At 39.3% G+C, this 404,534-nt stretch overlaps 5 protein-coding genes, 2 long non-coding RNA genes and 2 pseudogenes across 12 annotated transcripts; 3 read left to right on the plus strand and 6 right to left on the minus strand.

Moving 5' to 3' along the window:
* The first annotated feature begins 28,357 nt into the window (after positions 1-28,357).
* TTN (titin) lies at positions 28,358-298,744 on the plus strand. The gene is given in 322 exon segments (XM_036023238.1): positions 28,358-28,542; positions 30,775-30,878; positions 33,059-33,262; positions 34,755-35,042; positions 35,466-35,551; positions 35,643-35,881; positions 41,311-41,632; positions 41,978-42,130; positions 42,810-42,947; positions 44,230-44,361; positions 45,505-45,642; positions 46,223-46,360; positions 46,817-46,954; positions 50,118-50,411; positions 50,518-50,640; positions 51,773-52,054; positions 52,302-52,367; positions 53,088-53,346; positions 53,575-53,638; positions 54,076-54,291; positions 55,005-55,147; positions 56,130-56,332; positions 56,861-57,094; positions 57,203-57,447; positions 58,387-58,658; positions 58,782-58,946; positions 59,046-59,214; positions 59,321-61,014; positions 61,250-61,531; positions 61,964-62,230; positions 62,328-62,600; positions 62,731-62,994; positions 63,087-63,347; positions 65,565-65,825; positions 66,364-66,627; positions 66,720-66,980; positions 67,089-67,349; positions 67,761-68,021; positions 68,752-68,893; positions 68,981-69,146; positions 70,276-70,507; positions 72,069-72,353; positions 72,588-72,713; positions 77,260-77,448; positions 82,744-82,800; positions 98,384-98,662; positions 100,429-100,992; positions 101,521-101,802; positions 101,903-102,181; positions 102,635-102,913; positions 103,011-103,289; positions 103,406-103,693; positions 103,809-104,087; positions 104,180-104,461; positions 104,557-104,835; positions 104,944-105,222; positions 105,324-105,602; positions 105,726-106,013; positions 106,138-106,416; positions 106,557-106,838; positions 106,939-107,217; positions 107,333-107,611; positions 107,724-108,002; positions 108,105-108,392; positions 108,638-108,916; positions 109,136-109,417; positions 110,500-110,778; positions 110,898-111,179; positions 111,921-112,199; positions 112,317-112,604; positions 112,760-113,038; positions 113,135-113,413; positions 113,525-113,803; positions 113,925-114,212; positions 114,351-114,638; positions 115,183-115,464; positions 115,929-116,207; positions 116,324-116,605; positions 116,753-117,031; positions 117,125-117,412; positions 117,602-117,880; positions 117,973-118,251; positions 118,339-118,617; positions 118,756-119,043; positions 119,186-119,473; positions 120,668-120,949; positions 121,192-121,470; positions 121,903-122,184; positions 122,300-122,578; positions 122,794-123,081; positions 123,192-123,470; positions 123,581-123,859; positions 123,949-124,227; positions 124,822-125,109; positions 125,257-125,544; positions 125,945-126,235; positions 128,233-128,520; positions 129,093-129,185; positions 129,306-129,591; positions 130,411-130,594; positions 130,798-130,887; positions 130,987-131,254; positions 131,357-131,617; positions 133,838-134,047; positions 134,252-134,329; positions 134,429-134,455; positions 134,862-134,921; positions 135,232-135,315; positions 135,779-135,853; positions 136,851-136,904; positions 137,742-138,137; positions 138,583-138,645; positions 139,036-139,113; positions 139,276-139,353; positions 139,929-140,015; positions 140,243-140,323; positions 141,316-141,399; positions 141,802-141,885; positions 143,940-144,023; positions 144,263-144,343; positions 144,488-144,568; positions 144,736-144,819; positions 145,088-145,189; positions 145,611-145,724; positions 147,558-147,638; positions 147,817-147,894; positions 148,125-148,208; positions 148,351-148,434; positions 148,718-148,801; positions 149,012-149,095; positions 149,820-149,900; positions 150,200-150,415; positions 151,378-151,455; positions 151,665-151,739; positions 151,941-152,033; positions 153,027-153,104; positions 153,300-153,491; positions 153,712-153,792; positions 153,973-154,050; positions 154,552-154,638; positions 154,896-154,979; positions 155,165-155,248; positions 155,456-155,743; positions 157,381-157,455; positions 157,621-157,704; positions 158,229-158,303; positions 158,974-159,066; positions 159,662-159,739; positions 160,666-160,734; positions 160,888-160,977; positions 161,117-161,413; positions 162,188-162,268; positions 163,043-163,120; positions 169,233-169,316; positions 169,429-169,512; positions 169,596-169,679; positions 171,530-171,613; positions 171,909-171,992; positions 172,076-172,159; positions 172,288-172,371; positions 172,468-172,551; positions 172,677-172,760; positions 172,894-172,968; positions 173,376-173,459; positions 173,909-173,998; positions 174,262-174,339; positions 177,776-177,892; positions 179,350-179,418; positions 181,686-181,766; positions 182,698-182,772; positions 183,383-183,466; positions 183,907-183,969; positions 184,302-184,391; positions 186,476-186,526; positions 187,083-187,484; positions 187,645-187,923; positions 188,166-188,441; positions 188,581-188,720; positions 189,022-189,148; positions 189,241-189,504; positions 189,798-190,064; positions 190,218-190,481; positions 190,570-190,709; positions 190,875-191,001; positions 191,139-191,405; positions 191,519-191,785; positions 192,589-192,855; positions 192,946-193,085; positions 193,521-193,647; positions 194,425-194,567; positions 199,105-199,228; positions 199,767-200,033; positions 201,724-201,821; positions 202,531-202,699; positions 202,837-203,103; positions 203,209-203,475; positions 203,562-203,840; positions 203,929-204,337; positions 204,442-204,566; positions 204,669-204,935; positions 205,704-205,973; positions 206,062-206,364; positions 206,459-206,643; positions 206,645-206,762; positions 207,024-207,211; positions 207,300-207,414; positions 207,521-207,805; positions 207,905-208,056; positions 208,755-208,902; positions 209,056-209,141; positions 209,144-209,215; positions 209,217-209,233; positions 209,548-209,669; positions 209,782-209,946; positions 209,949-210,058; positions 210,060-210,069; positions 210,439-210,653; positions 210,655-210,736; positions 210,859-211,045; positions 211,501-211,616; positions 211,707-211,985; positions 211,988-212,005; positions 212,191-212,490; positions 212,584-212,689; positions 212,793-212,989; positions 213,075-213,380; positions 213,478-213,756; positions 214,338-214,637; positions 214,733-215,035; positions 215,149-215,511; positions 215,816-216,118; positions 216,254-216,553; positions 217,057-217,353; positions 217,460-217,744; positions 217,838-218,063; positions 218,065-218,102; positions 218,105-218,128; positions 219,671-219,970; positions 220,090-220,398; positions 220,483-220,673; positions 221,429-221,858; positions 223,175-223,483; positions 223,617-223,765; positions 223,856-223,888; positions 224,005-224,134; positions 224,223-224,522; positions 224,616-224,933; positions 226,159-226,455; positions 226,564-226,863; positions 226,952-227,266; positions 227,355-227,503; positions 228,149-228,299; positions 228,386-228,667; positions 230,392-230,694; positions 231,207-231,509; positions 231,609-231,890; positions 231,982-232,281; positions 232,375-232,677; positions 232,770-233,078; positions 233,194-233,475; positions 233,597-233,896; positions 233,980-234,273; positions 234,375-237,341; positions 237,648-237,968; positions 238,058-238,342; positions 238,440-238,739; positions 239,042-239,344; positions 239,770-240,045; positions 240,139-240,438; positions 240,528-240,830; positions 241,004-241,303; positions 241,786-242,073; positions 242,432-242,728; positions 242,815-243,117; positions 243,219-243,524; positions 244,357-244,644; positions 244,729-245,019; positions 245,129-245,416; positions 245,581-246,168; positions 246,260-246,364; positions 246,798-246,995; positions 247,092-247,388; positions 247,484-248,071; positions 248,162-248,464; positions 248,576-265,681; positions 266,311-266,607; positions 266,709-267,296; positions 267,390-267,692; positions 267,812-268,108; positions 269,607-269,894; positions 270,006-270,305; positions 270,567-270,869; positions 270,969-271,274; positions 271,386-273,152; positions 273,706-273,999; positions 274,676-274,963; positions 275,081-275,380; positions 275,484-277,550; positions 277,652-277,954; positions 278,070-278,375; positions 278,470-278,760; positions 278,855-279,151; positions 279,281-279,586; positions 280,466-280,771; positions 280,857-281,138; positions 281,307-281,900; positions 282,026-282,313; positions 282,416-282,715; positions 283,156-283,458; positions 284,020-284,322; positions 284,433-285,017; positions 285,148-285,453; positions 285,572-285,871; positions 286,493-287,068; positions 287,189-287,494; positions 288,004-288,597; positions 288,725-294,483; positions 294,612-294,768; positions 295,437-296,128; positions 296,225-296,378; positions 296,989-297,291; positions 297,433-298,744. Coding segments are annotated over 321 exon segments (100,491 nt in total). The 5' UTR covers positions 28,358-28,542; positions 30,775-30,787; the 3' UTR covers positions 297,729-298,744.
* Positions 93,483-94,273, minus strand: LOC114495428 (annotated as a pseudogene).
* On the minus strand, positions 245,859-300,319 carry LOC118500066. Of its 2 annotated transcripts, XR_004902590.1 has the most exons (7): positions 299,915-300,319; positions 284,221-284,378; positions 266,326-266,432; positions 265,371-265,465; positions 253,543-253,692; positions 247,871-248,047; positions 245,859-245,984 (listed from the first exon to the last, which is right to left on the minus strand). It is a non-coding gene; the product is annotated as an uncharacterized LOC118500066 (long non-coding RNA). The 2 variants fall into 2 exon arrangements; XR_004902591.1 differs by lacking the exon at positions 247,871-248,047 and having other exon boundaries at positions 245,909-245,984.
* Positions 300,320-307,329: 7,010 nt separating this feature from the next.
* On the minus strand, positions 307,330-311,624 carry LOC118500067. Its single transcript, XR_004902592.1, has 2 exons — positions 310,896-311,624; positions 307,330-309,400 (listed from the first exon to the last, which is right to left on the minus strand). It is a non-coding gene; the product is annotated as an uncharacterized LOC118500067 (long non-coding RNA).
* Positions 311,625-315,205: 3,581 nt separating this feature from the next.
* On the minus strand, positions 315,206-339,494 carry PLEKHA3 (pleckstrin homology domain containing A3). Its single transcript, XM_028510310.2, has 8 exons — positions 339,073-339,494; positions 334,856-334,972; positions 329,294-329,449; positions 326,794-326,930; positions 325,167-325,331; positions 322,340-322,383; positions 319,921-320,036; positions 315,206-317,259 (listed from the first exon to the last, which is right to left on the minus strand). The coding sequence occupies exons 1-8, from the start codon at positions 339,110-339,112 to the stop codon at positions 317,132-317,134; spliced, it is 903 nt and encodes a 300-aa protein (XP_028366111.1). The 5' UTR covers positions 339,113-339,494; the 3' UTR covers positions 315,206-317,131.
* A 2,473-nt stretch (positions 339,495-341,967) lies between these two features.
* FKBP7 (FKBP prolyl isomerase 7) lies at positions 341,968-352,061 on the plus strand. 2 transcript variants are annotated; one of them, XM_028509576.2, is made up of 4 exons: positions 341,968-342,292; positions 343,429-343,580; positions 347,833-347,963; positions 351,723-352,061. In XM_028509576.2, the coding sequence occupies exons 1-4, from the start codon at positions 342,084-342,086 to the stop codon at positions 351,882-351,884; spliced, it is 654 nt and encodes a 217-aa protein (XP_028365377.1). In that variant the 5' UTR covers positions 341,968-342,083; the 3' UTR covers positions 351,885-352,061. The 2 variants fall into 2 exon arrangements, with proteins under 2 accessions (XP_028365377.1, XP_035879132.1); XM_036023239.1 differs by having other exon boundaries at positions 341,972-342,292; positions 347,830-347,963.
* Positions 352,062-355,643: 3,582 nt separating this feature from the next.
* PJVK (pejvakin) lies at positions 355,644-362,392 on the minus strand. Its single transcript, XM_028509556.2, has 6 exons — positions 361,558-362,392; positions 360,633-360,828; positions 359,762-359,903; positions 358,600-358,717; positions 357,100-357,198; positions 355,644-356,882 (listed from the first exon to the last, which is right to left on the minus strand). Exons 1-6 carry the CDS (start codon positions 361,766-361,768, stop codon positions 356,590-356,592), a joined length of 1,059 nt encoding a protein of 352 aa, XP_028365357.1. The 5' UTR covers positions 361,769-362,392; the 3' UTR covers positions 355,644-356,589.
* Positions 362,393-364,010: 1,618 nt separating this feature from the next.
* Positions 364,011-379,135, plus strand: PRKRA (protein activator of interferon induced protein kinase EIF2AK2). 4 transcript variants are annotated; one of them, XM_028510417.1, is made up of 8 exons: positions 364,011-364,373; positions 364,925-365,094; positions 368,206-368,287; positions 370,468-370,546; positions 371,577-371,694; positions 373,109-373,203; positions 375,841-376,015; positions 378,649-379,135. In XM_028510417.1, exons 1-8 carry the CDS (start codon positions 364,309-364,311, stop codon positions 378,804-378,806), a joined length of 942 nt encoding a protein of 313 aa, XP_028366218.1. In that variant the 5' UTR covers positions 364,011-364,308; the 3' UTR covers positions 378,807-379,135. The 4 variants fall into 4 exon arrangements, with proteins under 4 accessions (XP_028366218.1, XP_028366219.1, XP_035879134.1 ...); XM_028510418.2 differs by lacking the exon at positions 364,011-364,373 and having other exon boundaries at positions 364,925-364,970; XM_036023241.1 differs by lacking the exons at positions 364,011-364,373; positions 364,925-365,094; positions 368,206-368,287 and adding an exon at positions 368,314-368,336.
* Positions 379,136-392,959: 13,824 nt separating this feature from the next.
* On the minus strand, positions 392,960-393,062 carry LOC114495932 (annotated as a pseudogene).
* Between the last annotated feature and the right edge of the window lie 11,472 nt (positions 393,063-404,534).

The raw sequence follows: 404,534 nt of genomic DNA on the forward strand, positions 1-404,534 counted from the left end.
AGCAGTAGATACCATTGAGTGAGCATGTGTACTATGTGGCTATTGCATTCAAAATGATTGAGCGAGTAGAGCAATGAATCTGAATCAAATTTTGTGTTAAGCTTGAACATTCCTCCTCGGACACTATTTGGATGATTCAGAAGGCTGCAGCTGTGGGCAACTGGTGATTGCCAACACACCTACCTGGTCATGCATCATGTCTCCTGCAGAGTTTTTTGGCAAAACATTGAATTACCCAGGTGACTCAGCCCCATCCAGCCCAGATTTGGTGCCCTGTGATTGCAGGCTTTTCCCAAAACTGAAATCGCCTTTGAAAAGGGAGAGATTTCAAACCATAGATAAGATTCAGGAAAATGTGATGGGGCAGTTGATGGCATTTGGGAGAAATGTATGATATCCCAAGGTGCCTACTTTGATGGGGACTGAGGTGTCGTTATCTTATGTACAATGTTTCCGGTATCTTTTTCAATAAATGTCTTTATTTTCCATATTATGCAACTGGATACTTTCCGGACAGACCTCATATGTTCATAACACATGAACAAATAAGGCATATAAAGCCCCTGCTATATTTAATGTATTTATCAAATATAAGACTATATATATGATTATATATATATATATATATATATATATATACACACCATACATGTACATACATACATATATACATAGAGTTCGAATATTGGGAAAAAGCATTACACAGATATTCAAGATATATTTAAGATTGTTTTCTGTGTATCTTCCAGTGTCTATTTATGTAACTACCTACCTACCTACCTATTTTTCTGGACTATCAGTTGACTATCTAGTAATTCCCACTGCAGTAAAGAATAATTAGCTCTTGGTTATATTTGAATTTCAAAGACTTAAGTGTGATTTTCCTTTTTGCTAGGATTTCTGCCTTGATCAAAGAATTGTCCTTATGAAAGTATGAACTGAAATTATTGGTCAAAAAAGGAAAAACCTAGTAACTTCAAATGATTTGCTCTTAAGATATAATTATGATTTTTGCCCACTTCTAGAAAAAATTCTGGACATTAATATCAAAACACTTTTCAACAAGAAAATGAAAAGAAAGATTAAAGAGAATATGTACTTGACACCTTCAAAGGGTGCAGCACAAAATGCGTGTTAGCTTCCTACAAGGCAAATTCACTGAGTTTTCCAGTTCTGATTTTCTAATAAAAGGAAGTAGAAACATTTGGTAGTGAAGTTTTCCTCACACTGAATTCTGGAGAAATTTACCATATAAATCCTTTTTATTTGAATCTCTGCATGTTTTATAATATCTAAAATACTTGGGGAAAGAAGCAGGAAAAATTTAGTTATTTCATTCAACAATGTCTGCCATCACATATAGTCAAGGCACAGACTTAAAATAGATTACTGCAAGAGCCTTCTAGCTGCTTCATTTAAGTTTAAATTACTTCAAGTAGTAAACAAGATCCTCTCATACTTGGCTTCCCCTTCCCAGGCTTTGTTCCATCCTTTCTGTCCTCTCCTCCCCTCCAAAGCCAAATGAACTTCAGGTTTTTACCCTATCATGCTCTTTTTTCCCTTTAATGCTTCCTCCCCAGAACTCCCTTACTGCATTCTTACCCTATCTACATGTAGCTTAATGCCTGCTTAGTTTTCCAGTCCCATTTGAGACACTACTCCCCACCGGAAGCCCTCTGGCCCATCAAGGGGAGTGTAGGTGTCCCTGCCATGTGCACAGTCTGTGCCAGAGCTGCCCGTCTCTGTCCCATAACGCTCAGCGTGGGAACAGCTTGTTGGAGCATCTGTGTACTCTGGCAGCATCTTCATAGCCCTGTTCATCACCATAATCCCAGACATAATCCCGCTTAATATTGTATTTCTTGAATTGTTAGAAGTAAACAAAGATAATCTTAGCTTGTATTTTCTTTTTGTCTCTTGGTTTTTTGTTTTTGGAGAGAAGAGGTGGGGGAATGTAAAAAAGAGAATGATGTATTTGTTACCTGATTGTTCTTCCTTATTATCAACATTACCCTGTCATTATCAGCTTCCAGCCACGAAATATGTATAAAACACTTACCTAACCTATAAAACTTAAGTGAGAACCCTCCAGATCCTCTGGACCAGCCCTCAATTGAAAATTTAAACTTAAAGATACTGGTAGACTTAAACCTAAAGATACCGATACAATAAAACTGAGGAGAGAAGAGGCAAAATCCAGGGCCACCATCCCAAAGTGTAAAGCAGGTGACATCAGGTGTGAATCTTTTCAGGGGTCAGTGCAGAAGTGGTGTTTCCACTCTGTGGCTACGTCCCATCTGCCCAAACCAGAACTTGCATACCTCTTTCGAACACCACACAGATTATCGATATTTTATTGTAGCTGGGCTCAGTAGTCTGATTGTGAACAGATCTTATTTGAAACCAACATTTCACTCAAATGTGTAAATATTTTTTAAAAAGGCCAAATCCAAGAGCTTAGATTATTTGAATTCCAACTGGAGGAAGGAAATAATAGGGCATTTTGTTCCACTTTGTTTTTATTCGTGACCATTCCTTACCAGAAATTGCCATCTGAAGCTTTTCAACATTTCTATTGTACCTACAGTGTTTTAAGTGTATCCATGAAATAAATTAGTTGAAACAAAATAAAATATTTCTTCCTAGCATGCTCTGCTGTTGTGCCTGTCAATATAAACGCCAAAGCCTGACAGACTGGTATCCATTTATAATAAGCAGAATCCTGAGCTGCATCAGAGAGCCAAAAGATTTGCATGCACAAGATGAAAGTGTCCTGCTTAAAGCGACAATTCATTTTCTCTGCTCTCATCACAAGATAAGATTCGAATGCTATCAGCTGTGTATAAATTCAACCTGAAATGGGAAATGAGTCACATAAAGCTACTAATCTGGCCTTTACCACCGTTCCTGGTGGGCTGAGAGTGTGTGCACCTCGTGAACCACCCAAGCTTCGGCCGTGGACAGTGGATCACACGCCTCCAGACGGACAGTCTTTGATTCTTCGGCCGGGTAGCTGTTCCTTTCGTTCAATGGGTAGGTCTGCCTTTTTATAAAATAGGAGGATTTTTATTTTATTTCCTCCTTAAAGTAGGAGGACTTATTTTTCCTCCTATTATAATGGAAGATTCAGAAAATCCTTTTCTTATATGCCATAAAATTAACACCCCATCCTCTTCAAAACACAAGGGAACAGAAAGAATTACACAGACAAGAATATCTGAGTGCATTTGTTTCCATGTAGTGCAATAAAAAATGGGTGAAAATGAAACATATTTTAACCAGAGGAATAGCTGGAAAACATCGATCCAACCTTTTTCTTTAAACCAGAACAATGATAGTTACATGATTTGAAGTTTTCGATCTGTATTCGTGTGGATTCCTGCTATGACTTTTTTCTGTTTAGAACCCACTTAAATCAATATTTGTGAAATACAGCTTGGCTAACTAATGAAATAAACTTTTCCCTTTGTCACTCAACAACTGTTCTCTTCCAAGAACCTTATTGATTCGAACAAGTACAACATGGCACCTTTTATCTTACATTGTCATTAAAAATCATTTAATAAAATCTTTTCAAGGTAAGAATTCAAAAAATGAACTGCAGAGAAATACTTTACTCATGGCAAATGGTCTCTATCCCATGATATTCTAGTGATGCCGAGAGCCCCCTTTGTATATAGTAAGTGTTTTGCCAACACAGACACACTGTTGACCAACAGAACAGTTGGAAACATGGACAAAGCAGGAACCCACTTACCTGGCAGAATTGGAAGGACTAAACTGCCCATCCTCTCCAGAGTCTTCTCCAGCAACCTTCACCACGTCACTGGGCTGCTTGTGATTGAAGCTAACGCAGCTCCAGGGGATGCCTTTTCAAATGAATGTTTATTCATATCTATTACTTTTTTATATAATTTTTAAAAAGATTTTTATTTTATTTATTTTTAGAGAGGGAAGGGAGGGAGATAGAGAGAGAGAAAGAGAGAGAAAAACATCAGTGTGCAGTTGCTGGGGGTTATGGCCTGCAACCCAGGCATGTACCCTGGCTGGGAATCGAACCTGCGACACTTCATATCTATTACTTTTAAGGGAGTAATAGGATTACTTAACAAAGCCTTGTCTGATTCTTATGAATAAATGGGATCTGTGGGAACATGGAAGGTTTGGACTGTATGCTGTGTTTCCCTAAGTGTTGGGAAATGTAGGCAGGAAGAGAAAAATAGCCAAACATCAGGGTGAGGAAACCAAGTGTCAGCTATGGACCTCACCTTCACTCTCAGTGTGAACTTCCTATGGATTCAGGAAACACACCTGTGTGGGGAGTAAATGCAAATGTTTGAGGGGAGCTCCTGAGAGGAAGGTAGAGGCTGTAATAACAGGTGTCTCCATATTTTCATCCCCCAATTCGAGGATGGTACTGGGTGGCAGAGGGTCTCTGGATGACACCTAAACCCAGTGGCTGGTGTTCTTACAAGAAGGTGTGATAGAGATGGAGACAGAGAGGAGACACACAGGAAAAGGCTGTATGGCGGTGGAAGCAGAGACTGGTGTCACATGGCTGCTGTGAGCCACAGGGCAGGAGAGACTACAAGCACAGCAACAAGAGGTGGCGGGAATTCACCCCTAGGGACTTCAGAGATTCTCATTCAGCATTGTGCTGGGAGTCTTCGCTGGTGAGTAAGACAAGAAAAGGAAAGTCTCTGAGGTAGTCAGATTAAATTTACTCTGTACTTTAAATGGACTTTATCACTGAAAAGAAAACTAACTGATGCACCACAGAAGCCGAGTATTAAACTTGTGTTTCATCAAAGGCTTTGTAATATAATCTTATAAACAATGGAGCACTGTTAAGACCCACCCATGTCTCCTTAATGGATATGCCAGCAAGGTACTCATTGTAGATATGTTCAAACCTATGTACATGTATTGTGTAATTGCACAAGTATTCATTTTCTATTACAATTAAAAATGGACCACACACACCATGAAGAATGACTCAAGCTTCACAGGGTATTAGTGTGTGAGCCACAACCAGTCTAATGCACTAGGGCTGGTTTTCCTGGCATGACTCCCACTCTCTGTGCTCTGCCTCCAGCCCCTGTGGGCACAAATTCAATCAGAGCAATGACGGCATCTCACAGAGAACCTCAGAATTTGAAAGATCTGTATAGTTTCTTTAAATTCGAGATGTCGTTGTTGGTTGGCTTAATGACAGTTCTGTAGCAAGCAAGTTACATGTCATCAATATCATTATCAATTAATAACAATTCAAGAGGTTTTGATCTTGGTGATACAAGTGTGTGTGTGTAAGAGAGTGTGTGTGTGTGTTGTACGTACCTACTAAGAATGAGTTCTCACCTATACAAGTAGGTAATATATAGAATGCCCAGAGGATGTGTGATATCCTCTGGGAATCAGGTTAGAAAAATACTTTATTTTAATGGTACCAATGCCATGAGCAGCTGGTGGCCAAGAGTTCATGAAGAAACAGGTTTTTCTCATTTTCACAGTCATATAATACAGATGTTTTTATGTGCCTGATATAAGAGAAAACAGCAAGAATCCAGTTTTTAAAATGTATATTTGAAAACCAGTATATTTCAAACAGGATTTTCAAACAGCTGATAAAAAGGGGAAAATACTATCAGATAAACATGCATCGGCACACATATATATCATCTCCAAATATAAATCTACTTATATCCCTCATAAGGAGCAATCCAAGAAGAGTTATTTATAAATAGAACTTTGAGGTCACTTTTATGTAAATGTAATAATATTGTAAATCATGCTCGAGAAGAAGCTATTGGTTTGTAATTCATTGTCTATTGTATTTGAATGTTTCATATAAAGTACTGAATGTAGGTTCTTAAAGACTGGCTTTTCTAGTTCACTTCTCAAGGTTATTAAAGTATGTATGGTTACTACAGGAATAAATGAGTGTGTTTTCATTTTTTTAATGATTTGTATATGCTGATAATGAAATGTATGTTATGTCTAATAGGTACCTGTAAACAGTAGAATGTACTTGCTTTTTACTTTTTTAGTTCTACTGGAAGTTCTTTAAAATGTAATTTAACATTAAACTCCTGTAAAGGTAATAAATTTAATCTGACTACCTTATTCAACCTTTTGCAGATAGAAGATATTTATTCTTGTATGAATACTGACTGACAAAAATACTCTTAATAAATTCTCTAAATAAATTACTCCAATTCAAGGGGAAAAATCATCATGGTAGTTAGTATTTGATAGAGAACATCTATTTCACATTGCATTGTGTAATAGAGATCTGTTTTATAACAGGACTGTGATCAAAGCAAATGAAGATAGTTTTCTAAGTTAAATGTGCTGATGTCTCACTGGGGTACTAACTACTGAATTTATTTCTCCTTTACTTTCTCATCATTTCATTCATTTTAATAGGAACATGTTTAGGAGTGATAAAATAATGAACACTTTCTTCTGTCTGGCACTACATATCTAACTGTACACTGCACAGATAATTTAACCCAAATGTCGTATTAAACATTTTCAGGTTCATGGAACTGCCCTGGAGAAGTTTACCGAAATGGAATTCCGTGTCAGACATAAACAGGAAATACTATCTAAGGCAGTGAGTAGGTAATAGCTGATGAAGGCAAGGAGGCAAACAATGGCTGTACCGACATGAAGAAACGACAAATGGGTTGGGGGATGGGAACCATTATCAGTGCTGAAGAGAAAATGCAAACCCAGTTATGATGGTGTGTTCTTCTCTGTGGTGTTCATTTAAAAACAATAGTGTCCCCCTTTCTTTTTCCTGCTTCGGAATAAAAACACGCACACACATACAAATGCATACATATCCATATATATTGACAAACTTGCATATGAATGCACCCAACTGTATCTATATCCATAATGGGTGTCCTCTGGACAATCTTATGAAGACTTGCTTTGGAAAGTCATCCCAGACATCCTTATCTGTCTCCATATGACCATTGCACTTGAGACTCCTTAGGCTAGCTGCAGGGAAGTTTCCTCCAGTTTAGAATGCAGACACTGTCACAGAACGCTCTCAGGGTTAGCCTGTTTGAGCCAACCTGCAAAGTTTTAAGTTGATAGAAAAAGGAACATCTCTTCATTGTATGTCCATGCTTGGCAGCCCCTGGCTTTCCTACCTGATTTTCTCTAGATGAAAAGTTACTATAAAGGAGGATGAAAATACTTTTCACACCTGCTATAGAACTACGCATCCTAAAGAATAAGTTGCTAAAGTCAGCTGCTTGGTTTTTTGTCTGGTGTGTCTTTTACAGCCTTCCCACAGAGGATCGGAAGCGTCTGAATCACCTAGTAGCTTGTTGAAAATGAAGATTCTCAGATCCCACTCCAGACCTACTGACTCAAAGTCTGCATTTTAGCAATATTCTCAGGTTATGTTTATGCCAATTAAAGTTTGAGAAACATTGTTTTAGAGAATACCTTGGTTTTTAAAGTGTTCCAGGCTTTTGTGCAGTAATTTCATATTGGTGACATCTGTGCTCCAATTTGTATGATTCAAAATGCAAGAATTCACCCTGGCTGGTGTGGCTCAGTGGATTGAGTGCCGGCCTGCAAATCAAAAGGTCACTGGTTCCATTCCCAGTCAGGGAACATACCTGGGTTTCGGGCCAGGTTCCCAGTAGGGGGCGCTTGAGAGGCATCCATGCACTGATGTTCTCTCTCTTTCTCCTTCCCTTCCCCTCTCTCTAAAAATAAATAAATCATTTTAAAAATTCAAGAATTCAATATAGTAACATTGAGATAGATTGACAAATTTCTATAGTAGAAACAGTAAAAGAAGTTAGAATAGTATAGACCACTGAAATTCTGTAGAGTCCAGTTTGGACATGAATTCAGGTTTAGCCATCATATGTTTAATCAGATAGTTTTGACAGTGTGTGGTGATTAAGCAATGCCACCAAGAATTTTGCAAAATAGGTACCAGGGAAAATGATAAACTTCTATGTTCCAAACCCACAGTGCTGCCCAACTAAGAAGCATCTTAGGGTTATAGCAGATCAGGCAGATTATAATGGCTAGAAGGCTAGTCTGTTTGAAAAGATGCCAAAGATTTACTCAAAATGGGAAAGGTATTCTGTGCATTTATAACTCCTTTGGGGGCAATATCACAAACCGCTTGCAGTTACACTCATAGTTATTTGCCTCTCCAATGAGTATAGATAGCCAACAAGTCAATGTCAATGTTAAATGCCCTTTGGCATTTAACAATGGTATATTGTTCCCAGGTGTATGAGTTCCCAGAACAAACTATTTCAAGTGATCTAAAAATTTGAACTATATGTGCTTACTTGAACATTTTTAGTACAAGAAACTAAGTTTTGGAAGATTATTAATGTCTACTGCTGCCATTTCTGTAGGTAGAGATTGCCAAGGAAACTTTGCAGGTCATGCTATTATCATTAAAGAATATATTTTTTACTCCATATATACTACCAAGTTTATTCGGCTATTTTCATACATCGACATATTTAAAATGGGTATCATTGATATTTAAATTATATAACATTGACTCTATACATTATTAGGAATAAACTATAACCAAGGTTCACTTTCATTTTAATTTTTTATTTATTGCCTTGAGATAAAGGGGTTAATGTGTATGTGTGTGTGTTTGTGTGTGTGAGAGATCAATTTGTTGTTACACTTATTTTATACATTCATTGGTTGATTTTTGTATGTGCCCTGACCAGGGATCGAACCCACAACGTTGACATATTGGGATGATGCTCTAACCAACTGAGCTACCTGGTCAGGACCTCCTTGTAATTTTTTAATGATGTTATGACTTTACATGTCTAATTTAGAATTACCACTTGGAGATAAAATAGGTGAAATAAAACTCAGCCCCTCTACTGATATTGTTCTGAGAAACTAGAGGATTCTGAATCCTTGTAAACTTGGGTAAACACAGTGGGATGCTGATTTTATAAAATACATCATGCATTTGAACCTGTTTTAATCTTGCATTCATATGGAAATGAGCATTTGTTTTAAATATATTGGCTGTTCTGTATCATTCCTCTTTTTTTATATTGTTGTTACAGTAGCAGAAAGAAGGAAGGAGCTCCTACCCTTTGCAACAGCACTAGAACATAGTTCATAATTTTCTTCTGAACTAAACTGTATTGCTCCTCTTGAGTGTTACTATCTTGAAAAGCTAAAAACCTAGATTCTAATTCTGGCTCTGCTACAGAAGAGCTCTAAGGATTTAGGCAATTAAAATCTCTGACCCTCATGTTCCTTGCCTGTGAATGAAGGTATAAATTAAAACACCTATAAAAGTACTTCCATCTCTCACTGATCTCTGAGGGATATTAACTACCCAAGAGCCTTCTTGGTTTTCTCATTGCAGTAGGCAGATGATATTACCAAGAACTTAATATTTGGGGACCAGATGATCAAGGGGACTGCCAAGTTTTAGAGTAAAATCTAAAGAAAATTTCCTGGGAATCAGAAGACAGATAAAAACTTTCTTTGCTGGTAATAGTACACTCCTTATTCTCTTTATTCAACAGAGAAGAAAAGAAAAATATAACTGTAAGTCTCCAAATAGAGTCATCTAAAAGCCTGGTATACCCAAACATAGTCAGGCTCTTATTTAACCCCCCAAAGCTCAAAGCTTATAGTTCTTTAATGCAGAAATGCTTTTGGCAGTCTATGTCTGAATCAGTTGAGTGATAAAATAGCTAAGATTACAGCACATTGTAACTGATGAAAAATTAACCCTGTTAGAAGAAAGCTGGCATCTATAGATCTTGTCGTTCTCTAGAGAAATGCATCCCTGGCTGAACATTCCCTTTGCATAGAATAAGTGTAAAAATGCGTAGTGGTATGATAGAACATAAATCATTTTGACAGGTTCAGCAGGTGGAATCTTGAAGACTTCATGGGCAGGTAACCACAAGGGACTGTAGCAGTCTAACCAGGGACATCAACTCATCCACCCACACAACACCTGCCTTAAAGAACAGCTCAGTACAAGCTTCAGGCAATTTAAAAATTTTTGCCTTTATTATATTGAAATAAAGTCAAATTATTTCTCTATGATGATCCTTTTTTTAGATAAATGTTTATACATTTCTAAAGCTTTCTTCTAGATGATTCATTCAAATTAATGTTTTTTTAAAAAACATATTCTTTGATTTCACTTTGATCTACCTTAACACTCATGCTAAGGGAGAAATAACCATGTTTAAGTAACTTTTTAAAGTGATATTTATTGCATCCAGTGTAATTACAAATAGAACACAGTTCGTAATTTTCTTCTGAATTAAACTTAAGCCTGAATAAAAATATTTTATTGCCCCACATATTGAGATATCACTTTCCTTGTTTTAAACGTGCTCATAGGAAGAGATTGTATGTTTAATTAAGAATGCATTCTAAAAGAAAAATCTGATTTTGTGAAATTGTAAATTCTGCTTTTCGTAATGAAGATATTCCTGAAAGAGAAATTATCTGAGCCTGTCTGAGTGGCCACCACCCTGCCCCCATCCTAAACACACACACACACATGCACACACGCACATCCATTCTCTGTAGTGTGACCAAACCAAGGAAAATGAGAAGCAAGAACATAGTTATACAAGTCAGGGCCAAGTAAGAAGAGTAAAAATAGTATCTTAAGCTTTCGGAACCATCAGTTTTCAAAGTGAGCCAGAGGGCAGAGCAGCAGCTCTATCTTCAAACAAAAATAACTGCATCTTTCTAATCAGCTATCCTGAGATAGAACATAAATTGCACTAAATCATGCCCTAATGTTCTATTACGTATCAGATAAACAAGGGGAAGTATTGTGGGTGTGGTTTGCTTGGTGAATGTACCTTTGCACATGTTTACACGTGCAATAAATACTCGCCATACATTCCAGTTTTGTTCTCTAATGTAATGGCATGTTTTTTAAAATATGCCGTTTGTGTATATATTGAAAATAATCTATATGGAAAGTGAGTTTTGCTCAGCTTTTGAGAAGAACATGCCTAGATTACCTGCATATAGTACTTACTAAAGTTATTTAAAGATGAGAAAAGTATAGTTTTTATGGTGTGTTCCTCCAAAGCAGTTTTCAACCTTAGCACTATTAGTACTGGGGCCAGATAAATCTTTATTGTGGGGTGCTGTCCTGTGTGATGTAGGATGTTTAGCCGCATGCCTGGCCTTCACCCATTAGACATCATTAGCACCCTACCCTCAGCTGTGATGACCAAAAATGTCTCCAGACGTTGCCAAACATCCCTTGGCAAAAAATCATCCCTGGTTGAGAATCACTGCTCTAAAGGTCAAGTTAGCACAGGCTTGTTCACAAATGCTGGTATTTTGTTGGACAAAATTTAGAAAATAAAATCCAGCAATTAATGTGGCCTTTACAAAGCAATTTTACCATTTTTTTTCCATTATTTAGCCTCTCCTTTACCAGTTGGTTTTATTCTTAAGTGAATCACTTCTATCCTGGATAGATTACCAAACAGTTTTAGTTGAATGGCATAACAATAATGATGATGTGCAATGAAATATATCAAATAGAAGCCCACAAAATTCATCAAATTGGAGTACACATTCTCCCGGATTTTGGAAAAAAATGTGGAGGATATAATTTTTTGGTAGAGAGACTAGCTATATTTGTAATCAAAGGCTACATGCATAGTTCTAAACGTCATCCTTACCGATTCTGTTTAAATCCATCACTATAGTGCAGCCTCCAAGAATGTGGCTTTTTATGCTGGAAATCCTCATGCTGGCCAGTCCTCTCCTCAGAGCGTGGTATAATTTGATAGTTTAAGAACAACTAGAACAGGAACAAACCACAGAAATGGAGATCACATGGAGGGTTAGCAGCAGGGGAGTGGGAGGAGGAGAGAGGGGGAAAAGGTATGGGGAATAAGTAGCATAGATGGTAGGTGGAAAATAGACAGGGGGAGGGCAAGAATAGTATGGGAAATGTAGAAGCTAAAGAACTTATGACACATGGACATGAACTAAAAGAGGGGAATGTGGGTGGGAGAGGGTGTACAGGGTGGAGGGGAGTGAAGGGGGGAAATGGGACAACTGTAATGGATCAATAAAATATATTTTAAAAAAAGAACAAGTTCCTTCTCCAGCCTGGTCTTTCTTTCCCCCTTATATGTGAGGAAAGTAGAATTTAACAAGGTGCCTATATTCAGAAGTCTTGAGATAAAGTCACCTTTTTAGGTTTATTTTTACTTTTGCTTTTACTTTTTTTTTTAGCCAAGAAAACTATTGGTGGTTGCTAGATGTTAAAGGATAGCGATATTGCAATAAAAGTGGATAAGTTTTTAAAAATATTTCTGAAAATGAACACATTTAAATATCCTATATGTGTGGCTTCTATCAGCAATTTCAAGTATCTTTTTCTTTTTTCATACCAGGCAAAATATCAACATTCCCAGAAAGTGTTGGACCTGCCCACTTCCAGGAAGGGGATTTGACTCCAAATTGCCTGGGGTGCAGAAGGCTGGGACCACTTGTTACTGGTTCAAAGAGAAATTCCAAGTGGCACTTGGAGATGTTAAAGCACATCATATGTTTTTTATTTTCAGAAGAATGTATTGTTTTTCTTAACTCTCTTGTATTTCCTAAGTGTCTTCTGGAGGTAATCATATTTTTAAGTAAAGATCTTCAAATGTGGAACTGTCCATAGCCCATAGGGATATTGTATACTTTATGATTCTTTTAACTTTCAAAGCTATCACATCAAAATAATAACTATATTAGACATTTGTAGTCCACAGGCAGAGCACTCATGAGGAACCCAAAGTTCTCATTTTGGATATTTCTTAGGCCAGCTTTTAATCTCATGTCAGGTAGCTACTACAGGAAAACCATCCATTTATCTAGAGAGTGAGCCTGACCCACCATCCAGGACTCACATCCAAGGTTGTTGGTTTCTTTTTCACCTCATTCTCTCCTTATTGTGGCATACACTCTATACCAATGTACTTACTTTATTCTGGTCAAAAATGTCTGGGAATACACACCTATGTAAAAGGCGAAACTCAAAACACTGACAATACCAAATGCTGACGAAGATGTGGAACAACAGGAACACTCATTCACTGCTGTGGGAATGCAAAGCAATACAACTACTTTGGAAACCAGTTTGTCGGTTCCTTACAAAACTAAACATACAGTCCGATCGTAAACACTCCTTACCCAATATGCCCAAAGGAGATGAAAGCATATTTACATAGAAATCTTCTAGCAAGTATTTATAGCTGTTAAACCCAAGCTGTCCTTCAGTTGGTGAATGGATAAACAAACTGAGGAACATCCAGACAATGATATATTTTCAGTAAAAAAAAAAAACAGATTTGAGACACACAAAGGCACACAGAAAATAAATGCATGTTACTAAGTCAACAAAGCCAATCTTTGTAGGACTCCAATTATATGACATTCTGGAAAAGGCAAAAGTATGGAAATTTAAAAAAAATAGTGGTTGCCAGTAGGTTGGGGGAAGGGAGGAAGGGTGACTGGGTGGAACATGGGGTTTTTAGGGCAGTGAAACTGTTGTGGACTCTGTAATGGTGGATCATGTCATCACACATTTGTCAAAACCTGTAGACTGTACAACACAAAGAGTGAACTCCAGCGCAAAGTATGGACTTCAGTTAATAATAATGTGTCAATATTGGCTTAACAATTATGCCAAATTTATTACACTAATGCAAGATGTTAATAATAGGGGAAACGCTGTGTGTAGGGGAAGGCAATATATGAGAACTCTTAGTACTTTGTGTTCAATATTTCCATAGGCCTAAAACCACTCTAAAAAACAAAGTCTATTGATTTTTTAAATGCCTTTAAAAGGAAATCACTAATTTCTTAAGTGATAAAAAAGTGAAATCTAATGAAATCATGGTCCTTACGCATAAAATGGAGTGATTATGTTTTAGGCATCACTTACATTTTCAGTGACACTGTTTCTTATCTTTTTTAAAAATATATTTTATTGATTATGCTATTACACTTGCCCCATTTTTTTCTCCCCTTTATTCCTCTCCACCCTGTACCGGCCCCCCCTCCCACCACCATCATTCCCACAGCTTAGTTCATGACCATGGGTCATACACATTTCTGTGGCTTCTCCATTTCCCATACTATTCTGTACCTCCCCCTGTACCTACTGTTTATGCTTCTTATTCCCTACCCTTCCCCCATTCTCTCCCTGCCCCTCCCTGCTGATAAAATCCCATGTGATCTCTTTGTGAATCTGTTCGTGTTCTAGTTGTTTGCTTAGTTCATTTTTGTTTTTATTGTTTTGGGTTTGGTTGTTGATATTTATGAGTTTGTTGTCATTTTACTCTTCATTTTTTAAATCTTTTTTTAGATAAGTCCCTTTAACATTTTATGTCATAAGGGCTTGGTGATAAGGAACTCCTTTAACTTGACTTTATCTGGGAAGCACTTTGTCTTCCCTTCCATTCTAAATGTCAGCTTTGGATGGAGTAATCTTGGATGTAGGTCCTTGCCTTTCATAACTTTGAATACATCTTTATAGCCCCTGCAAGATTTCTTTTGAGAAATGAGCCAATAGTCTAATGGGAACTCCTTTGTGGGTAACTGTCTCCTTTACTCTTGTTGCTTTTAAGAGTCTTGCCTTTAAGCTTGGGTAATGTAATTATGACATGCCTTGGTGTGTGCTTCCATGAGTTTCACTCTTTTGGGACTCTCTGAGCTTCCTGGACTTCCTGGAAGTCTATTTCCTTTGCCAGATTAGGGAAGTTCTCCTTCATTATGTTTTCAAATAAGTGTTCAATTTCTTGTTCTTCCTCTTCTCCCTCTGGCACCCTTAGGATTCGGATGTTAGAATGTTTAAAGTAGTCCCAGAGGTTCCTAAGACTTTCCTCATTTTTTTGAATTCTTGTTTCTTCATTCTGTTCCAGGAGAATGTTTATTTCTTCCTTCTGGTCCAAACTGTTGGTTTGAGTCTTGGTTTCCTTCCTGTCACTGTTGGTTCCCTGTATGTTTTCCTTTATTTCACTTTTCAGAGCCTTCACTTTTTCCTCTATATTGTGACCATACTCAACCATTTCTGTGAGCATCCTGATTACCAGTGTTTTGAACTGTGCATCTGATAGGTTAGCTATTTCTTCATCACTTAGTTGTATTTTTTCTGGAACTTTGATCTGTTCTTTAATTTGAGCCATATTTTTTTTTGTCTCTGTGTGCCTGTTATGTTACGTAGTAAGAGGTGGAGCCTTAGGTATTTGCCAGGGCAGGGCAACCTATGTCGCTGCATCATGGCACTGTACGTGGGAGAGGGATACGAGAGGGAACAACATGCTTGCTTAGCTCTCAGTTGGCTTTTAGTCACTTCCTCCACCACCCACAAGCAAATTGGTTCCTCCTGTTGTTGATTCTCAGGTGGGTGGTTTTGTGTATGGTCTAGGACCCTGTGGGTCTCTCCAAGGAACTCTCCTGTGAGGCTTGGAATTTCTTCCACTTCCTCCACCCACACAGGTTTTTTTCAGTCAGAGGCTTTGAGGCTTTATTTCCCTGCACTGGAACCCTGGGTTGCATGGTCCATTGAAGCGATCACCTGCCGGTAGTGACTGCGCAATGCTGTGGATGGCTCGTCAACACTCGAGAAAAACATACACAGAGACAACCAAGTCCTGTGGGGAAGTAGGAACAGAATGGCCACTCTCTCTGGTGGGGAGAGTGCCCCATTCCCCCTCTGGAGAGGCTTTTTATTGGTTTCGTTTGCATAAGAGTTCAGGTAAACTTCATTAAACATTGCTGGGAAGTAAGGATCAGACAATAGATAACCAGGAAGTCTGAGGGCCTATTTTGAGTCAGGGTCAAAGAGCTGTACAACTTTTAAAGAACAAACTTACTTCTTCCTTGGACCCTTATCATTCAACTGAGAGCATTCTAAACAAAGCAGGTTTCACAGTAGTCTACATATTCTTTCTTAGGCCTGATCACCCGGGGAACCCACCCTTTCCAACACAGAGCTACACCACCCTGTCATTGTTTCAGGCTTAGGTGGAGCAAGGGAAGTAAGGCAGCCAAGGGATAAGGAGATTTCCTCCCAGACAATGAGGACTCAGGCTATATCACAGCCGAGGAGCGAGGGTCCATCACCTCCTTTTGCTGTAGCCCCCAAAGTCCTTTCTTGGGGGCCTCCCACATGATCATGCCTGTCTTAGATTGTTCCCCCCTTGGGGAATCTTACCCATCACTGGCTAACCGACCAAGCATTGGGGTTCAGTTATGAATGAAGCAGCAGAAGCAGCGGTCCTGCCAGGGAGATAAGCTTTTGTCTCCTTGCTGGTTTACGGTCCAAGGCCACTCCCTCAGCCTTAGCCTTGGTGGGGGTTATAGCTTCTGATACCAGGCAGGGCAGTTCCCAACAGTCCATCTTGCTCCCCAGTTGTTCCTCCTGGTTTATCTGCATGAAAATTTAGGACGACCCACTCCACCAGGCAGTGACTTGCCTGGTCCACCAGCGCTGGATCACCTGCCCCAGTCCTCCACCTTCTGCCTTGCTGCAAGTCCTCTCTGCCCCTTCTACTGGTCTGTATGAGTGTTTCTTTTCTCTTTTTTGGGGGGGGGTGCATTTTTTTATTTGGTTGGGTTTTTTATTATTGTTCAAGTACAGTCGTCTCCATTTCTCCCCCCACTACCCTTCACCCCAGCCATCCCCACCTCCCACCCCTGATCCCACCCACCGTTGGTTTTCTCCATGTGTCCTTTATAGTTGTTCCTCTAAACCCTTCCCCATTTCCTCCCCATTGTCTCCTCCAACCTCCCTTCTGGTTACTGTCAGTTTGTTCTTAATTTCAATGTCTCTGGTTATATTTTGCTTGGTAATTTGTTTTGTTGTTTAATAGATGCTTTTTGGTAGTTGAACTTCCATACAGGTCCATTTTCTGGCAGTTCTAATCATTTTTTGTTTTTAAATTTATAATTGTCTTTCTTTTGGTTGTGCGAGGAAGCACAGTGTGTCTACCTATGCCTCCATCTTGGCCGGAAGCCTCAGTGACACTGTTTCTTAAAGCTTCAATAATAAGTAAACAAACCTATTTTAAAATAAAAATATTAGTTCAGGTCCCAAGAATTTTGATTATATTCTTTTTAATACTTTATTACTTAAATCCATGCAAGTATTAAACTAAATATAAATTCTTTATGTTTATTATACTAGGAGACAAAAAAGTACAAACCAAAACTAAAACAAAACCAAATTATATTTATCATCATTCACTGATATGACAGATTTGCTGCTAAAACTAATCACTGCTTAACATGTGAATATGGTTTTATAGCAAGCTACAAGTGAAGCCAAGTTATCATTCAAAAGGTGTCTCAGTGAGCATGGAGTTAGAGGCGTAGGCTTGAGTTCATGACCATTCGGCTCAGATGGCCTGATGTGCTCCATCTTCACAATATGGCAAAGGTCCAGTGAATGTGGTCCTCTCGGGGGCTGCTGGAAGGGATCATGAGAACACACACTTGCCTTGATACCTCCTTTTTCTGCACTCCTATCTGAATAGCATGTTCATGACTTCTTTGAACTGTATTTCTTTTTGTTGAATTCTTCTCTGGCCTGAAAGCCATTCTGTCTCATTAAAGTCACTTTGAAAATCTATCTACCATCAGGAGCAGTATAATCCTCAGAGAACCCCACTTCCCTGCAGTGCTGGGGCTGGCCTCGGTGTTACCCCATAGGCAGATTGCTCCCCTCACACCCATGCACTCAGTGTGAATGGCGGTCTTTATTGAGCCAGTACATATTCAGCCATTTCTCATTCAGCTTTGAAAATCCAATGACAATGGTAATTTTCTAAAATCAGTAGCAAGTATGATATGACACATCTTTGCAAGCGTATGCTTATTTATTTAGGTTTCATGTGTTTTGTCCAGTGAGGTGTGCCCTTCACATTCCTGCCATCCTATATCCAATGTGAACTAAATGCCTGAAGTAAATGTGAATGTACTCATCATAGATGTAAATGCTGATGTTTCCTACTTCTCTGGGAAGAACTGGTAGATATTTCTACTGCGGGTAGAAGAATCTTCCAATTACCACTCTATTTTTTCCCTCCCTTTCACAAAAGACATGTCAGGCCAGATAAGCATATGTATGGTTATAGAGTAAATGATTAGGCTTTGCCCGTTTTAATGGTGGTGATAGAAGATAGAGTTTCCCCTTTGTCCGTTGATGGACAAGACCCAAAGCATAGTTATAGAGGAAGAGTGTTGAAGTATAAAAGAAGAAATGAATGTCATTCAAGACCTGGAAGACAGGAACTGTGTGGCTAAGGAAGGGTGGGGGTGCAATGGGAAGGCCATTCAAAATACCAGCAATAACCAGCAATAGCTTTCATACTGAGCATGTACTACATACTGTGCTACGAAACAAAAAAGGCTAAATGTTATGATAATGTATCTGAAATGATTTGTAAAATTAAAAAATAAAATGAAAACCTACAAAATCTAGTTAATAAAAAACAAAATAAAAAAAGGAGAATACTTGCTATGAATAACTGAGTATTCTTATTTTACAAAAAAACAAATTAAGCTTTAGTGATTAGTCCAAGGTCCTTGTACCAATAACCAGCACGGCTGAGATTTGGTCCAAAGTCTGTCTGGTTCAGAAGCTGTGCTGCCCATCAGTTTCCTCTACTGTTGTTACACCTGGGTGTTGCAGTCTGTCGAGGTGACAGCAGTGCTTACAGAAGTGGTGCTGAAGCTGATGTCTCAGTGAATGTTGAAGAAGGACCTGAAAGTCTACCGGAGAAGAGCAGAAAGTGGCAGCCAAGAACCTTAGCTTTAAAGGAAGAGCAGACATTGTACATGAGTAAAAAAGTCAATGGCCATAGGTGGAAGTAGGAAGATAGAGAAAGCCACCCGTTGGCTGCATGGACACGAAGCAATTTCCACCAGGTGAGGGTGCATGGCAAACACCATATTCTGGAGAGACCACATTTCAGCTAAGGCAAGAAGGTGCCAAAAACACTGTGAAAAGATCTGTTATGCAGAATGGAAGTTTCAGAGGGCTTGCAGAAAATCAAGTTCAAGGGAAGCAGACACAGTACCAATAAGCAAAGAAAGGTTCTCCCAGAAGGCTCTTTGTTTGTACTGTCTTATTTATGTGGGTGATGGCTGTAACTGGTTTTTATTAGGGTTTGTATTTTTTTTATTTTATAAAAATAATTCATGTTTGTTGCACACAAATAGCATAACTAAGTACTTCAGGGTCCTGGGCCTCTTTCTGGTCCCGTTTCCTCAGCAGGTGCAGGGTTTCTCTTGTTTAGACCTTTCTGACCTTCGGTCACTTTCATCCACAGCACAGCAATTTTAAGGGGTGTCTTTTATGGAGAAAGGTTTCTGTTTATTATTTGTTTTGTATTTTATTAACTAGATTTGATAAATTTTAAATTTTTTTGACTTCACAATGGGTTTTGGAGATAGTACTATAATAATTTGTCTCTTTTTTACTGAAAGTGATGTGTGCTCATGGTGAAAATTCAAACTCTCCAGACAAGTATAAGGTAAAAATTTAAAGTTTTTCACCATTGCATTGAGACAGCTAGCCCCAACTATCTTCTTAACAGCTTTCATTTCCTTAACAGGAAATCATTCTTAACAGCTCTTTTTCTATACTATTCCAAAAGTTTACTATGAATTTTTATAAAATAAAATATTAAATATATTAAAATATTTAAAGAGTATCTTCTATCTGGCACAGTATTATACCAGGAGTTGGGGATTTAAAATCCAACCAAACAGATTTTATTTCTTAAGAAATTTACCCTGGCTGGCATAGCTCAGTGGATTGAGTGTGGGCTGCGAACCAAAATGTCACAGGTTCAATTCCCAGTCAGGGTACATGCCTGGGTTGCAGGCCATGACCCCCAGCAACTACACATTGATGTTTCTCTCTCTCTCTCTTTCTCCCTCCATTCCCTCTCTTAAAAATAAATAAATAAATAAAATCTTAAAAATTAAAAAAAAGAAAAAGAAATTTACAAAATTTATGGCCTAGTGGGAGAATCAAGCAATAAGCAAGAAAACTTACAAACAATAAGAAAATAAGAACAGTGATGGAAATAAACAGATTGCTGTGATCGAGAATAATATGCATTATATATAATTCTCCAGCTTGCCTTTCACCTACTGTCATGGCATCTTAGTGGGGCAATATATGGGTCCAACTCATCATCTGTAACAGCCGAATATCATGGTTATATCATGGTTATACTATAAATTATTCAATCATTTCTCAGTTGATTGACATTCAAGTTGTTTCGAGAATTTTCCCACTTTAACCAATGCTAAAATAAGCAACTTTATGCTCATCCCTCTGTTTTCAGGCATTTGATCCTCTGCTGACATATGTATGCAGAGATTTCTCTGTCTCTTGAATGTGACTAGGGCAGATGGTGCCGTCCCAAGTTATTTACTTGGTGAATTGCTCAGCCTTCTCCATTCAGCATCTGAGCAGCCGATGTTGTTTAAGGGAGTTTCTCCCTCTTGCAAGACTCCACAAACAATTTCCTATATATTGTTAAAATATTTTATTGTGTTCTTTTTACTTTTAGATATTTAATCCATTTGAGGTTTATTTTTTTATGATATGAGGTGCTTTCATCTACATAAATACTCAATTATACCAGCACCAATATAGATTAAATTAAATCATCATAGAGTAATTCCCCAGATTTGCTTCAGTCTATTTCTGGACACTCTATTCTATTTAATAATTTATTTTTATATTGCTGGGCCAATGGCTTACAACTTGATTGCTATAGTTTAATTTGTTATAAGGTAAATTCCCTTTTGCTATTATTATTTTTTAAGAAAGGGCTAATAGTCTATTGTATCAATATAATTACTCCTTATTGGTAGACATATAAGTTGTTTCTAGTTAATATTTCCTATTACAAATTCCTGGAACAAGTGCTTCTTTCATCATTTAATGTAATTTGTGTGGCGCGCATGGAGGACAAACGCCACACATCAACGTGTCTCTGGTCTGCTGTAGGCTCGCTGATCAGCAGGCGAAGTTTTGGTGCACAGCTGCTGTATGCACATGATTCAAGTGCACATTTCCCCAAAATCAACCGCCATGGCTCTGCACTGCCAAACCCACAAATGCTACACCTGTCAATGCCAGGGAACTACTCCGTAAACAATGTGCAACCTACTGCCTTTATTTTACAGATACCCATGACCTCCTGACCCTCAGAACTGTACAGATCAAATGCTTAAACTGTCTAATCCCTCAAATTTATTTTTCTAGTGGTAAATCCTGCTCATACCCACTGCCAAATACTATCTCCAAAGTCTTGAAACAATAGTCGTGAAAACAGAGGTGTGGGGCAGTCAGCTTGGCTTGACTGGTTCTAACGGTGACACACAACACAGATTTATCTTCCACAGCCCTTTCATGTCATGAACTCTAGAAAAACAATGTGTAGCTCCTGCCTTCAGCCTTCTTGGGTAGCAGCAGTTTCTGACACTGAGAAAGATATTTGTAGTTCACGCGGCTGCTGCCCAGGGTGTTTGCTTGCCTGTTACACTATTTACAAAGAGAAGATCCATTTATTGTCTCTAAGGACTATTCTGCACCGATATTCTACAATCCAAGAGCATAATTACCAAGATGGAAGTGGATTTACTTACAAAAATATAAATCACTTGTAAGGTAGCGATTGCTGTTGTTAATACCAGTGAGAAAATGTGGAAACATTTGCATTACAACAGGGAATGTGAACTTTATTTAAGACCCTTAAAGATAACGTTAATCACTTCTCAATCAATCACAGAAAACCCAGGAGCCTAGCCAGCGCCTGGGCAGCGTACTCTGGGCTTTCAGTTTCAATTCTTACCAAAGGAACACCTCAGAGAGGCGATAGTTACTGAGATCTTTTGGATATTATAAATTCTACCCATGGGCCAGGGGCTGGAGTCTCACACCCATTCTGTCTTTTTAAACTGGGACTGTATTTCCTTAGCCCCTCATTCAGGTGCATTTAGTGAGTTACCCTTTAGTGTTATGCCCTTGACTTTCTAAAAGCGTCTATCAAAATGTCAACATATAAATTAGACCACTGCTGTAGGTACATTTTAAAACACTTCATTTTCTGTGTATCAGTAAGTGCCCCTTCCATAAAGTAGTACGTGATATATTATTAAAATTCAGTGTTAGAAAAATTGCACTTTCCCAAGGAGTTGGTATACTTTCCTGTGTATATTGAGAATTATGCCTCATTCTTTTCTTTAACTTCCAGGAAGCTCATCATGAAACTAAAAATCGACTATAACAAATGTAGCGCCCATCTTGGTGTGCGAGCTTGTGTTGCTCTGTGACATGGTTTTAGTGTACTACTTGGTCTCTGCTTTTTTCTGAAACAGTCTTTATTTCCATTTCTCTTTTATCATATTTTATGTGCTTTTGCTGAATTACCTCAGTTCTTTTTTTTCAGTACTGGGAGGAATTTTATTAACATTCAAAATAAATTTAAAAATTTATAATAATATTTATTAATTAAAATGTACAAGGCCAAGAAATTATTCCCCATAATGATTTCCACCCAAATATTTCCACAGTATCTAAAACACCCATCTCAGGACTGGTCTCTGCTTAGAAGACACAGATCCCATTACCACCAGTCCACTCTGGGGCGAAACGAAAACTCGAGGCCCAGCCTACCCTCTCCAGGAGGAGTTCTGCCGCTGCTTCACCATCCACTGCCCCGAACCGAGTTTGGGTTCCTGAGCACTTAGTGTCTGTATCAGCCATTTTGACTCGTTCTTTTCCTTGTCGCTCCTTGCATTGCTACATCTAAGCAAAGGATGTTACATTTTCTGTGTCCCTATAGTTCTTGGTACCTGGAAGACACTCAGAATCAGTTGAGAAAAAAGTAAAGGAAGGAGAAAAAAAAGGGGGTGGGGGGAGTTGGAAAGAAACAGAAGTCTGAACTTCAGGTGAAAAATACATGCCGTCTAGATGGAAGAAATCTACTGGAAATAGAAACAATGACCTAGCAATGTAGGCAAATGCTTGACTTGGTTTAGCTTCAGAGTTTTATCAGGGTATCCATACAAATAAGTCATTCATGGTTGGTTCAGGAAGCACATGCAACTTAAAAGCTTAATTGAAATGTTTAGTGGAGGGATGACCCACTACTACAAGCAGTGGACAGGTTCAGGAAGCTCAACAGGCGATGGTGGGCAGCCCTGAGTGGAGCAGTGCAAGTTTCTAGCTGAACACAGTTCCCCAAATCCAAAGATAGCACCTGTGGGAAAGGGGACCCTGACAGGATCATGGCCACAAGTAGAGGAAGGACGGTGCCAAATGATTGCCAGGCAAGGAGGGAGCCAGAGAGAAAAATGCCCCCCAATTTTTCCTGCCAGCACCTCACCCTGGCTGAGCCTTAGCGGAAGCCAGGGGGCGAGGGGGGGCCCCCAGGGATGAGGCTCCCAGTGGCATGGAACAGGGGGAAGGAGTGAAGAGTGGGTAGAGGGCGGCCAGAGACCATCCAGCACCACCCATACTTGCTTCTCAGTAAGAGCTTTCTTCAAAAGAATCTTGTATTTATCATCAGGTGAGGAGATGTGGGGAACAGGGCCAGTATTTGGCTAGGAATTTTAAATAGATGGGGTGAAACACAGAGGTACAAAGGCCAAGTCTCTTCAACAGACACACGAAATATTCAAAATTCCACATGAACATAAATCATCGTTCAAGTCTCAAAGGGTCTTTTAAATATTTCAGAACTTACCTTTGTTTCCTGAGACAGTAGAGCTGCCTTCAGGGTCAGTTTTAGAATTTTATCTCACACAGGCTGTCTTCCTTTGGGAGGATCCACTCCTTAACATAGCAAACAGATTAGAATATGCCCATCAAAAGTGCAGGTGACTAGATGACATGTCTGCCTTTGTAGGCATTTGATTAACATCTGTTATTTTCTCTTTTTTGTAGATTTCATTTATATTTCAGAACAGAAGTTGTCTCTTCAGCTCCCAAACACACATTTGGCCTTGGAGGAGCTCTTAATCCCTCACCTGCTGCCCATGGTGGTTATGGGGCAGAGTGAGCCCCCCTGCAGTGGGCATGAAGCATTGTTTGACAACAGTGTTGCCGCCTCCGCCTCCAAGGAGCATCTGCAAGTGGTTGGATCTGATCTGGTTTCTGGTTTCCTGTCCCAGACTTCCACAAGACCACCTTATTGCTTCTCTAAGACTGCAGTAATTCTTGGACTTTGCTTTAATTCCACATATTAAAATCATGTCACCTGCTGGGGTCCTTCAAGGAGAGAGAAAATGTGTTTCTATGAGCTCACTCTTGGACTTTTCAAAGATTTCTTAGCAAACACTCTCCAGATATTCAGCAAAGTAGTTAGATAACTAATCGCATCAATATTACTAAGCACAGAAATTGCTTTCTCTTGTGTCATGCTTCACAGCAGCGAACAAACCAGATGCCCACATGTGCCAGATTCGCACTGTCCTGGGCACTGTCATGCTCATCCTGTCATTTAATCGTGCCAGTAATGCTATGACATGGATATTATAATCCCCAACTTACAACTGACAACCGAGACTCAGCATGGGTTGCCTGAGCCCATGTAGGGTAGAGGCAAAGTTTCATGTGCCCTTGAAGTCAGTGCTACCAAGATATTCAAGACTTTAACCTTTGGATATTTCTTATTGTGGTATCATACATGTCTGATACAGGATTTCCCATTTAATAAGGCACTAAATGTGCTAGTGACTATCAGTACACCTGTAAACTATTGTACAAATCAAGTAATTTGATCTTACTGTCTGGATAAAACTAAAAGAACAAAGGCACATCTCCTCCTGAATTGTAAGCAGCACTTTCTTGCCTCCCTGTCTCCAGTGTAGCTCTGCTTGTCTTTATAGTTCAAGGAACACAGAAGGCAATGCGGTAGAGTGGATCGTTTGGGTCAGCATGTTTTCCCTGTGTGTTTCCTGAAATTTCTTCTACTTCTTTGCATAAAAATAGCTCATTGATGAGCCCATGTTTCAGCCTTAAACAACTTTATAAGTGGACAGGACTTTGCAGGTCTTATGTTACTAGGTATTACTGTGCTCACTTAAACGCAAACTCCCTGAGCACCAAGGTTTCTGTCTCCCATTTGCATTGCTGTCATCCCAGTGTCCCAACTGTGTTTAACACAATAAGAATGAGCACAAGCAATTTTTACTGAATCTTAATACATAATTTTCTCTCAGAAAAGACTCTTAGGTTGTCCTTAAAAACTGTGCCCATTTCTCAAGTAGCCTCCGGAAAGTCACTCCTTTGGGAGATGGTTCTGTGTCATACAGACAGTCTGACACCAACCACAGCTGTGCAGGTGGAGTCACTGCCTGAGTTTTACACAAGTACTAGTCTAGGTCTCAGCATAGGTTACTGAGAATTCATACAAATTGTACGTAGACCATGATTTCTAAAATGGAGGGAACTGTCACTGTCTTCTTAGTCACCACTGTCTGGCCACCATCCAGCACATTGCCTGGTAAAAAGTCACCACTCAGGTATTTGTTGAGTCCACAAGTGATGATAGAATCCAGAACCATAATTTTGCAGTGTTCAATACTAAGCATATGCTTAATAACTATTGAATTGCCTTGACTGTAATGCTCAAAACAAGAATCACACCAAGCATTCCAAAACTAAGTAGGCATTCTATTTGAATTATCAGCTGTTTTGGATTATCCACGGGACTCCTCCCCACTGTTAGGGTGGTAAATTAAGATCTTACTGCATCAGCAAATGCCCCAAATCTGAGTAGTATTTGGTTTCTACTGGGCTAGCTTACTATATTCCAACAATGGCATATTTCATTTTAAACTTATGCTTACCATGTTATCACTTACTGTTCACTATTGACTACTAACCCAATAATATGGTTTTTCCAGAGTGGTATATTAGTTATTTGCTAGTTGCTCCCTCCCTCTCGTCCTTTCCTCCCACCCTCCCTCCTTTCCCCTGCCCTTGCTTGCTTCCTTCTTTTTTTTAAATTTTTATTTTAATTGTTGTTCAAGTACAGTTTTCCCTTCCTTCTTTTTCTTCCTTTCCGTCTTAACTCTGAATGTCCTATAAGGATGTAAATGCCAAAAGGCAAGGATCTTGACTGCACTGTAAAGTCTAGAAATGTCCAAGAAAGGTGAAGACAAGCAGCATGGGCAGACAGACACTTGCCCTCATGTCTGTGACAATGGTCTATCATTCTGTCCTGGGTCTCAAGCTCTCTGTGCCACACTGGGTCGCAAAGACACAAGCTTCAGGATTCTGTTTACTTGTTCCCTCTAGTTCCCATAAGAATTAAAGTGGTTGACTTTGGTTCCAAGAAATGTAACAAGACATTAATATGCTTCACATTAGGTCAAATGAATCTAAACACACACACACACACACACACGTGCACACCCAAAGTTAAACAGCCAAAGATGGGCACCTCAAATCAGAAAAATTACACAGCCCTGGCTGGCATAGCTCAGCCAGGATTGAGCACGGGCTGCGAAGCAAAGTGTCGCAGGTTTGATTCCCAGTCAGGGTAGATGCCTGGGTTGCAGGCCATGACCCCCAGCAACCACACATTGATGTCTCTCTCTCTTTCTCTCTCTCTTTCTCCCTCCATTCCCTCTCTAAAAATAAATAAATAAAATCTTTGGGGAAAAAAAGAAAGATTACACAAAATATTTTGCCTTATGACTGGCAGATTGCTTGTAACATGTCTCTAATTGGAAATAATTTTTAAGATATATAACATGAAATTAATTTTTTTTAATCCTCACTTGAGGACATTTGTTCATGGCCTCCTTGTACACACTCTGACTGAAGAACAAACCCACAGCCTGGGTGTGTGCCCTGACCATGAATCAAACCTGTGACCTTTCAGTCTACAGGATGACACTCCAACCAACTGAGCCACACTGGCCAGGGCAAAAATAATTGTTTTTAAATAAAGCAATCAAATGGAATTATGGCAGACAGAGACTCCAGGGGCAAGATGCAGGAGAGGAATGATGCCACCAATACAAAAACAAATGCTTAAGTAAAAGGTACACATGTTTAAATACACACACGGTGCTCTCTTGTCTGTATAATTGTACAATCCTACATCAGTTGTCCAGTATATTTCAGCTGTTAAATTTTAATAAATCCATTATTATATAAATAACTGTAAACTATGAAGTACTCAGGAAGTTAAAACGTCTAATGCATTACCAAGTTCTGCAACAGGAAACATTTTTATTAAAGACATAAATAAACTTAGATTTTAATATTTTAGTCTATTTTATTAAGTAAAGTCTCTTTCCATTATCAAAGCAAATTTCTTCCCTTTTAGTGGTTTCAAATCTTCCAGTTAAACTATTATGAAGATCTTTTAGTATGTTCTTTTGTATTTGAACTATCTCTTGCTTGAAATTAAACTCAGTCTTAAAATAGCAACTATATCATTTCCTAACCACTTTCCATTAGTAACAGCAAACTCCAGAGATTACTAAAGCAGCCTTCACGTTCCCATAAAAAATAAATAAACAAACGTTTGTTAAAAACCCTATGGATAATCTAAATGTAAGACTTGGCTACTCATTAAGAAACAGTACGTGCATATTTGTGAATATTAATGACATGAAAAATGAAATCTGACACAAGTGAAATCATTATACTGTATAGACTAAATCTTAGCAGAGTTCAGATTTGGCCTTTCAACATTAACTCTTGCAGGGCCGTGTAAACTCTTAGCTCATTAATATCAGCCAACTCTCCCCAAAGTACAAGTGAATTCGGAGAATATAGATAGTACAAATGAGCTCTCTTCAATTCTAAGGTTTACAGTCAATGATTCTTCAAAGAAAGTGAAGTCTTATGCATAAGATGAATTCCTTCATCTGTTCTCATGATTGACAGGTACATTTGCTTGGTCTATGGGGGGAGGAGACAGAAATGGGGCCTGACTCACAGGGCAGAGCCCTCAGGTTCAGGGCTATTTGATGACTGCCCACAAGTCTTCTGTTGCCCCAAATTCTCCTCACACCAGTGTTTTCAGATTTTAGCATGGACAATAAATGCTCTTCTCTAAACCCTAACACAGTTATTCTTTAAACACGGTTCTTATTTCCTTGGTAAAGCCTCTGCTGAGGTGCTAAATTTAGCACTGCCAATCAGAAGAACAGGTGCTAAATGACACAACCAAGTAGGTTCCTCTCCTGTCATGCTGCCCTGGGACAGCCAATCACCCAGAGCCCTGCCCTAAGCATGTGGGGCTGTCAGCAGATCAGGCAAATAAAAGGCAGGGCCAGACCCTGACTCTGGAGCAGTCGTGCATTCCCAGCCTCGCCTCGGGTGTAGGGATTGCATAGAGAAGCAGTTTAGAGGCTCACTGATTCATGTCAGAGATGGTCCAACAAACCAACTCTAGATAGGACGTCGTTTCAGAAGCAACCTTGGGCTTAGTCCCAGTCTTTTGGGCACTCTTGAGAAATCAGGTGAGCAGCATCTTTTCTTCTGTTAATGGGAGAGCCCCCTTCTAACTGATCTCCAGTTCCCACTTCTCTATGTATGCTTATGCCTAGCTAGAGATGTTTGTCTAATTACTCACTGCGGGTGCCACTCCATTGTTTGAATGGGCTTGTTAAATTCTGTTTTAAAATATGTGAACATTTTTCTTTACGAAGTTGAATGCTGTAGCATATCAGCACAGTCAGCGATTAACATTGCTTAAATGCACCTAACATTCTTAAAGTGTTCAAGCTGAGGTCTGAAATGGTAATGGAAATGTTTGCTTCTTTTATAGACTCGCTTTGTCTGTTGGAAATGTTCAAGGTTATATTACTCAGTGATAAAGTGAGACACACCAAGAATAGCTCTGATAAAATGCGTGTGGTATCAACTACACCCTGATGACTTTTTAAGGGAATCAACTGCTGAGCTATCAGTCGCAGGACAGTGACAGAACACTTGCCTGCTGTCAGTCAACGCTGGGGAGTTTATTTTGGGAGCCTGACATTTTAGACGCATACCTCCTGTCCTAATTAGACAAAGGCCTCTGAAGAGCAAGCGCTAAAGCAACAAACGTTACTTAGACAAAAGGAGTAAAAGACCAATTTAGGCTGGGTAATTGCAATATATTTAGAAAGGGGGAAAAGGTATATAATTGTTTTCTGAACTACTCAGAGTCTTATTGCATATTTTAATTCAAATCACAAATTATAGGATATGAGATAAATGTTGGTACAAAGAAGGGTAAAAAATAATGTTTTAGGGACTTTTTAGTTCTAAGTACACTTTCATTTCCCATCTTCCTGGAATTAAATTAGTAATTGAAAATGACTATAAATGCATAAATGGTATATAAGATAATACAGCTATTTTAAGATGCACTAGTTTGTAAACCAAATACGAAAAAGTTAGATGCAAAAACTTATTTATTCTAAAGATAATATGCTACAATAAGAAGTTCTTGACAAAAGTGTCTCAAAAAAAAAAAACCTTTTGAATATTATCTGAATTTTCCAAATACAAATTTTATTGTCTCAGAGAACTCTGGTTCTGTTTTCTTGTTAACTAAGTAAAAAGTTACAATAAGGTCCCTTTTAGTGAACAGAGAATCTTATGACAAATAGTAATGAAACAACTGATACTGAGAATCTGCTTTTACATCAGAATAATGGAGTAGTCCCATTAGATAATAAGGTATTTATGCATCAGAAAACTCTTCACATACTCTCTCTGAAACCGATAGACAAAGTACTTTCTTCCACTTACCAAAAGGACTAACTGCAAATTTCATATTCATTTCTTTGATTTTGAATATTTACATTATAAAAACACGGGTCTTTTCACTTAATCTACATGTCACACCAGCCTTCCATTTTTTTCAGTTTGTACATTGTTCCTTATTAACAATAAGAAACAGTATTTTTCTTTCAGATCTATAATAAAAATGTACCCTCCTCACTTATATTTAGATTTCCTTGAATATTTCCTTCAACAGCAGCAACACTTACTGAGCAGTGACACATGAAGAAATACCAAGAGATAGGAAGAACTATACGCTTTGTACAAAAGGTTTGCAACTTTGATAAGGCTTGCCAAAACTTTTCAAGTAAGGAAAGACATTGCAAGGTTTACATTGCTAGTTTTGTTGATGACTTAAGTTATCACTTGAATTACTTGAAGTAAAAATGCCTGAATCTATGTCAATTTTATCAATATAAATAGTGAGTGAAAAATAGTGGAAGGAAAGAAATATTTTTAACTATTGTTTCTTAAACATTGAACTGATGCAAAGATTTGTTTTACACTTCCACACATTTATTATTCTTCACCACCCCCAACCCACCCACCCTTCACCCTATTACTCCAACTTTGCTTTCATCTGACTGTGAGGACTCGAACCCAGCTTTCCCACCTTTGCAAACCTGAATTTCCCTCCTTGACCACTAGGGTACATTCCTTGCTCTACCTGCCTAATTTTTTTTTTCCACATCCTCTTACCCTCGCTATTATGTTAGGCTTCCAGTAAACTCAGAGGCCGACTGTTCACGTTTTAGCCACAAAGGAGTAGGCCTGCCCATCACACTGTGAGGATCACCACGCAGGCCCACAGATGACCTGTGGAGCAATCTGCTTGGAAAATGTGTGTCTCTGTCATCTACCAAGTAGCTACCGAGCAACCCTTAGCCATGACATCTAATTTGTTTTCTCTTCATTTTCAGAGTGCCTACAAAGATGACGACTCAAGCACCGACGTTTAAGCAGCCGTTACAAAGTGTTGTGGTACTGGAGGGTAGTACCGCAACCTTTGAGGCTCACGTTAGTGGTAAGCTCACACACGACCACTTTCTTTGCTTCGCCTCCTCCCAAATAAATTAATTTTGCTCTAGGACTTGAAGTCAAGTTTAAGGCCTGCTTTCACACTGTAAAACTGACCCAACTCTATGGGACGGTCATTATAAGAAAGGATAGACCACTCATAGAGCACTGACAAAAACCTGACAGTATAATGGCTTGAAAATGTTTTGTTCATATTTATAACTCTACGAAGCAAAATCATTAGCATTGGATAAAAACTGATGTCAAATCTAGCTGTTAAGTAAGACCAGATTTGGTCATTCTATTTTTGACTGAGCTGCAGAGCCAGACCAGAAGCCAAGAACTCCAGCCCAACAGGGGCTGGCCACAGAGCCGCTAGGCAGGCAGCACGGGGCTCCCCAGCCTGTGTGCCTGAGGCTCGGTTGTCTTATATGGAAAATTACAGACAAATACAGCTGACTTTTCTCAGAAGCTGAACTTTCAGTGATTAGCTAACTCCTAATTATTTTATTCTTTTATTTTCAATCTTTAGTAAGTGATTCTAGTGAATTAAAATATTTTTGATCATTGAAATGACAACAAAAATGATATAAATGATATATGTCACTCTTGTCTATAGATGAAAATAAAAAAATAACCCTGGAATTTCTTTTTAAGTTCTGTTTCTTTTTTTGTCCTTTTTTCTTCATCATAGCTCAGTTTAGGAATAATTCCATAAAATACATGACTTATGTTAACATGTTGTGAAAAAATGGGGACAATCTACAAACTATATTGTATATAATCTCAAAATTATTTAATCAGTATTGTCTACTGCAGAATCATAACCAGTCTTTTAAAATTATACAGATTAATTGAAAATCATGCTTGATATACCTCCCTGCGCACATTGTCTCTTTATTTTATGGCTTATAATAAAGATATAAAATATTTTTCCTTTTTCCTTTTGTTTTCTACTTATGCACCAATCTTATTCATAGTCGGGTAATACTTTGTTTTACATGGCAGAAATACATAATCATTATTTTCTATTTTATATGTATATAGACATCAATTTAATTCTTATGCATGATAAACTCTGACAGACTTCCAAATAATTCACTTATTTATCTTTTAAGGCTCAGTAACTTCTGAATTAAGCAGAACACATATGGCTTCAGTGGGAATTTTGCCTGATTGTGAAGTCGTGGAATCTGGCTTCTTCATAGCTCCTTGTTCCTTCACACTATGTGCTCGTAAATGCTTAGAAAAACACCACTGAATATACTTGCTACCGATGAGTTAGTCAAATAAACTATTCCCTGTCCACAGTGAGAGACTGGCTAATGTAAGAACAACAAAATAAACTTTCTCTTGGTTATCTCGAAGGAGGCATTACTAGCCTTCGTGCCCATGCAAAGTAACTTGTGCTCAGAATTTACCTCATGCCTTTGGACTGTATAGCTTTAATATAATTAAAACCTCAAACCATCTACATGCAGTTGGTTCTTAGCTTCACAGTTTGTGGTGCGTGGAGAGAATTTGGCTCTTGTACCTGCAACTCCAGCTGTATGTGTTGTTCTGAAAGACTAGGTTGGCTTCTTCTCTCATTATACGAGGACCTGCCCACATGTGGTATGGCATTTTTGCTGATGGCACACTTGAAAGGCAGGGGAGCTCAAGAAGGCGGTGTTCCTGTAGCCTCAGAAGAGGGAGAAAGATGAGCCGGTCCTCTTGCACCGGTTAAGCAGAACTTTTAGATTCCTTTGCTGCTTTCCCCCTTCACTTGGTTTCAACAAGGACAACAGTAACTTTTTATTTCAAAGTTTCCTTGGCTCTTCTTTTTTATAAATCCCTTTTCTGATTTTAATGATGTCCATTAAATTGCCCTGGCAGGAGGACAGGAGATGGAAATTGTCGTCCTCTGAGTGCCCCTGAGAGCCAAGGGACCTTGGAAAAATCATTGAGTCTCTTTGGCCTCAGTCTCCTCCCTGTAAAACGGAGACACTGGCCTCCACATGAACCCACAGACTTTCCTAATGGTTACAAGTTTACACTTTCATCATGGTCTGTCAAGTTTTCACTGTCATTACATAGCATTGCCCTCCAGAGAGCTTTTACGGTTAGGACGAGGCAGTGACACAGTGGGGCAGCGCAGAGGCCTTGTGCCCCACTCAGACATAAAGGAGAATTATCTTTGCACTCCAGGTTTCCCAGTTCCTGAGGTGAGCTGGTTTCGGGATGGCCAGGCAATTTCCACTTCCACTCTGCCCGGCGTGCAGATCTCCTTTAGCGATGGCCGCGCTAAACTGACGATCCCCGCCGTGACTAAAGCCAACAGTGGACGATACTCCCTGAGAGCCACCAATGGATCTGGACAAGCGACTAGTACTGCTGAGCTTCTTGTGACAGGTAGGCTAGAGGGGACCTGCCTGTCTTCTACCCCTCCCCCTCACAGGGCATCTCCAGGACTTGGCGGTGAGGGGATGCACAAGAGCAACTGAGCACAAGTACCCGCAGCTGGAGTCCAGCTGGAGCAGGACTCACGGGGAGGATGAACTAACAGCAAAGTTGTTTGCCGTGTGGAATTTCATTTCCCTCTCAAAATGCAGCACAAACATGGCTGCAAATCAGTTCCTTTATATACATACTGTGTTAAGCACTCAAAAGTATATTAAGGAAATATTTAAAAATTCCGTTTCTCAGCAAGTAGAAAGGCGTGGAGCCTTGTTTGTAAGCCTACTAATGAAATATGTGTATCTCTAGGAACTCACACTTTTTAACAAGCTCCTAGATGATTCAGATGCAAATTGTCCACAGACCACCCACTTAGGAAACACTGCTCGGGGCTATAAAGTTTAATAATCTTCATTTTCGATTCCTGAAAATATTACACAGTAAACACACACAGAAAAAGGCAAATGCTTGTTTATTATTCAAATGTGTGATGACACAGTTTCCCCAGAAAAGTTGTGACCAATCTTCAGGGCCACTATCATTTTCTCCATCCTTTACTTCCTGATAAGACATCCGTGCACATAAAATTGCATGACTGTACCTGTTACGTAATGATGTCCTTCATGAGCTGCATAGTGTCATATATGTTTATTCAGTAAACTATGCCCTTAGCACCTTCAAGTATAGGGCTATAATTGACTTAAACAGAAGGCACATCAGGTATGAACTTTAACACACATCCAGAAAATTTAGAAATGGAATATGCACAGGGTTGGCAGCATCTACTATATTTTGTTACTCAAAAGCATATCAAAATTAATCCCATTGGCCCTTCCCATTTATTTCATAAAAATTTCTTTCAGCATGATTAACAAAAAAATCCCCTTTCTGTAGCAGAACTGACATTAAATCATGTCATTATTTGGACTAATATTTTAAATGCAAGTAAACATTTGGGTTATTTGAATAGTGATCAAGTTGGAGACAACTTTGTGTTTTTTAAATTAAGTGAAAATTTAATGATCTGGTAAGTCATAAGTGCACCTGTCAAACCAACTATTGGAATTCCTTTTAATGTGACTTAGAACTATGAAAAGTTACCTTAACATGTTAATGTAGTGCTAGATGTAAGGTTGGGAGGAAGCACCAAATTCTCTAGAAATGTTATAAGAAGACCTAGGCGTTAACAAAATTAAATGTGGTGGCCTAGACGTGCTAAACAAAACAAAGCAAATACAATAAAACATGGCGGCAGAACTGCCTTCTGCCATCACCTGGCTTCATTCTCGCTGTCCTCTGCCGGATGAGCTGGGCTCAAGGACAGTCCAGGATGTCTGCTTCAGCGACTCATCGACTGGTTTTGGAATCTCGGAGCTGTGACTATTTGAAAATAGCCTTTTGGAAGCGCCTCAGCCGGCAGTCCTGACGTTCTTCTCTTTCCCCGCAGCGGAAACAGCGCCACCCAACTTTGTTCAACGACTGCAGAGCATGACCGTGAGACAAGGAAGCCAAGTGCGACTCCAAGTGAGAGTGACTGGAATCCCTACACCTGTGGTGAAGTTCTACCGGGATGGAGCCGAAATCCAGAGCTCCCTTGATTTTCAAATTTCACAAGAAGGCGACCTCTACAGCTTACTGATTACGGAAGCATACCCCGAAGACTCTGGGACCTATTCAGTAAATGCCACCAATAGCGTTGGAAGAGCTACTTCGACTGCTGAATTACTGGTTCAAGGTACGTGCTAGAGGCTGAGGAACAGGGGGAAGGGGAGAGGGCTGACTTGGGGAGTGGGGGTCCACCTGCCTCTCCTCAGAGGTCTTGAAAAGTCTCTGAGATTCTCAGCAAGAGCTCAGAATGAATGAAACAAGCTATAGTTATTAACCCTTTACAAACTAGAGAGTATTTCAACTGTCATGTACATTTTCAATTTACTGGCAAACAATGAAATTTTTAAAAAGTGGTTCTATGTAAATTCTTTTCTAATAATGAACATTTTCTATTTTAAACCTAATTAATGTTCATACAAAATCCAAAACTTTCTGCATTTTCTTCCATTGGGACACCTAGAAAATTTTATTGAATTTGTAATCAGAATTAACCCCTTTAAAAATGAGGCATGGTGCCTCTTCCTAAATATTTACCTTCCTCTTCCTGCAGGTGAAGAAGTAGTACCCGCTAAAAAGACAAAGACAATTATTTCGACTGCTCAGATTTCAGAAACAAGAGAAACCCGAATTGAAAAGGTATTTTTCTATATTGTCAGGGTTCCAGCCCTTCAGACTGTGGTTTCACCAACTTCCTCCTCCTCATGGGCTTTGTTTCTGTCTTTTGCAGAAGATTGAAGCCCACTTTGATGCCAGATCAATGGCAACAGTTGAGATGGTCATAGATGGTGCCACCGGGCAACAGCTGCCCCATAAAACACCTCCCAGGATACCTCCTAAGCCAAAGTCAAGGTCTCCCACCCCACCGTCTGCCAAAGCACAGTTGGCTCGACAGCAGTCCCCATCGCCGATCAGACACTCCCCTTCCCCGGTCAGACATGTGCGAGCACCAACCCCATCTCCCGTCAGGTAAAGCTGTTTCAAAGAGATCAGGTCATTCTGTATTTTTGAATTAGGTTTATCCAATAAGAAGGGAAATAGAAGGAGGCAATAAAAAGTGTAGCATGTGATAATGGAGGTGAACAAAAAGGGTACTAAATCCGGTTTTCACAAATTCTCACTGTCCATAGGTAAATTGGAGAACTTTATAAGCTGTAATCCTAAATTCTTTTCTTTGAACTTTTAAAAAAGATTTTATTTATTTATTTTTAGAGAGAGGGGAAGGGAGGGAGAAAGAGAGGGAGAGAAATATCAATGTGTGGTATTGATACACACATACCCAACTAGGGACCTGGCCTTCAACCCAGGCATGTGCCCTGACTTGGAATTGAACTGGCATCCCTTTGGTTTGCAGGCTTGTGCTCAATCCACTGAGCTACACCAGCCAGGGCCTAAATTCTTATTTGTACATCATTTAATAAACATCTGCTTTATGGGGCCAAAAACTAAACAAAACAAAAAAAACACAATGAAATGAGAAGAGCACACAATTGGTTGGATGCTCTATATTCAATCAGCCTGATCACTTGCTACCAACGTGATTTAGGAAAATAATTATAATAATTAAATAGTCACTACTATGTATGGACCACTATGTTAGACATTTGATCAGCACTCTATGTATATAACCTCATTAAATATTCAAAGTGACCTGTAAGAATTATCACCCATAACTTTATAGATAGATGACTGAAGCTAAAGAAGTTAAATAATTAGCTTAAGATTGTAGTCATGTCATGTGTTTGGTTTTTTTTTAAGATTTTATTTATTTATTTTTAGAGAAAGGGAAAGAGAGGGAGAAAGAGAGGGAAAGAAACATCAATGTGCGGTTGCCTCTCATGCCCCCTACTGCGACCTGGCCTGTAACCCAAGCATTTGACTGGGAATCAAACCAGCAACCCTTTGGTTCACAGTCTGGCACTCAATCCACTGAGCCACACCAGGCAGAGCATAGTTGTGTCATTTGTAAATTAAAGAGAATCATGATAAGGATGGTCTCAAAGTATGTTGTGGAGATTTGATGTAATCAGGAAAAAGTATCTTGTAAATAGAAAGTAATTTTACAAGTGTTCTTATGCTTTAAGAATAAAAAAACTTCTAATATTTTGCATATGCTTAAGTTATTTTATCTAAAAAAATAAAATGGGTTTCTATTTTTAGTTAATATAAAGGTATTTTAGAAAGTGGGCATGTATCATCAGGACTCAGAAATTATAATATAATCAAGTATAAATCATAGACCACAAATTTGAGACTTTGGAATTTGGTTTAACATGCTGAGATTTTTTATATGATGAACTAAAAAATGTGCAAAGTTTTGAGGATACAAAAAAGTCTTTCTTGATCAATTTGAATGAGCATTTTTAAAGTAGTGAAAGTTCCTGTGCCAAGATATTCGTAAAAGAAGAATAATAAGTGGATAGTTGACCTAAAAATATGTGAAATTACTATAATCAAAACAGTATGGTATTGGTAGGTGATTAGAAAATACACCAGGAGAGCAAAACAGAGTCCAGAAATAGATTCAAATATTCAGGAAATTCTATTTTTAATCAAAGTGACCTTTCAATTCAGTGGGGAAAAATATTTTACTTGATAAAATATTTTACTTGATAAAAATATTTTACTGGTCCAATTAGCTATCCACTTGGAAGAAAAAAAAATATTAACCTCTACCTCACACCATTTACGAAATAAATTGCAGCATGACTAAAGAGATAAATAAAAAATAAAAACCAACCCTGGTTGGTGTGTCTCAGTGGATTCAGTGCTGGCCCTGCAAAGCAAATGGTTGCTGGTTCGATTCCCAGCCAGGGCACATGCCTGGGTTGGGGGCCAGGTCCCCAGTAGGGGGCTCATGAGAGGCAACCACACATTGATACTTCTCTCCCTCTCTCCCTCCCTTCCCCTCTAAAAATAAATAAATGAAATCTTAAAAAATAAAATAAAATAAAATAAAATAAAACCAAAACACTGAGAAGAAAACTGGGGGAAACATTTGTGGAGGAGAGCCTTGAAAAATAGATCTACAAATTCAACTGCATAAAAATAAAAACATATGGCAAAAGCAAGGTCATGGCTAAACCAAACAGGCATTTGTGAAAACATTTTAAAGGTGCCTCTTCCTCAAGATATTTCATTGCCTCTGTCATAAAAGTGTGATAACAAATTTACAATGGCTACAATGCAAACAGTACAAGCCTGGGAATAGTGCATAGTCTGCACAACCATGCACAGTGGTACTCAGTAAGACCCCAGAGAGAAGCAGAATGCACACAGTAGGTATGGGGAAGTATCTGCAACACTTATGACAGAGAACTAATATACCAGATGTATTAAAAAGCTTGCACAAAATAATTTTGAAGGAAAAAGCAAACAACACAAATTTTAAAAATTACAGAAGACAAACATTTCACACAAGATGCAATTTAAATGTCCAATAAATATCTGAAAAATTGTAGATATATTCCAGTTTTTATTCTATGGACACTTTATTTTTTAGTATTTTATTGTATTTTTATTACTATTTATCACTGTTTTATCCCCGTCTCCCCTACCCCCCACAATCACCTACTGTTGTCCATGTCCACGAGTCCTTTTTCCTTTTTGCTTGATATTGGCTACTTTAAAAATTAAAGTATTGGCAGACAATAATATGAAGTCTTAAACAAGAAACTCAGTTTAGGAAACATACCTAGCTAACAAATATAAAGTGCTCTGTCTCAGGCTCATCCCAAGTTTGCACAACATGAAGCCACAAGGCAGGCCAGATGTGATTTGGGGGACATAACAACCTGACCATATTTTAAATCTCAGCCTAAGGGTCATTTAGAATCACAGGGCTTTCCTGACTCCATGGCCAATTTTGAGTGTCTTAACAGTTCTGGAAGTTCATTAATAAAAATCCCAATCACTTAGCCCCCCAAATTTCCTTTAAAATAATTAAGAATTAAAAATATTGACTTGTAGATAAAATAATGATTATCTAAGACTGCTTTCTAAAATGTCTTCTGGTTTAGTCTTGATTTTTTGTTGTAAAGCAAGGCAAATGTATTTCATTGAATAAGGTGCATTGTATCTAGCTGTGACCAGGTGATTATCTTTTATTGTAAGAGCAGAAATAAGCACTTGCCTATAATGACTCAAATTACACTGATTTTCCCAGTTATGGGCTTACCTGCCATCTGCTGCTAATCACACACATCATGCTAATCCCGTCTTTAACTCTTTTTGAATGAAACCCCCTGTGTACCAGGTACAGCAAGAACAAGGCACAGGTTGAAACTTGGAGGCATATGTCACTTTTCTTCAATTGGTGTAGACCCAAATTATTCTAAACTGGTCTTTGTTATATTTTTAAGGCAGTCACTTTCAAAATAAAGCCATGTTTCCTAGATTTCCCTTTAGTTGATCGTGACTTTGTGTATAAAATGTCAATTGATTTTCACCAAAAAACCCTTTGTCAAAAAAGACGATGAAATATTTCTTCATTAAACTCATGAATATTGTAATGTTCTGTTACGTTACTCTGTAATTTAGAGCAGGTATCAACTGGAACTTGATAGAATATTAGAATATTTGTTTCACTTATGATCAGTATAAATTAAATACCCTATGTAGTGCCAGAATACTTTCATAAACATTTTCCTTTATGAAGCAGTTAGATGCAATAATAAGGCAATACTGCCACCTACAGGGTGATATGTATATAACTCATTGATTAACAATTAAATTATGAAAAACTGTCTTAAAATAGTTGACCAACCCCTAGAATTGTTGCTATAGATTAGGAACTGTCTTTTTTTTCTATAAATGAAAGTATTTAGCACACATGTTTTTCATCTGATGCTATTGCACTTTGGACAAACACAAAAGGCAATCAAAGCTATTTTTGAAGAAGCCACATTATCAATTTAATTTTAAAAAATCATAGAATCCTTAGGTTTCAAATTAGCCAGTTACCACAGGAAGTACAAGGATATTTAAAAGAAGTCCAGGGTACATTACAATGAGGCTGAAGATAAACAAACTCAGAGACAATTTAAAAGAGCAATCCACAACAATTTGACTAGAACAGCAGTTTCCAAAGTGTACTACACAGCCTACTCCACAGAAAGTCCTGAGAAAGCTTTTCCTGGCCTGGAGATTCACAAGGCACATAGACATAGTGAAGGCTATGGCAAGTCCCATAGGAAAACTAAAAAGGTCTAACTTCTTTAGCTTAGCTTCCCCCAAAGACCTTTGCTTTTACTTTCCTCAAAATAAACTTGACACTTGATTCATGGCTGAAAAGAGCTATAAATCCAACATAATTTCCCACCTTGTATTAAAATAGATTTTCTGCTATAGATTAAACTCACTCTAGCCTTCCTCATTGTCTTCTCTTGTGTGACATTTATGTCTTTATCCTGATTTATTAGTGTAACTTTTTATACAAGGTGTATTAATGCATTTTTATTACAGAAACTTTACTGTGTTCAACACATATTTGGTACCTGCACATGCCCCAGAAGTGGGAGCATGGAGAAATTTAGAGTTATGATCGCAATAATTACCAGGGCCTTTCTGTGGCTGTATTTCAAGAAACCACCTTTTGCTGTTTTCACTTTTTAAAATGTGAGACAGTGAAGCAGGGCATAAAATTATTTATCTTGGAATTAAGTCTGATTCTCGAGTTACAGCAAGTAAGAGCAAGGCTCAGTGGGATTTAGAACAGATTGTGGATGACAGCTAGTGGGAAGGGAGGTTCAGGGGTGGAGGATTGAGCAACAAGGAAAAAGGACTCATGGACATGGACAACAGTGTGGTGATTGCTGGGGAGAGGAACTAAATGAGGTACAAGGGAACTAAATGGTGATGGGGAAAAATACAATAAAGATTAAATTAAAAGAGAGAGAGAGACCCAGAGAGCTCACCCAGGAAGCCCCTCCCCCTTTCTGCCGCAGGAAAACGCTGCGGTGAACTGACAGCTGTCTATAAACCAGGGAGCAGCCCTTCACCAGGTGTCAAATCTGCCCGAGCCTTCATCTTGCACTTCCAGCCTCTAGAGCTGTGAGATAGAAATCTCCGTTGTATGGAAGACCCCCAGTCCACGGTCCTCTGTTACAGCAACCTAAGACACTTACCCACTTAGACTTTCTGCTCCAATGCAACATCACAGGTCAGGGATATGTGCCTAGTTTACTCATTGATAAATCTCAATTGCCTCAAATAAAACCTGACAGATGGAAAATGATTGATAGGTATTTTTTTGAAAGAAAAAAAGATTGTGTTTAAGTACATTATTTGCCTCTGAACAGGTTACTGAGGCACACTGTTTAAAACTATGCATTGAATTAAACACTTCCAGAGGGGAGCTCCTTGTCTTGGGTTTCTTACCGCTGCCCTTCGATTTTCAGACCTGTGTCTCCGGCCGGGAGGATCTCCACGTCCCCCATCAGGTCTGTTAAGTCTCCATTACTCATGCGGAAGACCCAGACACCCACGCTGGGCCCCGAAGTGCCTCCCCCATGGAAGCAAGAGGGCTACGTGGCCTCCTCTGAGTCTGAGATGAGAGAAACTGTGATGACAAGTGCTACGCAGATCAGGACGGAAGAGAGATGGGAAGGGAGATACGGGGTCCTTGAGCAAACGACCATCAGCGGCGCTGCAGGCGCTGCCGCCAGTGTGTCCACCGGCGCCACCTTCGCGGCAGAGGCGGTCGCCTCGGGCGCCACAGAGGTACTCTCAGAGCTGTCTTCTGTCCTTTTCTCCCCTCCGCCTTCTGACCTCTCCGACCTGGAACTCGGTCTAGATAGGTTGTGCAGAAGAACGTGAGGATACACAGACACTGAAGAGCAAACTGGGCTCTTGCTTTGTGAAAGCATTGTTAATCAGGACAGAGGCTCTAATGTGTGAGGTCGGCATAAAATACAGGTTTTAACAACCTGTATTCTATTTCTTGTGGTGATAAGTGCTTCTGCACATGCGTATTTGGCTCTAGGTAGCTCAGTTTCCACGGTGTTTTTGTGTTTTCTACCGGCATGGCATTCGAAAAAGTAATGCAATTGGTCATTTCCAATCCAGGTGAAACAGGAAACTGACAAAAGTGCAGCTGTTGCGACTGTCGTTGCTGCTGTTGATATGGCCAGAGTGAGAGAACCAGTTATCAGCGCTGTAGAGCAGACTGCTCAGAGGACAACCACGACTGCCACACACATCTCACCTGCTCCAGAACAGGTATGCGGGAGGCTGTCCAGGCTGAGCTTTGCAGGCAGAGATCCCACTAGGAGTCAATGCTTGAATCATTGTGAGGAGAGCATCAAGCCCAGACTTTTCGAATTTTCTTAGCCAAACATAGTCAGAAATACCAAAGGTGTGCAAAATATAAGTGCTGTAAGTACCTGGTCTATGACGGGCAAGGAAGCAGGCAAGAGTTAACTGTCAGAAAGGCAACACAGGGGGTCAGACAAGGTATTCTGAGTGTCAGAGTACTCCTGGGTCAAGACAGGCAAAGGGTGGCCTGGAAAGTCAGCCCAACAAGGCAGGTGGGTACGTGTGCACTCGAGGCTGTGGTTCCAGACCAGTCAGCCAAGAGTTCAGGCCCTCCAAGGAGCCAGGTGTGGAAACCATTATTTCAGGGCAGACATTACTTTTCTCTAAGCTTCCCCAAAAGACCTTTGCTTTTACTTTCCTCAAAATAAACATGACACTTGATTCATGGCTGGAAAGTGTTATAAATCTGGGATAATTCCCCACCTCATATTTGAATAGATTTTCTGCTATAGTTTGAAATCACTCTTGCTTTCTGCTTTATCCTCTCTTGTGTGACGTTTATGTCTTTATCCTGATTTATTATTGCAACTTATTATACAAGATGCATTAAAGTATTTCTTCCCTTTCTCCTCTGTGAAACCAGATGAGAAAGGAAGCAGAGAAGACTGCTGTAACTAAGGTAGCAGTGGCTGCCGATAAAGTCAAGCAACAAGAAGTAAAATCAAGAACCAGAGAAGTAATTACAACAAAACAAGAGCAGGTGCACGTAACTCATGAACAGGTGAAAATGTTTTTTGATGTGAAATTATTGTTGTTATTACCTGTGTCGACACATATAATAGTGTTTACCGTGAAGGGTGTTGTATCTTGGGCAACTTGGTTTTTATCACGCTAATAAAAGTCCCTTATATCTGTGTATTCCTGGGTACTATATACCAAAGTCCCTTAGAGTCACCGAATGCTTTCCGCATGTAGACAGAAGGACCTCTGTGAACAGGTACTGGGGAGAAACAGGGGTCTCGTCTACACTGATCCAGGAATGCACTAATGAACTGTGTGGCTGTGTGGGAGGTAGTACCAGGAAGAAGACATAGTCAGGAACAGAGAAGAGTGGAGAAGGACACTGAGGACCCACTGCTTTGAAAACGGCTTACTCTGTTTCCTTACTCTTCAGGAGAATATTTGAATGTGGATTTGAAGCAGTGTGAATAGCATGGCCTGTGTAGGTCAAATGAACTGAAAAAGTGAAAAGGACAGCATTCAAGGACAGATTAGATAAAGCTGACTGGTAGGGCTATGGGCCTAGGGAGCCAGTTGTCAGTCAGGTGGTCTGAGAAATGAACTTCCAACTTTCTTTCCAGCTTGAATTTCGGTGACGACGTCTGAGAATGGCAAAGAGGCAAATGGGGACAACTGCCCCCTCCTCCCACCCAACACATACACCTTCGGGGCCAGATCCAACACGGCATCCTTCAGGGCACAAAGAATTTGGAAAATGTTTTGCCTAGGATATGTACAAAACTTTTTTCCCCATAAGGTCTCAGTTTTAGAAAAATAAGTCTTGGTATTTAAAACCATTGTAATATTTAGGAAAATTTTCAAAGCAAAAATATTGTATAAATACAGATTATAAATTGTCCATACTTGATTTTTCATGTATAAAATAAAAGGCTTTGACAATATTACTTCTAAGGCCTTCCACTCAATAATCCTGTGCTCTAAGATCACCTTTAGATGATCTTAGAAGTATGGAATAATGGTCTTAGTAGCATGGAATAATATTGCCATATATCCACTTACAGAAATTGGAAGTCTTTTCCAAAGAAAGCAAACCTTGTTGAATCCAACTTTTCCTCCCCAAGCAGTATAACTTATGGTTTAGACAGAAGAAGAGTATGGTCATATTGATGAAAATAAGATGATTTATTTTATTTAGTGATATGTCCAGAAAAAGGATTTTATTTCTTTTTTCAAGTCCCTGTTTTGTTATATTGAATAAACATTATGTCACTTCCATGAGAGATCAGGAGACAACAAGGTTTTGTTTTTATCATTGATTTCAGATAAGGAAAGAAACTGAAAAAACACTTGTACCCAAAGTAGTAATTTCTGCAACTAAAGCCAAAGAACAAGAAACTAGAATTTCTGGAGAAATTACTGCAAAGCAAGAACAAAAACAAATAACTCAAGAAATGGTAAGTTTGATTTTGTAAATAGATGGTAGTTCATTGACAAACACACTTCAGTTGGCTGCATGTGCTCTAAGTGACGGAGTCTTCTATGTGTGGTTTTTTTGTTGTTGTTCTCCTGTGTCGATTGTTGAAACTCTTTCACAATGGAAATTATCTTCTCACTGTGGCATTTCCAACTGTTGATCATTTTGGGGGAGCCTGCCTATCTATTAGAACAGTATAGGGCACATCTCTGGCATTTCTAGAGCATGCTTAAACAGAAGATATCACATTTCCATATCAAGGGTCACCCAGACCAGCAACCCAACTGTACAGTCAGCTTTTTCATGCGTGGCCTGAGCCCTCTGTCACTCTGATTGTAACACACAAATTACACAGTTGTAAGACACTTGCATGCACACACACACACGTCATGAACACTCCAACCAAATATCAAAAGAAAGTGAGGAGATGGTGCACATCAAGATCAGTACTTCTTCACAGAAGGGCCCTAATTATTGATCAGCAAGCACCTAGAAGTGTTTTCTGCTTTTGTGCCATATCCCATGTGGCAACAACCTTAATGTCGCCAGAATGCACTTCTCTCCTGTGTGTTAAATCAAATGTTAAATGCCAGAAAAGAGGTGTCTATTTTGAATTCTTTCATGTTCCAGGGATTGCCTGTGCTCACCTCTCTTGATCTCAAGCTCTTTGCTGATCCCAGAACTACTTTTTTAAAAAGGTCCAGCTGAGAACATTGTGTTTTAATACTGAAAAGGCTGGCCAGCAGCCACTGGGTTTATTTCCCTCTCCTACAGTGAGTGAGAGGCTTTGAATACATAATTAAGGCATAGATATCCCTTTTGCCTTTGCTGGTGACAGGCAGGTTCAGCCTGCTTAGGGTTAGGCAACCATTTGCTGTAGGCCACTCACTGGGCTCCATAAAGTATCAACTTGTCTCAAAGATGAGACCTTTTCAGTGATAGGACAGTTCACTGAGGGACAGGTAAGAAATAAAGAAGCCCATTCCTCAGAAAATCATAAGTCTATATTTTAAATACAAGTGAAGACCCTTGATATGGAAATGTGATATTTTCTCTCCTGAATGTTGCGAGATATCTTCTGTGCCCTTTGACACTCAAATCTTTATTTTACTCTGAAAATCAGATAAGACAGGAAACTGAGACAACCGCTGCATCCATGGTGGTAGTTGCCACTGCAAAGCCCACAAAACTAGAAACAATTCTGGGAGCTCAAGAAGAAATTGCCATACAACAAGATCAAATGCACATAACTCATGAAAAGGTGACAACTTCCTGCCGGTGTGAAATTCACTCTCATATCATTTCATTTGCAAGCCACCCTCATTGTCACCATGGGTCTTAATCATCACTTTTTCACCTCCTCTTCTTCTATAACTCATATAGAAAAACTTCATAATCTCTCACAAGCTTTTTACCACCTATCTAGGATTCACTGCCACTTTTCATTCCTAACCTTCAGTCTTTCTCTGGATGGTACTAACATGATATTGTAATTCACCGTAATATCTTCCTGTTGAAGTAGATCACAGACTACACATTTGTTAATAACATGCAGAAGTGTGTGTTATTTATGGCTCTACTAGAATTTCACATTAATTATGATAAGAATAATGTAAGAAAGAGAAATGCATCCTTTATTCTTTTGTTGCTAATCACATTATATATACCAATGAAGCAGTATGGATGATCAAAGCAACTCAGATGATGTAATTAAGTGTGATTAAAATGTCCTGAACTGGGGAGATATTTTGCTTCCTTTCTCAGTTTTGACTTTAGTTTCTTTTATTGGAGGATGTATGAAATTTAATGACCATTTTCTTGTTTTTTTATCATATAACCAGATACAAAAAGAAACTAGAAAAACAGTGGTACCTAAAGTTATAGTTGCCACACCCAAAGTCAAAGAACAAGATATAGTGTCAAGAAGTAGAGAAGGCATCACTACCAAAAGAGAGCAAGTTCAAGTAACTCAGGAAAAGGTGAATATAGCTATATGAGATGGGAAGAGTTTATTTTTAAACTGATTTCTAGTAAATCATTAACTATGATGTGCTATGAATTATTAATTTTTATTTTCCTCTTTCGAATTCTAAACTACAAACAAAATTGTAAATGTGTGATGGTTTACCATTAATTTTATTAGTACATTTGGTTTTCTTCCATCTATAACATTTGTAATTCATTTTATTCACCATTATTTTTGCATGAAGATTAGTATTTTTAGCCTGATTTTTAAGAGACAATATATGGAATCACCTGGAGTTTTCGTTAAGGTTAACATCTCTAAGTTTTGTGATGCCCACTCAGTGTGTGCGAACATTGCCAAGTCATAGTTAATGTCTCTTAACCCCGAATAACTAGGAGGGGGGATGGGTTGTACCATGTGTGTCTGAAGCCCTGTACAATTTAAACCTTGATTTTACTGTAATAATCAGATGAGAAGGGAAGCTGAGAAAACTGCCTTGTCTACAATAGCAGTTGCTACTGCTAAAGCCAAAGAACAAGAAACAATACTGAGAAGTAGAGAAAGAATGGCTACTAGACAAGAACAAATCCAAGTTACTCATGGAAAGGTGACTATTCCAAGTGTGAAGTCCCCTATTATAATACATTAATACCAAATTTCATGTGAAATCCCCTATTATAATACATTAATACCAAATCTCAGAATTTCTTATGTATGAGACACTATTAACCTAATTTATTTTTTTGATGATTAAAAATTAGAAACTAAAAAGCCCAATTATTTGTTATTGTTAATATTACTACATAATCCTTTCCCCACTGATCTCTTCACTATTATTTTCCACCTTTTATTATTACTATCTAGAAATTTTTTAGGAGTTGATGATTGAAATTGCATGCAGGCTAATTTTAATATACTCAATGAACATTAAAAAATGTACATGTAAATGATGAATCTTATTGATTGCTAAGAAGATGTATGTTTAGAGGGGGTCATCAATCCAGTATATTAATTTGTAAAGTATGGACTTATTTTAGGAGATTACCCATAATTTTCTTCATGTAGAGTGTTGTCTTTTTCCTCTTGTAAATATCAGATGAGAAAAGAAACTGAGAAAATTATAATGCCTGCTGTAGTAGCTCTCACTAAACCTACACAAGATACAATATTAAAATCTAGAGAAGGAATTATCCAACCAGAATAAATATCCATAAGCCATGAAAATGTTATTTGTAGCCATGAAATTTCTATGAATTAATTTATTTACCATGACTGTCTTTTACCCCATATGAGCTATTTACCTAATTTTAGTCTTCATTGCTAACACAGTGTCTAAAGATCAGCAACTAAAGTATTTTCAGTTTCTTCAGCTTCATGACTGAGTCCTGTCTGTATTTCCCTCAGTATTGTTTCCTATCCCTGTATCTTTGGGGTTTTTTCTAAGATGTGACTTCAGATCACCTTCTGAAGCATTCACCTAAGTCTGACTGTGAATGCCATGTCAGCCTTTCAGAAATCTCCTTGAGGACAGAAATTCCAATATGTAACATACTTCATGAGTGATTATATTTGAATTTTGTTATTTCTAAATCACTTAAATTTGACTGTCTTACTTTTGTTGTTAAAAATTAGCTAAAAATGGAAGCTGAAAAATTGTCTATACCCAAAGTAAGAGTTACCACTGCAAAACCTACTGAACCAGCCACATTACCAAGAACTAGAGAAGGATTTGCTATTAAGCAAGAACAGATACATCTGTTTCGTGAAGAGATGAAAACTGATGCTGTGGAGGTGAAAAGCGTTGTTTCATCCCATTTCATCATCAGCTCTCATAACCTTTCATCCATCATGAGTTGTTGTGCCCCTCATGTTCCATTTAATCGTTTAACTGATCAACAAAACATCAGTGGTGATTAGATTCAGTACAGGTCCTCCAGTGGAACAGTTAGCATTTCTGTTTGTGAAAAGCCAGATTAAGTAACACTTTTGTTTGTGTCTTCTAAATTAATTCCCACTATTTAGAATAATTTGGAGTCTCTTTGTTCAATGAGGGATGTTAGAGGCCACTAAGAAATAAAAGCCCACAAAATGGCATACAAGTATGTATATGAATTTTGATGTAAATTAAACTCAAGGAAAAATATATAGGTGCTTCTCCAATTTAAAACGCCCTACTATATTTAAGATTCCTTTTTGTGTGAAAGTTTTAGAACAAGATCTGTATATTTCTTTTGAAAAAGACCATTTCTTTAAGCCTAGTTTCTCATTGTTAAAATAAAACTAAAAGTCAAGCTGACTACCATGTAGATTGGTTGGAAAGTTCAAATGAGATGTAATGTAAATGCAATCACTCTACATGTGAAGTTATATATAAATAAGATAATATATACTATATAATGTACTACATAGTATATAATATATAAGATAATATAAAATTATATAGTATATAATCTGTTGAAAATGTTAACATGTTAAAACATCTATAAAATTAAAATCAACTAATGGCCTACATAGTTAAAAAATAAAAAAGAAACCAACAGATGAACAAAACTTAATTCACCTAAGCCTCACATATATTTTACAGTTTCTCCTAAAATGCAATCTAAATTGAAGATGGTATTTGTAATTCTTCAAAGCAGGTTAATTAGAATGTGGCTTCCTAGAAAGAAGTGCTAGATAAAGCTCATGATCACCTAAAGTCCCAATTCTTTAAAAAAAAAACCCTCATTTTTACCTTAAATAGTTCAGATAACAGCTTTAACAGATGTACAGGTAGCATACTTGGAAACTATTTCAGATGCAATCTATATTCTATTCACAACAGTAGAAAAGAAAACTGACATGAACAAAATATGCCCGCAGTAATATCCCCCAGTGGAAAGAGCACTGGGGGACACGGCGATGGGATTTTTACAATATGTTCCTTTCGAGTATTGCGTAGACTCAATCTAAAAGAGAATCTCCTTTGCAAACTGTGTTCCCATTTATGTTCATTGAATTCATAGAAATGAGAAAGTATCATTTCAGTTTCCATCTTTCCTTTAATTTCCAGTGATAATAAAAGCGAATTGCCCTTCACTAGGAAAGTTTGTTCCCTTGAATACAAATATGACAACACTTTTTCATGCTAATCACAATGTCTTCATTCATGTGTTTTAAGAGGGATGTTTTCTTATAGATTAAGAAACTCTTATGACTGCAGAATCATAAGTAAATTAATATGCTTCACTGTTCATGAGCTTTCATATTATGACAGATTTGCATGCGACTGTACAACTTTGTAGCAACAGATTTTTGTGGGTGGGTCTACGATTAAATACATTTTTATCATCGCTGTCATTGTGTCAACACAAGAGCAAATGACTGAGAAGACAGTAAAAAGAATCAATGAAGATAACCAGTCCCAAAGTTCCGATTTCTCAAGTTCCAATTGACTGCCTTAGCCATAATGCTTGAAAAACCCAAACTTCTTACTGTTTTACATACATATTGTGTTGTCCTGTGTTGTGTGTGATTTAATGTCTAATTTAAATAAGCAGGTGTTTACAGAGTTTATCTAACTAGATTTCCGTACATTTTAATAATCAGTGAAACATTAAGTTCTTCAATGCATTTGTATTTCTGGAGACACGTACATAGGTATATGACATGGGTGCCACGTGACTACATGCCTTTAGGCATTTGTCTGTTCTTGATGGCTATCCTACGAGAAGATGGCCCCACCTGACTTTGACATTACTCTGTATTAATTTTGGAAAATTTATTTCCAGGTGGGGGTTGAGAAAAAGGCAGAAGCTGTAGCAACAGTTGTTGCTGCGGTAGACCAAGCCCGTGTCAGAGAGCCCAGAGAGCCCGGGCATCCTGAACAATCATATGCTCAGCAGACCACTTTAGAGTATGGATATAAGGAGCATGTTTCTACCACAAAAGTAGCTGAGCCTCCCCAGCGTCCTGCCTCGGAACCCCAAGTTGTCCCTAAAGCAGTCAAACCTAGAGTGATTCAAGCTCCTTCTGAGACTCATATCACAACTACTGATCAAATGGGAATGCATATATCATCACAGGTGAGTCTGTACTTGCTGCCTTTCTTTTTCATACACTGGGAAAGCAAGCTTAACTGCTGTGGTCATCTGGTGAACAGTGATATCACTGAGTTTTATTTCAATGCAGATCAAGAAAACTACAGATGTAACAACTGAAAGATTAGTCCATGTGGATAAACGCCCCCGCACAGCAAGCCCTCACTTTGCCGTTTCAAAAATTTCTGTTCCTAAGACAGAACATGGATATGAGGTAAGAAGTTGGAGAGCATGACGATGCAGTTATCTTTGGTATAGGCCAATGTGGCTGCTGTTAGGGAACATCCATTTGCATGCACGGTGGACTTGGAGCCCCTGAAGTGTGGTTTTCTGACACTCGCCCTGCAGGGTGAGCCTGGAATAGCAGGCGGTTATCTGAAGGGACACAAATTCATACAGGCTCCTCTGTTTCACATTTTGTAATTATGTTATTTACTTTTCTTCTGCTATGAGACATTTCAGAGTAACAACTGAGAATGTTTATAAATACTAAAGACAGATATTAAGAAATCATATAGTGATATGCTCAATATAGCAAGATGGAGAGGTGGTATTTTGTGGTGGTTGGTTTAGATTGCGGAGCCAAATGGCCCTGAATTAGTGTTCTGGCTCTGCCCCTTATTAGCTCTGTCCTTGGGGCAAGTTAATACATGTAAAACCTTTGCAAGTCGATGGCACATAATAACCCTCAATATTTGTCACTCTTGTCCTTATTATATACATCCAAGATGTAGAACCCAAATCTTATATACTTTCAAAGACTGGTAAGGTACATTTGATACCTATATTTGGGATAGTCCCAAATTACTATTGAAACTGAATTATAGACAGTAGCAGAATAAAAGCAGTAAGGAAGCCTTTAAATTATTTTTCTGAATGTCTTCATTTTAACCTTTCAAAGAGATTTGTGGTTGAAACCTAAAGATGCTATTTAAAAATAGTTCTTAGGAATTTACCAAGTATTTTAGCCATTTCCTGATTTTGAATATCTCAGGATTTTCAAATGCAGCATTGGGATGATTAAGTGAAAATTCAAAACTGAGCTTTAGAAGACCCTCAGTCCCTTTATGATAAGAGTGTAAAATAAGGAGTTTTAAATACCACTCTTTGAGAAAGATATGTTCAATATATTTTGCAAAGTGGCAGAAATGGCAATGAGCTTATAACTGGCTTATCTCTGACTTTCCACTAACACTAAAGTGATAATGAGAACATTAAAAACCATGAGCCACATAGAAGAAAGTAGACTTGGACTCGCAGCAGGAGTGCTAGTGGCAAGGCTCTTCTCAGTGACAACATGGATAACAGATAAGTGACTTTATTTCCTGACTCCGTTTCCACTTTAGGCATCAATAGCCGGTAGTGCTATTGCCACATTACAAAAAGAGTTGTCAGCCACATCTTCTGCTCAGAAGATCACCAAATCAGTGAAGGCGCCCACTGTGAAGCCTGCCGAGACTAGAGTGAGAGCAGAGCCCACTCCCTCACCCCAGTTCCCCTTCACTGACACACCTGAGACTTACAAGAGTCAAGCTGGCATTGAAGTAAAAAAGGAAGTAGGGGTGAGCATCGCTGATAGCACAGTCCGTGAAGAGCACTTTGAAGTACGTCACAGACGTGAAGTCAAGGTGGGTCCCTGGACTGCATGATGTTTCTTGATCCATATCTATGAATCAGGGCCAGATATTCAGCGGTTTGTACTATAGAAGTCGTCCGCCAGACGCCTTGCCTTTCTCCTTTACTATGCTCAAAATTAATGTTATTGGGTCACAACTCTTGGTCTCAACTTTATAATTTTATAATTTTGCATGAGCTGAACATCTGAGATTTCCCATAATCTCATGGGTGTTATGTAAACACGTTTTGTCCTCGTAGGTGACAGAAAAAGCAAGAGTGCCCACGCCTGCTGAAATCCCTGTCACTCCGCCGACTTTGGTCTCGGTGAGTAAAGAGGTTGATTGTGTTGGACCGTGTGCATTCCCCGGCAGATAATTTTGAAACATGCAAAGATCAGTTTCTCAAATTGGAAAATGGCATTAGTGAGGTTACAAATGCTAATTTTAAGACCATACACTATTTGGCAAATAAAGGGGAATTCTGTGTGGCAACCATCAGTCGTGTAGCCAACAGATTGTGTGGGTTTCTGTTATGTGTAAGGCAGTATTGAGAACATATGGAGATGCAGCCTTCTGAAGTCTTTGCCTCGCTATCAGAGAAAATGTCCACAAACAAGCAAGATAAAATATAGGAGGTACTAAGCACCACAGCAGAGAGAGGATAAAGCAGAAGGATAAGTTACTTGGAATTTGGGGCTCCATGGAAAGCTTTGTTGCAAAGGTAGCATTCACAACTGATCATTCAGCTTTGTTAAGATTTGGCTATGCAAGAATCAGAGAGAGTACAGCATTGCCCCATACTATATGGCATTAATACGGTTCACCTTACCAATTTGGAAATACCTTGCATTTGTTTCAGCTTCAGGATATTCCAATTTCCAAAGAAGTGTCTTTACTAATATTTCTAGAATCCTCATCTTAAAAAAAACACACATTTTATGTCAATGAGAATGTACATGTTCAAATCCCCACATTTGCCATAAGATGTAGATATGATGAGTGAAGGTGCACATGTACCAATACATCCTTTTTCTTTTCTCTTCAGGGCTTAAAAAATGTGACTGTCATAGAAGGTGAATCTGTTACCTTGGAGTGCCACATCTCTGGATACCCATCCCCAAAAGTGACATGGTACAGGGAAGACTACCAAATAGAAAGTTCCATTGACTTCCAGATAACTTTCCAGAGTGGAATTGCTCGTCTCATGATCCGTGAAGCCTTTGCAGAAGATAGCGGGCGGTTTACCTGCAGTGCTGTGAATGAGGCTGGGACCGTCAGCACGTCCTGCTATCTGGCTGTGCAGGGTTAGTGACCACACTCCCTCCGTCCTTCTGCACATGCCTTCACTGTCATTCATCACTCTTGGCTGACACTTCTCTCCACAATACCGTGTCTGCATTTCTCATGACCATGTCCCCCTTTGGAACTAGGGATCAATTACAGAGTCAACTTAATTGTCATACTAAGCAAGGGGTCACTAACAAAATGGACTAAATGCTTGACTTAAAAGAAAAACTTCTGTCTTTTTCCAGTGTCAGAAGAGTTTGAAAAAGAAACCACAGCCGTGACTGAGAAATTTACCACAGAAGAGAAACGGTAAGACGTTTTGCTGCTAATGAGCTTTTGGTCCAGTCGACCTTTAAACAATATGTGTTTGAACTGCGTGGGTTCACTTACACATGGGTTTTTTCAATAAGCACTGTCAACCCTCTTGTCTGTGTGGCTTCACATCTGCAGATTCAACCAACCAGGGATCAGAAACAACATGTTCACATTCCCAACTGCAGATTCCCCACAGGGAACTGAAAATACTGTTTTTGATTTGTGGTTGTGTGCATTTGTGAATGTGAAACCAATGGATGGGACGGCTGACTTTAGAGTCGAAAGGTGTATGTGGATTTTTGATTGTGCCGTGTCAGGGCCCCTCACCTCCTCTTTGTTCAAGAGTCAGCTGCACAGTTTTGATTTTTCAGTTCCTTTAGTATTGGCAATTTGCAACCCAGAAGCTAATGTGGAGGAAATTCTCTTTCCAGCTTTGTGGAGTCAAGAGATGTGGTGATGACTGACACCAGCATCATGGAGGAGCGAGCAGAGCCTGGAGAACCTGCGGCTCCTTTCTTCATTTCAAAACCAGTGGTCCAGAGACTGGTGGAAGGTGGGAGCGTTGTGTTTGAGTGCCAGGTGGGCGGCAACCCAAAGCCCCATGTCTACTGGAAAAAGTCTGGCGTTCCTCTAACCAGCGGATACAGGTATTTTGATGGCTGGATGATGCAGTTCTCTGTGATTTGCATGACATGTATATGAAGCCTAGAGAGAAGCAGAATATACGTATGACACCATTCCCAAAAGGCAGGCTCTTTTATTATAGAGCCTTCCTAGTGTGTTTTCACGTGTTGGTACAAAGTCTTTCTGAGAAACAAAGCCATGTGACAAAGTGGATAGAAGATATATCTCTTTATATACTAGTTTGATTCATTTGTAGTGCCAGTAAAATAGAGAAAATGTGTATTTTCACAGGTATTTTTATACACACACATTTTTTCCAAAAGAATCTGAGGCAACTTTTAACAAAAACACATAAGTCACTAAAAGATAAAAGAGTAAGGGTCATATAATGAAGAAAGTCAGTTATACATGAAAATTAATGCTAACAAATTTGCTGCAATTAAATATATTTGGAATATATCTGAATCCAGTAGTACTTATTTCCATATATCTGAATCCAGTAGTACTACATTTATTTATTTTAAAGAATATTCATACCTTTTAACTTGTTCATTCCTTATCACTCATGGCCATGTACTTTCCTCAATAGTCAGCAATCTTATAGTTATATTCTACAGTAGGGCTTCATCACATGTTTAGGATCATTGAATTTTATATTACAGATCCACGTAAGGATTATTTTCCTCACCTAAGCATTATTATATGACTGAATTTTTGTGCGTTTATTTTCATAAAGATACAAAGTGATTTACAACAGACAAACTGGCGAGTGCAAACTGGTGATTTCAATGACTTTTGCCGATGATGCTGGAGAATACACTATTGTTATTCGTAATAAGCATGGGGAAACTTCAGCATCTGCCTCCTTGCTTGGAGAAGGTGGGTGCAAGTCTAAGTAGTACCTATGTGCATGGTAAGAACACAAACGCATGGAGATAGCAGCTCTGTGTGTTTATCGAAAGGTCTGTTGTAGTGCCCTGGTTCTGACACTGGTTCTTCTCAATCTCTTTCCTTCTTGGCCACAACCATAACAGGAAGTGTTTTAGACTACGTGGCCTCGAAAGCCATACTGGTGCTAAACTTCTAAGTTTCTAGCAATAGTTTCTATTTGGTGGCATTCCTTTGGTGCATACCATGCCTTTAAAGATGCAGAATTCTAAATGTACTTGCCTTCCAAACCCAGGCAGATAATATCAGTGAGTACAAGGATGATAATGGCCAACTGAAGAGTATATGCCCTGCCACAAGGGGGCAGTAGTGCCCTATCTCTACTGTGTGGTTGTCAGGCATACTTGTATCAGGTGCCATGTTGCTAGAGTTTCTGATATTTTATAGAAAAACTAGAAATCACGATTTTCAAAATTTATAAGTAATTTGAAAAGAAATGTAATTGCATCCAGACCAAACAAAATATATCTATGAGTCGCCATTATCTTTGCTTAGCTGCTCACATTTACAGTGCCCCCCCCCCAAGTTCTGTCTCATTTGACCTGCTCAATATCCATTAGAGAAAGTTAGAATATTATCCCCACTTAGCAGATAAAGCATTCAAGACCTAGTAAGATAAATGAATTGCAAAAAGTCACACAGAAAATTGGAAAAACCTCTAGGATACACCCAAAGGAGTGACTGCTAATGTAAAAGTCTTTCTACAATAGTAATGGCTGGTTTGACTTACTAGTCTAAGTTTGGTGTTGAAATTCAATCTAGTTAGTATTTATTGAGCACTTGGATAGTAAAATTTAGAAAATCAGTCTTTTGGTTATCAACTTTCCCTAGCATGTGGCTTGTCAGAATGAACAACAAGATAAAAGCTTTTACATAAGAAAATTATAAATTAACTTATGTTCTCAACTCCTAGCTGATTATGAGTCACTGATGAAGTCCCAAGAAATGCTTTACCAGACACAAATGACTGCATTCGTGCAAGAACCTAAAGTTGGAGAAATAGCACCTGGATTTGTATACTCTGATTATGAAAAAGAGTATGAAAAAGAACAGGCCTTAATTAGGAAGAAAATGGCCAAAGATACTGTAATGGTCAGAACTTTTGTAGAAGACCAAGTGAGTATAGCAATAATGAGCATGTAAACCATTTTATGAATTATACTATCCTCCCACAATTCCCCTTTTTGTTTGATATTTTCCTTTTCAAGGGATGGAGTCATGTTAGACTACTATGAGTAGGTTCAGGTTCACTGCTGGCAAGTTTCCTCAATCTTCACAACATTTTGCATGTATGGCTTTAGAAACAGATTATATATATGCAACAAAATATGACATTATTGTAAGGATCACATATATGCCAAAAAAGACAAATAGTAGCGTGACTATGTTCATTACTGCCGAGGTCCCTTTATCTGTATGATGAACATCCCAGCTGTAACCCATGCTTTTAGAATACCGTTTACTTAAGATGCTGCAGCATAAACCAGCAAAGATCATCATAGTGCAGACTGAAAACCAAAAAGCTTTCTAAGTTTTTCTCCCAGTTAAAAACTTGAACCTTATCTCTGAACCTAATATACTTCAGAATTTCTATCAGTGAGGATATATTTTTTTAACAAACTGTCACTTTTTTTTACTATATAGGAATTCCACATTTCTTCCTTTGAGGAGAGACTTATTAAAGAAATTGAATACAGAATAATAAAGACGACATTAGAAGAACTTCTCGAAGAAGATGGAGAAGAAAAAATGGCAGTTGACATTTCTGAATCTGAAGCTGTTGAAGCAGGATTTGATTTAAGAGTCAAAAATTATAGAATTCTTGAGGGGATGGGTGTTACTTTTCATTGCAAGATGTCTGGATATCCATTACCCAAGGTAAAATATAAACACTTATCATACCTCCATGGCACAAAAAAAGATACAAATAGGTTACACTGTAACTATTTTATCTACATTTAATTCATGCATCCATGGTATTTGCAGATTGCGTGGTACAAAGATGGCAAGCGCATCAGACATGGGGAGAGATACCAAATGGACTTCCTACAAGACGGCAGAGCTAGTCTGCGCATACCTGTGGTCCTTCCAGAAGATGAAGGAATCTATACTGCATTTGCCAGCAATATTAAAGGAAATGCGATCTGCTCTGGGAAACTGTATGTAGAGCCTGCTGCTCCACTTAGTGCTCCGATGTATATGCCCACACCAGAGCCAATGAGCAGAATCAGGTAAGACTCATAAACAATTTGAGTTGACTAGTGTTTAAACTATTTATTTAAAACACCAAATAATTCCAGTAGCAAATTGCTATTGTGTTGGTGGGGCAGGGAGGCGGGGTAGAGGATGAGGTATGAAGGCTGAGGCAGCACAGAAATTTGCCATTAGCAATTCCAATAATTGATGAGTTTTATTTCTTGCCCATGTCTATGCTGAGCAAAGCATTTTAATTAATGTGACGTACTGTTCATTTTGCCAGTATTATAACTAATATAATGAAAGCTGTAAGGTTTATCTTGCACTTGATTTTACATGTGTTAGCCCTAATTATACAATGACATTGCAATGTAGGGGTTGTTATTTCTAGTTTGAAAGTGAGAACACCGAGTCTCTGAAAGCCTGTGAAAACTGCCTTAGTTTACCCAAGTGGAAGTGCCAGAACTCAAAATCTAATCCAAGCTATTCTGGCTGCAAAGTATAGATAGGATTTTGTTTCCAAGAATGATTTCTATGATTTTCCTCCTTTGGGGTAAAGAAGTATGTTTTTCTTTTTTTTTCATAAATTTATGCATTGATTTATTTCATCAAACTACATTTACTGAGATGTTTTGGTAGTGGGATCGAAAAGGTTTGGTGACGAAATCAAGGTGGTGGGAGAAAGACAGTATTGGGATCATTCCGAGATTCTGAGTCCCCAGATACCTGGCTATGTTAAGGGACTACTGACTGGATTGAGAATATATGAAAAACATAGTTTTGGGGGCTATCATAATCTAGTCCATTTTGGATCTCAGTGAGTTTGAGGTGCCTTCTGCAACATACAGGAAGTAAATTATAAAATAACATTGATGATCAAGAAATAAATAGGTTTGTTTATTCTGCTTATTTATTTATTTTATTTATGAGTTTTCTTTATGCCTCATGAAAATCTCATTTCTTTGGTTTTTCAGATCTATTTCCCCACGTTCAGTGAGCAGGTCTCCTATACGCATGTCTCCTGCAAGGATGTCTCCTGCAAGGATGTCCCCTGCACGCATGTCCCCTGCACGCATGTCTCCTGGACGTAGGCTGGAGGAAACAGATGAGTCACAACTGGAGAGACTGTATAAGCCAGTCTTCGTGTTAAAACCTGCTTCTTTCAAATGTTTAGAAGGGCAAACTGCCAGGTTTGACTTAAAGGTTGTGGGTAGACCTATGCCCGAGACCTTCTGGTTTCATAATGGTAAGTAAGATAAATTTTTGCTCACAAATTATTAAACTCCAAAATTAGCTTATATGTGTGTCAAACAATTTTAAGAAACTATTTTAACAATCTGTTTTCTTTTTTACTTCTTTTTTTTGACAGGCCAGCAAGTCATCAATGACTATACCCATAAAGTAGTCATTAAAGAAGATGGTACCCAATCCCTGATCATTGTCCCTGCAACCCCTAGTGATTCTGGGGAATGGACTGTGGTTGCCCAAAACAGGGCAGGCAAATCTTCAATTTCAATGACTTTAACTGTGGAAGGTATTTGCTCTTAAAATAAAAAAGAACTTACCTTATCACTTGGGTTATAAACAGGTATTTCAGCCTTGTTCACTCTAAATCATGACCCCTCTCTTTCAGCTGTGGAACATCAGGTTAAACCAGTGTTTGTGGAAAAACTGAAAAATGTCAATATAAAGGAGGGTTCCCGACTTGAAATGAAAGTCAGAGCTACAGGGAACCCTAACCCTGACATTGTGTGGTTGAAAAACAGTGAGATCATTGTACCTCATAAATATCCAAAAATCAGGTACATTTGCTTTGGAATAATAAAAAACTAAGTCATTCTGCAAACTCAATAACCAAGGAAGCAACAACTACTTCATATACTGATGATTTTTTTCCTTTTTTTTTAGAATTGAAGGAACCAAGGGAGAAGCTGCCCTTAAAATCGATTCCACTGTCAGTCAAGATTCTGCCTGGTATACTGCAACTGCTATTAATAAGGCTGGCCGGGACACTACCAGATGCAAAGTAAATGTTGAAGTTGAGTTTGCAGAGCCTGAACCAGAGAGAAAATTGATCATCCCGCGGGGGACATACAAAGCAAAGGAAATTGCAGCCCCAGAACTGGAGCCCCTCCATTTACGATATGGTCAAGAGCAGTGGGAGGAGGGTGACCTTTATGACAAAGAGAAACAACAGAAACCATTTTTTAAGAAAAAACTCACTTCCTTAAGACTCAAGCGCTTTGGACCTGCCCACTTTGAATGCAGACTAACACCAATCGGTGACCCAACGATGGTGGTGGAATGGCTCCATGATGGAAAGCCACTCGAAGCAGCCAACAGGCTTCGTATGATCAATGAATTTGGGTATTGCAGTCTTGACTATGGGGTTGCATATTCTAGAGACAGCGGCATCATTACTTGCAGAGCCACTAACAAATATGGGACAGATCACACATCTGCTACCCTTATTGTTAAAGATGAGAAAAGCCTTGTGGAAGAATCCCAACTGCCTGAGGGCAGGAAAGGCTTGCAGAGAATTGAAGAGTTAGAGAGGATGGCTCATGAAGGTGCACTTACAGGTGTAACAACAGATCAGAAAGAGAAGCAAAAGCCTGACATTGTCTTGTTCCCAGAGCCAGTAAGAGTACTTGAAGGGGAGACTGCTAGGTTCCGTTGCCGAGTAACAGGGTACCCTCAGCCCAAAGTCAACTGGTACCTCAATGGACAGCTCATCCGCAAAAGCAAAAGGTTCAGAGTTCGATATGATGGCATTCATTATCTGGACATCGTGGACTGTAAATCCTACGATACAGGTGAAGTCAAAGTCACTGCAGAAAATCCAGAAGGTGTGACAGAGCATAAAGTGAAACTGGAGATCCAACAGAGGGAAGACTTTAGGTCCGTCCTTAGGCGAGCCCCCGAACCAAAGCCCGAGTTTCGTGTACACGAACCTGGAAAACTTCAGTTTGAGGTACAAAAAGTAGATAGACCTGTTGACACCACCGAAGCCAAGGAAATAGTGAAGTTGAAAAGGGCTGAGAGAATCACTCATGAAAAGGTGTCTGAAGAATCAGAAGAGCTGCGCAGTAAATTCAAGCGCAGAACAGAGGAAGGATATTATGAAGCCATTACTGCTGTGGAGCTCAAGTCTCGTAAAAAGGATGAATCCTATGAAGAACTCCTAAAGAAGACAAAAGATGAACTTCTCCACTGGACCAAAGAGCTAACCGAAGAGGAGAAGAAAGCCCTTGCTGAAGAAGGCAAAATCACGATTCCAACGTTTAAACCTGATAAAATCGAACTAAGTCCTAGTATGGAGGCCCCTAAAATCTTTGAAAGAATCCAAAGCCAAACAGTGGGCCAAGGATCTGATGCACACTTCCGAGTCAGGGTTGTGGGAAGACCAGATCCTGAATGTGAATGGTACAAAAATGGTGTCAAGATTGAACGCTCTGACCGGATTTACTGGTACTGGCCTGAAGACAATGTTTGTGAACTGGTCATAAGAGATGTGACTCCTGAAGACTCTGCCAGCATTATGGTGAAAGCCATCAATATAGCTGGGGAAACCTCAAGTCATGCATTCTTACTTGTCCAAGGTAATTCGAATGTCTTTCATTTGATGGATCTGTCTCTATTTATCCATGAATATCCTATAGTGTATTTGTTATTTTCTTTTTTTTAAGCTAGAATGTTTTTTTTAAGTTTTATTTTAATCATTGTTCAAGTACAGTTTTCTCCCTTTTACTCCCATTATTTTTTATTTTCTTTCCCCATTATTCAAACTGCAAATTTAGTTGAATATAATGGGCTTTTCTCTCTTTTTTCTTGTAGCCAAGCAATTGATCACTTTTACACAAGAATTACAAGATGTTGTTGCTAAGGAAAAAGACACCATGGCAACCTTTGAATGTGAAACTTCAGAGCCATTTGTCAAAGTGAAATGGTTTAAAGATGGTGTGGAGATTCATACAGGAGATAAATATAGGATGCACTCAGACCGAAAGGTTCACTTCCTCTCCATACTGACAATTGACACAGCTGATGCTGAAGACTATAGCTGTGTACTTGTGGAAGATGAAAATGTAAAAACAACGGCCAAACTTGTTGTTGAAGGTAGTAAATAACTCTTTCAATGTGTGCTTAAGTTATAAAGTCACCCTTAAAATCTAATAAAATAAGCTATGCAGAATTTTCCTGTCATAAAAAAAATTAGTAGGGAACTGGATATAAGCTCCTTAGAAAGAATCGTGAATTTATACTATTAATCAAGAAGGTTGACAATTTGAATTTTTAAAAAGCAAGGTTTTTATGTCTTGTTTTTACATTTTTTATTGAAACATAAGTCTATGGTTTAAAAAATAATTAAAAATTAAAGTGATTCCTTTTTATCGAATATTTATTACTCAGTCCATCAGAAAGTAGATATTAAGAATATTCCTAATAGTATGGAAGAGATAAGAGATGTATAAGGAATTTCTCTATCCTAAGTCTAGGTGTGTAACTCTCCAGCAAAATTAACTTTTTAAAAAAAATCTTATGCCTCAGGTGCTGTTATTGAGTTTGTAAAAGAACTTCAAGACATAGAAGTTCCAGAATCATTTTCAGGAGAGTTAGAGTGCATTATATCCCCAGAAAATATAGAAGGCAAATGGTATCACAATGATGTGGAGCTTAAATCCAATGGCAAATACTCAATTACATCTCGCCGTGGACGTCAGAACCTTACAGTCAAGGATGTAACCAAAGAGGACCAGGGAGAATACAGCTTTGTTGTTGATGGGAAGAAGACAACCTGTAAACTAAAGATGAAACGTAAGTTTTCCCATTCCTGTTGGCCTACAGTGAGCACCATTATAGTTTATTGATAAACAATGATCATAAAATTCTTTTTTCTGCCCATATTTCACAGCCCGCCCCATTGCTATCCTACAAGGACTTAGTGATCAAAAAGTCTGCGAAGGTGACATTGTGCAGCTTGAAGTTAAAGTCTCCTTAGAAAATGTGGAAGGCGTCTGGATGAAAGATGGCCAAGAAGTGCAGCCCAGCGACAGGGTTCACATTGTGATAGACAAACAGTCACACATGCTGCTCATTGAAGACATGACTAAAGAGGATGCTGGAAATTACTCCTTCACCATTCCAGCCCTCGGACTGTCGACCACTGGGCGCGTCTCTGTCTACAGTGAGTGCAGCTTCCATAGTTTTATGTGTACATTGTCCAGGGAGGTACAGAACTTGAATGAACAAACATTTGAAACAGAATTCATGTTCATAGCTATTTTATTTTTGTGTGTCTCTGTGTGGTTTTGCAGGTGTTGAAGTGATAACACCTCTAAAGGATGTTAATGTGCTTGAGGGTACCAAGGCTATTCTTGAATGTAAGGTCTCCGTCCCTGATGTGACTTCTGTTAAATGGTATTTAAATGATGAGCAAATCAAGACTGATGATCGCATACAAGCCATTGTCAAAGGCACTAAGCAGCGACTAGTGATTAACCGGACCCATGCTTCTGACGAAGGGCCGTACACGCTGATGGTTGGCAGAGTCGAGACCAGCTGTAATCTCTCTGTAGAAAGTAAGGATTCTTCAGTTTACCTGAGCATTATTTTAAGCATTCTATGTTCCCAGTGTAATAATAACCAAGTGATTATTTTCTGTTTTCCCCAGAAATAAAAATTATAAGGGGTCTTCAGGACCTTACCTGTACAGAAACCCAAAATGTGGTCCTTGAGGTGGAGCTCTCCCACTCAGGAATTGATGTCTTGTGGAATTTTAAGGACAAGGAACTCAAGCCCAGTTCTAAATATAAAATTGAAGCTCATGGAAAAATATATAAGTTGACAGTTCTAAATATGATGAAAGATGATGAAGGAGAATATACATTTTATGCTGGAGAAAATATGACATCTGGGAAACTTACTGTGGCAGGTGGGTGCCTTTATCACCTACCCTGAGTTCCTATGCGAGACAGATATTCTAACATGACAAGTTGTTGCCAGATTCCCATCAGTTCCTCACTCCCATGCCTCTGTTTATGCTGTTCTCAAAGCCAGCAGTGCACTCAGCACTGTCACATCCACCCGAAATGTTCTTCCAAGGCAGACCTACCTCAAGTGCTTTCCCTTCTGTGAAGGCTTCCTTAACCTCCCCATCTGTATAAGGCCTCACAACTCCAACATCAGGATCACTTTATGTGTGCTGCTCTCATGCTCCTTACCATGTACTTGTTTTATTCCCCATTTCTCTTCTTGCACCAGAGTATAAGCTCCCAAGACCTGGAATGGCTTCTTTCTCTTCTGTGTGTACTGCAGTGTATTGCATGTGAAAGATGATCAGTAGATGTTTGCCGAATCGAGCTTTACTTAAACTTTCCTACTCTAAAGATGTATTTTTAAGTCACTTTTATTTCTATAATTTTTGTGTTTTTTGTTTCCTTCATACTTTTTTATGAATCCCGTGAATATCTTAAAAACATAACTCAGTGTATCTGTGTATCTCTTTCTTATGGCATGAAGCAGACTATTGTCATTCAGCAGAAATCCTTAGCTTTAAAATGAAGAATTAAAAGGATAAACTAATGCTCAGGAAGAAGCTAGAAGTCATTGTTAATTTGTTTGGTTCATCACAATTTAAGTGTTGAGGAGTTGGGATATTACATTGAGATTAATTTGTGCTGTCCATAGTATCTGATATATAATTTCCCCAGATATTTAACTATGAAAAAAACTTCAGAAATAAAATTTCAGATCCTGAACTTTGATATATTTAATACAAATTATATGTTTCTAAATGTTTTATAATTGCCTCCAGTATTCAGTATAGTAACATGCAGTGCAGGTTTGTGGCCTAGGGGCAGTGAGCTATACCTTATATATAGCCTAGGTGTGTGGGAGGCGGTACCACCTGGGTTTGTGTATGTGCGCTCTGTGATGTTCACACAACAGAATCACCTAAGGATATAGTTCTCAGATCTAATCCCCATCATTAAGTGATGCATGACTATATTGTATAATTGAAATTTGCTTAGAGTAAAAGTTGTGTTCTTACCAAAAAAAGAAAAAGTAAATATATGAGGCAATAGGTGTGTTAATTAACTCAATTGTGAGAGTCCTTTTAAAATGTATACATATATATCAAATCATCATGTTGTATACTTTAAATATATTACAATTTTCTCAATTTTGCCTCAGTAAAGCTGAAAACAAGAATAAGAAGAAAATAATTAATTTTGAGTATTAAGGTTTTAGTACAATATTGTACAATATTGTACAATACAATATTTAGTACAATTTTGAGTATTAAGGTTTTAGAACAATATTGTACAATATTGTACAATACAATATTTAGTACAATATTAATATAATTTAAATAATTATAATAAATCAATATTTTAAAAATAAATACAGTTTGTATTTACTTTTAAATGTGTGGACACAAAAAACTCTGAGCCCTTATAGGATTTCACTCAATATTTTTAAACTACTTACCATAGCCAGACATTGCTAGGAACTGGGAACACAGAAATGAATAAGGTGTGACGTTTTTCTCGAGGAGTTTACAACTTAGAGAGGGACAGATACATCAGCAACTAACTTGCTGAAGGAGTAATTATGTCTGCCAGTGGGTGATGGCACTGGGGCAATGGGAGAAAATGTCATAGGGGAGATGGCATTTGTCAAAACAGTGCTTTTTAGTATAGAGGAACCCCAAATCTTCTGGAAACATCGATAACTTGGACATTTTGTTTAGCAATTTTTTTCCAGTCAAATATCAGATCTATTCCCAGGAAATAATCCTTGAGAAGACTAAGCAGAATGCTTCTGAGGAGGCAGGAATTGCCACAGAGGCCCTCCATGTGGTGTACTGCCCATATGGTTCTCGGAATTCCATATTAACCTGGCAGTTGCTTTTCCTTTGCAAAACTTCCCTGATTCCAGTATTTTCCCTGATTATCAGTCACGCATCCTTACAATAGGGGTTTCTGTGATACCTTTTTAATATGGGTTAAAACAGTTTTATTAGGCACTTCATGATATTCAAATTCATGTTTCAAAATTTGAAGTTTTAAATTTGATGAATCCAAAGAACTTTTTATTGTACAAATATTTTTAAAAGACTCACATTTGTACTTCTCATGTTCCAAAGGCGGAGCCATCTCCAGGCCACTCACAGATCAGACTGTAGCTGAATCTCAGGCTGCAGTGTTTGAATGTGAAGTCGCCAACCCCGATGCTGAAGGTGAATGGTTGAAGGATGGCAAACACTTACCGCGAAGTAACAACATCAAAATTGAATCTGATGGCCACAAAAGGAGACTTATCATTGCTGCCAGCAGATTAGATGACATAGGAGAATACACCTACAAAGTGGCCACCTCTACAACATCTGCTAAACTCAAAGTTGAAGGTCAGTGATATATAGCAGATTTATCCACTTCAAATCACGGTACATTCTCGACAGTTACCGTTTTCAAAGTCAAATAGTATAACCATTTGAATGCCATAAGTCTTTATTCCATAAAATCATTATAAACACTCTAAGCTTTCTTTCAGAGCCATATACCACAAGGTACAAAACTGTTTATAGGATGTGTTTATATAAAGAAGCATTTCTTAGGCTCCAGCTCTGGGGAACAGCTAAATTAAATGTTCTCATTCTCCATTCCTCTTTCACTCTTCTCCAATCAATCTATTAAGCTATTAGTACATGGCTCAGATAATTTTCTCCCATTCAAGTATAGAAAAACCATTGCACAATGCACATTTCAAACTGGATCCTGGGTTTTCCTATATAACCTTAAGATGTCTTTTAAAACTGCCATGCCACGTAACTATTTTTGATAAGCATTCATGTACAAGATGACCAGGTAATGATCTTGTTTAGGACTTCTTTTAGTTGATTATATCATCCTTATTTTCTAAACCAATCATAAATTTATCTTCAGCTGTCAAAATTAAGAAGACTCTGAAGAACCTCACAGTGACAGAGACGCAGGACGCTGTCTTCACTGTGGAGCTAACACACCCTGATGTGAAAGGTGTCGAGTGGATCAAAAACGGGGTTGTGCTGAAATCCAATGACAAGTACGACATCTCAGTCAAAGGAACCGTTTACTCTCTGAGAATTAAAAACTGCGCCCTTGCAGATGAGTCTGTTTATGGCTTCAAGCTCGGAAGGCTAGGAGCCAGTGCCAGGCTGCACGTTGAGAGTAAGTTGACTTAGAACCACTTTACAAGTTGCCAATTCATGGTTCCTAGCAAGCTAACCATTTCACTGACTCACTTCAACTTTCCTTGTTAGCTGTCAAGATCATTAAAAAGCCAAAAGACGTGACCGCCTTGGAAAACGCCACTGTTGCCTTTGAAGTCAGTGTTTCCCATGACACGGTTCCTGTAAAATGGTTCCACAAGAATGTGGAGATCAAGCCGAGTGACAAACACAGACTGGTCTCAGAAAGGAAGGTGCACAAACTGATGCTGCAGCACATTGCCCCCTCGGACGCTGGCGAGTACACAGCTATGGTGGGACAACTGGAATGCAAGGCCAAACTCTTTGTGGAGAGTAAGTATTAGGCAGCACCTCCCTGGAGTTCCCTGGTTGATTACCATGTGTTCACTTGTTTGTTCACTTTTTAAAAAACATGTATTAACTGAGGTACTTTTTCCCAAGCACTACATATTACAAAAACCATGAAAAGCATCGAGGTGCCTGAGACCAAAACAGCCTCCTTTGAGTGCGAGGTGTCCCACTTCAATGTCCCTTCCATGTGGCTGAAGAACGGTGTGGAGATTGAGATGAGCGAAAAGTTCAAGATCGTCGTGCAGGGAAAACTCCACCAGCTGATCATCATGAACACCAGCACAGAGGACGCGGCAGAATACACATTTGTCTGTGGCAATGACCAAGTCAGCGCCACCCTGAAAGTGACCCGTAAGTTAAAAAAAAATCATATCCAGTAGATTCGTTGTTATTCCATATGCTACATGTTCCTTTCTTGACCATTTAGTCCACTGAAAATTCCTTAATTGAAAGGTCTACTGAGACTTCACACTGAGTTAGGCACAAGTATCTCCACTTAAGTAAGATTTTCCAATAAAAGTGCCATTGAAGGCTGCCTATAAAGATGCTCCAGTGTCTGTTGCTTGCGATTTCTGTTTCTCTGTTACTTGGCATTGTCCTGGAGAGAGAAGGGTACCTGGAAGGTATCATTCCTCATATCTCTTAACTGTAATCACCTTAACAGAGATACTAAATACCTTCCAGGTTTTCATTCTGCACCTGTTATGACCCACGTCATATTGACACAAGTGTCCTTGGGTGTCTTTCCTTCTCCTTTTGCAGCAATCATGATTACGTCCATGCTGAAGGACATCAATGCTGAAGAAAAAGACACCATTACCTTTGAGGTGACAGTGAACCATGAAGGCATCTCTTACAAATGGTTGAAGAATGGTGTGGAGATCAAATCAACTGATAGGTGCCAGATGAGAACCAAAAAGCTCACACACTCACTGAACATCAGGAATGTTCACTTTGGAGATGCTGCCGAGTACACCTTTGTGGCTGGAAAAGCTACATCGACAGCCACCCTTTATGTAGAAGGTACGCTTCATGAATGTCATGTCCATAAAAATAATGTCAAACACACCACATAAAATGTTAATTTGAACATAAATTGATGAATGGATAAATAAAAGGTGCTATATCCCTGCTGTGGAATATTACTGGAAAATAAAAAGGAAGTGCTGATCCATGCTATATATAGCATGGGGGAACCCTGAAAACTTTATGCCGGGTAGAAAACTCAGTCACTCGTCCTGACCAGTGTGGCTCCGTTGGTTGGGTGATGTCCCTCAAAGCTAATGGTTGCTGGATTGATTCCTGGTCAGTGCACATGCCTGGGTTGTGGGTTCACGGATTCAGTCCCCAGCTGGGACACATGCGAGAGACATTGATGTTTCTCTCACTCTCCCTCCCTTCCTCTCTCTCTAAAAATACATAAATCAAATCTTTTAAAAAAGGAAAAGCCAATCACAAAGGATTACATTTTGTCTGATTCCATTTATATGAAATCCTCATAATACACACATCTATACAGACATAAGTTGGCATAAGACTGAGGAGAAAAATGAGAGGGATGTGGGGGTGATAAATAAGGGGTTCACAGATTCTTTCTAGGGTAACAAGAATGTCCTAAAATCAATTGTGGTGATGGTTGCACAACTCTGGATATACTAAAAGCCACTGAGTTGTATACTTAAATGGGTGGATTTTATAGTATGTGAAGTATATCTTTAAGAAAAAGATGAATTTTTTACATTCTCTTTTCCAGCTCGCCATATTGAATTCAGGAAACACATTAAGGACATCAAGGTTCTGGAGAAGAAGCGAGCTGTGTTTGAATGCGAAGTTTCTGAGCCCGACATCACTGTGCAGTGGATGAAGGACGGCCAAGAGCTGCAGATCGAGGACAGGTCGGTTTTTCTGTTTGCCACATTCCAGGAACCCCCAGTTTGCTTGGAGCTATCACACAGTAACTTCAATTTCCACTTCACCCATAGAATAAAGATACAGAAGGAGAAATACGTCCACCGCCTTCTGATTCCATCCACTCGGATGTCTGATGCCGGGCAGTACACAGTGGTGGCCGGAGGCAACTTGTCCACTGCTAACCTCTTTGTAGAGGGCAGAGATGTTCGCATCCGAAGTATTAAAAAGGAGGTCCAGGTATTGTATATATGCCAAAGTTTTGGGAAAATCATCAATAGTCCATAATTTATAATTTATATTTTAATTATTAACTTTTAAATTGTCTAACCACAGTCTTCTAAAGAATTAAGTCAACTGACCCTCACTGGCTTAGATTCTCAGGCTGACATGAATTTTGTCACAGTCTCCCCTCGCTTAGGGAATAAGTGTGTCCTTAGCAGCTGTCAAAATTCTTTAATTGACACAGCTGTAGAAACTGCATCATCTAATGCAATGAATGGCTACTTGCCAAGCAGCAGCAACCAGAAAAAAATAAACTAAAATTTATATTGTGATGTTTACACATCAGCTAGAATTTACAGGAATTCTGAACAAGGTAGCATTTCCTTGGAAGCCACCTATGAGGGAGAGGCAGGTGTGTAGGGACTTGTGTGAGAACACTGAGGCTGGGGTCCAAGAGGAAGCCAATATGAACAAGTCTGGATTCCTAGCAAGGATGGTGATCAAACACCTTTGCCACCTGCTATGTGGAGAGTTTGTCCTCATGGGTGCCAGTCTTCCCGCATGATATAATAGAGGTAATGGGTAAAGAGAAGTATCACCTGCATTTATTCCATCAGATTGCTCGTCCAAGAAAAACCAGGCAGCAGGCCTCAGGCCATAATGGAAAAGCCTTAAGTGAGGGCTCAGACCCCCTAGATATGCCCTCTACCCTTTATTGTCTGATTCCGAACCTTGAGTTCCTCACTTTTAAAATGGTTCCTACCTCATTCCCAAGGTTACTGTTTATATCACATGAAATCAAATTGAATAGTAACTTAAAAGAGCTTTATAAGTAACAAAAAGGCTAGAGGTGTACAATGTCATTACTTCTGTTATTATTAATTAACAAGCAAACATTTAGGGGTAAAATCATTGCTTCTTTGAGCAACATCCTCAGTGCAGGTACAAGCATGGTTTCTCTAAACGAAGTTTGGGTACCATTTGCCCAAGGATGGGTGGGAAAAATAAAATGTGCTATCACCAATCAGGTAATTATATCATAATGTATAGGTTTTGCATGCTCTTCAAATGAGCGCTTTTAAGAACTGATTAACTGAAAGGAAACCAAGGCTTCAATTTTCTCTTTATGTTGGTTCATCAAAAGGTTATCGAGAAACAACGCGCCGTCGTTGAGTTTGAGGTCAATGAAGACGATGTAGATGCCCACTGGTATAAAGATGGCATTGAAATCAATTTCCAAATTCAAGAACGACACCAATACGTCGTAGAGAGAAGAATCCACCGAATGTTTATCTCTGAGACCAGGCTCAGTGATGCTGGTGAATACACCTTTGTGGCAGGAAGGAACAGGAGTTCTGTTACTCTCTATGTCAATGGTAGGTGGAGATTTGAACATATTTTGTGGCTCCTTCTGGAACAACTCTTCCCCTTGAAGTTACTAAAGTTCTGGGTAGTCTCTGGGTAATTTCTAAAGAACTTGTGGTACTTATGTGGTTACATCTATATTTATTTTCACATTATATCTGTGAAAAAGGGATGGCAGCTATTAAAGTGACTGTTAAGGTGTCATTTCCAAAAAGCACCTCATGGCTAGATTTTTATTTATTGATCAACACTGTTGAACATACACTGCATGTCAATTATAATATAGCCCAACTGGCTTTCTAGATATAGCATTCAACTCTTATAGATGTCTGCCCTTGGCACTAACTGCTTACATACCAACAGCACTGCTCAGCAGTAGGAGCATTTACAGCCTCCAGTCTGCAGTTCCTCAGAGAACCCAGAGATCCGCTTTGAGACCACGGAGGGCCTAGAGAGCAGCAGGCAATGTGGAAAGAGGTTCTCTCTGCCCCAAGCTCTAGGACCAGAGGCTCTTAATTTTAAGGGGGAATTCCACATGTTACCAAATCCTAAGATGAATGCCATTAAACCACGCACTTTGCTCATTAGAAGCCTTAAAGCTGAATTGGAGGCTTCCTAGACCTGAGACTAACCTATACACCTAGAGAGAATGGAACCTCCATCCCTCTCCTTCCTTACCTTGGGCCACATCTGCCTGAACAAATACCCGAGAGGCAAATGAAGGGACACAAGGAGTGATCTCAAGATTCACAAACTGAACCATATTGCCGAGATTCCCTTAGTCTCTAAGAGACCAAATGGCCATGGTATCCACTTATTATTATTTCTGTAGTAGTGGGGAGACTGAGGCACAGAGAAGGAAAATCCTTTTCTATGGCAGTCTCGGAAACCAGCCTCACAGAAGTCATTTTCTTCTGTTTCCAGGTTCCATGAATTACTCAGTTCCCCTTACTCATCCCAAAACTAAGAATATGTTTTCATTAGCATAACAGGAAAGCTGATTTTTAAAAAATCTACCTAATTACATTTAAGTGGATCTGAAATAACATCCATTCATTCTTTCATACTTACAGATACCCTTCCCTGGCCCCGGTATATAAAGAAATGACTATGACATATACACAAATATTTGCAAAACAAGCAAACCTGACTGCGATGAGCCACCTCACCACGTGATTTCCCCAAGTGACTTTTAAAAACAAATAGCATGTAGAAGCTGTTCTAGAGCCCTTTAGAGTACTGGTCATCACTGCACCCCCACGCAGACCCTGACAAGAAACAGGGGTCGTCATGTTCTGTTGAGAAACACATACAGCACCTTCTGCCCCCATGTGAAACATCCAAAATATCTTTCTAAAGCTATTCCCTCTACTTAAGTACAAAATTCCAAAGGCTTTTTCCCCCCTCTTAGCACAAAGAATGTCCTAATATTCTGAGGCAAGTCAAGATACCACAATTCCAAAGCTTTATTTTGAGCGGGTAACCACAGGGCAACAAATTAATGTAGAGTTTCATGGGCTGTCCTGGGTTCTTGCATTTTTTCACAAGCTATTTGTTTTCATTTACTCTCAGCTCCAGAACCGCCCCAAGTTCTGCAGGAGCTCCAGCCTATAACCGTGCAATCTGGCAAGCCTGCCCGCTTCTGTGCTGTGATATCTGGCCGGCCACAGCCCAAAATTTCCTGGTACAAGGAAGAGCAGCTGCTTTCCACTGGCTTCAAGTGCAAATTTCTCCACGATGGCCAAGAATATACGCTTCTGCTAATTGAAGCCTTCCCAGAGGATGCAGCTGTCTATACCTGTGAAGCCAAGAATGACTATGGCATTGCCACAACCTCAGCTTCACTCTCAGTGGAAGGTAGGAATGTCTTGCTACTTCTCAGCTTCTAATAAAACCTAAGAAACCAGATTTTTGCATTCTCCCAGTGTGTTTAAAAATACAATTTGGAGATCATAAAAGTAGACTGCTATACAACTTGGAAATTAAGACAGTGCTCCACTGTGAGATAAATTAAGATTAACTGGCATGCCCCATTCTGTGAGGGCTGGATGGTGAGTCAGTCACGATAAATCCTGTGGTCCCTTTCTTTAGTTCCGGAGGTTGTGTCTCCTGATCAGGAAATGCCAGTTTATCCTCCTGCCATCATCACCCCACTTCAAGATACTGTAACTTCTGAGGGACGGCCAGCTCGTTTCCAGTGCAGAGTTTCTGGAACAGGTAGGTTCATAAGCAACAGTATCATTGCTAATATTTACAAAGAAAGATGTAGGGGACAGGCTTTTACACCTTTTCTGTCGTCACAAACATCTCTCATGCATAATTGAAGGTTTAGTGAGACTCTTACAGAAGACTTACTTGAATTATTCAATTAAAAATTAGATCAGTGCTTTCCAATACTGGACTATTTTCAATACTGTACACCTAAATATGATTAAGGTGGTAAATTTTGCATATGTGTTATATTTTTACCACAATAAAAAAAGAGAATTAGATATTGTTTTTCAATGTTTTAAATTTCAAAACAATTTTATGTTTTCTTTCTGATCATCATTGAACTTTTGTTATCTCTTAAAATATAATAGAAACTACAATTATTACTAGATTAATTATAATAACACTTAGGAAAGATTCAAAAGAAAGGCATATTTATTTGTAAGACATTATTAAGTCTCTGGACAATGTTTGTGTGAAAGGGTGTATTACCTTGTAGTGGTCAAAAGTAGAGGTTTTATGGTCAGAGAGGCTGGATTTGAATCTTGGTTCCCCTGTGTGACCTTAGGCAAATATATGATTTTTCTGGTTCTCTTTCCCTTCTGAATAAAATGAAAATAATATTGCATCCAATCATAGAATGAACAGTTCATGGGGACAGGGATTCTGTCTCAGTATCTAGAACCTGGTGGCTAAAAACTGTAGCTAATAAGGGAAACTCCATAAGAACAGGTGGATCTTTGTCCTACAATAGCTCCGTACATAATAGATACTCAATAAGTAATTATTGATTGGGCAAATGAGCAATTGTTGAATGATTAATACCAGTCACTGAAGACTGATACCAAAATTACATTAGATAACCCAAGGCAGCACTTAGCACAGTACCCACCACCCATTAATCCCTCAGTCAGCTAGGCTCTTTCACTGGGGCATCTACCCAGATATTGCCAACCCCTCTCCCAACCCAGAAGTTTGACCTTCGTAGAATAAGACAAAATGGAGCCATTTCAAGACAATTATGATTGTAGGCTGACCTCGGAGAGGGGCAAAATAAATCAACTTCATCCAAAATGAAAATTACTCCCTTATTTACTTGGCTTTTGTATACTACCACAAGAGGAAAATTCTCTAAGCTTGGGCATCTCATAGCACTCCTAATAAGTCACATGGTTTTATTTATTATGCTCCTCCCATTAGTTTATGACCCAGTATTACATTGCCAAAAGCTATTTTCCTAAGCAAGTTAGCATTTCAGCTGGGCAGCTATGTCCTAATGATTTCCTTCTCTGGGGTGAAAATGCTAATCTAGAAACCAAATGGACTTGTTTGATTTTTATGAGCATAATTAAAGAATATAATGTATGCAAAGTACCTATAGGCATGGCTGGCAAGTGACTGGTGCCCACTACATTAATTTTATTATAGTCATAAACTTGAATTATATAAACATAAAATTCTGGTATTGTGTGACCTATGTGGACAAATACCATAGCCCTTGTCACTTCAAAGCATAGTGTGAGGGAAATACTGCCAATCAGAAATGAGGACTAATTTGATAATATTCTGTTAACACAATAGAGAAGAATACATTTTAATATCAAATTTGCTAAAGCCACACTAAATAATTTATCCATTCATTGAATTTTTAGAAGAAAATTTTCAAATAAATATACTTATGTATGGGTTGTTCAAAGTAGTAAACCATCTTAACAATATTTGTATGGTGCTTTTTACTTTATAAATCATATTATAGTTTTGCCTTTAAGGTGTTGCAAAAATGTATTTGAAGTCCTCTATCAGACTCCAATTGGAGTAGAAAAAGTAAGAGAAAAATATCTTTTCTGTATGATTGATATCTTTAAATGTTTGAATAGAGTTTATCAATTCATGAGATTGTTAACTCTCTACATGTAGTAATATTTACACACATATACAGGTCTTAGCACCTTCTTGAAAATATATTTTCTTTTTTGATCAAAATTTGGATTTTATTTATTTTTTGAAAACATTTTCTATATGAGAAAAATGTAATTTATTAAATAAAATGCCCTTTTAAAGATTTTATTTACTTATTTTTAAAGAGGGAAGGGAGGGAGAAAGAGGAAGAGAGAAACATCAGTGTGTGGTTGCTGGGGGCCTGAGGGCCATGGCCTGCAACCCAGGCATGTGCCCTGACTGGGAATCAAACCTTCGATGCTTTGGTTCACAGCCCGCACTCAATCCACTGAGCTACACCAGCCAGGGCTAAAATGCCCTTTTAAAAGCTTACTGTAGTATCATGTCCCCAGGACTGAAAATATTTATGCAACTCTGACCAGGTATTGCCTTAAGATATTTAGTGAAGCCCTTCCTTCTATAGATTGGAAAAAAAATATGGGGTTTCAGAAGCCTCAGTCCCATGTTTCTGGGAGCTCAAAACTTGCTGAAGCACGAAACACTGTCCCTAGCAATCTGGTGATATTTTCATGAGTAAAAATGTTGTCTATCAAAGGTCTCTGGTGCCACCTCCTGGTGGAAGAGCAATTTGGAAAAGTAGAATTTTAAAATTTGTGTTTGCTAGTGTTTATTCTACAGATGAGTCAGAACCACTGGGAGGCTTACAGAGTGACAGCTAGCTAAGTGAAACAATCAATAATTTTTGTAGCAATGATGGATGCCCATTTTCATTTAAGCATCTATGCAGTTTTATTCTACCAACAGTTGTGTTCTTGCTTTTGAGACATTCCCCTAGGTGCTAGGGATGCTGAGACCTGGCTCTTGCCTTCACAGAGCTCAACGTGAAGGCTGTAAGTGCTGCATCATCCCATGTACTCAGTACTCTGTGTCTGGGAGACAGTGAAAAAAGATGCAAGGACTGAGCATCGAAGAATCCATAGGGTCATTGAATACAATGGTGTTCCAGGCAGAGAACCACATTCACAAAGTCACTTCATGTGCTGGGAATGACACATGGTTTCAATACGGTGGGAAAGTGATGTAACAAGTGGGCAAGAACCCTAGGGCCAGATATGAAAGTGTTTGGTAGTCCCTGCTTAGGATTTTCGATTTTATCTTGTTTACATTGAGGAGTCACTGAAGGATTTCTAAGCCACGGGGCACTTGATCAGGTTTGCTTTTTAAAAACAATACTGGGATAGTTTGAGGAGGAATGGAGAGAGTGTGGGGAGAGACTGGAGGTGAGGGACCAGGGCAGAGGCTAGCACAGTAGGTTTGGAGAGTGTTGACAAGGCCCCACCAGAGGACTCAGGAGAAAAAGGGGGTAAAGTGTAGAATTCAGGAGGTAAAATGTACAAGATTAGGAACCAAATGCAACGGAATGGTGGGGAAGGAGCGGGGGCAGTGGGATGGCCTCCGAGGAGCCACAAGAGTCCAGGGACCAACACAGAGAGTGGCAGCCCAGCCAGAAGCACCTAGTCCATTGCCAAGGGAGGTCTCACCTTTTAACTCTTTTGCTGTTGGCAATTCATGCCAGTTCTACTGCTTCATTCAGTTCACCAGAGGAAGGGGTTGGAAGAATAAGCAGAGAACCTCAAAAGGCGCGAGCCAAACTCTTCATCTTTCCATTTCCATTGACAACTGAATAGTTATGGGATGATGTCATGGGGCCCTGTCTTTAGCATGTTATTTAAGGCCCTGCTGATCCCTTCCATGATGTGATGTTAGACATCCTTGCTATGGTGACTGGCTTGTGCTGGTGGTTTGTAAAGCCCTTTCAGAGATGTATGCATTTAATCCATGCACCAGTGTTGTGCAATGAATAGCCCATGAACTATTATGAGCTTGAGAGCTTGCAGTCCTTGCTCGTTGGAAATAAAAAACAGGACAGTTGGGTTTTTTTCTCCAGCACATTTTAGACTTTGTGGGATATTGATCTTTTCAGCTCTCTCTTTGGTTGGTCGTTCTGTGCACCAGAAGTGCAGCTTTTCTTCACTTCCGGTCTGGGGAGACAGCCATAACCCCAGATCAAGCTCTTCATGTTGACTGTTTCCCAGGACTGTCTCATTCTCCAGGGCACTGACTAGATCAGCGTCTTTTCCCTGCTTCTACAGCATGACATGCAAAGGTTATTACAAGAATATAACTGAAACCCTGGCTGGTATGGTGACGTGGATTGAGTGCCGGCCTGAGAACCAAAGGGTTGCTAGTTAGATTCCCAGTCAGGGCACACGCCTGGGTTGCAAGCCAGGTCCCCAGTTTGGGGGGCACCAGAAGCAACCACACATTGATGTTTTTCTCCCACTCTTTCTCCCTCACTTCCCCTCTCTCTAAAAGTAAATAAATAAATCTTTTTTAAAAAGAATATAAAATTGTAATTTTAAAAAAAATTACAACCAGTCTATAAGCTGATTTTTTCTAGAATTGTTTTTCCTTCTTAAAGATGAAAAGAAATCATTTAAGAGCACATGAGGCATGCCTAAAAGAAAAACATAATGTTATAAAGATAAATGTGAAATGTAGTCACCAGTATAATCAATACTGTGCTTGTAGGTAAATTTAAAAGAGCCACCTGTTTCTGTGATTTAAATATCATTATTCTTTTGTGGTACAGATCTAAAAGTGTCTTGGTACAGCAAAGACAAGAAAATCAAGCCATCTCGGTTCTTTAGAATGACTCAATTTGAAGACACTTACCAACTGGAAATTGCTGAAGCTTATCCAGAAGATGAAGGAATTTACACTTTTGTTGCTAATAATGCTGTAGGTCAAGTATCAAGCACAGCCAACTTGAGACTGGAAGGTAGAGTAAAACAACTTTAAGAACCACATTTCAATATAGATCTAATCTCACATCAGTAACAATCACTAAAGATTTCATGTAAATCATTCTTGGTCTTATTGTCTTTTAATGCAACTAATCGTTTTCATGTTACATGTCATGTTCTCACTTTTCATTTACTCCTTTTCATCATGAATCATATGCCATCATTTTTCTGTTTTGTTATTTTTTGGCCTGGCTTTGTTTCCATAACATTTTGTAATGCATTGCTGTCATCACCAGCTTTCCTGCTTCCTGATCAGCATGTATCAGAATGGGGAGATATGTACTTAAATAAATAGGCATATTTGTTTTCTCATTCAGTTAGGATAAAAATTTAAATGTTTTTAAATCTGAGAGTGTTACCATGCCCCCATTTTGTGGTCATAATTCTGACTCCGCAGCAGTGACAGTGGACGACTTCAGGTTTGTGCTGATGGAGCTCCAGCCAGCTGTGCTCCATCATTAAAAGAATGCCTGCGGGTTGGGGGGCCCAGCCCTGAGATGGTTTGGCATTTCTGTTGCTTGGGTCTCTTAAATTACGGTCAGACACTTCTTCACTGATGGGGGGAGGGCACCTTGATTCAAAACCAGAGAACAATCTCTTTTTTTACAGAGTATTTTTCCTGAGCTAATTTAATCTGTATTGTATGAAGTATATACAAATATATAAGGATTAGGGCAACTTTTGATTTTTTCCTTCAGTTGTAAACAAATTATAAAACCAGATGTTTTCGTAATAATTTAAAGGGGTTTGCAAAATAGAAAAGCTGCTTTTATAACCAGAGGGGAAAAATTAGAAACAGAAAACAAGAATACCTATGCTGAAGTGCATACTCCACTACTGTCTTCATGAACAATATAGTGAAGTTCTTTAGACTATTGGTGTCTCAGTTTGTTTGTCTGGAAAATGGAAGTGAACCTGTATGACGTTGAATCAATAGTGGCATACATTGACAAGGCATTAGGGTTGGACTGGGTGCTAGTCCAGTGCTGAAATTTGTGATAGATCTCCCCCCAGATGAATTCCAGTTTCAGCGCAGGGTACAACATTAAAAGTTGGCATGCTTCTTTTCAGGATGTAGCAAACTTGAAGAAGTTACATCAAACTCCCAATGGCATGTCTCTTCATCATTTTCATTTAAGAAGGAATCCCTTGGCCAAAAGCCCATCTTCATCCAGCCTCTATCAAGCCTCAGGGTGTACTGCGGGGAGACAGTCAGATTTCATGCAAGGGTTTCTGGCATTCCCAAGCCAGAAATCCAGTGGTTTCATAACCAGCAGCCAATTCTACCAACAAAAGATATAGTTTTCCATTTTGAGGAGTCCACAGGCATGGCTTTAATGCTTATAGTTGATGCTTACTCAGAGCATGCTGGGCAGTACTCTTGCAAAGCAGCCAATAGCGCTGGGGAAGCCACTTGTGCAGCTACACTCACAGTGACTCCAAAAGGTAAAGCCCATCTTGCTTCAAAGACTTGGATTTGCTGCCTACCTCCTACTCCCCGTTACTAACGAGAGTCTTGGCTGCTTGTCTCATTGCGTATGTGGTCAGTCCATAATATACTAATAAAATAACTCCCAACAAGTGCCCCCCTCCAGGTCTCTGTTATGGGATAATCTATGCATATACTTTAAATCTCACTATGTATTCTGTGCATTACATTAGTAATTATTTTGTTAGGTATCGACTCTGATTAATATTTTTACTTTTCTAAACAACATCTCATGCATCATTAATGACCCATTTGCTGTATATTCTTTATAATGTATAATGTGGAGGGAGGATGAATGTTACAGAGAGAGAGGCTGGCTCTATGTAATTGCAATGACAGCAGAAGAAAGAAGCCAGACACTCCACGGCATCTGCATGAGTCTTATCACACATTTATCACTGAGTTGCTGGGAATGAATTTTCTTTTGTGCGCTCCTGACATCTTAGGGCATACTGAGTCTGGCATGCTGCTCCCAAGTGACAATGATGTCTTTCATCTTCATCTTCCATGCCATTTTGTGTTACTAACCTAGCCAAGTGACAAAGCTTAGATCTTAATATTCTTTTTTTTCTTGTCACTTGATTATACAGTGCAAGCCCTAGCTAGGCAAAATTCTGGGAAAGATGTAAGAGAGTCCACCAAGCCCCAGACAGTGGCAGATTCCTCTTTCACAAAGCAGGAGAGCAAAGTATCCCAAAAAGAAATTAAGTCGTTTCAAGGATCATCATATGAATGTGAAGTGCAGGTTTTTGAAAGTATATCTCAAAGTTCCACCCACACAGCTGCATTCGTTGGAGGTGTAGGGTCGCGCCATCCTGCATCCCTTTCACAGCTTGCAGAAAGCACTGGATTATCTGAGAAATATGCTGAAGAGATGACGGACAAGGTGCCAAAGATTCTTCTGCATCTGCGGGACCTCTCTGTCAAGTGTGGTGACACTGCTCAGTTCCTATGTGTTTTAGAAGATGAGTCTTCTGTTGATGTAAGCTGGACTCATGAAGGTGTAAAGATAGAGGACTCTGAGAGAGTGAAGCAGTCACAAAATGGAAATACCTGGTTTCTCATCATACATAATGTTCAGCTGGTAGACCAAGGATTGTACAGCTGTACTGTACACAATGAGTATGGAAAGAAGACAACATCAGCAGTACTAAGCGTAGAAGGTGGATATTTGATTTTTACCTATGACTTACTCATTTCATCTTCATCGCTTTCTGCAGCTTTTCTGCCATGCAAATTGGATCAATGAATGAGTATTAATTAGAGTATTTCAAAATTAGTGATTTAATCTCAATGGCTTATGAAAGTCGGCCAAGTCATTGGCCAAACTTTTTAAGAACATTTAACTTTCCAGTCTAGACTTAGGAAGTATAACTTGCAAATCCAGGTTCAGGAAGTTAATGTTCACATGTACTGCCTTTCCTAATATTTATCAAATATGCCACCCAGGAAGGTTAAAGTGTTATAGCTTAAGTATATATTTAGTATTTATCATTGTGCTTGATGCTGTGCTAAATTTAAATGTAATTGTTTTAGTATTAGAAGTTCAAAAATTCTCATTTGCCCTTCATTTTTATCTGGAGGTTCTAGCTGTTTATAAGGAAGCCATGAAAATTAAAAATTGGGCACTTAAAGTAATAGGGCTCTGTCTGGACCAGATTAGTTGTCTATAGATATCCTCAGTAAGTCAGATGCTTTTATAGCTTCGGATCATTATTTTTGTTGTTATTGTACTTGATTCTCTCCTGTGTCTGGAAAGGCATGAAGAAATTTGTCTGGACAAAGGATAGTTTCCTCCTCTTATCCATGGATTTTCCTTTGGGATACTAATGAAACAAGAATATTATTCTCCATTTTCTGGAAGTCCATGCTGCATGTCTGCAGACAGAGCAGCTTCATTGGAAAGAAGCCAATAGAAGAAGCTCGGATGCCCCCAGGGTCTATTGAGAGCTGTGGCCTCAGGTTCTCACCTGATCTGACCATACCATGTTTGAGTCATTATACAGGAGCCGGGGGCAATAAATACAGTGCCTGTGCACAGTCATCTCTACCCCACACTTCGAAACTGGCTCATTAATTCACTTAATATAACTACAGTATTCACTCCCTAAAAGGAGGCTCTTTCTTAAGCTGACATTTTGTACTATAGCTATTGCTGGTTATAGTCCCAAAGCCTACAAGGCCTCTCAAGAACTGAGATCTAGTTGTGCAAATAAGATGGAAAATTCCACCATCCAGAGAGTTGACCTCAGCTGCTGGCTAGCACAGTAATCACAGGGTTACTGCTTATCTGGAGTTGATATATACAAGCCATGTAGGTGACAACTGTGACAGTTTCTGTAGCAATGCAATTGGGACTTAGCTATGCTGTGGAGGCGGGAGAAATTTGGATCTTTTGACTTATTTCCTAAAGAACCCAGTGCCACAGCACAGTGCTTGGAAGTCAACTTCCCAGAGGGGATTTAATTGAACATTTTTTGCCCCCAGAATTCTAGTTCCAATGAAATATTATTAGAGTGCTCTTGGAGCATGAATAGTTTTTTCTTGGGAAGTCCAGACTGCCTTATTTGATCTTAAGAGAGTTAAAACATAAGCCACTTTTAAGTGAAGAGTGAGGGATCAGACTCAGTTATCCAGTTACCTAACAGAAGGCCAGTTTTTACATGTTCCTCTTTTATTTTGGCCTCATAACTTTACACAGGCCACAGAGTCATCCATGAAGGTCCAATAAGAATGTAAAGCCCGTAAGTCAGTGTAAGCTGAGCTCTTATACGCACAGCAAGCATAGACATTTCCTCTATTAGTTTCAGAACTAACATGCTGCTTTTCTTCTCATCCTAATGATATTCCATCTTCTCTCAATTCAGCATGAGTTTTACTCTTACAGACACAGCTAATTTATTCCTTTCCCTGACTTTATTCTTACCTAGCAAAAGAATCGCAAACCAGAGCAGTTACAAAACTTACCCTGGGTTCAGACACTAAAAGTATTAAAACACTCAGAGAGTCACAGATTAAAACAACCCGTGAAGTAAAGAGAGAATCATCCAAGAAAATGTCAAGTTTGTCATTAACTTCATGCCAGAGACCACAAGGAACTGAGAGGCCAGGGAGTCCGGCACACTGGCCCAAGTCCACACAGACCGGGGGATGAGAGCGGCACTGGGCACTCGCCGTTCCGAAGAAGCCGCCTCAGAGATGACTATGTCTAAAGACTATACCTTTTCCTTGTGTAATAAAAGCAATTTTGAGTGGATGGCTCTTTGTTTTGCTTCTTAATATGTAATCGGACTTCGGGTAGTTTAATCTTTTAAAGATGGTTCCAATCAAAAGAGCATTACTAGCTGAAAATGCTTAATTCTGCAGGAGAAATTGAGAATAGCCATCAACCAAAGGTGGCATGTCAGAAAATGCATGTTCCTTCTAAATATGACTTCCTCTCTTAGAGAGTGTTCAGTCAATAAGACATTAAAAAAAAACAAATTTTCCTTTAACTTGTGAATTGCTTTTCTGAGTGCATGTAAAGGCATGGAGAATTATAGAACTAAATGTGGAAATTTCATAAAGAATAGAAAATAAAAATGTTTTGAAATCTTTCTGTCAACACTGTCATCTACTTTATCAGCTTATTGATTTGTTTGGCATGAATTTTTTTGCTGCACTTGGGGGATGTAGTTTTCTATTATAATAAAGAGAAAATTGTAATGTATGAATTGTAAATTGAGGGAGAAAGTATACAGAATTAATCATTAAAACTTCTTTATTTTTTTTTCTATTTTAGCCCATGAATCCATTTTACATGAGAGGATTGAACAGCAGATTGAGGTGGAGATGAAAGGTATTGAATGTGAGATTTAAGTAGAAATTTTGAAGGATTAATAGAATCCTTGAGCTGCCTTCTTTCTTTTTTAGTATTATTGAGAAAAATGACATAGATGTACAAATATATCTCCTAGAGTATATATTATTACTATGTCGCATGCCTGGTTTAGTATGCTGATGGTTACATGCATTTCATAGTAATTTGTTTTATAGTAATTGAAAATCTTGAATTTAAAATTTATCAGCCATATTCAATTTCATGTTTGCAGCCATTTTCAAAAGTGTGTATCAGGAAAAGTTGGAATCTGAATGCATGAAATCATGAAATAGAAGTTTGTTTTCAAAATCACAGTGAATTAAATCAAACAGTAGACCATAACCTAGCTGCCATACTCAGAATGCAATGTCATGAATGAATTATGATTGAAATACTGCTTTATTCGGGGTGTGTGAAAAATGTTACATTCCCATTCTGGTTTACACTTCATGCACATATATCATTTTAACATTGATATGTCTCTTACACTGGCTTGCAGACAGCTGCCGTCCGTGATCCTTATTGCCTGCTTTTCTTTGTATAACTTTGTGACTTTATGGCTGTATTAGTTCGAATAAACGCCTTCTCATTTTATTTAGCTATTTATGGTTATAGTTCTTGTATATATTTTGAAAATAGTTGATTCTCAAAAATAAAATAATTTCACCTACAATCAAAAGGATCAGAAAGGGCGTTTATTCCACTCTCTGCAAGTCAGGTAAGATTTCCCTCTTAGCCATCAAAGGAACAAAGTTTTCCTGCTCTCAAAACAAATATGCACAGGAACATGTTATTTTGAAATGCATTTTTGCTTGTTCAAGAAGAAATTTCAACAGTTTGAAGAAAAGACCAGACAACGAACGATTTTCGTGTCAGAATCTTTTAAACAGAGCATGGTGTTGCGTTTATTCGAACAAATATGGTGAGTGAATTTTTTTCTGGATTTGTGAGAATCTGTAGCATGCATTTCATTTCCTATTTTGCAATTTCATTTATTTTCAACTTTTTTGAATACTATGGAAAATAGTAAAATGCTTTATAATTTAATTTTTTTTCAGAATTATTCTCCGAGGAGGAATCTGAACATTCTGAAAGAGATACACGTGATGCCTTTTCAGATTCTGAAGACATAGAGCACAGCTCCATGGCTGCTAGAAGATATGCAAGTAGAATATTATCTACAAGCTCCTGGCCTGAATATTTCAAGCCTTCTTTTACCCAAAAACTTACATTTAAGTATGTCACAGAGGGTGAACGTGCTGTTTTTACATGTAGATTAATTGCCTGTCCAACTCCAGAAATGACTTGGTTTCACAACAATCGGCCTATCCCAACAGGTCTCCGACGGGTTATAAAAACTGAGAGTGATTTACATGATCACTCTTCCAGTTTAGAGATCCAAAGGGTCCAAGACAGAGATTCTGGAAGTTATAGATTGTTAGCAGTTAATAGTGAAGGGTATGCTGAATCAACAGCATCACTGCTCGTTATCCAAAAAGGGCAAGATGAGAAATATTTAGAATTTCTGAAAAGGGCAGAACAGACACAGGAAGATGTAGAAACTGTAGTTGAAAGGAGAGAGGACAGGATGAAGGTTGACCTGAGGTTTACTGGTTCTCCCTTTAACAAAAAACAAGATGGGGAGCAAAGGGGAATGATGCGAACTATTCACTTCAAGGCAGCAAGTCCTGGCAAGAAAACAGATTTTATATATGATGAAGAATATTTAGAAAGTAAATCTGACATAAGAGGATGGCTTAATGTAGGTGAAAATTTCCTGGATGAGGAGACCAAAATGAAGTTGCAACGTTTACGAGAGGCTAGAAAAATGTTACTGGAGAAAAAGAAATCATCTCTTGTAGACATACCTTCTGAACTAAGCTCTAGAACTTTGAGAAGTGAAGCTAGTGATAAAGATTTTCTGTTCTCTAGAGAAGAAATAAAAAGCAGATCATGTCCTGATCTAGCTCAAAATAGAGATAACATAGAATATTCAACTGAGGGTATTGTCCAAAATCCACATGCCCTTCCTAATCAAATGGATCAAAACATAGAATCTGGAGAATCTCCCACAAGTTTTCCAAATACTGTTAATGAAGAAATTCTCCAGACAGAAATAAGAATGAGCCAAGCGGCATTTCTAAGAGAAAGTCTACCAAAAGACTATGTATATGATAGAGTTCTAGTAAATGAGAATACCCAAGCAAAAAGGCAAGTTGAAGAAATTATGACCAAAACTGAAATTGGAGAGTCATCTAAATCTATCACTAATGTATATAAGAACAAGGAACTATATGCCAGTGAATCTCTTGGTACACCTACTAATATTAAAGAAAATGAAGAACTCAATACTGAAAGAATAAGAAAGAGTGATTTGAAAGAATTACAACACTCTACTTCCACAAGAGTTGATGAATTCAAAACTGAACAGGAAGAAAAAACCAAAAGGTTTTTTGAAAATTCTTTTCAAAAGTATCTGCCACATTGCCCACCTTCATTTCTTCAAGAAATTGAATCTCAAGAGATTTGTGAAGGTGACAGTTGTAAATTTGTGTGTCACTTTCAAGGACACCCTCAGCCCATAGTGATGTGGTATCACAATGATGCACCAATGCCACGAAACCAAGGCTTTGTCATTCACACCTTGGGAAATTATTCAACATTAACTTTTTCTTCTGTTAATCCTCAACACGAAGGTTCTATCACCTGTGTGCTGTTTAACCAATATGGAACAGTAAAGACAACTGGCACACTGAAAGTGACAGCAAAACAAAGGCATGGTGTCAAAGCCCAGAGAGTCCCAGTGCTGCACGACTACACTGACGAGAACGAAGAGCTGGCACTGGTGTTTGACCAAGCAGAAGACTTTCTTCCATCTTTTACACAAGAGGGCCAAGCCAATCCCCATGTGTTACAAACTAACCCAGCAGTTCCTCTGTCTGAAGATGCAGAACTGCTTTCCTTTCCTGTAGAAATTCAGGTAACAGCAGCAACTCCTACCCCAGAACAGGATAAAGAGTCAAGAGAATTGTTTCCATTTGAAGAGTTGGAACCTAAAGCAACACCTAGACATGAGGCTACACGGTCACCCAAACACAAATTTATATTTTCATCTGATATTACTAATGAGCCGCCAAAAGTGTTACAAGAAATGCCAAGGCATGCCTGGTGTAGAGAAGGGGATTTCATAGTACTCGAATGTTTACTCTCTGGTGAGCCAAAGCCTGTGGTAACATGGTTTCAAAATGGAGTCCTTTTAACACAGAACCAAAAGTTTCAGTTTGAAGAGGTGAATTGTAGCCACAGATTATATATTGATGATGTTGACGTTCAAGATTCTGGAAAATATAAATGTGTTGCTGAAAACAATTCAGGAATAGCTGAGAGTGTTTCGTATCTCACAGTGGAACCTGTCACTCACAGGGAATATAGTCTATCAGAAAATATTGGTGGAATTTATGAAAAATATTCCAAAGATCAACAAATGCAGGGAGAATCTGTAAGGGCACATTTGTATGATTATCCAGCTGGTCCTTTTACTTCCCAATCTTATGTACAAGAATATTCTATAAGGGAGTGTTTTCAAGACCTTGAGACAACTGAGCGGATAGCCCAGAAAGCCCATGTTCACTGCACATCCTCTAGAGAAAGACTACCCAGATTTATGCAGGTTGCCTCTAGGTCCATAAAAACCAACAGGCTTTTCAGGGCTGAACTCATACAATGTCAGGATGAATGGAAAGAAGAACATGTAAATAAAAAGTCAAAGCTGCCCCAAGCAGAGGGTGCTATTTACCCATTTGTTGATGATTTCAGTGAAGTCAAAATTAGGAAAGAGGTAAGAAATGGTTTTGGAAAACTTGGTGAACCAGAAAGGGTCCATGTGCGAGAATATGGCCAAAGTGACAGTTTCTCGAATATCCACTCTGAGAAAACTTCTGAGAGTTATGCTACAAAGGACCCATCTACCATTGTATATGAAGAACCCCTTGCTGAAGAGAGGTGGTACCCAAGAAAAAAGGTGAAGCATAGAATCATTGCATTTGAAAAGTTACAACATGTAGAAAAAGGAGTTCTACAGAAAAGACCTACCAGGAAATCATTTGTTAATCCTCCTCCGAAGAAGCCTGATGACAATGACTTTCCATTAAATCAAAGAGAATCGCAATCAAGTAACCCAAAGGCAAATATGCATCATGCAGAAAAAATGTCTCCAAGCACCGAACCAGATTCATCTAACATCCTAATGAATTTAAAGCTGCTTTCTTCTGAAGCTCATGAGGAATTTAAAGCCCAAGAGAGGGAACAATGGACAGAAATAGGTCTTCTAGAGCAGTCTGCAGTTTCTGAAAGGGATGCATATGAAACACCTACTATATTGGACCTAAAGCAGCTGCATTCTCAAATAGAAAATCCAGATTTAAAACTCCAAGAATTAGATAGTAGTCAACCAGAAGAAGCTTATTTTAAAATCCCACATCCTGTTTCTGAAACAACTGATGCTGAGAGCCTTGTATTTGACCTAAAACAAATGTATTCTCATATAGGACATCCAGCTGAGGAGTTCCAAGAAACTAGGCAGCAGTGGGAAATACCTCATAAAGAAGAAATCCCCAGTCCTGACATACTACAATTTGATACACAGAATACATCTAAAAGAATGCAAAATAACATATTTACTAATCAGGAAATTTCTTCCAGTCAGGACTGGATGGAGAGAAGCTGTACTGATGATAAGGACTTTTACTTGGAAAAAGAAATCCAACAGATACAGGAACAAAGTTTAGATATTTTAAACACCAATGGTTCTCTTAAATTCTTTCCTGAGGAAATCGACAGCAAATCAGGTGCTCTACTTCAGACCTCATCAGCAGATGGAGGAGAACCTGATATTTCTGAGAAACAACATTCTTTAGAAAATGGAGATCAAAGTTTCATCTCACTTTTGAAAAAGGCAGCAAGTGCAGAAAAGCTTTTAGAAGTTTGTGAAATGAAGGAAGAAGACACTTTGAAACCAGAGTTGGCAACACTTCAAAAGCAGGAGGGAGGGACCCAGGAATATGCCAGTGGAATTCTGGGAGACCGCAAAGGCGATGCTCAGGAAGCAGATGCAGTCCACAGAAAGCTCTCCCTGAGCCAGTGCTTTCCATTCTTGATGGCTGAGGAACAACAGAATCCAAGTGATATCTCTGAAGAAGAAAAACTGTACAAGGAAATTCCAGTTACGAATGAAATTTCTCTCTTCACTACTGAAGAAGAAAAGATGGAAACTTGTTTTTCTGAAAATCTCCCTAAATTGGATGAGGCATGTACAAAGGAAGGAATGGACTCTGAGTCCTCCCTAACACAATATTTACTTGCTGCTGGAAAACATGAAGTTCCCGAAACTAAAGACACCATACACAAGGCAAAGCTTGTCCAGGGTGAATCAATCACATCTATGCAGGTTGAAGAAGTAACTTTCAACACTGTGTATGAATATTACAACCAACAACAAGAATCACTAGGTCGCCCATTTTCTCCTGAATCTGATATTTCCATTGATGTGGGAAGTATAAGCAGTGAAGAAATCTCTGAATTAGATCAGTTTTATACCCCTCCATCCTCTGTTGAACATTTTGAAACTCCAAAGTCTCCTGATTTATATTTTACTCCGCTAGATACAACTAAACAACCTTCAACAAGTTCAGGAGGTGAGACTGTTCAAAGAACCGCATCTTTAGAGGAAGTTGCCGAAAGGTACTCAACACCTTCAGAAGGTGAGATGACTCTGGAGAGATATTCCACACCCCCAGGGGAAACTCTGGAGAGATATTCCACACCCCCAGGGGAGACTCTGGAGAGATATTCCACACCCCCAGGGGAGACTCTGGAGAGATATTCCACACCCCCAGGGGAGACTCTGGAGAGATATTCCACACCCCCAGGGGAGACTCTGGAGAGATATTCCACACCCCCAGGGGAGACTCTGGAGAGATATTCTACACCATCAGGAGGAGAAACCATTGAAAGATATTATATTCCGATTGGAGGACCAAACCCCACTGGAAATGTTAAAAGGTGCCCATCAAAAATAGAAAGGGAGGACAGTACGCCAAATGAGCATTTCCATACACCTACAGGAGAGCGAAGTTCAAGTTATGAAACATGGCGTTCTGATTCATTTGGCACGCCCAATGAAGCCATAGAACCAAAGGACAATGAAATGCCTCCATCTTTTATTGAACCTCTGACCAAAAGGAAGATATATGAAAATACAACATTAGGCTTCATTGTTGAAGTTGAGGGCATTCCAGTTCCTGGTGTGAAATGGTATAGAAACAAATCTTTGCTAGAGCCAGATGAAAGAATCAAGATAGAAAGGGTGGGTAATGTATGTTCTTTGCAAATTTCTAACATTCAGAAAGGAGAGGGGGGAGAGTACATGTGCCACGCTGTAAACATCATAGGGGAAGCCAAGAGCTTTGCAAATGTTGACATAGCACCCCAAAACGAAAGAGCAGTGGCACTCCCACCCCCAGTAACACATCAGCATGTCATGGAGTTTGATTTGGAAAACAGTTCATCATCAAGAACTCCTTCTCCTCAAGAAATTGTGTTAGAAGTTGAATTAAGTGAAAAGGATGTCAAAGAATTTGAGAAGCAAGTGAAAATAGTCACAGTTCCTGAATTTACTCCTGATCATAAAAGCATGATTGTGAGTCTAGATGTTCTTCCATCAAGTTTAGCTGATCCGAATATGGCCTCAAGAGGGGAAGAAGACAAAGATTTAAAGATTGACTTAGAAGTATTTGAAATGCCTCCTCGTTTTATAATGCCTATTTGTGATTTTAAAGTTCCAGAAAGTTCGGACGCTGTGTTCAAATGTTCAGTCATAGGCATTCCTAGTCCCGAAGTTAAATGGTATAAAGAATATATGTGTATTGAGCCAGATAACGTTAAATATGTGATTAGTGAGGAGAACGGAAGCCACACCCTTAGAATTCGAAACGTCGGCCTTTCCGATAGTGCCACCTACAGGTGCAGAGCTGTGAACTGTGTAGGAGAGGCTATCTGTCGGGGGTTTCTCACCATGGGAGATTCCGAAGTATATGCTATGATAACGAGGAAAAGTAAAGTGACTTTAAGCAGTTTGAAGGAAGAGTTAGTCTTAAGGAGTAAATATTCAGGCAGCTTTTTTGAATTTCAAGTGGTGGAAGGGCCTCCCAGGTTTATCAAGGGCATTTCTGACTGTTACGCCCCTGTGGGCATGGCGGCGTATTTCCAGTGTTTAGTTCGTGGCTCTCCGAGACCCACAGTTTACTGGTACAAAGACGGGAAATTGCTGCAAGGAGCACGGTTCAGTGCTGAGGAAAGTGGCATAGGGTTCCACAACCTGTTCATAACAAGCTTAGTGAAAAGTGACGAAGGTGAGTACAGGTGTGTAGCTACCAACCAAACAGGAATGGCCGAGACCTGTGCAGCACTCACCCTAATGTAAAGTTTCTGTACACTGTTTTAATGCCTCAGTAATTATTACAATTATTTTGAGTGCTTTTATATTTCCCAAATTACTACAGATCTAATAAATTTCCAGATATGGCAAGTCTTTTTAAATGCATTACATTGAAGACCCCTGAGAAAACAGTTTCTCCATGTGGATGTCTCATATTTGTAATACATGTAAATATTCTGTTATCTAAACTGTGGAATCATCACTGTGTTAATTATGCTGTGAAAAATCAAGCACAATTAAATATTTATTTGGCTACCTAATTGTTTGTATTTCTACTGTATCTTCATTTCTCATCCTCAAAGTGTTTTAGCAGAACTCTTTCAGCAGATGAACTATACAGGTAAAGTAAAGTGTAAAGTGGAAGATGACCACACACAGACAAGTTGGTAAGGGAAAATCTCCTCTCTGCTCTGAGTATAAGTAGTTTTTGAAATTATAATTCTTTGCAGACAAATTCATGTTTATTTATTTACTCAGGCTTAGAGTAGATAAAATAAAAAACAGAAATTAAAACCAGCTTTGCCCATTTGATAACTGACTATATTATCTGTTTGACATTGCATTCTTAGTATATTTTTGGCTTTTAAAAATATTTTAATATTAATAACCCTCTTCTTAAATGTTTCAACTCTTGCTGGTTTTGAAGGGGCCAGTGGTGCTCACTGGATAGAGTTCATCTGGACATTTGCAGATCTGGGAATACAGATCTTCCCACTTTGGGAAATACCTCATTTTCTCAATTTTCAAGATGACATCAAGTGTAAAATTAAATGTCAATTTAATATTTGCCTGGGGGAAAAAGAAGCTACCGTATAACATTTATATATAGATTTTAAACTCTAGTACAATGTCAGAATCTTTAAAGTTAGGAAAAAAGAAGGTAGAACATATTTAGAATTCAGGCAATATGGTAATTTGTATTTGTATGTAACAAGATAAGCTTTCCTGTCATTTTCACTGAATTTCATTTTTAAAACTAAAAATTAATAAGCATTCAAATTCAAGATTTGTATGTTTCTAAAGTGACATTTTTTGTTCAAAATTGAAATTATAATAAATTCTCAAAATCCTTAGCATTGTACCTATGTACCAATGTGAACCTAAATCTTCCCATATAAATTATAATAAATATAGAGAAATTTCATTTTTATCTGAAAATGAGGGATTGGACCAGAAGTCCTAACAGGTGATCAGTCAGTGCTATGTGTCATCCCTGTGGTAACTTTTCTTAACATGATTTAGAATAAATTTTTAATTGCACAACAGATGATGAGAAAAAAGATAGAATATACTAATGAAATGATGACTCTTTCCTCCGCTCAACTCTTAAATTACTCCCTGTTGCCTAACAGCTGTGTTCATCCCCTGCACTGAGCAATTTTTAAGTGCCATGACTGGAATTAAATGTTAATTTTAACTCTAAAAAAATTAAACATTTAATTTAAATCTAATTTTCTAAAGAATTTATATAACCAAGCATGTTTACTATGTTTTTTTCATTATATTACCTTTTTATTCCCACATGGGAATTTCCTAAAAGCTTCCCAAAGTAAATAAGCAGTTAGGGACGTGTGCAGAAAGTAGACAGAGCAGTCAGGCATACACCCTCACCTCCACACCCCAAGACAGTCATCTCACTTGTCTTGAGTCACCATAACTTGTCAAGATAAATACACTCCTATGGAGTGATCTATTCTGTTTCAACCAGTGAGTACACAGTATCTGTGATAGTGGTTATGTGTAATGGAATATATCACATCCTGAATCCCTGAAATAAAACTAATCTGATACATAGTCATTAAGTAACAGTGAGTAATTATTTATTCTGCACTTAGTTACATAATGGCAGTGTAAATAAATTAGAAATTCAAGTCATGACGAACATAACAAGCACATGTTACCCAAATATTACAGAGCATAGATGAAAACAGTTCAAAAACTGTTTCTTAAAAAAAAAGAAAGAAAAGAAAAAGAAGAAAGAAAGAAAAAGAAAAAAAGGTTTTAACGCCTTATTGGATTTTCAGGAAGTGCTGAAAAATACACATTTATTTGCATAAGGAGGGCTTCATGTGATTTTGCTGATTAGAATTCCATTAGTCTCAAATGCATTAAACTGGAGGATATGCAGCATAACAATGACTCAATAAAGAAAATTAAGCTTGGCCCACACTTGGCTTATTTATTAATTGAAATTTTCAAATTTTCTGACTCAATGGCATATAACTTAAAAGTCTGAAATATTAATTTCTCTGCTGCTGGATAAAGAATTCATTTATTACATAGTCGAATAGACATAATTATTAGCTGCTACAACTACATGTGTTTTTAACCACATCTTCCGTGTTTCAGCACATTTGAATTTTATTCACTCTCTTTTTTATGGTCAATACATGATATTTAGAAATAAGGGAACATGTTTCAACATATCAGTGAGTAGGGGTATATGCACTACCCTGACAGCCATCCCCTTCTCAGATATTTTGGCAGTGCTAGGACAGGGAAAGCTGACATGAGGAATATGTTACAGGTTAAATGTGAAGTAAGTGGTCACCATTAGTATGTGAAGTTAATCAATGACTTTATGGCTACTAAGTGAAATAATAAATAACTGAGTGGGTATTCTACATACTATCGATAACTACCTATATACAGTACATGCATAGGTAGCAGACACTAGAGTCCTTCTTATAAATGCTAGTACACTAGAACCAAAAGGAATTATGTTATGAGACTATTCCCTGTGATGTAAGTGGTGTGAACTACTAAGATAACTGCTTTTGAGTAAGGCAATACAACTACTATTTATGTTCTACATACATAACAGATTTAATGAAAAACCTAATTCCTGGTATCAAATTACCCAACTTTCATTCTGTCATGCATGATACTTTTTAAAGAGTTTCTGTTATTCACTGCTTTGTTTTTCTCTTCAGTAATGTTGTACAGGTATTTCTTGCACAATAAAATACAATCAAGGTTTTTTGTCAACTGAGGTTTTATTTAAAATGTAAAAGAAGTGGTCCTTGAAAATGCTTACGAACAAAGCAAAGGGATACAGGGCTCTCTCCCTAGAAGTCTGCCAGCCAGTCCAGGGACAGGCTGCTGTACCGTACTGCAGTGCTGGCAGAGTTTCACAGTGGTTCTGTGCCATAGTGCCTGTGCCTAGGTTGTCTAGAGATTCTCAGTGTGCAATCTTCGTTCTGTGTTTACACCTCTACTGAACATGAACAAAGGCTCCTGCTCCTTGACCACAGCCAAATCCATTGGGCCCAAAGTTCTTTGCATAGCATCCTTTACAATAGATGCCTCCTTCTTTCTCATTCAGAGTTGTGGATTTCTTCCCACACTTGGCACATTGGAACAGTTTTTGTGCCAGGGCTTTCCAGCTCCAATCTTCTCAGCAGCATTAACAGAATTTGCACGTCTGACAGTCTTCTCAGCATCCCTGCATTTCTGAGCTAATTTACAACTGGTTGGATTTGTTGCAAGCCTGTGAGGCTGAATACTCTCAGGTTTGATACCAAGTCTCCTGCCCCATCCATGTTGAGCATGCCAGGGCCCTGGCCTTTGGGCCCATACTGTTTTTTTTTCCTTAAACAACAGACATGTATTTCTCATAGTTATGGAATCTGGGAAGTCTGAGATGATCAGAGTAGCAGTATGCAACATGGTCAGGTTCTGGCTTGTAGATAATTGCCTTCTTGCTGTGTCCTTAAGTGATGGAGAGAAAGCTCTAGTGTCTTCCTCAGCTTATAACAACACATACGTCTTCCCATACCAAGATTTGCAGTAAACTTCTTCGTGGCTTGTCACTGTTGTGCTATCTAAAGATTTTCTGCAAACCATACACAGAAAGCAGCAGCAGTGGAAGCTTGTAGCACCACACTGCCCCTCTTACACATGATACTCAGTCCTCCCACAGGCCACATACCCATTCTTACCTTCCCAAAGGACCATTTGCTTGGGAGGTAGGGCCATGCACTGAGGGCAGAGCTAAGGGGGTCTGCAGGCTTCGAGTTCATAAGGAGAGTCAGGAGCCACAATCAATGTTTTAATGTTGGAGTTGTTTTCTCTCATTTCTGATTCTCCCATTTTCTTCACTAACTGAATTAACATACATCTTATTACCAACGTTTTGCTAGAGTACTGTGGCAGTTCACACAGGCCAAAAAGAGGGCTTGCATTCTAGTAACTGTGAGTAGTAGTTCTTCTACAAATGTTAATCTGATTAAACATTCCATGCGGCCCCTCGTTTTGACTAATGGCTTCAGCTTATAAGCAGTAACTAGAATGTAGATCATCTATTTCAAAAATAATCAGTCTTCAATTTGATAATGGGGATGTTTTTAAACTCAAAAAAATTTATTTGTAAATAATAATTCTGGATCTTTTAAGAAATTGATTTAAATAACCCTACATTCTTTTATTACAAATATTAGCCAGCAGTTTTTCAAACTTTAGAGTTGGGATTGTATCACAAAAAAAATCATAAAAACAACTTTAAAATTTATAAGCTGTAACACAAATTAAGTGGATTGAAAGCTGCATTAGTATACTATTTATAATTGTATAATGTAACATAATAAACTAAAGTTAAACACTTAGAAATGTGCTTTTTGATAAGTTAATCACAGGATAATCTAATGATTGCAGGAATAAAGCAGAAGAAGGTCATCAATTGGGATACAACAGTTTACTTTTATTTTTTGTTAAATAAAACTGATGCTAAAAATAATCATTTTTCCCCATACAGAGTTTTCTAGTTATCTTCTGTCTGCTGGTGAAGAAGGACTCCAAACCTATAGCTCTGACCTTCAGTTATCTAAAAGAAGTGAAACACTTGAACTTTTGTCTAAACCTCCAGTTCATTCAACTAAATTTGATTCCCAAAAGCAAGGCAGTGTCCCAGTTTTTATCAAAGAAGTGTCAGATGCTGAAATAAGCATAGGGGATTTGGCTAAACTGTCTGTTACTGTCACTGGCATTCCCAAGCCTAAAATTCAGTGGTTCTTTAATGGAGCACTGTTAACGCCTTCTGCTGAGTACAAATTTGTTTTTGATGGTAATGATCACAGCTTGATCATTCTGTTCACAAAATTTGAAGATGAAGGAGAGTATACATGTGTCGCCAGTAATGAATATGGGCAGACAATATGTAGTGCCTATCTAAAAATAAATTCCAAAAAAGAGGGGCACAACGAGAGTGAACCAGGATCAGCACTGGAGAAACCTCTGGAAAAGTTCGAAGGCCCTTGTCCTCCTTACTTCCTTAAGGAGTTAAAACCAATTCAATGTGCCCAGGGGCTCCCTGCCGTCTTTGAGTACGTGGTGCTTGGAGAGCCTGCACCCACTGTGTTGTGGTTCAAAGAAAACAAGCAGCTTCACACCAATGTTTATTACACTATCATTCATAATCCTGATGGTTCTGGGAGGTTCATTGTCAATGACCCTCAGAGGGAAGATAGTGGCCTCTACGTCTGTAAAGCAGAGAACACGTGGGGCGAGTCCACCTGTGCTGCAGAGCTGCTCGTGCTTCTGGAAGCCACAGACACAACGGATGCAGCCGGCAAAGCAAAGTCCACCCCAGAGGCTCCTCAAGATTTTCCACAGATGTCATCAAAGGGCCCTGCAGCTGAACCATTTGACTCAGAGCCGGAAATTGCAGCTTTTGTGAAAGATACCATTTTGAAAGCTGCTCTAATTGCAGAAGAAAAACAACAGCTTTCTACTGAGCCTATTAAAACCAATGAACTGAGCAGTCCAGTTACCTTAGAAGTGGAAGAAGTTAGTTCATTGACAGACAAGCCTCTGAAAACCTTATTAGCTGAACCTGAAGGGGATTATTCATTGTCTTCAATAGAAGAACCTCCAACTTATTCATATCCAAACTCTGTGGCAGAAGAAGTACTTTTACCAAAAGAAAAGACAGTATCTTCAGTGGACAAAGAGCAAATAGGGCCTCTTCAAAAGCAAGAGGCACATAGTGCTGTCATTGTGAGTCAGAGCTTAGCTGAGGGACATGTGGAAAGTTTTGAGGGTCCTGACATTGTGGTCTCTGAGGTAAACTGTGAGCCCCAGTTCCCTTCAGAACACACCTGCACAGAGGAGGGAGGAATTCTGATGGAAAGTGCAGCTCAACTGGAAAGTACAGCTGAAGATTTTGGGGCCAGAACTGAGGAGAGCAAGTCCTTAAGTTTTCCATTAGTGTGTGAGGAAAAACAGGTACTGCTCAAGGAAGAGCATTCGGAGAACTTGGCAATGCCTCCTAACCAAACCACTGAGTATAAGAAAGAGCCTGTGGCCATAAAGGGTGTACAGGAAGTGCAGGGATGTGACCTTCTTTCTAAGGAAAGTTTGCTTTCTGGTATGCCAGAGGAACAAAGGTTAAACCTGAAAACTCAAATCCGCAGGGCTTTGCAAGCAGCAGTGGCCTGTGAGCAAACAAGTCTTTTCTCTGAGTGGTTAAGAAACATTGAAAAGGTGGAGGTCAAGGCCATAAACTTCACCCAAGAGCCCAAATGCATTTTGTGCACCTACCTTATTACCTCAGTGAAGTCTGTAACAGAAGAATTAACCATCGCTATTGAAGGCATTGATCCTCAAGTGGCGGACTTGAAAACTGAATTTAAGGATGCTCTGTGCTCTATTATATGTGAGGAAATAAACATCTTAACAGCTGAGGATCCTAGAATTCAGAAAGGAGCCAAAACAGGCTTGCAGGAAGAAATGGCTTCTTTTTCAGACTCACAGAATGTTGAAGCAATCACTGAACCAGGCATTGAATCTAAATATTTTGTCTCAGCAGAGGAGGTCAGCTATTTTAATGTGGGAAGTCAGGTCAAAGTTGCAGATACAGCTCTCACTGATGGGGTTGCTACAGCTCCTACATCTGTTGAAAAGCAGGATGAGGTACCGAAACTATCTGAGGAAAAAGACAGGCCCTCCGAAAGTGGCTCTGAGAAGGTTGGGCTAGTGGAGATACAGGAAGCTGAGGGTAGTGTGGTCAAAGAGGGCACTCCTGTTATTCAAGCACCCTTGGTGGACACTGCTGCTGAGGAAGGTGACATCGTAAACCTCACATCATCCATAACAAATGCCAAAGAGGTAAATTGGTATTTTGAGGGTAAACTGGTGCCTTCAGATGAAAAGTTCAAGTGTTTCCAAGATCAAAATACATATACACTAGTAATCAACAAAGTAAATACAGAAGAACATCAAGGAGAGTATACCTGTGAGGCCTTGAATGACCATGGAAAAACAGCAACGTCAGCAAACCTCACTGTAGTCAAAAGAGGTTGGAGTTTAAAGATTAAGTAGATCAAGCGCTAACATTCACTGGATTGTAATGATTTAGGTTTCATCACCGAATTTTCACTTACCTGCCCTAATGCAGTTGTCGTAAGAATGAAGTCACGGACATAATCATGGTTATTAACGCTTTTCCTTTTCCCTTCCTGCCTTATTGGATGATATGGTATATCTATATTATTATTTATTTTTAAAATAAGACATGTTTTTATGTTTCACAATACCAATATAGGTTTCTTAGTTTATTTTTATATGAAAATACTTTAATAGCATGTAATAAAAACCTGTCAGTGAGCACTGAGCTACTCTAAAATTGCCAGTCTCATCCCTAAATTCACAATAACCATGATTAATTGTCCAGTTATGTTCCTTGTTTCTTTTCCCTTTCTTGCTGTTGTATCACGTATCACTTTATACAGTAGATCTTGTTTTCTCACATTATTCTCAGTGTTTCCAGTCAGCATGGTATATTGAAACAATACACCATGTTGTTATGCATGTAATCCAGTACCATCACATTTTAATAATTTTGTTCACAATTCACTGCAAAGTAATGATTGACTATGTTGAAAGCTGCATATTGTTTCTTTTGCCTTCATTGATCTTTCTCATTTTCCAGTCACTTGTCTTAGTACCACAATCTGTCTCACCAATTTCAACTGTTTTTACTTCATTAACAGAAACACAAATTAGAAGGAAAAGGAAAATGTGGTATGCCTGATAAGGAGACATGCTAATGGACTCTGCTTCCCTTCGCAGCTGCCCCTGTGATCAAGAGGAGAATAGAGCCCCTTGAAGTAGCTCTGGGCCATCTAGCCAAGTTCACCTGTGAGATCCAAAGTGCCCCCAATGTCCAATTCCAGTGGTTTAAAGCGGGCCGAGAAATTTACGAGAGTGACAAGTGCTCTATTCGATCTTCAAATTACGTCTCCAGCCTGGAAATCCTAAGAACCCAGGTTGTTGACTGCGGCGAGTACACCTGCAAAGCGTCCAATGAGTATGGCAGTGTCAGCTGTACAGCCACACTAACTGTGACAGGTAAATGCCAAACACTGAGTCAGATGTTTTCATCTCATTTCACACTGTTGCCTAATTTGCTTTTCACGCAGGTGCAGGAAGTGCTTGTTCTACCAACGGGAAAGACCAATAGCTGAGACGGTAATGTGGGAACATGGTGGTTAGGAACTGCAGGACCTCTGTGGGGAAAGAAACCATTATTTAGTCATATTTCTCACAATAGCTAAAGAAAAAAATAAAAGTAATTTATTATTCTGAGAAAAAAAGTTAAGAAATCAAATGAGCAGTGGCTCCTGGAAGTTTGGTTTGGAGGGGTTTTATATTGTTTGCTTTTTTTGTCCTCTCTCTTTTTAAAAAAAAAATTACTAAGTTGGTGGATATATCTTGGGTAAGTGCAAATGGTTTGGCCCTTAATATGAAAATGTTGGGACCACCAAAATTTTTGATGACACTGAAAAATATCAAATATCCCAATGCATTTAATAATTTGAACCCAGTTAAGCAACTGAGAACAGAATTACAAACTGAGAAATACCAGAGCAGAAGATAAAGTGAAACAAATCCTAATGTGAAACACAGAGCTAACACAGGACTGTAAACTAGGATTCTCAGCCTAGGCTTTATTCCTAATTTAAAAGTAAGAGCAACTACACAGATATTCTGTTCCTAATATCTTAATTGACACACAGGATGACGTGAGTAGTTAACACTCATCAAGTGTTTGAATTCCCTCATCAGAAAACAAGTTAGTAGCTTTTTCTTTCTCTCTTTGTCTCTCCCTCTCCCCTCCCCAAGGAAAAGTATGAACTATGGTTTAGGGTCAGGTGAGCAACAGCCTGTGTTGTGGAGAGAAGCCACGCACCAATGGCAGGGAGGGACTGACCCCTGGTCTTCTTTTCCAATGGGAATGTGAAGGGGGGAGGCAAATGCAGCATATCTATTTGACTTGCAAAAAGTCAGAGTTCCCTATAGCTTCCTTTCTTATGCAACTTTTTCACAGATCAGAAACTCTGAAACTCAGGCCCATGGCGACCCCACCAGTGGTTTTCACTTTGTGATTAAAGTCTCCGTGTGATCACGTGCATGGCTTTAATCTTAGTGACACTTTGGGAAATTTCTTTATCCAAATCAGGCCAATTGAGTAATGGGACTAATACCCAAGCTTCCAATAAGAAGAAAGGAAGGAGGATGATTTTTCAAAGACTGGAAAGAGAGGTCCCTAAAGGCTTCCTTCAAAATGCAGAATGGAAATGGGAAATTATCACTATAAATGGTTTTGCAAGTTTGAAATGACTTTGGGGTTGCTTTCAAAGTTGAGCCATTTAAGGATTTGCTGGTGGTTGACATGAGGGTAGGGAGTCTTTACAAAACTACTCAAACTTTTTACCACTTAACATTTCTCTACTCTTCAGAAAAGTCAGTACATTTTTATCTTTCTTATACAGTCTTCCAATTAGCCAGAATTAAACTATCAGCTGAATTGCTTATCAAATAATTCAAACAATTAATCAGCCATTACAATGGACAACTCTTTAGCAATAGTAAGTTAATGTTGCTAAATAAAGGGACATTTGTTCTTTCCTTTGATAAAGACATTTAAAATGCTCCTCTATAAAGAATATTCTCATCTCTTTCAACAAATATTTTTGTGCTATTAATACATTGCCCTCTTTTAAATAATGTCTCATATATATCTAAAGATACTTTTATTTTTTCACTTGGAGTGTGTAATTACAGCAAGAGCTTTAGTGGGGACAAAATATAATGCTGAATAAATTCTTTTGCAGAGGCATATCCACCAACCTTTTTCTCCAGACCTAAGTCCGTCACGACTTTTGTGGGTAAGACAGCCAAGTTCCTCTGCACAGTGACAGGGACTCCCGTGATTGAAACCATTTGGCAGAAAGATGGGGCTGCACTGTCACCTTCCCCTAACCGCAAGATTTCAGATGCAGACAACAAACACAGTTTAGAACTCTCAAATCTTACCATTCAAGATAGAGGAGTTTACTCTTGTAAGGCTTCTAACAAGTTTGGAGCCGACATCTGCCAAGCCGAGTTGATCATAATCGACAAACCACATATCATTAAAGAGTTAGAGCCTGTGCAATCAGCTATCAATAAGAAGATCCACCTTGAATGCCAAGTAGACGAAGACAGAAAAGTCACAGTGACGTGGCATAAAGATGGGCAAAAACTCCCACCTGGAAAAGATTTTAAGATTGATTTTGAAGATAAAATAGCATCTCTTGAGATCCCTCTTGCCAAACTAAAAGATTCAGGAACCTATGTTTGCACAGCTTCAAATGAGGCTGGAAGCAGCTCTTCTTCCGCAACAGTAACAGTCAGAGGTAAGAAATGTGTGAATTTAATTTCCCACTTCCTTCTGTGAAAGGATGCCTTAGTATAAAAATCGTTAACAAACAATGCAGTCAGTGCATTTGGTTATTAAAATAATCCAAGCAAACCTTTTGGTTTGGAGAAATCCTGGCATTGTTTGATTTTATTTTTTCAATCTTCTTCAGAATTCACTTACTTTTGTTCTTTTAAAACTATCTGCCATTAACAAAGCTGCTTAAAATTTCTTCTAAGATCTTCAAGTGTCTAGGAAATCCTTTTTGTGTAAGTAGTGTGCTTGTTTTTGGTTTTGTTTGTTGATATGTTTTGTTTGTTTGTTTGTTTGTTTGTTTGTTAAGAGACTGGGTATTTTAGAATCATGAAAACATGGAAATCTGTTGAAAGCACCATAACCTTTTCAGAAATTTCATGCAGATATTTTGTGTGTATTGTGTCTTTCTGTTGCATATGTCTACTTATCTTTTGTGAAGTTTATGCCTCAGACATGTTCTACATTCTCTTTTCTTATTAACTTCACATAGAGCCACCATCCTTTGTGAAGAAGGTGGATCCCTCTTATTTAATGCTCCCTGGTGAATCAGCACGCCTCCACTGCAGGCTGAAAGGCTCACCTGTGATCCAGGTTACTTGGTTTAAAAATAACAAAGAGCTCCATGAGAGTAACACAATCCGAATGTCTTTTGTCAATTCGGAGGCTGTACTTGACATTACCAATGTGAAAGTGGAAGACAGTGGGAGTTACTCCTGTGAAGCAGTGAATGACATCGGCAGTGACAGCTGCAGTGCCGAAGTAGTTATCAAAGGTTTGTGTACTCACCTACCATCCGTTGTTTTCCCAAGAAAAGATTTTCTTTTTCTTTGCTCATAACACATGACTTAAATAATGCTTTCCTGCTTTTGTAGAACCTCCTTCTTTCATCAAAACTCTTGAGCCAGCAGATATAGTGAGAGGAACAAATGCCCTCCTTCAGTGTGAAATCTCAGGCACGGGACCGTTTGAAATTAGCTGGTTCAAAGATAAGAAGCAAATTCGAAGTAGCAAAAAGTACAGGTTGTTTTCTCAGAAGTCTCTTGTGTGTCTGGAGATCTTTTCCTTTAATAGCGCAGACGTTGGTGACTATGAATGTGTTGTTGCTAACGAAGTCGGGAAGTGTGGCTGCAGCGCAACACACTTGTTAAAAGGTTAGTTTTTTGAAAAACTGGTATCTCTTTAACAAAGTGTGCAAATAGCTTTCTTAACCATGGGAGGAAAACTGGTAATTTCCCTTCTCTTTCTCCTACACTTTCAAAATATATAGGTTTTGCCTTTGGTTTGACCTGGGACTTGGGGGCAAAGTCAGTGACCTTCATCCAGCATTAATCTCAAAGATCAGTGTAAATATTTACTCTCTGACAACAAAAGTGAAGTATATGAAAGATCATTTTGTCAGCTGATAACCATGTGTCTTCTATGCTTCTTTCTCTTAGACAGAATTGTAATTCCTCTTAAATTTTATTTCTTCTTCTAACTAACCAACACTGTGGGAGAGCAGTACTGGGCAAGATAAATGTAACCTAGACAAAACATTTACATATATACCGTGTTGAAAATGTTTGGGAATTGACAAGTTTCGTATGCTGTCTTTCTTTGACTAGAACCACCAACCTTTGTAAAGAAAGTAGATGATTTTACTGCACTAGCAGGACAAACTGTTACCTTACAAGCTGCTGTGAGAGGGTCAGAACCCATTTCTGTCACGTGGATGAAAGGACAAGAGATCCTTAAAGAAGATGGAAAAATCAAAATGAGCTTTTCCAATGGTGTCGCAGTCTTGATAATCCCCGATGTTCAGATCGGCTGGGGTGGCCAGTACACGTGCCTGGCAGAAAATGAGGCCGGGAGCCAAACATCCATTGGGGAATTAATAGTTAAAGGTTCGTGTAGGAACATTTTTAACTTTGAATCAATATTTCCTTCACAATGAAACCCCCATACACATCTTGGAATGCTAACTATTTAATACCATTATAGAACCTGCCAAAATTGTTGAGAGAGCAGAACTGATCCAGGTGACTGCAGGGGACCCCGCCACACTGGAGTACACAGTCACAGGCACCCCGGATCTCAAGCCCAAATGGTACAAAGATGGGAGACCTTTGGTGGCCAGCAAAAAGTATCGAATAAGTTTTAAAAACAATGTAGCCCAACTCAAATTTTATTCAGCTGAGCTGCACGACAGTGGCCAATACACGTTTGAAATTTCCAATGAGGTGGGCAGCAGCTCCTGTGAGACAACTTTCACGGTGTTAGGTTGGTATCTCTGGAAATCTGTGCTACCTGTTTCTTTGAAAAGCAACAAAGTCAAAAATAAAATCGTGAGCACTTTTCCACATTGATCTTTCTTCCTCTTCTTGTGCCATGAACAGATCGAGACATTGCTCCATTTTTCACCAAACCCCTGCGCAACGTGGATAGTGTTGTCAGCGGTACCTGCAGGCTGGACTGCAAAATCGCTGGCTCCCTCCCAATGAGGGTGTCCTGGTTTAAGGATGGGAAAGAAATAGCTTCTTCTGACAGATACAGAATAGCATTTGTGGAAGGCACAGCCTCTTTGGAGATCAGCAGAATAGACATGAATGATGCAGGGAATTTTACCTGTCGAGCCACAAATTCCGTGGGAAGCAAGGACAGCAGCGGAGCCCTGATTGTGCAAGGTTGGATGGAGACTTTGCATTTCATTCCTACTGTACATCATGTTCACATTAAGACTTCTTCCCTTAGGTCTCGCCTCTTAACTCTTTGACATTCTTTCTTATACCCCTTCTTTAGAACCACCCCATTTTGTAACTAAACCTGCATCAAAGGATGTTCTGCCCGGCTCGGCTGTCTGCCTGAAGAGCACCTTCCAAGGGTCTATTCCTCTTACAATCAGATGGTTTAAGGGTGACAAAGAGCTGGTTTCTGGTGGAAGCTGCTATATCACCAAAGAAGCCTTAGGAAGTTCCCTGGAACTCTATCCAGTAAAAACCTCCGATTCAGGCACCTATACCTGTAAAGTCAGCAATGTTGCTGGAGGCGTGGAGTGCAGTGCAAACTTATTTGTAAAAGGTCTGCGGTGTTTTCTGAACATCTTTGTGCTATCATTGTTATAAGTTCTTTCCTCTTTCTCATGTTTCTTAACAACTTCTTTCCTTTCATAGAACCTGCCACATTTGTTGAAAAGTTAGAGCCATCACAACTCTTAAAGAAAGGAGATGCCACCCAACTAGCCTGCAAAGTCACTGGTACCCCTCCCATTAAAATAACGTGGTTCGCAAATGATAGAGAAATTAAGGAGAGCAGCAAACACAAAGTGTCTTTTGTGGAGTCCACTGCGGTTCTAAGACTTACAGATGTTGCCATCGAAGACAGTGGTGAATATATGTGTGAGGCCCAAAACGAGGCTGGTAGTGACCACTGTGGTAGCGTTTTAATAGTCAAAGGTTTGTGTTCACATTGCCTCTTATGTTACCAAAATTGTGGCCCATAGCACAGATTCCTCCCCATTAACTCAAAAATAATTCCTTTTCTACTATAGAGCCACCTTACTTTACTAAAGAATTTAAGTCAGTTGAAGTGCTGAAGGAGTATGATGTCATGCTGCTGGCTGAGGTGGCAGGCACGCCTCCCTTTGAGATCACTTGGTTCAAAGACAACACGACACTGCGAAGTGGTAGAAAGTACAAGACCTTTATTCAGGATCAGCTGGTTAGCCTGCAGATCCTCAAGTTTGTAGCTGCAGACGCTGGCGAATACCAGTGTCGGGCGACCAATGACGTGGGCAGCAGCACCTGCAGTGCCAGGGTGACCCTAAGAGGTTAGTGTTGATTCAAATGGTGGCCTAGCTCGCCTGTAGACTCAACTCATTTTTTCAGCCAGTTTTTCTCTAGAGCTGGTACTGATTGAGAATTCATTCTTCTATTAGAACCACCAACCTTTGTCAAGAAGCTCGAGAGCACCAGCTCCCTTCGAGGAGGCACAGCTGCCTTCCAGGCCACTCTGAAAGGCTCCTTGCCCATCACAGTGACCTGGTTAAAAGACAACGATGAAATCATCGAAGACAATAATATAAGAATGACCTTTGAGAACAATGTAGCCAGTCTCTATCTCAGTGGCATTGAAGTCAAGCATGATGGGAAATATGTCTGTCAGGCCAAAAACGATGCAGGAATACAACGATGTTCTGCCGTACTCTCAGTAAAAGGTTGGTTCAGAAATTCTGGTGTGGGTTTCAGGAAAATGTGCAGATGTGAGGCTTTCAGTAGAGCAATTCACAACCCACACTTATCCCTTTGTTTTCTACAGCACCTGCAACAATCACTGAGGAGGCTGTGTCTATAGATGTCACCCAAGGAGACCCAGCCACTTTGCAGGTCAAATTTTCAGGGACTAAGGAGATTACAGCCAAATGGTTTAAAGATGGCCAAGAACTGACCCTGGGCCAAAAATATAAAATCAGTGTCACTGACACAGTCTCCATACTGAAGATTATTTCTACAGAAAAGAAAGATAGCGGAGAATATACTTTTGAGGTCCAAAATGATGTTGGGAGAAGCAGCTGCAAGGCTAGGATTAATGTATTAGGTTGGTATTGCTTTTCTCTGCAGAGGAGCTGGGTGTTTCTGTGCTCCTTCATCTCTTACAATTTTAGAGAAAATATAAACTGGCAGATTGACCTAACAATTTTTTTGTTTTTTCATTGTGTAGATCTTATCATACCTCCCTCATTCACCAAAAAGCTGAAGAAAATGGACAGCATTAAAGGGTCTTTTATTGACTTAGAATGTATAGTGGCTGGGTCACATCCCATAAGCATCCAGTGGTTCAAAGATGACCAGGAAATTTCAGCTAGTGAAAAATACAAATTCTCTTTTCATGACAATACTGCCTTCCTGGAAATTAAGCATCTGGAAAGTACAGACAGTGGGACATACACTTGTTCTGCCACTAACAAGGCAGGCCACAACCAGTGCAGTGGCCATCTGACAGTCAAAGGTTGGCAACTTTTATCTCCACCTATCAAGAACTATTGCTGTCTCATTTCTCAATTCTTACCTGTACTGCTCAGTTCTAAAATGAACATTCCTTTCTTGTCTTGCTTCTTTTTCTTTCACCTCAGAACCCCCTTACTTTGTGGAAGAGCCACAGTCTCAAGATGTCAATCCCAACACAAGGGTTCAAATAAAGGCTCTTGTGGGTGGCAGTGTACCCATGACAATTAAGTGGTTTAAAGACAACAAAGAGTTGCACTCGGGAGCAGCTCGCTCGGTGTGGAAGGATGACACCTCCACCGTGCTAGAGCTCTTTTCGGCCAAAGCTGCTCATTCTGGGACCTACATTTGTCAACTAAGCAATGATGTTGGCGTAGCCACCAGCAAGGCCACTCTCTTTGTAAAAGGTCTGGTCTCCACGTCTCCTCAATTTCTTGCTTGTCTGGATTTTCTCGTGGGGGGAGGGGAGAAGCTTTAGAAACCGATTTTGCTTACTGGCCTCTGTTTTTAAAAATGTTCAACATCACACTTTTTCCCCCATCTTTAGAGCCTCCTCAATTCATTAAGAAGCCCAGTCCCGTGTTAGTGCTGAGGAATGGACAATCGACAACATTTGAATGCCAAATAACCGGCACTCCTGAAATCAGAGTTTCTTGGTATCTGGACGGGAATGAAATCACAGCCATTGAGAAATATGGCATTTCCTTCATTGATGGCTTAGCCACTTTCCAAATTTCTGGTGCTAGGGTAGAATACAGTGGGACTTACGTCTGTGAAGCTCGTAATGATGCAGGCACAGCAAGCTGCAGCATTGAATTAAAAGTGAAAGGTTCGTTACTGGATCTGCTTTCTGTTTTGGCTGTGCTACTGGCTGCACTTTGGGTCTTCCCTTGAGTAAGCTAGTCTCTGTCTTCCTTTTGAATCTTCAGAACCTCCCACTTTTATCAGGGAGTTGAAGCCTGTGGAAGTAGTGAAAGATAGTGACGTGGAGCTGGAGTGTGAAATTAAAGGAACATCTCCATTTGAAGTCACTTGGCTGAAGAATAACAAGGAAATACGAAGCGGCAAAAAATATATCTTGACTGGCAGAGTGTCAGTGTTTAATCTCCATATAACCAAGTGTGACCCTTCAGACACTGGTGAATACCAGTGCATTGTATCCAATGAAGGCGGCAGCTGCTCTTGCAATGCCCGAGTCTCCCTGAAAGGTCAGTTAGTTACACACACAAGAAGCAGGCTGCTGGAGAAAAATTTTGTAATGCTCTTTAGCTTCGTGATTATGGGTTCAATTGTACCTCTTCTTTTCACACTATCTAATCACAGAACCACCATCATTTACTAAGAAGATAGAAAACGTCACTACCGTTTTGAAAAGTGCTGCCACCTTTCAGAGCACCGTGGCAGGCTCTCCTCCCATCTCCATAACCTGGCTAAAGGATGATCAGATTCTGGATGAAGAAGATAATGTTCATATTTCATTTGTGAACAATGTGGCCACACTTCAAATCAGAGCTGTGGACAATGGACACAGCGGGAGGTACACGTGTCAAGCAAAGAATGAGTCAGGAGTTGAGAGGTGTTACGCTTTCCTTTTAGTGCAAGGTTTGTAAGCTATTCTCTTTTGGAATTAGTCTGTGGAGACACTTTCATAAACATGCCTTATCTCTAGTGAACTTGTCAATGCAACTCACCCACATTTTAATTCTTGCTGCAGAACCAGCTCAAATCCTAGAGAAAGCTAAATCCGTTGATGTTACTGAGAAAGACCCGGTGACCTTGGAGTGTGTTGTGGCTGGGACACCAGAACTCAAAGTGAAATGGCTTAAAGATGGGAAACAAATTGTGCCCAGTAGATATTTTTCCATGAGTTTTGAAAATAATGTTGCCAGTTTTAGGATTCAGTCAGTAATGAAACAAGACAGCGGTCAGTATACTTTCAAGGTGGAAAATGACTTTGGAAGCAGTAGCTGTGATGCCTACCTGAGAGTGCTAGGTTTGTACCTTGGCTCCTGTTGGCTTCTGTTGCTTATATTATGTCCTTTGTAAACAAATGGCAACATATTAATGGATGTGTTTTGCTGTTTGCATTGGACAGATCAAGATATTCCTCCTTCATTCACTAAAAAATTAACCAAAATGGATAAAGTTCTCGGCTCTTCCATTCATATGGAGTGCAAGGTTTCTGGCTCACTTCCTATTAGTGCTCAGTGGTTTAAGGATGGAAAAGAAATATCTACAAGTGCAAAATACAGACTTGTCTGTCATGAGAACACTGTGGCACTGGAAGTTAATAATCTGGAATTAGAAGATACTGCGAATTACACATGCAAAGTCTCAAATGTAGCAGGGGATAATGCATGCAGTGGCATCCTAACTGTGAAAGGTTAGAATTTCTTTACCTCTTCTGGATTCTTCTTTGTAATTGCTTTGAAAGTGTATCACTCTTACCTTGTATCCTTTAGAGCTAAAAGTCTCATTAATTTTGTTTCTTTAGATATGTATTTACTGAGTTCAAGAAATATTCAGTCATTACCTCTTTTTAATAATGTATTCTTATATGTCAAAAAACTGTCAAAATAATTTAACTATGGGAATTTAATTCAATATATTTCTCTTAAAAATCTATAGAACCACCAAGCTTCCTAGTGAAACCTGAGCGACAACAAGCCATACCTGATTCTACAGTGGAATTTAAAGCAGTACTAAAAGGAACACCACCATTTAAAATAAAGTGGTTCAAGGATGATGTGGAACTTGCCTCTGGACCTAAATGTTTCATTGGCTTGGAAGGATCAACTAGCTTCTTAAATCTCTACTCAGTAGATGCTTCCAAGACAGGACAATACTCTTGCCAAGTTACCAATGATGTTGGTAGCGACTCTTGTACTACAATGTTGCTTGTGACAGGTGTGCAGGTTTGATTGGTTTCATGTTTCTGTCTCACCTGTGTCTCTGGTCCTTTGTGATCTGTTATGGTGCTTTGACCTAATCAAGGAAGTACCCTACTTTCTCACAGTATCTGCCAGGCATTGGCTGTGTGTTCTTCTCTGTTCTACATATCACTTGATTGAACTTTTGTTATCTGTATCTGTTCCCTCATAATCTCCTCTTTCCTTCACTCTCTAGAACCACCAAAGTTTGTAAAGAAATTAGAAGAATCCAAAATAGTGAAAGCAGGTGACTCGCCACGACTTGAATGCAAGATAACTGGATCCCCAGAAATCAGAGTTGTGTGGTACAGAAATGAACATGAACTCTCAGCCAGTGACAAATACAGAATGACTTTCATTGACTCAGTGGCTGTCATACAGATGAACAATCTTGGTACAGACGATGGTGGGGATTTCATCTGTGAGGCTCAGAATCCTGCTGGCAGCACTAGCTGCAGTACCAAGGTCATAGTAAAAGGTAGAGATCTATTTCTTCTGTTCGTTACATACAACTTACCTTTCTCACCCTTGGCATCATAGCTCTTTATTCCTTTACTGCCATTTTAGCCTCCATTTGAGCTCATAGAGTATTTTCCCAAGATGGCATTATTTCCCTTTTGAGATATTATTTCTTAAGCTTTGCTTACAGGTAGCCAATCATTCTAGAATATTTTTCTTTTTATCCCAATACCCAACATTCTTATAATCTGGACACATTAGCCAAGCAGTTCAAATTTCATGTTTCAAAAACATGCAAAAAATAAAAACAAAGTAGGCATTTATAAATTAATTTCACTTTCAATCGCTTCATAAATATATCATCCTAACTATAATATTTACCATGAGTATCAAGTAACACTTACTACATGTAAATAAGATGCAAGCAATACAGGTTTTAACTTTACATTTAAAACAAAGCAATTACATTTTTTTTCTCACAAGAATCAGTTTCTATTTTTTTAAAATTCTATCACTATACCTTGGTACAAATAATACTCATTATTTTCCACTGCCATTTCCCAGTATTGTTATCACAAAGTCCAAGTTTGTTATATTGGGAGGCAATTAGTGCAATAATCATCTGTTGAAGTAGAAAGCATGGATCACAAATGTGATACCTTCCAAGTGTCTCAACTGTACAGCACACACAAAAGATTTATTCCTGAAGTCAGGGTTCCATACCTCACACAAACCATATTAATTAATATTCTGGAGGGTTTGGCTTTGTTTGGTCCATGTTTTCTCTTTTGTTTTGATTTTCCAATTTGTGCATCAATCTTTCTTGTCCAAGATAAATAAGTAAGGTGGAGTAGACAGAATGTTGAGCTGCTCAGCAAGGGCAGGTAGAGTCAAGCCAGGGTTCTCTGCCATGAAGCTGAGTGATTTGGTAAAGGCTGATGGCCTCTCTGAAGCTGTTCTTCCTCAACACTAATGTGATAGTGCTTGACACCACTTCCCCATTGTAGTATCTGGACTCTTTCTTCCAATTTAAAAACAAAGAAACAAAAATATTCTAGGAAATTAAAGCCCTATTCATGAGAAACTCTTATTTTTTTACAGAACCACCTGTTTTTAGCAGCTTCCCTCCTGTAGTAGAAACCCTTAAAAATGCTGAAGTTAGTCTTGAGTGTGAACTTTCGGGGACACCACCATTTGAGGTGGTGTGGTACAAAGACAAGCGGCAGCTCCGAAGTAGCAAGAAATACAAGATTTCATCCAAAAACTTCCATGCGAGTATTCACATTCTCAATGTCGACACTTCAGACATTGGTGAATACCTCTGCAAAGCACAGAACGAAGTGGGAAGTGACACTTGCACTTGTACTGTAAAATTAAAAGGTAAGCATATTTCCTGCATGTGGCAGAGGTGGCAGGAATGTGCAAAATACTTTTTTCTATCTCTGTTCTATCATCTGGGCAATCTTTTCAACAATCTCCATCTATCTTTCCATGTTCAGAGCCACCAAAGTTTGTTTCCAAACTGAACAGCATCACTGTTGTTGCTGGGGAGCCTGCTGAGTTACAAGCATCCATAGAGGGCATGCAGCCTATTTCTGTCCAGTGGCTTAAAGAGAAGGAAGAAGTGATTAGAGAAAGTGAAAACATCAGGATTACATTTGTGGAAAATGTTGCAACTCTACAGTTTGCAAAAGCAGAACCAGCTAATGCTGGGAAATATATCTGCCAAATCAAGAATGATGGTGGAATAAGGGAAAACATGGCCACACTGACTGTTTTAGGTTGGTACAATATGGTGCAATGGTCCCCTGATAGAAAGCGGTGCCAAACATTGAGATGAGTTACTATGAGTTACTGGTAAAGTCTCCTTCCCAGAATTTCTTCTAGACCTATATCAATCCTCGTCTATTTGAAAGGTTTAGGGAATCTAATAAATCTTCTGATACTCTGTGATTCTGACAAATATTATCCATCCATTTTCCTGTTTGCTTACTGCTTTTCTTGATGGATTAGCAGATGTAATCATGGCTAACTTTTGTTACACATAAAAAAAAAAGCAAGAGCCAAGTGTGACATTCTGTTTCCAAAGCATTTGATAGGAAAACTTGCCACTTTCATCATTGGGCATATTAACCTTCAATTTTTAATTGTTTGAATAACAACTTCCAAAAAATTATCTTGTGCACCTGAAAGTAGAGCAAAAATACCATGTAATTAAAAATAACATGTAGCCTTTGCTCCCAAGATCAAGTGCACAGCAATAGACATAGTCTAATGTACATTGTCTGAATTGTTCTGATGATCAACTAGCACAGAAACATATTTCTTAATAATAACTCCTATAATCTCATGGCAATGTGTAATTATGAAATCACATTTTAAGTCTAGAGACAGAACCCTAACATAAGCATCTCATTGGAATAAACAGTCTTAGCGAATTTGCTAGTAGAGATGGGGTAAACACAGTAGAGGTATAGTAAAGGTAACAGACTTTGACAGGTGTCTATCAAATTCTATTTCAGAGCCTGCAGTCATTGTCGAGAAGGCAGGACCAATGACAGTGACTGTAGGAGAGACGTGCACTCTGGAGTGTAAGGTGGCTGGCACTCCTGAACTCTCCATTGAATGGTACAAGGATGGAAAGCTGCTGACTAGCAGCCAAAAACACAAATTTAGCTTCCACAACAAAATCTCTTCCTTAAAGATTCTCTCCGTTGAAAAGCAAGATGCAGGCACATACACTTTCCAGGTTCAAAATAATGTTGGAAAAAGCAGCTGCACAGCTGTGGTTGATGTTTCAGGTCTGTTCCGATATATTCCTCTCATTACTTACACAGTATTCCTTTCAAAAGTTCTCTTCTCTTGAGTCTCCTTTATTCTTTCAAATCATGATGCATTTCTTGCCTTTCTTTACACAGACCGAATGGTGCCTCCATCTTTCACACGAAGGCTGAAAGATACTGGTGGGGTGCTAGGTACTTCTTGCATCTTGGAGTGCAAAGTAGCTGGATCTTCACCTATCTCTGTTGCCTGGTTTCATGAGAAAACTAAGATTGTCAGTGGAGCAAAGTACCAAACCACATTTTCAGATAATGTCTGCACACTGCAGCTGAATTCTCTGGACTCGTCAGATATGGGCACTTACACGTGTGTGGCTGCCAATGTCGCTGGGTCTGACGAATGTCGCGCAGTGTTGACTGTACAAGGTCAGTGTCGGACACTCAAACCTTTTCTTACAAATGCCTCTTTGGCTGCACATATAGGTTGACACACATTTAAAAGCACTCTTCTTTTGTGATTCAAAATTGCACCTGAATTTGAAGCTTACAGCACCTTTTCATTGTCCTCTGTATCTGTGTAGAACCACCCTCTTTTGTGAAGGAACCTGAACCTTTGGAAGTACTACCAGGCAAAAATGTCACTTTCACAAGTGTTATCAGAGGAACCCCTCCATTCAAGGTTGGCTGGTTCAGAGGTGCCAGAGAGCTGGTGAAAGGAGACAGGTGCAACATCTATTTTGAAGACACTGTAGCGGAACTGGAATTATTTAACGTCGACCTGTCTCAGAGTGGGGAATATACCTGTGTGGTTTCTAACGGTGCTGGCAAAACATCCTGCACTACTCGTCTTTTTGTTAAAGGTTTGCTCAAGTGCATTGGTTCTTCCTATTTTCTGTACACTGATCTCCTTGTTTGTATTTTACTGTGCTTAACTGCTGTGCTTTGTCACTCACCAGAACCAGCTGCGTTTGTGAAGAAATTAAGTGACCACTCCGTAGAACCAGGAAAGTCCATAATTCTGGAGAGTACCTACACTGGAACACTTCCAATTTCAGTTACCTGGAAAAAGAATGGTGTTAACATAACTCCATCTGAAAAATGCAGCATAGTCACAACAGAGAAAACTTGCATCCTGGAAATTCTGAATAGCACAAAAAGTGATGCAGGACAGTATTCCTGTGAGATTGAAAATGAGGCAGGGAGGGATGTCTGCAAAGCTGTGGTATCTACATTAGGTGTGTTGTCAGTTCTTCTGTCTTAATGATTGGCATTCATCTAACAGAAAGTGTGGGGGTTCTTTTGTTTCCTTTCATTCCAGTTGCTAATTGTGAGCTTTTCTTCTTTAGAGCCCCCTTACTTTGTTATGGAACTGGAACCTCTGGAGGCCTCAGTTGGTGATTCAGTTTCTTTACAATGCCAAGTGGCTGGGACACCAGAAATTACAGTGTCTTGGTACAAAGGAGACACCAAGTTACGGTCCACCCCTGAATACAGGACCTACTTTACAAACAATGTGGCCACACTTGTTTTCAATAAAGTGAATATCAATGATGGTGGAGAATATACGTGTAAGGCAGAAAACAGTATAGGAACAGCTTCTTCTAAAACTGTCTTCAGAATTCAAGGTGATGATATTAATTTAGAAATTAAGAAATTTCTTTTTTCATTATCTTAACTCTTTTATCTTTATCAGGGAAATTTTTATTTCATCTACTAATGCTTCAGGTATCCCTTGTCTTCCTACAGAGCGTCAACTGCCACCTTCCTTTGCACGACAATTGAAGGACATTGAACAAACTGTTGGGTTACCAGTTACACTCACTTGTCGATTAAATGGCTCTGCACCCATCCAAGTGTGCTGGTATAGAGATGGGGTGCTTTTGCGAGATGATGAAAATCTACAGACATCATTTGTAGATAATGTGGCAACTTTGAAAATTTTGCAGACTGACTTGAGTCACTCTGGCCAGTACTCTTGCTCAGCTTCCAATCCACTAGGAACAGCATCTTCTAGTGCTAGACTGACAGCAAGAGGTTTGTTCCCATCTTAAACTTTCTCTTTGCAAACCATGACTTCCTGCTCATTGTCAAAGTAAAAATGGCCAGTGACAAAAGCAACAACAACAAAAAACACACACATACACACAATTGCCTTTTCTTTTCATCTTTCAGAACCTAAGAAGTCTCCCTTCTTTGATATCAAGCCTGTATCAATAGATGTCATTGCTGGGGAAAGTGCCGACTTTGAGTGTCATGTTACGGGTGCTCAACCAATGCGAATCACTTGGTCAAAAGATAACAAGGAGATTCGTCCTGGAGGAAACTATACGATCACATGTGTGGGAAACACTCCCCATTTGCGAATTCTTAAAGTAGGCAAGGGAGATTCTGGTCAGTACACTTGCCAAGCAACCAACGATGTTGGCAAAGACATGTGCTCAGCTCAACTCAGTGTGAAAGGTATCATTGTGTGGCACTTGCCAATATTCACTCTTTCCCACCTTTGTGTAACTGTCTTCTAAAAATTTCTTTCGTTTTTAAATTTTGGAAATAAACTAACTGGATCATGTTACAATTCGTATATTTGTGTCAGAGGTAACAATCAAAGTTCTGTTTTCTCTTTTATCGTTATTTAAGTTAGTGTATCTCTAAGTGTAATCCGATCAAAAAGTATTGTTCAATTGAAATGTGTTAAATGTTGTTTCAACTGTCTATTCTCTTTTTCTGTTCTTTCCTGTTATATGGCATTCTGATTTATCATTACTAAATTTTTAACCAAGTGCCTCTGTAATACATTTATGGGTATGTTTTAGCTTGTTTTCAAACTACAGAATAAACTTATCAACTTAATTCTCTTTAAAAATATGAAAAGCTTATTTACTAGAAAAGACGGCTTATTTTATCACAAAATTCTCAGAAAGTATACTCTTAATAAACCAGTTTCCATAAGCACTTACAGGATTTTCAACTATAAATATGTTATTTTTTTCCTTTGATTTACTAGAACCTCCAAAGTTTGTTAAAAAATTAGAAGCTTCAAAAGTTGCAAAGCAGGGAGAATCCATCCAACTGCAATGCACAATAAGTGGTTCCCCAGAAATCAAAGTTCTGTGGTTCCGAAATGACAGTGAACTTCATGAAAGCTGGAAATACAACATGTCATTCACTAATTCTGTGGCATCACTCACCATCAATGAAGCCAGTGCTGAGGACAGTGGAGACTACATCTGCGAAGCTCACAATGGTGTTGGTGACGCCAGCTGCAGCACAGCCCTGACTGTGAAAGGTTAGACACACTGCATTTGTTTCTCTCTTCCTTCTCCAATTTGGATTCCTTCTTGGTCACATTATAAACTCCAAAGTAAAAAGCCTAGTTAAGGGTATGTGCTTGTAATTCTGAAACTAGTTTTTATTTCTTATGTTAGCATATTGTTAATATGGTCACACCTGTCAATTTTTTATTTAATTTTTTTGCAGATACCACTTTTATTTATTTTTAATAGTTTATTTTTATTGCATTTTTCCCATTACCATTTATCCCCCTTATACCCTCTTCCACCTATACCCACCTCCCTCCCCACCACAATTGTCACACTGTTGTCTGTGTCCATGAGTCCTTTTTCTTTTTGTTCAATCCCTCCATCCCCCAACCCCCCAACACTGTCAGCCTTAATGATTGCAGATTCTATTTTTTTTCCTTTTTAGTAAGCAAGTATTCTCATTGTTTATCTTCTTATTTTTTTCCGGTAGCACCTCCTGTTTTTACCCGGAAGCCTTCTCCTGTAGGAGCCCTTAAAGGTTCTGATGTCATCTTACAATGTGAAATTTCGGGAACTCCCCCATTTGAAGTGGTATGGGTTAAAGATCGAAAGCAAGTTCGAAGCAGCAAGAAATTTAAAATTACTTCAAAAAATTTCGACACAAGTCTTCATATCCTCAATCTTGAAAACTCTGATGTAGGGGAATATCATTGCAAAGCTACTAACGAGGTGGGAACTGACACCTGTGCTTGCACTGTCAAGTTCAAAGGTTTGTACATAGGGGCACAAACATATATGTTACTTCCTTTCACCTTTTCTTATTTGGCCAATACCATATGTGGATGTGATTCTCATTTTTTCCTAACCACAAATTTATTTTGTCAGAGCCTCCACGATTTGTGAAAAAGCTAAATGACACCTCAACCCTTGTGGGGGATGCTGTCGAGTTACAGGCTGTGGTGGAAGGCTTCCAGCCAATTTCTGTCGTCTGGCTGAAAGATAAAGGTGAAGTCATCAGAGAGAGTGAAAACATAAGGATTTCCTTCATTGATAACGTTGCTACCCTCCAACTTGATAGACCGGAAGCATCTAATTCTGGAAAATATGTGTGCCAAATCAAAAATGATGCTGGAATGAGAGAATGTTCAGCAGTCTTGACTGTCCTAGGTTAGTAACAAAGTACAGCCTGAGAGAATAAAATCAAGTTCATTGACCCATGATCCTTGTCTGCAAATATTACTCTTACCCCATGTTGATTATACTCTTAGTTTGGAAGGTGACTTTGTTTTCAATGTAACATACTTCTTCTTTCAGAACCAGCCAGAATCATAGAGAAGCCAGAACCCATGACGGTCACTACTGGAAATCCTTTTGCGTTGGAGTGTGTAGTTGCTGGAACTCCAGAACTTTCAGCTAAGTGGTTCAAAGATGGAAGAGAATTATCTGCAGACAGCAAACATCACATAACGTTCATCAACAAAGTGGCTTCACTTAAGATCCCCTGTGCAGAAATGAGTGACAAGGGCTTATACAGCTTTGAAGTGAAGAACAGTGTTGGTAAAAGTAACTGCACTGTATCTGTTCACGTTTCTGGTAAGTAGTATGAAGTTTTATGAATATAGTATTTTTCCCTGGAAAAAATAATAAAGCTCTTCTGTAAACACAAAACTATCCTTCTCCACCTAGATCGAGTTGTGCCTCCTTCCTTCATCCGCAAGCTGAAAGACACAAATGCGGTGCTGGGAGCCTCAGTGGTTTTGGAGTGCCGAGTCTCTGGCTCGGCCCCCATCTCAGTCGGCTGGTTTCAGGATGGAAATGAGATTGTTAGTGGGCCTAAATGCCAGTCCAGCTTTTCAGAAAATGTCTGCACTTTGAGGCTGAGCTTCCTGGAGCCTTCCGACACAGGCACCTACACTTGTGTGGCTGCCAATGCGGCTGGTTCTGAGGAATGCTCGGCAGTGCTGACTGTGCAAGGTCAGTTTCGAGGAGCAGGCTGCTGCTTCTCTCAGTCTCTTCCACATGGCTGGGTGCCGGCCTGGCGTGGGATTTCTTTGTTTGGTCTTCATTTTTAGTCATGACTCTCTTTTCTTCAAATAGCAGAAGCACTTCTCACTCAGATTTCTCTCTTTCTCTTGATCTTCCCCTCCCTCTGGGGTATTCTAGAACCACCATCTTTTGAACAAACCCCCGATTCTGTGGAAGTTTTACCTGGAATGAGCCTCACGTTCACCTGTGTCATTAGAGGCACCCCTCCTTTCAAGGTCAAATGGTTTAAAGGCAGCAGGGAACTGGTGTCAGGGGAGTCATGCACCATCTCTCTGGAAGATTCTGTCACAGAGCTGGAGTTGTTTGAGGTGGAGCCACTGCAGAGTGGAGACTATTCTTGCCTCGTTACTAATGATGCTGGCAGTGCTTCCTGTACTGCACATCTTTTTGTGAAAGGTTTGCTCTTCTCTCCAGTTCATGTATCTTTTAAAATTTTCTAAGTCTTCATTTGAAGATATCAACTTTACCTTCATATTTTCTCCTTATAGAACCAGCCACATTTGTGAAAAGATTGGCTGATTTCAGTGTTGAGACAGGAAGTTCCATAGTTCTTGAGGCCACGTATACTGGCACGCCTCCCATCTCAGTGAGCTGGATGAAGAATGAGTTCGCTCTTGTACAGTCTCCGAACTGCAGTATCACTATGACAGAGAAATCTTCTATACTGGAAATTCTTGACAGCACCGTGGAGGATTATGCACAATACAGTTGCCTGATAGAAAATGAGGCTGGTCAAGATATTTGTGAAGCTCTGGTGTCTGTCTTAGGTGTGTTGACAGTTACCTCTTTTCTTTCTTTGAAAACATCCTCTTTTAATTAGCATGATTGATTGACTACCATTCTTTGTACCTTAGAACCACCTTATTTTATTGAACCTCTGGAACATGTGGAAGCAGCTGTTGGAGAACCTACAACTTTACAGTGTAAAGTAGATGGAACCCCAGAAATTAGAATTTCTTGGTATAAAGAACACACAAAGCTACGATCAGCTCCTGCATATAAAATGCAATTCAAAAATAATGTTGCCTCCTTAGTAATCAACAAGGTGGACCATAGTGATGTGGGCGAGTATACATGCAAGGCAGAAAACAGCGTGGGGGCCGTCGCTTCTTCAGCTGTGCTTGTTATCAAAGGTGATGATGGTTTTGCTTAAGAAGTTTTGCTGTGTGTTGACAGATCCATTTTCTTAAAAATGTCAAAACTTTAATGGACTGAAATGTGCTATAGATATTTTCTCTCTTGTAAATAAGTTTATCTGTAACTTCTTACAGAGCGCAAACTTCCACCTACTTTTGCAAGAAAACTGAAGGATGTTCATGAAACACTTGGCTTCCCAGTTGCATTCGAATGTCGCATCAACGGCTCAGAACCTCTTCAAGTGTCTTGGTACAAAGATGGGGTGCTTTTGAAAGACGATTCTAATTTGCAAACATCTTTTGTTCATAATGTAGCAACACTTCAGATTTTGCAAACTGACCAGAGTCATGTTGGTCAGTACAATTGTTCAGCTTCTAATCCTCTTGGGACTGCCTCTTCCAGTGCAAAGCTCATTCTCTCAGGTAAGTAGCCCATCACATTACCCTCTTCATTCTAAAGCAGTTTCACTGCTCTGGGCCATTCAACTCTGGTGCCACTTTGCTCCTGCTCCACGTCTGGGAGCATGAAAACTGAAGTCACCATGTTGGTCTTCATTCTTTTCAGAGCATGAAGTGCCACCTTTCTTTGATCTAAAGCCTGTATCAGTAGATCTTGCTCTTGGAGAAAGTGGTTCTTTTAAATGCCACGTAACTGGCACTGCACCAATCAAAATCACTTGGGCTAAAGATAACCGAGAGATTCGCCCTGGAGGCAACTACAAGATGACTCTGGTTGAAAATACTGCCACTCTGACAGTTCTCAAAGTAGGCAAAGGCGACGCTGGGCAGTACACCTGCTACGCGAGCAATGTTGCTGGAAAAGACTCTTGTTCTGCTCATCTGGGTGTACAAGGTACTTGTCTAAGTAGCAAGGTCTCTCCCCCCACTTTCAGTATCTTAAACTGTAAGAGGAAGGATGTGCTTGAAAGTTATGTTTAGGAGCATGGCCTAGTAATTACAAGTGATCACGTGGATCCAGAGCCTTTCAAATGAGGTCAAGTTTTAATTTTTTTTACTACAATTGGACTGAAAGTCCATTTTTGAAAGCTAAAAATAGAGATCAGAGAGAGTGAACAAAAGCTTTTCACAGAGTTGCATGAAAATCCAAGTGTGAAGGAAGTTATCTTAGAACAAAAAATTTATCTTAAATGATTTATTTTCCACAGCAGTTATTAAGTGAATGGATTTTGTCCCTCTAAGGGACAGCAGAGGCCCAAGTTCTCAAGCCCTTCAAGAAGAGTCCAGATTAATTATGCCAATATCTCTTCCTCCATTAGCCCCACTTAAGTAATCGTGAAAGCTGGCAGGGTGGCTGGGGGGAATACATCAGTATCTGACATTATGGAAGACAACCAGTCCCTTCTGCAGCATGTTCATGGCTGCTATTGTCAAGAAGTTAACTTAACTTAGTGGGCTTTTGGTCAACCCATTAGAACATTATTAAAGATTTTTGTTGTAGTGTTGGTTTATGAATACCCTGAAATTAAAATAGAACTAGATTCAGCAGCCCTCTTGCTCTATGGCATATAGCTAACCATCTTTATCTCCCTAAGCTTGAATATTTTGCTTCAGTTAATGAAGAAAACATTACTTTCCTAACTTCAAAGGAAAATTATAAAGGTTGAAGAAATATCTAAAGCCCATAAGAGAAAGCGGCACTTTAAAAATATTAAAATAGCTGACCCAATTCTGCTATTCTGATTTGTCATGGCACATAACAGATATCTCTTCAACCACAGGAAGTAGACAGTCCTCCACTGATTCACATACAGGAAGTAATCAAATTCTCTTATTGCCTGTGAGCCTCAGAGTACCTCCACCAACAGATACACACTCTTTCTCTGATCCTGCAATAGAAAAGTGATTCTTTTTGCTGAGAAGGGGGTTACACAATAGGACTTCATGTCTTTTCCTCCTTCCTTTTGCAATAATATTTGAAATGGGTGGTTGCAAAAATAAATGTATTTAAAAGCATCTTTTTATTTCATCTTGAGTTATGCGTGTGTGTTCCATTCCTTATCTTGTGTTTTCCCTCTCGGTCCTATAGAACCACCCAGGTTCATTAAAAAGCTAGAACCCTCAAGAGTTGTGAAACAGGATGAACACACAAGATACGAATGTAAAATAGGAGGCTCTCCAGAAATCAGAGTTTTGTGGTACAAAGATGAAACTGAAATTCAAGAGAGCAGTAAATTCCAAATGTCATTCCTGGACTCGGTGGCAGTGTTGGAAGCGTACCATCTCAGTGTTGAAGACAGCGGCGACTACACATGTGAGGCCCACAATGCAGCAGGCAGTGCAAGCAGTAGCACCTCCTTAAAGGTTAAAGGTCAGATCTCGCTCTTCCTTTGTGTTTTTCACATTATCCTCCCCTCTAGTTGTCCTTGTAATACCCTACTGGACTCTCTCCATTGTTATCTTAAAATCTTTAAAGGCTACAATAGAAAATTGAATTTGATGTTTTCTCTACAATGGAATGGAAAACTGATTCTTAATTATAACTATATTTTTACAGAATACCTCCTAATTTTCCTTTCTTTTCCCCCTAACTTAATTACCTTCCAACTTTAGAACCACCCATTTTCCGAAAAAAGCCTCATCCCGTTGAGACACTGAAAGGAACCGATGTCCATCTTGAATGTGAACTTCAGGGTACTCCCCCATTTCAAGTTTCTTGGTATAAAGACAAGAGAGAGCTTAGGAGTGGCAAGAAGTACAAGATAATGTCTGAGAACTTCCTTACAAGTATTCACATACTGAATGTCGACACCGCAGACGTTGGGGAATATCAGTGTAAAGCCACAAATGATGTGGGGAGTGACACTTGTGTTGCTTCTATCACTCTGAAAGGTTAGAGTGACTTCATTCTCTTCTGCACCCTTTTCCTTTTAATATTAATGCTCTGTTGGCCCCTTAGCTATTGCCCAGTTCTTTATCACTAGCTGTCTCTTCTACTTTTCCTTTTCTTCCTTTCCAAATCTTTTTGCTTAGGGTGCATCTTGTTTTTAAATCCTACCAAGAACCCTTTTAGACATATTTTCCAATGGGTTTTGATTGGATTTAAAAGGCTGGAGATGACAAGATGTTCAATTCTTTCTGCTTACTACAAATTTGAATGTATCTCTGCTGCCAGAGATACATTCTGGGTGAACCAAAATGCCTCTTATTTAACATAATGGAAACAACACATTATTGCTACTTTGATTCCTAGGATTCGTGATTTAAAGGAAATACTATTAATCCCACCCATTTTAAATGCAGTATATGCTTCTTTTTCATCAGCACCACCAAGATTTGTGAAGAAGCTCAGTGACATTTCCACCATCGTTGGGGAAGAAGTACAGCTGCAGACTACTATTGAAGGCGCTGAGCCAATTTCCGTGGCGTGGTTCAAAGATAAGGGGGAGATTGTTAGAGAAAGTGAAAACATATGGATTTCTTATTCAGAAAACACTGCAACCCTACAGTTTTCAAGGGCAGAAACTGCCAATGCTGGGAAGTACACCTGTCAGATCAAAAATGATGCTGGAACACAAGAGTGCTTCGCCACACTGTCTGTTCTCGGTCAGTACAAGTAGGATGTGGTTATGAACACAAGGCATATACTTACCAGTGTGTGCATTTCCTTTCATTTTTCAATTTGATTTTAAAATTTGGATGCAATTTTCTCTCATGTTAGAACCTGCAGCAATTGTGGAAAAGCCAGCATCCATAAACGTTACCTCAGGAGACACCTGTACCTTGGAGTGTGTAGTCACTGGCACACCCGAACTCAGCACTAAGTGGTTTAAGGATAGAAAAGAACTGACAAGTGACAGCAAATACAAAATAAGTTTCTTCAACAAAGTGTCTGGCCTTAAGATTATCAACGTGGCACCCAGTGACAGTGGAGTATACAGTTTTGAGGTGCAAAACCCCGTTGGCAAAGACAGCTGCACAGTCTCAGTTCAAGTTTCAGGTTGGTTGGTTGGGCTTTTGTTTCATTGTTATTATAATGTTCCTTGCCCATCGATCCTTAAGGCTTTTGATTATATGAACCTATGGGGAATTTTTTGATACTCTCACAAAAGAACCAAATAAATCTAGGTATATTCCATCAAAAAGATAGTAATTCTCTTTTTAAATCATTTCATAACTCTTGTTTCTTGTTTGTTTAACTCTTATCACACATAGACCGAACCATTCCTCCTTCATTCACAAGAAAATTGAAAGAAACGAATGGTCTCTCTGGTTCCTCTATTGTGATGGAGTGCAAAGTCTACGGATCACCCCCGATCACCGTCTCCTGGTTCCACGAGGGGAATGAGATCAGCAGTGGAAGGAAGTACCAGACCACCCTGACAGATAACACCTGTGCTTTAACCGTGAACATGCTGGAGGAATCTGACGCCGGTGAATACACATGTGTAGCTACTAACGTGGCTGGCTCTGACCAATGCAGTGCTCCTTTGACTGTGAGAGGTCAGTTACAAATACAGTAAAATAAGATTGCATGTCATGATTTCTAAGCCCTTTCATCATCGCAAATCAAACATATTAAATTTTTCTGCTGTGTGCTTTTTTTTGTTTAGAACCACCATCCTTTGTTCAGAAGCCTGATGCCATGGACGTGTTAACAGGAGCCAATGTAACTTTCACAAGCATCATAAAAGGAACCCCTCCTTTCAGGGTCAGCTGGTTCAAGGGCAGTAGCGAACTAGTTCCTGGGGACAGATGTAATGTGTCTTTGGAAGACTCAGTTGCTGAACTGGAGCTGTTTGATGTAGATACATCACAAAGTGGAGAATACACCTGCATTGTTAGCAATGAAGCAGGCAAAGCTTCTTGTACAACACATCTCTCTGTGAAAGGTGTGTTTGACTGCTATTCCACACGTTCACAATTAACATACATGACTTAAGGGATGTGTTTGTATCTGTGTGTATATGTGTTTGGTTTCATGTTTCCCATTTGCTTATAGCCCCAGCTAAATTTGTGAAGAGGCTCAACGATTACAGCATAGAGAAAGGAAAATCCCTGATCCTGGAGGGCGCATACACTGGAACTCCTCCCATTTCAGTTATATGGAAGAAAAATGGCGTAAATGTACCTCCTTCTCAGAGGTGTAATATAACCACAACCGAAAAATCTTCAATCCTGGAAATTCCAAGTACCACAGTAGAGGATGCAGGGCAATACAACTGCTACATTGAAAATGCTTCTGGAAAGGATTCCTGTTCTGCGCAAATACTGATTCTAGGTTTGTTCTGACTGTATCTTCCTATCTTTATCTATAAATCACCACTCTGGCCTGTCTCCTTCATGACTCATTCTCTTTCTTGCTTGCAGAACCACCATATTTTGTCAAGCAGCTGGAGCCTGTTAAGGTGACTGTTGGAGATTCTGCCTCTTTACAATGCCAGCTTGCTGGGACCCCTGAAATTGCTGTATCCTGGTATAAAGGAGATACAAAGTTGAGACCCACTACCACCTGCAAAATGCATTTTCGGAACAACGTTGCTACACTGGTTTTCAACCAGGTTGATGGTCTTGACAGTGGAGAATATATCTGCAGAGCTGAAAACAGTGTGGGAGAAGTTTCTTCGTCCACTTTCCTTACTGTCCAAGGTGATTGCAATATTTCAGAAGTGAATGAATTTGTATTTCTTTTGAACAAGATTTAAAGTATCTGGTGAGGGCCTTCTTCTTAGGAATTCTTTCCCAGTGAAAAATTTTCTGCTTAAGTCATTCCATCAATGATTAGTGGCTTATGTCTTTCTATTGCCTTTACAGAGAGAGATAAGATGACTAAATCTTCAGTTAGAAGGATCATGTAGTCCTTTGTCTCTATGATTAATTCTGTTAGAAAAATGAGTGCCTGTATTTTTAAAATCCCGCTCTATGAATCTGTCACTCGAAATGCTGGGAGGCAGTCTTGAAAAGGAGAACATGCTGCCCACCTGGAGGTGTATCTAAGCCAATCACTTGTCTATGGGCTTATATATCTTTGCACCTCCTGTGCATTAGGCTGGCCTCAGAGTGACACTTTTGCTTCAAAGTTTCCAGGTTTTTCTTTGTGTTCAAGTTCATTCAAGAGATTTCAATACTTCCTGATGCTTTTATAGAAGTACCATTACCTAGAAAACAGTAACTGTGAGAAGGATAATCAGTAAATTTAAAATGTCCAGAAGTGTTTTTATTAATTTGATTCTGTTCCTACAGAGCAAAAACTTCCACCGTCGTTTTCTCGACAATTGAGAGATGTTCAAGAAACAGTTGGGCTGCCTGTTGTATTTGAATGTACCATAAGTGGATCCGAGCCCATCTCAGTGTCCTGGCATAAAGATGGCAAGCCATTGAAAGATGACTCAAATGTACAAACGTCATTCTTAGATAATGTAGCCACCCTCAACATTTTTAAGACAGATCGGAGACTTGCAGGCCAGTATTCTTGCACAGCTACAAATCCTATAGGGTCTGCTTCTTCCAGTGCCAAACTCATCCTCACAGGTTTGTGGATTCTTAAACTTCTTTCTGTTTCCATAATTAAAACCTTTATAGTCAAATATAAAACTAGGCAGAAAATATCGTGATTTCTGTCAACTGAGATGGTCCAGGAAGGGAGTCTGAACCCCTGTCTTTCTTCTGTCCTCTTAGAGGGGAAGAACCCACCCTTCTTCGACATCAGCATTACCCCTGTGGATGCCGTGGTGGGAGAAAGTGCAGACTTTGAGTGCCATGTTACGGGGACACAACCGATAAAGGTCAGCTGGGCCAAAGACAACCGAGAGATACGAAGCGGCGGCAACTACCAGATTAGTTATCTGGAAAACACTGCCCACCTGACAATTCTGAAAGTAGACAAGGGAGATTCTGGGCAGTACACCTGCCATGCTGTGAATGAGGTGGGGAAGGACTCCTGCACGGCTCGACTTAACATAAAAGGTACCATTTGTTTTGCGTGTGGTCTGACAAAATGTCATCGTTTTGCATTCTATACTAAGGGTGCAGTTTTTATTAGGAACGAGTAAAGTTTAGGACACATTTTTAGACAAATGGCATGAAAATGATTAAAAGACCAATCTCCTTTTTATTTTTATTTTTTTTACAATTGTCTGCCTCTGTAAATGGCCATTAGTTATCCTTGTTATCTCTCCCTTATGTCAGCTAACAATTTAGAGTAAGCTTTGGAATGAGGCCAAAATATTTCAGAACAGACCCTGATTTAGTATTTAGTTGGTCAGCATTGACTTTTTATAAAAAACATGACTTCTTTTTCTTGAAAAACCTCATATTAATAACTGCTTCTGGATTCCACGTCTTATATCCTTGCAATTTCCTACAGAGCGGCTAACCCCACCAAGTTTCACGAAAAAGCTCTCAGAGACAGTAGAAGAAACAGAAGGGAACACTTTCAAACTCGAAGGCCGTGTTGCTGGTTCCCAGCCTATAACTGTTGCTTGGTACAAGAATAATATCGAGATACATCCGACTTCTAACTGTGAAATCACATTCAAGAACAACATACTGCTGCTGCAAGTCAAGAAGGCGGGCGCTGGCGATGCTGGTTTGTACACATGCAAGGTGTCAAATGACGCAGGCTCTGCTCTGTGTACGTCATCAGTTGTCATCAAAGGTCAGTTCTCTCCACGTCCCCCCACTGTGTGTCCCTTCACTGCCTGTGAGACAGTCACTGCATTGCTTCAGACACATGCATTTCTTCCTCAACTCTATGGACCAAGTCATAGTGGATATAAATACACATTATTTAATTGGCTTACTGTAATTCCATGTATTTCCTTAAAATGTATATTATTTGTAATTTATTACAAATACATGGCTCAGCTAAGTAGGTGTTGTATAATAGACTAAAAATCTTAGCTAGTAAATCACATCCCGAAATTCTCTCAGGCAGTGAAAACTCTAAGTCTACTTTGTAATCCATGCATACATGACATATGCATTTTTATGAAGCACATTTATTTTGATATATTTAACAATTTTTACAGTTGAGTGTTGCATTAGCTTTGCTTATTATAAGTTATAGCATGTATTTTTTAAAGTATATTTCTAAAGGATTATTGTTTGACATATATTGTCCAAATCTTTTAGCCTAAAAATGAACATTAATCACAGATAAAAGAGTAAACTTACTTAAAAAGGAAAAAATAGATGAGTGGAATGATACTATTGCATACAATTATGGAAGATGTATTTAAATACACAGTCATAGCTTGAGGCAAAGAAATAGACTATATTGTTTAAGAGGATCATCTCAATCTGATCCTCTGACCATAATGGATTCACCCAGAGGGTTATGATGCAGATTCATCAAAACCATGTTAGGCTGTGGGAGAAGGGGTGGAAGCACTAAGGGGGGGAAGAAAGAGAAAAAACTCATGGGCATGGATAACAGTGTGGTGATTACCAGGAGGAGGTGGATGAGGGTTTAGGGGGAATAAGTGGTGATGGACAGAGACTTGGCTTGGGGTGGTGAACACACAATACAGTGTACAGATGATGTGTTGTAGAATTGTGCACCTGAAACCTCTAATATTTTGTTAACCAATGTCACCCCAAAACATTCAATTAAAAAAATTTACAAATTAACCTCCTGAAAATAACTTGGAATTAAGTACCAACTCTGGTGATATATTTGGCCATATCAGGGCACACAGATAATAGGTTAATATCACTAATAGTCTATTATTATTGAGTTGTTTTCTTTTATATTAAATCTCACATTTTATCACTCGTTTAATAGGATTTAAGTTCATTTAGTTTTAAAACATCATTAGTAAAACGAACAATATGTGTTTGGCAGTGACTTGTATTCATGATTTATATTCCTGATGCTTTTGCCATCAAGTGGATAAAAGTTTGTATGGAATTCTGAGGGCATTTAGCTACAGAGTTTAAGAAAGAGTAGACATCAGAAGTTTTAGTCTTCACAGTCGTGAATACTGCCTCATTCTTATATGTCAGTCCCAGAACCACTACATAAAATCATTGGCTGACACCGAGTTGTGCCCAGCCTTCCTACCATGTTACATGTGTCTTCCTCATTGGTTTTCATTTACACACTGAATTTCAGCTCCTAATTCCTGTCGGCAAAGGTTGAGTTTTAAATACTACTATAGTTGCACTTAATAGCTAAAGATGAACATCAGAGAAAACCACATATTAAGATGTGGGCTATGGTTACTCAAATATTGGCTTTCTTTCACAGAGGGTAGCAAGAATTGCTGACCCAGATGACCAGAATTCCCCAATAAGCCCTTAGATTTTAGAGTTCAGCAAAAATGCAGCTGTATCAGGTTTGAGAGAATCAATCTTGTGCACGGAAGTTGTAATAACCACCAGTGCCATATTTGTAGGCTCAGACAAGGCACAGATTCCTGGGTTATGTATGAGCAGCATGCTATCTGTTCTTTGTTTTAAAACATTTATTTTTTTTAATTCAACAAATGTAACTAGTGACATCAGAGAGAAATCAACCAGGCACGTGATTCAGTTCTGCAGTAACCAGTGTTACCTGCCAGAGGCAAAACTTGTTTCTTTTCTGAAATTTAATATTTCTTTGCCTTTACATTCCTTTTTATTTTATGTTTAAAAATGCCTTTTTAATTCCAGAGCCTAAGAAGCCACCTGTGTTTGATCAGCACCTTAGTCCAGTCACAGTGAGTGAAGGAGAATTCGTGCAGCTCAGTGGCCATGTCCAGGGTGCAGAGCCAATCAGGATCCAGTGGCTGAAGGCTGGCAAGGAAATAAAGCCGTCAGACAGGTGCAGCTTCAGCTTCGCTAATGGGACCGCTATGCTGGAACTCAAGGATGTGACTAAAGCGGATGCGGGAGACTATGTGTGTAAAGCTTCAAATGTGGCTGGAAGTGACACCTCCAAATCAAAAGTGACTGTTAAAGGTACAGATGCCTAAAAAGTATTATTCAGATTAAGCCTACAACTACTTTTATTCATTTGCTTTTTACAAGTTAAATAAGAATGAAATTAGATGTTCAGAAACATCAGATTTGCTCATTTACAATTTGTAGCCTCATTATAACTGAAGTATTAGATAATTTTATGAAAATAATTTCAATAAAAATTGTCTGAAATTTGCCCAAGTTCACCATAATATTTCTTGAAAGTCCTTCAACATGTACAAGAGGGTAAAATTAAGTGAAGTTGCAAAATGATGCCATAATAGTGTGACATAAGGCAGCCTGGTGTCGTAGCCCTGGCAGAAATCTGTATGACAAAGCCACATCTAGAAATATAAGATTTGATACTATGAGTACACTGCATGTGACAGCTACAACTAGTTACAAAGGTATATCAAACTGCTTCATCTTCTGTAGTCCACTTTCATATACAGTGAGTCCTGGAATGCATATTTTTAACTCAGCCAAACTCATAAAACTTATTTTACAAAGGCCATGATTTATTACAGCTTTAAGGTAATTGTGGTAACAAAACATATCAATGTGTTTTTTAGACAAACCAGCTGCCGCCCCAGCAGCTAAGAAAGCTGCAGTAGACGGGAAACTCTTCTTTGTGTCAGAACCTCAGAGTATCAGAGTGGTGGAAAGTAAGTAGTGCATGAAAAATACAGCTTCATCTAACTTATACATTTGACTACTGATTTAATTTTGGAAGAACTGATTTTGGAAAATACATTTTGTATTCATTTGTTTTCATTGTTCTTTAGAAACCACCGCAACGTTCATTGCAAAAGTCGGCGGTGATCCAATCCCTAATGTCAAATGGACGAAAGGGAAATGGAGACAGCTGAACCAAGGAGGTCGCATTTCTATCCAACAGAAAGGTGATGAAGCAAAGCTCGAGATTAGAGACACCACGAAAACCGATTCTGGATTATACCGATGTGTCGCATTTAATAAACATGGTGAAATTGAAAGTAATGTTAACCTACAAGTGGATGAAAGGAAGAAACAAGAGAAAATTGAAGGAGATCTTAGAGCAATGCTGAAAAAGTAAGTTCAGTTAAAAAAAAACAACCCGTTAATTTTCCACTCACAAAAGGGATCTCTCAAAAGGCAAGGCCATTCCCCTCCAAGATTCGGACTGTGAAAGAACATAAGCACACAGACATTTTCACAGAAAAAGATAAGTAAATACACAAAATTTGAGTGGAAGTTAGTGGCTCATTAAGATCAAATTCTGAAAAATCATGAGAAAGTTTTGAGATTAAGATAAATTTTTACTAAAATTTTAAACAAAAAAATGGCTTTTATAAAAATCTGCATGTGTGTCTAGGTATGAACGTTTTGATTCTATGTATGATTTCTCATGCTCCGAATCATTTCCTAGATCAACTCTTTTAAACATTTTTTATAATTACCAATAATTTTAACACAATTTATGTTTCAACATAATTATTGGATTACTAAATTAATCAACATTTAATTTCATACATCCTCCCCACTATATATGATATTTATCCCTTCTTAATGCTTTCTATTATTGTTATTATTTTTCCTTATGATTGTTTCATAAGGTTCTTCGGTTGTAAAGTTTACAAAAATGTTCTATCTTTCCTTTTTAAAATTCTTTGATCAAGTTTCTGTACTTTATAACAATGGTCCAATCATAATCCACTCCATCTCCACACTCATATTCTTTATTGTTTCAGTTAACATGATAAAATTAATATTTCCTCAATAAAGGACAAAGAACTATTACTCTGTGAGAAAAAAAAATCTTGTAATGACATTTATAACCATGGAATGATGGTAGAAAATTCAAAATAAGTAGAAGACAGGTGATTTATGTTTATTTCTTACTTTACTTAGGGCTCCAGCCTTAAAGAGGGGTTCTGGGGAAGAAGAAGAAATTGATATCATGGAACTTCTCAAAAACGTTGATCCTAAAGAATATGAAAAATATGCCCGCATGTATGGAATCACTGACTTCCGTGGTCTTCTTCAAGCATTTGAACTGCTAAAGCAAAGTCAAGAAGAAGAGACGCATAGATTGGTATGACCTTTTGTATATAGCATCATCTTTAAAAATTCACATTTGAAACTTCTAATATATGCCTTTTAAATTTCCAGAACCCTACAGTTTTATAAGATCATTTAATATAACCTAAGCAGCATTGAGAATGGAAGCTGAATTTAATCATTGTATCCCCTAATTCAAATTTTATTTCATATGTAACACCTTTTCTTTCTTCTCAGGAAATTGAGGAAATAGAGAAGTCAGAGAAAGAAGAAAAGGAATTTGAAGAACTTGTATCATTTATTCAGCAAAGGCTGTCACAGACAGAGGTAAAATTAAAGATGCTGATAATAAAGGGAATATATTATTATTACAGGGAACTATAAGGGAAGGAGTGACTAATGCATTTTAATTCTTTATTCTCCTAGCCTGTCACTCTGATCAAGGATATTGAAAATCAGACAGTTTTGAAAGATAATGATGCTGTGTTTGAAATTGACATTAAGATTAATTATCCAGAAATCAAGCTTTCATGGTACAAAGGGACTGTAAAACTGGAACCCAGTGATAAATTTGAAATAAGCATTGATGGTGATCGACATACACTCAGAGTCAAAAACTGCCAACTTAAGGACCAGGGAAATTATAGATTGGTGTGTGGCCCACACATTGCTAGTGCTAAACTAACTGTAATTGGTAAGTAGAGTTTTATTTAAAGAAAAACCTGTGAGATTAGTTGACTGTTGGGCATACCTGCCTATGATGTTAAGCAACCTGTGTACTGTGTCGTACCGACAGAGCCTGCTTGGGAACGGCACCTGCAGGATGTTACTTTGAAAGAAGGCCAGACTTGCACCATGACGTGCCAGTTTTCTGTGCCAAATGTGAAATCTGAATGGTTCAGAAATGGCAGGATCCTTAAACCCCAAGGCAGACATAAAACAGAAGTGGAACACAAAGTCCATAAGCTGACCATTGCAGATGTTCGAGCAGAAGACCAGGGGCAATACACCTGCAAATACGAAGACCTGGAAACTTCAGCAGAGCTCAGGATTGAAGGTGGGTGAAAGAATGGAGCTGGAGTTATCACAACTTACATCAATGGCGGGTGGTGGGCAGGACCCCTGCCACCCCACCACCAAGCCTCTCCCAGAGTGTGGGTGTGTTCTCATTCCCAACATAATTACTCACAGCATTCACTCACATCTCAGAATTCGTACATCAAATGGGAAATATTCACGTAAGTGCCAATGCCTTTGCACAATTCTTTTTGACCAGAAGCAGATTTCAATCTAAACAAAGGCATGTCTTTCAAACAGTTATTTCTGTTAAATTCTATAATTTTTCTAAATTCAATAAATCTTTGCAATTCTACTAAATCCCATAATTTTCACATCTATGATTCTGATTCCCAGAAAGAAATCTTGGAAAGCACCAGATTTCATGGCCGTATATCCAGAAGGTCTTGGCTAGGGATTATTTTGTTTATGGAAATTAATTAGACTCTATCTGTATGAAACTTTATAGATAAAGTTAACAGAATATATGATGTATGATAAACAGCTATTTTCAAAAATCATTATTCCATGTGAGGGTCATGTTTCAACCTTATGAGTCTGTCAAATAAAGTGAGATTCCCAAGTAAATAAATCCCGAGATTTAAGAGCATAAATATCCATGTCCTGACCCTTTGACTGCATACATTCTCTGGTCACCTTTGGAGCATACTGGGCAATGCTTTGACTATAATGGTGGCTTCCACTTCCAGTCCACTTTTCGGTGCCTATGTATAGTTGCTGACCTATGATGATATGACTTAAACACATAAGCATTGCAACTTCTCTGACCTGCTTTATAACAAATACCAATGCCTGATTGTAAAGTTCAAAAATTCCAAAACAGTTTTCACTTTAAAGGATCCAGTCGGAACCACTCAGCATTTTAAAAATAATGCATATTTTACTATGATCCTGCTCTCCAGGGGTACATATGGTGTCTGAGATGTTCAAGATGCTGTTATACATTGAATTTCGGGCTTCCAAATGAGACTTGGCAGAAGGACCCTCCCATCCAGCCCATTCTCCTACTAAGCACCCACGACACGCTCAGTGGCTGGGCTCCTCCATGTGTGCCTGTGGCTGCTTACAAAGCAGGTTTCAGATTCAGAAATGGATCTTCTGAAATTTAGGAGCACAGATTTCTTATTGAATTTGAAAGTATTTCACAGAGAAAGTTATACATGTCAAATAATGAGCATTCTAGATCTTGCATAGCAAAATAATTTTATAGAAGAAAGAATTTCAAAGGAGAGTGAATTTTACAGTAAAATTAGGTTATGTCTCCTTTATTTTGAACCTCCCATTTCACTAATATTTTTAAAGTGTGAGTTTACTTTTGGATTATAAGCACGCTTGACAATTGCCTTCATGTAAACATGTGAAGGACTTTCAGGGACTGCTTTATGCTTCTCTAAACATATCCTGTAGGAATGCAAGTATTGATATAATTGTTTTTGTTTCTGATGCAAACAAGTGCATTACAGTGATCTCTCACCTATCGAGGGAGTTACGTTCCAGAGACCCTCACAATAGGTGAAAATCTGCGAAGTAGCTGTGTTATATTTATTTTATTATTTACATATATTTTAAGGCTTTATAAACCCTTCCCGCACTTCTATAAACCTTTCCCACTTTCTCATTAACCTTTCCCACACTCTTATAAATACTTCATATGCTCTTAAACACTTTCTACAGTCTTAAACCTACGTAATTTTTTTTAAGATTTTATTTATTTATTTATTTTAGAGAGGGAAGGGAGGGAGGGAGAGAGAGAGACAGACAGACAGACAGAGACATCAATGTGCGGTTGCTGGGGGTTATGGCCTGCAACCCAGGAATGTACCCTGGCTGGGAATCGAACCTGGGACACTTTGGTTCCCAGCCCGCGCTCAATCCACTGAGCTACGCCAGCCAGGGCTTAAAACCTACGTAATTTTAACAACATATAAAGTTCTCTATGGGTACTCACCAGTGAAGTAACAGTCACCCCTCACTACATCGCAGTTCACTTACTGCAGTATTACCCGCGATACAGTGACGCTGCAATAAGTGAACTGTAATGTAGCGAGGGACGACTGTACCTTCTTGCATATTTTCAGCATTTTTCTGCTCTTTTCCAATTGGGTAAAAAGATGGAGACTTTAGATATCTCAGGGAAGAGCAGGGTGAGAGAAATTTCTTCCTGTATAGTCTAACTGTGACTCTCTTTGTACTCACGCAGCTGAACCAATTCAGTTTACAAAGCGCATACAGAACATTGTGGTGAGCGAGCACCAGTCTGCCACCTTCGAGTGCGAGGTGTCCTTTGATGATGCCATTGTAACGTGGTACAAAGGACCAACAGAACTGACTGAGAGCCAGAAATACAACTTCAGGAATGATGGTCGCTGCCACTATATGACCATCCACAATGTGACCCCAGATGATGAAGGTAATTTGATTGACAGTGTCCCTATGAATGTGTAATTTAAGCCTTCTCTGTTCTATATGTTTCTACGCTAGTTTATACTTACACTCTGTACTTGTATAAAAGAATAGTTTTTTAGGAAAGAGAAGTATGAATAATACATACAATATTTGTATAAAGAAGTGTTATTTTCAAATATAACAGAAAATGTTCACGTCTTTTCCTTAGGCGTCTATTCAGTGATTGCCCGACTGGAGCCAAGAGGAGAGGCGAGAAGCACAGCAGAGCTGTACTTAACAACCAAAGGTCAGGACTCAGCGCAGTAAACCCACATTGCAGTCTTTGAAACAAAATAGCCTGCCGAGGCAGTTCTAAATATAAAAGTGTCACTTTTTTCTTTTGCAGAAATCAAACTTGAGATGAAGCCTCCTGGTAAGTTTTAGAAAAAATTCAATCCTTGCTTACAATACATTCAGCATAATTTTTGTAAATGAAGAAGCCAAACTCACATGTCTAAAAATAGTGTCTCTTGTTTTCAGTAGAATGCTTTTCAGGAAAATAATACAAATATTAGGCTTTGAGAGTGAGGAAAATTTGGGATAATAAGGTCTCATTCAACCAGTATCTGGGATCATGCTGACCAGCATGGCCATAGAACAAAAATTTTCACAGGGAATAAACTTGCCTGTGTGGGTGCATATAAAACATGCTATACGGTTTGTGTCTATACATTAGGTTCTGATGCTGGAAATGCCTAATAATCAAACATGTCTCTGCTGTCTAGTAAATACCTGTGTTTTCAGTCCACCTGTGTTCATCATTACATGTCCCTTTTCAGATATCCCTGACTCCAGAGTTCCGATCCCTACCATGCCCATCCGAGCAGTGCCACCAGAAGGTGAGACCCAGGGCCGGAACACCTGGGCTTGGGGCGACAGCACCCACCTCAGAAAATCACCCGTGTGAAACCGGAGTAGAGAGCCAGAACAGATTCTTTCGTGTTGGGTTCTTCAGTGTGCAGTTAAAAAATCAAAGCAAAAGAGTGTGATAGTTATAAATATATGCTGTTTTTACTTTATATGGCTGGTGAATTGGTGCTGTAACACTTTTGAAGTACAGAAAGCAATTCATGAGACTCTGTTACAATTCACACAAAATAGAAAGCCAAACCACATAACTGATGGTGGCATTTATTTATTTATTTTCAGAAATCCCCCCTATGGCTGTTCCTCCTGTCCCTCTATTGATACCATCACCTGAAGAAAAGAAGCCACCAGCAAAACGTATTGAAGGTACTGTATGTTCTCTTACCTAAATGTCAAAAATACAGAATTTAACTGTTGCACTTGGGAAATGTTTAATGCAGCATATTGGCCCTCTAGTGGTCAACAGGTTGAATTGCCCTTCAAATTGTACATTACTTGATCTAAGTGTAAATGGTGTTCTTCCCCATATGAAACAAAGATGAAAATGTACATTGTTTCTATTTATGATATCATTTAGGTTAATTCTTTATGTTTTAAAAACTTTAAGCAGGCATAAAAATCAGTGAAGATGTAAGATCACCCTACATATTCTATCTCCCTTCAAAAAAAATGTTTCTGCATTTTAGTCCAATATCTTTGAAACAGTTATTTTTCAATAATGGACAGAGTCTCTTGTTAACATCAAAACATATTTTTTAAATATCTTAATAAACCTCCTATTTTCCCAAAAACATTTTGGTCATTTACATATGACATTTTATTTTTTCAGTGACCAAAAAAGCTGTAAAGAAAGATACCAAAAAAGTTGTCACCAAGACCAAAGAAGAGGCACCACCACCTAAAGGTATTATAATTAATTAATCAAAATACAGTCTTGCTGCTTTTCTCTTGGTAAAAAAATTGAAACCCCAAATAGGGGAGGGTGGAGGAAGGTAAGAGTTTGAATTCACAAAACGGTACCTCTTTCTTGCACTTACTCTCACCCTCTTCTTTGACTCAGTCCCCACTTTCTCTTTCTCAATTTTCTTTTTTCTCCCCTCTACCCCTGTGCCTGTGTCTGCCGTGACACCCAGTGGCAACACCAGAGAATCCTTGTTATCTCTGGATGGTGATGTAAAGCAGGCATTGCCCTCTAGTCCAAGAGCTGGCCTTGGTCAGGTCACACCAATGAAAGATGAAGGGCTGATGCACATTCCAGCTGGCTGCTCCAGCCCAGCTCAGCATCCTTCCTGGTTCATCTAAGTAAATACCCACATGTGCAGGGGAAAAATCTTTTTGAAAGAGGATCAGTTCAATTACTTGGATTTTTATTATATCCTGGAATGTTTTTTAGGAAATAGGAGAACTAAATTTAAGCAAATAGGCAAATTTATTTACCTATTTGGGTAAATTTATTTAGTCATTTGACTAAGGTTAGATTACAGCAGCCTCCTAAAGGGAGGAGAATCCAGGAGCACGGGGCACCATTCACAGAGACTTTTCTCTGAGTGGTCATTTGTGAAATATTATAGAATAAAAAAGGCTGAAAAAACGTGTTATTTCCTGAACTTCACAGTTATAGGAAAAAACAAGCATGCACTAATTCTTAACTTTAGATATAGTGAATATTCTCATATTTCATGTTAATTTAAATTATTTTAAATTAACCTAAACTAGAATAAAACTTCAGATTTCCAGCATTCTCATTAATATGATATTGTATAGCATTTTTGCTAAGCTAAATTTGAAAATTATGAAAGCATTTGGTATATTAGTACTATATGAGTAACAAGGGTGAAGAGGATTAGTAAGCATTAAAAATGCATAATCTAAAAATAAACATGTATTTTATGTTTTTAAAGTCCCAGAGGTTGTTGAGAAGCCCCCACCGCCTACTGTCTTAATTCCAGCAAAAGGTAAATTTAAAAATTATTGCATAATTTTATCCTATTTACTTCTGAGATTGGCATCTCTGCAATGTATTCTTATGTTTACACATTAGGTTTCCAGCTTATTGTAAAGTTCCAGAGTTTTCTTCACTATATTAAAACTAGCATTAGAAACGGCAGCTACTTCAGATTGCTCCAATCCCAGGAAAGGAAACCTAAGCAGATGTTCATGCAGCCCCAGTGCCATGGACAGAGGCAAAGAAGTGGGGAGGGCTAGAAGGGGTGGGGGTAGGCCATCTCTTCCTGTCTTAATTGTAGCTAACACAAACATTTAGGATCATATTAAATGATGTTGGGCTTTGAGTTATTGTATAAAAATGACTGATATGGCTGCACAATTTAAAATATTTATCAAACTGGGTAAAGAGTCCTATTCAATAGTCAAAATGTAGCTTTAAAATTAGAAATGTTTTTGAAAGTTAGAAATTTAAATAGAGGATAACTACAGAAACATTAAATATAAATGTCATAAAATGATTAAATATTAAAATATCCAATGGGAAGAAACTAAGAGTTTTATAAACTAGAGCTCCCATAAAACAATAGAAGATGCATCCATTTGATGATATTTACTGACGGTGTTTTGTTCACACTGGACAAATCTTCAAATTAAGAGTAGAGTGTATCTTGATACTCCTGATAGTATTCCATAGTCAACAAAAGTTTAAATGAAACTCACACAAAGAAAACATGAATTATCAATATGATACTGATGTAATATTTGACTTTCAGTTAGTAAAGTAATTGTATGGCTATAATTGATGTACTAATATTACCGTGTATTTATTTATTTATTTATTTTAGCTCCTGAAATTATGGACGTATCCTCCAAGGCTGAAGAAGTAAAAATAACCACCATAACCAGAAAGAAAGAGGTTCAGAAAGAAAAAGAAGCTGTATACGAGAAAAAGCAAGTCTACGAGAAGAAGAGACTTCTCATAGAACCTTGGGATGAGCCTTATGATGAGCTGGAAGTAGAACCATATACAGAGCCACTGGAAGAACCTTATTACGAAGAACCAGATGAAGACTATGAAGAGGTAGAAGCTAAAAGGGAAGTTCATGAGGAATGGGAAGAAGATTTTGAAGAAGGGCAAGAATACTATGAAAGGGAAGAAGGTTATGACGAAGGGGAGGAAGAGTGGGAAGAGACTTACAGAGAAACAGAAGTAATTCAAGTTCAAAAGGAGGTTTATGAAGGTATGTATTAATTGGGTGATTTTTCTCTCTACTTTTGCTCAGTTCAGTATAGTTTCAATGTTATTAACCTAATTAGTAATGGATACAGATAAAATGATCCTTTCCATTTTTAAGGTTAGAAATCTTTAAAAACAATTTTTTAAAGAATCATTTTCTTCAGTTATTTTCATGTTTTGACATTGTGAGATGTATCAGTTAGTCGTATTACCAAGATTAAATTCCAAGTGCTATTTTTTAAAGCAGAAATTCAAGTTTATTTTCACTGCTTTGCCACATCTGTTTGATCCTGCCTTTAAATACAGCATGAGAAATCACATTAACCATGAAGACACAAAATACAATACACTGTTGTATGTTATTTTTAACTTATTTCATTTGTCATTTAAACGACCTATTAGAACTGACCTATTTAAGTACCCCTTCTTATGCTGTGTTTTTGTTAAAGAATCACATGAGAGAAAAATCCCAGAAAAAGTACCTGAAAAGAAAAAAGCACCACCTCCTAAAGGTATGTAATGAGAACTCTGAGGAGAGATCAGAGCGCCCACATCACTACCATGGCTTGCCTGGCAAACACGTGCACATCACCAGTTCAATCCGATAGGCACAACTTCTTCCCTAAGCTTTACTGGACCCATGAATTTGTTTCTAAGAATATCTCATTCATTTAATGAAAAAAATTAAATGATGGAAAGATTGTTATGGTAAATATAAAATAAAATATAACCAAAATACTCGAAGTACAGAAACTTGTCCTTAAAGTTCAGAGCAGCAAACCAAACTTGTCTCTTTCTAAAAAAAAAAAGTACACACACATATATATATACATATGTAGAGAGCACAAAACTATTTTAATAGAAGTTCTAAAAGTACTACAATTTCTTTAAAATACTTACAGTTGTAAAGAAGCCTGTAGTTGAAAAAATTGAAAAGACTTCTCGAAGAATGGAGGAAGAAACAGTTCAAGTCACCAAAGGTATTATTTAAAACATTTCTAGTATCATGTACACAAATAACCTGTTTACTGATATATATTCACATTAGTTATTTACATAGTCATCTAAACTAAGATATTTTAAATTTGTGCACAAAGCATTATTCTTCACAATACAAATATACTTGTAACATATTTTTTAAGTACCCGAAGTTTCCAAGAAGATTGTTCCACAAAAACCTTCTCGGACTCCAGTGCAGGAAGAAGTTGTTGAAGTGAAAGGTATATATCTTTATCTTTCGGCTGCAAGTTCTAATCATTTCTTAGTGTTTATGGATATGTGTACATACATTGCTAAACAATTCACAAACCTGAAACCACCAAAATGAAGACAATTTTGTATACATTTTATGTTGAGTTGCACATATATATAAGTAAATAATAACATTATCTTTGTTTCTAATTTTGCTTTGAAATTACATAATTTTAAGGAAGGTTTTATGTTTAATAAATAGTCCTCTAACTTTACTATGCACTGCATTCCATGCATAAAATATTTCCCATCCTTTCATTTATATAAACAGACCCTAACAGATTGAGAAAGCACCACATCACATGTGAAGAAGTTGTGTCTATCTGGTTCCCATTTTATAATGTTTGGTGAAGGCTGCATGAATTATTCGTCCTTGTAGATCAAATGTGATTTGTTTTCTTGTCAATACTGAATTTGTTCTCAAGCTATCATATTAACCCACTCATTCTCTGTCTAAACATCAAGTATAGTGTACAATCTATGTATTTGATCTGATGTCTTATCATAGAAAAAGAAGTACTAATGTGAAATACTCTCTTTAAAGTACCAGCCGTGCATACAAAGAAGATGGTCATTTCAGAAGAGAAGATGTTCTTTGCTTCCCACACAGAGGAGGAGGTGTCAGTAACAGGTATACGGTGAACTGGGATTGGGGGGCTCTGATAGGAGGGCTTCAGATGGATTTCCACCCTCTTCTTGTTTGTGGTAATGTAGGCATCCCCATCTCCTTGTAATTCGCTGTCATCTTTTCATTTCACATTTGTCTCTGTTTTAATTTGCACTTCAATATTCTTCATAAGTTACAATTACCACCCACAATACGGCATCCCAGTAATTAAAGTGTACATTTTTTTCAAGTCCCCGAGGTACAAAAGAAAACTGTCACTGAAGAGAAAATTCATGTTGCTGTTTCCAAAGAGATTGAACCTCCACCAAAAGGTATTAATGATTCATTCCAAGCTTCTAAAGTCTTTGAAAAGTTCCATAGTAACTATCTGCACATGTTGATACAACACATCTGAACATGCTGATTTTGTCGCACAGTCAGTAGACCTCTACCCGCCATGTACAAAAAGCATCACAGGGGGTTGGGAAGACCAGGAAGAGGGTGCAGGAGAGAGGAATGGAAGTACTGGAGGCTCTGCTCACTGCTTCAGGGAGTTTACAGTCTCATGCCCAGCTGTTTGGGAATACCACCTTACCAGAGCTGATGGTTAAACCATCAGGAATTTTGCTACCCAGTATTTAATACCTCCTTGATCTAAAGTTAAATTATATAAGCTTACATATTTTTAAAAACTATGGTAATAAATCTACTACAGTCGGTACTTTCTATTGTACTGCCCTTTACCATTATATGTATTCCCGAGGCTGTTCACATCAGTTGTATCTGTGTGGTGGAAACACTAGGTAATAGTGTGCTGCTGCGCATCTCATCCCAACTCCACAACAACGTCTCAGTTGGCAGCCAAGGTGGGAAAATTTACACCACCGTGGATATTGGAATTCAAAACTTGGCAGCAGCTACAAATTAGGTCCCCATCACTCCCCCCACCTGCCCCTGTCAAACTATTAAACATTTAGGGTTCTAAAACTATTTAAGATAATCTAATGCAATTGTTCCAATGCAGCTGCTTTATGAAAATTAAGTTTCTAAAACTAGCGTCTGAGGAACAGGTTCTGACGCCTCTGACGAAAGTGTGCTCCTACCTGCTCCCAGGAAAGTGAGGCTTCTGAGGGGTGAATAACAGCCACAGCATTTCCTCATTTGTCATCCATGCATTTCCCTTTACCCTTGTTTCAACACAATTTTCTTGAATTCAGTTGGTGTAAAACAAAAATGTCTATTCTTACTTAATCCTGACTCTTGCAATAGTATATGCCTTGTCAAAATGCACAATTTCTCAAAATCGGTGCATTTATTTTTAAAGTCCCTAAGCCACCTAAGAAAGCAGTCCCAGAAGAAGTGGTTCCTGCTCCCATTCCTAAAAAGGTGGAGCCCCCACCAGCCAAAGGTAGAATAATACTTTTGAAAAAAATGTCTTAGTGTCCGTCTTCTTGTATCTTTTTCTATGAGATCTGTATATTAACATGAGAGCATCTGTGAAACATCTGTAAAATGTTTAATTCTGTGTATGTTGATCTCACTAATTTGTGGTCAAGTGTTATAAAAGTGCCAGTAACATTTTTAGACTCCTGACTATGTTAATTTGGTCTTTGTCAGCTACATGTAATGTATGTGTGTCTCTATGGTATTGATGCATTTGGCATATATTTTCATCACAATTAGAGCCTGTAATATTACTTCCTAAATTCTTACACTCTTACTGAGGATTTATGCTTTAATATAATCTTAAATGTCTCAGAAGGAAACTAGAAATTCTCAACATTTTTTTTCAAAAATGGTGTCTTTAAAGTTCCTGAAGTTCCCAAAAAACCTGTGCCAGAGGAGAAAAAGCCGGTTCCTGTACCCAAGAAAGAGCCTGCTGCTCCCCCAAAAGGTACACCTGACTGATCATGGGTAACCCTTTGCCTCAAATTCGAGTCCCTTGCTTGATACGGTCTTCATACACACTGTGCTTTCTATCTTATGTCTCTTACCTGCCCCGTGCATTTTTCATTTGTTTGCCAGCTTCAGGGGTCATGCTCTTCACATACATTATTTGTGACATTGAACATTCCAAAGGTACCTCCAAAAAAGTGTTATTTAAAGAAGTAACTACATCAGACTGCTATCTTAAATTTTTAATATTGTCCCTCTCTTAGAGGAAGAAGAAATGTTTATAAAACTCATTTTCTACAGACATATTTCTAGGAAGAAATTTTATTCCTCATATATGTGACTTTTCTTAAAAAAAAACACTTTCATAAGCTTGGATGAGCTACAAAGACTGACAAGTGTAGAGTGTTTGGCAGAACTGAATGTTGACTAAACAAAAATGTACACGGTGCCGCTAGTAACTGGCGCTCTTCAGAAAGTCAGTAATGCTGAGTCTTCAACAGCTGGAAATATATTGATTTTTGACATTTAACTTCACCATGTTTCTTGAGAAATTAGTTGAATATCAATATTTGTCATAAATGTTGCAATTATTGAATTAGCTAGTCAGGGGACCTTTCATACAGGTATGTTCAGATTCAAATGTGCTAATCCCTTGCTTTGGTTTTCTGGATTTGGTGTCTGTTTTGTTGATTTGTTTTGTTTTTTGGTTTGGCTTTTGGTGATAAAAGACAATACTTTATGGAGGCAGTGAAGCTATGAGCTGTACATGTCTGGTCGGTTATAGAGAGGTTCAGTAAGAATCCAACATCACCTAATTTAGGGGAGACCAGGCTTACCGCAGTCACACATGGAAAACCATCTCCTTCTGCCTGGATTTCCAGTGTCTCCATTCTCTTCCTAAATCAAATCTGCTTCTCTCTTTCTCAAACTCTTGGCTCTTCAGAATTCTGGGACTTTTTTTCATCGAGTGATTTTTTTAAATGAATGATTTCTGATGATCTAATCATTAAAACACAATGATTATATGAGAATAAAATATAACGATTATGATGAGAAAGTGATATTACTAGAATCAATAGTAATGCAAAAGCCACTGATCACTCCTGAAGGAGGCAGAGAGGCATCTGTTTCTAATTAAACAAATACTCATAGTGATATATGTACATATATGTTTAAACATTCCATGTATATAATTCATATACACATAAACATATATCTGTATAATTGCAACAAGCTATTACAAATACAAACGTAGAGGTACAGAGGTTCATACAAACTGCCAATATCTTATTTAAATGGGAATAATTATTGCTGATAATGCAGGCTGTTAAAATATATTTGTCAATAAAAAATTCAACATCGTCAACACTTAAGATAGAGAAACCAAACCCATTGTAAACCCTGGTTGGCTGAGACTCCGTTGGAAGCTACTGAGCCTCTTAGAGAAAAACACAAATGCACACATGCCAGACATAGTACAGAGAGCTGTCCAAAGCCATTGACTCATGGGTATGAGATTGAGAGGCCTACTCTACAACCGTAGTGTTTCCTGAGATTTGTATACACTCCTAGGGCACCAAAAAAGTCAGAGAGAAAAGCAGGGGAAGTAATATATAGATATACCTATTCTAAAGAGTTTTCAGTCTTAGTCTAAAATAGTCTTAGATAAATTAAACCCATGGTTATATGGATTCCATTTCTCAATACAAAGCATAAATATATCTTATATACTATATTAATACTCTGTAATTGCTGACAAATTTATTTTTATCAAAAGCATATCAATGTCTAAGGAAGGAATGAATTCTGTACACATCCTTCTGAGTATTTACCTTGTTTTGAATTGCCTAAATGCTTCTGTAACACCCCTTGGGACATTTATCACGTTGTGGCCTTTATAACAGTATAGTTTAAATATCATACTATTTTTTTTTGCCAAAGCACAGAAATTCTATGACAACATTAATGAACTGCATAAAGATTTGTGTATGTGCCTATGTCCGTTCATAAAAGTGATATATATCTGAACTAATCTGTTTTAAAAACTTTAAGTCCCAGCAGTGCCAAAGAAACCTGTCCCTGAAGAAAGGATTCCTGTCCCTGTGGAAAAGAAAAAGGAAGCTCCACCAGCTGAAGGTACAGTGACTTACTTAGTAAAGAAGCGCAAAAAAGCCCCATTGAAATGTCTTGAGTACAAAACATTTTTTTGTGTTTCATTATCTGTTGATTTAGTTAGTTAAATTCAAAATGAATGTTTTATGGTGTGAGTGAGATTTCAACAAGTCTGTCCACCTGCCTACTTTCTTAAAATATAACTGTACATTAGCTACTTTGGAGAATATAAAGTCAATTCTCAAAATTAATGTCTTTTCAAGTTCCTGAAGTGCAGAAGAGGGTTGTCACAGAAGAAAAAATAACCATTGTTACCCAAAGAGAGGAATCTCCACCACCAGCAGGTACTTAATCCCGTCTCCATGAAATAACCTGTCTTTCCTTCAAGCTTCTTTAATTGCATGTCTTCTTTAATGGGTCTGCCAGTTTTACGTTGCTCATTTATTTTGCCTTCCTGAGAATTTTAAAATCAAATACTATCCTTTAAGTGCCAGAATTACCGAAGAAGAAAGTTCCCGAAGAAAAAAGACCTATTCCTCGGAAAGTGGAAGAAGTTCCACCCCCAAAAGGTATAGTCTCTCCATCTTCCCAACAACCATCTTTAGAATATTACATTTAAAGGCAAACGGTGGTTTTGTTAGTTTTGTGATAGGAGTGCATTGTGGGTTTCTATCTGGGTTTTGTGCTGGGCTTCAATGAGGCAACACTGAAGTTCTAAAAGCACCTGTTTTTAAAGTGCCAGCTCCGCCTAAGAAACCTGTCCCCGAGGAGAAAGTTTCTGTTCCAGTTCCTGTAGCTAAGAAAGCTCCTCCTCCCCAAGGTAGGGTTTGTCTCAAGGGTTTGTCTCAAGAAGGACAAAAATCTTCCAGCCTGTGAATTCTTGCCTTTTCCTATTCGTGGTCGTCTTGCACTGACCCTTTGTCTTCGCTCTGATAAAAGTTCTGTGTGTATGTACTCATGATATGGCTTGTAACTTGTTTTCCCATTTTGCTGGTGAAAGTGTTGTACTGTGCAAATCTTCCCCAAACTCTTGAGAGAACTGTTGAGATTCTTGATTTTTTAAACTTCAACTTCAATGGTTTTTTAAGCTGAAGTTTCTAAGAAAATGGTCATAGAAGAAAAAAGACGTGTTGCCGAAGAAAAACTATCCCGGGCTGTTCCTCAAAGAGTGGAAGTCATGCGGCATGAAGGTATATGATCAGAAGTGAGGGGAGAAATGAGTTTGTGCGTGTTTCCTTGAAGTCTTCTTTTCTTCCCGAATATGATTGCTTACTGTGGAAGTTGCTCTTATCACCGTCTACTTGTTGTAGCCTTCTGAGACTGAGTCTTTTGTGTCTACATTGGTCCCAAATCATTCTAAGGAAGTGAATGGGGTGCTGAAAATGTGACCATTATGAAAGTGGCCCCACTTGGACATAATCTGAGTATTCTTCTCAGTCTTGAGCTGTACTGTCCCCTTATCTTAAATCAGTTCTCTCCTTCTTGTAATGTGGAAGTACTGTGAAGCCACACTCTAAGCAGACAGAAGAACCATTATCCATCTGTAGGGAACACCTGTCTATTATCAGTGTTTTAGGAGGCTGATTGTAAATTAAATCTTATCTTTTAAAGTATCTGCTGAGGAGGAATGGAGTTATTCAGAAGAAGAGGAAAGGGTGTCCATTTCAGTTTATAGAGAAGAAGAAAGAGAGGAGGAGGAGGAAGCGGAAGTTACAGAATATGAAGGTAAACAATTCAAATAAGCTAGACATAATCTGGAATCTTGAAGAGTTTTTTCTTTCACAGATTGTTAATCAATTAACAAAAAGTCACACAAATTTACTGAACATCTACTGGCCTCTTTAGATGTGTCTTCTGATCTGAACACAAGATTCAGGAGCATTACTTAGGATACACAACCAGTGTCTTTCTTATCTATCCTTTTATTGGCTATTTGAGTGGGGAAAGGCCTCACACTTCTAGGTGACTAATGGGGCGGGTGTCTCCACATACATTTACCCTTCCATTAGACAGGTCTTGGTTTCAGCATGATGAATTGGCACAATCCGCACTTTGGTATTTTAATTTCTAAGCAAGGGGTAGCATAAAACAGTTTTGATAGCACAATTCACTAATGTATCTTGACTCACAGTATTTAAATTAATAAGAAATACCTTTTTTTAACATTCCAGAAGTCAAGGCCATGTTTGAGAGTGGAGCACTGAACACATAGGGCTTTCCTATCTTTCCTGTTTGGGAAAACCAATTGTACGCCACCATTGGTTAAATTAACTTCTTGTCCCCATGTTCCCATACCTGAATGAGAGTTCTCTATAGTTTCTTAAGGCTTGAAGAAGCAGCTTTATTTTAGTGTTGGGATACCTTTTCAGTGAATGAGGACACCACTAGGTTTACTGATCAAGTCCAGCATTCTGGCTAACGCTATATATCTGAAAGAACTTTGCTAAGAAAGTTCTAATGTTGCTCTGCTTTAAACAGTGAGTTACTTAACAAATTAACTCTTTTCCCAATGAAAAGACGAGTAGAACTGTATATTTAGATGCCCTCAAGTGCAACTCTGGCTGACAAACACTGTCCTACCCCTACTCTGCTTGGAAGAAAAGTCAATGTGAATTTCAGATGTATAGTCTTAACGGAATGGCTTGGAACAGCAAGATGGGACATGATTCCCGAGAGGAAGCCTACCAGCCCTTTTGTTTCTGGGAGAGGCCAGGATGTGGGGCATGAGTCAAGACTCTGACGGATTCAAAGAGGGTCCAATTCCTTCTCGAGATGTTTGGGAAACCAAACATAGCATGTATGCAAAGGAAATTCTCATTGCATGAATCTGGTTTTAGTTTTTGACTGTATGCATTATGAATTTCCTTTAGTATTATAGTCTCTAGTTAAGAGGAAAAAACATTCTATGAAATTCTTATGTTTTTATTAAGCCCAAAAGATTTAGGAAACAGCTGGGTAACTGTTAAATTTACTTCTAGTATAAAGATATATGTTTGTAATTGCAGCTCTCTATTCTGTAATTAACTTTATACAGATAGGCTCAAAAATCATGTGAAGATGCCTGCCTCTTTTACCATACTTGCCCCTACAAAGCTGGGGGGAAAGTCTTGTTTCCACATCTTCAGTAGTTTTTTCATATGTGATACAGGTCTTTTCTTTCATGTAAATTTATCTGTGGTTCCCCAAGTATATGTGTCTGTCCCGTAGCCTTTGAACCTAGAATGTTCTGGTTTTTTGGAACTTATCTTCAAATATGTAAAAGCCACTAGAATTGTCTTTATGTCTTATATTTGTCCTGTTCTTGCTATAAATACAAGCACTGTTATCTTTATGGTAAACCTGAAAATAAAGTTAATGAGACTTATTTCCCATATTTTTAAAGACATACATATGTTTTAAGTAAAATATTCTTCGTTCATATTTTAAATGAGAACAACCAGGGATTTGGCACGTGTCAAACTTTTGCTATTTTAATTACCCTTTGAGCAATAAATTACAGCTAAAGTTTAACATAAAAAACACTACAACTTACCTTCTTTAAAATTGATGTCTTTAAAGTGTTAGAAGAGCCTGAGGAATATGTTGTAGAAGAAAAGCTGCACTTTATTTCCAAGAGAGTGGAAGCTGAACCAGCCGAAGGTACTAGGACTCTTGAATTAGTTCTTGCTCTACGTGTCCCGTTTTTATCCTCCTGTAGTTTTTTATTGTCTGTATTGCACATGTTGATAAATATTATGCCTAAATAAAAAGATTTCTTACATTTTTATTAAAAAGAAATATAGACATTTCTACAAGTGTATTTTATAATCTTTTCAAGTGCCTGAGAAGCATGAGAAGAAAATTGTACCAAAACCAAAAATTCCTGCTAAAGTAGAGGAACCTCCACCAGCTAAAGGTATAGTTCTCACAAAGAAGCGATACCATTGATCTTAATAGCTGTAATAATTGTCTTCAATTTAACTGTCTAAACTATTGTGAGCATGTGTATATAAACATTTTTGCTGAATATAGTCATACATGTTTGTGCAAACGTGTGATCTTTTCAAAAAGTGAGTTCTTTGCCCACAAACGATGTCACTTCTTCTGTGATTCAAGCTAACATTCTTACATGTAATCTTTCTGAAGTTCCTGAAGCACCTAAGAAAATTGTGCTGGAAAAGAAAATTCCTGCTGCAGTTCCTAAAAAGGAAAAGGTGCCACCCACTGAAGGTATATTGGAGTTTACTTTATTCTCTTGTAATGCCTGTGTTTTGTAACTTTAAATTGATACATTCTTCAAATTTATATAACATTAACAAGAAAATAAGTGTGCCTACTGTATGTTTGACTGTGTTGCCTGATGTCTTTTAAGTGCCAGAAGAGCCAAAGAAACCAGTCCCTGAAAAAAGGGTCCTTCCAAAAGTGGCTAAGATCGAAGAGCCTCCCCCTACCAAAGGTAACCGAAACCTCCAAACGTAAAAGCTAGAACCTTGTCTTGTCTTGCGTCTTCTTGCTGCTGTCTTTGGGTCACATCTTTTACATGGAGGTTATTGGTATATGTTGGTGGCAGTGGTGTATTATTCCCTTGTCTCTGGGTGAAGTACTACTTACTTGATGTGAAGTTTATTCGTGTGTGCCTTGTAAATTGTTATATTCTAAAACCATAGTACTTTCTGGCTAATATTTTTTAATTCCACTTTAAGTAATATCCATCCCTAATCCTAAAATTATCTTTTAAGTGACTGAGAGGCACATGCAAATTACCCAGGAAGAAAAAGTTCACGTTGCTGTAACTAAGAAAGAGGAGCCTCCTAGAGCCAGAGGTACATGAAGCCTTTTCTGCACAGAATATTGCTCTTACCCTTTTCTCTTTACCATACACACTGGTTATGGGGTTGGTTGTTGTTGTTGTGATGACTGTAGGTGATGCGTTATGTCTGAAGTAATGCAAATGTCATGTCTTCTACATTTGAGTTGCTTTTGGTGGCATGGATGAGGGAAACAATTCTTTAAAGTGAAATCTGTCTTTAAAGTGCCCGAGGAACCCAAGAGAGCTGCTCCAGAAGAAAAAGTTCTCAAACTCAGACCTAAAAAAGAGGAGGTGCCACCAGCAAAAGGTACACTGACTTTTTCAGAAGTCAAAATAAGCATATAGGGATTGACACTAATCTAGTGGAATTGAGATTCTTAGGAAAATAATTTTGAATACACATTGTAAATATGCATATGCTATTTCATATCACTTCAGAACTAAGCATTCTAATACCAGAAAGTACTCTCTTCTTCTTTTTTTAAAAAATGTGAGGCTCCCCCAAACATGTGTAGATACTCTCCCTTAAAATGCACTTGTCTTCTATTATGTCTTTATTTGTCTGTACTAAACTCATCTGCTGAAGTGTTTGTTTTGTGTGACAATCTTTGACAAAATTACAATTTGTTCAAATCTTGAATTGTGCCGGTAGAGCTCATGAAAATGCCTTAGAACTAAGGTGAAGAAACCGTATCTGCAACACAAGTTTTTGTGTCATGCTTGGTTCACAGTCATCATTTAGGTTGTCTAGTTGCCTTTTTTAATTCTCTTACAAATACTACTTGATCTTGAGAAGTTACTCAATGTTGTTGAAGCATTAAGTAACTTAGAAAACAGTATTTATATGTATATCAGATCCTGTTTGTTTCCACCCCTATTGGTTGTCCTCACCATTGAAGTAAGCAAGTGGAGCAGCAGGCGTAGTTGGTTGGGGTCATCTTTGCCCTTGGATTGTTCACACACAATTTCCCTTAACGCATACATGTATTCAAAATCTTGCAACTCACTTTTAATAATTACTCTTTTTAAAGTGACTGAAGTCAGGAAACGAGCTGTGAAAGAAGAAAAGATATCCATTGAAGTTCCAAAAATAGAACCTCGTCCCACTAAAGGTATCTTGTGCTTTGACTAAATAATAAAATGAAGCCTAAAACTATGCAGCTCTTTGTCTAATAGCTCCTAATTTGACTCTGTTCTTTATTGGTTTATTATTGACTGAAAGTGGGGAATCTAACATTTGAAATCATGAATAGCAAATGTATGCTCTGTAATACCTTGATCAGCAAAGGACAGTCAGGGTCTCCCATAACCAGTGCATGAGACCACAACTCAGGAATAAAATAAAACACATTGCCATTCTCACCTACATGAGCTTCAAGTAAAATGCTGCCTGTTGTCAATATTATTCTAGAAGTAACTGTAACAGAAGAAAAGCAGTGGTCTTACACCCGGGAAGAAGAAACTGTTTCAGTAGAACGGGAGGAGGAATATGAAGCATATGAAGAATATGATTATAAAGAATTTGAGGAGTATGAACCAACAGAAGAATATGACCAATATGAAGAATATGAGGAACGTGAGCTTGAGCATTATGAAGAGTCTAAAGAAGAGGAAGAATATATCACAGGTATGAGCAAAACTGCAAACTTGAAAACACATTAAATACGTGTAAATTCCATTAGAACAGGATACAATTTTGGATGCCCAAAGCAATTTGGAAAGAACTTTGTTTTCTTTGGCAACTTCAATTTTGTTTTCCTTGGATAACTTCCAGAAAAAATCTCTGTGATAATCTTGTAGTTACTGTTAGATTGGGTATTTGGAATAACCTATTGCCTGCCTCATTTTTGTTTGTACACAAAATAGTAAATGTCACCATGTTTTTTCTTAGAAAGTTTAGGAATTTATGTTCATGTGCCCATGATCATACTGATACATGATCAAAAACTGAATATTTCTCATTCTGAAGCTTGCTGTGATTAAGCATGATAGGCTGCTGGGAAAATACACTAGACTCAGGTTCCCATCATCAAACTTGACAAAGACGCCTGCAAAAGTAAAGACAGAGAAGAAGGCTACCGCACGCAGCTGAGTTTCATAACACAGAGATCATATTTATAGGCACATAATTTTGGTTCCAAAGAATTTATTTATTTTACTCAAAGAATAAGTTCCTATTGTAACTTTGAAATGAGTCAGTATTATGTCACTTAATTTCTGATGTTTCTGAGCCTAACTTTGAGGTATTCTGTGTAGCTTTGAGGCTAACAATAAAAGCCAATACTATATAATAGAGACATTTTAACCACCATTTTGTCTACCTGAAGTGAAGTGAGAATTTTATCCTGTAAGAGAGAGTTACGATGACCTAACAGAAATAAGTAGGAAGGAGGAAAGGGCAGTGTAAGCTTGTTTAGGTCTTTCAGACCTTATTCTTCTTGGACCTCTGATTCTCCCTCACCTCTAGAGGCTATGACTACACTATAGATAAAAGAGAATATCATTTTAATGTATTAAGTCTAATTAAGAAATAACTTTTTACTAATGCTCTCAAATCTAACATTAAATACCCTGTATGTACTTTTAAAGAACCTGAGAAGCCTACCCCTGTAAAGCCTGTCCAAGAAAAGCCGGTTCCCACCAAACCAAAGGCTCCACCCACGAAAGGTAGAGTGAGAAAAACTGCATCAGTACTAAGAGACCTGTCTTCCCTACGTGTCTGTCATACTGTGTATACCTGGTGAGGTGTAAGTGTACAAATTGTGTGTGTTTATGGGGATGTTATGTTGTACGTCATGTTTCTTAACTTTTTATTCTTACTTATCTTGAGAAATCTGGTTCAGGTTTTTAAATCTGTTAATATTGATATTTTAAAGTTCTGAAGAAAGCTGTCCCTGAAGAAAAAGTACCAGTGCCCATTCCTAAGAAACTCAAACCTCCACCACCCAAAGGTACTTTGCGGAGTAATAATTCCCCAAAACTCCCTCATTACTCATGTTCTGTAAATGTGCTTTACTGCCCTGTCTGCTGTTGTTTTTACTAAATGTTTTGTTGTATTCTTGGATCTTACATTTCCATTTTTTGTGTATTTTTATTTACACTATATTCATGTGGTTGGTTTTAATGCTCTTCAATAATTAATATCTTTAAAGTGGCTGAAGAATCAAAGAAAGTTGTTGAGGAAAAAATCCGCATTTCAATTACCAAACGTGAAAAAGAACAAGTGACTGAACCAGCTGTTAAAGGTATATCATTTCCCTCATAGACTGGTCTTTTACAATGTCTCTTATAAAACTAGGGCAGCTGTTTCACTTTATTTCATTGTTGTGTGCCTTTTAAATTACTTATTTGGAGAATATTGGATGTAAAAATCTGTAAATACAGGATAAGAAGACAATGCTACCTTTAAAAGAAAAAGTTACTTCAGAATAGATCCACAGCCTTTCACGCAGAGGCTGCGCCCTGCCACATGGCCGCAGTCTACAGAAAATAGAATGTCTGGGTCTCGAGTCAGTGACCATTCGGCACTTTCCTGGTTTGTCTGAATTGATGGAATGATGCGATAGTATTTACCACAGTTTAATAACTGTTTATTCATTCTAAAGTCATTCTGACGAGTAAAAATAAAAGTTAACTCAGTGTCTAGTAATTTTTCCCCTGCTTTTCACTAAGTGTGAAGTAACTTCTCTATAATTTCAGAACGTATACTTATCTAGAATTTAGCATTTCAGTAAAGGATAGTTCCTACAGGCAGAGATACCTGAACACTCAGTGTGATTTCACACTGGGGCTCTGCTACCTCAGACTTACTTGAGCACTTCTGTATGTTTTTAACCCAACGAGGTTCAGAATCGTTTCTGTGGCACATATACAGTTTTTTTGTGTGGGTTTTTTTTTTTTGCACATATACAGTTTTTATAGATGAACTATTGCATATCTTTCACATAAAAGGCACTTGCAGAATTATTCTATCTGCTTAAAGAACAACAAAGCAAGCACTGGCTGGGTAGCCTGTTTCTTTCTTTTTTTCTCCCTAAAATTATTTTGATACATTTTACTATTATCTATGCTCTTTTTAAAAATTATTATATTTTATTAATTATGGTATTATAGTTGTTGCAATTCTCCTTCCTTTGCCTGCTCCTACCCAGCACCATCCCACTCCCTAAGGCAATCCCCACACCATTGTTCATGTCCTGTTTCTTACATTAAAATTTCCTTATACTTAATATTTCAAGTGCCCATGAAGCCCAAGAGGGTTGTCACAGAAGAAAAAGTGCTCGTTACTAAAAAAGAAGTAGCAGCACCTGTTAAAGGTACTTAATACCACTCTTTTTAATGTGTTGTTTGTCTTCTTTGGTTGGAATTCATGTTCAGTTCTATGTGCAAATTTCTTCTGTGTGAAAGGGAGAGCCTGTTCTTTCTTCTGCAACAAATGGTTATGTTCCTAACATGTCTTAATTTTGTTGAGAAATTGGAAAATACCCAACTTAAAGATAATATCTTTAAAGTGCCAGAAGTGCCTAGAAGACCAGAACCAGAAGAGATTGCCTTTGAAGAGGAAGTTGTAACCCAAGAAGAGGAATATTTTGAAGAATACGTCCAAGAAGAAGAGGAGTACATCCATGAAGAAGAAGAGTACTTTCACGAAGAAGAGCAGCTCATAACTGAAGAAGAAGTGGTGCCAGTAATTCCTGTCAAAGGTAGATCACATCTCCTGCGAAGGGGCGAATGGCTTCATCTTTGGAGTCTGAGTGTCCAATTGGGTCAGGTTCTGGGGTTTAGTAGCACAGGCCACCAATTCTGTTTATTTTACACACAGACACCTTTAGATGCTGAAGTATGGTCTCTGCAGTTGTTGTTTTTTTTTCTTTACATTTTATATCTTTTTGCAACATTTCCAAAATTCTTACTATCTTAAAGTGCCTGAGGTACCCAAGAAACCTGTTCCAGAGAAGAAACCTGTTCCTGTTCCCAAAAAGAAGGAAGCCCCACCAGCAAAAGGTACACCCTCATTCATATCATGGACATATAAAAGCCTTAATCTGCATATAAATAGATGGCTATCTTCTGATTTCAAAATCTTGTGTGTGTTGCTATCTGTTGTTAGAAATGTTAACTGTGCTTTGTATGAATGTGTTGTTACTAGTAGTTTGAACTTACCAGTAAACAATATCTTTAAAGTTCCTGAGATTCCTAAGAAGCCAGAGGAGAAAGTTCCCGTGCCCATTCCTAAAAAAGAGAAGGCTCCACCAGCTAAAGGTACATCTCTTTGTTGTCCAACAGAGGGATAATGTAGTAATTTACTCACGTAGTATAACTTCATGAGCCGTATCAGTTCTTTCCCCATGATGATATTAACAATATTAATGATAATGCAAGGACCCCCCAATGGGTTATAGGAGCAGTTTTCCATGCATCCATCTCTGAATTTTGCCATTGAAGCATGCTGATGCTTAATGCTTGGCTCCTCCTCTTTAGTGGAAAGTTCTTAGTGCAAAATAAATTCTTATTATAACACCAAAGTGGACAGAAATCACCATCTGCTAGGTGTTGTGTGTTGTCTTTATCACCAATCTTTGTTTTTTCACTGTTGTTCTTTATTTTTATTTTTGTGAATTCCTTTGTTTGTGGCTGTTATTGTTTTCAATCTTACAATGAAATTGTTAGAATATCTATGATGTTTCCATTAAGTCCTCAAATTGCGGGGTTCTTCTCTATGTGTAAATAACTAGACACTAACCCTGTTTGATGTCTTCAAAGTTCCTGAAGTACCCAAGAAACCTGTACCAGAGGAGAAAGTGCCTGTACCGGTTCCCAAAAAGGTGGAAGCCCCACCACCTGCCAAAGGTACATGAACTTGCAATGTTGCAAATTTTTTTTATTCCACATTTGCATGTGAGTAAAAATTAATTGTTTCAATTCCATGCAGATACAACACTGTAATATTCCTTTGTGGGAAAGAAAAGATTTTATTTTAGGGATAAAATTCTTTTTGAAATACCTTGGTTATATTTTTATTACCTTATCTTAATCTTCTTGAGACTATGTGTGGACTCAAAACTTGATGTTTATATAAAAATTTTCTCTAAATCATTTCTTTAAAGTGCCAGAAGTGCCCAAGAAGCCTGTGCCTGAGAAGAAGGTGCCTGTTCCTGCTCCTGAGAAAGTAGAAGCTCCACCTGCAAAAGGTACCTAGCAAAAAAACTTTTTATGTTTATGTATATTTATATATGAATTCCCCCATAAATTACATGTTTTTAAAAATTGACTTATTTGAAATGTAAAAATCAGATGTTTTGGGATTCTTTTTCGTGTCTATTGCACTAAGACATGTAAAAGAACACACTATTAAAGACAAATAATATCTTTAAAGTGCCAGCGGTACCCAAGAAGCTCATTCCAGAAGAAAAGAAACCAATACCTGTTCTGAAAAAAGTGGAAGCTCCACCACCCAAAGGTATATTAACCTCTAAGGGAACCAGGCCAAAAAGGAAAACTAACTGGAATTATATTGCTTCGCTAATTATAATTAATGCTTGATGACATTTACTTTGATGTTAGTTGATGCTTTATGATCACAGAATATTTGCTTTTCATGTTGTCCTGTTGTTATGAATCTTGTACATCAAAGTGATTCTTGTACGTTGAATCAATATCTTTAAAGTGCCCAAGAAACGTGAGGCAGTTCCAGTTTCTATAACTCTCCCTCGGGAAGACGAAGTTCCATTTGAAGAAGAAATTCCTCCTGAAGAACAAGTTTTATCTGAGGAAGAAGAAATTCTTCCAGAAGAGGAAGTTCCTCCTGAGGAAGAAGAAGTTCCTCCTGAGGAAGAGGAAGAGGAAGAAGTTCCTCCCGAGGAGGAAGAATTTGTCCCTGAGGAAGAAGTTGTACCTGAAGAAGAGGAAGTTCTTCCAGAAGTTAAACCCAAGGTGCCAGTACCTACACGACGAGGTATAGCAGCTCTTTTGGAGTCACCGAGACCTCTTTTGTGTTGAATTTTGTCTTTCCATCTTTTTGTTCATCTGCAATTTTATCTACAATGCATTACTCTCTATGTTGTCTACCATCTAAATCTTAGAAAACATTCCATACATGTGTGCTCTTATTTCTGTGTGTCTGTCTTATGTATTTGTCTCTTGTAAATTATCTGAATGTCTTTTCAAATTTCATGATATGAATTGTCATTTAGTTTTTTGTGGTTTTATTCTCACTTGTCTTTTTGTTATATATACAGTACTGTACATGTGATTTTTAATGTCTTAAAATGAATGTTTTTAAGTGCCTGAAGTGCCAAAGAAACCTGTACCTGAGAAGAAAGTCCCAGTTTCCGCTCCTAAAAAAGTGGAACCTCCACCACCCAAAGGTATACCTCCCCGAAGTGAATAAATACATGGTCTTCATTTATAGCTTCACCAAAAAATCACAGTAGAACTGGATTTTAGAAGAAATATTACACTTGTAAAATAGACAGTCATATTTTTGCTTCTAAAAATGTTCAGGAACACTGATATCCACTTTTCATTGGATTCAAAGCTGTATAGATATTTTGTAATGATAAATTACCTACACAAAAAAGATACATGAATAATATGGTAAATAAATCTTACTAAATCTCATCCTTCAACTATTTATATTAAGTGCCTTTTTAACATTAGGATGAAAAGGAAAAAGATTATGTATTTATCAAAATACTGAATAGTATCTTATATCTTCTGACATATACATATAAATGGTAGACAAGTAGGTTTTTATTTTAGCCTTGTCTTTTGTCTTTGTGCCTTGCTGTGCTACCCTGAGAAAACCCTTTAACCAGTCTGATCCTCAAGCCCCTCTTGTCTGAAGTGGGGATACTACTATTAGTCCTAATGGGCTCAGATGTTATTGTGAGGATAAAATAAAGTAAGGTATGTACAAGTACGCTATCACCAAATAAATAGTATTCAGATTGAACAAATTTGATCAGCTCATGGTACAGGACAAAATAACTATATTTATGCCTTAAAGTTTAATTATATTTTCTGCCAAAGATCATGGCACCACTACTTCAAATAAGCATAAGCCCTCCACCAGGCTAAATAGTCATATAATCAATGAAATGGTAAAGCTGATCCTTTACTGGACTTCTTTTTTTTAAAAGATTTTATTTACCTATTTATAGAGAGAGGGCAAGGGAGGGAGAGAAATATCAATCGGTTGTCTCTCACACACCCCCAACCCAGTCATGTGCCCTGATGGGGAATTGAACTAGCGACCCGCTGGTTCACAGACCAGTGCTCAATCTACTGAGCCACACCAGCCAGGGCCTTTTAATGGATCTCAATGGTTCAGAAATACTTTATGACTATTTATTTCATAAATTACTAGTGATATTTAAACAGATAGCATGGCCTCACATGTTGTCTGATACTCAAATAGGTTGCTGATCCCTTGCTCTACAAAACCTAATTATATCACATTTGGACTCCCACCTTACATTACATTACTACCCAAAGTGAGTGTTGCATGTTGGTCTTTCTGTGTGTGGACTTCTTGTGTTCTATCTTTTTTGTTCCTCTCAATATTCTTATCATGAAATGATGTCTTTAAAGTGCCTGAGGTTAAGAAGAAAGTGCCAGAGAAGAAAGTGGTTATTCCTAAGAAAGAGGAAGCTCCCCCAGCCACAGGTACTGCTGTTCCCAAGCAAATTAGACTCTGCCATTTCTTTCCATCACCTGGAAAAAATCCAAATGTCCTGCTTCAGTATTTGTTAACATAACTTTGCTGTCATTGTGTCCATTGCCTCGGTGTTTGTGAAACTGAAATTACAAAATAAAATAATATCTTTAAAGTGCCTGTGGTGCTTAAGAAACCTGAACCAGAAAAGAAGGTGCCTCCTCCTGGTCTTAAGAAAGCAGTGGCTCCTCCCACCAGAGGTACATCACCCAAAACAGGGCTGTGTTCACTGTGCTGGTGTGGAACTGTGGTGCTGTCCATGTAGGGTGTTCCACATAAATGTTTGCATCGTATGGGCCATCATTTGCACTCGTCATGTGTGACTCAGTTGTACCCACGTTTGTACTCTGTCCGTTTTTCCACTTTGTGTTTAATGTATTTTGTCTTGATTCTCTATGTATGTTGTTTCTAAAAATAAAAATTATAAAGTCATATATCTTTAAAAAGCCAGAAGTAACTAAGAAACCAGTCCCTAAAGTACCATTGTTCTTCTTTAAAAAAAAAAAGTAGAGGCTCCAATGATAAAAGATAGAATATCTCTTTAAAACCTTCATCTTAAACTGCATCCTCTTTATTTTTGTCTCTTTAAATGACTGTTTTGTCAATGTTTCACCTTGTGCATGTGCATTCTGATATTTCTTGTGTTGAAAAACAGAAAACTTGATTTTTTTGTACTCTTTGGCTTTTGTATCATAAATGTCTAAAACAATCAATATCTTTTAAGTTCCTGAGGTACCTAAGAAAGTGGAAGAACGACGAGTCATCCCCCCTAAAGAAGAGGAAGTTCCACCAGTTGAAGGTAGATGACTTCCTGAGAAAATAACATTTTCAGCATCATCATTGTCTTATGGTTGTATAATATTTGAAGGAGGTGAATGTGCATTTCATTCCAGAAAATAAACATATTCAGACTCTACAAGTAATTATTACTTACCTAATAGAAATTATGCAGGAAACTGAAAACCAATGGAATCTCTTTTCTTAAATGCTTAGCCTGTTTGTCTGTTTGTTTGTTGCTTGTTTTATTTCAATAAGAATCTTTGAAGGGAAACTGTATTTGTCATGGCAAATTTGTCATCAAATTACTTGGTTAGCAATTTTGAGATAAATGTGTCCAAGAGATATTCCAGTCAAGCCTGAGTAACAGTTGAAGAAAATCTAACTTCTACCCCAAAGTGAGTATTTAACTTCAAACAAGTCTACTCCCATTAACAATAAATGATAATAATTTTAACTAAATTTTCTCTGAGGTCCTTTCTAATTCTAAAGCTTTGGGAAGGGCCTCACATATTTCAAAGACCCAGTAGCTTTTTTTTTCAAGGACTAGTGAGTTTTCACACACTTCTGGAGGTGTAGCTATCAGTTACTTACACTGGTCAGGCAACTTCAGTTTTCAGATGTATCACTTTAGTCTAACATTCAAAAGGTAAAAAAAAATAGTAATTCATAAAACAATCATTTTTTTAAAGTGTACGAGGAGCCTGAAGAGCCTACTCCAGAAGAAGAGATCGCAGAAGAACCACCTAGCGTAGAGGAGGTTGAGGAGGTGGTGCCCCCTGAAGGTACAGCTGCGTTCACGGGCTGGACAGTTCGAAGACAGCATGTTCCAAATCTCTCTCGGAGTTTGTCTTTACCCACCACTCATCACTCTACTTTTCTTATATCAGTGACAAATTCAACATGAATTATTACTGGCACTTGAAACTTTGTGTCCCTTCCTCCCCTCCCCCAATTTTTTCTACTGCAGCAGCAATACAATTGGAGTGAGAGACCACTTTTATGTAATTGGCGCTTTAATTTTTTTATGGCTAGCTCCTATTGTGATACTTTCTTCTAGTTCTCAATCCTTAATTTTTTTTCTACAATATTAAGATGAGGGGAAATGTATTTCTGTGGTGTTCCCTTTTTAGAATAATTTTCACCCTCTCATTCCTAAAGACTATGAAAATCTTTTGTATAATTGATGTTATGTTTCCTCATAGGATTTCCAGTGAATATCCTTTCCACCTTTAGAGTCACTACTCTATATAAAAAATTAACATTTAGGTTGCTAATATCTTTTTAAAATAGATCAATGTTTTGTCGGGAGGGTGGTATGTGGGAGTTGTCCCATTCATTGCATGTCATTTTCAAAATGTCCATGAAATGTCTTTTAAGCGCCTAAAGTGGTTAAGAAAGCAGTACCTGAAGCACCCACTCCTGTTCCTAAAAAAGTGGAGGCACCACCAGCTAAAGGTATAGCCAATACCAATTAATAATATCTTTAAATTCCCATTAGTTTTCTTTTTTAAAACACAGTATCTTCTTTTGCTGTTTCTTTGAGTCATTTAAGTAGCCAACTTATGAAATTGAGTAAGAATTAGTAAAAATAGAATTCATTCCATTTCATTAGCCTTTTTCAGGATGTTAATGGATGAGTATGTGAGTATGTGTATAAACTATTATAGAAGTTTCTAAGTTTAAGTAGCTGAGCATTTTAATGTTAATAGTACATTTTGCTGCACTTAAGTACATAAGAATGAATCCCTCTTCCCCACATTCCACTCATAGATTCTATTCCATTACATTAAAAAGGTTCTCTCATGTAATTATTATAATAATTATGCCTAATATGTTATTTTATAGGGGAAATGTGTTCAAAGCTTGGATAGTAACTATTTTAATTAGCTTCATGTCCTTTTGACAATATTTGACCTAAGCATTCAAGGTTATTACAAAATGTCTTACTTTTCGTCACTTTGTCACTAAGTTTATGCTTCATTAATGCTCTCAATAGATAACATTATGCTCTCCCCATCACAGGAGACATTCCTAGCAGATATAATAGTGCCCAACAGAATATGACACCTATGTCAAACCTTAAAAAGGCAAAAAAATAGTCTTCAAATAAAAAATAGCAGCAGTGTGCCCAATATTGGTAATTCTTGCTGTTAAAAAAACAATAGAACCAGCATAGTTTCCTTGTAGACATAGTTTCTTCTAAAGGTATGACAAACACAAGTGAGCGATTTGGGAACATATCTTTATTTCCTGTCACAGAGGTGTCTAGAGTGCAGAGTGCCTTCTTAGACTGTGATCACTGTCGGTGTTGTTTCTGATGTCGTTACTCGTGTTTATTATTGAGTATTGTCAATTGACTGAGATGCCTAATATCTTTAAAGTGCCAAAGAAGGTTCCTGAGGAAAAAGTACCTGTTCCTGTACAGAAAAAAGAGGCACCTCCAGCCAAAGGTACATCTTCTCTTTTAAAACCTGAACTTCCTTTTAATCTTTTATTATTGAGACTCTTATGTTTTATGTCTCTGTGTCTTGATTGTTTTTGATGTCTCTGTCTATGAAAACTTGCTCTTAATAGTCCTAAATATTAAAACCATATTTTTAAAGTGCCCGAAGTACAAAAGAAAGTGCCAGAAAAGAAAATTCCAGAAAAGAAAGTCCCTGTGCCTAAAAAAGAAGTGGTTCCCCCAGCTAAAGGTATTTTGGGAAAAATCTTTGATTTTCATGTATTGTTGCATGAAAGCCTTTTTTCCTGTTGTTTTTATTTTATATCTTGAATTAACATCTTGATTTCTTCTGTGTTCAAAAAAATCTCTTAAAAAAGATGCTCTTTCAGGGAGGACTGTCTTTGAAGAAAAAATATCCGTTGCCTTCCACAAAGAGGAAGTAGTAAAAGAAAGAACAGAAGTAGAACTGGTGGAAGCCCAAATGGAAGAAGCTTTTGAAGAAGAAGAGTTCCATGAAGTTGAAGAATATTTTGAAGAAGAAGAGTTCCATGAAGTAGAAGAATTTATGAAAGTACAAGAATATAGAATTGAAGAAGTACACAAAGTTGAAGAAACACATAGGGCAATAAAATTTTTAGAAGCTGAAGAAGTGGAAGTATATGAAAAGCCCAAAGCTCCACTTAAAGGTATAGGGGAATTCTGCAGATATTGCAAATTGTTGTATGTTGTTCTAACTTTTTCTTTTAAGTACATTTCATGTTCAGTTTGGAACACTAGAAACCCACTTATTTTCCAAGTTAGAATCATGAAATACAAAGATCAATATAGAGATTAACTACACAAAGTGTCATTTTAGCAGAAAAGATAATAGTTGATATCTACTTATCTAAGGAGGTCACTATATAAATTTCTGGATTCTTTTTTAAATCCAACTAAAAATGTTACATGATCAGTACAGATATCAAAATGACTGACCATGTCATCAGTTGAGTTAAAAAGAAGCTCCACAGTTCACTGAGGAATTTTAAGGCAAAACAACCGTTGCTTTGTTAACATTTCAGCCAACTGTTTCTAAACTGGTAATTACTTATCAAAAGCTTACACCAATTTTCATTAGCAATATAACATTAAGGAAGTAAATGAAATGCTGGTAACAGCACCTGCATTCTAGTATCATCTGAAGATAAATCATAGTACAAATAATTCTTCGCAACACCACTCCAGACTGCACAAATTAATAATGTGTGTGTGATATGAGGGGATGTATGTGTGTGCTTAATATACATAGTAAATATACAATGTAGGTGAAATTTAGCAAAACCACGTTTTTTTTGAAGTAGGTGTTATATAAATTCAAAAACGTAAAGCATTTTATTAGCCTTCGTTGTACTAACTTTGATAGTAATGTTCCATAATACTTCAAGAGTTCTTTCTAAAGCAAAACACTAATATCTTTGAAGGGCCTGAGATATCTGAGAAAATCATGCCTCCAAAAAAACCATCCATTAAAGTTGTCCCTCGAAAGGAGCCACCAGCTAAAGGTATTTCATTGGCAAAAAGCCACTTACCTAATTGTACATACGGTAGCACCTTGGTTGTTTTACAAGTTCACATTCTGCTTGATGTTTTTCTTCTGTATTTTGGGTCTTGATAATTTTTAAAGCAAACTAATATCTTTAGAGTGGGTGAGGGTCCAAAGGAAGTACCAGAAGAGAAGTCGCTGTTGTTATACCTAAAACACCCAGAGCAAATGTCTCTATTAACCAAATAGTAACCCCACATTTCCTTCTTTGGTAGTACTTGGTCATATAGTCACTAATGTGCTTATTGAGAAATCCCCGTTTTCTTGTTATTAAGTTTAATAAGCTAGTAAAATAAGTACATAGTAACTATGCTTTTAATGTCCCTGCTTTGTTCATTTTTGTAAACCTCTTGAATTTCACAACAGAAATAAAGAACAATGTCTCATGATCTAATGACTAATACATACTTACATCTTTAAAATCAGTGAAGCATTTAAGAACATTATTACTGAAAAGAAAGTACTGATTATGCCACCAAAACAAGCAGAAACAGCCCCAGCTGAAGGTGTCTTGTTCATTTTTCTTAAGTTCTAACATGGGAAACACCCCTGGATTTGTTGTTGTATTTCTTATCAAAATTTAACTCTCATTAAATACTGTAATGTATTTGATAAAGTGATGTCCGTATTGTCTATTGTTATGTTCTGTGCTCACATTTCTCTTATGCTCTGCTGGTGAAAAATCTTTTTGAATGTTTAAAAGTAAAAGAAGGTTTCACTACTATCTTTAAAGTACCTGAAGCACCCAAGAAAGCTGTGGTAGAAGAAAAAGTACATGTTCCCGAAGCGCCCAAATTCCCACCGGCTAAAGGTACCTGACTCTGCCACTTCACTACTAATACTAAAGCCTCTTTTGTTCACCCGCTATGTATGGAGAAGACAGAGAGACAGGGGAGAGAAGACAGGGGAGAATGATCTCCCCTCAAAGCCACAATATAACTAAGTGATGTGAACTTCAATTTATGTTCTATAACATGAACTTCCCTCTGGGAACAAAGGCCTTGCCTGGAAGTTTGTTTGCTCTTCTTCTTAAGCAATAATTAATTAAACAATATTGACCCCTCAACTTCTTTTTCAAAAATAATTTATTTTGGGAGCTATTGTCAAGTAGTTCTGGAAACAAATAAACCCATCCCAAATTACAATAGACAATGCTGCTCTTCCCATAGGGCAGGGTGTTTCTGTTATGACAAATGCAGAACTCGGCACAAGGCAATCTAGACAGATGCATTGGCTGAGTGTTTAGCTGACTTATTTTGGAATTTTTGACCTTCTCCTTGTGAGATGCTCCATTTTTGCCTTGATACTTTATACCAAATTATGGCATTCTTAAAAATAAAACAATCAAATATCTTTAAAGCACCTGAAGTGCCCAAGAAAATTGTTCCAGAAGAAAAGATTCATGAAGCTGTTCCTAAAAAGCCTGAAATGCCACCAGCTAAAGGTATATACTGACACTAATCACAACATGAAATAACTCTTCATTTAGTTATTCATGGTTTAAAGTGAATGTGTGTGAGGTTAAATCTGTGTATTTTGTTTCTTTGTATTCTTAATATCTAATGTTGTCATACATAACAATTAATATACTAATATCTTTAAAGTTCCTGAGGTGCCTAAGAGAAGTATTCTGGAAGAAAAATCACCTATAGTTCTTTCTGAAGACACAACGATGTACAGTGAGTGTAGAAGAATCCATGATTCTTTTTTGTATCATTTGTGTTTGCCTTCGTAGCTTTTACAAGTAAATACACTAATATCTTGTAAAATCCCAACATGCCAAAATATTTGGCTAAAATTAAATAATTTGAATGGCTATTAGCTTCAAAGGCATTTCCTCACCAATTTAAAAAAATATAGTCTTATAACATTGTCCAAGTTTAGAAAAGTCATCTGTCTTGTTGAATCTGTTGTCCTGTCTTATCAATCTGTTATGTGTACAAATGTCTGCTGCTTTGAAACAATTTATTTTCCCAGACTGTGAAGTCACTAACTTCACAATTATATTTTAATTGGATTATATAGAATCAAAATGCTCCACTGTTATTGTTTTTACTCTTCAAAAAATCTCTAGAAACATTTTGGCAATATTGCTCAAATGACCATGGATTTACCCAGCCATTAGAAACCCCAAAAGAATTTCACACCATTTTTCAAATTAGCTTTTATGCAAAATTATAATTAAATAATTTGAGGAGTAAAATAAAATAATAAACATTTTTATTATTTCAATTGTAACATATTTTGAATATAATACTATTCAATAATCTGAGCAGTAAAATGCCAGTAGTCAAGATAGTCTTCTATTTATTTTAATCTGAAATATTTTCTGTTTAAACCCAATTTTTGGTCACCCTGTAATTCCAAGTTGGGATCAAAATATATACTGACTACCCCCTTTGAATACCCTTTCTCTCCTTGAGTTTGGTTATTTACCATCCACTCTTCCTTTCTAAGAGGTGGAGGAATCTTTATTTCCTTTATTTGCCTTATCTTTAAAATATTTAATTTTTTTATTTTAATTCCTAAATGATTTTCATATTAATAATTTTCACATTAATATTAAACTATAGAACCATAAGCTAGATGTTTAAAAATATAGATAACTAGGTTATTGGGAAAGAAAAAGCTTACATGAATTTTCAATAGGTTAAATATAGAAGAATTCTCTTTGTGTAATTCAACATTGATCCTGTTCTTTATGAACAAATCCATAAAAACTAAAAGCCATAGGAAACATTTTACCAGTAAATATCTACAGAAAAAAGCAGAATGACTGTATATTCCCTTGCTAATGAATTCCTCAATTTTATCATCATGTTTATAAAGAAATGCTGAGGGTCTTACATCATAAAAATGGAAATGAGGCTTTTTCACAGCTAATGTGTTATTTTCTCTAATTTTTGTCTAAGTACTACTGGTAATCCAAGTGATGACTATATGTTTTGTTTTTCTTAATACTGTTCTTCATTCCCCTTGAAATGAAACTAATTGTATAAATACTAATATCTTTAAAGTTTATGAAGAAACTGAGGAATCAACCCTAGAAGAAAAAGTACTTGTGACTCATCCTCAAAAGACAAAAACCAAACTAGCAAAAGGTATATAATACTAAAGACCCAGTCTGAAGACTATTTATTTATGGATTATTTTAAATCTCAATATTTACTTCATTATTTATAAGTGTAACTATACTCATATCTTTTAAGTGCCTGAACTACCCAAGAAAGTTGTTCCAGAGGATAAAATATATGTGACTATTCCTAAAAAGAGAGAAACACCAGCAACTAAAGGTATATTTCAGCAACATTGAACTTCGATGAATATCTTTGGCTTCAAGACTTAAACACTGCATGCTGTATAATTCACTGTTTTTATAAGTTCTAAGTGTAATTCTACTAATATATTTAAAGAACCTGATACAACCAGGGAAGTTTTCCCAGAGATAGAGTTACCTAAGGGGAACACCCGAGATTTCAGAGTATCTTTCAACTGAAGGTATAAATCTTAGTTATGAAAATCTAAATAAGCAAATTCTTCTTCAGTCTACAAAATAATTTTAGTGTTTGTGTAGATTCTTATAGCCTCTAATGCTAAAATATTTTAATAATAATATTTTTAGAGCACCTAACATACCCAAGATGAGGAACTATGACGTCCCCCCCAAAAAGTCCCAGTCAATATTGTGACTTTTGTCAAAGATAAACTGTTTGAACAAAAGTTAACATTTGAATTTGAAGTTACAACCTCTGTTAACATCCCTTTCTTAATGTGCCACGTCTTTGTGTCTTTGTCTTTTCTCCACTAAAACCTACTAATATCTTTAAAGAAATGGAAGTCTACGAAGCAAGTGTTCCAGAGAGGCCAGCTTCTGCTGCTAGGAGAAGAAAGACCCCATCACCAGAAGGTACAAGCCAGAAGAAAGTCGACTTTCTCATCTTGCAATTATAGCTGTACTTAACACATGTAAAAATACTAATATCTGGAAAGCCCCAGGCACTGCCAAGGAAGTCATTTCAGAGAAGTGGGTCCCCCAGGGCAGAGGTTTGATTGGGTATATACATGTCCCCATGAGTCATTTAAGAGAAAAAAGAGGGGAAATGTCTTTAACTTACATAAATGGGAGGTGGTTGGGCTACAGATTTGTCTTTGCAGTCCCCAGGGAAAATATATATACATATAACAAGCAGATGTAACCCAGACAGGTTCTTCAATAGGAAACAGCCATTAGTGTGTCCATAAAAAATAAAAATCAGAATAGCTAGGGAAAAATCTACATGAGACCACTTACAACATTTATATCCTCAAAATTAGATTGAGTTAACTCAACACCCCTGCTTTAACGCAGAAATCAGCATCGTCAAATGACAGGGGTGTTTGGCTATGTAAGTCAGTAACTCAACTCTCTGCGGAGCTGAAACTCCAGCACATAATTGCCTGTTGCAATTGCTTTTCAGTAAGATAAACTTATTACCCCAAAAAAGCATACAAATTTGAAATAACTTATTTCCCATAAAACTTAAATATTAGAGAAACATTTTCAGACAACTATTACTTAAAGAAAAATATGGAACTTAATGTGGAACTATTCTACCTGTTACATCATCTCCACCTGAGAGTCTTCTACAACCAAAGCAGTTAAACCTGAAACCAATTAAAGCTCGAATTCTGCCCTGAATACCCAGTGGCTCCTCTCATTGTCTTTTACTTTTAAAGAGTCCTATATTTTTCCATTTTGTACAGTTTAGGTAAATCAAAAGATGAGATATTTTTAAACATCCAGGATAACAATTGCAGTAATTTTAAGACTGTTTAAGCATATTGACATTATTTTCTCAGTCCAGAATCACAGGGTCATTCTCCTCTCTGCTATACTTGAGAAACAAACGCCTTATGAAAGCGCTTAAGGCAAGGCTACAAAATGAAGCTGATCCAGATAAGAAAGAAGCTATTTTGCTCTCTGCAAAACCAACAGCTAAAGATACATTGTTAATTAATTTTAAAATTCATTTTTTTCACTTGCAGCTACTTTTCCAAGATCTCATTTTCTATACATCTACCATTCCAAGAAATAAATTTACTAATATTGATACTGCCCGAGGTGACCAAGAAAACAGCCCCTGATAATCAAATATTTAAACTATTACTATCACCAAAGAATCAGATTCGAGGAGCAGGGAGGCCTGCCAGCCTGGGGCATTCCTGTAGGTGGAGTTATGAGTAAAACTCGTCATTGCTCTTCCTCACTCTGAGTACAATGAATTAATCTCTTTAAAGTGCCTGAATCTCCTCAAGAAGTTGTCCCTGTAAAGGAAACACCCATGGCTGTTCCCCCTGAAATTGAAATACCTTCCACTAAAGGTATCATTCATTCTATCACTCTTTCCTCCATTTATTTCATAAGTGCCTATTATGTGCATGGTGCTAGTAAGCTGGGGAATAATAAGCAAAGACAAATAAGACCTGATTCCTTTCCTTAATACTTTATCCCTCATCTAATTCTTGAAGGAATTAGCCATAAAAATCTCTTGAATTCAGTTAATGTGACTAATGCCTCCACTGATTCCTTAATCTCTAAGTATAATACTAATATCTTCAAAGCACCAGAAGCTGTGAAAGAAGTGACTCCTGGCATGCAAGTATATGAGGATGTTCCTGAAGAACCAGAACCTCTGCCTAGGAAAGGTATATATCATTTCTGCACAGATCCTGAAGACGAAATTATCCATCATCTGCTCTCAAAATTATGTGTTTCTAATATTCTCCATAACTCCTAAACATACTAATCTCTTTAAAGCATCCTCACAAAAGAAAGTATTTGTGGTTATATTTATCAAACAGAAAACCCTCCATATAAAGTACTCCTTCAACGAATATTTAGTAAGGAGGGTCCACAGTGTTGTAGAGACTCAGCTGGGTGCTGGAGAAGGGTGAGTTCTCTTCTCCAGAATCCCACTAAACCACTAGACTTAGGAGGGGCGTGGGGCAAGCAGAGAATAGAGAAGGAGAAAGGAGACTTCTAGAAAACTGCATTTGCTAGCTTATCGTGGTTACTCTTTTTTATTAATCATTTTAACTTTTAAATGTGAAATACTAATATCTTTCAAGTGACTGAAGCTCCTCAAGAAGTTGTTTCTGCAAAGAGAGTTCCTTCCAAAAAAAGAGCACCTCCATCAGTCCAAGGTACAAGTTACCATGCCCTCAGGCTCCAGAAGAAATAGCTCTCGTAGTCCTGAAAATCTCTGCCTGTTCCTAGTGATCTTCATAACACTAAATGTTAATGTACTAATTTCTTAAAGTGCCTGAAGCACCTCAAGAAATCCTCCCTGAAAAGAAAGCACATGAGTTTCCTCATAAAAAGCCTGAAGGCCCTCGTGATGAAGGTATATGCTGCTGGAAGCTTAGAGATTTGGAAAATTACATTTTTCTGTATGTGTTTCCTGTTTGTACTAATTCCTATAACTCCTAAATGTAAAAATATTAATATCTTTAAAGTGCCTGAGGCTCCCCAAGAGGTTGTCCCAGAAGAGAAAGTGCATCCTCCACAAAAGCCTGAAGTTGTACTTGTCAAAGGTACATCCCTGACCTCACTCCAAGGTGGGATAGGGAGGACAATGGAGAGAACTGCCTTGCTAGCCTGGCAAGTTCCTTTGATGTGTGAATGTAACTTCTGTCTGCGTCTGCATTGGTCCTGGTAACTCAAATGTAAATTTACTAATATCTTCCAAGTGTTCGAAGCTCCCAAAGAGATTGTCCCTGAAAAGAAAGTGACTTTGGTGCCTCCTAAAAAGCCAGAAGTCCCACCTGTTACAGGTATCTGTCAAGGATTTAGGTTTAAGAATATATAACTTATCTGCTCCTGAAAGTACTTTGTTCCAGTGGTCTTATAACTCCTGATTGTAATTTTACTAATATCTTTTAAGTACCCGAGGCTCCCAAAGAGGTTGTTCCCGAAAAGAAAGTGCCTTTGGCGCCTCCTAAAAAGCAAGATGTCCCTCCTCTTAAAGGTATTTGTCACTGATCTTATACTTAAAAAGCCATAGCTCTTCTACTCTTGAAAATATTTTGTTCCAGTGGTCTTCATAACTCCTAAATATAATTTTACTAATATCTTTTAAGTGCCTGAGGCTCCCAAAGAAGTTGTCCCTGAAAAGAAAGTGCCTTTGGCGCCTCCTAAAAAGCCAGAAGTTCCACCAGCCAAAGGTAGCCACCTCCATGTCGCTGTGTTTGATACTGTCCATTTGTCTGTACTCTGTCTAATCTTCAAAATACTAATATCTTTAAAGTACCCGAGGTGCCCAAGGCAGCTGTCCCAGAAAAGAAGGTGCCTGAAGCCATTCCTCCCAAACCGGAAAGTCCTCCCCCTGAAGGTAATGTCAAAGCTATAGATACCCAGGGAGAAAAAGAACTACTATTTTAGCTAGGGAATTATATATCCAAATCCTACTACATAAAGGTGATATAATTCCAAAGGAAAAAAAAACAGACATTTCCCAAAGTATCTTGGTGTATGTTCACACATTATAGTCATCAATTATTTTCACTTTTTCTAAACACAAATTACCAATGTTTTTTAAGTGCCTGAGGTGCCGCCGCCGAAGGAAGCCATCCCTGAGAAGAGAGTGCCTGTGGCTCCCCGCAAAGAGCCAGAAGCTCCACCTGCTAAAGGTATTTATCCTTCTGCGTTTCGGGTCTCCCTCTTCAGGGGGCTGGGTCGGAGGGCATGTATAGAAAGAAGTGTCTTCCGGTCTCACAGATTGTATTGGTTGAGTAAATACATTGCCAATGTCCCCCATTTTATAGTTCCTAACTAAAACATACTAATATCTTCAAAGTTCCTGAAGCTCCTAAAGAAGTTGTACCTGAAAAGAAAGTGTCTGTGACTGTGCCCAAAAAACCAGAAGCCCCACCTGCCAAAGGTATTTATTCCCTTTGCTTTGGTAAGAGGAAGAGATGCTGTCTTATACTCTTCACAATTATTGTGGATGCCTTCACTATTCAGAAATCCTAAAAATACTAATATCTTTCAAGTTCCTGAAGCTGCTCAAGAAGTTGCCCCAGAAAAGATGATTTCCAAGGCACCATTCAAAAAACCAGAAGCCCCACCTGTCACAGGTATATGTTAGCCCTGACTTCATTTTGCAAAAGAAATACCTCTTCTATTCTTGAGGATAATTTTAGGCCATTGTTCTTCATTAACTTAAGTGTAAAACTACTAATATCTTTCAAGTGCCTGAAGCTCCCCAAGATGTTGTCCCAGAAAAGAAAGTTCCTAAGGCACCACCCAAAAAGCCAGAAGCTCCACCTGTCCTAGGTATGCGTTAGCCCTGACCGTACTCTGCCAAAGAACTCTCTCCTGCTACTGAAAACAGTTTTAGTTCCTGTTCTTTATTAACTTATGTGTAAAACTACTAATATCTTTCAAGTGCCTGAAGTTCCTCAAGAAGTTGTCCCAGAAAAGAAGGTTCCCAAGGCACCACCCAAAAAACCAGAAGCCCCACCAGTTTCAGGTATTTTTCACCTTGTCTGTGTTCAACAGGAAAAAAACAAACAAACAAAAAAAACCTCTTGGCTCTTCAAAATATTCTTAGTCCATTGATCTCATTAACCTAAGTGTAAAACTACTAATATCTTTTAAGAATCCCTCAAAAAATTGTCCCTGAAAAGAAAGCACCAATGGTGCCTCCTTACTTTCCAGAAGCCCCACCTGTTACAAGTCCTTCTTATCGCTCACCTTAGACTTAAGAAGATATAACTCTTCCAACCTTGAAAATATTTTATTTCAGCAGTCTCATAAGTACTAAGTATAATTTTACTAATATCTTTTAAGTGTCTGAGCCTCCCAAAGAGGTTGTTCCTGAAAAGAAAGTGCCCATGGCGCCTCCTAAAAAGCCAGAAGTCCCACCTGTTACAGGTATTTGTCACTGATCATAGGCTTAAAAGATACGACTCTTCTGCTCTTGAAAATATTTTCTTCCAGTGGTCTCATACCTCCTGATTATAATTTTACTAATATCTTTTAAGTGCCCGAGGCTCCCAAAGAAGTTGTCCCTGAAGAGAAAGTGCCTTTGATGCCTCCTAAAAAGCCGGAAGTCCCACCTGTTACAGGTATCTGTCGTGGATCTTAGGTTTAAGAAGATGTAACTCATCTGCTCCTGAAAATACTTTGTTCCGGTGGTCTTCATAATTCCTGATTGTAATTTTACTAATATCTTTTAAGTGCCTGAGGCTCCCAAGGAAGTTGTCCCTGAAAAGAAAGCACCAGTGGTGCCTCCTAAAAAGCCGGAAGTCCCACCTGTTTCAGGTACTTATCACTCACCTTAGGCTTAAGAAGATATGTAACTCTGCTACTCTTGAAAATATTTTCTTCTAGCAGTCTCATAACTCTTGATTATAATTTTACTAAAATCTTTTAAGTTCCCGAGGCTCCTAAAAAGATTGTCCCTGAAAAGAAAGTGCCTGTGATGCCTCCTAAAAAGCCAGAAGTCCCACCTGTTACAGGTATTTGTCAAGGACCTTAGGACTCTTTTGCTCTTAAAAATGTTTTGTTTCAGTGGTCTTCAGATCTCCTAAATGTAATTTTACTAATATCTTTTAAGTGCCTGAGGCTCCCAAAGAAGTTGTCTCTGAAAAGAAAGTGCCTTTGGCACCTCCTAAAAAGCCAGAAGTTCCACCAGCCAAAGGTAGCCACCCCCATGCCACTGTTTGATACTGTCCATTTGTCTGTACTCTCTGTCTAATCTTCAAAATACTAATATCTTTAAAGTACCCGAGGTGCCCAAGGCAGCTGTCCCAGAAAAGAAGGTGCCTGAAGCCATTCCTCCCAAACCGGAAAGTCCTCCCCCTGAAGGTAATAACGAAACTTTCCCAACCAGTGTTTTTAAAAAGAACTCTTCTTAGTGTTATAAACATCTTTTTACAAAAGATTTCAGATACTTTAGTCAATTCTGGTGGTAAAATGAGCTTGTGTCTTTAAAGTGTTTGAGGAGCCTAAAGAACTCGTCTCTGAAGAGCCTCCCACTGAAGTTGTGGAAGAGCCAGAGCCCGAGGCTCCTCCAAAAGGTACAGGGCCAGCGGCTAGGCTGCCTTAGCCAACACTTCCCCCTTCTTGCTCACTCATATCCACTCATTCTAACACATCAATTCTAAAATCTTTAGTGACTGTGCCACCTAAGATACCTGTGCCAGAAAAGAAACCACCTGCTGTCATTGCCAAAAAGCCTGAACCGCCAACTGTGAAAGGTATATTTCACTACACTAACTTCCTACAGAAAACTGTCTTTAATATGTTATGCTTTACTGTTCTACTCAATGATTTCCATACTTCATTGAAACTATGAGCTAAAAACTACTAATATCTTTTGAAGTGCCCAAAGTGCCTAAGGAAGTTGTTCCTGAAAAGAAAGTGCCTCCAGTGGTTCTCAAGAAACCGGAAGTCCCACCTGCCAAAGGTACCTGTAGTGGTCCACCATCTGAGGGAGGTGGATATAGCCTCCAACTCTTAAAAAATGTTTTTTTCTGTGTAAATATGATAAATGTTTATTAGCTATTCTTCATAATATTAAAATACTAATATCTTTAAAGTGCCAGAAGTCCCAAAAGAAGTTGCAGAAAAGAAAGTAGCTGTTCCCAAAAAGCCGGAAGTCCCACCAGCTAAAGGTACATGTCACTAATGAGATTCTGCAGAAAGTGCTCAATCTTGGCCTCAAAAGTCACTTATCACTTATCATAGGAAACCTTTTTGTTTGTCAATTCTTTTATGTTCACAACTACACACCTATTATTCTGAATGTTTAGGGTTTAAATTTTTAAATAACATCACTGATTTTTTTTAAACTAATGCACTTATTATGGGTGTTGGAAGAGTTTACTAATGCAGTTTTGTTAATATTTATAGGCCACATTTTCCTTCCTTCTGTGTAGTTCCAAGGACAGATCACTGACGTTATTGTGGATTTTTTCTTGGATCTGTCCTTGTGTTATTTGAAGTAGATGTGAACTAGATGTGGTATAAATTTCATGTCCTTTCAATTACCTATCAGTAAAACTAACTAATATCTTTCAAGTGCCAGAAGTTCCAAAGAAACTTCTCTTGGAAGAGGTACCAGCAGTTCCTGTTCCTAAGAAAGTGGAGTCTCCTCCTCCAGAAGGTATATGTAAGACCACAAATGAGTTTGCCATTTGTGCTATTTCTAATTTAAATTTTGTTTCTTTTTTTCCTAATTTAGTATCTTTGTTCATTTTCTATCCCTTAATTGTTTGTCTTACTTCATCATTCTTAATTAGCTCCAATTTCAAATCTATATTTTGAGTGACCAGTCAGTGGCATCTAAGTCATTGTAACTTGCATTAAACAAAGCTCTCTAAAGTACACAGGACAAGAGAACTGACTATGAAAGAGATTAAACACCAAAACGTTTTCCAAGCATTCAAATCAATAAGAACGGAAGTCAGTGAAAATAAGATAGATTTCATCCTAACAAATAAGACATTAATAGAAACAAGAAAAGAAATCAAGATTACTATTTATCATGTTCAGCATTTTGTGTTTTAGAACATCATTTCACATGTTGAATTAAAATTAACTGTGTCTTTAAAGTATATGAAGAACCCAAGGAAATCGCTCCTGAAGAGGAAGCACCAGTGCCTGCTGTGGAAGAAGAGGAACCAGAAGCCCCACCACCGTCAGGTACAAGCCAGAATCCACTGTATGGGAAAATGCATCATTTGATTTTTATGACATTATATATCTTCCTTAAGGTAAAATGTCAGTCTTCTATCTCCTTACTCGAATGTCACTTCATTGGCAAGAACAAAAGTTTGCACATAAAACTTTGATCCTACAGAATTTTACAATGTACATAACAGATAGATGTGATTTTTATTTCATTCATTAGTATTAAATTTTTCATTGTAATCATCTGACTCTAAAAGAAATTCCTATCCTTTAAGTGCCTGAAGAGCCCAAGAAGATTGTTCCAGAGAAGAAAGTTCCTATCATCAAAAAACCAGAAGCTCCACCTCCTAAAGGTACTTATAATAAAATAAATCAATATTTACTTTATTTCTGTAAGATGTCTAAAATTTAACACTTTTCCTTATTCTGTGTTGTGTTGTATTATGTGTCCAACTCTTACCTATATGTTATAGTGTTGAACAGACTTGTCAAATTAATGTGTGTATATTGCATCTTGCAATTTTATAGTATTAAATGCTACTAATATCTTTAAAGTACCAGAGATGGCCAAGAAAGTTGTTCCACCGAAGAAAGTCCCAACTATTAAGAAGCCAGAACCACCAGAAGCTAAAGGTATTCATGTCATCATTGACATCATGGTTTCTTAAAGCAGTATTCTTATGTCTTAAAAAGGAATCCAGTAACTCGTCCTCATTATTGCATAACTAGGGACAAAAATGTCATTTTGTTTTCATTAATTTAATGTTACTTTGTTTTCATTAATTATAGATTCTTTATTCTTAACACTTTTAAATGTTTTTAAATACTCTTTTTGAAATAAAACTAATATCTTCAAAGTGCCTGAGGTGCCCAAGAAACTTGTTCCAGTAAAGAAAGAACCTGTGCCTGTTACCAAAAAACGAGAAGTCTCTCCAGAAAAAGGTACTTAGTATGAAGAAAAATATCTCTCTGAACACTGTTTGAGTTTTTTTAATAATGGTTCTTAGGGGAAAATACCATAGTATAAGTTTATGCAAGATCACAGTAAAATGAAGAAAATAATGAAGGCAAAGAGAGAAAATGAGGCAAACAAGCAGGAGAAGAAAAACGAATGAGGAATTAGATTCAGTTGTGCCATGACATGGTTATATGTGGCAAAAAAAATGATCTCCTCTCACTTGATGCATAGAATAGCTTGATTCAGCATATTTTGTTGAATTTCTACCACTAACAAGACACTATTAGAAAAGATAAGATCTGAGCCAACCTTCAAGCAATTTAAATCTGATGAGAAGAAAGTACAGCACAACTCCAGTACAAGATAGGAAGTGAGTGAACCTGCAAAATGAGTGTAAATGGCTACAGGAACACAGAGCCAGGGAAGATCAACTTCGGGCAGGGGCATCAGGAAAAGCTGTATGAAAAAAAGTATTTACAATTTTAAGTTTTGATGGATTTTTACATGTAGCCATTGAGGAAATGACATTCTCGGCAAATGGAATATTATATCAAAAGGCCCTGAGGTAGAATACAGTCCAGGGAGTTCAAGGACTATCAAATAAGCATGTATAATTTGAGTATGAATTGGTTGAAAGATAAGGGTGGATATAAAGATAAGGGTCATATCATATTTTGGAGTTCTTTGAATGCCAGCATAAGGTGTATACTTTCTTCTGTAAGCATAGGAAGCTTGAAAGGTTTTGAAGCAGATGTGTAAATTAATAAGAGTTGGGCTTCAAAAAGATAACTGACATCAAGCTATTGAAAGATGGTAAAAGTAGTAAACAGCCATTGCAGTTATTTAAGGTCACTAAAAGTTGGACAGAATTAGTGGTGGCAGAAATGGAAAAAAAAAGCTTGAATTTAAGGGAGATGAAAATTGAGTTGGTATCTATTTTCAAAACAATTAGGGAAATGGAGCCTGAGGGGAATGTAAGGGTTGAAGATTGATGACCATGAAGATGGTTCATGGGGTCCCTGAACTGGTATTAGAAATAAGATAGTGAATATTTTTTTCACTTTTTAAGTATGGAGCTTAGGAAAAAGAGGTATAGAGATGTAGATTTAGAGGTCATCCACATGGAAATATGAGTAGAGAGTTTAGGAGTGATTGTTCAAAGAAAGTCAAACCAATTTTTAAAAAAGATCAAAGTTAGACCAGTGAAGAAAAGCTATATATAAGAGTACACAGAAGAAAAGAAGCAAATAAAGAAGGCTGAGAAAACTTATTTATAAAATTAGGGTGTCCAGAAGGGTGCCATGCTCCAAAACTATTTTCCCCGTGAAATCTTGTAAGATAAAGTACTTTCCCTTGTATCTTTGCCTGCTCATCAAAGAATCTTGTGAATTCTTCTAAATTCTGAATAGTAAAAAAAAAAAATTAATATCTTTAAAGTGCCTGAAGTGCCCAAGGAAGTCATCCCAGAAAAGAAAGTGTTTGTTCCTCTCCCTGAAGAGCCAGAAGCTCCACCTGTCCAAGGTACATGGCTTCTCTGTACATCTTGGAAAGATGGCAATTGTCCTCATCATCATGCTTTGGTTGTAGATGGGTCTTATGTACTTATCTATTGCCTGCCTTCAGTAGTGAAGTTATTCACATTTTGGGGTCATTTGAATAATATATTATAGAGTATAACAAAGTTGATATGTTACAACTTAGCAGTTGCAGTATTATATTTTGAATGCCATCTAAAATAAAATACTGTGTTTTTTAAGTTGAAGAGGCTCCTGAGGAAGTCATATATGAAGAAAAAGCATCCATAACAATTGGTAGAAAAGTGACTCCCCCTGTTGAAGGTATATATACTAAAATATAAAATTTTTTAACCTCTTGAAACTTCTGTAAGGAGTACAAAAGCATTTATAAGGTGAAATTCCTTCTTGACATTCTATATGAAAGCACTCCAGCATATTTCATTCTTCAAGTACTAATATTTCTTTCAAAGTAGAATTTGAGTTGTTAATTTGATTATTCTTGGTGATAAATATAAATTCCAAAAGATACACTTTACTGAGGTAAAACTGGAAGAATTCATTGCATTGGCTCATCAGATGGTAACCCAATATCAAATTCTAAAAGTCACCTCATTTGCCATCAACAGACATTGCAAACAGGTGAATAAAAAGTTCAAGTATAAGAAAACACAAATCTTGTCTCCTTTTCCCATATAAGTAATTCTGTATTTTCATCTTTGGGACTGTATTCTTTACATCTATGTGAAATTTGTGTGGGTCTTTGTGAAGAACTTTACATTACAATCTCACATCCCCTGTCAACATTCTTTAAAGAACGTGAAATTGAACAGTATATTGAGCCTGAAGAACCTGAACCTGAACCACAGCCAGAAGAAATACCAGTTCAAGGTATTCAATTAATGGACTTAATCTTCATCATCATATCTTCCTCTTCACATATATGTGTTTTATGTTCTTCTTGAATAGTAGGTCTCTGAATCTGTATGTAAGATTTACTGTCTTAAATGTACATCTGATTCTTATGTATCCACGTAATTTGTACCATTCATCTTATGTCAATGTGGCTTACATGGAAGCTTCCTTTGTTGTTTTGTTGATGCATTTGCTATATTTCTCATCATTGGTGTACCATGTTGATATTTTGATGTTTTATGTTGGATACTGTTTTATGTTTAATGTTCGACACTAATATTATGTATCCAAAAAAGCAAACATTTACTTCATATGTATTTTTTAATTTCTACTGAATATACTATGTATATTCACACTAATTAATATATACATATACTAATGCTCCTGAAATACTCTTTTAAGAACCTGAACCTGAGCCTGAAAAGATTATTGAAAAGCCAAAATTCAAACCAAAGCCCCCAGCTCCTCCACCTGCTCCACCTAAGGAAGATGTGAAGGAGAAACCATTCCAACTTAAAGGTATAAAGTGCCTCTTCCAAAGTTTTATTAACCTGCTATCCAGAGTCATCTGAAATGGTGCTTGCAAGAACTTTTAATTAAGTGTGTGCTTTCAGACATGATCAAGCTGTGGGAATTGCATAGAGGCCTGCATTTATGCTGCTCCAGGTGCCTTGTCAGGCTGTGCCTGCTGCCCCAAATGTCAGAAAGTGCATTTTTGTTAGCTTCATCCTAGACATCTGCCCAACTAATTTTTTTACACAGAATGTGGAGAAGAAAAGAGTTTTTCTGATTTGAAAGCCTCATTGCTCTGCATATCTTTGGGATCTTATGCATGTAAAATGTATAAGAAAAGTTTGCAAGATGTTTTTAATATTGCAGTAACAAATGTATACAAAAGCCAAAGCCGTTCTTAAGTAATGTCATATGCTTTCAAGTATGCTAGAAGTAATATATTTGTGGCATCCAATGGCTGATATGTGCTCATAGACCAAGAAAGGAGAGCATATAAGTGACCTGTCACTGCTCCCCCACTTTTCTTTCCCACTTAACAAAGGCCCAGTCACTTGTGCTCTGTGGTTGTCCTCAACAGAGCCAGAATGATGATGGATGCATGTGATATCCAGCATCTCTTCCCATTGTTAAACTCCCCTTCATTCTTTCTGCATTTAAACTTTTCTTTGAATTGATGCAATATTCTTAAATTTTAGCATCATCTTTAAAATGCAAAATAAACTGGCAAAAGCATGTTATTCTTTTTATTTTAATAAAATGTCTTATTTGTGGTGTCATTAGACTTCACAATCTAATATTATCTAGATATAATCTTGGATGAACACTTTCTCCATATACACATACAAAGCCAGAGCTTCCAGAAAAAGACTTTATTTCTAGTGATTCTTGCCTTTCCACAACCTCCTGTCCAGTAGGGGGAACCTCTAATATATTAAGTCAGATATAGAAAAAGCAGATACTTCTTAAAGGAGTACCCATGTGTCAACTGATACTCCATGAGAACATATACATTTTTCTTAATGTAAAATTTATGCTCAAAAGATTTTTTAAAATTTAAATTATTTTATTGTTGTTCAGTTACAGTTGTCTGTATTTTCTACCCACCCCTCCCCGAAACCCATCCAAACCCACCTCCCTCCCTTGCTTCCACCCTCCCCCTTGGTTTTGTCCATGTGTCCTTTATAGTAGTTCCTGAAAACCCTTCTCCCCGCTGTCCGGATAATTTCTTTATCCTGAAAAAAAAAAAATTATCTTGCTTCTCAGCCAGACTTTAATTGGGGTAAAACTGAAATCTGTTTTCATGGTTGGAATGCTTCTTGTATGCTCTGTGGTGGCTGTTCTTGGCTGCTTTGATGCTTTCTGGTTATAACCAAAGCTTGGTTTTGATTCTTGAAGTGTTTAATAGTTTGCTTCAGTCTAGTCTAAATATACAAATAATAAAAGGAAGATCATATTCTTTAAAGCTGTCACAAGGAAGAAAGTTCCTGAAAAACCCGAAGTTCCAGAAAAAGTGGAGCTTAAACCTCTGAAAGGTACTTCAGTCTTGAAAATGCATTCATATGCAGTACCCCCTCATCTGAATCTTTGCTCTTTCTGCCTTCTAGAATGTTCTCTTTTCAAATTATTTTTTTAAATAATCACAGTTGCCTCAATTATCTCTTGTGTTTTTATATATTTTATGGTTCTGGCTCATGAGTGGTGCTTCCTTTGTCTTTCATTAATTTCATACATTATATGGATAGATATTGTTTACCTTTGTCTCATCGACTTATGTCTTCTTGCAATTCCTATGAGATTTTGCTGGTTAGCTGAAATTAGTATTGAACACATCTTGGGTTAAAGTGTTGGGAGCTAGTAATGGAAAGCTTTGGAATTGCACCAGAACAGCAGTATGTGAGCCAGTATTAATTACTAAATATAATTCATGTCCTCCTTCTATCTATTAATATGATTCATAGGGATTTTCTTATGGCCTTCCTGTCACTTTCTTCTCGGTGACCCCAAGACATTTGTTCAGGTTTACAGATCTCACATTTTAGAGAGATTTCATTACCAGTGCAGGTCATTTTCCAAAATTCTCTTTGAACAGTAAGTTTTCTATCTAAAGTTAGATTCTAAAGAAAGAGAAATGAATCATAAAAGTCTAGAAATATCTTCTTAAAATAAAGTTCTTAATTTTTTCTAGTAAGTACAGTAGGGAGCAATTTTTTATTTAAGTAAACACATCCAAACACAGAAATTGAATCTTGATTTAGTCTGAAATTTGGAAAAATCACTAATGTGAATATGCATTTCCTGACCTATAAAAGCAAGATTATAAAATAATGTTACTTTGAATACCAGCTATTAAAGGATTATTACAAAGCCACTTATCAACATTAAAATGACATGAAATAACATATATTGTCTTTAAAAGTAATAGCTAAATGGTATGTTCTACACCTGAGTCTTAAATGTCAGTAAGATCTTAAAAATAAAATAATGCAGAAAAGAAATACACTGATATATTTCCACTGTGTCCCTTTTATAAGCAAAGGATATGTCATCCCAACTTGTGGTAAAATGCATGATGGTTTCTTCAAGTTCAATCAATGAAAATAGTTATATGTTAAGAATATTGGTAACTCTATAATAGTATTGAAGACCAGCACAATTTATAATGGATAAAAAAAATGTTTGTGAAATCATACTTAAAATGGTTGAAAGAAAAAAATATTTAAAATAAAACAGTTACACATTTGCTTTTTGTATATATAAATTTTGAAGTAAGAGTTAGGCATGGTTATCTTCACCACATTGCAAAAACTATTTAATGAATTGTGCATGTCTCGTTTAAAGCACTGAATGGGGAATTTTATAGAAATATCTAAGAAATTCAGATTGCATGAATCAACAAATATAATGTTACATGATACAAGTAATGTTGTGTGAGTCAACAAATATAATTTACATGATACAAGTAATGTTTTAAATTAAATTTTAATCAACTCAATAGAGAGGGAAAACAGTTCATGATTATAAAGTATATCTTTCTTTTTTTTTTCTGTTCCAATCCATGAGGGTTATAGTAGTATAAGCAGGCTGCTCTGTATAATTACAGCATATACCATGCTTGATCTTCACTAAAGATACAAGAGGAATTAATTAGAATTCCTTGGGTTTCTTTTAGTCTAAATTCAAGAATATTTTCTTATTCATTAAAAATAAGCTCCAACACCAGCTTTCAAATTGTAAAGGTCCATAATTTTAAGTTAGTATTAGTTCACAAAGGAAACCTTAAGAAAAATACTTCTGTTATAAAATGAAATAATGGCCCTTTCCCAACATCAAGGTCATAAACCAGATTCCTTGGCTTCTTCTCTCATCATTGGAGAAGACTGAATAGTAACACTAACGCTTACCAGTATCATTCTGAAGTAATCAGTGGTTAGGGAGAGACCACTGTAGGTTTGGGCAATCTATAATTGTAGATCGAGGCAAAAAATGCTGTCAAAAATCTTGTATTTAATGAAAGACTTATAGAATTAATATAGAACAACATATTCTGTACAGTCATTTAAGATGAATATATTTGCATATAGTTAATGGAATCAAATTTCATCCCTAAGTTATATAGATATTTCAGAGGAAATGACTTGAAGTATATTTTTTGCTTTTAAGTACTGTTAATATTTACATGTGACAAAAAATTATTGCTTGTGCACTGTATATAGTTAACTAGTTCTGAAAGAGACATTTATTGTTGCAATTTAGTTTTGATATGAATTCACTTCAAAATTTGAAATCATATTCTTTCAAGTGCCTGAAGCTGAAAAGAAAGTTCGCAAATTACTCCCTGAACCTAAACCTCAACCAAAGGAAGAAGTTGTTCTCAAGAGCGGTATAGTATTTTTCAACCATTATTTAGCTTTAAGTACACAAAACACACACATGAAAGCTTACAAAATATGTCTGTCCTTTGATTTCTCTTAATTAGATTCCATTATCAAAATTTGTTTGTAGTAGCACTAAAAATTAATGTTATAATTTTCCCACCTCTTTTTTATAAGAAGGCAGAAATTTTGTGAGTGTTTCACAGTATTTTTGAAATTTACTTAATAGATATAACTAAATTGATATTTTCTAAACTAATAGCAATGACCATAGATGTCATTTTCATAGTAGAATTATGTAGTAAAACATACTAAACCTATTAAATGCTCTAACTTACACCAAACTATTTAAGTCTAATTCTGTGGTTCAGTTTTAAAGTATGACACAGGATTACCACAAACTAACAAAAAAACATTTTAAAAATATTGAACATTTCTTTCTTGTGTTTTATCTTTGTAATATTTTATACTCATACCATATTAAAAATTGGAAGCAAGAATTCAAGTGAAGAATCAAGTTCTAATTTTTTCTTCACATGGAATTACTGATCTCTAGGCTACATTTCTTTAGATATCTCCATTTCAATAAATTTATACTTATTTAAATACTCTTCATTAAATTACAACACAAATTATGGTTAGAATTTGTTGTTACTCAAATTATTCATTTTGTATTTGAGTCATTACCGCCACAGACTTGTCTCTGAAGACTATTGCTGTAGACATCAAGTAACCTCGGAGTGCTCTTCTAAATTAACATTAACAACCTTTCATTTTAAAAGCAACATTTTTAATGTAAATGCTAATTTCCCAGTATAGTAGGTCAGGTTGCATGCTTGTCATTTTCCTTGCTTTGTACATTATTTGTGTTTGTCCAAATGTATTCAATATCTTCATTTGTTTGTCTTGCTTTACATATAAACATTTTTGTCTTTCAAGTTCTAAGAAAGAGACCTGAAGAAGAAGAACCTAAAGTAGAACCTAAAAAAGTAGAAAAAATTAAAAAACCTACAGGTAGGAATCTCAGTAACAACTTGTGAAATTATCTTTTAACAAATGGACATCTAACAAAAGATTTACCTAGTAAAAATAAGTGGAGTTAACTATAAACATAACTTCACATTTCATCTATGTTTTCCAACGTCTGCTTTCTGTTGAAATACTTATATAGTAATTTTCAAATCCCTTCATGTATTTTCCTGCACTTCATTATTATTACTTTTGCCACTTAAGTTCTTTCAGTAGAAATGATTGTAAAATAATCAGGTTGACTGCAGAATAACTTCACAAGAGACTGTCAGCAAATGTTTCATAAAAGTTAGGGGCTTTTAAGTGGGTATACTATTATTATTAGCCTATTATCAAAGGGTTATTTATTGGTATTTATTATGAAAGATATTTGGAAAGGGGCAGTTAATGGGGTTGGGAGAGAAGTGAATGGAATAAGGAGAAGAAAAATTAAGACAGTCAAGAAAAAACATAGAAAATTAATTGATAGAATACAGGTTTTTAAAAAAAGCCTATCAATTGACTTTTTGAAAAACAGTTTTGATTTAATTATTTCATATCAGTTGATTTGTAAATAAATAACACTAGAAAATAATCGATTATCCAAAATACCCAGAACCACCTCCAAAAGCTGTTGAACAGGTGAAGCACCTCCAGCTACTGATACAAAAATGGAAAGAAAATCCCAGACGAGAGAAAGGTACAACCTACTGGCACTTTCTTAGTTGTTTCTAAAAATTCTGAATACGAATACGCATCATTTAAAATATCATTACACTGGCATTAAGATTGAACATGTGGACCTTAATCTGGTCAGCTTAATTGTCTTTACCATTTCACTCTCACATACAATTGGTTAATGATCACCCATTTGTTAATAAATTACAAGTTTTAAATACCAGGAAAAATATGTTTATGGTCATTGAGATGAATTACAACATTAGAACCAATATAATTGCCTTACATATTTTCCAAATTTTTTTTTAAAAAAAGCAATAAACTTAGATCAAACACTTGATTTGTGCCTACAGTAATAAATTTTAACATATGCTAAGATATGTCTGCTTAATTTGGGTTTGACATTGTGAAAAACCTTCAGAAATACTGTGATGACCTGCTTATTATTATGGATTATTTCAGTGCCTGAAATAAAGCCAGCAATACCACTCCCTGGACCTGAACCCAAACCAAAGCCTGAACCAGGTGAGCAGGCTTATCCTCAATGTCAACACATATTCCTTCGTGCTTTACACAATGATGTGCAGTTTATAAGAAAAGTCAGCATGCACCAAATGATTTCTAATGTCGCAATATATTATTACATTTTATTTAATATATAATGCATTACTATATTAGAAAATATAGAATATATTATTGTATTATATATAGATTATGTTAGTTAGAATATATTATTCTCTGAAAAACTAGTCATTTGAAGACTTTTAAAGTTACATCAGAAGAGGCAAATATGCCATCAAAATAGGTTTTAAGAAGTGGCAGCTGTATACATTAATGCAATGGACATCTCTCCACAGAAGTGAAAACAATCAAACCACCACCCGTGGAGCCTGCTCCCACTCCTATCACTGCCCCCGTGACAGTACCAGTAGTCGGAAAGAAAGCAGGTATTTATTCTGTAGTTTTCTTGTTGGTTTTCTGTTATGATGGCTTATAAAAGCATTCATACTTGAATTAAATTTAAGCCCCCAATATGTTGAAACTAGGTGTCCTTTCAACTGCAGGGGGTTATAAGTTCTTGAAATTTTTCTTCATCTGATATCCTTTACCCATCTAATCTCTCACCTGATGGGTGCATATTGCATTTTGATTGGAATGTATGTTCTTGTGACACACCATTTCCTTACCTGCTTTTGAGATGCAGTAATGACTGTTCAAGGCTGATGAAAGTACAGAGATAGACACTCTCTAAGGACATGCACACAGAAATCCCGTGGAGCTTAAGATTTCCCATGTGTGCTGTAGGAATCATTTCTTATTTTTAAAAAGACTTCATATTGGATAATAAATGAGTTCTAGAAATGGATAGTGTTGATGATTGCATAACATTGTGAATATAAGTAATGCAACTGAATGGCACACTTAAAAATGATTAAAATGGTAAGTTTTATGGTAGATATATTTAACCACAATAAAAAAATGGCTGCATAGTTCAGCCTTTAAATTTATATAAGAATTTAGGTCAGTCATAATTTTCTTAAATGTACTAAGTGGTATGATTTTTTCAGATAGATACTTAGGGCATTTTTAGTTCATTGCTTAGGTGATAATTTCAAAACCAAAAATGATTTGATGTGGTTTGATCATTGATAAATACACATTTTATTAATTTGATCCTTGGCCACTTACACTCCTTAAATTTTACTTTTCTAGTTTGTAAAATCAGACTATTAATTACATTTGCCCTGTTGGATTACTGAGATTAAATAAATGTATGTGAAACACTTAGCATACTGCCTGATATATAGTAAGCACTATAGAAATATTTGGATTTTTATTGTGTTTAATGCCATGAGACAATATGTTGTATTCTTTGGCTACAGCATAATTTTAATATTTACATTAATATAGTTTGTCACTGATATTATGATTTGGGCATTATCTTTTACATTTTTGTAATTTCAATGTGCTACCTTTTATTACTTCAGAAAAAGATGAGAACTTGCATTGAGTCAATTAATTATGTGTAAAAATAAAGCTTTTCTCCCATTCCCAGAGGATGAAGCTAGAAAACTGGTTCCACAGCTTATACTGCCCCTGCACTAATAATTGAATTTAACTCTAAATGTAGGAACTTCCTTGCTTCTGCCTTAGTTTGTTTGTCTCCTTGAGAGAAATCTTCAAAGGCATCCATGCAGGCATAGCATGCGGAGCCTTTCCTTCTCTTGTGGTCTTGCCTGGACTTGTCTGCCAAAGTAAAAAGGAAAGGTTTTGGGCAACTTCTGGGCCATTTCCCTTTTTCTGCACTCGTTCCTTGTTGACAAAACATATCATTGGTCATAGTCCACAGTTCACAGTTCAATACACAAGGTAAACACATAAAATACTTGCATAGGTAGGTAAGGCTAAACTCTTCCTCACAAGGCAAGAGTAGCCTTCCAGAAATGGGAGGAGAATGAAGGCACTTGCTGAAAATACTTTTTTAAAATAATTTTATTGTTGTTCAATTACAGTTGTCTGCATTTTCTCCCCACCCCTCTCTCCCACACCCCAGTCAAGCCCACCTCCCTCCCTTGCTTCCACCCTCCCCCTTGCTTTTGTCCAGGTGTCCTTTATAGTAGTTCCTGAAAACCCTTCTCCCCACTGTCCTACCCACCCCCCCCACCCCACAGCAGCTATTGTTAGATTGTTCTTAATTTCAGTGTCTCTGGTTATATTTCGTTTGCTTTTTTCTTTTGTTGATTATGATCTCACCTTTAACTGGAACATAATCAACAAATGAAAATAACTTTTTAATCCTAAATATGTTGGTGATTTAGCTTAGTCACATTATTTTCATAATATGCCTTCTTAGAAATATCAAAAATATCTATTAGAAATGTCCATTATTCATAGAAGTCATGTAAATAAAACCAATTACTCTTTATACATTAGTATTTACAATAAAGAGCACGATTCACCTCATGTGATTTACTAAGTATGAAATAAGTTTGAAAATTGCTTAAATGCTGCGTTCTGTTCTTTAATGCAGAAGCCAAAACACCTAAAGAGGAGGCTGCCAAGCCGAAAGGTCCAATCAAAGGTAGGATTCAATTCCCTGTCCCTGAATTGTAACCTTTCATTCTTGAAAATTTACATTCTAAGGTAACTTCACATTCAAAGGGGAAAAATTTTTCAGAAGTTATCACAGTCTTTCCTATTCCTAATTGATTCTGCTCAGCTAGTGTGTCTTCTGATATTTTAATCAATACATCTCTAATATTGTTCAAGTGGGTACCATATATATATCACCAACTATATTTTAGGATAATGAACCTTATATGTTCTGAGCTTCAATTCGTCATGTACATGATATTTCTACATGACAGATAAAATAATTAGATATTAATCAGGACATTTGGTTTTAAAACTTGATAAAATGAAGAGCATTTATTATTCATGGATTCCTTATGTTATCTCATATTCCTGTCTCAAAGAAGGCAGCATAAATTTAATTGAGCTTTCAATGACCTAGTCTTTAATTTTATGTTCTTATCTTCTAGTTGCTCTGTCACTGGTTTTAGCCAGCAGCAGCCGAGTATGCACTTTCTGACCCTTACGGAAGCACCAAATCAACTTTTCATTTTATTTTGAATTAGGTGTAGCCAAAAAGACTCCTTCACCAATAGAAGCTGAAAGGAAAAAGTTAAGACCAGGAAGTGGTGGGGAGAAACCTCCTGATGAAGCCCCATTCACCTACCAGCTAAAGGCTGTGCCACTGAAGTTTGTAAAGGAAATCAAAGACATCGTCTTGACTGAAGCAGAGTCAGTTGGCTCTTCTGCAATCTTTGAATGTTTAGTCTCCCCATCCACTGCAATTACAACCTGGATGAAAGATGGTAGCAGTATCCGGGAGAGCCCAAAGCATAGATTCATTGCAGATGGTAAAGACAGAAAGCTGCATATCATTGATGTTCAACTTTCTGATGCTGGTGAATACACCTGTGTTTTACGCTTGGGAAATAAAGAAAAGACCTCCACAGCTAAGCTGATTGTAGAAGGTAATTTCGAGTCTTCTGAATATGCTCCATATTCAACTTTAGTATAGTAAACCTCAGCAGCAACTTTTATTGTCATTTTAGAGAAAACCTCCTATTTCTAAGTTTTATTTCATTGAAAACATTGCATATAGTGAAAAGTCCTTGCTGAAATTCTTCACAGAGCTTCCCGTGCGTTTTGTGAAAACACTTGAAGAGGAAGTCACAGTGGTCAAAGGACAACCATTGTACTTGAGCTGCGAGTTAAACAAAGAACGTGATGTGGTCTGGAGGAAGGATGGGAAGATTGTGGTGGAGAAACCAGGCAAAATTGTGCCGGGCGTCATTGGCTTGATGCGGGCCCTAACCATCAACGATACAGATGACTTTGATGCTGGAACCTACACCGTTACTGTGGAAAATGCCAACAACCTGGAATGTTCATCCTGCGTAAAAGTAGTAGGTTAGTAATTCGCTGGGAAATTTTGTTCTGCTCATTATACTAAGAATATAAAAGAGCAAATTTCATTTTCCAGTATCAGAATATCTCTGTCTTGCCCCTTATCAGTGATGGGGGATATCAGTATCTCATAGCAGATTAATTATGTCTAGTTTTGAGAATTTTTTTCAGTTCTGAAATTGACGACGGAAGTTACTTACATTATTTGTTCAGATCATTATTTTTCTGACCTCATTTTCCTACAGAAATCATTAGAGACTGGCTGGTGAAACCCATACGAGATCAGCATGTGAAACCCAAGGGGACAGCTGTTTTCACCTGTCATATAGCAAGGGACACTCCAAATATTAAGTGGTTCAAAGGATATGATGAAATCCCTTGGGAACCAAATGACAAGACTGAGATAGTGAAAGAGGGAAATTATGTGCACCTCAAAATTAAGAATGCTGTGCCAGAAGATATTGATGAATATGCAGTGGAGATTGAAGGGAAAAGATACCCAGCAAAGCTGACACTTGGAGGTACAAAAATCATACCTTTTATTCTAAAATATAAGTTTTATGTGTGCATAAGGCAAATAACACCCCCCCAAAAAACCTGAAAAGAAAGCATTGCTAGACTGTTTAACACATTATGGTGTTTTATCCTTGACCCAAACAGAACGTGAGGTTGAATTGCTTAAACCAATAGAAGATGTTACCATTTATGAGAAAGAAAGTGCAAGCTTTGATGCAGAAATCTCAGAGGAAGACATTCCTGGACAATGGAAACTGAAGGGAGAACTTCTAAGACCCTCACCTGTGAGTAATTTCCTGTTTTAAGTTGTTAGTCGTGTAAAATAATTACTTTCTATAATAAGGCATGACATTCAAATTTGGTTCAGTAATGATGGAGTTACTTCAGGCTTCTTAAGTTTCAAACAGGGGAAGAGATTTGGGGTACTCTTTGTAGACCATTCAGACATTTAAAAAAAATTATAACAAGACATTTTTACTTTTCTTAGTAGTAATTCTTAAAACTCTGTAGAAATCTATCTCTGAAACATTTCTTCTGTAGGGAATTTATCTCAGTTAAATGCTAACTAAAACTATTGTTTTTCAGACTTGTGAAATCAAAGCAGAGGGTGGGAAACGCTTCTTAACTTTGCACAAAGTGAAGCTGGACCAAGCTGGAGAAGTCCTTTACCAGGCACTTAACGCAGTCACAACTGCCATTCTGACAGTGAAAGGTACAGGCTTTTAGAACCCGAGTGGTGGACTGAACTTCATTTCATGTTGCTCTGCATCCTGAGAAACCTCATTCTTATTGTTTGGTTTTCAGAAATCGAACTTGACTTTGCTGTGCCCCTGAAGGATGTTACTGTTCCAGAAAAGCGACAGGCTCGGTTTGAATGTGTCCTCACTCGAGAGGCAAATGTCATATGGTCTAAAGGACCTGATATCATCAAGTCCTCTGACAAGTTTGACATCATTGTTGATGGAAAGAAACACATTCTTGTTATCAACGACTCTCAATTTGATGACGAAGGGGTCTACACCGCTGAGGTGGAGGGCAAGAAGACCTCAGCACAATTATTTGTTACAGGTATGAGTTGATGAGATCTGACTACAATACCTCATATTTAGGCATACAAATAAATGACTTTAAAGATAGCACACCAAGTTCTAATAACTCTAAGTGACAATTGGCACCCCTGCCTTACTTTCACATCGCTACTGAACAATCCCCCTGACTTTTTTTTAAACAAAAGGTAGCTCCATTTGAAAAGATGAGTAAGTAAGTGCCTGGTGAAATCCTTATTACCCAGGCAGATTAGAGTGGAATATCTCTGAAGGTAAATTGTTTTTCTGAGCATATTATCCATACTTGCATTGCAGGTGTACGATTGAAATTCATATCACCTCTTGAAGATCAAACAGTGAAAGAGGGTCAAACAGCAACTTTTGTTTGTGAACTTTCTCATGAAAAAATGCATGTAGTGTGGTTCAAAAATGATGCCAAACTCCACACAAGCAGAACTGTACTCATCTCATCTGAGGGCAAGACTCACAAACTGGAGATAAGAGAAGTAACACTGGATGACATATCCCAGATACGAGCTCAAGTAAAGGACCTGAAGTCCACAGCAAACCTAAAGGTCTTAGGTAAATGTGACTGTCACTAAACAGCCAGTTCTTAGACATTGAGAGTGGGTAGTAGTTAATTCCTCTTCAACCTGTTAATAAACTCTCCAATAAACTCTCCAATAAACTTTCATTTTCCCATTCTCCTGATTATCTGCTGAATGGCTTTTACAGAGGCTGATCCCTACTTCACTGTGAAATTGCATGACAAAACTGGAGTTGAAAAGGATGAGATTATTCTGAAGTGTGAAGTGAGCAAAGATGTGCCGGTGAAATGGTTCAAAGATGGCGAAGAGATTGTACCTTCACCCAAACACTCCATCAAGTCAGACGGCCTGCGCCGCATCTTAAAAATCAAAAAGGCGGAACTTAATGATAAAGGCGAATACATGTGTGACTGTGGCACAGACAAGACAAAAGCAAATGTTAACATCGAGGGTGAGTTGCTCAAAACTTTTAAATGTACCTTGTCTGAATCTTCAGTTTACCTGTTCAGTCAGTCTAATAAAACTTGGTATCATTTCAGCTCGACTGATAAAAGTGGAAAAACCTCTGTATGGGGTAGAATTGTTTGTCGGTGAAACAGCTCGCTTTGAAATTGAACTTTCTGAGCCAGATGTCCATGGCCAGTGGATGTTAAAAGGAGAGCCTTTAACTGCATCCCCTGTAAGTCAAGACGATCCAATCACACACAGGAGGGGGCTTGCTTGGTTGTTTAGGCTGAAAAAAGATAACACTTCTGGTATAAAACCTCTTGATGACTTGTAGTGTCAACCAGTTACGAAAATGATGTTTTTCTATTTCTTTCCCTCTAACCTTCACCCCAAACAGGACTGTGAAATCATTGAAGATGGGAAGAAGCACACTCTGGTCCTCTACAACTGCCAGCTGGATATGACAGGAGAGGTGTCCTTCCAGGCTGCCAATGCTAAATCTGCAGCCAACCTAAAAGTGAAAGGTACGCTCTGCCTGTCAGGCCCCCTTCTCTTGCAGAACTGCATGTTTGTTTGCAAGACTTCCTCTGAGATCTGGAATTGACCAGGAGCCATAATGGAATCATCTTCTGGCTTCATCCACACCACCCTTCTCTTGCAGAACTGCCACTGATCTTCATCACACCTCTCAGTGACGTTAAAGTCTTTGAGAAAGATGAGGCGAAGTTTGAGTGTGAAGTATCCAGGGAGCCCAAAACCTTCCGTTGGCTGAAAGGAACCCAGGAAATCACAGGTGACGACAGATTTGAGCTTATAAAGGACGGCACTAAGCATTCAATGGTGATCAAATCAGCTGGTTTTGAAGATGAAGCAAAATACATATTTGAAGCTGAAGACAAGCACACCAGTGGCAAACTGATCATTGAAGGTAAATATTTTTATCAGTTAGACCACCTTCCATTTTTTTTTGCTTTTATTTTCATATTTTCACTTTAAAAGGCTGGAATAAATGAGGTTGGGTTTTTTTTTTTTTTTTCATAGGAATCCGGCTCAAATTCCTCACTCCACTCAAGGATGTGACAGCCAAAGAGAGAGAAAGCGCTGTGTTTACTGTGGAGCTGTCCCACGAGAACATCCCCGTGAAATGGTTCAAGAACGACCAGCGCCTGCACACCACCAAGCTGGTCTCAATGCACGATGAGGGGAAAACTCACTCAATCACATTCAAAAACCTCTCTCTTGATGATACCTCTCAAATTAAAGTAGAAGCCATGGGGATAAGTTCAGAAGCTAAACTCACTGTGCTTGGTAGGTGCTCTCTTCAGTTTAATTTTATTGCACTAAATTCAGCAGAAATATATGGAGCACCTGTTACTTAAAATTGTCTTCTGAATATTATATTGCAAGAAATGAACCCCCATCCTTGAGAAATGATCATATATGTTATCAGAAGTATTTCTAAAATATTTTTGCTGAAAATATAAGGATTCAAAGTAATAAAGACTCAGGCTTACAAAATAGCCAGTTAAAATCAGAATTAAAACTCTCAATTATTGAGTCCCATCATGTTTAAAAGAGAAATATTTATCTTCCTAGATCCTTGATGTATCAAATGTATTTCATAAAAATGTTTTTGCAAATTTCTAATGAGAGAAAACACAGAACTTGCATTAGTAAACCTCATTTTTTAGCCCCTTACTATCAGGCAGATATGAAGCCTAACATATATAGAAACTACCAAAGGCAAACTATTAATTCACATGAATATGAAAACATATAGATAAACTAGACATAATAATAGATTTGCTAAGAAATTAGAAATTTAGCCAAATAATAAAGGAACACATAATTATATTTGAAGGTAAATTTCACAGTGTCATTCAAACTACTGTTCATATAATACTTCAAAATAAAATGCAGATAAATTAGATCCTGATAAATCTCACATATGTGTTCCCTTTCTAACCGTTAGAGAATTTTGAACATAATAAATGAGTGAGCATTTGGTATAATTTTAACATATACACAGAACTCTGAGCTGCCTCTTAAACTTTTCAAGAGATTGTCATTTTCCTTAGAGCTTAATGAAAAGTCTTCTATTTTACTTGCAGAGGGAGACCCATACTTTACAGGAAAACTTCAAGATTATACTGCTGTAGAGAAAGATGAAGTGATTCTACAGTGTGAAATTAGCAAAGCAGATGCCCCAGTAAAATGGTTTAAGGATGGAAAGGAAATAAAGCCATCTAAAAATGCTGTTATTAAGGCAGACGGCAAGAAGCGCATGCTGATCCTAAAGAAAGCCTTGAAATCAGATATCGGACAGTACACCTGTGACTGCGGAACAGATAAGACCTCAGGAAAGCTTGACATTGAGGGTAAGGAAATTTCCATGAATTTCACTCTCTAAGCTGTCCGGGTTATTTCTGCTGGAGGCTCATGACATGTGCTGACCTTCACTTGTCTAGATCGGGAAATAAAACTGGTGCGCCCCCTGCACAGCGTGGAGGTGATGGAGACCGAGACAGCCCGCTTTGAAACTGAAATCTCTGAAGATGATATCCATGCCAACTGGAAACTCAAGGGAGAGGCACTACTCCAAACACCTGTAAGGCTATTTCTGAACTTGTCAACGCCCAGAGAAGCTATGTGAAACAGAAAAGGACAGGAAAAACGTCAGAGTGCACACAGGGCATTTAAAACATGACATTGTGTTCTCTGTCAGACTTTGAGCCACAGGGAGACATTAGGGCCTGTGAGTGAGCTCAGGCAGGCACACCTGCATTATTTTTGTTCCAGCCTAGTCGGTATAAGGTTGTAGATACGCAGTGATGCTGCTGGTTGGTTCAGAATTATAGAGCCAAAACAAACAGGGCCTTTGTGATGTGCCTGGACACTTTATTTCACACAAAAAAAGCTCAAATTTATTAAAAGTCTTTTCACCCATTATTAGTAGCATTCTGTTAATTAAGATAGTATTCCTCAGAAAAAAAACCCCAAGGAAAATTATTTCCTATGAAGCCTTTTTTCTCTTTTGGTACAGGATTGTGAGATCAAGGAAGAAGGCAAAATGCACTTCCTTATTTTGCACAATTGCCGCCTGGACCAGACTGGTGGGGTGGAGTTCCAAGCTGCCAATGTTAAATCCAATGCACACCTCCGAGTAAAACGTAAGTATGATGTGTTTCTGCTGAAAATCCAGTGTGCACTATTGCAGAGAATAAGGGTGAAATTATTTGGAATTATTTGATTAATTGGAAAAATTATTAAAGTACAGAAACAGGCTTTCTTGTATTTACTTCTTTGATATCCTAATACACACCTGTCATTGAACTTGCCATTTGAACAAAAGAAAATTAAGCAAGTCAGATGTACCTATTTTGTAACCCTTTCATTCAAAGTAGACATACCTACTGTAAGACTCTAACTCAGAAATTTAACCCTTGAAGACCACATTGTTCGAGTGCCTGTACCACTGTAGCACTGTAAAGAAAAACTCGGCTGTTCAGGCATTTCAGACTCAAGAAGGAGAGGACAGCACTTGGCTAACATTTTTGGAAAGTGCAAAGCGTTTGATGGACATGGACAGGCTATGTGATTGAGGGGCCCTTGTCCTCTCCCAATCAGAGTCTTAGTTATTTTGGAAGCCACATACCTTATGTAGCCAGAGGAACTTGACGCCTGGCAGAGAGACAGATGCAGCACGGATTTCTCGCTGACCTTGTACAACAGCACGAACGGGCCCCTACAAATATCCACCCTCTGGCCACCAGCTCTCCCCTTCTCAGCACCACAGGACCACGTTCACATGGGAGCTAAAGGAGTGGCCAGTCCTGTGGCTCTTTCCTTCCTGAAGAAAGCAACCACAGAAATGAATAACTGAGTCTTTTTACTTCCTTGGAATTACAAAATGAGTAATCCAAAGCTGTTTCCTTCCTCTCGCAAAGCACGAGTAATTGGTCTTCTGAGGCCTCTGAAGGACGTCACAGTGACTGCAGGGGAAACAGCCACCTTTGACTGCGAGCTCTCTTATGAGGACATTCCAGTGGAATGGTATCTCAAAGGGAAGAAACTAGAGCCCAGCGACAAGGTAAAAGGCAGGAGTGTGCTTGCCTTGTCTTGCTCTTACTTTTTCAATCTCGCTTTCCACCTTCACTTGCATGTTCCTTGTTCTTTGCTCTTCCTCATGTCCCTTCCCTTTCTTTTTCCTTTCTCTTCCAGTTCTAGCCTGATTTCTGCTGAAATCAAAGCAGATTCTTCTCATTTTTGTTGGGTTTAACCTGATGATGTTTTCATTGCAATGGAAATTAAAATTAAAGTACAATCAGCTTTTCACTTGTTTTTGAAGAAAAGGCAAATACTCCTCAGTTATTAATGATAAGAAAGAGAAAAAAGATCAAAAAGACTTTCTAACTGGATGCGCTGTGACAACAATGTACATTAAAGTTTATGACAAATTCTCCTGCAGCTATCTGGTGGTCTGCATGGAAGGGGATTAAGAGAGGAGGATTGAAATTCCATTTCAGGCAGTTGATCAAGTGGTTGAGATAACTTCTGAGCAGATTTGCTCTTTAAGCATTTCTCCAAAGCTATTTTTAACACTCAAGTGCTTTGAGCTATGCAAATTCTGGAATGCAAGCAGACTATTTAAAGTGCAATTGATGGTACCGAAAAGAAAGAAGGGCTCTTTGGCCATCCACATCTATGAGCAAATATACTTTAAGAAACTTTAGGACATAACAAGCTCCCAGTGTTAACTTCTTTAAGCCTAAGATTTTATCCCCAAAACAAAGTGTGTATCTAAATTATCTTAATAATTCACCATTGATTTTAAATTCTTGAAATAAAATATATGGAAAATGTCCAGGAAAATCAAGAGCAGGACAGTTCATTGTTCTATGCCAATTTTTTTCAACATTTTAGAAACAATATCCTAAATGTACAGAATTACTCTAAACGCTTTACATACATTAACTTTATTAATATAATAACTCACTAGGAACAGACTTGTTCCCATCTTACAGAGGAGAAAATGTGTCAGAGACACTGTAAAAAATTCCCCTCGGGTCTAAATCTAAGATTTAACCCAGCAAACCCTAGGATATCCTAGGAATAATGTGCCATCAAAGCCTCAATACGAATCAAACTTTTAAGACTTATAGGAACATAATTAACAAGGAATTCAGTTTAACAAAGAGCACAACCGTCAAAAAATGTCAAGAGACAATTCTCTCTTTCCAGCTAATTGTTTATTTCTATGTGAGTGCATGAGGGCATAAATGGCACATCCATGGTGTTTATGAAAGACATCAGCATTTCATAAATAAGTTTCATACTTTTAGCCATTGACATAATGTATAATTAAATATATTCCATGGTCATATTTTTTATACACTATAATGTTAATGTTTTTAAAAGAAGTAAGAATGATAACCTATGTGTGTGCATGCACATGGTATCATCGTACTTTTAAGGCTTGCTTATGTAGCTGTGTCATTCTTTAGGTTCAGTTCTAAAGCCCACTACCTGAGTTCTGGTGTTTGCTGGGTTAAATCTTAGATTTAGACCCGAGGGGAATTTTTTACAGTGTCTCTGACACATTTTCTCCTCTGTAAGATGGGAACAAGTCTGTTCCTAGTGAGTTATTATGTTAATAACAAGTTAATGTATGTAAAGCATTTAGAGTAATTTGTACATATAGGATGTATTAAAAATTTTTAGTCATTGCTATTATCCTCATCATAATTAGAGTCCAAATTTTTTCAAAGTAAAAAAAAAAGAGCCATGAAATCAGTTAATTATTAGAAGCAAATGTTTTTGAACTGTTCTAAAATGAACAAAAAGCTCATATCCTGCCTAAGTGATTAGAGAATAATTCAGTAACAGTCTTTTGGGAAGTAAAGTCTGCCTACTGCACAGACAGTAATCACAAATTGGTCCCCTTTTTTACCAAGGACAGGAAAAGCAACTATATTTTCAGATTTCAGCATGAGAATTAGGTAATATAAAATGAAGTATTACTTACAGTGAGGTCTCCTAAATATTAAACTGGGTAATGGAGGCATCTCTCCCTTGGAGTTTGCTTTCTTAAAATAATACATTTGTCCTATTAAATGTGGTGTAATTGCTTTCACATCTAAAGGCAAAGATTTGGTTGACTTTTCAAGATCTTTTCCACATCTGTAAATTCATAATTTGAAAATAACAACACTGCTTAAGGACAAATGATATTATTCTTTTGCTACTAAATATTTTTTGGTCAGATTAAGAGCTTTTATTAAAGGATCAGTCTCATTAGCTTTAATGTGAAAACCATGCTATTTTAATTTAAAATGTAGACTCATAAAATCTTATTCACATTCCTTTTACTCAAAAAAATATATCTCTTATTGTCACTAAACATTTTTCTTGGGTTAGAAAGGATCATCTTACTATAATTCTATAGGGCCTCTGTGTCTTTTTTAGCACAGGAATTTTAATCCTTTACTTAGCTACCCAAAATACTTCAGCCTTTCATGAACTTGCTCTAATATTACTTAAATGTCTCTTTTTTAAAAAAGAGACATTTAACTATTAAGTTTATTAAACATAAAGTATTAAGTAATAGTCACTTTATTACATTTTCTAAGTTTTGTTTAAAAAAACTTTTAGTAGCAACATACTTGCTACTGTCATTTTCCTTTAGACCTTTCATCTGAATTCTACAAAATCATTAGCCTCCAAAAACTACACTAAACAAACAAAAACAACTTATTAGAATAAGAAAATTAAAAGAAAAACATTTCGAAATGAGTCGTGGGTTTTTTTGTTTGTTTGTTTGAGGGATTTTTGGCCATCAATCCAAGAAAGAACTGTTAAATCCTTAAATGGCCTTGATAATTTTATATTTAAACTTTAATAACTTAGTCACAGTCATAATGTCTACTGTATTATAGCCATATGCTTCCATCGCAAATTAACAATATTTTAAAAGGATAAAATATAACATTATCCTTATATAATCCAACACCAAATCTTCAGCATTCATTTTAATGGTTTATTTTCATAAGGTACCAGTTAGTTTTTTTTTTAAAAAACATGATCAAGGTGCATTATATAGAGGGATTAATTGAGAACCACTATGTTCTGAGCCAACTTATTGGTAACACAATTTTCTAGAGTAGCTGCAGAAGAATTTGGATAAAACGGCATGTTAATAGATAAGATTTATCTGTGGGTGGATTGAAACTTGAGTTATTTTTATATAGTCCTAAATCACAATCCAAAATTTATTTCCAAAATTTATACTGAAATATCATTACAAAAACATTTTTACCGATTCAAGCACCATGTCCTTTAATAAATAGCTATGTTCCTAAAACACAGCTTAATTACCACCTCCTATCTGTTTATTTTCCCTTATTATACTTTAGGCCTTTGTCAATTATTAAAGTAGTTATATTAATAACCATGCCCAGCTCTTAAGGAAAAACCTTCACATGAAACTTGATTCATGACTCTTTCCTTTGCAACAGCATAATACATAGTTCCATTGGCAAAAACCTTTAAATTATTCTTAACTCTGAGTGATCTCTTAAGCAGTGCAGAATCGATCTGAATGACAGGACATACCACCTTGCAGAACTTTAGATGCAGAATGAGAAGAGCTCCGACTGTTTTATCATTACCACTAGGGTGGCCCTGTCCTGTAGGTTTCTTTTTAACTGTGCAAGCCACATCTATGGAGCCTGGTGAGCATCCACTTCAAGCTGGTGTATCCTTTCTGACAATTTATTTTCCTACAGACTACCCCCTTCAAATCCAGACTGGATTTGAAAATAAAACATTTGAATGATAAACTTACAACTAAAATTTATTGTTTAAATATTAATATTAGTGACAGCCTTTGTCTTGCTATTCTTTCTACTGTCACAGTGGTCTCCTGATTTAACTATTTCTAAAGTTATTTCATCTATTTGTTCATGCTATGTGAACAATTGTACCCTGTCTGATACCGAATTTTCCCAATCCAGAGATGCAAATACTTGGAAGGGAAGAAGTCAACATCTTGATTTGTATTTTTGAACAAAATTAGGAAGTTGTATAACTTATTTTAAACATAGGTTTAATTGGTTTACAAAATAATTTTAATTGCTAAAATAAATGGGAAAAAAGTTTGAGCTTGTTGCATGGCAAACACCTTGCATTTAGAACATAAGGTTCACTTTCCACTTACCATACACAATCAGTTTTTTTTCCTTCTTTTCATGATTTAGCTTTTCTATCTTCTTCCTTATATATATAAACCCAGTGGCACAATAGAGGCAAATATAATACACATACGATACACACACATGCACAGAAGTATAAACAGAAATTTACCTAGCCATTTCAACATAAATAACCATCTAGTAATAATTAAGAGTACTTACAAAAGTCTAAAATTTCCTTTAAGATTTCAAACTATTAATTAAAATAATTTTCAAATATATGTGCTATACATAGGATTATAAAACAACTTGGAAAGCACTATTTCAAACTTTTTTGCCTAAATTAATTAAATGCACCTTTATATATTGGATTGCTGTTTCAAATATTCTTAAACTGCATGTTTTTGTTTTTTTGTTTTTTTGTTTTCAAAAAACTAGGTGGTCACGCGTTCAGAAGGAAAAGTGCATACACTTACACTGAGGGATGTAAAGTTGGAAGATGCTGGAGAAGTCCAACTGACAGCAAAAGATTTCAAAACTCAAGCCAACCTCTTTGTGAAAGGTAATTACAAGGCTTACATTCTAAAACATGTATAATGTAAAGGTTCATATATAATGCCAACTCTCAATTATCTTTAACCTTTGTGTGTTGAGTAGCATAGATCATTATAATTCACTAAATATTCAAAAGTCTATTTTTACTTTTTGGCCTAACACAATAATTTACAGACTATTTTTTTTTAGTCAGAGTTGACTAACATAGGTGTTACTTCCTGTTCTTGTCCCCACTGTTTTTATTGCATTCAATAAACAGCTGGAGGAAGAATTATTATCAAACCAGGTGGTGTCACTTTATTAACAAAGAGTTGGCTATTATTTCCTTGATGTTTCATATTTTTTTAAAAAATGCATTTCCTCCGTATGTACAAATAATGATGAAATATCATTATTAGAGGAATGCATTCATGTGGAATCAAATCTTACAAACCAACCTTAAAAACAGAAAAAGCTCTGGAGATACAAGAGAAAATTGAGGAGGGCCTGGAACTCTTTCAGAAGGAAAGGAGGAGTGCTTTGGCTAATTAGTATGATTCTTTCAGAACCCCCAGTTGAATTCACTAAGCCTCTTGAGGACCAGACGGTCGAAGAGGAAGCCACTGCAGTACTGGAATGTGAAGTATCCAGAGAAAATGCTAAGGTGAAATGGTTCAAAAATGGCACAGAAATTCTCAAAAACAAGAAGTATGAAATTGTTGCTGATGGCAGGGTCAGAAAACTTATTATACACGGCTGTACCCCAGAGGATATTAAAACATACACTTGTGATGCAAAGGATTTTAAGACTTCCTGTAACCTGAATGTCGTGCGTAAGTATTCTTCTTCCACAGGACTTTTCATTTGCAACTCTTTGGTAACAGCAACAACAAAAAACAAGATGCACAACATTTTGCATGCCTTTCTTGGTCTAACTGCATTTCTTGGCAACTTACAATATCGACACAGGCATAACCTGATCTTTATGTGTTTAAAAACCAAGTCTTTCTGCTACACCTGGTCTGAAAAGGACAGATTGATCACTTTTCACTATGCTTCTCACTGAGCAGCGAGCAGATGTGCTCTTGGTCTACACAGGGTAAGCCTATGTAGGAATATCCTCATGCAGATGAGGACAAGTTGAAAGAAAAAGATGAGAAGGGAGCTATGATTTTTAAAAGAATGAAAATGAAAGCAATTTCTACTTGGAAGGAAAATGAATCCTCGGGTATGGGGAACAACTAGAAAGTGAGCATGAAATTTCAGTTTGAATAAGAGCATGCTAGAGGTCTGCTATGATATGATAAAGCCCATTCACATAATGCTTTGTCAGAGAATACGAATGGTTAAGAAGATGGAGAGAAGCCTGGAATCTTTGAGTGCTGTGAATGAAGAGAGCTCCAATGGTTTTTAGCATTACTTCTTCCTCTAGTGAAAAATATAACATCTTTTTACAAAACACCACATGCTGGCTAATTTTTTTCACTTACTCATGTGTCCAGTGATAACATTTCTCAGGGCGCATTTTTGTGCAATACTTGCTGTTTGATTTAGTTGCTTCCCTTCTGTCAACAGCTGCGAAATAGTGGCTTGCTTGTGCTTCCATGCATCTTGTACTGTTTTATTCTCTCTCCTTTGTGGTTGCTCCACTTTGGCCTGTGACAAGGTAGCTTCTTGGGTCTCCTTTGTGCCATCTATTTTGTCTCCACTCCAAGAAGGCTCAGCTACAATGAGCCTACACTATCTTTAAGCCTATCAGCCAGTATTTATGTCCCAGGATCTCACTGATCAAGGAAGGATTCACAAAGAGCCCTGAAAGAAAGACGGGTGAGGGGTCAGCTCTCCAATCCTGTAAATCTGCTGACTTAATTCTGGAGATAAATGAAACAAGAGATATTAAAAGAAAAAAAATCATCTCCTGCTACAAAATACATTGCTTCATCACACTAATAGATTTTATCGCTGACATATATATGACATGTTTGAAGCTGATTTTTTAAAAAAGCTGAATGTATGTCATTTCAATTGCAAGTTTATGTCTTCCATAGACAAAGCTGGTCACAGTGCTTCCAGCTGCATTACTATTGCATTCTGCTAATTTCTCAACCATCATGCTTGCTGTATTAAATAAGATAATGTTTCTTGTTATTATTTTCCTTTGACAATATCAACTTTCAACTCTAGAGAATATCAATGGGATTTTTCTTCCAACTCTCATTAAGAAGAACTGAGCTGGTGGTAGAGAAATGATGGATAGATGGGTAGATAGATAGGTAGATAGACAGACAGACAGACATAATTAGTTGGACCTGTAATATGCCATACGATTTTATAAAAACTAGAGAGATACGTAAAAAGCAAAGTATCCTACCTGAATGGCAGCTCCACGTGATTTCAAAACCAGCTGTAGCTTATTAAGATGGAAAGACCTACAAAAGACTAACTTTTTCTTAATATGTACCACAGTAATGCCAGAGTAAACTTCTAGAAAACATTTTGAATTCTGATTACCTTCTCTTGCAGCTCCTCATGTGGAATTCTTAAGACCACTCACTGATCTTCAAGTAAAAGAAAAGGAACTGGCTCGGTTTGAGTGTGAAATTTCCCGAGAAAACGAGAAGGTCTGTGATCATGTGGTTGCTATCTTGTATTGTCAGATAACTTTATGTTTGCTTTTGGTTTAGGAAAAAAGGGCTGAGGAAGGTTAATCTCACCTACCTATCTCTGATAATCATTGTACTTTTAGCTTAGAGATTATTACTTTAGTATAAAATACATACTTGATTTAAATTGTTCTCTTTTTAGAATTATTTATTTACTGTTATTTACTTGAAAAATACTGGGTTCACAATCAGATTAGACATTATTATTTTGAACCATATGAAATTGCTGTTTTCTTTAGGTTAAAAAAAATCAAATATCAGCAATTTTATATGTCTTGACTGAGTTCTATTTGCCACTAGTTATCATTGAGTCTAGATTACACATCCGAAAGACAAAGGAATTGCTCTACACTTGGTCTGAAGCCTGCTCTGGCTCTACACTTATGCAATCCCATTGCACTAAGTAACTGATAATAGTATCATAGCAGCTCACTTAACAATAATTGCAGAAGTTTGCTCCTGCTTTTCTAAAACAAATTATTTTACAATTACAGTTGACCTACTTTGGGGGGTTGAGTTTTATTTCCATTTGTAACTTTGATTATTCATACTGTAAAGCCTTGTTGGTTGCTTTTAGAAAAACCCAGGATCCTATCTCCTCTTAAGGACACATATATGAAAGAACAACAAAAAAACTGATAAAAGTTTTAATTTACCTTAAATATAGGTTAAGTGGTTCAAAGATGGTGCTGAAATCAAAAAGGGCAAAAAATATGACATCATATCGAAGGGAGCAGTGCGCATTCTTGTCATCAACAAATGTCTGCTGGCCGACGAAGCAGAATACTCCTGTGAAGTGAGGACGGCGCGAACTTCTGGCATGCTGACAGTACTGGGTAAGAGCAGTCTTTCTCTGCAGAAGTTTTTTGTTGTTTGTTTGTTTGTTTGTTTGCAGAATTGTATGTGTTAGGGAAAATATAAGAATTTCCATTTTAACTCAATGGTTTTTTTAAAAACTTTATTCTTTTTACAGAAGAAGAAGCGGTCTTTACAAAAAATCTCACCAACATTGAAGTGAGTGAAACAGACACTATTAAACTGGTTTGTGAAGTCTCCAAGCCTGGAGCAGAAGTGATTTGGTACAAAGGGGATGAAGAGATCATTGAAACAGGAAGATATGAAATACTTGCTGATGGACGAAAGAGAATCCTGGTCATTCAGAATGCCCAACTTGAGGATGCTGGCAGCTACAACTGTCGACTCCCAAGTTCTCGAACTGATGGCAAAGTCAAAGTACATGGTATGAAAATTACTATGAATAATATTTATTTTAAGAAATTCATGTTCGTTGTATTCAGGATACAAATGCTTAAGTTTTTACTATCTTGAAACTTTTTCCTTCCAGAACTTGCTGCTGAATTTATCTCAAAGCCTCAAAATCTTGAAATACTTGAAGGAGAAAAGGCTGAATTTGTCTGTACGATATCAAAGGAAAGCTTTGAAGTCCAGTGGAAGAAGGATAATGAGACACTTGAACCCGGAGATAAATATGACATCATTACTGATGGCAAGAAGAGGATCCTAGTTGTGAAAGATGCCACATTACAAGATATGGGCACTTATGTTGTCATGGTTGGGGCTGCCAGAGCTGCAGCACACTTGACAGTGATTGGTAAGTTTGGTTTTGCTTCTACGGTTTACTCATATTTGTATCTTTGGTCCTCCTTCATACTCTAAAGTCCTGTTGGTTGCTTTCAGAAAAACTCAAGATCATAGTTCCTCTTAAGGACACTCGTGTGAAAGAACAACAAGAAGTTGTCTTCAACTGTGAAGTCAATACTGAAGGTGCAAAAGCCAAATGGTTCAAGAATGAAGAAGCCATATTCGATAGTTCAAAATACATCATTCTCCAGAAAGACCTGGTCTACACCCTCCGAATTAGAGATGCACGATTAGATGATCAAGCCAACTATAATGTGTCCCTGACCAATCATAGAGGTGAAAATGTTAAGAGTGCAGCCAATCTCGTAGTGGAAGGTAAGTCACTTACATGGCATTAGAGATTTCTGAAATCAGTTTCTATTATGAAAACAATTAAAAACAACACTATTCTTCCTTACAACAGAGGAAGACCTCAGGATTGTTGAGCCTCTTAAAGATATTGAAACAATGGAAAAGAAATCTGTCACATTCTGGTGCAAGGTGAATCGTCTGAATGTAACACTGAAGTGGACCAAAAATGGAGAGGAAGTGGCTTTTGACAACCGTGTCCTATATAGAATTGATAAATATAAGCACTCTCTAATCATTAAAGACTGCGGCTTCCCAGATGAGGGTGAATACATTGTCACCGCTGGACAAGATAAATCTGTGGCTGAGCTTCTCATCATAGAAGCTCCTACAGAGTTCGTGGAGCACTTGGAAGACCAGACAGTCACCGAGTTCGATGATGCTGTCTTCTCCTGCCAGCTGTCCAGAGAGAAAGCAAATGTGAAATGGTACCGAAATGGGAGAGAAATCAAAGAAGGCAAAAAGTAAGCGAAAGCTTCTTCAGCTCTATCCCTGTAGCTATACATACATTTTTGACAATTTAGTGGTGATTGTGCAAGCTAACCAATAATTCCACCCTTCCTTTTAGATACAAATTTGAAAAAGATGGAAGCATACACAGACTCATTATAAAAGATTGCAGGCTGGAGGATGAATGTGAATATGCTTGTGGAGTAGAAGACAGGAGGTCACGAGCAAGGCTTTTTGTGGAAGGCATGTATTAAGTGAAAGAACAATTTGAATATTTGTATCAGTTTTAAAAAGCCGTTAATCCAAGTACAAACATATTTGTATTCATTTCACCTTTCTTTTCAGAAATCCCTGTCGAGATCATCAGGCCTCCCCAAGATATTCTCGAAGCCCCTGGTGCTGATGTTATCTTTTTAGCTGAGCTCAACAAAGATAAGGTGGAAGTTCAGTGGCTGAGAAATAACATGATTGTTGTCCAGGGTGACAAACACCAGATGATGAGTGAAGGCAAGATACACCGGCTGCAGATTTGCGATATTAGGCCTCGTGACCAGGGTGAATACAGATTTATTGCCAAAGATAAAGAAGCCAGAGCTAAGCTTGAACTGGCAGGTAAGTCCCTTTCTTTCATCTTCAAATATCCTCACACTACCACAGATACTGTGTCAATTTCAGATTTCACAGTTGATTAGTAAGATAGCCCTGAGAAAGCCCTTTGTTTCTGGTAAGCCCTACCCATACACTAACTATTCCCATTTCTCTTACAACCAAGTGTCCTCAGTGAGAGGAACTGATAGCACTCCTCTTTATGTGCCTGAACCTTGAGCAGTTCCTGGCACGTGGCGGCTGTTTGTTAATTCCTGGGATTGACCTAGCACCCTTAGCGTCTTCCCAGAAAACCCAAACCTGGCGATAGCTTGATTCTCTTCTGCTTTCCAAACCACTGTGGGGCCTCTTAGGTCTGTTTCATCTTGACCTAAGCTTCCAAGCCACCTTCATTGGTCATCATTATGAAAAAGCCATTAGTGTACATAAGAAAAAGTTTGTCTGTTTATTTTGAACTAAGTGTGAGGTGCCCACTTTATCTTTAAAAAAAAAAAATGGAAAACATGTTTTGTACTATATTTAGTCCTCTGTTGTTATTTTGGCAAAAAAGGGAGATTTTATGGTTTTATAGTATCTTTGATTCTCTATTCTGCAGTCTACTAATTTATAATATGAGAACCAAACTCAGTTAGTGTGCTCTGCTGTAAAGTTCCTATGATAGACGTCTAGGTCATGTAATCAGTATTTGCTAACATACACATAGTAAAGAAGCCATGGTTTCACCAGACTATAATAAATAACTCAAACACATTCACATGCTATTTTTCTCACTAGCTGCACCTAAAATCAAGACAGCTGATCAAGACCTTGTGGTAGATGTCGGCCAGCCTCTGACGATGGTGGTGCCCTATGATGCCTACCCCAAGGCAGAAGCTGAGTGGTTTAAAGAAAATGAAGCTCTGTCATCAAAAACTGTTGATACTACAGCTGAACAAACTTCTTTCAGAATTTTAGAAGCCAAGACAGGAGACAAAGGAAGATATAAAATTGTGCTTCAGAACAAACACGGAAAAGCAGAAGCATTCATCAATTTAAAAGTTATTGGTAAGCCTTTGAGTCACTTGGACTTCATTGGCAAAACACAACTAAAAGCATGGTAACACATTAAAAAAAACTTATATGTGAATTTCAGATGTTCCCGGGCCAGTACGTAACCTAGAAGTGACAGACACATTTGACGGTGAAGTGAGCCTCGCCTGGGAAGAACCATTAACTGATGGTGGAAGCAAAATCATAGGTTATGTTGTGGAAAGGCGTGATGTCAAGAGAAAGACCTGGGTTCTGGCCACTGACCGTGCAGACAGTTGCGAGTTTACTGTCACTGGACTACAGAAAGGAGGAGTGGAGTATCTGTTCCGTGTGAGTGCCAGAAACAGAGTTGGCACTGGTGAACCAGTGGAAACTGACAATCCTGTAGAAGCAAGGAGCAAATATGGTAAGAATTTTTTAATAAATTACAAACTAGCTTATCTTTGCTTTTATCCCCGATATAACCCAAAGCCCATGTTTTCTTCTGTGGTGAAATCCAGATGTTCCAGGCCCTCCTCTGAATGTAACCATCACTGATGTGAATAGATTTGGTGTCTCACTGAAATGGGAACCACCAGAGTATGATGGAGGTGCTGAGATTACAAACTATGTCATCGAACTAAGGGATAAGACTTCTATCAGATGGGACACTGCCATGACAGTGTTAGCTGAAGACCTATCAGCCAACTGTCACTGATGTGGTGGAAGGACAGGAGTACAGTTTCCGGGTCAGAGCCCAGAACCGAATTGGAGTTGGAAAACCAAGTGCAGCCACACCCTTCGTGAAAGTTGCTAATCCAATTGGTAAGCCCATCAAAAAAGAAGGAGTAGCTCCTTCAAGAAATCTAAAAATTAAGCCTACAATTAAATTAAATTGAATTAAAGTTAATGAAAAGGCAGAACATCAGAAAATATCTGAAAATTGCAAAAATGCAGACAGTATCTACTACTTTAATTTAATGGATTCAGTAAACCTGATATTTTAATCAGGATTATCGAAATTATAGCATTGTCTTAATAAAGTATCGCTGAATTAAATGGTACACTCCAACTCTTCCACTGCAGAGAGACCAAGTCCTCCTGTGAACCTAAATTCCTCCGATCAGACTCAGTCATCAGTTCAGCTCACATGGGAACCTCCTCTGGAAGATGGAGGAAGCCCAATCTTGGGTTATATCATAGAACGACGCGAAGAAGGAAAAGATCACTGGATTCGTTGCAATATGAAACCTGTCCCTGAACTGACCTACAAGGTAGGGCATTTGCACCTAAAAACAGTATTTGGTGTATGACCATGGACTTAAATGCATGTTTTTTACAAATATTGATTCATAATTTTAGGTTACTGGATTACAAAAAGGAAATAAATATTTATACCGAGTCTCTGCACAAAATGAAGCTGGTGTCTCAGATCCATCTGAAATTCTTGGCCCTCTAACTGCTGATGATGCTTTTGGTAAATGGATATTTTGTTTTTAGATTTGGAAACAGCACGTGGGTACTTTGGGGTACTAGGGACTTAACTATAGTACTGGAAACTCATTAATTTTTCTTCTTGATAGTTGAACCAACAATGGATTTAAGTGCATTTAAAGATGGTCTGGAAATTATTGTCCCGAATCCTATCAAGATCCTGGTTCCAAGTACAGGCTACCCAAGGCCAACAGCAACCTGGTCTGTAGGAGATAGAGCACTAGAAGAAGGGGATCGTGTGAAAATGAAAACCTTATCTGCCTATGCTGAACTTGTCATTTCTCCAAGTGAACGTCCAGACAAGGGTGTTTATACACTAAAACTGGAAAATCGGGTGAAGGCAATTTCTGGGGAAATTGATGTCAATGTAATTGGTAAGGAACTAAACTTTCATTATCTAAAGTGGCTTGATGGTATTAACAAACATTGGCTCAAACTATTAATAATAATGACTTTTAATTGCGTTCATTCAGCTCGCCCAGGTGCACCCAAAGAACTGAAATTTGGTGACATAACCAAGGACTCAGTCCATTTGACTTGGGAACCACCAGATGATGATGGAGGAAGTCCATTAACTGGGTATCTTGTTGAAAAGCGAGAAGTCAGCCGGAAAACATGGACTAAAGTGAGTTTTCAGTAGCGATGCACCATATCCTAAAGAGAGTGAGGAAATCCCAGAATTCTGGGGAGCCATGCAAAATTTATATGTTTTTACTTTTACCTTGCTTGAAAATGCTTTTTCAAATGCATTGATGCTAATGCTTCCTGAGATAGTTCAACCAAGATTTAACTGCCTCATTCTGTGAGTCCTGCCAAATTTTCAACTAGGTTTGTTTAAAAAACACACACACACACACACACACACCATAACTAATTACTTGGTGCCTGGTAAGTGCCCTGCATGTCCCTATTAAGCTATAAGTCGTCCTAAGGACATTAAGTGCTTGACTCCCTGGTGTTCATACTTCTTCTCAGTCTGCTAGATTACCTTAGTTGGTCTAACCTGCCAATTTTTTCTCCTCAGTTTATACTCATTACTATTTTTTACCTTGATTTAAAATCATATTTCTAATAACCAAGCTGGTAGAAAAAATCAGCACCTTATATGCGATGAGGCATAGTCTTCTACAGACTATGAAACAGATTCACCGCATATTAAGAGTCAAAAATTTGGAGTTGTACTTTGTAATTCTTCCCTAATGTGAAATGAACCTTAGCATTCAAAACAACTTCCATTTATATCCCTGCTCATGGTAAAAAATCTTTTAACTTGGGCGAAGGGTTTTGGGGACACAACTAATTAACTGTATTTCTTTGTCCCAGGTTATGGATTTTGTGACTGACTTAGAATTTACAGTTCCTGATCTTGTTCAAGGAAAAGAATATTTATTCAAAGTCTGTGCTCGTAACAAGTGTGGGCCTGGAGAACCTGCATACGTTGATGAACCCGTAAATATGTCAGCTCCTGCAAGTGAGTACTTTCTTGATTTCTCACCTCGCCTCTTGTTGCCTGTTTTTGCCTCTGGACCTAGAGTTGAAGTCATGGGGGAAAGGCACAAGTTGGCAGTAGGAAGATTCCATGGATGGCCTGTCTAAGAGTGACTCTCTCTTTAAAATGTTATAGCGGTACCTGACCCACCAGAGAATGTGAAATGGAGAGATCGCACAGCCAAGAGCATCTTCCTCACATGGGATCCGCCTAAATACGAGTTGGTGGTTCACGTATCAAAGGATATATATTGAAAATGTCCACGTGGTTTGATCGATGGGTTGCCTGTGGGGAAGCCAGTAGCAGAAACAAAGTATGTTTTTAATTATTTTGCACATGAACAAAGTTTGCTGCTTACTAAAAAGTGAGCTTCCCTTTGGTAAAAATCTAAATGTTAGGTTTCTTTTTTGTTGCCAACTTCCCCATTATGCCTGTGTAATTTTCTAAAGTGCTACTGCTGGACATATCCCCTACTCCAATCTCCATTAGTTGCAATATTGAAGCAATCCAGAATTAATTTAAATGATACCATTATATGAGGGTATGGATTATGGAGATATGTGACTACTACACAGTCAGACAGATTATATGCACTATGGCAAAATGTCCTACTTTGTTTTCTGACAGAATGGAAGTAACAGGCCGTGAAGAAGGCAAATGGTATGCCTACCGTGTTAAGGCCGTGAACAGGATGGGTCCCAGCAAGCCAAGCAAACCCACAGATGAAATCCAGGCTGTGGACACGCAGGGTATTTATTTTTGTTTTTGTTTTTTATTGTTGTTGTTGTTGTATCAATGAGCCCTCTGACTTGACTTCTGCTTGAACTTGCTAACATGGTAATAATCTTTTTTCTAATTCAGAGGCCCCAGAATTTTCCTCGACGTGAAGCTTCCTTGCCGGTCTTACCGTAAAAGCAGGAACTAAGATTGAACTTCCTGCCACCGTAACTGGAAAACCTGAACCCAAAATAACTTGGACAAAGGCTGATACACTTCTGAAGCCAGACCAAAGAATCACCATTGAAAATGTCCTAAGAAATCCACAGTGACTATCGTCGATAGCAAGAGAAGCGATACAGGCACCTACATCATCGAGGCTGTGAACGTGTGTGGTCGGGCCACGGCGGTGGTAGAAGTGAAACGTCCTAGGTGAGGCAGGCTCTCGTTTTAAAAATAGGCCAACTTGTTGCAGCTACCTTTTAAAATAAGACATGTTTTTAAATGCCTTAGGGGTAGGGAGAAAATACAGGTAACTATAATTGAACAAACAATAAAACAATGTTTTTAAAAAGTCAAAAAAATATGGTTAATATAAATTTAAATAGTTAAATTTTAATTAGGATTGTTTTTTTCTCCTAGTACAAGAGCTATCTTGGGAATGTTGCATGTAAATTAGAGAAAAATGTGTACCTTGCTGTTTTAAATGGAATGCTGTATAAAAATCTATCAAGTAAACCAGGTCTAATATTGTAAATAAATAAATAATGTCTTGTTTGCCATGTGTCATGTCATCTGCAGATAAACCCGGACCACCAGCTGCTTTTGACATCACAGAAGTGACCAACGAGTCATGTCTTCTAACATGGAACCCCCCTCGAGACGATGGTGGGTCTAAAATCACAAACTATGTTGTGGAGAGAAAAGCGACAGACAGTGAAGTGTGGCACAAGCTCTCCTCAACCGTCAAGGATACAAACTTTAAAGCAACCAAATTAACACCCAATAAAGAATACCCTCTTCAGAGTTGCTGCAGAAAACATGTACGGTGTTGGTGAGCCAGTTCAGGCCTCTCCAATCATAGCCAAATTTCAATTTGGTAAGTTTCTCTTATTCAGTTGGAAAGAAAAAGAAAAAGAAAAGGATGCTTGTGTCTAACTTGGATTTAGGTGTCATATTTATATATAGAACACATAACACAAATCATGATCCTGTCTATAGATCCACCGGGACCTCCAACTCGCCTAGAACCTTCTGATATCACTAAAGATGCTGTAACTCTCACGTGGAGTGAGCCAGACGATGATGGCGGCAGCCCAATCACTGGCTACTGGGTTGAAAAATTGGATCCTGATACTGATAAATGGGTCAGATGCAATAAGATGCCAGTAAAAGACACAACGTACAGGTAGGCCCCAAACCTCCACCAGGATGTTTGAAACTGTGACAGCGTATGCAAATTTTCTTTCTTTAATATTCCTTTTGATATTACTCTAAAACTTTAATTATTTTACTTATATTTCCTAGTAACACATAATTTCAAAAACAATATGAGTTCTAACTAGAGACACATTTCTTAATTTACTAAAAAATATTAACTTTCTGGAAGTCTCAAAGTATTTGGTCTTCCAACATTTTATACTAATGATCATTATTACAGTATTATAATTAGGTTGGTGTATTTAGCCAAATCTAAAGTGTGCAACAGTTAAAAAACAATTTTAAATTTATATTGGAATATTTTCAGTTAAATTTCCAAATAACTTAGTCACACATTAAATAAATTAGCCTCTCTTATGTAAAATAAACAGAGGTTTCTGCTTCTCATCATGGTATTCAACTGGCACTTTGTTCTTAATTCAGAGTGAAAGGTCTCACCAATAAGAAGAAATACAGATTCCGTGTGTTGGCCGAAAATCTTGCTGGACCTGGAAAACCAAGTAGATCGACTGAGCCAATCTTAATAAAGGATCCTATAGGTATTACTTATATAGTTTATGTGATTCTTTTGAAGCTTATGTTATCTCCTTTTTGACAAACCCAAATAATTCCATTTCGTTGGCTTGCAGATCCTCCATGGCCTCCTGGAAAACCAACTGTGAAAGATATAGGCAAAACATCATTAGTATTGAATTGGACAAAGCCAGAACATGATGGAGGGGCAAAGATTGAGTCTTATGTCATTGAAATGCTAAAGACTGGAACAGATGACTGGGTCCGAGTGGCCGAAGGAGTTCCCACCACGCAGCACTTGCTCCCGGGGCTCATGGAAGGGCAGGAATACTCCTTCCGAGTTAGAGCTGTGAACAAGGCTGGGGAAAGTGAACCCAGCGAACCCAGCGACCCTGTGCTTGTCGGGAGAAACTATGTGAGTCATTCTTAATGTTTTCATATGCAAATTATTCTAAAGCATATCTGAGAACTGTAAAATGAGAAAATATAAGAAACTCATTACTATATGATTGCTATATGATTTCCTCATGATGACTAGAGAATTTAGTGAAAACAACATTGGACAATAAAAAAATAATTTTTTTTCTTATTCTTCTTCAGATCCTCCATCACCACCTCGCTGGCTTGAAGTTATTAATATCACAAAAAATACAGCAGACCTAAAGTGGACAGTTCCTGAGAAAGATGGAGGATCCCCCATCACCAACTACATCGTGGAAAAGAGAGACGTGAGGAGGAAAGGCTGGCAAACAGTAGACACAACTGTCAAGGACACCAAGTGCACAGTAACCCCACTGACAGAGGGCGCTTTATATGTATTCCGAGTTGCTGCAGAAAATGCCATAGGACAAAGTGACTACTGTGAAATTGAGGACTCTGTCCTGGCCAAAGACACCTTTAGTATGCTTTCTAATTCAATCTTTATGACACCATTTGTAGTGGGTCACCACTGTTCCCTCCGGTTTCTCTAACCACTGAATATGTTGTTTTCAGCCACCCCTGGACCACCCTATGCTCTGACAGTTGTCGATGTGACAAAACGACATGTGGACCTGAAGTGGGAACCACCTAAAAATGATGGTGGAAGACCAATACAGAGGTAGAATTTTAATTAATGCATAAAGAATAATTTACAAATGGCTGAAAATTCTTCACTTTGTGTTTTCTATTAATGCTGACAAAATGCTTTGTCATTTCAATAGATATATCATTGAGAAGAAAGAGAAGTTGGGTACCCGTTGGGTGAAAGCTGGAAAGACCTCAGGACCCGACTGTAACTTCAGAGTAACTGATGTCATTGAAGGCACAGAAGTCCAGTTTCAGGTCCGGGCAGAAAATGAAGCTGGAGTTGGTCACCCAAGTGAACCCACAGAAATCCTGTCTATTGAAGATCCAACAAGTAAGGAGTGCTGACTCTGCAAAGAATGTTGTCTAGAACCTGGTGATGATGTTGTGGATGTGAATGTTGAACTTTCTTTTTTCAGGTCCTCCTTCACCTCCCCTTGACCTGCACGTGACCGATGCTGGAAGAAAGCACATTGCCATTGCGTGGAAGCCTCCAGAGAAAAATGGTGGAAGTCCTATTATAGGATACCATGTTGAAATGTGCCCAGTAGGCACTGAGAAATGGATGCGAGTTAATTCTCGCCCCATCAAAGACCTGAAATTCAAGGTCGAAGAAGGTGTTGTTCCTGACAAGGAGTACGTTCTCCGAGTGCGGGCTGTCAATGCTGTCGGTGTCAGCGAACCTTCTGAAATCTCTGAAAATGTGGTTGCCAAAGACCCAGACTGTAAGAACATGGTTTCTTCTGTAATTAATAAAACAGACTTTCCTCATGCATTGCACTTTGACATACTTTTTACCCTCTTTTGGATTATATCTTGCAGGCCAGCCAACAATTGATCTGGAGACTCACGACATTGTTGTTATTGAAGGTGAAAAATTAAGCATTCCTGTTCCCTTCAGAGCCGTCCCAGTTCCAACTGTTAGTTGGCATAAAGATGGCAAAGAAGTTAAAGAAAGTGATCGATTAACAATGAAGAGTGATCACATCTCTGCACACCTTGAAGTTCCCAAGAGTGTCCATGCAGATGCTGGAGTTTACACCATTACACTGGAGAACAAGCTCGGCTCAGCAACTGCCTCAATCAATGTCAAAGTCATAGGTAAGCATTCTTTGATAAAACACCAGACATTCTACGTGTTAGGAAAAGTAGTTAATTTTATGGTATTAGTATAATTTGTTTCATGAGTTGGCCATTTGTAAACTAAATGTCCTTTTAGATTATTTCTAACAATAAGAGAAGCAAAGCAATTCTAAAGAGATGAAATCAGTAGTTAAACTCTGATTAGACTAAATTACTTCTGCATGTGAGTTACTAATTTAAATAAAAGATATACTCAAAGAAGTATAAAATAACCACTATTCCTTTATTAATTATATTTGCATTTTTTTCTATAGTTTTCAACCGGGGGGGTAACATTCTGACCCCACTCCCCCTGCACACATGATTGGTCTTTGGAAATTTGGGGGCTCTTTTTCTTGGAACAAAGATTCAGGGAGAGCTACTGACATTTAGTAGTTGGGGGGCCAAGGTTATTAAATGGCCTGTAGTGTAAGGGGCACTCCTGCGCATCATAGATTGTCCCACCTGAAGTGTGAATAGTCCCACTTACAGAAAGAGTATACTAGGAATATGCTGACTTTTCAAATTACAATAGTAATTATAAATTTTATTTCTAACAGGCCTACCTGGGCCATGCAAAGATATTAAAGCAAGTGATGTGACCAAGAGTTCTTGTAAATTAACCTGGGAACCTCCAGAATATGATGGTGGAAGCCCAATTCTTCATTACGTCCTGGAACGCAGAGAGGCTGGGAGGAGGACATATATACCAGTCATGTCTGGTGAGAATAAACTGTCTTGGACTGTAAAAGATCTCATACCAAATGGTGAATACTTCTTCCGAGTTAAAGCTGTCAACAAGATTGGTGGAGGCGAATACATTGAACTGAAAAATCCAGTCATTGCTCAAGATCCAAAGCGTAAGTTTGGGCCTGAATGTGATATAGCTAGGAATTAATGTGCAATTATTTAAGGAGATGGATTTCCCTATGTTAATTTTTCTCTTGTGCTTCAGAACCCCCTGATCCACCTATAGATGTTGAGGTTCATAACCCAACAGCTGAGGCAATGACTATTACATGGAAGCCACCTTTGTATGATGGAGGGAGCAAGATAATGGGCTACATCATAGAGAAGATTGCTAAGGGTGAAGAAAGGTGGAGGCGATGCAATGAACACCTGGTACCGGTCCTGACCTATACAGCAAAAGGACTTGAAGAGGGAAAGGAATACCAATTCCGAGTGCGAGCAGAAAATGCTGCTGGCATTGGGGAACCTTCTCGGGCCACCCCTCCAACCAAAGCTGTAGATCCTATTGGTAAGTTTTGTTTAATGGGGGTGGTATTTTCTTATTATAAAATAAAGGAGAATCATATTTTGCCAGATATTTGCATCAGAACAGAAAGTAATTGTTGTTTTTAATCATTACAGATGCCCCAAAAGTCATTATGAGAACAAGCCTAGAAGTGAAACAAGGAGATGAAATAGTACTTGATGCAACAATTTCTGGGTCACCTTACCCAACTATCACATGGCTAAAGGATGAAAATGTTATTACACCAGAGGAAATTAAGAAGCGAGTAGCACCCACGGTTAGGAAGAAGAGGGGTGAAGTTCAAGAAGAAGAACCTTTTGTCCTGTCTCTCACAGAGCGTTTGAGTATCAACAATAGTGTAAAAGGGGAATCTCAGTTACGTGTCCGGGATTCTCTTCGACCTGACCATGGCCTGTATATGATCAAAGCTGAAAATGACCATGGTGTTGCAAAAGCTCCTTGTACTGTCATTGTGCTAGGTAAGTGGTTAGAGTTTTTTACTAAAACTCTATGTCAGAGTTTTAGTAAAACAAACATAAAAAGTTTTGGGGGGCAGTTAAGATAAATGGGAAATAGCTTCAGCAAAGTGTCCTTTGTCTTGTCTTTTCCTCCTAGCTAGGTGAAAGAAATCAACCTTTGGTATTCATCAACTAATGTGACACAGAGATAGAAAGGTGTAGAAAAAGCCAAAAATCATGTCAAAGGAACATAGTGATGTTTGTATTCTCTGCTGTAAATGTTTCTACACAAATTGTTAATCACTACTCTCTTTTGGAATATTAGATACACCAGGACCACCAATCAACTTTGTGTTTGAAGATATCAGAAAGACTTCAGTCCTCTGCAAATGGGAACCACCACTAGATGATGGTGGCAGTGAAATTATAAACTACACTTTGGAAAAGAAAGATAAGGCAAAACCTGACTCAGAATGGATTACTATCACTTCAACACTCAGACACTGCAAATATTCAGTGACAAAACTGATTGAAGGGAAAGAGTACCTCTTCCGTGTAAGAGCAGAGAATAGGTTTGGGCCTGGACCCCCTTGTGTTTCAAAGCCTCTTACAGCTAAAGATCCATTTGGTAAGGTTCCTTGAGCATCTAAATTTTGCCTTTTTACCATATGCATTGGTATATACATTATCACAGCTTGAAATTTGCATTTTGATAGCATGCTAGGAAATTAATTCAAATATGCTATTTTTTAAAAAAAATCAGAGCCACCTGATGCACCTGATAAGCCCATTGTGGAAGATGTTACCAGCAACAGTATGCTAGTGAAGTGGAATGAACCGAAGGATAATGGAAGCCCCATCTTGGGTTACTGGCTTGAAAAACGTGAGGTTAATAGTACACACTGGACTCGTGTCAACAGAAGCCTTCTGAATTCTTTGAAGACCAATGTAGAAGGCCTTTTAGAAGGACTCACCTATGTCTTCCGAGTATGTGCTGAAAATGCAGCTGGGCCTGGAAAGTTCAGCCCCCCTTCAGATCCCAAAACAGCACGCGATCCAATCTGTAAGTGATTTCTTCCAAAGAAAGTGGGGTACAGCATGGCGATGGTAATTCATAATACTCTGTTATATACTTGAGAGTGGTTAAGATGGCAAATCTTAAATCATATCACTCCAAAAATGGTAATTATGTGAGGGGATTCTCTTTCCACCACATTTTAAACCCTCATGAGGCAAAATGACTAACCTTTTATGGTAATGATTTCACAATATATACAGGTATCAAATCATCAGGTTGTATCCCTTAAGTCTATATGTGTTACATGTCAATGATATTATGTAAAGCTGGAAAAATCAAATGAAATACTAGCAATGACTGTGGACACATATGCTGAGGTTACAGTGTAAAGTTTTAAACATCTGTCTATACAGCTTAAAAGTTTCATAAAACAGTCTTTACCCATATTACATGCAATGTACCATGAAAAAAAAAAACAGGATAGGTAAGCTACTGTGCATTTTAAAACCGCCAGTGAGTTTTGATTTGTGTATCTGCATTCATTCTAGCCCCTCCTGGCCCACCTGTGCCCAGAGTTGCTGACACAAGCTCCACCACCATTGAGCTGGAATGGGAACCCCCCGCCTTCAATGGCGGTGGGGAAATCATTGGCTACTTTGTCGATAAGCAGCTGGTTGGCACCAATGAGTGGTCCCGCTGCACAGAGAAGATGATCAAGGTCCGCCAGTACACTGTCAAAGAGATCCGAGAGGGCGCCGATTACAAACTTCGAGTGAGTGCCGTCAATGCTGCAGGTGAAGGGCCGCCTGGAGAAACCGGACCTGTCACTGTGGCTGAGCCACAAGGTACTTCAAAGTCATATAATAAAGATTACGGCTATTTTCCCAATAAGGGAAAATAATTTTTTTTTCATCTTTCTTGGGCCGATGTATGATTGTGCTCTTCCAACAGAGCCTCCCACTGTGGAACTGGAAGTTTCTGCTACGGCTGGAATACAATTAATGGCTGGAAAGACTCTCAGAATTCCAGCTGTGGTAACAGGCCGTCCAGTGCCTACAAGAGTGTGGACCATAGAGGAAGGAGAGCTGGATAAAGACCGTGTTGTGATAGAGAATGTTGGCCCCAAATCCGAACTAATCATCAAGGAAGCATTGAGAAAAGACCATGGCAGATACGTGATCACAGCCACCAACAGCTGCGGTTCCAAATCTGCAGCAATCAGGGTAGAGGTTTTTGGTAAGGAATGTCACATGGATTTTTTATAGGGTTTTTTTCCTCAGTGATATTATCTTATTACATTGATATTTTGGTGGTTGTTTTATTTTTCAGATGTCCCCGGTCCAGTTCTTGACTTAAAACCCGTTGTAACAAACAGAAAGATGTGTCTGCTGAACTGGTCTGACCCAGAAGATGATGGGGGCAGTGATATCACAGGCTTTATTATTGAGAGAAAAGATGCCAAGATGCACACCTGGAGACAACCAATAGAGACGGACAGGTCTAAATGTGACATCACAGGTCTCCTTGAGGGACAAGAGTATAGTTCCGAGTGATTGCCAGAACAATTTTGGCTGTGGCCCTCCTGTGGAAATAGGACAATTCTTGCAGTTGATCCACTAGGTAAAGAGATGTTTTCATTATATTTATAAAGTAAATACTGTTTGTTTCTGGTTGTTACATTTATTCATTGAGACTTACAGCTTCAAACTCCCAACAGTCCCACGATCTAAGCTAGAGAATAATAAGAAAGGTAAATGAAATAACTACTAGCAACTTAAAGAATACCATATTTGCTATGACTTCAATATAATTTTTGGCTCATTGTAATTTTTACATAAAACCAACGGTTCTTGTACTAAAAAACCTGAATCTACTGGAGCTAGCAATAACCTAAAAGTAGTTTAGAAAATATTTTATCTTTACAATAGAATGCACTGAAGTAATTAATCCAATAGCCCAGTAGTTAAAGAGAGTTCATTGCTTTTGAAAGGCTACAGAACAGATACTGCCTTAAGATAAATGTCTCATTCTTCCTTTTGACCTCAAGTAGTCCCCACTCAGAAGGATATGGAGGCCCCAAACCAGAAAGAGTCATCAGAGAATAAAACCAATCAAAGGAAACCTCCTTGACCAATATGAACAAATATGTAACCCTAACATTGTACACACTGGTAATACACACAAACATACCATCCAGGGAAACAAAGTCTTTGAGGATAACCTGTTCCCTAAGAGACCTAGGGAGTTCTTTCTCCACCACCACCACTACCCACAAAAGAAACAAAATTATATCCTGCAACACTGACTGTAACAGTTCATCTCAGAATTTTCACTACAGCTGGAATTGAACAGATCTGGCTTCTACTACAAAAATGCTTCTAGATGCAATAATAGCCAATAAGAATGGATTGAGTCTAGTTTCACCATTCAAAGCTTATTCTTTTGGTTTCATGCTTCAGGACACCAAGCTATAACACCATTACATAAATTCTCTTTCCACCACATTTTAAACCCACATGAGGCAACATGACGCACAGGATGTTGAGTAGACATATGCATTGTCTGTTAGTAAAAGAGTACTTTGCTCTCAGTTGGTCATCCAAGGCAAAACTTCACAGGTTTGTTCTCCTAGTTCATTAAGATTGGGAGTTTCCCCAATGGCATAGGTAAAATATCTAAAATACTAAGTATTTTAAAAAGTAGACATGCCTCTCCATTTATTTTTAATTAATAATCTTGATGCTAAAGTTTACTAAGAAAAATTCTGCCTATATAACCCTGGCTGGTGTGGCTCAGTATTGAGTGCCGGCCTGGGAACCACAGGGTCGCTAGTTTGATTCCAGTCAGGACACATGCCAGGTTTGCGAGTCAGATACCCAGTAGGGGTTGTGCAAGAGGCAACCACACATTGATGTTTCTGTCCCTCTCTCTCTCTCCCTTCTCCTCTGTCTAAAAATAAAATAAATAAAATCATTTTTAAAAATCTGCCTATATGAATATCTCCAATTCTGGTAACAGATGTTTTGAGAAAGATTTTAAAGATAGATGTTATCAAGATTAGGCCAAACAGGAGCCCATTTTCACATAATTAATTTGAAGTAAAATATTTTTTATATGAATATTTACTTCATGTTTTTCATTCTAACTTGCTTCTGGTTAAAGGTCCTCCAACATCTCCTGAGCGGCTCACATATACAGAGAGAACAAAGTCCACTATCACACTTGACTGGAAGGAGCCACGCAGCGACGGTGGCAGCCCCATCCAGGGCTACATCATTGAGAAACGGCGTCACGACAAACCTGACTTTGAAAGAGTTAACACACGGCTCTGCCCAACCACATCTTTTGTGGTTGAAAATCTTGATGAACATCAAATGTATGAGTTCCGTGTCAAAGCTGTCAATGCGTGTGGTGAAAGTGAACCATCCCTGCCTCTTAATGTGGTCATACAAGATGACGAAGGTGTGGAATCTGAACATCATAATAATTTTAGTGCAATTTACAGTGTTGCTTTTATCTCACAGGTTGAGCAAACATCCTTATGGCTTTCCTATTTTTTTCTCTTTCCTATCTTCTCTCAGTACCCCCAACTATTAAATTGCGCCTGTCTGTTAGAGGAGACACTATCAAGGTTAAGGCAGGAGAACCTGTTAATATACCTGCAGATGTGACAGGCCTTCCAATGCCTAAGATTGAGTGGTCCAAGAATGATACTGTGATTGAAAAACCCACTGATGCACTGACGATAACCAAGGAAGAAGTATCTCGAAGTGAGGCAAAGACTGAGCTCAGCATTCCCAAAGCTGTTCGGGAGGACAAAGGAACTTACACAATTACAGCTTCCAATCGCCTTGGCACAGTCTTCCGAAATGTTCATGTTGAAGTTTATGGTAAGTAACACGCTTTCCTATATCAAAACAAAACCCAGTGTCTGTTGAAGAACTGCCTTCTCAGTCTCCTCTGTTCCTTTCCAGATCGTCCGTCCCCACCAAGAAATCTTGCTGTTACTGATATTAAAGCTGACTCTTGCTACTTGACATGGGAGGCCCCTCTAGACAATGGTGGCAGTGAAATCACCCATTATGTCATCGACAAGCGCGACGCAAGTAGGAAGAAATCTGAATGGGAGGAAGTCACCAACACTGCTGTGGAGAAGAGATATGGGGTAAATTCTTTTAGACATTTTCTTATACACATTAAAAAAAAAAAAAAAAAAACAAAAAAAAAAAAAAAAAAAAAAAAAAAAAAAAAAAAAAAACAAAAGGGCAAAGTTGAATGAACACCATTCTAGCATAACCTTGGAATTTAATGATTAAACTCAAAACCACACACAAAAAGTTTCACTGTAGTTTTTAGCACCATGCACATAGGCCAGTCAGTAAGTATAATTATTTGAGATACAGGGTCTCTTGTACTTGAGATATCCACTATTAGCTACAATAAATTAACATATTCTCATTTTAAAATGAAGTATCACTGAATGGATAATTCTGCTTTTAAATCTCTTACATTTCTGTATGTCAAATGATTTCATTTATTAAAGTTAAAAGTTTCATACTTAGATTATCAGAAGTATATATGCATATGTATGTAAATACACACACTACATATGACTGTATATGATTATATACAACCACATATATACTTACATGCACAAACATAAAATCATATAGTTTTAAAACTCTTGGATTAAAGCTAGCATTTTTATGAGGAATTCCAATAATAATGGAATGAGGTCATTCCAATAAGAATGACCTTTCTCCATGTTAGAGTCTACATATTTTTAAAGTATATATTTTTTAAAATTTATATATTTATTTCATTTTATAGTCTTCCCTACCAAAATAACTATTCTTAAAATAAATGAAAATCAACGTAAGTATATTCTTTCTAAGAAGTTACTCTTCACCTGATTTCTAGATCTGGAAACTTATCCCCAATGGTCAGTATGAGTTCCGAGTTAGGGCAGTGAACAAATATGGAACCAGTGATGAGTGCAAAACAGATAAGGTGGTCATTCAAGATCCTTATCGCCTCCCTGGACCTCCGGGAAAACCAAAAGTTTTGGAGCGCACCAAAGGGTCGATGCTGGTGAGCTGGACTCCTCCTCTGGACAATGGTGGCTCTCCAATTACTGGCTACTGGCTGGAGAAGAGAGAAGAGGGTGGTGTCTACTGGTCCCGTGTTAGCCGAGCACCCATAACCAAAGTGGGATTTAAAGGCCTGGAATTTAATGTTCCCCGTTTGATCGAAGGCGTTAAATACCAGTTCAGAGCAATGGCAATCAACGCTGTGGGAATTGGCCCTCCCAGTGAACCATCAGATCCAGCTGTGGCAGGAGATCCCATATGTAAGTATGCTTCCATTTCTGGAATTTGTAAAGGGCAAAGCCACTAAATGGATAATTCTGCTTTTAGATTTCTTGCATTTTTCTATGCCAAATTATTTCATTTATTAAAGTTAAAAGTTTCATACTTAGATTATCAGAAGTCACATATGTATGCATGTGTGTATATACAAACACTACACATAACTGTATATGTACACTTACACACAAATACATATATACACACACAAACATAAAATCATATAGTTTTAAACCCCTTAGGTTAAACCTAGTATTTTTATGAGAAATCCCAATAATAATTATCTGGAACTGTGAGCTCCTCTTTACTCCCATACCTTAGCAAAGCCCTATCTCATTAGATACTGTGGAAATTTATCCCCTTCACTAAACAGTCAGAGCCTCCAGTAGGGGTTTTTTAAGAAAAACAAAATGTTGTTAACTTTTCTGTAATATTTATTGAGCAAAAGTATAAAATTCTCAAGCACAGTGAGGTCAAATAAAAGAAAAAATACTTCTGAAATATCTATGAGCAGGTAAGTTCAAAAATTAAAACACCATGGCCTTAATGTTTAATTGTATTTACTGCATAATATATCTGATTAGATTCTCTGCAGCAAAAAAAATAGTTCTTTGTTATAAAGAAGACTTTATGTACTCTAAGTTCTCTATGGATCCTATGTATAAAATGAAGTAGTAGCCATTCGTTCACTCAGCAAGCTAGTACTGAACATGCACTGTGTGCAAGGAACGGTGTTAGGCCCTGGAGAGGGAAGAGCTATGGTTAAAAAGGTGGAGTAAAAGAATTTCTGTAATTGTAAGTCACTGTCGGAAATGTAAAGGATTATGAGGTGATTTGATCGTCATAGACAATGACTGTATAGGACATTAAGAATAGTGCTCGAAAGTTTACCAGCTAATGATGAGATCATTTTTAATTTTAATTTTATGGTGAAATAAATTAAGTTTTTCAGTAGAGAATACTGCAGAGTCTCGTTGAAGGGATCTCAAAAGTAAAATAGCTGTTCACCAGTCATGTGTAAATAGAATACAGATCTATCTAGAGATAGCAAGTAGTCTTTCTAATCCCAGTGAGTCATTTACTTCCTTTGTTTCTGCAGTAATCCTAAAAGAAAATAGACTATTTCTTGTTTTTCTCTTTTCTAGAAGATGACTTATTTTTTTGGCATTCCTATTTTAATATTCTTATAGATTGAAAATAAAATAATGATCATGTATAGTAAAATATTACTATGGTATATAAATCTAGCATTCCATATCAACTGTAAAACTTTATTTATTTATTTATTTGTTTTCACTAGATCCACCTGGGCCACCATCTTGCCCAGAGGTGAAAGACAAAACAAAGTCAAGCATCTCCTTAGCATGGAAACCTCCAGCCAAAGATGGTGGCAGTCCAATCAAAGGATACATCGTAGAAATGCAAGAAGAAGGCACTACTGACTGGAAAAGAGTAAATGAACCAGATAAACTTCTAACTGCCTGTGAATGTGTGGTGCCGAATTTGCAAGAACTCAAAAAGTACAGATTCAGAGTGAAAGCTGTCAATGAAGCTGGTGAATCTGAACCCAGTGACACAACTGGAGAGATCCCTGCTACTGATATCCTAGGTACTGGCCCTTATTCCACTGATGGACTCATCTTTGGATCTTATTATGAGATTGATGAATTTACTGAAGATATGTCAATTACTGTTTTGAATAAGGTGAGCTAAATCCTGTTGTATTTTTCATGGTGTTACAGAGGCACCAGAAGTTCACATTGACATTGGTGCACTGGACTGTCTGATTTGTCAAGCTGGCTCGCAGATTAGGATTCCTGCCGTCATCAAGGGGCGCCCAACACCAAAATCATCTTGGGAATTTGATGGAAAGGCAAAGAAGGCGATGAAGGTAAGACAATTACAATTCTCTGTGTCTCCCACTAAATCACTCAAAGGAATATTTATTTATACTGCAACTGACCATCTTCTTTTCTAACAGGATGGAGTTCATGATATCCCAGAAGATGCACAGGTAAAAAAAAATTAAAATGATTCATGACCTAGTTGACTTCAATACTGCTATTATTTCATTCAGTATATAACTAGTGTGTTTGTTTGTTTGTTTGTTTGTTTGTTTGTTTTGTACAGCTGGAGACTGCTGAAAACTCATCAGTAATTATTATTCCAGAGTGTAAACGATCTCACACAGGCAAATACAGCATCACAGCCAAGAATAAAGCAGGACAAAAGACTGCAAGTTGCAGAGTTAAAGTCATGGGTAAGAAAAAGTTTAAAAATGACTATGGAATAGGAACAAATTATTTTTAAAGAGTGACAAGACTTACATTGTGATATGCATTCAACAGATGTACCAGGGCCACCCAAAGATCTGAAAGTCAGTGACGTCACGAGAGGCAGCTGCAGACTTACCTGGAAGATGCCAGATGATGACGGAGGAGATAGGATCAAGGGCTATGTAATCGAGAAGAAGACTATTGATGGGAAAGCCTGGACTAAAGTCAATCCAAACTGCGGAAGCACCTCATTCGTGGTTCCTGATCTCATCTCTGAACAGCAATATTTCTTCCGCGTACGTGCAGAAAACCGTTTTGGTATTGGCGCACCTGTGGAAACCATTCAGAGGACTACTGCCAGAGATCCAATATGTAAGTTTTTAAACCTACAATTAAAAGAGCATCTCTAACTTGAAAAATAGAGTTATGAAGAATCCTTAATACTTCCTTTAACTATTTTTAAAGATCCTCCTGATCCTCCTATTAAACTCAAGATTGGCCTCATAACAAAGAACACAGTACACCTGTCATGGAAACCCCCAAAGAATGATGGAGGCTCCCCTGTCACCCACTATCTTGTTGAGTGCCTTGCATGGGACCCTACTGGAAAGAAGAAAGAAGCATGGAGACAGTGCAATAGGCGTGATGTGGAAGAACTGGAATTTACCGTGGAAGACCTCATTGAGGGTGGTGAATATGAATTCAGAGTCAAAGCTGTCAACGCTGCAGGAGTCAGCAAACCTTCAGCCACTGTTGGCCCTGTGATTGTCAAAGACCAGACATGTGAGTACCAGCATATTGGTACAGAACATCCTCTTTGTGAACGTCTCTCTAGATATTTAGTAATAGTCCAAAGTAAAAAGAGATACTGTGTTTTTCGGACTATAAGATGCACTTTATGCCCCAAATTTGGAAGGAAATGGGGGTGCATCTTATAATCCAAATGTAGCTTACCTGGCTTACTGTGTGCGGGCGAGGCAGCAGTGGAGCGGGGTCACAGGAGGCAGGAGCAAGGTCGCTGCTGCATTTTCCTCCTAAATTGGGGCAGTGGGGGCATGTGTCTTACAGTCTGAAAAATACAGTAGATCTATACATCCAGAAGCTGCAATAGGTTGAGTGTGAACATGGACATATTACTCAATCACGCATCCCCTCAACTTTCACAGAATTATCATATTTCCTTACATATTATCTTTTCCTTACTTAAGTAAGATGATGTTTGGAATTTCCTTAAGAAAATTTATCTCCATACATGCTGTTTTACTTATCAGAAATCAAAGTGCTTCCTCTGCACACTCCTCAAAAGGGGCAAAAAATAACCATTCATTTGCTCAGCAACTGCCAAGAACCATATATCTTCACAATCAAGTTTCTTTTTCTCTCCTTGAGAAAAAGGCACATTACTTTCAACAGATGAAATATGCACACAAATATAGGAATAATTCTTCCTCTAATTATTGTTACCATCACTAGTGCTGTATATTTGTTCAGTTCTCTCTTCTAAACTTAGCAGGGCTCTAGTCACAACCCTCTTTGCACACTCTTAGATTAAATTTATGGAAAATGGAAATTTGCTTTGACTCTACTAAAAGTTATATTTCTTCAAAGGGGAATTCATCTCAGAATCAACATGGTAGGTCCCTCATAACTGCATAAATACTAAAGGGAGTATCATAAAAGAACTCCTATGCCTAAGCTACTACAATTTGCACTTCTCTCTGCCCTTTTTCAATATCTACATGCATAATGATGTCAGGTAAGTGAGAGACAACAGCTGTACATAACCACACAGAAAGAAAGGATGGTCACCACCTGTACCTGTTCCCACGTTGATATAAATTAGTGGAAGACAGATCTATTCTTTATATTGGGCTGGGCTACAGACCCTGCCTATCACAGACCCCACCTATCATAGACCCCAATAGCTTTACAGTCATGTGAATTCTATTTTCTATCCTTTAGTGCTTTATGTTCCTAATGACAATTTTTTTTGTTTTTAATAATCTAGGCCCACCATCAATTGAGCTAAAAGAATTCATGGAGGTTGAAGAAGGAACTGATGTTAGCATCGTGGCCAAAATTAAAGGGGTGCCATTCCCAACACTCACCTGGTTTAAAGCTCCTCCAAAGAAGCCTGATAATAAGGAACCTGTTATCTATGACACCCATATCAACAAACTGGTGGTAGATGATGCTTGCACCTTAGTTATTCCACAATCTCGCAGGAGTGACACTGCCTTATATACGATCACAGCTGTGAATAATCTGGGAACAGCATCAAAGGAGATGAGACTGAATGTCCTTGGTAAAGACTGCATGGTTTTATGAAAACTACATGTTTTTCTGTTCATAATATAATGTTTGGCTTTAAAATCATTCCACTAATAAAGTTTGCTTTCTTAAACCATTTTAGGTCGTCCTGGCCCTCCAGTGGGACCAATAAAGTTCGAATCTGTTTCAGCAGACCAAATGACAATATCTTGGCTTCCACCTAAAGATGACGGTGGGTCTAAGATTACAAATTATGTAATTGAGAAAAGAGAAGCTAATAGGAAGACATGGGTGCGTGTCTCCAGTGAACCTAAAGAGTGCACATACACCATTCCCAAACTGCTAGAAGGCCATGAATACGTATTCCGAATCATGGCCCAGAATAAATACGGCATCGGGGAACCTCTTGACAGTGAACCTGAAACAGCAAGAAACCTTTTCTGTAAGTAGGACATGTTACACATACAAAGTCATTCTTATTTGTGTTTTTCATAATTTCTTATAAATCAATGTGATTTTTTTCCCCACAGCTGTCCCCGGAGCACCCGATAAACCAACAGTCAGCAGTGTGACCCGTAACTCCATGACTGTCAACTGGGAAGAGCCAGAATATGACGGAGGCTCACCTGTGACCGGATACTGGCTGGAAATGAAAGACACCACTTCAAAGAGATGGAAGAGAGTTAACAGAGATCCTATCAAAGCCATGACTTTGGGGGTTTCTTATAAAGTGACTGGTCTTATCGAAGGTTCTGATTATCAGTTCCGGGTATATGCAATCAATGCTGCTGGCGTGGGCCCAGCAAGCCTGCCATCAGACCCAGTGACCGCTAGAGATCCGATTGGTAAGCCTTGAAACAACTTCTTTTATTTATTTTTTTCCAAAGTGCCATGGAAAAGTCAAGAATACTAACATACACTGGTTCTTTCCAGCCCCTCCTGGTCCTCCGTTTCCCCAAGTCACAGACTGGACCAAGTCATCTGCAGATCTGGAGTGGTCTCCCCCACTAAAAGATGGTGGATCCAAAGTAACTGGATACATAGTTGAATATAAAGAAGAAGGAAAAGAAGAATGGGAAAAGGTAATTAACACCTGCATTATAGAATTTACTATGAATGAACTAATAAAGTAGTTGTTATTCTCAATCCCATTAACGTCTATCTGTATTTTTTGGATTAAGAAATCAGAAAAATACCTCTGGGTGGTGTGGCTCAGCTAGCTCAAATGTCATCCCGTAAACTGAAGGGCCATGCATTTGATTCCCCATTAGGGCACATATGGGAGACAACCAATCGATGTTTCTCTCACACCACTGTTTCTCTCTCTCTCTCTCTGGAATAAAAGTAGAAAGAAAGAAATCATAAAAATAACAAGATTGTAACTGAATCCAAACATCTATAATGTCAAAAATCTAATGAAAAGCTAAGCCACATTATTGTTAATTTATCTTTTGGTTATAAATCCTGAAAAGGTAAAATAAGTGAATAATACAGTCCTTTTTTTTTCAATCATGTGACAATAGTTTTAAGACATAATTCCTGACAAGATAGTCCAAGGTTTTAGATTAGTTCAGTTCCCACCTGTCATACCTGAGTCCCAAAACTTAAACTGACAACAATTTTCCCAAAGACAGTTAGATATGTCATTGGTTATACTTTAGAAAGCCATAGAAACAAGTAGCTACCAAGAACTGTGGTAATGAAAAATGCTTGTGATTTTTCCCTAGGCTAAAGATAAAGAAGTGAGAGGAACAAAACTCGTTGTGGCAGGATTAAAAGAAGGAGCATTCTACAGATTCAGAGTTAGAGCAGTCAACATTGCAGGCATTGGAGAGCCTGGAGAAGTCACAGATGCCATTGAAATGAAGGATAGGATTGGTAACTCATACTTCCATTTTTTTGTAGAAATTTATGTTTTGGATTGGAACTGCAAATCGCATTTATCATGTTCCATTGTTTTCCAGTGTTACCTGATCTTCAGCTAGATGCCAGTGTCAGGGACAGAATTGTGGTCCACGCTGGAGCGGTAATCCGGATCATTGCCTATGTGTCTGGGAAACCTCCTCCCACCGTCACCTGGAACATGAATGAAAAAGCATTACCTCCAGAAGCCAACATTGAGACCACAGCCATTAGCTCATCCATGGTCATCAAGAATTGCCAAAGGAGCCACCAAGGTGTCTATTCTCTTCTCGCCAAAAATGAAGGGGGAGAAAGGAAGAAGACAATTATCGTTGATGTATTAGGTAAATATTTTCAATTTGTCCACGCAACTTCAAGATAATGTTTTTATTTCATCTACAACAAAGCTATGATAAAATAAAACTGTTACAAATATTTTGGAAAATAAGAAAAATCACCCACAATGCCATTGACCACTCCCTCTTTGTATTTTTTAAAAAAAATTCCTCCTTGCTTTTTTATCCAATACCTATTTTATACAGTTGTACTCATACTATAAAGATTTGTATGTTGACTTTTTATATAACATGCCATATAAGCATTTACTATGCTATTATATAGCTTTCACAAAAGCAACTTTCCTGCAAATGTACATGGATATTTCAGTCTGCTAGGGTTGACCATTTGCACATCATGGATTGTACCCTTTTTTGCTAATTATCACAGTACTGCAAAAAATCCCTTAGAAGATTTTCCATATTCTAATTGAAGAGAAGCATCATGTGCTGTTATCAATATTGCATTTCTAGTCACTGAATATAGAGTGGAACGCCACAAAGCTTTTTCATACTTCTCGCTGGCTGCTTTATTCCAGTAATTTGCTCAGAAAATGAAGCCCTCCCACCCAGATTTCTCTCTCAGCATGTCTCTAGGCACAACTGTACTCCAAGCAGCCAGTTTTAATGTGAAAATAACTAGTTCTCTATTGAACATAATTAATGTTATGAAAACATTATGGTTTCATTAGTGAAAATGGCATATGGAAAACTATCTCACTGAGCAATAATTCTACAAGATTTTATTTCTTTTTTTTTAAGATTTTATTTATTTATTTTTAAAGAGAGGGAAAGGGAAAGAGAAAGAGGGAGGAAAACATCAATGTGTGGTTGCCACTCATGCACCCCTACTGCGGACCTGGCCTGAAATCCAGGCATGTGCCCTGACTGGGAATTGAACCAGCAACCTTTTGCCTCACAGTCCAGTGCTCAGTCCACTAAGCCACACCAGCCAGGGAAATACTCCTACAAGATTTTAGATTAGTTTCAAGCTACCACAAGATTTAGATTAGTTTTAAACACCCTCTTCCCAATGGCTATTATTTTAACTCGACAACTGATCTACTTCCAGGTCAAATTTCCACCCTCTCAAAGGTCACTCTGAGACTTGGGACCTCTTATGCTCCTCATTGACTCACTGGTGACAGAAAAAAACTCTTTCCCCTTTGGGCAGAAAACTGGATACAAAAAAGTAGCCATGTTGTCACTCCTCACTCCCTCCTGTCTCCCCTTGGGCAGCTCCCTCCTGCCCTATCTGAGTCACATACTACAAAGGAAAAAAAAAATTACTGTTTCTTCAGCTTCTACTAAAATAGTGGCAACCTGCAACTGCTGCAAACCTATTTTATCTAAAAATATGGTGGAAAATAAATACCAAACAGAGAAAAAACAACTCAATAAACACAAAATCTTATTTCCATCATAACATTTTCCCCTTTTTATTTATGTATTAGTAGTATCTTTTAATCTTACCCGAGGACATTTTTTCATTGCTTTTGGAGAGGAAGGGAGGGAGAGAGAGGGAAAGAAACATTGATCAGCTGCTTCTCCTTCACGACCCCAACTGAACCCACACCCTAGGCACATGCCCTTTCCGTTTGCAGGATGCCACCCAACCAACTGAGCCACACTGGCCAGGGCTTGTCCTATTTTTAAAAACAGGGGGTAACGAATATTGAGCCTTATAGTTCACTGAAAACAAACAACTAGAAATCTTTTCCTCTCATTTCCAGATGTGCCCGGTCCTGTTGGAACACCATTCCTGGCTGACAACCTAACCAATGACTCCTGCAAACTGACATGGTTTTCTCCAGAAGATGATGGAGGCTCTCCAATCACCAATTATGTCATTCAAAAACGGGAAGCTGACCACAGAGCATGGACCCCAGTGACGTATACAGTTACCCGGCAAAATGCTACCGTCCAGGGTCTCATTCAAGGAAAAGCCTACTTTTTCCGAATTGCGGCTGAAAATAGTATTGGCATAGGCCCGTTTGTTGAAACAACAAATGAACTTGTCATCAGAGATCCAATAAGTAAGTGCAATTTAAAACAATTACATTCTTAATCACCCCTTCACTCAATTAATTTAAAAAATGGTGGTGACAAAATATGAGTGTTAAATGCCAAACATTTTGTTCATTTGACAAGCATCCATTAGATAAATACTCAATATCTATTGTTGGTAGTTAGTATTTGAATGTGGTTGTGAAAAAAGATTATAGGAATGTATCTGATTCTTCAAATCCTTCCACTGTTTGTTTTTTTTAAGTTCCCACTTAACATCATAAATATGAAGTGTTTTTGCTAACTCTAATATTACTAAGTCTGGAGAACTCTCTTAAATTTTTTGGCCTCGATGAACCTCTATTTTCTCATTTGTCAGAGGAAATTATACTGGGTCCTTTTTAGCTCTAACATTCTATGATGAGATTTCATCTGCTACTTATCAAAACAGTTTAATGTTTAAATGCAATCATCAGGAAGTATTATTTACTACATTCTTAACATGACATTTTTCACTGTAACTCCATACTTACACTTCCAGCTGTACCAGAACGTCCTGAAGACCTGGAAGTCAAAGAAATTACTAAAAATTCAGTTACTTTGACTTGGAATCCTCCTAAGTATGATGGTGGATCAGAAATTATTAACTACATCCTAGAAAGCCGCCTCATTGGAACTGAGAAGTTCCACAAAGTTACACAGGACAACCTCCTTAGCAGAAAATACACCGTTAAAGGTTTAAAAGAAGGTGACACCTATGAGTTCCGTGTCAGCGCTGTCAACATTGTCGGACAAGGCAAGCCATCATTCTGCACCAAGCCAATCACTTGCAAGGATGAACTGGGTATGTGTCCAATGCAGTTTATACTTTGAAAATGTACATTTATAGATTTATCATAAAACATCAGTAAAACTGACTTGCCTTTATTATTATAAATTTTAGCTCCTCCAACACTTGACCTTGACTTCAGAGATAAGATCACAATTCGAGTTGGTGAAGCTTTTGCCCTCACTGGCCGTTATTCGGGCAAACCAAAGCCGAAGGTTACTTGGCTCAAAGACGAAGCTGATGTACTAGAAGATGATCGCACTCACATAAAGACCACTCCAACGACACTCGCACTAGAGAAAGTCAAGGCCAAACGCTCAGATTCTGGCAAATACTGTGTGGTTGTGGAGAATAGTACAGGCTCTAGGAAAGGCTTCTGCCAAGTTAATGTAGTTGGTAAGTAGGCAAGGAGAATAGATATTCTGTTCTTTACAAAGCAGAAGTGAAAATAACATTTTGTGCTGCGACTTTCTTTTTTTTCCTGCAGACCGTCCTGGACCACCAGTAGGACCAGTTATTTTTGATGAGGTGACCAAAGAGTACATGGTTATCTCTTGGAAGCCACCTTTAGATGATGGAGGCAGTGAAATTACCAATTATATTATCGAGAAGAAAGAGGTGGGCAAGGATCTTTGGATGCCTGTGACATCTGCAAGTGCTAAAACAACATGCAAAGTTTCTAAGCTGCTTGAAGGGAAAGATTATATTTTCCGGATATATGCTGAAAATCTGTATGGAATAAGTGACCCTCTGGTGTCTGACTCAATGAAAGCCAAAGATCGTTTCAGTATGTATTACATTTCATTCTAGTGGTTCAATGTTTGATATTGTGGATAGGAAAAATTAAATTTCTAACACATTTTGCTAATATTTGTTAAAGGGGTTCCTGATGCACCTGACCAGCCAATTGTCACAGAAGTTACCAAAGACTCTGCATTAGTGACCTGGAACAAGCCAAATGATGGAGGAAAGCCCATAACAAACTACATCCTGGAGAAGAGGGAAACTATGTCTAAACGATGGGCTAGAGTTACCAAAGAGCCGATCCATCCATACACTAAATACAGGGTCCCTGATCTTCTAGAAGGGTGTCAATATGAATTCCGGGTTTCTGCAGAAAATGAAATTGGTATTGGAGACCCAAGCCCACCATCCAAACCAGTCTTTGCTAAAGATCCAATTGGTATAGTATTAAAGCATTCACTCAATTTGTATATTATGCCACTTTGTTTTCAAGTATATTCCAATTCTTATTTTTTTCCTTTTATTATGTAGCTAAACCAAGTCCACCTATTAATCCTGAAGCAATAGATACAACATGTAATTCAGTTGACCTAACTTGGCAGCCACCACGTCACGATGGTGGGAGCAAGATTCTGGGTTACATTGTTGAGTACCAGAAAGTTGGAGATGAAGAGTGGAGAAGAGCCAATCACACTCCTGAGTCATGTCCTGAAACTAAATATAAAGTGACTGGTCTTCGGGATGGTCAAACCTACAAGTTCAGAGTACTAGCAGTCAATGAAGCTGGTGAATCAGATCCAGCTCATGTTCCTGAACCTGTGCTAGTAAAAGACAGACTTGGTGAGTAAAATGTTCTCAGCTCCATTTGCAGAAAAGACAGGTGTCTCATTGTATATGCTTGTTTGTAAAATACATTAACAAATCAAACCTGAAAGTACCGTTCTCTTTATTCTAGAACCCCCTGAGTTGATTCTTGATGCCAACATGGCAAGAGAACAACACATAAAGGTTGGTGACACTCTAAGACTTAGTGCCATCATCAAAGGAGTGCCCTTCCCAAAAGTAACCTGGAAAAAAGGAGACAGAGAAGCTCCAACAAAAGCAAGAATTGATGTTACTCCAGTTGGTAGCAAGCTTGAAATTCGTAATGCTCTCCATGAAGATGGTGGAATTTATTCCTTAACAGTGGAGAATCCAGCTGGTTCAAAAACTGTCGAAGTAAAAGTACTTGTATTAGGTAAGAATTTTAATATTTATGATATTTTTGACATAATAACAAATTAAAAGTAAATTGTGATGCATTTTGAGTTCCCATCTGGATTGAATCACACATAACTGCATTATTTAACACTTTTCAGATAAGCCCGGGCCACCTCGAGATCTGGAAGTCAGTGAAATTAGGAAAGATTCTTGCTACCTTACTTGGAAGGAACCACTGGATGATGGGGGCTCTGTCGTTACAAATTATGTGGTTGAGAGGAGAGATGTTGCCAGTGCGCAGTGGTCACCTCTCTCAACTACATCCAAGAAAAAGAGTCACTGGGCTAAACATCTCAATGAAGGCAACCAGTATCTCTTCCGAGTGGCTGCTGAGAACCAGTATGGACGTGGTCCTTTTGTTGAAACACCTAAACCCATCAAGGCAGTGGACCCTCTACGTAAGTTTCTTTCTCTAAATATAAAAGTATTGTTTAACTGTCTTTGAGAATGTTACTTATTCATCATAACTTCTTTTGAAAAGATCCCCCAGGGCCACCCAAGGACCTACACCATGTGGATGTTGACAAGACTGAAGTCTCCCTTGTGTGGAATAAGCCAGATCGTGATGGTGGTTCTCCTATCACTGGGTATTTGGTGGAATATCAGGAAGAAGGAACCCAAGACTGGATTAAGTTCAAGACTGTGACAGACCGAGAGTGTACTGTTACTGGCCTACAGCAAGGAAAGACCTATAGATTCCGTGTAAAAGCTGAAAATATCGTGGGTCTTGGTCTCCCTGACACAACTATTCCAATAGAATGTCAAGAAAAACTAGGTAATTTTTGGATTGGTATTTTTATTTTGTTTCTTTTTAAAATTATTCAAATTGTAAAACAAACAACAAAAAAACATAATTTCCTGCTGTTTGCTTTTCAGTGCCTCCATCCATAGAGCTGGATGTGAAATTAATAGAAGGCCTTGTGGTAAAAGCTGGAACTACAGTCAGATTCCCGGCCATTATAAGAGGTGTACCCGTTCCCACTGCCAAGTGGACTACCGATGGGAGTGAGATTAAAACTGATGAACATTACACAGTTGAAACTGACAACTTCTCATCAGTACTTACCATTAAGAACTGCTTAAGGAGAGACACTGGGGAATACCAAATCACAGTCTCCAATGCAGCTGGCAGCAAAACAGTAGCTGTACATCTCACTGTCCTTGATGTTCCTGGTCCCCCAACAGGTCCTATTAATATTCTGGACGTTACCCCTGAACATATGACTATCTCATGGCAGCCACCTAAGGATGATGGGGGAAGCCCTGTGATAAACTATATCGTTGAGAAAAAAGATACAAGAAAAGATACATGGGGTGTTGTCTCTTCAGGAAGCAGTAAGACAAAGCTGAAAGTCCCACATCTGCAAAAGGGCTGCGAATATGTTTTCCGAGTGAGCGCAGAGAATAAGATGGGTGTTGGTCCCCCACTTGACTCAGTACCTACTGTTGCTAAACACAAATTTAACCCTCCATCACCTCCTGGTAAGCCAGTGGTTACTGACATTACTGAAAATGCTGCCACAGTGTCCTGGACTCTGCCCAAATCAGACGGTGGCAGTCCAATAACTGGTTACTACGTGGAACGTCGAGAAATGACTGGCAAATGGGTGAGAGTCAACAAAACACCTATAGTAGACCTGAAGTTTAGAGTGACAGGACTCTATGAGGGAAATACATATGAGTTCAGAGTTTTTGCTGAAAATCTTGCAGGATTAAGCAATCCCTCCCCAAGTTCTGACCCAATAAAAGCTTGCCGGCCCATCAAACCACCTGGACCACCTATTAATCCTAAACTGAAAGACAAGAGCAAAGAAACAGCTGACTTGGTGTGGACAAAGCCTCTCAGTGATGGTGGGAGCCCCATTCTAGGCTATGTCGTAGAATGTCAGAAAGCTGGGACAACCCAGTGGAACAGAATTAATAAAGATGAACTCATTAGGCAGTGTGCCTTTAGGGTACCTGGACTAGTTGAAGGAAACGAGTACAGATTCCGAATAAAGGCAGCTAATATTGTGGGAGAGGGAGAGCCAAGAGAACTAGCAGAATCTGTGATTGCAAAAGACATCCTTCATCCTCCAGAAGTAGAGCTTGATGTGACCTGTCGTGATGTTATTACCGTTAGAGTGGGCCAAACTATCCATATTATTGCTCGAGTCAAAGGCAGACCTGAACCAGACATAACTTGGTCCAAGGAAGGCAAAGTACTGGTCCGAGAAAAGCGGGTTGACATAATTCATGATCTACCTCGTGTTGAGTTACAAATTAAAGAAGCTGTGAGAGCTGATCATGGCAAGTATATCATCTCTGCTAAGAACAGCAGTGGACATGCCCAAGGTTCTGCCATCGTTAACGTCCTTGACAGACCTGGGCCTTGCCAGAATTTAAAGATTACCAATGTAAACAAAGAGAACTGTACCATTTCTTGGGAAAACCCACTAGACAATGGCGGCTCAGAGATAACAAATTTCATAGTGGAATCTCGCAAGCCAAACCAGAAAGGATGGTCAATTGTTGCTTCAGATGTCACTAAGCGGTTAATCAAGGCCAACCTTTTAGCCAACAATGAATACTATTTCCGAGTTTGTGCAGAGAATAAAGTAGGTGTTGGACCAACCATTGAAACAAAAACTCCAATTCTGGCTATTAACCCTATTGATAGACCAGGTGAGCCTGAAAACCTTCATATTGCAGATAAAGGAAAGACATTTGTCTACCTAAAGTGGCGGCGGCCTGACTATGATGGTGGCAGCCCAAATCTGTCGTATCATGTGGAGAGGAGGCTGAAGGGTTCTGCTGACTGGGAAAGAGTACACAAAGGAAGCATTAAAGAAACCCACTACATGGTTGACAAATGCGTTGAAAACCAGATTTATGAGTTCCGAGTACAAACAAAGAACGAAGGTGGGGAAAGTGACTGGGTGAAGACAGAGGAAGTTGTTGTGAAGGAAGACCTCCAGAAACCAGTACTGGACCTGAAATTAAGTGGTGTGCTGACTGTCAGAGCAGGGGAGACCATTAGACTTGAGGCGGGAGTCAGAGGCAAACCATTTCCAGAAGTTTCATGGACCAAGGACAAAGATGCTACAGACTTAACAAGATCACCAAGGGTCAAGATTGATACCAGTGCTGATTCTTCTAAATTTACTCTTACTAAAGCAAAGCGAAGTGATGGTGGTAAATATGTAATTACAGCAACTAACACAGCAGGCAGTTTTGTAGCCTATGCCACTGTCAATGTTTTAGATAAGCCTGGCCCTGTAAGAAACCTGAAAATCTCTGATGTGTCCAGTGATAGGTGTACTATTCGCTGGGATCCACCAGAGGATGATGGTGGCTGTGAAATCCAAAATTATATCCTAGAAAAATGTGAAAGCAAGCGAATGGTTTGGTCTACCTATTCTGCTAACGTCTTAACACCTAGTGCTACAGTAACACGTCTCATAGAAGGAAATGAGTATATCTTCAGAGTCCGTGCAGAAAATAAAATAGGCACAGGGCCCCCCACAGAAAGTAAACCAGTCATTGCAAAAACCAAATTTGATAGACCTGGTCGCCCTGACCCCCCAGAAGTCACTAAAGTAAGCAAAGAAGAAATGACTGTGGTTTGGAGTCCACCTGAATATGATGGTGGGAAGTCCATCACAGGATACTTTTTGGAGAAAAAGGAAAAACACTCAACACGATGGGTCCCTGTTAACAAGAGTGCAATCCCTGAGAGACGTTTGAAGGTACAGAATCTCTTCCCGGGACATGAATATCAGTTCCGTGTCAAGGCAGAAAATGAAATTGGAATTGGAGAACCATCTTTGCCGTCAAGACCAGTGGTGGCAAAAGACCCCATAGGTATGATATTCTTGCTTTTTCTGATACTATCTAACTTTTGATCCCCTGTAAAGAGTTATTAGATAAATTAAATCTGTATTCATAGCTTTTTTTTACCCAGTATTTCTATAAGTAGATCTTTTACCAAGTCACCTGATATGTACAAACAATGGTAGATACTGATTTTATGAAAGGATACAGGAGTACTCAGTAGCTGAGATATTGAAAAGCCTATCTTTGAGAATAGACTATATAAAATGACTCATTAAAGTATCACTTGTAGCAGCTAACGATGCATAAATTTATTCTTACCTAATTTATTTTCAGAACCACCTGGTCCACCAACCAATCTCAAAGTGGTTGATACAACCAAAAGTTCCATAACTCTTGCATGGGGAAAACCAGTGTATGATGGTGGCGCACCTATAATTGGATATGTTGTGGAAATGAGACCCAAAAAGCCAGACATGTCACCTGATGAAGGCTGGAAAAGGTGCAATGCTGCAGCACAACTTGTTCGCATGGAGTTCACTGCTACCAGCCTGGATGAAAAACAGGAATATGAGTTCAGGGTGTGTGCCCAAAACCAAGTTGGCATTGGGCGCCCTGCAGAACTCAAGGACGCCATTCAACCTAAAGAAATCTTAGGTGAGGCCCTATTTTATCACTTCATTCACTCATACTTCATTTCCCCCACATTTTGTACAGTCAACTAATGGCTTTCTCGTCGTCTGCAGAACCTCCGGAGATTGATTTGGATGCCAGCATGAGAAAACTGGTCGTAGTCAGGGCAGGATGCCCGATCCGACTCTTTGCCATAGTGAGAGGGCGACCAGCCCCTAAAGTCACTTGGCGAAAAATGGGAATTGACAACGTGGTCAGAAAAGGCCAAGTCGATCTGGTTGATACGATGGCCTTCCTTGTCATCCCCAATTCCACGCGTGATGACTCAGGAAAATATTCCTTGACACTTGTGAACCCGGCCGGAGAAAAGGCTGTGTTCGTCAATGTTAGAGTATTAGGTGCGTTACTAACAAGATTCTTCCTCCCCTTCAAAAACGCATTAGTTAATAAGGAGGCTGAGGAGGCATATCTGTCTGATTTTGTGGTTCCTTACAGATACTCCCGGACCTGTGTCTGAGTTAAAAGTTTCAGATGTCACTAAAACAACATGCCACGTCTCCTGGGCCCCTCCTGAGAACGATGGTGGGAGCCAAGTGACACATTATATTGTGGAGAAACGTGAAGCGGAGAGAAAGACGTGGTCAACGGTTACCCCAGAAGTTAAGAAAACAAGCTTCCATGTCTCCAATCTTGTCCCTGGGAATGAGTATTTCTTCAGAGTAACTGCTGTCAATGAATATGGCCCCGGTGTCCCAACAGACGTCCCCAAACCAGTGCTTGCGTCAGATCCTCTAAGTAAGTAATAGCCTTTCCTTCTTATTAACTCCGGTGCCCCATATTAGCAAGGTCAAGGTCAAGATAACGACACATTTTGCTCCACATCTGAAAGAGCTTTAACTTGTAGAAACCCAAACAGTACAAATAAATATCTAACTCTCTCCTTAATTCATCTGGCATATTATTTGCTTTCAACATACCCAACAACAGCTTCCATAGCCTTTGAAGCAAGTGACATACTAAATAAATACTTAAGTATATTAACAAATGGACTTGATGAGGTTACCCAGACAGTTTGCTAAATCGTGTTTTTCCTCTAGGTGAGCCGGATCCCCCAAAGAAACTGGAGGTTACTGAAATGACAAAGAACAGCGCTACATTAGCCTGGCTGCCTCCGCTGCGTGACGGCGGCGCTAAAATCGATGGCTACATCGTAAGTTACAGGGAGGAAGAGCAGCCTGCAGATCGCTGGACAGAGTACTCGGTGGTTAAGGACCTCAGCCTTGTTGTCACTGGCCTGAAGGAAGGGAAGAAATACAAGTTCAGAGTAGCAGCCAGGAACGCCGTGGGAGTCAGTTTGCCCAGAGAAGCGGAAGGAGTGTATGAAGCCAAAGAACAGCTGTGTAAGTCACCGTTGTATCATTGTTTCATGTGCTAAAGTTTATTAGAATTTTCTTCACACATGTAAGCATTTCTCCATGAGGAATATAGTTCTAGAAACACTTCGGTAATAGTCAAGAACAGTCATTTTGAACCATTTAAGACCACTTGAACTCATGACACAATATACACATATATATGTCATGGTGCAAACACATATATAACGAAAAAAAAACTGTTTTGAAGCAACACCTATCTTTGTTCTGTATGCCAGACTCATATTTTCTATTTGATTCAATCCCATTTTTTAAAAAAAGTAGCTACAATGCCAAATTAAGTTGTACCCACTAGTGAGTTGAAGTCCACAATTTGAAAAATACTCAGTATAGTTCCCAATTAGAGGAAATTAACCTCCCCACAAAGTTAACATATTTTATTTTCCCTTTAGTGCCACCTAAGATCCTTATGCCAGAGCAAATTACTCTTAAGGCCGGGAAGAAACTCCGAGTTGAAGCCCACGTGTATGGAAAGCCTCATCCCACCTGTAAATGGAAAAAAGGAGACGATGACGTTGTCACATCCAGCCACCTGGCAGTGCATAAAGCAGACAGCTCTTCGATTCTGATCATAAAAGATGTTACTAGGAAAGACAGTGGTTACTACAGCCTCACTGCAGAGAACAGCTCTGGGACAGACACTCAGAAAATCAAAGTTACCATCATGGGTACGTGAAGCATTAGACATCTAACTATGCAGATCAGGGACATTTTTCCTTTCAAATCCCTGTGCTTACATTTCTTTGTCTCGGTTCATGCAGACGCACCTGGGCCCCCCCAGCCTCCATTCGACATCTCCGACATAGACGCCGATGCCTGCTCCTTGTCCTGGCACATCCCTCTGGAGGACGGGGGCAGTAGCATCACCAATTACATAGTGGAGAAGTGTGACGTAAGCCGAGGTGACTGGGTGACAGCCCTAGCTTCAGTGACGAAGACTTCCTGCAGAATTGGAAAACTGATCCCAGGCCAGGAGTATATCTTCCGGGTCCGTGCTGAAAATCGATTTGGCATTTCAGAGCCTCTCACATCTCCAAAGATGCTAGCCAAGTTCCCATTTGGTATGTTTCTTCTGGGAAGAAAAATACTGTTTTCTTTCTAGTCTGTTGCTTAAGGGAGAAACTGACATTTCCCTTGTCTTCATCTCCAGATGTTCCCAGTGAACCAAAGAATGCCCGAATCACTAAAGTCAACAAAGACTGCATGTTTGTGGCATGGGACAGACCAGACAGTGATGGAGGGAGCCCCATTACTGGTTACCTAATTGAACGCAAAGAAAGAAACGGTTTGCTCTGGGTGAAAGCTAATGATACTCCTGTCCGATCAACTGAATATCCCTGTGCTGGCCTTGTGGAGGGTCTCGAGTATTCCTTCAGAATCTATGCCCTGAACAAAGCTGGATCCAGCCCACCCAGCAAACCAACAGAATATGTAACTGCAAGAATGCCAGTTGGTGAGTTTGTGTTTTGGTTTTGTTTTGTTTTGCATTAGAGAGATACATTTAAATCTTGGAGTCTCCTAAGACTACTTCCATTCAGGAATATATTCTGGGTGATAATGTGAAATAAAGAAATTTAAAACTTTTGCTATTAAGAGAAATTCTGAGAATACCTCTTTTGGTTTTAGATCCTCCTGGAAAGCCTGAAGTTATCGATGTTTCCAAGAGTACTGTATCCCTCATATGGGCTCGTCCAAAGCATGATGGAGGCAGCAAAATTATTGGCTACTTCGTGGAAGCTTGCAAACTTCCTGGTGATAAGTGGGTACGGTGCAATACTACACCTCATCAGATTCCCCAGGAAGAGTACACAGCTACTGGCTTAGAAGAGAATGCTCAGTATCAATTTAGAGCCATCGCCAAGACAGCAATAAACATCAGCCAGCCTTCTGAACCTTCTGATCCAGTGACTATCCTTGAAGAAAATGGTAAGATTCTATGGAGTATTGTAGGCAAAGGTGGACAGTACTCATAATGTGTTTTTCTCCTAGCAAAAAAGTAAATCTATATCTGTGGAGAAAAGGACGGGTAAAATGATAGGTGTCTGGTATACAGATATGAAAAATTATGATTATGGAGAATCTCAAGAACGTGTTAAACTAAAAGAGCAGGATAGAAAACTGTGAGGCCTGTATGATTTCAACCCTACACTTGCACAGAATGATGACAAAGAAATGCACCAAAATGATGGTGGTGGAAATTTAAGGATGTTGGAATTAAGGGGGATCTTCACTAATTTTCTTTATACTTTCAGCATTATCACATTTTTACACGAAACTATTTTTTAGAATGAGTATGTTACTTCTAAAAAGTCTGTCTTGAACAACATAGCACATAGGAATTTCCCACTTTTATTAATGAGTTCTATAATATAGCCTTGTGTGTATTAAATCCTTTTATTTCTTTCCAGTTCCTCCCAGGATAGACCTGAGTTTGGCTATGAAATCTCTGCTGACTGTCAAAGCTGGAACTAATGTTTGCCTGGACGCCACTGTTTTTGGGAAACCAACACCAACAATCTCCTGGAAGAAGGATGGCACACTGCTAAAACCAGCAGAAGGCATAAAAATGGCTAAGAGTCGGAACCTGTGCACCCTGGAGCTGTTCAGTGTGAACCGAAAGGACTCAGGAGACTATACCATTACTGCGGAAAATTCAAGTGGTTCCAAATCAGCCACCATTAAGCTCAAAGTGTTAGGTAACTAAAGTGCTTAATTAGAATTCATATTTTACTTTGCCTAATATGATGCAACAGAATTTACAAAATAAAAATGAGAAAAGATGCATGTCCTGATGTATATTTTGAAATCACAGGATTATTCTCATCAGAGAATAGCATTTTAGAACTGACAAGAGCATTAGAGATTACATATTCCAATTATGCCATTTTACAAGTGAGGAAATTAATAATTTGAAAAATTCAGTGACTTTTAAGGTCATTCAGGAAGTTAATGAGAACATCAGGATGGCAGCCCAGGTCTCCAGACCTCCATTTGACTCACTCCCCGTTTCCCACATGTTAGTGAAAGACTTCACTTTCTCTCTTGTTCTTTCAGATAAACCAGGTCCTCCAGCATCTGTTAAAATCAACAAGATGTATGCTGACCGTGCAATGCTTTCTTGGGAGCCTCCTCTGGAAGACGGAGGCTCAGAAATCACCAACTATATTGTTGACAAACGTGAAACGAGCAGACCCAACTGGGCACAGGTCTCTGCTACTGTGCCCATCACCAGCTGCAGCGTGGAGAAACTGATAGAGGGCCACGAGTACCAGTTCCGAATCTGTGCTGAAAATAAATACGGGGTGGGCGATCCAATCTTAACTGAACCAGCCATTGCTAAAAACCCATACGGTAGGAACATTTTCCTGTGGCTTTTCCTTTTACTTTTTAAATGTCACCTTTGAGATGGTGACTGACTTTTCAATCAATCTCTGCAGACCCACCCGGACGCTGTGATGCGCCCGTCATCAGCAACGTAACCAGAGACCACATGACAGTGAGCTGGAAGCCACCGAAGGATGACGGCGGCTCACCCATCACCGGCTATTTGGTTGAAAAGCGGGAAACCCAGGCAATTAACTGGACTAAAGTCAACAGAAAACCTGTTATAGAAAGAACTATAAAAGCAACAGGCCTCCAAGAAGGCACTGAATACGAGTTCCGGGTGACAGCTATAAATAAGGCTGGCCCGGGCAAACCTAGCGAAGCATCCAAAGCTGTTTATGCTCGGGACCCTCAGTGTAAGTTCTCATGAAAAAATCTCTTATACTGTGTTAAAATCAACTTGGAACAACCAGAAGTGAGATTGTAATAAAACATTTTTATCACTATTTATCCTCAGATCCTCCCGGCCCACCAGCTTTTCCTAAAGTATATGATACCACCCGTAGTTCTGTGAGTCTGTCTTGGGGCAAGCCGGCCTACGACGGTGGTAGCCCTATCATTGGTTACCTTGTCGAAGCAAAACGAGCCGACTCAGACAACTGGGTGAGGTGCAATTTACCAGATAAGCTACAGAAAACCCGCTTTGAGGTGACCGGCCTGATGGAAAACACAGAGTATCAGTTCCGAGTGTATGCTGTTAATAAGGTCGGATACAGCGACCCCAGTGATGTGCCAGACACCCACTGCCCCAAGGACATCCTAAGTAAGTGTTACCAGGAGAAATACATCATGGGTGTGTAGAACTCCCTTCTGAACATTTGTTTATTTACAGGCTTTGGAGGTGGTAACTCTAGGACTGCATTTTGGGAGAGCTGGGTTGGTCATTGATGCTGTTGTATAATAGGTCAAATGGAGCGCAACGAGATTAGTGGTTTTGAAAAGCTTTTCACACTTACATGTGAATTTCATGCCTTCTAAAGAATATGGAATACAAGAATTTTATCCTGAGAATAAGAGCTTTTTTAAGTAATGAGCTATTTATTGTTCTTACAGTTTTTTATTTTCTCTTCTAATCCACCTCTTTCCAAATATATGGATTAGTAGGGTCTCCATCTTAATTTCTTTGTATTTGCTTATTGTCCATAACCATTTCTGCCTTTATTTTGAATCAGTTATACCTCATCCCCTATGTACCTTTATTCCTACAATGGAATAAAGAAAGAGAGACAGAGTACAGAACAGAGGGCCTTCACTGAGTATAGAAAAGGAAAACCAGCATGGAAGACAGCCAAGAACCAATCATCTACTTTTAATATATAAGAGTTTAACAGAATGCAAGGCTTATAAGAAGAGAAGGTGCAGATCCTCCAGGGAGAACTTGGTTTAGCCAGCAGGATATTGGAAAATGATAGGATCAACAATCGCTACAGAGTATTGATATAGCTGACAAAAGTTTTGAGTATTATATTAAAGATTTTTTCAAGAACAAGAAACCAATCCTAGAAAGAAGTATATTTTAGGAGTGATTAAGTCCAATCCTGGGAAATACATTTGACCATTAAATTATTGTTTTAACTTTCTTCACTCTAAAACAGTTCCACCAGAGGGAGAACTTGATGCTGAGTTGAGGAAAACGCTCATACTGCGTGCCGGTGTCACAATGAGACTCTACGTACCAGTAAAAGGACGCCCACCTCCAAAGATAACTTGGTCTAAACCAAACGTCAACCTAAGGGAAAGGGTTGGACTGGACATAAAGTCAACTGACTTTGACACTTTCTTGCGCTGTGAAAATGTGAACAAATATGATGCAGGAAAATATATCTTGACTCTGGAGAACAGCTGCGGTAAAAAGGAATATACCATTGTAGTGAAAGTGCTAGGTAAGTCTGTTTGAAAAACATCATATATGTTAAAGATGTAGTTTTATACATGTTTTACATAGTCATTTATTTACCGTTTATCAGATACTCCCGGGCCACCCGTCAATGTGACTGTTAAAGAAATATCCAAAGATTCTGCTTATATTACTTGGGATCCTCCCATTATTGATGGTGGAAGCCCCATCATCAACTATGTGGTAGAAAAACGTGACGCAGAGAGGAAGTCCTGGTCCACAGTGTCAACTGAGTGCTCAAAAACAAGCTTCAGAGTGTCCAACTTGGAGGAGGGAAAATCCTACTTCTTCAGGGTGTTTGCTGAAAACGAGTACGGCATCGGTGATCCTGGTGAAACACGCGATGCCGTCAAAGCTTCCGGTGAGCAAATGGGACACTACCCTCTCATTTTGAGTGACATCTCATCTTGGTTCTCTGGGGACTTATCTAAGGACTTATCTAAGGACTTATCACTTCTCCTTTGCTTTAGAAACACCTGGGCCAGTTGTGGACCTGAAAGTGTTGTCTGTAAATAAGTCATCTTGTACCATCGGCTGGAAAAAGCCTCGCAGCGATGGTGGAAGTCGAATTACTGGATATGTAGTCGATTTCTTAACTGAAGAAAACAAGTGGCAACGAGTTATGAAATCATTAAACTTACAGTACTCTGCAAAAGATTTGATTGAAGGGAAGGAATATACCTTCAGAGTGAGTGCTGAGAATGAAAATGGAGAAGGAACCCCAAGCGAAATCGCTGCCGTGGCAAAGGATGATGTTGGTGAGCCTTTGGCCGTGCACCTTCATTTCCCCTTTATTGTCAACAAAAGCACATTCTGGAGCCTTACTCACTGACTTACAGATAAATCCTTTAAAAACTGTAACAATTTGACAAAGTAAATTGCCTGTTCTTCAAACTAATCATTTATCTCTGCTGTTTTACAGTGGCTCCTGACCTTGACTTAAAGGATCTACCTGATTTGTGCTACTTGGCTAAAGAAAATAGCAACTTCCGTCTTAAGATCCCCATAAAAGGCAAGCCGGCTCCATCAGTATCCTGGAAGAAAGGGGAAGACCCTCTAGCCACTAGCACAAGAGTCAGTGTTGAGTCATCTGCAGTTAACACAACTCTCGTAGTATATGATTGCCAAAAATCTGATGCTGGCAAGTATACAATCACACTGAAAAATGTTGCTGGCACAAAAGAAGGAACTCTCTCTATAAAAGTTGTTGGCAAGCCTGGTATCCCCACTGGACCAATCAAATTTGATGAAGTCACAGCAGAAGCCATTACCTTAAAGTGGGGTCCTCCAAAGGACGATGGAGGTTCGGAAATCACCAATTATATCCTGGAAAAGAGAGATTCTGTAAACAACAAGTGGGTGACATGTGCTTCGGCCGTCCAGAAAACCTCCTTTAGAGTAACCAGACTTCATGAGGGTCTGGAGTACACCTTCAGGGTCAGTGCCGAAAACAAATACGGGGTAGGAGAGGGCCTGAAATCGGAGCCAATCATTGCAAAACATCCATTTGGTAAGTGTCTCAATGTCAGAAAATAGAAAGCAAAACATGGTTTTGAGGAAGTTTCTTGTTATAAACCTTGCATTGTCATATATTTTCCCAGATGTGCCCGATGCTCCCCCACCTCCCAATATTGTGGATGTCAGACATGATTCAGTATCTCTAACTTGGACAGACCCCAGGAAAACTGGTGGCTCTCCAATCACAGGTATTTATTTTGCTCTTATCCTACAGCATGAATGCATGCTCCTTATTTATAGAGCACTATCTGCACATGCAATAATGTATTTTTCTTCCAGTACTTCAGCATTCAGTACATTAAGCATTAATTAAGCTAATTAAGCTACTGCTTAATTTCACTGAAAATCTCTTAATATAATAGTTTGTAAAGAAAGGCTTTCTCAGTGATAATATCTATTTTTGTAAGTTAAAATTTTTCAACAAAAGGTATAATAAATATGCATGTCCCAAGAGAAAAGAATGGCACCATACCTAGGTAATACAAGTGTAGGTATCAGCAAGAATAATGATTTATTCCACATATCCATATATATTATAAATTATTTGAAAAAAACACGTTTTAAAATCAGGCTGCATTTGTACTTTCTATTTGAATTGACACATCACTGGGTCTCTTGTAGGGTATCACATCGAGTTCAAGGAAAGAAACAGCCTTTTGTGGAAGAGGGCTAACAAGATTCCTATCAGGATGAAAGAGTTCAGAGTGACAGGATTAACGGAAGGCCTTGAATATGAATTCCGAGTAATGGCAATCAACTTAGCAGGCGTAGGCAAGCCAAGCCTGCCGTCGGAACCAGTCGTGGCACTGGATCCAATTGGTAAGTCATTATACAAAGAAAAATCCAGGTGCATTTTTCTATATGAAAAAAAAAATTGGTATTTGTTTGACTGGTTTCCCCCCCCCCATGTTTTAGATCCTCCTGGGAAGCCTGAGGTTATCAGTGTAACAAGGAATTCAGTGACTCTCATTTGGACTGAACCCAAATACAATGGTGGTCATAAGTTGACTGGATACATAGTGGAGAAGCGGGACCTACCCTCCAAATCTTGGATGAAAGCCAACCATGTTAACGTCCCCGATTGTGCCTTTACCGTAACCGACCTTATAGAGGGCGGAAAATATGAATTCAGAATCAGAGCAAAGAATACAGCAGGTGCTATCAGTGCTCCATCAGAAAGTACAGGAACCATTATTTGCAAGGATGAATATGGTAGGTTTGTTTTCTTTTTTGTACACATGAAAACATCAAATTATGCCTCCTTCCTTTTCTGATTAAAAAGGCGTTTTTGTTTTTTTTCTTTGCAGAGGCACCCATCATTGTCCTTGATCCCACAATAAAAGATGGGCTGACGGTTAAAGCAGGAGATACCATTGTTTTGAGTGCCATCAGCATTCTTGGCAAACCCCTTCCAAAGTCGAGTTGGTCCAGGGCAGGAAAAGACATCAGACCATCAGATATCGTTCAGATATCTTCCACCCCAACCTCTTCCATGCTTGCTGTCAAGTATGCCACTAGAAAAGATGCTGGTGAATATACCATCACTGCTACCAATCCTTTTGGCACAAAGGAGGAACACGTGAAGGTAACAGTTCTCGATGTGCCTGGTCCCCCAGGCCCCATTGAAATCAGTAATGTTTCTGCTGAAAAAGCAACACTTACATGGACACCTCCCTTGGAAGATGGTGGCTCACCAATTAAGTCCTATGTTCTTGAAAAGAGGGAAACCAGCCGACTCTTGTGGACAGTGGTGGCTGAAGATATTCAGTCTTGCAGGCACGTGGCAACCAAACTTATCCAAGGAAACGAGTACCTCTTCCGGGTCTCTGCTGTAAACCAGTATGGCAAAGGAGAACCAGTGCAGTCTGAACCTGTCAAAATGGTGGACAGATTTGGTACGTACAGCAAACGAGGGAATTGATGTGTAAGTATTTATGGCAGAGTCTAGAAAACAGGATTTCTCACAAATTGGCTTCCTTTTTCAGGTCCCCCTGGCCCTCCTGAAAAACCAGAGGTATCAAATGTCACTAAAAACACTGCCACTGTCAGTTGGAAAAGGCCAGCTGATGATGGTGGTAGTGAGATCACAGGATATCATGTAGAAAGGAGAGAAAAGAAAGGCTTGCGATGGGTGAGAGCGACCAAGACACCAGTTTCTGATCTCAGATGCAAAGTAACAGGACTTCAAGAAGGAAACACCTATGAATTCCGTGTCAGCGCAGAAAACAAAGCAGGAATTGGTCCACCTAGCGAAGCTTCAAATCCCGTTTTAATGAAAGATGTGGCATGTGAGTATTTACCTTTTTCAACAAAGCTCATTTGAGGGTGGTGATATTTCATGTAATTTATCCAAAAGCCAAACTCTTAATATATATGTTTGTGTCTTCGTTTCCTTGCAGATCCTCCAGGACCACCTTCTAATGCACGTGTCACTGATACAACAAAGAAGTCTGCTTCTTTAGCATGGGGCAAGCCTCATTACGATGGTGGACTTGAAATCACTGGCTATGTTGTAGAGCATCAAAAAGTAGGAGAGGAGGCCTGGATAAAAGATACAACAGGAACTGCCCTCCGAATCACTGAGTTTGTTGTCCCTGATCTTCAGACGAAAGAAAAATACAATTTCAGAATCAGTGCCATCAATGATGCAGGTGTTGGGGAGCCAGCAGTGATTCCAGATGTTGAAATTGTAGAAAGGGAAATGGTGCCTGATTTCGAACTAGATGCTGAGCTTCGAAGAACACTTGTCGTTAGAGCAGGACTCAGTATTAGAATATTTGTGCCAATCAAAGGTCGTCCTGCTCCTGAAGTGACATGGACCAAAGATGATATCAACCTCAAAAACCGAGCAAACATTGAAAACACAGAATCATTTACTCTTCTGATTATCCCAGAATGTAACCGATACGACACGGGTAAATTTGTGATGACTATCGAAAACCCTGCTGGGAAGAAGAGTGGCTTTGTTAACGTCAGAGTCCTGGATACACCAGGCCCCGTCCTTAACCTCAGGCCTACTGAAATCACAATGGACAGTGTCACCCTGCAGTGGGAGCTCCCCCTGGTAGACGGAGGCTCACGTATAACAAACTATATTGTGGAGAAACGAGAAGCAACTCGGAAATCTTACTCCACAGTCACCACTAAGTGCCATAAATGCACGTATAAGGTTACTGGCTTGTCTGAAGGATGTGAATACTTCTTCAGAGTGATGGCAGAAAATGAGTATGGAATTGGTGAGCCAAGAGAAACAACAGAACCCGTAAAAGCCTCTGAAGCACCGTTACCACCAGACAGTCTGAACATTATGGATATAACTAAGAGCACGGTCAGCCTGGCATGGCCTAAACCAAAACACGATGGTGGCAGTAAGATCACTGGCTATGTGATTGAAGCCCAAAGGAAAGGCTCTGACCAGTGGACTCACATCACAACCGTGAAGGGGTTAGAATGCGTTGTGAAGAATCTAACTGAAGGTGAAGAATACACCTTCCAAGTGATGGCAGTGAACAGCGCAGGGCGCAGTGCCCCTAGAGAAAGCAGGCCCGTCATTGTCAAGGAGCAGACAATGCTTCCAGAATTGGATCTCCGTGGCATTTATCAGAAATTAGTCATTGCCAGAGCTGGTGACAACATCAAAGTTGAAATCCCAGTGCTTGGTCGACCGAAACCCACAGTTACTTGGAAAAAAGGAGAGCAACTTCTTAAACAGACACAGAGAGTTAATTTTGAAAATACAGAGACTTCAACCATCTTAAATATCAATGAGTGTGTGAGAAGTGATAGTGGACCCTATCCATTAACGGCAAGGAACATTGTAGGCGAGGTTGGTGATGTCATCACCATTCAAGTCCATGATATCCCAGGACCACCTACTGGACCAATCAAATTCGATGAAGTTTCATCTGATTTTGTAACCTTCTCTTGGGACCCACCTGAGAATGACGGAGGTGTACCAATAAGCAACTACGTAGTAGAAATGCGACAGACTGACAGTACTACTTGGACTGAGTTAGCAAGCACCGTTATACGCACTACCTATAAAGCCACCCGCCTTACTACCGGAGTGGAGTATCAATTCCGGGTGAAAGCTCAAAACAGATACGGAGTGGGACCAGGCATCACATCAGCATCTGTAGTGGCCAGCTATCCTTTTAAGGTGCCTGGGCCTCCTGGTACCCCCCAGGTAACTGCAGTTACCAAGGACTCAATGACAATTAGCTGGCATGAACCTCTCTCTGATGGTGGAAGCCCCATTTTAGGATATCACATTGAAAGAAAAGAACGAAATGGTATTCTCTGGCAGACTGTGAGCAAAGCATTAGTACCAGGCAACATTTTCAAATCAACTGGACTTACAGATGGCATTGCTTATGAATTCCGAGTGATTGCAGAAAACATGGCAGGCAAAGGCAAGCCAAGCAAGCCCTCTGAACCTGTGCTGGCTCTGGATCCCATTGACCCACCAGGGAAACCAGTTCCTCTAAATATTACTAGACACACAGTGGCACTTAAATGGGCTAAGCCTGAATATACTGGAGGCTTTAAAATTACTAGTTACATAGTTGAAAAGAGAGACCTTCCTAATGGACGGTGGCTGAAGGCCAACTTCAGCAACATCTTGGAGAATGAATTTACAGTCAGTGGCCTAACAGAAGATGCTGCCTATGAGTTCCGTGTGATTGCCAAAAATGCCGCGGGTGCTATTAGTCCACCGTCTGAGCCATCGGATGCTATCACATGCAGGGATGACATTGAAGCCCCAAGGATAATAGTGGATGTTAAGTTTAAGGATACAGTTACATTAAAAGCAGGTGAAGCATTCAAGCTGGAAGCTGATGTCTTAGGTCGCCCACCTCCGACAATGGAATGGACCAAAGATGGAAAGGAGCTTGAAGGCACAGGAAAATTAGAAATAAAAATTGCAGATTTCTCTACTAATCTGGTAAACAAGGACTCATCAAGAAGGGATGGTGGTGCCTATACCCTTACGGCAACTAATCCTGGGGGTTTCGCCAAACATATTTTCAATGTCAAAGTTCTTGATAGGCCAGGCCCACCTGAAGGACCTTTAGCCGTATCTGATGTGACATCAGAAAAATGTGTGTTGTCCTGGTTGCCTCCATTGGACGACGGAGGTGCCAAAATTGATCATTATATTGTCCAGAAACGTGAAACCAGCAGATTGGCATGGACAAATGTAGCCTCCGAACTCCAAGTAACAAAACTAAAGGTCACTAAGCTTTTGAAAGGTAATGAATACATATTCCGCGTCATGGCAGTAAATAAATACGGAGTTGGAGAGCCACTGGAATCAGAGCCTGTGCTTGCTGTAGATCCTTACGGACCTCCTGATCCGCCTAAAAACCCTGAGGTCACAACTATCACTAAAGATTCCATGGTTGTCTGCTGGGGACATCCTGACTCTGACGGTGGAAGTGAAATCACCAATTACATTGTGGAACGGCGTGACAAAGCTGGGCAACGCTGGGTGAAATGCAACAAAAAAACGGTTACTGATTTAAGATATAAAGTGTCTGGACTGACAGAAGGACATGAATATGAGTTCCGGATTATGGCAGAAAACGCTGCTGGAATTAGTGCACCAAGTTCTACCAGTCCATTTTATAAGGCTTGTGACGCTGTGTTTAAACCCGGCCCACCAGGTAACCCACGTGTTCTAGATTCAAGCAGATCATCCATTTCAATTGCTTGGAATAAACCTATCTATGATGGAGGGTCAGAAATCACTGGATATATGGTTGAGATTGCCCTTCCAGAGGAAGATGAATGGCAGATTGTCACTCCGCCAGCTGGACTCAAAGCAACTTCCTACACCATCACCAACCTCATAGAGAACCAGGAATATAAAATCCGCATCTATGCCATGAATTCTCAAGGGATTGGGGAGCCTGCACTTGTTCCTGGAACTCCGAAGGCTGAAGACAGGCTGCTGCCTCCAGAGATTGAACTGGACGCTGACCTGCGCAAAGTTGTCACTATAAGGGCTTGTTGTACCCTGAGACTCTTTGTTCCGATCAAAGGAAGGCCTGCACCTGAGGTGAAGTGGGCCCGAGAACACGGAGAATCTCTAGATAAAGCTAGCATTGAATCCACAAGCTCTTACACCCTGCTAATTGTTGGAAACGTAAACAGATTTGACAGTGGCAAATACATACTAACTGTAGAGAACAGCTCAGGCAGCAAATCTGCATTTGTCATGGTCAGAGTACTAGATACACCAGGCCCTCCACAGGATCTGAAGGTAAAGGAGGTCACTAAGACATCTGTCACACTGACATGGGAGCCTCCTCTGCTTGATGGAGGTTCAAAAATAAAGAACTATATTGTTGAAAAGCGGGAATCAACAAGAAAAGCATATTCAACTGTTGCAACAAATTGCCACAAGACTTCCTGGAAGGTAGACCAGCTTCAAGAAGGCTGTAGTTACTATTTCAGGGTCCTTGCTGAAAATGAATATGGCATCGGGCTACCTGCCGAAACTGCAGAATCTGTGAAAGCATCAGAGCGACCTCTCCCTCCGGGAAAAATAACTTTGGTGGATGTCACAAGAAGTAGCGTGTCACTTTCTTGGGAGAAACCAGAGCACGATGGAGGCAGCCGGATTCTAGGCTACATCGTAGAGATGCAGAGCAAAGGCAGTGACAAATGGGTCACATGTGCCACAGTCAAAGTCACCGAAGCCACTATAAATGGATTAATTCAGGGTGAAGAATATTCCTTCCGTGTTTCAGCTCAGAATGAAAAGGGCATCAGTGATCCTAGACAACTAAGTGTGCCGGTAATTGCCAAAGATCTTGTCATTCCGCCAGCCTTCAAACTCCTGTTCACTACTTTCACTGTACTGGCAGGAGAAGACCTGAAAGTCGATGTTCCATTCATTGGACGCCCCACACCAGCTGTAACCTGGCATAAAGATGAGGTACCGCTGAAGCAGACGACCAGAGTAAATGCAGAGAGCACGGAAAGTAATTCACTACTGACAATAAAGGAAGCCTGCCGAGAAGATGTGGGACATTACACCGTTAAACTGACCAACTCAGCTGGTGAAGCTACTGAAATTCTTAACATTATCGTTCTTGACAAACCAGGGCCTCCAACCGGACCAGTTAAAATGGACGAAGTGACAGCTGACAGTATTACTCTGTCCTGGGGCCCACCTAAGTATGATGGTGGAAGTTCTATCAACAATTACATTGTAGAAAAACGGGACACTTCCACAACCACCTGGCAAATTGTGTCAGCTACGGTTGCGAGGACGACAATAAAAGCTTGCAGATTAAAGACTGGATGTGAGTATCAGTTTAGGATTGCAGCTGAAAACAGATATGGAAAGAGTACCTACCTCAATTCAGAGCCTATTATAGCCCAGTATCCATTCAAAGTTCCCGGTCCTCCTGGCACACCATTTGTGACGCTGTCCTCCAAGGACAGCATGGAAGTGCACTGGAACGAGCCAGTCAGTGATGGAGGTAGCAAAGTCATCGGCTATCATCTAGAACGCAAGGAAAGAAATAGCATCCTCTGGGTGAAATTGAACAAAACACCTATTCCTCAAACCAAGTTTAAAACAACTGGCCTCGAGGAAGGCATTGAGTATGAATTTAGAGTCTCTGCCGAGAACATCGTGGGCATTGGCAAGCCCAGTAAAGTGTCCGAATGCTACGTAGCCCGTGACCCATGTGATCCACCAGGACGGCCAGAGGCCATCATTGTCACCCGGAACTCTGTAACTCTTCAGTGGAAGAAACCCACTTATGACGGTGGAAGCAAGATCACTGGTTATATTGTTGAGAAGAAAGAATTGCCTGATGGCCGCTGGATGAAAGCCAGTTTTACAAATGTCATTGACACTCAATTTGAAGTAACTGGCCTCGTTGAAGATCACCGATATGAGTTCCGAGTTATAGCTCGAAATGCCGCAGGAGTGTTGAGTGAGCCATCAGAAAGCACGGGAGCAATAACAGCAAGAGATGAGGTAGATCCACCACGAATAAGTATGGATCCCAAATACAAAGAAACAATCGTGGTTCATGCTGGTGAATTTTTCAAGATTGATGCAGATGTTTACGGCAAGCCAATACCAACTATTCAGTGGATAAAAGGTGATCAGGAGCTTTCAGGTACAGCTCGATTAGAAATAAAGAGCACTGACTTTGCCACCAGTCTAAGTGTAAAGGATGCGGTGCGCGTTGACAGTGGAAATTACATACTGAAGGCCAAAAATGTTGCAGGAGAGAGATCAGTTACTGTGAACGTCAAAGTTCTGGACAGACCAGGACCGCCCGAAGGACCTGTTGTTATAACAGGAGTTACAGCAGAAAAATGCTCACTGGCTTGGAAGCCCCCACTGCAGGATGGTGGGAGTGATATCATAAATTATATTGTGGAGAGGAGAGAAACCAGCCGCTTAGTTTGGACTGTGGTTGATGCCAATGTGCAAACTCTCAGCTGCAAGGTTACTAAGCTTCTTGAAGGCAATGAATATATTTTCCGTATAATGGCTGTAAACAAATACGGTGTTGGCGAACCTCTTGAATCTGAGCCAGTAGTTGCTAAGAATCCATTTGTAGTGCCAGATGCGCCAAAGGCTCCAGAAATCACCGCAGTGACCAAGGACTCAATGATCGTTGTATGGGAAAGGCCAGCTTCTGATGGTGGCAGTGAAATTCTGGGATATGTTCTTGAAAAACGTGATAAAGAGGGCATTAGATGGACAAGATGCCACAAACGTTTGATTGGGGAACTACGCTTGAGGGTAACTGGGCTCATAGAGAATCACAGCTACGAATTCAGAGTGTCAGCCGAGAATGCTGCTGGACTTAGTGAACCAAGCCCACCTTCCGCTTACCAAAAAGCCTGTGATCCAATTTATAAACCAGGACCTCCAAATAATCCCAAAGTCACAGATATTACCAGATCTTCAGTCTTCCTTTCTTGGAGCAAACCAATATATGACGGCGGCTGTGAAATCCAAGGGTACATTGTTGAAAAGTGTGATGTGAGCGATGGTGAATGGACAATGTGCACTCCACCTACTGGAATCCATAAAACAAACCTGGAAGTAGAGAAGCTCTTGGAAAAGCATGAGTACAACTTCCGCATCTGTGCTATCAATAAAGCTGGAGTTGGAGAACATGCTGATGTCCCTGGACCTGTTATAGTTGAAGAAAAACTAGAAGCACCAGACATTGATCTTGACCTAGAACTGAGGAAAATTATAAACATAAGGGCAGGTGGCTCCTTGAGGTTATTTGTTCCGATCAGAGGTCGTCCTACACCAGAAGTTAAATGGGGGAAGATGGATGGTGAGATCCGAGATGCAGCTATAATTGACGTCACTAGCAGTTTCACCTCTCTTGTTCTTGATAACGTCAACCGATATGATAGTGGAAAATATACTCTCACCTTAGAAAACAGCAGTGGAACAAAGTCTGCCTTTGTTACCGTGAGAGTCCTGGACACACCAAGCCCACCTGTTAACCTGAAGGTCACAGAAATCACTAAAGACTCAGTATCAATTACATGGGAACCTCCTTTGCTGGATGGCGGATCCAAAATCAAAAATTACATTGTTGAGAAACGTGAAGCCACAAGAAAATCATACGCTGCAGTTGTAACAAATTGCCATAAGAATTCTTGGAAAATTGATCAACTCCAAGAAGGCTGTAGTTACTACTTTAGAGTCACAGCTGAGAATGAGTATGGTATTGGCCTTCCCGCCCGCACTGCTGACCCAATTAAGGTTGCAGAGGTCCCACAACCTCCAGGAAAAATAACTGTGGATGATGTCACCAGAAACAGTGTCTCCTTGAGTTGGACAAAGCCTGAACATGATGGTGGCAGTAAAATCATTCAGTATATTGTGGAAATGCAAGCTAAACAGAGTGAGAAATGGTCCGAGTGTGCTCGTGTCAAGTCCCTTGAAGCAGTAATTACCAACCTAACTCAGGGGGAAGAATATCTTTTTAGAGTTGTTGCTGTCAATGAAAAGGGAAGAAGTGATCCTAGGTCTCTTGCAGTTCCAATAGTTGCCAAAGATCTGGTCATTGAGCCTGATGTAAGACCTGCATTCAACAGCTACAGTGTACAGGTTGGACAAGATCTGAAAATTGAAGTGCCAATCTCTGGTCGTCCTAAGCCAACCATTACATGGACTAAAGATGGCGTTTCACTGAAGCAGACTACAAGAATCAATGTTACCGATTCACCTGACCTCACAGTACTCAGTATTAAAGAAACTCATAAGGATGATGGTGGGCATTATGGAATCACAGTTGCTAATGTTGTTGGTCAGAAAACAGCATCCATTGAAATTATAACTCTAGATAAACCTGATCCTCCGAAAGGACCTGTTAAATTTGATGATGTCAGTGCTGAAAGTATTACGTTATCTTGGAACCCTCCATTATATACTGGGGGTTGCCAGATCACCAACTACATTGTTCAGAAAAGAGATACAACCACCACTGTATGGGATACTGTTTCCGCTACTGTTGCCAGAACTACACTCAAAGTGACCAAACTGAAAACTGGTACAGAATATCAATTCAGAATATTTGCTGAAAACAGATATGGGCAAAGCTTTGCCTTGGAGTCTAGTGCAATTGTCGCTCAGTATCCCTACAAAGAACCAGGCCCTCCAGGCACACCATTTGTCACAGCTATTTCCAAAGACTCCATGGTTGTCCAGTGGCACGAGCCCGTCAATAATGGTGGAAGCCCAGTCATAGGTTACCACCTTGAAAGAAAGGAAAGGAATAGTATTTTGTGGACAAAAGTCAACAAAACTATTATTCATGACACCCAATTTAAAGCAGTCAATCTTGAGGAAGGCATTGAATATGAATTCAGGGTTTATGCTGAAAATATTGTCGGTGTAGGCAAAGCAAGCAAGAATTCTGAATGCTATGTAGCCAGAGATCCCTGTGACCCACCAGGAACCCCAGAAGCAATAATTGTTAAAAGAAATGAGATCACTTTACAATGGACCAAACCTGTGTATGATGGTGGAAGTGTGATTACGGGTTACATCGTAGAGAAACGGGATTTGCCTGATGGTCGTTGGATGAAAGCCAGTTTCACAAATGTCATTGAAACTCAATTTACTGTGTCAGGTCTTACTGAAGATCAAAGATATGAATTCAGAGTCATTGCAAAGAATGCAGCCGGTACAATAAGTAAACCCTCTGACAGTACTGGGCCAATAACAGCCAAGGATGAGGTTGAACTCCCAAGAATTTCAATGGATCCAAAATTCAGAGACACAATTGTGGTAAATGCCGGAGAAACATTCAGGCTTGAGGCTGATGTCCACGGAAAGCCCCTGCCAACCATTGAGTGGTTACGAGGAGATAAAGAAATTGAAGAATCTGCTAGATGTGAAATTAAAAACACAGACTTCAAGGCTTTACTTATTGTAAAAGATGCCATCAGAATCGATGGTGGACAGTATATTTTAAGAGCTTCCAATGTGGCAGGTTCTAAGTCATTCCCTGTAAATGTGAAAGTATTAGACAGACCAGGACCTCCAGAAGGGCCAGTCCAGGTTACTGGAGTCACTGCTGAAAAGTGCACTTTAGCATGGTCCCCACCACTACAAGACGGTGGCAGTGACATTTCCCACTACGTTGTTGAAAGGAGAGAAACAAGTCGACTTGCCTGGACTGTTGTAGCTTCTGAAGTTGTGACCAATTCTCTGAAAGTAACCAAACTCTTAGAAGGAAATGAATATATTTTCCGGATAATGGCTGTCAACAAATACGGTGTGGGAGAGCCATTGGAATCTGCACCAGTGCTGATGAAAAATCCATTCGTGCTTCCTGGACCACCAAAAAGCTTAGAAGTCACCAACATTGCCAAAGACTCCATGACTGTCTGTTGGAACCGTCCCGATAGTGATGGTGGAAGTGAGATTATTGGTTACATTGTAGAGAAAAGAGACAGAAGCGGCATTAGGTGGATAAAATGCAATAAACGCCGTATCACAGATTTGCGTCTAAGAGTAACAGGATTAACAGAAGATCACGAATATGAGTTCCGGGTCTCTGCAGAAAATGCTGCTGGAGTTGGAGAACCTAGTCCAGCAACAGTTTATTATAAGGCTTGTGATCCTGTGTTTAAACCTGGCCCACCTACCAATGCACACACTGTAGATACCACCAAAAATTCAATTACAGTTGCCTGGGGTAAACCCATCTATGATGGTGGCAGTGAAATCCTGGGGTATGTAGTAGAACTTTGTAAAGCAGATGAAGAAGAATGGCAGATAGTTACTCCACCAACTGGCCTGAAAGCCACTCGATTTGAAATTGCAAAACTCACTGAACACCAAGAGTATAAAATACGAGTCTGTGCGCTCAATAAAGTTGGTTTGGGTGAGGCTACACCAGTTCCTGGTACTGTGAAACCAGAAGATAAACTTGAAGCACCTGAACTTGACCTTGATTCTGAATTAAGGAAAGGGATTGTTGTAAGAGCTGGTGGCTCTGCCAGAATTCACATTCCATTCAAAGGCCGTCCAACACCTGAGATCACTTGGTCTCGAGAAGAAGGTGAATTCACAGACAAGGTTCAAATTGAAAAGGGATTAAACTATACCCAACTATCAATAGATAACTGCGATAGAAATGATGCTGGAAAATATATTCTCAAGCTGGAAAACAGCAGTGGATCTAAATCTGCTTTTGTAACTGTGAAAGTTCTTGATACCCCAGGACCACCACAGAATCTGGCAGTCAAAGAAGTGAAGAAAGATTCTGTCATCCTGGTATGGGAACCACCCATCATTGATGGAGGTGCAAAGGTCAAGAACTATGTTATTGACAAACGTGAGTCAACCAGAAAAGCATATGCTAATGTCAGCAATAAATGCAACAAAACAAGCTTCAAAGTTGAAAATCTTACAGAAGGAGCCATTTATTACTTCAGAGTGATGGCTGAAAATGAATTTGGAGTTGGTGTTCCAGTAGAAACTGTTGATGCTGTGAAAGCTGCTGAACCTCCTTCCCCACCAGGAAAGGTCACACTCACCGATGTGTCCCAGACCAGTGCTTCGCTCATGTGGGAGAAACCTGAATATGATGGCGGTAGCAGAGTCCTGGGGTATGTTGTTGAAATGCAGTCAAAGGGAACTGAAAAATGGAGCACTGTGGCTGAATCCAAAGTCTGCAATGCAGTTGTTACCGGTTTGAGTTCTGGACAAGAGTATCAGTTCCGTGTCAAGGCTTACAATGAGAAAGGAAAGAGTGATCCCAGAGTGCTGGGCGTTCCTGTCATAGCCAAAGACTTGACTATACAGCCTAGTCTGAAGTTGCCATTTAACACCTATAGTGTCCAAGCTGGAGAAGATCTTAAAATAGAAATTCCAGTTATTGGCCGACCAAGACCTACAATTTCATGGGTCAAAGATGGTGAGCCTCTTAAACAGACAACAAGAGTAAATATTGAGGAAACAGCTACTTCAACTATTTTGCACATTAAAGAAAGTAGCAAAGATGATTTTGGAAAATACACCGTAACGGCAACAAATAGTGCAGGTGCGGCAACAGAAAATCTCAGCATTATTGTTTTGGAAAAGCCTGGACCTCCAGTTGGACCAGTTCGGTTTGATGAAGTTAGTGCAGACTTTGTGGTCATATCTTGGGAACCTCCAGCTTATACTGGTGGCTGTCAAATAAGCAACTACATTGTAGAGAAGCGAGATACAACCACCACCACTTGGCAGATGGTATCAGCAACAGTTGCAAGAACAACAATTAAAATAACCAAACTGAAAACAGGCACAGAGTACCAATTTAGAATTTTTGCAGAAAACAGGTATGGTAAAAGTAGCCCTCTCGATTCTAAACCAGTTATTGTACAATATCCATTTAAAGTACCTGGACCACCTGGAACTCCTTTTGTGACCTCAATCTCCAAAGATCAAATGCTTGTACAATGGCATGAGCCAGTTAATGATGGAGGTAGCAGAGTTATCGGCTACCATCTCGAACAGAAAGAAAAGAACAGCATCTTATGGATGAAATTAAATAAGACTCCCATTCAAGATACCAAATTCAAAACAACTGGGCTTGATGAAGGCCTTGAGTATGAGTTCAAAGTTTCTGCTGAAAATATCGTTGGCATCGGCAAGCCCAGCAAAGTGTCAGAATGCTTTGTTGCTCGTGACCCATGTGACCCACCCGGTCGCCCTGAAGCCATTGTGATTACAAGAAACAGTGTCACACTGCAGTGGAAGAAACCTCCCTATGACGGTGGTAGCAAAATAACAGGCTATATCGTAGAAAAGAAAGATCTCCCTGATGGCCGTTGGATGAAAGCCAGCTTTACCAATGTATTAGAGACTGAATTCACAGTGAGTGGACTTGTAGAAGACCAACGATATGAATTTAGAGTAATTGCAAGAAATGCAGCTGGCAACTTTAGTGAACCATCTGAAAGCACTGGTGCCATCACTGCCAGAGATGAAATTGATGCACCAAATGCCTCACTGGATCCAAAATACAAAGATGTCATCGTTGTTCACGCAGGAGAGACTTTTGTACTGGAAGCTGATATCCGCGGCAAACCTATACCTGATGTTGTTTGGTCTAAAGACGGAAAAGAGCTTGAAGAAACAACTGCTAGAATGGAAATCAAGTCCACTCTTCAGAAAACAACTCTCATTGTCAAAGACTGTGTGCGGACTGATGGAGGACAATACATTCTGAAACTGAGCAATGTTGGTGGCACAAAGTCTATACCAATCACTGTAAAGGTACTTGACAGGCCAGGGCCTCCTGAAGGGCCTCTCAAAGTCTCTGGGGTTACTGCAGAAAAATGTTACCTGGCATGGAACCCACCTTTACAAGATGGTGGTGCTAGTATTTCACATTACATCATTGAAAAGAGAGAGACAAGCAGACTCTCCTGGACCCAGGTTTCAACTGAGGTGCAGGCCCTTAACTACAAGGTCACTAAACTTCTTCCTGGAAATGAGTACATTTTCCGCGTCATGGCTGTGAATAAATACGGTGTTGGAGAGCCTTTGGAATCTGAGCCTGTTGTAGCCTGTAATCCTTACAAACCGCCAGGTCCTCCTTCACCACCTGAAGCTTCTGCAATCACCAAGGATTCTATGGTAGTAACATGGGCACGCCCAGTAGATGACGGAGGTGCTGAAATTGAGGGTTACATTCTTGAAAAACGAGATAAGGAAGGCATTAGATGGATCAAGTGCAACAAGAAAACACTAACAGATCTCCGAATGAGGGTAACTGGTCTTACTGAAGGCCATTCCTATGAATTCAGAGTTGCTGCCGAAAATGCAGCTGGCGTGGGTGAACCTAGCGAGCCATCTGTTTTCTATCGTGCGTGTGATGCTTTATATCCACCAGGCCCACCAAGTAATCTAAAAGTGACGGACACTTCCAGATCTTCTGTCTCCCTGGCATGGAATAAGCCAATTTATGATGGTGGTGCAGCTGTTAAGGGTTATGCCATTGAATTCAAAGAAGCCAGTGCTGATGAATGGACAACTTGTACCCCACCAACAGGATTACAAGGAAGGCAGTTCACAGTGACTGAGCTTAAAGAAAATACTGAATATAATTTCCGTATCTGTGCCATCAATTCCGAAGGTGTAGGTGAACCTGCAACTATACCTGGTTCAGTTGTTGCTCAAGATCGGCTCGAGCCACCAGAAATAGAACTTGATGCCGATCTCAGAAAGGTGGTCATTCTGCGTGCAAGTACTACTTTACGCTTATTCGTCACTATCAAAGGTCGACCAGAACCTGAAGTTAAATGGGAAAAGGCTGACGCCATTCTCACCGAGAGGGCCCAGATTGAGGTGACCAGCTCATATACAATGTTGGTCATTGATAATGTTACCAGATTTGACAGTGGTCGGTACAACCTGACACTAGAAAATAACAGTGGGTCCAAAACAGCTTTTGTTAATGTCAGAGTTCTTGACTCACCAAGTGCCCCTGTGAATTTGACTGTCAGAGAAGTGAAGAAAGACTCAGTGACATTGTCTTGGGAACCACCTCTTATCGATGGAGGAGCGAAGATTACCAACTACATCGTTGAAAAACGAGAAGCTACAAGAAAAGCATATGCTACTGTGACAAACAATTGCACTAAGAACACTTTTAAAATTGAAAATCTACAAGAAGGATGTTCTTACTATTTCCGAGTCTTGGCTTCCAATGAATACGGGATTGGCTTGCCAGCTGAAACAACTGAACCCATTAAAGTTTCTGAACCACCCCTCCCACCTGGAAGAGTAACTCTTGTTGACGTGACCCGTAACACAGCTACAATTAAGTGGGAAAAACCAGAAAGTGACGGTGGCAGCAAAATTACTGGTTATGTAGTTGAAATGCAGACTAAAGGGAGTGAAAAATGGAGCACTTGCACACAAGTTAAGACTCTAGAAGCAACTATATCTGGCCTGACTGCAGGAGAAGAGTATGTCTTCAGGGTAGCTGCAGTCAATGAAAAAGGAAGAAGTGATCCAAGACAACTTGGAGTGCCAGTGATTGCAAGGGATATTGAAATAAAGCCTTCAGTCGAGCTTCCCTTCAATACTTTCAATGTAAAGGCTAAAGACCAACTTAAGATTGATGTTCCCTTCAGAGGAAGACCTCAAGCTACTATAACCTGGAAGAAAGATGGTCAGACTCTTAAGGAGACAACTAGAGTCAATGTTTCTTCTTCAAAGACGGTAACATCACTGTCTATTAAGGAAGCTTCAAGGGAAGATGTTGGAACTTATGAATTATGTGTTTCAAACAGTGCCGGATCCATAACAGTTCCTATTACAGTGATTGTCCTTGACAAACCAGGACCTCCAGGACCTATACATATTGATGAGGTTAGTTGTGACAATATAACCATTTCTTGGAATGCTCCAGAATATGATGGTGGCTGCCAAATTAGCAATTACATCGTTGAAAAGAGAGAAACCACCTCTACAACATGGCACGTAGTTTCACAAGCAGTTGCGAGAACATCCATTAAAATAGTGCGTCTGACAACAGGAAGTGAGTATCAGTTCCGTGTTTGTGCAGAAAACCGCTATGGAAAGAGCTCCTACAGTGAATCTTCAGCTGTTGTGGCCGAGTATCCATTCAGCCCCCCAGGGCCTCCTGGTACTCCTCAAGTTGTGCATGCCACAAAGTCGACCATGCTTGTCAGCTGGCAAGTACCAGTAAATGATGGAGGAAGTCAAGTAATTGGCTATCACCTTGAGTATAAAGAAAGAAGCAGCATTCTTTGGTCAAAAGCAAATAAAATTCTCATCCCCAATACTCAGATGAAAGTCTCTGGCCTTGATGAAGGACTGATGTATGAGTATCGTGTATATGCTCAGAATATTGCTGGAATTGGTAAATGCAGTAAGGCTTGTGAACCAGTCCCTGCACGAGATCCCTGTGACCCTCCTGGACAACCTGAAGTCATAAATATCACAAGAAAATCAGTGTCACTTAAATGGTCTAAACCACAATATGATGGTGGAGCTAAGATCACAGGATACATTATTGAGCGTAGAGAACTCCCAGATGGCCGGTGGCTGAAGTGCAACTTTACTAACGTACAAGAAACATACTTTGAAGTAACTGAGCTTACTGAAGATCAGCGTTATGAATTCCGGGTTTTCGCAAGGAATGCTGCTGACTCAGTTAGCGAACCGTCTGAATCCACTGGACCTATTACAGTTAAGGACGATGTTGAGGCTCCAAGAATTATGATGGATGTCAAGTTCCGAGATGTTATTGTTATCAAAGCTGGAGAAGTCCTGAAGATCAATGCAGACATCGCAGGGCGACCTCTGCCAGTGGTTTCCTGGGCCAAGGATGGTGTAGAGATTGAAGAAAGGGCGAGGATAGAAATTGTCTCAACAGACTACAGTACTTTGTTAACAGTAAAAGACTGTGTCAGACGAGACAGTGGGCAGTACATACTAACAGCGAGGAATGTTGCAGGAACTCGGTCTATGGCAGTTAATTGCAAGGTACTTGATAAGCCTGGCCCACCAGCAGGACCACTTGAAATAAATGGCCTCACCTCTGAGAAATGCTCTCTTTCCTGGGGACCTCCCCAAGAAGACGGAGGTGCCAGTATTGACTATTATATTGTAGAAAAACGTGAAACGAGCCGCCTTGCCTGGACAATATGTGAAGGAGAGTTAAGGACAACATCCTGTAAAGTAACCAAGTTGCTCAAAGGCAATGAATACATCTTTAGGGTTACAGCTGTTAATAAATATGGTGTTGGTGAGCCGCTGGAAAGTGTGGCTGTCAAGGCACTAGACCCATTTACAGTTCCGAGTCCACCCACATCTTTGGAAATTACATCTGTGACCAAAGAGTTCATGACACTTTGCTGGGCAAGACCTGAGAGTGACGGAGGCAGTGAGATCTCTGGATATATAATTGAAAGACGAGAGAAAAACGGCCTACGATGGGTGCGTGTAAACAAAAAACCAGTTTATGATCTGAGAGTGAAATCCACAGGACTTCGGGAAGGATGTGAATATGAGTATCGGGTTTTTGCAGAAAATGCTGCTGGCCTAAGCCTTCCAAGTGAAACCTCTCCCCTAATTCGAGCAGAAGATCCAGTGTTCTTACCATCTCCTCCATCCAAACCAAAGATTGTAGACTCAGGCAAGACCAATATAACTATTAGCTGGGTTAAGCCTTTATTTGATGGTGGGGCCCCAATAACTGGATACACTGTAGAATACAAAACATCTGATGAAACCGACTGGAAAACTGCCATTCAGAGCTTAAGAGGCACAGAATATACAGTAAGTGGATTAACAACAGGAGCCGAATATGTTTTCAGAGTAAGATCTGTCAATAAGGTGGGTGCCAGTGATCCCAGTGAAAGTTCTGATCCCCAAATAGCAAAGGAAAGAGAAGAAGAGCCTGTATTTGATATTGACAGTGAAATGAGGAAGACCCTGGTTGTCAAGGCTGGTGCCTCATTTACCATGACCGTGCCTTTCCGAGGGAGACCAGTACCCAGCGTCACGTGGAGTAAGCCAGACACTGACCTCCGCTCTCGAGCTTATATTGATTCCACAGACTCTCGTACGTCACTGACTATTGAAAATGCCAACAGAAATGATTCTGGAAAATACACATTAACAATTCAGAATAATTTGAATGCTGCTTCACTGACCTTAGTTGTCAAAGTTTTAGATTCTCCTGGCCCTCCAGCCAATATTTCTGTGCATGATGTCACCAAAGAGTCTGCCGTGTTATCCTGGGATGTTCCTGAAAACGATGGTGGAGCTCCAGTGAGGAATTACCACATAGAAAAACGCGAGGCCAGTAAGAAAGCATGGGTCTCTGTAACGAACAACTGTAACCGCCTCTCCTACAAAATTAACAACTTGCAAGAAGGGGCGATTTACTACTTCAGAGTCTCTGGAGAAAATGAGTTTGGTGTTGGTGCACCGGCAGAAACACAGGAAGGAGTAAAAATAACAGGTATGTTTAAAGAACAAAGAAAATCTACAAATCCATATTAATTATCCTACATTAGTGTGAATCACTCTAATTACTGTTTAATCTTAAATGATTTTGGTTCACACCTCAAACAATTTATAACATAGCACAAAATGAAATCTCTCATAGAGAACATTTTTGTTGATAAAAATATAAGTAGAAATTTACATAGCTGGAATTAGATAATGTATGTTGAATTTAAGTATAATTGCATTTAACTATGTATGTAGTGTGTATGTGCAGAAATTATGTGATGAAGTTTTTTACAAGACTGTTCATCTATCATTTAACCTGGTCATTTGACACAATTTGAATTTGAGTTTGACACCACAAGCAATGGCATGTAGTGAGTGGCAAAAGCTCAGAAGCCAAACTGGTCATATGAAAAATAAGAAAGAGTCAAAAAAAAGAAAAAAAACCCCAAACCCCACAGTAGTGCTAACCAGTGTGGCTCAGTTGGCTGGGCATCTTCCCACAAAAAGTAAGAAACTCTAATCAGCATAAATATTCAGCTTTCATTTAAATTTTTTCCTTTGATAATGCAGGAAGAACATACATGAATAAAAATGTTGTAATCATCTTTCCTTTCTTTCGATGTCTTACTTCCTTAGAAAAACCAAGCCCACCTGAAAAACTTGGAGTAACAAATGTATCCAAAGACAGTGTTTCCCTGGCCTGGCTGAAGCCAGAACACGATGGTGGAAGCAGAATTGTACACTACGTTGTTGAAGCACTAGAAAAAGGACAGAAAAACTGGGTTAAATGTGCCGTGGTAAAGTCAACCCATCATGTTGTTTCTGGCCTGAGGGAGAATTCTGAATACTTCTTCCGGGTATTTGCAGAAAACCAAGCTGGCTTGAGTGACCCAAGAGAGCTGCTTCTTCCCGTTCTTATTAAGGAGCAGCTAGGTATGTCCAATTTTATGTAGAAGCAAAATTTGAAATTACTTGCTTTGCTTTGATTTCTAAAAATTCTTTTCACCTTCATCTGCCATACCCTTCTTTTTCAGAACCACCTGAAATTGATATGAAGAATTTCCCAAGTCATACGGTGTATGTTAGAGCCGGTTCAAACCTTAAAGTTGACATTCCAATTTCTGGAAAACCACTGCCCAAAGTGACCTTATCAAGAGACGGTGTCCCCCTGAAAGCAACCATGAGGTTTAATACTGAAGTTACTGCTGAGAACCTGACCATCAATCTCAAAGAAAGTGTTGCTGCTGATGCTGGAAGATATGAAATCACAGCTGCCAACTCCAGTGGAACAACCAAAGCTTTTATTAACATCGTCGTACTGGACAGGCCTGGTCCCCCTACTGGCCCTGTTGTTATTAGTGATGTAACTGAAGAAAGCGTGACTCTCAAATGGGAGCCACCTAAGTATGATGGTGGGAGTCACATTACCAATTATATTGTACTCAAAAGAGAGACAAGTACAGCAGTATGGGCCGAAGTGTCTGCAACAGTTGCCAGAACCATGATTAAAGTCATGAAACTGACCACAGGAGAAGAATACCAATTCCGCATCAAGGCAGAAAACCGCTTCGGCATCAGTGACCACATAGATTCGGCATGTGTGACTGTCAAACTACCATACAGTAAGTTGTCAAAATTTTCAGAGGCTCCAGGTTTTAGTTTATATAAATGTTTTAAATGTCTATGTTAACTTACGGCATTTCTCTCTTTTGCAGCAAAACCTGGACCACCATCTACACCATGGGTCACTAATGTTACCCGAGAGAGCATCACCGTGGCCTGGCATGAGCCGGTGTCCAATGGAGGCAGTGCAGTTATAGGCTATCACCTGGAAATGAAAGACAGAAACAGTATTTTATGGCAAAAAGTTAACAAAATGCTCATCCGCACAACTCACTTCAAAGTCACAACAATCAGTGCTGGACTTATTTATGAATTCAGGGTATATGCAGAAAATGCTGCTGGAGTTGGGAAATCCAGCCATCCTTCTGAGCCAGTCCTAGCCATAGATGCCTGTGGTATGTATCTGTCATGGGCAAGATGCTTCTGATACTTAAAAATGCAAATCTCGTTTCTCCAAGGCAAAATAATGTTGACATAGTGCTGGCTACTAATCTGCTTTCTCTTATTACCACAGAACCACCAAGAAATGTCCGTATCACTGATATTTCAAAGAATTCTGTCAACCTTGCGTGGAAACCACCAGCTTTCGATGGAGGAAGCAAGATTACAGGCTATATCGTTGAAAGACGAGACCTTCCAGATGGCAGATGGACCAAGGCCAGCTTCACCAATGTCATCGAGACGCAGTTCACTGTCTCTGGCTTGACTCAGAATTCGCAGTATGAATTCCGTGTCTTTGCTAGAAATGCTGTGGGGTCCATCAGCAATCCATCCGAGGTGGCAGGCCCCATTACATGCATCGATTCTTATGGTAAGCGTTTTTAGCACTTTGAATCCCAACAGCAGTTAACTCAATAGTTTTTCTTAAGCTTTTTGGTCCTATTCTATAGAATAACTTTTAGTATACACCTTAGTTAGATTTTTAGAAGAAATTAGCCAGGAGGCTTAGGGAAAACTGGCTGGGAGTCTAAGGAAAATTTCTGCACCTCCCCAGGCCTCGACTTAACTGTAAAACTGAGATTTGGACTAGAGAATATGTAGAGGCCTTTCCAACTTCAACCTTGTATGATTCTCGGATTGTATGAGTCAGTGCTTTCACTCTTCTTTTTTAAATGATCAGAGTCAATAATTAAGACCATGGCTGAGTGCCCGGAGAACATTCCTCTTAAATAAGTGAAAGACTAAACCGAGGTGTTGATGATGGGATTGGCAGCAGCTCACCTTTCCCGGGTACTTTCCACACATTCTCTCCTGTAGTTCTAACAGCCCCCAGACCAGCCCATTGTACAGTAAAGAAACTTGGGTTTAGAGTACTTTTGTAACTTCCCCAACATCAAACAGCTCATTAGTGATAAAGTGGAGATTCAAGCAGGCAGATTCCAGAACTCTCTGTACATTGCTATTAGTCTAAAATATACATACTTGACCATTTTGGAAAATAAGTAGCATGTTCAACTCAACAGTGGTTTAAAAATTAAAATTACATCAGAGTTAGGTTCCCTGGGACTTTTTTTTTTTTCAGTTTCCCATTTTATCTATTCCCATGCCCATGCTTTGGAATCCCAGGGCTGCTCTTTATGAATCAGGCTTTGTGGACCCTGAATCAGTATTTTTGAGGCTGTGGAGCAAGTCAGATTTAGTTCTATCTCTCAAAATTGCTAAGCAGCATGGCAGGAAATCTACCCAGTGAAGTATGAAGCTCTTTGAGTAGGGAAATCAGACTTCAAGGATCTGACATGATCCAGCCACACCTGACTATCAGTAACCTTCCCTTCCCTCCCCTCCCCTCCCCTCCCCTCCCCTTCCCTTCCCTAGAAAGGAAAAGGAAAAGGAAAAAGAATAGGAGGTAGTTTGAGGAGGAGGAAGAAGAACCTAGCCTGAAAGAGAATGTATAATGCTGATTCTCCAATGATGTTCTCACAAGCATATCTCATTCCATCACTGGACTCAAACACCTCATAAACTTTAAAATACATTTCAAAGGCATTTAAGCCCCTGTGCAATTAATGCAGTGTCACTTGGGTACAGAGCTTGCTCACAATCTTTCTTACCCATTTGGGATACAAGAGTGGCTTGTCAAATTTAAATGCTTAGGGTAAATAAGCATTGGTAAATGCTTATTTGGGTAAAATAAATGGGTAAATAAATTGGGTAAATAAATGGGTAAATAAGATTAGAGCTACCATGTGTGTGTATGTGTGGGTATATATATTTTCAAATAAAAGCCAATGACCTTACTTTGAAGTTATCACAATCATTTTTTTCATCCTCTTGATCTTTTAAACACTTATCATCTGTTTTTCCTGCAGGTGGACCTGTAATTGATTTGCCTCTAGAATACACAGAAGTTGTCAAATACAAAGCAGGTACATCTGTGAAGCTCAGAGCTGGCATTTCCGGCAAACCTGAGCCTACAATTGAATGGTATAAAGACGATAAAGAATTACAAACTAATGCATTGCTGTCAGTCGAAAATACCACTGACCTTGCATCTATACTCATCAAAGATGCAAGTCGCCTTAACAGTGGAAGCTATGAATTAAAATTAAGGAATGCCATGGGCTCAGCCTCAGCCACCATCAGAGTGCAGATCCTTGGTAGGTGCCGAGTAAAGGCCAACATTATATTTTATTGGCTTAAAATTTAGTAATTTTAAATAACAGCCTCTTACAAATCCCTAACATATTGTTTCATTCTTTCATTGACAGACAAACCAGGGCCCCCAGGAGGACCAATCGAATTTAAGACTGTCACTGCCGAAAAGATAACTCTCCTGTGGCAGCCTCCTGCCGATGACGGCGGTGCCAAAATCACTCACTACATTGTGGAAAAGCGTGAGACAAGCCGAGTTGTATGGTCTATGGTGTCTGAAAACTTGGAAGAGTGCATCATTACAACCACCAAAATTATCAAAGGAAATGAATACATCTTCCGGGTTCGAGCTGTGAACAAATACGGAATTGGTGATCCACTGGAATCTGACCCAGTGGTAGCAAAGAATGCATTTGGTGAGACGTGATTTCATTAGAAAAACCAAAATCTAACACTTAGATATTTTACAACTAAATATAAGTTAATTTGCTAGCCTGTTAATGTTTTCTTAGAATGACTGATTTTCTTTTGTTTTACATCTTGTTAGCATCCTTTTCACAAGGTAGAAAGTATAATAAATGAAGCTAATATTCTTGGATAAGATTTGAATATGGAAAGGTAGAATTTATCAGTAATGTGGATCCTCTGAATTCATTTTCCTTTTCCTTTCTAAATAGTCACACCAGGGCCTCCAAGCATACCAGAGGTGACGAAGATTACCAAGAATTCAATGACTGTTGTCTGGAATAGACCAGTTGTAGATGGTGGCAATGAAATAAAAGGCTATTTCCTTGAGAAACGAGACAAAAAGAGTCTAGGATGGTTTAAAGTCCTGAAGGAGACCATCCGTGACACCCGACAGAAAGTGACAGGACTCACGGAAAACAGTGACTATCAATACCGAGTTTGTGCTGTAAATGCTGCTGGACAGGGTCCATTTTCCGAACCATCTGACTTCTACAAAGCTGCTGATCCTATTGGTAAGTGCTCATAAATGCAGCACCTTCCCCCATGTCTGTTTTCACATCACTTAATTGTACATGATTACGTAATTGCTATATTGTGAATGACCATTCCAGATCCTCCAGGCCCGCCAGCTAAGATAAGAATTGCAGATACAACTAAATCATCCATCACTCTTGGCTGGAGCAAACCTGTCTACGATGGGGGCAGTGCTGTTACCGGATATGTTGTCGAGATGAGACAAGGAGAGGAAGAGGAATGGACCATTGTCTCTACCAAAGAAGAAGTCAGAACAACAGAATATGTGGTATCTAACCTGAAGCCAGGAGTCAATTACTACTTCCAGGTATCTGCTGTCAACTGTGCTGGGCAAGGAGAACCTATAGTAATGACCGAACCTGTCCAAGCTAAAGATATACTTGGTATGTACCTACTGGTATGACTGCATTTTTGTTTTTTATTAGATTACCTCCAGGAAATCACTTATTTTCTTGTTTTAAAATTCACTGTATATGTCCATTTTGTGTCTACAGAGGAACCAGAGATCGACTTAGATGTGGCTTTCAGAACCTCTATTATAGCTAAAGCTGGTGAAGATGTGCAAGTATTTTTGCCCTTTAAAGGCAGACCTCCACCTACGGTCACATGGAGAAAAGATGAGAAGAATCTTGGCAGTGATGCCAGATACAGCATTGAAAACACTGAATCATCTTCATTGCTCACTATTCCTCAAGTGACTCGCAATGATACAGGAAAATATATTCTCACAATAGAAAATGGAGTTGGTGAACCAAAGTCTTCAACTGTGAGTGTTAAAGTGCTCGATACGCCAGCTGCCTGCCAGAAACTACAGATTAAACATGTTTCTCAAGGCACGGTCACTTTGTTCTGGGATCCTCCTCTCATCGACGGGGGATCTCCCATAATCAATTACATCATTCAAAAGAGAGACGCCACCAAGAGAACGTGGTCTGCAGTGACAAACAAATGTTCTAGCACATCCCTTAAGGTAACAGATCTGTCAGAGAAAACTCCATTCTTCTTCAGAGTTCTTGCAGAAAATGAAATTGGAATCGGGGAACCCTGTGACACCACGGAGCCGGTGAAGGCCGCCGAAGTGCCAGCTCCTATACGTGACCTCTCAGTGAAAGATTCCACAAAGACATCTGTTACCCTGAGCTGGACCAAGCCTGACTTTGACGGTGGCAGTGTCATCACAGAATATGTTGTGGAGAGGAAAGGTAAAGCAGAACAAACGTGGTCTCATGCCGGCATAAGTAAGGCATGTGAAATTGAGGTCGGCCAACTTAAGGAACTGTCAGAACTAGAGTTTAGAGTGTCTGCCAAAAATGAGAAAGGACTGAGTGATCCTGTCGCTATTGGGCCAGTTACAGTGAAACAACTTGTAATTACACCTGAAGTTGACCTGTCAGATATCCCTGGGGCACAAGTCTATGTGAGAATTGGGCATAATGTGCACCTGGAATTACCTTATAAAGGGAAACCCAAGCCATCTATCAGTTGGATGAAAGATGGTTTGCCATTGAAAGAAAGTGAAAATGTTCGTCTCGGGAAAACTGAAAACAAAATTACTTTGAGTATCAAGAATGCCAAGAAGGAGAATGGAGGGAAATACAACATTATTCTTGATAATGCAATTTGTAGAAACTCATCTCTCATCACAGTCATCACACTTGGTCCACCATCAAAGCCCAAAGGGCCCATTCGATTTGATGAAATCAAAGCTGACAGCGTCATCATGTCATGGGATGAGCCTGAAGATGATGGAGGAGGAGAAATTACTTGTTACAGCATTGAGAAGCGGGAAGCTTCTCAAACTAATTGGAAGATGGTGTGCTCAAGTGTTGCCAGGACAACCTTCAAAGTTCCTAATTTAGTCAAAGATGCTGAATACCAATTTAGAGTGAGGGCAGAAAACAGATATGGAGTCAGCCAGCCACTTGTCTCAACCAATATTGTGGCAAAACACCAGTTCAGGATTCCTGGCCCCCCAGGAAAGCCAGTTGTATACAATGTGACTTCTGATGGAATGTCACTAACTTGGGATGCTCCGGTTTATAATGGCGGTGCAGAAGTCACTGGATTCCATGTCGAAAAGAAAGAAAGAAACAGCATCCTCTGGCAAAGAGTGAACACAACACCAATATCGGGAAGAGAATACAGAGCTACTGGACTAATAGAAGGCCTGGACTACCAGTTCCGTGTATATGCTGAAAACTCTGCCGGCCTAAGCTCACCCAGTGACCCAAGCAAATTTACCTTAGCAGTTTCCCCAGTAGGTAAGTGATTGACTATTATTCAAATATTTAATTCAGCAACTGAATATGCTGGTAACAAATCAAACACTGCACCCTGGCTGGCGTAGCTCAGTGGATTGAGCGCGGGCTGGGAACCAAAGTGTCCCAGGTTCGATTCCCAGCCAGGGTACATTCCTGGGTTGCAGGCCATAACTCCCAGCAACCGCACATTGATGTTTCTCTCTCTCTCTCTCTCTCTCTCTTCCCTCCCTAAAAATAAAATAAATAAATAAAATCTTAAAAAAAAGAACTGATTTCAAAAGAAAAAAAAAAATCAAACACTGCTTTTCTTCCACATATCACCTCACACATATATCTTACTTGACTAGAGAGCTGGTCAAGTAAAGCAAGAACAGTGATTTTAAATCAGTCTGATAAAGTAATTTGAAGTTCTTTTTAAAGAATATAATACAAAAAAATTGAAATTAATGGTTAAAATGAGTTTGTGGGACTTACTCATTTTAGTTTTCGTCCACTGATGATTAAGGGTTGATTACGCAAATAATGATGCATTTAACTTCCATATAATTTTTAGACCCACCTGGCACTCCTGACTACATTGATGTCACCCGAGAAACCATCACACTTAAATGGAACCCACCAGTGCGCGATGGAGGCAGCAAGATTGTGGCCTACAGCATTGAGAAGCGCCAAGGGAGTGAGCGCTGGGTTAGATGCAACTTCACTGATGTCTGTGAATGTCAGTACACAGTGACAGGACTTAGTCCTGGGGACCGGTATGAGTTCAGAATAATTGCAAGAAATGCTGTTGGAACTATAAGTCCTCCCTCACAATCTTCTGGCATTATTATGACAAGAGACGAAAATGGTAAGCATTTACAACTGATTCACAATAAATCTAAGAACATTTTTGAAAAATACTTTTTGGTCCTTGGTCTATAAAATTAAAACAGAAACATCACTTCATACAGATTATCCAAGGTTGTTATGTGATGAATTACACTGTTTACCTTTCAGATGAAGAGAAGAAAAAAATGTAATTTTTTCCCATGTCTATTATTTCACTCCATTCCCATATAAATAGCGTGCAAACAGAAACAAGTTTTTAGCTTTGTGATTTTAGTCATTTACAATAAATTTAAAAGGCAAGCAAGAACAACTGAAGTTACTAAAACACAACATACATCAATAGCACAACCACCGCCTTGCTTGAGTGAGGCTAATAGCCTCGCACAGGAACTTGTTTGAATATGCAGGAGCACTAGGAAGTAAATGATCTGTAAATGTTTTGCTTCTCTTTTTATAAATGGCAATGCAAGATTACTAACATGACATACATAACAGAGGCGATAGCCTAATAATGGGCAAATGTTTAAACCCACAGTCTACATTCTCAATTATCAATCCTACTGTCAGAAGAGCCTTCGGTAATACAGAATAAGCATTACCCTTCCAGGCTTTCTGATGTGGTGCTAGTGAAAAACATGTTTATTTCTGTCATTATTAAGCCAAACTAATACATATCATTTCTGTTTCTTTCGTAGTTCCACCAAGAGTAGAGTTTGGCCCTGAGTACTTCGATGGTGTTGTTATTAAAGCTGGAGAGAGTCTTAGAATTAAAGCTTTGGTGCAAGGACGACCAGTCCCTCGAGTAACCTGGTTCAAAGATGAAGTAGAAATTGAAAAGAGGATGAATGTGGAAATAACTGATGTCCTTGGGTCCACCAGCCTCTTTGTTAGAGATGCTACTCGGGACCATCGTGGTGTATATAGAGTGGAAGCCAAAAATGTGTCTGGCTCTGCAAAAGCAGAAATTACAGTGAAAGTACAAGGTACTTCTTATACTTTAAAATAACTTGTTAATCTTACAATTTATGGGACTTGGATTAGAGGCAGGCCTGATTGCATTTTAATGGACTGGGTACTAACTGTGGAACCTTTTCTTACAGATACACCAGGAAAAGTGGTTGGGCCAATAAGATTCACCAATATTACTGGCGAGAAGATGACCCTGTGGTGGGATGCTCCACTCAACGATGGCTGTGCTCCCATAACTCACTACATCATTGAAAAGCGGGAAACCAGCAGACTTGCCTGGGCACTAATTGAGGATCATTGTGAAGCCCTCAGCTATACTGCCATTAAACTAATAAACGGCAATGAATACCAATTCCGTGTTTCTGCAGTCAACAAGTTTGGTGTTGGGAGGCCACTTGATTCTGACCCAGTGGTTGCTCAAATACAATACAGTAAGGGTCCATTTTTACAAAGTAGTACTATGTGATAAGATTAACATCCAAGTAAATATGTCTAATTGGTATCTTTCTTTCTTTCTCTGTTCTCATTTTACAGCTATTCCTGATGCCCCCGGCACTCCAGAACCAAGTAACGTAACAGGCAATAGCATTACCATGACATGGGCAAGGCCTGAATCAGATGGTGGCAGTGAAATTCAACATTATATCCTCGAAAGGAGGGAAAAGAAAAGCACACGATGGGTAAAAGTGATCAGCAAACGACCAATCTCTGAGACAAGGTTCAAAGTCACTGGACTGATAGAGGGCAATGAGTATGAATTCCGTGTCATGGCTGAAAATGCTGCAGGAATAGGACCTGCCAGTGGTATCTCAAGACTAATCAAATGCAGAGAGCCAGTCAGCCCACCAGGTGCTCCCACTGTGGTCAAAGTGACAGACACATCAAAGACAACCGTGAGCTTAGAGTGGTCTAAGCCAGTGTTTGATGGAGGCATGGAAATAATTGGGTATATTATTGAAATGTGCAAAGCTGACTTAGGAGACTGGCAAAAGGTGAATGCAGAGGCATGTGTGAAAACAAGATATACAGTCACAGATCTACAAGCAGGTGAAGAATATAAATTCCGGGTTAGTGCCATCAATGGTGCTGGCAAAGGAGACAGCTGTGAAGTGACTGGCACAATTAAAGCGGTTGACCGATTAACAGCCCCTGAGTTAGACATCGACGCAAACTTCAAGCAGACTCATGTTGTTAGAGCTGGAGCCAGTATCCGCCTCTTCATCGCCTACCAGGGTAGACCGGCTCCTACAGCTGTGTGGAGCAAACCCGACTCTAACCTTAGCATCCGGGCTGATATCCATACGACAGACTCCTTCAGCACCCTCACTGTGGAAAACTGCAACAGAAATGATGCAGGGAAGTATACCCTCACTGTGGAAAACAGCAGTGGTAGCAAGTCAATCACATTCACTGTCAAGGTGCTAGACACTCCAGGGCCACCTGGCCCCATTACCTTCAAGGATGTGACCCGGGGATCGGTGACATTGATGTGGGATGCCCCTCTCCTCGATGGGGGTGCCCGAATCCATCACTATGTGGTAGAGAAACGAGAAGCAAGTCGCCGTAGCTGGCAGGTTGTCAGCGAAAAATGCACCCGTCAGATCCTCAAGGTCAATGACCTGGCAGAAGGCGTTCCATACTATTTCCGTGTCTCTGCAGAAAATGAGTATGGTATTGGTGAACCCTATGAAATGCCAGAACCAATTGTAGCCACAGAACAGCCTGCTCCACCTAAAAGACTTGATATTGTTGACACAAGTAAGTCCTCTGCAGTCTTAGCTTGGCTTAAACCTGACCATGACGGAGGCAGCCGGATCACTGGCTACCTGCTTGAAATGAGACAAAAAGGATCTGACTTCTGGGTTGAAGCTGGTCACACCAAACTGCTGACTTTCACAGTAGAGCAGCTGGTTGAGAACACTGAGTATGAATTCCGTGTGAAGGCCAAGAATGATGCTGGCTACAGTGAACCCAGGGAAGCCTTCTCCTCTGTCATCATCAAGGAGCCTCAGATTGAGCCCACAGCTGACCTCACTGGAATTACCAATCAGCTCATAACTTGCAAAGCAGGAAACACATTTACCATTGATGTGCCAATCAGTGGTCGACCCGCCCCCAAAGTAACATGGAAGCTGGAAGAAATGAGGCTTAAGGAGACAGATCGAGTGAGTATCACAACAACAAAAGACAGAACCACCTTGTCTGTAAAAGATAGCATGAGAGGTGACTCTGGAAGATACTTCTTGACCCTGGAAAACACAGCTGGTGTTAAAACATTTACCATCACAGTCGTGGTCATCGGAAGGCCGGGTCCAGTAACTGGTCCCATCGAAGTCTCATCTGTCTCAGCCGAATCATGTGTCCTTTCATGGGGTGAGCCTAAAGATGATGGAGGCACCGACATTACTAATTACATCGTTGAAAAGCGTGAGTCAGGCACAACAGCTTGGCAGCTTGTTAATTCCAGCGTCAAGCGCACTCAGATTAAAATCACTCATCTCACAAAATACATGGAGTATTCTTTCCGCGTCTGTTCGGAGAACAGATTTGGTGTCAGCAAGCCTGTAGAGTCAGCACCAGTAATTGCTGAGCATCCATTTGGTAAGAAAAACAAAAATCTTATTCCAAAACCTCTATTATTAACTATTTCCCCTGAATTTTATAAAACTGTATTCATATTGGATACCTTTGTTTATATTTAGTTCCACCAAGCGCTCCTACCAGACCTGAAGTCTACCAAGTGTCAGCCAATGCCATGTCTATTCGTTGGGAAGAACCCTATCATGATGGTGGCAGTAAGATCATTGGCTACTGGGTTGAGAAGAAAGAACGTAACACCATCCTTTGGGTGAAGGAAAACAAGGTGCCGTGCTTAGAGTGCAACTATAAAGTGACCAGTTTGGTAGAAGGACTGGAGTATCAGTTCAGAACCTATGCACTCAATGCTGCCGGTGTGAGCAAAGCCAGCGAAGCTTCAAGACCTGTGATGGCTCAAAACCCAGTTGGTAGGTGTCAAAATTTAAGGGTACATTTGTTGTTTATTATTATCATCATTATGATTATTGGTACTAGGAGAATTCAGGGTTGCATTTTTTAACTTTATTTTGGCATCCCTTCCAGATGCACCGGGAAGACCAGAGGTGACAGATGTAACAAGATCAACAGTGTCACTGATTTGGTCTGCCCCAATATATGATGGAGGCAGCAAGGTCGTGGGCTACATCATAGAGCGTAAGCCAGTCAGTGAAGTTGGAGATGGTCGCTGGCTGAAGTGCAACTATACCATCGTATCTGACAACTTCTTCACTGTGACCGCTCTCAGTGAGGGAGACACTTATGAATTCCGAGTGTTGGCCAAGAATGCAGCAGGCGTGATTAGCAAAGGATCAGAATCTACAGGCCCCGTCACTTGCCGAGATGAATACGGTAAAAAATACTCAATGTTCTCCTTTCAAACTAACACAATTTATGTGAAAATGAACTGTCACCTATTCATTTGCCCCTGTCTTTTCTATTACAGCTCCACCCAAGGCTGAACTGGATGCCAGATTACAGGGTGAACTGGTTACCATCAGAGCTGGCTCAGATCTTGTTCTTGATGCCGCCGTCGGTGGCAAGCCTGAACCCAAAATTATCTGGACCAAAGGGGACAAGGAACTAGATCTCTGTGAAAAAATTTCTTTGCAATATACTGGCAAACGAGCAACTGCTGTGATCAAGTTCTGTGACAGAAGTGACAGTGGAAAATACACCTTAACAGTGAAGAATGCCGGTGGGACTAAGGCCGTGTCGGTCCTGGTCAAAGTTCTTGGTAAGCACGTCAAGTGTTCTTTCATTTTTATAGCACTTTCAGGTGTGGACAGAAAGAAAGATCTTCATCATCGCTTGTCATTACACTGTTTCAGATTCCCCTGGCCCATGTGGAAATCTCACCGTCAGCAGGGTGACAGAGGAGAAGTGCACACTAGCCTGGAACCTTCCTCAGGAAGACGGAGGGGCAGCCATAAGTCACTACATTGTGGAAAGACGCGAGACCAGCAGGCTCAACTGGGTGATTGTTGAAGGCGAATGCCAGACCCTATCCTATGTAGTCACCAGACTCATCAAGAACAATGAATACATCTTCCGAGTGCGGGCAGTCAACAAGTACGGCCCTGGTGTGCCTGCTGAGTCACAGCCAATCGTAGCCAGAAACACATTCAGTGAGTATTAACACTTCTAAACGACTTAGTAGTTGAAATGTAATGGAATCAGGGGGAGAGGAGGGCAGTCATATCAACAGTGACTTGGGGCGATTCTGATTATCCAAATTTTCATAAAAATTTTAACAGCTATTCCATCACAACCTGGCATACCTGAAGAAGTTGGGGCTGGCAAAGAGCACATCATCATTCAGTGGCTAAAGCCTGAATCTGACGGTGGCAATGAGATCAGCAACTACCTAGTAGACAAGCGTGAGAAGAAGAGCTTGCGTTGGACACGTGTCAACAGAGACTATGTGGTGTATGACACCAGGCTGAAGGTGACTGGCCTGATGGAAGGCTGCAATTACCAGTTCCGGGTGACCGCGGTGAATGCTGCTGGTAACAGTGAACCCAGCGAAGCCTCCAACTTCATCTCATGCAGAGAACCGTCATGTGAGTTCCAAGACTCATACCTAAACTAATGCCCCTCAAAACCATATAATGAGTAATTGTCTAAAATGATACTTCCTAGAACTTACAGAATTGTCTATAAAAGCCTATGCCTATTAAGAGGATTTTAAATATAGCCTAAGTCAGAGAACATGTTAACTACTACTTCCGTTGATAAGTTAGCAAGAGCTGAAAACAGTTGCTGTATTTTCCAACCTATGAAAAAAATACAACAGCCTACTACCAATATGAAAAGGATATATTTTGCAAATCTTCCAAGAAAGGAGAAAATGCACTATGTGATAACAGCTACTGAAAAGAAAAAAAGACACAGTCTCATTTAAGAAGAAGCTTAGCAGAGCACAGTGTGTAGCACTTTAACAAGTATCTAACAAAATAACTGTCTTGAAAGCTTCAAAAAGCAGTGACAAATCCCTGTATAGACCTAGAGCCCAAGAACTAAGAAGTAAATCACTGGGATTGAGTAGGGGAAGTAGAAGAAACTGATGCCTGTACTCACTGTCATCTGTAGACGTGACAAGTGATACTAACCCTGTGAAAGCTGAGCAGCTAAAGAAAAGTCTCTGAGAATGGACACTTTACACAGCGAGCTTAGCTAGAGGAACAAAGCATAGCTAGCCGAAATAGCAGGAAAGAAACATCTACCTTTCCAAAGAAGTTAGGTCTTAAAATAACAATAACAACAGTGATAATATAGCAGATAGTGCTATCTTATAATATCAGAAGAGGCCAGTTACAAAGATTATCTTGGTGAGTGTGGACAAAAAACAATAACCTTTGTGTCTCTTGAAAACCAAAACTACAAATCTTAAAGTTTTCTTTTTTGTTTAATATATGAACCCCTCTTTTGAAATTCCACAGATACCCCTGGACCACCTTCTGCTCCAAGAGTTGTAGACACCACCAAGCACAGCATTAGTTTGGCCTGGACCAAGCCCATGTATGATGGCGGCACTGACATCATAGGCTATGTTCTTGAGATGCAAGAGAAGGACACTGATCAGTGGTACCGAGTGCATACCAACGCCACAATCAGAAATGCTGAATTCACTGTGACAGACCTTAAAATGGGCCAGAAGTACTCCTTCAGAGTCGCTGCTGTCAATGTGAAGGGTATGAGTGAATACAGCGAGTCAACTGCCGAAATTGAGCCCGTGGAAAGACTAGGTATTTGTCATATAAGCTTTCGGATGAATTATTTTCTCATCACACCTGTTCATGAACTAATTAAATTGTGACATTTACTTTCCAGAAATACCAGATCTTGAGCTTGCAGATGATTTAAAGAAGACGGTGACTGTCAGAGCTGGGGCCTCGCTGCGCCTGATGGTGTCTGTGTCTGGAAGACCTCCTCCTGTCATAACGTGGAGCAAGAAGGGCATCGACCTTGCCAACCGGGCAATCATCGACACCACCGAGAGCTACTCTTTACTCATTGTGGACAAAGTCAACCGATACGATGCTGGAAAATACACCATTGAAGCCGAAAATCAGTCAGGCAAGAAATCAGCAACAGTCCTTGTTAAGGTGTACGGTAAGTATTTGAAAATTAATAACACTGTGAGTAGATTCTCTAAAAAGACACACCTTCACCTATGATTGGCGACCTCTCTAGAGAGGAACTACATTGAGTATAGCTTCCTCAAAAAGAAACTATCAATGAATCAGGCAAATATGAAGTATGGATCTCTCTACCTTTTAGATACTCCTGGTCCCTGCCCTTCAGTGACAGTTAAGGAAGTATCAAGAGATTCTGTGACCATCACCTGGGAAATCCCCACAATCGATGGCGGAGCTCCAGTGAACAACTACATCGTGGAGAAGCGTGAAGCCGCCATGAGAGCATTCAAAACAGTAACTACCAAGTGCAGCAAGACACTTTACCGGATTTCTGGGCTTGTGGAAGGAACCATGTACTATTTCAGAGTGTTGCCAGAAAATATTTATGGCATCGGAGAGCCCTGTGAGACATCTGATGCCGTTCTGGTCTCAGAGGTGCCTCTGGTGCCTACAAAACTGGAAGTGGTCGATGTCACCAAATCAACTGTCACGCTTGCCTGGGAAAAACCACTGTACGATGGTGGGAGCCGACTCACTGGTTATGTCCTTGAGGCCTGCAGAGCTGGCACCGAGAGATGGATGAAGGTTGTCACCTTAAAGCCCACAGTCCTAGAGCACACTGTTATTTCCCTCAATGAAGGTGAAGAGTACTTATTCAGAGTCAGGGCACAAAACGAGAAAGGCGTGTCAGAAGCAAGAGAGATCGTCACAGCTGTGACTGTACAAGACCTCAGAGGTATGTACCAAATTGCCAAAAATTAACAATAATAGTAAAGTACAATGAAGAAAACATTCAGAATTCATGAAACTGTGTCATCAGCAATAATGCTTAAGAATAAATGCCTGATTTCTTTCCCACAGTGTTGCCAACAATTGATCTTTCCACCATGCCTCAAAAGACCATCCATGTCCCAGCTGGCAGACCAGTAGAGCTGGTGATACCTATCGCTGGTCGTCCACCTCCTGCTGCTTCCTGGTTCTTTGCTGGTTCTAAACTGAAAGAATCAGAGCGCATCACAGTTGAAACCCACATGAAAGTAGTGAAACTAACCATCCGTGAAACCACTATCAGAGATACCGGAGAATATACACTTGAACTGAAAAATGTAACTGGAACTACTTCAGAGACCATTAAAGTTATCATTCTAGGTAAGGACATGTAACAAAGACACATGCAAGTTGTTGATGCTCAGTCACCCAATTTTGATTTGAAATGAAAATTAATTGCCTGGCTTTCTTTTTCTTTTATAGACAAGCCTGGTCCACCAACTGGGCCTATCAAGATTGATGAAATCGATGCTACTTCAGTCGCCATTTCCTGGGAACCACCTGAATTGGATGGTGGGGCTCCACTGAGTGGTTATGTGGTAGAACAGCGTGACGCCCACCGTCCCGGATGGCTGCCAGTGTCTGAATCAGTAACAAGAACGACATTTAAGTTTACCAGACTCACTGAAGGGAATGAGTATGTGTTCCGTGTGGCTGCAACCAACCGCTTCGGGATCGGCTCTTACTTGCAGTCTGAGGTCATTGAATGTCGCAGCAGCATCAGTAAGTCCTTGGGCCCTTCCTCCATTCTCCCCACCTCTGATTCTGAATGTTAACAAGAACAAGTGTGTTTTTAATATACCCTGATATAAGTAAAAATTGGTCACAAAATTAACCCAGGGTCTTTCTAAGGTTTTTAAACCTCCTTTTCTTGGAGGTTTTCGACATGGTTAATTCTTTTTTTTTTTTTTAATGAAAGAGAGGAGGAGTTAGAGGGAAAAAAAAAAGAGGAGGGAAGGAAGATTGGCTATGTTAAAGTGAGAAAAAACAAAGAATGCTTTGCATGCTTAATAAATGCTTATAAAGTTAAAGAATATGAGGAACAGCAAGAAAAGTACAAAAATGAAAACAATGGAAAAACAGTCACAGGAGTCTTGTATACCATTATGAGTCTTTATTTTCAGTTATTCCCATTGCCACATTTCACCTCTGTCTTGCTGCAGATATTCCTGGACCTCCAGAAACATTACAGATATTCGACGTCTCCCGTGATGGCATGACACTTACCTGGTATCCGCCGGAAGACGATGGTGGCTCCCAAGTGACTGGGTATATTGTGGAGCGCAAAGAAGTGAGAGCAGACCGATGGGTCCGTGTGAACAAAGTACCAGTGACGATGACACGGTACCGTTCCACTGGCCTTATTGAAGGTTTAGAATATGAACACCGTGTCACAGCCATTAACACGAGAGGCACCGGAAAACCAAGTCGTCCTTCCAAACCCGTCGTTGCCATGGATCCAATTGGTAATACATTTTGTATAAGTCAAGTTTATTGAGGTATAATTTCATGTTGTAAATTTCATCCTTCTGAAATGTCTACGTCTGTAAGCTGTGAAAGCTGCAGTGTTGTACAAACACCACCACCATCAAAATACCGAACATTTCCATCAGCCCAGGAAGTTTGCTTGTCTCCCTTTGTCATCGATCCCCTTCCTACTCCAGCCTTGAGGAGCTTTTAGCAAATGACTTTCATAGTCTTCTCCTGAGCCTATTCCCCCCTCTGTAAAATGGGATTCCAGCTAAAATTTTAAAACAAGTTAATATTTCTGAAAGCACTTTAAAAACTGATGACAAATGTAAGAGTAGTAGTGACTGTAAATAAAGCACATTTAAGACAAAGGAAAAAACAAGAACTGTAAGTATTTTTAACTTACAAAATGAATGAAATTTTTACAAAACAAAAAATACTCTAATGCTAACCGTCCATGTTCCCGCAACTCAGGGGATTTATTAGGTGACACAGTTGATTTCTTCAATCTTGCAGCAACTTTAACAAGTTTGTTGTTGACTTATTCTTATTCCCAGCTCCTCCAGGAAAGCCACAAAACCCAAGAGTTACTGATACAACAAGGACATCCGTCTCCCTGGCCTGGAGTGTTCCAGAAGATGAAGGAGGATCTAAAGTCACAGGCTACTTGATTGAAATGCAAAAAGTAGATCAAGTTGAATGGACCAAATGTAACACCACCCCCACCAAGATTCGGGAATATACTCTAACACACCTACCTCAGGGCGCTGAGTACAGATTCCGTGTCCTAGCGTGTAATGCCGGTGGACCCGGGGAGCCTGCTGAGGTACCAGGAACAGTCAAAGTCACCGAAATGCTTGGTAAGACACACAGCCATTTTCTTTCTGCTGTAATTGCCTTAAGACTTATTTCCCCCCTGCAAAAAAAAAAAAAAGTTAATTTAATTGTAACCCTATCTTTTTCCCCCCAGAATATCCTGATTATGAACTTGATGAAAGATACCAGGAGGGTATCTTTGTAAGACAAGGTGGAGTCATCAGACTTACCATTCCAATCAAAGGAAAACCATACCCAATATGTAAATGGACCAAAGAAGGCCAAGATATCAGTAAGCGTGCCATGATTGCAACCTCTGAAACCCACACTGATCTTGTAATCAAAGAAGCGGTCAGGGATGATTCTGGCACTTATGACCTGGTTCTGGAAAACAAATGTGGCAAGAAGGCTGTTTACATCAAGGTCAGGGTGATAGGAAATCCTAACACTCCAGAAGGGCCACTTGAATATGACGACATACAAGCTCGCTCTGTCAGGGTCAGCTGGAGACCCCCAGCCGATGATGGTGGTGCCGACATCTTGGGTTACATCCTTGAGAGACGAGAAGTGCCTAAAGCCGCCTGGTACACCATTGACTCCAGAGTCCGAGGAACATCCCTGGTGGTAAAAGGCCTCAAAGAAAATGTGGAATACCATTTCCGTGTTTCAGCAGAAAACCAGTTTGGCATAAGCAAACCCTTGAAATCTGAGGAACCAGTCATACCAAAAACACCACTGAGTAAGTGCTCTCCCAACCACAGCATTGCAAAAATTCTCCCAGCCCTCTTTGGTTTCGAAGTGAAAGCCATCAGCTTACAAGGCCTGGGGCTGTGCACTAACACATGTGTGTTCTCCATGTATATCCTTAGATCCTCCAGAGCCTCCGAGCAATCCTCCAGAAGTACTTGATGTGACCAAGAGTTCTGTCAGCCTGTCCTGGTCCCGGCCGAAAGACGACGGTGGTTCCCGAGTCACGGGCTACTACATTGAACGCAAGGAGACATCAACAGACAAGTGGGTCCGGCACAACAAGACTCAGATAACAACCACAATGTACACCGTCACGGGGCTGGTTTCGGATGCTGAGTATCAGTTCCGCATCATCGCCCAGAATGATGTTGGCCTGAGTGAGAGCAGCCCAGCTTCGGAACCAGTTATTTGCAAAGATCCATTTGGTAAGAAGAGAATTTCTGAAGGGGTTATAAGTGAAGGGGCAAGCCATCTCTGGTCTATTTCTTTTATTTCAGCAGTGCAGCTGATTTCCCTCTTCCATTGTTTTTTAAAATATTTCAGATAGGCCAAGCCAACCTGGAGAACTTGAGATTCTTTCAATATCCAAAGACAGTGTCACTCTGCAGTGGGAGAAACCTGAGTGTGATGGTGGCAAGGACATCCTTGGATACTGGATTGAATATAGACAATCTGGAGACAGTGCCTGGAAGAAGAGCAACAAGGAACGCATCAAGGACAGGCAGTTCACAATAGGGGGTTTGCTGGAAGCTACTGAATATGAATTCAGGGTTTTCGCTGAGAACGAGGCTGGGCTTAGCAGACCTCGAAGAACTGCTATGTCTGTAAAGACAAAACTAACATGTAAGTAGCTGTTAGGCCTCTGGTCATAATTTATACACTAAGTAACATGTTAGGGCTGATCCTTCCTCTGTACAAAGTAGATCTCCAAAAAGTCTTATTGGCGAGTTAGTGTTTGGAAAGAGTCGCTCACTCTGGCATACACACACACAGGGGGTAGTGGATAGGTTCCACAGGAAGCCATTCCAAGCACATAACCTCAGTCGATGTTGGCTGCAGTATACTGAGGCATTCCTAGAGCAGCATCTTCTTCAATTGTAATGGGTTTTTTTGCAGTTACTAATAGGACTTCAAGGGTCAAACAAATGTACCCCACTTCAGTGATCCTGAGTAAGGACAAAGATACTACATATTTATAGAGAGAATTCCTATTTGCCCAAAACTCTATACATCCCAACCATAAAGAGAAGTCCCTCTGCAGAGTGAGGTGCTCACTGAATCCCCATTTTCCATATGACCCCAGGAAAATCACTGCAAAGAGTTTTTAAGAATTAGACTCAAGTAAATCATGGTCTCTAATAAAGTCTTAGTCAGTAGGATAAATTCAGTCCTGGTATTCAAGGACAGAGGATTATCAAATCAGTGTAAGAATAATGCATTAATACTATCTTTCACATCGTTCAGCTGGAGAGGCCCCAGGAGTACGCATAGAAATGAAGGATGTCACCACCAAATTGGGTGAAGCTGCTCAACTCTCCTGCCAGATCGTTGGAAGGCCTCTTCCTGACATTAAGTGGTACCGGTTTGGTAAGGAGCTCGTACAAAGCCGGAAGTACAAAATGTCTTCAGATGGACGCACGCATACCCTGACAGTAATGACAGAGGAACAAGAAGATGAGGGTGTTTATACCTGCATAGCTACTAATGAGGTTGGAGAGGTAGAAACCAGTAGTAAGCTTCTCCTGCAAGCAACACCACAGTTCCATCCTGGTTACCCACTGAAAGAGAAATACTATGGTGCTGTGGGTTCAACACTTCGACTTCATGTCATGTACATTGGTCGCCCAATACCTGCCATCACTTGGTTCCACGGCCAGAAACTTATGCAAAACACAGAGAACACCACTATTGAAAACACTGAGCACTACACCCATCTCGTCATGAAGAACGTGCAGCGTAAGACTCATGCTGGGAAATACAAGGTTCAGCTCAGCAATGTTTTCGGAACCGTCGATGCCATCCTTGATGTTGAAATACAAGGTATTTTCTTTCCACTTTCAGTGTTGTTTGTTTGTTTGTTTGTTTGTTTAATTTTCAAAGCAAAAACGATCTTGGGAGACACACTAGAGAAACCACTACCGTTGTATTTTCCCCCAACAGATAAACCAGACAAACCCACAGGACCCATTGTGATTGAGGCTCTATTAAAGAACTCGGTAGTGATCAGCTGGAAGCCACCGGCAGACGATGGAGGCTCCTGGATCACCAATTATGTGGTGGAGAAATGCGAGGCCAAGGAAGGGGCTGAATGGCAATTGGTGTCTTCAGCCATCTCGGTGACGACCTGTAGGATTGTGAACCTCACAGAAAATGCTGGCTACTACTTCCGGGTGTCGGCTCAGAACACTTTTGGCATCAGTGAACCTCTAGAGGTGTCCTCGGTAGTGATCATTAAGAGTCCGTTTGGTGAGTACAGCCTCTTGCACAACCTCTACAATCTTCACATGGCAAAGCTCCTCACATAAAAATGTCATTACATCAAACTCTTTCAACAGAAATAAATTTTGGAAGGAAAGAGCAAAGATTCAGGTAAAGCCCAAGAACCGTTTATGTCACTTCAACAGAATTTGTGCATATCTAAAAGGGCAAATACAAGATGGCGACAGTAGGTTTACCGGTATTTGGAAAAAATATAATTCATAAATGAAAATATAAGAATAAACTCTGTTTTGTGTACTTACAACTGTAAACCTGCTTTTGTCCACCCCTGGATATGCCCTAACGCTTCTTCTTTAAAAAGGAACTTTTCATTTTGATAACTTTTTAGCACAAAATAATCAATTCATTTTTCTAGAATAGCTATTCTTAATATAGCTGTTCATTCATAACACCTTATTTTTCAAAAATAGGCTTTTAATAAAGCTGCCCATTTCGCCTCATGACTCAAATCCTTTTTATCTGTTTGTTTTAAATAGAAAAGCCAACTGCTCCTGGCAAGCCCACCATTACTGCTATCACGAAAGATTCTTGTGTTGTGGCTTGGAAGCCACCTGCCAGCGACGGTGGTGCAAAGGTTAGAAATTACTACCTCGAGAAGCGTGAGAAGAAGCAGAATAAATGGATTGCAGTGACAACAGAAGAAATTCGAGAAACTGTCTTCTCAGTTAAAAACCTTATTGAAGGTCTTGAATACGAGTTCCGTGTGAAGTGTGAAAACCTAGGTGGGGAAAGCGAATGGAGTGAAATATCAGAACCTGTCACTCCCAAATCTGATGTTCCAATTCAGGCACCACACTTCAAAGAGGAACTAAGAAATCTAAATGTCAGATATCAGAGCAATGCTACTTTGGTCTGCAAAGTGACTGGACATCCAAAACCTGTTGTGAAATGGTACAGACAAGGCAAAGAAATCATTGCAGATGGATTAAAGTACAGGATTCAAGAGTTCAAGGGTGGCTACCATCAGCTCATTATTGCAAGTGTCACGGATGACGATGCCACAGTTTACCAAGTCAGAGCCACCAACCAAGGGGGATCTGTGTCTGGCACTGCCTCCTTGGAAGTGGAAGGTAAGAACAAATTAGTAAACATAAGTTTGATGCTAGATGATACATTTTTAATTGGAAGGGGGCTGTTGCACTTACATAGTGTTAAGTATTGCTAAATTATATTCTTTTTCCTTCTATTCTGATACAGTTCCAGCTAGGATACACTTGCCTAAAACTCTTGAAGGCATGGGAGCTGTTCATGCTCTCCGAGGTGAGGTGGTCAGCATCAAGATCCCTTTCAGTGGCAAACCAGATCCCGTGATCACCTGGCAGAAAGGACAAGATCTCATTGACAACAATGGCCACTACCAAGTTATTGTTACAAGATCTTTCACATCACTTGTTTTCTCCAATGGAGTGGAGAGAAAAGACGCTGGTTTCTATGTGGTCTGTGCTAAAAACAGGTTTGGAATTGATCAGAAGACAGTTGAACTGGATGTGGCTGATGTTCCTGACCCACCCAGAGGAGTCAAAGTTAGTGACGTCTCACGAGATTCTGTCAACTTAACCTGGACTGAGCCAGCCTCCGACGGTGGCAGTAAAATCACCAACTACATCATTGAGAAATGTGCCACTACTGCCGAAAGATGGCTCCGGGTAGGGCAGGCCCGGGAAACACGTTACACCGTGATCAACTTATTTGGAAAAACAAGTTACCAGTTCCGTGTAATCGCTGAAAATAAATTTGGCCTGAGCAAGCCTTCTGAGCCCTCAGAACCAACCATAACCAAAGAAGATAAGACCAGAGTTATGAACTATGATGAAGAAGTAGATGAAACCATGGAAGTTTCCATGACTAAAGCTTCTCACTCTTCAACCAAAGAACTGTATGAGAAATATATGATTGCGGAAGATCTTGGGCGTGGTCAGTTTGGAATCGTCCACCGTTGTGTTGAAACATCCTCGAAAAAGACATACATGGCTAAATTTGTTAAAGTCAAAGGGACCGATCAGGTGTTGGTAAAGAAGGAAATTTCCATTCTAAATATCTCAAGGCACAGAAACATCTTATACCTCCATGAATCATTCGAGAGCATGGAGGAATTAGTTATGATATTCGAGTTCATATCAGGACTTGACATATTTGAACGCATTAACACAAGTGCTTTTGAACTTAATGAAAGAGAAATTGTAAGTTACGTTCGCCAGGTCTGTGAAGCTCTTGAGTTCTTACACAGTCATAATATTGGACATTTTGACATTAGACCAGAAAATATCATCTACCAAACAAGAAGGAGCTCCATCATTAAAATCATAGAATTTGGTCAAGCCCGTCAGCTGACACCAGGGGACAACTTTAGGCTTCTGTTCACTGCCCCTGAATACTATGCACCTGAAGTCCACCAGCATGATGTTGTCAGCACAGCCACAGACATGTGGTCACTTGGAACACTGGTGTACGTGCTGTTGAGTGGTATCAATCCATTCTTGGCTGAAACTAACCAACAGATCATTGAGAACATCATGAATGCTGAGTATACTTTTGATGAGGAGGCATTCAAAGACATCAGCCTCGAAGCCATGGATTTCGTTGACCGGCTGTTAGTGAAAGACAGAAAATCTCGCATGACAGCATCTGAAGCACTCCAGCACCCATGGCTGAAGCAGAAGACAGAAAGAATCAGGACTAAAGTTATCAGAACATTAAAACACCGGCGTTACTACCACACTCTGATCAAGAAAGACCTCAACATGGTTGTGTCAGCAGCCCGGATCTCCTGTGGTGGTGCAATTCGTTCTCAGAAGGGAGTGAGTGTCGCTAAAGTTAAAGTAGCATCCATTGAAATTGGCCCAATCTCTGGGCAGATAATGCATGCAGTTGGCGAAGAAGGAGGATATGTCAAATATGTCTGCAAAATTGAAAATTATGACCAGTCTACCCAAGTGACCTGGTACTTTGGTGTCAGACAGCTGGAGAGCAGTGAGAAATATGAAATCACCTATGATGATGGAGTGGCGACCATGTACGTCAAAGACATTACCAAATTCGATGACGGTACCTACAGATGCAAAGTAGTCAATGACTACGGTGAAGACAGTTCTTACGCAGAGCTATTTGTTAAAGGCGTGAGAGAAGTTTATGACTATTACTTCCGTAGAACCATGAAGAAAATGAAGCGCAGAACAGATACCATGAGACTCCTGGAAAGGCCGCCAGAATTTACCCTGCCTCTCTATAACAGAACAGCTTATGTGGGTGAAAATGTCCGGTTTGGAGTGACTATAACTGTCCACCCAGAGCCTCGTGTAACATGGTATAAATCAGGTCAGAAAATCAAACCAGGCGATGATGACAAGAAGTACACATTTGAGTCTGACAAGGGCCTTTACCAATTAACCATCAACAGTGTAACAACAGATGATGATGCTGAATACACCGTGGTGGCAAAGAACAAATACGGCGAGGACAGCTGCAAAGCCAAGCTGACGGTAACCCCACACCCACCTCCAACAGACACAACCTTGAGACCCATGTTCAAACGGCTCCTGGCAAATGCAGAATGCCAAGAAGGCCAAAGTGTCTGCTTTGAGATCAGAGTTTCTGGCATCCCCCCGCCAACATTAAAGTGGGAGAAAGATGGTCAGCCACTGTCCCTCGGGCCTAACATTGAAATTATCCACGAAGGCTTGGATTATTATGCTTTGCACATCCGGGATACTTTGCCTGGAGACACTGGTTACTATAGGGTCACAGCCACAAACACAGCTGGATCCACCAGCTGCCAAGCTCACCTCCAAGTGGAACGCTTGAGGTACGTCAAACAAGAATTCAAGAGTAAAGAGGAGCGTGAACGACACGTACAAAAGCAAATTGACAAGACACTAAGAATGGCTGAAATTCTTTCTGGAACAGAAAGTGTACCACTGACACAGGTAGCCCAGGAGGCTCTGAGAGAAGCTGCCATCCTTTACAAACCAGCGGTGAGCACCAAGACTGTAAAGGGGGAGTTCCGACTTGAGACCGAAGAAAAGAAGGAGGAGAGAAAACTCCGTATGCCCTATGAAATACCAGAGCCACGCAAGCACAAACAGACCGTCATAGAAGAAGACCAACGCATTAAGCACTTTGTGCCTATGTCTGACATGAAATGGTACAAGAAGATACGTGATCAATATGAAATGCCTGGGAAAATTGACCGAGTGGCACAGAAAAGACAGAAGCGCATCCGCCTTTCAAGATGGGAACAGTTCTACGTGACGCCTCTTCCCCGCTTCACGGATCAATACAGACCTAGATGGCGTATTCCGAAGCTGACCCAAGATGATCTTGAGATGGTGAGACCAGCCCGCCGGCGTACACCTTCTCCTGACTATGCTTTCTACTACCGACCTAGAAGGCGTTCTCTTGGTGACATCTCAGATGAAGAATTACTCCTTCCCATTGATGACTACTTGGCCATGAAAAGAACAGAGGAAGAGAGACTGCGTCTTGAAGAAGAGCTTGAATTAGGTTTTTCAGCTTCACCCCCAAGCCGAAGCCCTCCACGTTTTGAGCTTTCTAGTCTGCGTTACTCTTCACCACAAGCTCATGTCAAGGTGGAGGAAACAAGAAAAGACTTCAGATATTCAGTATATCACATCCCAACGAAGGCTGAGACCAGCACGAGTTACGCAGAGCTGCGGGAACGGCACGCCCAGGCCTCGTACAGGCAGCCCAAACAACGGCAGAGGATCATGGCTGAGAAAGAGGACGAAGAGTTGCTTCGGCCGGTTGCGACCACCCAGCGTCTCTCAGAATACAAAAGCGAGCTTGACCACATATCGAAGGAACAAAAGTCTAAAAAGAAATCAAGACGACAGAAAGAAGTGACAGAAATTACAGAAATTGAGGAAGAATACGAAATCACAAAACGTGCTCAAAGACAGTCATCGTCCTCTGCGTCTAGACTACTGAGACGACGGCGCTCCCTGTCTCCAACTTACATTGAATTAATGAGGCCGGTGTCCGAGCTGATCCGATCCCGTCCGCCGCCGGCTGAGGAGTATGAAGATGACACAGAAAGAAGGTCTCCTACTCCAGAGAGAACTCGCCCACGTTCCCCCAGCCCCGTGTCCAGTGAAAGATCACTCTCAAGATTTGAGAGATCGGCAAGATTTGATATCTTTTCCAGATATGAGTCCATGAAAGCTGCTTTAAAGACTCAGACGACATCAGAAAGGAAGTATGAAGTTTTGAGCCAGCAGCCTTTTACCCTGGACCATGCCCCACGAATCACACTGAGAATGCGCTCCCACAGGGTACCCTGTGGCCATAATACACAGTTTATCTTAAACGTTCAGTCTAAGCCAACTGCCGAAGTTAAATGGTACCACAATGGTGTAGAACTCCAGGAGAGCAGTAAGATCCGTTACACCAACACAAGTGGGGTCCTGACCCTGGAAATTCTGGACTGTCATATTGATGACAGCGGAACCTACCGTGCTGTGTGCACCAACTACAAAGGGGAAGCTTCTGACTATGCGACCTTGGACGTAACAGGAGGGGATTACACCACCTACGCTTCCCGCCGCAGAGACGAGGAAGTCCCCCGATCCATTTTCCCTGAGCTGACAAGAACAGAGGCATATGCAGTTTCATCGTTCAAGAAGACATCTGAGATGGAAGCTTCTTCTTCGGTCAGAGAAGTAAAATCCCAGATGACAGAGACGAGGGAAAGCCTCTCCTCATATGAACACCACGCATCTGCAGAAATGAGAAGGGCTGCCGTAGAAGAAAAGTCACTGGAAGAAAAATCCACGCACAGAAAGATCAAGTCCACTTTGGCAGCCAGGATTCTAACCAAGCCAAGGTCCATAACTGTCTCCGAAGGAGAGTCCGCGAGGTTTTCTTGCGACACAGATGGTGAGCCAGTACCAACTGTGACCTGGCTGCGTGGAGGACAAGTGATCGGTGCTTCCACCCGCCACCAAGTGACAACCACAACCTACAAATCGACCTTTGAGATCTCTTCAGTCCAGGCTTCCGATGAGGGCAGCTACAGCGTGGTGGTGGAAAACAGTGAAGGGAGGCAAGAAGCACAGTTTACTCTGACTGTTCAAAAGTCCAGGGTTACCGAAAAGGCTGTGACATCACCACCAAGGGTCAAATCCCCAGAGCCCCGGGTGAAATCCCCGGAAGCAGTTAAGTCCCCAAAACGAGTGAAATCCCCAGAACTGGTGACTTCTCCCCCAAAAGCAGTATCACCCACAGAGACAAAACCCACAGTCACAGAGAAAGTTGGGCAGCTGCCAGTCTCTGGCCCGCCCAAGGTAGCTCAGGCCCTGAAAGCAGAAGCTGCCAAAGACATCGTGAAGCTGACCTGTGCAGTCGAAAGTAGTGTATTATGTGCAAAAGAAGTCACCTGGTACAAAGATGGCAAGAAACTGAAGGAAAATGGGCACTTCCAATTTCATTATTCAGCAGATGGTACCTATGAGCTCAAAATCCATAACCTCACTGACTCCGATTGCGGAGAATACGTTTGTGAGATTTCTGGTGAAGGTGGAACTTCCAAAACTAACTTGCAGTTTACGGGACAGGCCTTTAAGAGCATCCAGGAGCAGGTGTCAAGCATATCAGCAACTAAGAAATCAGCTCAGAAAACTGTTGAGTCAACAGAAACCAAGAAAACAGCTGAGTCTACAGAAACCAAGAAATCAGCTGAGAAAACTACAGAGTTGATAGAAACCAAGAAATTGGCTCAGAAAACTGCTGAGTCAACAGAAATCAAGAAATCAGCTGAGAAAACTGCTGAGTTGACAGAAACCAAGAAAACTGAAACAAAAGCTCCTGAGCCAATATCCTCAATGCCAGTAATTGTTACTGGGCTGCAGGACACAACTGTTTCTTCAGACAGCATTGCTAAATTTGCAGTGAAAGCTGCTGGAGAACCCTGGCCGACTGTCATCTGGACAAAGGATGGAAAGGTAAATAGTTCATAAATGTCCTTTAATTTTTATCTTCCCCAAAATTAACCTTTTCCTTCATCCTCATCTCCCAAATAAAGTTGAAAATTAAATCACTTTTTAAAACTCAAATATCTTGCATTCTACAGGCTATCACACAAGGAGGTAAATATAAACTCTCTGAAGACAAAGGAGGATTCATCTTAGAAATTCATAAGACTGATACTTCTGACAGCGGGCTGTATACTTGTACAATAACAAACTCAGCTGGATCTGTGTCCTCTAGCTGCAAATTAACCATAAAAGGTAGGTTGGCTTTGGTTCCTACCAACCGTTTTCAGAAAACGTTTCTACACACTCCCTTACACACCCATATGCACACACAAGAAAGTATTATCATGTTTCCAAATTCCAGAATACCACCTGTACACAAATTAGCATATGCTTTTATAGACACATAAAAATTACTTATTAAGTACCTAACTGTATGTGGAGTTACATAAAATTCTTTAGGGCCAGCCCCTGCTCCCAGGAATGTTTAAAGTTAAGCGAATATACAAAATGGTACTTTTTCCTTAAACCTTCACTTTTGCTAAGTTAATGGAAGAGCTTTACCAGTTTTCCCAATTAAAATTAGTTTGCTGTATCTCAATTGACTAAACCATCATTCATTTTTAATTAATCAAAACACACACCTCTCCTAAATTCTTTCACTATTGTTTTCAAGACTTTTTTTCCCCTAAGTCATAAGAATCATCTTCAGTTCCGTTTAGTTTAAAGAATCACTACACTGATCTCAAAAGTCAAACATGGCAGTTTTCCAAGACTGGGACTGAGAGTGAATCAGGTGTTACCGACACTGCATGCAGAAGTCAACATTTTTTTTCCTTTGTATATTGTTCATGTGCAGAATCTAGAGGATAGGGTGGGGTCTCTTTCCAATTAAGCTTGCCTTACAGAGATTTCCCTTTTAGCTGTAAAAGACACTGAGACACAGAAAGTATCTACACAAAAGACTTCTGAAATTACATCCCAAAAGAAGGCAGTTGTCCAAGAGGAAATTGCCCAAAAAGCCTTAATTTCTGAAGAAATCAAGAAGTCAGAGGTGAAATCTCAAGAAAAGTTAGCCCTCACAGAGGAAGCTTCGAAGGTTATGATTTCTGAAAAAGTCAAGAAATCAGAAGCAGCCTCCCTGGAAAAATCCATTGTCCATGAAGAAGTCACTAAAACATCACAGGCATTGGAAGAAATCAGAACTCAAGCTGAAATTAAAGCCTTTTCCACGCAGATGAGCATAACAGATGGTCAGAAAGTGACTTTGAAAGCCAACATCGCTGGTGCCACTGATGTGAAGTGGGTACTGAATGGAGTCGAGCTCACTAACTCCGAGGAGTACAGGTACGGCGTCTCCGGCAGCGACCAGACCCTAACCATCAAGCAGGCAAGTCACAGAGATGAAGGGATCCTCACCTGCATTGGCAAAACCAGTCAAGGAATTGTCAAGTGTCAGTACGACTTGACCTTGAGCGAAGAACTCTCAAACGCACCAGCCTTCCTCTCACAGCCCAGGTCTCAAAATGTTAACGAAGGACAAAGTGTCCTCTTTTCTTGTGAAATCAGTGGCGAGCCCTCCCCTGACATTGAATGGTTTAAAAACAACCAACCGGTAAGTTTTAACTATGAATTTATTATCGAAGAAAATTTTAAGCACTACACCTACTCCTGCAGAGCTCAAAGAAACACTTATTTTACTCCTCTTTAGATTTCGGTTTCTTCAAATGTCAGCGTAAGTCGCTCCAGAAATGTATATTCTCTGGAGATCCACAGCGCATCAGTAAGTGACAGTGGGAAGTACACAATTAAGGCCAGAAATTTCCGTGGCCAGTGTTCAGCTACTGCTTCCTTAACGGTCCTTCGTAAGTACATCTTTGCCATTTTCGTTATTTGTTAAGGCCTTTATGTGGGTTTTTTTTTTCTTTTTTGTTTTTTGTTTTTTGTTTTTAGTTTTGGCCTTTGTTTTCTGAGCCTAGCAAACTCAGGAGCCTCGTTAAATTCCATGGGCAAGAGGCACAGGCCTCCTGTGTAAATTCATTCTTCCCATCAGTTTCTTCACAGCTCAACAGAAAAGCATGGACAACTTAACTTTCTCATTCTTCCCATAAGTTTCTTTATAGCTCAACAGAAGCATGGACTAGTTAACTTTCAAAGCAAAGTTGCCAACTGCCCTGTTACATCTATTTTCAGAATGCACAATATATAAATTACCTTCCATATGCCTAATCATTTTTCTCCTAGTGATTCTAGTACCTGCATGTAATGTGATGATAGAAACATAAGGAATCGTTTCTTGGAGACACTGAGCTAGCTCTTGACAAATGTATGTATCGATGTATCTGCTTATGCTTCCACAGCAAATGGGGTTACGTTTCTGTGTGTGTTTAAGTTTGCCATCTCTGTAAGTCACTGTCGGATGTCACACATTAACCAGATGTCATTGATGTTCACTGTATCTGCTATGCTCCACAGCTCTAGTTGAAGAACCTCCCAGAGAGGTAGTATTGAGGACAAGTGGCGACACGAGCTTGCAAGGAAGCTTCTCGTCTCAGTCAGTCCAAATGTCTGCCTCTAAGCAGGAGGCGTCCTTCAGCAGTTTCAGCAGCAGCAGCGCTAGCAGCATGACTGAAATGAAATTTGCAAGCATGTCCGCCCAAAGCATGTCCTCCATGCAAGAGTCTTTTGTAGCAATGAGTTCCAGCAGTTTTATGGGAAAATCTAGTATGACACAACTGGAAAGCTCAACTAGTAGAATGCTTAAAGCAGGCGTACGAGGTGAGCAATAAAACTACTGGTAGCGGTAGACAATCTTAGTAGCGTGGGCTAGTTCTTTAATTCATACATTTCAGTAGAAAGCAAATCATTATTTTTTCCACAATCCTAAAACTTTTTTGTTGTCATTGTTGTTCCCTAAAGGAATTCCACCTAAAATTGAGGCTCTTCCCTCTGACGTCAGCATTGATGAGGGCAAAGTTCTAACAGTAGCCTGTGCTTTTACTGGTGAGCCCACCCCAGAAATAACATGGTCGTGCGGTGGAAGGAAAATCCAAAGTGAAGAACAGGGGAGATTCCATATTGAAAACACAGAGGACCTGACGACTCTGATCATCACGGACATACAGAAACAGGATGGTGGAGTTTACACCCTGAGCTTAGGGAATGAATTTGGATCTGACACTGCTACTGTGAATATAAATATTCGCTCCATATAAGAGGGCCTGCGCTCTCATACTCATCCTTAACCTTTCACAAATGATTCACATGGACTAATCTTTCTGATCTGTAAATATTAAGAAAAAAGTAGTTTTGTATCAACTTCAATGAGTCAAAGTTCAAAATATGCATTTCAATCTTTTCTAATTGTTGACCTAAGAATATTATACATTTTCTAGAGACATGTACATACTGTATATAGCCGGATTCACGGTTATAAAGTTTTGTACCTTTATTTTATGACATTTTACAGTGTAACTTTGGAAACTAACTGTTGGTAGGAGAAAGTTTCTCATGGGACGAATACCCTGCTCAACACTTAACCAATCTTTGTGCCTCAACATAACGTTGATGTCTAAGTTTGCCTCAGCGGGTTGAGAAATTCCCCGTTGAAGACGTCCTAGTCACCTAAGAGATCGTGCTGTGCACATGCCCTGCCTGTGCACCAATACCTGCGGAATCAGAAATGTAAGGCATTGGTGATGTTTGCATCTACCCTCCTGTAAGCAACACTTTAACGTCTTACATTTTCTCTGATGATGTCACACTGAAAATTATCATGACTTAAATGTTACCAGAGCAAAGTGTAACGGCCAGCACTTTGTTCGCTCATTTCACACCGCCTCTGACCATAGAGAGTGCCTGGGTAGCTTGGAAAAGTAACATCACCTGGCCATCCCCTCATTTAACCAAGCTGTTCAAGCGTTCCTATGTCAGAGCGGTGCCCACTCTTGGAGGTCATGGGGTGCAGCCAACGCCTTCGTGTGGTAGTTCTAAATTTAAATTACCCTGAGAAACTGGGGCAACTAAGCAATGAGCCGCAGCAAAAAAAAAAAAATAACAACAAACAAAATCAAGCTGTCGTTAAACTAAAAGCAACAACGTTACTAACTGCCCAAAATATCAATTTGATATAGTTCTTTTCATGCAAGTATAAATTCAGTTGTTAGTTATAATTGTTGGACCTCCTTGAGATAGTAACAACAAAATAAAGCAAGCTATCTGCACCTCAAAATGTGTGGTTGGTTGTTTTCTGTGAAATTCTGGGGTTGGGAGGTAGTGCCATCACAAATCACAGGACACATCATAAGATAAAGCATCTCAAGTTCAAAATAGCCTATGTTCGTAAGTTCATTAAATATTTAAATTATTGTGCTGAATGTATTCAAGCATTTTTTAAACATAGGTGTAATTCTCATGAATAAATTTATCTTCAAAAGTTAATAAAACTTCCCCAAAATAATAGATAAAATCTTCTAATCTCATCAAAAAAAAGTATTGTTATGGGAGCCGATTCAACTAAATCTATGAAAGATGCTAAACATCTATAATATCTTGCGCTGAACACCACACAGACCACAAAGATGGACAGGATGCTACAGACCTTGCCCCTCAAGGAGTGTGGTGAAGAGAAAGTGACAGCCTCAAGGCACAGGATTAATTTTGCGCATGACTACTGACCACAGCAGCTCCAAAATGAGATAGAACAAATAAAGGCCCTAAAATCTAAAAACCTTGTTTTAAATGCTACAGCATCACGCTATTTAAAACAACTGGTCTATACTGGTCTATACATTATAATAATAAAATGCCTAGTGCCAGAAATATCTGTATTTATCCACTTGCAATTATAAACCTATAAAGTTGATTCTTTGCCCAAATTACCTCCTAAATGTAAGTACAATTTACAAATGTAAATAACAGTACAATTACTTCTAATCGTAAGTGCAAATGACCAAAGCTTAAGCAAGTGTACTGTCAAATTTTATTCTCCAAAAGAAAACCTTGGGTCTTCAGTAATTTATTCAGCAAGTACTGTCTTAAGACAGATTCCCTAAAGCAGAATATTTGAGGCATTGCTATCAGGAAAAAATGGAGGGAGGGAGGCCAGGCAGAGGAAGAAAGGGAAGACTGAACGCGACCTCAGCAGGGGCTTCAGCCTGATCCTACAGAGGGTGGTGGGGTTTGGGGAAGTAACCTCCCAGGTGAGGTCGGGGTGGGGGGTGGGGGGCGGGGGCTTTGGCCACAGCAATCTCTGCAGACTGGGGCAGCTAAATAGACTGTACCCCAGAAACAAGGTCAGGTACACATAACCTGGGGGAATTCGAGGTGCCAACAGCACCCACACTACACCATCTAACAACTTGAAATGCCTATTCTTACTTTAAAGTGAGAGAGGCAGGACTTACTGATTCCTGAGGATGATTCCCAGCACTGACATGCTAATATTTAAACAAGTCCTGTCCCTGATTGAGGTGCAGTCCCTGCTGATGAGAATTTAAAACTGAAAGGATTCCGCACTTCCGTGGTCGCAATTCCCAGGCTCTGAGATCCTGAGTCGCCCAGGGAGAAAGGGGCGGGGAGAAAGGGGCGCGGCAACGATCCACCCAGAATGGAGGTCGTCCCTACAGGCAAAGCCTGGCGGGAAAGCACAGGGACTGGAAACGCGGCTCCATTTGGACACGTGGGCCCAAGTGAAAGGATTACCTACGGAGGATCCTGGAAGTTCGTCAGAGGCAGTGCAGCCGTAACGGACGAGAACTCCTACGGGGGTCACCAGGCATCCTCCTTTCCCAAGCTTCTCGGAGACTAGTGCTCCGCGCCAGTGTGGGTGGTGGGATAGGCGTGGGGGGGGGGGGCGGTTCCTGCTCCACCCCGCCCCACCTCCAGCGATTCTTGTAGTTTACCCGCATCACTATTTTTCCAATTCAAGCCACCTTTTCTCTCTCGGTGTCTGCTGGGGGCGACAGAGAGCCGCAAGCCGGGCTTCCTTGTTCCAACCAATCCAAGGACAAAACCCATGAGAAATCTTCACTCTCCTCCTGCCCGTCTTTTTGCTGAATCCTTCCTGTCTTGTTTTATAAACCGCACAGCCTGGCTGCATGACAGGCAGCCTAATACAGGAATAACACATCCTCACTCAAAACCCAGAGTAACAAGCTGAAATCTAGGATTTACTAACTTGTGTGACCTGGGACAGGTTGCTGTACTTCTCCCTTCCTTGATGTTCTCATCCACAAAATGTAAATAACAGCAGCATTGACCTCACAGGGTTGTTGTCAGGATTCAAAAAGTTACTCCACATGAAACTTTTAGAGCAGTGCCTGGCACAACCCTGAGTAAGCACCACAGTTAGGGAGCAGAGAAGCAGCATTTTTGAGGGGAGGGAGAACAGGGCTCACCATCACTCGATGTGTTCGCTTGCTAGGGCTGCTGAAGCAAAGTACCACAGACCATAGGGGCTTATACACAGAAAGGCTAGAAGTCCAAAATGGAAGGGTCAGCAGGGTTTGTTCCTTCGGAGGGCTGTTAGGGAAGGAGCTGGTCCATGCTACTGTCTGGCTTTTAGGTGGTCACCTTCATGTGCCCACAGCATGCTCCCTGTCTGCATGTGTGGGTCCCAATTCCCCCTGTTTAGGACACCGGCATATTAGGATCTACCGTAGATTTACCTTATTTTAACTTTATGACCCGTGTAAAGACTCTATCTCCAAATAAAGCCACATCCTGAGGTACTGGGGACCTCAATATATCACTTGGGGGAGGACACCGTTCAACCCATAACACTAGATGTGATAGTCATGGGACAACACACTTTTAGAAGTAATTTGATGGGTTTTTGTAAAAGATGAATTTATCATTTCTGTTCAATAGTGTCTGATTATGCCAATGAACCACACAGAGGTAGGGAGGTAGGTAAATCAGAAACAGTAAAATAACAGGCTAAATCGGCAGTCTCCGTTGTGACTAGTTGAAGGATAAAGTTTTATGATTGTGTCCCAGGAAGAGAAAGTAATTCATATGTTTATTCTGCCTCAAATGTAATTTTGAGAAATTCAGGCAGAGGAAGTCTAGTTGCCTTGTAATAGGAGAAAATAGTGTGTGCTAGATACACAGAAGGACTTTTGAAAATAGATTGGCCCATCAATTTTTATCCTAAGGTTATAAAAAGTGGATACTTAGTTTTATGTTTTTGTTATGTCTGGGTCAATATTTCCCAAACTCTTCCTAAGGATGTTGGTAAATGCTCTGGGGTGGGGGGTGGGGGGAGTGTTCCACAGCCAAATAAACTTAAGACTTGTACTTCTTTTTTTCTTTTTATTTCATCATTCAATTACAGTTTACATTTAGTATTATTTTGTATTAGTTTCAGGTGTGCACCATAGTGGTTAGAAAATCACATACTTTAAAAGGTGTTCCCTCTGTATTTTCAGTACCCACCTGGCACCATACATAGTCATAACAATATTACTGACTACACTCCCTGCACTGTACCATATGTCCCAGTGACTACTTTGTCACTATCAAGTTGTGCTTCTTAATCCCTTCATCTCTGTCCCCCAGTTCCCCAGGCCCCCTCCTCTTTGGCAACCATCAGTCAGGACTTGGGCAGGGTAATCATACTCCTTTATGCAGGACTACTCAGAGCCTTTGATGAGCTGGCACGGGTTGATTTTCCAAAGAGATAACACAGTGCTCCCTGATCTTATCTGATGATGCAGCAGTTCTCGCTGGTGCCGTACACGATGCAGGCTGAGATGGGGGACAGAGGACAGAAATATGGAAGGTGTGAAGAGGGCTACCTCTCAGTAGAAGGAGTAACTGGATTATCACCTAAGAAATGAAAGTGCTATGACTATAAAAAAAAAAATCTAAAGTGTGTGAGAGCACATGGCCAGGGCATCCAATTCAGTCAGAGACATGGAGAACGTCAGGTTAGAGGAAGCTGCCTGTAAATGCTGTGACCTGCAGTGTGGGGTGAGGAGGTGCAGGACGAGGCTTTCAGGCGGAGGGACCTTTGCACCTGCAGGGGTCTGGTGACAAGGGAAGGAGAACAATACAGTCAAACAGAATTAGAAAAAAGAAAGGTTAGTAAGGCTGGTGCAAGAACCTCTGAAGGGCTGGCTGGTGAGAGGCAGGGCAATGTCGCCAGAAGTTTCATGTATCATGTTACAGACTTTGGGCTTTTCCCTAGGAGATAAGTTGAACCATGAAAGAGATCCAAGCAAACTAGTTACTTGATCAAATTTTAGTTTTACAAAGTTTTTAGCTATTCTGAGAAAGCTGTGACATTTATTTGTCATTCTGCATCAAAGGGCTTATTTCCTCCTGCGGGACACCACTCAGGAAGGAAGACTTCACCTACCACCAAACGTCTAGCCCACAGTGGCCCTGTAATTATAGCTTGATAAAGGCAGGCTGATAGACTCTCCAGGCACAGGAAGAGGGTGGGGGAGGCTGGGAGGGGCCCCTACCGCCCACGCCCTGCTCAGGGGCACTGCCTTCTCTGCGGAATTGGCAGTGGAGAAGTGGGCGAGTCTGGCACAGCAAGCCAAGTTCCCCTGAGGATGTGGTGTCAGGAAAGTGGCTCTTGGAGACAACTCCCCATTCACTCCTGCTCCATTTTAAGAAAAGGTAGAAAGCAGGTAAGAGGAGGGAGCAGATATACCAATGCTGTCCATCCAACCTGTCAGGGGTTCCCAGAAAAAGATAGCATGCCCTAAAAGTCAGGATTCCAAACCAGAAATGCATGCTTCTCCTAGGGTCTTTAAAAGTCTGAGTTCCCTGAGGTTATGTCCATGTCTATTTTCTTAGGTCATGATTCCTAGTTTTCATTTCATTCTGAAAAGTGCAAGTGATTCCGAAAGTTTAAGAAATATTGCCCCCCATGCTTCAGAGAAGGAGCAGACAGACAGATGCCTAAGCCATCTGAGCAATACCTACTCACGGCTCTCCATAGAAAGAGGCCGTTGGGAGCTCCACACTGGAAACCCCGCCAGGGCTCTGAGGCTCCGAATTCCTTTCCTTCTGCATCCAGCAGGGGCTGCTGTTAATGAGCCTCGTGGGGGTGTGTACCTGTCTAAGGGCCCTTGCAAACCAGCAGAGACTCAAAGACAAATACTTCTTGCTGAAGTCCCTGTGTTATAGAGGCAGTCCCTAAGGATGTGGGGGAGGGGGAGAGCAGTTCCTAGAGATGTGGAGGGCACCCTGTTTGCCACCAGTCTCGGCCTTAGAGAATAACAGGGGGACAGAACTCTTCTCTGTAATTGCAGTGCATAGAAGAGGCCAGGTACTGTTGACAGCCGGCTCCATCTGAGGCTACCGTAATGTTTGTAGATTGTCGTCAGGTGAGGCACACAGGTACTCCTCATTCCCCAACCGGCCCAGAGAAATATGGGGGTTAGGGGGGCGGGGATTTTGCCATCCCATCTCCACTCTCACTTTTCGGCCTAGAACTCAAATAAGTTGATGAGAAGGGACACCACCTGGCCCATCAGCCTGAGACCGGATGGGAGGCTGAAAAGCCCTGTCCTGATAAACGGATGGACCACTAAGGGGAAGAGAATGAGGCCTCTAATGGAGACATCCACCGGAAGGAAAGCTGAAAGTGGCGAACAGTGAGCTCCATGGTCTTCGCATAACAGGCCCGTCACACGGTGAGCAGCAGAGCTACAACTAGAAGCCAGGTCTCCATGTGCCAGTGTGGTCTTGCCATCCTTTCACGACACCAAAAACCAAACCCGCTAGAGAGTGAGTGTGCAAGAGCTCACTGTGCTGGGAGGTGAGGGTTCTGTTCCACTTTCGGGGTCGCCAAAGCTCCGGGGCAGGGTAGACAACATCATCCGTTCAGGCCACGCCCCATAAAAAGGCCCCTCAGTTCCCGCTTAGCCAGTCCCTCCTCTCTGGAAGACAAGGCCAGAAATGCTGAACCTTTATTGGCCAGGAAGTAGGGTGCTTCTCTGCCCCCGCATGTCATGTCAATGGCCAGGGGTGGGAGGGCCAAAAGCTTCTGTAAAGAACATTACAGGGCTCTAAAGAAATTACAGGAAAGAACCTCCCCCATGGTCCGGAAGGAGGTATCCTGACAAAACAATCGTTTTGATTGTTCCTTGATCCTGGGTGGTGCTGAGACAGAGGGACGCCAGCCTCACGCTCCCGGATGTTCAAGGTGGGGACCACCGCCATGAGGAGGGAGGTGTGCGAGGGGGGGGCACTCCGTAGGCATCCAGAGAATGGGGTGCATTTGGTTTCATGTGTTTCTGTTTGAGACTAGGATGAGTAAATGTCTGACTTAAAATGAAATCTTTTTAAAAGAAACTGTCAAAGTAAGGACACATGTGAAGTGTTCTTGCAAGGATTATACCTTTCATTTGCCCGTAACACACAAGGTAGCTGTGAGAAAGAATTCAGAGCACAACCTTCAGCCCAGTGACCATTCTTTTGGACCCTTTCTTTCCCCGAGTTAGGAAGAGTGGAGTCTGGTGATGATGGTGACGGTGCTGAGCCTCTCTTCACCTGTGCTCCACATCAATCACCTGTAGCTATCAACCTGCTGATGTGCGCACACAGTACTAGTTTCATTTTCCATCCCTGTACGAAAACGTCATGACTTAGGACAGAAAACCACACAAGGAAGCAAAAGACAGGGTGTATGAATATGGACATTTGCCCTAATATCACCTCCAACAGTGCTCCTCAGAACTGAAAGAGCAGAGGAATCACCTGGAGATCTTATTCAAATACAGAATCTGTTCAGCAGATCTTGGGCAAGGGCCTGAGATTCTGCATTTCCTACAAGCTTTCAAATATAGCCGATGCTGCCAAGCCTCGGACCATGCCATTAAGGACCTGGAAAAATGTTCAGCCTTTCAGGCTGTGAGATGATGGCCCCAAACTTCAATGCTATATATACATACCTCTTCTTAAATATGTTTTCACCTCATTCACTGGTTCTCACTCAACCTTGGCTCCCCATCCAAGTTACTGGAAGCTTTAAAAATAAAATGCTAATGACTGAGCCCTGGCTGGTGTGGCTCAGTGGACTGAGTGCTGGCCTGCAAACCAAAGTATCGCTTGTTCAATTCCCAGTCAGGGCACATGAGTGGGTTGCAGACCAGGTCCCCCACTAGTGGGCACACGAGAGGCAACCACACATTGATGTTTCCCTCCCTCTCTTCTGCCTACCTTCCCCTCTCTCTAAAAATAAATAAAATCTTTAAAAAAAAGAAAAAAAGATTGATGACTGGGTCCCACCCCCCACCCCAAGATTCTGCTAGGGTTGATCTGAGTCAGCCTAGGCATCAGTAAGTTGAAATGATCCCAGGGGATTTCTGATATGCAGCCACTGTGGAGAACCCCTGACCTAGTCAAATAAAATGATCCACTTAATGTTTCCACTTAAAGGTTCAATATTACTTCTATCTTTTCTCACATTGTAGCACTAATTTTAATTTAGCCATCAGAGTTTGCATTTAAGTGTGCAGCAAACCATTTGTCATTGTTTTCGTTAAGTCCAGAGTTATCCCTTCCTTAAACTTTCAAAACACATTGTACTTAAATTTTTCTCATCAACATGGCAAATTTATTAACATTTTTCCCCACACTGTTGACATGGCTCAGTTTTATTGATTTATAAAATTGCTACAATACTTGAAACAAGCAAAGTTTTCATATCAAAAATATAAACTACACCTTTTGGCATTTAAAAGAGAAAAAGGAATACTCACAAAATAAGTATACATATATTTTTGAATGAAATTTATTTTTCCCCTGGAAATAAAAATCCTACTCTAAAAATGTTTCCAAATTAAAGTGCTTAGTTATATCAATTTAAAACCATATTTTCTATTAGGTTACTTAGCTTATTTAGAGATTAGCTTTTCCATCAATTTCAGTATTTCCAACTTATTTAACTTCTAAAGTTACAAACTGTTCATTTATATACCCACAAACTCGCTGTAAGAACCATCATATATATCAGTTATGACTAACCAAAAATAAAAACATTTAAATGGCAAAAAATGTTTATGTTTTCAATAATATTTATATGAACAGATAGTTATTTTGAAACAATCGTATTTTCTAATGCTTGCTCAGTCATGTTGAAGTTAAAATAATAGTTGGCATGCAAATGTGAATAATAAATAAGATTCAACTAAATGATGAAAATTTAGAAAAGCCAATTATAGCTAAGATATTCAATGTATCTAAACTATTAAAAATAAAGCAATAAGTGTTAAATGCACTCAAGAATTAGGAGCAAAGGTGAATACTAGCAACATAGCACTTAGTTAAGTGGTCAATGAATATTAACTGAACAAAAATTGTTCAGAAAGGTTAATAAACATATAAGCAACCCTAATGAAATGCCCCCCTGAACTCACCACCATTCTTAAGTGATTTTTTTTCTTTTCCAAAACAGTCCACCAAATATAGAGATATTAAAGAGGCTATTTATGGGGAGGGGCACTCTGTAATCAATAAAAAAAGGAGAAAAGAGACCTGGCTGGCGTAGCTCAGTGGATTGAGCTCGGGCTGCAAACCAAAGCATCGCAGGTTCGATTCCCAGTCAGGGCACATGCCTGGGTTGCAGGCCACGGCCCCCAGCAACCACACATTGATGTTTCCCTCTCTCTCTCTCTCTCTTTCTCCCTCCCTTCCCTCTCTAAAAAATAAGAATAAATAAAATCTTTTTAAAAAAGGAGAAAAGATAAAGTGAAAAGAAAAAAGTAAAAATAGGAAGAATGGGAAACATTCATATGACTTTCTCTTTGTCTAATTAGGGATAATATTAAAAAGCTCTTAGAAAATTACTTTTACCATTAGACCTTGATTATTATAACATACAATCATGATTTTTTTCAGAACTGGTAAAAGAAAATATTGAAATAGCATACATAATTCAAAAACCAAAGTGAGTCTTTTACTTTTCTCCGGTTCAAGCCAGTGATGACCCTGAACTATTAGAAACATCATCTAAAACTATAATCACTCCCTACTCCCTTCATGTTCCCCCCAAAGAAAGAAAAACACCTGCAGGAGTTAAATCTGGAAGTGACATATGTAATCATGATAGCAGATGAAGCCACATGTCCCAAGGGAATGTTAGGAGGCCCAAGAGTCACCCACACATTTGCTAGTCTTCATGCCACATTCAAGGCCACTGTGTGGCCAAGGTGGCTGGATCCAGAAAAGCAAGAAAAGTTACAATCTGTCAATTTCTCCCCTAAAGTATCATGAACTATATTTTTAAAATACTACAAGGAGAAAGAAGGGCAACTAGTCTTTCTAAGAAGGTTTGCTACTTATGCAAAACTGAAGTGAACTAAAACTCTTCTCTCGAGTAATAACTAAGAGTGGTCTAAACACAAACAGTAGTGTGTCGAGCATTGGTTTACTACTGAATTTCACTTGCTACACTTATACTTTTTAAAGTTTTTTAAAAGTATGGCAATGTCTTTTTCCCCTGAGCACCATGTCAACAATGTTGCAAGGGTCTTCAAATTCACAAAGGCACTGCTAGTAAGTGGACAGGTGTGTTACTTAGGCACACGCACACACTTGGCCCGAATAGAGATGAGGGGCTACTTTTGTTTGTCTGTCAGGGAATATGTATTCATCCCCTGACAGAAATCTGGATGCTTCACCCTTAATTTCTAGGCCATATTTCGATTGCTGCCAAACAAAAATAAAAATCACAACTCTATTTTGACCAAGTCATGGTAACTTCCACAGCAAATTTATTTTATCCTTTGTAGCTAAACTTGTAAAATCAATTATAAAACTAAACATAAAGCTGTATCTCAAAACAAAATGATCCCAAGTTGCATGGTCTACAACCAAGAAACCATGCACACAGACCCGCACACACGCTGCCGCACACACGGTTAAAGAGAAGCACCAGGCAATGCTAGGATATTCTCATTCCAGCTATCTAGAAAAGCAATCAATCCACCTTCCTTTGCAGAGAGGGATTAAAGAAAGTAAGAACTGAAATGCCTGTCTGGTCAACAACGGCAGAGGTCAGCATGATTCTGCCACCCACAAAAGAATGCTTGTGAAGATATAGAGACTCACCTGGCTTTTTGTATAGCCGCACACAGAGATGTGCCACTGTGTTCTTAAATCATCTTGCTACCAAGGAGCTACCCTGAATGGCGGTAATGTACGACCTATATCATATCAGTTTATGCACAGGGACAAGGTCTGAAAGGACACACACCAGAAAAGAGTGGTTATTCCTAGAGAAGTGGGGGTGTTGAGGTGAACTTTTGCTTTATTTGTATTGTCTAAGTGATTACTTAATAAAGAGGATGTGTTCCAGGACTGCTTTTAAAAAGTAAGAGGAAGGGCAAGAAATAATGCAGCTCTTTAAGAATTTACAGTGGAGTGCTAGAAGGAACCTGATGGCACTGAAAGTATTCCTAGAACGCCTCCTTTTCAGTGCACACGACTCACTCTTTACTCCTAAACTGCTGTGTCGCATCCTGAAAGACAGCCTCTGCCTCCTAACACCCAGAGGCTGGGCAGGAACCGTGTGTGCGGGCCTAGCTCCTGGTGGCTGGTGGGTCCCTTCGGAACACAGTTCTCTCCTTTGTTCCCGTCTCCACGCTACCAAATCTGGCAACACCCTTTACACTGAGATTTAAGTGGGTGACACAGTCTTTGTGACAAACTTTTAAAAGCACAGAGAATATCAACAGCATCCTCCTCTCACCCTGATTGAATAAAAACTAAGGAGGAAAGTCGTAAGAGTCATATATTTTGTTCACTTTTGATATTCTGAATACATTGCTCATGGAAACTACCCCTCCCTGATGTCAGAAATTACTTAATATGTTAATATCACTGTATTAATTCATTTGGTTTTCCTATCCACAATTAATCAAAACTTAATCCATTCTGCCATTAATTTTGGGTTTTGTGATTAAATTCTAGGTTATTTAATTAGCAATTAACACTAGTCTAGAACTAAAATACAAAATAAAATAAACAGATCATTTAAACACTTAGTATTTCAGGATACAGTAACAAAATATTCATCATTATAATCAGTCACATACGAGTTAATCCTGGTTCTGGGCATCCTGTTGCTCTTGTATTTTTTGTACTTTAACATCTTTGTTAAGAGGCTAAAATGAGCTGAACCAACTGGCCCACATAACTGTTCCAAACTGTTTTATTATCAAAGATACCAACAAAACTCGTTTTGAGGGGAAGGAGAGCATATTATGGGACAGAAAGGGCAAATTCAACCCCGGGAAAATCTGTAGATTCATGGCTGCATTTGAAGAGGAGGCAGCGTAAGGGCTCCACGCAGACAGAAAAGCTCTGGAGATGAAATGTCGAGGCGCACAGTGAGGGGACACGGCGGTACTGGCACCTGGGAGGGGGAATGCCAGCACCGAGCCAAGAGCAGGCACGGTCTACCGTCGCCACGTTCATCTGTTCCATCTGCACTGTCGAAGGGACCCTGGGAGTTCGCAAATAAGTTCAATTACACTGGGCAACTGGCCATTCCTTTTGTAGAAAATTTTCTCGTCTCTGGTGGTGTTTATATTTACAGCCAGTTTGCACAGTCATGGAACTCTAATGAGGGAGAGTGCAAATCTTAAAAATAAAAACCCCCTTCCCCAACACAGGCAGGTTCGCTATCCGTTTAAAGAGTAGTAGGACCACCTACTTCCACTTCCCCTCAAAGAAGCTGAATTCTGTGTTACACACTCAATCCAGACACAAAGAAGATACTTAAATGAGCAAACACAAGCATTTATATATAAATTCACATTTTCTGAAAAGTTACAGCCACCCACCAGAAGGTCACGGATATAGTGACTGCAACCCACGACTTCTCAGCTTCTCCCTTCTGTTCATGAGTGTGGCATCTCCTGGCTGTGGGGGAGGCACGGTAAACATCGCCTCAGTTACACTCTCTGTGCTTCATACTCAGGTTGATAGAGACAAAGCACATGCCAGTAAAGCGTAAAAGCACATTAAAATTGTTATTGTACACTTTTAAAAATGTTTGTACTAACTATTACTGACTGGATTTTTTTAAGGCTTTAATGTGTCTCAGATAAAATGTAACACCTGAACGTCTCGTGTGAACTCTGGTTACATGTAGTGTCCACATTACCGACACTAGATTTTCCCATGTGTCGACAATTCTTCTTATGGTGAAAACCTCTTCATTTAAGTCTAAGTGGGTTACTGAATTAAACGTGGTGGCAGTAATAAAAATAATGGTAGCATTAATAATAGCTAACACTTCCTTTATACACCTATGTGCCAGGTACTATTCGAAGTGCTTTATGTGTGTTGACTCTTCTAGCCCTCACATCAACCCTACGAGGTAGGCAGTACAGCAAAACCGTATTCATTAAAACCACATCAGAGAGTGGAAAGAATGAAGTATAGAATACTAAAGAAATTTATTTTCTACACACTATTAGAATTTAAATCTAGGCTTCCAGTTAAACATGATAGATTGACCACATGTATTTATCTTCTCTACTTTCAAAATCCCACCAAAAGATATTAAAGGAATATAAATGGTATTCAGAAAAACAAAGAGAACTGACTACACAGCCATGAGATTTCAACAGAGTTTATACAAGTCAACACCAGGAGAAGGTGTAATAACTAACCTAGCAAAGTGGAGGAAGTTAAAGCCTAAATATCCAAAAATTCACCTTCCCAAACCCATAGCAAGTTCAGTACTAGGAAGTGCCAGGTATTGTAGAAACAGGCAATGAGGTTCAGGGCTCAAATTCGGGCTTGAAATGGGCAGAAAGAGCAACTGGACCCCAGGTCCTCTCACCATCCTCACCTTCCACCCAGTAGAAACAACCAGAGGGTTGCCTACCACAGAGGAAGACTGGGGCTGGTGGGTCAGGGCACAAGGTGGCTGAAAATACAGGCATTAAGTAAAAGTCACCACGCACACTGTAGGGTCCTCAGCCCCCTGCTCCTGCCCTGCTACTACAACCCAGGAGTCCTTTCTGGAGAAGCTAAATGTCTCCAAAGAAAAAGGGGAAGGGTTGTCAAGGAACTTATATAAAGGACCCACAGACAAAGCCAACGTGGGGCAGGATCAAGGGTGGATGGTAGGGATGGGTGGGGCAGGGAAGGAATGGGGCGGGCGGGGGGAAGGAAATGGAGACAACTATACTTGAACAATTTTTTTAAAAAGAGGAAAAAAATAAAAAGCTATGTTTAAAATAAATAAGTTACTACAGTGGTATAAAAAAGGAAAAGGAAAGCCCTGGCTGGCGTAGCTCAGTGGATTGAGCGCGGACTAGGAACCAAAGTGTCCCAGGTTCGATTCCCAGCCAGGGTACATTCCTGGGTTGCAGGCCATAACCCCCAGCAACCGCACATGATGTTTCTCTCTCTCTCTCTCTCTCTCTCCCTCCCTCCCTCCCCTCCCTAAAAATAAATAAATAAAATCTTTAAAAAAAACAAAAAACTACAAAATCTCTTAAAAAAAAAAGGAAAAGGAAAGAATAGACTTCTACTGGAAATTTAAGGGAACTCCAACAGCAAGGCCAACTCTGCCTGACGGCCCTTCAGATGTGTGACAAACCCAGCCCACACATGAAGACCTATCAAATTAGCCTTTTAGTACCTGATCCTAAATAGAATGGATGGTCTCCCCAGTCTACTACAGAAGCTTTCAGAGTGCAAGGCATAGTCCATAACAAATAAACAAAAAATAAGAAAGTGAAAGAAATAGAAATAATACAACAAACAGGAAAGACATGAGAGGAAAAGAAACCATAATTATCCTTAGGGATAATGAGAAGACATTGAATCTATTGTTCTTTTTCATAATGTGCTATTATAATTAGAATAGATAAAAGATAATTAGAAATTTAAACATAGCTTTAAAAAATATTCACAAAAGAGCCAGAGGATAATAAAAAATACACACACACACACATACACACACACACACACACAACTTCAGGAGCAACTGGTAAAATTTTTTAAATTAGAGGATCAATCTGGAAGTTCCTACATTCAAATTACAGGAATTCTAGAACAACAGATCCAGAAAATGAAGGCCAGAAAATTATCAAAAAGATAACACAAAAAATTTCCCAGAATTGAAGAAGTCTTCCTATTAACAGACTCCACCAAGTCAAGTACCCATCAACATGAATGAATGAATGAAGACCCACACATCACCATGAAATGTGAGAAGTAAAAAGAAGCCCCTAAGGCCCTGGCTAGCATAGCTCAGTGGATTGAGCACGGGCTGGGAACCAAAATGTCCCAGGTTCGATTCCCAGCCAGGGTACATTCCTGGGTTGCAGGCCATAACCCCCAACAACGGCACATTGATGTTTCTCTCTCTCTCTCTCTCTCTCTCTCTCTCTCTCTCCCTCCCTTCCCTCTCTAAAATAAATAAATAAATAAATTATTTAAAAATTTAAAAAAAAAAACAAATAAATAAATAAAAAGAAGCCCCTAAAAGCTTCCAGAGTATAAAAACAGATCCCATGTAAGAGAAGAGTATGAGAAATTTCACAGGAATAACGAATGCTATAAGATAATGGACGGCTGCCTTTGAAATTCTTAGGGAAAAATACTTTCAACATAGATTCCAGATTACCAATCCATCAAGAGTACAGACCTTTTTGCAACTGTAAAGTCTCAAAATTTTTGCTTCTCATGCACCTTTCCCTAGAAAGTTTTTGGTAGCAGGTACACTTTGGCAAAAACTAAAGAAAGGGCAATACAGCAAGAAAGAGGAAGTCATCGAATCCAATAACCAGATTCAACAGGGACTAAAACAGACAGGGGATCCCAGAATGGCCACCAACCTGTGCGCAGGCCTGGAGAGCAACAGTCCAGATAGTGGAAGAGGAGAGACTGTGGAAAAAAATGTCCCCAAAAGACAAAACAAAACAAAAAAAGTTGACAGATTATCTTATGTTTCCTTTGGGTAATCACTGAGATAGATGCATAAAAAAACTTAGCAACTTCTAACTTCAGGCAAATATTAGTTACGGGGAAAATAAGATTCCAATAGAAAGGAAATAATGATAGTTCATCACTGGGTTCATCAGAGAACACAATTTATTATCTACTGATTTAACAAGTTGTGATTAATCCATATTGAGAGAGATGGGCAAGATAGGGATATAAGGAAAGTAAATCCTACATGCCATAAATGGAATTCAAGAACCATTTCTGAAACTGATAAATCAAGAAAAAGTAATATTACTATTTCCAAATAGGAAGGCAAAGAGAGAACACACCACTAAGAGTCAAAGGTGCTCGTCTCTGGGGCGCTGAGCTGGGAGAAAGGAAGCTGGTCCTTTTCTTTATAACCCTTCTAGTTCTATTTGATTTTTTAGTGATATGCATGAATTCCTTTAGAAAAAAAAAAAGCTAAATTTAAAAGGAAAAAAATATTTTAAACTTACAAATTCAGTATGAATTCAAAGAAAGGAACTGGAAAGGCATGAAAAGGAGCTCTATCTACCAGCTACAGTTAACTCACCCACCAGGGCTACTGAAAGGGAGGCCTCCTGAAAGGGACTCCTGCAGCCTAACCAGGCTTTCTCCCAGGCCAGGACTCTCCCTCTGCACCGAGTGGCAATAACAAGGCTCAAAAGACGGACCCAGAGGCACTTCATTTAATAAGAAAAGTAAAAAACTGGTAAACTCCAAAATAATATTATAATGTACATGGAGTCAATATAAACAGTAGTATAAGAGTAACATATTACAAGGATGCATTTCCTGAGATCTTGTGATGACTGCTAAACACTAAATGTAATTATGCATAGTGAAAAACTACAATCCAGGGGCAAAGCTTCCATGATAACTATGGAATGACATACTTTATTTCTTGCCTTAGACTTTAAGTTGAAGCAATAGCATTCATTTCTGGACTTGTCCTGATTGAAGATAACACAATAATTCAATGTAATATGACAAAGTTCAAATCTGGTCCATTTACAAAGCAATTCTCATGAAAGCTGCTTTAATCATAGAGGCCTATGATTCTCACACAACAGAAACCAGATACTTGAAAAGAAAAGCAAGTACTGGTGTTGCTTAGATCGCTGATACACAAAGAGCCTCCAAATCTGTCAGCAATCCCATGGCCTAGACAAAGCAGAACAGGGACAACCAATAGTTATATGCTATTTTTAAAAAATCCTGACAAGCCAAAATCCTTACAGAATTGTTCTTATTTGCTTCATCTTTTTCTTAAAATTCAGAAAAGTCAAGCACACCTAAAAATAAACAGGGCCCTGGCCGGGTGGCTCAGTTAGTTGGAACGTTGTCCTGTGCACCAAAAGGTTGCAGGTTCGATTCCAGGTCAGGGCACTTACGGAGGCAACTGATTGATGTTTCCCTCCCACATGGATGTTTCTCACTCTCTCTCCTTCTCCCCTCCCCCTTTTTCTCTCTGTAAAATCAATGAAAAATATCCTCAGGTAAGAAAAAAATACACAGGGCGCCTCAAAATGTAAGGTTCTCTGAAGCATTATAGGTTGCTTCATGCTACCCATTCAGTGATCAAAACCTGGATACATTTAAATCCCCTCAAAAAAACATGATTTCACAAATATATTGGCTCCTAAGAGAAAAAAGTGGCTCCAAGTCACAATAAAAGCCTTTCATAGGAATGTAATAAACTTGTTCAAAGCACCTGTTTCAAGAAGGAAAAAATATGTACCAGAAATGACTGCATTTTATTTTTTAAAATATTTACAGAAAACTGTTCAGGAACTCAGCTTTTGGATAAAGCAATATAAAATGAATTTATTTTCCAGGAGTTCAAAACCTTGTTATAGTGTTTTCATTATAAACCTATCGGTTCAAAAAAGAACTACCAGAAAAACTCCCTATCAGTAGCACCTTGAACTTCATGGTCTTATCACTATACAAGTTCTTACTATAAAAAAAAAATAAAAAACAACAACAACAAAAAACAAGCAAAAAAGAAATTAAAAAATCTATTTACTCAGTATGAAAACTTACTACATTACCAAACTTTTTTCTCAAATAGGACATATGAAGAACCTCTGAGCAGAAAAAGGTTCCACTCGATACAGTCGAATGACCTCTGTGCTATTTAAAATCACAAATACTTTTAAGTAGCATCCAGTTTATCTAAATGCATATTAACGATTATAGATTGCATGAGTCCATTCTAAACTTAAGGGAGAAAGCCTGTAATTACAGATTTACTTTAGTAAATACCAAATATTGACTTTTAAAAAAAATTCTCACATAAGCATACAAGAAAATTTTAAAGTGAAATAAGCCACCCTGTTTTAAGTTCATAGGCAACAAAACAAAAAATATGCCTCATTAGTGTTTTCACTATGAGGTCTAAATATACAAACAAAATCAAAGCAATAATGAATACTATTAAAACCTGATAAAAATTAGACAGAATATCAACAAATGTAAAAAAAAAAATACAATGTATTATATGATAAGTTTGAATGCAAAAACCACATATTTATTAAACACATTATTAACTTAAAAACACCAAACCAGTTTGTTTTAAAGTGCTCCTCATTCAAGACCTTGAACAAAACCATCACTCCAGAGTGAACTAAAAAAACAGTTTACAAGGCAAACACTGACAATAGATATGAACAGAAACTACCAAAAAAATGCTATTTGTTCTTTAATTAAATAATGCCATTCTCAAATAAGTGATATAGAACAGTTTCCTTGAGAGAATTCCTTTTTTGTATAAATATTTATAAATAAAAAATGTCTCTAGATATTCTAAAGAGCTGCAAACATTAATACCTTAAAACTGCAGCTTAATGTCTATTTTAGGAGAAAAAAAGCACTAAAATCCTCTTCCATTGAAAGTCATTTATTTCTCTGGTGGACGTGAGCAAGGTCACTACAACATTAACCTCTTTTCTAGAACAGTGTAAATACCAATGTATACACATCTTAAATTTGGTAGGTCATTGTTTGATGCAACAGAAAAATAAATAAATAAAAATTAAATACTTTAACCCAACATTTGGTATTGACAAATCAGTAGTGTCGACTTCACATATGAAGGACAGCACGATCTGGTTTGTAAAAAATCCTCAGTGTCATGGGATTTGGGCTAAAAATATTTAGAATAGTAAATGTTTCCTTTTTGCTTAAAGGAATACAGTGCAGTCACCATCAAGATGCTATCGTAACTCATTTTCAGCTGGGGGAAAGTGACCATTTGGTCCATGGCACAAGTTACATATATCACACTTCTGTCAAACTGAAACCTTACGTTTATAAGATCTCATGTTTATAAGCTACAATATACTGACTAAGTTGTCAGTCCCTCACAGTTTTTTAGAAAAATATCTACATTTGTCCTTATGGATGTCAAAATGTTACACCATCATTTGTTTAAAAAGAAAAAAAGATGCACATTCATACTGTGAAGTTATTAGGAAAATACTCTTGCAAATAAACTATATAAAGATAAAATACACTTCAAAGGTATGTGGTTTTTGTTTGTTTTACAATATACTATAAAGTGCAGAGAAATCCTAAGGGAAAAACTACTCCCTATAACATAGTTTAATTACAGCAGCTTTTGCATAGCAATACTTAGAGGAAGTTGGACACTTCTGTTTCCTCAGGAAGAGAAGGATGAAAGAGGATCTTCCAATTCGGATTTTTTTTTGGCCATTAGTCTGCTTTCTTCGGGAATGGTTGCTGATGCCAAATCTCCATTAAGTGTATTTCTTGAACAGTGAAGAGGCCCTATTAAGAAATTGATTAAAAGGTTAAACAATCCATCAATATTATTAACTCCAATCCTCTGTGGAGAACATTTTAAGTTTTCTTTTCAGAGACATGAATTCCTTTAGCTTCCTGCTAGTTTTTTTATCATTTGTTTAAAGAGAAAAATCTAACTTTCCTTTTATTGGCAGTCATAAGGAGAAACTTCAGAATTCATGAGATAAATTATGAAACTACCTGAAGTAGAGATATTTATGTTGTTCATCGCTGGAATAATGGATGGCACATAATGGGCAGTCAATATTAGCTGAATTGAATTTAGTCTTTCTTAATTAACTACAGTTTTTTTCAGCCTGATAATTTTAATAATGTCAATAACCTTGCTTTTAGGCAAAGAAACCATGACCCAAAAAAAGGTTACATGCCAAACACAAGATCAAAAATTGGTAACACAACTAGGGCTGCTTCAGGTCTTATTGTTCTCATCAATAGACTTTCTGAGCAAAGCGGACAGGGTAACCCACACTGAAACTTCCCACAGTTCCATCTGGAAAGCAACTCAGAAACTACCGTTCTAGCTGCAAGTGAACACAACTAAACACACTGGCATGGTCCGGTTCCAAGGCAGCTGTACTTTTACAGGTACATACCGTTTAAATTTAACATTAATATTTATTACTTTTATTTTTTAAATCTAGTTAATAAAAATAGGAGCAGCTGCATCTCTCAAAGAAAAGAATATTTAGGGATAAAGACTTTCAACTAAGACTGCCAACTGCAAACCATGTATTTTCTAAGAAAGAGCACTCCTTCAGTCTCTGCTTTGTCTGCCAACTGTGACACTACACATTAGGATAAACAGAAGGAAAACTAAGGATAAAACCTCTGACCTAGTCTACACTGGCCAATTTTTAAAAGTTCTAAAGAACTGATATACCTGTATGTATATGAATACGTATGAGTCTACGGCCATAGCACCCTGAACGCACCCAGTCTCTTCTGATGAATACATATGCGTGTGTGTCACATGCATATATGTGTGATTAGTTTTGTTAACACTCCTTACAACTAAATTAAGGAATGCTTATGGAATAAGGCTTAACACTTAGATATTATATGAAAACTGTGGCTAAAACAGAAGAGAACTAAGGAAAATGGCTAGCTTTGAAGAAATTAATATAGCTATCGCAAATGATAATGTTCCCCTTAAAGAAAAAGGGAAGTGGCATCTAGAGGAAAGAACAAGGCAGCATCGAGAACTTTTTCATGAACTCTGGATTAAAGGCTCATAGATAGAGGGCAGAAAGAACAAGGTAAATAAGAATTCCGTACTACCTGCATCAGATAACAGTGTTTTCCCCACACCTAATCTCAACCCTCTTCCTCTTTTCCTTACCTCCTCCAACTTGTACTAAATGCCCAGGAAGGTTTCTTTCTCCCTCCCCTTTATCACTCTTACCCCTTTCCTTTCTTCCTTCCTTTATCCATTGCCCCAACCTAAATGAAAATGGTAATGAGCACAGAGCAGTGCTTTATATCAATAAGCAGATTATTAGTTCTGTAATAAAAATGGTCATAAAAAAAGATACCATCAACTTCTAAAGATCTGAAAATGGCCAGCAGTTCCTTGTAGATCTCCATTACCTTCCTGAACTCTACATTCTCCTATAGATAAACCTGTTTAACCTGGGTAAGTAATACAACTCTATCTTAATCAATGTTTTCAATGTATTCAAATACTAGAAATCCAACATGGTTGTTTTATCCTACTTAGCCATACTATGAACTAGCTGTGCTCTTCTAGGCAGTCTTTAGATTGCCTAGCCACCACTAGTATGTCATTTCCACAAGGGAAATAAAATCTGTGTTCCACACAACTAACTTACAGATAAATTCTTGGCACGAAATCTGTTATGTAATTAGGAACTGTATGTAATTTCTACCCTACATGCTTCACAGGCAAGAGTAAAGACTTTGAAAAGCAAAACTCTATTGATGGAATTATAATAAGACTAATTGTGTTCAGTGGAAATCATGATCATTACTGTCCAACTAGATAATCTGATACACTTTCAAAGTTTTTTCCCTAAAGAGAAAAATAGTTAAAACTTAACATAAATCACAAAACCTTTTCTAAAATATTAAATCAAAGTATACTGCCAAAAATGTAGAAAGTAGTAAGGGATAAAAAAGGTACAGGAATAAACACTACTATAACTGACCACTACCACCAGTAAAATATTACCTTCTTTGGCCATTTCAGATTATTTCATTAACAATGTTGATGTTTACCTTTGAACTTAGAACTTGCTTTCATTTTTTTCTTAGAAATGTAAACTTGCCCTAAATCCTACCCACAATTTACTTCTTTCTTCTAAAATATTTTTTAAATGCAATTGTGGTGAGAATGCAAGATTTTGGTATTACATGTAAGTCTAAGATACGGTATTTAGGAAGGGTTACTCAGTATGTCTTAGTTAATAACAAAGGCATTTGTAAAAGGATACATGAGCATCTGTTGATTATGTACTGTTTGCTTAACTCTCAATGAAGGAATTCAGTACCAAGTACAATGGCCCAAATATAGTATTTACTTGTCAGTATTCTTCATCCCAACAATTACAAAGACCCAAAATAATTTTGCTGAATAGACCAAAGAAAGACAGACCCCAACTAACTTACTCTCTGGGTCTTCAAGAGACACATCATTACAAGTGTCTGTATCTGAGTAGGTTCTTCGGCGTCGCTGGGAGAGTCGGTGAAGTGCAGACACTGGTTCTTTTACAGAGTGGCTACTCCTGCCAATTAAATAAAAAGCACTAAACTGTAAGGCCTTAAACAAATGAAAATACCCTCAACTTATCTGGAGTTTTAAATGACTTTTCTCTAAATGAAAGAGGAACTATTTTATGTCCAAAGTTCTATTTTAGTAAATTCTACTTGTTCAGAGGTCAGCCCACAAGTCAAATTGTTTAGAATATGGCTGATAACTGGAATAATATGACCCTGTGAGCTGAACTAAATGGAAAGGGGGTACAATGAAAGTGATTTCTTTTACAGAGGAAGATCCAGCTAGCTGGTAGACACATTGGGGGATTAACTAATGTCTGAAAACTAAAAGTTATGGATTTCACAATCCACAGCACAGATCTAGTATCATAACCGATTAAAACAGCACGGTGAAGGGGGACAAGCAGGTGGCTGGGAGCACACTAGAGGTCAACTCACTGACAGCAGCAAGACAAAGATGGCAAATGGAGGCTAAAAAACTATTTTAAAAAGCCTAGAAAAATAAAAAAACTAGAAAAATCAGTCTAAAAAATTCAACACAGAAACAAATCACCACCACTAAACAGCATCTCGGCTATCACTGTATGAAAGCCCAACATTTCGGTTGTTAACGACCTTATTCATCAAGAAGAAAATAAACATTTTTTAATTATTTAATATAAATAATTATATCTTATTTTAGGTAAAAAGGATAAATACAGGTCAGAAAAATTTCTCTCATAAATATAAAATTTTGTCAAAGGGATCAAGCTTCTATTTTTCTGGAAAATTCCGTTGGTGGAACTCTTTATTTCCTGATGAGATTGGATACATGGAGAACATCATCACTGGACGACTCTGAGCACATGACAGTTCAGTCAAAGACTACATAACCATCAGAGGGAGAAAAACAGTGACAGAACAATGATAAGGCCTCTGTTAGCACTTATCCTTAATGTAGAGAAATGCCAATGTCACTATAATCTCATCACTTTCAAATGAACCAAGTAAGACAACCGCAGCAATTTAAAAGAATGTCCACCTACCAAGATCAAGAATACTCTAATAGCCTGGGATATTGGCAAGATCTGTTTAGAAGGTAATTTTTTTAATGTGTTGATATGAAGATATACTTTAAAATACAAACTGGTTTTACAATGAGATACCACTTCACACCAGTCAGAATGGCTATCATAACCAAATCAACAAACAAGTGCTGGCGAGGTTATAGAGAAAGGGAGCCCTAGTGCACTTTCTAGTTGGTGGAAAGGCAGGCTGGTGCAGCCCCTGTGGAAAACAGTGTGGAATTTCCTCAAAAAACTAAAAAAGGAACTGCCTTTGACCCAGAAATTCCACTGATGGGATTATACCCTAAGAATCCTGAAACACCAATCCAAAAGAACCTATGCACCTCAATGTTCATAGCAGCACAATTTACAATAGCCAAGTGCTGGAAACAGCTTAAGTGCCCATCAATAAATGTGTGGATCAAAAACCTGTGGTATATTTACACAATGGAATTCTACGCAGAAAGAAGGAACTCCTACCCTTCACAACAGCACAGATGGAAGTGTACAGTATTATGCTAAGTGAAATAAGCCAAGCAGTGAAGACAAATAGCACATGATCTCACCTATAAGTGAAAACTAATCAACAAAAGCAAACGAACAAGCAAAAAAGAACCAGAGACATGGAAAAAAAGAACAAACTAACAAGGACCAGAGAAGAGGAGAGAAGGGGATAATGGGGGAAACATACAAAGGACCTACGGACAAGGACAACGGGGAGGGGACTGTCTTTGGGAGCAGGTGTTGGACAGGGCAGGAGAGAGCAACAGGGGGGAAATGGGGACAACTGTAACTGAACAATAAAAATGAATTTAAAATGAAATAAAAAATATATCAACTGGTTTTTCTGTCTCCTCAGTATTGTCTTAGCTCCTAACTAAATAACAGCTCAGCATAAATATATAATGCTATAAAAAGCTGTAGCAAAATGAGCAAGCCTAAGCTTTGGAACCTTGATATGTCAAAAATGGATTTCTATAAACTACGGGTTGATATAATTTCAAACATCTAAAAAAGGTACAATAGCTGCCTTGTACAAGGCACTTACCTTGCTGGTTAATTTATTCTCTCGTTTTTTTCTTTACTGAATACCAACTGGGGCCAAGCCCTATACTAAGCACTAAGAGATAAAAATGCTGAGCAAATCAGAACCAGCCTCTGCCCATACAGAATTTATATTCCATATCACTTTATTGTAAAGGTCCAAAGAATTTCCCTAAGTAGGTATAATAAGAAGATGTGACCCAAAGAAAAGGTAGCTTTACCTCTCTGAACTGCAAGAACCAGGGTGACTGACAGAACGCTTCATCTAGAAATTTTAAAAAAGAAGCATAATCCATTAGTCAAGTAGAATAAAGCAGTTCTGATATATTACCTTTATTCAGAGAAAAAGGTAGCTGGCCAAAACAAAAAATATTTTTTTACATACTCAAGTAACATTATTAGCACAATGTCAAGCCTTCTCCCTAATAACCATTAATGGGAATCCTTCTCAACACATACCAAAAATGTGCTGTATTCTTTTCTCACTACTACAAACCAGACTTCATATTTTATATATTTGTGTTTGTATGTATATACATAAATATAAAAAAAGTATACTTAACTAGTCCCCCCAAAATTACAATATTTTTGACAAAAAGGTATATGTAGTAAGCCAAAAAATATTCTAATAAATCCCTCTCACTATATCTTTTAAAGAGCAGGAATAGAGTCTAGGAGCAAAGCTTCTCTTTACCATTCATTATTCAGGAAGCTGTTACACAGATGTTCTAAAGTGTGTTTTTCATGGAAGATGGCATTAATAATTTAAGTCTTTAAAGAACTCAGAAGAAGAACCCTAAGGTTCAAATAGGTTTCTAAAACCATATATTTAAAATACAATAAATAAAATTTATTAAGCAGAGCATCAATAAATATGACAAATACTAAGCATAATTTAGAAGATTCAGCTAATCCACTAAAAAAAAATGGAAAGGGCAAAATAAAACAGATTATTTCAATGTTTCACAAGGTAGCAAGAGAACAAAGTTTATTATACTAAAAGCGAAGAATGGTTGCTTTCATATACAGGGCCCAAGAGTCTTCCAGGTCCAATTCAAGTCTAACCTTTGTCTGATGTAAATAAATGCCTTCTACATTTGTAACATGAGCCATCTAAGAAATCCCAGTTGAAATGATAAGAGTTATGACCCATCCACTTTGTAGTCCAGGGACATCTAATATAAATGACACTAAGATGCAACTGGACATTAGTATCTCCTTGAGCAAATATCACTTCCTTTAGAATTACTCACTTGACATCCCCAATACAATTATCATTCAATCTGTGGATCAAAATGACCACTGTTTGAACTTCTGTGTTGATTTGAAATATAATTGAATACAAGGCAATTTCAACAGACACAATGAAAATAACTGCATAAAATGGTTATAACTATCACGTTAATTTTGGGATTCTCCAATGTTTCAACTTTATTTTTCACCTACTTGTTTTTTTAAAGGATTTTCCCACAAAGACTGTCTGAACTTACTTTCCCTGCTCTATGTCTCTAGAACGAATTACATAAGCCACAATCTGTGCTTTAGGTGAGAAGGAAAACCACACAGCAAGGAAAAGTGAGCAGTGGCCTCTAACTGGATTTCCTGTAATGTTTTATTGATAAAAGGTGTTGGTTTAAAAGAGACAGCTCTTAGAGTTTCTTATACATTAATACATATATGACCTCTCTGGACTATAGAGCATTTATAACAGAAGGCATTTTCCTCAGAAGTTCGAAGCAAGAACAAGGCAGGTTTGAGGTATTTTTATTGTATCTGACTCTATAAAGTACCCTTTAAGTTAAAAAAAAAAAGCATATCCCTTATACGTCAATCTCAGGAACATAGCACCAAATATCCATCTCAAAAGATCATTTTTTTTGTTCAGGTATATGTGTTACTTAACATTTCACAGTATATTTACAATTGTTTTGGAAGCAACACTGTCATACTGTATTCTGCTCAACACTACTGTCCTGTGAGATGTTATTCAAAAATAAACAAATAGGGTTTAATTGTCAAATAAATTTCAGTACTATTTCTCCTTCTCAGAGATTCATCATACACTTTAGCACAAAAGGTATGACAGAGATGACAGAGAAACCCAATTTGTTTAAGTTAAACTAGCACTTCCCAAGCTAATCTGGTCATAAAGCTCATTTTCACAGTACACCTATCTCAGAAGACACTATTAGTCCATCATACATTGATTAAAAACTAGTGGTCTAAATAAATTTAGATAGTTTAGATAGTTATAAATCTATTATAACTAAGTTTGCTGGGGTAGATAACTGAGCCTAGGAGTAAGTTGTACCCTATTCTTTCTTCTAATAAATAAATCTTCAGGTAATTACTAGAATAGTAGCAAGTAGAATAATTGCTAGAATAGGTGGCATTCTTCCTTCTATAAAAGGGCCCCTGAAAACAGTTTCATGAGAAAACATGTAAAGTCTCATCAAACCCTATCTCACCTGAGGGTTCCCCACAACATGCTGGAGCAAGTTTACCAGCTTGAAAAGGACAAGAAATCTACTGCCCCTCTCAACAGTTAGCACCTCACATAAACAAGGCAGATCTTTTGCAATGAGACTTGGATGAAGACACTGATTTTACAGACACTTGAAGTCCAGAGAGATTAAGAAACTTGCCTGCTCAGAGGGTTCGAATCCAAATGCAAACTACAAAATACTGTTTCCCATGTAACATGCAGCTTCAGATTCCTTACAACTTCTGTAAAAATTTGCTTAATTTTATCCCTATGACATGTTTTTACCAAATAGAACAGTTCTCCCCAAACTTGTATCATATCATAGAACCCAGAGAACATTAAAATATTTTCCTGGCACACTGGGGCACATGGCACAGCTCCTCCAAGGGGAGAGGATGGTGACTTTGGCACATGCTGAACCCACCAAATGACAGGGTCCAGTAGAGAATATGAATACAATTTTTACAAATCCAGCTTGTTGACTATTTCCCTCCCACTGCCAGATTCCGGTCTTAAAAATAGAAACATGCAATATTACTAGACGAAAAACAGTAAGTTCCAACCATTTGAACAGGAGAAGGTGACACAGGAGAAACTAAGGGATCCGGATGGGAGAGCTGAAACATCTCAGGTTTAAACTTGGCATTTGCTATCTTCACACATTCCTCAAGCGTTGTGATGAACGTATTACATGTAGCACTAAGTAGAGAAGAGGCCTCATTCATGTTCTGAAAAATTACAGACAGAGTTGAACAAACTTATACACAACTATGTGGAATCATGTGCTACCTTACAAAAATGCAATGAGTAGGACACCTGACTAGGTTATATTCAAACCTATTTAAAATACAATACATTAAAATTAAAGCAACACTCGAATAATAACCATCTGTCTCTCAGGTAAACAATGTATGAAACTGGATTCTAAGAAAAAATAAGTTTTACATTCAAACCAAATATCATACTGAAAAACTGTGTACAGAATTTATCTTAAATAAATCCAACCTAAACAGCATTTTATAGCTGTCTGAATTCTGAAGGTGATCACAGTAGTGGAACACCTGGAGAGTTACTTAGCAGCAGGCATAATTCAGATCTACCCCAGGCCCATTCTCCCATTTCTTCTTTGGTGGAATAAAAACCACTAAATTTTTTAGGACAGCAAAGTGCCCTGACCTTGGGGGATAAATACAGACTGGTTGAAGCCAGTCATGGCTATTCTAGGACCCTTTGTCAAAGACTCATTTTTCCTAGTTTCCATTGACCCAGGCAAAGAAGATGATGAGAAGTCTGCTGGGAAGTTTCTGGAATGTCTTGTCCCCTGGTTTTCCCTCTACCTAGGCTACCCAACTGCATCTTGCCTCTGTGTAGCCTTGGCAGTCACCTTGAAACCTTGGGCCTTAAGAGAAAAACCCAAGACAGAAAGAATGGCAAAGCAGAAAGATGGGACATGCCTGGGTCCCTGATACTGTCCCTGAGCTGCTGGAGCAGATGTGAGGGCACACCTCCAGAAAGCTCATGGTAACTTAACACACGACCATAGGGTTTGATGTGCCTGCAACCAAATGTGACCTACCTCACACAAGATTCCTCCCCAACAGCAGAAGGTAACAGGAGGGGTAGGAAAATTTCTTATCCCATTTCTCCCAAGTTAGGCAAAAGGGCACTAGAAACCATGCTGTCCTTTGAGCCAGAAAGTAATAGAGCTCACTGGTCCTACTTTATCAGAAAGAGTAAGCCTAATTCATAGCCTGAGTTCTGATTCCTACATCACTGTTGTGAGAATTTTTTTAAGTTATATCATACACCTAAATTATCAACTCTTAGTAGTTATGTTATGACATTATTACAAAAGAAAGAGAATAGCAATTGTCCAATAATTTCAAGTAGTCAGCCTGAAGAACAAATCCTGGAATGCTGCTTCCCCACTCAAACCATCCAATTACTGATTGGCTTCAAAGATAGGCCTTGATTCCCTGAAGAAATGTGCTGCTTCCTGCTTTACTCTGCCTGCACAGATACAATCTAGATGATCCTACAGATTTCTAGACAGTCCACAGTAAGGAGAGCTCAAAATAGCTGAAAATAACTCATTCTGAAAATGCTTCCCTGTCATCTTATGGGAAGAACCTCACTCATTAGTTGTACTGCAGAGCATAATCAGACATGAGAGGATCGTCTTTGTTATACCTCTATGCTGGGAGATGAATGATTCTCGTCATGGTGAACAAATTCTTGAATCGTATGAACTTGCTGCATTAAAAGGTCACAGTAGAGGCGAAGTTCAGACATTTTGGTTTTCAGAGATTCACTGGTTTCACTTATTTCTGAAAAGAACATACATAAACATTCAATTAGATAGGTTTCCTATTTGGGGGCAAAACAACAAAATGCAATGATCAAAAAAGACAGCGGCTCTTTCTATGGAGCATGCTGGCCCCTTTCCTAGCCCCTCTGTGTCCCAATGCGCTCTCTCTCTCTCTCTGTTCCGAGTACTGTGAGCCTCCCCGCCCTCTTCTGTACCTCAAGGCACATCTGCACATCTTGTCTTAGGCAGAATAAAAAAATTTTAATTAAAACTACAAATAATATCTATAGTGACAGACCTTGGAAACAGGACACAAAGGCTCAGAGGAAACCACCTTCTCTTCAGATAAATGGAAAAAACCTGGCAGTCACGTGTCAATCATGAGGTTTAGGTAGATTAATTTTTAGAGACAGGGTGATGACTACCGAATGTCTCATACAAGATATTTCCATCCCATCACTCATCTTTCATTAGAAAAGTGCTTACTTTTCTTATTTTGTTAGTTGGCTTTTCTTGTCCTTAACTCATTCTTCCTGTTCTGATGCTTGAGTTCTCTTAATAATATACAAATTCATAATTTTAAAAATGTCTTACACATGAAATTTAGCAATCTTTCACCTGTCCTATATACTGCAAATACATTCCAAGATCTTTCACTCTGTTTTCTTTATTGTATATTTTGGCAATACAAAAGTTTTAATTTTTATGTAATGAAAACCACTGTACATAAACATCCATTTATTTCCTTATTTTCCTTTTATAGCTTCATTTTTACATTAATTATTTTTGATTAAGAGTTTACCTTATTTTGTTTACCATCTCTGGACAGACGAAATATCCAGCCATAATCTCAGCCACTCATATACCAATACCTTCTAAACTACAGGTATAAGCAGCAGAGGTAAAAAAAAAAAAAGACACCCAGCAGGTCCTGGCACTTCTCCATCCCTGAGAGAGTGGCACTCTTTTGTTGTACTGGCCAAAAAGCCACTGCAGCCAGAGTGGACCAGAACAGCTCTATGTGCCCTTTTAACCTAACCTTCTGCCCTATTGAAGCCCATTCCTTCTTTTTAACTGTAGTAAAACATATTACTGCTAACCATTTTTAAATATACAGTTTGCTGGCATTAACTACATTCACGTTGTCGTACAACCATTATTCCCATCCACCTCCTGAACTTTTTCATCTTCTCCAAACGAAATCCTGTACACATTAAACACTATGTAACTCCCCATTCTCCCCTTACCTGGCACCTGGAAACAGCCATTCTACTTCCTGTTTCTATAAATCTGACTCCTCTAGGCATCCCACATAAAGTACAATCATGCAATACTTGTTCTTTTGTGACTGGTTTATTCATTTAACATAGTATCTTCAAGATTCATCCATATGGTAGGATGTGTCAGAATTTCCTTCCTTTTTAAGGCAGAATAATATCCCATTGTATGTACATATCATACTATGTTTATCCACTCATCTGTGTCTATGGACATTTGGGTTGTTTCCACCTTTTGGCTACTGTGAGTATTCATTCCTTCTTAGCCTACCCTTAGCCATGCTATTCCCATGATACTCATTTCATACATTTGAAAATTGTTACATGTTCAATCCTTAGCTTTCATTTTTTAATATCCATAATTTAGTTGCTTTCACTAATTTAAATGACTTCTATCTATTGTTTTTAATTATAAAAATAATATAAGGTAAATTTTAATTATAAAATAATGAAAATAATATAATTAAAATAATTTCTACTGTTTTTAATTATAAAATAATATAGGGAAAAATTTTGGAAAATTGAAACTGTAGAAAAGAAAAATTTAGCAATTACAATCTCACTACCAAGATATAAATATTATTGTTATTTTCACATTATATATGCATATAATTGAATACCATAAATTATTTGCTTTGCTTTTGATTTTTATTTAGTCCTTTTAAATTGGCAATATATATACGATAAAGTCAAAATGTATACAGTGAAAAGTGAATCTCCCTCCCACAAATTCCCTTTCCAAAGGTAACAACCCGACCAATTCTTACATGTCTTTGCCAAGCTGTCCAATGACTACATATATAATTTTGAATCCTGTTTTTTTCAATTATCATTTAATCTTGGGTATTTCCTCACATCATTGAATTCCTTGTGAACATTTTACTGCACATGTAATAACATATCAGCCTATGGAAGCACTATACGATTTACCTATCCATTCCCCTGAAATTCAAACCTTTGTATTGTTTACAATTCTTTTTTACTATGATAAAAATCTATGTATGTAAATCTACATTTCTGATTATTTCTTTGGGATAGATTACTATAAGTGAACAAGACCATTTATATTTATGTAAGAAAATATTCTCACTGCAAGGAAAGTTACCTTTCTCTTTTTTAGTCCTAGTATCAGTCAAACAGGCTTTGGAGCTCCCCAGAGCAACCAGCCACCTCTGTCTTTCGGCTGCATTCACCGCCTTCATGTAGAAATGCTGCTCTCCTGGAATGATTAATTCCATTCGAGTGTTGTCTGCTGAGTGGACTAGGATGATAAACAAAAGGGAAATACAGTCATGGACTTAAGTAAGTTGGGGACAATGAAATCATCACTTCCTCAGTAGAGCAGTTTCAGGCACCGAAGGAAGGGGCTACCTATTGGCACTGTCCAAACCACCCTTCTCACACCTGCCCCAGCTGGCAGTGCTGCCACATGAAAGAGAAAACACCAACAACTACTGAGAAGTGAGAACTAAGAATTCCCTCCCTTGGGGCCAACTGTACCACCTTAAATACGTATGCATTATTCTATTTATGACACAATTTTTACTGATTTCTCTGAAAGCGGTACCACAGACTGCTTTGGCATTTCCCCAGCTTGGGACAGTGCCTGGCATATAGATGAAGCACAATAAGTGGAACTACAGCCACCTTCCATTAGAACAAAAGTTTTCAACTAATGGGCATATCATAATCACCTGGAAAACATGAATGTTTTGGAGACCTTCTCCTCTTCCCTTCCATCCTCTTCCTCCACTCCTATACCCTACCTTTGATACTCTAACAAAAGAGAACCGATGGAGAATCATGCTGAGCCAATGCCAAATCTTGGTTATAAGACTAAATGTGTTACATTGTCATTAATCACCACTCAGCTCAGAACAAGGAGGGCACAGGGATGCTAGAGCAGGAGAAAAAAGAAGTCTTTGCTCTAGTAGAGGTGACAGTTTAACCAAGGAAACAAACTGACACACTAAAAATAATCAAAACACCTAAATGTTGAACTCTCTGGTACAGAGACTTCAAATGTAATTATAATGAGAATGGTAAGAAGAGAAAGAAACTAAAACAGGCTTTGAGAAGAGGGATTTTTGAAAGCAGAATCTGCTTAAAGTTGAAACAGTAAACTGCATGAGAAAAGTTCTGGATGAAGAAATAAATATATGTACTGAGAATATCAGGAGACAGGCCTGAATGGAGCATTGTGTTGCATTACAAATAATGATATTCATAAATGGAGAAAGGGTCAATGATGGGTGCAAAAGATTTCTTGACTAGGCTAAAATTACTGAAATCCCAGAGCTCCAAGAGTAACTCTTTTCTGCTATTTACTAATACTAGTGAAAGTACCAATAGCTACTATAAGAGAAAAACAATGCTCTAATTTCCAATGATGTTTCTACAGAATGAAACTAAAATACAATGACTCATTTTTAAACATACCAGAATTTATGTTATCAGTCAAGGGTTGTATCCTCCAAAGTAATCACCTGAGAAGGCCACAAACTTAAGAACAATGCTTCCAAACCTCCAACTTCTTTGAAAAATGGACAAAATCTCTATATGTAAAACTGCAAAACATTACTGAGAGAAATTAAAGCCCTAATTAAATATAGGACTATATACCATGCTTAATGGATCAGAAGACTCAACACTGTCCTCTCAATACAGTCCTTTCTACACTGATATATAGATCAATACAATTCCAATAAAAATTCCAACAAATATTTGTGGATATTTATAAGCAGATTCTAAAATGTCTAAGAAAATGCAAAGGGCCCGTAATAGACAAGACAATGCTAAAAGAGAACTAAGATGATTTCAATTATCTAATACTAAGAAGTATAAAGCTAAAGAAATTAAGAAAGTGTGATATTAACACAAAGATAGAAAAACAGGCCCATGGAACAAAAGTCTAGAAAAAAAACACAAGTACACGGTTACTCACTTTGTGAGAAAGGTGTCTCTACAATGCAGTGGGTGAAAGGTTGGTCTTTTTAATAAGTGATATTCGGTCAACCGGATTCCATACATGGGGGGAAAAAAGCGTCTTGACCCTCTACTTGAGATCATATACAAAAATAAATTTTAAGCAAATCACAGACCAAAATTAAAATTAAATATAGAAACTAAAACAATAAACTTTCAAGAAGGTAACAGAAGATTTCTTAAGTGGGACATAAAAAGTTCTAGTTAAAAAGTTGACAAACTGGGTTTTAATAAAATTAAGAACTTGTGTCCATCAAAAGACACCATTAACAGAATGAAAATGCAAAGGACAGAGCTGGAGAATACCTTTGCAATACAAAAGGTCATTCGGACTATACAAAGAACTCCTACAAATCAAGGTGAAAGACACCTGAATTTAGAAATCGGGCCAAAGAATTGAAAAGGGACTTAAAAAGAGAAAGTTCAAATGGCTACTTATATCTGAAAAGTACTCAACATCATTTATTGAAGAAATTTAAGTTAAATCACTGTAAGAAAACACTATACACTAGAAATATTAAAAATCTTAGCTAATACCAAGTTTTGTGAAGGATGCAAAACAGCTGGAACTCTCATACTCTGGAAGGTGGAAAACAAATCGGTACAACCACTTTGGGAGACAGTCTGGCACTACCTGTGACAAAGAGTCTCCCTCTGATCAAACTTGAGGCAGGCTCCTCTGGGCCCTCTGCTCCACTAGGACTTGGACTTCCCTCCCTGTCTTTGTAGAATCCAATTTTAGCAGGAATCCTGCCAAGTCAGTTTAGCCAGAATCCACTATCTATACCTGATCTCCCTGGATATCTGACCAAATTCCTTTTCCCTGCCACCCCCCCAGGAAATATCTGATCACCCTGGCCCGCCTTTCACAAGAATCCTGTTAGGTCAGTTTGGCCAGCATCCTCCCTGTATCCCTGAAGTTTCCTTTTAGTAATTTCCCATCCACCTATCCCCCATTCTGCCCTTTGGCTATAAATTCCCATTTTTCCTGTGTTCAGTATTTACAGTTGAGCCCAATCTCTCTCACCCACTGCAAAACCCCACTGTTGTAGTCCCTATACCTGTTACAGTAGACCTGAAAAGCCTGTCTTACTGTTTTAACCAGTATAAAGAGTAGTTTTTCAATATCTGTTAAAAGTTGATTTAGCAATACCACGCCAGTTCTAGATATAGACTGAACAAAAATGCATATATATTTCAATAGAAGAAATACATTACAATGTTAATGGCAGCCTTATTTATAATAATCCTAAAATGGGGAAAAAATTCAAACATCCATCAATACTAGAATGGCTAATCAAACTGTGGGGTGTTGACACAATGGAAATACTACACTCCAATAAAAATGACTGAACTACTGTTACACAGAACAGCATGGATGAATTTGACGAACAAAATGTTGAGGGAAAGAAGCCAGACAAGAAGAAAATACTGATTTATTCCATTTATAAAATGTTCAACACCAGATAATACTTATCTCTGGCAATAAAAGTCAGATTAATGGTTATCTTTTAGCAGGACTAGTGGCTGAGGGGACGTGATAATATCCCATCATCTGAGATGCTGATAATATTCTAGTTCTTCATCTGGGCGGTAGATACACAAGCGCATTCACTTTGTAAACATTCTTCAAACTGAATATTTAAGATTCATTCCATTTTATTATGAGTCTATTATTCTTTAATAAAATGAGTAAACAGAAAATAACAACAAAAATGCTACTGTAGCCTAAAAACATTTTGGAGTTGTCTTAGAATTCTGCTACTTAACAGTCTTTTGAAATCCTCAAGGTTGGCAAATATTTGAACTTTGAATGTAGTTTGATTTCTGAGTCTCATCAAATCTCACTTGGAATGAAATCTGGGGAATGAGATAAAACCATCTTTTAAAAAAAAAGATTTAAAAAAACTCATGCTTTCAATGTGCTCCTCTTGTGTGATTTTTAAAAATAAAGCAACAAAATTAATCCCGTATATTTCAGGGGACTTACAAGTAACAGTACACCAGTCTGAAATATTTCTGTATCTTATATAACCAAGGCTCCCTGTAGGGGTTTAACACTCACTCTTCTAGAGCTCTAGTTTTTTCCTTCAGTTCTCTTTGAAGAATTCAACACTTTTCATGATCATTTTGCCTGACCTCTCCTACCTACCTCCACCCTACACACCCCAACCACACACACAAATAAATCAGTGGTCCATGAAACCTTCCTTCATGAAAAGTACAGCATGATGTACTGCTTTATTTCTCTCATTCTGGAAGAACACTGTATGGAAAGGGAGGTGAGAGGGTACATTTACAGCAGAGAAACCTGACAAACTGCCTCAGCCACAGAGTCAGGGTTAATTAAGAGTGCTATGACATGTTCATAGTACACACTCTTGTTATGATGTGATGAGAATGGCCCTTTACCTCTGTGATTTTCTCCCTTTAAATCCATAACTCCAATCTAATCATGGGGAAAACATCAGACAAATTCCAGTAGAGGAACTTTCCTACAATATTTCTGACTAGTACTTGTCAAAACTCTGAAGATCGCCAAAAAGAAAGAAAAGATGCCCTGACCAGTGCTGGCTGGAGCACTTCAGGTCTGATCCCTGGCTGGAACATCTACCCTGGTCAGGGCACATACAAAAAGGCATCCAGTCAATGTTTCTCTCTCACATCCATGTCTTTCTGTCTTTCTTTCCCTTCCCTTCTCTCTAAAAGCAACGAAAAAATATGCTCAGGTGAGGATAAAAAAGAAAGAATGAAAAGAAAACATTACTACCCAGAAGAGCTTATCTCTGATTCAGCAAAGAACCAGTTTATGATTCTGACTTCATACTTTATCAAAAATCTATAGAGTTTCTTTATATTCAGCTTCCAATTTGTACAATTTCTTTCTACAAGGATGAAAAAGAACACTGGTGAACTCAGCATAGATACATGAGTGGCATCCACAAGTAATTGTCTTTCAGCCCTGGCTGGTGGGGCTCAGTGGATTGAGTGCCAGCCTGCGAATCAAAGGGTCACCGGTTCCATGCACAGTCAGGGCACATGCCTGGGTTTCAGGCAAGGTCACCAGTAGGGTGCATAAGAGGCAACCACCCTTTGATGTTTCCCTCTCTCTCTCTCTCTTTCTCCCTCCCTTCCCCTCTGTCTAAAAATAAGTAAAATTTTTTAAAAAAAAGAAATTGTTTTTCAAGTCCAACCTGGAAGACATGCACTAGTACTTTGAAATTCAATTCAAAGTATGTTTAGAGAGAAATATCAAACACTGTACTTAACAATGCTAAGTGCCGCTCCTGGATGCTAAGGAAATAAATGGTATTAAAAGATCCCTACTTGGCCCTGGCCAGGTGGCTCAGTTAATTGGAATATCATCCTGTATAGCAAAAAGGTTGTGGATTTGATTCCAAGTCAGGGCATGTTACTTAGTCTGAGGGTTCAATCCTGAGTTGGGGTGTGTAAGGGGGGAGCAACCAGTCGATGTTTCCCTCTCACATTAATCTCTCTCTCTCTCTCTCTCTCTCTCTCTCTCAAATCAATAAGCAAATCCTTGGGTGAGGATTATATATAAATAAATAAATAAATAAATAAATCCCTACTTGGTTAAAAATGCTTTTTTCCTGGTTTTGTACTATGCTACAGAACCCTTTACTTACCTTTACATAACTTCACAGTCCTCTAATTCACTTACCTTTAATTTCACAAACGGCCATCTTTATACTTCCTTTGCTCCCTTTGCAAACATCATCTTGTGAATCATAGTAGGACAGGATTCCATTATCTAAAACAAACCAACGAGGCTGCCAACCTGCAAAAACATAAACAACAAGAAATTACTTTCATCACATAAAAAACTATGATTTCAAAACTTACCATCCATTCTATTTCTTTGCTCTAAAATAACATTTTGACAATGAATTTTTTAATTGACAAGCCTTGCCCAAACTGTTTGGCACCAATCTCCTCTTTGCTGAGAAAGATTTCTGAGGAAACCTCTAGATCAGCATAAATATGAGGAATAACACCTTTATTCTGGCTCACAACCTTCTCACTAACAACCCGTAAGGCCCGTCCTCAAATGCAGCCCTACACAGGGTGCAATATAACTGTCCCCTTTTTTCTAAAAGGGAGCAGAGTTTGGGTCATGATATAATGGAAAAAGCAAAAGAAGACCTGAATTCTAGCCCTAGCTCTACTACCATTCTTTAGCTGGATAACCTAGGACAAATCTTTTTATTACAATAAATATCAAAAATGTCCATCTCTGAAATGAGTGAATTAAATAAGAGGACCCATTAGGTGCCACCCACGTCTCTAATTCTACAATGTGACCTTCCCTCTCTTATAAAATACGTTTCCTAAGCAAACTCCTTTGCACACAGCTGCTGGATGACTTCCAGTCTCTTAACCAGAAGATGCATGCCCTGTGATGAGAGCATGGATTCCTACCACCTACTTCTCCTTGCTCTGCTGCTGCACGACTCCCGCAGAAACGCTAGAAACTGCAACCATTCATTTAATTAGTACTTATTCAGTGACTAGAGCACACAGCTATCACAGACTTGGCTCCAAGGCAAAGCTGGGGATGAGGATGATGGCTTTTCTCAAGCTCAGGTCCCACTCTTGGCAAGCCAAACTCAGTGTTCCCTGAAATCTTACTGAGCATGCTACTAATTTACAACAGTTCGTTGATTAATAACATGGTGACCATGCTGAAGGGAGTGTGACTGTCCCTGTTCTTTCTGTGACTATTAAATCACAATTCAGCCTGCTCATTTTGGACATAGCCTACTACATGATTACTCAATTCCATATTTCCAGGGCCAAATAGTGCCAAGACAGTGACAGATGGGGGAAGTCATTCTTACATCCTAATGCAGACCCAGGATTTACCTACCCAAAACCCTTTACCTGTAGCATTTTTAAAATGGCAATGCTGAGTCATCATAAAAAGATTAAATTTCATAGCAGGGAATGTTATAATACAATTCGGAGAAATGGATATCCAAAAAAAGTTTCTGATGCTTGAAAAATTGTTTTTATTAAATACTACATTCCCTAATGAGGCCTAGTAAATTAGAAGGTAAGTTCTTTTGGTCCATGAACTTTAACTTATTCATTATTGCATTCCCAGCACCTAGAATGGTGCCTGGCACATACAGGTACCAAAAAAGTGCATTTCTCAAGTGACTGATTGAATGAAAGATTAAATACCAGAAAAGTGAGATATTACATGTTATCCATAAGAGTATAGATATGCAGTATATGCATGAGAGTATGTTGTATTGAACATGCATAGAAATGATGAAGACATTATCTTCCCAAACACTAAGTCACCTGGGCAAACAAACTGTAAGCAGAGTATGTGAAAATACACTCCTCCACCCCAGGCCCAGTGTGATTTCGTAAGCTTGCAATGTTGTAATTCAGTATGTCTTCAAAACAAATATTAAGAAAAATGATTCATTTAAAGTTTATAGCAACTTGAAACATGTCCATGGTTAATTAATCTACGATTGTTCATTATCTCTTCACACCTTTTTGAAGAAATACTTAATAAAACAATCTCTAATTGATTCATACATTCATAAAACGGAGGGCTATATCTGTAAAAAAAAAGATTCATAGATATTCTCTCTTTTAAATTCTTTTTTTAAAAAACACATTCTTTTTATCTCCAACTACCATATGTTACTAAAATCCTTATTCTCTACAAAGGATTCTCAAAGAACACTGTGATTGAACTGCAAGGTTCCTTAAAGATCACTTAGTATGAACAGCTGCTCAGCTTTCTGACCTAAGATGAACTAAAGTTAATAATCAGCATGCCACTGAACCAAATTTAAATTTTAAAAATGGAACTCTTTCAACCAGAAGATTTAATTTCATCAAGCTTCTACATTGCATACTAGCAGTTAACTTAAATGCTCTGCAATGACTAAAACCTTAAGCACATGTGGTTAAAAAGTTCAATGAGCTGGTGTTCAGTGCCACTGAAGATGAGAAAGACAGCCAGCAACCAAGACCACACATTTCAATACAGTAATAAATTATGACTCATCTCAGTAATTGCCTGTTACTCTGGGTTATGCATAAGCAGCTCCTTCAAAAGACCTCCCAAAACACATAAACATTTGCAATGAGATGATCATTTGCATCTCAAACCACAGAAACTACTGTCTTAAAGTTAATACAATATCTCAACTAAAAAATATGAAAATGCTTAATAAAAAGTTTGCCTCATTTTTAAATGTTTCCTGTTAAAAGATATTTATAGAAACAAATTGTTTGACATTTTGGTGTAAATAATATAACACATCCATCTATCATTAAAGATAAAACATTTGCTACTATAAATCTGGCACGCCAATGTAATTAATTTAAAAAACAGGCAACTGTAGCTCGGTACTTATGTCTCAAAGTGTTTATGCGCAGATTTTGAGCAAGGTCAGGCAGACACAAGTTGAATGTACCATACAATTACGAAGAGGTAATACTTTTGGCATGGTGAAAAAGTGGGCAGCCAGTCAAGAGTTACCTATTATACTGGACCAAGAAATCTGTTTGCTATTTAATCTTATTTAAAACCCATTATGCTAAGCAAAATAAGCCAGGCTGTGAAAGACAAATACCATATGACCTCACCTTTAACAGGAACCTAAACAACAAAACAAACAAACAAGCAAAATATAGCCAAAGACACTGAAATAGAGGACAGACTGACAGTGTGCAGAGGGGAGAGGGGAGGGAATTTCAGGGGAATTTCAGGGGAATTTCAGGGGAGAATGGGAAGGGTTTACAGGAACAAATATAAAGGACATATGGACAAAATCTAAGGGGGTGGAAATGGGAGGGAGGTGGGGAGGGCTGGGTGGGTGGGCTGGGATGGGAGTAAAGGACAGAAATCTGTACTTGAACAATGATTAAAATAAAATTAGAAAAAGAAAAAAAGAAAAAAACAATAAAACCCATTCCTTTTCCTCTAATTTGGTGAGATCATAGAATTCTGGATGGGCAGGCGCCTTCAGGATAAAGTAGTTGATTACTCTGGCCTTGGATTGAGCTCTTGAGAGAACAAGCGACTTGTGGTTACAGCTGGTTGATGGCAGAGATGGGTCGAGAACTCAGATTTGAGAGTCCTAACAAGTCAGGTGGTTAGCGTCATGGCAAAGGCCATTGTGTACTGGTCTCATTTCTACAGAAACACCTAACTGGGGAGTTCCTTCCAACCCCCTTCATGGGTGAAACTGACTTGCCTGCTCCACTTCGGAACATCGCACTCTCTTCCACATATTTCTCACACCTTCCTGAATTCCAAAACATAAAGCTACCTCACCTACAACCAACTCCTAAGAGAATATTACCCAGGGACAACTTCCAAAATCATGCTTGCTACGCTCAAACTTCAAGAGGACTATTAAAATAAACGGCGTTGCTAAGGAAAATAAAAAGAAATAATTTAAAAAGAAAAAGATTTCTTAAAATTAAATCCTAATCTTAGGGGGCCCATTCCAGTCTTATACACTGACAACTCAGTTATTAACAAAATGTTGAATGAGGTGTAAATAAGGTCAGAGATTGCAACAGCACATGTAGAGTGCCTGAGAATTGTTCAGAAAGCTACAGGAGTAAGCAGTATTATTATTCCAGCCAAGAAGTGGTCAGGTGCACTTCCCACCCCCCAGAAGGCGCGCCGTCTGAACTGTGTCGCCTGCAGAGGCCGGAGGGGCTCTAACAGGGACACGCACAGGAATTAAGCCCGGGAACCAAGGAGATTCAATTCGCTGAGGGTCACCACGGGCCAGGCAGTGGGAGGGAGAGCCCCTAACCTGTCTTCTCCGCAGCCTCCTCGGCTAAGCCCGCCCGAGCCCCCTGCCCGCTGCCCCCGGGGGGCCGGAACCCTCATACCAGTGAGATAGTTGGTCCACTTGTACAGAACCCCCTCCATGCTTCACAGCCCGGCGCCGCTCATCCTCCTGGCCCGACGCCGGCCGCGGTGAAGGGGCGAGCGCAGAGCCTGGACAGCCGCTCCCGGCCCGCCGGGCCCCTTCCCCGGGCGGCCCCGAGCCCCCCTCAGCCCGCGCGCGCGCCACGGGTACGTGGCGGGCCCTTAGAGGCCGGGACGACGGCCGCCGCGTGGAACTCGGGGGCCGTGATGCGCGGACTCAGACATCCCCGGCAGAGCTAGGGCGGCGGCGGCGACAGAACAGTAACCGCAGCCGGCCCCCCGCTAGCGTCTCCGCGCCCCGGCTGGTCCCTTCCGTGCCCCGGCAACTCCTTCCTCCTCGCCTGCCTTCCTTCCCCCCGGGCTCCCCGTTTGTTTTCATTGACCCCGACGTCGCTTTCACTTCCTGGTTGAAAGGGGCTGGCAGGTCCCGGGAAACCCCTCCCCGGCGGCGCGGCTGGAGGAGCGGGCGCTGCCGGCTGCGGTCCCACCGCGGGCCGGGGCTGCGCGAGGGCGCGCTGGCGTCGCTCACCCTCAGACTCCCAACCCGGGCGCCCGGCGTCTCCTCATCCTCCCTCCGGCCTGTGGCTGGGGGTTCCTTCGGCTCCCGCCGCCGCAGCGCGGACGCACCGGCCGACCGACGCCCAAGGCCGGGACCGAAGCCTCAGGGCCCGGAACTAGCGGACTCGGACCCGGAGCCTACCCAAAGCGGGTGGTGACTTAGGTCTCTCAGATTTTCTGTAACTGAGTCTCAGGTTTCTTCTGGTTGCCCCCCCCCCCCCCACAAGAAAATAAAAGACTTCCAATTTAGGTTTCTTCCCATCCTCACATTCAGGGGGTCGAAAGGTCCCGGGAACGCGGTGTGTCACTGAGAGTCCCCTGGCCTGGAGTTGCCAGGGACCCCAAGGAATGAATTGTCGTTTGCCCTAAATGATAGCCACGACTTCATTTAGAACAGAAAACATGGAATCAAACTCTGGAGCTTATTTTATTCTAAAAATGGGGGTTTTCCCCTAGCTTTTATGATTTTTAAAAATCACTTTTGAAAATGATCATCTTACAGAACTGACAATAATTTTAAGATTTATGGAATTTTGCAGGCTTCAGACAAAGCAGTAACAGCAGGCTCAGTGTTGTGGCTTTTCTTAGGATCCCTGAGGCAGAATAATTTATCCCCTTCCAGAACCTAATTTAGGCCTAAGCCTTTCTGGGTAAAAAGTCTTTGAGTATTCACTTGGAAATAAGGTGAATTGGTGAATTGATACAGAGATGGATAGTTGGAGATGTACTAAATCAAATACAGCTAAACGTTGATAGGCTCCAAGTTGTAGGTGAAAGGCCATGGTAATTGGGTGGTGAAATTCCATTTTTCTGTATGTTAGAAAGTTTTTCATTCTTAAACGTGGAGGGGTAAGCCTGGCTTTGTGTCAGACTTGTCAAACCCCTATGCACATGGGCTGTGAGGCTGGAACAAAATGCCCAGCACTGAAAAGACACTAAGTCCTCCCTCCTCTTCTGCGTAGTTGGGTTTCTGCTTTCTGCAGTTTCAGTTATAGGAGGTCAGCCACGGTCTGAAAACATTAAATGGAAAATTCCAGAAATAAACAACTCGGTTTTTCAATGGTGCCTTTTCTGCATAGCCTAATGAAATCTCCTTTAGCCCTACTCCCTCCTGCTAAAATACGAACCATCCCTTTGCCCAAGCACATCCATGGTGTGATGATTAGTACAGTAAGATTCTGAGAGACATCACATTCACATAACCTTTATTACAGTCTATTGTTGTTTTATTATTAGTTATTGTTCATCTCTTACTTGTGTGATTTTTAATTAATTTTTATCGTAGGTATTATAGGAAAATATTATAGTACAGGGTCTAGAGCAAAGAACACCCCTTTTATTATCATAAGCACGTAATTCTGGAACAAAGTATCACATTCAAGCACACCACATACATTTTAGGTGAGATGTTCAAATTAAAACTATAAATAATTACACCCATTTTATTACCCTTCCGACCACACTCATGCATTACTTCTGCCAGACCCTGTGTGTAAGGTTCAGTCCTAGCCTGTTTTCACGCATCCACTGGGGGGGGGGGGGGGGGGCGGGGGGTCTTGGAACATACTCCCCGCAGTTTAAGGGGGTACAAAGATAAGGGGAGACTACTGTGCCCCGTTTTCTCTTCGTGTGATGTAGATAATTACCGACCTGGCAGAGTTGGTAAGAAAAAGACACTGTCAAGAGCTGTCCCCCACCTCTCTACCCCTGGGCTTCTATAGGCCCTTGAATCAAGGGCGGCCCCCAGTGGTGGAAGAAAGCAACGCAAGCCGACAGCGGTGCAGAATCGCTGGACTCCGCTCCGGGGGGGAAACTGACCGTGAGGAGCTGCGTATCTGTTTACTCGCGACCGGGAGGTCTTCGGGTTGCGTGTGGCTTTGCCTGGAACTTCTTAAGGCATGACTCCGACCCCGAGAAGGCGCTTCAAGGATACCCCAGAATACCTCTCCCTGCCCGGTAGTTCTCTAGGGATCTGGGCTTCTTTTAAGCCCAGAAGTGACAACCACATTATCTGATTGCACCCCACCCTAGGCCGTTTTATTTCGTCTTTTGACAGTTTCATTTTAGGAAACGCGAATGTTACGGCTAAACCCTGAGAAAACTGGCTGTAAAATAAGCGGATGCAGCGAGGAGAAGCGATGCAAGTGAGCAGTGTTGCCTTAGCGACTGATGATAGCCAGCCAAAAAGTGCTGGGTACCAGAGAGGCACGACCCGCCCTAGGCGGGCAAAATTCCAGGGCTGAGCGGGCCACCGGGGAAGGGGCAGGGCCGCGCACCGCCCCGCCCACGACCCTTTGTGTCGCCATATAATGCTTGCCACGCGTCAATATAGTTCAGCTGCCGGGGCAGCCGCCGCGCGTGAGTGACACGCGGGAGGGAACGCAGTAACCATCCAGGCCCCACTCCAGGAATCATGCATTTCTTACTCAGATTAATCTTTTTCTTTTACATGTGGGGCATTTTTCCTGCTCAGGGACAAAAGAAAGAGGAGTTCACAGAGGAAGTGAAAATAGAAGTTTTGCATCGTCCAGAAAACTGTTCTAAAACAAGCAAGAAGGGAGACCTGCTAAATGCTCATTATGACGGTTTCTTGGCTAAAGACGGCTCGAAATTCTACTGCAGGTAGGAAATGCAGCGAGTAGTTCTTGCATTTAGTTGATGCGGGAAATCTAGCCTACCTCCAGCAAGCAGGAGTTAAATGGTTGGTTGGTTGGTTGGTTAGTTGGTTGGTTGGTTGGTTGGTTGGTTCTTGTTTTTTAACAGTGAGAGTTGAACCTTGTGTTCTTAGAGGGAAAATCAGATCAGGTGCTGTAGTTAAGCTGATCTGATCCTATTAAACTGAACATTACTTTCTAAAGTATTAAAAATGTTGGCCGAGAAATTATCAAAAATACTCTGCGCACACACACACACACACCACCACCACCACCACCACTACTACCCTTAGTACCTATAGAAGTCCAAATACTGTGTATAAAAATGTTCACAGTTTTCCTTTGCTGTGGTTGGAGTCTCTTGAGAGAGGGTTACATATAGTTGGCATCTCTTTACAGAGGGTTAGGGAAGGTAGTTTAGAGGATTTTATCTGGCTTCAGAAGCTCCATATTTACAGGTTGGGGGCAACCTCCCAACTGTATCAAGAAGACCCAATGACTTTCCCTGGTGACTTCTGGGCCCTGTGTCATCTTCCCACCTGAACCCTCGTGCCATGGCCGCCTACTCTGATTTAATCAATGGTTCATTACTCAGAGGAAGAATGTTTTTTCATTTGTGCTATTACCCTATCAAAGATAGGATGGAGGAAAGTTAGTTCTTTCCACTTAGAGGAAAATAGAGAAATTTAATGGGAAGAAAAGGTACAAATTTTAAATACCTTTCAAATAACTTTTTGAGGCTAAACCTGCTCCATCATTTTTTAGAACAAATCCAGAGTGGTTAAATGTATTATTTGGACAAGTCATGCAGCTAGGCAGGGGCAGGAGACCCATTAAAAAGTTAATTGTTGAATAGTTTTTGTAAAGATGACAAAAAAATGAGCTGACTCCTGATGACTAGCTTTGGACAAATCATACCTCGTTCTGCCTCTTAGGAGGAAAGTTTGAGCCAACACCCCACCAGGTTCAGAATGAGTGCTAGTATGGGAAAAGATATGGTTAGAGAGGACTCCGATTTTAATACAACTAAGTGCTCAGCTGTATTTTAAAGTTCAATTTCATTTTTCTTGAAGTCAGCTTACCTAAGTGTGCTTTTTATTATAGCCGGACACAAAATGAAGGCCACCCCAAATGGTTTGTTCTTGGTGTGGGGCAAGTCATTAAAGGCCTAGACATTGCCATGATGGATATGTGCCCTGGAGAGAAGCGGAAAGTGATTATACCCCCTTCATTTGCATATGGAAAGGAGGGCTATGGTAAGGTTAATATTTATATCTCTATGCTATATTTGCAAATAAATCATAGACTTCTGGGTATATACCTAAAGGAATTGAAAACAGAGTCTCAAAGAGATATTTGTACACCCATGTTCAAAACAGGACTATTCACAAAAGCAAAAAAAGTAGAGATAACACAAGTGTTCACTGACAGATGGAGAAATAAAATGTAGTATTTACATATAATGAAATATTATTCAGCCTTTAAAAGGAAGGAAATTCTGACATACACTATACATTGGATGAACTTTTAGCACATTATGCTAAGTGAAATAAACTAATCACGAACACAAATACTATGTGATTCCACTATAATTAGTTACCTAGAGTAGCCAAATTCATTGAGACAGAAAGAGAAAGGTGGTTGCCAGAGCATGGGGAGAGGACAGAATAGGAAACTGTTATTTAATGGGTATAGAGTTTCAGTTTTGCAAAATGAAATAGTTCTGGAGATCGGTTGCCCAACAGTGTAAATGTTAACACTGTACACGTAAAATGGTTATACTAATAAATTTTCTCCCACTTAAAAATTTTTCAATCTCTATGAAAATGTAATATAAAATTTAAAATCCTAGAGGAAATAATTACAGAACTTTAGAGTACGATAAACTTCAGCTATATCCAATCCAGTCCAGCCCAGCCCCCTGTTTTTCCATATTAAAAAAAGACAAAACAAAACATTGTTGGAATATAGCTCTCTGGCCAGAGTTCCTCCCCCCACAGAGTGGTAGCACTCATAATGATCATCTATATTCCATAAGCCCTACCTTTGTCACTTTTGTTTTTAGCATAATGTTTATTTATTTTTAACATAAAGGTAAAAACCTTCGATAAGCAGTACCAAAGTCAAATTTCTAAACTCAGGAAACTGGAACATAGGATTTCAGAGTAAAAGGACAGCACTGGAAAATAAGTAAAAATAACATCTGAACCAGCTGTCAGTTTCTGTTACCCAAAGTCAGAAGCCTTGAAATGTAGAAGAACTGAACTGCTTCTTCCAATATCTTACCTATTTTTAAAATCCTACAGTGAGATCTGAAAACGTAGGTAAAGCAGTTAAGTAGGGAAAGTGTTTGCAATACGCAGGAAGACTCCTAATAACAAATAATGAAACGAATCATCCTTAGAAATACGCAAATTTAGAAACAAGTGCTCCACTAACCAAAAAAAAAAAAATGATACAAATGACCTTTAAATTTATGAGAATACTTAATTTTATCCATAATTAAAGAAAGGGAAATTAAAACAAAAGTGAGGCACCATTTGACGTCTTTGCTCATCTGCAAAGGCGTAGAAGTTGGCAAAGGTATGGAAAACCAGGAGACTCATGCATTATTGCTGAGAATGTAAACCATTTGAACTCTCTAGTGATTTCTATCAAAATTTAAAATGTACATGTCCTCTGACTCAGTAGTTCCATTCCTAGGAATGTGCACGAAGATACATGTAAAAGAATATTCATTGCGACCTTTTTTGGTAGCAAAAGACTCATTAACAGTAGTGATTCCCTCACCTCTTGTTCCCAGCAAGAGCAAGGGATGACTGCTCCCACCTGGAGTAGAGGGAGGTTAGTGGTGCAAGTCACACCCAGTCAGGCTGAAAACTCCTCAAGAGACAGTTCCAGGCAACTACAGCTTCATTTTCAATGCTTTGTACCAATCATTCGGTCAAGAAAATAGCTCCCACTGACTATAATTTGTATATCCTGTTTTTACTTGTAGAGGAAGCTAGGAGAGAGATTTAAGAATTAAAGATAAGTTAAATTGAATGCAGTAATTGTCCTAAAAATGTGATAGGTTGAAGCCAATTCTAGGTATGCAAGGTTTGCCTTGCAGTCTCTTTAATCTCATTTTCAGAATTTCTTTCTTGTGCTGGCACATCAGATGCCTCCACACGCTGCCTACAACCACTGCTCCCGCTCCCCTGTCAGCCTAGAGCACCCACGTCCCTCAGTACCAGGTACTCATCCTGGGTCCCATTACCTTAAGGCAAAAGACTAGTTTATCCTTTTTGTAGACTAATTTATGCTTGGATATGAATGACTATGCAAGCTGCCTAAACTATTAATAAACCAAACCCCTTTGCTGCAGAGATGTAGAAATTCGACTTGAAGTTGGTTCATATTCAATTTTAAGTTCACATTCAATATTCAATTCAATTTCTCCAATAAACATAAAAATAATGAATCCCACTAGTAATACCACCAACACTTTCAGTTTACACATTAGGAAACTGAGGCCCACAGTGTGTCTTTTAGAATGCAATTAACTGCTAATTTGCCTGCATGCAATAGCTTGGATTAGATTGTTTGAAAAGTTGCAGTATAGACCATAAGTAAGTGCTTAACAAAACTTCTTGATCAAATAAACTTTTGAAAATGAGTTGTTATGAAGAGCTGACATTAGTCATAACTTTGTTTTAGGTAGTACTTGAAGAAGTCTTTCTTCTGCGCAAGGCCCTTGCCACATATTGCTGAGCACCCCTGCATGTCTCCAAATGCATGTGACTTGTTAGTGCTTAAATTAACAATACATGTGGTATGTATAGAGTCTTTACATTAACTCCTATGTCTTTGATCTCCTCTAAATAGAAGTAATTCTGTAGCAAATACATATTTTTCTCTTTGTACCATTTTTTTGTAAGAAAAAACCTAATTGGCAATAATTTCTAGGTGTACGGTAGAATTATTCAGAAACTTTAACATGTAATATTTTTTCTTAAGAAATTTGAATTTGTTTTAAATTATTTTCAGAAATTATTTTTCTGACATAAGAAGATTGTAACTGGACAGAATAGGAATGGGTTTTGTAAAACTGACCACTGGCTCAATCTCTAGCTCTTTTACCCTAAAATCAGTAACTCTGTGCTGCTTTGGCTGGGATGGTCACATTAGTAATGAGATGCATGAGTAGATCTTTCTGTGCCCTGGCTTTGGAGATGACTGATCCATCTCTCCTTTTGGCTGTAACTTTCAAACTCTTTTCTCTTTGGATTACATAAACATTTTCTCTTTTTATTAAAGAAATTACCGTTTTCTTCAAGAACAAAATTAGCCATTTTTAATTTTTTTATTTTTTTAAGATTTTATTTATTTTTAGATGGAGAAAGAGAGGGAGAGAAACATCAATCTGTGGTTGCCTCTCACATGCCCCCTACTGGGGACCTGGCCCACAACCCATGTGTCCTGACTAGGAATAGAACCAGCGACCCTTTGGTTCACAGGCCAGCGCTCAGTCCACTGAGCCACATCAGCCAGAAAATTAGCCATTTTTTAAATAAAGGGTAGCAGAGATGTCATTCATTCAGCAAATATTTGAGCAGCTAGAATCAGGCACTCTGAGAGACTATGAATACACAAGCTACCCACTGCCTCTTAGCAAATCATTTCTACAGGTTATTTTTATGAAATGATTATCCAAAATAGCCAATAGCTTACTAAAATGATTGTGACATCAGTTAATAGGTTGACTTTATTAAGGAGAACTATTCAACTTAATACTTAACATGTTTTATTGTGTTTAGAAATTTCTTCATAAAATTGTTACTGATTTATTCTGTCATTGCATTTATTTTTTAATATGTACAGAGAATTTGAGAGACAGCCCTGGCTGGTTGGCTCAGTGGGTAGGAACATCATCCCATAGATGGAAAGGTCATGGGATTGATTCCCTGGTCAGGGCACATATCCAGGTTGAGGGTTCAATCACCTGTCGGAGCATGTATGAGGAGGCAACCACTCAGCATTTTCCTCTCTCTTTCTCTCTCCCCCTCCCTCCCTTTCTATCTCTCTAAAAAGCAATGAAAAATTATACTTGGGTGAGGATAAAAAGAAAGAATTTGAAAGACAAATATATTGATATATATGTTTTATTTATGCTCCTAAATAACTATACAAAATCATTTTCTAAAATATTACTGATTTGTGTTTTGAGATTTTTCTGCCCATGAATTTTTTCTCTGTACCAGCTCTCTCCTCTACAATACTAGGTATATTAATAAAAATTATATGATTTATATTTATTATAATTTAATTGGGAAATAATGGTCCCCTAAGTCCTTAAAACTGATTCAGCTTAAAAACATATGAAAAAAATCTCTAAAATGTATTTAGAATGCAATTTTTATAAATATAAAATAATATAATCATAATGCTATATTGGCTATTTGTGAATAAATATTTGAACATTATCTTCATGTAAGTTAAAACTGTTAAAATTTATGCTTTTAACAGAAGGCAAGATTCCTCCTGATGCAACATTGATCTTTGAGATTGAACTTTACGCTGTGACCAAAGGACCAAGAAGCATTGAGACATTTAAACAGATAGACACGGACAGTGACAGGCAACTGTCTAAAACCGAGGTAATTCAGACAGATTTCATGTGTGTGATCTCATTTTTTAATCACAGTTTAAATCCATCTTTGTACTATTATTTTTTTACTTTTACCTAGTGTGGGCCAATTATTTAGCTTTTAATAGAGCTGGTTACAAAAAAAGCTAAGTTTTATGAAGAAAATGTCCTTTTCAATACAAAACTTGTAATTGTAACTGAGTCATTCTGTTCAATTTATTTTCTTCCTACCAGAGGGTCATTAACATACCAAACTAATCTCCAGGGGGCATTTCCAGCATCCAGACTATAGGAGCAGGTCTCTTTCAAGGAACACTGTAGGAATTTCTAAAATGGCAAATAATATATTTTGCTATATATAATGCGCACTTTTTGCTCAGATTTTTGTGGGAAAAATAAGGATGTGCATTATACATGGGTATAATGATTACATACCATAGGTATAATAATGGATACAATAATCCCATGTGTAATGCACACAAAAACATAAGTGTGCATTATACACAGCAAAATACGGTAATTACGACTTCATAAAATTGTGGAGACTACATGAGATTATGAAAAAAAGCTAGCAAGAATTTGAATTGTTTAGACTGGAAAGTTAGTAAACAGGACCCAGAAGTTCAGCTACCTAGCTTCTGCACCCCACTTGGTCTTATATATATGAGTTGAAAGATTAATAAAGATCTTGGAGCCCTGGCTGGCGTAGCTCAGTGGATTGAGTGCGGGCTGCAAACCAAAGTGTCGCAGGTTCGATTCCCAGCCAGGGTACATGCCTGGGTTGCAGGCCATAACCCCAGCAACCATACATTGATGTTTCTCTCTTCTCTCTCTCCCTCCCTTCCCTCTCTAAAAATAGATAAATAAAATCTTTAAAAAAAAAAAGATCTTGGAATAATAATTTTTTTCACACTTCCTCAATACTAGGTATAATTATAAACTCGGTAGTATGTGACCTAATTTAATCTCCTTGACAATCTGAGGAAGACACTATTGCCATTATCTCCATTTTATCAAAGGAGCAAATGACACCCAGACAGGTTAAGTAACTAGTTTAAGGTCACACAGCTCTAGGTGGCAAAACCAGATTGCAGACCCAGCAACCTGGCTCCACTACTGTGATCTTAACCATGGATCCACCCTGCCTCTTTCAGGGACTTTGCATCATGAATGTTTCAGGGCTAATGTTGAAGTCTGATGCCTTACATAGTCCTACTGACTATTCTTTTTGCTTAAATTGAGTAACCCAATTGTCTCCCCTTTCATTTGGAAGCAATTTAACATGTATAATTCTTATCATTTAAGTCAGTAAAAAAAAGGCAACTGGGTCATTGATTCAAGTGATAAATTTAAATCCTTTTCTTTTCTTTTTCTCTCCCTCTCCAATCTTTCCCCACCCTAATGCCACTTCCTCCTCTGAGATATCAGTAAGGACTGTGTCTGAAGCTCTTTGGCTGATCAATGACAGAAGAAGGATAAGAGAAAGGGGACATCCCCTTTTCCTTAACAGCAGCAATTAGAGAGATGGCAGACTATTACCAGTACATACTTTCTATCGATTCCCTATCACCCTGCAGGGGAGTCCAACCCACAGCCCACAGGCCACATGCAGCCCAGGATGGGCATGAATGTGGCCCAACACAAAATCGTAAATTTACTTAAAAACTTTTTTTTGCTCATCAGTTTTTGTTAGTGTAGCCCAAGACAACTCTTCTTCTACTGTGACCTAGAGACACCAAAAGGTTGGACAGTCCTGCTTAGAGAATGAACCGCAGCTGCAGATGCGTTCACAGGGTATGCCAGAGCACAGCCTGTGCACACAGACCATCTACTATCACTGGCACACCGGCAGGCACCTTCTGCAGTCTGACTGCTCCTTGGGGGACCTTAGGGGATCTTCAGTTCTTTCCTGGAAAATAAAACTAGAGACAGTCCAAAATAGAGACCTGCTTAGCTACATTTTGCCCAAATGTTTCTCAAGTATCAGGTTTTCCCTGTATTATCACTAGATGGATAGGAGTGATTTTCATTTGCTTGATTTTTATGATAACAATAGCTATCTTTTACTGACATTTGTAAACATGATTCTAATCTTCACAGCAGTCCTAAAGTATAGATTCTCTTTCCTTTCTTTCAAAGATGACAAAACTGAGGTTCAGAGAGGTTAAATTATTGGTCCGAGGCCGCATAGCCAGTACACGGCAAAGCCTGGATTTCAAACATCAGCTGAAACTACTTTCCTTCATCATCAGAAAGCTGTAGTCAGCTTTATTAAATTACAAAGTGGAAATGGTGTGGAACCCATTGCCAGCAAAATTAAAGGCATGCTTTTACCCACTCACTGCCTTTTTGTACCTCTTCACAGCAGTGTCTTAAGTACATTTAGGGAGTCAACAATATTAGCTAGTAAAATATATTTCTTTACTTAGAAACTGAGAAATATTTGAGGCTATTTAAAATTCTTTACCACCTACATAGGATTTTTAAGGCTCAGTTGGAAGAGAAAAATGTATCTCCATCATATAGGAGCAAAGTCCCATTGGAGAATAGTTGATATGATCATTACGATGATCCATTCATTATGACGATCCTTCAGTGGATCCATTCAATGGATCCTTCATTACTACCCATTTATCATTCTGAAATCAAGTCTACTGGCTATGGACCAAGTTTGGGATATGGATTGCTAAAAACCTCTCAGGGTCCAACATTAGCTTTTGCCTCTACAATGCCCAGCCTTGTTGAACGTTATCTCCAGATCACTGTTCATTGATTTCTGTAGTTATTATACATATTAGCTCTTTGCAATGGAAATATAATTGAGTCACATGTAATTTAAAATTTTTAATAGCCACATCTTACAAAAAAGGAAACAAGTAAAATTAATTTTAATGATATGTTTTGTTTAACTCATATCTAAAATATTACCACTTCAACATTAAATCAATACAAAAGCTACTGAGATATTTTTATTGTCTCCCCAATTTGTTGTGTATTTTACCATAACTGTAGCATATCTCACTTTGATCTAGCTACATTTCAAGTGCCTGTGACTAGTAACTGCCATATTAGGCAGAGCAATGATGTATCTTTGCTTAGAAAACTGTCTCATTATGTAGAGAAAAGGAAATATTTCAGAATACTTTTTATTTATTTGACATTACTATTAGAGAGATTATTGTAGTTTATACATTTGAGAGAGTTATGGAAGCATAGAAAAATTTAGAAAATTAAATTTTATTTCAAAACCTGTGGTTGGGTTTCATTGATTATGCACCAATTTGTATTTTATTCACTAATGCTAATGGAAATCCTTGAGAGTGAATTCCTTTTGATAATGTGGACAGTATATGTTATTAAAAAACACTTAGTTTCAACATAATTCAATTCAGATATTAATCTTTGAGTATGTACTACTAACCTCAAGGGAAGCTAATTTGAAGATCTGTTTCTCTTCAGAAGATAGCTTCAAAGATTAAAAAAAATAAAACCTCAAATACCCTTTGAAAATTTTATATCACTTATTTTCTCTATTAAAACATTTCTTCAAATTTAACTAAAAATGTATTGTGATACCTTCTTTTTTTTAGTTGTTGTTCAAGTACAGTTTTTTGTCTTTTACTCCCATCCCATTCCACCCCCCCAGTGCTCCCCACCTCTCTCCCATTTCCACCCCCTGCCCCAGTTTTTGTCCATGTGTCCTTTATACTTGTTCCTGTAAACTTTTGTGATATCTTCTTGTTAATGAAATATTATTTTGGCCCCCTAGATATATCATTACCTGAAAAAGGACTTTGAAAAAGATGACCAGCCACGTGACAAGTCATACCAGAACGCAGTTTTAGAGGACATTTTTAAGAAGAATGACCATGATGGTGATGGCTTCATTTCTCCCAAGGAATACAATGTATACCAACATGATGAACTGTAGCATATGTTTATTTCTCAATTGCCTTAGCTACTTACTGTACTTTGTATATAAAACAAAGTCACTTTCTCCAAGGTGTGGTTTCTATTTTTCCCTATGAGACCATATTTTGATCTCCTCCATACATGTAACTTTTGAATAAATGTGAGGCTATTTTGCAAGTGTAGTATTCAAGAATGGTACGATTGTGTTCGCTATGGCTTTATTCTGTGAACACGAGTGACAGCACCATGAAATCGACCTCTGTGTCCCAGTGGGCCATTTCCCCCCTTCAGGAAATAGGAGGACATCTGTGTCAAAATCTATACAACTCTTCCCAACTCTTACCTTAACAGCACATAGAAATATGTAAGTAACCATTTTTTAATGTTTTAAATGTTCAAATACCCCATATTTAAGTTTTTTTCATTAGGGACCCAGAAATTAACATTTTAATGTTTATACATTTCATAGCATTACTGGTAGGTAGTATATAAAAATCATAGGACTGAAGGTTCTTGTTTTGGTATGCATGCAGGAAAATATAAGTTGTATAACTATCCCACAGAGAGCCTCAACACGGTCTCTGCACTTTTTGGTGCAAGCTTTTGGCTTTAGGTCTTTGTTCCAGTGGAGAGTGTTTAAAGATATTTGATCAGACCAAAGGCTTTGTGCCTCTTACAGCAGGCATAATAGACTCTATACTGCTCTAAGTCTTGTACTCCTTCAGACATTATAAAATGCCACTCTTCCTTCTCGTAGACCTTTATATCTACCATCCCTAACTTTTGTCTTGATTTTAATTGGTCATGGTATTTCTTAGTTTCCAGCCCCTTTCTCTAGGTAACTCTATCTTGTGTCACTTCATTTCTCAATGATTTTGTTATTAATTAGCAATGAACATTACAAATTGGCATGCCATCAGTTTTTTTAAATTATATATTTTTGATTATGCTATTATAGTTGTCTCAATTTTTCTCCCTTTTCCCTTTGTGCCCCTCCATCCAGCACCCAGTACTTCCCTCAGGCAACTCCACACCACTGTTCATGTCCATAGGTCATACAAATAAGCCCTTTGGCTACTCCATTTCCTATACTGTACTTTACATCCCCATGGCTATTCTATAACTACCTATTTGTACTTCTTACCTCACCTCTTCATCCATTCTCCCCCACCCACTCACATCTAGCAATCATCAAAATGTTCTCTGTATCCATGATTCTGTCTCTGTTCTTTTTTGCTTAGTTTGTTTTTTAGATTCAATTGTTGGTATAGTAGGTATTTATTGCCATTTTATTGTTTAGAATTTTGATAGTCTTCTTTTTCTTAAATAAGTCCCTTTAACACTTTATATACTAATGGTTTGGTAATGATGAACTCCTTCAGTTTTTTCTTGTCTTGGAAGCTCTTTATCGGCCCTTCAATTCTAAACTATACCCTTTCTGGGTAGAGCAGTCCTGACTGTAGGTCCCAGCTTTTCATGCTTTGAACATTTCTTGCCAGTCCCTTCTAGCCTACAAAGTTTCTTTTGAGAAATCAGCTGACAGCCTTATGGGAACTCCCCTATAAATAACTAACTGCATTTCTCTTGCTGCTTTTAAGATTCTCTCTTTATTTTTAATCTTTGACATTTTAATTATGCTGTGTCTTAGAGTGGGCCTCTTTTTATCCATCTTATTTTGGACTTTCTGTGCTCTCTGGACTTGCATGTCAATTTCATTCACCAAATTAGTGAAGTTTTCTCTCATGCTTGTTTCAAATAGATTTTCAACTTCTTGCTCTTTCTCTTCTTTTTCTGATGCCTCTGTGATACGAATGTTGGAATATGTTGGAACACTTGAAATTGTCCTAGAGGCTGTTTATACTATCCTCATTATTTTGAATTATTTTTCCTTCTCGTTTTGTGTGGCTGTTTTTTGCTTCCTTATGTTCCAAATCATTGATTTGATTCTCAGCATCACCTACTCTACTATTGTTTCCTTGTAAATTGTTCTTTATTTCAATTAGTGTATCCTTCATTTCTGACTGGATCTCTTTTATGCTGTTGAGGTCCTAAGTTCCTTGAGCATCCTTATAACCAGTGTTTTGAACTCTGCATCTGATAGATTGCTTATCTGTATTTTGTTTATAGCTTTTTCTGGAATTTTGATGTATTTCTTTATCTGGGCCATGTTTCTTTTTGTGCTCATTTTGGTGGCCTCCCTGTTTTTGTTTCTATGCATTAGGTAAATCTGCTATGACTCCCTGTCTTCGTAGCATGCCCTACTGTAGTAGGTGTCCTTTAGGGTGCAGTGACACAGCCTCCCCTATCATGCAAACTGGGTACTCAAGGTACACACTTCATATGGGCTAACTATACCCTACTTTTGTGGCTGAGCCTTGATTGCTCTCAGCAGGTCAATGGAGGAATTTACACAGTCCAGTCAGCTGCAAGAACTGGCTATGACCACTGACCACCAACCCCTGCCCTCTATAGAGGATTAGCTGTGCAAGGGGCAGGGTGGTGGTGCTCCAATGTGGTCTGTAGCTGTCCACTGAGTGCAGAGGCTCTGGGGCTTCCCGGGTGGTACAGGCCAAGGTCAGCCCCAACCTGTGTTCTGCTCAGGGCCACTCTGCGTGAGTTGTAAAGCAATCTGAGATGACTGCTACTTGTGCTGGGCTTGGAGATTCCCAGGTGAAGCCAAGCTGTGACTAATATCTGGCTGCTACAGGGCTCATAAAGCCAACTGTTGCTTGTCTGAGTGATGGTTGTTCTATGTTTTAGTTGTCTTTTTGGTGTGGTTGTATGAGGAGGCAAGCCATGTTTACCTATGCTGCCATCTTGATTGAAAGACACCATCCAATTTTTGATAAATTGTTGAATTTATTTTACATGTGAGGATATGTGAGAATATCAAATGAGGATACAAATGAGGATATACAACTGTCTCTCAGAACTCTATGAATGTTTTAAACATTTTCAAAGGAGAAAAGAAATAAATGTGCCACAGCAATTTTGTGTCATGGTCAAACCCTGACATGGTACAACTTTATGAGAGTAAGACGTAAGAGATGTTTTGCTATGGATCACATTGGTGCCAAAGAAAGGCTATGTATTTATTGGAACACGTTAAGTTTTTGTCTACTACATATGTAAGAAATTATCGTCAGGCAATAAATAGTTCTATTCAAAACAGGTGAGTTTAAAACTAAACTTTTTCCATCTTCTGAAACTTGCTCTTTCCAAACCATTATTAATTGCTCATCAAAATTCTTTTATTTAAAAGTGTGGGGATAACACAAAAACCACTATACCAGTGGATGTCACATTTGCATAGCAGAGTTTGACACTTCATAAAATAAAAACTTTACCATGTTTTCTTCCCTTCCAGTATTGCATCATTCCTGTACTAATTTTATAACTTCTCCTTCAGAACTTGCTGGTTTATCAACTCTTTCATCCCTTTACTTTCCTCAGAAAAACCTGCTCAATTGAAGTAAACTAAGTTGATAACTCAATGTTACATCTTGATTTGGAAACTGCCCCCATTTTCTTTACATAAAAAAGTCACTAGACCCTTTTTTGATTCATATGCTCATATCTGCATTTGAATCCTACACTCTGCCTAAATCAGAAATACCTTGACATAAGATACAAATGGAAATTCTCAAAAAATACAAACTATCATTCTAACCTTTCTCTCATTGTTTTTACACAAAGTACTTTTAAAGTTGTGTTTTTAAAAATTACAAATGGTATCAAATGAGTATGGAGACTTACTATGAAAATAATCACATTTAAATAGTTAAAAAAATAAAATTTTAATCATTCTACACGCATATAGTACACAAGTAGCTCGTATTTGCACAATTGCGTTACACCTTCATAGGCATATAGCTAATCATGAGTGCTGTAATTACACACTTTTGAGGTCTAGGATTTGAACATATTATTTTTGCAATTATTTTCATAAGGGTATATAGTAAATTAATTTAGGTTGTTTTAGATGTCTTACAGAGCAGAAGAAAAAGATTTCTCAGAACTAAATATGTAAAATGTTTTAAACATTTTCAAAGGAGAAAAGTGAACATGTCCTAGCTGTCTGAACTTTAAAATGACAGTGGTGAATTTTGTAAAGCCCAAACTGGCGAACACATGTACAGTACAGAAAAGCCGCCCAGAACCACTCTCAGTCGCCCTGTTAACTGTGTGCGCAATGCCCCACACCGAGCTCGGTGTGCTTTTAATCTGATACTGCAATTAATCATTTAGGGTTACATTAAATTATTCACACATTTTTCTCATTTTACCAGACATAAGGCAATACTTAAAGCACCATAAAGTCACCTCTTGTACATTCTTTTCATCCTTAAATTTAATTAAAAGCCAATTAAAATAAAACTGGTATTTCAAAAAAACCTTTATGCAAAAGTTTCCTAAAATGGTAGACTAAATCCCCAAAGTACTTCTAATGCGGCTGGCAGATTTCATGGACAAACATCTACATTCTTATATTTAAACCTTTTTTTAATAAAAAGTATTAACCTTCATGACAACTTATGAGAAGATTTTATCATTATTATCGTCTCCACTTTATAGATGGGGAAAATAATGCCCAGAGAGATTAATTTCTTTTTCCTCTCCCTCTCTAACTTGCCACAGTTCATCAAAGAGAACCTAGAGAATTTTGGAAAGGTGTGTGGCACCTTTGCACCTTAAACACAGGCAAAGTACATTCATTTTTCATTTTATTTCATTCTCTTGTGCCAAACATCAAAGCAAGGAACTGCATGAAGTCGCACATACTTCTGCCCATCGACAGAGCACTGAAAGCACCCATAAACCGTCTCCCTTTTCAAGTTTCCCATTCCACAGAGAATGCAAGGTCCTTTTGGAATGTTGTGATTGAGTAAGTTAACTCGGATGTGGGTCCCTTCTTTGAGGGAAATGTCGGTCATGCTGAGAGGTTTGTCATAGTAGTCAGAAAAAAGATCATCTAAGTAAAGTTGTGAACGAGAAATGACATCCATCACTCTTCTATCTAAAAGGACACAAACAGAGAAATGTGTCAGAAGTCAAATAAAAAACCATATAACTGAACTGCATTTATAATCACATGAATCTAAACAACTAGTCATGAAATAATTAGGCTTTTAAATTTAAATTCCTAATATGCAGGATTACTAATAGACAACCTTAAGTGTTAAGCCCAGAAGTTAAAAAAAAAATGCCTTTGAAATACTGTTCAATGGACATACTTCTTTCAAAGAGTATGTTTCTCAATCTGTAGAAAAATGCAAACGTTGCTGCTTCTTCCCTTTCGAATCCTCCTTTTGACACTGAAGTGACACAAAGGTCTACAAAAGAAAAGTAGAAGATGTTATAACTTGAATTCATATTTTGTGGTTGATGTAGTTGTGGTTGGTGAATTCTGGTACCTGCCAGTCATTGCATCTTTTACGTTAAATTTTACATTTTTTAAGAAAAAGGTAATACTCAGATGGTACAAAATTCAAAGAGTACAAAAAGGGGATACAGTGATAAAGAAGTCTCCAGTCTACACTGACCCCAGCCTCAGTTTTCCACCCCAGAGGTAACCAACTATTAACTTTCTTGTGTTTCCAGAAATGCTCTGCATATTTTACAAGTATAAAGGAGTATGTATGTATGTATGTATGTATATAAAACCCTTTAGGCTCAAAAAGTTACAAACTGCACACATTTCTTTCAAATACCTCTTACAGATTATTCGATGTCAGGATATATAGTGCTATTTCATTCTTAGTATTCTGTTGTGTGGATGCACATTATTTAACCAGTTGCTGATAATAGATCTTAAGGTTACTTACATTCTTCTACTATTACAAACTGAATATCCTTATATCCTTATCATTTCACACATGCAACTATTTCTAAAAGTGCAAGGCTAAAGTATATGCACACTTTAAATTTGGATGCATATATCAGCTCTATCAGTTCATACCCCTTCTAACTATTAATATAATTGTAAAAACCTGTAGCTAAAGTGTCCTGAATAGAATTTACTTTGCATATTTTATTTTGTTTCTGGACTCCCCCTTCTCTCCTCCCACAGAACTGCAGAAACAAACATAAACAGGTCTAAAACACTTTAGAAATGACCATGGCTAGAGCACTCATTGCCTGGTCATGTGGTCTGCCCCTGGACTTGAGCTGGCTAGCCTACTAACCTTGAAGGTCTGTGAAGTACAGAAATCTAAAGTGAGCTGCACTGAGGTATTATATAAGGAGACAACATTAGAGGAAGTATTTGTACTTCTAAAGTTATTTTTAGGGAAAGTTTGGGGGGAAAGCCATGATAGGTAAAATTAAAGTTTTCTTTGGGCCCACTTGTTTGGGTGCTCTGACATCTTCAGACATGTTACTATCTATTTACTCCTCTATTTGCCAACATCAAAAAACCACCTATTAGAAGGTCCTGTATTATCTCACCATGTAGGTCAAGAAATAAATACTTTTGTCAGTGGATTGCATCTTAGCTCTTATCTGTAATTGTAAGTGGGGCAGTAGGAATCTAGAGCCTTTACCACAGAGCAGGGAAGATGTATTGGGCAAGCAGGGCTGTAGGTATCGCCCAACTACTTCACCAAACATAAAATTGACGGTGCTGAGAGCATCATTCTGCTATAAGTAGAGAGAAAGGGTGTGTGCGCGTGTGTGTGTTTCCTACTAACTTCTTAAAAATTTAATCCAGTGTTTCATGTAAGTCATTCACTTACCAAAGGCACCATCCAAGTAAATGAAGAGTTCGAAAACACTGAAAGCTATGGTTGTATGTGCTGGAAAAACAATAGCTTTGTCCCTTCCCTTGGGATTCTGTTCATCCATAAAGTGAAACTATAGTAAAAAAAAAAAATAACATTATTAAGGAGCATAACCTGTAAGGATAGCTTTTTGAAGAAACAATCCCACCAAAAACAAACAAACAAACAAACATAATACTTCTCCAAGTAAAGAATTGTCCTACTCAAACTTTACAGCAAAGGTCCAAATGGTCCAATGGGAACTCATGTTCTATGTCAGGAAATACTACTCATCACTTCCTCACTTACTTTGATAGTGGAGCCAATGATTAGAGCTACCACAACAGTAAAGCTCTAGGGCATAAAAGCCTCTCTCTTTCAACTGCAAACCAACTGTACTTAAGTGAGATAGCTTTTTTAGCCTATCCTGTCTACTGTTCCAAAGCCCCCAGAGCTTCCAGCAGCTACCCAAAGCAATCACTAACAATTAAGTAATTGTTCGAGCCCAAAACGTCCAACGTTAAACAATTTAGTGGGCAGCTAAATGTAGCCTTTATTTTCAAAGACTTGAAAAGATCATCATTGAATCCTACCTTTCTAATAATTTGTTTTAATAAAACCAATCAAGTCATTATTATATGTCATTATTATGTGAATGACAAGGACAAATATAATTGATGATAATTAAACACAAATTATTTTCAACATTTTTTAAAGGGTTTAACATTGAATGAAGTAAGTTTACTGACAATGTTATTTTAGAAAAATTAATATAAGAATATAAATACAACTTTTAAAATTTAAGTATAAGCTACATCACTTAAAAATAAAATCAACAAATTCACAAAAGTATCTAATTTTTAATTCTTAAAACAGCATTTAAATAGCAATAGGAGGGATGCACATTATTTCACAAGGACTGGTGTTTTGTTTGCTTTATATTACACATGTTGAGGATGCAATTTTCTTGAATTTTCACATTCTAAAAACCATTATTGTGCAGAATCCTATATATCATTGCAGCTCTTCAATCTCAACATTTGACAAAATACACAAGTCTCATTAGCAATTGAGTACTTTTCAAAATATTCCCCTTGCCACTCTTCAGTAAAAGAAACCTAGGTGAGTGTGGCTTTACCCTCATGGACTCCCCACGAATCCCAGCGTGCACGGACAGGGAGCACTGCCGTGTGGTCCGGATGCTCTCCATGACCACGCACAATACTGCCTTTCTGCTGCTCCTCGACTGCCGTATCAAGCTGTGGTCAAAATTAATTTTTCTAAAATAAACAAGAGAGACATTCACAAGAATCTATACCATCTGGTTACATACGACCCAATACATTTTTTGCCAGCATGTTACTCATTCATAGTCTACCTTAACTAAATTTGAGTAAATCAAAGTAGGCTTAATACATGTCAGAAAGTAGGCTTGAAAGAAATTTAATAATCTGCCTCTCCTTTCTATTTTCTTAAAACATGCTTATGCCCTGGCTGGTGGCGCTCAGCGGATTGAGCGCAGGCTGCAAACCAAAGTGTCGCAGGTTTGATTCCCAGTCAGGGCACATGCCTGGGTTGCAGGCCACAGCCCCCAGCAACCGCACATTGATACCTCTCTCTCTCTCCCCCCCTTCCCTCTCTAAAAATAAATAAATAAAATCTTTAAAAACAAAAACAAAAAACATGCTTATTACAGGCGTGTACTGGAGAGACTCTCTTAGCATACTTGTTGTAAGCAGATTCCTGTATTCTTTTAATCTAATAATTTAGCAAATCTGTTCACATTCAAAGCAATTTTGTGGGACAACTAAAAAGTCTGTCTAAACCAAATGGTTTTGGATATCTATTCTTATCCAGAGTTTGGATATATTAGTAATTTGTATTATTTCAAACAAATATATTACAATAGTAAAGTATAACCTGAATATTTTAATAATTCTTTATAATAAGTTCACATAATTAAAATATTTGATGAAAACACTAAAGTATATAAGGATTATTATACTGACCGTGTAGTAATTTCCTTGAGTAATGTTGAAACTTCTACTTCGTGTTTAGTTACCACACCAAATGAAGCTCTGACTGCAACAGAATCTGATCCAGCAACATTAATCCCAACGTCATTCACAATATGGTTGCCTCGCCTTCCATAGAGTGAAACATCTGATTCGTCTTCATAATTCAGTAACTGATAAGATGAAATACCTTTTAAAAAAAGAAAATTAGTATTTTTCAAATGTCATAAATTCATCTAAAGTACATTGCATATAGTAACACATTAATTTACCATTTAAGACTTGATTACCCAAATGTTGAAAGGCAATGTTTTAAACCAGGTTTAAAAATAGCAATTCAATTAATTAGAAAACAAGAAGAAATAAATAGCCAGAGTACTTAAAATGAACTCAAATTCAACAGAACTTCTTAAGCATCAAGATCCACTAGGTAGTTGAAAGGAAAACAGGTGTTAAGAAATAATTTTTCAAAATGTCAATTTATTTTCTAACCTAGTCTGTAATATATTTCAGTTTGCCAACTGTAAAGTGAATCATAAAAAATAAATACAAATTACTTTAATCTCACTTGACCATATGAGATAGGTAGGACTAAATAATACCTCCATTTTATAAATAAATGTATTATGTCATATTCTACATTGATTTGGTTAAAACAATTTATAAAATAATTTAAATTATACAATAATAATCTTATAAAAAGGTTTGAAAATTATTTGATCAATAAGAGATTTCATACTATTGTAAACTTTAGGCACTGTTAATCATAATAATATTATTACTGCCACAGTAATAAAAGTTGCTTTTATCAGTGAAAATGTACAAATATTATGAACATAAACACTCAGATGGGCCAAGTTCAGATTACCAATAATATAGCTAAATGAGGAGTCACTCCCAAACACACATTTAAACTTACCAGCTGAAATTTCTCGGTCTCCTAGAAGAATATCTTTCAGTGTAAAAGGTGTGGAGGTAAATTTACATCTAGGAAACAGAAAGCATCGCTTCTTTTTTACCACCAGACTTAGAGGTTGGTATTTGTCAGCCTCACTAAGGCTTGGAACAGGAACTAATCTCCCTCCATCTCCAACTTGCTTGACAAAGCTCTTGGTAGCAGCAGCAAACATATTAATCCAGTGTCAAAATGTCATCAACTGCACCCTTCAGATAACAAATCCATACTTTCAAAGAAAACCAGGCACAGAACTAAGGCTTACTTGATTTTAAATACAATTATACATGTTAAAAATACAAAGCATGGTTCCACCAAGTAGTTTACAGTGTACTGTTCACAACACTGCCTCCCCTGGTGTGCTCAGGTGATGAATTATAGATCAAGGGTGTAAAATGATATACTAAGAATACATGTAATTTGAAATTGCAGTCTATAGCACTACAATAAACACAGAAAACTAGTAATTTTAAAATACTACCAATGTCCTTAAAGAAGGTCAAGGTTAATAGCAGTTTGCCAGTTTTGAGGGAAACATATAGCTCTATGTCCCAGAGGGAACAATGCCATTAGGCACTAACATTCTCCCTGGACACCAGCTACAGTATACCTGGTCCAAATGAAATTCCTTCGCACGTCCATCATGCCAACTTAATGATGCCAACATTGTGGAAACAAAAGAGTGTTCTTTTTAATCCTTATATTATACAATTTATTGTTTGAACATCTCATTCATTTTCCTTGTATGATTATAAAACCAAGTGACTAATATAATAAAATCACAGACTAAAAAAAGATTGTGTGCACTAGGGGCGGATGGAAATGGGAGGGAGGTGGGGAGGGCAGGGTGGGTGGGCTAGGATGGGAGTAAAAGATAGAAAATTGTACTTCAACAATTAAAATAAAATTTTTAAAAAGACTGTATGCAGATCTTTATAAAATACTAAATGAAAACCAAATTATATGTAAATAACTGTATAAACTCTGACATATGGGTTTCCTACTCTGAAGATGGCACTTGGACATCTCTTTGAATGGAGATCCTGCTGCATTTATTTTTCATCATTATTATCCCAGTTACTCAACCTTTAAAGAGAACTATATAAGGTTTTGGCTTGTTTTAAAGGAGTCTGGTGGCTAAAAATACATGTTAGAAACATACGAGTGCTGAAAATATTGCACTGCCATAGTTATGTGGATGTTAATATACAGGGCCCGGCACAAATAACACCCCTTTTTTATTACAAAATCATGAACCTGTAATTCTGTAACATAAGAGTATCACACTCAAGCACACCATATGACATTTTAGGTGAAATGACAAATTAAAACTATAAATTATTACATCCATATTATTACCCCACAACCACACTCAAACAGGCCTTACTTTCTGCTGGACCCTGTATTTTGAAATAGTGGCTATGTAGTATTCACAAGATACTCATTAAAACATAACATTAGTGGACAGTAATCAATACACATACATATATGACAGTAGAGGGAGGAAGAAAGAATAGGTTTAATTCAAGCCTCAAATAATATAAATCAATTTGATTAGATTCTGGACATTTTTTAAAAATTTGCTTTCAAATATCCAGGGCTTGCAAGGACCCCCAAAGATCAGTTTTTAATGATGTCCCTTCTGCGAATAGTATTGTGCAAAGCAATTTTCCAGAACACCGGGAAAGCACATGGAGTCATTTCTGCAAGTGGCTAGCAAACCCCTAGAGAAGCGATTCGGCATCCAATGTCGCTGTCTGAGCCCTGCCAAAGGTGATGCATCCCACACATCCCAAACGCCATTACAAAGAACACCACAGGTGTGCAGAAACAGTATTTAACTGAAATCCGGTCCACAGAAAAGCCTTCTTTTACACCTAAAGGGCTTTGCTGGGATCTGCAGACCCAGCATTTATCTCGCGACGAAAGCCTATTATAATAGACAATGAAACCCATGAGGCAACAGAGATGGTGGGGGTTGTCTCTGGACGTCCCGCAATGTCCTAAACGCTGCACTTCAAGGGAAGAGCCCACCGCAGCCGTCAGAGACTGATATATCACGTCTCCAGTGTCGGAGCCAACCCCAGGGATGCTCTCTATTTGCATTTGGAATTTTGAAATCTTTTTCTTAAAGCGACGCAGCCCTCATCCTTCCCCCACGCAAAAAAGAAAAACAAACAAACACGAAGGGCTGAGCTTCAAGCCCTACAGACTCTGTGAGGTTTGCCACCCGACAAGCCTCCCCGGGCAGGAAACAGGCCCCTTCCAAGGACACAGAACTGTGGCCTTGATGAGGCCGGAGGACTGGGTGCACAGAAGCCCCAAAAGCGCACGTTGGGTAGTGCTTGGGTTGGGAGAGGGGGTGGGATTTGGAGGGAAAGGGGCGGGGCCGGGCGCTGAGGAGATTGGGAGCCGATGGGCGGGGCCAGGATTGGAGAAGGGCCGGGAACCCGGCCAGCAAGGAGGTGTGGCCGGGAACCCGGACCGGCGTTGCCGCACGGAGGCCCCGCCTCCGCCCCCACCCGTCCCCTTGTCCCCTTTGCAAAGAGGGACGCAGGAGGGGAGCATTGAGGGAGGGGGTCGGAGAAAGAGAGGAAGAGAGTTGGGGAGGAAGAGGCGGCGGCTCTGGAACGCTTCTCTCAGGGATCGCCGACCCAAAGAGCGAGGACGTTGATTCCCGCCGCTCTTCCTCCCGCCAAGCCCTCCCTTCTCACCATGTCCCAAAGCCGGCATCGCGCCGTGGCCCCGCCGCTGGAGCGCGAGGACAGTGGGACCTTCAGGTCAGCGCACGGGCGGTCGGGCCGCAAGTGGAGGGGGGGGGGGGGAATGCTGGGGAGGCGGGGGTGGACCACCCGGCTCTCCAGCGGCATTGTGGGTAAAGCCCCTTCCGAAGCTCTGGCCCTTCACTGCTGCGGGCCGTCTGGCTGGCATTCGGCCCCTCCCTCTTGGCGGCGCGCGGGCCGGGGTCTGCGGCCCGGCCCCGCCCCTCTTGCATCCTTCCTGAGCTTGTAGAGTGGGTGGAGGTGGTTCGCTGCCTCCCGGGGTTTGGGATCTGTGGGTTAGTCCTGAGAGGCTGCGGCACTTCTGTTCCCCAGCGAATCGGCTCTACCCTCATTCAAGTTACCTCCCTAAAGACGTTCCTCACTCTGCATCCCCCTGCTCTGTGCCCGCCGCAGTGGGGCCGGCAGATGGAGCACCTTGCCAGCTCTGGCAGCCGAAGGGAGCTTTGGCGCCTCTCGCGTCACTGTTGATGATGGTCAGAACTAGCCTTGGTAGGCTTCTGCTTCCCTCCCCGCTTTGGCATGCAAACCACACCTTTTTCTCTTGGCAGTTTGGGGAAGATGATTACAGCTAAACCAGGGAAAACACCGATTCAGGTATTACACGAATACGGCATGAAGACCAAGAACGTCCCTGTTTATGAATGTGAAAGATCCGATATGCAAATACACGTGCCTACTTTCACCTTCAGAGTAACCGTTGGTGACATAACCTGCACAGGTCTGTATGCACAGTTAACCCCCGACCACCATGCGGGTTGGCGGTCCAGATTTGGTATTGCTTATCAGTTGGACAAGTGCCTTTCTTACTCAAGACAGTTGTGAGAAGCAGGTTCTTGAAACACACCTCTCATCTCAGGCCATTGGGATTTTACAATTTCATCTGATTCTCTCCCTAATTTTCTCTTTCCCAGATACCAAGAGAAACTCAGAAACATCCTAGGATCCTCCTAGGGTTCTTCTCCCAAGAATTAGGGAGAATCAGGAAAGATTCTTGGAGCAGCCATAGCTGGATCAGTAGGTGCTGTCAAGTTTTATAGTTTCATAGCTTATAACAGATGCCAGGGGGCATGACCCTAGAATTTTCTGAGCCTCTCACCTTTCCGTATGGACCCATTTGGCACTTTGGGCTCATTGTACCACATTCGATCCCATATCCAAACAAAATGAGGAAGGCAAAAGGCTCAAATACTCTATATTGGCATAGCAACTTCTAGTTCCTGACACTGTACAGATGTTTTAATAAGCTCTTATCTCCTCTTTTAATACATGGGGAAGTAGGCTCATGGAGATAAGTAACATGCCCAAGATCCAATGGCAATGATGTTTCAGAGCTCAAACTCACATTATTATGGTCTGTGAGTCTGAGCAAATTATAACTGAGGCTGCCCATTTGTAAAGGTAGACATTTTATTTCTTCTGCATCTATTTAATTGCAAACAACTGAATAGTATTGAATATTGAATAGTAAATATTGAAAAAATATTGAATAGTAAATGTAATTTGGAAGAAGTGCAAGAAAAAAACTCAGCAGGAAGGCTGAAGTTCTACCATCTGGTAATCTGAAGGCATCACTTGTGTTCCTGAAAATCTCAAGTCTGCCATTATCATTGAAGCCACTTTAAGACACTTTTAAAGTTTGTCTGTGTGAGGCTGGTGAATTGGAGGTATCATATGAACCATAGAATCAACAATGCATAACTTGCTTTACCTGGTCTATTTTTAAGTGTTATGTTAAAATTTCAGAAAAAGTGGTCTTTATCCCTTCAATGTGTTATAGACCAGAGATCAGCAACCTATGGCAACCATTCTGCCCAGGCCCCATACCCTTCATACACTGCCTTATCTTCCTGTATAAGCTTATCTGCTCCGTAGCTTCAAATACTATCTAAAGGCTGATAATTCTGAAATCTCTCTTTCTTCAACCCAGGCCCAGTTACAGAATCAAGTATCAGCCTGTTTTGTCTGGATATCTCTGCTTGGATGGCCTAAAGGCACCTCAGTCTCTCATTGACTCAAACTGAATCCACCTTCTCTCTCAAATTCCCCCTGCTTTCCCTACCTCAGTAAAAGCACCACCATCCCCTTTGGTTCATAGTAGAAATTTGGGTCTCATCTCCTTGACTCCTTCCCCTCCCTCTGACTCCTGTCCAATCTATCACCAAATCTTCCTAAATATCTTGCATCTGTCTGCTTCTCTCCTCTTCCCATTGCTACTGATTAGGCCACTGTCATCTTCTATTTGGATTATGGCTACAGTCCTGTAGCTGTTCTTTCAGTTTCTAGTCTTGTGTCCATTCTCCACACAACAACCAGAGTGTTCTTTCTGGAATTAAAGTCTGTTCATGTACTTCCACTTGCTAAATCCACCCATTAGTGTCCCCATAGCCCTCTAGGATGAATACAGATTTGCCAACATGACCGAGAATTTTGCTGTTCCAAATGCAATCAACAGCAGCATTGATATCACCTGGACACTTGCCAGACGTATTGGACCAGAGTGTGCATTTTAACAAAATTCCTGGGCACTTCCTATGCCCATTAGAGTTTGAGAAGCACAAATTTAGGAGGCTGTTCTCTGACTTCTCCTACCCTCCAACTCTAGCCTTTTATCTCAAAATTTCTTCCTTCAAGCCCTTGTGGTACCCAACTATGTGGTATACTCTTGAGAACATCAGTGTGCTCTTTACCTTTGAGCCTTTGCCTCTTCTCTGCCTAGATTGTTCTTAACCCCTAGCTTTCTTCACATCACTAGCTTTTACTCAATTTTCAAGCCTTCACTTAGGTATCCCTTCCTTCATGAAGCCTTTCTGAATTCTTACCAAGAGTGAGGGAGCTGCCCCTTTTGTGTGTGCCCCTGCAGCCTGCACTTAGGCCTGTCATCACAGGTACCAATCCAGATTTCAGACGCCTCTTTACAGAATAAATTCCACAGTAGGGTCTCTGCTCTTCAAAGGTAGGGACTCCATTTAGTTCTCTACTGTATCTCTAATACCTCTGGTAGTGGATAAATGAGTGTGTGTATCTTCTGACCCTTAAGGGTCACACTTGAAATTTATGCCCTGTCTCCTTTCTTTCCTCCACCAGTGAAATGGACATAAGTATTCTGATACCACTTTCGAAGGGTTCTCAACACCTAGTTTGAACACAGAAGGAAAAAGATTGAATTTACCATTTACTAGGTGTGATTACTTACTGAAATTAGGCATCAGTGTTAGTGATTAGTCAGGCCTATCCCCTGCCACCCCCTTGGCTACCCAATTGAGGGATACAGATTGTATGGAAGACATATAAGCTCTCCCCTTTTTCCCTATATAATTCTTCCCACACTGAACCCAATTAGACGTGCAAATTTGTCACGTCTAATTTGCATTGGACGTGACTGTAGCCAGTCAAGAGGTTTAATCCCATGTAGGACAGGGATTCTAACAGGCTGTTAGAATAAAATTGTGCACATTTTGTGTAAGTGGCTCCCATAAAGGAAACTTCTGGCTACAGAAGAATTTCTCTCTGTAAATAGAGGAAGAATAAAATACTAAGTTGCATTTCTTCAGAAGGTATGACATGGTTTCCTTTATTACCATTTTATGTAATAAACTTATAATGTAGACATAATGTAGATTTTTAACTCAGGTATGCCTAGAACTTTTAAAGTCATGGGTTTTTAAATGTATTTCATGTGAATATTTTATTATAGCATATTTATAGTATGTTTTTATTACCTAGTGTGTATATGTAAAACCTGTGGTGACTTTGTTTTATATTATGAAAACACCTCTGCAAGCCTCACATTTTCACAGTGTGTATTTTGTTGTTGTTAACCTTAATTCAGGTGAAGGTACAAGTAAGAAGCTGGCGAAACATAGAGCTGCAGAGGCTGCCATAAACATTTTGAAAGCCAATGCAAGTATTTGGTGAGCTAAATTTCTTTGTATTATGCAGCTCAAAAATACCATGGTTGAGGTAAGATTAAAAGTTTGAACATGCTCACAAGAGCAGCAGAGCGAACAGTTTTTAGTATCTAGCTCTAAAATCTTACTCCTTGTGAAAACCTATCACCCATTAAAGACAACCTTATACTTAAGCAATTAAACCCAGCAATTAACACTTAAATGAAGGCTCTCTTGAGCTAGGCTTTTTTTCCCAGATGGGGTGCAATAGTAGAAAACCGGAGGTTTTCTGGCCAGTGTCTTAGTGTATCAAGACTGATTATTTCTATACTGAGGAAAGCAAGGTGTGAGGTGGGAAACAATCAGCTAAGAGCACTCTTTCAGGAATTCCGATTTGGAAGGAGACAAAAAGATTTCTTTTTATTGTAGAATGCATGCCAAATGCAAGAGGATTTTAAATGGGGTATTAATTTTGACATATCTTTCCGAAATAAATTTGTTATCCCTTTAGGTGCTTTTGGAAAGCGTACTGGTCCTAGAGTACCTCCTGTGTCATAAAGTGGTGTTCTTTGGCCTCTAAAGGGTGCCTCCTGGAATCTCATGCTGCTTCTTCAGCTGCTTCTCTGCATGCACTCAGATATATCTGGAGTACAGTTTGGCATTTCTGTTCACAGCTGACAGCAGAAGCCCATGGGATTTTAGGATGGGTTTTTTGTTCCCCAACCATAGCAAAACTTTTGACTTAGGGATGTATTTAGGTTCATATGCAGCGCTGCTCCCTTTTTCTAAGTTCTTGTAACCATTTGGGTAGTATGGAACTAACCAGTGTAAGCCTTGGGTTTCATACAGTGGTTCTCAGTTCTCTAGGGCCATACAGAGCAATTGATCTATGCCAGCTTTTTACATATGCTGAATGGAATGGCAGGTATTGGATCTCCCCCTTGCTAGTGATGGCCATGTATGTGCTTCTTGCCCATGGGCACTCACTTTGTCAGCAAAAAAAGGGATAACACTTTACTATACGGGGTGGGGCAAAAGTAGATTTACAGTTGTGGGTACGCAAAACACAGTTTACTTTTGTATTACTCTTTATTAATTTGTATTGTTTTCCACACGAGAAACTGTAAACCTACTTTTGCCGCACCCTGTATATTTGTGCTACTTGATGGATGACATGAGAATTATTACTAAGCTGTAATGAGGTCTCAAGTGGCCTGATTTAATACACAGACTTTCTCACTTCTCTAGCACAATTATTTGGGTAGGTTAGGCATGCAGCATTGTAAGTAAATGTGTATCTCATCAGCCAGTATAAAGTTTGAAATTCTGGTAGAAAAGAAACTTGAGGGAGTGGCAATAACTGAATCTAATTTGTCATGGAAGAAATGATTCTTCAGTTGCCTAGGTGATAGTAGCCTTAGAATGTAGCCTATTCAGTGTCAGGCACCCATCGCCCTAGTAACTAGTGTTTTAAACTACTTAGAAGAAATTGTTCTTTTTTTTTTTTTTAATCACAGTCCTTACATGCTGAAACCAGATTCGTGCAGGCCATCTATTGTATATAGAATGCATGTAAATCTTAGAAGGATTATCCTGGCATAGAACAGGTGATATATCAAACAGATTTTTCTTCCATGGTTATCTAAATGAAAAAAAAACTGCATTTATGATTTGTATTATTCACAGGCTAAATTTCCTGACTAATTTTATTAGTCTTTCCTTTTTATGTAGTTGTACCAGTAGCATGCTTTATTTAAATACATTTTATGTATCATCAATTATACACAAAGTACTACCAGGCTTATGAGGTAAGTAATAAATGGGCCCTACCATCAAGGATTTTACGATAAGAACAGGAGAGTTACAGTGAGGGGTGGTCAAACTTCATGTGTCTGTAAGAGTGTATGAATGATTCTGAAATAGTTTGCTTAAGAAAGTGTCCGACCAAATGTTATAGTGGCTCAAAGGGGGAAGAAATTATATTCCATTGGGCTAAAAGGGTAGGCTTTTTAGAAGGTGGCATTTGAGATTACCTAGAACTATGGACAGTTCAGATTCTCGTGGCAAAAGTGGAAAGAAGGGCATTCCATGTAGAAGGAACAGCAAGAACAAAAGTGTAGTGAGTGAAGTAGAAAGTATTTTTCATATATTTAATAATTTGGAGGAAATTACTTGGTTTTATAACACTTTAAAAAAATGTTTAGCTTTGCAGTTCCTGACCCCTTAATGCCTGACCCTTCCAAGCAACCAAAGAACCAGCTTAATCCTATTGGGTCATTACAGGTAAGTTGTACAGTTTTCCCACACTTAACATTTTGTCTACTGAACAAAGATGTCATAAATCAGTAAAAATTGAAGGCTGAAACAAGTATTAATGCTTTAAAGATAAGATTGTATAATACTTTCTTTTCTAAGTTATGACCATTAGATAGTATAGTGCTGACTTAACACTATTTTCCTACTTATTTAGGTTCTGGATTTTCTTCCATATGCAGTATCTGCCTTTGGTTTGTGGAATTCTCATTTGAGATCAACAGGACCTCAGTGCACATGGCTAGAGTTTTCATACTTTAAGAATATTTCTTGCCACTCTTGTGATAAACCTTTTTCTACTTCTGTTGAGACAAAAGACTTTAAAGAACCCATATTGGGTAACCTAACTCAAGAATAAGGAAGTAGTCTGTTTATTGCTTATTATACCAAATATATACACGTGTGTGTATGCAGCTTCGAATTTGTGCTTGCAGAATATTCTTCTTGCGGGTTATCCATGTGCTCTGTTGCATAGCTCCACTCCCTGTTATTTGGCCAGTCCTTTGGTCTCTTCCCTGCACTATGAGTTATTCTGTAGCTTTTTCCCCTCTTTTCCCAACCTCATTCAAATCTGTTGGCTGTCTCTACTCCTCTTTTGCTTTTGAACAAATACAGTAGTTCACCAGCTATGGTATGGAAGTCTGTAGCTGGGAGAGGAGAAGCTACAGGAACTGCTGGCATTGAGACTTGCAGAGTGCCTCTCTGATGTTTCTAAAGAGGGTGATAGTAGCTTGTCTTCCTATTTGAACCCTGTGACATCAGCTCACTGTGGCTTAATGGAAGAACCATTTATAGCAGGAAACTACTTCAGTACAAGCTATAAAATGCAGGAATGTCTATGGTGAATATAAGATCTTCCCTAATTTTTCCATTGCAGAATATCATTATTCCTTTAAACACATAAATAGAAATGGGATCAGAATCATGAAAGAATGTCATTTATGTGATTAAACCATTGCGTAGTAAAAATTACTACTAAAGCCTCATCTCAATTTTCTAGGAATTGGCTATTCATCATGGCTGGAGACTTCCTGAATATACCCTTTCCCAGGAGGGAGGACCTGCTCATAAGAGAGAATATACCACAATTTGCAGGCTAGAGTCATTTATGGAAACTGGTACTTAACATCTTTCTACCCTTATACAATTAAAGACATCTGAAGTATTTTCAGATGTTGAAGTATTTTCAGAAATTTCATAGAAATTTCTGTTGTGATAACTTTTCAAATTTTCCTGTTGAGAAAAAATTGATACACTCCTGTTCTACTGTCTCTAACTTCTTATGGAAAATTTTAAGTATAAATATTTGACTTAAGAATACTTATACCTCTTAATTTGACATTTTTAAAGATCATGAGTTGATAATGGAAACAAGTAATTAACTCTTTAAACAGTCCTCACTGAAATACTAGTGACTTAAAAAAATCTCAGGTGGTGTTTCAGCAGCTATTCTAGGAGATAAGACTAGAAAACATCTTGTTTACATTTGAAAACAAGATGATTAATAAGATGCTAGATGACAACACATGACAGTGAGATAAAAATAAAGTAGAAATTATTCTTTCAAATTATAGCAACTTCTATGTCGTGAAGGCCATAAACTATGAGTCCTAGCTTAAGTCCTAGGCAGTGCAGCTAGCTCACTTGGTTGGAGCATTGTCCCAGAACCAGGAGGTCTCTGGTGTGGTTCCCAGATGGGCCATATACCTGGTTTACAGGTTCAATCCCTAGTCCATTTGCATATGGGAAAGCAACCAATCAATGCTTCTCTCTTGCAACGATGTTTCTCTTCCTCCCTCCCTCTCTCTAAAAGCAATGGAAAAAATGTCCTTGGGTGAGAATTTTTTTAAAAGTTCACTTAATAAAGTACTAGTGAGGATTCCTATTTTAACTTTTTAAATATGTTTCTATCATTTTTAAAGTGACTTGAAAGAGAATTTTACCTTGACTACATGTTAATTTCTACTAATAAGCTGCCTTTTGCCATCGAGAGGTCAAGGTAGTATGGGAACCTCAACTTCTGTTCTTGATACAATCCTTGGTTTGCAAGTTAGCAAATTACTTAATGCCTCTGGGCCTCAATTTTCAAATCTAACAGGTGCGTGGAAGGAGGTGGAATATATAGTATCTTTCAACTTCAGTATCTCTGTATTCAAGTTAGAGAAATTCCACCTAATTGTCACTTTATAGGAAATTACAAGCAGGAAATAAACATTGAGAGGAAAAAAGTTGTCATTCAGTTATACCTTGATAAATTTGAATATTAGAATTAAAGCAAATATAATTAAAACTAGATGTAAGGAAATGTAACTGTTAAAACAGAAAATGTGACTATTAAAGATAAATTGTTAAAAGAAATGCCTTTAAAAATGTAAGAATTAATAGCTATATGAATCATAGCAAGCAAAGATGTCAGTCAGTAGAAAATAGAGTAGTATGTAAAAACTAGGAGGTTTTCTCTGATTAAATGCAATATACATTTGACCATTCTCTATGGACACATTTCTAAACCTCCCATTTCTTTTTATTTAGGAAAGGGGGCATCAAAAAAACAAGCCAAGAGAAATGCTGCTGAGAAATTTCTCGCTAAATTCAGTAATATTTCTCCAGAGAACCACATTTCTTTAGTGAGTAAAGATCATACAACTATGATGTTGATGTGATTAAGCATCTCTTGCTATGGGAAACTTTCCTAGATTTCTTGTATAGATACTTCAGAGTTGCAGTTTTTGAAAATCTCTTCACTGTTTAGTTACACACTACCCAGTTTAATCTGTTTGCTATATGTGGGCCAGGGTTACAAGGTGACCAGGTTAGACAACTTTGGAGACACAGTAAAATCGAGAGTACTATGGGATCTAAAGAAAATAGGCCTGTAGAGCTATTTTTGCCTTCAGATTGACAGGGCTTTCTATCCCTTTGTTTATTCATTCATTTAGCCACTCAGCAAACATTTTTAGTGAGCTCATACTCTGTGCCAGGCTTTGTGCTGGGTACTGGCATACAGTGAATAAGACAGTCTCTGCTCTTAAGGAGCTTTAGCCTGCTGAAAGAGAGAGGAGGACCCTACAGCCTGGTCTTCACAGAGGCTGCAGTAGGAACACAGGAGAAGGCATCCAATTAAGACGGGGAGGTGGGGGAAAGCTTCTTGGGGGAAATACTTACCATCTGAGTCAAGACCTGTAGGAGGAGAGTAGGGGGAAAGAATTCCAGGGAGAAGAAAGAGCAGGAGTGAAACATACGTGGTCTGGGAACCCTACGTGAGTTGGTATGGCTGGAGCGCAGGGCTGTAGGGAGTCTAAAACCTTGCGGCGGAAAGGTAAAGAGGGATTAAATCTTGCAGAAACTTCTATGTTAAGGAGATTGAACTTTATCCTGAGGGTAGTACAAAGTTAAGGAATTTTAATCTGAAAGAACAGGATCTTATTTTACATGAGAAGGGATATCACTTGGCTGTGTTATGAAGAGTTAATGAATATTAGAGAGACCTGCTAGAATGCTGTCACAGAAAGCAGATGAAAAATGATGGCCTAAGTGAAAGGAGTGGCAGTAAAAATGGTAGGTCTATCAGTTATTCAGAAAACTAAAGTGAAGGGGGCATGGTGGTTGATTGGTTATGGGGAGCAAGGACAAAGGAGAAAATAAACATCTTCAGCTTGGCAGCTGGCCGGATGGTGCTACCGTTCTTCATGTGGGGAGCACAGAAAATGAATGAGATTTGAGGAAGAACAGACAATGAGCTAAATTTAGGATGCAATTAATTTGGAAGACAACCAAGTAGAAGAAATACAAATAGTTAATAGAAGAAAAAAATGTTCAACTTCATTATGCAAGGTAAACAATATACTAATTTCATGTTTTAGATTGACAAAATCTACAGCGTTTGATAAGACCTGATGTTGGTGAAGGTCTGAGAAGAAAAGCACCTTCAACACATTTGATGGGAGGATAAAGTGGTTCAGAAATGAGTTTGGAAGTATTTGTCAAAATTAAAAGCATGCACATTCTTCGACTCAGCAGTTCTACTTGTAAAAATTAACCTACAGAGAAAGTCATTTAAGTGCAAAGGAGTTTTATTATAACTTTGTTACTAAAAGCAAGAAACCAGAAACAGCCTAAAACTGTTAGTTGAAGGCTGGTAAATATAGTGCATATATGTGCACTGAGACAAGAAGAGTGAATAAGATACAGAAGAGGAAGCTGTCATTTTTGTTTAAAAAGATTATGTATATATGTATGTGTGCGTGTACTTGAATGTGCATAGGACATTTATGGGAGGGTAGTGAAGAAATGTTTCAACAGCAAGTACCTCTGGGGAGTAGAACTGATATCTCTGGGGAAGGGATGGTAAGGAAAAGAGTCTTATTTTTCATTAGTTCTTTGTTCTTATTGTATGTTTTTTTAAGCATGTGAATAAACTTATGTTTTTTTAAAAAAACAGTTTGTTTAAAGTTTAGTCAGGGAATATAAAATTTATTTAATAACTTCTACAGATTACTCAGTTCTGCATTGTGGCCATCCCTTTGATCTTTTGAAAATATATTTCTTGTCTGGGTTCATTAATAAGTAAGACTTAGGGTCAGTTTCCCTACTTCAGAGAGTAGCTGGTTTTGATTTTTTAAGTGGCGTAGTATAGGAAAACAATCTGAAAACCATATACTAACATGGGAATGTAAAACCTTCTGAACACAGGTAAAAAGGGAAGGCTAAGGGAGAATAAAGAAAAAAGGAGAAGGGAAAACAAGCTCACTTGGGTTCTGAGGTCTAAGTCTGAGAAGAACTTTTTGGCGTCCTGCCGTTCATTCAAGTAACTTGTTCATTTCACCTTTTCTACAGTTTCTTCATTTTCTGCTTCACAGCTTTTGGTTATAATGATTGGTATTTAATATAAGATATCATAAAGATAGGAAAATTGCTTTATATTTTAATCCATAGATCACTGTGCTGGTCACGCAGGTTGCAGATTCGTCTATAGTGCTCTCAAATACTGTGTCTTAATGCGACTGTCAGAAAATGTGAACAAAAAACATCCATACTATACAAGAGTATTTTTAAATATTTCCAGTATGTTATTGCAGGTGCTTTTAACATCATGGTATTTGTTAAGTATGTGCACTTGTTATTGTCTAATTTAAAAGAAAGTTAACCAAATGGCGTTCATTTAAACATGCTTTATAAACCCTTCTAAGGACTTTTTTTTTTTTTAATTATAGTTGGGAAACCAGTCCCAGTTAAGAGTCTTAATCTTCACCTCTGTTTTTCAGACAAATGTAGTAGGACATTCTTTAGGATGTACTTGGCATTCCTTGAGGAATTCTCCTGGTGAAAAGATAAACCAACTGAAAAGAAGCCTCCTCAGTATTCCAAATACGGATTACATCCAGCTGCTTAGTGAAATTGCCAAGGAACAAGGTTTTAATATAACATATTTGGATATAGGTATGAGGTTTTGTTTTTTGTCTATCCCAAAATATGTTTCTTTTAAAAATATCTTTGAGAAGCAAAAACTTCTATTATAATTGATTTCACTGGTCAGAGATTCTAACTATATATACTTACCACAGCAGTAATATATTTCATTGATATGTTTTATTCTTATAAATAATGTTAGCAATAGCTAACATGTCTACAGTTACAATAATAAAAATAATAATAGCTAAGATTTATAGTTTTACTCTGTGTCAGACACTGTTCTAAGGACATTACATAATAACTGATTGAATCTTCAAACTAACCCTGTGAGGTGGGTCCTGTGTATCAGTGAAGAAAGTAAGCCACAGACAGGTTCAGAAATTTATCTGAGGTCACACAGCGAGTCAGTGGTGGAGCGTACCAGGGGAAGAGTAACTGCAGGAACACTGCCTATTAAACTAGCCCTGATGGGAAGGTTGACAGATAAAAAGACTCCCGAGTTTCTAGAAAAAGTAGCAAGTTTGTGGGGGCCAGACCTCTGTCCCTACTCTGTCACTATACGCCAATTCTGGGAGATAAATGGGGGCAAGTTAATTAATAGCTCTATCCCATCCCAGCTGTCATCTTCTCTGTTTTCTCTAGCCCTTGATCATTTAGATTGACTAGCTTTCCAGTCTTTCCATATTTGTCTGTTTGGATTTTCTTTTAATTTAATTTATAAAACTAGCTAATGTGCATATAGGTGCATTTCTTGTCTGGATTCCACATCAGTATAATAAAGGAAGAATTTGATATCCCTTTTCCAGCCTCAGTGAACTGTGAGGACCTAGTTTGTCAGAGCTACCGGAACTGGGAAAGTAGGGTGTTCAGGGATTGAAAGAACTTCTTATTTTCTCTGCTGCTTTAGGATCAAATGATGGGGTCAAGTGTAATGTCTCAATATATCGAGAATGAGGCCAAACCCTGGAATATAGTATAGACAGATGGTCAGGAAAGGTGACCGATGGGGCAGGCAGGTTGAGAGCAGCTGCTATACAGGTGTGGTGTTTCCTCATGAGGTGATGAAATGATGAAGATGTTTCATAACTAGATGGGGGTGGTGGTGAATGTACTAAATGCCATCAAATAGTTTGCTTTAAAAATGGTTAATTTTATGTTGTGTGAACTTGATCTCAATTAAAACAAGTAAAAGAACCTAACTGCTAGAACTAGAAAGTCTCTTCAGGCATTAAATAATCCCATTGTATCTGGACATTTTCCACTATATTGACTAACTGAAATAACATTTAATAACGACTACTTTAAACAAATTATGACTCATGTATTTCTACTTCTTCTCTTATTTATCTTTTTTATAAGTTAACTTTTTAAAAAAAGATTTTATTTATATTTAAAGAGGGGAAGGGAGGGAGAAAAAGAGGGAGAGAAACATCAGTGTGTGGCTGCCTTTCAAGCACCCCCTACTGGGAACCTGGCCTGCAACCCAGGCATGTGCTCTGACTGGGAATTGAACCAACGACTCTTTGGTTCTCAGACCGGCACTCAATTCACTGAGCCACACCAGCCAGGACTTATTTAATGATTGTTAGTAAGAATGATTCATCAGTTGGGAACATTTGTTCCCTGGGTTTAGGTATTGTTTTTAAAACACCCCTCAGGGGTGTCCAGCCTGCAGTCCAACACATCATCATAAATCTACTTAAAACATTTTGAGATTTTTGTTGTGATTATGTGTCATAATGTATTTAATGTGTGGCCCACCACAGCTCTTCTTCCAGTGTGGCCCAGAGACGCCAAAAGGTTGGACACCCCTGGACCCATGTATAGGATGGAGCTGGACTCTGCACAGATTATAACCAAAGAACATGAAGGCACAAAGGAGGTCTTGCCCTGAACCGTATATTGCCTAGTTCACATGGGCACTGAAAATAACCCTAGATATCATAATGAAAAATACAGTCTCCCTAGTCCTCTCGCCAGTGGTTCTTTTCCCTTTTTAAAAAGTTGCTATGGTTCAGTAATTTTCCAACACTGTCCAACTAGCCACATTAGAATTGACTTAGGAGCTTAAAAAAAAAATAATGCAAGAATCTGGCATTTTTAGCCCTCACCCCTGCAGTTCTGGTTGGGCAGGCTGGAGCGAGGGCCAGACACCTGTATTCCTGTACAGCTCCCTCCAAGGATCATGAAGCACATCTGCGTTTGAGAACTGCCACAGCCGAGCAGCTGTGCTTTGTTTTTGGTTTGTACAAGAGTAACAAAGATGATGATTAAGTGAAGTAGTCTACCATGTGTGCTTACAGAGAAAAACAATGATAAAAACTATTGTTTAAGCCCTGGCTGGCGTAGCTCAGTGGATTGAGCACGGGCTGGGAACCAAAGTGTCCCAGGTTCGATTCCCAGCCAGGGTACATTCCTGGGTTGCAGGCCATAACCCCCAGCAACCGCACATTGATGTTTCTCTCTCTCTCTCTCCCTCTCCCTCCCTCCCTTCTCTCTCTAAAAATAAATAAATAAAATCTTTAAAAAAAAAAAAAGCTCTAAAAAAAAAAACTCATCAAAAGTGGTGAATTTAAAAAAAAAACAAAAAACTATTGTTTATACAAAGGGTCTCCTTTATATGCTCTTATTAACCATCGTGTTTGAATATGTCATTACAGAAGAACTGAGTGCCAACGGCCAGTATCAGTGTCTCGCCGAACTGTCCACCAGCCCCATTACCGTCTGTCACGGCTCTGGGATCTCCTGCGGCAACGCACAGAGTGATGCCGCTCACAATGCTTTGCAGTATTTAAAGATAATAGCAGAAAGAAAGTAAACTTGGAGCAACTTAGAAAACCCTTCAGTGGCACATAAAAAGTTCCTCTTTCACCCCTTCCCAAGTAAAATGTTTAATGTTTGAGTTTGTTGTTTCTAAATCTCTTTCATAGATTCCATCGACACTACAGATTTAAGTATCTGCTAGTTGTTATTAAACTCTTTTTAATGGCTTCAACTTTGTATTGGTATATCGTATTTATAAACTTTGTACCATAGGCAGAGTGTAGCACCCATTTGACAATGTCATGTACACAGAAGGAAGAAACTGCATGTGTATTGATGATGATGAAGATGATGAAATAAAACTGCTGACAACAGTCTTTCTTACTGGTGCTTAACCTCTCTGTGCAGGGCTTCGAAAAGGGAGTTCAAAGGAAGCCCCTGAGCGTTAGAGCGCTGAGGGGCAGGCGAGGGGCTCTTGCTGAATGTGGTAGTTAAACATCAGGGGCAGGGCTGCTCTGCTGTGTGTCTGAATCCGTGTGATGAAGAGCTGCTGTTGGGATGGGTTCCTCGCCTTTTATTGAAGGGTTCCTGACTTGCCTGTGCTCTGTTCTTTTTAGCAGTTCTTGTGAGTAATGCTATAATGTGGCTCTTTTGTTAATTACATATCCCTGGTTTCCTTAGGAAAGTCAAAAAACCTGTGGCCTGAGCAGAAATGGACAAATACATACTTGACTTACTTCCATATTTCCTCTAAGCATGTGCAATGTTGTCTTCTTTGACGTAACCATTCACCAGTGAATTAGTACTGTAGTTGAAAAACATTAGTAAAATTACAGAAAAAAACCACAAACTTTTCAGTGTACTCAATTCAGTTACAAGAAAATATTTCAAACAAAGCAGTGAGAGATTAAAAGTTTGGGAAGTAAGTGTCATGATTTAATTTTGCCCTCTGTGTTTTGACATGTCAGCTTGTATGTAGTAACCCCTCCAGCCTGCCGTTGGTCGGCGCCAGCTGATAGCGCGGCCTTTGTGGACAGGTGGCAGCCCCCGGATGTTCAGAGCCCAGGGAAGGCCTCAGAGAGGAAGAGCGTTTGAAGTGAAGCAGGAGAGGAAGAAGCTGGGGGAATTCCAAGGCAGGTGGAATGGGGAAACTGAGACAAGATTACTAAACAAGGCCAAACAATTTGAATAACTTACGGGCACCTAGTGAATCACAAGACCTGTCCTTCCCTAACCAAGGACACGAGCAAATGGTTTATACCTCTCCTCCCTGAGCAGAGAGCAAACAGCTTAAATCAGCCTGGTCTGGGAGATGGAGCCCCAGTTGATGCCATCTGTGCCAGCCAAGCCGGAGGAGGATGAACTTGGGAAAGAATGACAACCCGATTAGAGACAGACAGACCCAAGATAAAAGGAAAACAGTAAAGCAGACCAAAGAACAATCCCAAACTCCCCTATGTGTTCATTTTGATGCATCAGTATATTAAAGAAACACACCTGGAAAACTGATCAATATTCAGCTGAAACCCTTCCCTGAGAGTCTCACCTGCACAAGAAAAACAAAAACCCGTCAACACAGAGGATACCAGCGCAGGTGCTCTGGAGCACACCCATGCCTTTTCTGGGGCATGAATTTTTTACTTTCTCCTAAACTCTTGAGTCCCCAGGAGACTTGGAACAAGGGAACAGTGGACAGTGGCAGCTCACCCGGGATCATCCCCTGAACCTGTATCCAAGGCCCCTTTTCTCCCACTCCCCAGAGAGCTGACGGCCACCCCGCCATGGCTCGCTTCTTTCCAATGATGGTTCTAGGGAGCCAAAGCAGAGCACAGCCTAAGCTCTCTGCTGTTGTTTCTTCTACCCCCAGCGCTTCCTTTGTTTCACTGTCCCCAGCTTTAATACATGCCTCTCCAAATCACCTGGACTGCTAGTGGGAAATCTTTTCCTGCACAAAGTCAAGGGCCCACACACTACAGGCCAGCCTGAGGCAGACCTGCTCCTGGCCCGCCCCCATCAGATAACAAGAGCAACTGTGGGTTTTGACAATCTCAAGTGTTAATCCAGCAGGAAATGGGTAACGGATATTTTCCTGTCTGAGGAAACAAAGTCATACCTGAAGGGAATCCTTTGACAATAATAAAACTGCGTAATAAAGGAAAATCAGTGCATGAAACTTACAACTCTAAGAGCATTTAACTTAGTTTCATTTGAAAAGCTATCTATGACAAATTGAATAAGGTACTTTTTGGTGAGATGAAGGAATACAAAGAATGTTAACAGTTTAGGCATAAGCAGGAGCTTATAGGTCATTAAGATTGGACTGATCTTAGGTTTTCATGAATACAAAAAGGGCACAATGAACTTGCTCTAAGAGATGACATTGGACTCTTCTGTATAGTAAAATGCTAACTGAAGAGGGACAATTGGGGCAGATTTCATAAAAAAAAGGATGAAGTCCAAGTGGGGAAAAGGACAATATAATTTGGTTCTAAACAGTTCAAATGTATTGCTACAATGAGACCTGAGTATAAGGTGCCCAGAAGACAAATTCTTCCTGCCTGTGCTGCCCCTGCTTCTGGCTCTGGAGGAAACACATGTTCTTAAAGACACTGTTCCAACGTCCCCTCTGTCAGTTCCCCCTCCACCCTGAGGAGTTGCTGCACCGTTGGGTGTTCTTCAGCAGCACTTCGTTAAGGCTCTTAACCCATCTAATTGGTCACACCTGTTGACCGGGTTCGGCGAGTTTCCCAAATAGGCTGAATGGACAAGCATGCCTGTTAGATGTGTCAGTGGCAGGAAAGGACGCTGTGGGAGTTTACGACAAGTTTCAGTGAGAAAATCCACAGTGTGGGTTCGCTCCAACAGACTGAGGTTATGCAGCTAGAGAGGAGAAGTAAGCACCTCTCAACACAAGACTTCCGATGTACTGCCGGTCCCTGGTAGAGATGTAATGCCTGGTGATGATGGAATGCTCAGTGGTCGTGTAGCCAAAACCACTGACCGGGAGCTGGGTTCTCCCAGCCTCATCAAGGGATGAGGGTGGGTAGAGTCATGTGAGTAATCTGTTGTAAGACAGAAGATACATTTGGGACCAAACACAAATACGGCGCAAGGGCACCACATGCTACATGAGCAGGCAGCGCAGACTCCCACGCCCTCTCCCACTGTTACACCAGAGCCTTTCCCTCAGTTCACACCTGTTGCCGCTGATCCTGTGTGGACAGGTGATGGAAGGGGAAAATGCCTGAACTCGACACATGGATGGCTAAGGTCAGTACATGGTGCAAACAAAGTAAATGATGGTTGTACATCAGCCCTACTCAGGGTGGCCTTGAAAGACTGATGAGGGGAAATTTTCCCAAAAGGCAGTTTCAGGCAGGACACCTCGCCATCCACTTAGGTGGGGAGTGGCTCAAGGTCAGATATACTTGGGCAGTGGTAACTCCGTGGCCAGATGGTCAGGAATGTGGAAAGAAATAGACTGGAAGATTGGGAACAAGGAGATCTGAGGTAAAGGTTTGTGGATGGGCACAAAGTGTAAAGAGCTTCCTATTGTTTGTTGAGCCGTACCATGAAGTATCCCTGATGGAAGAGGCCCTGAGCCACAAAGCTGACAAAATGACTCGGTCAGCTGACATCATCCAGCATCTGGCATCGGGACGGCCACTGTGGCAGGGTTGGGGGCTGTGAATGGGCCCAATAAGATGGGCTCCCACTCACCAAGGCTGATCTAGTTTCATCTAGACGCAAATTCCAGGCTATTCACCTTTCTTGTTTGCAGGGCCTCCACCAGCCTCACTGAGGGCTTCTGAGTGTTGTGACCATTTGGGACCCCCATTCGAGCAAAGGAGGAGTGAGAGTGCCCACACGCTCCCCAAATACTTTATCACCCAGAAGCTTCTCGCCTGATGGGGTGATGGAACAGCCTGTTGAAGTCACAGCCAGAGAGGGTGCTATTCTCCGAGATAAAGTGTACACTTCACACTAATGGCCTTTACATGGTGCTGTGTTCTCAGCAGGTAGAATACACAGCTCCCAGGATCAAGGAGTGGAAGCAGGAGTGGCCTGTTTACTATCATTCTCAGTGGAGAGTTTGTGCTTCCTGTTCATAGTTCTGGGCTCTGCTATTTAGAGGTCTGTTTCCACAGAGGTAAGACCCTCCCACCAGCAGACCTACAAGACTTGTCATTCAACTATAAGCCACATCTCCTGTGTGGATACTTCAGGCTTCTTACACCAAGAACCCTAGTGGGTGAAGAGAGGAGCCACCATCCTGGCAGGGATCAGTGATCTGGTCATAAAGGGATGTACAGCTACTGCTACACAGCAGGAGTGAGGACTAGTTGGTGCCCAGGTAATCCCAGTGGGTGCCTCTTGGTGCTTCTTTGTCTAATTCTAATCGTAAAGGGACAAGTACAGCAGCTATGATGAGCCTATGAGATCACGGGGCCGGAGACTCAGAACCTCTAAGGAGCAGATAAGTCACTGGGACCAGAAGAAGTGCTAGCTAAGGGTGAGGAAAACCTAAAATGGATAATAAAGGAGAAGGATGATGATTGTCAGTTGTAGCCCCAAGGCCAGTTTCAGTGTTGGGGACTGGAGTTCATTCCACTTTCTTCCTATAAGATTCCTTTAGGGACAGAGGCTGGAGTCCCGGAGCAGGGTCCCAGAACTTATGGAAAGGAGTGGAGCCAAGCAATGCAGGGGGCAGGCTATAGGGAGCACTGTGGTCCATCAGCCAGATCCCACTCTGGGACCAAAGGCCCCATCACCCCAGCCACAGGGAGCGCAGCAGGCAGGCAGCACTCAGCTGTCAGCAGGACCAACTCCTAACTTGTAGGGCCCAGTGCAAACAGAAATGTAGGAATCATTAATCAAAAATTAAGAATTTTAAGACAGAGATAGCAGAGTATTAAACTAAGTGTGGGGTCTTTCCAAGTGTGGGGCCTTGTGTGAATACACAAATCACACACCCATGATGCCAGCTCTGGCTATCAGTCTTCTTCAAAATTACTCGGTTGAAAAGAGTCACTTCCTCCAATGTCATATCCCTTGTTTGTGCAGGCTGCATCCAATGACTGGTCAACCAAACCTGGCCCTCTGGCTCCAATTTGGGACAATGTGGAAGGGCCGTTCAGGTTCAGAGTTTCCCTCAGGGTCAGCAAAGAACTTGGCTGAAACTATGTCACAACCCCACCCCTCTTCTGCCCAACCCCGGTTTCTTCCCACAGGTGGTGATTCCCAAAGCATTGCCTAATAACCCCCTCTACCCCTGGCCTCCTTCTCAGAGTCCACTCCCTGGGGAGCCCAACCCAGGATATGGATTTATAGTCTAGTGCAAAAAAAAAAAAAAAAACATTAATAAGAGAATCAGCTAAATCATGTAACTTATAAATCACACACAATTGCAACTGGTAAAGTACTCTGGCTTCTCTTTCAACCATCTTTCTATCTATTGCCTTTTATTAAAATATCCAAAGGATGGACTGGTTGTGGATTTGTAGGCAGTTTTCTTTTGTAGGAAAAAGAAAAACTATTTGCAGGTCTCTGTAGGTGGTGTGTTTATGGGCTCCCATGGGAGAATATTTGCATTTTGAAAGGTTCCTCTTGATACCGAAAAGGATATGATGGAAATGATTAGAAATGCTTCTGGTTTGAGGACAAAGACCACCATGATGGAGGCCACATCTAGAATAACACCAAAACTCTGAAGATGAATGGCCCTTTAAAATAGTCCCAAAGGCCTTGGCTGATGTAGCTCAGTGGATTGAGGGAGGGCCTGCGAACCATGGGGGTCACTGGTTCGATTCCCAGTCAGAGTACATGCCTGGGTTTCAGGCCATGTCCCCAGTAGGGGGTGCGAGAGAGGCAACCACACATTGATGTTTCTTTCCTTCTCTTTCTCCTCCCCTTCACACCTCTCTAAAGATAAATGAATAAAATCTTAAAAAAAACACAAAATAGTCCAAAAGAACAGTTAATTGATTCATCGACATATAGCTTTACCTGAAAAATTATGAATTAGTAGAAATTATCGAAGATGTGGTCCTGTCTAGAGATTTTACTAGCTTGGCAACATACTCAGGGTTATTCACAAGTAGGAGATCAAGACGGCTTTCCGCCACAGACAGACAAAGCTGATATCAAAAAAGGGAAGTTTGGGCTTGTTGGAAAAAAGGTAACAATAAACCAAATCTTACGTTTATGTTTTTAAATTACCTGATTTCTTCATTTCCCTTTGTAATTTTTCTAGGTCAGAACTGATCAAAAGGGCCATCTAAAGAGGGCAATGTGCAGCAAAGTCCTGGCAGCCGCTGCGCAGTCGGCCTGAACGTTAGGAAGGTCAGAGTTGGTGGACCGGAATGTACGTTTGTTTGCTCATCTGTTTGGTCGGGGGAAAGAGTGGGGTGTCGAGGAAAGAAAAAAATCTAGACAAGATAGTGTTCCTTCCTTTTCTAATCAGAGTGAGTGGGTAAATGCAAAGCATCTATTTTGTACTAGTAGATATAACTGAAGTTTAGAAACGATTTATATGTATCTCAGAATCAAGGGGCGGAAGACAAGGCAAATATGGAAATGTGTGGGCTCACATTTGTCTTCATTATATCTTTTTATATAAGATGAAGAAATTAGGGCTATTTGGTGGTAGATTAAGAATCAGATGATAGGTTAAATGCTGGGTTCTAGTACAAATTATTTGATTCTTATTTTTGAGCTTGCGTCTTCGTTCTGCTGCAATCTCCTCCATGGCCAGATGGGTGTGTTACTGCCCAGCAGTCACTGATTTGAAATTCAGAAAGTGAGAGGAGCACCCATCTGTGCCTGATTGCTTGGATTGTTTTCTTTTGTTTTATACTTCTAATGAATAACAGTAGGCTTTAATAGCAAAAGTAAGCCGAATAAGGACTTATTATGTTGTTTATGCAAATATACCGGACTTAAGCAATAAAGGACTTAAAGCCCTGGTTCCATTTGCCAATGGCAGGACACTAGTAAGATTGAGGTCAATCAAGAATGTGGTAAGGCTTCTGTCCCACTGACCCCCTTCTGCTTTGAAGAGGTGGGTGAGAAAAAAATTCATACTGCACTTTACAGTTTCAAAATATAACTAGACTTTATTAAGGACTTTCCATGCTGCCTAACGCTGGACAAAACATTTTGCGTGTATAAAGCCTTTTTTCATAAAGTCTGGAAGTGAGCAGCTCTGGAGCCAGACTTCCCGGGTCTGAATTCCAGCTCTTAAGCAGCTGTGTGATTTGGTTCACACTGCTTCATCCGTTCACTCCTCGGTTTCCTCATCTCTGATGTAAGAGTAACTGACTTTTGCTTCCAGCATGATGGAATAACAGGTTCTGGGCTAGCCCTCCTCCTGTCAACAACTATAGAACTGGACAAAGGACACAGGGCAGCTATTTTCAGATGTGGGGCAGAGCAGGGACAACTAACCTGAGGAAAGACAGGAGGTGAGCCCCACAGTTGCCCTAGCTCTGTGCCCATGGGCACACTCGAGGCTGCGGCGTGGAGAGGTGGAGTCTAGTGAGACTTAAAGGGTGCTGAGCTGGTGAGTTGGTAGGCAGTGTACCAGAGGGAGGGGGGCTGTATAGGGAAGGAGCTTCTGAATCTTGCACAGGGAACTCCTTAAGTCTTAACCCAAAAGCCAAGGTGTGTGTGTGCAGTGTGAGCCTCTGCGAAGCCCAGCATGGGATTGTGATTCTGGAGGCCCAGCAGGGCTGGGAAACAGCCATTTGGTGATCATCATAGTCCTGCCAATTTGACACATATTGAGAATATGCCACAATTTCCCACCTCTCGCCCCTCCTCTCCATTGTTATTGATAATGAGTATGCTGGTGTCAAAGAGAAGCAAAGCTTGTCTAACTACTCTCTTAGACACTCATTAAAGGATGTTAAAACAGATTTTACTCAGTATTACTGCTGTAGAGGAGGGACCCTAGTGTAACCTGAGCTCTACTCTGAAACAGAAATCAGGAGGCCTTTTAAACACAGGGGCATGCTGACCCAGGAAGTATACTGAAGGACAGAGAGGTATGATTAAGCCGTCTGGGCCGTGCCAAATTAGGCCCCTCTGCTGGAACAGAGTCTCCCTGGGACAGAAGGGTCCTAACATTTTTGAGGCTTACCTGTCACGGAGGTGGCTCCTAGGTCCTTGAGAAAGGACCACAAGCATCTCAAAGGCCCAGAGAAAGGACTCACAATGGTAACAAATGCTCTCAGAAAAGGGTGATCAGTGGTGTACTATCAGGTGTGGGCTGGAACAAGGAGTAAAATTTTTTGACTGCGTTTGGATTGTTCAGACAGCAACTCTAGGCCTGCTGGGTTGTCCTAGGCACTTGGCCTTAGGCTACAAGAAGCCACACTGAAGTTTGGTCAAGTCTCTTCGCATCCGGGGGTGGGGGCGGGGCAGGGGTAGTGAGGGGGATGGAGGTTGGACTCCTTGGTGCTGAGAGTTTTTGCAGTTATCACTGGACATGGATGATTCTACACTGGAGATTCTACATGGAGGGGGTGGTTTGGTTTGGGTTTGTTTGTTTGTTTTTTGATCTTTTAATGAGTGCTCAGTTTTTTCTGGCTGCCTAGGAACCCCAGAACCAAAGGGTTTAGTCTTTATAGTAACTGTGTAAGATAGGTAATATTATTTCCTTCTTACAAATGAGTAATGAGAAATTTAGAGAAGTGAAATGATTTTTCCAGAATTAAGACCTGCTAAGTACCCGAACCCAGGCCAAAGCCTGAGCTAACTCAAAGCTCATATCCTTTTCCCCCGGCTTCTCGACCAGCCACGCCTCTTTACCCTACCTTCTGTACTCGAAGGATAATGCTCAAAAGGCAGACTTAACTCACAAAAACATGAAATGAACACGTGCCAGAGATTTCATTCAACTCATCAAATAGTCAGGGAACCAGTAAGGTGCCCTGCCCAGTTCAAAGAGCATTTGTGGAGCTCGGGGATTTACTTACAGGGAGCAAGATTGCTGGGTAAGATACAAAACTGGTTAAATGATAATGTTTGGGGTTACCTATTTCACTAGACAGAAATTTGTACTTTTACCAGAAAAAAAAAGTCTACAAGTGAGACTTTTAACGCACCATCACTAACTTCAGGACCTTCAGTCAAGAATGAACAGCAGGTTGAAGTACATTACCCTGGATAATCCTGGGGCAGCCTTCACTGCCATATGTCACTGAAAGGACATGCCATCCGCGTCCCCCTCATTTCCAAGTATTAGATAATTTACTTTAACAGCTTCCATTTGCTCTTCTAGAAAAGGAGGCGTGTTTATTTATAATTCGCTGAAACCTGTTGTCATGTCTGCCAAGTAATTCTAAAAGCAGCCTCTGTTACCAACTAAGGGGATTTCCAGCAGTGTTTTAGAAAGTGTTAGAAGAATCACCCCCTGGAGTGGAATACTAAGGAATCGTACTAGAAAGAACTTTGCCACACCTAAGTGAATGATACTCATATAATTTAATACCACTGCTGATGGTTAAATTATCAGGTGTTTCCCAAGATTTAGTTACTGCAACAAGTGTTTTATGTGAATTGATGCGTGGGTCATCACTGAAGCAGTGATCATGGAATGCTGCAGATGGCTCAACAATACGTGAGTAAAAACATGCACAGAGACAGACTAGTTTCTGTGGAGAAGTAGGGACGGAATGGCCACCCCGTCTAGTGGGGAGCTCGCTGATTTACCGTCCATACCTGCTTTTACTGGGCTTGTTTTGCATAATAATAATTCAAGCACAGTACTCATTAGGGGGAAGTAAGGAACCATAGAAAACAAGGAAGTCTGAGGGTCTATTTTGAGTTGGGGTCAAAGAGCTGTAAGACTTTGAGGAACAAACTAACTTCCTCCTTGGACCCCTCTCATTCAACTGAGAGCATTCTAAACAAAGAAGGCTTCACAATAATTTACATATTCTTTCTTAGGCCTGATCACCCGGGGAATCCGCCCTTTTCAGCACAGAGCTGCACCACCCTGTCATTGTTTCAGGCTTAGGTGGAGCACAGGAACTAAGGCAACCAAGAGATAAGGAGATTTTCTCCCAGACGATGAGAACTCAGGCTATGTCAAAGCCGAGGAGCGAGGGTCCCTCACCCCCTTTTGCTGCAGCCCTCAAAGTCCTTCTTTTGGGGGGCCTCCCAAGTGATCGTGCCTGTCTTAGGTCGTTCCCCCCTTGGGGACTCTTACCCGTCTTTGGCTAACCGACCAAGCATTGGGGTCAGTTATGAATGAAGCAGCGCTCCTGCCAGGGAGATAAGCTTTTGTCTCCTTGCAGGCTTACGGTTCCAAGGGCGTTCCCTTAGCCTTAGCCTAGGTGGGGGTTACAGCTTCTGATACCAGGCAGGGGGGTTCCCAACAGTGAATCATCTCAATACTCATACCTGTTAACCTAAATTCAAAAACTCAAATGATGAGCAAGAAGCATTTATTTGGGATCAAAAACCTACAATGTGAGGAGCTTAGGGTCAGTCAGACACCCGAATAGTGATGCAATTACAGGGTGAAGGCAAGGTTTTATGAGAAAAGGAAAGAAATAATTACATGAAAAAGAAGAAAAAAATTTTAGTGATGGTATAAACTTGAAGATTGCTTACTGATTCCATCTTCGAATGGCCCTGAATCATGGGTCCCTGCGGTCAGGAAGTCCACTGTTCTGCTGGCTTTAGAATAGTTGTGTGTAAGACAATGGTGGTTTGACCCAGTTCAAACAGTCAAAAGGTGCAAGACATGCAAGGCGATTTCTCAGGAAGGGCAGTCCCAACTCCATTTTGAAATGGCTCCAACTATGACAACTTTGACACACTTCAGACTTCTGAGATGTGGACTCTGAATAACCCATTTTATAGCTGAGTAAATGAAACTTAGGTGAACGGGTAAGAATACCTGTTTAAAGCCCTCAGTCTGGGAAGTACTGGAACCTTTGACTCCAAGTCCAGCATTCTTTCCAGGACTCCATAGCATGAGGTCACTGTTCTGCAGCATCCTTGAATCCAACACCCTTCGCATCACACGGCTTCTTCCAGCCTCAGTTTCCTGACCAGTACAATGGAAACAGCCTGCTGTACTTCCTCCAGGGTGATAGGGGAATGGACTGAAACAATGAATGTGCTTTGAAAACCTTGAGGATGCACAAATGTAAGGTGTTCTCCTTACAAAGTTATGAAATTGGGGTGACTCATGCTCATAGAAATTGCCTTTATAACTTTTCTACTGAACCTGGAGGCACAGGTTTATGGGGTCAACAGAGTAAACAGCAAAAAATTTGGCCCAGGGACAGAACTCCAAGGTCATTTATACTTCCTCTGAATCTTTGCACCACTTCATGTTGTTGCAATCTGGACTGTGTTGTCTGGTGACAGGCCTCTTTTCCTAAATGATACTGAGATCTTCAGATGCTGTTTAAGAGTTTAGATCTGTGCCACCCGCAAAAAAAAAGAAACTTAATGCAAATCACATATGGAATTGTAAATTTTCTCATAGACATTAATAGAAAAAAGAAACATGTGAAAGAAATTTTAATATATTTTATTTAACCCAATAAATTAAAACATTTTCATATCAACATGTACTTGATATAAAAATTATTAGTGGGATATTTTACATTCTTTTTTACATGCTGTTTTTGAAATCTAGCCTATATTTTATACTACAGTACCCATCTATCCAGACTAACCACATTACCAGTGCTCAGTATCCACCTCTGGCAAATGGCTGCCTTATGGGCCAGTTAAGACTCACCTGCCCGCTCAAACCCCCAGTTCCCGGAAGGCAGAGCTCATCTGCTCCTGCCCCTTTCCTTTTACTTAGCGGCCTCTGACTTCTCAAGGGGTTTCTGTAACTGTGTCCACAGACTTTTCCCATGTTCTTTGAGGCCCCAGCTTATACTTCATTGCCAACAACCTCTTGCATTTCATTTTCACAGGAAAGACAGTGACCCTGGATTTATAATTTCCCACCACAGAATATCACTCTAGGAAGGCGTTCAGTTGTAGTATGCAGGTGGGCAAAAGTAGGCCTGTAGCTGTTCGTATTGAAAGTAATACAATAATTAATAACTGATAATACCAGAATAAACTCTGTGTTTCACATACAGCTGTAAACCTTCTTTTTCCTCACCCTGATATGTAAGGTGCCATGTTGGGGTATGGCATTTTAAACAAACACACTTTGAAATACATTGCTCCAAGTACATCTTTCTTGCCACCCCCACTTTTCACTTCCCCCTACTCACTCCTCCTCGTCTCATGTCTCACAGGGTTCTGGCTGAATATTGTAGCTGCAGCTTGCAGCGTCAGTGACTCCTCCTCTCTCTGCTACTTCTTCAGTCCTTCTCTTGCTCTCTCCTCAGTGTGGTCAGTTAGTTCTCTCCTGGCCCAATAAAATAAAGCAACTAACAGGAGATATATATACATACAGTGGAAACACAAGAAAAATAAGCTAAGAAATAAGAGATTACAAAAGCCTATAAAACATAGCAAAGAAAACAAAGAGGGAAATAAGCACAAGGTTAAAAAAACATTAAAAAATCCATCATAGAATATATAATATATCCAATATATAATGGATTATATAATAATCCATTGAGGATTATTAATGAAGCCTACGACAATGCTGCTAGACAGACCTCTGGCTAAATTTGTTATGGAAAAAAAAAAGATAATTTAACCTAGAGAGAAAAAATGAAAAGAAACAAAATATGTAATATAAAGGGGAAAATAATTATAGACACAGCAAATTTTAAGACATAATAAGCCAATATTAAGAACAATTATGTACAATAACTTTCAAAACCTAGATAATATTGACAAATATTAAAAATATATAAAACCCCAGAAATCTGAATAAACTAATAACCATTAGAGCCACTAAGTTGAGAATGAAAACCTCCTCACCTCCCCAGACTCCCTTAAAAAAAAAAAAGCCTAGCCAGGCCTGATAATTTCAGAGAGGGGTGCAATCACAATTTCAGAGAACAGATGATTTGTTTTATATTGATTGTTCCACAACATAGAATGAAAACTATTCAACCACTGTTTCGTGTCAACCACTACTATATAACCTGGGAACTGAATCAGATAAGAACAGTTTAAAATATACAGTTATTACAGAGTGTCTCTTTCGAACCCAAAATAGTAAAGATTTTCAGTAGAAGTCAACTATATTGCTATCTTATTTCATTTTGACAGGAATTTTAAAAATACATTGTAACCATGTGGACACTGGGCTAGAAACTCAGTGAAGACGCGCCTGGGACAGCAGGTGCCCCAGAGGCTAGGGGCTCCCAGACTGTGGTCTGGAGGCTCCTGTTTTCTATTTTAACGGCAGCACCGCGAACAGTTCCCGAAACCGTGCAAATGGCTCTACAGAGCAGTAGAATAGAAAAGTGAATGACTAAGGCCCTTTTTTCTGTTTCACATAAATTTATTCAATGGTCTTTAGACCCCTCCATGGTAGGCAGAATAGGGATTCCTCAGAGACGTCCATAGACCTAAACCTGTGACTAGGTTAGGTTACGTGGCAAAGGGCGATTAAGGTCGCACCTGGAATTAGAGTCGCTAGTCAGCTAACTTTAAAATAAGAAAGGTATCATGGATTACCCAGATGGCCTAATGCAAACACACGGGTCTTTACAAGAGGAGGAGGGAGGCAGAAGAGGGAGAACTGGAGGGACAAGGCAGCGCAGAGAGGACTGGGCTGGATGCTCCCGGGTCCCAGGATGGAGGGAGGGAGCCCTGAGCCGAGGACACTGGGCCGCCTCTGCAACTGGACGGAAATGAGGCTTCCAGAAAGGACTGCACTCTCCTTGGTCTTAGCTCAGTGAGATCTTTGGGGATTTCTGGGTACAGAGCTGTAACATAATATATTTCTGCTGTTTTAAACCACTAATTTTGTGGTAATTTGGTATGGCAACAATAGAAAACTAAAACAGTTTCTTATTTGCCATTGTTTATATTTTAAATTAGTTTCCTTTTATAACTATGGTTTTCCTTCTTCTTTGTTGCAGCCATATCCATACATAACATTTAAAAAATGTTATTTCCCTTCAATTCAGACTATATTTGTCCTCTTGTTGAACTGTTTTTTTGTTTGTGAACTTGAGCAATTTAATTCTTCTGAGCCTCAATTTCTGTACTTGAAGTTAATAATACCACCTTTTAAAAAATTAATAATACCACCTTTTTATGCTGTTGGGGCATTAGAGATCATTTTTTATACATTTTTTAAATTTTAAACTGATAAGAACAGGTACTACACTGGATCTTAGCCAAAAGGCTGAGAAGTGATATACATTTTTTTATTTTTTATTTTTTAAATGACAGGTTATATTTAATAGTATTTTGTATTAGTTTCAAGTGTACAGAGCAGTGGTTAGACTATCATACACTTTACAAAGTGCCCCCACTGATACTTCCAGCACCCAGCTGGCACCATGAGATAATGTTTTCAAGCACCTGGGACAGAGAAGGCTTTTTACAAATTATTACTATTGTTACATAAATACTGAATGTTCATAATTGGGGATCACAGTTTGGAAGCTGAAAAAGAGAAGGAAACCTACTTCTCATGACTATGGCAGGCCCTAAAATGGGTTTAGAAGAATTTTCATAATGTTTATTTTTGAACACATAACCAAGAATTAGTTTGTACTTCGTGATCGGAGTCTAGATGTTAGTTCATAAGTTTTTGAGGCATGCTACACGTCTGGGTTGGTGCAGGCTGCTGTGATGAAGTACCACAGACTGGGAGGCCTCTGAACAATAGAAGTTTATTTCACACAGTTCTGGAGGCTGGGAAGTCCAAGGTCAGGGTGCCGGCAGACTGATGCCTCATTGACAATCTTCTTCTTGCTGTAACCTCACATGGTAGAAGGAGTTTCCTGGTGTCTTTTTTAAATAAGCACACTAATTCCATTCACGAAGCCTTCACCCTCATGAACTACTCGCTTCCCAAAGGCCCCACCTCCTAATACCATCACACTGGGGACTAGGCTTCCACAGGAATTCGACGTGGGTGGGTGGACTCAAACATTCAGCCTGTGGCACTGCAAGATCACACAAGGCAGGTAATCTACTCATCTATGCTAAGCCCAGGCATTGGGCCCTACCTAGGGATGTGTTTTCGTGGTGAATGGGGAAATCTGTTACTCCTTTGTACGCTTGCGAAACAACCCTGGTTACTTGGCCTTGAAAGACGAGCTCGCCCCTGAATTTCCTCTCTAACTAGCTGTATGTGAGAGGTTACAGTCAGGAAACCAGGAGGATGTATTCCAGAGGCAGTCATTACAGTGGAAAAATTGGAGGTTCGAATCCTACATGATACAAGCAGATAAAATTCTAGACATCACCTCCAACATCCTTCCTTAATAAATTTGCGGCTGCTCAGATTAAGGGAGTTGGTAGTTGAGACAGACTGGCACCCATAACTTGTAGACATTTTTAGACCCCCATTAGTGGGTTGGGGAGACTAACTCTTCTGGAGGAAGGGGTAGAGCTTGTGTCTGCATTTGGAGGAAGCTGGCTTTGGGCGGAGGCAACTCTTCCAGTGCTGCCTTCGCAGTGTGCTGTTGAATGAAACTCGGGAGAATCTGGGCTGTATCTCCTGGTTCACTGTTGGGTGAATGAGGCATTTGAGATGCAGCGGAATTGTTGTTGGAAACTCTACTCAATAGGAAGCCATTACCAAGCCCACACGCCAAAGGAAAGCTTTCAATTCAACTTCCCTTGAAAGCTAATAACTTGTAACAATCACGACAAGGGTTACTTGGGCCTGCTGGGTGCCAGCTTGTGAACTTCTTTCGGATCGAAGTACCCTCATGGGCCTTGTGGTTAAATGGGCTCTTTAATCTCTGTCTCCAAGAAGTTCTGTTATCCTGGTTCAAGAGACTGAATTGGCAGTCTATAATTTTAAAAAGACTTTTCGCTTTGAAGTGATTATAGAGTCATGGGAAGTTGCAAAGATAGTACAGAGAGGTTCCCTGTACCTTTTCCCTGAAGTGATTAGAATTAAAATAAATATAGTATGATGTCAAAACAAGGAATTTAACAATTATATATGTGTATACATCGATGTCATTTTTTAATTTAAAAAATTTAAAATTGTGCTAAAATACACATAAAATTTACCATCGAAACCATTCTAAGTGTAGTCAGTCAGTAGTTAAAACATCTGCACTGCTGTGCAACCCTATCTCCAGAACTCTTTTCCGCTTGCAAATCCGAAACTCTGCACCCTTCACACTCTAACTCCTCATTTTCTGCTCCCCGCAGCCCCTGGCATCCACCCTTGTACTTCTGTTTCTATGTCAACTGTCTAGGTAACTCATGTAAGTAGAGTCATACAGTATTAGTGGGTTTTTTTCCTTTTTTGGTGACTGGCTTATTTCGAGTAGCATGATATCTTCAAGACTCATCCATTTTATAGCATGTGTTAGAATTTCTTTCCTTTTTAAGGCTGACTAATATTCTATTGCAATGTATATGTCATGCTTTGTTTATCTAGTCATCTGTCAACAGGCAGAAATGGTTATTCCCACATTTCAGTTATCATGAATAATGCTGCTATGAACCTGGGTTTTAAGTATCTTTTAGAGACCTTAAATTTAATTATTTTGGGTATTTTAGGCGCTGTATTGTGTTGCTCCCAAAACTCGCATGTGGATGTCCTCACCCCGGTATCTCAGAATGTGACTGTATTTGCAGATAAGGCCTATGAACAGGTGGCTGAGTTGAAATGAGGGGCTGGAGTGGGCCCTGATCCCATGCGACTGGTTTCCTTATAAAAAGAGGAAATGTGGACACACTGAGAGACACCGTGGTGCGTGCACCACAGAGGGACAGCCATGGGAAGAGCCAGCAAGAGGGTGGCCGTCTGCAAGCCATGGTGAGAGGCCTCAGAAGAAACCAAACCCACTAACGCCTTGATGTCAGACTTCTGGCCAGGAACTACGAGAAAATACATTTCTGTCATTTAAGACACCCAGACTCTGGTGTTTTGTTATGGCAGCCCTAGCAAACTTATATGGGCATACACCCAGAAATAAAATTGCCAAATCATATGGTAATTTAATTTTTAATTTTTTGGTTCTACAATACTATGAACCTTAGACATTCTCACCAGTTCAGCTATATTGTGGAGAAACAAATTCTTCTCACGAAACAAAACAAAAAAAAGTTGAGTATACCCCATTAAATATTACTCGCTATGCTTGGCCAAATTGTGTTCAGAAAGTGACTTTGAACTCTTGGAGCTGGTACCATAAATCTGAGCATCACTGACTGAAAGAGCCCTACTGGGACACCCCCGCCCGGCCACTGTTCCGGGTAATCAAGTCTGCGTAGATGCTGCACCTGGTCAGGTGCCTGCACACCCAGGCACCACGGCAGAGTAAATGTACAGAATCCAAAGGCTGGTGCAGACTATGTTGCCGACACAGCATTGATATTTAAAGGGATCACTGAGAACCAGTGTTAAATAAACATCATTTTAATTTGGCCAGAATTGGGGTGAGATAAATGAAGAGGCTTCTTCTGTTATTTTCTTTTACTCTGGATGTAAATACACAATGACTTTGGAGAATTAACCCTCGGAGACCTCAGCAAATGACTGGTACATTTTGAAGAGAGCATACTATTACATAAATATAAATGTACTTTACATAGGTTTAAATAAGACAGAACAGAGGAAGATTTAGTAAGAGAGGATTTAAACTACCATTTTAAGGAAGATTGGAAGCTTAAAAAAGTAACAACCAAAAATTATTGTGACAGCATATAGAAAGTTTTGAGAGATGCAGGTGAAGAATGAGCATTTGACTGGGAGGATCTTCCAGAAGAAAGGTTGAATGTGAAGTGGTTTGATTTTCCTTGAAAGAAAAAAATTCTTATTCTCACATTTCTCTGCCTAAAATTCTGTAGATAATGACCTGAATTTGAAGGGTGGTTTAAAATACCAAGTAGTTAACATTTGGTTTATTGGGGGTAGACTCTAAAAATGGTGGGCCATTTCAGGAGTAACTGGGGAACACTGAACATCCCCATTGTTGTTTTTCTTAGAGTATTTGTTATGTGGATGACCTCATTATGAAAGTGAAAGCTTCCTGGCAGGCATTTAGTTTTGTAATTTTCACTTTTTCTCTCTCCAAATTTAGAAAACCATCAAAGCCATTGTGTGAGGAGAGAAGCCATTGTGTGTGTCAGGGCTCAACAGCCCTGTCAGTTGAGCCTGTGTGAAGAAGGCAACTCACCCAGAGAAGCAGCGGTTCCCATTTCCCATCGGCTGAGCGGCTGCCAGGCAGGCCCCCACAGTGCCCGGTCAGTACTCCGCTCTCACCACCTGATGGCTTTCTCCGAGCAGGTGAGCAGCAGAATGGTCACAAACTGAACCATGATTATCCCAGTGTGCCACTCACATTTTGTACCCAGGAAGATAAAACTAAACCAAGAAATCACCACCTACAAACCAGCAATAGTATCCTGTAGTTTGGCCTATGTGCACGCATAAGGGGTTAATTCTCTGGCATGATTTTATATAATTATAAGTAGAAACTGACTGATGGTCGTGGTGATTATATAATCACAAACTGAGCCAATAAAAGTTTCATCTGTTATTTATTTTCAGTTTGCATTCCAGTGACTTTCTTACATGCAGCAAGGGGAGGGGTGTTCCTTTGGCATCTCAAGTTATTTTCTCAGTCTTGCTCTCCCTCTTTTTCTCCCTCTCTTCCTCCTTGTAGGCTAAGAACTTCTGGTGTGTCACAGAAAAGGGCACAGGAAGAAAGACGTCTTCATGTGCTCCCTCCCACCCACTTCGAAGCTTCTCAGTGCGGCCCTAGGAACACATACCCCAGAGCTGATAGTACGAGATCCTCACGTCTCCGTGACCGCCCCGTAGACACGCCACAGTGCACCAGGCTGTTGAAAGGTCCAGTGGCCTCTGGTTCAATATATTCCAGCAGGACGGAAATAGGGCAATTGTTGGGTTTTTGTTTGTTTGGTTTTAAAAGCATTTTGAGATTCTAGTAACTCAAAGATTGGTATATTGCTTTCTTTGAAACTGCCTCTCAAAACATTCCTTCCTCCACCTCTTTGTAAGAAATTAGAGACTTAGAGGCCAAGGCTGATACATTGGCTACTTACAATTCAGGTGAAGACTGAAGACAGGATAGACTTCATTATTTTGTTGGAACTGCTTTCTCCGGGGACAGCATGCATGTCTTGGAAAACCCTGAGTTGCCTGCAGTCTTTGTGAGCTACAGCTTCACTTCACAGTTTAAACAAATGGAAAACCGAAGCCCGCTTTCTAAGTCGTTTCATGCAAAGTTCAAAATTCAGGAAAAGGTCCTGTGGTCTAGTATGTGATTTGAAAACAGTTTCTACATAGTTACTGCACAAAAAAAGAGCTGGAAATGAAGTCAGAAGAAGTACCCAGTCTCCTTTATAGCCTACTTGAAGACTCTTGCTAGAGATAAAAACATTAATTTGGGGGACAGCCCATCAGAACAAACTATACACAATAAACCTCTTTATAGTTTATTTAAGATTTATTGAGTGTCCTGTGCTCTTACAAATGTAACACTCTTGTACACAAAGTTCACTGAAGAGGCATAATTCTTAATTTGAGGTGACACAGGTACACAATTTTTTTCTGTGTATAATTTTTCTTTTGTTATAAGGAAATTTAATTATAAGCTGCTTTTCCGTAGAAAGTTAATTGAAATTCTATCCCTAATGTAAGATAAAAGTTAATTTTTCTCTCTCAAAATAACCATCTGCAAACTAACAGTACCTGACTACACTGCCTTTGCCTTTACACCTTCAATTACAGCAGAGCAATTTCACAGAGAAAGTTTTTTGAACAAAAATTTAAAAAATATATTATTTTCAGGGAAGAAAGTAACCCAGATAAAGAATTTGTTGCTCCATTTTGTCAGAAAATCATCAGTCAAGTGATGAAGAACAAGCTTTGCCACCGAATTTCCTGCAGGCGCCCACCAGCCGGGACCCCGTCAACTCGTTTGGAAGCCCTTCTCAGAGACATGGGCCAGGTCTAAGGAGAATGGAAGGCGGGGCAGGAGAAGCTGATCATGGCCTTGAAGAGTAGACTGCAGTTGTCTGGGCTGGTTAGATTGCCTCCAGGAACACACTGTTACGGTCTCTGGCTTAACACAATCTCACACTGAGGTTTTAGAGTTAGTTCTGTGCTCCCTACTCCTCACCTCCGTATTACAGAGCTGGCCCGGAGACAGAGGTCACAATGTGAGAAGCAGCCATACATGGCCAAGGGAGTCACAAGTCCCTGGGCTCTAGTCAGCCTTCTCGCACTAGACTTTCGTACTGACCACTGAACATCACTATGAGAAAAAACAGACAAAAGGCTGAGGTTGGAGCAGGGACTCAGGTGTGAGTGCGTGGTTCAGCCAGCCCACACTCCTGCCTCAAAATTCCCCAGGGCCCAGGGTGCTTCTTAAAATGCAGATTCGTGGCCTACACCCTAGATCTAAGGACTCAGAGTCTTTGGAGCAAAGCTAAGGAATCAATTTGCCTGTAAGCAAACTTCAAAGGCAGTAACTTGGCCCCTGGGATCCACCCACAGGAAGCCAAAGAGCATGATGCTCGCCCTGCTTAGAGATCCTTCTTTTCTTTCCCACATTTCATTCTCTTTTGTTCCTTCCTGCCTCTTCTCTTCATTAGCACTTAATGTCAAACACGATGTATTTGGCAGTCTCTGGGAAGTTTTCTGTTTTGGAGGAAGAGATTCTGATGGGGTGCAGGATACAAGGAGTAAGTTTTCAACCTGTACCGCTGCCACAGGCTGGCAGCTCATGCACTCTGGGCACTTGTTTCTGTTTTTCAAAATTAGGTTTAGTAACTTTGTTTCCAGATAGGAAGTAAGGGCCTAGAAGAGATGGGAAAGCAGCTTTCTCAAGCACTGTGTTTCGAATGTTTGTGACACAGAAGTGGGGCTTGGGAGGCAAATAGTAAACAACAGTGTAGGTTCCGTCAGTCATCACCATCGGCATGACGTCATTTCCAGGACAGCCATTCTGGATTCCCATGGTGTCGTCAGTGATTCTTTCACCACAAACAAGAGAACATTTCCCAGGGGTCCCCCAACACTGCCAGCAAGTTGTTTTACCTTTATTTTGGAACCCCCAAAAGATAGGAATTAATTCATTTTTACATGGCCATTTCGATATGAAAAGATTTACTGTTTTCTAAGTATTTCAAACTGAAATTTTTTACTGGGCTATCAGAACTAGAACCTAACATCCCCTTTCCTTTGTAATGTGTTACTACTTCATGGCGGGTACTGGGGTGGTGGCCAGGAAGGAGTCTGGAGGCATACACACCCCCATTTGCACACAGCCTTCTAGAAAAACCCCATATGCAGTAAATACAAGAAATGCAGATTTTAAAAAGTGAAAAAGTATACTCGAAACCTATGTGATCTTATTAACCAATGTCACCCCAATAAACTTAATAGGAAAAGTGTGAAAAAAGTTAAGTCAGTGGCTGCCTCAGGCTGGAGGTGGGAGGGGTGCAGGACAGAGGAACTGCACAGGGACAGGCTACCTGGCGGGGACGGATGGTTCGCTACTGTGGCCGTGCTGACAGCCTCGAGCGTGTGCACACGTCAGGCACTCAGGTTCAGGCTCAGGGGTGTCAGGCTTACTGTATATCAGTTACACTTCAACAGAGCTTTTAAAATAAGCTTGAAGTGACTAAAAAGGTTTCTAGCAGCCACATTGTTTCCCAGAGAAATAACTGGACGAGTGGAGGAGGGTGACGAGGGGGAGTTGGTGCCTAAGATAAAAGAATTGTTTTTGTACTATTCTCTCCTTAACAGTATTAAGTTTTTGCCTATCTTATTAACTAAAAGTAAAAATGAACAGTTAACTCAAAGAGGATTAGATCCATTTTCTGAACGCTCCGTATTCCTCTCTCAATCGCCCTAATTTATATGTACGTAGAAGGAAAGTATGATAAAAAATTTTGCACAAAATGTACACTCTTGTTTTATGTTTTTTTTTCTATCCACCTGGAGATATGAGTAAATTAATATGCAATTATGGGCAATTTTTAACCCATGAACATTTAACAGTGTTCCACAGGCGGCTGAATTCAGTGGCTCCGATATTGCTGAACTGCCGTACAACTGTGCGTAGTGACTGCACGTGTTACGGACGCCCCATGGCACGGTGCAAAACAATAGACATGCGTGTCCCTGCCCTTCCCGGAGTCAGGACCAGGGGAAAGGAGAAAATCAACCAGTTCTGGAAGTTGTTTGGAAAACAGAAGGATGCATTTGACCGACAGGCAGCTGCCACCTGTAAGCTGCCTTAATGATGGGAGTTTTTTCATCGCTTGTTTAAGATGCTGGGCGTTCTGGTTCATTATAGCAATTTTTAAAAAATTCATTCTTCTTTGGATCTTATTTTGGAAGAATTAAAGTTAACCCTTGTGTAGTGGACTGTTCTGCGTGGCGTGGGCCCAGCTCCCACTGGGAGATGCACAGGACCCACGCCCATGGAGAGGTTCTCTTGTGGGGAATCAGGCCTGCAAGGTACCTAGGCCACTATGAGTCTTGCTTTTGCTAAAACTCCCTCACCCTGAATTGAGGACATTTACTGCAAAGCAACTTCCTAAAAACCATGTGAAACCTTCCAAGGATGAGTGTAACAGGTTCAACTACTTTTTTTTGCCTTTTCATTTGCAAATATCCCTCTTCTGTGATGTGGTTAGCAGCATTGGCTCCTGTTTTCTGTAAAAGGTAACCACCTAAAGTGAACCTGTGCATAGTTAATGAGGATCTTCTTGTAATGTGCCCAGTAAGACAATAAAAGCTCATTGGAGCGAGGGCTGAGGCTTTTGCTCCCCTTGAGAGATAGGCCATGCTGTCCCTTTTCCTCCACCAGACTTGGTAATCCCTGTGAATGTCTCATTTGCATCCAGAATGACTCGGACCCCAGCAGCCGGGGTCCGCATCACCCTTGCTTAAAAAATTTGCCATTTTCTCTACTAGAAAAGGCTCCAACAAGGTGTTAAAATTTGGTCCAAATGTATGTTCTTGTATTACAATAAGGTATTAAAGTCAAGTTTAACAGAATAATTCATACAATGCACAGTTTAAGTATCTCAATTTCACCAAAAAAATGAAAATTTAGAGGATCTAAGTTTGATAAGCAGTATTCTAAATGACTAGAAACCTTTTTGAAATAAACACCAAAAACAAGAAAAGAACCCTAAAACACTTTAATCTTAGCTCCAATGACACTTTTTTCCATCTTTTCCCGAAAAGAACATTTCTAGAGCACAAAATAGATTCATAATTGTTTAATTAGATACATTTTATATATCCTGAACATAATGACTCCCATAGAAATAAACTAATATTTTGTACACAAACTTTTTATTTACTGTGCCACATTCATGATACACCAACTTGAGCCAAGTGCAAACATTTGCACACCCCCGGGTGTGTGAGGAGCTCTGCCCCATGAACATGTCATTATCTAGGATGACGGAGAACAAGGTCAGACAAGATGTATAATCAAAGTCCACAAGGCGATGACAAAAATGTACATTAGATTAACTGCAAACTCTTCTCCAGCCACAGGTGGTGTAACCAGAACTAAGCAAAACCAGTTTTACCAGGTTCCTCTTGAAGCCGCCTCCCCAGCGCTCCCGGGGTCGCAGACGGGGCCAGAATGATGAAGAACAAAGGCTTCAAAGACTGACAACTTGGCATCTCTTGTACTGAAAAATCCCTTGGTTTCTCTTATTTAGAAAATACATTTGGTAGTTTTTATGTCACATGTAATCGGCATGTAATATTAAAAGGTATCTCAAATGAGGTTTACTTTTACAATTGCCTGGAAATGATGGGGTATTTTAAAGTAACCGATGAAAAATAACAACTTAATAAAAAAATAAAATAACAGCAAAATCTGAGGGTAAATTGCACCGTGAGTGGCAGCACGTGGAAGCAGAATAATGAGTGTCTACCCGCGTGGTGCGAGCCGTCGGTCTGCTCAGTGCAGCCGCGTCTGCAGGACCACCGTCCCTTACTACTCAACGACTGGCTTGTAGAGATGAAGGAGCTTATGAACACATCATGGGGGAGGTATAAAGATTTACTAAGTTCTCCTCTATCCTAGATTGTTTTAGGGAAAAACAACTAAGAAAGGTGCCCCTGCAATGAGACTTATGTAAAATTCTAAAGAATAAATCAGGTTTTCTCAAGGGCGACCTAATACTTATTCTATCCCTTTTCTGTTCAAATTAGTCTCAAAAGCTCTAAATTTCTGCAGATGCAAATCCCAAACAGAGTAAGTCTCACAACTCTATAACCACCCTGTCAATCAAAACTGAAAGTGAAATGGAGGATGAAGCCACAGCATTACGAGTCTGTGAGGGGGAGACCTGTGAATCTGGTATCATCAGAGTGTATGCGCTGCTTAAATTTAACTGGTCACTTGAACTGGATGTCTAGTCAAGAAGTCTGAATCTCAAAAGAGATTCTAAATCTGGGATATTATGAAGTGTGATTTTAATTCATTTGACCTCCTCATTCTCATCTTAGAATCCTAACCAGAGTTTCAGGTGAGCGCTGACCAGTATTCACTTACCTACTTTGTAGCTTGAACTCATTGTCTAGTAAAAGTCCGCTCCACCAGTTATTCTTTTTCTCAATTACAGCCCAAACAGTAGTTGCTTTCCTGAGGGTTCCTGGGTCCTCTCCCAGCTGCCTGACTGACAGGTCCATTGGTAACGGATGCCTCACCTTCCTATTTACCTACTCAGAATACCTCTACTTTGCAAAAACATTTTCCTTATCTTTCAGTGAAATATTTTGAGACTGTTCAGGTAAGTGTTAGTAAGTAGAGACCAGCACTACTTTAAATGGTATTTAAAGCTTTATCAGTTGGGGCAGAACAGACTTTCATGAGGGAGTTGATAGAATTCTAATGCAGAGAAAAGGGAGCCAAGATGAATGAGCAGCAAAGCAATCAACAAGGGAAGAAATTTACTACCACAGGGCAAGTTACCTATAGATTTAGAATGGGAATTAAAAGGCATCGAGAAACCTAGACAGGGTGTTGCTGCGATGGAACACGGGGCTCTGGTGATGGAGCACTTGAGAGTGAAATTTCACCCTAAATCAATGCACACTGCATGCCTAATGCGGCCCCGGATCAAAGGAGGGATGAGTTTTTGGACAACTAAAATTTTGCTCCACCTAGTGGAGACTTCAGAGTTTGCCTTCTGCTCTCATGAGCAGTGTAGATTTGACAGCAGATTAGCCATTATTAGGAAAGCTTTGCTGAGAAGTAACACTAAAATCAACACCTCCTAACAAAATGTTAAATGTCAGTAACCTCACTATCAGAGTTTAAAATGACACTTCAAACCTCATGGTAAGGATCTAGAATAAAAACCTAAGAATAAAATGTATGTAATTTTATAATTCATCTCTGGAGAGATTTTTTTTTAATGTACAATTACTTAGGTAGTCTATGTGCAGAAACTCAGGAATACCAATGTAGTACCTACAGAAACCTCTGTATACTGGCGGAAAAACAAACCCTGAAGTACGTGAAATGCATTTCTCCACCCCCCCCCCACTTTTTGTTGGAATGTATAAACTTCTTAAGTTTCACATCCTTGCCAACAGCAAGGTAAATGCTTAATGTATGGTCATGTATCATAACAGAATCACTTGATGAAAATGTAAAATATTATTTTGCATAGAACTCAT

This window comes from Phyllostomus discolor, chromosome 4 (assembly GCF_004126475.2).
Source record: "Phyllostomus discolor isolate MPI-MPIP mPhyDis1 chromosome 4, mPhyDis1.pri.v3, whole genome shotgun sequence".
In the NCBI taxonomy this organism is placed as follows: domain Eukaryota; kingdom Metazoa; phylum Chordata; class Mammalia; order Chiroptera; family Phyllostomidae; genus Phyllostomus; species Phyllostomus discolor.

Excerpts from the sequence above, each read along its gene's own strand:
- FKBP7 (XM_036023239.1), top strand. The coding sequence starts at position 342,084 with ATGCATTTCTTACTCAGATTAATCTTTTTCTTTTACATGTGGGGCATT. Across the intron at positions 342,293-343,428 it reads GGCTCGAAATTCTACTGCAG|CCGGACACAAAATGAAGGCC; the intron begins GTAGGAAATGCA and ends TTTTTATTATAG. Across the intron at positions 343,581-347,829 it reads ATATGGAAAGGAGGGCTATG|CAGAAGGCAAGATTCCTCCT; the intron begins GTAAGGTTAATA and ends TTATGCTTTTAA.
- PRKRA (XM_028510417.1), top strand. The coding sequence starts at position 364,309 with ATGTCCCAAAGCCGGCATCGCGCCGTGGCCCCGCCGCTGGAGCGCGAG. Across the intron at positions 368,288-370,467 it reads AAAGCCAATGCAAGTATTTG|CTTTGCAGTTCCTGACCCCT; the intron begins GTGAGCTAAATT and ends AAAAATGTTTAG. Across the intron at positions 376,016-378,648 it reads TATAACATATTTGGATATAG|AAGAACTGAGTGCCAACGGC; the intron begins GTATGAGGTTTT and ends ATGTCATTACAG.
- PLEKHA3 (XM_028510310.2), bottom strand. The coding sequence starts at position 339,112 with ATGGAGGGGGTTCTGTACAAGTGGACCAACTATCTCACTG. Across the intron at positions 322,384-325,166 it reads CACCTTCTCCTGTTCAAATG|ATGAAGCGTTCTGTCAGTCA; the intron begins GTTGGAACTTAC and ends TAAAATTTCTAG. Across the intron at positions 317,260-319,920 it reads GTCTCTTGAAGACCCAGAGA|GGCCTCTTCACTGTTCAAGA; the intron begins GTAAGTTAGTTG and ends ATTTCTTAATAG.
- PJVK (XM_028509556.2), bottom strand. The coding sequence starts at position 361,768 with ATGTTTGCTGCTGCTACCAAGAGCTTTGTCAAGCAAGTTGGAGATGGA. Across the intron at positions 358,718-359,761 it reads TTCGTGGGGAGTCCATGAGG|TTTCACTTTATGGATGAACA; the intron begins GTAAAGCCACAC and ends TTTTTACTATAG. Across the intron at positions 357,199-358,599 it reads TTACTTGGATGGTGCCTTTG|ACCTTTGTGTCACTTCAGTG; the intron begins GTAAGTGAATGA and ends TTTCTTTTGTAG.